This window comes from Schistocerca americana, chromosome 1, assembly GCF_021461395.2.
Source record: "Schistocerca americana isolate TAMUIC-IGC-003095 chromosome 1, iqSchAmer2.1, whole genome shotgun sequence".
In the NCBI taxonomy this organism is placed as follows: Eukaryota; Metazoa; Arthropoda; class Insecta; order Orthoptera; family Acrididae; genus Schistocerca; species Schistocerca americana.
Window position 1 is genome coordinate 435898310 of NC_060119.1, and position 547177 is coordinate 436445486.

At 42.0% G+C, this 547177-nt stretch overlaps 1 protein-coding gene and 1 long non-coding RNA gene across 3 annotated transcripts; both read left to right on the top strand.

Annotated features, from left to right (window-relative positions):
* Window positions 1–49704: 49704 nt before the first annotated feature.
* Window positions 49705–412635, top strand: LOC124602690 (serine/threonine-protein kinase 3). Of its 2 annotated transcripts, XM_047136339.1 has the most exons (12): window positions 153864–154022; window positions 341593–341789; window positions 357618–357698; window positions 368635–368815; window positions 371318–371545; window positions 374746–374851; window positions 374932–375144; window positions 376992–377125; window positions 378043–378262; window positions 378591–378679; window positions 393068–393409; window positions 407458–412635. In XM_047136339.1, exons 2-12 carry the CDS (start codon window positions 341632–341634, stop codon window positions 407614–407616), a joined length of 1911 nt encoding a protein of 636 aa, XP_046992295.1. In that variant the 5' UTR covers window positions 153864–154022; window positions 341593–341631; the 3' UTR covers window positions 407617–412635. The 2 variants fall into 2 exon arrangements, with proteins under 2 accessions (XP_046992296.1, XP_046992295.1); XM_047136340.1 differs by lacking the exons at window positions 153864–154022; window positions 341593–341789 and adding an exon at window positions 49705–49871.
* Window positions 113010–144754, top strand: LOC124602716. The gene is made up of 2 exons (XR_006978589.1): window positions 113010–113068; window positions 144484–144754. It is a non-coding gene; the product is annotated as an uncharacterized LOC124602716 (long non-coding RNA).
* Window positions 412636–547177: the final 134542 nt, after the last annotated feature.

The window sequence follows — 547177 nt, forward strand, 5'->3', positions numbered from 1 at the left end:
ATCTGCGAAAGTTATTTGCAAATCTAAATGATGAATTAACGATACGCGAAGACACTACATTATCTGAAAGAATACTAAACAGTCGAATCTTATCTACGCCCGGAAAGTATACGATAAATTTTCCAGGTGCTCGATATTGAGTAAGTTTTAAAAACAACTGCAATAAATTCTGTCGAATTTTCATTCTCAAAAAAAGTTTGATACCTTTAACCAATTTCAAAATGAATCTCATATCAAGAGACATGGCGCTAAATAATTAAGATGTAACAGAGGCAAAGAATTTACTGACAAGAAAGTCAAGTAGTTTCTCGTATACAGGGAAGCAGGTTATTGATTCCTCCACCCTCCACCCATCAGCAAAATATTGTGGCTGAACATGAAAGTAGAACAATTGATCAAGCTGCAAGAAGTAGGAAAGGATTGTCTGCAGGAGCTTACAATACAGAAGTCAACGTCGTAAATCGTACTGGAAGGTCTTCAGTTCCAGGATAAACCCCTTATGAGCTGATTACAGTCGACCAATGGGAAAATTTGATCAGCTCAGAGTTTTCAGCAAAGGCTCTGCTCTGTTCAAATAAACAAATATTTCACTTTAAAGTTTAATATCAAGGCTGTTTTTGGAGACTTCGTTGAGTATATTAACGAGAAACATTAATTTAGTGTTTGGATTCCTCCTAAAAGATAAGCAGTATTGAGTTATGATGTAAAATTGAAAGTATAAGAATTTGGTATTTCTTGATGATAATTCTCAGATCTGAGTCCGTTGGACTTGGTACCTAGAGCAGAAGACAAATATCATTGACAGTCTGCTTCTTGGGGAAGTCAAAATGAAGAACAATTTGATGCCCTTCATACTAGAAGAAGTTGATTATCAAGCTACTGTACTGAAACGAAAAATCAATAGTATCCCTGAAAGCAGAAAGTTCTTAATTTTCTCAACGTGATAAACTTGGGAACAGAAGAGAATGAACAAAGTGATGAATTCTTGATGCTAACAAAAGTTGGCTCTGACGAACATGAAGCTCCATACTGATTTCCTCAAGTACTGCAGTCAGATGAGAAGGGAAGAAGCTAGTAATGAAGAGACAGAGTCGCTTAAGGGACATAGTGTAGGAGATTCATTGAACTCCCTACTAATGCCAAAGTACTGCACAGTCGCTGGATTCTACACTATCTACACTAAATATTTGCAGCTGGTGGAAGGCATGTAGAAAGCGGTTTTCCAAAACAGTGTTCCAGATCTTTGTCGGTTTTATCACAAACACAATGAAAACAGTGTTGCATAGCAATTTATGTTGATGATGGCCTAATTGGTTGGCAATGACTAGAAAAGAACTACTGACTTCATGTATATATTATGTGACGAGAACGACGAACAGTTCGAAGTGCCACAAAGTGATTCATCTCCAGACGAATATAAACCGTCACCAAAAAGATTTAAAAGTGACATGATTCCCATCGCCTACAAAGTCAAAGTCGTGAATATTGCTAATGCGCACCCCACATGGTCCTTGGCGGCGTTGCAAAAAAGAAGGATGCCACCAATTGAAGAGAAAAGAATATCTTTCACCATGGGAGAAAGATATTAAAAGTGGTGGTACACGAATGGATAAATTTGAGGCGATAGAGTCCTATGACTGTCTTGTGGAAGCAACACAGCAATATCAGCAAGTCACGACAAGAAATTTACAGCAACGGGCATTGGCTGCGGCGGCACAATTCGTCGATTTCAAATTCAAGGCGTCTGATCGAGGGGTCACAGCATTTAAACAGACGTACAAAATTTCACAACGCATGATCACACTTAGGCGTTCGCGGAGACCTTTCGTCGGCAAACGTGCCGTTTAATCCCTCAGTACCATGAGGATTATGTGATAAATACTGATCAAACAGGTAAATACATGTTTTCTGCGTACAAAATGTTTTTACTGATGTAAAATACATCAATTCAAATTTAATTATAGAAAAAGATATTTACATAAATATTCGAATATTGTTTAATATTAAAAATACTAGTGTTTCAGGATGCCAATATCAATCTGTTTTCAATAGGACTCTCACTGAAAAAGGGAGTAAAACAGTTTTCATGAAAAAGTCGGATTTGAATAAAGTGACACATTCGTACACCGCACAATATTCAATAACATTGTCTGGAAAACTCCTCCCACATACCTTCATATGCTTACAAGAAGCGACCTGTCATTTTGGACCTCGTATTCACAAATTAATAGACGGCTGTGCCAATACTTATACGAACGTCATCGTAACATCATCGAAGTTTTATACATGGATTTTCTCCGGAAATGTTTAAAATCTTACACCGGGGAGAATAAATATGTACTACTCATTCACTCTTGGGTAGGTCAAACGAATCTGGAGATATATGATGCAATTTTGCAAGATGACGAAAATCTGACATCTTGGTCTGTAAAACTTATACCTCCAAAATGCTCTTCTTTGGTGCAACCTTGTGATGTTTACTTTTACAGGCAAGTTAAAAATTTCATAAGGCGCTTGCAAAATTGCAGCGCATTGTTACAGGAGAATTCTGAAATTAATTCCCAGGAAGATTGTATAAAAATTCATTCTATAATTCACCATCAATTATTGTCACCAATATTCCGAGACATGATTCAGTTTGCCTGGTTTGCCTCAAAATTATCATAAACTCGAAACATTTTCGTAAATGTTAATGGGGCATGGTTTTGTACACATTTATTGGAAACGCCCTGTGATTGTAAAAAAAAAATCCACTTTTATATGTTGTGCAAGATGTCGCAAAAATTATTGCTTTGTTTGTTTTTACGATAATTACCACTGCAGTTCTTTTTTATAATTCTTATATGTATAAAAATTGAATGTTTCCCAATTGACTTTGTTATTCTGATTAAAAACCCAACATTTCTCCTCCTATACTTTACAATGAAAAATGGAAAACCCACCGCCATGAATTGTGTTGTTGGACAAAAAGAAAATAATTTTTATATAATAATATAACTAATTTGTTAAAGATAATGTAGGTTTGGGAAACTTTCTGAATAACTGATGGAATAACAAATGGAAATGAAACAGAAGAAATAAATAAAAGTGCTAGAGGAAGGATCGAACCCGAGACCTCTAGCATAAGGATCCAGCCCTAATCATCTATTTTTTTATTCCACAAAAACAGTAACAAAAATGGCCACAATGCAATAACGGTGGCTTGGCAATAGACCATCATTTTATACTGATAAGCCACCTAAGAAACTTTGGATCGATTTTTTCCGGGATTTTCCGGGTAGTGCGTCCTAATATTTTAACCACATGGGGTGTTAGGGTTCCTCTTTCATCACACAAAATTTCGGACAAATCCCCGACCCCACGGTCGTGCCGTCTCCTTGTAAGATTAAGAGGAAAGTTAGCTTCCTTTAAAAAAACACAGCTGTTGAGTTTTCCAGTTACTAGCGTTATCCACATTTATCATAAAATTGCAGCTACATATGTATGTTATAATAACAAAGCAGGAATCTATTTATTGAATCTGCATAGTTGCAGCATGTGGGATGAGTGCATGGAATGCTATGTTTTTAACTTTCCTTAAATATCAAGTAATTTTCTGTGTCCAACTTTATGTCAAATTGTAGCTGGTTGAAGGTAACTTAAATTAAAGTATCTTATATTGTACTTGTGTGAAGTGGCATTTTCCTGTACTTAATGGCTTATTATGATTGTTTAATGTAACAAAAACTTGATAGTACACTAATGTCCTGAGATCACTCAGCCGCGTATGTAGCAGAAAATATTATTCACTCTCATCTCCTATTGGGACATCAATTTCCCATCTATTAATGAATGCTTCAGAGCAACAAAATTGTCTACCACCTAGCACTATTCCTGTAAAGATGTAAATTATTTGTGCTTACTCAAGCTAAATGCAACAAAGTAAAATTAACAGGAAAGTCAGTTTTTTTAAGACAGCTATGGCAGGTAGCTGTTGTACTTCTCAGTTATTAGTGTTATCCACATAACTAAATCCATATTTATCATAAAGTAATTATTATCTTTGTGTTACAAGAATATAGGTACTTGTCATTCAGCTAATGGGAATCTTTAGTTACTGAATCTATATAGTCAGAATAGTTAAAGCATTGGCTGGGAAATTATATTTTTGAATTTCACTTAAATTGTCTCATGTCATTTTTTTCTTCCTTGCAGGAATGATTGTTCCACCAATGAACTAGCTACTACTGACACTCAGATATTGGTCTCTGGTGATTTGCTTCTGCCCATTGGAGATTTTATTGGTATTGGCAAGGGGGCAGCAAGCAGAACTACTAAGAGACTGCATATTACACTGGACAACATGCATAAGAGACATTTTTAATTATTTCCCTCTCTGACATAATTAAATAAAAACGGGTTTTTTACAATCACAGGGCGTTTCCAATAAATCTGTGCAAAACCATGCCCCATTAACATTTACAAAAATGTTTCGAGTTTCTGACAATTTTGAGGCATACTGAATCATGTCTCGGAATATTGGTGACAATAATTGATGGTGAATTATAGAATGAATATTTATACAATCTTCCTGAATAGTCCCCAATTCGGATCTCCAGGCGAGGCTACTCAAGTGGACATCATTATCAGGAGAAAGAATTCTGGCGTTCTAGGGATTGGAGCATGGAATGTGAGATCCCTAAATCGGGCAGGTAGGTTAGAAAATTTAAAAAGGGAAATGGATAGGTTAAAGTTAGATATAGTGGGAATTAGTGAAGTTCGGTGGCAGGAGGAACAAGACTTTTGGTCAGGTGAATACAGAGTTATAGATACAAAATCAAATAGGTGTAATGCAGGAGTAGGTTTAAAAATGAATAAAAAATAGGAGTGCCAGTAAACTACTACAAACAGCATAGTGAACGCATTATTGTGGCCAAGATAGACACGAAGCCCACACCTACCACAGTAGTACAAGTTTATAAGCCAACTAGCTCTGCAAATGATGAAGAAATTGATGAAATGTATGATGAGATAAAAGAAATTACTCAGGTAGTGAAGGGAGACGAAAATTTAATGGTCATGGGTGACTGGAATTCGAGAGTAGGAAAAGGGAGAGAAGGAAACATAGTAGGTGAACATGGATTGGGGCTAAGAAATGAAAGAGGAAGCCGTCTGGTAGAGTTTTGCACAGAGCATAACTTAATCATAGCTAACACTTGGTTCAAGAATCATGAAAGAAGGTTGTATACATGGAATAATTCTGGAGATTCTAGAAGGTATCAGATAGATTATATAATGGTAAGACAGACATTTAGGAACCAGGTTCTAAATTGTAAGACATTTCCAGGGGCAGATGTGGACTCTGACCACAATCTATTGGTTATGAACTGTAGATTAAAACTGAAGAAACTGCAAAAAGGTGGGAATTTATGGAGATGGGATTTGGATAAACTGAGTAAACCAGAGGTTGTACAGACTTTCAGGGAGAGCATAAGGGAACATTTGACAGGAATGGGGGAAAGAAATACAGTAGAAGAAGAATGGGTAGCTCTGAGGGATGAAGTAGTGAAGGCAGCAGTGGATCAAGTAAGTAAAAAAACGAGGGCTAGTAGAAATCCTTGGGTAACAGAAAAAATATTGAATTTAATTGATGAAAGGAGAAAATATTAAAGTGCAGTAAATGAAGCAGGCAAAAAGAAATACAAACGTCTCAAAAATGATATCGACAGGAAGTGCAAAATGGCTAAGGAGGCATGGCTAGAGTACACATGTAAGGCTGTAGAGGCTTATCTCACTTGGGGTAAGATAGGTACTGCCTACAGGAAAATTAAAGAGAGCTTTGGAGAAAAGAAAACCACTTTTATGAATATCTAGAGCTCAGATGGAAACCCAGTTCTAAGCAAGGAAGGGAAAGCAGAAAGGTGGAAGGAGTATACAGAGGCTCAATACAAGGGCGATGTACATGAGGACAATATTATGGAAATGGAAGAGGATGTAGATGAAGATGAAATGGGAGATACGATACTGCGTGAAGAGTTTGACTGAGCACTGAAAGATCTGAGTCAAAACAAGGCCCCGGGAGTAGAAAACATTCCATTAGAACTACTGACGGCCTTGGCAGGGCCAGTCCTGACAAAACTCTACCATCTGGTGAGCAAGATGTATGAGACATGCGAAATACCCTCAGACATGAAGAAGAATATAATAATTCCAATTCCAAAGAAAGCAGGTGTTGACAGATGTGAAAATTTCCGAACTATCTGTTTAATAAGTCACAGCTGCAAAATACTAATACGAATTCTTTACAGACGAATGGAAAAACTGGTAGAAGCCGACCACGGGGAAGATCAGTTTGGATTCCGTAGAAATATTGGAACACGTGAGGCAATACTGACCTTACGACTTATCTGAGAAGCTAGATTAAGGAAAGGCAAACCTACGTTTCTAGCATTTGTAGACTTAGAGAAAGCTTTTGACAATGTTGACTGGAATACTCTCTTTCAAATTCTAAAGGTGGCAGGGGTAAAACACAGGGAGCGAAAGGCTATTTACAATTTGTGCAGAAACCAGATGGCAGTTATAAGAGTCGAGGGGCATGAAAGGGAAGCAGTGGTTGGGAAGGGAGTGAGACAGGGTTGTAGTCTCTGCCCGATGTTATTCAATCTGTATATTGAGCAATCAGTGAAGGAAACAAAAGAAAAATTCGGATTAGGTATTAAAATCCATGGAGAAGAAATAAAAACTTTGAGATTCGCCAGTGACATTGTAATTCTGTCAGACGCAGCGAAGGACTTGGAAGCGCAGTTGAATGGAATGGACAGTGTCTTGAAAAGATGATATAAGATGAACATCAACAAAAGCAAAACGAGGATAATGGGATGTAATCGAATTAAGTCGGGTGATGCTGAGGGAATTAGATTAGGAAATGAGACACTTAAAGTAGTAAAGGAGTTTTGCTATTTGGGGAGCAAAATAACTGATGATGGTCGAAGTAGAGAAGATATAAAATGTAGACTGGCAATGGCAAGGAAAGCGTTTCTGAAGAAGAGAAATTTGTTAACATCGAGTATAGATTTAAGTGTCAGGAAGTCGTTCCTGAAAGTATTTGTATGAGGTGTAGCCATGTATGGAAGTGAAACTTGGACGATAAATGGTTTGGACAAGAAGAGAATAGAAGCTTTCGAAATGTGGTGCTACAGAAGAATGCTGAAGATTAGATGGGTATATAACATAACTAATAATGACATATTGAACAGAATTGGGGAGAAGAGGAGTTTGTGGCACAACTTGTCAAAAGGAAGGGACCGGTTGGTAGGTCATGTTCTGAGGCGTCAAGGGATCCCAAATTAAGCATTGGAGGGCAGCGTGGAGGGTAAAAATCGTAGAGGGAGACCAAGAGATGAATACACTAAGCAGATTCAGAAGGATGTAGGTTGCAATAAGTACTGGAAGATGAAGACGCTTGCACAGGATAGGGTAGCATGGAGAGCTGCATCAAACCAGTCTCATGACTGAAGACTACAACAACAACAACAAATAAGAAAGAAATCGTCATTAACATATTTTTTCGATATGTAAGGTTTGTTTAAGGAAATTATCAGCTGAGCAAGTAATAAGTTCAGACAATAGATCTCATAAAAAGTCTTGTAGATGACCCACCTTGATGTGATTGTTTCATGGCATTTGATACACATTTAGCAGCGGAGTAAGAAAAGGAAGTCGGAAATATTTGTGGTGAAAAGTTAAGTACTTGGAGTTCAACAGCAGCCACTTGTTATTGAACAACTCTTACAGTAATCTCCTCTAGGCTTGAATAAGAGTGGCTATGTAATTTGTATTAAATTTCAATATTTCAAAACACAGGCTTAGACTGCTGTGACAGCTGCGCGCATATTGATATACAAAAGTAGTATTAAGCGTATAAAAGTCACTTACTGAGTTATATAAGCCCATCAGTTATGTCCAGAAGATCTCTGGTTCGATCCCAAGTCAGTTCTCACGAACAGTCTGCTTCCCACAGACATATTGTATGGTTAAGCTGTACACTCTTTCATTTTTGAACAGTCACATTCCACACACTTTTTGTCTCTTCCAAAAACTATGTGCTAGTTACAACAACAGGTGAAATGTGTGTGTGCTACTAACTTTCTCACTCTCTCTGACAAGGTATAAATTGAACTGTTATCCTTCATCTCGGGTAAAATGACCCACATCTCATCATCACAGCAACAGCTTGCACTGTAAAGACTCTCTTAAGTGTGGTCTTTACATCTATTATGTTGTGTATGTCTGATATAGCTGCTTTTGAGAGTTCTCTAGATACAGCTATACCACATTTCTGTATACTGTGAGGCAGTCTGTTCCAGTTTTTGCAATAGTATGGATCCCCTTGTTACAATTTTAATGTAACATCTGCATTTTCTTGCATTTTTGCAGTAACATGAGTTTTTTGTTACATTTTTTGCCAGATATCATGGTTTTCTACAATATTTTGCTGTAACATGGTGTATTTTCGTAGAAATATGATGTCTGTCTCACTCTCAGACACTCAATCAGCTGAACTCTTAAGTTTCATCACATGTAAAAATGAGCTACGTCTCTTCAACATAACAATTCTGGACTGTAAAGTCATTGTCCCTCACATCAACAACTGTTTTATTAGATTTAAATCTATCCTATGCATGCTAATCTATTCGTTTGAGGTATAGTCTACTACAATCTCTTACTCAAAGATAAATGTTTCCAGTTCTTACTTGAATATTGAATATTACATTCTCAATGACGAGAACATAGAGAATAACGGGATACAGTTAACGATGACTAAATAAAATCACCTTCTTCAAAATTCTTATTTAGACGTTGCTTTCACATTATTTATCAATGTACTATCAAATATATTAAAAAACCTGATAGATAGTAGAAAAGAAACCAAGCAACTGCCAGGAAATATGATCTGACACTTGTGCGTAAGTGGTTAACACCTGACATGGAAAAGATTCGAATTCTAGTTACAAATTCTCATGACAAATCAAAAAATTGTGACACACAGAAAGTCAACTATGTAAGGTTAAAAGCAATAAATTGGATTAATGAAATGTAAAGTGAATGATGAGTACACCAGTAGCTCTGAAAACAATATCTGTCTGAATGAAATATTATCAAGACGCAACTTCCTGTAGAAATGAGTAAAAACAACATTTCCTCTGGAGTTGATAAGATTGCAAATGATTGAAATAGTTTCTTCATTAATGCTCATGATATGAACAAAATTGCCGCAAGTGAAAAAAAATAAATTTGACAATATCCAAAACTCAAATAATACGAGCAACTCCCTGAAACCTTCTGAACTCATTGTTTCTGACTTTAATGGGAAAGAGGCAGAAAGTAAATTACCACAGAAGTAAAAGAGTTAAGTCACTCAAAATCAGAGGACATTTATGGTCTCTCCAATTTTGCATTGAAAAATTATAGATATACTAGCTCATTCACATTTACACTGATTCACTGGATATATGGTAGTGTCTGTTACGATTCACCTTTAAACATTGTAGCTGTTACACTTCTACTATGACTCTTAGGATAGTTTCAGGTCTAGTTTTTCACTGGCAAAACAGTTGACGACATGGTTTCATTTGCATAGTGATCCTGCAAATCATGATTATGTATTAATACTATGCCCATGGATCTCAGAAAGGCATCTTACTCAGTCAGCCACATGATTCTAATAAAAAACAACACTCTTCCACCATCTCATGCCTGACTGATGAAAACCAAATACTACAGTTGAGCAACAGAAGAAAGAATTTTCTGGATATCAGATAGGGTGTGCCACAAAGTTCTGTGTTTGGACCTTTAATACTGATAATCTGTGTAAATTACTTATCAAGTGTTACGTTGTGCAAGTCCATACTAAAAGCAAAAGCCATGTCATTTGTTACAATTGAAAAGGCTTAACAGCATTAAAGCAAAGAAGTATAAATAATCTCATGGCAGTCAGCACATGGTTTAGAATCAATGATGTATATGTTAAATCAAGCAAAAACAGTGAATATTCTTTTCATTTTATGTACTATATATGACAGTGACTGTGCTTCTGCCAAACTTCTTGGGATTCATCTTGACTCAAAGTCAACATGGAAACATCACGTGGAATACCCCTCATACAAAGTTATCATGTGTTATGTATTTATTTAGTAAACTTAGATTCTGTGTGAGTCTATTACTAGCCGCGTATTGAGGCTGAAATATCACCTGCCAGACTTAGAAAAATTCAAGCCATTCACAAAAACCTGAGTTTACAGTTACTGGTACTGAACAAATTGTCAGCACAGGCACAAGGTGTAACTCTTGGTGTATTTAGAAACACTGTATGAAACTGGTTCAGACGAAAGGTATTTTACTCAACAGTATCAATTAAAATTTGTCTCCAAAGTTATATTGAAAACTGATGTTGTTTCACTTACATTCTATGTGTATATGTATATAATGTACTGTTTGATGAACAAGTTATACAGTGATAGAGATTTGCTTATTGATCCAGGTATCATCTCTCAATTGTGTGCGATTTGTCATCGTAATACTAAGAAACCAAACAACTCCAATAGGCTTGAAGTGTCATTGAGTAGTTTTTTGTGAATGGTATATCTCCTAATTTCAGAAAGCCATAATATATGCAGTTGTGAACATGTAGAGGTACTGCGCCAGTGGTAAGTGTAACACACATTGAGGGAATAATAACTATGGTAGAAACTTCAAAATGTTTAGATGACCACATTGCAAATCTTGGGAAGGAACAGATCAGTAAATTGACACATTTTGCATACTATCATACAAAAATGCCACATGGTATGTGGTATCATGTTCCAGGGTAACTCATTTTTAAGAAAGAAAATTTTCATTGATTAAAACCGTGCTGTAAGAATAATAACATGTATACAACCATGACTGTCTTGTAGACATGTATTTGAGGAGTTAAGCATTTTGACTGCTGTCTCACAGTGTATTTATTCCCACATGAGATATGTTGGAAGTTACCCACTGCAGTTGAAAAGGCACAATGACATACATAATTTCAATACCAGAAGTAAAATTGGCATTCACTGCTCATAATAAGACTGTCTTTGACATAAAAAGTACTACACAATGCTGCCCCCAAATTTTTGGTTACTTACCCAACGATATAAAATGCCTGACAAAAAACAAAGTTAAATCTGAAAACACACTGGAAAAGTTTTCCTTGATAACCCCTGTTCCAAAGAACAATTTATGTTTCTTTAAAGTATAAAAGGTTGTGAGTAGGTATTACTAACTTACATCTGTATTTTTCTAAAATATAAAATAAATGAAACTTAAAAATTGTCACCATGTGCCCACATTTTCATATGAATGTGTAATTTGAATATATAATTTCTCTTCCAGATCATCATTATTAACTGTACAATTCATCCATGCACATAAAACTAACAGTGAAGAAAACAGATGTTCTATGAGGTTAGGACAGGTGGTCAGCTGTGGCCCTGCTGAAGGAACCATTCTGACATTTTCTTGAAATAAATTAGGAAACCCTAAATCAGTATGGCCAGACATCTTCCCAAACATAAATTCACTGCCTTAACAGCTGGATTGCCTCATTTGGTTGGTCCCTATCAGACAATATTCTTTTTATCATACACAATTTGCACCAAATAACTTATGCTACAAAACATACTTTAACTCTGTACTGCTGGAGACTCTTAGACCATAAAAATTCTATTTCACCATATCTTCCTCATAATTTACATATTTATAATTACGTGGGTCTAAGTACACCAAATGAGAAGGAAGAACTGACCCTGCTGATATGAACATTGGCTTTGTCCCATGACAAAATGATGTGACATATGACGTAATACATTCGCAAACAGAAAGTGAACAGAATACTGACAACATTTTCTTTGCTCTTATATCCACTTTCGAAATGTAGATTGTGGTGACAGACTGATCTCTACCGTATCCTAAGATGTGGATTAGGTTGAAAGATGATAGTTTGGTTGTGTGTGAGCAAAGCCAGCGAATTTGTAGTGGCATACCGATCTGTGGTGTACCCTGTGTATGAAATAAAGCCTGTATGGTGTCCCAAGCTATGCTCAAGTCACCTGTGAAAACTCCATAAAAATTTGTCCAGTAGTTTTGAAGATTCGCATGTTCAAAGATAAACAGACAGACACAACAGTTTTACAGATTTATTGTTAATATAGGCGATGCAAAATAATAAATACATTCAACGAGATACACAGCATGTAAGTCAAGCATAATACCACAGGGCTAATTTTTATGATTCTTTGACAATGTTTCCACCATATTTCAGTCACTCATTTGATCCTGAAGTAAATGCACTTATATATCATGATGATAAATATGAATTTTCCGAAAGTTAGGAATTCATAAATGACACTGAGCTCCAAGAAAATAGAGATAAGGGCAGTATATGCTTCAGTTTTATGAGTAAGTTGATAACCTAGAGCATAGAACAAATAAGGCTGTCCTTCGACTAATATGCAGTTATGTTCATAACCCAGTCTACAACTGCATTACTGATCAGTTTGTTACCACACTGGTAGTTAACACACTCGAACCTTGTCTTTTAACAGAGTTCAGGTACATATGTCAGAGGCTTCATGCAACATACTATTGGATATTTGTCAGTATTCTAACTATTCTCAACGATTTGGCCAATGTATTAGTGGTGTAACCTGCTTCAATAGACAACTTATGGATGAATGTCATCAGCAGTGGGATGACACTCATGTTGGAAATTCATTAACAAGAGGCTTGCTACCAGGCAACTATGAGTGTTCCAGGTTCACCAGTTATTTCTCATATCGTTTTCGTATTGTATGATTCAATATCTTCCATATTTGTTTCGTTTCATAATAAAAAGAAACTAGTTTCATTGCATTGTGCTCCTAATTATTGCTTCTTGTGGGTATTACACTCTTTGAATTGCATTGTAAGTATATTTCTCATGTTCTGCTTCATTTTTGCTTGCATGCATGGTACTGGGTTGGGTAAATGAATCCATATTTGTTTTTGTTTCACATAAAGCAGAATCTGGTTTCATTGTAGTCCATCAACAAAGGAGGTGGCTTACAAAACACTCGTTCGACCTATACTTGAGTGTTGCTCATCAGTGTGGGATCCGTACCAGGTCGGGTTGACGGAGGAGATAGAGAAGATCCAAAGAAGAGCGGCGCGTTTCGTCACTGGGTTATTTGGTAACCGTGATAGCGTTACGGAGATGTTTAATAAACTCAAGTGGCAGACTCTGCAAGAGAGGCGCTCTGCATCGCGGTGTAGCTTGCTCGCCAGGTTTCGAGAGGGTGCGTTTCTGGATGAGGTATCGAATATATTGCTTCCCCCTACTTATACTTCCCGAGGAGATCACGAATGTAAAATTAGAGAGATTAGAGCGCGCACGGAGGCTTTCAGACAGTCGTTCTTCCCGCGAACCATACGCGACTGGAACAGGAAAGGGAGGTAATGACAGTGGCACGTAAAGTGCCCTCCGCCACACACCGTTGGGTGGCTTGCGGAGTATCAATGTAGATGTAGATGTAGATGGAGATTCTGTGTAGTCATGTTCGTATATTCATTCTTGCTTATAATGGCTTTATGTAAATGCCTTGTAAGTATATTGCTCATATTATAGTTTTTTAATCCCTTTTCCAGAGTTTTTCTCATTTAATGAAGAACTCCATTTAAAGAGCTTTTGACAGAATTCATATGCAACTTTATTACATCTTGTCAAGGAAAGAGTATGTACAAGTAATTCTCTGTTGAATGGTGTTGCTTCTTTGTATTCTTAGAGACCCTTCTTTACAGTTTCCAAAAACGTTACAATAGTTACACAACTGTGTTCACACTTTATTAACAAGTACTGTGATCAATACATTTTAGCAGAAATCAATGTACTAGGCTCATCCTGCCACTCCAATGAAAATTTCGAAGCAAATTACACACACTCTCAGTGAATTCTGTGTAAGTATAGATTTCTAAATTCAGTAGCGTCCAGTACAGTGGAAGTATATTCACATTATGTCATACAGTTGCATGTACAAATATGCGTTTTGATGTAGAATATTTTTGTGGCATAATAGCACCTAATAAAATAACTGCATATTCTGGCACTAATACTATAAAGAATATTTAGTGGCAAGAAGCACACCATTCAAAGAAGAATTACAGACTCATCTGATGACAAGATGTAATAAAGTTCAATGCCAATTCTGTCAGAAGCTTCTGATATGGACTTCGCTATTAAATGTGAGACAGAACGAAAAACATATGTGAACATAAATGAAATAGATTACAAACAATACACTTACAATGCAGTTCTATCAAGCAGTTCACAAGGATTCATAAACTATATGTGAGTCAAGATAGCACCATGCAACACAACCAGTTCATGTTTTATATGAAACAAAAACAAATATAGAATCATTTACTTCACCCAATATTACAAGTTGCTCACATACTTACAATGCAACTCAAGTACAATACACACAAGAAATCATAAGCAGGAACACAATATAATGAAACTGGCTTGTGTGTCATATCAAGTTGGATGATATAATTTACTTTTTATGTATACTGAAAAGCAATTAATCCATTTGATTATGGTTACACTGTTGAAATTGCAGTATTGGATTGTACAAATAAATAATTTCACACTCAAAAGGTGACTACATTGTTGTTTATAAAATCTTAGGTTACTTTGAACCTCAGCTGTGAGAATTTAACCTTAGTTTTTGATTAAGATGTCTGGAATTTATTACTTTGCAAGCTCAACGACAAGGTCTACCTTAAATATAAATAAAAAATGTTGTCATCTGAACTCATATTTTGAAATACAAGAATATGGATCTGCATATTTTCCCAGCAGCTGCCCACTAGGTGCGCTGCTGCCGTTCTCTGCTTCCATATCTTAACATGGACAATGCAATTCTTATATTTAGATGTCTTTTTTATTGTTATTTCAGTTGTGTACAAAGGGATGGGCTGCAGTGAATGAAAGCAAGCAGAGACCTTACACAATAGAAAAGATGGTTTAAAATACGTAAAAACAGATGACAATAAAAGACAAATATTTAAAAACTCATTTGTCGGTAATATTTATAATCTTTAGTAAAAAAATGCTTGATAATAAATGAATATTTGACAAAAAACGCACAATGATAGACAATACTGGTAATTTTTAAAACTTTATAGATGATTTTACATCACAGTTAAGATATGATCACTGATCATAATGTGAATGATATTGTGGTGTAATGGAGTTATGATGGTACATGAAAATGATCATGGCTGTGATGGAGATGAAATAATTAGTATGACTAAAGTGCCATGTCAAACCACAGGTAGCGATTAAAAGTCAACAAAGAGGAGGGAGAAAAATGGAAGGATAGTGTGAGGTGGGATATTCCGACTAGGACTGGAGAGAGGGATATATCTCAGTACACATTTCATCAGTGAGGTTGGTTGAAATTCTGACTGGAGTGATTGGATGAGGCATGAAGGTACATGGAGGATAGGATACAGATGTAGTGGTGCTGCACAGTTCTTGGAGTGCATCTACATCTAAGTCTACTCAGATACCCTGAAAAACACACTTAAATGCTTGGCAGAGGGTTCACCGAACCACCTTCACAGTAATTCCCTATTATTCTACTTTCGAACAGTGTCTATTTCTTTCCGAGCAAGCTCTGATTTCCCTTATTTTATTATGATGATAGTTTCTCCCTGTAAAGGTCGACGTCAACAAAATATTTTCACATTCGGAGGAGAAAATTGGTGATTGAAATTTTGTGGGAAGATCCCACCTTTGTTTAATGGTGTTGTGGCATGCAGTAAGGATTGCAGTATTTTACAAATCGTGGGCAGGACTACAACAAAACCAATTACTTATGATTAATGTAACATGAGGTTTCATTTAATCGCTCCCTCTCCCAGCTAAAGATAGTTATCCTGACAAAGAAATCTCCACCCGAGAACGTGTACCAATGTTGTCGGTCACACAGTGTAAATGGGACTAAATTTTTTGACAAGAATGATCTCACACAATTTAGTGAACTATTACTCAAGTTGGCAACATTTTTCCTTAAACAAAATTAACTATTTTAACGCACAATACCACACGTGCACAGCACTAATGTATTCTTTCCTGTCAAAAAATATTTCCTAATAGTTCTTACAAAATAATCAGGGTTCACACATTTGCAGAGAATAATTTCACCATGTAGTATTCTGTTTGCATCATATTTAAAGATTATTCGTAACCTAGTCGGATTTAAGATTTCTGGGTGGGTTCTGGGCCACCAGTACACAATTATTATCGTGAAAATTGACCATCAAGATTCTTGTCTCCTTAGTAGTTTGATTTAAAACTGCCACTGCAATATTTCACTAAGATGACGGCCAACATAAGACAGTCACTTATCAATTCTGATTCAGGTGTTGTTTCATTCTCAACAAATAATATATATATTAAATCTTTTCTGTGCCTTAACTATATGCATTAACATTTCACAGTATTTCTCCACGTTAATCACTCATTATTCAGTGCTTAACCAATAATCCGCTCTGTAAATCAGTGCTGCTAATGGCTGCACTCCATTGTAGCTGAACAGAAAACTTAACATTTATATAGGACGAGAATCATATTAAAATAAAAGTTCAAACACATGTATTGATTTCAATGGCACAGAAACGCAATATTTCAAATATTACTTAACAACTTAATACAGTTTTTACCGACCTCAGTGCCACAAGACATCAATCGCGTCCGATCATTACAACAGTTCGACCAAGAAGGTGGATTATTCTAGAAGAATCATAGATAAGAAAAGATGAAGATTTCCATTATCTTTTTCTGTGATTATTGTCTGAGATATAATTTTCACAAAAAATAATTAAGTATTATTATTTTAGTATCGATGAAGTCTTTTTTTTATTAATATCACGAGAATGTTTGCTTAAATTCCACACACAATGCTGTCGTGAATATTGTTCTGATTAAACTATTGTCATGGATATTACATTTTCTTACCCATATCCTGTATCATGTCCATGATACTCTCTCCCCTATTCTTCGATAGTACAAAACATGCTACCCTTCTTTGAACTTTCTTCATGCACTTTGTTAACCCTATCTGGTAAGGTGCAGCAGTACTCCCAAAGAGCTCAGACACCTATAGTGTATGTAGTGTCATTATTATATCTGATGCTTCTTCTAAATGTTCTGACAATAAAATACAGTCTTCGGTCCACCTTCATTTTCTATCTTTTCTTTCTAATTTAAGCTGTTTGTAATTGTAATTACTAGCTATTTAGCTGAATTTACACCCTTTAGATTTGATTGATCTATTGTGTAATCGAAGTTTAAAAGATTCCTTTTAGGACTTAAGTGGATGACCTCACCTTTTCCACTATTTATGATCAATTGTCAAATTTTGCACCATGCAGGTAACTTATCTAACTCATGTTGCAATTTGTTTCGATCTTCTGACGGCCTTACTAGACGACGACAGCATTATCTGCAAACAACCTAAGGCAGCTGCTCAGATTGTCTCCTAATTCATTTGTGTAGATAAGGAATATATGTAAAACACTGCTTTGGGGAATTCCAGAAATCATTTCTGTTTTACTTGATGACTTTCCGTTTTTTACTACGACAGATAATCACGAATTCAGTCGCGTAACTGAGAAAATATGATGTCTGTTCAAAAAATTTCGGAACTTTATCCACAAAATTTTTCTACACTTATCTTTTACTTATTGTGCATGGTCTCCTTCGAAATACTCTCCTCCACTATTCATACATCATTTCTAACGCCGTTTCCACTTCCAGAAGAAGTCTTGGTATGCCTCTTTCTGGATCGCGCGAAGCGCTGTCTGCGAGTCGTCTTTTATCTCGTCTGTTGTTGCAAACCTTCTTACATTCGACGGGGTTCTCAACTCTGGAAATTAGAAAAAAAAAGTGCGCAGGAGCCATGTCTGGAGAGTATAGAGGATGAGGCAGCACACTGAATTCATTTTTTGTGCAACAGTCACACGTCAACAGGGATGAATGTGTGGGTACGATATCGTGATGCAAGAGCCATGAATTATCTCGCCAAATTTCAGGCCACTTCCCTCTCACATTTTCTCGCAGGCGTCGCAACACGCTCCAATAATACCAATCGATTAACGGTTTGCCCCTGTGGCACGAATTCATGATGAACTAATCCTTCAATGCCAAAGAAAACTTTCAGCATGGCTTTGACATTTGACCTGACCTGAGCGGTGTTTTGGTATTGGAGAACCTTTCCTGACCCATCGTGAAGACTGAACCTTGTTCTCAACATTATAACCGTAGACCCACTTATGATTCGCTTAAGGAACATCTCGTTCTCATTTGCGCTCTCCATAAGCTCCTCACGGTTGCGAGGCGAAGGTCTTTCTGGTCTTGACTCATGAGCCGTGGGACGAACTTGACGACAGCATAATGCACTACAAGATGCTGTGTGAGGACTTCATGAGATGATCCATCTGAAATGTTACGTTTTTCTGCCTTCTCTTAGACAGTCAGTATTCGATTGACTTTCCTGACATGAGCGTCGTCGGTAGACATCGAAGGTCGTCCTCAACGAGGGCTATCTTTAACTTCCGTCTGCCCATTTTTAAACCCTGTAAACCGTTCATAACACCGAGTACGGTTTAAGCACTCATCACTGTAGATTTCTTGCATCATTTGCTGTATCTCTAAAGGTTATCTTAAGTTTCACGCAAAATTTAGTGCTGACGCGTCGCTTCTCTAACTCTGTCGTTTAGCAATTCACAAGCTGTCCGACACAACGTTCTACTACATACAAATCTTAAACACAGCTAACAGACATACAACAATGAAACTTTCAGTAACTACTTTTTGGCCACGACAACATCACGATTGCGCTAAAGCTGCCAAAAGCGGAGAAAATCGGCACCACATGAAATATAGTCATTTGTGTCTGAGTGCTGCCAACGTGAAGCTGCCCTCAGATGCGAATTATTACTAAAGGCTTCTCTAGAAGCAAAGTATTAAGAAATGCTTGTGTTACTACCAAATAACTTCTGCAAGCCTTTGCTGTGTATACATTAGAACAAAATCTTACTCAAGTTTAATTAAACAGTGGAAACCTCATGTAGCAATATTAACAATGTAGGAAAAGACAGATTGCTACTAATCATAAAGAAGATATGTCAGGTTGCAGACAAGCATGACTAAAAGACACTCACATACAGCTTTCCGCCATATCATTCATCAGTAAAGACACGCGCGCGCGCGCGCACACACACACAGACACACACACACACACACACACACACACACACATATATATATATATATATATATATATATATATATATATATATATACAGGCAAGCCCATACACGACCGCCAGCTCCAGCTTCTCAGGCCAGAATGCAACATCATGTGGGACGGAAGCAGCAATCTGGAGGGGGCGGAGGGAGAACAGAAAGAGAGAGTATACTGGTGGGGAGAGAGACAAACGCTGTATGGTGGAGTGTGCAGTCGCTAGACTGCTGACAGGCGCAGCATCAAGAGGTTGTGGGGCAGGGTGGATGGCGAAAAAGGAACAAAAAAGGAGAGGAGCAGGAAAAGACGAGCAGATGCGTTGGCAGAGGACTGCAAATAAATGGGGTGGGAGATGAGAATGGAAAGGAGATGATAGGACAGAAGGGGTGGAAACTGTTGGGTAAAAGGTTTGGGTTGGTTCAAATGGCTCTGAGCACTATGGGACTCAACTTCTGAGGTCATTAGTCCCCTAGAACTTAGAACTAGTTAAAAATAACTAACCTAAGGACATCACACACATCCATGCCCAGGGCAGGATTCGAACCTGTGACCGTAGCGGTCTCGTAGTTCCAGACTGCAGCACCTAGAACTGCACGGCCACTTTGGCCGGCAAAGGTTTGGGAACAGTATGTCACCATAGGTTGAGGTTGGGAAATTATGTGAACGGAGAATGTTTTGTAAGGATAAATCCCATCTACACACTTCAGAAAAGCTGGTGGTGGAGGGAAGGATCCACATGGCTCGGGTAGTGAAACAGCCATTGAAATCAAGTGTGTTATGTTCAGCTGTATGTTGTGCCACAGGGTGGTATACTTTGCTCTTGGCCGTAGTTTGGTAGTGACTCTATGCTGGTGGACAGCTGGTTGGTACTATACCAATATAAAAATATGTGCAATGATTGCAGAAAAGCTGTAAATGACATGGCTGCTTTCACAGGTGGCCGGGCCCTTGATGAGGATAAACCTATGACAGGATTGGACTAGCAAGTGCTGGGTGGGTGGATTGGGCAGGTTTCGCACCTGGATCTTCCTCAGGGATACGATCCTTGTGGTAAAGGGTAGGGTTTGGGAGTGGCATAGGAGTGGACTAAGACGTTGTGGCTGTCAGGTGGGAGACCAAATACCACTTTAGAAGAGGTGACAAGTATCTTGGGTAGGATCTCCCTCGTTTTAGGGCACAATGATAGATAATCAAATCCCTGCTGAAGGGTGGGGTTCAGTTGCTCCAGTCCGTTTGATGAATGGGACACTCATATGTGGCTTGGTTTTGGGAGTGGTGGGAGTATTAGGGTCGTAAGGGAAATGGCATGAGAGGTCTGTTAGCGGAGGAGATCTGGAGGGGGGGGGTAGTGTCTGTCTATGAAGGCCTTGGTGAGACACTCAGAATACTGAGCAAGGGAGTTTTTGTCACTCCAAATTCGTTGTCCTCGGTTAGTCAGGCTATATGGGACAGATTTTTTGGTGTGAAAGGAATGACAGCTGTCAAAATGCAAGTACTGTTGGCGGTTGGTTGGTTCATGTGGACAGAGGTGTGGATGGAGCCATCAGAGAGGAGCAGGTCAGGATCTAGGAAGATGGCATGCTGGGTTGAGGAGGACCACATGAAGCAGATGGGTAAGAAGGTGTTGAGGTTTTGAAGCAACAAAGATAGGGTGTCTTGGCTCTGTGTCCAGATCATGAAGAGTCATCAATGAACCTCAGCCAGACTAGGGGTTTGGTGTTTTGGGCGGCTAGGAAGGCCTCTTCTAGATGGTTCATAAAACGGTTGGCATAGGAAGGTGCAATGCAGGTGCCCATGGTTGTGCTACAGGTTTCTTTATATACGTTCACTTCAAATGAGAAGTAGTAGTGGGTTAGGATAAAGTTAGAAAGGTTTATGAGGAATATGATCATGGATTTGGAGTATGAGGTACACTGAGGAAGGTAGTGTCCAATAACAGTAAGGCCATGGGTATGAGGGATGTTGGTGCCTTACCTGTGAAAGCAGCCATGTCATTTACCAGCTCTGCTGAAGTCATTGCACAGCATTTTGTATTCGTATGACTACCAACCAGCTGTCCAACAAGATAAACGGTCGCCACCAGACTGTGGCCAAAAGCAAAGTAGACCACCTGTGGCACAACCTTCGGCTGAACATAACACACTACATTTCAATGGCTGCTTCACTTCCCAAGCCATCTGGATTCTTCCCTCCACCACCAGCTTTTCTGAACTGTGCAGGTGAGAGTTATCCTTAAATCTCATTCTCTGCTCCCATAACTATCCCGTCCTCAAACTATGATGACATACTGTCCCCTGTCCCCACACGCTCCACCCAAAAGCTTCCATCCAATCTTTCCTATTATCTTCTCCCCATTCTCGCCCCCACCCTGTTTACAGCCCTCTGCCAGCACATCCACCCATCTTTCCCTACTCCTCTCCTCTTTTGTTCTTTTTCCAACACCTCCCTGCCCCACAACCTCTTGACACTGCGCTTGTCAGCAGTCTAGTCCCTGAACGCTCCACCAGACAGCATACGTCTCTCTCCGCAACTGTACACTGCTATCCCTTCCCCTTTTCCTTCTAAACCCTCTCTAAATTGCTGCTTGCAACACACGTGATGTTGCACTCTGGCCCAAGATGCTGGAGTTGGCTGCATGTGTGAGTTAGTTGTACTTGCTTGTGTGTGTGTGTGTGTGTGTGTGTGTGTGTGTGTGTGTGTGTGTGTGTGTGTGTGTGTTTCTTTACTGATGAAGGCTGTGGCCGAAAGTCATATGTGAGTGTCTTTTAGTTGTATCTGTCTGGAAAATGACATGTCTTCTTTATGGTAAAAAAAGTAGCAATCTTACTCAAGTTTACTTGTTCAAGTCACTGGGGCAAGTTTATTTCAGGAACTTTCTGCAAGTACTTGTTGCAGAAGTGCAGTTATTCTTAAAAATCAAAGCAGTGTTCACTGTTGTTGCATTATTACTAATGAAGAAAAAACGTGACTATGCATAAAAATAAAAAAAATAGAAAAAGTGTTGGAGTACATACTGATGTTACCAAGAAACACTATTCAGATAACTAGAGTCAGAGCATTTCACTTGGGTTAAAAACTTTGAAAATATCAAACACAAATTTCGAACAACTCTCTTCTATTGTATAATCAAATATTCAATAACAGGAAACACAAATGCCAATCGGTATCTCACCAAGAGACTGTCTTTAAATCACTCTTCCATTTTTGCAAACAGTATTTACTACTTTTATCATAAATGTAAGGCATTTATGTTTATGGCAACATTAAAACCATCAGCTAAAATTTAAAGATGTTTGTAGTGCCAGTCTGTTTCTCCTTATAGTGAAACAAATTGATTGGTAAACTTATTTCGCACTTCCTTGACTGGTGGTGCCAATTATATGTGTTTAAGGGTTGCAGTAGTGCATTTTTTTCGGCCCATCTGTCTTTGTGCCATTATCATTTTCGACCCTGACATTTTCGCTTCGATACTGAAAACACACAATTTCTGTAAGTACGAAGAAAGCTTCCGCAAATGACAAACTCGGAAAATACTTCCAACAAGATGTAAGAAACTAGAACGAATTTTCACCCTGCAGCAGATTGTGTGCTGATTTGAATCTTCCTGAAAACTGTGTGCCAGACAGGGACTTTGACCTGGGAACCCCGTCTTGCGGACAGCTTTAGTTTGTCAGAAAATTTCATTCAAGAAACTGTTTTCACTAACTCCTTGAAGTTGGGGGGGGGGGGGGGGGGGGTTTGCAGATATGGTGGTATCTATATTCCACCAAACTCTGTGACTATATGGTTAGTGCAACATACCACAACAGGAAGTTCTACAGAATGCCTCATAAATATGGTTTCAGGATTGAGAAATTAGAGTGGTTGCGAGAAAGGCGAATAAACTGCAACGACTCTATGAGGACGACTGATCTGTCGTCTGCAAAGGAAAAGAATCCAGCTGTGAAAGTGTACATTGTGAACAAAATTGCTAAGAGCAGAGGCCATAAAATAGTCCGTTTGCCGCAATAGAACTGCGATCTAAATCGGATAGAATGGGCCAAAGTAAAACTTAACTTCAGGGAGAACAACGACACTGGTGACATGTCGAAGGAAAGACTGCAGAATATTGTTAATACTGCTTTCCTTTCAGTTACTGCACAGGGCTCGCAAGGTTACTGCAGAAAAGTGCAGCAGCTGGAGCAACAGTATTGGACACGAGATAGGATAACGGAAATGGCCATCGACGAAGTTATCCTCAATACCATGATCCAAACTATGATGATGATGATTATGTTGAATCAAACACAAATGATAGCGATTGTTTAGCGAACATAATTTTGACAGTTCTTTCAGACACAGGTAATTACATTTTATAAACATTACTGCTGTGCTGTTTTTAATAAATGCAATGTGCAGACATATTCCAAAAATCAGTTTTTGACTTTCGATTCCATAATGTCTCAAGTTGTATGGTCATCTAGTTTCATTTTTCATTATTTGTAATGAGTAAATACTATATTACTTGCAGGTAAAACTCTTGAGCATGAACACGTCAACAAATTTGGTGATGTCCGATCGGAGGGAAGTGTCACTTACGCGGGCAATATTTCCACAAGAGCCGCTTCCGATTTCGTGTTAAGCACGAAATGCGGGTAATGGTGCCAGGATTGCTGCAAGCAGCCGAAGCTGCCTCCCCCTCTCCGCTCCTCGCCACTCGGCAGCCATAATGCTGGGGCAGGGTCTTCAGCTTATAGCACAGTAAACACAGGCGTGTCCAGTGTTGCCAAACTCATTTTGCTCCAACACATCACTGGCGCGAAATTACGAACGGTCCGGATTTCTTTAACACGCCTCTTATTCCACAAGCATGCAATTTGATTACAAGCCGGTTGTGAGGTATGGTGTTAGAGGCAGCCTGGAAATCTAGAAATACGGAATCAATATGAAATCTCTTGTCAACAATACTCAACACATCATGTGAGTACAGAGCTAGTTGTGTTTCAAAAGAAAGACGTTCACTAAATCTGTGTCGGTTGCGTGTTAATAGACCGTTCTCTTCGAAGTAGTCCATAATCTTTGCCCCAAATACATGTTCAAAAATCCGGCTGCATGTTAACTTTAATGATTGGACTGGCAGTTTAGTGGGGTAGTCCTATTGCCTTTCCTGAATGTTGATGTGACCTGTGCAACTTTCCAGTCTTTGGGTAAATTCTTTTTTGTCGAGCAAACGATTGTATACATTTTTAAGTATGAAGCTATTGCATCAGCATATTCTGAAAGGAAGGTAACTGATATATAGTCTGGACTGAGAGTCTTTCACTTATTAAGTGGTTCAAGTTGCTTCACTACTCCAAGGATATCCTCTTCTAAGTTACCAGTTCTCATTTTGGCAGCTGTTCTTGATTCGGATTCTGGGATATTTACTTCGTCTTCTTGGTGAAGTTAATTCAGAAGGCTGTGTTTAGTAACTCTGCTTTAAAAGCACTATCATCGATAGCATTTCCACTGCTAACACGCAGAGAAGGCGTGTCTTACCGTTATCAAACTTTACATACGGCCAGAATCTCTTTGGATTTTCTGCCAGATTTTGAGACAAAGTTTCATTGTTGAAACTATTATGAGGATCTCGCATTCTGTAAAAGATCAACACTCTCGTGGATTTTTCGTTCGTTTAAATTTAGCATACTTTTTTCGTTATTTCTGCAACAGTGTTATGACCTATTTTCTGTACCATGGGAAATCAGTTTCGTCGTTTGTTAAATTACTTGGTATAAATCTCTCAGATGCTGTCGATACCATTTATTAGGATTCAAGCCACATCTGGTCTACACTTGCATTATTAATTTGGAAGGAATGGAGACTGTCTCTCAGGAAGGCGTCAAGCGAACTTTTATCTGTTTATTCGAGTAGATACAATTTTCGTTTATTTTCAGAGGATTTGGGAATTAGGGTATTCAGTCTCGCTACGACTACCCCGTGTTCACTAATCCCTGCATCCGTTTTGATGCTCGTTATTAGCTCAGGACTATTTTTTGCTGAGAGGTCAAGTGTGTTTCCACAACTGTTTAAACCTAGTGAGCTAATTGCCCAAAATAATTTTCAGAGAAAGTGTATAGTACGATTTTGCATGAAGTTTCATGTGTACCTCTGGATTTAAGCATTTATTTTCGCCAACATGTCGAGGGTAACTTGAAGTCACCATCACCTATAATTGTATGAGTCAGGTATGTGCTCAAAATTAGACTCTAGTTTTCTTTGAACCTTTCCACAATTATATCGTCTGAGTTGGGAGGTTGGTAAAAGGATCCAATTATTATTTTATTCTGATTGCCAAGAATCACCTCTGCCCAGACTAACTCACAGCAACTACCTAACTCAATTTCACGACAAGAGAAACTACCTCTTAACAGCAACGAACACGTCACTGACAACTGTATTTAGCCTCTCACTTCTGAACACCCTTAAGTTCTTAGCAAAAATTTCCGTTGAGCTTATATCTGGCTTTAGCTAGCTTTCAGTGTCTACAACGATTTTATTAGCACTTGCAGCTCTAGTGCTTTCCCAACACGTGTACGATAATTTACAACTGCTATAACGATGGTTCCTAGATCTTCTTGTGTTCGACCTGCGCGATTTTGAGACTGAAACGCTTTTTGTGTTTCCCCAGGACCCTCTAACCAAAAAAAAAAAAAAGACTATCCAGCCCACGCCACACAGCCTGCACTACTCGTGTAACTGTCTCCTGTGTGTAATGGACTCCTGACCTATTCCGCAGAGCCCGAAAACCTACCGCCCTACCACGCACGTCGAGGAATCTGCAGCCGGAATGGTCGCAGAACCGTGTGAACCTCTGATTCAGACCCCCCCTTTCTGCTCCATATCAGAGGTCCTCAATCAGTCCTGTGGATATGCTGCAAATGGTGAGTTCTTCTTTCCTCTCCCAAGGAAGACTGTCAGCATTTTTCACTTCCGATAGCTGCTCGAAACCAGAGAAAATCTCTTCTGATGCAAACCGACACACATAATTTGTACTGGCGCGATCTACCATCTGCAGTTGGCTGCACCCTGTGTTCTTCACGGCATCAGGAAGGACCCATTCCACATCTAAAATGACTTCACCCAGTTTGCACATGGAGTGCACAGTGGCTTTCCTCCCTTCCTTGGCAGCCATATCTCTAAGGGTTCCCTTAATTCGCCCAACATAGAAGCTCCCAATTACCAATAATCCCACTCTCTGTGATGGCCTGTATCTTGCAGTGGCAAGGGGAGTGGTGATTTAAAAGTGGAATATTGGATGCCAGGAATGGGTTTTGCGATTAACGTATTGGAAGGTTTGAGAAGTGGATGAGCTGGTATTGGATACGAGTCGGGAAAGGTAGGTAGATGTGGAAGGTGAGCTATAGTGCATGTCTTTCCAGGATTTCAAGGTACTTCCAGAGTTTGGGGGAAGCAGAGATACAGGCAACATTGATGTAGATGAGGATGGGGCAGATTAGGATAGTGGTAGAAGGATGTAAATCCCGGATACAGCTTTTTGGTAGTTTTAGTCATTTACGAACTTTGTGTTAGATAGTAAGGAGACGTGTATTCTATGTCAGTTTTCTGTCGAGGATTAGTCATGTATGATTTATTTTGCTAGTAAGATGGAGGAATTGAAATCTGGACCACAAATACTCCGAGTGGTGAGGCCAAAGATAGTGGCTTGGCTTTTCTGCGGACAAAACATGAAGTTTCCATATATTGCACGACTTACTAGGAGATTCAAGTGGTCTTAGGTGGAGACATGGGAGAATGGAAGGGTAAGTTCAGTGGACAGGTAGGTGATTTCATCAGCAAATTGCAGGATGTACGTGAGGAGTGATGGTTTGGGAATGTTGGCAGTGTACAGTATACAAAGAAGGTTGAAAGGACAGAATTTAGAGTCACATCAGAAATGGGGTGAAGTATTTGGGAGCAGGTGTTGATAGTTGGTAGTGAAGGAAGGATGCTATGAGGGGGACATAGTTACCCGAGAGTGCAAAGGTTTGTAGCTTCAAGAGCTGTCCAGAATGCCACAGCCTTTTTAGATATCAAGAGAGACAAATAAGACGATGTTCTGTTTATTTAGTTGATGGGAGATGAGGTGGGCACGGTAAAGAAGTTGGTCGCTATGGAATGTTCGTGATGAAAGCGACATTGGCTGTTGGGGATAGATAGATGGGTTTCAAGTAGCTGATGGTCGTTGGTTAAGGACTGCTTCATGGATTTTGCTGGAAACTGAGTAATGTTGATGTGCTGATACGAAGAAGTCTGTGATGTTGGTTTAACAGGTTTCATGAAGAGGGGGATTTTGAATGTTTTCCACTGCTCTGGGTAATAACTAGTGTAGAGGATGGTATTGTAAAGGATGGCAAGAGCATTTTCATGCTCTTCAGTCACCAGGTTTATACCTCAATGCTCAGATGCCTTCCGTATGACTTCTTGAACGTTACCCAATCTGCATATTTTCGATCAAAGACAGTGATGCATAGCCTAAATCCATGTTTACACAGATACGATTTGCTTAAACACGTAAGCTCCCATTACCACTTTCATGTGGAAAGACCCTACTTGCCGACTATCTTGCCAACTTATGCATAATTTACGACAGGTAAAACTCATTGAACATTCTTACATGGCGTCGTTTCCACCACAATCACCTACGAACTTGAGCAAGCGCCTCTAGATGGATCAGCTTTTACGCTGCTCTCATTTGTTGGACAAATCGTTTATGTACGTAAAAACTCATGACAAAATAACGTGATTATTCTTCAACTAAATAAATAAATACTTCTTACAATAGAAAATTTTTCCTAAACTATGTGATAGGAATCTCATTCCAGCATTCAGCAATTCCTTATAATCATTTAATTATAATAAAGCAACAGTTTATCATTTGAAGTGTCATACAGATCCAAAAATTATTGCAATTGGGAGTGTGGGCTTGCTGAAGTTCATATTACTGCAGAGCAGTCAATATCGTGAAGGTAATTTTTATTTCAATGTAATGATTATAATTTTTTGCTTTAGTCATTGAGTGTAAATATTACAGTGAAATGGAGGTACAAAATTTGTTTATGCCTTCAGAGATTTGACCCTAACTAAAATCTTATGTAAATACAGCAGTTTTCGTATTGACACAATCACTGAGTAATAACTGTTCCGCACAGTAGTGCAGATCTAGGTTAGAAAATTTTTTTTAAGTATTGTACCAGTAGAAGACGAGTTATATTTAGAGCATCTGTAACACGTCAGATTCTTGACTAACTGTAAAGATAAAAACAAAGCAGAACTGCTGAAAGAAAAATCTTACTTTCTGATGCAAATTCCGTATGTTGTAGATAGTATCCAAGTACTAAACATAAAACTTAGAAATAGTGTTCTTTGGAATGCGATACAAGTATTCCAATGACGATAGCATATGCTGTTCCCAGGTACCACAGTATTACTTGTAATTTAATGCCAGTTGGCACAGTACCTCGCATACTCGCATTAGACTTTTGTATAGAGTCAGAAATGTGGCTCAAAGAAAATCCAAATTGATTTTCTTCATTCAAAAGTGATTTTCGTCCTCTGCAGATAGCTTCCTTATAAGTGTACCAGATGTCTCCAAAAGGTCTTACGAGATACTTATTCCTGTTGCAACATTTGTGGGTCTTTTGTTTCTCCAACGTCAGTATAAGAAATTTGGCTAAAAGCTACACAACCATATTCACTCTCATAAAACAAAAGGAGAAGCAAGTTTCTGTAAAGCTTACTGGTAGCTTCTGCCTGTGAAAAACTTCACTTGTCAACGTCTTGAAAGTCGCATAGGTAGCGTTTCCAAGTTCAGCATGTGTAAATGCTAACTTTCATGTAAGGGTAGAGGTAAGTGGATGCACATCTAAATAGTTAATACTTGTGGAAACCCAACCTAAAAGTGATGAGACTAAATTTGGAATCGTATTCAAGAGCAGCATGATTTTAACCCTCATCTCGCCATCCCGATTTGGATTTTCCATGGTTTCCTCGAGATGGTGAGTTAAATGCAGGGATGGTTAGATTTAAAAGGCCATGGTCATCTTAGACTGTAAGAGTTTTATATACTTATATATATTTTATGTAATGGTCAAATGCACACATCAAAGAAAGTTTTGCTTCACCTCAGTTCCGAGAGTTCCGGAACCTGTACAGAAAATTGTAATAAAGATGAACATAAACATAACTTCTGCCCCTTTTATAGCTCATGAAAGCCTAACATTGCGTGTTGTACCACATAAGCGAGACCTTCAGAGGTGGTGGTCCAGACTGCTGTGCGCACTGGTACATCTAATACCCAATAGCACGTCCTCTAGCATTGATGCATGCCTGTATTCATCGTGGCATACTATTTACAAGTTCATCAAGGCACTGTTGGTCCTGATTGTCCCACTTCTCAATGGCGATTTGGCATAGATCCCTCAGAGTGGTTGGTGGGTCACATCGTCGACTAACAGCCAATTTCGATTTATCCCAGGCATGTTCAATAGGGTTCATGTCCGGAGAACATGCTGGCCATTCTAGTTGAGCGATGTCATTATCCTGAAGGAAGTCATTCACAAGATGTGCACGATGGGAGCACGAACTGTCGTTCATGGAGACGAATGCCTTGCCAATATGCTGCCAATATGGTTGCACTATCAATCGGAGGATAGCTTTCACGTAGCGAATAGCCATTATGGAGCCTTCCATGACCACCAGCTGCGGACGTCGGCCCCACATAATGGCACCACAAAACAGCAGGGAACCTCCACCTTGCTGCATTTGCTGGACAGTGTGTCTAAGGCAATCAGCCTGACCGGGTTGCCTCCAAACACGTCTCACACGATTGTCTGGTTGAAGGCATAAGCGAGACTCATCGGTGTAGAGAACGTGATGCCAGTCCTGAGCAGTCCATTCGGCATGTTGTTGGGCCCATCTGTACTGCCCTGGCATGTCATCGATAGTTCCTGTCTCTCTGTATCTCCTCCATGTCCGGACAACATTACTTTGGTTCACCCCGAGACACCTGGACACTTTCCTTAGTGAGAGCCCTTCCTGGCACGGAGTAACAATGCAGACGCGATCGAATCGCGGTATTGACCATCTAGGCATGGCTGGACTACAGACAACACGAGCCGTGTACCTCCTTCCTGGTGGAATGAATGGAACTGATTGGCTGACAGACCCCCTCCGTCTAATATGCACTGCTCATGCATGGTTGTTTACATCTTTGGGCAAGTTTAGAGACATCTCTGAACAATCAAAGGGACTGTGTCTGTAGTACAATATCCACAGTCAACGTCTAGGTATGGTTGGACTACAGACAACACAAGCTATGTACCTCCTTCCTGGTGGAATGACTGGAACTGATAGGCTGACGGACACCCTCCGTCTAATAGGTGCTGCTCATGAATGGTTGTTTATGTCGTTGGGCAGGTTTAGAGACATTTCTGAACAGTCAAAGGGACAGTGTCTGTGATACAATATCCACAGTCAACGTATATCTTCAGGACTTCTGGGAACTGGGATGATGCAAAACTTTTTTTGATGTGTGTATAAATAAATGAATATATTAAGGTTTATAATTTATATAAAAAACAGCTACCAGCCACATGTATGGTTTAAAAAGGTTTATTATCTACAGACCATAACCGGTTTCGGATTTTTCTTTACAAATCAATCTTCAGATGGCAGATTACGAGCATTCTTTGTTGGACCTAGTTTTGTTTGTGTTATTCGTTTGCTGCAGAGCTGTGTAGTTCTGCCTGACGAAATATTCGTGCGTTTATGTTTTTGAAAGCAAGCTTAATACACTTTTCAATATGCACTATGTGAGTGCTATTCCAGTCAATGGACGTCACTTCCAACCTCATCATCTTAATTACACACGCAGCACACACAAATAACTTTTACCAAATAAATATATGTCAGAAAGTTGAAGAGCATTTAATTTTTCTGACAGTCATGAAGGCAGGTAATAGTGCCAGTGCAGTAAGATGTTTTCACATGCAAGTTGACTTACCGGAGTCAAGAAAGCTTGTGCCGGGGGTATGCACATACATATTGTCAGTGCATGTGCAATTCCAGTTTTATTTGCAGTGCTAACACGTAGTGCACATAATTTGTAGAAGGTTGTCTCAGTGCTCTGTGGATGAAAGATGCAATCGAAGGTTGTGAGTTCTCATGGGAAAAAGTTTGCCACATAAAGCAAATTACATAAGCAAGCCATAAAAATAACCATTAAGTCTATTAGTATATGTAATGAAACAGAAATTGTAAAAATAAACAGTCAATGTAATTATAAACAGAGAGGATGCAGCCAGGTTCACACAAACAACTAAACTGATGCCACAGCTGGTGACACACTGCAATGGTACCATGGGATACCGTTCAAGATGCTACAAATTCTATGCAGTTGCCCCTGTTTGTAATATGGCACCAACTGGATCATATGTGTGATTATTAATGCTTTATTGGAAGTTACAGTATTAGAGCTGAGTTAAGAGTGAAATACAAGGAAAATGCAACCCAAATGTTGGATCTGAGAAAGAGATTTCTTGTAGGAATGAAACAGGGCAACAAACATATTAATAAAAGGTATAACACTATAGTTGGCGCTGCAAACGTTGGCAGTCGAGTGTAGCCTTGTTCTGCACTTCTACGTTATGTATTGTCCTTCAACCAATAACTGTTCAGTAGTGTTCTCAGCACTCTGCTGTGAATATCGTAACCAATGTGAGCGTTTAACATGACCATAGCGAGTTAATAGCAAATTTTTTTTCCATTTGTTGTTGGTTGTGTGGCTGACTGTGGTGAGAATCGATAAATTCTGAACAAGCAATCGAGAGACATAATTTGCAGTGTAGATGCTTTCTTCAAGCACAGGGCACATGTGTGCACTTACTGCGACCATTGCTTGAAACAGGCAACAATGCAATCCTGTCCGTGTCTCGAGTTGCGTGAGCTGCCATCATTCGTGGATCAGACTATAGAAGACAAAATACTGCTGGCTGTAGCAAACCAATCAACATGTGGTATGTAAATATCACCTGCAGACGTACCATTCTTCCAAGGCTTTGGAATTTTATTGTATTTGATAATAATGTGTTTCGAATAGCTCTAATTTTCAGTTTCACAGTTGTCACATCACACTCAGGGACTCTTTCCCACACCGAGGATGTACTAGTAATGCAAGTCAAGTGTCACAGTACAAAATTATGTGAGCATTTTATGTATCATACAAACATTCACTTCCTATGAACGATTGGTTGTGGATAATATTATAACCTGAATTTTACTGGTATAAGTTCAAGTGAATGCTTCAAATAGCAGAATGAATAGAAGTACACATTTCTATCCCACAAATAAATAATTCAATTTATATTTTGTCATTGCGATGTAAACAAAAATACATAATTTTTTTCTTCATCACATAAGTAAGTTCAAGCGAATACTTAAAAGTGTAGAATATGTAGCAGTACACATTTTAACCTGTGATGAGATAAATTTACATATTATCACATTTTATATTAGGAAAACGCAATTTTGTCTTCACAATGTAAGTAAAGATTTTCTTTTAAGAGCGTTTTTTCTTTTTTAATCTAAGTGGTTTCTTGTATTTTTAATCAAAATTATGTCTCATTACTCTAGGAATTCATTCACTTTATAATAAATTTGTTCTCTGAAGATTGCTTTAGTTTCCTTTTGACTATCTGCATGTTATTAATTTCCTTTTTAGATTGATGGGAAGCTTGTTATATATTTTTATTCTTGACTCAGTTACTACTCTATGGTCTTCTGTGAGAGTTGCAGAGTCTCGGTGGAAATTTTATCCCTCTGCCCTGTTTCATACTTGTGGATGTCACAGTTTTTCTGGAATAATTCCTTGTTGGGTGCAAACAACATCACAGTAAATATCCTGAGAGTCTTAAAGAGTTCTCTGCAGGATGTTCTTTTAGAAACATCTCATATTAACCTCATTGCTTGTTTTTGTAGTTTGAAGATGTTTTCAATTCCTGTAGCATTTCTCCAGAATATAACACCATATGAGGTTACAGAATGTAAATATGCAAAATACGAAAAAGGAATATTTCTCTGTCAACAAGGTGAGAAATAGCTCTCAGGGCGAAACACACTGTGCTAAGTTTTTCGCCCAGCTGATCAATTTGCTCTTTACATCTTAGCTAGTTATCTATCTGTATGCCTAAAAATTTTGTGTCTATCCTTTCACAATTTGCTCTTTACATCTTAGCTATCTGTATGCCTAAGAATTTTGTATCTATCTTTTCACAAATTTTTTGGTTGTTGATCTCCATTTGAGGAACTTTGAGCTTTTTATTTACTGTATGCTTACTGTACAATGTTAGTTTTTGAAAAATATAGGGTTAGGCTATTTGCTGTGAACCATTTGTGTACTTGGTTAGTGAGTGTCAGGGCTATACCCTGCATTGCAAATTTCGGAACCTTGATCAGAATTATTGTATCATCTTCAAACATGACCATGTTTTCCTGTCAGTAAGAGATAGGAGCCAAAATGAAGATCAGGAAAATCAGCAGCCCAATGATTGAGTCCCGGGGGACTGCATGTTTTACATTTCCCCAGTGTGAGTTTACTGTTAGACCTGCCTCCATTAAGATAACTCTTTGCTACGTGTTGTGTAGATAAGATTCTAGCCACATCAAAGGTTTGTCTTTAATGCCATAGTGTGGAAACTTTTTTAACAATGTGTTATGGTCTACACAGTCAAAAGCTCCAGCAAGATCAGAAAAGATCCTCATTGGATACCTTCTGGGATTTAATACACTTAGAGTAGTCTTTTAGGCTAAATATAGATCTCTCTGTGGAGAGTCCTTTATGGAAGCTAAACTGTGTAGGTGTTAAAGTGCGCATCATTTATGTTGGCGGCCGAGTTTAGGTTCGTTCTGCGCATCTGAGGTCACAAAACACAGTCAGCCAATGAACAGAGAACGACGTTGCCAGATCTCGACTGCAGTGCAGAGCACGGACAAGTGTCTTCAGTTTTAGAAACGTTCAGTCATAAATAAAGTAATAGAACAAAAGCAATGTCTTGATAGCAGACTTTCTTTTATAGAAAGTTTGGAAAAAGCATTCTTTATACCAATTGCTTCATATTCTATTAATTAATTAAACCAAACAAACAATAAGACTCCTAATTAAGGCGATAGCAAGGAAAGGTGTTTGCATCAATCTCACGAACCGCTTTTTCGCAATAAAGAACAGCAGTAATTGTTTATTTCCGATTGTACTTCGACGAAGCGTGAGTAATTCATAGTCATACCAACAGTGTTTGTCAGTATTTTGCATGACGTGTTAGAGTCTTCATGGAGTTACGTTGTGAGACGAGCTGTGTTGGCGTAACAGTTACAGCTGTTAGGCTACTAAGCGAGAGGTTATGAATTCAAACCTTGTGTGGTGATTAATATTTTCTTTATTTAAAAACAATATCGAAGTGTCTTACTTCACGAATTTTATTCGTTTGAATGGAATGTTTTGAAATTTCTAGTGCTTTGTCTCTTCATTAACCCCTTTGCTGCTGCAGACACGTGCTCCCCGCATTCCGCGCTGTGCGCGATTTTGTCATCACTGCACTGCTCGCCTGTGTTCCCACTGCTTTGACACACTTATCATTCGATTTCACAAAAACTATTTGGCCCAAAAATTTGAATTTTACACATCTTCTTGACTGATTCCTTCCCCTCATAAATGACTTAATTTTGTTTCGATGTTCAATGCAGTTATTGTGCAGCATTAAATGTAGTAAACCATTGCACGAAATTTTGAAGAGTTTGCAGAGGTAAACGTCCATATCGTATACTTTCCGTATGGTCGATTTTAGTTGTCAGAATGTTGAGAATGAAATGTGGACAAGATATCTAAATTTTATATAAAATCTACTGTATAACAATATCTCATTTAATTTAAGTACCACATAGGTGTCGTACGTAATATTGAGAAATATTCCGTCTTTCGCGACTGTAATAAAAGTTTTATTTACAGCGGGGGCGTTTGGCTTTATTTTAAAGCACTTCAATCAATCAAAAGGAAGTAGGGTAAAAATCTAATTTTTTGGCCAAATAGTTTTTGTGGAATCGATGATAAATGTGTCAAAGCAGTCGGAACACCATGTGTATGCACAGGTGAGCAGTGCAGTGACAAAATCGCGCTCAGCGCGGAATGCACGGAACACGTCTTTGCAGCAGCGAAAGGGTGAATGCGGCCGTGGTGGCTTTACTTCATGAACTGCGCGCTCCCCCCTAAACGTAAGCTTGTGAACTATACTATGGTGCTGCTTCTCTTGGCGCGTGCGTCGTGTTCAACTAACAATGCAGCAATCTCCCGCATCTGGGCGGGCATGCGTGAGCCACCAAGATAAAAGAATTGAACTATAGTAAGCTATTTTGTGTCATAAACTCTACTCTCTGACATCTTTGAGAACATTCTCAGCAAAGAGGTGGGCTGATAAATGGATAGAATATTCCCAGCTCCACTTTTGTGGCTGGGCATCACTATTGCAGTCTACCTAGACTATTGCAGTCAACCTAGAAATGTCCCAATTTTCATTGACTGGTTACATAAATAGCACAATATGTATCTGACTAAGTCTGCACATGATTTTAGAATCATATTTGATATTCCATCTTATCCAGAGCTTTTAAGTAATTTTATTTATGAGTTGTGTTTTTGAAATCAGGTGCTGTAATTGATGAGATTTTCATCAGATTTAGTAGCTCTATGACTTCTGTGGGAAACTGTTTATTGTAGTTCCCAGTTCTTTCACTCACAGTAAGGAAAAAGTTATTAAAAACGCATTCCACAACGTTTTGGTTATTTTTGTCTGAACCACTACAAGAGGACTGTGGGGTCCGTGCTTGTTCAGATTTTAAGTTTCTATTTGCCTCACTTTTTTTATGATGTTCCATATGGTTTTTGCTTTATTGTTTGACTTCCTAATTTTTTTCTGCATATAGCATTTGTTTTGCCTTCCTTGTAACACATGTTAGAATTTTACAGATCGTTTGTAATGTATTTTCACTGCTAGGTTTTCATTAGCTCTTTGTTCTGTATACAAGTCTGTTTTTAGCACATGATATTTTGATGCCAGCTGTTATCACATCTTTGCTTCCACAACAGACCGATTTCATTTTAATCTGTCTTTGGGGGAAGCAGGATTCAAAATATTTGAGAAATAAGTCCAAGAATTAACTGAACTTGTCATTCATTACAACTGGCTGGTGCACTTCCTCCCACTGTTCATGGTGTAAACTGTTCCTAAACAAGCTAGTAGATTCTGTATTTATTATTCTAACATTGGTGTGATCATTTACTGTTTTGCTACTGGCGAGTTTTAAGGTTGTTGGATGACCAACGTGATCAAACAGACCATTTATTATGGTTTGTGTTTTTATGTCATTGTCATTTGTGGAGTCCAGGAAAAGATTATCAATCAAGTTCTTGCTGTGACAATATACTTTTTTTGGAAATGAGACCACCGGGAATTGACTAATAGTCCACAACAACGATTTTAGTTGTTTATGACTGTTGCTATTTGAAAGAAAATTAATGTTAATTCTGACACATACTATAATCTGATTCTCATGCCTACAAAGTTTTGTAAGAACTAATTCTAGCTACTAGAGGAACTTTTTGATGTTTCCCACAGATACCCTGTAACTGCAGTTATTATGAGGAACTGAGTTTCCAGTTCTAATTTGGCACCACAACATCCAAATTTTGTTCAATACAGTACTAAGCTACATCTATGGTTTGTGATCTAAGAGTATTGTGCACATAAATTTCCACATCACCTTGCCTTAAGTGGGTCCTGCAGTAGTGATATACAATTTTATGACTATTTAAATGTATTGATTGTTTTCTGTGGCTTAGAGGTGATGTACAATTAGGCAGAGTACATCAGCTATAGTTTTGTCAGTATCAGCTGTTTCTTGAAGAGAAAGCAGTAGTTCTTCTTCTTTATTTAAAAGGCTTTTTATATTTTGGTGAAAATTTTTAAGCTATTCAGGTTAGATATGACATGAGCTAAATTATTATCAAAGGGGACAACGTTTACTCTGCAACTTTCCCTATCCTCTAGTCTAAAATAGGCTTTCTTTAAGTGTTAATTACTACAGGAAAGTGCTGCAATGCCAAACGATCACATTTTTTAAAACTTCTGTTGTATCTGATAGGAGAGAAGTACTTGTGATTGTTTCAATAATTTTTTGATTTATGAACTTTTTCCAAGACCAATCAAATGAAGACCATATGTGATACGGAATCTTTGGCCAATGCCATTGATGTCCAGAATATTTACGTTTGTAAACTGACTGCATATAATCAAAAGCTGCTCATTTCCAATGCTGCTCTCTTTGTTCACACATGACCAGGACAGTAAGTCAGTGCGGAATGTTTATGTACACAAAGTTTGTGTGCCCCAGATAACTCAAACACTCCTGTAATTCTTGGCAGGCTACTGAAGTTTCATTCCAATACACGACGAGTGAGCCACCAAATAGTACAACATAATCCTTTGATAATAACTCATGGATTTCGTTCGAATGAACATACTTCGTTACTTGAGACAGCAATGCCCCAGGCTTAATGAAACCTGTTGATTTCACAGTTTCTGTCTCTTCATTTAAGCAAGAAGTGATGCCCCCGCCCGTGACAGTCAGCAAGAATCACAAGCTTTCTCAGGCGATTACACTTGGGATCATTTTGGCAGACGTTTTCAGAAACAGGATTTGTATATCTGTATGTTGATGTGTAGAAACATTAGTGCTCCCAAGAGTGGTTATCTGGATATATTCAGTGCGTCCTATTAAAGCATCATTGTCACCACCATCAATGATCACTTCAAATCTGTTTGTTACTGGAATATTTGCTGGTCTGCTTAGTATATCAATGTACATATTGCACTTACATGTTTTTGTAATGTTTTCCTTTCAACGAGGAGTCTATTTTGGCACACCGAAAGTGCCATTTTCACTCATACTTCACACATACAACACCGCCTTTAGCGGTTTTGCCGCATTTTGTACACACATTTACTACCCCAAGTTCTAGTACCGGTACTCTAATAACAGTTCACTGTTTCTTTCACTGTTGCATTCACTGTTCTGTTTCTTGGAATTTTCATATTTATATTTTCAAGCATTACCCTCTTCTAAAAGCATGACAATGATTTCATCTTTGTAGTCTTTCGTTATTGTTTTGCCAAGACCCAATACATTACGCCCTTTGGAACACCATTGTTTTCGTAATGGATTTATGTTTCCATATGTTAAACGATACATAGTTTTACTGATTATGCAGATTATGCCCTTTACAGGATGCGTCTTGCAGTAGTAAAGTGCTGAAGTCTGCTCTTGAAGTTCGCACAATGATATGCTTTCTCCATGTGTAAATTCATTTTCGCAATTTTGTGACGCCCTATTTCTTCTTTCAGGAAGTTTTTTGATAATAAAACATGCTGTAAACACATGGTCACGATATACATCAAATTTATTACAAGTTCAGCACTTTTAATTATTGCTGTTGTAACATCGACGAGATAAATTTTAGCTACAGTGCGACGAGAGAAAATTATGCCTCTAACAGTTATAAACATTATCTATTCGATGTATTTAATTATTTATATAATATTCTATGAAGTAATTGGACATATCGATGTGTATCATACAAAGACAATGATAATTGTAAATTCCTTTTATGATCTGCGTTTGTCTTCCTTTGTTTTTACCTTTTGTAGGTTGCGGACGCGTATCAAACTGAAGTCTATTAAGAAATTATAATTATTTGTTAATTATTACTTGAGAATAGAGTTCATTATTATTATAAATATGAGTGAATAATTATTTGTAACTTTAATCCCTCTCTCAGTAAGCATTATCTGTGTTAAGTATTTCTTTCTGCTGCAAGGAGCACAGCCATTGATGATAGCGATTTGTATAGCGTTTTTGTCTGTGTTTTCCTTAGAAACAAATCAAATGTTTGCTTGATGAAGTCTAAATAGTGCACAATACGAAATTAGATTTTATAGCGTTTAATAAGCATTTTAAATATTTACTTATTTGATCTAACAATAGAAAATCTCTTATCAATTATCTGCCACCATCTTATCAATTATCTCAGCGGCAAATTCAAATTTAAATTACGCAACTCTGCAGAATAAATGCCGAAGGTAATACAAATGTGTAAAAATAAATGTACACCGCTGGTCCCACCACTCATTTTAATGAAAATTATTCGAATCAGATTGGTTCTTTAAAAACAAACTTGGAGTTCTTTTGCAACTTGATCAAATCTTTAGCCGGGAGAAAAATTATTTAGTAATTACTCAATGTAATAAAATAAGATTATCATTTTCATTTACAAATTAGTTAAATACCAAACCACTGAATAACACGGCAAACGCTACACTGGTGCCCAACGTGGGGCCACCAATGCACATTTATTCATTTTAATAATTGAAATTGTGATCTATTACAGGTATCGAGTACTAAAACAAACTATTAATCATTGTTTATTTACGTGTTTCATGAGCATTGACATCTTCCTACCGAACTGCTGTACGAATCTGTGTCTGCGCCAGTGCGACAGCGCCTTCATATAAGCAGAGCACTCCACCACTCTCAATCAATACAGGTAGGAAGAGATGTTCATGTTCTGTAATTACATAGCAGCACACTAACAACATTCACTGCATGTGCAATTTTAAATTAAAATCAGTACCTGCAGCCATAAGTAGTATTAATTGAATATTCTGGCAGCGAGAATAATATTTTTAGGTGTTATTTGTGTATATGTGTTAGTTATAAGATTATTTTGTGTCAATTGGTGCTTGTCAGTGATTTATATATTTGTTGTGCTATATTGGTGATAGAATGGTTAAACAAAAGAAAAATAAACCGAATGAGCATACTGATGCAGAGATGACATCAGAGTCTCAGGTAGAGCAATCTACCCATATTTCTGTCGAAGTATTAGAAAATTTAATTATGAATGATAATTTAGAAACTGATTTCCCGAGTGATAGTAAAACCGAGGAGTTGCCAAAACAAACTGACACTCCTGGATTCAACCAGTTAGGAATTAATGACAATATTTCTTCTGGGCAAGGATCAGTAGTTAGCAATGCTCAAGCTATGTCCATACGGGATATGCTAACAGCATTATTTGAAAAGTTTACTGTTAAAGAGCAGGAGTGTGAAAAACAACGTGAGCTTAAAGAGCAGGAGCGTGAAAGACAACGTCAGCAGGAAAAGGAAAAACGTAGATGGGGAAAGCTTATAGAAAAACAGCAACAGGAGCTCAGGGACCAAGAAAAGGAAAAGAAATTTACGGAAAATATAAACAATATTTTTCTGGAAAGAAATAAAGAAATTGTCTGTAGGATAACTCAAGTGTTGGTCGATTGTGATAATGCTATTACTACCCATTTTAAGCAGGAGATCGATGCAGTAAAAACCACTATTGAACCGTTAACAAACATTCCAGTTCAGGTCAATAGTCTTCAAACTGAAGTAGATAGACTAGAGAACCAATTCAAAGCCTTGGCTACTGCTGTGGAAACAATGCAGGTGGACATTCCCTCGGAAATCCGAAAGCAAGTCCGAACAGAAGTAGCCAGGGTGCTGAGCTCTGAAAATCAAAACTTTGAAGATCTGACAGTATGCAGTAATAACAACACTGGTACTGACAGGGAAAAGATCACAGATAATCTGACGGCGAATTTTAATGCACCAGAAGGAAGACCGAATTTTGGTAATCAACCGATATTACCAGAGCAATATGTGACACCAAGGAACAATAATAGTGGAATAGAATGTACTTGTAATAAAGTAACCACACCACCTGTGAATGATAGCAATTCCATGCACTTAACTCCTTTGATGCATGAAGAAAGCCTAATTAAGCATAGACAGTTTCAAATATTTAACGAAGAAAGCAAGAAAAACATACACCCAGTAGTTTTCATTCGAAACTTCAAAAGTGTTCTTTCAAAATCATGGTCAGAAGAACAGAAAATGCAGTTTGTGGTTTCACATATTTCTGGTGATGCGTCACTCTGGGCATTAAATGCAGCAGAAACTTGTAAGACTTTCCACGACTTTGAGAAGGCGTTCCTTGATGAATTCTGGTCAGTGTCTACTCAAGAGCGACTCCGTAAAATTGTTTACAATGTATAAATGTACAATCCGAAGTCAGGTTCCTTAAGAAAGTACTTTGAAAAATATATTAACATGACCCGGTACTGGGATGAGCCAGCAACCACCAGAGACTTATTGTGAGTGTTAAAAGCTAGATTACCCATACATATTAGAGAAAAATTATTTAATGTTGCAGACACCGATCTGAAAGAATTTCTGTCTGTAATTGATTCTCTGGATCTAGTGCAAGAAGATGCCAGAAAAAATTCTGACGTGATCAGCAATAAAAATAGTCCTAATAGAAAAAATTCATGGAATGGAAATAGGGGCGAAGGTAGTCCAAAGAAAATTAAAGTAAAGCTTATAGTAACGGAAAATACAATAATAATAATAGTAGTAGGAATCCCTGCAGCCAAAATTTTGGTTATCCTAATAATAATAACAGTAATTATCAAAAGGCCAAAGAACACCAACAACCGAATGGTAATCAGAGGCCGTACCACAATGAAAACCAAAACAATAACAATAGCAACCGAAAGAGATGAAATGACAACAGGTCAGACAGTCCATATAAAGACAAGCCTAAAAATATGCAGGGTGACAGTAAATATTGGCGACAGCCAGGGGCAAGTCATTGGCAGCCACAGTAAAATTCTATCAATTCAGGTCAGCCAATAAATTATTTACAGGCTATACCTATACCAAGCAATCAATATCCACCGTGGTGGGGTCCAAGCAGGCCTCCTCAGACTGAAAACTTACAAAATGTTAGAATAGTGGAGGTACCTTCGGAAACAAAACAAAACACTCAGAAGCCAACAAACTAATTTCGGTCCCTGTAGACCTTCGCCAGGTGACCGAGGCCAACAGTGAAGGCAATAGGTCGATGGAACAAAAAATAAACATGATACGGTATCAGGATGGCAACGGGATCGAAGATGAGCTATATCAGGAACCTGCTGTCTCTGGTAAGCCACAAAGGGAAAATATCCAAGCAAGTGTCACCAGAGCTGTAAATGGTGTAACAACTACTATTTTGCTTGACACAGGTGCTAATGTATCAGTTATGAACACGCATTTTTTGAAGAAGGTATCGGAGATAAGAAGATTGCCGATTTTGCTGGTTGCAAATTGTAAGGTTATAGGGCATTGGGAAAAAAGGCACAGAGTATAAAATACCAGACACAGGTGGAAGTTTCCTTGGGAAATGATTGCTTATTATGCACGTTCCTACTAATGGATAACTTGTCAGTATCGGTGGTTCTGGGTCTTGAGTTCCTTCGGGAAAGGGAAGCTGTAATTGATCTCGCCTGTTCGACATGTGCACTTAAGTACCAACAGCGACCCATAACATTAATGCTGAATCGGGAGTTCAGTGCGAACCTTCCGCTGATGAGAAAAATGGATCTTTCTGTTAGCAAACAGAAGTTGTTAGTGTTGGATCATAAGCACCCACAGATGTGTCACAAAAATCGAAATGATGATGCACCCAGCAACGTGAGTGACATCGTCACAACAATAGAAGAGAAAGTACAGGAGGCAACTTGCATTAATGCTTCAGAGGCTAGACAATTAACAGAATTATTATCCGGATACCTCCATGTATTCACTGAATGACCTGGAATCATAAAAGATTACCAGTATAACCTGAAAGTATATCCGCACAAGACCTATTGCAGAGCATCTTACTCGGTCCCCTGGACTAAGAAAAACGAAGTGAATACACAAAGGACCAATCATACGTGCAAGTGCACTACCCCATATCTGTAAATATAATGTTTACGGTAAAATAATTAGCAGTAATAATGTGATAATCTTATGTATGTATTAGTTTATAAGCTTTTAAGTCAAGTATTACACTGTAATATTCTTGACTTATTTGAACAAGGAGTAGAGAATCTCCATAATAAATGTATTTTTACTCTAAAAGGGATAAATAACTTGATAAACACTTGAGTGTTATTGTATTAAATGTGAGGAATTTTACATTTCTATACATAGGATAGAAATGGTTAAAATGCTTAAATAATTTATTTGTTCGTGTGTAGGAATGGATATAACAAAAATATTTTCATAACATTAAGTCCTGTAGTCCCACACACGTAGCGAGTGTTGGTGGTGTGTGAGCTGTGTGACTGAGAAAAATAAATAGATAAAAAATAAAATAAACTGCTTTCACCACTAGTGAAGCGAAATCTGAATGTGTACTGATTTACGTACACGGTTTCATTACGAAGTCATTTAAAATGCTCTTATGAGCAACATTCCGAACATGGACATCTGTCCCAAAAACATGCTAAATAACAGTACCAATATAAAATAGAAATATATAAATTATGTATCTGTAATAAAAATGGAAATGTACTGTTATCTGGACAGTTCAGTAATGACCTCATGGTCAAGATAATTTAGCAGATTCTGAAAGTTTTGTATTGTCTCATGTTCATGTGCTAGTGTAAAATTTTAAATTTTGTTATTCAGTCATGGTAATATGAACTTATGTGCAAGTGTACCAGACCTCATTACTTGAAAAGTGTCATTTGCATATACACTCCTGGAAACGGAAAAAAGAACACATTGACACCGGTGTGTCAGACCCACCATACTTGCTCCGGGCACTGCGAGAGGGCTGTACAAGCAATGATCACACTCACGGCACAGCGGACACACCAGGAACCGCGGTGTTGGCCGTCGAATGGCGCTAGCTGCGCAGCATTTGTGCACCGCCGCCGTCAGTGTCAGCCAGTTTGCCGTGGCATACGGAGCTCCATCGCAGTCTTTAACACTGGTAGCATGCCGCGACAGCGTGGACGTGAACCGTATGTGCAGTTGACGGACTTTGAGCGAGGGCGTATAGTGGGCATGCGGGAGGCCGGGTGGACGTACCGCCGAATTGCTCAACACGTGGGGCGTGAGGTCTCCACAGTACATCGATGTTGTCGCCAGTGGTCGGCGGAAGGTGCACGTGCCCGTCGACCTGGGACCGGACCGCAGCGACGCACGGATGCACGCCAAGACCGTAGGATCCTACGCAGTCCGTAGGGGACCGCACCGCCACTTCCCTGCAAATTAGGGACACTGTTGCTCCTGGGGTATCGGCGAGGACCATTCGCAACCGTCTCCATGAAGCTGGGCTACGGTCCCGCACACCGTTAGGCCGTCTTCCGCTCACGCCCCAACATCGTGCAGCCCGCCTCCAGTGGTGTCGCGACAGGCGTGAATGGAGGGACGAATGGAGACGTGTCGTCTTCAGCGATGAGAGTCGCTTCTGCCTTGGTGCCAATGATGGTCGTATGCGTGTTTGGCGCCGTGCAGGTGAGCGCCACAATCAGGACTGCATACGACCGAGGCACACAGGGCCAACACCCGGCATCATGGTGTGGGGAGCGATCTCCTACACTGGCCGTACACCACTGGTGATCGTCGAGGGGACACTGAATAGTGCACGGTACATCCAGACCGTCATCGAACCCATCATTCTACCATTCCTAGACCGGCAAGGGAACTTGCTGTTCCAACAGGACAATGCACGTCCGCATGTATCCCGTGCCACCCAACGTGCTCTAGAAGGTGTAAGTCAACTACCCTGGCCAGCAAGATCTCCGGATCTGTCCCCCATTGAGCAAGTTTGGGACTGGATGAAGCGTCGTCTCACGCGGTCTGCACGTCCAGCACGAACGCTGGTCCAACTGAGGCGCCAGGTGGAAATGGCATGGCAAGCCGTTCCACAGGACTACATCCAGCATCTCCACGATCGTCTCCATGGGAGAATAGCAGCCTGCATTGCTGCGAAAGGTGGATATACACTGTACTAGTGCCGACATTGTGCATGCTCTGTTGCCTGTGTCTATGTGCCTGTGGTTCTGTCAGTGTGATCATGTGATGTATCTGACCCCAGGAATGTGTCAATAAAGTTTCCCCTTCCTGGGACAATGAATTCACGGTGTTCTTATTTCAATTTCCAGGAGTGTAGATTGTCTGTTAAGTACTGTGGAAAACTACTGACAGCAATCAGAACAGTGAAACGTGTTTCGCAGGAACTAGTGGACGTGTGAAGAACTGTGATTTATATTGTGAATAATGATGAACAGTGATAAAAATTGTGATCACGTAACCTTATGAATGCTCTTGGAGTGTCAAAGTTAGTAGCAACGCTATGAACATTGAGTACTGTTGACTGTAATAATAATTAATTTGAACTGATTACCTTTAGTAGTTTGATATGAAGCGTCTCTGCGTGCCAAATTTTGCCGTGCGGCAAAGCAATAATGCAACGTTGGCTACGCAGTGCGTCGTGAAAATATTTACATTCCACTTAAGTAAACGAAGCACACTACTGACACTTGTATGGTTAACGGTGCAGTGTTAAAAATGTGCATATTGTGATAAACTTACATGTGAATCACTACATTGTGTTGAACAGTGTCAAAATACAGAACATACTCCAAAAACAGTCTAATTCCATCTGTGTGAATGCAATTGAAATGGTCACTAATAAACTTTTCCACAGGATGAGAATAGTAATTATCTTGTCACTGATGCTTATATTTTGACATTCCATGTATCCGTCTTAAACTGAGGGACGTGAGAAAGCAGAAACAAGACCTGCTGCAGCGCGACTTCTAGCCAGCAGCAGATCCAAACCACGATGCAGCCGACGGCAACCGACGCCCCACCGACTCGGCAGGGGCGGTCCAGCAGCAGCCACTACCTGTCTGCGGTCCAACGGCTCGACACGGGGGCGGTCTTACGACGTTAGTGGCAAATTGTTATGACATTAACTTTGGAAATTGTTATGATATACCACCATGAAAAAACATTCATTACCTCAGATGTTTACAACAGAGTCATAAATTTGCATTTTCCAGCATTATTTATTACATTCATGTCAAGCCTGACTTAAAAGTAGGTGTCTGTATTTTCTTGAAGCCCCTTGGACGGTATTATTCCCGGTTTTCCGAGTCCAGTGAACCCAAATGGGGGGGGGGGGGATAAGTTAATCCGGGAAGTACCCGCAGCAATTTCCGAGATAATACAGTCACTGAAGTCATTTAAAGTACTCGATTCAACTATAATTTTATCATGTCTAAAACAACATTGAAACTAAACATTTGCATCTTGAGAGTAGCAAATCTATGTGGATTACGTGGGCTGATAAGAAAAATATACAATAGATCAACTAATTTTTTTTTCTCAGCCCAAGGGGCATTGTAACATCCATGAGATAAATTTTAGCTACAGTGCGATGAGAGAAATTTATGCCTCTAACAGTTATAAACATTATCTATTCGACATATTTAATTATTTATATAATATTCTATGATGAAATTGGACATATCGATGTGTATCATACAAAGACAATGATAATTGTAAATTCCTTTTATGATCTGCGTTTGTCTTCCTTTGTTTTTACCTTTTGTTGGTTGGTTTTTGTAGGTTGCGGACGCATATCGAACTGAGGTCTGTTAAGAAATTATAATTATTTGTTAATTATTACTTGAGAATAGAGTTCATTATTATTATAAATATGAGTGAATAATTATTTGTAACTTTAATCCCTCTCTCAGTAAGCATTATCTGTGTTAATTATTTCTTTCCGCTGCAAGGAGCGCAGCCATTGATGATAGTGATTTGTATCGCGTTTTTGTCTGTGTTTTCCTTAGAAACAAATCAAATGTTTGCTTGATGAAGTCTAAATAGTGCACAATACGAAATTAGATTTTATAGCGTTTAATAAGCATCTTACATATTTACTTCTTTGATCTAACAATAGAAAGTCTCTTATCAATTGTCTGCCGCCATCTTATCAATTATCTCAGTGGCAAATTCAAATTTAAATTACGCAACTCTGCAGAATGCCGAAGGTAATACAAATGTGTAAAAATAAATTTGCACCGCTGGTCCCGAACTCATTTTAATGAAAATTATTCGAATCAGATTGGTTCTTTAAAAACAGTACTCATAGCACGACCCTTATAATAAACTTTTCTTGCTGATGTATGGAGCCGAAATTAATTACGCACGAGTTGCGAAGAATATTGTTTCAGGTAACATACGTCAGTGTTGCGCATGGCTGATATTCGGTGGTTTTAATGATCATGTTGCTGAAGATAACTGCTTCCATCTTAATCGATAGTTGTATAGAATCTGTTGTATGAACTGTGATTTAGTGACACTTACACAACTTACGGGTCTAGTGCAGCAGGGGATACAACCCGTCGGCTTTGAACAATGACGTCATTCCTTAGTCATAGATCTAAATGTCTTCACTTCGAGGCATAGATAATAAAGCAGTTCTGTGTTCTAATAAGCTTTTGCTGTTATGTTTCAATTTCGTTTTTTTACTGGTTGCTTAATAAAGTAGGATCAGTTTATTCTATCTCGTGAGATTTTTTTTAAAGCCAAAAAACACTAATCAGCTACTGAAGGCAGCTACAACACTAGAAGAATCGCTTCTCGGCTTTTGACAAGATATTGCTTAATAAAGTAGGATCAGTTTATTCTATCTCGTGAGATTTTTTTTTAAAAAAAAAAGTCAAAAAAACACTATTGCTTAATAAAGTAGGTCAGTTTATTCTATCTCGTGAAATTTTTTTTTTTAAAAAGCCAAAAAACACTTATTAGCTACTGAAGGGAGCTACAACACTAAGAAGAATCGCTTCTCGGTTTTTGACAAGATATTGCTTAATAAAGTAGGATCAGTTTATTCTACCTCGTGAGATTTTTTTTAAAAAAAGCCAAAAAAACACTATTGCTTAATAAAGTAGGATCAGTTTATTCTATCTCGTGAGATTTTTTTTAAAAAAGCCAAAAAAACACTATTGCTTAATAAAGTAGGATCAGTTTATTCTATCTCGTGAGATTTTTTTAAAAAAGCCAAAAAAACACTATTGCGTAATAAAGTAGGATCAGTTTATTCTATCTCCTGGGATTTTTTTTTTAAAGTCAAAAAACACTTATTACGTACTGAAGGGAGCTAGAACATTAAGAACAATCGCTTCTCGGCTTTTGACAAGATATTGCTTAATAAAGTAGGATCAGTTTATTCTATCTCGTGAGATTTTTTTTTTAAAAAGTCAAAAAACACTTATGCTTTTGACAAGATCAATGTTTATCTCTCTCGCATTCCTTTGTTTCTCAACATTCTCCTCAGCTCTTTCATCTCTGTAATACATGCTCTCTGGCGACTTGTGACGTCATTGTTCAAAGCCGACGGGTTGTATCCCCTGCTGCACTAGTCCCCAACTTACAGACAACACTTTAACACGACGTTAACTTGGAGTTCTTTTGCAACTTGATCAAATCTTTAGCCGGTAGAAAAATTATTTAGTAATTACTCAATGTAATAAAATAAGATTATCATTTTCATTTACAAATTAGTTAAATACCAAATCACTGAATAACACAGCAAACGCCACACTAATGGATAACTTGTCAGTACCGATGCTTCTGGGTCTTGAGTTCCTTCGGGAAAGGGAAGCTGTAATTAATCTCGCCTGTTCGACATGTGCACTTAATTACCAACAGCGACCCATAACATTAATGCTGGATCGGCAGTCTGGTGCGAACCTTCCGCTGATGAGAAAAATGAATCTTTCTGTCAGAAAACAGAAGTTGTTAGTGTTGGATCATAAGCACCCACAGATGTGTCACAAAAATCGAAATGATGATGCACCCAGCAACGTGAGTGACATCGTCACAACATTATTACTGTTTCACTTATTCTGGAAACAAGCATATTCGCAGTTTACACTCGGTGTCGTCTTCAATATATAAAAAAAAATCTGAACTAAAGAGTATAGAAAGATCAGTCCATGACGAAATGAAGTTTAAAATGAACAGAAAAATGTACACCCGTAGCCTACTCACAGTGCTCACAGTTGTGAAAAACTTATAAAGAAATATCTCTATAGAGAGAACAATATTTGACGTCTGATGCAGATGTAAATAAAGTGAAATGTGTAGTATTTACGTCTTCTATGTTGTAACTCACAGTATTACGTAATAATAATCACACTACATTCCCAAATTTCTTATTTTCTGCCTCGCTTTTGACAGTCCGTCGTTTTTGACACATGCCAATCTCTTTCAACTAAGTGGTAGTTTATGTTCGATAACGGAGCACTCGGATCGTCTTGGTATTTTGTTGTCAACGTACTTGCGAGCTGAGATTAAACAGCAGAGTGCTTGCGTTGGCCAGCCTGCATGGAAATCATGGAGGAATGGACGTAGCATCGGGAGGTGAAAAATTATTTTGGTGGAGTTACTCGGAATGCAAAATGAAAACGTAAACAAAACGAGTTTGTGATAGAAGTGGACTTGACGGTGTACCTAAAATGTCTTCCAAAAGGTTAGTACATGGTGATAATAGCTGTTTCGTATAGGCTACTGTGTTATTTCGCCGCAGCACTGTTAACACTGTAGGGATATCTTGACAACTAACAAATGACAATATCACAAAAAATTTCATCATTGGAAGTATTGTTTGGCGCAGACATACGAAATGTGTTAAGAGACTTTGGTTGCAAGAACACAGGGTTTTAAATACCTGATAACAGGCGGCTGTCGCGATTTATTGTAGGGTATCGGAACGAAGCTTTTGTTATTGTAGAAGAAAATCAGTGTTTACATCGAGCAGACACTTTCGAGATTGTGGCAGTACTTTTAGACAGCCTGTAGACAGTTGTCTGATTGCTGCTGTGTTTGTAAACTTTGGCAATGCGATTAGCTGAATTGAATTGTACTCGGACTCATGTAAGGAGACGTGGTAGTAGCAGCGCTAGGCGTCTTTCCTCATTGCACTTAGCATTTGTCATGGTCTGAGTATATTTCACATAGCTTATTTTAAATGTAAATGGAGCGGTGTTTATCTTGTATTGTTGCATTTAACATCCTTTTCGTTTGAAATTAGGTAGACAGAACATAGAATGTACTGCGTTTCCCATGCTGAATAAATACTGATATGTAATAACCTCACATGTGAAAAACTTCACAAACGTGCTTTGTTATTCCGTGATGTCTTCGGACTGTGAATAAGAGGTCTGCTATATGGAATTAATGCGTTAGTCAATTGGTAATTCAGATAAAGTTTCTTGTTAGAAATCCCTCTTTCTCAATCCACCAAACACAAAACCATTTATTTTACAATTTTGTTTTTACATAGCTTTTTCAGCCATTACAGATATTTTAACCATTCATTGCCTTTGTGTTTTTAATATTGTGAAGTAACATTGCACCTGGGGCTATACAGCCTACTTGACACATATTTAGCTTACTGTACTGTACCTGAAATTGCATTAAGCGTTATTGTACAGATGCATTGTGTTGTAAAAAAAAGGCTTTGATTGGGCTGCAGTTAGATTCATGTGTTATGGTAACATGTTTGCAGAAAACACATTTCACATGTCCACTGATGATGCTTCAGGATCTGCAAAACTTCAGTCATCCCATAGAAGCTCATTATATTGCTATAAAAAGTAACTGCTTTTGTAGGTACCCTGTACTCGTCATTTATTATTTGGAAAGTTCTTCAATTTATATAGTATTGTATTACATAGTGGTTGCAAATTTTAGTTTTTTTTGTTTGAAAGTTGTCTATGAGTGGAATTACAGCGTATGAGCTGTAAATGGGGGCATAGCAATCTTTGATACCACAAAGCATTGTTGAAAGTAAAGTTAATGTGCCATTTCATTACATGTGAAAATCAATGCTAGGGGCCATTGATGACACAGACCTAGCATGCATTGTAACCTTCCAATCTCCAGAAAAGAAGTTAACTGATCATATAAAGTATTTGAACGAAATCTAAGAAATCTTCTTAGCACACATGGTGTTAAAAACACACAGTAGCATTTTGAGGGTCTGCTATGGTTTTTTCCCAATCCGTTTAAACAAATACAGACTGTCAGGCTTTCTTTTAGTAATGTTAATCATAACTCCGGTTTGGAATGATTTGAAATGTAGATAGTTTCAAATAGGTGAAGGTATACTGCACTGTCTTCTATAGCAACTGGTGAATATGAAGGGATAACTGTTTTATTGTCAGTTTTACCATGGTTCGGTGTCCATGCTAAATTTTAGTGTCCTTTACAACTGACTGGTGAAGCCTGTTCAAAGTTTGCTAGAAATAAAGCGCTGTGTTATTTAAATCAGCTTGACCATTATATTCAGTGATTGTTGTCAATGGTAGTGAGACCAACTTTTGGGTGATGCAAGGAAACCATGTCCAATTATAAAATTTTTACGTACTACTCGCTGCAGGTGCAACCAGGTAGTTTCAGCGTATATGCGCATGCCACAAAAAGATGTATCACATTGATTGGGAGATAAACAAGGGGAGCGTTGAACTGTTACTTTTCACTATACAGGGTGTTGCAAAAAGGTATGGCCAAACTTTCAGGAAACATTCATCACACACAAATAAAGAAAAGATGTTATGCGGACATGTGTCCGGAAATGCTTAATTTCCATGTTAGAGCTCATTTTAGTTTCGTCCACCTACGCTCAATGGAGCACGTTATCATGATTTCATACGGGATACTCTACCTGTGCTGCTAGGACATGTGCCTTTACAAGTACGACACAACATGTGGTTCATGCACGATGGAGCTCCTGCACATTTCAGTCGAAGTGTTTGTACGCTTCTCAACAACTGATTCGGTGACCGATGGATTGGTAGAGGCGGACCAATTCCATGGCCTCCACGCTCTCCTGACTTCAACCCTCTTGATTTTCATGTATGGGGGCATTTGAAAGCTCTTGTCTATGCAACCCCAGTACCAAATGTAGAGACTCTTCGTGCTCGTATTGTGGATGGCTGTGATACAACACACCGTTCTCCAGGGCTGCATCAGCGCATCAGGGATTCATGCGACAGAGGGTGGATGCATGTTTCTACGCTAATGGAGGATGTTTTGAATATTTCCTGTAACAAAGTGTTTGAAGTCACGCTGGTACGTTCTGTTGCTGTGTGTTTCCATTCCATGATTAATGTGATTTGAAGAGAATACTAAAATGAGCTCTAACATGGAAAGTGAACGTTTCCGGACACATGTCCACATAACATATTTTCTTTCTTTGTGTGTGAGGAACGTTTCCTGAAAGTTTGGTCGTACCTTTTTGTAACACCCTATATACATTCCAGTAGATAACGTCACAAGTTCCATGAAGATTTTCGGGTATGATACTGTTGTATACAGAGAAACTTCTAGTGAAATGCAGAAAGGCCTGCAGAGAATCGACATTGATGTAGGGAATGACAATTGATCCTTGGTGACCCAAATGTAACATATTGCAAATACATAGCCGGAAATATCCTTTAAAGTATGATCACATGATTTCAGAACAATCACTGGGAGTTGGTATCTCCATAAAATACCAAGGGGTATGCATATGTAGCAACCTGAAATACAGTGACAACATAAAATTGATAATGGGTAAGGCAGATGCCAGACTAACATTCATTAAAAGAATCCTAAGGAAATTAAGTTCAGCAACAAAGGAAGTAGTTTGTAAAACACTTATTCAACCAGGACTTGAATACTGCTTATCATTCGGGGTACGCACCAGATAGTATTGATAGAGAAAATGAGAAGATCCTAAAAAGAGCAATACATTTCTTTACAGGTTCATTTAGTAGGTGCAAAAGTGTCACAGAGATGCTCAGTCAACTCCGTGGCAGGCGTTGCAAGAGAGGCGTTCTGCAGTGTGGTATGGTCTACTGTTAAAATTCTTGAGTGTACACGCCTAGAAGAGTCAATCAGTGTATTGCTGCCTCCCACTTCCGGAAAGGCCGTGAAGATAAAATTTGAGAGATTTGAACCCATATGGAGGCTTACCAGCAGTAGTTTATCCACGAACCATGCCTGGCTCGAACCTGAAAAGGGGGAACTGACAGTGGTACACAAAGTACCATCTGCCACACACTATAAGGTGGCCTATGGAGTATATATGTAGATAAAATATTCACATGTGATGCTGTCACAGGTACAGTGAACACATTCTAAAAGTGTATGCCACTACATCCATGTAAATTTTAAATGGGTGTTGAGTGCTAAATTCATCTTCTGATGATTTATCTTCACATCCTAACAGCTGGCAAGTGGGAAATATGTTGGAGCCAGGTAGTTTGTGTTCAGTTTGAATGTAACACATTTATGACAAGGAGCTACTACAGGGCACACTGATACTGTTAATGAGCAGATTATTGCATGGAGAGTTTTATTGTAGTCAGCTGTCATTTTTATGGATATGGTGCAGTATTTTACTGGATAGTTCATGTTCTATGAGTTGCCAAAATTAACTGTGACTCAAGCTGTCTTTAAAAATCGTTCGTGCAAAGTGGGACTGCGGACCAAAAGAAGACACAGGTAGAAACAGAAATCATGTAATGGACTATTGTATGAAGTAAATCTAAGTGTTATTCTGATGTATGTACCTTTATGTATCTTTCAGAATTTTGCGACCTGTGATTTACACAGTTGCCTTCTTTGTATAGCTCATTAATCTTCAGTGCAAAGACTGACTTGATTTAGCTCTCAACACTAGTCCGTCTCGTGACAGTCTATTCATCAATGTGTAACTGTTGCAAACTATATTCATCTGAAACTGCTTACATTATTCGGGCCTTGGTGTCTCCTTGCCATTACCAAAATAAATATTCCTTGGTGCCTCAGAATGTTTCCTGTCAGCGTATCTGTCATTTAGTCAAGCTGTGCCACAGGACTCTTTTCCTCCCAAATTTGTTCAATACCTCATCACTACTTACCTGATCTACCCATCTGATCCCAAGCATTATTTTGTAACACCCCATTTCAAAAACGTCTTTCCTCTTCATATCGGTCCTGTTAACCATCTACATTTTGCTCCCATATAAGGCCATATTACAGGCAAATAGTTCCTACCTTTTAAATTTACATTTGAAATTAATGTTTCCCTCTTTTCTAGAAAATCTTTTCTTGCTGCCCAAATAGTAAAAATATATATAACTCATTAAGTGTCTCATCTTCTAATGTTTATCTGGCATCACATGACTTGATTTTTAATGTGTATACAAGACAATATCGGTTATACAAAACAGGTGTTACTATGTCATCAATAAACCTGAGAGATTTCGTTACTTCTCCCATAACTTTTCCAAACTGTTTCTTAGTTCCTTCACTACTTGCTCAGTCTACAGATTGAATGACATCAGGGATAGGCTACAACATTCTCGCTCCCATCTCAAATATGCTTTCCTTTCATGTTCTTTCTCTTACAACTGCAATCTAGTTTACATAAAAATCATAACTTTGCTCCAAGAATTTTATGCATGATAACTTGACAGTTTAAAAGAATATATTAGTAGACATTCCCAGAAGCATTTTCTAAACCAACAAATGCTATAAATGTGATTTTGTCTTTTTGTAACTGATCTTTTAACAATGCTGTACTGGTGGTATTGTATTGCATGGCCCTACATTTCCCCAGAACCAAACAGATTTTCCCCAGATCAAGATTTAACAGTTGTTCTGTTCTTCTGTAGATGATGTATTAGCATTTTGCAACCATGACTTTTTAAACTTTTTTGTCGGTAATATTGACATATTTATTGTTTGGTTTAAATGCACTTTCACCTGTATTGTACATACTAGATAGGACAGTTTTATCATCAAAGATCTTAATAATTCTGAGAGAATCTCAATTACTCCAGACACCTTGTTTTGACTTGAATCTTTCAAAGCCGTGCTGTATGCATCCCATATTTATCTACTTCCCTATCCACAATGTTGTCTTAGTTGATTTTCTGTTATTAGCTCTTCTGTATATTTTTACACTTTTCGGTCAGCTTTCCTAAGATCGTTTAATATTGGTTTATCAGGTCTTTTGATGTTGAGACTTCTTTTACAGTCTTCTCTGTCTGTGACCCCATGACTGTCCGCCCCCCCCCCCCCCCCTTTTCTCCAGTTTTTAGGTTTGGTGTCACCTTTTATGCCTCTACTGTGTGTGTTTAATGAGCATTATTTTATAATTAATTTCCCTTACTGGATCCGTCCAGTTTTAGCAGACCCTCTTTCTTTTGTGTCAGTCACTCTTCAGTTTCAAAACACTACCTGTTCATCTTTCCTTTCCCTTGTTTTGATTAGTTTTTGCCAAGTGCTCCCTTAGAAACTCTCAAAAACCTCAGACCATTTCAACCTCTCTAGGCTACATCCCTTATTTCCTACTTCTGTGCAATGTCTTTAGCTTCACTTTGCCTGTCAGAGCCCATATCTGCTGCTGGGAATATTTTTCCATTTAGAATCTGGCTTCGAAATCTGTCTTACCATTACGTAATCCACCTGAATCGCCTTGTTGCCTCTAGGTGTTCCTACATATACATCCTTCATTCGTGATTCTTAAATCAAGTGTAACCAATGATTAAATTGTGCTCTAGCAAAAATTCTATCAGTCAGCTTCCCCTTTCATTCCTTTTCTCCTTGTCCATATTTTTTTACTATTTTTCCTAGTCATCTGTTTTTGACCGATGAATTCCTTTCCTCTATCACAATTAAATTTTCATCTACCTTAATGCATTGAATAATTATTAAGTCATTAAACAATTGCTTTTATCTCATCGTGATTTTTTTCACTGTTAGTCATCTGCAGAGGTATCAGGCCTGCACACTTAGTGCATTTGGAAAAAAAGGGGGTTGGGGGGGGGGGGGGGGGGAATTGTAGATGTCAAGGACTAAACAAAGTCTAGTACTTCAACTATTTGGGAACATAGTGTTCTGTCTTTGATAACATAGCACATGGGTGGAAGTGTCTGAACTTTCTCTCCTAGGTGAAAGGCTATACTGACTGGGTTCAGACCTGTAAGGGATAACTCATTGATGAAAATGAGTAAGTACTTGGAACAGTAATCCATATAAATAATTTTCCCACTGAAGAAGTTTCTGAAGGTCGAAACAGTTTTGTCCACTGTATGCTGACTGGAAGGCATTCTTTTGTATGTACTTCTAGATGTCACGGTGATTCATAAAAAGAAAGGGGATAACACAAATTCTCTGTGTGTATTACAAGATGTTGACAATGCAGTCAGTGAATTGATTAAAGGGAGAAACACACAGCTATTACTACGAAAATTTATGAGCAGTGTCTAGTGAATATGACAAGTAATATAGTAAAAGAAAATATAGGGTGTAATACACTCTGTTGGGTAATAATAATTCTGTTGTCAGTACAATATGCTTAAAGTAATAACATCTATATCTATTGGGAAACTGCATTCTTCAGAAATATTTTTCACACACAGCACTTGCACAAATAATTTAACAAAATAATGATGAATTTGTGAAAACTAATTTAACAAAATGACATATTTATGAAGCCAACTTGTAAACTATTAAGATGCCAACTATCAGTGAATGCCTTTCGTTTATCTTTCACCTTCCATCATTCTAAAAGTTCATAGTCCCTAGAACTGAATAGGAGTAGAATGTAGGTGTGATTGGTCTGTTTTTCAGAGTTGTTCTTGAGGTGATATTTTTGCAAAACAATTACACTGAACTATTTTCACCATAGGCTGCCTGTAAGGAGTATTAAATTTCTCTTCTTATTTGTAGTTTATATACTACAGGTAAAAAGTTAAGTGCTACATCACTTAATATGTTGGGGGGGGGGGGGGGGTCAGGGTGGGAAGACAAGTCACCTTTGCACTTTTCTGGAGGAATTATCCTGGCATATGCTTTATGCAATTTAGGAAAATTGCAAACAATGACAATCTGTATGGCTGGGCAGGGATTTGAATAGCCTTCTTCCTGAATAATAGTCAAGTGTCTTACTATTCTAGCACCACACTCAGTCGGTATGTTGTAGTATTAGACCTCTTGACTAGAGCTCATAACCCAAAATAAATAAAAATCCTCGTAACTGCTGAAAATAATGTTTAGATCATTGGAAGATGCCTTGTCATGGAAACTCGGCATTGTAATTTTAATCCTGCATACAATGTGTGCATCCACTGTCTTCAGTAACAAAGTCATTTAAATTTTTGTGAAAAAGTATCACACTGAAGAAAAGTTACACAAAGTCCAAATAGCAGCTGAGGAGTTGGACACTGTCAAATGAAAAGGATTTGTTACTAAATCAAGCATATAACACTTCTTCACTGTTTCACAATACTTTATTGTTGTTTAATCAGTACCTGTAACTGACTTTCAACTTGATGCTTGCAATCATGTAAACCAATATGCAATTAAATTACAGGTATAAGCTGCATTATGGTCTGAGTGCTGCTGTGTTAGATGGAATGATGGGTTGTGACATGTGACCATGATTGTCTATGAGGTTTTCATTTTCACCAATGACTGCAAACTCATAACAGCAAAATTAAAAGGCCTTCATCATTTTAATGTCATCTACTTAGCACAGTTAAAGCTAATGTATGTATGAGGAGGCAAAATCAAACAACTTCAGTTGAGATTTTCAGTAGAATGTACTGCAGGCTTCCCAGATATCTGCCTAATTTTGGATTTTTCATCTTGATTTTTTTCCCTCTCCAACAAATTTCATTTTGCACATAATTAGATGTAGGAAGCTGCAGAATCGTACATTACAATCATGTTTATTACAAGTACAAATTTGTAGACTAGTTTTGGGTATTATTTCAATATCATCTTGGGTCCTCACACAGTTGTGATTATCCAGTGGAGCACCTTCAACAACAATGGTCAAAAATTGAGTCATGATATCAAGCAGAAAATACGTACTTAGGAGCATAGGTTTTGTTTACGTCTTGCTCACTTTGCTTTTCGAGTCTGAAAAGCTAAAGTAAACAGCATTATTTCTGTAGTCACTGACTTGGATTGAACCATCATTTATTAGAACTGTATTTTTAGTTTATAGTAGTACGCTTCATTCCTCTTTGTCCAGGTAAACTAATGGTTCTCTGTAGCTCTGCAGCACATTGGGACATACTATGAATTTTGTAGCCTCCAATTACGAGAGCTCTTCTGCATCTAGAAATAACAAATTTTTAGATGATTGGAGGATTTTTCATATATGGTATAGCATCTGCTGTTTGCCATTTGATTTGTGGTTGCTTGTTGACTTCTTTCATGAGTTATTCAACTTCATCACACCTGATAAGGAGGGGAGTAGTTGGTTGTCGAAAGCTATACGTAGCTCTCAGTTAGGAGACTGAACAACCTAGCATACCAGACTTGCATGTTGGAGGAGCATAGTTCAAATCCATTTTTTCCATCTCCAGATTTAGGTTTTCCATGCTTTCCTCGAGTGGTTAAAGATGAATGTTTGGATGGTTCCCGCTAAATGATCAATGGATCTCATTCCTTGTCCATGGTCATGTTCTGTCTCTAAAGACCTCGTTGCCGATGGGATATTAAACCCCAGGTTTTCTTCCGTTCTGTCTTTCTTTCTTTCTTTCTTCCTTCATGTTGTGTTTCTGCAAAAGATCCTCTACATTTGTCTCACTCTGCAGCTACTTTGCATCTAATGCTATGTGATGCTACACTGATCAAAGGGGAACTCATCCGCTGGGGTTGTGATCATTTGCTCAGAAACATTTTGAGCTGCACACACTTGCTTTGTGCAGTTAGACAGTTTCCAGACTGATATGGAAAATTCTCTGGATTTCAAATAATTTGAACTATTCACCTTTCTTACGTCGTCATTGCTTGCACTTATTTCCCCATTGGTTCATTGCAGTGCACTTTGTGGCAGAGCAGACTATCACTTCACTCTTACCTATTTTGTATGGTGAAAATAGGTTGGCTCCTTCCCATTCAACATTTACCCATCTCCTTGGCTCTTCGTTTTCTAAGTGAGCCGGCCGCGGTGGTCTCGCGGTTCTAGGCGCGCAGTCCGGAACCGCGCGACTGCTACGGTTGCAGGTTCGAATCCTGCCTAGGGCATTGATGTGTGTGATGTCCTTAGGTTAGTTAGGTTTAAGTAGTTCTAAGTTCTAGGGGACTGATGACCACAGCTGTTAAGTCCCATAGTGCTCAGAGCGTCTCTAAGTGAAAGGCTCACACGTTTATGGTGTTCTGGTGACTACCTGTGTAGTGTAACGAAATCACTTCTGATAAGTCCACTGATCATCTTCAGATATAGTCCTTTGGGCATAAATAATGTTGTTTGCACTCATAAATCTCCCGTGACTCACAGTTAGTGTAGATGTTCCAGAGTACAGGTTCACAAACTTTTCCTCTGACAGAATACTTTGTGAATTGTGGTACTTTGATGGAACACTTAGCTTATTTTGAAGGCCAATTAAAAAATTCTAAAGAACTTGTTTTATTCAGTAATTAATTCAATTTCAAATCATAACTAATAATGTACAAATCATAATAAAATTAAAAATAATCGGTATTGTCAAAATGATGAAAAAGCATGCCATGTTGTTAATAGTTTTTTTGCTGAACACTTATTGACTTCTCACAGAACACAGTTTGGAAACATTATAATAGAGTAATGACGAAAGCTGACTATCCTGATGCAAGTATTTTTTTTTTTTCAAAAGGCCCCTTTTTCGGAAGACAGACATCAATCTTTGGTTCTGAAGCATACTAGTAAGGTGATAGCGCTTAATGATATTGTTCAGTTTACAAAGAAGTTTTTTTTTGTGGTTAACTATCATACACTAGTGATGAACAAACAGATGTAGTTTCTGTTTTAAGGCCCTTCTGGTATCCACTTCTCATATGCAAAATGAGTGCAGCCGTAGTTACTGCAGTCTAAATCCAATAAACTATCGTAGAAAACAGCTAGTGTAGTGCTCGTTAAAAATTTGGAGTGGCATTTATCCAGCCAGAGGAAGATGTAGTCGTTTCCTGTGACTGAAGAAATTTGGAAAAATACTTTGTTGCCGAGGTGTAAATATGTGCATCTGAATTCTCTGAGCTCATGGTTAGAGACGAAAAGTGATTCTACTCATCAGAGATCGGCGGGTTTAGAGCAAGAGTTCGTTGACCCAGTTGGGCATGCTGGGAAAGTTCTGATTATGCGGCTAGCCATAGTGCGGCGATTAGAGCGTTGCTATTGTTCTTAGCCATTTTCCTACTCCTAAAATGAAAAGGGCTTTCCCGTTGTAAACGCTTATGAAGGGTAATTAGTATATCAAAAACACTGACTGGCACCAAAAACGCAACACTTCAATTTCTTACTAAACTGGAAATTTATTTTAAATTTATGACGCTAATCCACTATTTTATGACAGAATATTGCGATACGCTTCCATCTAAGTGTCCAGCAGTGAAAAAGGAAGACGATTATAAACAAATTTAACAAGTTAAGCGAGTGAGCTTCCCCCATGAACCATGGACCTTGCCGTTGGTGGGGAGGTTTGCGTGCCTCAGCGATACAGATGGCCGTACCGTAGGTGCAACCACAACGGAGGGGTATCTGTTGAGAGGCCAGACAAACATGTGGTTCCTGAGGAGGGGCAGCAGCCTTTTCAGTAGTTGCAGGGGCAACAGTCTGGATGATTGACTGATCTGGCCTTGTAACATTAACCAAAACGGCCTTGCTGTTCTGGTACTGCGAACGGCTGAAAGCAAGGGGAAACTACAGCCGTAATTTTTCCCGAGGACATGCAGCTTTACTGTATGATTAAATGATGATGGCGTCCTCTTGGGTAAAATATTCCGGAGGTAAAATAGTCCCCCATTCGGATCTCCGGGCGGGGACTACTCAAGAGGACGTCGTTATCAGGAGAAAGAAAACTGGCATTCTACGGATCGTAGCGTGGAATGTCAGATCCCTTAATCGGGCAGGTCGGTTAGAAAATTTAAAAAGGGAAATGGATAGGTTAAAGTTAGATATAGTGGGAATTAGTGAAGTTCGGTGGCAGGAGGAACAAGACTTTTGGTCAGGTGATTACAGGGTTATAAATACAAAATCAAATAGGGGTAATGCAGGAGTAGGTTTAATAATGAATAAAAAAATAGGAGTGCGGGTTAGCTACTACAAACAGCATAGTGAACGCATTATTGTGGCCAAGATAGACACAAAGCCCATGCCTACTACAGTAGTACAAGTTTATATGCCAACTAGCTCTGCTGATGATGAAGAAATTGATGAAATGTATGACGAGATTAAAGAAATTATTCAGGTAGTGAAGGGAGACGAAATTTTAATAGTCATGGGTGACTGGAATTCGAGTGTAGGAAAAGGGAGAGAAGGAAACATAGTAGGTGAATATGGATTGGGGGGGAAGAAATGAAAGAGGAAGCCGCCTTGTAGAATTTTGCACAGAGCATAACTTAATCATAGCTAACACTTGGTTCAAGAATCATAAAAGAAGGTTGTATACCTGGAAGAATCCTGGAGATACTAATAGGTATCAGATAGATTATATAATGGTAAGACAGACATTTAGGAACCAGGTTTTAAATTGTAAGACATTTCCAGGGGCAGATGTGGATTCTGACCACAATCTATTGGTTATGAACTGCAGATTCAAACTGAAAAAACTGCAAAAAGGTGGGAATTTAAGGAGATGGGACCTGGATAAACTGAAAGAACCAGAGGTTGTAGAGAGTTTCAGGGAGAGCATAAGGGAACAATTGACAGGAATGGGGGAAAGAAATACAGTAGAAGAAGAATGGGTAGCTCTGAGGGATGAAGTAGTGAAATCAGCAGAGGATCAAGTCGGTAAAAAGACGAGGGCTAATAGAAATCCTTGGGTAACAGAAGAAATATTGAATTTAATTGATGAAAGGAGAAAATATAAAAATGCAGTAAATGAAGCAGGCAAAAGGGAATACAAAGGTCTCAAAAATGAGATCGACAGAAAGTGCAAAATGGCTAAACAGGGATGGCTGGAGGACAAATGTAAGGATGTAGAGGCTTGTCTCACTAGGGGTAAGATAGATACTGCCTACAGGAAAATTAAAGAGACCTTTGGAGAGAAGAGAACCACTTGTATGAATATCAAGAGCTCAGATGGCAACCCAGTTCTAAGCAAAGAAGGGAAGGCAGAAAGGTGGAAGGAGTATATAGAGGGTTTATACAAGGGCGATGTACTTGAGGACAATATTATGGAAATGGAAGAGGATGTAGATGAAGATGAAATGGGAGATAAGATACTGCGTGAAGAGTTTGACAGAGCACTGAAAGACCTGAGTCGAAACAAGGCCCCGGGAGTAGACAACATTCCATTAGAACTACTGATGGCCTTGGGAGAGCCAGTCATGACAAAACTCTACCATCTGGTGAGCAAGATGTATGAGACAGGCGAAATACCCACAGACTTCAAGAAGAATATAATAATTCCAATACCAAAGAAAGCAGGTGTTGACAGATGTGAAAATTACCGAACTATCAGTTTAATAAGTCACAGCTGCAAAATACTAACGCGAATTCTTTATAGACGAATGGAAAAACTGGTAGAAGCGGACCTCGGGGAAGATCAGTTTGGATTCCGTAGAAATGTTGGAACACGTGAGGCAATACTAACCTTACGACTTATCTTAGAAGAAAGATTAAGAAAAGGCAAACCTACGTTTCTAGCATTTGTAGACTTAGAGAAAGCTTTTGACAATGTTAACTAGAGTACTCTCTTTCAAATTCTGAAGGTGGGAGGGGTAAAATACAGGGAGCGAAAGGCTATTTACAATTTATACAGAAACCAGATGGCAGTTACAAGAGTCGAGGGACATGTAAGGGAAGCAGTGGTTGGGAAAGGGGTGAGACAGGGTTGTAGCCTCTCCCCGATGTTATTCAATCTGTATATTGAGCAAGCAGTAAAGGAAACAAAAGAAAAATTCGGAGTAGGTATTAAAATTCATGGAGAAGAAGTAAAAACTTTGAGGTTCGCCGATGACATTGTAATTCTGTCAGAGACAGCAAAGGACTTGGAAGAGCAGTTGAACGGAATGGACAGTGTCTTGAAAGGAGGATATAAGATGAACATCAACAAAAGCAAAACGAGGATAATGGAATGTAGTCAAATTAAATCGGGTGATGCTGAGGGGATTAGATTAGGAAATGAGACACTTAAAGTAGTAAAGGAGTTTTGCTATTTATGGAGTAAAATAACTGATGATGGTCGAAGTAGAGAGGATATAAAATGTAGACTGGCAATGGCAAGGAAATCGTTTCTGAAGAAGAGAAATTTGTTAACATCGAGTATAGATTTAAGTGTCAGGAAGTCGTTTCTGAAAGTATTTGTATGGAGTGTAGCCATGTATGGAAGTGAAACATGGACGATAACCAGTTTGGACAAGAAGAGAATGTGGTGCTACAGAAGAATGCTGAAGATAAGGTGGGTAGATCACGTGACTAATGAGGAGGTATTGAATAGGATTGGGGAGAAGAGAAGTTTGTGGCACAACTTAACTAGAAGAAGGGATCGGTTGGTAGGACATGTTTTGAGGCATCAAGGGATCACAAATTTAGCATTGGAGGGCAGCGTGAAGGGTAAAAATCGTAGAGGGAGACCAAGAGATCAATACACTAAGCAGATTCAGAAGGATGTGGGTTGCAGTGGGTACTGGGAGATGAAGAAGCTTGCACAGGATAGAGTAGCAGGGAGAGCTGCATCAAACCGGTCTCAGGACTGAAGACCACAACAACAACAACAAGCGAGTGAGGCACACTTCAAGGAAATTTTGAGTAAGCTCATAAAGGCAATGCACGTCCATTTTGAAGGTACACTTGACACGTTACTTCACAGACTCCGCAGACGATCTCGGATACCTTTGTTCGCGTCTTCCAAAGCGTGTATTGCCACCTCTTGCACCAGTGACGGCATTCAACCTTTCAGGCATGCTCCTGTCGATGAACAATATCCCATTCCTCCAGGAGGGCGTTCCGTAGGTCCTGTAGGGTCTCTGGATGGTGCTCACAGGCTTTTTTCCCAAGCAGGTCCCAACACGATTCAAACCAGGGCTTCCAGCAGGGCACCCATAGCATGAATCGCTCGTTTCATCCAAGAACTCTTCCACAGTTCTCGCAACATGTCGTTCATTAGTGTAAAATCATCACCAATAAATGGAGCGCAAGGTACAAATGCTCCACAAGGATTTCCAACACATACGGATGTGCGGTAAGACCAAATCCGCCCTTGCAGCTGTATTGACTCCTGCCCACATCATCACAGAATCACCCTGAAAAGCCCTCGTGGATGAGGGTATGGAAATGGAATACCTTTCACCCGGCACCTCTCTTTCGTCAGGTGATCGGAGGCCAAATCGTGACTCACCAGTGAACAGCACTTGACCCCATTGTTGTACTGTCCAGCCAAAACGTTTCTTTACGAACCGTAGTCGATCTGTGAAATTCTCTCCAGTGAGCTCCGGACATGTAGCAGGTCTTCTGGACTGAAGATTGGCTTCTTCCAGTCCTCTTAAAACGATTCTCTCACTAACATTGACCTCTTGAACCTGGTGAAGTCGATTTCGTCCTTCGACGCCGGTGGTGTGACGGTTACAGAGAACTTAAATTTGTAAGAAGCGGATATCTTATGTTGCATTTTTTTCCGGGCCTTTTCCTGGTCTCCTTGCAAAGCCTCCAGTTTCCCTGTACCTTCGTACGGTTCTGGAAATGATGGAAGCTGTAGTCCTCAACACTTCGCGACAACCGCAGAAAGATCTTACAAAAACCTGTGATTGGCAGGGGGACAATTCGGATGACGACAATAAGTGCTACAAGAGCGGGAAAACATTATTCGCTCACATTCCGAGATCTGTTTTCCAGGCTGCGTGTGAAACAGCAATTGAGGCTAGTGTAATAAACAATCAACACATCATTGTTTGCTCGCAAAGCAACAGCAGTAACATATCCTGTCTCAAGAAATTGGTTGACGTGCTTCACTCTCAATAAATAGATAATTACATAATGATTGGACATCATTTATTGGGCGTTGCGTTTTTCGTTCTGGTCAATGTAACTTTACGGTTAATCTAATCAGTTACCGTCATTTGAGATTTTCAGGAACTTGTGTATCATCAATGGTATTGCAAGAAAGCATAATTCACAATCTGCATCAATCATCCGCAAGACAGGTTGTAACTATACCTTCACATTGATTGCTAATGACATGAGTGTACGTAGAAAATGGTTTTCCCCAGAAATGGTAAAGTAATGCAGGAGGATATTAATATCCTGTATGCAGGCTTGAGAGGATAGTGAAGGATATCACATAGGAAGAAGATGCACATTATTGATATATGAACCAAAATATTATAGCAACTTAGTTGATAGCATGTTGGTCCACCTTTTGAACACAGTACAGCAACAGTTCTACATGGTCCCCGGTAGAGTTAACGTATGTTGCACCAGATGTCTGCGCACAGGTCACGCAATTACCATAACTTGCGGGACGATGATTTTTTGGGCACAGAACAAACATACTAGCGCCCCAGATGTTTGCCATCAGGTTCAGACTAGGCTACTTTGGTGACCAAGACCTCAATGTGAGTTCACTACTATGCCCTTCAACTTGGGTGACGAACAGCGATCCTGCTGGAAGATGCCCTTGCCGTCAGGGAAGACATCAGTAATGAAAGGATGCAGTTGACCAGCAAAAATGTTTACGTAGTTCACAAGTGTCACAGTTCTTTCGATTTCTGCCGCAGGGCCCGTAGAAACTCAGGTAAATGTCCATCATAGCATAATACTGCCCTCCAGGCCAGCGTCCGTGGCGAGGTTCATGTTTCGAGCAGCCGGTCGCCTGGATGGCGGCCGATCCGGACACGACCCGATGATACCACGTGCAACAAGAAACGTGATTCATCCGACCAGGCGGAACGTTCCCATTAATCCACGGTCCAATCTCTATTGATTCCATGTCCTCTGCAATCGTAATTGACGTTGTCGTGGGGTCAGCATGGAACATGTAGGGGTCGTCTTCTGCGGAGCCGTATGTTCAGCAGTATGCTGCGAACCACTTACGCCCTGACGAGCATTGTGCTTCGTCGTCAAATCTGTCACATATCGTCGTCTACCCTGCTTTACAGAATGAGCAAGCCTTTGACTTCCACGTTCTGTGTTGAAGCTTTCTGGTTTTTTCACCGTCCTTCGACCGGTTGTCATAGATGCTGAGAACCGTAGCACACGAACTGCTGGCCAGATTCGCCATTCCCGAGATGCTCATTCCTAGGCACCGGCCCACAGCAATCTAAGTCGTTTATGTCAGTGGATTTCCCCATTTATGCTTACGCGTACGTATCCTGTTGTGCATTGGGGAGGGTAACTTGTACCACTACAAGACATTTCCCTCCCTGTTCCACTCACACATGGAGCGAGGGGAAAAAACGACTGCCTGTATACCTCAATATGAGCCTCAGTTTCTCGTATTTCCGTGAGCCTTGCGCGAAAATTGGGTTGGTGACAGTAGAATCATTCTGCAGTCAGCTTCAAATGTCGGTTCTCTAAATTTTCCCAATAGTGTTTCCGCGAAAAGAATGCCGTCATCCTTACAAGGATACCCGTTTGAATTCACGAAAGAGTTCCTTATTATTCTGATTGCTTCGATGTCTCCCTTTAGTCCTATCTGGAGGCGATCCGAAACATTCGAGTAGTACTGAGGAATGGGTCGCACTAGTGAGCTATACGCGGTCATTTTTATAGATGAGCTGTACTTTCCTAAAATTCTCCCAAGAAAGCGAAGTCGACCATTCGCCTTCGCTACTACCGCCGTTACGTGCTCGTTTGATTTCATATCGCTTTGCAATGTTAAGCCTCTGTATTAATCGACGTGACAAGCAGCACGCTACTAATGCTTCATTCGAACATTACGAGATTATTTTCCAACGCATCTGCATTAACTATCGTCAGCAAATAGCAAGAAATCAACTAAACATGAGTTTGTCTAAACGCTCAGGCTGATAATCTCAAACTAAAATCAAAAGTAATGTAGGAACTAAACTAGCCTCACAGAAAATGTAAAAATAAACTCAATCTAGCGAACAAACAGTACAACATAATCATTAAAATCAAAACCTTGAAAGTAAAGAAATTCGGCTTAGTGCAGCAACTCTACGTGGCATGAACTCTACAAGTCGTTGGAAATCCCCTGCAGAAGTATTGAAGTATGCTGACTCTGTAGCCGTTTGTAGTTGCTAAGTTGTTGCCGGTGCAGGATTTTATGCATGAGCTGGCCTGTCGATTATGTCCCATTAATTTTCGGTGGGTGGGCAGATTGTTGTTGCTGTTGTGGTCTTTAGTCGTGAGACTGGTTTGATGCAGCTCTCCACGCTTCTCTATACTGTACAAGCTTCATCTTGTGGTAACTACTGCAAGCTACATCTTTCTGAACCTGCTTAGTGTATTCATCTCTTGGTCTCCCTCTACGATTTTTACCCTCCACGCTGCCCTCCTATGCTAAATTTGTGATCAGTTGATGCCTCAGGACATGTCCTACCAGCCGATCCCTTCTTCTAGTCAAGTTGTACCACAAACTTCTCTTCTCCCCAATCCTATTCAATACCTCCTCATTAGTTATGTGATCTACCCACCTAATCTTCAACATTCTTCTGTAGCACCACATTTCGAATGCTTCTATTCTCTTCTTGTCCAAACTATTTATCGTCCATGTTTCACTTCCATACACGGCTACACTCCATACAAATACTTTCAGAAACGACTTCCTGACACTTAAATCTATACTCGATGTTAACAAATTTCTCTTCTTCAGAAACGCTTTCCTTGCCATTGCCAGTCTACATATTATATCCTCTACTTCGACCATCATCAGTTATTTTGCTCCTCAAATAGCAAAACTCCTTTACTACTTTAAGTGCCTCATTTCCTAACCTAATTCCCTCAGCATCACCCGACTTAATTCGACTACATTCCATTATCCTCGTTTTGCTGTTGTTGATGTTAATCTTATATCCTCCTTTCAAGACCCTATCCATTCCGTTCAACTGCTCTTCCAAGTCCTTCGCTGTCTCTGACATAATTACAATGTCATCGGCGAACCTCAAAGTTTTTATTTCTTCTCCATGGATTTTAATACCTAGTCCGAATTTTTCTTTTGTTTCCTTCACTGCTTGCTCAATATACAGATTGAATAACATCGGGGAAAGGCTACAACCCTGTCTCACTCCTTTCCCAACCACTGCTTCCCTTACATGCCCCTCGACTCTTGTAACTGCCATCTGGTTTCTGTACAAATTGTAAATAGCCTTTCGCTCTCTGTGTTTTACCCTTGCCACCTTCAGAATTTGAAAGAGTATTCCAGTCAACATTGCCAAAAGCTTTCTCTAAGTCTACAGATGCTAGAAATGTAGGCTTGCCTTTCCTTAATCTAGCTTCTAAGATAAGTCGCAGTGTCAGTATTGCCTCACGTGTTCCAACATTTCTACGGAATCCAAAATGATCTTCCCCGTGGTCGGCTTCTACTAGTTTTTCCATTCGTCTGTAAAGAATTCGCGTTATTATTTTGCAGCTGTGGCTTATTAACGATTGTTCGGTATTTTTCACATCTGTCAACACCTGCTTTCTTTGGGATTGGAATTATTATATTCTTCTTGAAGTCCAAGGGTATTTCGCCTGTCTCATACATCTTGCTCACCAGATGGTAGAGTTTTGTCAGGACTGGCTCTCCCAAGGCTGTCAGTAGTTTTAATGGAATGTTGGCGACGCCCGGGGCCTTGTTTCGACTCAGGTCTTTCAGTGCTCTGTCAAACTCTTCACGCAGTATCATATCTCCCATTTCATCTTCATCCTCTTCCATTTCCATAATATTGTCCTCATGTACATCGCCCTTGTATAGAGCCTCTATATACTTCTTCCACCTTTCTGCTTTCCCTTCTTTGCTTAGAGCTAGGTTTCCATCTGAGCTCTTGATACTCATACGAGTGGCTCTCTTTTCTCCAAAGGCCTCTTTAATTTTCCTGTAGGCAGTATCTATCTTACCCCTAGTGAGATAAGCCTCTACATCCTTACATTTGTCCTCTAGCCATCCCTGCTTAGCCATTTTGCACTTCCTGTCGATCTCATTTTTGAGACGTTTGTATTCCTTTTTGCCTGCTTCATTTACTGCATTTTTATATTTTCTCCTTTCATCAATTAAATTCAATATTTCTTCTGTTACCCAAGGAGTTCTACTAACCCTCGTCTTTTTACCTGCTTGATCCTCTGCTGGCTTCACTACTTCATCCCTCAAAGCTACCATTCTTTTTCTACTGTATTTCTTTCCCCCATTCCTGTCCGCTGTTCCCTTATGCTCTCCCTCAAACTCTGTACAACCTCTGGTTTAGTCAGTTTATCCAGATCCCATCTCCTTAAATTCCCACCTTTTTGCAGTTTCTTCAGTTTTAATCTGCAGTTCATAACCAATAGATTGTGGTCAGAGTCCACATGTGCCCTTGGAAATGTCTTACAATTTAAAACCTGGTTCCTAAATCTCTGTCTTACCATTATATAATCTATCTGAAACCTGTAAGTATCTCCAGGGTTCTTCCATGTATACAGCCTTCTTTTATGATTCTTGAACCAAGTGTTAGCTATGATTAAGTTGTGCTCTGTGCAAATTTGTACCAGGCGGCTTCCTCTTTCATTTCTTAGCCCCAATCCATATTCACCTACTACGTTTCCTTCTCTCCCTTTTCCTACTACCGAACTCCAGTCACCCATGACTATTAAATATTCGTCTCCCCGCACTATCTGAATAATTTCTTTGATTTCATCATACATTCCTGCAGAGCTAGTTGGCATATAAACTTGTACTACTGTAGTAGGCGTGGGCTTCGTGTCTATCTCGGCCACAATAATGCGTTCACTATGCTGTTTGTAGTAGCTTACCCGCACTTCTATTTTTTTATTCATTATTAAACCTACTCCTGCATTACCCCTATTTGATTTTGTATTTATATTCCAGTATTCGCCTGACAAAAATCTTGTTCCTCCTGCCACCGAACTTCACTAATTCCGACTATCTATCTAACTTTAACCTATCCATTTCCATTTTTAAATTTTCTAACCTACCTTCCCGATTAAGGGATCTGACATTCCACGCTCCGATCCGATCCGTAGAACGCCAGTTTCCAAAATGTTTTTCATACGAATCGCGAACAACTGTGGGTCGGTGTATGAGAACATGAAGTCCATGAATGGCTACAAGTAGTCTCCCAGTTGCAGAAGAAAACCATTTCCAGTCAGTAGTCGGTTCAATTGGACCAGAGAACCCAGTCAGTTCCGTGTAAACACCATTACCTAGCCATCACCAGTTTGCATAGTACCACCGAGCGAGGTGGTGCAGTGATTAGCACATTGGATTCGCATCCTGGAGGACGACGGTTGAAACGTGCGTCCGGCCATTTGATTTAGGATTTCAGTGATTTCCCTAAATCACTTCAGGCGAATGCCGGGATGGTTCCTTTGAAAGGGCACGCCCAACTACCTTCTACACCCTTCCTTAATTCAATGGGACCGATGACCTCGCTGTTTGTTCCCTCCCCCAAATCAAGCAGCCTTTGCATAGTGCGTTGTTGACAACTTGAGTCCATGGCTTCGTAGGGTCTGCGCGACACACAAACCCTACCATCAACTCTTATCGACCGAAATCTGACCATGCCACATTTTTCCAGTCGTTCAGGGTCCAACCGTATGGCCACAAGCCCAGGAGAGGCGCTGCCACAGCTCATTAACGCTAAATTTTGCCGCAAAGTGCTAACTTATACGTTCGTCGTACATCCCACATTGATTTCTGCGGTCATTTCACGCATTTTTGCTTGTCTGGTAGTAATGACAACTTTACGCAAACGCCGCTGCTGTCGGTCGTCACGTAAAGGCTGTCGGCCACTGCGTTGTCCGCGATGAGAGGTAATACCTGAAACTCGGTATTCTCGGCACACCATTGACACTGTGGATCTCGGAATATTGAATTTCGTAACGGTTGTCGGGCGGCCGTAATCACGTCAAAAAGCTTGTCACATGGTCATCTACATCTACATGACTACTCTGCAATTCACATTTAAGTGTTTTGCAGAGGGTTCATCGAACCACAATCATACTATATCTCTACCATTCCACTCCCGAACAGCGCGCGGGAAAAACGAACACCTAAACCTTTCTGTTCGAGCTCTGATTTCTCTTATTTTATTTTGATGATCATTCCTACCTATGTAGGTTGGGCTCAACAAAATATTTTCGCATTCGGAAGAGAAAGTTGGTGACTGAAATTTCGTAAATAGATCTCGCCGCGACGAAAAACGTCTTTGCTTTAATGACTTCCATCCCAACTCGCGTATCATATCTGCCACACTCTCTCCCCCTATTACGTGATAATACAAAACGAGCTGCCCTTTTTTGCACCCTTTCGGATGTCCTCCGTCAATCCCATCTGGTAAGGATCCCACACCGCGCAGCAATATTCTAACAGAGGACGAACGAGTGTAGTGTAAGCTGTCTCTTTAGTGGACTTGTTGCATCTTCTGAGTGTCCTGCCAATGAAACGCAACCTTTGGCTCGCCTTCCCCCACAATATTATCTATGTGGTCTTTCCAACTGAAGTTGTTCGTAATTTTAACACCCAGGTACTTAGTTGAATTGACAGCCTTGAGAATTGTACTATTTATCGAGTAATCGAATTTCAGCGGATTTCTTTTGGAACTCATGTGGATCACCTCACACTTTTCGTTATTTAGCGTCAACTGCCCCCTGCCACACCATACAGCAATCTTTTCTAAATCGCTTTGCAACTGATGCTGGTCATCGGATGACCTTACTAGACGGTAAATTACAGCATCATCTGCGAACAACCTAAGAGAACTACTCAGATTGTCACCCAGGTCATTTATATAGATCAGGAACAGCAGAGGTCCCAGGACGCTTCCCTGGGGAACACCTGATATCACTTCAGTTTTACTCGGTGATTTGTCGTCTATTACTACGAACTGCGACCTTCCTGACAGGAAATCACGAGTGCAGTCGCACAACTGAGACGATACCCCATAGACCCGCAGCTTGATTAGAAGTCGCTTATGAGGAACGGTGTCAAAAGCTTTCCGTAAATCTAGAAATACGGAGTGAATGTGAGATCCCCTGTCGATAGCGGCCATTTCTTCGTGCGAATAAAGAGCTAGCTGCGTTGCACAAGAACGATGTTTTCTGAAACCATGCTGATTACGTACAATAGATCGTTCCCTTCGAGATGATTCATAATGTTTGAGTACAGTATATGCTCCAAAACCATACTGCAAACCGACGTCAATGATATAGGTCTGTAGTTCGATGGATTACTCCTACTGCACTTCTTAAACACTGGTGCGACCTGCGCAATTTTCCAATCTGTAGGTACAGATCTAACGGTGAGCGAGCGGTTGTATATGATTGCTAAGTAGGGAGCTATTGTATCAGCGTAATCTGAAAGGAACCTAATCGGTATACAATCTCGACCTGAAGACTTGCCCGTATCAAGCGATTTGAGTTGCTTCGCAACCCCTAAGGTATCTACTTCTAAAAAAACTCATGCTAGCAGCTCTTCGTGTTTCAAATTCTGGAATATTCCATTCGTCCTCCCTGGTGAAGGAATTTCGGAAAACTGCGTTCAATAATTCCGCTTTAGCGGCACAGTCGTCGGTAACAGTACCATCGGCACTGCGCAGCGAAGGTATCGACTGCGTCTTGCCGCTTGTGTATTTTACATACGACCAGAATTTCTTCGGATTTTCTACCAAATTTCGAGACAGTGTTTCGTTGTGGAATCTATTAAAGGCATCTCGCATTGAAGTCCGTGCCAATTTTCGCGCGCCTGTAAATTTTAGCCAATCCTCGGGATTTCGTGTTCTTCTGAACTTTGCATTCTTTTTCCGTTGCCTCTGCAACAGCGTTCGGACCTGTTTTGTGTACCATGGGGGATCAGTTCCATCTCTTACCAATTTATGAGGAATGAATTTCTCAATTGCTGTTGCTACTATATCTTTGAATTTGAGCCACATCTCGTGTACATTTGCATAGTCAGTTCGGAAGGAATGGAGATTGTCTCTTAAGAAGGCTTCTAGTGACACTTTACCCGCTTTTTTAAATAAAATTATTTTGCGTTTGTTTCTGGTGGGTTTGGAAGAAACGGTGTTGAGCCTAGCTACAACGACCTTGTGATCACTAATCCCTGTATCAGTCATGATGTTCTCTATTAGCTCTGGATTGTTTGTGGCTAAGAGGTCAAGTGTGTTTTCGCAACCATTTACAATTCGCGTGGGTTCGTGGACTAACTGCTCGAAATAATTTTCGGAGAAAGCATTTAGGACAATCTCGGAAGTTGTTTTCTGCCTACCACTCGTTTTGAACAAGAATTTTTGCCATCATATCGAGGGAAGGTTGAGGTCCCCACCAACTATAACCGTATGAGTGGGGTATTTATTTTTTACGAGACTCAGATTTTCTCTGAACTGTTCAGCAACTATATCATCGGAGTCTGGGGGTCTGTAGAAGGAGCCAATTATTAACTTAGTTCGGCTGTAAAGTATAACCTCCACCCATACCAATTCGCACGGAGTATCTACATCGACTTCACTACAAGATAAACCACTACTGACAGACACAAATACTCCACCAATTCTGCCTGATCTATCTTTCCTGAACACCGTCTGAGACTTCGTAAAAATTTATGCAGAACTTATTTCAGGCTTTAGCCAGCTTTCTGTACCTATAACGATTTCAGCTTCTGTGCTTTCTATTAGCGCTTGAAGCTCAGGGACTTTCCCAGCACAACTACAACAATTTACAACTACAATTCCGACTGTTCCTTGATCCAAGCACGTCCTGTATTTGCCATGCACCCTTTGAGATTGCAGCCCACCCCGTACTTTCTCGAGGCCTTCTAACCTAAAAAACCGCCCAGTCCACGCCACACAGCGGAACCCGAAACCCCACCACCCTATGGCGCAAGTCAAGTCACTTGTGAACGAATGACTGGTCCTCCAGTGCACTGCCCTTTTATACGCGATATTACCACCATCTGTGTGTGTGCATGCCGCTAACCCATGACTTGCGTCACCTCAGTGTAGCCCGTATGCTCATATCTTCGTGAAGTCTGCAGTTTGGTACCGTGTCAAACGCTTTTCGGAAACCTAGAAATGTGGAATCTGCCTGTTGCCTTATTCATCCATGGTTCGCAGGATATCACGGGGGAAAAGAACAAGCTGGGTTTCGCAAGTGCTATGCTTTCTGCATCCGTGCATATTTATGGGCAGAAGCTTTTCCATGTCAAGGAAATATGCACATATTATCGATAGAACGATTCACCATTCGTTTCTGCTTTGCTGATACTTTTCTTGCCAAGTCACGCGCCCGCAAACCACCAGGCGAAATCCAGTATCGCAGTGTGCGGTGGTGTTTGGCAGATCGGTGTATGCTTCCTCTCGTATACCATCATCAGTTTGTTTCTTTTTATTCACTGTAAAATGTAAGTTACAGCTACACTACTGGCCATTAAAATTGCTACACCACGAAGATGACGTGCTACAGACGCGAAATTTAACCGACAGGAAAAAGATGCTGTGATATGCAAATGATTAGCTTTTCAGAGCATTCACACGGGATTGGCGCCGGTGGCGACAGCTACAACGTGCTGACATGAGAAGTTCCCAACCGATTTCTCATACACGTTGTTGTGATGCCTCGTGTGAGGAGGAGAAATGCGTACCATCACGTTTCCGACTTTGATAAAGGTCGGCTTGTAGCCTATCGCGATTCCGGTTTATCGTATCGCGACATTGCTGCTCGCGTTGGTCGAGATCCAATGACTGTTAGCAGAATCTGGAATCGGTGGGTTCAGAAGGGTAATACGGAACGCCGTGCTGGATCCCAACAGCCTCGTATCACTAGCAGTCGAGATGACAGGCATCTTATCCGCATGGCTGTAACGGATCGTACAGCCACGTCTCGATCTCTGAGTCAACAGAGGGGACGTTTGCAAGACGACAACCATCTGCACGCACAGTTCGACGACGTTTGCAGCAGCATGGACTATCAGCTTGGAGACCATGACTGCGGTTATCCTTGACGCTGCATCACAGACAGGAGCGCCTGCGATGGTGTACTCAACGACGAACCAAGGAACACGAATGGCAAAACGTCATTTTTTCGGATGAATCCAGGTTCTGTTTACAGCATCATGATGGTCGCATCCGTGTTTGGCGACATCGCGGTGAACGCACATTGGATGCGTGTATTCGTCATCGCCATTCTGGCGTATCACCCGGTGTGATGGTATGGGGTGCCATTGGTTGCACGTCTCGGTCACCTCTTGTTCGCACTGACGGCACTTTGAACAGTGGACGTTACATTTCAGATGTGTTATGACCCGTGGCTCTGCCCTTCCTTCGATCCCTGCGAAACCCTACATTTCAGCAGGATAATGCACGACCGCATGTTGCAGGTCCTGTACGGGCCTTTCTGGATACAGAAAATGTTCGACTGCTGCCCTGGCCAGCACATTCTCTAGATCTCTCACGAATTGAAAACGTCTGGTCAATGGTGGCCGATCAACTGGCTCGTCACAATACGCCAGTCACTATTCTTGATGAACTGTGATATCGTGTTGAAGTTGCATGGGCAGCTGTACCCGTACATGCCATCCAAGCTCTGTTTGACTCAATGCCCAGGCGTATCAAGGCCGTTATTACGGCCAGAGGTGGTTGTTCTGGGTACTGTTTTCTCAGGATCTATGCACCCAAATTGCGTGAAAATGTAATCACATGTCACTTCTAGTATAATATATTTGTCCAGTGAATACCCATTTATCATCTGCATTTCTTCTTGGTGTAGCCATTTCATTGGCCAGTAGTATATTTCAGACTGCAAGTATAGTCATTAATTTCAGTTACAGTATATGTAAAACACGAATGTTAGCAGCACATTTGGTCGCTCATGTGGCTGTCAGACTTGTGTGCCTATAGATGTACTTTTTATACAGTTCGATCGTCATATATGTTTAATGTTGCTTATTAGTATAACAGAATTGTGCAGTAATAGAAGAGTGATTGTTGTTGTTGTTGTAATATCCCGTTCAGATATAATAAGCGTTTAACCACTATATTTTCAAAAGCCATCACAATCGTCCACAAAATTTTAGTCGGAAAGATTTTAATTGTCGCAGTGGCTCGGAAGATAGAAGGAACACTGTTAGTAGTAACGTTTCTGATGTGTGGTGCTCTACAATATTTGTGTGTCTAAGGTTCAGTAAAGTTTTAAATACGTCTTATTATTCCGCGAAATATGAACCTCTTCGAAAGAAGTCAAAAAATGCCATGAAATAACGCAAGATTTTCGATGTGTCAAAACAGCCATTGCCTGTCGTTCGGTATAAGCTAAATGTAATTATTATAAACTCGAACGACAGTCTGACGATGTCGGTTAGAAAACGGTAACAGATGTCTTCATAAAGAGTTCTATTGACAGGGACTGATTATTGTTTCTGGTTATTGTTTGTACTTTTTATAAGAACTGACCCGTATCTTTACATAGCCACGAACTCATAGTGTCAGTTTTCGACAAAAATAGCACTTCACTAAAACCTTACATTGTCATGAATCGTTTAGTACTAAGGACTTTTTCCCGGTGAGTGCTATTAAAACATAGTGCAGTTCTAAGTCTGTTTTGTCTCATCAGATGATTTGTTCACAAAATAGTTGCTTGACGTGACGGCCAGTATAAACAAATGATCTCTCCTCCTCCTCCTCCTCCTCCCCCCCCCCCCTCCTCATAGTGTTATAGGGACTGAGCAGACAGGGAGAAATTGAGTTGTGACTCAGTCCCACGACACTAGAGCGGCAACTCCAGACACTGTAAATTCCAGTATTGCTGTAGCAGTTATTTGAATGTCACATCTTTGTTTGTAACCTGATCTTTATGCAGTCTGATGGTGAATGAAATCTGATAATCAACGCTCTGTCGAGGTTATCTCACGGAATACCTTTAAGTGACTCATCAGAAAGAGTGCCAAAGTTTTTGAGCTATATATTATCGTATCAGAAGTCTTGGTACCAGCCGCTGCGGAACAAAAGAAGCTACCCATTTTTTAAAAAATACTGATCGTTTGTTAGTGTTGCTGAAAGGGCCTTTAGCTTATTGGATCCGCTGTCTATACAGGGAAACAGCGTGTCGTAACAGGATTGTAGGGAGGAAAGGTGTGGAGGGAACAAATAGTTGCTACCCGCTGACGCCCCGGCCGACCGCATGCCTGTTGGCTGGCGTATGTCTCCTGCGTCGGCAAGCTGAGCCCGCCTCGGCAGGAAGCGGCAAGGTCGTAAGCGGATGCTGGCGCTGATAGTGTTTGCCAGTGGGGAAACAACAGCGCTATCGACCTCAGAGGGCCGCCGTGGAACAGAGGCGCGTGTACAAGGCGTGCGTGCGTCCACAGTACTCTCACTGCCCTGACCGCCACTGCTGCAAAATGGTGGTAGCATCATCACTGACTGTCAACCCATAACTAGCAGCATTGTTTGCAAATGGCAGTGAACGCGACTAAATTAGGCCCTTACGACAAAGTATTAATTTTTCCGTACAGTCTTCTTCTGCTGGATATTGGAAAGACAGCTTTTATTCTATCTTATTCATGGGCTGGACACAAATATGGAAACATGGCGAGAAGCACTTAGTTGAACATGAATGCAAATGCTAGCCAAGCCAACAGGTCGCGCTGTTGTATTTCCCCATGCACCTCCGCGATGCCCTCAATACATTGTCGCTCGTTGTCAGAACAGTGTTCTATGCAGTTACGAGTGCGTTATCTCGGAGCCTAGTGAATTCGAACGTGAATAAATTGATGGTGCTCCTGTGGTGGGTAACCCAGGTAACTAGCCGAAATGTTTCAGAAGACACTGTATCGGAGATTTATACTGCATAGGGGAAAACGGAAAAAAACGCCCGCTAATTCACAGTACAGCGAAAGGGTGTGCTCAATGATCGCGACTGACGGTTTCCACGAAAAGTGAGTGGACGACAGCAGAAAGTCACTGCAGAACTGAATGTCGGCGCTCACGAACCTGCAAAACGAAGGGAGCTCCATAAGCTGGAAATTGCAGGGAGCCTGGAAATCCAAAACAACTCCTCAGTGATGAAAATGCCTGTAACAGGAAAACGTGGTGCCGAAGCCACAAAACCTGAACTGTGGAGCAATGGAATGACGTCATTTTATCGGATTGTTCCTGTTGCCCACTGTTTCCAATTTCTGGCTAAGTTTATGCCTGGAGAGTGGAACATGGCCGTGGTTCAGTGATGATTTTGGGCAGCTATGTCGCGGTATTCAATGGGCCACATAGTTACCCGCTGTACTGCCGAGGTTTATGTGAGCATTTTGGCCGATTAGCTCTATCCAACATTCATTCCCCAATGGCGATGCTGTGCTCCAAGACGACCGGGCCCTTGTTTACACAGGTCGTTTCGTCCGGGACTGGTTTTGTGAGCATGAGCATGAACTGTCGCAACTTTCCTCGTCGCCAGTCACATCATCTCCTTACTATTGAGCCTTTTTGGTCTGCTTTGGAGAGAAGGGTGCGTGATTGCTATCCAACTCTATCGTCGTTACCTGCACATGGCACTGCAATACCATGCAGGACCTGTCGATCCATTCCGAGACAACTGGAAGCTATTCTTAACGCCAAAGGGTTCGTGGTATCGTATCACTCATGGTAATGTGTTGTGTTTCTGGTGTTTCTATTTTTTTGTCTACCGTCTGTATGTTGCAACACTACCATCTGCTGTATTTACTGTTTTTATTTAGACTCAAGAGCCAAAGAGACTGGTACACCTGCCTAATATCATGTACAGCCACCGCGAGCACGCAGAAGTGCCGCAACACGACATGGCACAGACTCGACAAATGTCTAAAGTAGTGCTGGAGGCAATTAACACCATGAATCCTGCATGACCTTCCGTAAAATGGTAAGAGTACGAGGGGTGGGGCATAGCACGTTGCACGACATCCCAGATATGCTCAGTGTTCATGTCTGGTGAGTTTGGTGGCCAGCGGAATTGTTTCATCTCAGAAGACTGTTCATGGAGCCACTCTGTAGCAATTCTGAATGTGTAGGGTGTTATATTGTCCTGCTGGAATTGCAAAAGTCCATCGGACTGCACAATGGACGTCTCAGGAGTCCCATATCACTCAAAATACACACGCCTCACCCCAGTACAGAGCCTCCGCCAGCGTAAACAGTCACCTGCTGACATGCAGGGTCCATGGATTCATGAGGTTGTCGCTATACCCATACATGTCAGTTTGCTTGATACAATTAGAAACGAGACTCGCTTGCCCAGGCAACACGTCTCCTGTCATCAACAGTCCAATGTTGGTGTTGACGCCCCCATGTGGGTCTGGGGTTTAAAATAGGCCCAAGGTATTCCTGCTTGTCGTAAGAGGTGACTAAAAGGAGTTCACACGTTTCGGCCTTTATGTGATGGTCCCCTGTAGCTGTTGACCTCCATTCTTCAAAATTTTCCCGAAGAGCGAGCCAATTGGGGAAGGGCGCCTTACATGGTGCACCGTGTCCCTCGTGCATTGAGACCTTCAGCCAACTTCCTCGTCGTCGCGTTTCAGTCCCGCCCATTCTCCATCTCTTGGGTGATAACACCTTCCTGGGTGCGTTTTCCACCGTGCACTATGAAGTGACGATTTCTGCGTCGATGATGACCATGGACTTCTTTGCACCTCGTATCCAGCATGGTAGCCAGTCCGTTGCGATGGGGCCACCATGTACCCTGTTAGTTGTAGCCCCCTGACCACACAGGCATCACTCTGCTGATGCCTGCGCCGTTAACTCCCCACGTATGTCAAGGGATAGATGCACATCCCCCAAGGGGCATCGGGACTCCTGGTAGTTGCCATCCTGCCAGGTGGCTTTTGCTGCGACTGGGTGGCGCCTGTGAAGAGGGCCCTTGGTCAGAGTGGGTGTCATCAGGGCGAATGACATGTAGGGCGTAGTCCATTATCTCTTCCTGGTGGTCAAATACCAGCAGTCTCTAAGCGTTCGTGAGCTCACTTCAACGCACAGAAGTATGAATCCAAATCGTTCTCTCCCTGAGCACACCATGGGAGGAATGTCAGGCTATGGATGGCAGCCGATCTTATTCACCCCGGTACCTTGCCTGTTAGAGAGCTGATGGGTAATCTTTCATGATGATGAAGCCTCAGTTTTTTGTTAGCATTTAGAGGACAAGTTTGGGGAGGTGGAGGGCTTGTCCAAAATGTGATCTGGGTCAGTCTTGATCAAAACAGCATCCTCTGTCCAGTCACGGGCGTTACTCGCTTGTGACAAGCTGGGGGATGGTTCTGTAACCATCACGCCCAATAAGAGCTTAAATATGGTCCAAGGTATCATATTTCACAGGGACCTTCTTTTGCAGTCTGACGATGAGGTGGGCGCCAATTTAGAGCGGCGAGGTGTACATTACGTCCAGCGTGTCCACCGGGGTCCAACGGATAATTAGGTTACCACCGGTGCCTTCATCTTGGCCTTTGAGGGTGATACATTGCCTGAGAAGGTCAAGGTGATGGTCTACTGCTGTGATGTAAATCCCTATATCCCTCCCCTGATGCAGTGCTTTAAGTGCTGGAAGTTCGGCAATATGTCTTCCTGCTATACTTCCAGCGTCTCATGTCGAGATTGTGGACGCCCATCATATCCCGATGCTCCATGCGCCCTGCCTCCCATCTGTGTCAACTGCAGAGAGCACCATTCGCCTTGCTCGCCAGACTGCAGGATTTTACAGCGCGAAAGGAAAATCATGGAATAAAAGACACTGGTCCGACTGACCTACACTGAGGCTATGACCACCTCTTAAGCCGCCGCTATGAGAACAGTTGCAGCCCCATCCGAATTCCGGTCGGCTCTGAGCTGGAAGACTACAACTGCCTCCTTGATAGTGGGAGGCATTTCCCTCCCTGTTGCTCCCGCACCACCTACTTACGGAGCAACACCCCCCCCCCCCCCCCAAACCATCGGGGACTTCCTTCCCTACTTCTAAGCTGGGAAGGGGTCCCTTGGGTCACTTCCTTCCCAGCTTTTTGCTTGTGGGAAAGATGACACCCGCTGAAGAGCCCAAAAGCATCTGGTCATAAGCATCTGGTCATAGGTCTTCACGCTCATCCTCAGTCCCGGCGACTGAACCAGTGAAGTCCTCCCAGCCAGAGAAACCCAAGGAGCAGCGAAAGAAATCTGCATCTGAGGATGGGGTGGAGATTCTGGCGTCAGCAGAGGACTTAGATCTCGCCAGACCCTCAGACACAATGGATATAGACCGCTCAGGCAATAAATCGGTGGCAGCAGTGAATCTGAGGCGTTAACTGCCTCATTGAATGTTCCATGCCTTCCTGGTCTCACGATGTCATCCTCCAGTGTCCCCCCTGCGGGTCCGGGGGTTAGAATAGGCCCGAGGTATTCCTGCCTGTCGTAAGAGGCGACTAAAAGGAGTCCCTCCCCCTCAAGGGGGTCGTTAGCGCCTGCGTCCGGAGACGGACGGTTCCACGACCTATAATTGCGGTCATTTTGGTTTTTCACTTCTTCTGGTTTCTTCCTTCCTTTGGTTGGTTCCTTTCTTTGTTCTTCTCCATCTCACTGTCTTACTTACTCTTTCCCTTGCCTTCTTCTCCTTGCCCTCTTCTCCTTGCTTGTGGCAGGGATGCCCGTGAGGGTGACTGTCCACCTCCGTCTCCTCGTTGTGTGAACTGTCAGGGTGACCATCCAGCGTCCTCCCGCGACTGTCCCATCTACAAGGAAGAACGCTGTATACAGGAAATTCGGGTCAAAGAGAAAGTGTCCACCTCGGCTGCTCGCAAGCTATTTGCTAGTAGGAAGCCCACGCTGCTCCCAGCGGGGAAATACAGTACTGTCCTCGCCTCTCCTCGGACTACCAGGGAGGTGGCGACGCAGACATGTGATCTGACCTTCAGCACTACGGTCGTCCGTTCGGCCAGTGCTGAGATCGCCCGGTCGACGTCTCCTCTTCCTCCCGTCACCCCTCAGACACAAGCACCTTCATCAGCTTCTGCCAAGACGAAGACCCAGAAGTCGGATGCACGGGCCTTCAAGAAGGAACCGTCCCGTGCCGACTTCCTACGTACCTCGAACTCCCAGCCATCGACCAGTGCTTCCAGTAAACGACCTTCCAAGAAGGCTCATAGGAAGCACAGTTCTCCTTCTCCGCCACGGCGCACTTCTTCTCCTGCGCCACCCAGCGGTTGCCGCCCCAGGTCGTCATCCGTTTCGCCTGGCCGCACTGCTGGTAGCCGAACATCTGGCCGTTCACCGGCGGAGGAAGCTCCCCCTCCCGGCCATCTTAACAAGATGGCCGATGAACCTATAGAACCAGTGGACGATGACTGTCCGCCTACTGATAGCGGCGGGAGTGCTCGCTCGAAGCCAGGCCCTCAGCGGCCTTCGAGGTGACCCCTTCTTGCATCTTCTTTTTCTTCTCACGATGGCACTTATTCACTGGAATATTTGCAGCATTCGCTCCAACCGAGAGGACTTGAAGTTGCTGCTCCGCTTGCACCGTCCGCTCGTCGTAGCCCTCCAGGAAACGAAGCTACGCCCATGCGATCAAATTGCCTTGGCACACTACACTTATGTGCGTTTTGACCTACCCCCTGTGGCAGGTATTCCGGCTCATGGAGGGGTTATGTTGCTGGTCCGGGATGATATTTACTACGATCCCATCACATTGCACACCGGCCTGCAGGCAGTTGCCGTCCGAATTACTCTCCCCAGAATGAAATTTTCACTCTGCAGCGGAGTGTGCGCTGATATGAAACTTCCTGGCAGATTAAAACTGTGTGCCCGACCGAGACTCGAACTCGGGACCGTTGCCTTTCGCGGGCAAGTGCTCTACCAACTGAGCTACCGAAGCACGACTCACGCCCGGTACTCACAGCTTTACTTCTGCCAGTACCTCGTCTCCTACCTTCCAAACTTTACAGAAGCTCTCCTGCGAACCTTGCAGAACTAGCACTCCTGAAAGAAAGGATATTGCGGAGACATGGCTTAGCCACAGCCTGGGGGATGTTTCCAGAATGAGAAGTTTGGAAGGTAGGAGACGAGGTACTGGTAGAAGTAAAGCTGTGAGTACCGGGCGTGAGTCGTGCTTCGGTAGCTCAGTTGGTAGAGCACTTGCCCGCGAAAGGCAAAGGTCCCGAGTTCGAGTCTCGGTCGGGCACACAGTTTTAATCTGCCAGGAAGTTTCGTTACTCTCCCCACTTTTACATTTTCCATTTGTACTGTTTACACTCCATCGTCGTCTGCCGTTACCAGGGCAGACATGATGCAAATTATTGCTCAGCTACCTGCACCATTTTTGTTAACTGGAGACTTCAATGCCCACCATCCCCTTTGGGGCTCTCCAGCATCCTGCCCGGGGGGCTTCCTGTTAGCCGACCTTTTCAACCAGCTCAATCTTGTCTGCCTCAATACTGGCGCCCCTACTTTTCTTTCGGACACATCTCACACCTATTCCCATTTAGACCTCTCTATATGTACTACCCAACTTGCACGCCGGTTTGAGTGGTATGCACTTTCTGATACATATTCGAGCGACCACTTCCCGTGTGTTATCCATCTCCAAAGCAGACTGGGGGCTCTTCTCTTCCAGGGCGACCTTTCAGGATCAAACCTTCACAAGCTGCGATAGTCAGGTCGCACACCTCACGGAAGTCCTTCTCACTGCTGCTGAATATTCCATCCCTCACACTACTATTTCTCCACGTCGCGTACCGGTCCCCTGGTGGACCGCAGCCTGTAGAGACGCTTTACGTGCTCGTCGATGTGCTTTACGCACCTTTAAACGCCACCCTACAGTGGCGAATTATGTCAATTACAAACGATTACGTGCGCAGTGTCGTCGTATTATTAAAGAAAGCAAGAAAGCCAGCTGGGCTGCCTTCACAAGCACCTTCAACAGTTTTACTCCTCCTGTTGTCTGGGGTAGCCTGCGCCGGCTATCTGGCACTAAGGTCCACTCACCAGTTTCTGGCTTGACGGTCGCGAATGACGTCCTTGTGGCCCCTGAGGATGTCTCCAATGCCTTCGGCCGCTTTTTCGCAGAGGTTTCGAGCTCCGCTTGTAACATCCCCCTCACTTATCGACCTTAATGACAGTGAAAAATTAAACCGCGTGTACCTAATGGGAATTTGGGAAAAGCAATCGTCACCGAAGTTAATCTGTCGGTAAAGAGGGAGGAAAGGGTTACATCTAAATGAAAGGAAAAATGCCAATGAAACTGGTGGAAATTAATTTTGAAAAGGGGTAAAGTTAATAAAGAAAGTAAATGTGCGGCCGTTACGTTAACAATTAACTAGCGGTAATTTGAGATTTGGGGGAAATTACGGTCGCCAGTCCTAAGGACAATTACTATAGTAACTGAAAAAGAAAGGTTATTACACATATAATTAGTACTAGAAGCGTGGCAACTGAAGGTTGACACATGTAGTGTGAAAACTGAAAGTTTGTCAGAAGTAATAAATTTCGCTACACTCTGACTTAATTTAGCAAAAGAATTAATAAACCCGGGCCGGCCGGAGTGGCCGAGCGGTTAAAGGTGCTACAGTCCCGAACCGCACGACCGCTACGGTCGCAGGTTCGAATTCTGCCTCGGGCATGGATGTGTGTGATGTCCTTAGGTTAGTTAGGTTTAAGTAGTTTTAAGTTCTAGGGGACTTATGACCACAGCAGTTGAGTCCCATAGTGCTCAGAGCCATTTGAACCAATAAACCCGGAAAATTGAAAGTTAATTTAGTGACTGAAGTTAATAGTGAGCTTTCTTTCTGAAGCACATCGAAATTCAGTGAAATACGGTTAGTCTTGGACTACCTCAACAATCATTTCAAAAGCTACTTGAATCTACGCAATTTAGAAATAAGAGATTTAACTTTGATCTTGAATTAAATGATTCTGAACAATTAACAATAGTAAAATTTAGTACGTACCAAGCTGAGCTGTAGTCACAGGTAAGCTAAAATATGGTAACAAAATTCGCACTCATAATTTGTGCTTGTGTAATCTAAATATTGTAGCCAGCTATGAATACTTTAACTGAACTTTGAAATTAAAGCAGTGAAATCGAATGATGCTGGCGTTTGAATTTCAACGACACTCGGGTTCATTCCGGAAAAGGAAGGGACCCTGCTTGGTAATGCAGTTGGGACAATGAGCAACAAAGGTTCATGCTACGTTGCTGTAATTTTGTGATTTGAACAGTTTGAAAAGCTGAGGTCTGCCATACAGTTCTAAAACTTTACGTGCTTCCAGTCTTCCTTGTTGGTTGATTGAAGGTTTGAAGCCGTCGATCGAGGAGGTGGCGACAGTCACTCATTGTCGGCCGTCGCTGTTGCAGAAGCTGGATGTTGGCGCGCCTTCTTCTCGACACGGGTCACCAGGCGAAACGGACTCTTGATGTGCGCCAGCTAATGCTTCCCGTCCGCGACACCGTGTCAGAAACTATCATAGCAAGTCGAGCGCAATTACATGCTGCCCAACCCCGAAAGCGCGGCAACTCGCGGGAGCGTCATACAACACACTTGCTCCACTGCACTACCCCAGCCAGACTCTGCTCTGCCCGCGCTCCACGCGGCAGAGTTAACACTACCAAAGATCCTAAACACTTTCGTTCTCCACACGACCTATCGATGTAATCGTTCGATAGCATAGTTTTCCCTAGGCCAGACCCAGCGTAAAAATACAAATAATATTTACAAAACAAACCAATTATACATCGACATAAATGCATAAACATATACAAATAGTAAAACAATTACAATATACAAAGACACAGAAATGTTATATCTTCAGGTAACAAAATAAGGAAAAAAATTTGCAATGCAATAGATGGAAATTGAAGGATATGCATTTCCGGTGTTACACGCTCATTACCACCCTGCCTTCCTCCCCCGAAAACAGGCAGAGGAGGCTAGGCCACCTAACTTCCGCTCCTCGAATCGTGAAAGTTATAATGCCCCATTCACCATGCGGGAACTCGAAAATGCACTTGCCCGGTCACGGTCCTCCGCTCTAGGGCCTGATTCTATACATATTCAGATGCTGAAGAACCTTTCTGCTGCGGGTAAAGGTTTCCTTCTTTGTACTTATAATCGCATCTAGATTGAGGGACATGTTCCCGCATGCTGGCGCGAGTCTATTGTTGTACCGATTCCTAAGCCGGGGAAGGACAAGCACTTGCCTTCCAGTTATCGACCCATCTCGCTTACCAGCTATGTCTGTAAGGTGATGGAGCGAATGGTTAACTCTCGTTTGGTTTGGCTGCTCGAATCTCGACCCCTACTTGCCAATGTACAATGTGGATTTCGTAGGCGCCGCTCTGCCGTTGACCATCTGGTTACCTTGTCGACCTTCATTATGAATAACTTCTTGCGGAAGCGCCCGACCGCGGCTGTGTTCTTTGATTTGGAGAAGGCTTACGACACCTGTTGGAGGGCGGGCCTTCTCCGCACCATGCATACGTGGGGCCTTCGCGGTCGCCCCCCTCTTTTTTATTCGTTCCTTTTTAATGGATCGACAGTTCAGGGTACGTGTGGGTTCTGTCCTGTCAGACACCTTTCGCCAGGAGAATGGGGTGCCACAGGGGTCAGTTTTGAGCGTCGGTCTCTTCGCCATAGCGATCAATCCAATAATGGATTGCCTCCCAGCTGATGTATCAGGCTCCCTTTTCGTGGACGATTTTACCATCTATTGCAGCGCGCAGCGTACGTGTTTCCTGGAGCGCTGTCTTCAGCGTTGTCTTGACTGTCTTTACTCCTGGAGTGTCGCCAATGGCTTCCCTTTTTCTGCCGAGAAGACGGTCTGTATTAACTTCTGGCGCTACAAAGAGTTTCTCCCACCGTCCTTATGACTCGGTCCCGTTACTCTCCCATTTGTGGAGACAACAAAATTTTTAGGTCTTACATTTGACAGAAACTTAGCTGGTCTCCACATGTCATATTTGGCTGCCCGTTGTACCCGTTCTCTAAATGTCCTCCGTGTTCTCAGTGGTATGTCGTGGGAGCGGATCGAACCGTCCTACTTCGCCTATATCGGTCGATTGTCTGCTCCAAGCTGGATTATGGGAGCTTCGTATACTCCTCTGCACGGCCGTCCATCTTACGCCGCCTCAACTCCGTACAACATCGGGGTTTACGTCTTGCGATCGGAGCGTTTTATACTAGTCCCGTCGAGAGTCTTCATGCTGAAGCCGGTGAATTGCCACTCACCTACCGACGCGATATACTGCTTTGTCGGTATGCCTGTTGGCTACTGTCAATGCCCGACCACCCGTCTTATCGTTCCTTTTTTGACGACTCTCTCGACCGTCAATACGGGTTGTATGTCTCTGCCCTGCTACCCCCTGGAGTTCGCTTTCGTCGCCTCCTTCAACACCTTGATTTTTCACTCCCTGCAAACCTTGAGAGTGGGCGAGAGCCACACGCCACCTTGGCTCCAGGCTCAGGTTCGCGTTCACCTTGCCCTCAGCTCGCTCCCAAAGGAGGTTACCCCCGGTTCGGTATACCACTCCCGTTTTGTCGAACTTCGTTCGAAGTTCATTAATATGACCTTCATTTATACAGATGGCTCTAAGACCAATGACGGGGTCGGGTGTTCTTTTATTGTCGGGGCACAAAGTTTCAAATACCGGCTCCATGGCCATTGTTCGGTCTTCACAGCTGAGCTCTTTGCCCTCTACCAGGCTGTTCTTTACATCTGCCGCCACCGACATTCTGCTTATGTCATCTGCTCCGATTCCCTGAGCGCCATCCAGAGCCTCAGTGATCCGTATCCGGTTCACCCTTTTGTGCACCGGATCCAACGCTCTCTTCAGCAGCTGGTGGACGACGGTTCTCCGGTTAGCTTTATGTGGGTTCCTGGCCATGTCGGTATCCCTGGGAACGAAGCTGCAGATGCCGCGGCCAAGGCTGCGGTCCTCCAGCCTCGGACAGCTTCTTGTTGTGTCCCTTCATCAGATTGTAGCAGGGTCATATGTCGGCGCATTTTATCGCTGTGGCATGCCGATTGGGCTGCACATACGGACAACAAGCTTCGGGCCTTGAAACCTCTTCCCGCGGCGTGGACGATGTCCTCGCGCCCTTCTCGGCGGGAGGAGGTCGTTTTGGCCCGGTTACGAATTGGACACTGCCGGTTCATCCATCGCCATCTGCCGGCGCCTTTCTGCCCATGTGGGCAATTGCTGACGGTCCGCCACATTTTAACGTCCTGTCCGGATTTTAATACACTGCGTCTTGATCTTGGCCTGCCATGTACTCTCTATGCCATTTTAGCGGATGACCCAGGAGCAGCTGCTCGCGTTCTTAGTTTTATCAACTTGACAAACCTGTCTAAGGACATTTGGTTGTGCTGTTTTTTTTTTAATCCTATGCCTGTCAATCTGTCTTTTATTGTGTTTTCCCTATTAGTTGCTGTTTTAAACTTGTTCCTCGCGGTGCATTCCTAACGTAGTCTGGGCGCTAATGGCCATTGTAGTTGTGCGCCCTAAAACCACAAAAAAAAATCCTCCAGTGGAATTGCGGTGGTTTTTTCCACCGCCTGGCTGATCTACGGCAACTGTTAAGTTTTGCACCTGCTTTCTGCATTGCCCTCCGGTTAATCTGGTTCCCGGCATTTCGCCCCCCCCCCCCCCCCCCCCCCCCGCGGCTATAAGGTATATTACAGGAACCGTAGCAACTATAATCGAGTGTCAGGTGGAGTTTGAGTTTGCGTTAATGTCCTAAACTCAGTCTGTAGTGACATTGTGCCCCTTCAAACCCATCTTGAAGCTGTGGCTGACAGAATAAGGACGATGCAGGAAATAACTGTCTGCAATGTTTATTTTTCTCCAGATGGTGTAGTAACCCTGAATTTATTAGCTGCATTGATCAGCTCCCCAAACCCCTTCTACTTCTGGGAGATTTTAACGCCCACCATAACCCCGTATGGGGTGGCGCCATGCTTACTGGCCGAGGCAGAGATGTCGAAACTTGACTGTCTCAGTTCAACCTCTGCCTGTTAAATACTGGGGCCGCCACACATTTCAGTGTGGCTCATGGTAGTTACTCGGCCATTGATTTATCAGTTTGCAGCTCAGGACATCTCTCATCTATCCACTGGAGAGCACATGACGACCTGTGCGGTAGTGACACTTCCCCATCTGCCCCGGCGTCGAAAACCAGTCCTAAGAATGGATATTTCGCCACTACCATGAGTGGATAGATTAAATGCCTCACTGCGTTCTGTAATAAGTCTAATGTTTTGACGATTTTTACCGGGGCAATACGTAGGAGGCTGAAGAATATCTCTAGATTCTTCGTTTAATACTGGTTCTTGAAACTTTGAGCAGGGTTTTTTGGCGTGTGTCTTAGAGTCTGCCAATTCAAGTGTTTCAACATTTCCATGATGCTCTCCCTTGAGTCAAACTTTTGGTCACACGTGCTGTCTTTCCTTATGTGCAGTGTCCCCTCGTACTAATATTTGGTAATATTCTTGTATGGGACGCACGAGTGAGTTGCAAGCTGTCTCCTTTGTAGGTAGACCTGCCTGCATTTGCCAGTATCCTATCTTACCTAAGATAATCTATGTGATAATTCCAATTCGTATCATCCAGGTATCTGTACGAGCTGAGCTATTCCATTTTTGTGTCATTGATACTATAGTCATATGACACTTTGTTATTTGTTTTTGTGACGTGCACAGATTTTACATTTCTGAACATCTGAAATAATCTTTTTGCCACTTTGAAAACTTCTCAAGATCTGACGATATTTGTGCAGATACTACTTCATTATAGATAACTGCGTCATCTGCGAGAAGTCTGAGGTTCCTGTTAATAGTCTCCCAGGACATGAATATGAAATATGAACAGCGAGCGTCCCAACACACTCCCCTAATGTAGCCTGAAGTAACTGAATAGTTACGTCGATAACTGTTCATCCAAGTTAACGTGCTGCGTCCTCCCCACCATGGAATCTGAGACCTTTACCAGGTAGGACTGATAGAAGAGACAGAGAAGGTCCAGCGAAGAGCGGAGCGTTTCGTCACGGAATCGTTTGGTCGTCGCGAGACCATTACAGAGATGCCCAGCAAACTCGAGTGGTGGACACTACAAGAGAGGCGTTGTGCAGCACTGTGACTTTTACTGTTGAAATTTCGGGGGAGTATTTTCCGGGAAGAGTCTGACATGTTACTTCCCCCCATAGGCATCTCGCAAAGTTACTATGACCAGAAAATTCGGAAATTTAGAGCTAGTACAGAGACTTACTGCCAGTCATTCTTCCCACGCGCCGTTCGCAGGTGAAAAAGGAAAGGGAGAATCCGTTAATGGTACCAGAAGTACCCTCCACCACACACCGTATGTGACCTGCTGAGTATTGATGTGTAAATCCTGAAGTTACAAATTTTATTTAATATCCTTATCGTCTATTTATAAGTGGTAGTGCATTTCGGAATCCACCTGAATACCTTGATCTACGGCTTTCAAGACGCTGTGTGAGGAAAGCACAAATCGAATTCCACCTGATCGATGTTTTTGGAATCCGTTGTGAATGGCATGGTGGAGGCCATTCTGTTCGCGATACTTCATTGAGTTTGAGCTGGAGAACGTGTTCTCGTACTATACAGTAGATTTACTTCAGAGAGACTGCACTCTAGTTTTGTGGATCTCTTCTGCACCTTTCTTATAGACGTGAGTGACCTTTGTTTTCTTGTAGTCAGTTATCATAGTTTGTTGTTTAAAATATGGGGCTAACCCAGCTGCAAGTTTTGAATGGAATTTGTTGACATTTCGTCGGACCTTGTCGCCTTACTTCACGTAGACAATTTTAACTGTTTCGCATCTCCGCTGGATACTGACATCTGTATTACTCATCTTTGCAGTGATGCGACAACTGAATTGGGGCAGTACATCTGTGTCTTCGTTAGTAAAGGAATGTTTTGAGCAGATTTCTGCTTTTGCTTTAGTACCTTCAATTTCATTAGTATCTGGGCACTACTAACTTCGGTACCACGGAGTGCCTTTCATAAAACCATAATTTCTTTGGATTTATTATGGCGCTTTATCCGAGAACACGTTGCCTGTAATTCAAAATTTCTCATCTCACTTAACCCAAATGGATAGAAGTGTCCTGAGTGAATGTCGCATACTATTATTCTGCGACTTTTTTTAGGCCATGTGGTTAATTGTTCTTGAAGCTAACTGTTGTAGACGTTGACTTGATGGATGTGGGTACAATATTTGACCAATGCGCGTTGGTGGTGCTGGCAGTAAGTCGCAGTCCTGCCAGAAAACAATTGTTGACAGTATTCCATTCGCCACCGTGTTGTTGGCCATCTTTCAGCTTTTTTCTGTTTGGTACTCTTATCATATCCTTATTAAGTGGCGGTAAGAGGGACTCTGCGTTGTGCTCACTCACATTTTTGTTTTATTTGGTGATCCAGCAATGCACCCATCTACATACATGACTATAAGTTTGGTATGAGATTGTCTTTAACGATTAGCTATTTTTCCTATGACAAATGATAAACGTTTTTCAGATGAAAGCGGTGACAAGCTTATACAAATAATCCATTTGTAAAGTCTTCCGAGGGCTTCGCAGATGCATTGTTATCAGGCCATAAACACGCATAAAAACAAGCCAACGTTACAATTCCATCTTCACAGTTCAGTTTCAGAGGAGAACTGTAAGCAAAATAAGAAATGCACATGTTGTAGTTTTTAGGAGTAAAATACAAAAACAACCTCGAACTTTTGTAACATTTTAGAGAAATAAAACGAGACCCACTGAAGACACATATGCCTCCAAACATGTTTGAGTGCAGAATAATAATAAAAAGAAATTGAGTATATTTTACGGAGGGTGGAGTTTTAAAACACGTCAGTTTTATCTAAAGTGCTTTACTGCAGCATTATCTCGTCATTCAATATATGGGCCTTAAACCATGTAATGAGTGTAACAGGAAACGGCTGCGAGAGGCTGCGTGTAGAAATACTTCCACTTTATATTTTTGTTATCGGACAGCTAAAGACCCACTGAAATTAGCGGTGTTCCAAAAGTCCTGTGAACATCATGTGCGAATAAATATTTTAGACGTTTTCCTATTTTGTTAAAGTTGTTTGTATTCAGTCGTATTTTGCGGTTCCCAGCATATCATCTGCTGTATGTCTCACAGATCTGTGTGCAGCTGTAACTTGCGATCTCAGTCGCGCTCAGTTCATCGTTCCAGTCAGTCAGGCGTGTTTGCTGCACGGTTCGTGAATATATTGGTCGCAGCACTACAGATTAGCCCCACTGCTGTTCTACATATTTTACGCTGTGGAAATGCAGTAAAACTAAATTTAAACTTGTGCCGCTGGTTTTGCAGATCTGGTATCCGCACAGGATTTGGGTAAAAGAAACCTAGTTCACAAATCAGACAGTAAACACATGGCGGTTTTTAATTCAAACTGTGAGTTTCCCATTAGAGTTGCATAACACGACAAGAAGAGCACATTGCGGTAGAGGAGGCCATTTTCATTAACGAATTCTGTCAGCCAATAAGGGTTTGTCATGACTTACAGGGGGCTTTATGAAAAAATGGAGTTCAGGAAAAAAGTCGTCTTCTGCAGGATATTTAAAACACTGAGCACATGGATTCCGTTGCACTTACTAAATACATAAGTGTATAAACGCCAAAGGTCAAGTCTTGAGCAATATTGTGCAGTGTGGCAGCATTGCATTTGTATATCAAAGCACTGGCCGAGCGAAAATCGCGATACTTGTTTTATTTAGATCGTCGGCTGTCGGAATAACTGCTATCGACGATTCGTGCAATGTGTTTTTTGAGGCTGCTCGGAGCATCACCTCCTGGTACTCTGCGGCTCTTAAAGCTGAAGGGTCTTTAAGGCTTGTCAGCCGCAATGACGTTCGGGATGCATACGCGTGTCTGCTGCAAGCCTGGATTTTATCACAGTTTGACGGTGGTGGCGCAGAAACCAGGGATACAGGAGACGGGCAATATACACTGAGGCGACTAAAGTCGCAGGATAGCGATATGCACAAGATATAAAGGGGCAGTACATTGGCGGAGTTATCATTTGAACTCAGGCGATTCATTTGAAAAAATTTCCGACCAGATTATGGCCGCACGACAGAAATCAAGATACTTTAAACGCGGAATGATAGTTGAAGCTAGACGCAAGGACATTCCATTTCGGAAATCGTTAGGGAACTCAATATTCAGAGATCCACAGTGCCAAGAGAGTGTCGAGAACACCAAGTTTCAGGACTCCCTCTCACTGCGAACAACAGTGGCCGACGGCCTTCACTTAACGCCCGAGAGAAGCGGCTGCGTGAAATAACCTCAGACATCAATCTGGGGCGTACGACGAACGTATCCGTTAGGACAGTGCGATGAAATTTGGCGTTAATGGACTATGGCAGTAGACGACATACGCGAGTGTCTTAACTAACAGCATGACGTTGCCGGCAGCGCCTCTCCTGGGATCGTGAGCATATCGGTTGAATCTTAGATGACTGACAAACCGTGGCCGGTCAGGTGATTCCCGAATTTAGCTCGTATGAACTGAAGGTGGGGTTGGAGCGTGGCGCAGACCCCACGAAGCCACGGACTCATATTGTCATCAAGGCACTGGGCAATCAAGTGGTGGCTCCATAATGATGCGGGCTGTGTTTACATGTAGTAGATTCATTACTCTGGTCCAGCTCAAACACTCGTTGACTGGAAACTGTTATGTTAGGCTGCTTGGAGACCATTTGCAGCCATTCGTGGACTTCCATGTTCTCAAACAACGATGGAATTTTTATGGAAGACAATGCACCGTGTCAACGGGCCACAATGGCTCCAATTGATTCGAAGAACATTCTGGGCAATTCGAGTGAATGATTTGACAATCCAGATCGACCGACATGATTCGTGCCCAACATCCTGCAGAGGCAACACTTTCGCAGTTACAGACGGCTGCAGAAGGCATGTCACGTTGAGTTGCAGGCAAGAGGAGGCCCGATATGATGGTTGGGTGTTTCCCATGACTTTCGCCACCTCAGTGTATTTGGGTGACAATTACCTGGGTCACTTTCTGCCTTTTATTTAAAGATAGGTATCTGAAGCACTTAATCAGGAAAACGTGGAACCGATTTTCTTAAGATGTGTATGCCAAATGTTGTGAATGGGAGCATTTAGTAAATATAAATAATGATGACAGTAACACATTAATTGCTGAAGACGACTCGCTCTTGAATTGATGATGCTGGAAGACTGGAGGGCTGGTGATTTATGAGATTATTAAAAGAAAAATTTGTGGATGAACAGCAATGTCTGAACTGACAAACTGATGGAATGCTGAATGAATGCGGACGTCTTTCCTTACGTTTATCTTGGAACTGCATATTTATGTGAATAATATATAGTTCGTGTGTTGTAGCGATATGAAGGCAATAGAAGTTCACTGGCTCCTAAGGCGAGAATCGTATATTGATCCAAATTGTATTTTTGGCAACATTACACATTACCCTGGAGAGCATTAACCTCCCGCAAAAAGCACACACAAATTTCTTCGTAAATGTTTGTATTGATTCTGCAGTTCAATGAAATAAAATTCGTTAGCTATTTTATAAGCAGCCAGCACAGCTTGTAACCAATATTACGTCAACCAAGCAGTGCTCCATGACACATATGTTTCATTCTTTGTTAAGTTGTGCTGCACGTTTCCTCCATCGAAACACCTGTTTTTTGTTTATATTCAGTTGCTTGGTTAAATAACTGTAAATGAATTCGAAAACATAAATTGTGTACTTTGTAGAAGACGCAAAATTTAATCTGAAAATGCACGATTAGCAACATGGCTGATACATCAATGTGTAATTGTTGTTTCTTCGTTGCAGAGCCGGTATATATTGTCATCAAATTTAAGATTATTCTGTGCTGCATATGTTGCTGAATCACAGCCTGCTAAAATGTCTTGCGAATTTGTTTCTTTTACTCATAAATCACATGCATTGTTATCTCAAGTAATACGAAGCGTCTCAAGCTATTACGTGTAGGCCACCCTAGAGATGTAAATGCTTGGCAACGAGGGCTGCGGTGTTCTTTGTTTGTCGGAGGGAAACGGATGAAGCTACTCGTATATCCACAGAAAACGAAAAAAAAATGTGCTCACCGTATTTTTATCATCACTAGAGAAAAAATGTAAAAGAACAAGAAATGAAGTTCCTGTTGTCATAGTGGTCCCATTTCAGAAGGCATCGCCTTCTTCCAGGCACTTCCTGAGGCGATAAAAAATGGTTCAAATGGCTCTGAGCACTATGGGACTCTACTGCTGAGGTCATTAGTCCCCTAGAACTTAGAACTAGTTAAACGTAACTAACCTAAGGACATCACAAACATCCATGCCCGAGGCAGGATTCGAACCTGCGACCGTAGCGGTCTTGCGGTTCCAGGCTGCAGCGCCTTTAACCGCACGGCCACTTCGGCCGGCCCTGAGGCGATAGATGTTTTCTCTTGTCGACACCGTTGATACCTGCTCCTAGATTTTGTCGTTCAGTTATATCTTTTAAGCGCAATTCTGGATACTCGTCCATCATCTGTGGCTAATAGCATTCAGTTTCGGCTTTCCCTACTTCAGTCGAGTAACTTCCACGAAAGTAATTGCAAAGGTAGGAGGTGCAATGGGTAAGACTGTTGACTAGCATTGTAGAGGAGTGGAGTAAAAATTACCTACCGGCCATACAGATTATATTTTCCGCGGCCTTTCGAAATTCGTGAAAGAAATTGACGGGAAGGTTCATTTGAAAAGGACTGTCTCCCGTCCTCCGTCAGTCCTGTTGTCAGCTGTCTCTCTTAATGAAAGTTAAAATTACAGTTTAAAGCGCAAGAGTGTAATTGCTTACAAAATAAATATTGATACCGTTCGGAACATGGACAGGCAAGTTTCTAGCTTCAGTCTGCGTTACGAGACTTCCTCTATGTTTTTTAGCTTAGGAGTGGCCCTATTTGCGTTCCTTTTTTTATGACTGATGTACCGGGTGTAGTCCGCGCTTTTTCAAAAACCTGTGCTCTTTGGTAACTCCCGCTTCTGGTGAGTAACGAGTGTTTCCCCACCGTCGCAAAGTATGCATACTTAGTGCATTCAAATAATACTTGATTAAATTCATAATAAGGTTATTTTTTCCCCACAATGCGTAGATGTGGAATAGAGTCTGTGACAAGTATGGCAGAGCATTCCTATCTTCATTAACTTGAAGTTTATTTTAAATTTCTGCCGTGGCGTAGGAAAAATTTGACGCGTTCTCTCGCTCAAGGATAACATTCCACACTGCATTTACCGTTGTCCCGAAAGATGCTTTTATCATCTCAGACTTAATGGCTACTTGCTGCAGAGTATTCGTGTAAATTGAAGATTTCTCATGTCTGACCAATAATTCACGGTTATAATTCACAGCTTCAGGACCAAAGAAGATGCACTATGTGATCAAAAGTATCCGGACACCCCCAAAAACATACGTTTTTCATATTAGGTGCATTGTGCTGCCACCTACTGCCAGGTACTCCATATCAGCGACCTCACTAGTCATTAGACATCGTGAGAGAGAGGAATGGGGCGCTCCGCGAAACTCACGCACTTCGAACGTAGTCAGTTGGTTGGGTGTCAATTGTGTTACACGTCTGTAAGCGAGATTTCCATACTCCTAAACACCCCCCTAGGTCCACTGTTTCCGATTTGATAGTGAATTTGAAACGTGAAGGGACACGGACAGCACGAAAGCGTACTGGCCGACCTCGTCTGTTGACTGACAGAGACCGCCGACACTTGAAGAGGGTCGTAATGTGTAACACTCAGACATCTATCCAGACCATCACACAGAATTCCAAACTGCATCAGGACCAACTGCAAGTACTATGCCAGTTAGGTGGGAGGTAAGAAAACTTTAATTTCATGGTCGAGCGGCTGTTCATAAGCCACACAGCACGCCGCTAAATGCCAAACGACGCCTCGCTTCATGTAAGGAGCGTAAACATTGGACGATTGAACAGTGGAAAAACGTTGTGTGGAGTGACGAATCACAGTACACAATGTGGCGATCTGATGGCAGCGTGTGGGTATGGCGAATGCCCGGTGAACGTCATCTGCCACCGTGTGTAGTGCCAACAGTAAAATTCGGAAGCGGTGGTGTTATGTTGTGGTCGTGTGTTGTTTTTTTGCATGCCACTATCACAGCACAGGTCTACATTGATGTGTTAAGCACCTCTTTGCTTCCCATTGTTGAAGAGCAATTCGAGGATGGAGATTGCATCTTTCAACACGATCGGGCACCTGTTCATAATGGACGGCTATGGCGGAGTGGTTACACGGCAATAATATCCCTATAATGGACTGGCCTGCACAAAGTCCTGACCCGAATCCTATAGGACACCTTTGGAATGATTTGGAACGCCGACTTCGTTCCAGGCCTCACCGACCGACATCGATTCCTCTCCTCAGCGCAGCGCTCCGTCAAGAATGGGCTGCCATTCCCCAAGAAACCTTCCACTACCTAATTGAACGTATGCCTACGAGAGTGGAACGTGCCATCAAGGCTAAGGGTGGGCCTAAACACCATATTGAATTCCAGGATTACCGATGGAGGGCGCCACGAACTTGTAAATCATTTTCAGGCAGGTCTCCGCATACTTTTGATCACATAGTGCAGCCCCATAATTATGACTATCTCGTCTAAATAAGTTTCAAGAGTTTCTGTATTTCTTAAAACGAAGTTTGTGTCTTTCTGCTCAAAGCTATGGTATGTGTCACAATGTAGTGGGTGAGCCTACATGCTAGAGCGATAGAGAGCGACAACCTCCTTGTGACACATTATATCGTATTAAACTAAAGAGATCAACACATTAGTGATTGGACCTCCGTATATCCATCTACCGACAGATCAGGGAACTTTCGCAAGACGTGTCACTTCCAAGTAACATAGCTCGATAAAACTTGGACCGCACATAGAACGAACAGCTACAGTATTGTTGAGAACGTAAATAAAAGAACTACTGAGTGAGACGAATAGAAATGACACTTTTATTCAAAGACAGTGAGTATACTCAAATCACCCCGATTTATCATGATTCCTTGGACTTTGCAAAAGGCAGCACATGGTTGTTGATAGGGTGTGTGGTCACCACGGACACGAGTGCCTGCTCTGCAACGTGCTCCCATGCTGACCACATGATTGACAAGGAGTTCTTATGGTAGAGAGTTCCATTCCTCCACATGTGGACGTGCTGAAATATACGTTTCCTCGGCGTATCCCACACGTGGTCGATGGGATTTAAGTCGGGGAACGCCGACTATCCAAGAGCTCCACCACCTGCGCTGTTGGATGCGGTCGCGCACTGTCATCCATGACAGGGTCGAATGCACTCTCGAAAAGACGCACCTGGGGAAGTAGTACAGTGTTACAGCAACGTTCACCTGTGTACAATGATTTGCAGGGCAGTACGTCCATGCTACAACATGCCTCCGCACACTATAACACATGGAGCGCCAAAACGAACATGTTCGACAATGTTCCTTCTCGAATTACTTGTTCGCGCCTCTGGCCTTATGTGAGGGTACGTTGAGAATCACTACACAGACTGATACCAGAAAACATTACGCATCTCACAGAGAGTGCAAAAAAGTCGGTGCCCACTAAGATGAACCTCTTTGCTGCCGCTGTTCATGCCATAAGCGCGGAATGTATTGGGACGACTACATAAAGATTTTAGATAGCAGTAGAAATAAGGTCTCCCCGCATCAAACTTAGCCTGGTTCCTGAAACTGTCAGTGGGACTCGTGCGTCATTTCGTCATCTGTTCAAATGAATAAAAATTTGGGCTGCCTGTCATTCCTTTCTGACATAGGGTTTGGTGGTAGAAGAGAGAAGCTGAGCAAGAGAAAGTAGACTGTATTTTCTGAGGCGTAGTAAGAGGGACAGCCAAGAATTAAAGAGACAAACTTATCTAGAAAACACTGTATGTTTGCTAAACGGGACTTTTACTACTTCTCTACATAAACCCCGCCAATATTAATACACCTGTCCCATTGACGAAATAGTCTTTTTATACCTTATGCAAAGAAACCTTTGTCTTCTAAACTTGAGCCACTTTCCCACAGTCTACAACCTCTGCGTTGCTGCTGAAACTTTGTCCATCTAATGCCCCCTTGAGAGGACAAAGCCATTGAAATTCCGAGGGAACCAAAAGTGGAATGTAGGGAGTATGAGACACGATTGTCCTAACCCATTTTAAATGGGTTCTTGGGTCAGCTGTCCGATGTGAGGGCGAGCATTGTCGTGTAGTAAACTACGCCTTTTTTTCTCTCATTGCTGGCTTTATTTAGTTCATCGGCATGTCTTAAGTAGCAGGCACTGTTTGTTGTACCCTGATATTTCAACTAATCATAAAAGACGGAACCTTGGGCTTCCCAAAAATGGTCAAAATGATTTTACCCTGATGATTACGTTCTGAATTTCTTTCGGACAGATGAGTTGGCGTGCTTCCATTCCATACTCTGACTTTTAGACTGGTTAAAAATGGTGAACTCAAGTGTAATCGCACGTTAAAATCTTGTTTATAAGAGTGTTATCTTCTCTTCCATAGTGCTCCTTCATGTCTGTACACAGTTCATTTCCTTGTGTTGTTGCGTTAATTCTTTCGGGACGCACCTTGCACTTACTTTGCTGTACTTCGGCTTGCTATTGGTAACGTTATGAACTGTGACAAAATTTATTGCAACTGTTTTTGCTACATACTGGGGTGACAAAAGTCGTGGAGTACCTCGTAATATCTTGTCGGACCTCCTTTTGCCCTGCATAGTGCAGCAACTCAACATGGCATGGACTCAACAAGTCGTTGGAAGTCCGATGCAGAAATATTCAGCCATGCTGCCTCTATGGCCGTCCATAATTGCGAAAGTTTTGCCGGTGCAGTATGTTGTGGACGGATTGGCCTCTCGATTATGTGCCACAAATGTTCGATGGGATTCATGTAGGGCGTATTGAGTTGCCAAATCATTCGCTCGAATTGTCCAGAATGTTCTTCATATCAATAGCGAATAGTTGCGATCCGGTGACAGACGTCGTTGTTTTGGAATACGAAGTCCATGAATGGCTGCAAATGGTCTCCAAGTAGTCGAGCATAACCAGTCAATGATCGCTTTCGTTGGAGCAGAGCATCCTGTGCATTCCTTAAACACAGCCCACACCATGGTGGAGTCACGACCAGCTTACCCAGTGCCTTGATGACAATTTGGGTCGATGACTTTGTGGGGTCTCCGCCACACTCGAACCCAATTAAGATTGGGACTCACCTGAACAGGCCACTGTTTTCCAGTCGTCCAGGGTCCAACCGGTACGGTCATGAGCGCAGATGAGGCGTTGCAGGCGATGTGCAGTTGCAAATGCGATCGCGTCGGTAATCTGTTGCCACAGCCCATTAACGCCAAATATTGCCGCACTGTCCTAAGGGGTAAGTTCGTCGTACATAGATTTTTGCGGTTATTTCACGCAGTGTTGCTTGTCTGTTAGCACTGACAACTCTACACAAACGCTGCTGCTCCTATTCGCTAAATGAAGGCCATCGGCCACTGTGTTGTTCGCGGTGAGAAGTAATGACTGAAACTTGGTATCTCGGCACACCCTTCCCTAGCGATTTCCAAAATGGAATGTCCCATGCGTCCATCTCCAAATATCATTCCGCGTTCGAAATCTGTTCATTTCCGTCTTGCGGCCATAATCTGGTCGGAAACCTTTTCACATGAATCACAAATGACTGCTCCACCAGTGCACTTCCCTTTCATACCTTGAGTATGCGATACTACATCCATTAGTGTATGTGCGTATCATTATGCCAAGCGTTTTGTCAATGGAGTGTACAAAAACGATACATATTCTTGTTCAGGAAGGACTGAGGTATAAATTAACACAATTTTTTTTAAATGTGCAATTTCGATAGATTTTTCACTTCACGGTTTCCTTAATTGCATGCAATATTGATTAAACAGTTTTTATCGGTCAGCTGTTCCCATCCCTGTGATGTCAACCTAAAGTTGTGAAAGTATGAAACTATATTTCCACGTCGATTTCTCTTTAATTGTTGAATGTCCGTCGTACTATCACCATATGGTGTCAGACGTAGGGGAAGGCGTAGAACGAACGTGCGACGAGTGGGCGCCGGTATGTGGCAGAAGAAGGGCGCGGGCGTCTGGCCGAGACGGCTGGCGCTTGATTTACTGCCGTCCCGAGCAGCGCTGTAACAAGTGGCTGGCTGGCTCGCCTCGCGGCGCGTCGCTGCTGACGCCGCACGCGTCGCTGCCGCGTCCTTGCGTGTCTTGGCTCGCTACGGGCGCGCTGCGCGAGGTGCCGGCTGGCCTGAAGTCGGCTACTTCCCATGTCAGGGGGCGGGGGTGGTCTATAAGTTTTTACGCTGTACAATTCCCTCTAGTAGCGTGTAAGTCATTCCCTGACGCCTCTTCAGTGTTCCCCATACATACACCTATCCTCGCCGATTCTGCGGAGAACCTCCTCATTCCTTACCTTATCAGTCCACCTAATTTTTCAACATTCTTCTGTAATACCACATCTCAAATACTTCGATTCTGCTCTGTTCCTGTTTTCCCATAGTGCGTGATTCACTACCATACAATGCTGTAATCCAAACGCACGTTCTCCGAAATTTGTTCTTCAAAGTAAAACCTCGGTTTGATACTAGTAGACTTCTTGTGATCAGGAATAACGTCTTTGTTTGTGCTAGTCTGCTTTTTTATGTCTTCCTCACATCGTCCATGATCCGTTACTTTGCTTCCAAGGAAGCATAGTTCCTTAACTTAATGTACTTCGTGATCATCAATTCTGGTGCTAAGTTTGTCTCGGTTCTCATTTCTGCTGCTTCTCAGTACTTTCGTCTTTCTCAGATTTATTCTCAATTCATATTCTGTAATCATTAGACGGTTAATTCCATTCGACACATTCTGTAATTCTTTTTCATATTTACTGAGTACAGAAAGTCACCAACGAATCTTATCATTGGTGACCTTTTACCACGAATTTTAATCGCACTCGCTAACCTTTCTTTTATTTCCGTCATTGCTTCTTCGAAATGTAGATTGAACAGTAGAGGCGAAACACTGTATCCCTACCTTACATCCTTTTTAATCCAAGCAGTTCGTTCTAGTTCTTCCAGTGTTGTTATTTCCGGTTGGTTCTTGTACTTGGTGCATATCACCCATCATTCCCTGTAGCTTTCTCCTGTTCTCAGAAGTTCGAACGTCTTGCACCATTTTGTATTGTCGAACGCATTTTTTAGGTCGACATATCCTATAAGCTTGTCTTGATTTTTTTTTTTTTAAACTCAGTTTATTGGCTTTCGGTTCGTGCTCTGTCAGCCATCTCAGTAATGGAAAGACTATAGGACAGTGTATTGGAGACGATTTTTCTCTCAGTTACGACGATACGTATGTAAGGACAACGCAACACCCAGTCCCCGATCGGAGGAAGTCTCTGACCCTGCCTGGAATCGAACCAGGGGGCCTACGGTAGCTGTCTGCCACACTGACCTCACAGATATCGAGGCGGTCTTGATTTTTCTTCATTCTTGCTTCCATAACTAAGCACAACGTCATAACTGCTTCTCTGATGCCGTTACCTTTCGTAAAGCCAAAATGGTCGTCATCTAACAACACATGCTGATTTTTGTTGTCCATTGTTAGCAACATGGATTCATCAGCTTTTAAGCTGATCGCTCTTACCTACTCAGGGTGTTCAAAAATTTAGTGCCCAAACTGACCAGATGTGACGACAGAAACAACAACAACAACAAATATAATTCGTGAAATTGATGTCGGTAATGCATATTCAGTGAGCACTGAACGACTGTAAGGACGCACGTAACAAATGGGACGAACTGTACGAGGGTCACTCCAAGAGAAATGCACATTGTTTTTTTTTTTTAATCATCCCATTTATTTTCCATACCTCATTTATTTTTACAGTATGTTGACACATTCTTGAAGGATAAAATGTCATTTTTTCCTCACAGATTCCTTCTCTTCAGCTGCTTTGCACTACTGTGCAACCAAGGTCTCTTTATCTGCACGGTAGGAGACTGTGTCAGCACGTCTGAGCGACTGTTTATCAGCCACAATGGAGGCCTCATCTCCAAATCGTTACAGAAGGAATTCCTTCAGTCTACCGGCGTCGTAATCACACGGTGCCAGAACAGGACTGTGGGGTGGGCATTTCAGTGTTGTCCACCCAAGCTTTGTGATCTCGGTGGTGGTCTTCTGACTTGTGGCCGGATATTATCATGCAACAGCAAAACATCGTGTTTTTGTCAGTGTTGCCGAACGCGACACTTGAGAGGTTAGTTATTTAAGCATTACCACATCCGTGTCAGAATTGGCACTGTTTCCGTGTGGCATAATGTCCACAAGCACATCCTGAATCTAAAAACACTGTAGCATTCACTTATCTTGTTGAAGGAGCCGTTTGGACTTTCTTCTTTAGCGATTTCGCATAGTGCCATTCCATCGATCACCGTTTCGTTTCCAGTTCAGAATGGTGCAACATGGTTTCTTGTCCTTTTACTGTTCTTGCTACGAAGTTATCTCCAGAATTCTTGCACTGTTCCAAAACTTTTCTGCATACTGTATTCAGAGTGTCTTCGTGGGCATTCCTCAACATTTTCGAAATCCTCCAGGCGCATACCTTTTTGAACTCCAATCCTCTCAGTATTCTGAACACACCAATTCCTTCTTTTCCAACTTGGATTGACAGCTCTTTCAGTGTAAAGCGTTTGTCAGCCAGTGAATACGCTGCACCCTGTCAGGAATCTGTGCAGTGGTCGGTCTGCCGCTGCGCGTGAGGTCCCGGACATTGGAGTACGCACTGCCTCCAGATACAGTTACTAACTGTACTGCTGTCAATAGCGCCGTCCCCATATACCTTCTTCAGTCTCTTGCTACGACAGCACGTTTGGTGTATCATGAAGAGGTTCAATTAAATTTGAGTCCAAGCGGGAGGAATGTTTCTACGATCACCGCGAATAGCAAAGATGTAAAACAAAAGTTGGTTTTTCCAAAACAATGCATAGCATTTCTTTCCGAGTGTCCGCCGTACCTTCTTCAAACATCTGTGCACCAAAGAGTGGAGCTGTGTCGTCCTTACCTTCGCAAAGGGGCAGTAAACAACTTCTAGCTCAGTAATGCCTGCTTGACGGCCGCAGTGCATAACGCGAAGTGCTATATTTGGCCTGCAAGGTGCCCGGACCCTACCCTGTTAGTCTTTCTGTGGGGCCAAATGATAACCGAAATGTATTCTACCCCTGTGAACTAAGAGGAGGAATTAGTTGCAAGACTTCTAGGAGTCTTCTTCGAATGCAAGCTCTCCACATTTACCCAACAAGTTTTCACGGGAAGTACACAGTCTTTCTTGCAAGGATTCCCATTTAAGTTTCCTAAGAATATATGTTAGTTTCGTATGTACTGTACTGTCCGGTCACAATCTTTGCGGCAAGTATCTGTAGCTATGTATTTGATGTCCGTTGTCGTACCTAGTTGTTGACCCGAAACAGTGGAACAATACTCTTAGAATTTGGTCGCGGCATCGTCTTTCCCTTCCCTAATGCTTATGCTGCGTTATCGCCATATGTCATATTGCTTCTTAGGATCAATCCAAAATACTTAAACGATAGTCAGTAATTTTTTGCAAGTCTTCGTCTCGTGACGCACAACGCCTCACCCTTAGCGCCTGCTATTGGAGTTTGCATGTCCGTAAGGCTCTCGCTCTCGATTAAACGGTTCCGTGGCTAAAAGCGCCGCTCTTCCTTGGATGTTTTCTCTCTCGTCTATTAATCCAACACGATAAGGCTCCCTGTCTCAAGATCACTACTCAGTAATCTGTCGAACTAGCGTTTTGTTAGCCATTTATTCCGTGGATGAACTAAATTCCCGTAAGATTGTTCCAACAAATCCCTGAGTAAATAAATCCGCTAATTTCTGACATTAACCCCCTCAGCTTTCTGTCCGATTATTCTCTCAGTTTTTCCTTGTAAATTTTCAATCTCTGATTTTAAATTCTGTTCTATGGCCACAATGATATTCTGAATACCATACATTTGACTTTCCGTGTAATTCCCTTCTTTTTCCATTTGATGATCCTTCCATTTCCCCCAATTTCCAAAGATAATGCCTTCATAGAATGTATGAATATTACTAATGGATACGTTGCTTTGCACCTTTTTTCTTGACTTGGGACTGCTCGGCTCCTCCGATTCTAACAATACATGCTTATGACAACTCTGAAAGACAAGATATATTCACATTGTTGACGGCGGTACTTCTGTGTTCCGTCATCTTGGCTGGTTCCGCAGTGTGTAAGCGCTGCTGATCAGATGGTGGAGGCGGCGGCAACTGCTGAGCTGCTGCATCCAGTTTGCCGTCCGCACTTTTCCATGTCGCTCGCTCCCGCTAACCCACGCAGAACCTGCCTACTGCTGTTCGCTATGCAACTGCTGCACAATTTACTACGGCTCGTACCCCACCATGCTAAACATCTTTGCTGACTTCGACTTTCACGATCGTTGCTGCACTGTGGGATAACCTAATTCCTAATCCCCATATGCGAGCTAACCACTGTCTTCTCTAATTACACAGAAATATTTTTAAATGTGCAATAGAGCTTAACTGCGGTTCGGGCCAGTGAATGACCCTGACGACAAAGTATATTTGTAAGGGCTGGTGGTTTAAACCCTAATAACAGCATCGTCCGTCTAACATAGTTTTTACCAGTCGAGCTTCGATTACAAACACGAAGTCCGGCAGTGATTGGAAAATATAAACAAAATAAACAACAGGTTGAATACAAATACGATCCAACGGTCGCAATAAATAAATAGGTTAATAAATAACTAGTGGACACAGTGCCAATTTAATCAAATTGTTAATGATAGCGTATGGATTCCCACACTAAAATTCAAAGAAATAAAGTATTAGCTAAGTGCAGTTAAGTTTGCATAATTAAGCTTTGGCAGATTCCTCAGTTAAATTATCACCGCGAAAGCAGTATTAAAAACTAAGTTCCCGCTACGCAGTAATTTAAAAGTTCAACTGTGATGCTGCTTTATTGCTTATAAAAGTTAATCACGAATATATCTTTCATGCAATGGTGGTCTTTCAGTCGCGAAAATTTACACTTGAAAGTCACATAAGTGTCTGATTTCCCGATGCTGCCCAAAATTCTGTCACCCATGAAATTTCGAAGTGCTGTCTAGCCGCCCAGGCCGGCTGTTGTGGCCGAGCGGTTCTAGGCGCTTCAGTTCGGAACCGCGCTGCTGCTACGTCGCAGGTTCGAATCATGCCTCGGGCATGGATGTATGTGATATCCTTAGGTTTGTTAGGTTTAAGTAGTTCTAAGTCTAGGGGACTGATGACCTCAGATGTTAAGTCCCATAGTGCTTAGAGCCATTTGAACCATTTTGAATATAGTCGCCCATAAGCTAAGGTTCAACGCCTGCCGTAAGTGAGCAGACCTGGTATAACCTACCAACCGCTCCAACACAAGATACTCAGCTGCGTCCGAACACCACCTGTTTGTAATCTCGTGGACCCAAACCACATTAATCATGTTCACAACTGTTACTGGTTTAAGTTAAAATTGACCTTCGTTGAAATTTGCATGCTTTTTCGTGATTCGGTACATAACTGGAAGGAGCGCCTCACTACACTAGTTGCTTTCCAGTCGTATAAATCAGTATCACGTAAATAATGTGTGAAATACGGAAAAAATTGAAATAGTGCCATAGTGCACAACTGTTTTAAGTAATATAAGTAAATATTATTCCGCAAATAAGTATTACATCCATGTCAGAACAGAGCGAATTTTCTTCTTTTAAGTATGTTGTTGGTGTCTATGCAGCACTCATCAAATTGAAACTGCGGCTGATTTAGTTAGTCCTTTTTCGATCAGACTGAATATTAGATAATTAAAAAAGAAAATAGGTTACATATGTAGAAACAGATATACTTAGGTAAAGTGTAAGGAACATCACACACATGCTGTCTCCGTAAAAAGTTAAATTGGTTCATTTAGTAGAATAGTTTTATTATTTGCGAATAAGCTCGTTAGGACTAGCCAAGTACTTAAGAGGTGGGCATTTGCCTTCCTTGTACCCATATTTATTTCATTTTCTTCCTCTGGGCTTCCTTTCTGTCTGTAGACCTTGTTGTTCCAATCTTCTTCTCTGGTTTCTTCTGTTGGTCAGCCATTTGTGAATTTTGCACCCAAAGATTTCACGATGATCTAGTAGTAACTGCTGCCAATGTCAGATCAGACTTGATCTCGCCAACCCGTTTTATCGTGCCCTTTTGGTCTTTGCCTCTTGTCAAAAAAATCGTGTATTTGTTTTGTAAGCATATGTGGGTTCATTCTGTTAATAAGTCATAGAATCCTAACCTGCATTTTCTCTGTTGTCATTAAGAATATTTGTGTATTGTTAAATTTGATTGCTTGTGAGTCGGTACTGTTCGTCTAAAAGTTTTAGGCGTAGAATTTTTCATAAGATTGTGCATTCCTTACTCTGGATGTTTTCAGTGTCTGTTTTCCTATTAAAAAAAGCGTTTCTGGTGTAATGTTCCAGTTTGGTGTGCTTGAAGGTAAATTACTCGTTTCAGATATTTTGGCTAAGTTGATATGTAGTTTCCATCTTTTGGCATTTAATAATTTCGTTTGTTTTTGTTTAGATTCCATTTTCCTGAATGGCTTCCCCGAGATATTTGAATTGTGCAGCTCGTTTAATTTTGCGAATTTCATCTCCATGAATTAGATTTTCGTTGGTTGCAGATCATTTACTTTGTCTTTTGGAAAGATACCAGAAGACCGACTTTTTATGCAGTTTTTTTCAGGAGTTCATCCTGATTTTTGACTGATGAAATGCCACGAGTTAATATTTCTACACTGGAAATCTATAGATAACATGCCTCTGCCTAAAGTGATTGGTTAGTCAATTTTGAAGACTGTTTTGTGTTTGCTTAATCTTTGTATCACTTTTCTGAGGACACAGTTGAAAAGTAATAGACAGCCATCGCTTTTTCTTACTTCCGCTTTTATTTTGAAAAAGTCTGAGAGTTCTTTATTAAATTTGACCTTGGATTTCGTGTGTATTAGTGTTTGTTTTAAGATTTCAAGAATTTTCAGATCTAGGCCTTGGTCCTTTAATATTTGGAAGAGTGATTCGTGATCAAATTAGTGATAGGCCTTTTTTAATTCAAAATATGTACACACTAAATTTTTGGTACAGATTCCCTGTTGTCTTAAGGATTAACTTCAGGTTCAAGTTTAGCTCTGAACACGAACGACCAGGTCTGAATCCTGCCTAATATTTTCCAGTTTTTGGTTCAAGTTGTTTCTGTGCTGTATTGGCAAGACACTGAAATATACTTTCGTTTGTAACTGATATCAGTGTGAGTCTCCTATACTTATTTATGTATATTCTGTCTTTTTATTGTAACAGGTTATATATGCTATGTAGTCTTTTTATATGTGTGGCTATACCTTCTTCATTGGCGGTAATGGAGATTGATTAGCGCAATCTTGTTCTTGAGGTGGGAATTTTTGTGTTGGTTATGGGCAGTTAAGTAGTTCTTTGAAATATGTAGCAATTCGTTACAGTTTTCTTGATTTTTGAAGCTAATTGTTCTTTTTCTTTCGTGAAACAGACTTTGTGCTTGATATCCTATGTACTTAGTTTTGAAGTTCTTATAGAAATTTCGTGTGTTGACTCTTTTGAAGTCTCAATTTCAAGTAGTTGATATTTTTCGTACTACCTTGTGCTCTTTCTGGTTAATTTGGCACTCGGTTTCCCCACTATCAGTAATGTTTTGTATTTGTCTACTGTCTTATCGCTGATACAACTGCAGTATGCATCCTGTCGAGACTGAATTGCATACTCAATTCGTAATTCTATCAAGGGTGTTTCTTTCCTTCTCGTCAAAGGAATTAGGTTTGTGCTGTTTCGATCAGTTTGCTTTAGAGTTGTTGCCAATTATTTGACTGCTTTATCTCTATTTCTTCCGTGAGAGTTGGTTGGATCCTGCTAGTGTCAAAATTGGTGCTTTGGGTCTTCTATTTTGTGAACCTCTGAGGTTTAAACTTAGTTTTATTCTTGTCGGGTACTGGTCTGAGGCCGAACTGTGCTTCAGTTTCAATCACCTGCTGTCCTGTAGGATCGATCGTCGCTGATGGTGATTTTGTATTTGTTTTTACGATTGCAGGTATTACTTTATTTGTTGTTGCTATTATTTGGTGTGTGGTACTGAACAATGGTGGAATCAAGTTGTGAGTGGAAAAAATTCGGCAAGTTGTGAGTGAGTGGGAAACATTCGGCAAGTTATGAGTGGAAAAAATTCGACGTCCTTCTCGTGGCCTGGAATTCGCTTACAAGGTCAGTCGAGAGAAATGGTTTGCGTGTTGTGTGCCTACTTTTGAGACTGAAAAACTGGAAAAGCATCGCAGCTTGAAACTCTGGAAAAATTTGTGTTATTAAGCGGATTAACAATACAGATTCATTCATTGAGGTTGCGATTTATCACGTTTATGATTACTTTCACAGAAAGGAACATCCAACATGTAGCAAGTTATTGGTCACCGATAAGGAACCCAGGGTGATGACTCATCTGGAATTCTTATGGAACTACATTGCATCTGGAAGAAATCAGGGAAATCTCAATGTATCTCAGCGTAGAGGAAACTGAAGTCGTTGTTTTGAGATGCCCCCATCCCACTCCTCCGCTCAACATTAATTTACAAAATTTATCAGGGACTTCTTGTAACGCCATCTTACTCCCCACACCTGGGATTCTCAGGGAATTTTTTTTTAATATTTTGAGCAGCCACCTAAGAAACGTATTTTTCAGTACAGTCGCACATCTTTATTCTCAGTTTTGCGCAACCTAGAACTTAACTACGAACATTTCTGTGACCGTAAGCTGTTGATGGAGAGTAAGTACATAGCTGCATGGTGATGCCGATTTTTTTTAGGCAGATCAGTGGCATCATTGTCGACGAAGTGGCGCAGCTTGATGAAACGAACGTAAATTGTGGTCGCTTTCTCAAGCATGGCTGGACGCGCGATGCAACTAAAAACGTGTTTTCCTAGGGATGGGAACTTTGCGCCGCGCGAACAGGGTAGCGTGTTTTGCGTCGGCAGGGATGGGAAATGTAAGTACGTCGCGCATTTGTATTTCCACAAAACATTAAACCGCTGTTGTATTAAGTGTTCAGTCCACAAGTGCTGACTAAGAAGAATGTTCAAACAAAGTGTTGTTGCTTTAACCAAAGTGTTAGTATGTTTTACAGTACTGATGGATCGTGTGGGAGTTATACAAAGGCTAAGTAATGCAAATAAGTTTTATTTAAAGTTCATAGCCACTGGAGAACCATACCGGTCATTGACATTTGCGTACCGCATCTCTCCATCTGCCATATGACCGTTTCTATCACAAATATTGGTAGCCCTTCGGGGAAAAAAAAAATTGTGCCGGAATTTCTATCTTCCCCGGACCAAATAGACTGGGAAGGAGGAGCTAAGGACTCGTTGGGGTCTTTCTAACTGTGTAGCAGCCATTGATGGTAGCGTGTGAGATTGGTAGCGCGCGCAAATACTAGAAGTTTGTTCTTCAGCTACAGAGGATATTTTTCTATTGTGCTTCTTGCTATAATTGATGTCAGTTTCAAACTTCTGGCGGTTGATGTGGATTCGTGTGGTAAAGAAGGTTAAGCTAGAACATTCAGGAAGTCAAAATATGACTTCAGGTGGAAAATGAAACTATGTTTCCATCCCAACAATATATCCCAGGTTCAGGTATCTTGCTACCACATGTGATAACAGGTGATCAAGCCTTTAGGCTGAGCAAACATATCATTAAACCGTACTGCAAAAAGTATGTGTTGGAAAATGCAAGAAAACGAGCATACAGTAAGTGTCTGAGCAGAGCGAGGAGAGCTGCACTAAATGCTTTCGGAATAATGCGTGTCAGTCTCAGAATTTTCTTCATTCCCATGAATATAAAAACTGAAACTGCGAATTTCATAACTGATGTGTACTGCTGTTTACACAATCTACGCTGGGAGAACATTTATCTGTTAACCGAAGTGGCACTGATGGGTTGGAAACCACTGAGGAGATTTAAACGGATAATGATTCTTCCAGAAGGTAGTGGCGGTTTTGCTCTATCCCAGATATTTCAAGTGACAAGCCGATTCATACATTGCCTAAGTATTAGAACTTACGTTTGCTGTCACTGTTTTAAAAGTTGATTAGAGATACTTTATTTATTAACAAGTTACTACAGTTCAGTTCTTCCCGACACACTTCTATTCCTTACGTGTTTATCTTCGTCGTTTTTAGTATTTATAATGAATTACTTTAGGTATTGATAATAATGCTGTATTTTGAATTTGGTGAGAGTGCTATATTATTATGTGATAGAACATACCGTTATTAAAATGTATGATTGAAAATATTACAAGTTGGTATCATAAATGATGCTATTAAAACAACTAATAATGAATGAACAGATCAAGGACGAATTACAGTGTTTTGTTTTATCCATAAACAATTGTGCGTAAAAAATGAAATAATGTTACCATACACGTCTTGTTAAAAACGTTCGCTAATTGTGTCCAAATTGATCTTTCTTCACTATATTTTCTAAAATCTTCATTGATCATGTCCCACACACAGGTATGTACAGACACTGCCTTTGTTAACAGTTCATCATCTTCGGGAGTGAAATGGATTTGTAGCTTTTAGCTTGCTATATAGCCATTTTGCGCGCGAACTTTACTAGACTTACAATTGGTTCACCAGAACGCATTAAACTCGTGCAGAAACAGTTGGTCTCTATTTTATCCATTTTGGTTAGAGAAAACCGCAGCTGTTTTCATGAATTATGTCGCAGGAAATACTAGCCACAAGTGGCTGGTTGCACTATTTCCTACAGCCCAGCAGTTTATCTGTAACGCTTGACGTAAAGCGCTGGCGCACTACGCATTGTGCTGTGTCGTAAACGCGTTCACTGTTTTTACCTCTGTCGAGGGGAAGACATTACGTCCGCAATACGTACTACTCGGCGCAAAATTCCTGCTTCTAGGAAAACTCGGCTTAAAGGGACTACGGTAGTTCCTTCTGGCAAGGGGGCACACTTATTCTTCTGCACGCAAGCACGTCACAAGATTTTCTCGGAAACGTCTCCTGCTTTTTGAATCAAAGTTATACTAGTTCTCTGTAAATGTTATCTTTGACATTCCTAAACATACTTGCCCGCTCTGCTGAACATGATCTGACGCAGAGAGATATCGATCTGTGTGTTGTATGTACCCGCGTCGTTCCTACTACACAAACGTGCCCTTCGTAAATTTTTTGCCACAAGTCGTTTGTATTTCAGTCGCCAGCACGGGAGGGGCACCGAAGCCACACCGCCGGCTCATTACCGAGCACGCAGCCAGCAGCGCCTGAAGAACCGCCAGGACGCCGGCCTCCGGTTGGCTTTGTCCTTTCCCCAGCAGACGGCGTAGGAGAAAGCAACGCCTGGGCGGCTGCAGCGACAGAAGTTTATAAATACTGCCGCCTCCCGTAAGAGAGCACAGGCATGCCGGCCCGCGTCATTTAGTAGCGAGCGACCTGGGGGGCACCTCGGAACCAGCGGCGCGTTCGGAGAATGCCCCGACTGTCGGCAAGGGTCGGGTTGACACCCTCTCAGGGATTGATGGGAGGGAACGCTTCACGTATGTTTGGCTGGTTGAAGAGGGAGGAAGGGACCAAACTGCGCGGTCATTGGTCGCTTCACAAATTACGAAGGCTTTGATGTATAATATTTGTCAACCCGAAATTACCGTTTTCTGTTGGAGACCACTGACTGGGAAAGACAAGCTGTAGGAAGTTAAAACTACAGACATTTTTCTGTCACTTCATGTAGTTTTGTTGTTCTTACTATTGTAGTCAGTCTCGAATAACATACGGGAATGCATCCGATTGGAATGCATCCGGATGGAATGTTTTATGGCTGTATGAACCGTTTCAGTACTGGGCATTGCGGTAATTGCACCATGAATCAGGTCCATGAGGAAAAGGTGGTGTACTGGTTTTCCATCAGTTGACAGCCTGCTTCATTTTCAACAAAGCCTCAGTATTATTTCTAATGGCCATCCCATAATACTGCTGTAGTTCATCAATTATTTTGTCTGTCAGCCTGCCTCTTGTGGTTTTACCATCAGAAAGTTTGTCTCTCAAACTTTGTTTCAACTTCCACAACCTGGTGCCCATCGTCTTCTGGACATGATCCTTATAACACAGCAATCTATATAAAAATTACCGATTTATTAGATCTTGAAGTAATGCACGTAAAAAGTTTTAAATTTTCAACTCCTGTAGATTATATTTGAAAAAAATAAAATACTTGCCATGTGAGTTTATAAGTGATATACATCATTTTATTCGGAAAATTGCAAATTTTATAATGAGATAAAAATCCGAAAACGTGAAAAAAAATTTCCGTTCTAACTCCCCCTAACGCATTACTTGTCCCAACGCTACAATAGTCCAATTAAAATTACTTAATGGTTGACGTCTGTCACTCGGCGCTACATTGTTGCCACATACTCTGACCTAATCACAACCTCATGATGTGCAGTGTATCTGAGGCAACGCCGGTCAGCAATCTGCGGCCGAACTAAAATCATGATGGCTTTGTTCACGATGTTTAGGCTAATCTCTAGTAGCAAACTCAAGACAAAATTTTCAGTTTGAGCGGTAAAAGCAAACTGTACTTTCTTACTGTCGTTGGTTATCTGCAACTATCCTCACACAGGCTGCTGCGTTGCTAAATGATGAACAGTCCTGTTTGGCACTTGGTTGCAGATTGTGGGCGACTCAAGCAAATTCCAAACGAAAGAAGAATGATAGGAACAAAAGTAAGTGCAAATAAAAAAAGTCAGTACGGTGATGAAAATTTGCGGCCACGTATTAGAAGTAAAAAATACATATAAATAAAAATTAAAATCAAAATCTTTTGATTGGATTTATAAAAATAAAAATTTCGTTGCATTTGACGAGATTCGAACCTCAGCATTATTCGCTAACCACTGCACTACACCATTAAACTCCAGTGGGTTGTTGTATTTATGACTCTGTGATGCAGTCGCAACGATTAAACGCAGCCTTAAAAAAATTCAGCTTCACACAATATCGTGCGAAGCTTATCTAATGTAAGCCGATCTCTGTTGTTATAACAACTATAGAGTATATGTGATGCTGAATCGCGTCTTGTGCGGAAGGATCCAGTAGTGTTTGGTTAGTATTGGTTAGTACTGTGTATGTAACGTGTGTATTTCGTTAAGACCTTTGTGTGTGTGTGTGTGTGTGTGTGTGTGTGTGTGTGTGTGTGTGTAGGAGGGTGGTTTTTTGGTGTGGTTGTCTTGTGTGATGAAATAAGGAATAAAAGAGCCAGACCCAGTATTCGGGATCCAAAAACATCAGCGCAGAAAGCCTGATAAAGAAATCGAAGTAGACTAGCTGCTGCGACAGTTTGGCAACGGGGAACGCTTCGGGCGTCACTTTGAGCCCTCGGATTGGAAGAAACCAGCTACAACGCATGAAATGTCTATCAAGTAATTTTAATCATAGTATAGAAGAAATTCGTTCTCGCCATGTGCAGTTGTAATGTTTTGGCTGAGTGTTTCTTCGTGACCCCTAGCGCACTGGATAGCGGTTACAGTTGTAGGTATAGTACGTGTTGTGACATGGTTAGAATCCACTTTTTTTATGTAGTTCTACGTAGATTTTCCCCCTTAAACAGCATAATGTTTAGTTATTACTAATACATTTGAAACTATGTTAAAATATCATACGCGACGGTCATGGCAATTCATGTGCTACATTGCGTCTGTTCTTTTACGTAGGTAACAGACTGAAAGAAAACAGTCAGTAAATAAATAAAATCCGTTGGTAATACGGATCGTCGCTATGAAATGATAGAGACAAGTTCGTCCGTCCTTGAAGATCACATATTTCAAAACAGATGTTGCAGATTAGTATACAGGGTGTATCAAATAGAATCATCCGATTTAAAAAAAAAATCGTAACTATTATGTTCTTTGACGTATGTGCGTGAGCAACGTACTGTTGGAAAGAGCAAACTCTCGAGTTATTACATGGTTCCCGCTACGTAGGAGCAGTGTGCGCTCACATCAGTTCTACTAAAAATGATGTCGGGACAACAGAAAGCGTTTTGTGTTCTACGTTTTACGCAGTGCGAGTCAGTAATAACTGACTTTCGTACTAGCTATTGTTTGGATCCTCCTACAGCACAGAGCATTAGACAATGGCTCGAACAATTGTGAGGAATAGGTTGCTGGTGTAAAGGCAAATCGCCGGGCCGTCCCCGAGAGTCCGACAGAGACGTCGAATGCATTCGCCACAGTTACACAAGGAGGCCGCAGAAATCTGTTCGCTGTGCAGCTCGACAGCTCAACAGCTCAACATGCCCCCGATGTCCGTATGGCGTGTGTTGCATTGACGTTTACGCATGAAACCATACAAAATCCATCTACTGCAAGCTCTTCGTCACGGTGACAAACAACATCGTTGGAGCTACGTAATTTCTTTCTTGACAAGATGGAGGATGACAGTTTTCTTCCACACTTAGTGTTTAGTGACGAGGCAACATTACATTTAAATGGAAACGTGAACCGTCATAATATGAGAATATTGGGTACGGAACAACCACATGAAGGGACTCTCCAAAATTTGTGTTTCGTGCAGTTTCACTGTTGGAGGATGATTCGAACGACTTCATTTACCAACAGGATAGGGCACCGCCACACTGGCATCTGGAAATGCGGGAATTTTTAAATCAAAGGGTTAGTTAGCGATGGATCGGTCGCTTTGAACCAAATGATTCAGCTTACAGTACTGGCCTCCAAGGTCACCGGACCTGACTGTATGTGATTATTTCTTTTGGGGGTTTATAAAAGACTGTTAATGTGCTTCCGTTACAAACGACGATGAATGTACTGAGACTTGGTATAACAGCAGCTGTGTAAGCTGTAATTCAAGACTTGCTGGCTGCAGTGTGGAGACAATTTGGAAAGTATATTGACGTATGTCGTGCATTTCAAAGGGAGCATATTGAACAGCTATGAAAAGGTATGAAAAAAAACTTTTAGAATTTCCTGTACATCAAAAAACGAAGTTCATTGTGTATGTTCATTAGTTTCAGAACTATACTTGTGGCAAGTCGGATGATTCTTTTTGATACACCCTGCATATCTGTTCATCAAACCCGGTATATATGACAGTGTTTGACGTAAACAACGAAGAATTTCCAAGACTGACAAGATTCCGACTTTCTAGAAAGGAATGCACTCGAGCAATTAACGCGACGTTGTGGAAGAATGGGTTCTACCTACATAAATAGATAAGTGGCGGGCAGTTGTTGTAACGCCGGCAAGAGTCACTGTGTCTCCACAAAGTTTCTTCTTTTCGTGCTGGTGTTGTATCTGGCTGTTGCTCTTCTTGCAGCGAAAATCGTTTTTGTCGGCAGTCTTGTATATGGTAGGGTTTGGCTATAAGAGATGTGAAATCAGTCGTTAAACAGAGGGAGAATTCATAAACACACAGGGACATTTCATAAACGCTCTTAATTTTAAAACTCACTTTGAACTCGTGTCCATGGTTGTCATGAAATCTTTGATATTCAGCCTAGTCTATACCTTGAATGTGATTGTATTTTACCATAATATGTGATTTTTAACCTAGGACGCGGTACCATACCAGAGGTGCTAGTTGTAAGGTTTCAAGTTCACGAATGACATCTGCACTCAAAAGAAATCTGACGTGCTTCGTGTAAAAGAAACATAAAAGACCAATACGACAATTTTACCATAACAGAATTTTGATGGCCAGTCAATGAATGGTCCATGAAAATGGCGTAAGTTCGATATTGTGGTGTGTGCATGAATAAACTAAAATTCTGGTACTGAAGGCGACATCGAATCTTTCAAGACCCTTAATTTTGTGGTGCTTTTACGTTTCAGGCACATATTTCATTTTCTTGATCCTGATTACATAAACTTCGTTTTCCTTGAAACCCGCACTTTCACTTGATGTTGTTGTCCACACCCATTTTTATAGCACGGCATGACTAAGAGAAGGGTTGTTTGGCAGGACACCTCAAGGAATCGTCAGTTTGGTAATGAAGGGGAGCGTGGTGGGTAAAAATTACAGAGTGGAAACCAAGGGATGAATACAGTAAGCACGTTTAGATATAGCGTGCAGTAGTTAATCGGAGATGAAGCAGCTTGTGCAGGATATATCAGCGTGGGGAGCAGCATCAAACTACTTTTCGGTCTGAAGACCACAACAATTTCACTTGCTAATGTGTAAAATTTGAACCGCTTATAGTGTTTCCACCTGCAGTGTAGTCTTGTCGTTCACTTTTCCTTCATCCTGTTGTGAGGGCTTGATCACCGCAGTGGTTGACGACGTGGAACCTCTCTGGGGCAGTAAGTTTCATCCCGAGGAGGAGACAAGGCGTGGAGGGCCCCTAGGTTGTAGGCAACCGGTGGGCCCGTATTGTCAGCCGAGCAGCGGCCGGCGTAGGCGGGCCAGGCGAACCGCGGTTGTTTAATAACTCGAGCCTACTCGGCGGGCGCTCTGTGTTTCCTTTCAGTCTGCTAAATTATAAACACTCGTTCCGCAGCCGCCGAAGGCCTTGAAAACCAGGCAACCACCCACGTTGAAATTTAATGCTGCCGCGATCGATCGCGAGGGAGGGCTTCTGTCATCTCCGGCAGTCTCCCGCCTTTCCGTACCGCCCTCCCGACCGCTTCTCATTAACGTGGTGGATTTCAGGTGCGAGGCGGAGCTCGACCGTGCTCTGGATGTCGCGTTTCGTGTTACGAAGAACAGCGTCTCCAGCACCCGTACTTTAATGTTCCGTGCAATGATATAGTGATTCTGATTGTTATAAAGCCCACTACAGATGCTCGCGTTTGAATTGCAGTACAACTATAAACGACTATGCGTTCGTTTAGCTCTTGCTTTTGCTGAAATAAATGAATTTTTAAGCTTTATCGTTTCAGTGTTATTCTTTATGGGAAGGTATTAGTATTGTCTATCACCGTCTATCAGCATTACAGTTGCCATCTCGGATGGAGAAGGAACAGCTATCTTCTATTCGGATTTTGTATAATCTTTTGTGTGCTTTAGAACAATAGTCAAAAAGTACTGGTACATGATACGCAATGTCCTGCACTTATGGAGACCTGGAAGCGAAAAGACAAAAAATCTTTTACTTTCCACGAGAAGAAGTATTTTCTTCAGGTTTCAAAAATGTCGGTGTACTGACATTGCGTCTGTTTGGTTGATATTGACAGCACTTCGAATAAGACCTTGGCCTTGGTCACTCCCCCCTTTCAATTCAGTGACGTTGTGCGCGAAACGAAAAAAATAGTAATGTCCATAGTCGTGTTCAAGAATACGATGACCAGTAACAGAGCTTATGTTATTCCTTGTCGTCGTGGGACAAGATACGGTTGTATGCATCTACCAAGTGACGATTTTTTTTTATTTCTCTGTTTGTGGTGCTCACAGTGACAGGGGAGAAGAAATTTGATAATAAAATTGTGTTTCGTAGCAATTACTGTAAAAGTGCAACAATTACCAGGGACGCCATGGATGATTTTTCTGTGCGATATGAGAAACAACTGGCAGTGCTTCCAAACGCAAACTTAATTACATGGAGGTGATATGCTGGAGTGTTCAGGACACTTTCAGAAGTGAAAAGTTGCAAGGCTAAGAACACTGTGCTAAGACTTCAATGAGAACAAAATTACTGGTCGAAAACGTATAGGAAGCCTGGGCATCTTTCATAGTGAAGTAAACAGTTTGACTCAGAATTGTGAAATAGAATTCAAAAGAACTGAGAGATATTTATAGAATGGGAGGGAAGTCTGGACAACTTGTTATCATAAAATATTTGCAGACAGAATACTCAATATGGTTTGTGGCCAGTATGGGAAGCCTCGTGATGCAAGTGGATGAGTGATGCTACTAGCAAGGAATATAGCCATAGACAGTTCCTGCCTGTTACTATTGTGAAAGCAATAAAGCCATTATAGAGACCTTGTAGGTAGGTTGGTAATTTCTACAAGACTGCAGGTAGAATCCTGATGAAACTGTGTATGGCAGCGAGTATCGAAAACGGCCTTTGCTAGTGGGACATTTTTGAAAATGGTTGTGATGGATTCAGTAATCCTGTTACGGTGTAACAGGACTAAAGTAACGCATAGTTTATGTATCATGACAATGACTTTGACCTCCAAGAACCATCAGCAAATAGCCGAAACGTAAAGGTGTAGGGAACTGATTGTGAAGAGTAAGGCAGAGTCTCTTGAAAAAATGTGCAGTCTGCAGAAAATCAGCTATCCGACAAGAATATGCAGTTGGATTGTACTAAAAGAGCGTTGTTGTTGTTGTTGTGGTCTTCAATCCAGAGACTGGTTTGCTGCAGCTCTCCATGCTACTCTATCCTGTGCAAGCTTCATCTCCCAATACCTACTGCAACCTACATCGTTCTGAATCTGCTTGGTGTATTCATCTCTTGGTTTCCCTCTACGATTTTTACCCTCCGCGCTGCCCTCCGATACTAAATTGGTGATCCCTTGATGCCTCAGAATATGTCCTACCAACCGATCCCTTCTTCTAGTCAAGTTGTGCCACAAACTCCATTTCTCCCCAATTCTATTCAATACCTCCTCATTAGTTATGTGATCTACCCATCTAATCTTCACCATTCTTCTGTAGCACCACATGTCGAAAGCTTCTATTCTCTATTTGTCTGAACTATTTATCGTCTACGTTTCATTTCCATACATGGCTACACTCCATACAAATACTTTCAGAAACGACTTCCTGACACTTAAATCTATACTCGATGTTAACAAATTTCTCTTCTTCAGAAACGCTTTCCTTGCCATTGCCAGTTTACATTTTATATCCCCTCTACTTCGACCATCACCAGTTATTTTGCTCCCCAAATAGCAAAACTCATTTACTACTTTAAGCGTCTCATTTCCTAATCTAATACCTTCAGCATCACCTGATGTAATTCGACTACATTCCATTATCCTCGTTTTGCTTTTGTTGATGTTCATCTTATATCCGCCTTTCAAGACACTGACCATTCCGTTCAACTGTTCTTCCAAGTTCTTTGCTGTCTCTGACAGAATTACAGTGTCATCGGCGAACCTCAAAGTTTTATTTTCTTCTCTATGGATTTTAATACCTACTCCGAATTTTTCTTTTGTTTCCTTTACTGCTTGCTCAATATACAGATTGAATAACATCGGGGAGAGGCTACAACCCTGTCTCACTCCCTTCCCAACCACTGCTTCCCTTTCATGCCCATCGACTCCTCTAACTGCCATCTGGTTTCTGTACAAATTGTAAATAGCGTTAGGGGGTGTAGAAGTTAAGGTGAACTTTTTCTTATATTTCGGAAGCGACATTTACTTCACTTACGGTGCACGTATCTCGACAGTAATTATGCTGTATTCTTGAAATCGCTCTCAAATTAATATTATGACCGTATCTTCGTATTACGGGTAATACGTCATAGAAATGTAAAAGGTAATTTTTAAACAATATAAATATGACATTATTGTTCCCTCAGTTACATTCCGAACCATAAGATGTGAGGCACAACATGTTTCTGTGGATATTAAGAAAAATCACAGTTTGAGTCATAATACAAATACGAAGCTCCAAATAACAGTACCGAAATCCAAACGTGCATTTAAAATTAATCTCGTAGACATTATTTTAATAATTAAACTAACATAGATGAATGAATATAATTTCTTTTACGGGTTAACCTAATGTAACGCAGTGTTGACAAAAAACATCATCATCTTAGTTGTTACAGATCAAGAGGAGCGTGTTCTCAAAGTATGGCGTGAAAATGCTGCCTTCTCAGGTCCACGTCCCCATATTGTGAGAGATCTAGACAGGAATAGACCTAACGAAGATGTGCTCTTATCACCCTGCACGAGCTGCTTGTAAACGTTGAATCAGAATTCTTGATGATCTCTTCAACTGGTGTCAAATTTTAGGGCAACGCTTCATGGAAGAAGGAAATTGGAGGTGTGTGAGGAGGACATTGCTTGGGGTCCACTCTTGAATCATTTGTAGACAGCACTTGGAACTGTTAGGCACATTGACAACGCCTTCACAGTACATCCACTCCCGTTATGGTATTTGTCAGCTCTCTATCACAGTCTGAAATTTGAATATAATTAACTGCCCAAAATTATGCCCACGAAAAACTTTACCTTCCAGTGATTGCTCTGGCGGAAAAAAATCTTGACAGGTATTGTAGAACAACTGGAAGTATCAGGAAAACTGGACCATGTCTACATTGTAGAGTTTCGTTGCAGGAATGAGTAAAGCAAGTGTATTTTAAGGACAGCACTTCCTTAACAGCACTGGAGCTCTACTTTACTTTTCATCATGTCCTCATCGAATCCATCCTCTCATTCTTTATTCAGGTAATAGGCATGGTACACAGGGGCTACGCCAGGAAAAAGTTTCTTGGGGTTCTTCAGCTTTTCTGAGGCTCTTCCGCGCTGCTTATTGCTTTTGCATATGCAGCTCATGGGCATATTTCAGTGTTTCCTGTCGCTCTTCATTTGCAATGTGGTTACCAATTTTAAATTTATCATATATTTGGCAAGTATCATTTTTGTGAATATAGACAGATTAAAATTTTCCTTAAAACCTTGTCTGTAGTTCCATTCTTTAATGGACTGCATTCCAATATGGAGTGGTATTCTTAAATTACCCTTACCGTACTGTAAGTACCGTGCAATACCACCAAGGTATGCGACTAGAGGGAGTAATATGACAGGGTTGAGCTGTGATTGGTTCTTGCTTCTTGCTAAAGTAACGTTTTTTCATTTAAACAAGATCTGAACATTTATTTTCTAAAAAATAGCACAATTTATAAATTTAAGAGACAGTTACTTTTTCCGGACCAAAATTGTATCAGTATAGGCAAGCCAATCAGCTTTGTATTTACTCAACACCAAAATGTTAATGTACATTATGAAATTCCACTACAGTGAAAACACATGGAGTATATACAGGGTGAAAAGTATTTAAACCGACAAACTCTGGGAGGTTGTAGGGGATATCAAAACAAATATTTTTCCCTAACGTCATTTTTTTCCTATGAGGAGTATTTAAACTGGTAGAGGAAGATTTGTCTGGTCGCAAATTAATTAAACCAACAAACTCTATTCCATTTTTTTATGACCAAGAGACAACACATTAACACAACCCAATTTCAATTACATTAGATTTTCAAAAATGCCTCCATTGACACGTAAACAAAGGTTACACCGTCGGATCATGTTCTGTCTGACACGGGCAAAAACCCCAGGAGTATCCTGAATTGTTCCTGCTGCTGCTAGTATCCGGGCAACCAGATACTCTTCTGATGCAACATGAGTTGCGTAAACAGGATTGCGCATCTAGCCCCGCACAAAAAAGTCCAGAGGGGACATATCTGGGGATCAAGCAGGCCATGGTACAGGACCACCTCTGCCAATCCACATTTCTGGGAACCGTCGGTCCAGGAATCGACGCACACGACGACCGAAATGTGCCGGTGCCCCGTCATGTTGGAACTTGTAGGGAGCGGGACGTCTTCCAGCAATTCTGGCAATTCTCTGGCGAGAAAATTGTAATAGTGCCTGCCATTTAATTGCCTAGGTAGCAGATACGGCCCAATTAAACAGTCCCCAACAACACCGACCCACAGATTAACGAAGAACTGCACTGATTGAAGTATCCCGCTCCACATGCTGCAAGACAGCTTCCTCAAATTGCAGCGTTCTTACCGTGCGACGGCGTCCCGGTCCAGGTAATCTACTAAATGACCCGGTCGCACGCAGACGTTGGTACTCAGCAGCAAAGGTCGTATGATGCGGGATACGGCGATTAGGATCTTGTTGTTGATAAACCCGCTGTGCAGCTCGTCAGTTGTGGTGCGCTACGTAGTACGCACCATCCATATCAGTTACTCACTCCAGGCGTATCGCTCCATTAGTAAACAGAGACAGTGCCCTACTACACTGGTGGACAACAGTTGCCTACAACTGAAGATCGTAATACGGCCACTAACAACTGACGAGCGTAATACGGCCTCCACCGGTTTAAATAATCCTCATAGGAGAAAATGACATTAGGGAAAAATGTTTGTTTTGATGTCCCTACAGCCTCCCAGCGTTTGTCGGTTTAAATACTTTTCACCCTGTATAAAACTTGATTTAAAATACATACATATAAAAATTTGCACGCAAAACTATTATTCAAGGAGCAAATTCTACTTCAAATTTTTATAATAAAAATACATTCCAAATAAGCACCACACCTAGCGTGACTGCTAAATAGGCAGCGAGTTGATTGCATAGAACGTAACGATAAATCAAATGACATTAAATCCAGTGGCCAAAAGAATATGCCCAGGGAATTGGGACTCGACAGATATGAAGCACAGTTAGAAGGCAAGTACTAGTTTTATAATACGTCGTTAATCAGGCTGAATTCGCTTAGTACGCACAGCAGCGCCAACCATTTCATACCATCTTCAGATCTCCACCACGAGAGAACAGCGCTGTATAGTAAAATGCGAGCGCGCGCGCGCGCGCGCACGCACGCACACGCGCACGCGCACACACACACAAAATTGCGCTGTCTCCAGTCTCTGCTCGGTAACAGCCAGCCAGATATCCCTGAAGGAAACTGCGCCCAATCCCGTCGCATCGCAAATCTCCGGCCAACGCCCTCCTTGTTGCCCTCCACCACAGCAGCCACGACGTGCAGTTAAATCTAACGGTCGTTTCCACTACTGAGCTCCGGCGCTTGTAAACACTAGCTCGCCGTCAGAAACAAGTCTACTCGTACTGCTAGCTGTTCAGCGAAGGTTCGCTCGGTGGCGCCTGTGTTGCGATGCACGCGGCGCAGCGCCGCCACCGAGCAGCTCAACCATGTACGCTACGCAGTGGCATGGGTTGTAGCGTGTGGCGGCTGCGTGACATCTCGTAGCGGTACATCTTTTTTGAGTGTAGAAAGGCAGATCTAAATCATCATTAAAACCTTGTCTCTAGTCCCATTCTTTAATGCGCTGCATTCCAGTATGGAGTGACATTCTTAAATTACCCTCTCATCCGCTTGTAAGGAAATCTTAAATGTAAAAAAGTACGTAAATATGTAATGCGGTTGTTTCTTTGTTTACTTTAATCGACTCTACAATTATTGTAAATGTAAAATTGCTGGGCACATTATATTGACAAATAGAGCTCCTTTCTAAGACGTATACATATGTATTAACAGATGACGGGGAAATTTAGTGTCTGACGAAAAATGTGAAGCACACACAACGGGAGGCGGAAACGAAATTTCAAGGGTTCAGGTGTTACGTGATGTTATTTCGGTGATTACAAAATCAAGTTAAATTTACAAAGAACTGAGCCCACTTAACAGTGTACTGTTGCATCCCCTATGGCCTGGATGCACGCACTGATTTGATTGGGAAGGGTGTCATATAAAGCTGTTTCATCCTCTCCTGAGCCAAGCTGGCCCACATTACTGATTCTTGATATCCTGATTACTGTCACTGGGACGGAGATGACGTCCGAGCAATCCCACGCGTTCTGTCGGGGGCAGATTTGCTGGGATCATGCTGGTTAAGGTAGTACCTCAACATCAAGCAGACAACTGATAGATACATGCCATATTTGGGCAAGAATTCTCCTATTCAAAAACGGCACTATGATACTGTCGAATGAGATGTAACACATAAGGACACAGGATGTCTGTGGCGTATCATTGTGTCACCAGAGTTCCTTCAACACTACCAGCCGTGACCTCATACCTGGCGTCTCTCCACACAATGACAACGCTGTGCCTCTCAAAAAACTTATCTTGAGGTCGCTGTCTTTCTAACTGAGGATGATCATCACCGCGATTCATTGCCGAAGACGATGCGATACCATTCATCTGCAGTCCATGCTTCCGAGACATGGCATCACTCTAAATGCAGCGGTTTGTGTTGCGACGTTAACAGCAGGCTACATACGGGACAGTAATTTCCCAGTCCAACTGCTACTAGTCTCCGACGAATGGTGCGAGATTACATAGAATGTTGCGGGGAGTCCAGGGGTTGTCCCATCCAGTGGTGGTCTTTCCCCAGTGGCAGGCGCACGTGTGAAGAGAGCACGGCGATCGCTTCGTTCTGGTGGTTAGATGTGATCGGCTTGAACCTTACTCACTACTATGACTGCTGTCGCGTAGGAATGTGCCACAAATCTGAAAATTGTACAGTTCTACTATCTGACCAAATGGAGACGCACAATGAGGCTCCTTTGAACCTCGTGGCAGGTGCTGATAACCTATTTCAAAAGAGTTCGTGGCGTCTCTGTGTACTCCTCAGTGCTCACTCAACGTCTGTTCATGTCCATTATATACTCTGCCAGACCTAAGTAGCAACATCAAACACGAACAGCCATTCTGTATGTCTCAGAAAACTGCAACTCTGATAATTTACTTACCCCTCCCATAGCGTGCACTTGCACCAAGTTACACTGACATCCGACCATGTTTCGTGGCTGTTTCATTTTTCGTCAGTGTACACACTCGAGGGCGTAGTTGGCTTTTACCATGACAGGACTGCCTCGTCTGCAAGAAGCATGTCGTAACTCAAAAATTGAGAAACTGGATGTGGCCCACTGACATACAACATCGTAGCGAGTGGTTGCAGCTATCTCTCATAGCATTAGTTGCTTTTGCATTTGGATCAGAAATAAGACATCCTTGTTGCTTCTTCTTATATCGGCTTGATGGTGGTGGTAACAACTTCCTGTGGGACCAAACTGCTGAGGTCATCGGTCCCTAGGCTTACACACTACTTTAACTTAACGCTAGGGACGACACAGATACCCATGCCCGAGGGAGGACTCTAACCTCCGATGGGGGGCAGCCGCGTGAACCGTGACAAGGCGCCTCTAACCGCATGGCTACCCCGCCCATATCGACTTGGCTACATGTTATCTCCCTGTATCTACATGAAACGTATATACTCTTTATGAAGAAAAAAAAGTGTGGCAGAGCGAAGTTTTTGTTGTTCAGTGTTTCACGGTGGCTCCCCCATTGCGTTCTGAGGGAATAGGAAATCGCCGATTTTATGTGCTTTGTAAATGTTGTCATTAATCATTTTCCTCTCTACATTTCCAAGGAGGCGACTTATATGGCTCTAGGATTACCATAGATACTGCTCCGTAAACCAGGTGGTGCGATTTTAGTGAAAGGGTTTTCGCGAACTATCAGCCTTATTACTTCTAGCGTCTGCAGTTGCACACGCTGCCTGACAAAAGAAGTGAAACACGCAGAAGACATTGTCGGATGCAATGTAACCTCCTGCACGTTCACACCGTTGACGGTTATGTACATGATTGGAGTTGCAGTTTTCTGAAACAGGCAGAAAGGCCGCCAGAGTGATGAGTGTTGTTTGTGTTCATTGTTATCATCAGACTACGTGGGGTACGAAAGAGTCGTGAACAGCGTGAGTTGTTTGATAACTGAAGCACATGGCCAGCCGATGTGGCCGAGCGGTTCTAGGCGCTTCAGTCTGGAACCGCGCGACCGCTACGGTCGCAGGTTCGAATCCTGCCTCGGGCATGGACGTTTGTGATGTCCTTAGGTTAGTTGGGTTTAAGTAGTTCTATGTTCTAGGGGACTGATGACCTCAGATGTTCAGTCCCATAGTGCTCAGAACCATTTGTAAAGCACATGGAGATGTCGTGTACTAGTGTGAGGCAGCATTATCAGCACCTAACAGTGTTTGAAACGGGCCTCATTGCAGCTCTCAGTTTGGCCACCTGTCTAGCCACCATAAGGCAGAATAGCCTTATTGTGCAACAGGCACATCGTCAGGTCTTCACATTTGAATCTGCCATCGGAGAGCAAGTAATGAACTCCCTGTAGTGTTCTGTGTCATCCCATACCATTGGTCGGGGATTAACAGCAGTCAGACAAGGGAATTACAGTCCCATGAGTAGGCTGTCGTTAATACAACAAACAGGTTGTTGCATTTGGAGTAGAGTCGCGATCGGGAAGCATGGAATGCTGATGAATGACGTCGGATTGTGTTCAGCGATAAATCGCTGTTCTTCATTACCCAGGACGACCACCGTTGGCTAATATGGCACAACTTGGAAGTCCTATTCGTCCATTGTTCGGGAGAGGCACAGTGACCCTTTTTTTCCATCAATGTGTTTGGAACCATAAGGTATGAATTAAGATTGGTAGTGATCGACGGAACTTTGTTGACTCAAATGCATGACGTGGGCATCCTTTGTCGTCGTGTGTTACCTCTCATCTGACAATATCTCGGTGCCGTTTTTGTGCAGCATAATGCTCGTCTACACACAGTGCCTGTCTGTGAACTGTCGGCGGGATGTTGAGGTACTCACGTGGCCAGCTAGATCTCCCAGATTTGTTCCTGATACAACATGTGTGTGTTCATCTCGGACGTAAACTGCACTTCGGTGGCAGTATCCAGGATATGAAGAACCGATTACAGCCTTTGTGAGCCAGTCTGCATGTCTCAGGAGAAGGTACAACGGCTTCATGACCCCCTTTCTTCAGATCAGTGCGTGCACCCAGGCCAGACGGATGACAGTGTTATACTGGTAAGTGGGCTCATATTGCCAAGTTCTTTGTAAATTTGACTCGTTGTTGTGATCCCCGACATTTTATGTACCTTACTTTTGCGCTCCTCCTCCCCTTCTGGATGCTTCACTTCTTTTGTCAAGCTGTGCGTGTATTTTTTTTTGTTTTTTGTTTTTCTTCTTCTTCACCTATGTTTCGTTCTATCGCCAGTCACTGTACCGCACAGGGGTATCACCGTCCTTTCGTGAGTACATGCATGGCGAGCACGGTGTCCCAAGCTATTGCAGCTTTCCTTCTTTCCCGGGCTGCATTTCCTTTCGCTTTCCCTCCGCCCTATCCTCTCCCTCTCTTGGTGTCCTTGTTTATGTTGGCCGCGCTATCCTCCTGGTTATGTTGGCTTTGCACTTTGGTTTTGTTGAGTAATTACGTCATCCTTATGGCATTCTCTGTCCCCCCTCTGGGGTTTGACCTCAATTACTAAATTTCTATTCCGTAGTGTAAGCCATTTGGGGAAGAGCACCTTACCTAATTCTCCGGCCTGTGTCCTCCTAGTTCCTTCCATCTTTTCCTTCACATCATTGTCTGATGCTAGGGTACATAACCAGCATGGTAGCCAGCCTGTGTGATGCGGTCGCTATGTACACTTTTAGTTGAGCCCCCTGAACACTTTTGACCTGAGCTGTGACCTCATATAAGCCTAGGTCATCATGGAACATCCGAAGGTAATGGCCGCCGTGCCAGACGGCCCTTACTGTGGCTGGGTGGCGCCCATGGGGAGAGCCCCTGATCGGAGTGGGTGGTATCAGGGCAGACGCTATGCAAATGAGACGCATACGGGTCCAGAACTCAGGCCGTTCTTCTACGGCTGTCTCTTTGAATGGAAATGACTCTTTTAGTGCTGCTTTTTCTGCCCCTTCGGCCTTCCATTCCATGGCTACCCCCTGGGAGGAGGGTCAGGCTCGTCGGCAAGGGCGAAAATTTTCCCCCACTATCTGGTTTGCACAAGGACTGATGCAGATACTTTCACCAGTACCAAACCTTTATTTTTTGTGGAACACATTGAAGAAAAGTTTGGCGAAGTGGATTCTCTGAGCAAGATGCGGTCGAGTTCGTTGTTGATCAAAAAAGTTTCAACTGCCCAGTCTGCGGCCCATCATGCCTGTGACCATCTTGGCACGATTCCTGTGCCCATTACTCCCCACAAGTCTTTGAATATGGTTCAAGGTGTAATTTTTCACAGGGACCTCATCCTTCAAACTGATGAACTTAGGAACAACGTAGGACGGCGGGGCATTCACTTTGTTCGGCGTGTTCAGAAGGGCCTGAAGGACAATCTCATTGATGCTGGTGCCTTTACCCAGGACTTTGAAGGGGATACCCTCCCTGAGGACAAGATTATGGTTTATCAGTTTGACGTGAAGCTGTACATCCCACCACCTATGAGATGTTCCAAGTGCTTGCGTTTTGGACACGTCTTCCTATTGTTCGCAGACCCCTCTGTGTGGTGACTGTGGACATCCACTCCATGAGGTGAGTTCCTGTGTTCCCCCTCCTGTGTTTGTTAATTGCCATGGCAATCACTCTCCACGTTCACCGGATTGCCTGGTTTATAAGAAGGAAAAGAACGTACAGGAATACAAGTCCCTTGATTGTCTAACCTGCACCGAGGCTCGTAAGAAGTATGCACGTCTTCATCTTGTGTCAATGACGTCTAGCTATGCTTTAGTTACATCTTCACCCCTTTCTCCCCCTAATCGCCCCCTCTCCTCCGCCCCCCCCCCCCTCCCCTGCGGTCCCCACGCTATCACCTCCGGGCACCGCTCCCCCTCCCCAACCGGAGAAGTGTCCCGCTTCTTCGGCGTCTACCGGCCAGGGGGGCCCTCCCGGGACTGCCCTTCCCGGCATTTGCCAGGCCAAAGGTCCGCTGCCATACGACGACCCCCAGGTCGCCCGCTCTCTTTCTGTTCCAGATCTTGCTGCAGCTGGCTTCTTTTTGCAGCACAAGCACAGCCCTCCTCGATCTCAGACAGAAAAGAAGAATAAACATAAGTTCCGGGGCAAGGAGCCTCTGGTGTCGCCAGAGGTCCCGTCCCCACCGTCCCCACCTTCCCAACCTGACTCTGACCTGCTGTTCATGGATGTCGCCCCCTCCTTGTCGATAACGGGTGGTGACCCGGCACCATGACTGGCTTTAGCCTGTTTCCCCCAATTTGAATCAACATTCTGTGGTTATCCAATGGCATTGTAATGGATATTACCGTCACCTTCCGGAGTTGAAATCCCTTATTTCGTTTTACTCTGCAGCTTGTGTAGTTCTACAGGAATCTCATTTTACTGATGATCATTCGCCGACCCTCCGTGGGTGCCGTGCTTTCTGTCGCAATCGGGTCGGCCCCCTGCAGGGCTCTGGTGGCGTTTTTACGTTGGTCCATACGAACGTTGCTAGCACGTGGATTCCCCTTCAAACTACATTGGAAGCGGTTGCCGTTAGGGTCCACTTAGACTCAGGGGTTACAGTTTGGAATCTTTATCTCCCCCCTGACACACTCTTACATCTGCTGCCCTTCTTCAGCAACTTCCTCCTCCCTTCCTCCTTCGCGGGGATTTTAATGCTCATCATCCCTTGTGGGGCAGTGCATTTCCATCTAGTCGGGGTCTTCTCATAGACCAGTTTCTTGCAGAACGATTAGTACCTTCTTAATGATGGCTCCCTTACCCATTTCAGTGCTGGTCATGGTACCTTTGCTGCCATTGATCTTTGTCTTTCTTCTCCCTCCCTTCATTACACTGGTCGTCACAGCACGACCTTTGCGATAGTGACCACTTCCCGTTCATTCTCTCGTTCCCGTCCCGCTCCCCGATGGACAGGTTACCTCGTTGGTCTTTCCAACGCGCCGATTGGCCTCTATATACTGCACAGGTCTTTTTTTTTTCCCTCCCTCTTTGTCGGGTTGTATTGATGACGTCCTACGTGACGTGTCTGATGCGATTGTTCGCGCTGTTAGCCTTGCTATCCCACGCTCATCTGGACCATTTCACCGCCGGCAAGTCCCGTGGTGGAGTACGGCCATTGCCATTGGCATCCGTATCGCCGTCGAGAATTGCAACACCTTAAGAGGCACCCATCCTCTGTCAATCTTATTACCTTCAAACGCCTTCGCGCCAAAGCCCGTTACTTAATCAAACGGAGCAAACGGATGTGTTGGGAACGCTTTGTTTCTTCCCTCGTTTCTACTGTCCCTATGTCACAGGTATGTGCTACACTTCACTCCCTTCAAGGTTGCCATCGGCAGTCTACCCTCCCGGGCCTTGTACTTCCGGATGGCCTTTGCACGGACCCGTTGATTCTCGCGGTACATCTTGCGATCCATTTTGCAACAGCATCAGCATCAGCATCAACCTCCTATCCGGCTGCTTTCCTTCACCAGAAACAACAGGCCGAAGCTTCCGCCTTATGTTTTACCCCTTGTCAGTCAGAATCTTACAACGAACCTTTTACTGAATGGGAACTTCTTTATGCACTTTCATATTCTCATGATACGGTCCCTGGCCCAGACTCCATTCATAACCAATTGCTTCAACATCTCAGTGCTCCACAACGACAACATCTTCCCTGGGTGCTTAACCGTATTTGGCTCAAGGGTGACTTCCCTTCTCAGTGGTTCCTGTCCTTAAGCCTGGTAAGAACCCCCTATTTGTCGAAAGCTATTGGCCAATTAGTCTGACAAATGTTGTTTGCAAGTTACTTGAACTGATGGTAGCCCGTCGGCTCATTTGGGTCCTCGAATCTCGGGATCTATTGTCCCCTTACCAGTGTGGCTTCCGAGAGGGTCGGCCTCCAATCGATCATTTACTTCGCTTGGAATTCGCAGTTCGGCAAGCTTTTTCGCAGCGCCGCCGTTTGGTTGCAGTATTTTTCGACCTTCGCAAGGCTTGGCGCCATCACATCTTACTTACACTTCATCAGTGGGGTCTTTGGGGCCCACTCCCGATTTTTATCCGCCAGTTCCTGTCCCATCGGTCGTTCAGTGTTTAGGTTGGTGTTGTTTTTAGTTCTCTATGGACCCAGGAGAATGGCATCCCACAGGGTTCCGTATTGAGTGTACTTCTTTTCCTCATTGCTATAGATGGACTTGTGGCCTCCGTCGGTCCTTTGCTCACCCCGTCTCGGTATGTGGATGATTTCTGCATTTGGGTTGGTTCCTCTTCGATGGCGTTTGCAGAGCGGCAGCTCAAGGGTGCTATATGGCGTGCCTCTGCGTGGGACCTCTCACACAGGTTTCAGTTCTCTCCTTTAAAATCGCGGGTAGTCCACTTCTGTCGCTGTACTACGGTCCACCCCAACCCGGAGCTCTACCTCGATGCACAACGATTACCTGTTGTCCCACAGTTTCCTTTCCTGGATCTTCTTTTCGACAACAAGCTCACGTGGTTGCCTCATATCAGACTTCTGAAGATAGGATGTTTCCGTGAACTCAATTTCCTTCGCTTCCTTGCCCACACCTCTTGGGGTGCGGACCATTCCACTCTTCTCCACCTTTATCGGGCTTTAGTGCTGTCGCGCTTGGACTACGGTTGTCAAGTTTATGGTTCGGCTGCTCCTTCCACACTGCACCTTCTGGATCCGGTCCACTATCGTGGTATCCGTTTGGCCACCAGTGCCTTCCCTACTAGTCCTGTTGGTAGTCTCCTGGTTGACGCTGGTATCTCTCCCCCCCCCCCCCCCCCCCTCTTTCCGTTCGGCGGTCCCAGCTTCTGGTTTCATATGCAATCGCTGTCCGTTCCTCTCCCACTCGTCCTTCCTATTCTATCCGGTTCCCAGACCAAGGACGTCGCCCATCTGGTTCCCGCCCTCGGGCGGGTTTACCAGTTGGGGTCCGCTTTGCGTCTCTTCGCCGTGATTTTCAGCTTCCTTCTTTGTCCTGTCTCCCACGTTCCCTCCCCCTCCCCAACAGCATACTTTTACAGCATCTCGCCTCCTGCTTTCCAATATTCGCATAAGTTCTTTTGCGTACCTTGAGGCATTGGTGCACTCGTGGTTAAACGGATATTGCGGAGAAGTGACTTATCCACAGCCTACAGAATGAATTTTCACTCTGCATTGGAGTGCCCGCTGTTTCTGTATAATGCCAGTGCCCAGAGAATAACCACCAAAGACCAAGGAAAACCTTTTCCTGGACATGGAACGGTTCCATACTACACCATTGCACTTCTAGGCACACCGTTCAGTAGTCGATGACTATGTCCCCGCATTATTACTCCCATTACTGCCATTTCTATCAGTCTTAAGTAACCGTGTTATGATCGAAATCACATAGAAATCTACTTATTAAGTTAATAATGTAGTATAACATGAGAGAGAGAATCACACTTCGCTGGAGCAAACACGAAGCCACAGCTTTTGAGAGAGTGTTTTCACATGGGCTGTGTGGCTGTTACGAAGTATTTTTTGGATTTTTTTCCTTTTATTCCATTCACGGTGTATGAGTTTACGATTCACGTCCTCCATTTTTTATTTAAAATTTAGGTAGACATATGAAAGTCAGTCACCAGCTTTTATTGTTGTCACAAGGTCAATGAATACGTGTTCCTAAGGTATATTCTAGTTTACCATGTCATTATCCGATAATTTTATTTTTCATCTGCACATTTTTAAGAATTATACTACACGTTCGAAACCGTAGCGCCGTTCCGCCTATGATGTACTCATCTTACCCGCTTTTCTTTGTTTCTAATGGGATATTAAGTTGTTCTTCTATAGAAGGAGTCCCTTTATAAGTTTTTATTTTTTATTTTTGTCGCTACAGGTAGTGGAATCTCATCCTTTTTTTTCTAAGTAATCAGCCATCAATGTTTTATGATATTGACGAAGCAAAATACAGCATGAAAGATTTCGGTTACGCACTTCTGATTCCCTGACCGGTCCGGCGGCTGATAGGCATTACATAAGACCACTAGGAACACATGGCTGGAACAGAAGGTGTCGTTAGGCTTTTATACACCAATTACGCGTCGTCTAGCGCGTGAGTTCTCCTCACAACACCTCTTCTTCCCTCCTCCCCCCCCCCCCCCCCCCCCCCCCCACCCGCGTTCCGCACACACACACACACACACTTTTTCTTCACCACTAGAGAAGACTTTCTTTTTCTTTTTTTTCCCCTTAAGTTCCTTTGTTGTCTCATGGTTGTCAGAACTGTGACTTAACCACACAGCATTGCCGCACTAGCTCTCGCGGCAGGCGTAATGCCTCCAGAAACACCTAGCTCAAATGTTGCCTTTTATTGTAAGGATTTTCTATTAGTCTCCATTTCAAATGTCATAAAAACTTCTTTTTTTTATAACGACCTTCCCTGGAGACAGTTGATGTAGCTGAATCAGGTGCAAACCAGTTAGTCACGAACAGGAAAAAATTGGTTCACTGATGGACATACTGGTGAAAAGGAAACATGGTGTCTGTAGTAAGATGTGGCAGCTGTGACTGAAATAATCAGTTGTGATATATTTTAGCTGATGGCTGTAATATACACATAAACAATAGACAAAGCAGAATTTTAAAGACTGGTTTGTCCATTTGTTGAATGGACAAAGGATAATCATGGACTTTGGAGGTCAACTGGAAGTGGATGAATTTTGCTACCTCGGAAGTAGAGATGATACAAAAGAAGCATGCAAGAAAGACATAGCAACAGTTACATGTAAATGTATACAAAGTGAGGCACGTAAGATAATTCTACCGAATGCGCAAGGCAGAATGGCTTCATTTAAAAAGAAGCAGCTGCTAACACAGAAAAAAATATAAAATGCCTGAGAGCGGGAAGATCTTCCTAAAAACGATCGTAGGAACACGGCTTTGTATGGGTGGGAAACGTCAGAAAAGAAGTTGTTGAAAGTACAATGTGTGTGTGTGTGAGAGAGAGAGAGAGAGAGAGAGAGAGAGAGAGAGAGAGAATTTTTCAGGCTCAGACATATATTCAGCAAGACAGTCCCGATTACCGGCGTCAAAGGCCATCTGCAGATCGTAAGACGGATGTTCACTCGAACCACTGAGAAAACCACATTGTCAATAATTTTTGTCGTCTTTATCAAAATAAATGCAGAATTCCTTTTTTGCTTAAGTGCTTTTGCTGCTTAAATGTGCCTTACCCGTGGCATGGTACAGTGTCCTGGAATCGCTGGAAGCTGCTGATTCAGCATTGCGACGTTGCCTAATGTTTGCTGGGTTGTGCAGCCAGAGTCGTGACAGTATTGAAGATTACTTGACAGAGGGTACAATTATGCTGAACAGCGTCCCAACAGCAGACGTGTGGGCCTGGCTAATACACCAAAGCCCTGGTTCAAATCCCAGCTTGTCGCAAAGTTGCACAATAGAAACTTCCTGGCAGATGAAAATTGTTTGCCGGACCAAGACTCGAACACGGGACTTCTGCCTTTCACGGGCAAGCGCTCTATCAGCTGAGCTTCCCAAGCACGACTCACTAGCCGTTCTCACAACTTTACTTCCACCAGTACCTCGTCTCAGTAGAAGTCTGAACGACAAAAATAATTTACAATATTAACACTGTTTCTCAGTGTCAGTGTGATTTTAGTAAACGGAATCCGTCGTCTCATAAATACCCGACGGGTGCAGTGAGCGCCATTGTGAAACAGAAAAAAAGTAGTAGACACATTTATTGACAGCTAACTGGGAAAACTACAAAGGGTTTGCTGCTTATATACCGGATGATCAAAAAGTCAGTATAAATTTGAAAACTGAATAAATCATGGAGTAATGTAGATAGAGGGGTACAAATTGACACACATGCTTGGAATGACATGGGGTTTTATTAGAACCAAAAAAGTATAAACGTTCAAAAATGTCCGACAGATAGCGCTCCATCTGATCAGAATAGCAATAATTAGCATAACAAAGTAAGACAAAGCAAAGATGATGATCTTTACAGGAAATGCTCAATATGTTCACCATCGTTCCTCAACAATAGCCCTAGTCGAGGAATAATGTTGTGAACAGCACTGTAAAGCATGTCCGGAGTTATGGTGAGGCATTGGCGTCGGATGTTGTCTTTCAGCATCCCTAGAGATGTCGGTCGATCACGACACACTTGCGACTTCAGGTAACCCCAAAGCCAATAATCGCAGGGAATGAGGTCTGGGGACCTGGGAGGCCAAGCATGACGAAAGTGGTGGCGGAGCACACGATCATCACCAAACGACGCGCGCAAGAGATCTTTCACGCATCTAGCAATATGGGGTGGTTCTAATAAAACCCCATGTCATTCCAAACGTGTGTTAATTTTTACCTCTCTATCTACATTATTACGTGGTTTATTAAGTTTTCAAATTTATACTGACTTTTTGATCACCCGGTATAATCATTGTTAATTCCCCTTATGGAGAGCGCCAAAACCCATTGTTTTCATGGCTTTTTTCAGTCTTTCCCATTTCTTCCCTAAAACCTCTCATAATTTCACTGTGCTTTTTCCTCCTTTGCCCACATATTTCCTGTTTTCTTGTCTTTGGGAGTTTGCTGACATTTTTCTGATTTTTTTTCTCTTTTTTTTCATGCCTGTCATGTCTTCCATGGAGATGTTTAGACCCTTGAGGTCTTCCATGGCTCCCTTTTCTCCAGCTAGTTTACGCTGTGTTAGTCGTCACCATTAAAAATCTTGGTCAATCTGTTTTCGTTCATCCTATGCAGATGTCCGTGGAATTTTGTTCATTGCACAGCACAGCACTATTAATAACTCAGAGGCAACCTCTACGAGAAATTACAAGTGAAATGGGCTGTCGCCATGACCTGTAATTACCAAAGTTAATTGCTCGCCTTAGAAGTGCGAAATTATCTCTCCACTTGCCACGCGGTTTTTGTTATAACATTACGGACGGCACACACAAAGTTGTCTCCGTAAAATCTAAGCGATCCAGGGCGGTGTACAGTCCTAGCGAGTTCACTTCCTACTTCTACCGAAAACGCTTCTGCTAGCTGCGCGGCTGTGACGTCATCAGAGGCACAGCGCACGCAGGCGTTTGACGCCGACGGATTGATATGTCGGTGCGAAGTGTCCATTCCAACTGCCTCTCTGGCCGTGTTTATATATGGGCGCGGCGGACCGTCAAACGGAACAGATATCAACCGCATTAAGCGCAGGTGGCAGTATCTAGATAACCGGTTCTCAGTCGTTTAACTGTTTACAATCTTTCTAATTTTTGGATGAACAGAGTTAATTTTGCTTTTGTAACTGAAAAAGTTTTAGCTCGACTTCATTTAAATTTTGCTGATTAGAATTTTTATAACTGAACCAACAGTAGAACGTGACCACAGAACTGTCTAAGATTTTTGTAATAATTATTATTATTCCCAATACAGTTTTGAAACTTGTTACAGCTTTATTTTAGCATGAATGTAATAGAGTGCTGTAATTAGAAGTATTACAAATCGAAATGATTATTTATTATGAATAACCTTTTCGTTCAAAATTCGGTTTAGTAAACCGCTTGTAAACTAATAGAGGTCACTTATACATACATAATGTCTTTTTTTTTTTGTTTGTTTGTTTGACTGAGGTTATATACGAATTTTCATCTTTCTGAGTCTAATACGTAGCACCTTCAATTTTTCGTAAAAACGCCTATTTTGACCTAAATGTTGCTGTGATCATGTTGAGACTTGAAAGTTTTAATTGTGACATACTTTTTGCATATTCTGACTAATTTTACTATTTAGCACCACTTCTTTTCTATGTTGTTGTTGTCTTCAGTCCTGAAACTGGTTTGATGCAGCTCTCCTTGCTAATCTATCCTGTGCAAGCTCCTTCATCTCCCAGTACTTACTGCAACTTACATCCTTCTGAATCTGCTTAGTGTATTCATCTCTTGGTCTCCCTCTACGATTTTTGCCCTCCACACTGCCCTCCAATGCTAAATTTGTGATCCCTTGATGCCTCAGGACATGTCCTACCAACCGATCCCTTCTTCTAGTCAAGTTGTGCCACAAACTTCTCTTCTCCCCGATCCTATTCAATACCTCCTCATTAGTTATGCGATCTACCCATCTAATCTTCACCATTCTTCTGTAGCACCACATGTCGAAAGCTTCTATTCTTTATTTGTCTGAACTATTTATCGTCCACGTTTCATTTCAATACATGGCTACACTCCATACAAATACTTTCAGAATGGACTTCTTGACACTTAAATCTATATTCGATGTTAACAAATTTCTCTTCTTCAGAAACGCTTTCCTTGCCATTATATCCTCTCTACTTCGACCATCATCAATTATTTTGCTCCCGAAATAGCAAAACTCCTTTACTACTTGAAGTGTCTCATTTCCTAATGTAATTCCCTCAGCATCGCCCGACTTAATTCGACTAAATTCCATTATCCTCGTTTTGCCTTTGTTGATGTTCAACTTATATCCTCCTTTCAAGACACTGTCCATTCCGTTCAACTGCTCTTCCAAGTCCTTTGCTGTCTCTGACAGAATTACAATGTCATCGGCGAACCTCGAAGTTTTATTTTCTTCTCCATGGATTTTAATACCTACTCCGAATTTTTCTTTTGTTTCCTTTACTGCTTGCTCAATATACAAATTCAACAACATCGGGGAGAGGCTACAACCCTGTCTCACTCCCTTCCCAGCCACTGCTTCCCTTTCGTGTCCCTCGACTCTTATAATTGCCATCTGGTTTCTGTACAAATTGTAAATAGCTTTTCGCTCCCTTTATTTTACCCCTGCCACCTTCAGAATTTGAAAGAGAGTATTCCAGTCAACATTGTCAAAAGCTTTCTCCGAGTCTACAAATGCTAGGAACGTAGGTTTGCCTTTACTTAATCTAGCTTCTAAGATAAGTCGTAGGATCAGTATTGCCTCACGTGTTCCAATATTTCTACGGAATCCAAACTGATCTTCCCCGGGGTCGGCTTCTACCAGTTTTTCCATTCGTCTGTACGAATTCTTGTTAGTATTTTGCAGCTGTGGCCTATTAAACTGATAGTTCGGTAATTTTCACATCTGTCAACACCTGCTTTCTTTGGGATTGGAATTATTATATTCTTCTTGAAGTCTGAGGGTATTTCGCCTGTCTCGTACATCTTACCAGATGGTAGAGTTTTGTCAGGACTGGCTCTCCCAAGGTCGTCAGTAGTTGTAATGGAATGTGGCCTAATCCCGGGGCCTTGTTTCGACTTAGGTCTTTCAGTGCTCTCTCAAACTCTTCACGCAGTATCGTATATCCCATTTCATCTTCATCAACATCCTCTTCCATTTCCATAATATTGTCCTCAAGTACATCGCCCTTGTATAGACCCTCTATATACTCCTTCCACCTTTCTGCTTTCCCCTCTTTGCTTAGAACTGGGTTTCCATCTGAGCTCTTGATATTCATACAAGTGGCTCTCTTTTCTCCAAAGGTCTCTTCAATTTTCCTGTTGGCTGTATCTATCTTACCCCTAGTGAGATAAGCTTCTACATCCTTACATTTTGCACTTCCTGTTGATCTCATTTTTGAGACGTTTGTATTCCTTTTTGCCTGCTTCATTTACTGCATTTTTATATTTTCTTCTTTCATCAAGGCCGGCCGCGGTGGTCTAGCGGCTCTAGGCGCGCAGCCCAGAACCGCGCGACTGCTACGGTCGCAGGTTCGAATCCTGCCTCGGGCATGGATGTGTGTGATGTCCTTAGGTTAGTTAGGTTTAAGTAGTTCAAAGTTCTAGGGGACTGATGACCACAGATGTTAAGTCCCATAGTGCTCAGAGCCATTTCTTTCATCAATTAAGTTCAATATTTCTTCTGTTACCCAAGGATTTCTACTAGCCCTCGTCTCTTTACCTACTTGATCCTCTGCTGCCTTGACTACTTCATCCCTCAGAGCTACCCATTCGTCTTCTACTGTATTTCTTTCCCCCATTCCTGTCAATTGTTCCCTTATGGTCCCCCTGAAACTCTGTACAACCTCTAGTTCTTTCATTTTATCTAGGTTAACCAAAACGGCCTTGCTGTTGTGGTACTGCGAACGGCTGAAACCAAGGGCAAACTACAGTCGTAATTTTTCCCGAGGGCATGCAGCTTTACTGTATCGTTAAATGATGATGGCGTCCTCCTGGGTAAAATATTCCGGAGGTAAAATGGTCCCCCATTCGGATCTCCGGGTGGGGACTACTCAGGAGAGCGTCGTTGTCAGGAGAAAGAAAACTGGCATTCTACGGATCGGAGCGTGGAATGTCAGATCCCTTAATCGGGCAGGTAGGTTAGAAAATTTAAAAAGGGAAATGGATAGGTTAAAGTTAGATATAGTGGGAATTAGTGAAGTTGGATGGCAAGAGGAACAAGACTTGCGGTCAGGTGAATACAGGGTTATAAATACAAAATCAAATAGGGGTAATGCAGGAGTAGGCTTAATAATGAATAAAAAAAAATAGGAGTGCGGGGTAAGCTACTACAAACAGCATAGTGAACGTATTATAGTGGCCAAGATAAGACACGAAGCCCATGCCTTCTTTTCTATATTTTGCGTAAAATATTCATTTGATTGTCTCAGAACTGTGTTAACATTAATATACTTAAGCATACACTGATGAAGTCTCGTAAAGTCATTTTTAGTTTCATTCATGGATTATGGAGCGATCCTTTGTATGTTAACGCACAGGCGCGTTTTGATTTCGTGGTTCTGGCACTAGTGAACTGGGGTAAGCCCCGGAACACTCGCTTGCCGCTGTACCTGTTACAATGATAGAGCGCTTGTTAGTATTCAAAATATTTCTTTTGCTGTAATGATTTCAAAAAATTCTGTATGCGTTTTGTAGTTTTGTGATCCTTTTCTTATTGGGTGTCGAGTTCAGTGCCGTTTTCTATTTACTGTCTTCCAGGTATTAGGTATTTTCTGCTTGTTACCTTTCCGTACTTCGTTCCTGGTGGCTGTCTGTACATTTTGTGTCCATGTACTGCATTTTTTTGCTACGATATTTGTAGCCCTGTTTGGATGAGATTTTGTGTAGTGTATGTAGAGCTTCTTTGACTTGTTTTTGTTATGGTGGTTATTATCAGCACAGGCCAGATATTTTATCCTGATGGTTCTACCATTCTCTCTCCCCATATTTACCCCATTGTCTCATATCCTGATTATTTTCTCCAAAACTGAGTTACAGGCCAACTCCCACTCTCACTCTTGGTTCAGATGGCTCTGAGCACTATGGGACTTAACATATGAGGTCACCAATCCCCTGGAACTTAGAGCTACTTAAACCTAACTAACGTAAGGACATCACACACATCCATGCCAGAGGCAGGGCTCGAACCTGCGACCGTAGCTGTCGCGCTGTTCCACACTGAAGCGCCTAAAACCGCTTGGCCACACTAGCCGGCTCACACTCTGTCTTGACTTTGAATGGTTCCTAGATCTCTCCCAGGAACTTCACTTTGGATGCTGTATTAGTTATTGTGTTCTGGATTAGCTTTATGGTCTTGTTGTCCATCTTCATATCTTCCAGTGTGTCGAAGACAGTTTCTTTATACATGGAGTCGTAGGCCTTCTTGAAGTCGACGAATGTAATTGCAGTGTTCCTGGACTTTCTTGTTGATTTTCTGCTGTCGCCAGAACTGTTCATTGCATGATCTTCCCTTTTTGTACCCTCTTTGGTATTTTCCTGTCTTTGGATCTGTGTGGGGCTCTAGCCAATTTAACAGGACTTTGGATAGATTTTTGTATTTCACACGCAGCAGTTATTACGGGCCTGTGGTGTATTAGAGCTGATTTCTGTTCATCTGGTACCTTTCCTGTTTCCCAGATGTTGTCGATGATTCTGTGTATTTTGGGTGCAATGTTGTCATGGTCCAATTTCCAAATTTCCGAAATCTGCTATTTTTCAGTAACTTTATTATTTGACAATATTTTTTAAAGATTTCCTCGTGTGTTTGAGGGGGTGGGGGGTTGGAATCCAGGTTAGGTACTAGCTTTCGAACTGTCATCACAGTCGCATCATGTGTCGAGAGTTCAGGTGCCCATTACAGAGACATTTGTGGATTTTGGGGTTTCACCCATAACGTTAGCCATCCTGGTTACCTTCCGGAGCCAGATGGCCCCAGGTTTTCTAAGTCGTTGTTACTACTCCTACTTGTTGCTTGATGAGTCCCTGGGCTTTGGACTGACAGTGGCGAAGTTTTTACATGCCGCGTGTCTCTCCTAAGGGTCGTCGGGCACTTTTTTTTTTCGTGTTTCAGCAGATATTTGCAATTTCGTCTTTGTAACGTGTAGCTGGAGACAGCCCAAACAAATACTAATCGTCACATCTTCCATGTGACACCCAGCCCCGATGGAAAGCGTCGATTTCTTTCCCACTACAAACTAAGTTACTTTCAAAGCGTAATTTTACGTGCCCATTCGAGTTTGCGGTCCGAAATTAATCTAGTGCGATGGTTGTTTTATCGATATGTATTAACAGGAATAGTAAAAAAGTAAGACTAACCAGTACTCCAACGGCTACTAAACAGCGCTGCTGTGTGGAGGTATCAGTCAGCGCGGGCCAGGGCTCTCGCTGCTGGAGTGCTGGTTAATCTTAGTGTTTTACTGTTTCTGCTAGTACATATCGATAATACTAATATCGCACTAGGCTCATTTTTGACCACTCTGTCCAATGGGCACGTAAAATTTCGCTTTAAAAATCATTTTGTGTGTATAGGTGAAACAAACCGAAGCTTTCCATCGACGCTGGGCGTCTCGTGGAAGACGCGATGTGAACTGTATTTGTTTGCGCTGACTTCAGTTACACGTTGCAAAAACTAAATTTCAAATACCTGTCGAAAGACAAGAGAAAATTCGCCAGCGACTCCTGGGGGGGGGGGAGGGAGTAGGGACTTCACGGAAGCTCTCCTGCGAAACTTGCGAGACTAGCAATTCTGGAAGAAAGGATACTGCGGGGACATGAGCCTGATATGATAGGGCGGAAGGATGAGTGACGTTAATGTAAGATTTCAGTGGACCATTAACAGCTGGTAGCTGTCAAGCACACACGTAATCAGTAACAAACAACACATAGTGACATGACAACTCCCCGGCCACTGCGGCATGGGTTCCTCGTTTTCAATTTCTACAAAGTAGGTCCTAAAACTTCTTGTTAAAACAAAAGCTGAAAAAACAGTGGTTGCGTGTGAGGAAACGCGAAATTCTAAAATGTGACCACCCTAATTTATATTCGTACCTGAGTTGTATAAATAGGCGTTCCGTTACTATGGCCTTCCGGGGGGGGGGGGGGGGGGGGGTGGTGGTTTGGTGCTCTTGATACTTCTTATAACGATATTTTAACGAGTTTCTAAGCATTTGAAAAGTGTGAAAGCAACAGACCAAGTAGGCATAGTTTTACGTCGCTTTAAAAGTTCTGTCGCACCGTGTCTCAAAACCAGTGATTCTGAGTTTTCCCTTCGAGCGTATACAAGAGGGCATCACGGGTGATATAGAATTTCACACTACGGTGGGTATCTTACAAAGTCAGTGAATTCTGATCGGATGGACACTAGAAGAAAAAAATTATTTTGCCGGAGGCGTGCTTCGAAAAGTTAAAAATACAGTGTCCTCTACATTCATCCCAGCATTAGTCTCGTGTAACGACCGCGAAAACTGCACACGAGAGAAGAGGAGCTTGTACGGAGGCGTATAGACTGTCGTTTCTCCCTCGCTCCATTTGCGAGTGGAACAGGAAAGGGACTGTATAGCAGCTGTACAAGGCACCCTCCGTCATACAGCGTATGGTGTGTTTCGGAATATGTTAGTAGATATAGATACTGATCCGGTAGGGGCGGTGAAGATTAGACTAGTAACATTTCGCCATGTGGCATACAGTAATTCGTCACACACTCCATTTGTGACTAGAACAGACGGAACAATCTCTACTGGAATCAGAAGTATCTTGTGTCTCGAAAGACGCAGCGCCGAAGAATGTGCATCGATTACAGCATTCCCTCGACGCAATCAGAAGTAAATCTCCCAGAGATTTCTAACACTGATCATTGATGATTTCTTGAGAACTAGGTCACCTATACAATATTAGGAAATTGGTGACGTCTACTGTCAGTACTGTTGCGTGCTTTATTATATCCTTCACTTTAGCTACCTGAAGATACTTCTGGTTTCCGGTGAGGGCCTGAATCCCTTACATTGCAGGGATGAAGCTAAACTATATCTGCTAATCGACGCTTTTTGTTAACTGTTTTGATTTATCTGTCCGTAGATGTTTTAAAATCACTAAGCTCATTTCTTTTTTCGTTGCAGGTGAGTCCGAGATCATTTGACACCTCACGGTTGTGCTGCGTCTTGGTGTCGCCCGTAGCAGGAGATCACAGCTGCCTCTTTGGAGTGTGCCAACTTGAAAAGATCTAGTTTGTCTGCCCTTGGAGATAACCTCACCCAGTGCGAACACTTACATTCGTTTTAGAGAATTCTACGTTATTTAACGCTTCTGCCAATGTATATCAACTGGTTCAGTTGAAAGATTTAACCAATAGTGTAACACTTTTGAGCTGAAAAAAAAAGTTGTAAATTATCACAAACTGTTGAAATTTACATTTCACCAACACTCCAAGCCTAGAACTGTGAAACTGATAAGGAAGATTATAAAAGCCCATAATATTTGTTAATATGCGAAGCACTGACTTAAAATTTCTTGCAGATGATGTCCAAAGTTTACTAATTAAGAATAAGGTGATACAGAAGACTTTACCGAAGTGAACGTAAACAAGTTTTTCTTATTTGCACGTTTTGTAATGAAGTCATCTAATGTTGGTCTATGCATAGCCATTACCATTTGCAAGCAAAGGGAGTGTCCTGTGAAATAAAAGAAAAACGAGAATTCACATTGCACGAGAAAGACAGTTTTTAGATGTTTAATCCTACACTTCTAGCGTGAGTAGTTCTTGAACTGTTGTCAGACCGTTGCCGCTAGAAATTAAAAAAAATCAGTTCAGCTGCCGGTCCAGGACACAATTTTAAGCTTTCATTGTACACATCGCGCCTGTCGGGCCTGGCGACTCGTGTCATTTTGAGATTTTGTTGCACTTTTACGACCTTATTAAATTATGCATTCATTGGCAAAAGCTGTGTGTAGGATAAAGCGATTTCCCAACAACCTAATCCGCAAGACAATTGTCTTTACCTGCAGACCATATATCTGATGCCATCACTTGGTTTTCTAGTTCCCTACATAGGCGCCTCTGGCGCGTAGCACACAAACTTTGTCACATGCGTGCGTTTAGTATCTTGTTCGACAAACCAAAGAAATTTATTGAAATGCCGTAGAATGTTATGGATGCAGATGTAGGGTTATCTCTTAACTAGTTAAAATTCATGCAATGGAGTTTCATTTGAAGCTGGAAAGTGGCACGACCGTTACCTGGACATCGGCGGAAAACTTCAAAGCTGAAGTGGATTCCAGGTGGGATAATCCATCGTAAAGCCGGAGAACAATACAGTCGTCTCGTAAGTCATTACTATACAAAAGAAGTGAAAAAATGTCACAATCAGGTCACTTTATGTGGCTGATTAAGATTTCAATCACGCCGGATAGATCCGCTTAATTGGAAACCTGGTCGTAAGTGTGGTCTAACGATGCTGTATTTCGGTCTAGTGCGTGGAAAATTAAGTAGCTGTGTTGGCGATGCAGACTGCGTCTTGACTGCAGTTTCCTGTACCTGTGTTTTTAACGCGTAGCTGAGCGTACCAAACGCGATATGACCATGTCTCTTTGTTAAGAGAAAGACATGTAGTAAACAGGGCATGACGCACAATCGGTTGCCGCCGTTGATAAAGACATTACTGTGGAGAATGACGAATCGTCAAGCGATAAGGAAGTCTTAGGGTGTATGGTGCTCCGTAGTGAGCTGTGATAGTTTCCTGGTATGAGCGGCAGTTGCTTTTGCATGTGCTTTGTCCAGTGTTCCACGACCAGCGGACATTATTCCTGCTGAGTCAACACCGTAAATTACGACCGGAATTTTTGATGTAAGCTGCCATCAGGCGTATCAACAAACATCAAGTAGTGCCCTTCTTTCTTTACTCAACCCCTTACTACAGCTCCCCAGCGTAAGCTCGCTTAATGTGTATTGATGTCCGTGTGAGAACTACACGAGGCCTCCTTGCGTTGAATGTTTTACAAGACTCCTTCCGCTCACCAGAGCCCAACATTGAGCACAATGTCTGTCTGATACAGGCTTGGCGGTAAAGTGGCCATTGAATGATTTTTGTACTGTCCTTAAAGCGCGGAGAAAAGTTGAAAGGCCATTGAAGATTTAATTATCGTAGCTTATACAGTACACGCTCGTATTTTCAGCACGAGTGTTAACGAAAAACAAAAAAAAAAAAACAAAGTTTGACCAGTGCGTACTGAAGCAACTAAAACCGGAGTTCTGGATTAAGTTAACATGACGGCGTCATTAGATGAGATTCTGCCATTGACGACGTATCGACACTTGAGCGGATCTTTGGTACAAATGTCTCACGTTCGTCATGTATAAATAGTAGCTGTAGGATTACGACACGAAATATTGCAATTTACAAAAAGAAAGAAAATGTAATTAACATAATTCTTTTGCTTGTCGAACGAAGCGATGTTACATTGTGCTGATGCATCATTGTTGAACTGTTCTAAATTTACGGGGGGTGGGGGGGGGGGGGTAGGAGGAGGTAGCGGTTGTAACATGAGTCATATATAAAAATTTATTTACTGTGTGAACTTGTTTCATTAATATTTTACTACTACTTATTAACATTTATTTTCATTTTTTGTTTGTGTGCTGCCGCTTTGGTACTCAACTCTTCGTTTGTTACAGTGAATTATATTACTTAGATGTAGCCTTTGCAGTTTTGAAATTGTACCGAAAGCAAGGCAACACAAAATTCCAAACTCTACTCGGAGCAGTATGTATGCAAATGCTTACTAACAACGATGCGTGTTTAGAAAAGACACAATAGCCCTCATATGAAAGGAGACGCAGCGCAAGAACCACGCCATATATAACGTTATGCAAGCGTTAAAACTGTTTCTATTGTTAGTAAGGATTGAACACATTTTGTTTTTATTTTTTAATGAGAGTCGTTCAGAGAAAGTTAAACTCAATAGTGTGCTTTGCTATCTGGCTTTGTGTGAGTTGTAGGCACTTTCGTGTATGTATATTATTTTCAGGTATTCGCAGTGTACATATTCACAAAGAAATCTACGTAGTCGTAAGTATCTGAGTGCGACTCTTCAGAAAACGCCCTGAAATAGTATTTTCCAGTATTCCCTACAAGTACAATTCCCACCACGTCGTGAGGGTGTTTCCTTTTTTTTCTTGTATTGCTACTGTGATAAGATTTTCGTTCATTCCAGGATCTTGTGGCGCACTCCTTCGCTGATAAGCATACATTGGAGGACGGCGGAGTTGCATACGTTTGCAATAGTGTAGGACGCATATACCGAAATAGAGAAGCGTTGCTTTTGAGGACGAGGAAAGCAGTCGAGGAACACCATCTGACCAATGTACGAGTTGATCCGTTGCGTGGATACTATTCACAATTCATTATTCGATGGGGAAGCAAATACGTAACACTATGAGAATAGATGAAAGTTGGGAATAATGTACTTGAAAATGCATATACAGTAACGTGTATTTCAAATTAAATCCTTTCAATAATGTCTTCTGCATGTACGGATAATAAATACTGTAAACATATTTTCCAATATTTATTACGTTCGAGAAAATAAGGTTTCTTTCTTAACCAGAGAGAAACGTTAAATCATTACAGAATTAATCCATCGGAGCTTGTCAGCGCTCGCCTACTGACAATAAGCACCTTGGCTGGCAACGTCTCAGAAGACAACCTTTACGAGTGAAATACCAGTGGCTTGCTGACTGGATAAAGAATTTGCCGTCTCAGTGTTGTGGCGTCCCAATTGTGAAACGCTGATAGCTGTGACTGTTTGTCTCTTCAGCAGTCAGTGATATACCGGTATACAGGTAGCTTCGAAACTGATATTCATATACAGATGAAATTTTCACTTGGCAGTCTGATTAATTCCCTACAGTTTATGCAGGTTCTCAAACCGTTGCAGCCTAGTATTTCTGCACGAGTCAGTTTCCTATACAGTGTAATTGTAATTAATTAGAACAGATTCGACAGTAATAATCAATGCAATAGAAAACATAAAAAAACATTGTTGGCTGTCACTTCTTTTATTACTCCAAAATTCCAGTACTGAACTTCTAATTTTTTTCCTTGTGCGTAGTGTGTGGTTTTACCTTTCTAATGAGATTGCGAAAAAATGTTAGATATTTTACCTGTATGTAACAAACGGAAGGATAAATAAAGAAAACCTGACGATAATAATGAACCATTAGGTGGTGCAAACTGCTTACAGCATTTACTGTAACAATTTCATAGTTCCAAATGCGTTGCGTTTTCGTGACACTTCGGCGTCGTCTACAGTGCCATTGTAATATATTTAATTCGAACAGAGATTCGACAATATGAATAAGTGCAACAGAAAACATAAAAAAAATTCTTGGCTGTCACTTTTTATCCCAGTACCGAAAAGACGTAAATTACGAGGAAGTGGAATCTGAGCTATGGAAGTCTGACGAAAAAGCACAGTACCATTGTTCTTCACGTCTTTAAGCCAACTTCAGTTCCCGGTGTCAAATTGTTAAGATGTATATAAAACGCGTATACAAAGTTTCACAGTACTTTTTAAGCTGGTATGCAGTATCTGTAACAACTAAGTAATAACTAATAAAACTCAGAATACGCCAGTGCCGTCGCCACACGAATAGTGCGTTCGAGCGGTGAGCTTGCCGAGCGAGGCCGACGAGAAAGACAGGCCGCGGCGCGTACGTCACGAAGGTCTCTACTACATCTACATGATTACTCTATTAACAATAAAGTGCCTGGCAGAGAGTTCAGTGAACCACCTTCAAGCTGTCTCTCGAAAGGCGCGCGGGAGAAACGAGCACTTAAATTTTTTTGTGCGAGCCCTGACTTATTTTATCGTGATTATCATTTCTCCCTATGTAGGTGGGTGCTAACAATGTTTTCGCAATCGGACGAGAAAACTGGTGCTTGAAATTCCATGAGAAGATCCCGTCTCAACGAAAAACGCCTTTGTTGTAATGATTGCCACTCCAATGCACGTATCGTGTCTGTGGCACTATCTCACCTATTTCGCGATAGTACAAAACGATCCGCCCTTCTTTGTACTTTTTCGATGTGATCCGTCAATCCCACCTGATGCGGTTCCCACACCGCACAGCAATACTCCAGAATAGGACAGACAAGACGTGGTGTAAGCAGTCCCTTTAGTAGATCTGTTGCACCTTCTAAGTGTTCTGCCAGTAAATCGCAGTCTTTGGGTTGCTCTACCCGCAAATTATCTGTGTGTTTGTTCCAATTTAGATTATTTGTAACTGTAATCCGTAAGTATTTAGTTGAATATACAGCCTTCAGATTTCTGTGACTTATCGCGTAATCGAAATTTAGCGGATTTCGTTTAGTGCTCATGTGAATAACGTAACTTTTCTTAGCTCTGGCTCTGAGCACTATGGGACTCAACTGCTGAGGTCATTAGTCCCCTAGAACTTAGAACTAGTTAAACCTAACTAACCTAAGGACATCACAAACATCCATACCCGAGGCAGGATTCGAACCTGCGACCGTAGCGGTCCTGCGGTTCCAGACTGCAGCGCCTTTAACCGCAAACTTTTCTTCATTCAGGGTAAATTGCCACTTTTGCACCTTACAGATATCTTAAGTAAATCATTTTGCAATTCGTTTTGGTCATCTAATGACTACGAGACTGTAAATGACAGCATCATCTGCAAACCAATCTAAAACGGCTTCTAAGATTGTCTCCTATATCGTTAATATACGTCAGGAACAATAGAGGGCCTATAAAACTTTGTTGGGGACGCCGCATATTACTTACGTTTTATTCGATGACTTTTCGACTATTACTACTAACTGTGACCTGAACTCCTCTCGCTCAGCTCAACAGACAAAATGTGTTTCTAAACCTGTTAACCCCGCAGCTGGGCATGTACGTACTAACGAGAATTGCATCTTTTACAGGAATCTGCTGTTATGAAGTCTTACTGATTAACGGTACTACAACAAAATTTAATTTAAGATCAATACTCTGTGTAAGCGGGATAACGGCTTGTTTATAGCGTTTAGTCTCTTCTGCTTAACAGTCGTTATTTCATACAAGAAGTGGGCTTATGCAATTGCGTGATTTCAAATGTATTCTACCCCAGCACAGCCGATCATTGTAGGTCTAATAACAGTAAGACTCCATAATAGCGGATTCCAGTAGAAGATGCAATTCTCGTTTGTACGTATGCATCTACAATCGCACCAAAAAGTATTGGCACACGTGCGTATTTATCGTTGCTGGTTACAAACGCCGCACTTTCCGGTACACAGTACATGTACGTGCTACCTCACATACCAGACATTACAATTCTGCCCATAGTGCCTACCATTAACAAAGAAATGCAGTGTTATGGGCAAACACGTATCTCCTCTGCACACAAAAAGTATTGGCACAGAGCATGGCATCTCGGTATATTGCTGGGTTTTCAGGTACCGGAACGCCATCTGCTGACACATTAGACACTGCGTGTTGTTGACGGCCCGGTCGCCAGTATGTTGCTGTAGTGCGCGATAGTGGTCAGCATGGGGCCGAAGAAGAAGGAACATTCAGTGGCGTTGCGTGAGAGAGTGGTATTGCTCCATTCACAAGGGAGAAGCTATCGACAAATCGGAGCAGAGGTGTCTGTGAGCTACACCACGGTAAGAGCCATCATTCAGAAATATAAAGAGACTGGAACAACAGTGAATAAGTGTCGTCCTGGACGTCCAAAAGTGCTTACAACCCGAGAGCGTCGCCATATCATCGCACTTGCTCGGAAGGAACCTGCTACAAGTGCAGCAACTATTGCTGAGATTGTTCAGACAACGTCCGACAAGACGGTTAGTGTTCAGACTATACGAAATGTGTTGAATGAGGCTGACATGCATGGACGTTCTCCCAGGAAGAAGCCATACATTTCGGAAATTAACCGGCAGAAACGCCTGCAGTTTGCCAAGGACTACATCAGCAAGCCGATGGAGTTTTGGAACACTGTGATATTTAGCGACGAATCGAAGTTCAATGTGTTCGGATTTGATGCAAGAAAGAAAATTTGGCGCAAGCCGAATACGCACCTCGACATCAAACACATGCATCCCACAGTCAAACACGGTGGGGGCGGTATCATGGTCTGGGGCTGTATGGCGGCTTCCGGCGTTGGAAATCTAGCTGTAATTCACGGCACAATGGATCATATGAGATACATTGACGTGTTGCGAGGTAATTTACACGCTAGTGCACAGAAATTGGGCCTTACTGGGGTGTTTCAGTTCCAGCAAGACAACGACCCAAAACATACCGCCATGAAAACCCGGGAGTGGTTACTGTACAATGCCCCCAGAAGGGTTCTAACACCACCTCAGAGCCCTGATTTGAACCCCATTGAGAACCTGTGGGCTCATCTTGACACACAAGTCAGAAAAAGGCGTCCGTCCGGTAAAAACGACTTGGAGAAAGTGCTCCTGGAGGAATGGTCGAAAATTACCCCTGATATCACCCGGAATTTAATACAAAGCATTCCTAGGCGTTTACGTGCTGTTATAGATGCTAAAGGGATGCACACTAGCTATTAGATGGTGAACATCAATGAAGAAAACGAACACACTGTCCGATTCATATGCGTGTGCCAATACTTTTTTGGGTGCAGAAGAGCGATGTTTTTTTTCATGACACTGTATGTTACTTTAAGGACAGGTGATTTTGACATATTTGTAAACTATGTAATGTAAGGTGTCACATGTATGGGTTCTGTTCTGAAATATATGTTTCGTTTAACCTACAACCACTAAAATGTAACTGTGCCAATACTTTTTGGTGCGATTGTAGTTACGAGTTAACAGGTGTAGAAGCGCACTTAGTCTGTTCAGTTGAGCGAGCGAGCGCAGGCTCACCTTCGTGTCTTTCTCGTGGGCCTCGGTGCCGTGTTTCTGACGTAAGCGTGGAAAAAGCATGTAGACAAGTGTTTCCGAACGTGCAGAGCAATATCTAGCATGACAGCTATTCTGAACGTGCATTTTAATGTTGACGAATGAGATGGAAGAACGCCACGTACGTCATATGCTCTCTCTCTCTCTCTCTCTCTCTCTCTCTCTCTCTCTCTCTCTCTCTCTCTCTTTTCAAAACAGAGTTAGAATTCGCAATATCCGCTTCCAGTTGAAGCCCATGTTATATATATGCCGTTTTTAAGCCTCAGGAAATTGAAGTTTTCTAGTAAAACAGTCGTTAATTGTATATACTTCTTTGTAATAAAATAACTGGAAACGTCATGTTGGGTGGTCAAAGAATTATTGTAACGTGCATATTATAAAAGTATGCAGTTTGAAAGCAAAGGCACACGTAGTGAGAAATGTAAAGTTGTTGGTACACTCCCTTGTATTTAAATGTCAATAACAAATCTACGGTTAAAGCTTTCAGGAGACGGTAAGATGCGAAGTATGGTCATGTGGCGCTGGTTCGTGTGACACTGCACCCAAAAATGATTACTAGTCTTCGCCTATTCTAATAGTTTGTGATACTTCATCATTTAATAAAAGTAAATTCTACAATATTCGATGTTATACAAATATAAGTGCGTTATTTTTGAAGAGTGAGTTTGATTGACTTGATCTAGAAGACAGATTGCACTGTTTGCAGTAAGATATTGTGCGCTTTCTTGTGTTAAGTTTTGTATTTCACTTTTAAGGATTTTTGCTGCTGTTTAGGAACGGCGATCAAGAAAGAATGACCTTAGGGTTTTACTAAGAAATGAGAATGATGAAATAGTTTTGATTTTGTGGGGAGAACTATTGTAAATTTGTATCACACTGTTTCTAATGGAACTTTCATAAGTTTGTGTTCTTATTGATTAGACACGGTACTTTCCTTTTTGTCTCATAACATGTCCATGGATATTGGAGTTTCTATTTATGATACTACGGACCGAACAGTATGACTAACGTGTGGACAGTGGAGGAAATGTGCGTTTTAATACAGCTAACGTAGGAATTTACGTCCGTCCATTTCGTAAAACCTTTTCATTCGCGAGCCAGACACAGCCGACGACTGCCGCTGGAGCGCGCAAGGACCGCGTATACCGGTTTGTCACACGCACTGCATGCACCAGTTCCATCGTTTCTGAGCGCTTACTAACACGTTGAACTCGGCACGCTGAATGTTGATGTTCGATAGCACGGTCCATGTGCAGGCTTAAGTGCTACACGAGGTAAAAATGCGCCGTTCCAAAAATCACGTGATTAAAGTTGCAGTAGATTTTGCGGACAGAAGTCTCGTTCTGCGTCAGAATGCTCACGCCATAGATATTTATGCTCTGTGCGACTAAGTGAGTGTAGTGTTTGTCGACTCGGCCCACGGCTTGTGCATGCCTTCCGGTTGTAGGAAGGCGGGGCGGAATCGGCGGGCTGCGACCGTCGCCAGAGCGGCTGCCGGGTGGGGGGGAGGCGGCTCTGCCCAGCGCCCTCGCCGGCAGTCACTTGTTTGTTAGTCTGCCCGCGGCCGCGGCTCGGTTGCCTCTGCGTGTTGTCGGCTGGCTCTCGCGCTTGCGCCCTGCGTGTGCATATCTGCGTGTGCCCTCCTCGCGCAGCCCGGGGGGCGGTGCGTGCTTGTCGATAGCGGCTGGTTTCACCGCGTGTGCGCCAGCGCGACGACCTCAGACAAGGTAAACGCGCTGGACCGCCCGCCAGAAGCCGGCTGATACTCAGCTGCCTCTCGCGCCACACAGTGCCATTGTGTTGATATCTGATGATTCGGTGGTCGTCTTCCAGCACAGTCGTGGTGCGGTACACATGTTACTGGAAACAAAGGACTCGTGCCTTAGCGTCTACCTGCCATTGTATTTGAGGCAGCTGCACTTTCGATATCGTTTTCTGCACATGCCTACATCGAGCGCTTCCATCGTAATATTTTTATATGCCTCTGTCTGAAGGCTCCATGACTGTGCTTCGCGGAAGACTGACCCAGAATCAACAAGGAGGAAAACAGGTTCACCTTAGTCCCACACCGAGTTCGCCGAAAGTAAATATTTGCGAAGCTGGTATCGCACTTCCTCGTTAAGAGTGTGACTTCAAAAACGTGTAATTCGTTCGAATTGTGGCTACAATACTCCTGTCTACCATGAACTCAGCGGAAAAATCCATTTATTATTGGGGGCATAGACTATCGTAAAATTGAATTTGGATCTTTAAGTGTCTTCGACGGTTTTGTTAGCGCCAATCCATTTAACCTGGCTGTCCCAAATTTTCCTGTCTTTACATGCCGTAGCAAGCGCCTAAGCATTCGTAAACAACGCTCAGCAAGCCGTGCGATAGCGCATACGGAAGTTCCTTGTTTTTGTTGACGTGCACTTTTTCCTGCTTTGTCTTCCTAGAAGCATTCTGATATCCTCCATAAGCACATTTCCTAGATATTTTTGTGAAACTTCGTGTTGTTGAGAAGTATCATCACGAGTCTTGCTCAGGGAGGCATCAAATGTCCGAAAGTACATCGCTCCATATTTAAATGAAGATGGCAGTTGCTTCAGCACTTCCTTAAAAAAGAAGAAAGTCGACACCCTGCGTACCACATGTGGTGAAAACACTGTAGAGATGGCTGTTAATGAATTAATGGATGCGTGTACTATAGTTTGTGTACCTGATAAAAGCTGCCACGCAGGAAAAAAAGTCAATAGAAGCGATCTTCTTGCACGAACAGTGTTTCTACACAATTATACAAGTAATCACAGTTGGTAGATCGTCACTTCGTCCGTCCTTTAGCGATGTTTATCGGAGTCTGGGCTGCGGAACCGGTTTTACACAGCCGACTTTGTTTAAAGTGGCTAGGTGGGTACACTTCATATGCCAGAGTGTAAATCGGCACCATTCACGTGTCAACTTGGGAGGTTAAAAAATTCTGGCTGCATTGTGTAGTAACAGATTTTGTGTCTCTTGCTTTGTTTTGACACATTGCGAAGGTTGTATGAAGTCTTGATATTTTTGTACGTGTATTCCGACAGAAGAGGCGCCAGATATGTGAATTTTGTCTTTGAATACCTAATCAAAAGGTTCACACTGTGCATGACAGACTATAAATAGATGGAAAATTGTTTCAACATTGAATAAAAATTAAGTGGTCGTACGGCATTACTGGCCAAGAGAGTGGGGTTATGCGGCGCCTGGTGATTTTTTTAACTCCATTTCAGCCACTTGCGCGTCTTTGTGATGAAGATAGAGAAAATGATTGGTACAATACAAATACCCAGTCCCCGAACGAAGAATATCTTCGATGAAGTCGAGAATGGTATTCGTGACCTTGCGATCTAGAAGCGGCGAAGCTCAACAGTGAATAAGACAACGCTATTGGAGAAGGAAAACAGTTTTGTGAGTTGGCAGTTAGAAAGAATAAAGAATAAGTAAACAGGCGCTGTGGGCCAAACCACTTCGAATTACAGTTTTTATCTGTTCCCATTTACCAGTGTGGACCATTTATCACACTACCTTCGTCGAGAACATCCACTATCAGTATCGCTTTGGACTTTAGTACTGTTATTAGCACTGCTTGTCCCTTAATTCTGGTACTGTAGACTGACGTTGTCGGAGACGGACAGTCCCTCCCAACCCTACTTTAACCATCCAAATTCCAAACTGCACAGCAGACATTTCGTAACAGAAGCAATTTTGGCGCTGACGTGGAAACGGACGACCAGCCTTGACAGGCGAGTCTAAGTACAGGAATAATTCGCCAGGTGCGCTGCAGTGGAGCGACTTGTCACGATTAGACGCTAGAGATGAAGCTTTACGGACTCGTGACGTTCAGGCACTTACCAGTTCATGTTACTCCCTCTGTTTTGTTCTGTCGCAGCTAAAGAAGTGTGTTTTACGCGTAGAATTTCGTGGATGCGATTTACCCGGCTGGACAGCTTACGTGGCAACTTTGGCTCGATGGGGTTGCGAGACGGTTGGCGGGGTGTTGCCGCAGCGCTGTTGCACGTACGCACTTGCGCCCCGCCTGCCGGAAGCGGTGTTCGCGCCGTGGCGTGCTCGCAGCGCCGGAAGTGAGTCACCAGGGCGGCTCGCGCTGCGGCCGCTCCATTTCTTGTTGGCGCGGCTGTTCGGCCCGAGCAGACACCCCCCCCCTCCCCCCCATCGCACATACACAACCACCGCTGTGCTCAGTATTGGGCGCGCTTTCCGTGGTCCGGAGATCCGATCGCGCTGTCGGAATCGAAGTTCTAAGCCTCTTTTTTACTCGAGCAACTTTCTCCTTTCGTTCGTGGCAAGTGAGTCTGTAGCAGCACCTCTGCCGTATTATTCCAGTACCGCGACTTGCTTGTCTCAAGTGGTCGTACTAGAATAGTGCTTGTGACAGTACTGACTGTTTAAAGTGAAGTTATGAGGGATTCTTCGTGCAAGAAGTTCGAATGTGGGGATTTACGGACTAGCAGTGATAGCAGATCGTGTTATTTACCAAAGCAAAATTCATAGTTGATATTCTTGACAAAGGTCTTACGCTAAACTCTCCACAGTGTTAAAGTGGGGAAAATGTCTTACGAGCATTTCAAAAATATATCACACAATATTTAGAAGGCTGCACCTAGTCCATTATTCACTGTTATCATTTGTATCTATTGATTCGAATTGGTTGACTTTCGAAACAACTTGCATTAGAAAACTATTTATGCTGCACATAGGGAGGACTATTTTTTCCAGGCATTGTAAAACACTAATATTGTGTAGCTTTCAGATATTTGGTCTCGTGTGGGAAACACGCAAAAAGAAGTATCAGGTTCTCATGGAATCTTCGCCAACTGTCATGAAAATAAAGCAAACACACAAGAATGAAGACGGCGAGAATTCGTTAACTTAAGATTCTGTGCGGTCTCCCACATATCAGTAGATTAAAATTCTACAGTCAGCGCAATCAGTTAATGATTAACGTCGCCAAAGCACTCCTGGCGTGGCTAGCGGCTTATTTACTTGCTGACATGTGACGCGCATGCACCACGATCAGTCGATTTAGAGAAAGCTTGTAGCATCAAATAGTGTTTATCATGTTCCGTGCACAAAAGGCGTCAGGACAAGTGAAGGATGGTACTTTTTTTTATTTTTTCTAAACTTTGCTGCACAGAAAACTACACTAATATTGCAGCATATTTTCTGTATCCGTTATCACAACCCGACGTAGGTTGCCATCTGGCTCCTGATTGTTAAGCTTTTAGCAACGTCTTTCAAGGTAGTCTAAAAAATAGTGTATTGAGGGATAATCACTTACTTTCAGTTGTAGAGAATGCAGAGGGAAGTCAGTTTATGCGTTGAGTATTGGGAACATAGGGCATTTCAGAGCGATCTTGAGTACGAAAATTCAAGACTCGCATTATTTTATGCGCGCACAACAATAAGGATTTACTACTTTCTATGCGTAGCAGACAATCACACGAAATCCAAAGAAAAATGTATTAGCTGCTGCCAACGAATTCTCAGAGGAACTGTTTCAAAATTTATTACAATCGCCTCTAAAATTACTTAATACACTACTTTGTTAAAAAGACATCGCTATTCCACGCAGGAAGCCCGCCCCCCCCCCCCCCCCCCCTCAGCGAAACACCTGACTTTTTCACCTTCACAGAACATTCGCTTTCCCATTTTTAAAAAGCCGTTTTCGTACCAGCTTACCCAGATTACTCTTCGTACATGTTTAATTGCAAGTATAAGACTTCGTGTTCTCAAGTGGAATCAGAAACATTGTCATAGATAAACGAAAACAAACGCCGAATTTTAATTAAAACGTTTAATACCGTAAGAAACTACATACAGTATCTGTGGAATTGAGCAAAACTGGATTACGTTTTATGATTTATACCCACCATAGTTATTCCAAAATATTTTCGCCATTCCACATGTTACTACGCGGTAAGAATTGCCTTAGATCCACTGAACTGCTCTTTACAACTGAATACAGTGAATACAAAATATATTTATTAGAGAGAGTACCATTCAACACCACGATACGTCTACAATCATTAGTGAAGAGAGTTACATTACGAAAGTCTTACCAACAAATTTCAGGTATTGCTTTCTCTATAGTTACTGTGTACTTTGGACAATTAAAACATTTGGTTACAAAGACAAGTACATTATAAATATATTGCTTTTTCAATGAACGTTAAAATTTTGATCTGTCTATATCTGCTGGAGCTACCTGTTGCCCATGTACGGAGGTAATCTCTCTCCGAAGAGCAAGTTCTCATTGTATCAAATCCACCGTTATTTTTAAGTGTCATATCTTCCACGTCATTCTGCGTCACTATGTAAAGGAATTGCACGTGGTTAGTGTAGTAAATTTAACAGAGGAGCTACGCACACTTTCTTTCAGAGGTTATTGTCACAGTGAAGAATTACTTGTCTGAGACGGCAGTTTCACTTTTAAGACTCACGGAAGTAATGTCGGGCCGTTATACAGGCGTAAAAAATACAAAGAAGGCAGTGCGACTGTTTGTTCAGCACTTATTTTCGCCGTAAAACCTTCCCGACGTGTGTTTCAAGAATGACTGACTGACTTACTTCTGCTACTTCGTAGAAATATGCTTCAATAATTGCAAGAACCCCATTCATTACGGAATCTGCGATTGTCCCTCAGCTCGTATACATCTCTTTCCCGTAGAGATCGTACACGAGATGAAACAGCTAATACAAAGACATGCAAGCCTTTTTAATTTTTTTAGTTACATTTATGAATGAAAACCTGAGAATACGCACTTAGAGCCATTAAATGCACATCAGTATTAGTGTCCTCCATTGCTGATATCCGCCCTGCTCGATTTCAAAACGTTGACTTCTGTATGTTCATGGTTCTACGCCGTATGGATTGTGCCTTGGCAGGACGAGACACATTTTAAGTCTTAACGCCAGTTGATATAAAGGAATTCTTCAGCTCACCAGTAACTAGCTTTTTGCTTACACAAAGCTTCAATCCGGTACTGAAGCTACTAAGTTAGGCGGAAGAAACAAAGTACTGAACATTAAGATAAATTGTGATTCAAACTTCGTTCAATATGTTTGGTGGTTTTCTCTGAAGTGACGACCTTGTGCATCCTCCTTGAAAAGTAAAATACTCGTAAAATAATTCGTGACAGAGCCAGCTGACTGTTGTAGTCCAGAGGAATCCCATTATATTATGAAACTAGAGATTGTAAGATGAATGCCATAAATGGCGTTGGCTTTTTCTGGGATTAATAGTCCTGCCTCCGGCTTTCCCTTCAACTCTACCGCAGTCGTGTATGTGGCGTTCGGGGCAGTTAGTAAGCGCCATTGTGCTAAAAACGTTAAGTGTGGGACTGGAGAGCACAATCGTGTCCAGAAGGCTAATACCAGAAGAGACATCAAATATATTCTTCAGGTCATTAAGGTGCTTGACAGGATTTTTTTTTGTATTGCATACGATTTTTTAAATGAATTGACCATGCGGTAAAATTATTGCCTATAGGCCGCCGTGGCCAATGCCTGTTACCAGTACTGTATCAGATATTTACGGGCGCAGTTAAACTCAGTCGTTATGTCAAGATAACGGATTTTAACTTTTCGTGACGTGCAGTTCCTATGGTGGCTGAATATTGATGGGTCTGGATTTTATCATGTGTGTTCTAGTGTTATTTTAACTGACTTCACAATGGAATCTCGATGAAGCATTTTAAATAATTACACAAGGAAACACTTTTTGCGCATTTTTCTGAAAAATTATTTCAAGAATCTTTGTGAAACATGTGCACAAACATGTTTCTTCATACGTAGGTGTTTTGGGTTATTGAGCCGGGTGAAATGTAAGGGAGGCAGTGATTTGTATCATATTCACGAAGTATTAGTTTTGAAATACTACAATGCGAATTTAAAGCTCCGACGATGAGTAGTTCTGTTATGAGGAAAATGTTACTTTTGTCAATTTCTCGTTTAGACAGAGCTGTAATTGTAATAGCAAGGAATTGAACGAGACCGTTCAGTACAGGACACTTTCTTTTCCGAAGAACGTCGTTGGCTATATCTGAGACAAAACGGTTAAGTATTCGTCAGGTATTGTAATGTTTCGTATGCAACATACTGGTACTGTAACGTTTGTGTTAGTGTGCTCGTCAAATTGAAGAAAGGCACAATCTTGAACAGACCGATATTTTAGTGGATGGTATACCGTACTACGAACACTTAAATCTCTTGAAGATTTTTCTCCACTGTGAGTAGCAACTGGCTATTGTACCGAAGTGATTGTCTCTAACTATGTATGCGCTGTTTCGTGAAACGAGGGGAAGTATCCGGTAACTATGGTGTCCCCATTACAAGTTTAACAACTCACACAGCAGTATTTCTCAAAAAAGTCATTGTACAAGACAGCCTTCCACAGCAGGTACTTGAGACAACGCGTATTGGCTCTGAGCACTATGGGACTCAACTGCTGTGGTCATCAGTCCCCTAGAACTCAGAACTACTTAAACCTAACTAACCTAAGGACATCACACACATCCATGTCCGAGGCAGGATTTGAACCTGCGACCGCAGTGGTCGCGCGGTTCCAGACTGTAGCGCCTAGAACCGCTTGGCGACTCCGGCCGGCAGTCAACGCCTATTTATTGCGGTTGTTTTAATTAATGGTATATCCTCTTTCTGTTGTATATGGAAACAGGACAATCAAATCCACCTTTAAAGTGGAGAATGCGTTTTCAAATATTTCGTAATTCTGATTGGCACGTTGCTACACTAACCAATTCCGAAACATGCAATAACAGCTTTATTTTTATTTTTCTGTGACCTTGATGGATCTTTAACGTGCTCTTCGTACTGGCCGCGAGCTTGCGAGAGCTTTTGGCCTGCGTCCCTGTGCACTTGGTTGCCAAGATCTCTGCTATTTATAAACGCCGAGCTGCCGCCACCGTCACCACCATACCGTCGCCGTCGTCTTCTCTCTTCCGCATCGAAACTGATTTTTTTTTTTTTTGAATTGACGCTTATAGAATGGTGTTGGAAATCTCATAGCGATACGAACATTTAGCCTGCCCTCGTAAAGTCACTGTGAACGAAATCGTTCTTATTAGAGATGGTCAAGAACATGTGAAACTGTGACTTCTGCGAACTATCAATGCCGCCTTGAGCGATTGATTACTCTCGTAATGTGACTGTTCTTGGTCGGGCGTAATGGCGCGGTGTTTTTATTCAAATATACATACACTATTTGATCACCTATTAGTGGACATTAATACGGGGTGTGTTTACTCTTCGTCTTTATAATGGCTTGAACTCTGCCTGGAACACTTTTTGCTAAGTTAAGGCGCATTTTCAACACTGAATGTACACGACTGAAGACGACAATCATGAGACATCCGACGTTAGTATATCCTCAGAAGTAGTCCAAAATAACGCAGTGAAGGTCAACGGTCAACACCAATTTCCGAGCAGTCTCCGGTGCAGAGGCCAAGTAGTGATGATGGTGAAAACCAGACACCGGTGTCTCCCTCGGTGGCTGGTGCGGCACGGCGTTGTATCGAGCGAAGGCTCCGTTCGGCACTGTTGAACAGTGGGTGAAGTCGGAATCAGTCCATGATCTCGACCGCAGATGCCTCGTTGCGGCTTTGTGCCACCCTGAAATATCCAGGCCGCATAGAAATACTAGAGGAACTGAAACTTCCTGGCAGATCAAAACTGTGTGCCGGACCGAGACTCGAACTCGGGACCTTTGCCTTTCGCGGGCAGGAGAGCTTCTGGAAAGTTTGGAAGGTAGGAGACGAGGTACTGGCAGATTTAAAGCTGAGAGGACGGGGCGTGAGTCGTGCTTGGGTAGCTCAGTTGGTAGAGCACTTGCCCGCGCAAGGTAAAGGTCCCGAGTTCGAGTCTCGGTCCGGCACACAGTTTTAGTCTGCTAGGAGGTTTCATATCAGCGCACACTCCGCTGCAGAGTGAAAATCTCATACTAGAGGAACTATTTGCGACCAGGTGGTGTGGTGTGGGGAGACTAACAAGTCCGCAGTTCCAGCAATCTCTGGCGGCGCTCGCTCTGCCAGTGTGCGTTACTGAAGCTCTGTGGTTTATTGATGTAACCCCTTCCAGGTTAGGCCACAGGTACACCAGTGCTTTGAGAAGTGTTGCATGTCGGTAGTTTAACTTTCAATGAGGTGCCTGTGGAAGAATGAAAGCCCATTCTTCCTCAAAATCTAAAACTCGGCAGGATAGTGATGTTAAACGCTGGATTCTAGAGAAGTCAACGTTCTAGCTAATCCAAAAGAGGTTTCATCGGGTTCAGGTCAAGGCCTGTACATTTCAGAAACGTTTGCCTCACTGACGCAGCTTTATTATGGGGTGAATTTTCATACAATCAAACAATCGTCTACGAACTGTTCATTTACCGTGTGCAGCACACACGTCTGTTAAATGTGTTCAAATCCTTCGGGATCTAGCGTTTTCTTGAGCGCCAGAAATATTTCTTGATTTCACTTTCCACACCAGCGTATAGGTCTTGAGCTGAAACTTTACACTTCATACGTTGAATCACGTCTCCTCCTCTACCTTCCTTACTTATGATATAGTCACTTCAGCCTGTCCTTTATTTTTTAATCTTTTTAGTTGTCGTCTGTCTCTTTAGGTTTATGCACAGCTATGTCCACCCAATAAAAACAATGTTTGTTTCTGATCTCTCTTTTCGACTTTGGTAGGGTTTATGAAGTGTTTTGGTCACCGGACAAACAGTTCTGATGTTACCCATCCAAATACTGTGTTTGGTGGAGCTCCATTTTTCTCAAGACGTCATTTATTTTGCTGCACGTACATATTGACATCGAAGATACTATGAATTCGCCTGCTGCATTGCGCGCGCGCGCGCGCGCGCACGCACACACACACACACACACACACACACACACACACACACATTTGTCGTAAGATACCTTTCTCCGCTTGTGATCGCGCCCACTTGGTGATTGGCTTTTCGGGCAGTTACTTTATTTTTTAAACTGTGGACAACTGGAATTCAACCACGTTATGTATTTGGTCAGCAATAAAGTTATGTTCATCTAGTATTTCCTCGTATTTATCAAAAAACTCATTAACACGCTCTTTATTAAGCCTCTTCTTTCGTGCCACTGATATTGCTTCGGAATTGCTGGTAATTAACACTTTTGAAATAATGGAATGACAACCTGCTATTGAGAGATTCTTTTACATGAAATGCAAGTAAATACACTGTTTAGTTTTTCTAACATTAATAACAGAAGGTTATCATTTTGTGGCGCAACTTCCGAACGCAGCAGGCAGTTGCGGGGGGGAGGGACCACAATTTAGGCGGTCTTTCTCACGGTACCCGTCATCTTGCTGCTGCTGCTTTCTCAGATGCTCTAAGAGCAACTTCTTGTAGCCGTATAAGATGGCTGTAAAGCCAGAAATATTACAATACATCTTTCGATGACTTGTTCCTCCATCTTTTATTACATGGTTAAAACGAGATTCAGAAGTGCTGATCTGTTTTAAGTTATGTACTAGAACGTTCAAAAATATCCGAAAAAGCTCGAGAACATTACGGATATCGAATTTTCTCCCTTGAAAAATAAACTGATGGGAAGACAGAAGTCCTGACGACTACTTGATTCATATATTTATAACCACTGTAGTGCACAGGCAGAACCCAACCACTTCAGCTTCCGTTATATCACGTTGTGCAGCAAAAGACATGTGAAAATTCATGCAACTTCCTCAGGTTAGCACCACATAAAACCATCCAGTGACTGGCGGCGGGAAGTTTTGGAGGTATCGTGAAAGTCACCGCAAATATTATGCAGGGTGTAAACATCGAGTATTGATTTAAGTGTCAGGAAGTCGTTTTTGAAAGTATTTGTATGGAGTGTTGCCATGTATGGAAGTGAAACATGGACGATAAATAGTTTACACAAGAAGAGAATAGAAGCTTTCGAAATTTGGTGCTACAGAAGAATGCTGAAAATTAGATGGGTAGATCACATAAGTAATGAGGAGGTATTGAATAGAATTGGGGAGAAGAGGAGTTTGTGGCGCAACTTGACTGGAAGAAGGGATCGGTTGGTAGGACATGTTCTGAGGCATCAAGGGATCACCAATTTAGTACTGGAGGGCAGCGTGGAGGGAGACCAAGAGATGAATACACTAAGCAGATTCAAAAGGATGTTGGTTGCAGTAGGTACTGGGAGAGGAAGCTTGCACAGGATAGAGTAGCATGGAGAGCTGCATCAAACCAGTCTCAGGACTGAAGACCACAACAACAACAACATCAAAAAGAATCATCTGATTTTTTAAAAATTATAACTTATGTTATTTGAGATACGTACCTGAACAAAGTACAGTCGGAAAGACCAAACTCTCGAGTTCTACATGGTCCCCGCTAGGTAGCAGCAGTCTGCGCCCACTTCAGTTCTAGCAAGATTGGTGTCGGGACAACAGAAAGCGTTGTGTGTCCTATGTTTTGCTCAATGCGAGTCAGTAATTACTGTTCAGGGTGACTTTCGTATTAGGTATCATACGGATTCTCCTACCGCACAGAGCATTAGACGATGGCATGAACAATTCCGAGGAACAGGTTGTTTGTGTAAAGGCACATTGCCAGGCCATCCCTGAGTGTTTGAAGCAGACGTCGAATGCTTCTGCCATAGTTTCACAAGGAGTCCTCAGAAATCCGTTCGCTGTGCGGGTAGACAGCTCATCATGTTGCCTATGTCCGTTTGGCGTGTGTTGCATTGAAGTTTACGCATGAAACCATACAAAATCCAGCTCTTCGTGGCGGTGATAAACAACAACGGGCAGAGTTTTGTAATTTCCTTCTTGACAGGATGGAGGATGATAGTTTTCTTCCACTTTTCATGTGGAGTGACGAGGCAACATTCCATTTAAATGGGAAGGTGAACCGTCATAATGTGAGAAGATGGGGTACAGAACAACCACATGAAGTTGTACAACATGAGAGGGACTCTCCAAAATTTAATGTGTTTCGCGCATCTTCACGGGAAAAGGTGTATGGTCCATATTTCTTTGCCGAGAACGCTGTTATAGGAAGCATACATCTTGATGTGCTTGAGAACTTTCTTTTCCCTTAGTTGGAGACAGATTCGAACGACTGCATACCAACAGAATAGGGCACCGCCAAACTGGCATCTGGAAGTGCGGGAATTTTTAAATCAAAGGGTTACTGAGCGTTGGATCGGTCGCTTTGGACCAAATGATTCAGCTTACATTACTGGCCTCCAAGGTCACCGGACCTGACTGTATGTGATTATTTCTTGTGGGGGTTTATAAAAGACTCTTAATGTGCCTCCTGTACAAACGACAGTGAATCAACTGAGTCTTGGCATAACAGCAGCTGAGTAAGCTGTAACTCAAGACTTGCTCGCTGTAGTGTGGGAACAATTTGAATACCGGATTGACGTATGCCGTGCATCTCAAGGGGACATACGAAAAAAATTGAGTTTTCCGTTCATCAAAAAACAAAATTCGTTCTATATGTTTATTACTTTCAGAAATATAGACTTGCCAAATCGGATGATTCTTTTTGATACACCGCGTATATTAACAGATTTGTAATCGAGGCAGCTTGGACCAACATAATGAAGTAAGTATAAAGTTACCTTTTCAGATGATACCGGAGAAGCAAGAATACTAAGTATCTTCTGCGTTTGAAAACATTATGTCGTAGTAACAGCCTTGTGCAATAGGAAGTACCATTCTTTTCTGTTTTCGTACGGACCGATACACGTACGTCTTCATGCACGATATCTCCCGTTGAAACACCGAAATGGAATTCAGAAGCAAATGAGGGATTAAATGAGTGATGGAATCTTAAGCCGTGAAACGAGATACAGTTATCTTCGTGCGTCATAAGATCTGGAATTTGGCAATATCTGTGGGTTATCTGTAAATTGTAACTTTGTACCTTCTCAGATGAGAACAGTACGAACCTCGACGTTTTCGTTTTCTACAACCGTTTTAGTGTTCCAGATGGCTGAAGTTGAGCGACTATACGATTTCTTTTAACAAATCTGACGCAGTATGTCACCTGCACTGTTTAAGTTAGACGAATAGTGTGTTAATGTTGAATCTGTAGCGTTGTGTCCTTAATCGTATAACACTGTTTCGACCGCAAAATGCAGTCTTAGTTTGATGCATACATTCGTTTCGTGGGTAAGATTGTCTTTCTGTCTGTACTGAAACGCTGTCAGACCCTGTGTACAAGTAATTGATGTTGACTCTGTGCCTCCTATGCAGCCGAATTGTGGGGCTTGTTTTTATACTTCGGAATACAGCTGCAGTTTTTGTGGCTCACTTTAAACCTGTTTGGCCCTCACTCAGTTGAGGTTGGACAGTTACGGCTCAGGCAAGAAGTGCCGCTCAGAATAAACAAGCTCGCGGCAACTGTGATTCGGACGAGGGAATAGCCGGTATTTACAAGAAACAGATTTGTAGTACCATTAAGGGTATCTCTTTAAAGTTTCTTCCGCTGTTACTTCCTGTAAATAGCTTTTTTTTTCCCTTGACGGAAGTTTTAGAGTCGTCTCGAGATTTTTAATCTCACCGGTTCCACATTTCATCGCGTTTACGCCGTCGTCACATAGGCAGGCGTTGGTGTTTGTTGTCTTCTGCGTGTCTTTCGCTCATCGCGTCGTAGGCTGTTCCATTTCGCACTCCTTTGGAGAAAACCTCCTTTCCTCGAATTTAAATCTTAAAGTGAAACATTTTTCGAAGCTGCTCTGATTGCGAATGCACCAGAGCCATCTACTTTGTTTCTAGAGAAAAATTGAAATCTAACTTTATTGGTACAAATCGTTTTATTGTTTGTCAGAAATATTCGTCTTTAAAACTGTCTCTCCAGAAAAAAATGTTCTACTGTCGTATTTGAGTGGTTCGGTAACTCTGAGCCGATGCCGTCTTTCAGGGAAGAAACTAGCAGTATAGATAGGCTGACGCGGAGCAGATATCTTTCCGTGAAGAAAGTTTTGTAATGCGCTGCACGCCTTCTTCCAGTCAATGAAAACGGTCGCTTTTTTGTAGCGCTCCTGGAAAGTATTTCGAATTGGATGGTAACATCGTAAATATCTTCGTGATATCTCTAGTAGCAATTAACAATACTTTAACGAACTTTACGATCGCTGTCTTTCTATAATGGTCTATATCAGAAGAGGTCACACTGTTCGCTCTTTTACGAGAAATTTTCATTAGCAGTCATAACTTTCTGGTTGTATCGCGCAGTTTCCAGGAACAGAAGCACGGCTTATTTTCACGGACACAAGCCAGGAATTATGTTTTCTCTTGTGTCACGTGGGTTCTGCTGAGCACAGATGAATGAAGTCCGAGTGCATTTTTAAATGCGAAAGAAAATAAGGTGCATTGGCTCAAGTGGAGAAAGGGGAGAATGTTACGACTTGGCGCCTGGGAACGAGCATCTCTGAAATTTCGCGTGCTACTGTTGTTAGCATCTATGAACAGTCGAGTCGAAAGCTTGCCCGCTCTGTGAAGCAGGAAAGGCGGCAATTCTTTGTTTGTGGCAGATGTGACGACAGTGGTGAGGCAGGTACAGCTGCTGTGCAACACACCGTTGAACATAGAACTCCACAGCAGACAACACCTAAGTGTTCCATGTCGACCAAACAGCATCATGAATTCCGATTGCAATGAGCATGGAATCATAAATGGGACCATGGATTAATGGAAATGTGTCGCCTGGCCGGACGAATCATATGTCTTGTTGTATGAGGTCGATGGTCGTTTCCGTATCTGCCGTCAAAGCGCATGGCTGCTCGAAACAAACCACACCACCTGATGTTGGCTTGTGAAGGCAGTATTATGCTTCGGGAAACATTCACGTAGCCTTTGGACCTGTGGTAGTAATCCAAGGCTCTATGACGGCTGTGGTCTACGTCAACATCATATTACGGACACCTACATCTCTTCATTGTAATGCCTTTCCATAGAACGATGGCATCTTCCTGCAGGATAATTGCCCTTGGCACAAGGTCAAAGCGGATTTGAGGAGCATGATAGTGAACGTTGTAAAGTGTGCTGTATGCTAAAATAGGCTGACAATGTTACTACATTTTCCAGCCTCGAATCACAGAACTGGTATCTTAACCGGCTTGAACTCCTCAGAAAATCATCAGCGGTTTTCAATACGATCCATTGTGGCCTGTCACAGTACAGAGAGTTGAATGAATGCTGTGCTGCATGTGCTGTTGGTTGGTTTATTGGGCTTAAAGGACTGAACAGCAAGATCATCAGTTCCTCGATTCAGAGGTAGTTCATTCGAAATCAGTACATCCACGAAGTACGTATTCTGATGATGAAAGTACATAGAAGCGGTAAGACCGAGGCATTGAAGGCAATACTGATGCTAGAGCTGAGAAATAATTTACGGAGAAGTATGGATCGGACAGGTATGTGGGTCAGAGCAGACGGAGGGGTCTCCCACGGATCTTCCAATGACGAGAAAGGCCCACCCCACCACGCATCCGCCCTCCGCCATTCCGATGAAGGGCGAAGACCATTACAGAGGAAGCAGTGTTCTCTAGTCAACAGATTCAAAACAGTGAAAGTGAGAGGACTAAAAATGTGATGGACGTCAGTTTATTAAACTGTCAATAATAAAAACAAGAGGAGAGAAGAGGAATGGTAGGGGGCTTTAGATGCGACGGGAGTCGTCCCACCTACAACAGTCCCACGCATGCTCCAGTGCAGTCAAGGCGTTGAAGAGCCCCACTAGTCAACATAGTGCTACCTGTAAAATAGAAGATAGTCTAGCAGAAAAGGAGATAATACGCATTTAAAAACAACTAAAACAGAGTAAGGAATGAAAGACTGATCTGGTCAAGAATGTAGGGTCGGGGTACTCCAGACAGAGCGAGAGGCGCCCATCCCCCAACCATCCCGCCCCTGCCGTGAAGGTAGCTTAAAACCTTGCATCTGAAATTGAAATCCACGAAACGAAGAACCAGTTCAACCATCCATGAGTCGTTTGCCAGCATGTGAGGAAAACAATTTGGAAGGCCACGCTTACGGGAAAAAACACGGCGAGTTCCATGATCAGATTTCCCAGAAACTTCGCTCATTGGAAGAGGGGTCAAAATAAACGAAAACGTGTCTCGGCTTATACGTAGGAATTCGACCATTTGTGAGGAAACTACGACCAAAGATTTCGAAGTACTGCGCGTGTGCGAGCACGCCTTCTAGTAAGTAAACAGTTCATCCGAAGCGGTGGCGCAGTGGGTGTTATTGCGGTTTCATACTTCCGCGCACCGTGTTCGAAACCCGATTATTTTCATTCTCCATTTACTCTTTTCTACCCATTGGTGTAGGAGGTAACTACACAAATGTTTTCCATTGTGTACTAAAGTATCGTTGTCCTCAATCGTCTACTAATTGTACGCCTGGTGGATTAATTACAAAATAAAGAAAAAATAAATGAATGGAAAAATGATTTGAAATTGTTTCCGGCAGAAATCCTCTAGCGTTTTTTCATTCATAACAAACTACCAGTTTTCGCAAAAATGATTCGTTATGCGTTGTTTGCCGCGAAGTTATTGCCAACGCTTGACATCTTCAGCAGTGTTGACGACTCTCCAGAGTGAGATTCATACGAGGCGATGTCGCTGTGGCAAACCTGCCCTCGTGCTATGCTCATGGGATTCGGAATTTGTATGTTTCGAATGTTTCTACGATCGGTATCCTCCGAGCGAATGCACCAAATCTTCCTGAAGAATAAACATAAGAATAAAATACGAGAATCAAGAACTGATAAGCGAATGAAACGTAAGAGTATGACAATTCAAAAAGATTATAACTCCTGGGAATATCACACTTATCTAATATAATAAATATATGACACTTATTGTGAAACCCAGTTGTAATTTTACTATTAATGTAATGCCATTTTATCCGCTAACTTGATGAACATTCGTGTAGTAACCGTCTACAAACATCGGTAGATAAGTGAAAAAGTAAGTAACAATATTCAGGTTTCGAACACGGGATGCAGAAGTGAGTGGCTGCGACACTAGCCACTTTGCCAACATTTCGGTTGAGCTGATTATGTGCTAGAGGCATCTAAATTACGTCTAAAACTTTTACCATTGTTTTCTCAGAAACGGCCAAGTATCTATGGATAAGTCGAGACACGCTTTCGCTTATTTTGACTCCTCTTCCAATAAGCAAAGTTTCTGAGAATTAGGGTTATGGCACTTACGTGTTGCTCTCATTAGCATGTAGGGCCAGAAGAAGATGGGCGCACTATCAGGATATGAGCTACTGTCTCTGTAAGGCTCCACAACAACAATGAGGGGATGGCTCGTTATGTAAAACTCAACTATGGGTCAGCCTGATCTGACCAGTTCAAAGGACATAGGACGCTGGGTTCTTTCCAGGAGGAACGGAAGGGGTCAAGCAGGAGTAGACTCGTTGGAAGTGTGAAGTTTGTTACAGGATAGTAGCCAAGAAGATGTCAAAGCGAATTGTGGGGAGGGGGGGGGGGGGCAGGGGTTGACAGTTCATTCCCTGGGGTACCAACATGATTTGGGACCCAGAGGAAGACATCGGAGCAGTCAGTATGACCAAGTTTAATGAGAAAGTCATGAATAGCAGAGACCAAAGATTGACAAGAGTAACGTAAGTCGAAGGTGTGAATACTGCTCAGTGACTCAGTACATATTAAAACACGGCAAAGCGGAGGGTCCTGTCAACAGCTCTGCTGTGAAAACAATACGTGTTCCTGGCAACGAATGGTCTGGCAACGAATGGTGCTACTGACTGGCATAGAATTTAATAGCATAAGCTGATAAACTGTTTTCTATAATTTTAGTGCCGTTCGTTCCAAAGTCATGGCATGGGCACTTCCCAAGGACAGGGGAGGAGCGGAGTTGGGGTGGGTCCAAAGCGCCATCTGATCGCCGGTGGTCCTGACTAATTACCAACACCCCAACAACTCCGTACGCTTTTCACTCCAAAACCAAAAACAACGTACCTCGAAGGATTTATCCGAATGGAATGGAAATCAGTATATGTGATGTACTTGCACAGAGAAACAAATTATTACTGTTTCAGAAAAATTAGATGGTTTAATAAAGAGAAAGAGATTGACAAATTAAGCAAGTCATGAACGGGGGTCCACCTCCGGCACTTAACGCAAGTAGTTACTCGGCGTGGCATTGATTGATACAGTTATTGAATGTCCTGAAGGCTAGCTCCAAATATTGTCCATTTGGCGCGCTACATCGTCAGTATCCAGAGATGGTTGGAGAACCCCGCCCATGATGCTACAAACGTTATCTAGTGCGGAGAGATCCGGCGACCATGCTGGCCAAGGTAGGGTTTGGCGTGCATGAAGCCAAGCAGTAGAAACTCATGGGGTATGCGAGTGGGCATTATCTTGCTGAAATGATAGCCCAGGATGGATTGCCATGAAGTGCAACGAAACGGGACAAATATCGTCGACGCGCCGTCGCGCTGTAAGGGTGCCGCAGATGACAACCTTAGGGGTCCTGCAATAAAGGAAATGGCGCCCCTGACCATCATTCCTGGATCGGCGGGCGACAGTAATGGTGGTGTCCCACCGCTGTCCAGGGCATCTCCAGATAAGTCTTCGCTGGTCATCAGGGATCATTTCGAAGGGGAAATCATCACTGAATACAATTCTACTCCAGTCAATGAGATTCCTGATCGAAGACGTGTCTGGACACGCCCCAGACAGGGTTAGGAATCAACCTGGCTGTCGCTCGCCATACGGCCCGACAACCAGTAGTGGTGGTCTGGTGTGCAATTTTTATTTCAGAGCAGGTCTCTTCTGGTTGTCATCCGCGGCATCCTTACAGCACAGCGGTACGTCGACGATGTTCTGCACCTCGTTTTGTTGCCCATCATGGCAGTCCATTGTTTCAGTAAGATAGTGCCCACATGCACACTGCGAGACTTTCTACTGCTTGTCTCCGTGCTTGCCGAACCCTACCTTGGCAAGCAAGGTGGCTGGATCTCGCCCCAAATAAAGATGTTTTCAGCACAATGGGCAGAGCCCTCGAATCGTGGGCCAGAGGTCGACAAACGAATTATTGACTTGCCCAATTTGTTAAGCTCTTTCTTTTGAATAAATCATGCAGTTTTTCTGAAACTGGAGCCATTTGTTTGTCTGTACATGTATAGGTGCATCACATCTGCCGATTCCCGTCCCATTCGGATAATTCCTTGTCTTTGAGTATCTTATAACCTTGTGGCTCCTGAATAGTCCTTGAGAGTGCTGCATTTATTTTCCGGTGGTGTATTAATCCCTAGTCGCACGGAGACTTCTAATTATTCCCGTGCAGCATACACAAATGGAATCGGAGGTATCAGACACATCAAAGTCGATTCAACACAATATGCAGTAGATGCGGCTGTGGTAATTTCCGAGCCACCAACGTTTGTGTTATGACTGTATCGAAATAATGAGAGCATGGTATGTGAGGTATTGCAGGGCCGAGTCCGGAGAAGGCAGGGCAGCCTGAGAACTGGATGCCGCCTCCGAGTCGTGCTTCACGGACAAAGGAAACCTGCCGGCAGCGGCCGCCTTATGTGGTGGCTGGCTGGCAGAAGGCACCCACACATCACTCCGCTCCGCCCCGCACTGCCCGCGCGAGCGGCCGGCGCTGCGAGCGTAGCAAGGCTGTAGTGCTGCACCTGTTGCCTTCGCAATGCGATGTACATCGAGAAACCCCGTTACTTCCACCGCGTCGTTCCAGTCACACTCAGCGAACAACGCAAGTTGTAAGAACGACACTACGAAAAACTCTTCAGAAGATAATTGTTTTCATATTACATCTAACGAAATACGTAAAAGAATAGATCCGAAAAACTATATTTCGTCGAATGTTTCTCTGCAGAACTGTTTGTCAGCCTACTTCTGCCCATGTCTAACAGGCTACCTATGTTGGAGATACTTTAGTCTCACTTGTGAAGCAACCATATGCACTGCGATTGGCAAAATTGGGGCCTCTTCGAATGTAAACTGAATGAGCGCGTACTCTTCGCGTTTACAACTTTTTCAGTAACCTTACATACTTTCACATATGATGAACAGGACAAATTCCGAGAAAAATGTGAACATGCATTAGAGGATGGCTCCGGATGTCCGTTTCCATAGCTGAGTGGTCAGCGCGGCAGAATGCCATGGGAGGGGCCCAGGTTCGATTCGGAGATTTTCTCCGTTCGGGGGCTGGGTGTTGTGTTGTCTTCATCATTTTCGCCTTCACCGACTAGCAAGTAGCTGAAGTGACGTCAACGAAGAAGGCTTGCGCCAGACGAACGGTCAACCCAACGGGAGACACCAGCCACACACACATTTCATATGTATTGCTTCGAATAGTAAGCTATGTTTTCCTCCATCTTTGTACATGACATCTTATTTTCATCTGTATATACACACTGCGCCTTCATGTTCCGTTGTGGAATGTAGATCTTGACGTCTGTGCAACGTTAAAGAATGTTCTTCGCATTTCTATAGTTTTGATTCAAGATTCTCGAAATTTAACACACCATCTACTTCATTTTCACAATAACCGGGAAAATCGTATAACAACAAAGTAAACTTGATGATTTACTTCCAGACATCGAAATGCATCGTGTATCACAGTAAAGCTCGAATACTTGCGACCGCGGCGTCGACTGTTATAGCGGTCGTAACGTCCACGTGTTGTTTAAATCGTTTAGCAATGAGCAAGAAGTAGTACATCGTTTATCATACGTTGGGGCATCATGGGGTACGCGGAAATTACACTTACTGAGTGAATCAGTAGGCGGACGGATACTTAAAGAACAAGTGTAAGTACAGTTTAGCATGCTTAACTATATACAGTGACGTAGAGTGATGTGAGGAAGAAATTCGGCGTAGTCAACAGATGTTCGGTAACCTGCGAAATACAATGCTATTCAGTGTCATCTCATACCGGAATAAGATCTGTGTATGTACAAGATCATTCGACCATTTGTTTTCTTTGGCTGAGAATCATGGCCGGCCAAAAAGACAGGAGTTTGGCATGATGATGATGATGATGATGATGATGATGAGACGAATTCGATGTCCAGTCAAAGACGGGGAAGAATTGAAAGCGGACAAAAGAAGTGATACATGGTTTGATGGGAGGTCAGCGAATTGAAGAGCAAGAGAACACAATGGACTGAACATGTGGCAAAGAGGACGCTACGCCCACAGATGTAACGGAGGGACTAGCACAAAAAGAAAAGCGCTCACTTGCCAGACAAGGAATACAATGGCGGGACGAATGCAAAAAGAAACTTTAAATTGACAGAGATGGAGGTAACTTTGTTGAGGCAACGCATGGTCTTCAGGGCCAGTAGTCGTATCATGAAGATCATTTGAATAGAAGTAAATGATTTCGGGAATTTTTGTTGTTTGTTGTAGTTTGTTGTAATAATTTGCAAATCTTTTGTTAGAAATAAACTTTTAATGTTGCACATAATGCACTAAATTATTACCGTACATGATTGAACGTGAGTATACCTTTTCTATCCATTACGCAGGCTACAAAAGAATCACATTTAATTTCATCTTCGGTCACATGCTTCCTTTCACTTTTCTTTTACTTAAGGGGCGTTCAATAATATGTTGTGAAACCGTCAATATATTGAGCGTGTGATAACGCGTATTGACGTATTGTTAATACTAGAAATGGTGGCAAGCAATATTGATGACCTCAAAAATACTTTCAGTATTATCAATACATGCTCCCCCCGTCTCAGGTCGAAACTTGACCTCTGACAATATTCGCAATTCAGACGTTGACGGAACTTCAAGAACCAGCCACACGACGCTAGTGTGCACTGTGGATGTTTTCAGTTCGCCTTTGAACATATACCCCAGATTCAATTTTTTCAAGTATTCTTTTAACACAAAACACTTAAGACTATGCAGTGAATCATTATGTTTAGAACTTTAGGACGGTCGGTGGAGGATTCACTACGGCACTGCGTTCTTTATTAATTTAAAAACCTTGTAGGCCCCGCCATATACATATAGCGATTGGGAAAAGTATGTGAGACTCACAAAATTAGCACAAATACCATTACAGGACAAATCTAATTACTTCACACATTTCAATACCAGTTTTGCTAAGAGTATTCCTAAGGGACCAAACTACTGAGGTCATCGGTCCCTAGATCTACACGCTAGTTAAACTATCTTTAGATTATGCTTATCCATTAAGGATATTTTAGAACCGTGACTGTATATTGAGCGTAAATAAGTTATACAAAGCTGCAACCAGTCACTTTTTTGAATAATTATGTTTCATTCCATGAACCTGTTTTCGAACCTTTTCAGGTTCATCTTCAGACGGTTTCAGGAGGTTACATCATTATTGCTAGCATAATGCTGGGTGCTGGTTTGCGACAGTATAGGCGGTTTTTTTTGGTGTCGCAAACCAGCACCCAGCATTATGCTAGCAATAATGATGTAACCTCCTGAAACAATCTGAAGATGAACCTGAAAAGGTTCGAAAACTGGTTCATTGAATAAAACATAATTATTCAAAAAAGTGACTGGTTGCTGTTTTGTATAACTTATTTACAAACTAGCTTTAACTTATGCTAAGAACAACAGACACCCATGGCCGAGGGAGGACACGAAACTACGGCGGGAGGGGCCGCGCAATCCGTGACATGGCGCCTCAAACCGCGCAACCACTCCATGCGGCTTGCTGATTGTGATTGCTGATGCTACAGCTCTACACTTAAAGTATTCGAATGAGCTGGCTGTCGTCAGAAATCTCAGTTACACCTACTCTGCCACCAACTTCGATTGCTTCTCACATTATCGTATTTTGCTTCTCTTTTTTATGTCTTAGCAACATCAATAATTTACCATAAGATGCCAGAACTCACTGAAAATAGTTTGACGTCTTTCGCGTCTGTGGTTATAATTTTAGTTTGAAAATTAACGTACGTTGACACTCCTTTTCTCGGACCCGTTTCTTTCCGTTTTCTGTTTATCAGTTGTAGCTAAAATAATTGCAGCACATGGTTTCTTTAGAGTGTTCGACGTCTTAACCTTGTAAAATTGCGTTGCCGACTGTCAGTATTGTTGATGCTGTGAGGGTCGCTTCAGTGTATTGAAGGACTGAACCTGGTATTGTCAGTATTGAACGTGTGTAGGCCATTTAAAATATTTACACGATTGTTTTCTTTGAACATAAGTCTACAGTACTGAAGGATTTTTTTAATTGTTCCATCCCAAACGAAACTGTCAGTTTATTCATTTTCTATACAGGGTGTCCCGGAAGTCTCTCCCTAATTATAAACATGCATCAGGCACAAAATATGACACTCTTTTTTATCTTGAAGTGCAAGTAACATAACGGTGTCTCAAACACAGCATGTAATTCCCGGGCCCCCGAATCTTAGCACTGTGTGTGTTGAAAACACCGTTCAAGTGAAATATGGCCTCATCTGAGAAAAGGACACGTTTCAGATAGTCTGTAAGGCAACAGCAAAATCATTATGAGCACTGTAATCCGTTGGCTGGAGGAACTGCATGATCTGGACTTTGCACGCACGGAAAAGAAATTGCTAATGTAGAATGAGGTACACTGATGTCTTCGAAATCTGCAGCTCACGTGGGGCTCTGCGAACTGACTTATTGGGACCTCTCACGAAGGAGCCTCTCACTGTTCGAATTGTCTACACTCTAGGTCCAGGCCTGCCTGTTTTAGGGTGTTCACTGACGCTTCCTGTTTCCGTAAACTTCGCATACTACATCTTTATGCTTTTAACATCTGATGGTGCTCTATGGTAAGCCATCTAGAATTTAGTCTAGACGTTTTTGTGGCTGTGTCTCGTGATACCAGAGGAGACATTGGACTTTCTCCTGATCCGAGTACATTTCGTTTTCAAATGGCTTCCGATTGCGCTGTTGCTACGTCATTGGACCCTGAAAAAAAAAAAAAGTAACTAAGGACACGTATGAACACAAAAATTTGAATTTGTCACATGCAAGTCAAGATAAAAAGTTATTCGTCTGTGTGTCATGTTTTATGCTTTATGACTGTCCGTAATCAGGAAAAGAGTTACGGCACTCCCAGTACTATTTTACTATTTCAGTAACCCTTCGCCGAGACCTGCCCAGTAAACTGTGGTTCGGTTATAGATCTTGCACAGAGTATGTTGTGTGTTTTTTAGTGATATGTGATTTTAACCGCTTGACGTTGTGCCATACTAATAGTGGTACTTTTAATTACACAGTATGACGTCTGCACCAAGTAGTTTAAGACTACAGTTATGTTTTAAACACAGGGCGTACAGGAGACTAGCAGGCAGCTGGCACTATCGACGTATGTATTTAGGTATTTGAAAATGGGCTAAGGCTATTGTAAGACAATATAGAAAACAAACGGGATGTAATCATTTGAAATACACAGACAGTGGTCTATGATCCTACAGGTGGTTATTAATTAATTCAGTTACTAATTCGTCTTTTTGTTTTTTGCAGGGTTTGTAGTTTAATTTTGTTTTTAACAAAATTCCAGTGGTACTTGCTTAACTAGCGCAGACTTGGTTCGCTGTTTCAAGTATTTCCAAGACGATTCAGCCCATCGAGATGACCATTTTGATGAAGAGTAATTAGAAAGGAGACGCACCGCAGTCAATTCCAACTCTTTTTTTTAACAGTCCATCTTCCTAGTTTCATTTTGGTCGTCTTTGAGGGATAGAGGCGTAAATACGATGGAATTGAGACGGATTAGTGGGAGGGGAGGGAAGGACAAAAAATGTTTGATGGTAAAATTTGACGTGAAATAACTTTTGTTGTGTTCTAGTGACGTTTATTGGATGACCTACTTAAATTTTATGAATATGATATGAATACACTAAGCAGATTCAGAAGGATGTAGGTTGCAGTAGGTACTGGGAGATGAAAAAGCTTGCACAGGATAGAGTAGCTTGGAGAGCTGCATCAAACCAGTCTCAGGACTGAAGACCACAACAACAACTTGTTACGTCATGGTTTTTACACGGTGCTGTGTAAAATTGTGACACAGTAAACACATGTGGAGTAATTGATTACTATAAATTTCTTCAGGTTCAAATGGTTCTGAGCACTATGCGACTTAACTTCTGAGGTCATCAGTCGCCTAGAACTTAGAACTAATTAAACCTAACTAACCTAACGACATCACACACATCCATGCCCGAGGCAGGATTCGAACCTGTAAATTCCTCCAGTTTGGGAGTGAAAAATACCAATGTTTAGGGCTTATTTAGTTCTGTTTGCAAATGTGGGGTACGTTTTTTAGGGATGTACCCGTGTCAGCACTACTAATAGACGCCATCTTCAATGTCTATGTACTTCATATGTGATCAAAGAAACAATATACTAGATATAACAGCAACACAACTCCATAGTCTGATGTTCTTCGATGAACGTGTAACGTCTTCTTTTGATATTTTACCTTTTGACTATATTATGATGAGAGTACTGCACATCATCGTCTTGTATAGATCATGCTGTGACTGTGTTTGTGGTGGTTATTTGTTGCTAAAATAAAGTGTGCGCATATAGTCACACTGTGGTTTCGTAAATCGACTGCAGTGGAAATTGAATGGAACAGCTATTGTGATAATTCGTCACATTTTATACTTGATATTGCTCTGTTTGGCAAATTGTATTTTTGATCATTTTATGTGCATTATGTAAGTATCGGACGTTTTAAAAATTTTTGGACCTCGTTTAATATTTTAAGATTGTAGAAAGTCACATATTTCTATTATCCTAGTTTGTACCTTGCAGTATCTCTTGTGAAGACAGTAGCCAGTACCGAAACTGTTAGAGAATAAATGAAATTGCATAGATGTTGGCATAAAAATGATTTTTTTCCAAGTATTTATCGGTTCTAGATAACCACTTTAAGAAACCCGTATTATTTAAACAATAGTTTCATGTTTTAAATAATCTTGTAAGTTCCATGTAGACGATTCGATGCCTCTCCCGTCTTTCGCGTGAACAGCATGCCCCCTTTCACACGCTACAGCACAGTCCCTTGGTCTGCTTACGACCTTAGGACAGGAAAGGCGCGGCGAGGCCGCCGTGGCCAGTGGCGCGCTCCTCAGACGTACACAAAGGCTGCCAGGGGCAGGGCGGTGCAGCTGGGCCCGCAACACCTGGCTTGCAGATGGAGCGCAGCGCGGCGAGGTTAGGATGTTTGTTGAGCCGATAACCCGGTTACGGCGACGCCGCTGCTGCGGCTGTAAGGCAAGCAGTTCGTTGTGTATCTGCAGGGGGCTACAAACCTAACGGAACTGTTTTCCTGGAAGAACTGTACACTGATTCCGCCTGTACCTTACATTCGACCGAGCATGTATGAAGTCTAGAATTACCAGCCAACAATGGAGAAATGGTAGGGGTCCCACAAGGCCATTATTACACCTTTTATACAGTCATGGAAGTAAGTATTCATACAGTAGGTGGTGACAAACTGCGATGGCGATGCGCCGATACGAATAAGTACGATGATGTAGCGTCAGATAACCATGTTCTTGGTAATGAAGCTTCCCGAATGCCATGAATCTATTCTGGAAAAATAAAATATGTTACACTCCGCACGGTCTACGACAGGGCAAAAGGTATTCATACAGCGGACTACTTTCAGCCAAACAAACGGCTGACGCAGCCCCGGAGTGCATGCCACACTTGTGTCGCCGTGAAGCAACAGCACGTCGGACGTAGGTACCGTGGAACAGCAGAATGGGCCGAAAGGGGAAGGAAACGACCATTGAGGAACGAAACATCGTTGTCGCCCAATATTTTCAACACAAGTCGCCGAAATTGCGAACATCATAGGACGAAGCCGAGCGACTGTGCAATCTATCATTAAGCGATATAAGGACAGACATGTAGTAATAAACAGTGAACGACACGGTCGTCCACAGATGCTTACAACAAGAGAGACCCGAATGCTACTAAGAATCATCAAGAAAAACCCGAAAACGACAGCGTCGGCACTATCTGATATGTACATGACCACTTCCAGAAGGACATCACATCCAAGGGCAGTTCGTGTCATTCTCAATCGTTCGGGCTACAGAGCCAGGGTCCCTAGACGCAAGCTCTACACCAGCAAAAAGAACAGGAAGTGGCGGATGGAATACGCGAAACAGCATGTATCCAAGACAGCAGACTTCTGGGATACTGTATTGCTTAGTGATGAAAGCAAATTTAATATCGTGCACAATGATGGTAGGATCTTGGTCTGGAGAAGACCGAATACAAACCTCGACCGAAACAACAGTCAACCCACGGTGAAACACGGAGGTGGTGGAGTGATGGTGTAGGGCTGTATGTCAGCCTCCGGTGTCGGAAAATTAGTGTTTGTGGAAGGTACCATGGACAGATTTGTGTATATGAACATTCTCAAAAAGAACTTACAGAATGTTGACGCCTTGGGTCTTCCTAGAAATTATTACTTCCAACAGGACAATGATCCCAAACATACGGCGCAAATGGTCCGGCTGTGGTTGCTCTACAACACTCCACACACACTTAAAACACCAGCTCAGAGTCCGGACCTGAATCCCATCGAACACTTGTGGAGTGAGCTGGAAACACGAGTGAGAAAACACGACATCCGTAGTAAGGCCTCTTTGAAAGAGGCTCTCATTCGAGAATGGGAAGGTACCACGTCGGAAACTACAAGAAAATTGGTCCATTCCATGCCAAGGAGGTTGCGAGAAGTAATACATCGGAAGGGTATGCATACGAAGTATTAAGGATGTTCTGGCTTTGTTAGAAGTGTCATTATCTGTTGGTGTATGAATACTTAATTCCCAGCACAGTAGAGAACTTGGCAGACGTTTTTGTATTTTGTTTTGTAAAGGCTTGTTCATTCTCGTTCTATATACCAGCATAGCTGCATTGGCTACTGGCCAATGTGTATAGTGCATATCCAATTAGTGTTTTTGGTTTCGTATTTTCAATAAAGGCAGTTTACTTTTCCACGCTCTAGTGTATGAATACTTATTTCCATTACTGTATGTTGGTGAGATGTCAGCTACCCTGTCCAAATTCTTGTACTGCTGACACGGTAACTTTATTTCGCTTGCCACAGTAGACAGATAAGTAATAAAGCTGCCATGAACCCGAAGGTTGGTTTGAACACGACAGTGCTTTATTAGGCGCAGTGCCCTATAGGACTAGGTGGTGACCCCTTAACGTGACTAACTCAGCCAGTTATATGGAGACGTTGAATTTAAAGTGGATTCCATACCACGGTAAAACTACGTTATTCACAACGACCATTGCCAGAGATAAAAGAAGTAACAGATGACCTATAAAAATCCTGTAACTGACTTCGGATCGAACTCCGACACTAATAGTCTGGCACTTAAACACTGAGTCACGTAGGACATAGAATACAGGTATCTAATTCAATCGGTCTAAAACGCACAAGTTCTTCCATCCTTTAAGCTACAGAACACTCTTTTGTTCAATAAGTTTGTGGATTCTCTTTGACCACGTTATTTCGTACTCACAGTTGCGTTTTTCTGCGAGCATATTACCCTGCTCCACTAGCTCTTCCGTCTGCTCAATTTCTACATCTATCTACGTGATTACTCTGCTATTCACAATAAAGTGCCTGGCAGAGGGTTCAGTGAACCACCTGTTTCTGTAGCATTGCGATTGTTTTTCAGGAATCATACCTGATTAGGCTCGTTCTTGCTAAAGCAAAATCCTGACTTTAGCAGTCCACAACACAGACTGTCAAATTATTTTTCTGAATCGGAAACAAGGGAGGCAGACGAAGACTAGAATATGCAAACCGGATTAAAGTTATGTAGGGCTGTTACGTGAAGATGAAAAGATTACCACCAAGTACGAAAATATGGACAGATTCAAACCACATGAAGGATTAAGGCAATTATCAGGAGGCTAGGAATTTAAAAATTATTTACTGCAAGTTTGTATTGTAAGAGAGGAAATACCCCCAAAACCTGAACAAAATTTTAACAGAGATCAGTAAGAAAGTGCTGTGATTCTTATAATCTTCCTCAAGTCACATCCTATGTTTCTACAGTGTCAGCAGCTACTCGTGCTAAACCCGATTCAGTTTTGCGGTGCTCTGTTGAAGAGAATGACCTTATGTTCGGGAGGAACGTGGTTCAATAACTGTGAGGATATTCAGACTTTTTTCTTTTTTGTTTTTCATGGTTTTCCTAAATCTCTTAGTACGAATGCTGGAACGGTTTCTTTGGAAAGGACACGGTCGACAAAGCTGTACTCAACCTGAGTGTTGGTTTGAACACCTCACTGCACCAGTTCATCCAGTAGCATTACCAGAATATGGAGGAAATAAACCTAGCTTTTGTTACGACGTTTTTAGCTTTTTCTATCCAGTGTATGCGAATGACTACATCTAAATGTCTAAACCAACCTTCGTACCGACTAGGTTGGACGGCACCATAAAAGTGTGCGCACACCTCAGTCAAGTAGAAAGTGGCTCTTCTTAAATACATCACTGCCGTCGCGTTTCCCATCAAGCGACGATGTAGCCTAGAAAAACGAAAAATTACTAAACATGACTGACAAGTGAGATAGGAGATCCGAAGTGAACCGCAGCACTCTCATATCGATACGTGAGAGAGAAGTGTGGATTACATTTTGGCAAGTGGCTGAATACAGCGGGGAACTGCACCCGAACACCGAAGTACAAGAAATTGATTTAAAATCTTCAATCCGATTTCCGCATTTTTCGCTGTTCCCAAAAATGAAGGAACACCAGGATTTAAGGTTACGCCGTCGACGAGTTCATTACAAACCGCACTGGTGAAGGGTAGAAAAGAAAATCGACCATGCCCGTTCAAAGAAACCATGCGGCATTTGCCTGAAGCGATTTAGAGAAATCGCAGGGAAACCTGAATCTACACTGCTCTGCAAATCGTTAGTAAAAGACAGATAAAATATTAGCTGTGTGGAAATGAATGGAAGAGTGGGAACATGTTACCAGAGGTATCCCAGTCGTGCACAGAAAGTTGAACGTCAACATTGCATGGGGTCAGTCTGACTACAGCGCCAAAAGGGCCTGGCCCCGCAATACGAGGCAGTTGAAGGAACGGCAAACGTCTCTCTCTCTCTCTCTCTCTCTCTCTCTCTCTCTCTCTCTCTCCCTCTCCCCCTCCCCCCCCCCTGTGTGTGTGTGTGTGTGTGTGTGTGTGTGTGTCAATTAGCGAACAGTTACGGTATGGTGTGGAGCTCATTGTCTTGTCCAGGAGACAAAATTCATACACGGTAGAATCCTCGGAAAACTGGAAGGAAGACGAGTGTAACCCAGGAGTCTGAAGTGGCTGACAACATTGTTTCCCGTGCTTGGGAAGCGTTTCGAACCACAGGCAGATGATCGCTACTTTGTGCAACAGGCAAGAAAGGAGGCACGTCAAACAGCAGCAGTTGCAGTCACATTTGACGGGACTGCAAGGAACATAATCCCATGCTGCGCAGTGGCACAGCGACTATATGGGATGGTTGTTTTGCCTGGCGACGAGTGCGTTGCGTTCCGTTGACACCCGCACGTCGGCGCTATCGTTTGCTGTTGTACCAGGAGTATAGGGAGTGCACCACCAACGTGGAGTGGTCTCGCGAGCTCTCTACAGATTCAGTCCGAGTCGATTCTGGACATATCCCCGTAAGGCGAGAGGTGTAAACACCATGAACCCAGGAACATTGTCGAACATGATTGTTTCCGTGGTCCACGTTTACGGTACGCTACTACGCTCACCTTGCAACTTTATTGTGACACTGTACTCCTTCCCTTTGTGTATCATGTCAGGGATGCGTTCACCCCCGGCTTTATTTTTATGGATGACGATGCGCGAACGCGTCGAACAGCGCAGGTGTAAGAGCTCTTGGGACGAGAGCATATTCGGCGAATAGACTGGCCTGTCCTTTTCACAGACTTAAATCCCATCGAGCGCGTGTGGGATGCGCTGGGGAACTACTTACTGACCTTGAGGCCAGCCTGAAGAGAACGTTGCAGGGCATGCATGCCGCCCGTGTTGATCACTCACTATTAAGAATCGTGTGCTGCCTTTCTTTACGTACAAGGGACCGTCATGAATCGCAGCGAGTTATGTAATTTTTGTCTTTGAATAAAAGTGTCATTTCTGTTCTTCTTGTTGTTGTTGTGGTCTTCAGTCCTGAGACTGGTTTGATGCAGCTCTCCATGCTACTCTATCCTGTGCAAGCTTCATCTCCCAGTACCTACTGCAACCAACATCCTTCTGAATCTGCTTAGTGTATTCATTTCTTGGTCTCCCTCCACGCTGCCCTCCAGTACTAAATTGGTGATCCCTTGATGCCTCAGAACATGTCCTACCAACCGATCCCTTCTTCTAGTCAAGTTGCGCCACAAACTTCTCTCCAATCCTGTTCAATACTTCCTCATTAGTTATGTGATCTACCCATCTAATTTTCAGCATTCTTCTGTAGCACCACATTTCGAATGCTTCTATTCTCTTCTTGTCCAAACTATTTATCGTCCATGTTTCACTTCCATACATGGCTACACTCCATACAAATACTTTCAGAAATGACTTCCTGACGCTTAAATCTTTCTGTTCTTATTATAGCATATTTGTTCCAAATACCTTCGGTAGCAGTTATTATTATTTATGATCCAAGTTTCATCGAGCTTTGCTACTTGACAGTGGCAATACATCATGCGGAAGTTACTTTGGTTCTCAGGTTTTGCTTACCAGCTTAGGTGGCCACAGGATTTCGACGGCCGACCTCCAGAAAGCCAGTCCAGTGTCATACCCGCGAGCTGTTCGAACTCTTTAATAAAATAGTAACCCCGAAAGACACTGCTAACGAACGTGTTGAAGAGCGAAGATTCCCAGTTACCTCGCGTGTTAGCTGGCCAGTGTGCAAGCAGACACGGAAAAGTATGCACCCTCGCCGAGTTTTAGAGACTAGGTGTGGGGACTTGGGTCGCTTTTTAACTCACCAATAAATTGTTTTGGGCTGTTGAAAAGGAAGCGGCGTTCCAACGACATGGCGTAGGAGTGCTTAACAGTCTGAATTATCATGAAAGATTTGGTTCGAGAACTAAATTAGAAACTCGCAGAAGCGAAGGGAACGCCGTGTAAGATCCTTGGAAAGAATGAAAGTGGCAACCGATTCAGTACGGAGTTTTGATAATGGTCGGATTTGTGTCGCGAGAGATACCATAATTGTATCTTTTATTAACATTTTTCGCGAGTTGCATGTGATAAATGATAATGACTTCTTAATTGTCATCTTCTGATAAGAGTATTTTGGTTAACTGATTCAGATTTGTGCCGTACATTCGGATCTGAACATCTTTGAGCGTCGACACAAAGCACAAAGGTTTCACAGACATTGGCTGCAAGCGGACAATGATTAAAATCAATGGGGAAAGTTTAACATTTGTGCCGGACCGGGATTCTAAATCGGATCTCCTGCATACTAGGCAGCTGCTCAGAGCACTGAGCCATCCGGACGCAGTAGTCTTCGCAAGTGCACGGTCTACCGTAGCACACCTCTCGTTAGATGGGTGCTGGATCAAAATGGTGTCCGTTCTTTTGGGCATGTCCGAAAGAACGGACACCACATGTTTATATGTCGACACTAGTCGTCAATCATTTAGCCACGCTACTTAATATTTTGAGTGCAAAGGCTTCAGCTGCGTAACTCAGATCACAGGCGAGTTTCAACCTTTCGATAATGGCACATGTACCGTTACGAAAAGTTCCAACAGCTCCAGTGCAGTTTTGCCGCAACGGCTTCATGGCGTGGCTCTGTGCAAACTTGAAACGTTCGAAGATAGACGGGAATCTGCATTCAGCAGCAACGACAGTGGAATATATTGAGATCAACTGAAAGGTGGGCGGGGATAGCACTTGGGACACCTTCAATTACTCTTGTCTTGTCGCTGTGCCAACAGTTTTACCTTACTGTTTGACGGGTATGTGACGGATGTGTATTGCGCTCACATGACAGACCGGAACCTGGCAACGACGGCGTGGGCGCATCTCGTGGGCTGTTGGTGTAACGTCACAGCTGGACACCAGAGGTGCCCAGAAATAGCACAGCGCGCTGGCCACGCCACGTCGTCGGGGGGGGGGGGGGGGAGGGGGGGGGGGGAGGCTGCCGCCGCCCGCGTGTCCGTCTTCTCGGCGGGCATCACTGTGCATAGCGTCCACGTCTACCAGATCAGGGGCGTTTCTGCCATTAGGCAAGACTAGCCGGCTGGCAAGGCCAAAGTTTTAGGGGCGGCTAAGGGCGAAATAATTAATTTCGAATAAAACAGCGGAAAAATTGAGTGAATGACGAGAATAAGAGTCATAAAAGGAGAAATTAAAACGTCAAATTGTTTTGAAAAGCATACGGAACAGTTACTTATAAGTCTTTACTTACTTTCACGAAAGGTGGTGCTGAGAAATGTGAGATTTCTTTCTCGTTCTAAAAATATTTCGATTAAAACAGAAACCAAACACCACTACCCACGATTATCCAGATGACCGAATTTAAAGCTTCGGCATATCTCCCATCAGTATACCATAATCTCTAAATTCAAGAAAAAATTTATTCGCACAAGAAAATGGTTAGACACCTTCATTAGTTGCGCTTTATTTGTTTGCACTGTTATATTCAGTTGACTTCAGCACTTTTTGCTAATTCAGTTATTTTGGGAAATTTCAAAAACTGACGAAAAAAATGAAACTGAGGAAATTTAAAGGAATTGAGGACAAAGCATGATCGAGGATTGTCCCTAGAAAATGAGAATGTCTGGTCACCTTAGTTTAATGATCAGAAGTACATCTACATCTGCATTCTACATTGATACTCCGCAAGCCACCCAACGGTGTGTGGCGGAGGGCACTTTACGTGCCACTGTCATTACCTCCCTTTCCTGTTCCAGTCCCGTATGGTTCCCGGGAAGAACGACTGCCGGAAAGCCTCCGTGCGCGCTCTAATCTCTCTAATTTTACATTCGTGATCTCCTCGAGAGGTATAAGTAGGGGGAAGCAATATATTCGATACCTCATCTAGAAACGCACCCTCTCGAAACCTGGACTGCAAGCTACAGCGCGATGCAGAGCGCCTCTCTTGCAGTCTGTCACTTGAGTTTGCTAAACATCTCCGTAACGCTATCACGCTTACCAAGTATAATAGCAGATCTGCATTGTTGTGCCTTTGGATGTTGGTGGGGGAGGGGGGGGGGGAGATAGCGATCGTAGTGTAAAATATAAAAGAGTGGGCGTCATTTGTCAATTCTCGCCGAGGTCTGTGAAACTCCTACCAATTGCTCTGATGATAATATCTCATCAGCACGTTTCCCTATAGCCGGTAAAAGAACCAAAACGTAATTGTCTGGAAACACACATCAGACCAAAAAGAGCAATCTTTGAGTTACTTGCCAACTTACCGTCGATATCCAAACACTACTTCAATACAGTGTAGAGACTTGTACTTTCCTCTGACATGCATGAGGCGTGGAGAGGCCACCACTGCAGATCTGTCCAGTTCCCTGACGAAGAGAGTCTCTCAGATTGAATTTAATTTCCATTTCTCATCTTGAACTCAGACTGCGTGTGAAATTACGGATTTAATGATACCAGTCACAGGTTGATCAGGTTACTGCTTCGAAAGGCGACAGCGATAAGTAATGAGTAACTTATAATAAATCAGATAAATTGCAGAGATTTTAAATTCGCTTGCACAGCCTCCAAAATGGCAGGGTGTACTCCCATCGAAATATCTGCAGTTGATGTCGATGTCATCCGCCTATCTTCCCCAACGTTATTTTAACATTGTATAGGCTGGGAGAAACTACGGTCTTATTTAAATGATAGGAGCTAGATGGGGAGTGCTGAGGTGCCAAGCCACTTTTCAAACATACCTTAAAAACATTTTTTGTTAGTCTGTTCAAAACTTTAAATATTTGAACACACATCGTCAGCTCAGAAAACTTTAAACAAACTGTGATAACCAGCGTTGAAGAAAATTATTAATTGTACAACTCTGATCGCTGACAGTAAAATAATATTGACAATAAACAATATGTAAAAAGAATTCCCAGGATCCAAGTACGACCTTTACCTTTAAACAAATAACTACAACTTAATTTCACAAACTGTTGACTCGAGAAACCAGTCAAGACAGTCTAACAACTGATAGAATCCTTGCAAATCCATTGCCAACTGAGGGATAAACAATACTCGTAGTATGCGCCACAATATTGCTATTAGCTTTTCAAATGGTAGGTCCTTCAGTGCACTTTCTGGCCTTTCTCTTTACAGTCGTCCAGGTCTTGGTTCTTCCGGCTAGAATAACTTATGATGCCTGTAACATAAACCTGTTAGCACGAAAAGCAATTAGAAGGATTAGAATTAGACCCTTGCAATAAACGCCACAACCTTTTAATTTAGCCATCGGTGAGTTAAGTCAGTAAATGAGTGCTCCTTCCCATACCAACTTAACAAACCAACAAGCTGAGTGAAGTTTCCAGAATGAGATTTTCACTCTGCAGCGGAGTGTGCGCTGATATGAAACTTCCTGGCAGATTATAACTGTGTGCCGGACCGAGACTCGAACTCGGGACCTTGACCATTCGCGGGCAAGCGAGTTCGAGTCTCGGTCCGGCACACAGTTTTAATCTGCCAGGAAGTTTCAAACTAAGTGACTTCCAGACACTTCAAGTAAGAAGTATTTATTTGACCAACGCAAACAAGAGCACTTCATGAAAATTCCGGATCTGCAGAAGTGCAAACAGCTTAAGCCACGGTTTACGAGAAGCTACAGGCTCGGTCCATTTAGCCATACTAGAATTCTAAGCAATTCAGTGATAGTCTACCCAGCTAATCTTTTCGAAATGGTTGAGTTAAAGAAAGTGCCTTTAAAGCAAAAAATATCTAAAGTGCTGTAAAACAACAACCATAGCATGTGTTAGTTCTGTAAATGTGAATACCATACTGAATTACAGCCAACTGAAATGAAGACATTTCTTAAGGGCGAAAGAAACTTTACCAGTACAACGTGGGCAAATTACTAATACCAAATCATGTATATCAACCAGCTGTTTCATAACATAAAAGCTCAGTAGTGCGATCCAGTCACAGAATAGTATATAATAACGTAACTATACTCTTACTTCTACTGTAACCAGTCTGTAGGACACATCATTTTAACCTTCAAACAAAGAAACTGTCACAAACGGCCACCGCTGTTTGTTAACAGAACTGCCAATTGGCCCCTCACACTCGGATACAGTATTCTCGACGGGCTCGTACTCAACAACTACGCCGGCTCCGGACAACACACCCCTCACTGCACCGTCCGCCCCTCCCCCCCCCCCCCCTCCCGATCTCTCTCTCTCTCTCTCTCTCTCTCTCTCTCTCTCTCTCTCTCTCTCTCTCTCTCTCTCAGCAACCGCGTGACCCGCCACTGTGTGGAGTATCCTCGCACAACCGCGGAACAAAACTTGAAGGATTCGAGAGCAACCGAAACGCCGCGCGCGCTTAAATAGTCGTCCAGTCAAAGATCCTCAGACCCTCTCATGGGTAGACTAAACCACGGACGACCATCGATAAGCAGAGGCACGACTCTGACCACGAATCCAGCGCGCACGCTTCACTGATACTAAACCACTTTACCCAGGAACCTGATACCACCGATGGCTTGCCCAAATAGAGAACTATACAGGGTGGAGAAAAATTGTCTCACGAAATTTTAACCCTGGACAACTGATGTACCACCTCCGCTAGGACCCTGTCTAGTAGGCGATGCTGGTCTCCCGCATCGTCCCCTACGCTCCTCGGAGTGTGGGACATATCATTATGATGATCATCCGATACCAGTAGGAACCAAGATTACTAATGTTGTGTAAGTCGACAACGCAAAGCTTTTGAACAACGGAAACTTGGCGCCACAGTCTCCGATTGGCCGCGGGATTGCCCTGTTGCTGGATGCTGTGGACAACGCATGACCGCGAATGCTTTGCCTGCCGGAGATGGCGATGTATCTAAGGGGGCCCGCAGGCTCGGTGGTAGCGCGCCAGCCTTCCACTCTGGGGGCCTTGGGGGCGAATCCGCCGGGGTCCACTGTAGTTTCATGGTAAGACGTACCGAGAACAAACCTGTCAACAGCTGTTAGTTCGCGTACAGAACTGTGTCGGCCACGAAAAAGTCCTTTTTTTGTGGCTAGGATATTGTTAGAGCAGATGTTCGAACTGGCGACCCTATGACGCGACGCAAGCTTGATAACGTCGAACGGCGTTTTTCCGAACTCTTTCAACGATTCTTGGCATTACCCTGATGTGACTGGCGGCATGTTGAATGCGATCCATTAATGCCTCTTCGTTTTTAAGTGGTTAGCGTCCAGGTGGGTGAATCAGAGCCTTGAAGAATCCCCACAGGAAAAAGTCCGGTGGCGTGAGGTCTTGTGATCGCGGGGGCCATGTCCTACAAGCACCTCTGCCAATTACCCGGTTGTCGAAGAGTTCATTTAAATATCTGCGCACAGCACCACTGTTCAGGGGGAGGAAAATATTTAGGGTTACTGCCCTCCCCTCCACTCAACAATTTCATTGTTGACTCCCTTTTACTCCCCCCCCCCCCCCCCCCACCCGCTCGCGTACCCAACAGTGTGACAAATTATTTAAGGGAATTTGAAGTGCAATATAGGGGGAAACGGTGCACCAGGTTTGGCATCATTGCTATATGACCATTGTCTAGAACTTAGGACCATTGTGTTCTCGGTTCTGCTGCGTGATTTGTGTACTCTGTAGTAGTTGTTGGCTGCGTATCATGGAGGTGTTGATTATTTATCGTGCAGGATGGCGAAGATATACGATGCAGTGTTCAGAAACGTATATAAGGAAGAGTTTCCATGTTTAAATGAATCGAGGAAGGGACAAAGTTACGCATTTTGTAGTGTATGTAGATGTGACTTTTCAGTGGCTCATGGCGGGAATTGCGGCATTTTTAAACATGTGCAAACTAAAAAACACAAGGAGAGTGTCCATTGTGTAGAACGGGACCAGAAACTTAACTTCTCGTGTAAACCCCAAAATGTAGATTCTGTGACGAATGCCGATGCTTTATTTACCTCATTTATTGTAGAGTGTAACTTGACTATAAACTGTGCCGACAACGCTGGGCCTATGCTTCGCAAAATGTTTCCCGATTCTGAAATTGCGAAACAATATGGGTGTGCCAGGTACAGGTACTGAATTATTGCAACTTTGTCAGGGATATGTTGTAATTCACAATAGTACAGCGCTATAATTCTCCTGATATTTCACTTTTGAAAGTTGGCATGTCTGACCTACACTTCGCGTCACCTTTCGTTCAATTCCAATATTAATCTCCTCATCTACATTGGCTATTCGTCTGTCCTATAAGTCTGCCGCCTGCCATTGGTACCAACTCGCGAGAGCCGTCTCCCTCCCTCCCTCCCTCCCTACCACCACCACCACCACCACCACCACCAACACCACCACCACCACCAATACGAAAATGTTCACACGACAGGAATCTGTGGTTCTAGATAACAGGAGTTTGTAGGGGCAAGAACAGGACTCTACGACGAAGGGTCGAATAGCTCCTGCATGCTCGAGTGCTGCCGTAGATTAGCAAAAAGTCTACACTAAACAAACGTACACAATTGCCTTGAATGACTGATTATGTGGTGGGTTACATGTTCTACGCCAAGTGGTTCGTTCATTAACAATGGACTGCACTACATGGCGGTCCGCACTTCAAGCAGATAGACGATTTTTCTACGCCGATGTCTTTTCGGCTGTATGTAGCCTCATATTAGGCTGTTACTTCACGCTTCTCAATTCTCCAACCACTGTTTTCCAGCGCACTAAAAATTTACTAGTTTCGTTTTAGCAATGCGGAGTTGTGTTCACGCGTAAATAACGGTACCCAAGTCATTGCGCATGTGTTCTTATACTTCAGGCACATTTTCCTGCACTTTCGTAGATTTCTTCATGCATTTTATACAATGGATTACATAGACAGAAATACCCTGCATTGTACGATTGCAGAACTATCACTGCAAGTTACTGCCATAAAATGTCCAGGAATGTGCGTACGGAGCGAATTAAAGTCTGACGACGGTATAAAATTAATCGCTGATAAGGCAGATTGCCAGAGTGTGATTCAAAGGAAGAAATCTCAGAAAAATGTAGTCGAACAAAGGAAATAGCTTATCGAACACCCTTTAGAACACGATTTTGATACTGCTTGTCAGTATGGAATACGTATCAGATAGCATTGGTAGAGGAAACAGACAAGATCCAAAGAAAGGGAGCACATTTCTTTACAGGTTCATTTGGTAAGTGCGAAACCGTCATGATGATGCAGTGGCAGACGCTACAAGGGAAGCGTTGTTCCTGACAGTGTGGTTTAGTGTTAAAATTCTGAGAGCGTACATTCCTGGAAGTGATAGCCAGTACATTGCTCCCTCCTGTGTAAATCTCGCGGAAAGACCATGAAGACAAAATTAGAGATATTCGATCCCAGAAAGGGCTTACCAGCAATCGTTCTTTCCGTGAACCAGACGCGACTGGACCACGAAACAGAGGAAGTGACACTTGTATACTACGTACTTTCCGAAACATACCATAAGGCAGCATGCGGAGTATAGATTTAGATGGATTACTTAATTTTGTACGTTGCAGCCAAATTACAAGTCTATCGACTGGTTATTTTCGTTCTCAGTAAGCCACGTATTTCCCGAGACACCGTATTGACGGCGTCTGCCAAGTTACGATTTACCTCTTTGGACGCGAGGACAGAATGCACGAACTGTTTCCGAGAACTGGAATTTGTACGATTAGCGAATACTAAGAGATATTGCTTAAACCATGTGTAAGACAGCTTGTAAACAATCACAAATTTTAAATTTCCGTTAGCAATAAACTGTTCATCGCAAGTGTAGCGATTACGCCTTCCATTGATCCATTTGAACGAAGTAACACCACTACGCTAAAAGAACTGTATCAACTAAACAATTACATATATAAAGCTCACACGTGGTGTCGTGTTACAAACGCAAAGAAAAATTGGTGATATAAATGCCTATGACGTTTGATGTTCAGCGATTAAGCAAAGTCTCTTTCAGTGACGTAACTTACGCTGACAGTTCGTTCTACGTGCTTGTCTGCTGGAAATAGCATTGCTGCTAAGACTGTGTAGGGCAGAAACAACCATATTCCTCAAAATTCATATTAACTATGCTTTGTCTGCGCGCCGTATCGTGTAAACTGCTCCTTTGTAGACGCGGTCTGTGTTGCTTCAGGTTCCAGGAATAATGTGAAGGAAATTCCAGACTGGATGAGTCCTTCGAATGTTCCTGGGCATACAGTGCATTCAGGTTAACATGGGCGACTCATCGACAGTCACGTGCTCAGGCTAACGTTCCTCGTAACGTGAACCGCTGTTATCTGTACTACCACAGCTCTGTTTCTTACAGTGACGCCATACGTGGGAGCGTGGTCTCGTTAATCGGAAGGAGCAAACAGTTTACATCTCGTACTTTCGCTAAGTCTTCATAGGCATATAGTGTAGGACTTCCGCTCCACTTTTACCACCAAGCCCACTGTAACACTCCGCTAGTACAATTGTCATTTACTGCTTACTTCAACGTAATACACATGATCTTGCAATACAATATCTTTGCTTTAGCGCTTCCAAGAAATCAACAAAGTTGTTACTGTCTCTCGCGTAAATGGATTCTGAACAATCAGCTGCCATATCTCATTTGAGATAGTAACTTGCTCAAATGCTGTGTTCTAGCACGTAGACTTGGAATTCATAGGTACGGTACAACGATACAGGAAAACTTGATAGACTTACGTGGAAGGAGTAACAAGTGTAGCCGTTATGCAAAATATCCTCGTACGAATTCACACCTTTCGTTACATTTGTTTTGCATACATCCACGATGCACATCCGATCCGCTAAAGGATGAACTCTCGTCGTCAGACAGGGGTTTGTTTTGCAGCTGCGGACGTCGAAGAATGGGATTAGTCATCCGACTGGGAACTTCAACTTATTCTTACAGCTAACGAGGTAAATTTATTGCCAGTAACCCAAGTCCAACGACGGCGTGGAATTCTCCGCCTCTCAGCATTAAAATCAATTTTTTTTCTCTTTAATCAGTGATTTAAGTTATTCAGTATATCTACAACGTAGTCCTCAGCAGAGTAACCCTGAATAGAAGTCTGGAAGAACTCAGACAGATACTCAAATTGTAAGTTTCTCTCATCGCCGGATGGAACTTTCATCCGTCCGCCCTAATCCAAAATACTTCACTGGTTCTAGGTAACTTAGTTTGCTTGATGCGGTAAGTATTGGAGCAGGAAGAGTGACGAAAGCAGAAAGTTTGAGTAATTTTCTGTATCTGGTCTGTACAGGCTGATATGAGCCCGCCGCCCATTGTGGCCGAGCCGTTCTGGGCGCTTCAGTCCGGAACCGCGCTGCTGCTTCGGTCGCAGCCTCGGGCAGGGATGTGTGCGACCTCCTTAGGTTTAAGTAGTTCTAAGTCTAGGGGACTGATGACCTCAGACGTTAAGTCCCATAGTGCTTAGAGCCATTTGAAGCACTTGATATGAACCCCATACATAACACACCAGTAGTTGCCGGCATTACTGGATACGCTGATAATCTGAAACTTATCTGCGTATCCAGTAATGCTGGCAACTGGTGTGTTATGTATCATATCAACCCGTACCGCATCAAAAACAGCCTGACGATGACGCCCTGAAGCGTTGAAAGTGGTAGCAACGAAATAAAATAAAATCATAAGGACGGCTGTAGTTGTTTTGTTTTGTCACGGTAGTAAACGGCCGTCGTCCCAGAGACCTCCTGCCAAAAGGATGGACATACAAAATACCTGGCAGTAGGTGGCAGCACAATGCACCTCATACGAAAAACGTATATTATTGGGGTGTCCGGATACTTTTGATCTCACAGTCTAAGTACAGAGGAGCTGGCGTTACACTATGGAGCGTCGTACATGTTATCGCGTTATTGTGTTAAAAAAGTGTTTGCAGAATGATATGAAAATATTTTATTGCAGTGTGTACTGCGTACAGTGGGGAATAGTTCGAAGACGATGACTATCAGCATGACAACACGCTCTGCCACAACGGTATTTGGACAGTAACATTCCTGAACTTGACTGACCTGCCCTGGGTCCCGACGTGAAGCGAATTGAACCCCTCTGAAATGAGTTAGAAAATCGACTTCACTATAGGCCCCAGCGTCTAACCTCACTAACTTCTCTGGTTTTGGTCCTTGAGGAAGTATGGACTGCCATTTCTCCACAGACATGTTCTTGTGAGTTTAGTACAACTCTAAGTTACTTGTGTAACCAGTCATTTATAACTGGGACATTTCCTGACTGGCTAAAATATGCAGATGTTAAGACTCTATTCAAAAAAGGGGATAAAGAGATACCACCAAACTACAGACCGATTTCACTTTTGCCAGCATTCTCAAAAATTTTAGAAAAAGTAATGTTCAGGCAGCTTCTCAACCCTCTGACCAGAAATAACATATTATCACGAACACAGTTTGGATTTCTGAAGGGTTCTGATATCAAGAAGGCTATTTACACTTACAGTGAAAATGTACTTAATTCATTAAATAACAAGTTACAAGCAGCAGGTATTTTCTGTGATTTGTCAAAGGCATTCGATTGTGTGAACCACAACATCCTTTTAAATAAATTAGAATTCTGTGGTGTCACGGGCAGTGCTGCAAAATGGTTCAAGTCATACCTCGCTAACAGGAAACAAAGGGTGTCAGTGCAAGGCACCAGTGAATTAAGCAATCAGTCATCATCAGAATGGGAAGAAATTACATGTGGTGTCCCACAAGGATCCATCTTTGGGCCATTGCTTTTTTGTGTACATTAATGATCTCTCATCAGTTATAATGCCAGAAGCAGAGTTCGTTTTGATTGAAGATGACACAAGTATCGCAATAAATAGTATGTCGAATGTGGTTCTAGAAAGATCTGCTAATGATATTTTCATGGATATTAATAAATGGTTTAAAGCCAACTCACTGACATTATACTTCGAAAAGACTCACTATATGCAATTCAGAACCTGTAAGAGGTTCCCACCCAGCATATCCATAAAGTATGAAGAAGAGCAGATAGAAGAGGTTGACAGTCTTAAAGTCGTGGGATTACAACTTGATAATAAATTCAGTTGGGAGGAGCACACCACAGAACTGCAGAAACGCCTTAACAAATCTGTTTTGCAATTCGAGTGTTAGCAGACGTAGGCGACATAAAAATGAAAAAGCTTGCATACTTTGCCTACTTTCATTTCATAATGTCATATGGTATAGTATTTTGGGGCAACTCTTCAAGTCAAACAAAAGTTTTCGGAGTCCAAAAGCGGGTAATATGTATTATTTGTGGAGTAAATTCACGGACGTCCTGTAGAAACCTCTTCAAAGAACTGGGTATACCAACTACTGCCTCTCAGTATATTTACTCCTTAATGAAATTTGTCCTAAATAATATACCTCTTTTTCCAACAAACAACTCAGTTCATACATACAATACTAGGAACAAAAATGATCTGCACAAGGACTTAAAAGCACTTACTTCAGTTCAAAAAGGGGTCCACTACTCAGGAACACTCATCTTCAATAATTTGCCAGCAAACATAAAAAATTTAGTTACAAATAAAGATCAGTTGAAAAGGAGCCTGAAAGACTTTCTAGTGGCCAACTCCTTCTACTCCATTGACGAATTTTTTAATAGAAACAAAATACCTATAGTATTGTTATTTCAGCTTGAAAAAAAAAATATTGACATGTTCCACTTCCACGAGTATCTCCTTAGCACGCATCTATGGAATGAAAAACTAATCTAATCTAGACATTCACCCACCTCACTGAAAGTGTCCCCAGCATAGTTCAAGCCGTCATAAAGGCGAAGCTTGGACTCACCCCATATTAATGTCCCCTAATAAGTGTTCGGATACTTTTGTCGAGATTGTATATACATACTGTGTGTGTATGTCTGCTATGTCCTACAAATTCAAAACGCCAGTGTTCGATCCTTAGTCATTCCTAGAGTGTTTCCAGTTGCACATCATCTTTCACCTGTGGCAATACTTTATGAACGAAAGAAAGGCCAAACTGCTTATCGGTTCGAAGTCCACATAAAACTGTAGATTTCCTTATAACTAGCTTTATTAGCTCAGTGGCCATAGGAAGACAAGGACGTGCCACCCTGACTAGGACATACCTAGTGAAGCATTAGTGTGTTAAAACCAACCGTCAGATGGATTGAAGCTTTAACTCTCTAACAAACACCGGTAAATATATACACCACTGCACCTACAATATTTATGCTCCCGAGTCATTTGGAATGAACATTTATCACCCCATAATTTATGGTCATCTTAAAAGTGTGTTAATAAACTGAGCAATTTTATCCATTACTTTTCACGAAAAGTACATACTGGCATTTCATTGTCATATTGGAAAAACGCCTTTTGTCACTTAATGAGTTAAGAGTTAACAATTTTTCCAGCTTCGGCGTAGTAAGATCGCTGTACGACATGGCAGCAAACGCTTCTAACTACTGCTGTGGGAAACACTGGTCATTTTTCGTATCTTCCCTATCCTCAGATTTTATTCAACTGAATATAGCGCCACTTTGGAATATCCTCGTTTCGTACGTGATCAGACGACTGAAGTTTTCTATTGAATTGTGCATCGTATGCACTGCCTGATGAACAGCTTTCTTTTGAACTGGCAGCAGCTGCGTGTTACAAAATAAAACAGAATGAAATATACCATACCAAATTCCAGAGAGGAGGCTTCTGGCGACATGGAGGCTCTGGCTTTAGCTACACTTCAGGGTGGACCGGGGACTGGTCTTGCCTATTGGCTAACATTCGGAATATCAAGGTCAGAATACTCGTGCACTAACCGCTACAGTTCTCTGCAGTATCGTGATGTTACATGGCTGTAGTCATTCAAGCAGACGAAATACTCGTAAAGCAGCAGCTGGTATCTTGCAGTGGCACTTCATTGCAATTCTGCGAGCTATCGCTGCCTTCTCTTACTTCGTTGATGAGAACCTTTGAACTTCATTCTCGCGCCTTACCTGAGTTTTATAGGAAGAAACAGAACACTATATGCTTACGGTTTAACCGATGGTTCGGTGGCGCAGTTACTAAATACTGAACTACTGTTGTGGATATTAGGTTCAACCCTACCTTGATGCTTTTTTTTAATTTAACGCTTTTCACCTCTGGCAGTTATTTATTACATTCGAGATTGTCAGCTTGCATCAAGGCAGTGAATTATACTGGATAAACCAGTTCCGAAACTAGTTTAATATTCACTGTTGCTCTTATTTGGTATTGGTCGTGTTTGAGGAATATTCTCCTACTTACGTTTTGCGTAAATACTTTGAAGATGGGCCGGCCGTAGTGGCCGTGCGGTTCTAGGCGCTACAGTCTGGAACTGAACGACCGCTACGGTCGCAGGTTCGAATCCTGCCTCGGGCATGGATGTGTGTGATGTCCTTAGGTTAGTTGGGTTTAAGTAGTTCTAAGTGTAGGGGACTGATGACCTCAGATGTTAAGTCCCATAGTGCTCAGAGCCACTTGAACCACTTGAAGCCACTTTGAAGGTGAGATGCGAGAAACTGCGACTCGTACGTAGGTTTGTAGACAGTCGTTTTTTCCTCTCATTTGCGAGTGGAACAGGAAAGGACTAGTAGTGGTACAAGTTACCCTACGACGTGCACCGTACGATGGTTTGCAGAGTATGTGTGTAGATTCCACGACGCACTAGTGTTTTGTGAGCAATCTCCTTTGTATATGTCAATTCTTAGAGTTTGCCACTTCACAACGCGGAATCAATTTCCATTTCAGTATGGGTCTTCCATTTTTTCGAATTTTGCACTGTTGTACTTAAAAAGTCTCCGTCACCGTGGCAATCCCATGTTATTGCAAATGTTATGTAGTGCTTTTCAAATCCAATCTGCATCCCCAAACTGGGCTCATAAATTGTTTCACAGGTACTGTCGTCCACGCACGAACAAGAACTGCATCAAGGCAATTTTTACGATTAACTACGCTCTGGTGGCAACGGAAGATTTCATGGATCCGTTTAATATGGACGCACGTGTCTGAAAAATTGTGTAGCTATGTCAGCACTTCGCTACAAAATCCCTCTTCAGTGTTGCCGCTACGAAGGGACGTAGTACCGTGAGCAAACTACGAATACTGCTGAAACGTCTATCGGTTCGTACTAAACGATGAAGCAGCCTTTCTTATGACGTCATGGACGTTGGGCTGGGTTGTTTGGGGAAGGAGACCAAACAGCGAGGTCATCGGTCTCATCGGATTAGGGAAGGACTGGGGAGGAAGTCGGCCGTGCCATTTCAAAGGAAATCACGGAAAACGTAAATCAGGATGGCCGGACGCGGGATTGAACCGTCGTCCTCCCGAATGCGAGTCCAGTGTGCTAGCCACTGTGCCACCTCGGTCGGTACGTCATGGACGTTAGCCACTTAGTAGACCCGATGCAGATGTGCCGCGAAGGGCAGGATCTGAATTTCCACCAGCAGTTAACAACTCGCTGAAGTGCGGAAGCCGCTCGCCGGAGGCTCTTCTCTGAGAACAGCAGGTAGGTAGGCGGGCTCCAGTATATTGCAGTGCCTATGCTAGCTCTACAAGGGAGCCGCGGGAAAGCGTTAACGAGGTGCTCGCGACACGCGGTGGGCTGGCGGGGCCGTATTTCCCTCGCCAGGGCAATTGCCGGGACCCCAGAGAAGGCCGGAGCAGGTGCGCTTGCGTGTGTTGTGTTGCTCCGCCGGCGGCTCTCCCTTCCACGGCGTCTGCCCCGGCGCGCTGGCTGCCGTGCGACTCCCAGTGACTAGTGCGCGAGTATTTTTAAATGTGCTCGCTACTGTAAAGAAGTGAACCGCCGCGCCGGCTGGATCGCTGCCACAGCGCACCGTTGCTGCAATTTGCAGCCAGCGGGGCTCGGTACTATCGGAAGAGCATTTCTGTGCCAGCAAGTCGACGGATCTCTTGCAGACATTTCCAGCGACTGCTGTGTACACCATACAGCGCTGTTGCGCGCTTCTGACCCATAAACGTTCGCAGTAAAAACATTTCGGCACGGAATGTAGGTGAAATACGCACAACTTACATTTACGAGGGGCATTTGAAAAGTCCGTGCAAAAATAAAAATTACTTACGTGTTTAGGGTAAACCATTTTTATTTTTCGACAGTCTCCTTTTTAGACTTATACATTTCGTCCAACGCTGTTCTGATTTGTTGATCCCTACCGAATAATAGGAATTGTCCCATGTCTGCAAAATAGCTATTAGTTGCTGCAATCACCTCCTCATTTGAATAAAATCTTTGCCTCGCCAGCCATTTCTTCAAATTGGGGAACAAATAGTAGTCCAAGGGAGCCAAGTCTGGAGAATAGGAGGGGGGGGGGGATGTGAAACGAGTTGGAATCGTATTTCCATTAATTTTGCGACCACAACTGCTGACGTGTGTGCTGGTGCATTGTCGTGATGGAAAAGGACTTTTTTGCGGTCCAATCCCCGGCGTTTTTCTTGCAGCTCGGTTTTCAAACGGTCCAGTAACAATGAATAATGTTCATTTGTAATAGTTTTACCCTTTTCCAGATAATAGATGAAGTTTATCCCTTGCGAATGGTTCAAATGGCTCTGAGCACTATGGAACTTAACATCTGAGGTCATCAGTCCCCTAGAACTACCTAAACCTAACTAACCTAAGGACATCACACACATCTGTGCCCGTGGCAGGATTCGAACCTGCGACCGTAGTAGTAGCGCGGTTTCAGACTGAAGCGCCTAGAACCCTTGCGAATCCCAAAAGACAGTTGCCATAACCTTTCCAGCCGAAGAAATGGTCTTCGCCTTTTTTGGTGCTGATTCTCCCTTGGTAACCCATTGTTCAGATTGTTTGGTCTCATGAGTATAGTAATGTATCCATGTTTCATTCATTCACAATGACGAAACGACGCCTAAAGTCCTGCGGATTCTTCCTCAACAGCTGCAAACCATCCTTGCAACACTTCACACGATTCCGTTTTTGGTCAAGCGTGAGCAGTCGCGGGAACCCATCTTGCGGATAGCTTTCTCATGCCCAAATGTTTATGCAAAAATTATGTAGCCGTTCATTCGAGATGCCCACAGCACTAGCAGTCTCACGCACCTTAACTCTTCCGTCATCCATCACCGTATCATGGATGTTATCAATGATTTCTGGAGTCGTAACCTCCACAGGGTGTCCAGAACGTGCAGCATCACTTGTGCCCATGGACACTCCGAAAATTTTGATACCACTTATAAACTGTTCTAATCGAAGGTACAGAGTCACCGTAATGTTTATCAAGCTTCTCTTTTGTCTCCTGAGGCGTTTGCCCTTTCATAAAGTAGTGTTTAATCACCACACGAAATTCTTTTTCGTTCATTTTTTGACAATCACTCGACCTCCTAGATTCACACGAATGCCAAACACAAAGAAATAGACCAATATAGCTGAAACTTGGTGTGCGTTCTTTCCAAAGGTGCTACTAACTAAACATGACCTCGGATACTAATGCTTTTTTTATATCATTACCGGAATGTTTTTCCTATTCATCCGCATTAATTTAAATTTTTCTGTATTTAGAGCAAGCTGTATTCACCACACCGGTTAGAAATTCTACGTAAGTCATCCTATGTCGTCCCACAGTCAGTCAACGTCGTCACCTTCCTATGCACCACAGCCTCGTCACCACACGGACCCAGATGGCTGTGCATCCTGTTCGGCAGATCATTTGTTTATAGATAAGAGCGGTCCTATCGCACTTCCCTGTCGCACTCTTGACGATACCCTTCTCTGATGAACACTCGCCTCGAGGACAATGTGCCTTTTTTTATTACATAGGAAGTCTTCGAGCTCATCATATACCTGGGAATCTAAACCGTATGCTCGTACCGCCTTTGAGTGTCTGCAGTGGGGTACCTTGTTAAACGCTTTCCGGACATCTAGGAAAATGAAATGTCTGTCCTGCGTCCATGATGCAGAGGATATGATGTGAGAAAAGGCCAAGCTGAGTTTCGCACGAGCAGTGCTTTCCAAATCCGTCCTGATTTTTGGACAGAAGCTTTCATGTCTCAAAGAAATGTTATTCAAACTTAGTGTTGTAAAGAGTTCTGCACAAAGCCGATTTTAAGGTTATTAGTTGTACTTCTGCGCGTCCGTTCTTTTACCCTTCTTATACACAGGAGTCATCTGCGGTTTTTTTCCAGTCGCTTGGGACTTTGAACATGGCGAGAAATTAGCAATAAATGCAAGCTAAGTAAGGTGACAGTGTCGAAGACTACTCTAATAATTTGGGACCCCATTTTGACGTAAATACTTTTTTTTTAAACTGTGACAGTTGCTTCTCTACGCCAGGGATTCCTATTACTCTGTTCTTCATAGGGGAACCTGTGCGATGATTAAGCAGTGGTATGTATGTACGATTCTCCTGCATGTATGAGTTCTTAAACGCGAAATTTGCAGCTTGCATTGTGCTGTCTTCAATTGTCACACCAGACTGGTCAACGAGTATCTGGATAGAAGCCGCTGCGCGGGATTAGCCGAGCGGTCTCGGGCGCTGCAGTCATGGACTGTGTGGCTGGTCCCGGCGGAGGTTCGAGTTCTCCCTCGGGCATGGATGTGTCTGTTTGACCTTAGGATTATTTAGGTTAAGTAGTGTGTAAGATTAGGGACTGATGACCTCAGCAGTTAAGTCCCATGAGATTTCACACACATTTGAACATTTGATAGAGGCCTTCGATCTGGTTATTGGGTTTACGTAGGACCAGAATTTTTTCGGCTGTCGATGTAAACGTGGAGCTGATATCACCCCCTATTAATTCAAGAAACAAAACCATGGACAAGAAATCGTTGAATACTTAAGCCACCGTAGGTACGGGCAGTCCTTGTGCGCTTAGGCCAGCTTCCATACGGACAAAAGTTTCCCATGTATCCCACCGTGGCAAGAATCGCGAGCTAATGTTCGAGTGCAGAAGGAGAGCCAATCTACATTTATAATTCGCAAGCTACATTCAGGTGCATTGTGGTGGATAATTCTGTTACCACTATTTATTCCCCCTTTCCTGTTCCATTCGCTGTTCCCATAGCACGTAGGAAGAACAACTATTGGTTAACTTCAGTATTAGCTCTGATTTCTCGAATTTTTGCTCATTTCGTAGGACATGCGTGGAAAGGAGTAACGTGTAATGTGCTCTTGTGGACCAGGACACTCACTGAAAACTTCCCTTCTCACTGCTTTATTTGTCGACATCTGAAGAATTATGTGATCTGTGGGGTTCACTTAAACGCCAAACACTGGTTTAGCCAGAGTAGTATCAGGGAGAGTTACTATGCGTCACAGGGTATATGGAAGCATACATTACAATTAACGTCTGTTTTGAATAAAACCGTTTGGACTGCTAAAAGTCATTGTGAAACACTGGAACAACTATAAAAGCAACTAATATGAAAATTTTATGGGTGAAACCTAAGCTTCAGTCAGACGCGGTACCATAGCCAGAAGACGTCCATATTAACTGACTCTGGCCGTGGAAGCTTACTGAATTACATAAAGCCAACGTTTGGACCGTCTTTTCAGCGGTGCTCTTATGGGCGACTGAACTGATCTGAAGAGAACCTCTAGAAAGACTGTCGAAACGTCTTTTAGTGTTCCGTAATGAAGAGACCTAACACCCAAAATTATTTTTATTCAAAGTGGCATTGAATGTGGAGTCGCGCACACCGTTATACGATGCATTCTGTAATACAACATAAGGGTAATTATTGTGGCAATCTTATTTTTGAAATGTTCCTTAAACTGATCGTTACATGAAAATTTAACATGGGCGTTCCAAGCCTAAAGTGTCGAATTTGGTGTAGAATACTTTCGGATTACTATGGCAGAGACATGGGCAGTTCGAAAGGGTATTAGTGGAGGGAACAGGTGCAAAATATGAAGCCTTGCGGGGAACCTTTATACAGGGCGTTCCAAAAAGAATAATTGATTTTGGATGGTAATAATTACGAAACATGGGACATGCCGACAAGGAAATGTGTGTTCGAATGGGTGTGGCTTAGAATTTCAGAAGATCGCGATTAGATGCCAGTCGGTGCGTTTTACAAGTTGGCAGTGAAGTAATACGGCGTCCGCTGAACAGAAGGCGTTGTGTGTGCTGCATTTTGCAAAGAGTGAATCAGTGATTTCGATCGAGCGTGCTTTTCGTCGGCGTTTTGGCATTAATTAGCATGCATCCAAAAACATTCGCCGTTGGTATCGCCAATTTGAAGAGACAGGATTGTTGAGCAAAAGTAGGAGTCCAGGTCGATGTCGCACTTGCGAGGCCATGGAATTTGGCAAACGTTTGAGCGGAGTCCACGAAGGTGTACCCGCTGCGCAGGCAGATAAGTGGCAATGCCCCATACGACTGTCTGGCGTCGTTTGGTCTGTAAACCATGCAGACTACAATTGGTGCGAGTTTTTCGAGTTGGAGATAAAACGAGACGGGTTGACTTCAGCAGTGCTGTGCTACGAGTACAGAACGTTTTTGCCACAGTTAATTTCAAGTGGAAGCAACATTTTATGTTAGCGATAAAGTAAACAGACGTAAAGTGCACTTATGGGGACTCTAGAACGGTCATGCCATTACTGAGCACTAAAGAAAATCATCTTAAGTGGGCTTTTTGTGCCATTTCTCGTGAAAATGTTTACGGTTCCTTGTTTTTCGAGAACAAAAAAAAAAGGTTCAAATGGCTCTGAGCACTATGGGACTTAACTGCTGTGGTCATCAGTCCGCTAGAACTTGGAACTACTTAAACCTAACCAACCTAAGGACATGACACACATCCATGCCCGAGGCAGGATTCGAACCTGCGACCGTAGCGGTCGCGCGGCTCCAGACTGTAGCGCTTTTTTTTTTTCATTTTGTTCGCTTTAGTTCGTTGCATCTGCTCGGGGCGGACGTCGTAAGACATCCATTTAAGTTCGTTGTTGATCTGTTAACTCAGTTTTTTTATTACAGAGGGCACGTTACCCTCTGACCGAACACGCTGAGCTACCGTGCCGGCTACGCCTAGAACCGCTCTGACACTCCGGCCGGCTTTCGAGAACAACACAGTAACTAGAAAGGGATATCTTCAAATGGTGCAGAACTGGCGTTTTTCACAACGTCAGGACGACTTCGATGACTTCATTTTCCAACGGGATGTAGCTCCACCATAATGGCACAAAAAAGTACGTCAGTTTCTCTATGACACTCTGGCTCAACGCTGGACAGTACCTCGTGACGTAGAAGTAGTGAAGAACAGAGGAACACCCGCCATAACATGTGTAAAAGCAGATACATTGAACTATCTTCTACATGATATGCCAGGAAGTTTCATATCGTCTACATGTTGATCGCGCATCAGCTGGTGGACATAAAGAGAATTTGTAACAGCTTAACTGAAACTAAGATTTTGTGAGTATTTTGCAATCTATCCCATATTTGCAGTATGTTTTAACAATATGGAGTGTTGAAGCCAAGTTATTCTTTTTGAAATACCCTGTTCAGCACGCACTCAAAGTCATTCAGCAATTCGTGAAGTCCTGAAATGTTGCACTCTGTGTGAAAACTTGTCAGGGAGGCCGAAGAGAGTTGTGTAGAAGTCAAACGGAAATAGGGACAGCATTGTCTTAGGGCTCGGAACGGCCGTTGCGTGGGTGTCTGGAGGGTCGCGCGCGGGAGGAGAAAAAAGGGCGGTTGTTTGTCTTGTTGGGCGGCTGTCGCGACCCGGAGCCCTGGGACAAATTTAAAGCTCGCGCTCCGTGCCACAAATTAGTGCAGCGTCCCGCCACGACTCTGTGCAGCACACCGCGTGTTTCTCACATCTGTTTGCGTCAGGTGCCGCGTGCTTCAACTGAGGGCGACTTTTGTTCGCTTGTACTAATTTTAGACGTGTGTATTTTCTGATTTCCCTTGTAGACCGTGATGTACTATTTCACATCCTGAAGACAGTGCCACACTGTTGAAGGGGGGTAGGACGTCAAACGGGACGACTTGGAGCAGGAGAGGCACCAGAGGACATTTTAATTTCCACTGTCCATACTTTTACGAATAAATTCATAAAACTTTGTCAAAATGACCAGAGAGGATCCAGGATTTACACTCAGAGCAGTGGAAGTTAAAAAATATAAGAATTTTTTTTTTTACATTTTAAATTTGACCTTTTTCACTTACCATTGGCTGCATTTGTTGCTATAGGTACACTTTTTTTCATAAGTAAGGGAGATTCTTCGATGAATTTTGCCCAGCAATACAAACCATACTTACAGGTGTATGAAACTCTAGAATTTTCCAAATGTATTAAAAACTGTGGTAAAAATTAAGATAATTAACTATAAAATTTGAGTTTTTTCTAAACATGAAGTTTAAAATGTAACTGCACCTTCATTTTTTCATAACTTAAATAATTTCTAGAGATTCATACACCTGTAAGTATGGTTTGTATGCTGTGCAAAATTCATCGAAGACTCTCTCTTACTTATGAAGAAACGTTTACCTACAGCAACAAACGCAGCCAATAGTAAGTGAATAAATGATGAACTTTCACATGTAAAACAGAATTAATTTTGTTATGTTTTTGAACTTCCACTGCTATGAGTGTGAATCCTGAATCCTTCCTGGTCATGCTGACAAAGTTTTATGAATTTATTCGTAAAAGTATAGACAGTGGGAATTAAAAAGTCCTGTTGTGTCTCTCCTGCTCCAAGACGGCCCGTTTAACGTCCTACTACCCCCCTTAAACAATCTGATGTCATGATCACTACATGCCCAACAACTTTTTAACACTCCAGTAGTAGTGCTGAACTCACATACCGACATGTAATTCTGTTGATTTTTTTAACGTGAGGAGTTGCATCTAGGGCAGGTAATCCAAGATTCGATAAGTGAATAAGGAAACTGAAGACAATCCTTGCAGCCGGAGGCAAATTTGTGATTCTATCTCATCACGTAACTATGTCCCGTCTTCCACCAAGATGGAAATTTAAATACCACACTCTTTCATTTATGAATGCTGAACGCTCTTGATATATTACAGAACAATTTAAAATGAGACAATTTAAGAAATTGTAGATTATGGTGACGAAGACGTGAGGGAAGGCAAAAAGTTTAATATTAGTTGCGATACACTTCTATTTCCAAAGTAGGCAAGTGCTGAAAGGTGCGAATGTAAACGCACCATTAGTCTGGTATGTCACAGCTGCAAAATACGATTTACTTACAGAGAATGGAAGAACGTGTAGAATCAGACCACGGGGAAACGTAGGAGCACACGAGGGAATATTAACTTTGCAGCTTATCTTATAAGAGTAGTAGTAGTAGAGGGGTTTATTGGGCGCACGACTATCTTATAAGAGAAGCCAAAGGAAGGCAAACCTACGTTTATAGCATTTTTCGATTTATAGTAAACTGTTTACAATGTTTCCGGAATGAGATTTTCACTGTGCAGCGGAGTGTGCGTTGATATGAAACTTCCTGGCGGATTACAACTGTGTGCCGGACCGAGACTCGAAATCGGGACCTTTGCCTTTCGCGGGCAAGTGCTCTACCAACTGAGCTACCCAAGCACGACTCACGCCCCGTCCTCACAGCTTCACTTGTGCCAGTACCTCGTCTCCTACCTTCCAAACTTTACGGGGCGTGAGTCATGCTTGGGTAGTTATGTTGGTAGAGCACTTGCCCGCGAAAGGCAAAGGTCCCGAGTTCGAGTCTCTGTCCTGCACAGAGTTTTAATCCGCCAGGAAGTTTCATGTTTACAATGTTGTCGGGACCACACTCAAATCTAGAAAGTAGCAGCGATAAAATACAAAGACCAGAAGGTTATTAATTACTTTTAAAGAAACCAGATGATAGTTTTAACAGTCTAAGGACACGAAAAGGGAGCAGTGGTTGAGAAGGGAGACAGGGTTGTAGCCTACCTCTGTTTCACTCAGTCTGGCTGTACACTGATCAAACTGTGAAGGAAACAAAGAAGAGATTTGGAGAGGGAATAGAAGTTCAGGGAGCAGAAAGTGGAAGTTTGCGGTTTGCGAATGACAGTTTTCTGTCGGAGTCGCTGCTGCAGCAGCAGCAGCTGAACTGAATGTCGCGAAAAGATGTTATAAGATTGATATCAATAAAAGCGAAGCAAGGGTAATCGAATTTAGACTCATTAAATGAGGTGACACTGAGGGAATTAAATGAGGAAATGAGACAATAGTAGAGGAGTTTTGGCTATTGGGGCAGTAAATTCTTGATGATGGCCGATGTAAAGAGGATGTAAAATACTGACTGGCAATCGCAAGAGAAGGTTTGAATTTGTTAATATTTAACATAAATTTTGTGTGGTAGCGTCTTTTTTTCTGCAGGTATTTGCCTATATTGTAGTCTTGTACAGAATAGAAACCTGGACGATAAGCAGTTCAGACAAGAACGGAAGCTTTTGAAATATGGTGCTGCAGAAGAATGCTGAAAGTTAGATGGGTGGATCGCACAACTGTAATAAAGAGGTACATAATCGAATTGGGCCAAAAAGAAGTTTAGGGCACACATTGAGTAAAGGGGGTCAGGTGATAGGATACATCCTAAGGCATCAAGGAATAGTCAATTTGGTAATGAAGGGAAGTGTGAGGCGTGAAAATTGTCGTGGTAGACCGCGGGATGAATACAGTCACCAAGTTGAAATAGATGCAGGTTGCAGTAGTTATTCGGAAATGAAAATACTTGCTCATGATAGACCACGGTGGGGAGCTGCGTAAAAGCAATCTTAAAACTGAAGAACGCAACAACAAACTACTTCTTAAGACGTTCATTGTACTACACCGTCTACAGAATCATTTGGACGCCAGCCACCCACGCACGCACGCACCACACACACTCACACACACTACACTTCTTGACACATTTAGGAGAGGACACTAATAACTAGCTCTCTGATAGGAATCTTTGTGTTGAAGTATATTTAGGAGAACACCAACAATTATCATGTGAAATCAAGGCAATCATCTTTGTGAGGAAGCAACAACAAAAAATTATTTTTATTGCCTTTGTCTGCGGGTAGGTTGTTTTGTAGCAGAGTAGCAGTGGCGGAGGCAAATCAGATCGATCACACTTAATGGGTGCAATCCCGCTTTCCACTGTAAAATTGCATTACTGTTAACGAGGCCTGCTCGAACGACTACATACAGCAGTGACGACGCCGCCCCCCCCGTACGCTGATAAACTGTCACACACTGTCTTCCACCAGCTCAAAAGCGAACTCTTCTGTGCTATAATACAGTTTCATCTGGCGCTGCAGTTTCATTTGGACCTCCGTTTAAATACTCCGGAAGTAGCACACAATTTAAAATGGGAAAGTTTTGTGCTGTCCATTACCGACTGTGTGAAATTTTTCGCGTGTTTCATGAACATGTTCCATATCTATATAACATGGCTTCGAAATTGAAGAAGTAACAAGAATTGTGTGAGTGCATTTCTCACCTCTGTAACACGGTTCCGTATGTCAAATTACAGAAGACGTTACCGAAGCTTATAAGCAGATGTTGAATTCCAGGGAAAACTAAGCAGCCAAGGCTGTAAAGAAAATGTGTACTAAAGTTCTCTTCAAGCCTTTACCAATTATCAGCCAACTAATTTCTCTGGACAAGCAGTGTATTCTGAACTTTCCAGAAGAAACATTTTTCGGGATGTCTGACAAACTCTCAGCTGCTCAAACATGTTTTCCAAATACTGTACTCTGAACATAGCGATTCTAGAGTCGGTTCTGACACCAAAGTGATTTTATGTGCTTGTTATTGTTCGAGGTTGTATCTCCTTTTATTCCTCTTAACTCTGAACTGATTTAGCAGCCGACGTGTTATTAGAGGACCTACAGTTTGATGTGCACCCCAATTACGATCCAGTTAGAAACTTTTTCATATGTGCAAATCATTTCCATAGCCTTTGTACCTGCAGCCTGACACTCACCAGCCACAGGAGAACTCTAAACCCAGTTATTAAAAGATGTGTACTGTCCACGCCCTGGAAAGAAAACTGAACAGAGAGTGTAACATGCAATGGGATCCAGCCGGAACAAAAATGATGCTCCCGAATATATCGGGATAACCCTGGAGCACGTACTTTCGAAAAGCATTGCAACACCGTCAAGAAAAAGGTTGCAACCCGAAACTATCTGCTGCTTGAGCTGCCAGGTTCTATATAGTAGACAAGTGTTAGTGCCCTGGCACAAGCACAGTAGCTTCCTTTTGAAATGGGGAAGAAGTCTGGTCAACCTGGTGTCATTCTGCCTAATCACGAGAAGTATGTGTCTCATTAAATTTAAAGTGTTGCGTCATCTTCGGATGCTTATAACATACTCCAGTTGGCAGTTTCCGTATTCTGTTCGGAGTAGACCCACTGTCAATAAAAAGGGATTTCATGGTGAATAAATTGTCAATAAGACGGACATCGCCTGCCCTTTAATCGACTGCTCCGCAAGTAGTCTTCCGGCGTCATCTTGAGAAAACAGAGAGCCCCATGTAGACGACATCTCTTAAGAGGATGAAGACGCCGTAAAATTACTCAATGTATGCAATCGTTGACGTACTTCTAAAGTTCTGTCGCCTATACACACTCTGCCTGTATGAAAGTGGGCATTTTTTTTAAGACGAAAAATGTTCGACACTACATATGCACGAGCAGTTTGTACGGCACCTTAAAAACAGTTATTTTTGTTATTTTGTTGTGACTGGTAGATTATACAGTGCATAGTTGAAATGCACTTACCCACTGTTCCTAGCTCTACACGCACGCTATTACATTAATACGGAGTATCAGTGACAGGTGGGTATCATGTTTGCAAATATGCAGTGTACCATTGGCGTATCATCTTTATAACACCATCTTCCGCCGGATTGGCAATATTTTCCATCCAAGATAGTTTGATGATCAAAACAGCCAACAGATGTATTGTTACTGTATCTAGCCCAACTTAGTCTGCTGAGTCACTGCTTTAAACTAATTTAAAGAATTACGTACTGAAGATATAGTATTTTGTAAAGACGTAACAAGATGACAAATAGCCTAAGACGAAATTGTGCAGTAGTACGAAAATAAAAAGTGCAGGAAGTACTTCCATATTCCAAAAATTCATAACACTGTAGCTCCATATTAAAAGTCTTGCGTTAAACGCCCGTATGGATGTAGTTGGCGATGGTTGTACGGACACGTGCTGTGCGGTTGTGCGTCCGAAGTGGCCAAATTTTGGTCTCATACTAGTCAATTTTCTTATTATTGCTGTATTTTTTAGACTTTACATATTTATTCGTTTTTTAGTGTTCACTATAGATTTTACTGAATATTGGCGTTCAGGTATCTTTGAAATGAATAATTCAGGAAAACTGTTATGTCATTCATGCTTTATTAGGCTGCACAGTACACCAATGACATACGCAGTTCCTACATTTTGCATTGTTTTGTGTTCTTTCCTGCTTTTAAGGATATTAGGAAGTGCGACAGAAATAGTTTCCACATCTGGAGTTTCCTAATATCTCCGAGGGCAATAAAAATTCTACACTAATTGTGCATTTCTCCATTGTAGAGATAAAATCAATTTGGCGACGGCCGATGCTCATCCGATCTCTCCAAGTTGACGTCAGTTGGCCGACTTGTCTGATATGACACCACCGTGATAGCTTTAGGTATGAGCAAAGGCGGGAAACAACTGTTTATCAAAGGAAGCTTTACGTACAGCAAGAGCTATCAGTTTTCCGCTGGCAGTGCACTATAAAACACGGACCACTTTAGGAGCAACTTGGACAACGTTTCACTAGTAACGGCCACACCCTTCGGCTAAGTCGTCTATTAGAGTGAATGACAAATTGGTTCGCATTTGACTTATTTTGCAGACAGATCCCTTTTTCTCTGTTGATATTTGGTATCTTTAAGATGTGAAAATGCTCCCAGTGTGGGAGTTATTCCTCGTGCTGTGTATTGATTTTCATTGTAATCAGGGTTGCCACTGAATTTGCCTAGGTGAGTGTTTACTTAATATTAGATTAACTCACGTAGTCACAACCATACAGAGCGCTATAAAAAGTAGCTTAACTTACACTAGTAAAAGCACACAAACTGAATTATGAAGCAGAAAATGGAGCCTGCTGAGCAAGATAATGGAATTGTCTTAGCATTCCACACAGCAAGAAAGATTCACAACACAGTCTCTAAAAATATCTACCTTTAAGTTATTTACGTTAGCCAAATAAACTATTTCTGGGTAGTCATATGGGAATTTTACGCTTTCAGAGCTCGAGAGAGGAATATGAAAGTCTGTAAATGGAACACCAGCAGAAATACATTAGAATCAACACCTTAAGTATACAAACATGTAGAAAGCGTGGACGAGGTCAGGTAAGAGCCTATTTTATGAGATATCGAACTTGTTATATTCACAGGCTGGCCATTTATACAGGTGTACGAAAAAATTAAAAAATAAATCTTATTGGCTTTGGTTGTACTTCATGAGGAGGAAATTGGTACAAATACAAAAAACTCTGAACACGGTAAAATAGCGAGCCACGGTTAAGAACCTGGAACGTTTCCAAGACAACGCAAATGCAAAAAATGCTATGAAGAATATCTACATCATTGGCGAAACGGAAAAAAAGCTGAACAGCTGGAATATTTGAGTAAGGGCACTATTGACGTACTTAAACATGACTCGTAGTTAGTTTGTAAGGGGAGAGAGAGAAGCGCTAAATAACAGCTCAGGAAAGTATCAGTGGACGAACCAGGCGTTTTAAGTATTAGCTAATCTCTCTTCCCAAAAAATATCAAAAGCAGTCTGCTGTTTCACTATTTCCAACGTCATCTAAAATAGAGGTCAGATTAATCCTAAACAAACGCCTGCCTTATTATCTAGGTATCAAATGCACTCAGTATTTGGAGTACCGAAATGTACTCCACAAGAAACACAGTGATAACCCTAACGCGCTGCATTTCGTCCTTTTACATTGGTTTGTCTCGGCGATCAACATTTCACTTGGTATGCCTACTGCACCGTATCTCCCTCAGCGTTGAAAGAGCCTTGTTTTGATACTCTGCTGGCAGCTAACGCTAAATGATCTCCGTTACCGGATGTGCTATGCAACCATCAAGGGAAAAGGAAAAAAGCAATTTTCACGCTCTAGTGTACCCCTCGTATTTGAAAGGCGTACACTAATGTTTGGATTACACCACTTCCTTGAGGGGTGCATTCCCCAGATGGGATGCGGGCTGTGAAATGCGCGTCGAGCAGAACTCCAATGCGTTTCATTTGGTCAGAATGGTGTTCCGGGGGGGGGGGGGGGGGAGAGAGAGAGAGAGAGAGAGAGAGAGAGAGAGAGAGAGAGAGAGAGAGAGAGGGAGAGGAGGGGGAAGAGGGTAAGAGAAAGGGGAGGGGGAGTGTGAGGGTGGATGGTGTAGTATGGTGCTTCCCGCGGCAGCAGATTATGCGCGCGGTTTTAATCCAGTCCCCTCGCCTCTCTCTCTCTCTCTCTCTCTCTCTCTCTCTCTCTCTGGTCGCCGCGCACGCGCTTGGCCGCAGCCAGCCGGCGTAGTCGGCGCATTCACTGTGCGCCTGCGACGGGTGCGTCGCCGCTTCCAAAAAACCCAGCCGGCCGGCTCTTTTGTCCAGCAGCGCGGGTACCCTCACCTTTGTTTGTGTACTTTTGTCTCGCTTCAGCAGCCCGCGTTTCTCGTTCGACTTGTCAGCTACAGAATACCTCTTTCTCCCTGTTCAGTGGTGCTCACGGTATCTCTGCGCTGGCGCGAATGTTTCTTCTGTTTCGTACGCAGTGCAGTGGGAAAGATACGGGCCTAGTTGCAACTCCACAGCTAATTTCTATGAGAGGGTTCCATGACTGCAGCTGTCTTTACCACTACAGAGATTGTAGATGCATACAGTGTTTCAAAACACGTCGAGTAAAATACCTCACCATGTAAATACTATTGAACAACAATGACGCAGGTAGAAGCGTGTAGTTGTTAGTGCAGCTTTTATTATTTGGAAGTGCACTCCATAAATAAATTACTGTACTTACTGTAGCTATTCCTTTTATTTTTCTGTTAAGAAAGGAATAAAGAATCTTCCTGCCGCAATGCATCACTGCATTTAAATATGCTAACATCGTAAGCGGTGCTTTACTTGAAGGTTCATGTGAAGCGTTACGTTGGATTAACTAGAAGAGTAAATCCTGACCGTATGCAGTCGGCGATTGGTTAATTGAGGGGGAGGCCTGCGTACCTCCTGTCTTCCGGAGCTGTCCCCATTGGAATTCTCTGTAGGTCGCAACTCGAAAGAGTTATTACCAGCAGTGGAAGTCTGTGTGGTCGTTGGAATAGTAACTTTTTTTTTTGTCCACGTGAAATGAACACACATTGTCTCATCGTAAGTATCCAGACATCTGTTAGTGGACATTGTCTCCACCCCTTCGCCTTTATAACGGTTTGAACTCTGTTGGGAACATTATCAGTGCGGTGTATGTGCGTGTGCGTATGACAGAGCAGAACCCAGAAAAGAAGAAAGTCATGTTGGATACTGGTGTCTGGAGAGAAGTATACGTTCTAACTGACCCCAAAGGTGTTCCATTGGAGTCAAGTCGGGAGTCTGGGCAGCCAGTTCATTTCAGGAATTATATTGTCCACAAAACTTTGCCTAACTGGTGTTGCTTTGTGACAGGATGCACTATCATGCTTATATTAACAATCATCGTCTCCGAACTGTAAGCAGTACACAGTGCTGTGAACTGCGTTCGTAACCTTCCGTGTTTAAGGAGACACCACCCCAACTACGAAACACACCCCATACCATGACATCACTTCTTCCGTACTTCACTGTTGGCACGAAAGATGATGGCAGGTGATGTTCTTCAGGCTTTTGCCAAACCCAAACCCTTCTATCGGGTTGGCACATGATAATACCATAATTCGTCATTCCAAATCACACTTTTCCCAGTCATCCACTATCCCCGTCGCTCTTTACACCACCTCGAGCGTCGCCTAGCATTGACTACGGAAACGTGTGGCTTATGAAGAGCTGCTAAGCCATTGTAGCCCATTCTTTTGGACTCCTTGAGCCCAGTCACTGTCCCATCTGCACTGCTGGTAGCACTGTAGAACTCTCGACTGATACCTTCCGCTAATTTCAGTCGCTGTCCGTCATCACCTGAGATTTGCGTAGTGTCGGTTTAGCTGTTATTCCTTCATCAACCCATCAACAGTCGGCTTGGGCATCTTTAAAAGGGTTGAAATGCTCCTGGTTGATTTATTGCTCGGGTAGAATTCAATGACTAATCTGCCTTCAAAGTCAGTAAGCCGCCATGACCAACCTATCGAATTGTCAGTGCTTCCCTGCTGACAATACTCGCCGCCTCTTCTATACTGTGGGGTCCGCTCTTGACGTATCTTATTACGAGTGTAATCCCAAAAGTAAGGTTTCCTATTTTTTTGTAAGTACATAGATCTGTTTATTCGTACAATGGTTTACATCAGTGTACAGCTTGAACATTAGCTGTTTTTCGACATAATCACCATTTCTGTCGATGCGTTTCTTTAGACGCTGTGGCAGTTGTATGCCCATGTCGTACCAGCTCGCCGCCATGCTGTTTAGAAAGTTATGAACCCGTTTTTTCACCTCGTCGTCGGAGCTGAATCGCTGGGACCACAATTAACACTGACAGGTACTGCGAGACTCAGAGGCAGTTCAGAACAGGAGAAGAGGAATGTTGAACAAGGGCGTATACATTCTCCATGACAACTCTCGCCCACACATCGCTCGGCAATCCGTTGCTCTCCTGCAACAGTTTCAGTGGAACATAATCACCCACCCACCCTATAGTTCTGACTTGGCGCCATCACCTGTTCCCTAGGTTAAAAGAACATTTGGCCGGAAAGCGATTTAGCTCCGACGACGAGGTGAAAGAAGAGGTTCATAACTTTCTTAACAGTATGGCGGCGAGCTGGTATGATATGGGCATACAAAAACTGCCACAGCGTGTACAAAAATGCTTCGACAGAAATGGTGATTGTGTCGAAAAATAGCTAAATGTTCAAGCTGTAAGCTGATGTAAACCTTTGTAGAAATAAACAGGTCTATGTTCTTATAAAAAAAAATAGGAGATTTTACTTTTCTCACTTCCCGCCTAACTGTCATAGTACTTGCAGTCGATCCTGATGCAGTTTGGAATTCCTGTGTGATGATCTGGATGGATGTCTGAGTGTTACACATTACGACCCTCTTCAACTGTCGGCGGTCTCTGTAGTCAACAGACGAGGTCGGCCTGTACGCTTTTGTGCTGTACGTGTCTCTTCACATTTTCACTTCAGTATCACATCGGGAACAGTGGATCTCGGGATGTGTAGGAGTGTGGAAATCTCGCGTACAGACTTATGACACAAGTGACACCAAATAACGTGACCACGTGCGAAATCCTTGAGTTCCGCGGAGCACCCCATTCTGCTCCCATGACGTCTAATGACTACCGAGGCCGCTGATATGGAGTACCTGGCAGTAGGTGGCAGCACAATGCAACTAATAAGAAAAACTTATGTTTTGGGGTTTGTCCGGATACTTTTGATCTGTCAGTGTAGCTGTAGCTGGACTCTGCAGTCTCATCCGAAATGTTCTGCTGCAGTTCTTGAGGACTATGAGGATTGTTGCGATACACGTTAGACTTGAGGGCTCCCCACACAAAGTAATCGCTCACTGACACATCAGGTGACCTGGGTGGCCAGCCACTGATCTCTGCTAACAACTGTCAGACGTGAAGATGGTATAAATGTGCTCCGAAGTTCAACCGGAGGTACAGGCATTTACTGCATCTTGTTTGAAGTAACTGTTGGTCTTTTCCTCCTCTGTTAATGCTGCTACAAATGGTTTAAAAATGTTAGCTATGTAACGCGCCGAAGCCAGCATCTGATGAAAGAAGATGGGACCATAATGCGGCGCTGACACTGCACAGCAAACCTCAACATTCTGATCATGCCGTGATGTTTCGTGGAAGTTATGCGGATTCTCCGCTGCTCACAACCTGTGACTCTGTGTGTTGACTTAACCACTCATATGAAAGCAAGATTCATCAGACGAAGAACAGTTGCATGCCCAAGTCATTCACTGTTATCTCAGTGAACAGCCACCCACAAAACTGGAGACGCTGAGGAGCATCTGCCGGTTTTAATGCACGAACATCGGTAGGAATGCATGTGCAGGTCCAGGTGGAGTATTCGTTCGCATGACCGACGTGATATGCCCGTCTCTTGCGACAGGAGTGATGTTGATGTGGTAGCACTCTGAAGCTTGTTTTGGTGACTTGTTTCTTTGACTTATTCAAGACAGATCCTGCCTGTCGCCATTTTCGGTCTGAAAGCTGCATGGCGCTCTTTGCTGGCACTTTGACACCATTACATTTCTCAGCAAACAACTGACCACACCGTTTCCACGACTTTGTTGTCAGGTAACTTTCCACGAGGAACACCTGTGAGTACCATCGCCGCCTTTGCAAGCTCCACACACATTGACCCAGCAAGCACTACGCTCTGAACCGCCGGCGTACATGTGGGGTGCGCGTCACAGGTTGTGGTTACATGCGTACATTCACGTCCAATCATATCCACTCGACCGGGCCATTATTTGTCCCACAATGTGTTGTGGTGTAAATCCGATGGTCCAGCGTGAGATTCAGTTTTCATCCTCAGATCTTTTACAAGAGATAACATGACACGTTTGCAAACGGTTTGTGTCCGTTGAGAAGGACACTGTGATTGGGGACGAACATTAAAGTGAACGTCGCACTATATTACTGTCCAAGGTATGTCGCAGGTCGGAGGTAGACGGCAACACAGATCTACATTATTGGACCTGACGCAGTAAAGCACTTCCCTCCTCGGCATGAACGTCGCAGACGTCTTTACTTGCGCCCAGATACGACAGTTACGAAGTTGAGCAGCTTTTTATTCTACGCTCCGAGCTGGCGCGGGCGTGTGATACGGAGACAAGGGAAGGAAGTAGCTCGGCTGGGGCAGCCCCTCGTCTCGCCTCGCCGCCCCGCCGGAAGGCTCTCGGTGCTCAGCCAGCGGCAGCGCCTCGCCCCACGCTGCAGACGTGTCAGCAGCCTCTTAGCGTCAGCCGTGTGATCGCCCAAGGGCTCTTCAGCGCCCAGCCCAAGGGAACGCTACCCCGCAGCTGATTGTGCACATGGCGCTCTTCTCTCTCTTTCTCTCTCTCTCTCTTTCTCTCCCCCTCCCTCCCCCTCCCCCCCCCCCCCCCCCCCAATCTCGCTCTGCAGAAATGACTAGCTGCCTGGAGCTCATGCCGGCCGCTGCGTCATATGCAGGTTGAACGTTAATAAAACCGACAAACTGTAGGGACGGATTCCGGACCGGAAATAGAGGAAAATGGTCCGATGTACAAGTGTCAGGAAATGCATCGTTACAACGGTAGAGGGCACTGACCGCGTGCTGTGTGATTGAGGCAGCGTACTGTAAGCAGCAGAATGGTTGGTTGGTTGATTTGTGGGAGGGAACCATACAGCGACATCATAGGTCCTATCGGATTAGGGAAGGATGGGGAAGGAATTTGGCAGTACTCTTTCAAAGGAACCATCCCAGCATTTGCCTGAAGCGATTTAGTGAAATCTCGGAAAATCTAAATCAGGATGGACAGACGCGGGTTTGAACCGTCGTCCTCCCGAAAGAGTCCAGTGTGCTAACCATTGCGCTACCTCACTCAGTCAGCAGAATGGTCCGGTATTCATGTTGAGAACAAGCTGAGGTGGTGTTTGTGTACGAGCAAGCAAATGAAAACTGTCGACAGGCAGCACAGCTATACCAAAACAAGCATCCTCAAAGACACAAACCACATCACACAACATTACAAACCTCTTTTTGGGCGTTTGTGTGATGATGGGTCCTTTCAGACAGACACGAACGTGCAGGAAGGCAGCGGACTGTGTGTACAGCAGATATGGAGGAGCGGGTTCTACAGGGTATCGAGACGAACCCTAGTACAAGCTCCAGGCAAGTGGCCTGCCAACATGGTGGAAGCCGAAGTACCATTATGTGTATCCTGCATGGCAACCGCCCCTTTCCCTATCACCTGCAACGAGTGCAAGGATAATCAGCATCAGATTTTCCTCTGTGGGTTTTTGCACCAGACTATCACAATTATGGGCTTTCTGTCATCAGCCCTCTTTACCTACTTGTGAACCCGTGCATTGCATCCCATAGAGGCCACTTTGAAGATTTGTTGTAAAGTGGACCCTATGCAACCCCGTACTTCGTTCCGGGACGATTTTTTTTGTTGTTCACGGGCACCGTCCATTTCAGGATATGTTCACAGGACCTTTTTTCCTTCATTTCCTGTCAGATCTGTCCCTGCAGTTTGTCGGTTTTATTGATGTTCACCCTTAGAAACCACGCTTGGCAGTCTCACTCGAGCACCTCTAGGAAGACGGTTATTGTCACATTCCTACTAGAGATCGGAAACATCGAGTACGAGTCTAGTGTTGCGGGTTGCATACTTCACAAATCAAGGCGCCGCTGACATCAGTGCTAATGGGCTTCCTGCATTCCCACTTGTTCGGCGAGTATCGTCACTTCATACTCGTCGACTTTTTTTCTCTTTCTGAAGCATGCAGGGGTGTAAGGCTAGTCGTAACTTATTGTTATTACGATCTTGCAGCAGGGAAGCAACACTGATGAAACGAAATGACTGATTGTCGGTATCAGGTGGCTGGGTATTTGTGAGAGGGTGTTAGACAAATATTAATTAATGTAAAGTACACAACTGCAAAAGTGTTAGAGGAGGAGAGACACCTGTAATTAGTTTAACGCTATAGTCCATGATTCAGACGAGAAACACAAATTTAGTCCAACGCAAACAAAGTGGTTGTATTTTTGTTATTACACCTCCACCATAAGAAAACTTATGTACTACGTCATACAAAAACTGGGCACAGAGCAGCTTCACTGTTATATCCCTGCGACGAATTACATCATTCATTCCTGTAATTTTATACAGGGCGTTTCAAAAAGAAAGAGCAGATTTCAAACATTTATTTCTCAAAAACTACAAATGATAGAAACACAATTCCAACGGTCCTTCACTCAATATGAGTACCAAATGTTACACAACAAATATCAAAACTGTACCTCAATATGAGCACCATTTGTTACACGACAAATATCAAACCGGTATCTCATTTCTTGTCACACACGACGCAACTGGTCTTTAGTTACCGAATTCACGGCCGCAACAATTCGATGTCGTACCTCTTGAAGAGTAGCGGGCATAGGTGGGACATAAACACAGTCCTTTATGTACCCCCACAAATAAAAATCGCAGGGAGTAAGGTCTGGTGACCTGGGAGGCCACAGACGATGACATTGATCTTGTGCTCCTGCTCTTCCAATCCACCGTCCTGGAATGGTGTTATTTAGGTACCGTCGTACAGGTTCAGAGAAGTGTGGTGGGGCGCCATCTTGCATGAAGATGAAGTGATTTGAATCTTCCTGAAGTTGAGGAAATAGCCAGTTTTCTAACATGTCCAGGTAAATGGTTCCTGTGATAGTTTTCTCCATGAAAAAGAAAGGTCCATAAACTTTGTTTACCGAAATTGCACAAAAGACGTTAACCTTTGGTGAGTCTCTTTCATGTTGAATAACGTCCCTCGGAGTTTCACTCGCCCAAATTCGTACGTTATGCCGATTAACTTTACCAGAAATGTGAAACGTTGATTCATCTGAAAAAATTAATCGTTCGGCAAAATTGTCCTCTTCCATGTCCTGTAGAATTGCAGTTGAAAATTCGAACCTTTTGTTGTGGTCGTCAGGACGCAATGCTTGCAATAACTGCAGTTTGTACGGCTTCATGTGCAGACGGTTACTCAGAACGCGCCATACCGTTGTTTTAGACATGTTTAGTTCGTGACTTGCCCGTGCCGTGGATTTTCTAGGGCTCCTTTCGTAAGCTGCACGGACACGCTCGACATTTTCATCCGATGTGCGTGGACGACCCGTGCTTTTTCGCTTGCAGATGCAACCATCTTCTACGAATCTGTGATGCCACTCATAAATTTGCTTATGACGAGGCGGCTGTTTGTTGAATTGACGGCGGAATGCACGTTGCACACCAACAATGGACTCTAACTTTGCAAATTGCAGCACACAAAATGATCGTTCCTGTGGTGTCGTCGCCATTTTCCTACAAACAAACGCCAGCGCCACTGCGGATTTGCATGGAACTTCTGCGCGGACCATTGAAAAACTTTGAACCTTTCTCTGACAAGAAACGTTTGAATTGTGTTTCTATCATTTGTAGTTTTTGAGAAATAAATGTTTGAAATCTGCTCTTTCTTTTTGAAACGCCCTGTACTTAAAATAATCACCATTTAGACAGTATGTATCGTCCTTGGAGGGGGAGGGGGTGCGTGTTACGTTTTCTGGTACTATTCGTTACATACTCTGTGACGCCTAAAAGCGTGCATATGTTAACGTAATTGTTAGATATTCGGTAAATAGATTGATACGTGGTACTTTCTCGGATTAAGGAAAACGTGGAAGGGAGGACCCATCATTACAACTGTTTTCACACAACCTGTTCATTTAACAGTGTATAAACTGTTTTGCAGATATCTAAGCATTTAACCATAAAATTTTCTTTAACAAAATGAACTGATTTGCAAAATTGTTTTGACGTTAAACCTTACCCTGAATAAGCTTTTAATCTTTGCAAAGGAAATCTTAAGTGCTGTATTGCAAAACAGCAAACCATATGACAATGAAACTTCCTGGCAGATTAAAACTGTGTGCCGGACCGAGACTCTAACTCGGGACCTTTGCCTTTCGCGGGGAAGTGCTATTCCTTTCTTTCAGGAGTGCTAGTTCTGCAAGGTTCGCAGGAGAGCTTCTGTAAAGTTTGGAAGGTAGGAGACGAGGTACTGGCAGAAGTAAAGCTGTGAGTACCGGGCGTGAGTCGTGCTTGGGTAGCTCAGTTGGTAGAGCACTTGCCCGCGAAAGGCAAAGGTCCCGAGTTCGAGTCTCGGTCCGGCACACAGTTTTAATCTGGCAGCGAGTTTCATATCAGCGCACACTTCGCTGCAGAGTGAAAATCTCATTCTGCATATGACAATGATTACCAGACGGCCGGACCTGCAGCCCGCCCATTATCGGGTGAAACTGTTTACTACCGCGCTGGCCACAGTCTATTTTATTAAATACCCTTCTGCAACACATGAAACTATATGAGCACCATTGATGACAAGGGTGATTCAATTACTCAAAACAGATGACATAACTTTTAATTTGAGAGCTGTACGTCGGAAGGTTCGGGGTTAAGATGCGCGCCTGTGCTTAAAGGTTAAACAGATTAGCAAACAATATGACGGTGATAAGGCTTACTTCAAAGCAACCAACCTGCGACTGGATCCCAACCGGTCCTTTCTGACAATTTTATTCTGACTAAAGCCCTGGTGACAGATGGCTGTTAATATTTTCAAAGTTAAACTGTTTGTTAGTTACTAAGACGGCTCTGAAGGGCTGTCTTTAAACATTACTTGTGAACACTTATTACAAAAGAACTCACACGGCGGAACTACTAGATCCAGCTAAAATACACAAATAATGACCCGGTGTTTCAAACACAGAAACGGAAAGCTTAGTACAAGAGGTTGTTCAGATTATAACTAGTGATTGATTAATGCAATTACATTCAAAGAATTTAACCTGTTTAGAGTTAAACCTAACCGCAAAGTCCCTCTTTTGTTTAACGGCAACCTGTGCCTGACTAGAATTTTTGCGGCTGTATTTATGACCAAGAGCTGATGAATTAAAACATTAATGATTGGGCACAAACCAGAAAGGATAGGCAAAATAATAGCGGGACAAATTTTCGAACACCTAGTGTCTTGTTACAATACTACTGCCTATATTTATGACCAAAGAGCCGACCGAGTAAAACTCTGAGGGTCAGATACAAACCAGAAAATGAGGGCGGTAGACAATGAAACAAATAACGAGCATTACAGAATGTTCCTCTCCTTTATCAGCAAGCAGTTCCATGGATCCACGGTGCGTCACAACTGTTACTGAGTGGTGCCGATGAAAGCCAGGTAGAAGAGGGCAAGCAAGGCCACGAGTGGTCGTCCGACACGAATGTTGCCAACCAACCGACGGAATGTCGGCCTGCTGCTTGTAGTAGATGCTGACCCCGGTGAAGTACTCCGGTATCTTTGCTCTACGCAGGCCCTCCTTGCGCAGCTCGTGACCACCTCTTGTCGCGACGCTACCGCCAATTCCCCAATTTCGTGCCTCCCTCTTGGGCCAGGGCCGAATTTATCTAGGCAAGCAAAGACCTTTTAAGGACACAACCCACGGATACCAATTCTTCCTCATAGGTATTGGCTATGGGGCCGCAAGAGAGATAGTCGATACTACACCTGAGCCAATAACGCCAGACGGAACAGCCTACTAATTCAATGACGCAACGGCTGATAGATATTAAGTATTAAAATAGATGTACAGCAGTCTTCGAAAAAAATTATCTATGTAAGTATAAACAGAATATTCACTGCTAATCGATCGTTGTATTGGTACATAACTTGCTTCTGTCATTTGGGCAGTCCTGGCCTGGCTGATAAACACCTGCTGGAAGGTACGACTTTTATGTAGAATGGCGCTCCACCATATATTGCTACACGTGTAAAAGATCTCTTGCGCCCATCAGTTGGTGAGGATCGCGTGCCTTGCCACTACGTCCGTCGTGCTTGGCCTCCCCTGTCCCCAGACCTCAAGCCTTGTGATTATTGATTGGGGGTTACCTGAAGTCTCAAGTCTACCGCGACAGTCCGGCATCATTACGATACTAAAAGACAACAGGCGACGGCAATTTCTCACCTTGCTTACTGATACGCTGTACGGCTCTGTTCTCAACATTGTCCCTCGGCCACAGGTATTGTTGATGAATGACTGCTGTCATGTTGAGAATTTTTATAAAGAACTTTGTCTTTGCTAAACATCAATTATAGGCCTAACGCTAATTTTCGATTTGGTATCATACGAAACGTTATCTTTTGGTCACTTCGTGCTTTTTGGTTTCAATACAACTCCAAGTCATTTAAAGCATGGGTAATAATTTTTACCTCTCTACCTTTTCAAATGTTAACGGACTTTTCGGTCACCATGTAAATTGCATATTACCGACAATACGTTCGATCAGCATTGTCCGCCACACGTTCGACATTTTCGGGCTCCGTTGCCCGGAAGATGATTTCAGGGCCAGGAGTGTGTACACGGGCCAGTACTGCCGTGAAGTGGAAGAAGGTGAACTGGTGTAAATGAGTGCGTCTCTCCTGCTTTTCCGTTACTCGAAGGAAACAGCAGTGAAAGTACGACTTCGTGAATATATTGTTTTTGAAGTAAGCGGACTACGTACGGAACATTAGTTCGTGGACTCATAGCTTTACACAGTGACGAAACACGATTGTGAGTATATCATAAGGACTCTATCGGAGAATTACGAATGCTAATGAGAAACTATGTATTAGTTATGATCAGACTGGCCGTCACCCTTCGATTTTTGGCTGTTAGTGACTGATTTATCGCTTTGAAATGGACTATCGATATGCATCTGTGTAACACACACTTTGGTGTAAAGACTCAAGGAACTCATTGCGGTAAATATAATGATGCAATAAATAAAATGATTGGTCTGAAACTTCATAGAGGGCCACAGTCAAATTTTTTTGAAAAATATCCTCCATTTAACTATAAATTCTTCATTTATTGTACACAATCATGGTTCGGCTTTATAGCCTTTTCCAAATGCATGATGAAATGTCAAATTTTAACAGTTCAACATGCCCGTGAGGATGGCTGCAAAGGCGAAATCATGATTGTGTACAATAAATGAACAATTTACAGTCAAATGGCGGAAATTTCCTTTAAAAAAGATTGTTGTAATAAGCTGTTTTATTCATCGGTAGGGTGATAGCGCTATGAATTTACTAAACACCATATATCGATCTATGACTGTAGTTACGGGTAGTAGAAAATAATGTATACAAAGATCCCGATAAAAATCAGTTATCACTAACGATGAGCACAAACACGTGATGAAGCCAACAAAACGTTCAGAAGTCCTCCAACATATGTAGAATACAACTATCGTTCACTACTGCAAATCTTACAATAGGAGGGTAGCGACGAGAAAGTAATTTTTGCTTGCTTTTCGTTTTACAGAGGTTCGAAGACCGTCTTTACGTGTATCGCATTTGTGAAATTCATGTTTCTCGTAATGGTCCATTTCAGCACTCTAAGAGAAACGAATGTAATAGCTCTACGTACTAGCGACAACTTCTAAACTTACGCGAAATCATATTGCCCATCATTAATCGGCACCGTTTGTTTGTTTGGGGTTTAAGGGCGCTCAACTACTGAGGTCATAGCGCCCAGTCACAATTGTTAGAGCACATAGAATCTAGTAAAACTCAAGGGGGGGGGGGGGGGGGGGAGACACCAGAAAGTTCCTACAAAGATGCAGATAAAATAAGTGAAGGAGTTAGATGTCTTTGGACAAGCCAGTCAAAGTAATGACACGAAGAACACGAGCAGCTGCTCGAGCGTCATCAGCTAAAATATCCTGTAAAGTAGATGGCAGAGACAGGACAACACGAGATTGACTAAAACGGGGACACGACAATAAAACATGGCGCACTGTTAATGCTTGACCACAAGGGCACTGCGGGGCTGGGTCACCGGAGAGCAGGTAGCGGTGGCTAAACCGGCAATGCCCAATCCGCAACCTGGTCAGAAGGACCTCTTCTCGCCGAGATGGTCGGGAGGAAGTTGTCCAAGCAGTTGGGAACGGTTTCACTGCCCGGAGCTTGTTTCCTTTAAGTGATGACCAAGTATCCCACCACAAAGACACAAGCCTCCTACAAACAACCTCACTAATGTCAGATGACGGGACACAATGGGAGGCTGGCCGAGGCAGGAGGACTGCAGCCGTGGCTGCAGCATCAGCAGCCTCATTCCCTGGGACTCCTACATGGCCGGGAACCCACAGAAAGCTGACAGGAGAGCCATCAGCAGCAGAAGAATGGAGGGACTGCTGGATCCGTTGCACCAAGGGATGGGCCGGATATGGAGCTCCAAGGCTCTGAAGAGCACTGAGTGAATCAGAGCAGAGTACACACGATGAGTGGCGGTGGCGGCGGGCATACTGAACGGCCTGATGGAGAGCAAAAAGCTCGGCCGTAAAGCTGGAACACTGGAATCGGCACCGTGGCGCTGTAAACGTGAGGAAGAAGTTGGGAGAGTGTATGGTTATTTTACTTAGTGTCTTAGAATTAAAAATATGGAAAAAATATTCCCCTCTGTTTCATTTACTGCAAGGATTGGGGGGGGGGGGGGGGGAGGGGAGGCATGGCATATAGGGTTATTCCTAAGTACGTTTGAGGTTTCACAAGACGAATTCGCCGAAAGAAAGACATAGGAAAACAGACACCTATCGGTGGATAGATCGTCGCTCCAAACTGTAAACTCTCATACTGGTGCTCCCTAAGGCCGCCGTTGATGCACGATAAACAATACTTGCGCGCAGCTCATTGACACGAATTGTCCAACAAAGACACGAAAGCAGCCCGATTTTCAAATCTGTTTATTGGGTTGCCTGTCTGCAGACACTGATTGATTCGATGCAGCAATAGGAGTTGAGACCTAAGTGAAACTTTAAAGACAGCACAGCCTACAGGTTCAGGCTGCAATTTTAAGACTTATGCAAACCATTAGCAGGCTTCCCTTTACCACTGGGACATTGACACAAATAGCAACAACATTCAACGAGTTCGCATTGTTTCTCTGAAAATCTGTCTTAGGGCAGTGGTAGCGAAAGGGATAAATCGACAATGATGTTAACGTATGGGCGACGAGAAACACGATAGCGAAATTTTCATTCGGTGGGAGACGCGTGCAGTGTGCTTCTCGAATGGAATCACCATGAGGAATAGTCGTAAAGAATGTACAAGAGCTAGTTCGGTTACAGATTTACGTTGGCTGAATTTCGTGATACGCCACTGCTTAGCCCCTCTCAGATCGTGCGATAATGTCGTGATGAGGGTAGAAGTGATACATGAGAGAAGGGGGTACTCCGGCCACTTGTTCGACTAGTGTCCTAAAGAACATTAACAAGCACATTGTGTGTGTGTGTGTGTGTGTGTGTGTGTGTGTGTATAAAATGCGTTGGCTCAAAAAATGAGCTACGCACTGTGTCGTGTCGTCATCCTGGGCTCTGAACGCGTGGGCGACCAGACGAGAGCACAGCCAGCGGAAGTTGCCTGTGCGCGTGGCTCGCTTCGCGGCGTGCGAGTGGTCGGATAAGTTCGAAGCGTGCAGAGGCTGAGGTTGCCGGCCTGGGTTAGTCTGGGGCTGCGGAGGCGCCGGCCGGCCTCCACTGTTTGACTTGGAGCTGTCTGCGCGTGGGAGGAGAGGGGACCAGGCCTGACAACACTTCAGCAACTGATGCAAATTTTAAGTCCCGTCGGCGCCGCCTCTGCTGACACTAGGCGGTGGCTTGGCTACTGCGACAGTGGTGTCGGGGGATATGAGCGGGCAAACCTTTCTAACTCACCCTCCTGTTAGTGGTGGAGACAGCTGGCGGTATGATAAACGGTGTTCCACAAAGAACTCAACTTATGAGCGCATACATATTTTTGCGGAGCGTGCTTCGTCTGATTGTGTATGAAATATAGTACTCAAATGCCCTCAACGATTCAGTAGGAGCAATCTTGTTCTTTCAGAGAAAGTTTCCGTATCTTTTCGGCATACTCGCATCAAGTGTTCTAAAATTACAGACAATCTCGGCCTTCAACTTGAAGTGACCGGTTTGTTGGCGTACACACGAGATTCCAAATACTCACACAGAAGGAAGTCACATGGTATCAAATCAGAACATCTGGCTGGCCAATTACCGTCACCGTTGTGATAAACTCTAGATAACAAGTCCATTGTTGCTTCTGTGGGTGACAGGTTGCGCCATCGCATCCAGAGGTCAGATGGTCCATTTCAGGAAACTTCAGCATATTGCGGTAGAGTTCGCCATTTTCGAATGAGTGTGGCACAATTTCGTCCTCAGCCCAAATGCCACACCACAAGTAACTCGTTGTGGATGTAATTATTGGAGTGTTTTCTTCGCCCCAAATCCTGAAATCTTGCTTGTTCAAGAAGCCATTGAACAGAAAATGCGCCCATTGTCCGCTATTTGTTTTGTAAGCAACCATTGGGCAAATGCTCGGCGCTTTGCATGATCTTTTAGCTTCGGTTCCTGTGTCAGTTGGGTTTTACATGCCCAAAAGTGCAGACTTCTCTGCGTGCTGGTTCTAGTAATATCCAATAGTTCTGAACGTCTTCGAATAGATTTCACCAGACGTACAGCATTATTATTACTCCCGATGGCGATGTCTCGCGCAGAAAGACTAACACGAGCGCGCTTCGAGGATTTAATGTCCTCAAGTCAACTGTTTTTTTTTTTTCTAATTTAGCAGCCAGTGCCGTCACAGTCTACTTATTCACGTTGACGAAACATTCCACGGAGTTTGCGAACAGTCTGTGCCACAAACTCACCACATTTGTAATAACTTTTCTCTATGACAACAAGCAATTACGTCGTGAAGGGCTCCTTAACTAATCACAGAGAAAGCAAATGAAAATGGTGCTGCGTTCAGCGCTGCCAACTATCTACAACAGAAGTGGCAGATATTTCAAGAGTTGCGTTCTTTACGAAACAATTTCTCTCTCTCTCTCTCTCTCTCTCTCTCTCTCTCTCTCTCTCTCCCCCCCCTCTCTCTCTCCCTCCCTCCCGGGGTCTATCGTGAATATAGACAGACAGACGGCGCAGACAAGACCGCGACTTAAATGAATTCAATGGAAAGAAAGGGAAATTTCACCATTGCAGACAGCAAAATAGGTTACGAAAGTTGTACGTTGCTTGACAGACGCTTAGTTACAAGATAATTTGTGGTTACATAAGAAATTATATTTCAATTCCAGTAGAAGAAGCAAAGAATCCCAAGCTGCGGAGAAGATATCACAAGCATTGGAATATCGGAGAAGCCAAGCTCAATGCGAATTTATGAGTTCCAGTTTTATTTGGTAATATTTCATAAATGTCATTATTGAACGCCGAATAGCGTCTATTTCACACAGACTTTCTTATAGGATTAATAAAATAAATTAAGACAGTAAAAAGTTATAGATACAGCCCAGTGTGACCTCACTTAGATACATGCGTGAGTTTATAAGTATTCATTTCGTCCAGTTCCTTTTTATGCATTGCCACGAATGTGCTACAGTAATCGTCGTCTTCGCTTTTCAAACAAAAGAATTAATTTTAGTTATACAAATTCCTGGTGTAAGATTAGACAAAAAAATTGACGAGATTCGAATGCAATATGGATAAACTTCCAGTTCGCCGCCGTAACCGACTACGCTAACGCCGCTTCGCGATTTCTGGCACACTCATGAAACTACGATTTCTACAAAGCGATGGGGAAGCGCTTCCCGTTGCTGCTCTCCCCGTGGCTAGATTTATGAGATTTCCTGGAAGATTAAAACTGTGTGCCGGACCAGGATTCGAATTGGAAACTTTCCCTTTCGCAGGCAAATGCTCTACCGACTGAGCTACCCAAGAGACTCACTAACAGCCTTCACAACTTCACGTCCACCAGTACAACTCCTACCTTTGAAACTATATACACCCTTTCTTCCAGCACTGCTAGACCAGTAAGATACGCAGGATAACTTCTGTGGAGTTTGGAAGGCAGGAGGGGATGGGGTTGGGTTGTGTTGGGGGAGGAGACCAAACGGCGAGGTCATCGGTCTCATCGGATTAGGGAAGGAAGTCGGCCGTGCCCTTTTCAAAGGAACCATCCCGGCATTTGCCTGAAGAGATTTAGGGAAATCACAAGGCAGGAGGGGAGTTAGTGGCGGAAGTAGAGCTGTGAGGCGGGTCCTGAGTCGCGCTTGGATGTGTCAGCCGGTAGAGCACTTGTCTTGGAGACAGTTTTAATCGGCCAGGAAGTTTCAAATCAGCGCACAATTCGCGGAAAAGTGAAAATTCATTCGGGAGATAAATTTATGATGTCATTCAACTGTAAAACGCTCTGCCTAGATCGTGTATGATTCTGCTGACTGATCGCCATTCGTGTACTTGCGTCTGTTTAAGGAGGTACTACTTCAGGTGGACAATCAATAGGCGGGAAATCAGTTTAGATCTTGTTCAAAGAACACTTAGTATCCGCTTGGCTTGGAAAAGTGAACAAAACAACAGCTGCTACTACTACTATCTCCGTATGAAAATGAAAATCATTCCATTGTGTTAGTAGATATTTTTGACGTACGAAGCTACACACTTAGAGGCTTCACCCTCAGATGCATTTACATTAAGTTATCATCGCATTGTAGCTACTTCTGTAGCCAGATGCGATTTATGATCGCGCAGAATCGATGTGAAAGAGGGACCTTTCGAGAACTATTTAGCTCACAATTGTTTAATGGAGGGGAAAATTGTTTGAGCACCGAAATGATTTTTTTGCGTCAGTTGTATGTGCTGTAGCTGAACTTTTACACTGTAAAGAGAAACATGTTAGGAACGACAGATCAGAGGTAATTTACAAGCTGCTTTTCGGTCATATACGACTGTGTACCGAAAAGTAATGCCTCCACATTTATGCGAGAACACTCAAAGCTTTTTAAGTAAAACGATCGTTATTAATATTCCGCATCTTTATTCTTCATGTCTACGTGTTTATTTCTCAACATAGCCACCCTGGAGGCGAACACGTTTCTCCCAATGAGAGACCGGTTTGTTGATACCATTGCTGTAAAATGTTTGACTTCGTTGACGGAACCACGACTCACTTCTTCTTGCACCGCTTCATCATCATCATCATCATCATCATCATCATCAAAGTGAAATCCTTGAAGGTGTACTTTTAAGTTTTGGAAACAGATGAATATCGGGCGGGGCCAAGATGGAATCATATGACGTGGGATTGTTGCAGGTGCAGCACTCATTTGTGTTATAGCGTGTGTGTTTGAGGTTTACGGGCGCTAAACAGCGGGGTCATCAGCGCCCAAACGCATAAAAACAGGAACACACGCAGTGAAGGGACTAAGACTAACAGCGAACAAGGGGAACAGCTAAAAGACACAGACCTGATGCAGTTCCAAATCCTCACATACAGAGGCAAAACAAGAGGAGAAGGAGTGCACTAAAAAAGGAAAGGAAACACAAGGAAGGGAGGACAGAAACCGAAGGGAAACAAGGAGGTATTCGTGACTGGCGGACCTCTTACCTAAAATCTGGGTGAGCCAGTCATCCAGCAGCACATTAAAACCCTCTCCCTGAAATCCGTGGCAACAAATTGGACTGGACACAAAACCGTAAAACTTTAACCACAGACGTTGCGTCGTCTTTCAAAATAGAGGGCAAATCCGGTGGCAAAGAAACCACCACCCTCTGGTCAGAGAATAAAAGACAGTCAAGTAAAATGTGGCGGACAGTAATCTGGACGCCACAAGCACTGCAGATTGGGGGATCCTTCCGCCGGAGTAAAAAACCATGTGTGAAGGGACTGTGCCCGATGCGGAGGCGAGTGAGGAGAACCTCATCCCGCCTGCATGACTGGTAGGACGTACGCCATGGCCGCGTGACGGCCTTGACCAGACGCAGCTTATTTTCACCGACTGCCAGCCACTTCTCTTCCCACTGACGCATAACGCGAAAACGCAGGAGGGAGGTAACAGCATGGAGGGGGACGGCACAGTCAACAACGTGAGGGAGGGAACATGCATCTTTGGCAGCCACATCCGCCAGTTCGTTTCCCTTGTGTTATAGCGTTGTTATGCTGAAGGAGAGGGTGTGACATGTGTGGACGAACTCTACGAATTCGAAACAGTATTACAGCACGCAGTGTCTCGCGCACCTACGTTTTACGTAGCACACCATGTTACACGCTATAATTCGGAGCTATATAGCGGCAGAGGCCTGCAAGTATGTAGACATGAAAGAATATGTTAGTAATGTTTTCTTTAAAGCTTTAGGAGTTTCCACGTAAAAAATTCGTAGGTATTACTTTTCAGCACGCTCTCGTATGAGCTGCTCGTTGAATGACACGAAATTTTAGAAATTTGATCCTCAGTGTTCAGCGATAGATTTTCGGAGAAATAGAAAAAATATGCACTCTCTGAAGTGGCTGACGTATTATTAAGCATCAAGTCATAGCTTGAGTTGTCAGTGATCAGCAGGACTTACCTATTAATTTATGGGGCCACTCGAGTCTATGTAAGTCAGCAGTGTGCTCGCCGATTCATTCCTGCTTTTGTTAGTCCAACGCCTATACATACTCAATCCAGCGTATTGTCTGTCTCTCTCTCTCTCTCTCTCTCTCTCTCTCACTCACTCACTCACTCACTCACTCACACACACACACACACACACACACACACACACGGAATGAAACTATCAGTTTCCGGTCACCGCAGCCATGCTGCTTGATTTTTGGTTATTTGTGTCCCACAAATGCGCTTGAGTGTCTAGTGACTGAATTCCGTTGTGTATAGCGGAGAGATGACAGCGCTGCGCGTGGTTATTTGGCTAACGCAATCAGATTGACCAATATTTAACACTTTCAGTCCTTCTACGAAGCATGTCCTTGGCATTTAATAGCCGAAGTGCGCACCTAGTGAGGAAGGATGTATAGCTTCACAGTGAGAAAGTATTAGCGAAATTGCGACAGTCGAAAAGTGGAAGTATGCCATTTTATTGGAAGTGTTCATCTGCATGAAGGTGTTCAAAATAATAAAAACGGTACGGGCACAGTATACGTCAAGTAGTTTCAAAATCGCTATTACCCTTCACACTATTTGCTAGCACCGACATTAATATACTAGCTACAGCATCAGTAAAAATGTAACTACTATCGCCTTGATTTCAGTCATATCCTAGAGGTAAACACTGTACTAAAATGTTCGTAGATGTTCCTCACACTACATACCAGATCTCATATTAATTGCTAAGTATGCAGAACACTGCAGGAATGTTGGCATTGGCCAATGTTAACGCCTTTCGAAATCCAACGGTCAGATTTGTACATAGCTAGGAAATCACTTTGAGTTACGGGAAGTTGAACGTTAGATGAATATTTGAAGTGACATTTGATCGACTAAATCTTGTTTTTCTAGATATTCAAGAGTGCGTTCACAACTCCATGACATGTGACCTTTAGTTTCAAAGCTGCGTTGGATCGTTACTTTAAGAACGACCCGATGACTTCCGGGAAGCTAAGCTCGCATCACATGGCCATGAGTTTTTTACGAATCAATGGGGAAGTTGAAAGTAAGTACTGCAAGACTTACAAATTCTTCCTCTTCTGTAATCTTCTACGATAATGGTGAAGTTCAGTTTTCACTAGCTGAACAGCGTGACAAGACACAAATATTGGTTTCCTTAGTTAGCAGAATGTCACGAAAACATTTCGTTCGTCAGACCGGCTAAGTGAAGTGACGTGCTGTGAAAGGAAACATTCATGCGCTCAAAATAAACTAAGATGAGTGCAATCTGTCTCCACCACTCTCTGTGGGGAAGGTTGATAATACCAAATAAGGAACAAAGACGGGCCTGATTACATTGAAGTTATACCTTAAATGTATTGTTATACTTGCAGGCATAGAATTACGTGTATTTTGACGGCAGTGCCCCACTTATTCTGCGACGCTTCGCAACGAACCTCTGGAACTTCCTGTTGTGTGCAATAGTGGCGATGCAGTTCCCTCACCACGGTGGGAAGCTCGACGACGACTGAATGACTAGTCCCCTTGGTATGTACTACGGGGTTGAGCGATGATTGGTCGCTGCCGTCACGTGGTCCCACTGCCAAGTTTACAGCTTGACGAAATGGTCATAATACAGTCTGTGTATGTTGTGGCTAGCAGTGGTTCTGCCACATTCCAGTCTGGCGCGCTTGATGTTTAGTTCGTTTGTTGTAGCCGCCGTCTCATTTGGAACTACGTTTACTTTCGTTTCGTGGAATCGAGAAACCGTCGATGCACATGTGGCTCCAGTGTCAGTAAGTATGTTATGCACGACACTGTGCAAACGTTTCATGGGTGGAGGGAGTGTGGTTTCCAAAGGAATGGTTTTGTATCCCTGTAGAAAAGAAGTTGGAGCGAGTACACGGAACTTCTGAATCAGTGAGCTGGTGTGCAACCCTGGTCTCGCGTTTATAAGGAAGGCAATTGTTTCCTTTTCGGCCATCCAGATTCAGGTTGCCTATGGTTTTCGTAATTTGTGTAACGTAAATGTTGATATGGCTACTTCGAAAAGGGCATGGTCAATTTCCTTCCCCATTCCGACGCAATCTGACCTTGTGTTGCGTATTCCTTTGCTACCGGTGTTGACGGGCGACTTGTGTCTTAGCGTGAACTGACATAGTCACTCGCTTCAGAACATCCTTAAACCGGTCCAGTCGTGGCATATGTTATGAATATGTATTTATGAGAAGGACAAGCAGGCTATACTTCATCTATATGAATGAGAGTGAGCGCCCACAAATTGGATTGTCTCGTGTGCGTGTTTGCAGTTTAAAGAAAGACAACTTATCTGTCAAATGAGAGCTGAACTTCAGTCGCAGCTCTTTATATTGTCACCGATGTGTGAGTATCCTCTTTAGGTTTACCCGATGTTGTTCGTCCACCTCCGTGTTCTTGTTGATCTTGATCATATTGTAGCAGATAAAGTTCTAGGATGGTACATAAGTCACTAACCAGAAGTTGATGTGATTTCTAAAAATATCTGTATAAATTTCCTGAGATAAGAAGATTTTAAAAATCAAGAAAAAGGTGAGGGTGTTCGTGAAACTAGGCGAAAAATATGTACCAAGCCCATTCCAGTGCTTGTTGACGAGTTAATCCATTTTCAGACAGAAGTTAATTGTTGATGGTACGCATGTCACATGCTGACAGTACTAGACATAATAAAGGTTTAATACCTTTCACCGCATGCTGAGTCGAGGTAAGAGAGAAACTTTAAAATCCATGGACTAAGTTAAAAATATGTAAACTGATCAACTGAAACTTCAGACAGAAGTGTTGCTGACCGATGCTTCGTTAAATAGGATGCATTGCATGGAGGACAGATGATGCTTTGCTTTTTAAGGTGTTACTGCGATGAGCTGGGTTGTCAGTTAAATCTGATGCTGGAACCGCCTTTGTGAGATTTCTATCGCTTTCATTTGTAACTATATAATATAATCGCGACGATACAAGCAGCTGTTAAATTAGCGCCATAGTGTTTCGGGTGTTCTATTGCGAGCATCAAAAGACTTCTTCAGTTATGATCGGTTTCCGTGAGCACAATGAATGAAAACTCCGTACTATTCTGACTTGTGTGAGATAGTCGTTCTCGTTTCTTTCAAATTTCAGCTGCTTGTCTGTTACAGGCACTATTTTTTTCTAAAGCGAAGAGATTAAACTCCACAAATATTTAATTAGCACGTTGGTTATAGACAGAAGTAAATTTTATCGGTTTAGGGTATTTCAAGGTATGACTGATTCTATCTACTGTGAATGCCCTTCTGTTGTTCTAATTAAGAAGGGTAGCTTTATCAATTACGTCATGGCTTTCAGCTGCCACTGACTTGATCAAACATCCTCCCTCGCAGTGAAAAGCAAACAGGAGCAGCAATCAGGAAAATTGGGGTTTCCATATTCCTCTCTGACGGGAGGTACTGCACGACTTTTTCGTGTTGTATCTTAGGCTAATGCGATTTTAGTGATCATAGTATAACTAACGAAATTTAAAGTCGAGAAGTTAAATATTCCGTCTAAAAATTAGTTTCGACGTCCAGTGCAGTGTTTTAATAGTTATAAATTGCCCAGGGCATCACGTAATTGGATGCTGTTACAGATGAACCCTGCGTGTGTACATAAGGTGACACAAAAATGATTACATATCTAAAACGGTTATTCCTATATTGCATTTGTTTGTCATAGTTCGAGGGTTCCTCCTACAGTATCCTTTATCAAACAATCGTCGTACGAATGTTACGTATTTGTTTTAATTAAAATCCAACACTACTAAAGAAATACCGTTCCTTAACTCAGTCTTTCGAACTGAAGTAGATTATGTATAAATGACGGAACTCGGTAGTTCAACGCTTTAAACAGATCTTCTAACTTCCTTCAATGAGACGCGCACACAATTATCGGACGTTCTTTGAAAGTTGCTATGTAAGTTGAAAGTACATACATTCGCAGCAAACGTATACTGCCGTGCGGTCTCAGGCGCCTTGCCACGGTCCGCGGGGCTTAGAGTCCTCCCTCGGGCATGAGTGTGTATGTTGTCCTTAGCGTAAGTTAAAGTTAGATTGAGTAGTGTGTAAGCCTAGGATCCGATGACCTCAGCAGTTTGGTCCCATAGGAACTTACTATGAATTTCCAGTTTCGAAAGGTATAGAACGACATGGGTTTATTTATTTATAATAAATATATATTCTTGTCAGTTTAAATTTCACAGAGACGGCGTAAAGCAGTTCAGACGTGAATTTACACTACCGTGAAAAGTGTATAGAGCAGTGTCAACTGCAAATACAGAGATTTGGGTTTTAATCCTCAGTCGATGTTAGGATTGTTTGTAGCTTACTCCTTCGTTTACCCTGGCAGTGAGTGCATTGTGTACGTGGAGAATATACCAACTTGCACCGTAATTTGAAGTATACGGTAAACTCTAGGTCCCCTTATAACTGACTGGGTAGACATTTCAAAGACGGGAGGAAGGCAACTACACACCACCTCCAATAGGATCATGCCAAATAATGCACTGTGGTGTTCAAACCAACCTCCAGGTTGGCAGCTTTATTATCATAATTACTATTATTATTGTTGTTGTTATTATTACCGTTGCTAGAATTTTATCAAACGCAGGACCACGTTAAACAGTTGATTCATAGCAAGTTCATTTCTTTTGTTTAGCTTCCCAATACTACGTCTTCCTTGCTGTGTGTTGTTCTTTCTTCTGTCAGTGTCTTTCCTCTTATTTGCTTCTGGAAATCGTTCCCAAAATTCATGACTGTTATTCCCAACTCTTGTAGAGCTTTATTACTTCTATAACGTATAAAATATGGGTTTCTGGATTTTCCTCAAAGAAGCGAAAAGTTTTTTCGTCAGCTTCTTGTTATTCTTAAATGGGCCATAAAATGTTATCTTCCGCTTTCTCTTTGTATCTGTTATATTCTCAGTGTATCACACAATTCTTTGTTGCTTCTACATTCCCAAATTATATTTTCGTACTTTGAACCCAATTTTTTTTGGAATTATTTTTCTTTCTTCTCCAAATTATTTAACTATTCGGCTGTGTTCCTGTTGTAAAGCATAAGACGTTCGGATTTTATCACACATTTTATTGCAACGATTTTGTATGGATAAGAGCTCTTATTGTACGTATTCTTAAGTGGAATGCTATTTCCATTTTCCTGTCTCTATTTAAGTTACATGCTTTGTCCAGAGCATTTGGCGGGATTAGTTCTCCAAAGTATTTAAATTCTGAAACTTTATTTTGAAGTATTTTGATTTCATAAATTCGTGTGCACCTTTAACGTTGGGCATGTATACGGTTTTTTTTAATGATATTCGTAATCTAGTTTTCTTCTGTTACCTCTCGCAGAATGTTTATCGGTTTCGTTGTATCTGATCGGTTTTCTGCTAAGATTGCTAAATTATAAGCAAAAGCTAAGCAGTCAATTTCAAGGTTCTCTCTTCCTTCTAAGTTTCATTGTATTTATTGCCTCTTCTCGTGACCCCTTTCTCCATTCTGGTACTACATTCTCCAAAATGCAGTTGAATAATAATCGAGGCAGTCCACCCACCTGTCTCACACCTGTGTTAATTTCGAAAGGTTGAGATATTTCAACTAAAAATTGAACTACCTATTACTGTAATTCATGAACGATGCTCCATAGCTTTCAAATGTTCGAAAATCAGGGTTTTAATTATTATTTTTACGTTTCGTTTCACTCTGAAAGACCATTGTCTGGCAGAACATCTTGTACTGAAACCAGTGTTTACATTGTTGCTGTTACATCAAGTGACTTACCATGGTTTCTGGTTTCCTTCTCGTTACTTTTGCGGATAAATGTTGTAATGCAATCATGAAATACCTGATGCTGTAGCCCACTCTACCCTGTCGTCGTAGTCATCGTGCAACACAAACATCTCGGCCGGGTTGGGGATTTTCTCTGCCTAGGGACTCGGTGTTTGTGTTTGTTCTCATCATTTCATCATCATTCATGAGCGTGGCGAGATTGGACTGTATGAAGACTGGGACTTTGTACGGGCGCTGATAACAGCGCAGTTGAGCGCCCCACAAACCAAACATCAACACAAACATGACTCGATACTGTAAAGGGTGTCTCATAAATGTTGCGAGAAACTTCGACGGGTTGCAGAGGGTGTCTTGAGGAACAAATAGAGGCTACGAAACCTTGTCCGGAAAAGTTATCCAAAGATGCTAGAGAGCGTCGAAGTTAGAGGCACTCGTTCACTCCTGCGGCATGAAACGTGACTTCGCACGCTGACGAACCGTAGTAGGAAAGTCTCGCAATGCTGTTTGTTGTTCATAGATCGCGACTAGTTGCTGTTGGAGAAGATGGAAATAGGTGCTGCACAGACATGCTTCGTCTACCATGAATGTCATGGTCATGGTCAGTGGACGACGGTTTTGGACTGCAGTTTATTTTTCTCCTGGAAGCCTTTAAAATCTCTAGTGTCTTCGGTATGTAGCAGAAAAATAAACTGCCGATGGAAACCTATATCCGAAACCGTCAACGACGAAGGCAACAGAATCAAATTCATAGGAGACGAGGCCTGTCTACTTGGCAGCTACCTCCATCTTCTTCACCGGCGTTCGTGGCTGTCATTCTCAATCACTGAACAACAAAACACATCGCGAGACCTTCCACGTGCGGTCCGTCAACGTACAGTCACGTTTGCTGCCGAAAGGGTGGTCTAGCTGCAGGCGCCGAAGCATATAATCGCGTCGCTCTGTAGCATCGTCGGACGACGTTTCCGTACTCGTGTACCTAACCTCGATTTGTTGCTAAAGACATCCTGAGCAACCAGTCGAAGTTGTCGCAGCATTTCTGGGACACCCTGTATGCACATCCGTTTTGCTTGCGGAGACAGGAACACACCTAGGTGTCTTGCAACCAACAATGCGAGGGGATTTGATACGCCGGGTAAAAAAGCAAAAAAAAAATGCTTGTTTCGTAGAGAACTACGCTTAATTCTCGGCTTAATCTCCTTTGAGGGATAAATACTTAGTCCAGCGGCCCTCCAGCTTTTTCATACCATCGAAAAAACAGATTCCATCACACTCTGCAAAATACTCGGTGACTGTGACTATCTCTTCCCAGCAAGCCAAAGTTTCGCGTTTGGAAACAGGAAAAGTCACTTAGAGCACGTGTGGTGAGCTGGATGGATGAGGAACTGCTTCAGTGCCCAGTTCATGCACTTTCGCCACTGTTCCCTGTGATATATGGGATGGTGCATTATCCTGTAAAAGAGCATTTTTTGGCGTGCTAATACTGGTCTTTTTGTAGCCAGTGCAAGTATCATACGATCCAACAATGAAGTGTAATAGGGTCCACGGTTCTGTCTTTTTTCAAGCGCTTGCAACATACAAGCAGCTGGAATTTGAAGGAAATGAGAGGGAATGGGGGAACAAATTGCTCACTCAGCTCAGAGACTGTTACCGAGTTCTAATTCATTTTTCTGACAGAACCGTATAATAACCCAAGAGAAATCTTGCTGATACAGTAGAGCACCCGAAACTCTATGGCGCTGGAATAGCAGCAGCTTCATGTCGCCCTTGTAATATATTGTTACAAATGAAAGCGGTAACAATTTGTCACTCTGCGCTTCCAGCTTGATGTAACAGACACAGCCCAGTTCATCGCAGTAGCACCTTAAGAAAGAAAACCATTAACTGCCCTCCATCCAAGGCATCCTATTGCACGAAGCGTCGGTTCACAGCACTTCACTTTTTCCTGTAGTTTCAAATGATCAGATTACATATTTTCTGAGGGAATTGGTCCATGAATTGTAAAGTTAATATCTTCCCGCGACTGAGCATACAGCGAACGATATTGACACCTTTATTAGACCTACGTGTACGATTATTCCTTGGGAATGGCAAAAGACAGTGACCACCTTCTTACCAGCTGACAAAATGGTATTTTCCTTCCTTGCTACACTTTCACCAGCCTTTGTCAATTGTTTTGACTGTCGTTTTGACTCTGATCAACAGGTTTCAGCAGCCATAAATCAACGCAGAAAATCTTGCGGATTGCGATGAAACATCGCGAGACATTGTGTTGAAATGTTGAGTCGGATGCGCTTTTGGTCGACTGTGAGCAACCGCGGCACCTGCATCGCACGCAGCTTCGTGATAGCCAAGTCTCCGTGCAGGATATTACGCATTCGCTCGGTTGAGATGCGTACAGTCTCAGCAATATGACGGATTTTTATTCGGCTGTCTTGCATCACCGAATCATTGGTTTTGCCAATGGTTTGCTTTGTGGTGATCTCAATTGGACGGTCGGATTGCGCTTGGTCTTAGGTGCTTATTTCACCACTTTTAAACTCACTGATGCAAAATTAAATGGCCTTCAGTCATGGTGCAGACTCCGGCTAAAGTTTAATCCAGTTCTGTTTTGAGATTTGTGCAGCAGTCCAACTTTACAAATGAAAATGTTTGACAACAGCACGGAACTGTTTCTTCATTTTCTGTCGCAGTCGATATACTGACCAATTCAGACGGCTGCCAACAATGAACTGTGCATACATTGTTTAAATTCTTAATACGACCCTTGGATTATGATACTTGGCAATCATAAAGACGCAACAAAAATGTTCCAGTATTTCGTGGAGATTTAAAAGACTTGCCAAACCATTTTCGTACGCTAAACTTGTTAATGTTGAGGGTTATCTGCCAATCTCTGCACTAAACGTCCATCCTCTGCAGGTCTTCCTTCATATCGGTACTTTGAGTTTTCTGTGCCCAACAGCGTGGCGCTGTCCCACATTTCTTTTTTTAGTTTGGACGGATGGTTCGGAGAAACGTCGTGGCAAGAGACGGAAGACGGGGGCGCGGAGGCGGAGCGTATCTGGCATGGTGTGATGTAAAGGGAGCAGCCTAACCCCGACCCGGGCGCGCATTGTTTTCTGGCAGCCAGCGCCACTGGCGCGGCGCAGCGACCTGATTTCTGACGCCCCCGCCAGGTCGATAAGCAATTTGGCGGCCAGCTGATGCCCCGGCCGGCGCTCGCAGCACGCCCTCTCGCAATTAACGGCGTCTCGGCTCTGTTCGGCTCGTTACAGCAGGCGCCAGTGAGTGGCGCGTAGGCTGCCACTTGATGCGTATCGGCCACTGGGGTTCGCCTGACATCCCGCGCGCCACCATATCCATTGATGGCTCTGGTGAAATGGATCACGTCAGACACGTACTTACGTACGGTGGCAATGTTGCTATGCCCGTAGTTTAGCTCATGGGGCGTCCAACCTTTCGGCTTGCCTGCGCCACGTTAAAAGAAGAATATTTCTGGGCCGCACATAATTTAACACAAAAAGGGAAAAAAAGGAAACAGCAATGGACCAGTGAGAGAATAGCATCATGTGACGGGAGTTTCATACTGAAAATGTTTACTTTAGCTTAACTTTACATAAACGGAATTTTACGCGTTTTTCGTAATCGACCGTGTGATAGTTGCTTATTTCCTGGCCGCATGCGAGCCGCGGGTTGGACACCCATAGTTAAGGTGCTTTTGCCGGTGTTCACCGCCGATATTCGATCCATTGTTTTGGAAGGGCAGTTCTTTCAAACAGTGTGATAATTCGAATCACCCAAGTACACTAGCCATTGATATCGGACGTAGAACATGTAGAAACAATTCTACACTACTGGCCATTAAAATTGCTACACCACGAAGATGACGTGCTACAGACGCGAAATTTAACCGACAGGAAGAAGATGCTGTGATATGCAAATGATCAGCTTTTCCGAGCATTCACACAAGGTTGGCCCCGGTGGCGACACCTACAACGTGTTGACATGAGGAAAGTTTCCAACCGATTTCTAATACACAAACAGTTGACCGGCGTTGCCTGGTGAAACGTTGTTGTGATGCCTCGTGTAAGGAGGAGAAATGCGGACCATCACGTTTCCGACTTTCATAAAGGTCGGATTGTTGCCTATCGCGATTGCGGTTTATCGTAACGCGACATTGCTGCTCGCGTTGGTCGAGATCCAATGACTGTTAGCAGAATATGGAATAGGTGGGTTCAGGAGGGTAATACGGAACTCCGTGCTGGATTCCAAGGCCTCGTATCACTAGCAGTCGAGATGACAGGCATCTTATCCGCATGGCTGTAACGGATCGTGCAGCTGCGTCTCGATCCCCGAGTCAACAGATGGGAACGTTTGCAAGAAAACAACCATCTGGACGAATAGTTCGACGACGTTTGCAGCAGCATGGACTATCAGCTCGGAGACCATTGCTGCGGTTATCCTTAACGCTGCATCACAGACAGGAGCGCCTGCGATGGTGTACTCAACAACAAACCTGGGTGCACGAATGGCAAAACGTCATTTTTTCGGATGAATCCAGGTTCCGTTTACAGCATCATGATGGTCGCATCCGTGTTTGGCGACATCGCGGTGAACGCACATTGGAAGCGTGTATTCGTCATCGCCATACTGGCGTATCACCCGGCGTGATGGTATGGGATGCCATTGGTTACACGTCTCGGTCACCTCTTGTTCGCATTGACGGCACTTTGAACAGTGGACGTTACATTTCAGATGTGTTACGACCCGTGGCTCTATCCTTCATCCGATCCATGCGAAACCCTACATTTCAGCAGGATAATGCACGACCGCATGTTGCAGGTCTTGTACGGGCCTTTCTGGACACAGAAAATGTTCGACTGCTCCCCTGGCCAGCACATTCTCCAGATCTCTCACGAATTTAAAACGTCTGGTCAATGGTGGCCGAGCAATTGGCTCGTCACAGTACGCCAGTCACTACTCTTGATGAACTGTGGTATCGTGTTGAAGCTGCATGGGCAACTGTACCAGTACACGCCATCCAACGTCTGTCTGACACAATGCCCGGGCGTATCAAGGCCGTTATTACGACCTGAGGTGGTTGTTCTGGGTACTGATTTCTCGGATCTACGCACCCAAATTGCATGAAAATGTAATCACATGTCAGTTGCAGTATAATACATTTGTCCAATGAATACTCGTTTATCATCTGCACTAGTAGAAGAAATTGCAGCTCGTCAAGAGGTTGTAATTGTTACAGATTGCTGTGAACTTAGAAGAGCGCAAACAATAGTATCTTAAAAATAGAGTATAAGACCAACATAAATAAATTAAAATGAAGGTAATGCAATGTAGTCGAATTAAATCGGACGATTCTAAGGGGATTCGTTGTGGAAATTACACACTTTAAATAGTAAATGAGTTTTGCTATTTGCACCACAAAATAGCTGACAATTGCCGAAGTGGAGAGGATATGAAATGCATCCTGGAAATACCAAAAAAGCTTTTCTGTAAGAGGTATTTATTAACATCAAATATAATTTTTTTTCTCGTCATTTTTTTCTGTTTTCCGTCGTTCCTTAGTTGCTTGAGAATTCATGGATGTATGTTACGTCTAAGCAACTAATTGAAGACAGTTTGTTTATTGCCATACGCGTTTCGCTTTTTTTATTTGTGAAGCATCTTCAGTGGCCTATAATACTTGTTTCTTTTTTATACATAATAAATTTATTATGTGGTGGTTACAATATGTTACATATCGTCATGGTTTTTTTTAAAGGGTAGGATCACTTTTGTAACACCCATTTCGTGATGTGAAACCATCGTTCGGAGTTAGTTACGATTTCCAGCGTTTTTAGCTCATATGTATGATCCTGGAGATGTGTTCATTACTCTCCATGCTCTAGTTGGCCGATTTCCTGCGTTCATTCGCCCACAATTGACTCAATTCGTCGCATACTTCACTTACACTTTACATTTTGTATTCAGCATTTGTGTGTTTTCGGTGTGTGATGTTGACAGTTGTCGCTGCATGTTTATCTGTCGCCTTTTGTTTGTGTTGCGTGTGTGGTTTGATATTTTTCATTTGTTGTGTGTGTCTTTTGAAACAATATACAGAAAAATGTTCAATTCATTATGGAAAAAGAAACACAGAAGCAAATTCACTTCTTAGATATAACAATAGAGAGAAACAGCAATGACACATTTTACATCTTCAGAAAGCCAACAGCCGCAGATACAATTATACATACTTCTTCCAGCCACTCGCAAAATCAATAATTAACAGCCCTAAGATACATGTTACACAGAGTAAATAACATACCACTCAACAAAGAAAACTATGAAAAGCAATGACAGACAATAAAACTCATAGCCACAAACAATGGTTACAACACCCTTACCGTACAAAACTCAACCAAAAAATTAAAACACAACTAAAGAAAAATAAGTAGAGAACACAAACAACAAAGAACTCCACGGACAGTACAGCACACACGGACACACTAAACAATAACACTCGTGACTTTCAGAAAAAATGGTGCGCTTTAATATATAAACACAAAGCAACTCACAATATAGTAAATTATTAAAGAAACAGGTATTACACATTGCATACAGAACAAGAAAACACTGGAGTCATATGTACAAACAACATATAAATACCAAGGAGCAGGTATATACCAGTTAGTGCCAAGAATGTAAATCAGTATATCTGGGGATGACAGGTGGGAACTTCAAAATTAGATATAAAGAACATATAAGAAGTTGGAAATCTGAAAATAGCCGGCTTCCTTCGCCAAGCTTCTGACAAAACAAGGGCACGAAACATCCAATATGGAACATGACATGACAGTTATAAGAGTGAACAATCACAGCAAAAAGCTCCTGACACTGCAAGAAAAATTTCACATACAAAGAGCCATTGCAATGAAAAAGAAGGTATCCAATGAGCAAATCCATATAAACAATAACAGAGATCCGGAAACAACCAAAATAACAATTAATGAATCTACCTCTCCCCCCTTCTCTCTCTCTCTCTCTCTCTCTCTCTCTCTCTCTCTCTCTCTCTCTCTCTCTCTCTCTCTCGCGCGCGCGCGCACAGAGTAAATAACATACCACACACACACACACACACACACACACACACACACACACACACACACACAAAACAAATGAAAAAAATATCAAACCACATGCACAAAAAAGAAAAGACGAGAGATAAACACACGTGACAGTTTGCAACACCGAACACACACACACACACACACACACACACTTGTTGAACACAAAATGTAAAGTGCAAGCAATTTATGCGATTTGTTGAATCAAATGTGGGTAAAAGAAAGCCGGGAAACTGGAGCATGGAGACTAATGAACACATCGCCAAGACCACACACATGGGCTGCGCTGGAAATCTTAACTCCGAAACATAGTTTCACATCACGAAAGTTTTCCACACAAGTTGATTCTAAACTAAAAAAAGTGACATACTGTAACTATCCCATGATACATTTATTATATGGATAAAAAGAAACCCTTATTACAGGCCAGTGAAGAAGCTTCCGAAGTAAAAGAAGCGAAAGGCATATGGCAATAAACAAGCTGCCTTAAAGTAGTTGCATAAATGGAACATGCCTACACGAATAATTTTTTCTATTAAGAAGCAGATTCCGAAGATATTCCTCTGGATTCTAACCTTTCACTTAAATGAAATGTGGGCGATGCACGCTTCAGATAAGTGAATATACGCTTTTGAAATGTGGTGCTGCGGAAGATTACTGAAGCTCGAATTGTTAATGAAGCACTGAATCGAACTGGCAGGGAAAAAAATTGTGGCACAACTTGACTGCAGGAAGTGTTTGGTTGGTAGGACAGATTCGGAGACATCAAGGAGTCGTCAGTTTGGGAATACAGCAACTGTGGGGGGTAAAAACTGTAGAGAACGACCAAGCCTCGAATGTGGTAAGGAGGTTGAGATGATGGTAGATTGTAGTACTTAAGCAGAGATTGAGGGGCTCGCACAGGATAGACTAAATACCTGCTTCAGACCGGTCGTCGGACTGAGGATAACAACAGAGAGGCTTCCTTTCCTGCGCCCCGTTCTTGAAGAATTACCCATTAAAGTAAGAAGTACCTGCTAAGAAGTGTCTGCAACACGCAGTAAAAGATGGCTGGAGTCGACGTGCAAAAGATTCGTATCAAATTCCGATCTGGCTGCCTTCGAAATTCACTTAAACTCGTGCACTCATCTAATAGTGAGATAAATGAAACGGTAGCAGTTGGATGTCCATTGTCACCCATCTGCTTGGCTGCCCTGAGTGCATCGTGTAACGAAACACTTCACGCTACCGACGAGACTAGGGGGCTTAATGCTCAAGCGTTTGTGTGGCCGCTTGCGGGGCGGCTCTTTTGATGTTGTTGCGGGGGCGGGGCCGCTCGTTCGCTCGCGCGCCCCCGGCCGACATGCACAATGCGGCACACGATGACGGGCGTGGGTTTGCACCAAGCGTTTTACAGGGGGCGGCATTACCAAGTCACGCCGCAGCGGCAGTCTGCATAGAAATGAGTGAAGGCGTGCACGCTGTCAGCGTCGCCGGGCGCGGAGGGATACTGTGGGTTGCAGGCACCGAATCTGATGATGTGCAACTTTCCGCCAGCGGCGCCGTCGTCATTAAGACCGTAAGCAACTTTCTGTACTACACTCTGCTCTACTCTGCCAAAGCCATAGAGAGGCTGTCGTATACGGCTGCAGAATGAGCAGTTCTTTGCGAATGGTATATCGTAGCAACTACCACGTTCGTATCTGTTGAATAATGCACCTGATCAAGTGTAGTTGATATGCCAAATGTTTCAAGGTATCTAAGCATAGTTTCCTGCAAGAGGAAATTGACAACGGGGCAAAACAGTATCTTTTACTTATCTACTACTGTAATGATGCATGTTTTTTTTCTTCTCCTGTTAACGATGTAGTATTTAATAGCTTGTGAAAAAGTACAGTGGCATAATGAGTATCAAACCATCGCAGTCCAATTTCATTCCTGAAAAAGTAGGGGAAATATACTGAATGCAGTTAAAAAAGTGCTGTTTGACCCCTGTTGCCGTGCTAATAGAGACGTTCATGGTTAGGATATTTTTGGCTGTATACGCGAAAAGTCCACTTGGGTCATAACTTTGAACTCCTTATTTCAAGCAGTCTCATATGTTGATGATGCACAGCGTTCACAATCCCCTTCCTCCCCTGCATCCCCAAAATTGTATGTATGTACGTACGTAGATAAATTGATACAGCGTTTTGGCTCCGTGCGGGAGAATGTTTCCTACACTCAACGTGGTTGACAATTCCTTTATTGTACGAGGGGCGTCGAGTAAAGTAATGAAATGCATTTTATTTCTCATCCCGTTTCGGTTGAAAAAGCGGAATTTGTTGTGCGACATCGTGGAATATTTTAGCTTCAACCCGTATAGTTCCGTGGAGTTCCGATAGGTTGCGGCGCTGTAGTAGCGTTCAAAATGGTGTCTGTGACATGGGTTGCGTTCCAAGCAGAGAACTGCCATTGATTTTCTCTTCGCGGAAAACGAGAGAATCGCAGATACTCATAGGCGCTTGCAGAATGTCTACGGAGCTCTGGCAGTGAACAAAGACACGGTGAATCGTTGGGCGAGGCCTCTCTCATCATCGCAACAAGGTCGCGCAAACGAGTCCGGTATCCCGCGTGCCGGCCGGCCTCGTGCAACTATGACTCCTGCAATGTTCGAACGTGCGGACGTTCTCATTCGTGTTCGTCGCCACATAAATGCCAACGAATTTCTCCTACTCCATGACAACGCCTCACAGAAGTTTGCGAACCCGTGAAGCGCTCAGAAAATTTAGTTGGACTGTTCCTCCTCAACCACACTCTAGTTCGGGTCTCGCACCTTCCGACTTCCATCTGTTTGGCCCAACGGAGGATTCACTCCGTGGGAAGCAGTGCGTGGACGATGGGGAGATTACTGATGCAGCGAGGCAAGGGCTCTGACGTCAGCCAGTAGAGGGCACCATGCGGGCATTCAGGTTCTCCCTGTAAGGTGGCGTAAGGCCGTCGCGTTGAACGGAGGTTATGTTGCAAAAACGGGGTCTTGTAGCCATAAGAGTGGTGAGTAATGTGGTTTATTGGAATACTGAATAAAATCAACTTGCTTTGAAAAGAAATGTGTTGCATCACTTATTGAATGATCCTTGTACACAGTGTTTAGTGTTTCAAACCGACTCAGTCTAGTGCAGCGAACGAGTCTTCTTTGTGTACTCTGCACACGAATTCAGACTATCGATATCCATGTGGAGACGTCGGTCAGCTGGATCAGTTACGGTAATGTTGTCCCCAAAATGTAGGTACTCCCCCCCCCCCCCCCTCCCCTCCCTCCATGCCGTGTGGACAAATATATAAGGGACATTCAAATAGAAACGAGCCGGAGGCATGATTACATAATGTGCGGAACTGGTTAACATCGCACCCCCGGGAATTTTGAGGCAGCCATTGACCGCCTTGTGCCAAGTGTCTCAACAGCCAGGGTCAATATTTCTAACGTATAGGTGTTGGTTTCTGTAATTATGCCTCCGGCTCGTTTCTTTTTAACGTCCCCTTATATTAGCGCATTTGCTTGCTGTCGACTGTGAAGATTGTAAACTGTAACATATAAGCAGTGTCTGTTACATGGAACATACTTTATTAGAGAGAGGTCTATTGGCTGAGTCTAGTAAAGGGAAACAATTTTGTGGTGTCTGTTCTTCCGGACATGTCTGAAAAAAAGAAAACACTAGTGATCGAGGTAAGCGGGGTTGCAGTCATAACTTAAGAAAAATTGGCATGACATAGCTCCTTTGGGCGTTGGCTTAACTCAACAGCTGCGCTAGAAAATTTGTGCCGGAACGGACTCGAACCCGGATTCTGCATTTCTCCGGAATCGTTGCCTCAACTGCCTCGGCCATCCAGACATAATTCGTGTCCGACCCAAACTGGCAAGTGCTGCCCACCACTGAAGGTGTGACGCCGTACATTTTCCCCATTTCTCACAGCCTCACTGTATTCCCACCAGGTATGGTATGCATTCTCATTGACCGTGCTGTATAAATTGTGAAATGAGATAAAACTAGGAGAGACTATCTTCATCACATTCTGTCTGCTGACTTGCATTGGATTCCATACATTGTCTTAAACCGAACCACCACTTCTTGTGTTCCTCCTGAAGTATGTTTTTGAACTGTATAATTTTTTTCCTGTCTGTCGAGACATTTCCTATTTTTTGGCCAAATACTCCACAACGTGTCTCATTTTGCTTCTGTTTTTGTAGTCTTGGGATGTCACATCCCAAAGACTTACATGGGCCTCAAAATCTTCTATTGATGACATACGCGGGAAAAGAGGCTAACCCTCAAATGTAAAAGCTTAAAGATAAGTGTTGCCATCTGTTGCTGGGCACGGGAACTATCAAAAATAAAATGGGTCACACCCCTAAGTGATATTTAGGGGTGAGTCTAATGTCAACTTTGATACTTCCTGTACCCGGCAACAGATGGCAACACTTATCTCGTGCCGGCCGGAGTGGCCGAGCGGTTCTAGGCGCTACAGTCTGGAACCGCGCGACAGCTACGGTCGCAGGTTCGAATCCTGCCTCGGGCATGGATGTGTGTGATGTCCTTAGGTTAATTAGGTTTAAGTAGTTCTAAGTTCTAGGGGACTGATGACCTCAGCAGTTAAGTCCCATAGTGCTCAGAGCCATTTGAACCATTTTTTTTGTACGTACGCTCACGGAAATGCACATGGAACATGCGTCCTTGTTTAAATTTTCACCGCGACTGGAAATCGAACCCTGGCCATCCACATGGCAGGCAACACGCAGCCCAAGGAGAAAACGAAGTTTCTTTTGAGTACTGAAAACTCTCCGGAAACTTCAAAGTCGGTTTTCTCGAGAATTTTTGAAGAGCTGCATCCAACTTCATTAGGTAATTTATATTTTAGTACCGAACTTCACGTACCATAAATACAAAAATGCTATTACTGTGTGGACGCATCCTCTGCCCAGCATCTGTTCTTTTATTTTATGTGGTCATTTCACCTTAGGTCGCTCCCCATGGTTACTGCTAATAAAATGCTTCCACCCTGTAGCTATGTATACGTAACGTGACTTCGTAATAATTTGACTTTATCAGATGGGTCAGTGCAGCATTTTGTTTCCTAAGATAGATGATTGATGTAACTTCGAATTCCAAAAATCTTTTAAAGAATAAAGATCAGAATAATTTTTCTTGCAATTGAAAGTTTTCAAAAATAGCGCGTGTCTCCCTATCGTTTAGAGCTTTGCCTTGTGAACCGAATATGCTCAATAACTGCAGCACAGTGTCTTGAAATAATCTCAAGTCCTAAGTTTGTCACTCAAATGAATGGCAAAATAATCTTTGAACTTTCAGAAATTTCTGATCACTTAATGCTTTTTCGGCAGCAAAGTGGTATTTTTCACTAGTAGACTTCTCAATAACGATAAGTTTTCCGTTTTAATCTCCTATCGTTTTCACGTATAACTAAAGGCACATTTGTATTACGTTTGACCGTCGTTTCTCTAATGTATATTTCACTCTGTATAATCGATGCTTTTCAGAATCATTCCTCTGATAGTCAATTTTTAAAAATTTGAAGAAATTGGCCTCCAATAACTACGTTCTTCGCAAATTTACTAAGCAATCTGCAACACTTCCAATATTTTATTGTAAGTTCGTCGTGTACTTACTATTGCCATGTTAACTTCGAGCGTTTGCAAGCAAACATGGATAGAAATGAACTGATAAGAGATTTTATTGACATTGATATCATCTTTTTTGTTTTCGGTTTTCCTCGTTAACACAGCGAAATGCAGCTTCTCGAGATGAATGGCTGCCGGATTGGCAATAAGTGGGTCCGACACCTCGCAGGCTGCATACAGCGCCAGAAGATACATTCGCTGGTGCCAAGGTTCAGCGTTGAATTTGTAACAGAGTAAACACATTTCGTGGTATTTTGAACATAAAGCTTAATAAAACAAAATTATTAGCCATGCAGTGAAATAAATTACGTAACTGACTTCACTATGTATGAAGGTGACGTGATCCATTGCGAAGAAATACTACAGTAGGTATTTTACAGTAGTTGCTGTTACTTGTGGTATATCACCTATAGTGTAATCGAACGTTAGTGGATAGCCCGCATCTCGTGGTCGTGCGGTAGCGTTCTCGCTTCCAACGCCCGGGTTCCCGGGTTCGATTCCCGGCGGGGTCAGGGATTTTCTCTGCCTCGTGATGGCTGGGTGTTGTGTGATGTCCTTAGGTTAGTTAGGTTTAAGTAGTTCTAGGTTCTAGGGGACTGATGACCATAGATGTTAAGTCCCATAGTACTCAGAGCCATTTTTTTGTTAGTGGATATCTTCGCCTATAGTTATTTGGAAACTTTTCTCTATTCCACATCCCTTATCCTCATCTCAGCTAATAAGGTTGTTTTTATCCACCCTGTGTAGAGCGCGCGGTAGGAATCTGGGCAGTATTTGCCAAGAGAAGGGACTTGGACACAGTATCGACACTTTTTGGTATCGAGTACTTTTATCTCGATACCGATACCCTTTTACTCGTTATTTTTCAACTGATACTTAACACACATCATAGTTCTATATCAAATAGTCTCTCTTATCGAATGGTGTTAGTAATGATTTATTACATTTTGATTTTTTCCAAAAGTTTGCGCATGGCATACTGCCACGTGGTGCAAGTCTTCTTATTTTATGACGCTTCAACGACTTTCCTGTCGATAGCGATGAGAACTCAACACCCAGATCCCGAGCGTAGTAAGTCGTTGACCTGGCCAGAAATCGAACACGGGCCTCTAGTGCGGCATTCAGCCGCGCTGACCACTTAGCTGCGGAAACATTTACCCAAAATTTTGGCCTCATCACTCTGTTCCAAAACTTTCAAGAGCTGAACGCTCCAGCATAGAGGTCAACAAATCTACGAGAGGTGTGGTGCGTGCCTGCGAGCGTGTGTGCACGAAAACACTTGCGACGTTTCCCTATCACTGGCAACGTCTTGTTCCCAGGTCCTTCAATTGGCATCCCCCCGGTTTCGCCACTCGATTTAACCTGTTTATTTTTGTTCTGCTTCTTAGAACAGTTTATGTGCCTATCAAGTGTGAAACTTGCTGGTAGCTTGATAAACTGGGTAATAATGAGGTACGAAGTCTGTCTCAAAAAGTCTTCTGGAAATACTTTAAACATGAAAAACAAATTAGGAAACCATCCCATCACAACAGCAAGGTAAAATTATGTTTTTGACAATGTAATGGAAGTGAATACTGTGTTACGTATATTTGTTAGTACGTGACGGAATGGAAGAGAGAAAGACGTAAATAAAATACGACGTGGTGGAGAGTAGATGACTGGATGAGTAGTTTGGAGTGATGAATAACGCCCTGTGGCCTTCTGATGGAAGAATACGGATTTCGTAAATTCATGGAGAACGATACCTGCTATCATGTCTAATGCCATTAGTGAAGCACGGATGGAGATGGTGTTACGCTGTAGTGGCATTTTTTCGTTGTCAGGGTGTTGTCTTCCTCTTACTGCCGTTAAGAAGACGCTAAATGCAGAAGCATATGAACACATTTTACAGTGTTTTGCACTGTGTGCAAGAGAGGAACACTTCGGAGACGGTTGTTTGTAGCTGATGGTTGTAATTTTAGTGCAACTACTCACGGAGGTCCAGTGTGCGCTGTAATTATCCTATGGCAGCTAAAGTCGGTAGATATGCTAATGCGTTAATGCGGAACCAGTTTACGCAGGAAAAAAATTAGTTCGAATTTTGGCTACCAGGTGCAAATCTGCGCTGTACAGCATCTCGTTGACTTCCCCATTGCTCATACTGAACATACTGTGTAAGTGGCGGTTAATAATAAAATCAGTATCATGCCTTTATTGCTACTGTTTGACCTTTTCTGTCCACATCGCATTAGTAACGCATTATATATGGAAAAATTCCTAGACTTGTTGCTTGCATTGACAGCGAAACATTTGCAACTGGTGGCCAAAACTGGAACTAATTTTTTTCAGCGCAAATCGGTTCTGCATTAACGCATTAGACTATGTACAAAGTTTCGGTGTCATTCGTTAATTACAGCTCACATTGGACCTCTGTGAGTAGCTGCACTTCATTTATAACCACTCAGTATCTGTATGGCAGTGCACCCTGTCACAAAGCGCCGTCAGGTGATGGTATGTGCAAAATAACATTCCTGAAATCGACTGGCCTGCCCAGAATCCCGACCTGAACACAATGGAACGTCTTTGGGTTGAGTCAAATAGACTTCGCTCTAGACCCAAGCGTCCAATATCACTGCCTTCTCTGACTGCGGCTATTGAGGAAGAATGGGCTGCCATTCCTCCACAAACATTCGGTCACTTCACTGGAAGTATTCCCTGTGGAGTTGAATCCATCATAAAGGCGAAGTATGAAAACATCCTATTTAATGTCCGCTAGTGGGTGTTAGGATAGTTTCGCGTTGGGTGGTCGATTTAGGGGAAGGGGACCAGCCGGCCGCTGTGGTCGGGCGGTTCTAGGCGCTTCAGCCCGGAACCACGCTGGTGCTACTGTCGCAGGTTCGAATCCTGCCTCGGGCGTGGATGTGTGTGATGTCCTTAGTTCTACGTCTAGGAAACTGATGGCCTCAGATGTTAAGTCTCATAGTGCTTAGAGCCATCTGAACCATCGGAGGGGACCAAATAGCGAGATCATCGGTCCCATCGGATTAGGAAAGGATGGGTAAGAAAGCTGGCCGTGACCTTCCAAAGGAACCATCCCGGCATTTGCCTGAAGCGATTTAGCGAAAGCACGGAAGACCCAATGAGGATGGCCAGACGTGGGTTTGAAATGTAGTCCTCCCGTATGCGAATCCAATGTGCTAACCATTGCGCCACCTCGCTCGGTGATCATATACCGTGAGAGAGGAGATGAGGAGGAGGAATCGTGCAGAGAGAATAGCGGAATTAATGTGTAGTCATCGCGGATCTCGCGCGGTCAAGCTGTGGTGCTTCCGTAGATGGCCCGTAAACAGCCGCCTCCTAAATATAGCGGCCGGCCGGCGTGCACAGCTGCACATGTGGCCGGCGTTGCGCAACGAGGGCCGGCAGCGGGCGTCTGGAGCAGGCGGCGGCCGCGGCCGCAGCCGCAGCGCGCGGGCCTACTTCCTTATCAGCCGCGGGCTGCTCGCTTGTTTGTTTCCGATAACCCGGCTTCCCTGCTGGAATGCGCGCGCTGCCGCTGCTCCGCCATACTCGGTTGAATCACCCACTCCTCCTTACAGTGCTCTTTGATAACGTTTACAAATATTGCACCGATGGGTATCAACAGTAGGCTCTTCTGATTGGAGTGATGGTCTTGTGGCTGTACATTTAATCTGCAAACCAATTTCTCCAATAAGCCGAACCCAAAGATAGATTTGGATAGTATTACAAAATGTGCTCGTATGTCAAACAATAAACAGCCCGTATCTCATCAATTTATTAAAGTGTTTACAGTGAATTCTTCCTGCTATCCAGCTTATCATGTTACATGTAATTGCTAAGATAAGATTTTCTAGAACAGGTTTCTAATAGAGTAATTTTTGAAATTTCAAATTGTATTTTTTTAAATTTACGCACTTCTCTCATCTCTGCCGTCATGTACTCGTACTAACAGATACATAACGCTGTATTCATTCTTATTATTTTGTCAGGTAAATAATTCTGCCTTGCTGTTGTGATGGGATGAGTCCTAAATTGTTTTTCATATTTAAAGGATTTCCCAAGAACGTTTGGAGACAGATTTTGTACCTCAATTATTACTCATAAAAATACGGCCAATTTTCACTTCAGGTGTGCACCATTCTGTCCACCGCTCCAGTATTTCTTGCACTTAAACTTTTCTAAACAGCAGTACAAAAACAAATAGGAAAGTCGAATGGTGAAAACAAGGGGATTCCAAGTGAATGAACCGCAAAGTAAACGTTGCCAATTGTGGCGAAGCTTCGTTTCGTGCACAGGTACTGTCGCTCGCGCACACATCTTACTTACCGGCATTAAGATAAACGCCAGCGTTCCCTGAAAATGAACAAAAACCTCTTGATAAATTCTAGAAGTGCTCTCTCCATATGTACCTGTTACTTTGAATTTAGATTTCCATGTTGTAGAACAGCCTGTATTTTTTGTCCTGCTTCAACTGGTGGCTTCAGTTGTCAGGGACTGCAGTGGTGTGCGTGTGAGTTAAGTTTGCGTGTGTGTGCGTACAAAATCGTTCAAATGGCTCTAAGCACTATGGGACTTTACGTCTGAGGTCATCAGTCCCCTAGACTTAGAACTCCTTAAACCTAACTAACCTAAGGACATCACATACATCCATGCCCGAGGCAGGATTCCAACCTGCCGCCGTAGCAGCAGCGCGGTTCCGGACTGAAGCGCCTACAACCGCTCGGCCTCAGTGGCCGGCTTGTGTCTGTCTGTCTGTACTCTATTTTTGTCGAAGGCCATAGCAGCCGAAAGCTTATTTGTGACAGTCTTCCTGTTGTGCCTATCTGCGTTTCAGTATCTTCGCTATATGGTGAGTGGCAACTTTCCTTTTCATAAGGTTGTTACATTCCTTCCTGGATTTTCCATTGTTTGATTAAAGCGTGGACTACGGTTGTTTTCCTAGTAGCCTTGGTCACTTATGATCGTGCCCGCCATACCTGTCAGTTAGCTGTGTTGCATACGTAGCAGTTTTACCTCTTATCGAACGCTTTGTTTACGTGTGCGATCAGGTTCTTACTAGGTTCCTCTAGAACCCGGAAGCAGTGAACTGTCTAGTAACTGAGCAAGGGCAGATATAAGGGGACAGATGGATGTTATAGTAAATTTTTGAAACGAATTACAGATTTATCATACAGCGTTGAAAAAGGCTTTTTCTTCGATAATACGATAAAATTAAAATATATCCTCAAGACAAAATATATCAAACATCGCTTCTATATTTCATCGAGCTTATGTAAAACATCCGTCTCGGAAACTGACATACGACCGGGAGAACTGTGTGCTCACTACATGCCCCTCCATATCCGCATCCAATGACGCTTAAGGTGTGAGGATGACACGACGACCTGTCGGAACCATTGGGCCTTCATGGCCTGTTCGGGAGTAGTTTACGTATAACATGTTTGTTATCCATTAACAACTTCTGCATTTGTCAATAATAACAGAAACTCTTGCCTTTGATCTGACGAAGAACGTTCTGTTGTTGTTGTTGTTGTTGTTGTGGTCTTCAGTCCTGAGACTGGTTTGATGCAGCTCTCCATGCTACTATTCTGTGCAAGCTTCATCTCCCAGTACCTACTGCAACCTACATCCTTCTGAATCTGCTTAGTGTATTCATCTCTTGGTCTCATCTACGAATTTTACACTCCACGCTGCACTCCAATACCAAACTGGTGATCCCTTGATGCCTCAGAACATGTCCTACCAACCGATCCCTTCTTCTAGTCAGCTTGTGCCACAAACTTCTCTTCTCCCCAATCCTATTCAACACCTCCTCATTAGTTATGTGATCTACCCATCTAATCTTCAGCATTCTTCTGTAGCACCACATTTCGAAAGCTTCTATTCTCTCCTTGTCCAAACTATTTATCGTCCATGTTTCACTTCCATACATGGCTACACTCCATACAAATACTTTCAGAAACGACTTCCTGATACTTAAACCTATACTCGATGTTCTCTTCTTCAGAAATGCTACCATTGCCAGTCTACATTTTATATCCTCTCTACTTCGACCATCATCAGTTATTTTGCTCCCCAACTAGCAAAACTCCTTTACTACTTTCAGTCTCTCATTTCCTAATCTAATTCCCACAGCATCACCCGACTTAATTCGACTACATTCCATTATCCTTGTATTGCTTTTGTTGATGTTCATTTTATATCCTCCTTTCAAGACCCTATCCATTCCGTTCAACTGCTCTTCCAAGTCCTTTGCTGTCTCTGACATAATTACAATGTCATCGGCGAACCTCAAAGTTTTTATTTCTTCTCCATGGATTTTAGTACCTACTCCGCATTTTTCTTTTGTTTCCTTTACTGCTTGCTCAATATAGAGATTGAATAACCCTTCCCAACCACTGCTTCCCTTTCATGTCCGTCGACTCTTATAACTGCTATCTGGTTTCTGTACAAATTGTAAATAGCTTTTCGCTCCCTGTATTTTACCCCTGCCACCTTCAGAATTTGAAAGAGAGTATTCCAGTTAACATTGTCAAAAGCTTTCTCTAAGTCTACAAATGCTAGTAACGTAGGTTTGCCTTTACTTAATCTAGCTCCTAAGATAAGTCGTAGGGTCAGTATTGCCTCACGTGTTCCAATATTTCTACGGAATCCAAACTGATCTTCCCCTAGGTCGGCTTCTACTAGTTTTTCCATTCGTTTGTAAAGAATTCGCATTAGTATTTTGCAGCCGTGACTTATTAAACTGATAGTTCGGTAATTTTCACATCTGTCAACACCTGCTTTCTTTGGTATTGGAATTATTATATTCTTCTCGAAGTCCGAGGGTATTTCGCCTGTCTCATACATCTTGCTCACCAGATAGTAGAGTTTCGTCAGGACTGGCTCTCCCAAGGCTGTCAGTAGTTCTAATGGAAAGTTGTCTACTCCTGGAGCTTTGTTTCGACTCAGGTCTTTCAGTGCTCTGTCAAACTCTTCACGCAGTATCATATCTCCTATTTCATCTTTATCTACATCCTCTTCCATTTTCATAATATTGTCCTCAAGTACACCGCCCTTGTATAAACCCTCTATATACTCCCTCCACCTTTCTGCCTTCCCTTCTTTGCTTAGAACTGGATTTCCATCTGAGCTCTTGATATTCATACAAGTGGTTCTCTTTTCTCCAAAGGTCTCTTCAATTTTCCTGTAGGCTGTATCTATCTTACCCCTCGTGAGATAAGCCTCTACATCCTTACATTTGTCCTCTAGCTATCCCTGCTTAGCCATTTTGCACTTCCTGTCGATCTCATTTTTGAGACGTTTGTATTTCTTTTTGCCTGCTTCATTTACTGTATTTTTATATTTTCTCCTTTCATCAATTAAATTCAATATTTCTTCTGTCACCCAAGGATTTCTACTAGTCCTCGTCTTTTTACTTACTTGATCCTCTGCTGCCTTCACCACATCATCCTTCAAAGCTACCCATTCTTCTTCAACTGTATTTCTTTCCCCCATCCTGTCAGCTGTTCCCTTATGCTCTCCCTGAAACTCTGTACAACCTCTGGTTTTCAGTTTATCCAGGTCCCATCTCCTTAAATTCCCACCTTTTTGCAGTTTCTTCAGTTTTAATCTACAGTTCATAACCAATAGATTGTGGTCAGAGTCCACATCTGCCCCTGGAAATGTTTTACAATTTAAAACCTGGTTCCTAAATCTGTCTTACCATTATATAATCTATCTGAAACCTGTCAGTATCTCCAGGCTTCTTCCATGTATACAGTCTTCTTTTATGATTCTTGAACCAAGTGTTAGCTATGATTAGGTTGTGCTCTGTGCAAAATTCTACCAGGCGGGTTCCTCTTTCGTTTCTTACCCCCAATCCATATTCACCTACTACGTTTCCTTCTCTCCCTTTTCCTGCTGACGAATTCCAGTCACCCATGACTATTAAATTTTCGTCTCCCTTCACTATCTGAATAATTTCTTTTATTTCATCATACATTCCTTCAATTTCTTCATCTGCTAAGCTAGTAGGCATATAAGTTTGTACTACTGTGGTAGGCGTGGGTTTCGTATCTATCTTGGCCACAGTAATGCGTTCACTATGCTGTTTGTAGTAGCTTGCCCGCATTCCTATTTATTATTAAAGCTACTCCTGCATTACCCCTATTTCATTTTGTGTTTATAACACTGTAGTCACCTGACCAGAAGTCTTGTTCCTCCTGCCACCGAACTTCACTGATTCCCACTATATCCAACTTTAACCTAGCCAATTCCCTTTTTAAATTTTCTGACCTACCTGCCCGATTAAGGGATCTGACATTCCACGCTCCCATCCTTAGAACGCCAGTTTTCTTTCTCCTCATAACGACATCCTCTTCAGTAGTCCCCGCCCGGAGATCCGAATGGGGGACTATTTTACCTCCGGAGTGTTTTACCCAAGAGGACGCCATCATCATTTAACCATACAGTAAAGCTGCATGCCCTCGGCCGTAGTTTCCCCGTGCTTTCAGCCGTTCGCAGTACCAGCAAAGCAAGGCCGTTTTGGTTAGTGTTACAAGGCCAGATCAGTCAATCATGCAGACTGTTGCCCCTGCAACTACTGAAAAGGCTGCTGCCCCTCTTCAGGAACCACACGTTTGTCTGGCCTCTCAACAGATACTCCTCCGTTGTGGTTGCACCTACGGTACGGCTATCTGTATCGCTGAGGCACGCAAGCCTCCCCACCAACGGCAAGGTCCATGGTTCATGGGGGGGAAGAACGTTCTATTGAGTGCAAAATAACTACAAGAATTATATAACTTTTTATATATTTGTACACATAAATTGCACTTGTATCGAAGCTTATTGATTTAGCAATTCTATTAAACACTAACTCATTTCCAATCAGGCGCTTGAGGCAGCTCTGTTATACATGGCAGTTCGATTCTTCAAAGATTCGGGGGTTTACTGGTAATTCATAAAATATGAGCTTTTTATGTTTTTTTTTTAAATAATGCCCAAAAACACTTGAGAAATTAACAGAAAGCTGGCACGTAGCTGCCGGCAGAAAATGGTCGTCTTTTGGTATCAATTTACGCCCACATTTCGAAGCAAGGGACATCTTTCGTCTGTCCAGTAATACGGGAGGTAGAGGAATAACGTGGAAAGCCTCGTATAGGATAAAACTGCGGAGCTAGAGCCATAGCCTGGCGCGCCGAATGAAAAAGATAACCACTCTTCAGGATAAAAGCGTTGTCAAACTGGCTTCGTTTCTTTACTGAGGGAGAATAATATTCTAAATTTTCGGAAATGTCAGCCGAACAGCGAAAGTCATTACGGAAGTGATACAGGGGCAATAGTTGATCCTGTGTGACAGAAAAGGCGTAGCCCCAGTTAAATGTCTACTTTGATTCACAGCCAGTTTATACCTATCGACGGGTTGCCTTATTTGGTCAACTCGATTAACTGCCAAGTGAAGTCGGTGTCTTAATCGTTAGACAGCGCTAAAAGAAAAGAAAGACTTCTGACATGAGAAGAAATATGTCTATATAGGCTGCGAATTTATATATCACACAGAGCGCTACCATACGAGGTTAAAGCATGGTCACTAAAGGAACTGACGCTGTGGAATTCACGAACCTAGTAAACTAGTAAAATGTTTCCTGATACTTGTATATTTATTGCACTAGATTAATCCATATATGTACTTCGGAGACATAAATGGCACTCGCGCGTAGCAGAGTCCTTGGAACAACCATATTTAAGAGAATGGAAAGAAGTGGGGATTAACGTGGCTTACGGGGAAAAAACGCGTATTGAATTGCACTGATATTTACACATGTTACGTTTCGCAAGTAAGACACATTTTTATCAGACGTACGTGTCAATACTACCATGTAGTTGCATTCCTTCTACGTTTGCGATGAAACTTCGGTAGACTTTTTCCGTATACTAATTTCGACTATGTGAATATTGGCGACAACGCATTATCACTTCTTCACTGACCGCTATTTTCGGGGTTTGGATTAGAAACGCTGACTCATGTCTCCCCACTCACCATTCACTTACTAAAATAAAGTAATGGAAGGCACCTTGCCTTTTTAATTCAAGGTCACTGTACCTGTATATCTCCGTGTTTCGAAAGTTGAAAGAACGTAGGAGGAGGATTTACAATTTTCCATTGCCTCCCTTGCAGTTGAAAGATATTCGTATGGTCCTACATTTCGGCTTCAGCAAAAATTAAAATTAACATAAAATTGAGGATATTTTATTAAAATGAGAAATTAGAAAATTAGTCTTGTTACGTTCATAATTTTATTGAAAACAGATAATGTAAAAACTACAATATAATGGAAATTAATTCTGTATTTCCGGAAATTATCCACAGCTGCAGTTTACAATCAGTGTGACAATATGTCCAGTTCGACAACCGCAGCATGTCCCAAGTCCTCTCTTTCTTGGAGCTGACTGATGGTATCATCGAAGTCGTGGAAATTGAATAATTACCACCTTTTTGGCGGCAGTTGGTCGGTGACTGGTCTTTTTTGAATTTTAGCAAGTTTACTTAAGACAGATGAACTCTTTGAAAAACATAGCTGCTCATTAGACATCATTGTCCTAATTTGACCTGTGTTGCCTTTCCTATCGTGTTTTGAACCACGAGATTTGAGGATTGTGCAAAGCAAGGGATAAGGGGAAGTTTGATTTTCTTTGCAGCGGTCAAGTAATTTTTAATCTCATCAAGCAAATCTGCGGTAGAGATTTTGCTAACACTTTCTGATTTGTGTATTATACTTTGAGCAAAGTACCTGATTTTTTTAAATGTGCCTGTCTAGTGATAATTTTATTTAATTTGATCGCCGTTGACAGATTTATTGACAGGATGTTGCAAACGAAAATTAATTGGGCGCGAGGGATCACAAAGAGTTGGTATGGTCGGAAACCAGATGAAAATGTCAATCTGGATACGGATTGAGACTCACTTCGTTTTTGTAGACGGAGAATTTTATCTGAAGTGGAAGGAAACATGAGTAAGCAATATTTACGAGAAACAATTTCTTCGAAGTTTTGCAGAAGAATCATTGCTTGTTGCGAGCGGTATCGGCTTCCTTACCTAGTCTCTTCGGGTTTGGTGGTGATCCAGAACAACTGCTGGCATTGAGGTCATTTTCCTTCTTTTGTTCAGTTTGGTAAAATGATAAATTTATCCAAGTTCTATTAGGTGAAGCAGCGTGGTTGAATTATGTCTTGCAGCACAGAAAAATGTTATATAGAAAACATTAAGCCGCGCGGGATTACCCGAGCGGTCTGCGGGGCTGCAGTCATGGACTGTGTGGCTGGTCCCGGCCGAGGTTCGAGTCCTCCCTCGTGCATGTGTGTGTGTGTGTGTGTGTGTGTGTGTGTGTGTGTGTGTGTGTGTGTGTTTGTCCTTAGGATAATTTAGGTTAAGTAGTGTGTAAGCTTAGGGACTGATGACGTTAGCAGTTAAGTCCCATAAGATTTCACACAGATTTGAACAAGAAAAATTAAAATACTCGCTGCTGAGGTGTGAGGTGTTGTATTTACTATTAAAAATTTAAAATGAGAACTAATGTACAGGCAGTGTATTCTGTAACTACATATGCACTACAATCCGACTGAAGAACGATGGTGGTTCGCGTAGGTCGAGATGGACGACGAGTGCTGTGTTGTCAGTTCCAAACGACAGATGCGGTACGCACGTAGAGAGGGGCTTTGTGATTGAAGAAAGCTTGTCTTTTGTAGGAGTCGTCACCTACCAGGATTTTCTCTTAAACAACCAGTGTTTGTTGGTGCCATCGCCAGGTACTTAGAGCTGTAGGAGGCACGCATGCGTCCCTTCGACGAAAATGACGCCGTACACTTGTTACCGAATTACACCTTTTGAAACGGAGAATGCAAAGCGCCTTATGCTGCAGTGTTATCGCCATCTTTATCCGACGCACATAAACTGCGAGCGAGCGAGATGCTTCAGGAAGACACCTAGCGGCAACTTAGATCTGGCGCTAAGGTGAACTCATTCTCGATTATCTAGAGTAAATCAGAATTCCCGCTCCCCAAGTTTGTCATTGGTCATGTAGAAGATGATTCTTGTGAAATCGAATGCTTTTCTTTGAAACATCCTGTACCTCGACCTCGGCCCGGGCCTTGTTTTTTTTCCGGCGGCTACGTTTTATTACCGTGTTTCCTTATTCAGATGGCACTGAACTGGAACTACCGCGTGCTAGCGTCGCACTGTCTGTCTGAGTTACGAAAGTTACCACCGCTGTCCCGTATGTGTCTGGCGTGGGTATGCCCAGCGCAAATACCCAAGCGAATGGAAAAAGGCGCAGGTGTCTGCTGCATATAAGAAGGGTAAAAGAACAGACCCACATATGGAGGGGGGGGGGGGGGGGCGGCGGCGGATATCTGGCGCCCACAAATGCTCATTGTAGCGATGTAATATGCCGTCCCTAGTGAGTGTGGCTTCGTCCGTGATCAGTACATAAGCTTGGAAATGCACATTTCGACCACTTTGTTCCAGAAACCACTGTGCGAAACTATCAGGTGTACGATGGTCTTTGGGGTGCACTAACTGCAGCCTTTAGAGATGAAAGGCGTGAAAGGATTTGGCGTTCAGAACATGCTGGACAGTGCTACGAGACTTTCTTAAATCCGAGACAGCGGCATGTATGCTGGTGCTTGGATTAGTTTCCACGACATCGAACAAACTTTCTTCCCCAACGACCGAACAAGCTGTTCGTGGTCTGCCTCACAATTTGCCACTACTTAATGACCCGCCCTCTCACAAATTTCGGTGCAGACGTGCAAACTGTTGTGAGGTTGATGTCTGCCTAGGAAGCGTTCTTGATATATGCGTCCAGCGGCTCGTCCATTGTACTCAGCTATTCCATGTGTTTCGTGCACGTCTGCAAGCTCACTGTTCGTATGGCGTTCCATGTTCCTTGTATGTTGGCTAGCGCTCGAATGAGGATATCCTCACGTTCCCCTCACTCTCGTGTACAGCACAACCAACGGGCGTACGACGACGTTTGCGGTCGTGGGTTGCTGTGCTATTCTCAGTCCTTATGATGTGCCCCACGCCCCCTGTACGACTGCCGCAATATATCTGTGACATCACCCTGTATAAGGCACGGGAATTTTATCATCATATTGAGTCCAACAAAAATACACGAGAAGCTGCATCAACAAAGACGCGAAGTCACATTCGCGAATTGTGGCCGCCACAATCTGTATGGGTTAACAAAGGCCCAAAGCACACAATGCAAATAATGAGTAAAATCATCTCATAGAGGAGGGCCTTATGGATCAAACGGCCCTTAAGTCTCCTCCAAAAATCTAAATGAAGAGCAACCTCCTTAAACCCTACCCTGCCACTGTGAGAAATGGAAATGAGTTGGGTAGGTAAGGGAATTTCAGAGGAGAGGGGAGGGGGGGGGGGTGAGAAAAAGTGTGTGTGTGTGTGTGTGTGTGTGTGTGTGTGTGTGTGTGTGTGTTGGGAGTGAAGCTACACCAAACCGTCGTTGTCAGCTACTCTGCTACGGGGAAGGTTACGAAGTTACAGAGTTTGGAGTATTTTCGACCAGGCACTGACCTATTGTAAAAGATTTGCGTACGATATCATTCCATTGACTGGCGCCTTATTATCTGTTGTGAAATGTGATATCCAGAGCTTATCACCGATGACAGTATGACTCAAAAATTCAGATCATCCTTCTTAAAGCGACTGAGAAATGTCCGTCATGCTGCCATTCATCTGGTTTTGTGATCGTATAACAAAATTCGAGGAACCCACTTGACACACACACTTTTTTTGGCCCAGATGTGCACTAACAGTTTCGCACAACAGTTCTTGAAATGTCTGGAAAGAATGCAGTTCACTAATTATGAAACGCCTATGTTATTGGATTTTTGTTTCAGTCCTTGCTTTGAGTCCGTCAGTCACCACTCCGGGGCCGGCCCGAGCGTTCTTCGTCGTGAATATTCTACCATTCACCATTAAACATGATACAACTTCCGAATCGACGCTTTGTTCATCACACGAAATCGCAAACCTCAGTTATCTGTCTGTAAATTTAGCCGGGTCGAACTTCTTACACGCTTAACAAGCGGATAACACTGCGCACCTCACATTTGGCGGGATCGCCAGTTTCGTCACATATTTTGAAGTCACACAGCTAAGTAGTAAGCAGCCGTATCGGATCTTATCTGCCGCCAAACTAAAGCGGATGAGTACCAAGGTCGGTGGTCGGTGGAGGTGGTGGGGGACACGGTCACGTGTCAAAACAAAACGCTTCTTCACTCTCCGAATGACAATCGTACCTGCAAAACTTGTTAACAATGGAAATGTTAAACATACATACCATATTAAGAACTACCAGTCATAATAATTTTTTAAATTCCCTATCAGTGACAGCGCGTCTTTCATTGTACTTTCGTGTTGAGGAGCGGGCTATCCCGAGCACCTTCACGGTACTTTTGGCCTGCCGATGGCGAGGGGTTGAACTGCGGTGCGTGGGTACGGGGTAGCGACTGGGGCCGCACGAAGCCGCGTCTCTACCCGCGCGCGGCCTGGAACAGTTCCAAGTCGTCGCCTCGATTGTAGCCGGCGGCACGCTATTCTCGGCCGGCGCTACGTCAGGCCGGCGTGGCTGAAGCTCAGCCCGCGGCAGACGGCGTGCTGGCTGCGTCGCGGGTCAATATACCGGATGTCGGATGTGCGACAGAGCGCCTATCGTGTGCACCCGCTGCCGACCTGCTCTATCGCGGGAGCTTCAGTCAGCCTTCGTTGTTCTGCAGCGTTCACTCTTTGTAAACGGTGCGGGTAACAGTGACTCATGCGCTCACCATTTGTTCAATACGTTCTGTTTTCTCGGGAGTACAATATAGATGATTCTTCCCAGACACGGCTACTACCCAAATAATGAGTGTCGGAAAAGTTGTTGCAAATTAAACTTGACAAAACAGTGCGTATGAAATATTTGTCAAGAACCACCAACCAGTGCAGGCGGGAGCCATGTTCCTTGGCTTCAGGAAGTCATTTGACGCAGTTTCGCGCTGTCGTTTATGGAAAAAATACACTACTGGCCATTAAAATTGCTACACCATGAAGATGACTTCCTACAGACACTAAATTTAACCGACAGGAAGAAGATGCTGTGATATGCAAATGATTAGCTTTTCAGAGCATCCACACAAGGTTGGCGCCGGTGGAGACACCTACAACGTGCTGAAATGAGGAAAGTTTCCAACCGATTTCTCATACACAAACAGCAGTTTACCGGCGTTGCCTGGTGAAACGTTGTTGTGGTGCCTCGTGTAAGGAGCAGAAATGCGTATCATCACGTTTTCGACTTTGATAAAGGTCGGACTGTAGCCTATCGCGATTGCGGTTTATCGTATCGCGACATTGCTGCTCGCGTTGGTCGAGATCCAATGACTGTTAGCAGAATATGGAACCGGTGGGTTCAGGAGGGTAATACGGAACTCCGTGCTGGATCCCAACGGCCTCGTATCACTAGCAGTCGAGATGACAGGCATCTTATCTGCATGACTGTAACGGATCGTGCAGCCACGTCTCGATCCCTGAGTCAACGGCTGCAGACGTTTGCAAGACGACAACCATCTTCACGAACAGATCGACGACGTTTGCAGCAGCATGGAGTTTCAGCGCGGAGACCATGGCTGTGGTTAGCCTTGACGGTGCATGACAGGCAGGAGCGCCTGCGATGGTGTACTCAACGACAAACCTGGGTTCAAACGAATGGCAAAATGACATTTCTTCGGATGAATCCAGGTTCTGTACACGGCATCATGATGGTCGCATCTGTGTTTGGCGACATCGCGGTGAACGCATATTGGAAGCATGTATTCGTCATCGCCATACTGGCGTATCACCCGGCGTGATGGTATGGGGTGCCATTGGTTACACGTCTCGGCCACCTCTTGTTCGCATTGACGGCACTTTGAACAGTGGACGTTACATTTCAGATGTGTTACGACCCGTGGCTCTACCCTTCATTCAATCCCTGCGAAACCCTACATTTCAGCAGGATAATGCACGACCGCATCTTGCAGGTCCTGTACCGGCCTTTCTGGATACAGAAAATGTTCGTCTGCTGCCCTGGCCAGCACATTCTCCGGATCTCTCACCAATTGAAAATGTCTGGTTAATGCTGGCCGAGCAACTGGCTCATCACAATACGCCAGTCACTACCCTTGATGAACTGTGGTATCGTGTTGAAGCTGCATGGTTAGTGTTTCTGAAATTGTAGTTATTTGTTCATCTGTACATGTACATCACATTTGCCGATTTCCGTCCCATTTGGATAATTACTTAGAGGTCCGCATTTTTTCCTGTTAGATTGCATATAAACCAGGCAGTGGATAGCATCGGAAGACTTGCGGAGGACTGACTAATGTGCAGGGACTGGCAACTGACCTTGAACGTTCGTCAGTACATCATAATGTACATAAATAGGCGAAGAAATCCACTACAGTAGGATTACACTGCTGGTGACATACTTCTAGCCCTTTCCACTCTGGCTCTCACAATCGTGCGGGTTCGATTATAAATTTTTCGTGTTTCAGCTACATCACGTTTCTGCGTCACTCCAGACTGCAGCGATGGTGCGAGCTCCCAGCTTCCGTTTGGCAGCTGTTTTATTTCATGCTATGATCACCAGAGAACAACAGATCATGTAAAACTTCAACGACAAGACAAAGCCATACGTTACCGAGATAAATGCATTCTGTTTTCCTACATATCATTATTTTAAGGAAATTCCTGTATCATTTTAGACTGAAAATCTTTCACTTAAGGTGTGTAAGGTGTCTAGACACTTCCGTGAAGTGCTACTTTCGTTTTAAACATGTTTGAATTTTGAGTATCAAGATAATGCTGGTGACTTCTTGAACAAACTATCACTATGCGAAATTGTTCACTATTTGTACCTGATTCTACACGTAATAATGTATGTTAATTTGTACATATCAATTGAAATTTTAAGAGATTTCCTCTCAGGGTGGAAAGGGCTAGAAACAGTAATTGTTGTAAAATACGTAGAAATAAACCTCTGGAGAGACCTAAAGTTAAATCACCACGTAAATAAGTAGTAGGAAAAACAGAGTGCAGGCTGAGATTTATGGGAAGAATCTCAAGGAAATCTAAAACATCCACGCAAGAAGTGACTTAGAAAACACTTGTTCCATCGATTATCTGGTATTGTTCATCAATCTAGAAAACTTACCGGGTTGGATTAACAGAAGAAATAGACAAGATCCAACGATGAGCGTCGCGTTAGTGAGAGGGTTCAGCAGACCACAGTGGCAGACGTTATAAGGGAGGTGTTGGGCACTCGGAGATGTTTACTATCGTGTTCGACATACACTCCTGGAAATTGAAATAAGAACACCGTGAATTCATTGTCCCAGGAAGGGGAAACTTTGACACATTCCTGGGGTCAGATACATCACATGATCACATTGACAGAACCACAGGCACATAGACACAGGCAACAGAGCATGCACAATGTCGGCACTAGTACAGTGTATATCCACCTTTCGCAGCAATGCAGGCTGCTATTCTCCCATGGAGACGATCGTAGAGATGCTGGATGTAGTCCTGTGGAACGGCTTGCCATGCCATTTCCACCTGGCGCCTCAGTTGGACCAGCGTTCGTGCTGGATGTGCAGACCACGTGAGACGACGCTTCATCCAGTCCCAAACATGCTCAATGGAGGACAGATCCGGAGATCTTGCTGGCCAGGGTAGTTGACTTACACCTTCTAGAGCACGTTGGGTGGCACGGGATACATGCGGACGTGCATTGTCCTGTTGGAACAGCAAGTTCCCTTGCCGGTCTAGGAATGGTAGAACGATGGGTTCGATGACGGTTTGGATGTACCGTGCACTATTCAGTGTCCCCTCGACGATCACCAGTGGTGTACGGCCAGTGTAGGAGATCGCTCCCCACACCATGATGCCGGGTGTTGGCCCTGTGTGCCTCGGTCGTATGCAGTCCTGATTGTGGCGCTCACCTGCACGGCGCCAAACACGCATACGACCATCATTGGCACCAAGGCAGAAGCGACTCTCATCGCTGAAGACGACACGTCTCCATTCGTCCCTCCATTCACGCCTGTCGCGACACCACTGGAGGCGGGCTGCACGATGTTGGGGCGTGAGCGGAAGACGGCCTAACGGTGTGCGGGACCGTAGCCCAGCTTAATGGAGACGGTTGCGAATGGTCCTCGCCGATACCCCAGGAGCAACAGTGTCCCTAATTTGCTGGGAAGTGGGTGTGCGGTCCCCTACGCCACTGCGTAGGATCCTACGGTCTTGGCGTGCATCCGTGCGTCGCTGCGGTCCGGTCCCAGGTCGACGGGCACGTGCACCTTCCGCCGACCACTGGCGACAACATCGATGTACTGTGGAGACCTCACGCCCCACGTGTTGAGCAATTCGGCGGTACGTCCACCCGGCCTCCCGCATGCCCACTATACGCCCTCGCTCAAAGTCCGTCAACTGCACATACGGTTCACGTCCACGCTGTCGCGGCATGCTACCAGTGTTAAAGACTGCGATGGAGCTCCGTATGCCACGGCAAACTGGCTGACACTGACGGCGGCGGTGCACAAATGCTGCGCAGCTAGCGCCATTCGACGGCCAACACCGCGGTTCCTGGTGTGTCCGCTGTGCCGTGCGTGTGATCATTGCTTGTACAGCCCTCTCGCAGTGTCCGGAGCAAGTATGGTGGGTCTGACACACCGGTGTCAATGTGTTCTTTTTTCCATTTCCAGGAGTGTAGATCTGTACAGGGAATATTAGAGTTGGAGACTCTGTTCTTCGTTCTACTTGGGGGTGGAGATACTTGGTTTTTCAGAAACAGGTCAAAATTTTTTCATCCGCAAAAGTTTCTGAATTGACACCTGACAGGCACGGTATTCTCTGCACAGCCAGAGTGACAATACAGTGGCAGGCGACAAAGTCGGGCCCCCATTGGTATATTGCTGGCGGGAGCAATCCAGCCTGTTCGGCATCAAGTACCAACTAATTTCAACAGGACTGTAATATTTTATAAACGGCGCAAGATTGTGAAATGTTTCCGCTAGTGACTATGCGCAAAGCACGTTATTTCGCTGTATACGTAATACTCACAGATACCCAACCATTTGTGCTTTTCTGTTTTATGGAAGAATTTGTTTCACAAGCCATCGAATGCTGTTGAAAAGTAGTATTTCTTTAAATATTTACTGATTATTTCAAGATTTTAAACATGGCTGCAGCAGCAACTGTTAAAATTCTTCACAATAAAGGATGGCAGCCAAAAACAGTTGCAGGATAGAATTTTTTTATTAAGAATTTTAATAAAAAAATTCTATCCTGCAACTGTTTTTGGCTGCCATCCTTTTTTGTGTTTACTGATTATATCAAATGATATATCCTGTTCGTTCGTTGAGTATAACATGCCGTATTGATGCACATTTCTATTCACACTGAAATTGCCATTTTTTTTGTTACGATGATGCAGGAGAAAAATAAAGGGAAAAAATAAGGTAAATTCATAATACTCCTTTACCATTTCCGTAACTCTAAACGTAAATTCGACAGTGTACCTTTTTAATATCGGTCTCGGAAAAAACAGATTTAAAGCACACTCTCTGCGATCCCTAGTATACCTGTTTCTAATATATTCTACTTTCTCCTTGAAGTTAAATGGTTTTGTGGGAGTCAGCAGAACTCGAGTCGTTGCGTCACATATGGGTTGGCCACTTCTTCAGATAGAATATTTGGGACGCATTATGAATGGACATACCGCTTGAAAATATAACAGATAACGTTTACAGAAAATGAGTCACAATGTGGTTAAAATGATTCTTCCCCTTCGCAGCAGAGTGTGAGATGTTTTAAAGCTTCTAGACGGATCAAAACTCTGTGCTGTGTCATGTCTCGAATTCAGAGCCTTGCCTTTGGCAGGCTACGTTTCTGACCACTAAATTCCGCGAGCACGATTCACGATCCGCCTCACAGCTTCGTTTCTGGAAGGAACGTCTATGTTGTAAGTAAGCCGTTTCTCCGCGACATCCTATTTTCGAGGAGTGCTAGACTTACGATGTATGCTTTGTGGAGTTTATAAGAGAGGAGAAAGATACTGGGTAAACTGAAGCTACGACGCCAGAACGTGAGTTGTGTGTGGATAGCTCAGTTGGTAAGACAGTTGTCCAATAAAGGCAAGGTTTCAGTTTCGAGTCCCGGATCGACATACAGTTTTTGTCAGGGAGCTTCATCAACAACGCAGAAACTATTAATCTCTGTATGCTCAATCACTTTCCGAACAATTTATTAATCTTTATTGGTATTGACAACAAATGGACACCATAATATTTTGTTACATACAGTTCAGTTGGTTAAGGTTACAGTGACGTTTTTACCGTAAACAGTATAAAAACGTCTGCGGGAGTGGTTTGTAGATCTTGGTGCACGAGAGTGAACGGCCCGTGGTTAGTAAGGCGGTAGGTCGATCAAACCAACATTTGCGTTGATATGTGGTAGCTTTTACTCATTTCGATCAGACTCTCTTAGACGCAGAATGCAAATGATTTGCATCATGTCTGAGCGGTATAGCTACGAAACATATGCCACGCAACACGAAGGGCAGTTTGTTTCAGTGACGTCAGCTGAATGGAGTTTGCTGGCGTCGTGAAGCAAAAGCACCTGCGCCCTTCGCCAGCTGGCTCGAAGCTACCGGCTGTCCTGTCGGCACCACGTGATGCTGGGTATATTTACCTCTGGCGGCATTTCCAGTGTCGTTGTCCGCTCATTGATGGGTTTCTCATCGCACAATGGCGGTGGTAGCTCGCAGCTACGGAAAATGTCTGCTGTAAAAGTGTAATTATTGCTTTTTAAAAGAAAAAAAAAACCCTCAAATACGCCTGCAGTTCACAGCTGCTATTTGTGATTTGCGGCGCGTATTCAGAGAATCCACTGTTATAATTCTGTACCTCTGACTTCGGTCTCACTTTGTATCTCTTCTTCCACCTGCTAATAATACCCTTTCGTTCTTCTTCATTATCCTACAATTTTAAATAATTCCTTAACTTTGAGTCTGAAGACGCTCATGCTGCCGGAAAGTCTTGGTGTTCACCATGTCTGATATTGATAGAAGCTTGTTCCTGGACATTAACCTTCATAATCCTGTGCTGTGTGCACTTTATAAATAGCGTTCTGCCTTCACCTCTGCTCTCTTGGAAGAGAGATGGGAAACTTCTGACTGCCTCAGTTTATGACAACGAAACTTGAGGACAAAGGAAGAAGATTTGTCACATAGCTGAAAATCCATAGATGTCCATATAGTAATGAATATCAAATATCAAATGTGCTGCTCTGCAGTACTCTTCCTCTCCAATCACTTGTCACAGTCCGTCATTACGTTTACTGTAATATAATACTTGGGACCAAATAAAGACCATAACTAATAATGTAACAAAAAAGATGTTACATATTTTTCCGTTGCGGCGGTGTAAGATTTCTTTTGAGCACCTGCGTTTCTCGCTGTTACGAGCTTGCTGGTTTTAGGTACTTTCATGAACTTGAATTGATCAGTCTTTGAAATGAACTGTTGACATGATAATCTGTTTTTGTTGTAATTTTTCTCTCGACATATCTATCGCAAGTAAAATTCTCCACTAACTGCTTTTACACAGTCTTATCTTTGTATCAGCTTCTAAAATTTTTAGCATGCTTCTTCCAGTGTCAAATTGACTCTCTGGATTCCCTCATGACTGTGGCAAAACCTTGTCGTCCCCTCTTCTGATAAGGATTTGTCATAGAACTCTTCTGTCAGTTGTCCTTTCGAATGCCTATTCATTTAATATTTTGTCAAAAATAAATAGTAGAATGTAGGCTTTTTATCGTTTTGGCAACTCCGATATTGAAATCAGTTAAGAGCATGTTACCTCGCAGTCTTACATTTAGAAGGGCAGATTTATCTTGGAGTTTTTTGCGATGTCAATGCGAATGTGAGCACAGATTAAATATACTTAAATCTGTAGGAGCTTGATAGCTCATATTAAGTACTGTGTTAGTAACCCAGTGCTCTGTCTTTTATTTAGTCTGGTGTGACACCACTCACTACGAAATCCACGTTGAACTCAGTTCCGTGTAACAAGTAGAATTAATTGATTCTCTCGTCGGAATGAGACAAAGGTCCATAGTCGTCAGTTTACTTGCCGCTTCATCTTTGTTCAATATTTCAAGTTTCCTTGAATTACCGTGCTTTTCAGCCTGCACTGAAATGATTTCGCTTGTGTAATAGCAGATGTACACATCTACTCAATCGACGCGATGTGGGGAGCATATAGCATTCAATCAGTTATGCGGGGTAACGTGTGGTAAAACAGGACAGTTGGTAGGTGATTAATAATGGTTTTTGTTAAGACATCTTGTGTACCATGTGAGATGCACTTAAAAATATTTAATTGCTAGACCGGCATTTGGGAAGGTAGCACTTCATAGGCGTCACACACACACACACACACACACACACACACTGTGTGTGTGTGTGTGTGTGTGTGTGTGTGTGTGTGAGAGAGAGAGAGAGAGAGAGAGAGAGAGAGAGAGAGAGAGAATGTTGTTGCTGACGATTACTAGGTTACTTGTCGAAAACTAGAACTACTATTACCGAGCAAGGTGGTGCAGTGGTTAGCATACTGGAATTGCTTTCGGGAGGACGACGCTTCAAACTCATGCCTGGCCATCCTGATTTAGGTTTTCCGTGATTTCGCTAAATGTCTTAAGGCAAATTCCGGGGTGGTTCCTGTGAAAGAGCACGGCCGATTTCCTTCCCTAATCCGAGCTTGAACTTCGTCTCTAATGAACTCGTTGTCGACGGAACGTTAAACACTAATCTCTTCTTCTGGAAATATTATCCGAATTTGGCGCTGTGAAAATAACGATTAGATCTCGTTTTTCAGGTACTTCATGGATCTTAATGTAGGTGACTTTCAGTTTTATTGCAATTTCATAGGTTTTTGTGTGTTCTATTATGTAACCGCTCTCGTCTGGTTACCAGTGACCCTCATCCTCGGAGCATGGGAAGGTATAATAGAGATGAGCTAGCCCGGTTATCTTTGGAAACTGCATCATTGGTGACAGGTTGTTTTGTGGGACCCGCTCATGTTCACTCGTTTGCAGTCTCTTTTTTTAATACAATTGTTCCATGCTGTATAAAATTCAGAATTGTCAAAATGGAAAATTAGTACTGTACCTTGTGCAGCTTTGCGGAATATTGGATAAAAATTATAGCTTGTGTACCAGTGGTGAAGATAACATTTTGAGTACTTTGTATGGCAATCATAATAATAAACTCACGAAATGTTAAGTATTTGCCTATCGTTGGGGTACCAAATGGTAGACGTTTGTGACATCTCTTCACCTGACAGCATGACAGTGGTTGTGGATCTCCGTTATCTGGTTAGTATGTGATAATGTTAGGCACATAGTCCGCAGCTCGTGGTCGTGCGGTAGCGTTCTCGCTTCCCACGCCCGGGTTCCCGGGTTCGATTCCCGGCGGGGTCAGGGATTTTCTCTGCTTCGTGATGACTGGGTGTTGTGTGCTGTCCTTAGGTTAGTTAGGTTTAAGTAGTTCTAAGTTCTAGGGGACTGATGACCATAGATGTTAAGTCCCATAGTGATCAGAGCCATTTGAACCATTTTTGTTCGGCACATATTGTGTTGTTGAAGTCCTCTTCAGAGGCTCTTCGCCGTTTGCAGTGCCACATTAAAAAGAATGTAATTGCGGTGCCAAAAAGTCGGTGGCGTCAATGGACAACTACAAAGATTGAAAATTACTTTCGTACCTCAGAAAATTCTTCACATTGTTTGTTGTAATTGATCGAAACTCACGCTTAGATACATGTACTCGTTATGGATATACACAGGTTACAGAAGTCATGGGATCCCTCCTAATATCGTGTCGGACCTCCTTTCGCCCGGCGTAGTGCAGAATCTCGGCGGGGCACGGACTCAACAAATCGCTGGAAGTCCCCTGCAGAAATACTGAGTCATGTTGCCTGTAGATCCGTACATAATTGCGAAGGTGTTATCGGTGCAGGATTTTGTGGAAGAACGGACTTGTCGATTATGTGCAATTGAAGTTCGGTGGGATTCCCGTAGGGCGTTCTGGGTGGTCAAATCGTTCCTTTGAATTGTACTGAATGTTCTTGAAACCAGTCACGAACAGCTGTGGTCCTGTGACATGTCACGTTCTCATCCATAAAAATTCCCTGTTGTTTGGTAACAGGAAGCCCCTGAATGGTTGCACATGGTCTCCAAGTACCCGAGCATAATCATTTTCAGTCAATGATGGGTTCAGATAGACCAGAGGATCCTGTCTGTTCGATGTAAACACAGCCCACACCATTGTGGGGCCACCACCAGCTTGCCCAGAGCCTTGTTGACCACTTGCGTCCATGGCTGCGTACGGTCTGTACTACATCTGAATCCTACCACCAGTTTTCATCAAATGAAATATTATCTGACCAGGCCACGGTTTTTTGGTCGTCTGGGGCGCGACCGATATGGTCACGAGTCCAGGAGAGGCGCCGCAGTTGACGTGCTATTAGGCATCGGTCGTCTGCTGCGATAGCCCGTTAACGCCAGATTTCGCCGAACTGTCCTAACGGATGCGTTGGTCCCACATTGATTTCTGCGGCTGTTTCACGCAGTGTTGCTTGTCTGTTAGCACCGACAGACCCCCCACTGCTTTCGGTCATTAAGTGAAGGCCGTCTGCCACTGCATCATCCGTGGTGGGAGCTGATGACTGAAATTTGGTGTCTGCGGCACACTCTTGCCACTTTGGAGCTCGGAACACTGAATTCCCTAACGATTTCCGAAATGAAATGTCTAGTGCGTCTAGCCAATTACCATTCCGCTTTCAGAGAGTGTTAATTCTCGTCGTGCGACCATATCCACGTCGGAAACACGAGTACAAATAGCTCCGGTAGTGCGCTGCCGTTTTTATACCCTGTGTACGCGATACTGCCGCCATCTGTATATGTGCGTATCGCTATCCCATGACTTTTGTCACCGGAGCGTACTTTCGGTGGTCTGTTTTAGGTGCCTCAGTGTGTAAATTTCTATGTATATTATTTAGTTATAACAAAAAATTACTGGTTGTAGATGCTCAACGGCGTGCGATTAGAAGTAGAGATTTCGAAAACCGTTCGTAATGGAACCAGATCTGGTGAAAGCATTGAACGAAAGGAACGGGAATTCTGTACCAAACCATGAAGGGTGGAATTAGAACGAAACAAACACGGAAGCGAGAGCGACCAAAGTGAACGGCGAATACGTGGTGCTATCCAAAATTTTCGGGAGTGGTGCTGCCATCTGTTAAAAACCTAACTTTTGGACTAATGGTCACCATTACACTCGAAGTAGTTTCCATCCGCACGTACAAAACAGTTCCAGCGCTTCTGCCACTGGTCAAACGTTTTCTGGAAGTCCTGTTCTTTGGGGTGTTTAACACCGCCAGCGATGCTTCTTGAATCGTCTCTAGGTGTCGAACCGACGGCCTTTCAACTTTAGTTTTGGAAATAGCGCGAAGTCGCAAGGTGCCAATTCTGGCGAGTGCCGTGGGTGGGGTACAACCGCCATTTTGTTTCTTGCCAAACGGGTCCTGGTGAGCAAGGACGTGTGACAGGGCGCGTTGTCGTGATGCAGCAGCCAGTTCCCTTGACGCCATAGTTCTGACCGTCGTCGGCGCACGTTTTCACGGAGTCGTCGCCAAACGTCACAGTTGTACGCGGAATTCACTGTTAGGTTGGGTGGGACGAATTCTTTGTGCACAATTCCCTTGGTATCAAAGAAAACGATCATGCTCTTCCCTTTGTTATTCATTTGTCTCGCTCTTTTGGGTCTTGGAGAGGCCGGGGTCTTCCAGTGGGACGATTGTACGGCTCATGCTCTGTCCCCCAAACACTTGTTGAATCATTGCAAGGGTCTCCGTGGCACTTTTACCGAGATTCGCACAGATTTTTGATACACACGCGCTGTTGTGTTCGCGGACCCATCGTAAAATCGCCACACACCAAACACAGAGCATTACGGAAATGACGGTGGACACGCAACACGTCCTCACAGCTGAATTGCTACTCCTCACACTGACTTATCAGATATGCAGTCCGCCCCCGGTAGCTGAGTGGTCAGCGCGACAGACTGTCAATCCAAAGTGCCCGGGTTCGATTCCCGGCTGGGTCGGAGATTTTCTCTGCTCAGGGACTGGGTGTTGTGTTGTCCTAATCATCATCATTTCATCCCCCTCGACGCGCAAGTCGCCGAAGTGGCGTCAAATCGAAAGACTTGCACCAGGCGAACGGTCTACCCGACGGGAGGCCTTCGTCACACGACATTTCCATTTATCAGATATGCAGCTCTCGCCACCTAGCGGTGCAAAGATCTACTACTCCTACTTTTCAGGTGGCAGCATCAGTCCCGAAAATTTTGGATTCCACCTCGTATGCATTCATTAGAAATCGTTCCTTGGCTGAATTCAGTTTAATGTAGTCTAGTGAACCGTTCCTCTGGGCCCGATCGTTCGCGAACGACTCACTTCTGTGGCGAGGGCCTCGTGAACTGCGAAATGATCTACCTGGGACGCTGGGACCTGTTGCAGAATGGCACATCACTCGCTGCAGCGACCTTAGCGGCCGGCGGTCCACACAGGATCCGCTCGCAGGTATCCGCGGAGGCGGTGTGAGTCAGCGCGCGTTGAGTGCGGAAGGTCGTCGCACCCTAGGTCGCCGCCGGTAATTAGCCGGCGAGCTTTGTTTAGCGCTGGCTGGCGGAAGCGCGCACGGCGCGCCACGCCCGCTTATTCTGCCAGCAAGTGACGAGGCAGCGGCCACCTGCCGGATGAGGGAGCTGTTACCGAGCGCCCCTATGCGTCATCGCTTCCCCTTTTAAACTTGCGATCACGGTGGTTTTTTATCGCCTCCATTCATGATTAACTACCCTTTAAAGAAACTTGTGTTTATCCTCAGTAATTGCGAATGAACGTGCCGATGCGCGCTCCGTCTTCAGGCCGCAAGTGGCCCATTGGGACCATCCGACCGCCGTGTCATCCTCGGCTGAGGATGCGGATAGGAGGGGTGTGTGGTCAGCACACCGCTCTCCCGGTCGTTATGATGGTTTTCTTTGACCGGAGCCGCTACTATTCGGTCCAGTAGCTCCTCAATTGGCATCACGAGGCTGAGTATGAAAGTGCCGATGAAGGGAACGAAATTGATTTTTCATTATTTAAGTACTGACTGGAGTAGGTAGTAAGCTACATACCCCCTTCCATGTATTTCGCTTGCTTCCTCCGCTGTCGCTTCTCGCTGCACTCTTCAGTCGGCAGAAATCTCCAAATTCGGAAGCCGTGGGCCAGATAACATACAATATTTCCTTCAGTGGCCGCTTGCCGTGCTTGGAGATCTGACATTCAAGACAGAGTAGTCTCCCACTTAGGACTGCCTTGCATCAGGGGCTTTTCGCAAATTTACCCGGACCTTTTTCGTGTCTAGAGACATTCGATTCATTGGAGGTAAATAAGATTTTAATAAAATTTAGGTAAAATCCACTAAATGGCAACTGGGGCGTTGTAGTTCCGTTCGTTTTATATATATATATATATATATATATATATATATATATATATATATATATATATATTATTGTTATTATTATTGTTGGCGAATTTTCCCTAAAAGGAAATCGTTAAGCTTATGACTTTGAAGGCTTGTTCTTCTTGTCCTTCCAGTACTCCTTCATTCTCTTGGAGAGGGCCTCTTTTCTCTCCTCAGACCATTCTTGTTTGGTCCGCTGTTTTAGCGCTTCTGACTTTACTTCCCAATTGTCTATGTGTTTTCGGAAGGTGCTTCTGTCTGTGGTGTTTGTGGTGCCAATTGCTTGTAGGTCTTTTCGGACTCCTTCCATCCAGGGTGTCGAGACTTTAAGTGTCTTGATGTGTTCTAGAATTTTCTTGGTGAGTCTTGTTTCAGGGAGTCTATCTAAATGTCCGTAGAATTTAAGGCGCCTTTTTCTCATATCGTTCTCGATGTTCGAATATGCTTCTACTGTCGAGTTCTTATGTAGTCTGTAGCCATCTGGTGTGGGTCTTCCTCCTAAAATTTTCCTCATGATTTTGCGTTCTTCTTTTTTGATTTCTTCAATTTTGATTTTCCTGTTGAGTGCTAGTGTTTCGCTGGCATACAGTACGGCGGGTTTGATCACTGTGTTATAGTGTCTGATCTTGGTGTTTCTGGAAATGCATTGTTTGTTGTAGACGTTTCGTACCATGCCTAGTGATTTCCGTGTCTTCTGTTGTCTGTCTTCGTAAGCCAGTTTCTCTGTTCCGGTCGGTTCGATGATTTCGCCTAGGTATCTGAAGTGTGTGACCCCTTTAATTTTGCCGTACTTGGTTGTGATGTCGCCGCCTTCTCTTGTTAGGACTTGCGTTTTTTCAAAAGAGATTTGTAGGCCGACTTTCTCGGCGCATTCTTTCAGGATTTCGATCTGTGTTTTTGCTGATGTTGGGTCATAGGTCAGTATCGCTAGGTCGTCTGCGAATGCTAGGTAAGGGATTTCCAGTCTTTTCCTTCCTAATGTGACTGGTCTCCAGGTGTTTTGTCTCCTGACTTCAGCTTCCCATTCGCTCATTACTTTGTCCAGGACGATGTTGAACAATAGCGGGGATAGTCCATCTCCTTGTCTTAGGCCAGTGTGGATTTCAAAGGGGTCTGAGATTTCGCCCATGAATTTGACTTTGGATTTTGTATCGGTTAGTGTCTGTTCGATTAGTCTTCGAGTCTTTTGGTCTAGGCCTTTTTCTCTGAGGATTTGGATGAGGGACTTTCTGTCGATCGAGTCGTAAGCCTTTCTGAAGTCGACGAAAGTGCAGATGATTTTTTTGGGGCTTGTCATGTGGGATTTTATGATTGATTTCAGGTTGAAGATTTGTTCGGGGCAGGCTCTGTTGGGTCTGAAACCCGCTTGGTATTCCGAGATGGCGGGTTCTAGTTGTCCTTGCGTTCTGGTGAGAAGGCAGGTTGATAGAATTTTGTAGATGACCGGTAGCAGGGAAATTCCTCTATAATTGTTTGTGTCTGTCCTGTCACCTTTCTTGTGTAGCGGGTGAATGAGTGCGGTCTTCCAGTCGTCAGGTATGATTTCGGTTGTCCAGGTGTTCTGTATGATTTGTGTGATTTCGTTTAGCGAGTTTGGTCCTAGGTTCTTCAGCAGTTCTGCCGTTATTCCGTCTTCACCGGCTGCCTTGTTGTTTTTCAGTTTCTTTATGCAGTGGAGGATTTCTTCTTTTGTTGGTGATGGTGAGTCTTCCGGTGCGTTGGCCGGTTCTCGGGGTTCGAAGGTTGAGTTAGGTTCCGGGCAATTTAGTAATTTTGAAAAGTACTTCGCGAGCTCTTCACAGTTTTCTTTGTTGGTAAGTGCCAGTTTTCCGTCTTCTTTTCTGAAGCAGAGGTTCTGTGGTGAGTATCCTTTGACTTGGTTGGCGAACGTCCTGTAGAAATCCCGTGTGTTGAAATTTCTGAAGTCTTCTTCGATGGAGTTTAGCTGATCGTTTATGTATTTGCGTTTCTCTTGTCTTATTGTTTTCGATGTTTGTCTTCGAATTTCATAGAAGTTGTCCTGTGTTTCTTGTGTTTTGTTGCTGTTGTAGTTTGTGAAAGCTGTTCTTCGATTTTGTAGGGCGATTTCGCAGGTAGTGTTCCACCAAGGGTGCCTGGGTTTTCTAGTCAGCGGGATCAGTTCTTTGGCTGTGTTCACAATTTTTTGTTTAAAGCTGGTCCAATCTTCCGCCTCTTGTTTTTCCCAGTGTTCTGTGATGTTCGATTCTCTGATCTTTCTTGTATCAAATTTCGGTGAGGTCAATTTCTTTTTGTGTTGTCTTCTTGGTGTGAGTTTGATTTTGATTCTTGTTAGGTAGTGGTCCGAATCTATGTTGGCGCCTTTTCTCACTTGGACGTCGTGGATTTCTTTCTGGTATTCATAGGAGATTGCCACGTGATCTATCTGGAATTCGCCTAGTGAGTGGACTGGTGATCGCCACGTCTTTTGTTTCTTGGGCTTTTTCATCAGGGAGGTTGACATGATTTTGAGGTTGTTTTGCTGGCAGAGTTCGATCAGTCTGGTGCCGTTTTTGTTGGTGAATTTGTGTGCAGGGAAATTTCCTACTGTTTTTCTGTAGCGTTTTTCTCTGCCGATTTGTGCGTTGAAGTCGCCTAGTAGAATTTTCGCGTTGTCTTGGGGTATTTTTGCCAGGGTGGTTTCGAGTTTGTCCCAGAATTTGTCTGTTTCTTCTGGTTTGTCCTTGTTGTCTGCGTTCGTGGGGGGCATGTACGTTGATGAGGGTGTAGTTCTTGTTGGCGTGTTTGATTCGCATGGTCATGAGCCTGTTGTTGATCGCGTTGACTTCTTTTACTGAGTCTAGGATGTTTTTGTTTACTGCGAAGGCCATGCCGAGGAGTGCTCCTCCTTTGCCGATTTTCCTGTTGGTTCCACTCTTGAAGAATCTGTACTTTCCGTAGTCTATTGTGTCTGAATCCGTGTATCTTGTTTCTTGTAGCGCTAGGATCGAGATCTTTTGACTGGTGAGTTCCGTTGTTAGATTGTGTAATTTTCCCGTTTGTATTAGTGTCTGTATGTTGAAGGTGCCAAAGTATGTGTGTGTTTTCTTGGGTAGTTTGCCAGAGCGCTCCGACTCGCCCTTTAGTACATCTCCAGGTCCCCCAGAATCCGAGTGCCTGGTTGCCGTCTTGCGATGGGTGGATCGTCCACCTGGGGTAATGTTGTTTTTAGGTGTACTTGCCATTATGCTTGTAATTCGTCTGGCTTGCGCCAGTTTGGTAGAACCAGGGATTTTCAGTTCCTGGAGCTCGCATCAGCCGCACCATTGGTGACAGACGCTGGCCAGAGTACCGGTGGTTACCACACAGACGTGTCTGGGCTTTTGTGTTAGTTTTCTTCGTTTCGCCGGTTTTTACTCCGGGTACTTATCCTCGAGGATGTGATAGTTTTGGTCCGCCCCGAGTATTTGATTTCCTCGGTGCCACCCATATCTGGGAGGCTTTCCCCTATCCGCCACCTGGGGAGGCGCCCGATGGAGGATATAACAGCGGCAAGCACGCTTAGACGCTCCCCTATACAAAAATTTTCCGTACTACTACAACAACAACAACAACAACAACAACAACAACAACTACTACTACTACTACAACTACAACACCCCCTCCCCTGCCACACATCCGTGCCGCAGACGTAATTCGCTGTTGCAGTACACCGACTTCACGCAAGTTTGTATCATTTAAATTCGTTAAGATTTGTTTAGCACGTCATGGTTTTATTTGTATCGGCCAACTTAATCGTCGACAAACTGTGTGTGTCTCGGGAAATAATCCGATTTGGTCCAAATGTCAGAGGTTTTCCAAGTCTTTGTCCGGTGTCAACTATTTAAGTGATGGCAGGCCTACCCATACCCATGGAATGTGTGTGTAGGGGGAGCAGATGCAGGAATATCGCTAAGCCGCTCTTGACGAGGTCCTATTGTCCGATTAAAATTACTTGATAGTTGAAGATGGGAATTCATCGTTGCAACTGGGCAACTATTAGTGTTGTGGAGTAGCGTAACGGTTATCGTCGTGGGTTAATGGTTTAAACCTCAGATTTTCGAATCTCCCCATATGCACCTATTTTATTTATTTCTAAATCTAATTAAATGAATTTATTTTTCGTCAGTTAATTGGCTTAAATGTAACTTTTTGTTTCTAATTATTTGCCACGCCTTTTTCATCATCATATTAACCTTTTTATTTGCTCTTATTTTTCTTCCTGTCATTTTTGTAATCTGTTTATGTCGTCTCCAATGTGCAATCAAGTGTCAACGAGGACTGCTCATGGTTTGGTAATGTGGCAGCCCGAGTAGCCAAATGTTCAGGATAGCATCAGGTAACCGACGACAACGAGAAATTACAGATTGCTGTTAACGCTGAAACAGAATTTTTTTCTTTCTTGAGTTTGCTCGTGGAGGTTAGCTTTAATCGCCGAGAACAAAGCGATCGTGATTTTAGTTGTGCCAGAGATCGTAGACCTCCGTTTTCTCGGATGCGAGGTTGTGATTAACTTAAGACATACGATTAAATTCGGGGCTACAAAGCGCATTGTCTACCGCTGTTCAGTCATTGGTCACTTAAAGTCGGCCGTCGACAGAGCATCTCGCGTTTCCAACGTATGTCGCGGCGGCCACGTCCAGCATAACTCCGCGTTAGATATTATCGCCATTATTTTGTGAAGGGACCCGCCATGTTTGTGTGTCACCTGTAAACAGGCGGTAGCCGGCAGCCACTCTGACTATACTGTAGCAGCAAGTGACAGACGTCAAGTATCAAGCGCTTTTAATCAGACTATAGTGGAATTGGTTCGACGTTGCCTACCTCCGACCTGTTATGATGTGTCAAGTGTGTGTCTGTCGTGTGGGTGAGAGTGAAGAATGCCCGTGCAGTGCGTTCCTGGGTTTGTGTTTGGATGGATGGATGGATGGATGGATGGGAAAGGGTGTAACATGGTACATGCATATAGCCTACTCTTCTCGCACAGCGTGAGGGAGGGCGGATGTGGCTAACGACCCTATCCAATGGACGGATCACCATCAACAGTGTCACATGAGACACTGCGGAGATGTTTGAAATTTAATCCAGGACATTGGCGCAGAGACGTGATATTTTACACCAACCTTTGTTCCCCTATACACACATTTTCCGTACTACTACTACTACTACTACTACTACTACAACACCCCCTCCCCTGCCACAGTTTTGCGCAAGCAAGCCAGTTGTGCAAGTGTACGTTTCACTCCACACATCCGTGCCGCAGACGTAATTCGGTATTGCAGTACACCGACTTCAAGCACGTTTGTATCATTTCTATTCGTTAAGATTTGTTTAGCTCGTCATGGTTTTATTTGTATCGGCACAGCGAAATGCAGGAAGATCTGCAGCGGATAGGCACTTGGTGCAGGGAGTGGCAATTGACCCTTAACATAGACAAATGTAATGTATTGCGAATACATAGAAAGAAGGATCCTTTATTGTATGATTATATGATAGCGGAACAAACACTGGTAGCAGTTACTTCTGTAAAATATCTGGGAGTATGCGTGCGGAACGATTTGAAGTGGAATGATCATATAAAATTAATTGTTGGTAAGGCGGGTACCAGGTTGAGATTCATTGGGAGAGTCCTTAGAAAATGTAGTCCGTCAACAAAGGAGGTGGCTTACAAAACACTTGTTCGACCTATACTTGAGTATTGCTCATCAGTGTGGGATCCGTACCATGTCGGGTTGACGGAGGACATAGAGAAGATCCAAAGAAGAGCGGCGCGTTTTGTCACAGCGTTATTTGGTAAGCGTGATAGCATTACAGAGATGTTTAGCAAACTCAAGTGGCAGACTCTGCAAGAAAGGCGGTCTGCATCGCGGTGTAGCTTGCTGTCCAGGTTTCGAGAGGGTGCATTTCTGGATGAGGTATCGAATATATTGCTTCCCCCTACTTATACCTCCCGAGGAGATCACGAATGTAAAATTAGAGAGATTCGAGCGCGCACGGAGGCTTTCCGGCAGTCGTTCTTCCCGCGAACCAAACGCGACTGGAACAGGAAAGGGAGGTAATGACAGTGGCACGTAAAGTGCCCTCCGCCACACACCGTTGGGTGGCTTGCGGAGTATAAGTGTAGATGTAGATGTTCTCGTCTGGCTGGCCACCACAGCGATTATCCTCTTGCCGAGCGCCACCGCGTAATCGTTAGCGATGGACGTCTTTCTTAACGATGCTATTTGGATGAAACGACAGTTTCAACAGCATGTGTTTACATACGCGGGTCCAGGGAAAGACTACTTCTCATATGCAGCACGCAGGGGCACCGTTTCCAGTTAGTTCTTAACTAGACTTTTTTCCGCTAGGTACGGCTCTGCCCATACATATTTCGTTTTACTGCTGAGCAACTGCAGGATACGTATTTTCAACTATCGAGGTTAGCTCGTCAGTGATAGGATATACACTACCATTTACTTATAAATGAAAATTGAAGGATTGGCCTCCATAAGCGAATCCACAAGTTTAAGTGGAAGTGGTGGCAGGAAAGGCCCCAGAAGGGTGGACATTGGTTGTAATTGAATCAACACTTGACGTGTTATTCGAATTACTGAGGAATTGCGCTGTTGAATGTAACCTATAAAATTCTCTCTGGCGTTATCTACAACAAGCTAGCTCCACATGCCGAAGAAAGTTTAGGAGAATATCAACTTGAACAGTTTAATCTTTTTGATGAGAGGGATCGCTGTCCGTTTCCTATGTCGGACAACCAGTGAGCAGCTAAGGCACCCAGAACAACATATTTGCTGTATGGGAACAGAACTTGTTTACATGAAATGAAATGTGGTTCGTCGGCCGTCGTCTCTCACAGACGCCGGTGCAGCTATCTAATGACCTGCCATGTATCTCTAATTGTCTGTCTATGGCACCCACCAGGGGATCTGCACATTAATCAAGACCAAACACCACTCCGTCGTTGCCGCTCAGTGACAGTGTGGTTTGACCTCCTCAATCCTAATGAGCACACCTGGTGACGCCAGAGAATGAGAAGTGTTGGCGGAGTGAGCAAAAAACGGTGCTACACGTTACTACGTAGCTGTCTAATTCGATTGTTCTTGAGTGTAAAAACGACTGCTGTTGCCATACTGTTCACAACAGTGAAAAGAACTAGTAGCTTATAGAAAAGACATTAAAACTATCGATTTGTCAGTTTTGCCCAGTTACATTTAGGTATTCACTTTGCCTAAGTGTGAAGCAATTTGAAATCCTTGCGCCAAAAAGTAAACAAAAACACAGAAGCAGAACCAAACTTCTTTTAGCTCAGTATTCACCTTCAGACTCTGTCGTGATCATAACGAGATGGATATTGCAGGACCTTAATGTAAATAACCTCTAAATAAATATCTACAATAAAATGCTAAGTGATACGGGAAATCCGGGTCAGAATTCGTCTTGAGAAGAGCAGTGTGCAACATATGCGTAGAGAGCATAAAGGGATAAAAAGGAAATAATGCCTTTTCAGCATGGCATATTCACTTAAAAATCAAAGCGGCAGAATGGGATAATTAAACTTCGTCAGCCTCTCGTACTTTTCTCCACTATTGCTTGGGGCAGAATAAGGAACTGAAGCTGCAAGAGTATTTTGATTTGGCGAGTATGAACCTGTCTTCGTTACATTAAAAATGTTGTTCATCAGTTTACTATATTGCTGAGAACGTTCGGCACAGTTTTTCCGTAATATAACGGAATTCAGACAGTCGTGTCCGGTTCACTTGACGAGGCGTATGTTGCAGCTCGAAGTTGTGTAATGTAATGCTATGTCAATATTACAAGTTTACGCTCACATTAAAGCAGACTTTAGTCTGTCAAATGATCAGAGACTCTTATACGCTGCTGCATTTACCGGATACCATAATTTGTTGCCCGCATACTGGCCGCACTTTAAGACATTATCTTTCCTTGTGTTTAATTAAGTTCTGTAAACAGCGTCGATATTCAGTTTTGGCAGACTACTTTCTGATGTGCAGTGTGGGCTAGTATTAAGAAATGTGTAATGAAAAGCAAGTACCGTTCTTTGTGTAAGCTCTTCTTAAACCGGGATTAATATTGTTGAGAGCGCGTAGGTCGTTGCTAAGGAACGGACCGTCAGTGGAGGCGGCATTGGGATGCAGTGATAAGGTCTTCCTAACGCAAAGAAATTTCTTATGTGCTGAAAGCTGGTGAGTCCTGCTGTTCAGAGGTAAGCTGAAAGCAGTCTGTACAAAGGAAAAGTAGCATTAAGTTTCGCAGCTGCTTCCGAGAGGCCGACTGTTGTGACCGAGCGGTTCTAGGCGCTTCAGTCCGGAACCGCGCTGCTGCTACGGTCGCAGGTTCGAATCCTGCCTCGGGCATGGATGTGTGTGATGTTCTTAGGTTAGATAGGTTTAAGTGGTTCTAAATTTAGGGGACTGATGACCTCAGATGTTAAGTCTCATGGTGCTTAGAGCCATTTGAGCTTCGGAGAGGGTTCATGAAAAGCGTTTCGATGGCGTCGCTGATGGACTTATGCGGTTCAAGTAGTTTGAAGCTGCCGATGCCGTAAAAGTGTGGGGTACGTCTTTTCCACCTCGACTAGTGAGTTGCCCTTCTTCATCCGAAACACGGAGTTCCGTGGGTACCATGTAACTACTTAGGGTCTTTGTACGTATTTCAGAGTAGCCGACGTTACGATACGTGGTAATGTGTTTCTGAAGTACGGGGAATTTCGACGTGAAGATCATGGTAAGTGAAAGCTGACGTCTTGTCGTATTGTTATTCTGCTTATGAAACACGCTGGATTCATACTTTCCTTGGGCCAGAATAGTTAATGATGTGCTTGACCGGTGCAATTAATACCATTCAAATATCAGATGGAATGAAGTATTCTGAAAGCTTCTCGCTTCTGTTCATAATAAATGCTTATAATTTGGAATATTCTAAGTATAGACCTTGCTGTAAATTTTTCTCAGGGCATTCGGAAAGAGACTAAGCACAGAAGAAGTCGGTTCTGTTATCAACCACGGTAGTCACTCAAAATCGGACATTAGAAGTTGCTTGTTGTTGCTCTAGCTTCTTTGTGTCGATACCCAACACTATTTCCGTGTTTCCATGCTATATTTAATGTGGCGTTTTCTTGTAATTTCATTTAACAATAGTAGCTTTCATGCGTTTATTAGCCAGTAAAGAGAAACAGTTTGTGTTGCTCACACTTCCAATCTTCATCCTTTCGTTTTGAATTAGTCCACGGACTTCGTTTTGTTTCAGGGGACTGGAGCAGAATACCGCTGGTCATAAAAATACGGACTGCATAGGAACGCGAAAAGTGCGATTTGCAGATAGTCTGTAGGAGTCTCACTTAAACTTGACTGTTTTGCTTGAAGGCTACCAGATGAGACTGTCTTGACGTGAGGCATTACCAGGGATGCTGGGTGTTCGTTAAATAAGCGAAGTTCAAATGGTTCAAATGGCTCTGAGCACTATGGGACTCAACTGCTGAGGTCATTAGTCCCCTAGAACTTAGAACTAGTTAAACCTAACTAACCTAAGGACATCACAAACATCCATGCCCGAGGCAGGATTCCAACCTGCGACCGTAGCGGTCTTGCGGTTCCAGACTGCAGCGCCTTTAACCGCACGGCCACTTCGGCCGGCAATAAGCGAAGTCTTCGGTATTTCAGCCACGTGTTCGGTACCGAAGTACGAGTGGTTTCTTATTTTTAAAATCCCATTCATATCACTACATTATTTATTGATTTGCAAAATAAAGTCAGTAACTGAGTTTCGATATGGTAAAAGCAGAATTACGCATTCGCTGTAATTTGGAACGTGCAACAACCAACGTCTTTTACAAAAAAATTAAAGGTAACAAAAATTTATTGAAAGGAGTAACTAGCAATATTATAAATTTTTTAATGTTTTGCGAACATTTCTGTTGTGTCCACTCAGCACATCCTTTCGTCAGACAACATGAGTTTAATCTGCCAACCAAGTTGTTACGCATAAGAAGGATGATTTTTTTTTTCAAACAAAGTGCGCACGTTTCACTCGCTGAATTTCAACGAATGAACACTTCTGACACAAATTAAGATTCTCCAACAGCGTTGTGATGATAAATGCTTGAGTGAGTGGACTTAATCTACATAAAGCTCTTACTTAAAGCTAAAATTTGGTGTAGATGTGCCAGGGCCGGTGCTGACTAGCAGCGACTGACGTTAGCATTACTCGGAGTTGCGCTGAAGTCACAGGATGTGACAAAAATAAGATTTATTTTCAGGAACTGTTTCGAGAATGGAGATAATGTGCAAAGTCATCGTTAGGAAAAGATAAGAACCTGGTACGGTTTTCTGCTACAGCATTAATTCTTACCTTGTCTGCCGGCCAGTGTGGCCGTGTGGTTCTAGGCGCTTCAGTCTGGAACCGAACGACCACTACAGTCGCAGGTTCGAATCCTGCCTCGGGGAATGGATATGTGTGCTGTCCTTAGAACTACTTAAACCTAACTAACCTAAGTTCTAGGGGACTGATGACCTCGGAAGTTAAGTCCCATAGTGCTCAGAGCCATTTGAACCATTTTACCTTGTCTTTTTTATACCGGTTCTTCTGAGTTTCGTTGTCTACGTTACTTACATATCGGAGAAGCGAGCTGATTTCCCCTCCGTCATCCTGGCAGGAGTATTCTGTGGTCCCTGTAACTCACACATAGTGTCCTGGTTTGTTTTTCTTAAAATAAAATGAGTTGGCCCCCCCCCTTTCCCCACACCACCTCACCCGCCCACTCCCGGATCAACTGAAGTAATGCTCTGCCTTGAAGGACATGTTCTTCTCCTTCCTTGTCGTCATTTATGTAAGGACGTCACTTAACCCGTCTAGCTCAAGGAGGGGCATCGATTTACGAAAGAACACCATCTTAAAAATGGTGTAGCATCAGTTGTTATAAAATTTATTTAATTTATAATTCTTCTGAGTTGAAATACATATCAATGGCAAAAAAGTCAACTTGTGCACAGAATAATTCGAACGCTGGGTAGGTCGGGACAACTTTGCGGGTATCAACACGGTTGTCAGCTGCAGAGTATGTTACTACTGTTCAGCTACGTAGTTAAAATGTGAAAACAGATACCTTCTTGCACATTTCATAGGTGTAGCCGTTTACGGCCATCCCTGGAAAGGTTGATGCTCCAAAGCAGATCATGTACCATGGGAGCACGTACGTGTCCCAGTAGTGAATCATAACATGAAAGAAAATCAACCTTGAGAAATGGAGAGAATATAGATGGAAGACTTTTCGTACTTATAAACAACCGATTATCTAAACCTTTTCTTTATCGCACGGACAACTCTTTTTGCTGTTTCTTAAAATACTGGAAGTCACTAGCGTTATAAATACCAGTGGTCCTTATTTTGCTCGCTGTAAGTTGTTAAATTTTTTTTGCATAAGCGTAGTTTTCGAATGTTCTTAACAAATTTGAACATTAGCGTAAAAATGTTTTACAATGTCTACGAAAAATAATTGTGGGACACTTCGTCTGACTGAGAGAAAGTTTCACATGTGGAAAAAAAAGTAGAAACCTAGTTACATCAAATGGGACGTGAATCCTTCGTGCTACACCTTAAATTACGTAATCATGCCCGTTATTTCATAGGTCTTGCAAGACATGGTGCAGTATGATCTCAACTATCGACGTATGCAACACCAAAAATTAGTATCTTCTCCCACTTTCTCCACTGAGAATAGTGGGGCTATTATCTGGCCGACTACTGTCGTTAGCTCGCTCAGCGCTCACGGCAATCAGTAAAGGCCCCATTCCGGCGTACCTCATCAGAGCAGATTTCTGACGAGCAACGATGCGGAAGTGCTGACTCACTTCTCTCAAACGAGTTGCTTGCTGTGCAGTATACGCTCGCGAAGCTCATTCAAAGCTGTTGGTTGCCAGTTTGGTTTCTTATCAAGCCTGAGCAGGACATTCCTTTCCCTGATTGGCAACTTCCTTATTTATTCGCTCCTGCTGCAGGCTTTCTAGTTGCAGCATCCTTCATATTTGAAAATCTATATTCACGAAACTTACGTGACATATTGTACATGAAGGCCACTTTTCCTTTCACGTTAACACCAATACATTTCCAGGATTTGTTGAGGCGGGATATCAACTTTAGTATCACTTTGACACATGTCTCCGCTGACAATTTCCTTGACCATCACACATTTCATCTTTTATCTCCTAATATGTTCAAGAATGTATTCCACCAATGTGTTTCTGCAAAAATGAGAATAGTAAAAAGTAGCTTGGTGCGTGATGTGGCCCGTCGCGTCTTCCTATCCTGTAGCAACGCCTGCTTCTCAGACTAACACTTAAAATCTACTTCCCCATTTATTTGTTGAATATATTCCATCTCTGTCTTTCCCTATAGTTCTTGGCGTAAAACAACCGCTCCCTCTACTGCCTGATGCTTCGACACGTCTTATCATTCGATTCCTTCTTACCAGTGTTTTCCATAAACTGCTACTGCGGAGAACAATTCCTCGTTTCTAATCAGAACATCTAATTCTCAGTGTCCTTCTATAACATCACATCTCAAACGCCTCGATTCTCTTCTTTTCGGTTTCCCCACATTCCGTGACTCTTTTATGTAGGGCTGCGCTCCAGACATACATTGTCAGTAGTTTCTTCACAAACTAAGGCCGATATTTGATACTTCTGGCCGGTAATGCCCTCTTAGCGTGTCCTAGTCAGATTTTTGTCGTCCTTGCATCACTGTTACGAACTGTTTTGCTGCCATGTAGCAGAGTTCCTTCATTTCGTCTTCTTCTGGACCAAAATCTTTAAGTTTATTACTAATCTTCTTTCAGCTCCTCATTACTTTCGTTTTTCTTTGGTTCATTCTCAACCCATATTGTGTACTATTTAGACTGTTCTTTCCTTTCAACAGGTCCTGTAATTATTCACATTCATTGAGAATATCAAGGACCTCAGCAAAACTTATTATTGACATCCTTCCACCCTAACAAACAATCCTCTTGGTTGAACATCCGCAACTGAGCATTATAGCAGAGGTTGAAAATACCGCATCAGTTGTAAATTACTTTATTTTCACACGACTGGTTTCGGACTGTTATAAGCCCATCCTCAGGTGTCGTAGCTGTACTGTGGTCCCCGAGCGCCGCGTGTACCAGGCGCGGTGTGTTGCCTATGAGCCTGGTGCACTCGGCGCTCGGGGACCACTGCACAGCTACGACAACTGAGGATGGGCTTATAACAGTCCGAAACCGGTCGTGTGAAAACAAAGTAATTTACAACTGATGCGGTATTTTCAACCTCTGCTTCCGCCCAAACGTTAATACCACTCTTGCATCTTTCATTCCCTTCATTGCTTCTTCGATGTGAATATTGAACTGTACGGGTGAAGGACTGCAATCCTTATCTTACAACCTTTTCAATCCGAGCACTTTATTCTTGGTCTCCCAACCATATTGTTCCCTTGTGCTAGTTATACATAATCTGTCTTTCCCTCAGAATTGTGGACTTTCTCACCATTTTACATTCTCGAAAGCTTTCACCAGTTAGACATATCCTATGAACGGTCTTGATTTCTCTTAAACCTCACTTCCATTATCAACTGCAACGGCAGAACTGCCTCTATGATGTCTTTATCTTTCCGAAAACCAAACTGTCATCTAACAGTTTTCTTTTCCATTGTCTAAAGAAGTGGGATACTGAAGTACTGACCAATGGGTCTGAAGTTCTCTAAGGCTGTAGATACTGCGATAGTAAATACCAGCTGCAGAAGAACCGCGGATGTGGGCAGACAAACGTTGGTACGAGGAAGGTTATGTGCGAAGAAATCTTCGCTAACAGAAGAAATACTTCAGTTGCTCGATGAAAGATAAAAGTACGAAAATGTTCGAGGAAACACAGGAACACAGGAATAAAAGTCACTTGGAAATGAAACGAACAGCAAGTGCAGGAAAAATATGGCAAAAAGGCTGCAGAAAAAAGATAATAAATCTAAAAAGAAATAGTTGTCGGATGGACTGATTCACATACAGAGAAGTCTAAGAAACCTTCGGTAATATTGAAAGCAAAGGCGGTGGTCTTAAGACTGCAACAGGAATTCCACTGTTAAACGTAGAGAGCGAATAGATGAAACGAATGAATTGAAGGCCTGTACGAGGGGAGGAACTGTGTGATGACATGGTAGAAGAAGAAATAGGATTCGGTATGGAACGCATAGGGGTCTAGGATTAGATTCAGAGTATAATAGAGCTTCGGAAGACTTGTAATTTTCCTTCCCCTATATTTTAGCTTGCGGCGATAGAACATGGAATGGAGTGGGATGGTTGCAAAATCTAATCGTGTTGCCTAAACGGAGACATATCTCTTTACTGTACGAATAGCGAGCCGCGCGGACTCACGGGTCTAGTCACGGTCCGCGCGGCTCCCGCTGTCGGAGGTTCGAGTCCTCCCTCGGGTGTGTGTGTGTGTGTGTGTGTGTGTGTGTCGTGCTTAGTGTAGGTTAGTTTAAGCCAGATTAAATAGTGTGCAAGCTTAGGGACCGATGACCTCAGCAGTTTGGTCCCATAAGACCTTACCACAAATTTCCAAAGTTACGAATAGCGAGTTACTCAAATTTAGGTGGAAGAACGTTGCTTTGAAAGGATAACAGTACATATCATTTTGCTCCGTTTATTGATTTCGTAAATAACACACTTCCTAACAGTAGGCCCAACTATGCTCGTATGAATAGTTCAATTTTATTTGAAGTTCACACTGAAGCTGCAATTGCTGCATTGCATTTCCAAATTAATCTTACACGTTTTGCCAGTCCACGGTAGCCTGTTGAAATAATATGTCCCGCCAACCGATGCTACTAAGAATGTCGATTCTGTTGTGTCCACTGATTTCATGTGCAATTACGGGCATATCCGCAAATAAACGGAATAATTACTCATTGTTGCCCCGCTAATCAGTGAAAAACTTCCAAACTCGCATTTCATCACATCACCAAACTGTTCAAGTAATTTTGGTGAGACCCACTGCAGCACGCGACCATACCGCGCCAAATCGGAACGACGACTCTCTTCTCCTCGCTTTCTGACACATGACTCTTAGCTCTTGGGCACTGCAGAACAGCTGCAAGACAGTGTCGCTGCCGGAAAAGGATGGCAATCAGCTCCGAAAGTTCTAGAGAACCAGCGATGCCTAGGGGATGCGAATTATAACGTCATACAATCATCGGTAGAAGTATCTTCCACAGACTTGAGATCAAATAAGGTGGGTGGCATATACAGCATTCATTCGGAGGTGACAAGCAAACTACTATTCAAGGTGGGGTCTAGAATCTATGATCTCGGCTACCATTAGACTTTCGGAATATTAACATCCGTACAATACCGAAGATAGCAAAGACTAGTGAGTGTGAGAACTGTAGCACAACTCGTGCCATCAGAGTCGCGGGGTCTGCTTCGCAAGATGGTAATAGTCAAGACTACGCGTTTCGCTACTAGTTAAGGACATTCGATCGCATAAATAAAACATGCCGCACTGAGAAACAATGCAACAACGGAAATTAGTCACTATTTAAAAAGTTATGTTACCGGCCGCAAGTGTCGTCCACAACTACATTTGGCAAATGGCATATGAGATAGAACTGTAAGACAATGGTGAACAGAATGAAAGGCTGACCCAGCTCATTGTCAGATAGGATGTTGCTTTGGTAGCTATCCTGTAAATAAGTCAGTCTCGTCGTTATTTGCTGCTGATGCGACGTGCCATCCAGGTTTCATCTCCCGCCACAAGTGTGTCAAATATTCTTCGCTCTCGCCCTCATTAAAGGTGCGAAAACCTGAAACTGACTAAATGCTATTTCTTTTTGTGATTTTGCTGGTTTTCGGATTAGAGTCGACCCACGCTAATTCGAAGTTCGTGGGACTACAGAAGTAGTCGAAATGGGGGTATCCGGTACAAGAAAGGTAAAAAACTTCTAGTGCTCTTTTTTTCTTCGGTGACCTCAAGCGTGCTTGATCAGACGCATTTTTTTAGTGTGACCAAAGCTAAAGTACGCTACTTCCACCTGAAGAATGTAAAATTTACTATGCGTTACGGTTGCTCTTCTAGTCACAAGCTGAATCGTTTCTTCTACTCCCTAAGTATTCAATAAAATGCACAAAAATCATTTGTTTTTGAATGAAAGCATTCTCCGTTATAAGTTGTTTTTATCGATTACAGTTAAGCGTTTCGCCATTGTAGGCATCAGATTGTTGTACGTGTGGCTCTGTGGTGTGTACACCTTGCTGCGGCTGTTTTAGTGCACGTAAGTTCCTTCATGTATCAGATACGACTTTTGACAAGACTTCTGTTCTTCTTAGGTACTGCAATGACAATTGACGGATGAAGCTTATCCTACTACATTTTTACGTAATCTGATGATGCCTCACAAGGACGATACGCTTAACTATTATTAATGAAAACAATTTTTAAACTGAGACGGCTTTCATTCAAAAAATATTCGTAGAGGATTGCTGCATCAGACAGCCAAAATTTAGTGGAATAAAAGTAATTTCGTACATATTCTCCTAAAACAGAAAGACGAGCCTGCGAAAGTCAAACACTGGTGTATATTCAAAATTATATATTCTTTAGTACTGCACGTTATTCACTGTGGAGTGACCAGAGGAGTGTCACGAAGAGACGAATGTCGAAACAGTTAACAAAACAATAGACGAAACATTCGAATTACCGGGCGCTAGACAGAAAACGGCTTCGAATTACAATTTGTCGGTTGTGTGTCATGATTGCGTGGCCGAGCGGTTGTAGGCGGTACAGTCTGGAAGGCGCGGCCGCTACGGTCGCAGGTTCGAATCCTCCCTCGGGCATGGATGTGTGTGATGTCCTTAGCTTAGTTAGGTTTAAGTAGTTCTAGGGGACTGATGACCTCCGAAGTTAAGTCCCATAGTGCTCAGAGCCATTTCAATCATTTGATAATCGCATATATTTCCCGAGTGTTCCAAAAACACACTGGATTTCATCGATTTATCAAGTTTCTTTTCAAAAGATGGGGAAACTAATTCGGTGTCGTCTCCAGAAATTCAGTTTATCGAAAAATGGCGGAATGGTTTTTAAAAATCGGCAAAGAGACGGAAACACGTCGAATACAACGATCCGTGGATCCGAATCACAGATAGTTACATGTTGAACTGCTATAAAGATTCTGACGTCTCCACTTTTGGCTTTACTCAAGCGATATTTTAACCTCGTATTAGAGGTCAGGTGAAAAAAAAGTGTATGTTTTGGATTACTAAGTTGGCAGCCAAGGCTGCGTACCAGGTCAGCTAGACGCCCTTGTTGTTCTGCCCGTCCAGCCTTATAAGCTGAGGACGAGCGGGCGTGGCTCTGCGGTAGTCTCGGCGAATACTTCATCCCTGACGTGGCGCCGCAACTACACACACACACACACACACACACACACACACACACACACCACGTCTGGACCGACGGTGGGTGGCTTGTTATCTCTCTTTTACCGAGTAAACTAGCGCTTCGCAAAATTGAATGTATAAAATTTACACCTGATCGGTACCGGATACTAAAGGTAGAACTCAAAAACCGGAGAGTATTTTGTCACATTTGGCGCCGCCGTATTTCTCATCGCAGTGGAACAGATCTCAGCTGCGGCAGTAGGGCTCGAAACATTAGTTCACAAATGTCATGCCTGTTAAAAGTACAACCCTTGCCAAGTTTAGTGCATTACAGGAACGACGCTGAGAGGACCAAATTTTCTTTTTGTCTTATAAGTATCCGTCCTTTTGAAGTAAACTATACTACATGTTCCCTTTGCGTCTAGCTGTAATCATTTCTATTGAAACTCCTCCATATCCTAGCTTCCTTCCCTTTCGTCAAACCTTAAATCGCTTTTTACATCTCATTTGGCGTTACTCCCGGAGTATGTCTATTATATTGGTATCTCTTTGGTGCTTTATAAAACATAACAATGTTTCATATTGTATTTATATGTGACATGTGTGATGTTATTTCTTTCTATACTACACTTAGAGCAATAAGAAGTTGTTTTTAACCCAAATTAGCCAAAAAACTACAAGGGGCGATCAAAAAGTTTCCGTTCGAAAACCACAATAACCCCTTTTCTACATGACGGAGCTTACATAACCGCATCAGAGTTGCGCTGGGTTGCATATTCGCTGCAGCAACGTCCTCAGTCTGAAACTTTTTGATAGCCCTTTACATAAACCAGAACCAAATCAGAATTTCATCACATATCAAATACATGAATGTGCTAAGAAACCAAGTATGTGTTACAGGTCGCTGAATGTAGTTCGAAAATATAGAAGCAAAACGCGTCTAGCAACAAAACGAACAGACGCAAACGAAACGTCCGTGAGTTTTTGGCGTGACAGCAGGCAGAATGCAGCCTATCGTTCCCCGCGACAATGGGAGCGGGAGGGTGGCGAGCCAATAAGCCCGGACGCCTTTTACCCATGAGAAAGATTCTGGGCGCTCATTTCTGTAGCAGGCTGAGTGGACATGGTAAGAGTAGTGCAAACTCTGGCGTTTTTACTTTCAAGAGTTTGAAGAAAGGTCTGAACCGACATCCATTAACAGTGTCCAGAAATGTCAAGAAATATCGTCTGTGTGAAGTTCACAAAGACCAAATCTTTCACTCTGCAGAGGAATGTACTTTCCTGTGACGCTTACACACGGCTATTTTAGGAAAAATGTTGCCGAAAAATTAGAAGTATCGTGTCAGTCGATATTTGTCAGTTTCAGAATAGGGCATACATAGTTGCAGTGTGTCTGGAAACTAGAACCTATGTGGCCTAGGCAATGGTAAAGTTTCTATCCGCTGTCCCCTTTCTCCGAGTATTCTGTTTACAGTTAAGTGTATAGGAACGAACGGAGGAAGTAGGGCAGTTGATAAAATATCGATATATCGACATTGTTTCCAAAAGATATCGATATAAAATAGGCAATATTTAAAAATAAATAAATACGAGGGTTTTAACTTAGTGGCAACTATATATTCACAACCGATACAAGAGAGTTACATGTTTGCACCTGTTACTGTCCTTCAAAGTAGTCACCAGCGTTGTGTAGAACCCGTTGCCAGCGACATGCAAGGCGCCGTATACCGTTAGCAGAGCCTGTTGTTTTCATGGTGCGAATGGAGCGGTCTAAAGTATGGTGATTCTCGTGTACGACTGTGATGTTTACGTTCGTCCACGGCAGAACGTCAATGCACAGTATTAATGTTCGTTTTTAGAGCTTCACCTGCGACCAGCTATGCGAAAGAAGCGGCGTCACTTTCTGCGCAACACACCTATCATTTTGCACGACAATGCGCGGGCGCATACAGCGCAAGCTGTGGCCGCTCTTTTCGGTCGATGGTACTGGGAAGTACTGTACCATCCCCCATATTCCCCGGACTTACGTCGTTGGGACTTCGATTTGATTCCGAAAATGAAGGAACCACTTCGTGGCATTCGCTTCAGAACTGTTCCAGAGATTCGACAGACAGTAGACCGCTCCATTCGCACCATCAACCGAACAGGCTCTGCTAACGGTATACTACGTCTTCCACATTGCTCGCAACGGGTTCTACACATAGCTGCTGACTACTTTGAAGGACAGTAACAGGTGCAAACATGTAACTCTTTTGTGTCGTTTCTGAATAAATGGTTGCCACTATTTAAGTTCCAACGGCAATGGACGGCGCGAGTGACTTACACGGAAACTGCAAGTACGTTTATCAGTTAGAATATGTACGTTTCTCACAATGTCTTAAGTGCGATTAATTTACGAGAACTCGTTATACTATTCGTAGTTTACTAAGTTTTATAGCGCTATCATCATGTAGGGAAAACAAGCAAACGGTGTTGGTATTTTTTCTTTCTCTCTCTCTCTCTCTCTCTCTCTCTCTCTCTCTCTGGGAAGATCCTGGAAGTAAGGCAAAGCGTGATTTGTGCCAACTACCATACAGAAGGATCCGCAACAAATAAATGAAAAGAGCTAATGGAATTTACAATAATAATTGTGGCACGAGGAAAGGTTGCAAATCTCAGGGTGGGAATTTCAAGACATCCTTCGTACTCTACACATCACTGCAAGTGGTTTTATCTTGTCTCAAGTTGAGGGGATGAATACTTAGACAAAAGGACAGTTAGGAAAAGATACAATAGATGTTGATACCAGATGTGGCAATTCCACGAAGGATGGGCGTAATCTGTGCGGCTATAGTCTTCTGTAGAAGGGAATGACGCTCGTTATTTTCATCAGAGATTTTCAATGATTAGGCTAGAAATACTTCCTAGCTCATTCGACTTTTGGGCAGTAGAGTGAATTTGAGCCATCAGTCATCTGAAGCTGCAAATACTGATTCCTCATAGTGGATAGGGAATTTTCTTTCGGAAGTCGAAATAAATCTAAAGCTACATGACCACATGGAAATTAACACCTAAGAGTTCGGCAGAGGATTCATTGAACCACCTTCAGACTATCTTTTCAGCTGCTCTCTGGAATAGCATGTGGGAAAAATGGCCATCTAAATCTTTTCTTGAGATCTATGATTTCTCTTATTTTACATGACGATCCGTTCTAGCTATGTAAGCCTGAGTCAACAAAATAATTAGGCATTACGAAGAGGAAGTTGATTACAGTTTAGTGAAAAGATCACGCCGTTACGAAAAGGTTTTCGTTTTAAATAGCCACCCAAACTTATTCGTCACGCTGTCCCATATTTCGTGATAGCACAATACGAACTGTTCTTTGAACTTTCACGGTGTTCTCAGTCTGTCCTGTCTGGTAAGGACCACCTACCGCGCAACGGTACTTCAGAAAAGGACGGTCAATCGTCGAGTAGGTAGTCTCTTTAGTACGAGGGTGGTTTGAAAAGCTCTCGGAACGGAATAGAAAAAGAATACTTACATCAATGAAACTTTGTTGTTTTTCAATGCAGTCTCCTTGTAGATTAATGCACTTGGTGCAACGATGTTCCAGTGCCTTGATCCCATGTCGAAAATGAGTTTTCTCCAGGTCTGCAAAATTGTTGTCAACTCCGGCTATCAGTTCTTCGTTTGAAATGCATCTTCCTCCACCAAGAAAAATTTCCAGTTTTGGGAAGAGAGGAAGTCTGACGGAGCCATATCAGGTGAATAAGGAGGGTGTGGCAACAATTCATACCTTAGTTCGTGTAATTTTGCCATGGCGACGGCACATGTGTGCGGGCGCGCGTCAAGAGTCGCGGCACCCATCTTGCAGGTAAGTTTTTCATTTCTAATTCATCATCTGGTAAGCGTGAGCATTTTCACGCACTTTCAATCGGCGACCCACCATGACCATTTTGTGCACTTTTGCAAAGATTTCTGGAGGAGTGACACATCTTGGTCGACCACTGCGCGGATCGTTATCTAAGCTCTCCCTACCAAATTCAAATTCATTTGTCAACAGTTGAATATGAAAGAGTCCCCCTGTGTATTCTGGAAATCGGTATGAATGTCCTCTGCTTTCATACTTTTCTGTACAAAGTACTTAATCACTGCTCGAATCTATTTTTTTGTCCATCTTCGCGAATCACTATGCGGGAACAACATCAACGAACATCGCGTAAACAACTCGTTGCGCTTGCGCTGACCTGTCGTGGTGATTACGAGAACTTCTGAAACCACCCTCGTAGCTTTCTTGCATCTCGTAAGTGTTCTGCCAATGCAACGCAGCCTTGTGGTTCGCCTTCATTATTTTAATCGCTAGATATTTGGTCGAATTGAAGTTTTCAGAAATAATTGCAACCAATCGCCTTTTGTGATAGTACAATTTTTATTTTACCATGACCGTTTCCAGCAAGTCACCTTGCGACTAATCATCAGATAATACACAGTTCTGAAGAGATTGTTTATAGCTTTTCGAGGGTCGTTGTATTGTCGTGTCAAGAAAGAAAAATCGAAACATATAACTACTGAGAGTGGCTTGTTCTCTTGAATTGTTTAGATTTTTGTGTCTTGCGCAGCTACACAAACTCCCACAATGCTACGAATAAAAATTCACTAATAACTGCATATCTTATGTGGAGTTGCTAGATAATTTGAAACAGGTTTTGGTGAAACAAAAATGGTACCATCACAAAAGGCGACAACATTATTCATCACAGCTGGGATGTTCTACATCCGTAATGGATAAAGATTTTATTTTGTTGTATTTACCGTCTTTAAGTTTGTGTGTTTTGTCGTGTAACCGAACTTTGTAAAGACGGAGCTGCCGTGTTCTGTTTTTTCCCTTCAACCTGATTACACCAAGGTAATAGGATGAAAAATCCTTTGAAATTTATGCCTGCTCCATGTTCTAAGAGAGAGATCCTAATGACGCATTGTTTACTGAAAAATTTTGTCAGCAGTTTTTTAATTGATTTTTTTACGTACCTATGGTGATTGCCGCACACCTCGCCGCGTTGGTTGACCTCCGGCCTTGGGCTTCATCAGCGCGCGAAGTAGAAATCCGGTGATTTTTGTGAGGGGCGCGAGACGATTTTTGGGTGGGAAGTGGCACTGAGTTTGTGGCAACTGAACTGGTAGGTAAAATCGCGTCGCATGACAATGATGGTTTGTATCGCGTTGAATCTGTTACGAACAGTCACTTGCACTGAATGGGTTTCTTCTAGACATGCGTACCTTCTCATCGGCGTTACTGAGCTCGCTGCAACTCACTGTTACTGCCGATGTTTTTTGAGTTCGCCGGCGGTGCCAAATGGATCAGTTATCTTTGCATGAGCTATGTTTTTTCTTCACCGTTTCACCGATATTAATTTCATCATTTACAGGTGGAATATACGGTTGGCGTGATATTTTGATGTTTCCTGTATTTCCTGTGTGCTGATATTTGATTGAGATGTACTACTAGGGTCGCGAACTGCTAGCTACTTAAAAAAAAAAATCTCCCGTGAGCCATTTACATGACACAAAAGTCCCGTAGCTAATATATTTCCACTAATTTATCTCATTTGTCGAAATTATGCCAGCGTTAGGCCTCTATGTCGCTGATCAGTGTAGTGAAGAATGAACTTGTGTTGTTACAAATTTTTCGGAATCTCGCAACAGTACACCACAGTCTAAACAATGCATTTAAGTTTGTATTTGTGTTATTCAAAGTGTAGCCCAATTCAGTTGCAAAGTGACAATTTATGTGTTGCTAAACAATATTTCGAAGTTCGAAAATTTGCGTCAACCGTGAACGATGCTTTACTTAACCGAACCAATATTATCTGCAACTCCGAACCAACGGCCGACATTTCAGTCAGTTCTTCACTGTACGAATACCATTAATACCGAAATAATAATGTCTAATTCACTTCCTAAACGAATTAAACGACCATGTATTTATGTAGAAAGTTGAGACTCGAATTATCCATGGCAAGCACACTTCAATAACAGTTCGTTTAAGGCAGATTGCATTAGCTTTAGCTTAGAGTTACACTTGCTAGGATTATTTTTTTGTAATATTAGGAATGACAGTTACTTAGTTACGTGGCCCATAGATAATTTGAACGATTCTTGTATCGAAATGATGTAGAACGGTTTACAGGCTATATGTAGTTTAACTCATGCGCCTACGATTAAAAATCATTTTTGTTTTGTTTTTACAGGTTACCTGTTTTTAAATATAGAAATTTGTCGATGGAAGGGGAGGAGTTATTCAGGAGGAATGATTTTAGGTTAGATTTAAAACTAGCTTTGCTACTTGTCGGACATTTTATGATACTGGGAAAATGATCAAACAATTTTGCTGCTACATACTGAACCCGTTTCTAAGACTTACAGCTCTGACGATGTGTAATAAACATAATTTTTTCCTCTTGTGTTGTAGATATGGACAGCACAGTTCGTCACAAATTGTGGTGGGTAAATTACGGCAAATTTCATTAGCTAAAATATATGTTGTTACGGTGCAGTTAAAATTCGTAACTCCTTGAAGAGGTACCTGCATGACGATATCCGGTGAAAAACTACATAATATTCTTACTGCTCGCATGGTAGTTACCCCAGAAAATTATTTCTAAAGACATTTTTGAGAGGAAATAGGCAAACTATAGCAGGAAGTTTGTTTCCAAGACCAGCAATTATACGAAGAGCAGACCAAGGAATACTTAAACACCATTTACTTCGGAGACGAGCTTCATGATAGAATAATGTTCAATGTTTAAAATTTTGAATATTTTGTAAGTGTTCATTCAAGCTCTCTCGTATTGACATTCAAAGCTAACACAGTATTTTACACTAAACTGATTAACATTTCCAAAAATGTAGGGACAGAGGCACGGATTTCCGATCTCTCCGCAAAACGTAGGGACGTCTTGTTTTCTGTTTACTACAGTCCGCATTTAGTCCCCTTAATAAAATGGCTGCTTTATCGGGGTAAAAATTTGTAGTCACCGTTGTCCGGTACCGGAGTGTTCCAGAAGTTGGCAACCGGATGTGCCGTATCGTTCTCTATTCCGTACAAAGTGTGTCTACAATGTTTCCGTTATTGTGTCGCGTAATCCAGCATTTGCCCTTCCACAAATCTATGATTTCACCACTGCAACGACCCGCAGTTTTCCAAATTGCATGTGCATGCGTACACATTCCCAGTGGTATACATGATTTAGTCAAATACTTACACTACCCAAGTTAAGGTAACACATTATTCTGTGCTAGACTGATGTTCTTTGTACGTGCACTCTTAAAAAGCAGCGAACCACGAAGGAATTATCCGAATGGGACGTCAATCGGTAGGTGTCAGATGCACAGAAAAACAAATGACAATTTCAGAAAAACTGCATGATTTACTCAAGAGAAAGAGCTTTACAAATTGAGCAAGTCAGTGTCGCTTTGTGCACTTCTGGTCCTTATGCAGGCTATTTTCAGCTTGGCATTGGTTGGTAAGAGTTGCTGGATAGCGTTCTGAGGGATATCGTCCAATTGGCGCATTAGATCGTCAAAATCCCGAGCTGGTTGTACGGCCCTGTCCATAACGCTCCAAACGTTCTCGATTGGGGGAGGTAGGTTTTGGCAAGCACGGAGACAAACAGTAGAAACTTGCGCTGTGTGCGGGCGGGCATTTTCTTGCTGAAGTGTAAACGGAGGATGGCTAGCCATGAAGCCCAACAAAAATAGAATATCGTCGCCATATCACTCTGCTGTAAGCAAATGGGTCCTACCATGAAAAGAAATGGCACCCCAAACAATCACTCCTGGCTGTCGGGTTGTATTGTCTGCAGACAATTTTCGGTCTGGAATCTCATGGATTGGGGCAGAATTGTCTTCAGTGGTGATTCCTGCTTCGAATTAAGCCCCGATGACTCGCGAAGACTGTCGACTGTTGACAATAATTTGATCATATGTCAGTAGCCTATCTTCGAAAATATACAGTAGATTCGCGAATGTTAGTGATAAAAGCCAATGCGGTCAATTTTACGCCGAACTTTGAAATGGATATGGTATTAACATCTGATATACTCCAGTTGAGCGTTATGGGAGCTCTAACGCTAGTTCCTCAGTTTTGTCAGTGGGTTCAGATACGCTTTTATTTCTACCTAGCCCTGTTATCGTCTTCAATAGAGTACGCCATTGAGAAATTGTAGATGTATAACAACTTAATCTCACTGGTCACATCTTTGTAAATGAGTGTACATGAAAGATGAGGCCTTTAACGAAGACTTCAATAGTAGCACACTACACAATAGTGATAAGCTGTCGCATCGTTCAAATACCTAGACTTCATACGATGGAGGTCACAAAAGGTGATTAATAAGAATGTAGGAAGGTCCTTTAATCAAACCCTAGGGGTCTGAGCGAACCAGCCAGGGTAGATCTCAATGTTCAGTCAAAAAATTCACGTTTTGTAGCTGTTACTAACCATAGGGTAATCATTGTGGTGGAAGGCTTTGGGAGGAATAAATATGGATGCGCTGCAGACGCCGTGGTGAGGGTCTTCTACCCACTCCGTAAATGTAGTACCGATGACACAACGCCTGTCAGTCAAATGAGGATAGTGACAGGAGACTTCAGGTCTATGCCTGCACACGATAATCAGGCAAATTGTCGTGATGGCTCCTGGTTTGGAGATATCACGTTAGTTCCTTGGACATAGATGTTGTTGTTGTTCCGGACAGGATGAAAGAACATTGGAAGTACAGAGACAACAAATTGAAAACTTAGGATACGAATTCAGTAAAATTTTTCTGGGTTTGTGACAGCATTGTCAATGTATATAAAACTACCGACGTTTCGATCCCTGTTGCAACCGACCTCCTTCAGGGTGTCAATGTTTACTAGTAGTTTTATATACATTGACAATGCGGTCACAAACCCAGAAAAAATTTATTGAATGTGACAATGGCCGCGGAAGTCTACGTTTGTATTAGGATACGAATCTGGACTGCTGAATGGATCAGGTTGATTAAGATCAAATGAGATAAAGATAAGTTTTAAGAAGTGCAACGTAAAAGCGAATCCAGATAGTATTAACATAAGGCCACACATTTTATTGAAGATGAACAGAGAAGAAACAAACAGCGAGTGGGGGCTTTATTGTAAACAACGAAATCGAAACTGGTATTGCTGAGATTAAAAGAATTTGCTTGAATAGAAACATTTAAAAAATACCATGGAAATGATTATAGAGTATGATCAGCTCATATTTTGGCGATGTGGTGGAAGATCTCTACGTACTGTCTCCAAAAAAGTGATAAAGGGCAGCAAATGCCATTATTGCACAGTAAAGAGAAATAATCGATGACTTTGCTCAAAAGCAATTCAGGGGTTTCATGAGAAAGGATGTAAGTCAAAACAAATCATTTTGCAATTTTTTTTATCTAAAAGGTGGTAAGACATGCCGCCAGTGCCATAGAACTAACAGAATGTCAAATTTGTGTGCGGTTGCGCTCTTACAAACGGCCGAAATAAAACCAGGATGGTTTTAATGGCTGCAGTCTACGCAGTGGTAAACAATATGGTTGATAATGTGAAATTTCTAGTGTCGGGGCGTTCGTACATGCCGCGTGACCGAGATTTCGACGTAATATAGAAGAGAAACATGTTCATAACACTTGACTCCTGACTAAATAGCCTATATGATTCGAGAAGCAAAGAATATACAACCATTCAATGTTCTAAAGTTGGTGGAGGAAGATTTCTGAGATTTCGCTCGGTACGCGATACATTATAGCCCACAGTACCAGTGAAGATCGATTTTGCTTCCTGGATTACAGTTGTGAGGGATAGCTGCTGCTCATAGAAATAAAAAAATCGTTCAGTGAAATGGAAACGTGGAGCGAGCACAACTTTTCGAAAAGGGTAAGCTTGTGAAGAACATCTCTGGAGTTCGTTCTCTACCACCAGTTGGACGAAGGTCCATCGTTAGTGATATTAAAGAAAAAGAAAGAAAAATCCTGGTGATTCTGGACTACATGGACTTCAGACACCATGCATTTTACAGCAGTCTTTGTACACCAGAATTATATTTCTTATACAAATGTGACAGCTTGTTGAAAATATATTTGTAAAGTTAATTTGGATTTTCTTTAACTATTTTGTAAACACAACTTCGTCAGAACCCTTTTTTGCTTCTCCTGTCAGATTTGCTGTTCATGACTTACTCCTTTTCACAATGTCAACGCCTCAATTACTTGTTTGCAGAAATCATTTCCGAGAGAAGTAGTAATGACTGTGCTGAGCTTATTTGCCAGCATCACACTTTGTCAAATTTAAGTCTTAAAATGATGCTCTTGTTGTTCAAGAGTCACACTAAAAGTGGAAGCACTTATTAAAGATCTTAGGCGTAAAATAATTACACATAAAACCGGTCAAACCTGTGCTATGCTTTTACAGAAATAAAGTGAAGACAACGAAAAATGTTTGGGTAGCTTCAGGAGACAAAACATTAAGTTGTTTTACCGAAGGTAGTGTTGTAAAACTCATATTTATTAGTTAACATCGGTAAAAACGATAGCAGGAGTCTCCCAATTCAGCAAGATGATTTTCGAAACATACCGATGTAGCCCATGTGAATGAGTGCAGTGACGCTCAGTGCACAGAAACGGGAATCACAGGAAGAGAGAACATTATTCTCGCGATATATTGTTATGCATATTTAGTCTAAGGAGTGGCTAAGACTGGCACGTAATTTGCTTTCAAGAATGTCAGATTTCATGATAATTGACGGTAAGTTATCTAGTGCAACCGAAGTTATGTCTGGGGAGCTCCAAGGAAGTGGTGTTGACATCCCTTTGTTCTCAATCTGTGTAAACGTCTTAGGGGACAGTGTTAGGAGCCCTGTTTGCAAATGATACACTCGTTTACCGTCTTAAGTCATCATACGATCGAAACTATTTGAAAAGTAATTTAGACGAGCTATCTGCTTAGTGTGAAGAGAGACAATTGCCCCTAAACAATAAAAAGCCCGAGGTCGTCCACATGAGTACGAAAAAGAAATCCATTAAATTTCGGTTACACGAAAAATGAAACAAATCTGAAAGTTGTCGATTGAACTAAATACGTAGGGATTAGAATTACGCACAACTCACGATCACGTGGGATGTGTTGTGGAGGAGGCGGACCAGTAACTACGCCTTATTGTCAGAACACTTAAAAGATGCAATAAGTGTGCTAAAGAGACTGCATGAACTACGCTTGTCTGTCATCTTCGCGCGGCATGGGAGTCTCGATAGATACGATTGACCGAGGACATCGCGAAAGTTCAGAGAGGGCCATGTTGTTTTGTGTTATCGCGAAGTAGCGGAGAGTGTGTCATGAAGATGAGAGTGTTGGGGCATTTAAAATAAAGGCATTTTTCGTTGTCGCGAGATATTTTCACGAAATTTCAGTCGCCAACATTCTCCTCCGAATGTGAAAATATTTTCTCGATTTCAGTCTCTGCGCATAGAGCAAAAGATGTAGGGTCTCCCACGCGCCGTTTGAGGGAGGAACGGTGGAGAAATAGTCTGAAGTTCGTTCCATGATCCACCTGCCAAACACGTAAGTGTAGCCTAAATAGCGTAGTAGTTCTGTAGATGTAGATGGAGAAACGCTTTCGCTGCATACTACATACTGACTAGTGGAGTATATAAATGATGGCCTGGAGTACGGTCATGCGACTGACGACCAGCGCCGCGTCGATTCGGACACTGTCTTCATCGTCGTCCACAAGTAGCGAGCGACAGCCCTCACAAGCGACGCTAGCGCCACTTGCGGAGCGCGGCGTCGCCGGAAGGATGTGACGCACGAGCAGGCTGCGATATATTGTCCGCCTGCCAGCTGGTACCCCGCTGCGCTCCCCACACCAGGGGTCACTGCCACTGTTATGTTCTTGTGCAGTGCTTACCAGCGGTTGTCGCCTGCGTGGCGCCTGTAAGGCACTCCAGTAAACCATTCCTAGTTCATTTTCCATTTTCCCGCGTTCGACCACGACACAGTCAATGGTAACCTCATAAAATTGGTTCAAATGGCTCTGAGCACTATGAGACTTAACATCTGAGGTCATCAGTCCCCTAGAACTTCAGGACTACTTAAACCTAACATCACAAACATGCATGCCCGAGGCAGGATTCGAACCTGCGACCGTAGCCGTCGCGAGGTTCCAGACTTCAGCACCTAGAACCGCTCGGCCACAGCGGCCGGCGTGGTAACCTCAGCCTGATGCAGAACGCGTCTCTGGTAGCATCTGCTACCGGAGATGCCCACCATCTCAGTGACGCGTCCGCGCTTACGATATTAGTCTGTAACGAAAAGCACTGCCCTTCTTTGGTTCTCCACTATTTCCTGTATCCATCGTATCTGGTGCGGATACCAGTCTGAGGAGGAATACTCAAGAACTGTCGAACGAGGGTTTCGTAAGCTACCTCCCCTGTAGGTGGACCGCATTTCTGAGTATTCTTTCTATAAGTCTGTATAGCATCAGTCTTATCTGCGATTATTTGTACGTGGTCGTTCCGCTTTAAATCACTCCGTACGCATACTCCTACATACGAGCGTTGGAACTTTAATAGTGGCAACTATTTATTTACTGCTGGTACAAAATAGATACGTGTTTCAAAGTTTTACTGACCTTCTGTAGTCACAGCATTGCGTACAACCCGTTGCCAGCGATGTGGAAGTTGTAGGATACTCTTAGTTGTGTTGACAGTTCTCGTGGCGCGGTCTATTCCCTGACGAATTTGTAGCACAAGCGAATACCGTTAAGTGTTTCCTTCGGTTTAGAAATCGAGTTGAACTCACGAAGGCTGAAGTCAGGGGAGTGCAGTATGTGGTACACCACTTAGTAGCCCCATCAGTCAAACGAGTCAATTACAGCTTGCATTGTACGTTCTTGAGCATTGTCCTGCAAAATGATGGTCAGGTCCTGCAAAAAGTGTCATCACTTCTGTCTCTAAGCTGGTCGTAGGTTGTATCCCAAAAATGAACAGAATAGAGACAGAAGTGATGGCACTTTCTGCAGGACCTGACCATTTTGCAGGACAATGCTCAGGCACGTACAGTGCAACCTGTTACTGATTTGTTTGACTGATGGGGCTGCTGCACTCCCCTGACTTAAGCCCTCGTGAGTTCAAATCGATTTTTAAACTGAAGGAAACACTTCACGACATTCGCTTCAGAACTGCTAAAACTTCGTCGGGCAATAGACCGCGCCGCGCGAACTGTCAACACAACTGGCACTGCTATGAGTATCTTACGACTTCCACATCACTGGCAACGGTTTATACACAATGCTGGTGACTACTTTGAAGGTCAGTAAAACTTTGAAACACGCATCTATTTTGTACGAGCTGTAAATAAATAGTTGCCACTATTGAAGTTCCAACTCTCGTATTTTATGGATCTGACTGCTTCCATTGATTGTTCGCGTTGCAACTTCCCCGTATACATCAGCCACGAAAAGCCTCTTGAAACTTCCTGCATTATCCGTTAGGTCATATTCACGCGTAAACGGACCGAGATCGTCATCCACCTGTTGGTGGCACACGCTTGTTATTACAGTCTTAAGCTATTTGTTCACTTGTACACAATGTAAAACAATTAGACCCTTCACTGTTTATTTTTTGTTTTTTTTTGTTTTTTTTTTTTTTTGTTTTACGTCCATGGGAAATGTCTGATTAAACTTTTTGGGGAGGAGACATCCCTTCCCTCAACTTCATTCCTGCTACCGCGCATAGTTCATATCTACTTGCCTGTAGTTCGTTTTTATTGTTGGAATCGTAAATCGTAATGAACGATTATCAGTTGTGTTCTTTTCTGATCTGTTAATGTCATACTAATGTCTTGTGTGTTGGATTATATATTATATGTAACTTATAACATTCTTATTGTATTGTAAACATGCTTATTGCAATTGAAATATGTGGCATTCTTGGTAAGTGGAGGAAGACCTGTGGGCCTAATCTCGTCAGTCAAATAAAACAATAACATGGGTAGTCGACCTTAATTTGCTGAAACGATAACATCTAATAGAAACTAGTAAAAAAAGAGATGAAGCGGGCGAAGAACTGTAGACACACTACCTCAGTTTTTTGCTTGTGGAAACTCCGAAGAAAACGAAAGTGTAGTTTATAAAGTTTTCCCAACGAATAGACTATTCGAAAAACTGACGATAATGCGTTCGGGTCGAATAGTCAAATACACTTAGTATTTCAACATAAATCATTAACTTCTACACATATACTACGCAAGCCACCGCGCAATGCTTGGCGGAGGGTATTTTGCACCCGTGTTCGTCTTTCCTTGTACGGTTCCGCCCACAAATGGAACTGCAGGAAAAATAAATGGCTGCCTCTGTGCTCTATACAAACTCCTGTCCTTTATTTTATCCTAAAGCAAGATGACCTGACCTTTGGAGGCAGTAGAACCGTTCTCAATAGTCTTTTGTGAAAAGACCGCTGCCTTCCCTCCAAGATTGCTCATCTAAACTCAGCAAGAATTGCCGTAGTACTCTCGGCGTTGATCGGAATGACCGGTAACAAGTTAATCAGAACTCCTTCGAATCACTTCAGTGTCTTACTTCAAGCTAACCTTGCGCGGATCCCAAACACCCCATCAGCACTCGAGAATCCATTTTTAAAAGCGTTTTATGAGCTGCCTGCTTTACAAGTGCTAAGTACCTCGTGAAAGATCTAGCAATAAATTATCGACTATTCGCCTTACCGTATCAAATCATTCTGTTCCATACTGTGTCGCAGCTTTACGCTTACAAATCTTACGTGACTGGGTCAAGCACATAGCATTAATACTCTGTTCGTATACACAGGGTTTTTTTCTCCTACCCATCCCAGTAACCTACATTCCTTTCATTTAAAGCAAGTTACCATTCATCGCACCAAACAGCTGTTCTGATATTCACCTGTGCTGAATCCCCCTACAATCACTCAACGGCGACACTTCCCGGTCAGCCTTAGATTGCTACCCACCGTATCCGCCATATCAGTTATGTTTTCTGAGAGCAGAATCGGACATATCACTCCTGGTGAGGCATTCCTGAAGTCGCCTTTCCCGTCGCCACAGCGTACGTACGTTATAACGATTACTGGGAAGTAATGGGAAGGGCACCTGTCGAAATAGAGGCTGCTTATCAAGATTCGACCCGGCCACATTACTGTGATCTGTTCAACTAAGATGTGAAATTTCATGTTGTAAGATTTATAACAAAGATAATATGAGGAATGCATGACCAATTTTTGTCTGACTTACCAAATCTTCTCGGGTTATCAACCGAGTCGGGGCGTAGTGTTGTTGCAACGTTTCGACGAATTTCTTACTAGCTATCTTCAGGCGAAGGTGACGATTAGGAAACTCGTCGAAACGTTGCGACACAAGACTCCGCGACTCTGCTGATAACCTCAGCAAATTTCATCAATGAAATTCGTAGAGAGAGCCTGCATTCCCATTATTTATTTATCTTAGATAAATGATGAATTACATACTTTCTTCATCCATGCCCTGTCTATGCTGCTTCTTAGATTCTGCAAGCGTGTGCAATGATCACAAAAGTGTCTCGTTCAGCTACTGAGCTACGACTTGTTACTTGCTCGGCCGAAACGCGAATCAAGACCCCACTTGACCCGCCCCCAAGCCCGTTGACCTCGCTGCTCGGAGCGCGGGACCCGTATGGAGGGAGAAAGAGGAAGAGAGAGAGATTATGGTTACGTTCTGATGATACGAGACCGAGCACAAGCTCAGTTCTGTGCAACAATGCAGAACTGTTATCTGATCAAAAGCGTCCAGACGTATGAGGAAGTGATAACTACATGACGTGAAAGGCGGACCCGCTAGTATAAAAGAATGCGGGGAGTATTGTGTTGTCAGTAAAAATGAAATGATCGTGTGGCATTGATGGCCGGGAGGCCCCATCCGGGGAAGTTCGGCCGCCGGGCGCATGTCTTATTTCAGGTGACGCCACACTGGGCAACTTGCGCGTCGGTGATGATGAGATCATGATGATGATGGTGATGATAACACACCACCCAGTCCACATGCGTAGAAAATATTCAACTTGGCCGGGAATCGAACCCGAGCCCGCTGCATGGTAGGAAAACACGTTACCACGTTTCCTTCTTTTTATTTCTTTTTGTTCGATATAGTTCGTTGCGTTTCGTCTAGGCAGACGTCACAAGACATCAGTTCAAGTTGATCGTTGATTACTTGACTCAGTTTTTTTATTACAGTGAGCACGCAGCCCTCTGACCGAACACGCTGAGCTACCGTGCCGGCTGACCTCTCAGCTAAGCAGGCGGACGTATTGTCAGTAGAGAAGCAACAACAGCAGAATTAGTCTGTGGGGAAAGCTCAGTGACTTCGAAAGTGAACAGGTCATATATTGAAGTGGAAACGCGAAGGGACAATCACAGCTAAACAAAGACCGGGTGAGACTGTATGTACTGACAGACAGAGAACTATCGAGCACCTACGGGAGGAGGTGGGTGTGGGGGTGGTAGTTGTAGAAAATCGCATGAAATCAGCGGAAAAAGTAACTTGTGAACTATAAATTGCAACGAGCAGTCCAGCTAGTACGGTGATTGTGCGTACCAAAGGCCGAGCGGTCATAATAAGCCACACATTTCTATTGTCATTGCTGCGCGATGCTTGAGATAAAGAACGGCGCCACTAGACAACAGGTGACTAGAAACTAGTACTTTGGAGTGATGAAGCACACTCTACCCAGTGCCAATACGATGAAGGGGTTTGGGTTTGGTGAATGCCTGGAGAATATTACTTGCCGCCACGTAAAGTGCCGACAACCAAGTGCAGAAAGGTGTTATCATGGAATGGGAGTGTTTTTAGTGCTCAGGTTGTGGCCCCCGTTCTGCGCTTAAACACAGAATGCAGAAAAAATGTACAGGTTTTGCAGCATTGTGAACTGCATACATTAGAGAAACAGTTCGAAGCCGGTGATTGCATCACCGTGACAGTGCAGCCTGTCATAAAGTATCATTTGCGAGCAGTGCTTTGTGGACAAAGACATTCCTCAAATACGCTGGCCTACCCAGAGTCTCGACCTGAGTTCAATGTAACACCATTGGCATAAGTTACAGCATCGACTTCGCTCCAGACCCTAGCGTCCAACATCACTATCTTACTTGGTTTCGGCTCTTGGAGGAAGGGCTGCCATTCCTCCACTCCACTGATAGTGTCCACAGGGGAGTTCTCATCTCTACAAAGGCAAAGGGTGGACACACCCGCCACGCGGTCTGAGGCGTCTTGCCACGGCTCGCGCGGCATATAAAAATATCGGCTGCACATTGTAAATTTACTGCTGATTGTAGTGCTTTATATTTAAGTACTGATTTATTATATCTGCACTTCAAGTTAGCATCCTGCCTATTCCCCTTAGAGCAAGAATTGAAAGGAAAACGATGTACGTTCACGCTTGGCAATAACGAATTTGCTAACAATGGTAACTGCATGTCAGTAGCACAATAAAAGGTGTGTATGAGTCCGTCGTTCGGTTTCGTCACCGGTCGGATTTTTCCGGAACACTTCATGTCGACTCTCCTGTGTTTTCATTATTGAAAAACCCAGCGACCTAGCAGTTGTAGTATCAAAATTGTGTGGTGAAGTTAAACGTTGCAGTTTATGTTGGTAGCGCCGAGCGCCGATTACGTCAGGTATTTCCCCTCACACGTCTCCGCTTCCGCAAAGACCAGTCTTGTCATGTAGATTTTAGTTCATAATTTTCAACAAATATTTTTTTAAAAATGGCGATGTAAAGAAATAGCACACTAGTTGCGTTACAAATTGTTTTTTGACGCAACTGTTGCGCTGTTTCTTCACATCGGAAATCATGTTATTCCAACTCCCCCCCCCCCCCCCCTCCCCCACCACCACCAAAGCAGTTCGTCTACTTCTTTGTGTCCCCTATACTTGATTCGCACAGTCAAAGAGGATGACTGGGCGTTATGGAAGCTCAAAAAGAAGTAAGATTCTTTCACACAGTGAAAGTAAAATTATGTTCTACTAAAATTCCAAAAGTACAATTTCAAATATTTATCGAACATCGCGAAAAAATACAAATTAAAGGATCGGTTCTCGATATTATTTGGATATCGATATAGCGGGGAAAATTATCGGCGATGTATAACGATATCTTTCGGGAATGATATCGATATTTTATCGACAGCCCTAAATGGTCTGAGGCTTGAAAGGGAATTTGAATTGAACAGGGAAGGGTGCTGGGGTTCCAGAATGAGATTTTCACTCTGCAGCGGAGTGTGCGCTGATATGAAACTTCCTGACAGATTAAAACTGTGTGCCGGACCGAGACTCGAACTCGGGACCTTTGTCTTTCGCGGGCAACTGAGCTACCCAAGCGCGACTCACGACCCGTCCTCAAAGCTACAATTCTGCCAGTACCTCGTCTCCTACCTTGCATATCAGCGCGCACTCAGCTGCAGAGTGAAAATCTCATTCTGGAAACATCCCCTAGGCCGTGGCTAAGCCACGTCTCCGCAATATTCTTCCTTCCAGGAGTGCTAGTTCTACAAGGTTCGTACAAGAGCTTCTGTGAAGTTTGGAAGGTGGGAGACGAGGTACTGACAGAATTGAAGCTGTGAGGATGGGTCGTGAGTCGTGCTTGGGTAGCTCATTTGTAGAGCACTTGCCCGCGAAAGGCAACGGTCCCGAGCTCGAGTCTCGGTCCGGCACAAAGTTTTAATCTGTCAGGAAGTTTCGGTGCTAGGGTAGTCTGTACGGTTGTGCAAAGCCACTGTGCAGCGGTCAGCGCGTCTGCCTCGTGAACAGGAGACCCGTAGACCCGTTTCAGAATTCCGGCCGTGGTACAAATCTTCGTTCGTCGCTTCAGTCTGCATACATACTGCACAGATGCCGTTATTTCGAAAACTGATTTCTCAATCCGTTTGGTGATTATTTGGCCACCCCTAGTGGGTAGAGTTGGTCGCGGTCTCCGTTGCATGCAGCCGTGGCCGGGTCCCCGCCTGCGGCCGGTTGCGTGACGCTCCCAGGCTACGGTGTGGCGGGCAGCCTTCGAGGTTGAGCAGTGGAGCGCCTCCGCCGCGCCCGTGGGCGTGGAGGGCACCGCTGGGACTCCCGACACAACACAGCACGCGAGCAGCAGCTGCCGCCGCCACCGCCACTGCCGCCACGCTACGTAGCGTCCGAAACAAAACTTCTGCCGCCAGGGACACTGTATGCAGGCGCCCTTACTCAAGGACTGCGTCTTGCGTTCCCTTAATTCGCGGTCTTCTCCATAACTTTCCAATAGTTTCGTCTCTACATGAGATGAGATTTTATACACAAGTTCATGTATTACCTCCTCCGGAACCGATTGTAGACTAGTAGTGAGCTATCTCAGCCGTCTGGCGCCTGCCCTCTCAGGGCGCACTAGTGATTGGTTCATCTTTTCTATCAGAAAGTACTGGCAGTAACTAAAATTTGTAATCAGCATTTCGTAATGAATTGAGTAATCACCTCCTTTTGAGACTGATTATGCCTTTCAGCGTTCAGTCTGGAGCATAGTCCTCCTTATAAAATTCCTCCATGATCCCCTATTCATTGCTAACATTGGTGCCTCTTCTGATGTTAAACCTATTACTTCAAAATCATTCTTAACCGAATCCAGGTACCTTCTCCTTGGTCTACCCCGACTCCTCCTATCCTCTGCTGCTGAACCCATGAGTCTCTTGGGTAACCTTGCTTCTCCCACGCGTGCAACATGACCCCACCATGTAAGCCTGTTCGCCCTGACTGATACATCTATAGAGTTCATTACCAGTTTTTCTTTGATTTCCTCATTGTGGACACCCTCCTGCCATTGTTCCCATCTACTAGTACCTGCAATCATCCTAGCCACTTCCATATCCGTAACCTCAACCTTATTGATAAGGTAACCTGAATCCACCCAGCTTTCGCTCCCATACAACAAAGTTGGTCGAAAGATTGAACGGTGCACAGATAACTTAGTCTTGGTACTGACTTCCTTCTTGCAGAAGAGAGTCGATCGTAGCTGAGCGCTCACTGCATTAGCTTTGCTACACCTCGGTTCCAGTTCTTTCACTATGTTGCCATCCTGTGAGAATATGCATCCTAAGTACTTGAAACCGTCCACCTGTTTTAACTTTGTTCCTCCTATTTGGCACTCAATCCGTTTATATCTCTTTCCCACTGACATTACTTTTGTTTTGGAGATGCTAATCTTCATACCATAGTCTTTACATTTCTGATCTAGCTCTGAAATATTACTTTGCAAACTCTCAATCGAATCTGCCATCACAACTAAGACATCCGCATATGCGAGACTGATTATTTTGTGTTCAAATATCTTAATCTCACCCAGCCACTCTATTGTTTTCAACATATGAACCATAAATAATATGAACAACAGTAGAGACAGGTTGCAGACTTTTCTTACCCCTGAAACTACTCTGAACCATGAACTCAATTTACCGTCAACTCTAACTGAATTGCGTATCGTGTTGACATTATTATTAACAAGTTCTCTGTGCAAATAACGTCGTCAGCACGGTTGGAACCGTATATTGGTATTTAAATAGTGAATATAAATAATAAAAGATTCGCTTCTTAGCGCCCAGCGTGGTAGCAACTGTTTACTGTCTCTCTGTTCCAATACGATTCGGTTCTTGCTCGCCCGGCCATTCTTGCGGTGTGAGACCATCTGGCGCGTCGTTCAATGAGACTGTCTTGTGATCCTGCCTACTTGCTAGCATTCCGCAACAAAGCCCCCCTATACTGTGCAGTGAAACAGAGCAACAAAAATTTAATAAAACCGTGCACGGATGCGGTTATGACGTCACAAGATTTGTCCCTCTGTGTCCTCCACTCTAGTGCTTTTAGGGTGAAGGTTTTAATGTGTTGCCTTTCCTTTTTATTTTCGTGGTCGGCCAGCCATTGTAATCTGCTTCCATTTTTTTACTCTCTTCTGTTTCTTGCATCTCTCTGTTGTTCTTTTGCCCTCTTTTGTTTCTTTTAGTGTTCGTTGCCTTTCCTTCGTTCTTGTGGTCTTTCCTTTCTTTCCGTTTTGTGTTACACGTCTCCTCTATTTTATTCTGACACTTCTGGCATTGTTTAATTAGGAACAAGGGACTGATGGCTTCGTAGTTTGGTCCCTTTCCCCTCTTGTAAACCAACCAACCAACGTCACAAGATGAAGCAGCTTGGACACGATATAACAGTGTGGAGATCTGTAGCAAAATGGTCTTCCGACTGAAAATAATACTACTACTGCTACTACGCGCTTCAGGGGGACACAGCAATAACAACTTGCCTTCCTATTTTAAGGGTCCAGATTGTATACCAGTCAGGTTCCTCTCAGAGTATGCTGATAAAATAGCTCCATATTTACCAGTTATATACAACCACTCGCTCACAGAAAGATACGTACATAAATACTGGAAAATTGCCCAAGTCACACCAATACCCAAAAAGGAAAGTAGGAGTAATCCGCTGAATTACAGGCCTATATCACTAACGTCCATTTGCAGTAGGGTTTTAGAACATATACTGTATTCGAACATTATGAAGTACCTCGAAGAAAACTATTTATTGACATATAGTCAGCACGGATTCAGAAAATATCGTTCTTGTGAAACACAACTAGCTCTTTATACTCATGAAGTAATAAGTGCTATGGACAGGGATGTCAAATTGATTCCATATTTTTAGATTTCCATAAGGCTTTCGACACCGTTCCTCACAAGCGTCTTCTAATCAAACTGCGTGCCTACGGAGTATCGCCTCAGTTGTGCGACTGGATTCGTGATTTCCTGTCAGAAAGGTCACAGTTCATAGTAATAGACGGAAAGTCATCGAGCAAAACAGAAGTAATATCCGGCGTTCCCCAAGGAAGTGTTATAGGCCATCCATTGTTCCTGATCTATATTAACGACGTAGGAGACAATTTGAGTAGGCGTCTTGGATTGTTTGGAGATGATGCTGTCATTTACCGTCTTGTTAAGTCATCATATGATCAAAACGACTTGCAAAATGATTTAGATAAGATATCTGTTTGGTGCGAAAAGTGGCAATTGACCCTGAATAAAGAAAAGTGCGTAGTTATTCACATGAGTACTAACAGAAATCAGCTAAATTTCGATTACGCGAGAAGTCACACAAATCTGAGGGCTGTAAATTCAAGGGATTACAATTACAAATAACCTAAATTGGAGCGATCACATGGATAATATTGTGGGTAGAGAAAACCAGAGACTACGATCCATTTGCAGAACACTTAGAAGGTGCAACAGCTCTACCAAAGAGACAGCTTACACTATTCTTGTCCGCCCTATTCTGGAGTACTGCTGTGCGGTGTGGGATCCGCATCAGGTGGGACTGACGGATGACATGGAGAAAGTACAGAGGAGGACAGCTCGTTTTGTATTATCGCGAAATAGGGGAGACATTGTCACAGACATGATACGTGAATTGGAGTAGCAATCGTTGAAAGAAAGGCCTTTTTCGTTGCGACGGGATCTTCTCATGAAATTTCAATCACCAGTTTTCTCCTTCGATTGCGAAAACATTCTTTTGGCACCCACCTACATAGGGAGAAATGATCATCACGATAAAATAAGAGAAATCAGGGCTCGCACGGAAAAATTTAAGTGCTCGTTTTTCCCGCGTGCCGTTCGAGAGTGGGACGGTAGAGAGACATTGAACCCTCTGCCAGGCACTTTATTGTGAATAGCAGAGTAATCACGTAGACGCAGATGTAGTTAGCTATGTCTCAGAGGATAGCGCAGCTTAATCAGTCTCTGGGGATGTTTGATGTTTGTAGCTTGTTAAATATATAGAATGACTTCTTGTAAACTGGATGATACGGTGAGAGAGAGAACTGTTGGGTCCTACTCAGTTAACTATTGGCAAACAGTAGTGGGCTTCCTTCCAAGGTTTATGCGTTCTTCCTCCTTCTATTCTAAATTGGTTTTTTTATCAACTAAAATCAGGCAGTATAACTGTTAGTTTGCGCAGTGATAAGCAAATGAGAAAATTTCTGGTCTACATCGGCGACAAAAGGGGGAAAACTTCGTTACAAAACATTTTGAAATCAACGTACACTAAGTGAAACCTTGAAATAGCTGTTGGTACACAAGTCGGCTCTAGTTGAGATTGCCTCTCGGGCAACGTGTGACTCACTTGGGCGTTGTCCGTGTTGCTTAATAATGGCATCGTAGCTGCAATTACGGCGACTGCTATAAAGATGCAAAGCGGTTGAACATTCATTAGCACGTGAACGGCCAGCGCTGTCGTCAGGTCCCCGTCATGTACTTGTCAGCTGGTGTTTATTTTTGCCGGCGGAATTCCTCGAGCCCTTTAATGAGCGCCCACTGCCGGAGGCGTGCTCCTTTTGCTTGTTGCCGCTGCTGCCGTGCATGCAAATATTTGCGGCTGCGCCGTGGAAGCAACCTGTTGCTTCCGCGTGCTGAACTAGCGCTCGCCCCGACTACTGCTTGCTTGCCTATGCCGCAAAGCCGAGTCGCTTGCTGCAGATCGGCATTCGGGAGGCGGCAGCTTTGAACGGCAACACTGAATTAACCCTTCAGACTCGAATTTTTTCAGGAGGAACGAAAATATTTCTTTATGCAGTAATGCTCTTGTGAAGAACTCGAACTTTTAGCAATTAATACAGATGGGTGTCATCAACACTTCACCTGATCTCGTAAATCCTCCAATAACCGAAGAGGTGGAAACGGTACTCGGAGAGATGAAAAATTATAAGGCATGCGGAGAAGACGAAGTTTTTGCAGAAATATGTCAGTGATACAGTTCGAACGTCCTTACACACAGCCCTAACAAAAATCTGGATAGCAGAAAAGTTTCCAGAACATTGGACCACAACCATAATCCACCCACTCCACAAAAAGTAGATACAAGCAACCCAGATAATGACAGAGGTATCTCTCTCTTAACTCCACATACAAGTTTTTCTCCAGAACCCTATGCAAGAGGACCAAAGAGCAATTAGAGGAAGAATTAGGTGAATACCAAGGAGGCTTCATACCTTGGAGAAGCTGTGCAGAATAGATCACTCTAAAATTAGGCATAGCATATTACAAGAAACGAAATACCTCTTGTAATAACCTTCGTGGACTTTAAAAAAGCGTATGACTGTATCCATAGACCTTCAGTGTTAAAAAATATAAGAAATTTCGGGCTCCATACAAAATTAATCAAATTGATATAACTCACCTTAACCAACACTGTATCAAAAGTCAAGTTCACGGGGGACCTCTGAGCCATTCATCATAAAAACAGGTTTAAGACAAGGAGATTGCTTGGCACCCCTGCTGTTCAACTGTGCTTTAGAATACGTAATGAGTTAATGGTACAAGAGTAACCCAAAGAACATCCAAATTGGAAGACCCAAAGACAACATAAGTTTAAATTGTCTAGGATTTGCTGATGACCTTGCTCTCTTGTCCAACAGTAGTCAGGAAATCAAACAAGAAGTTATCTCACTACAGGAAATAGCACAGAAAATTGATCTTTGAAAAAACAGTCATCATGTTAACTGATCCACCGCTCATAAACAAAATTGGCATAGGAAACCAAGAAATCAAAATTGTAGATAAATTTAAATATGTGGGATAAATCATAACATATAACCTCAATGTAAAGGCAATATGGCATAACAGAATAAACAAATTGACTGGAGCACAATATATCACCAAGAACACTTACAACAAAAAAAGCCTGTCAATAGCAACACAACTAAAACACTACAAAACAAGGTTCGCGGAAGAACTTCTGTGAAGTTTGGAAGGTAGGAGACGAGGTACTGGCAGACTTGAAGCTGTGGGGAAGAGTCGTGAGTCGTGCTTGGGTAGCTCAGTTGGTAGAGCACTTGCCCGTGAAAGGCAACGGTCCCGAGTTCGAGTCTCGGTCCGGCACACAGTTTTAATCTGCCAGAAAAAAAAGTTTCATCGCAGCGCACACTCCGCTGCAGAGTGAAAATCTCATTCTGCACTACAAAACAGTCACTTAACCAGAAATAACATACGCAAGTGAAACCATTATCAAAACAACTAACACTGCATAAATAAAGAAAATACTTAAAATAGAGGGAAGAATCATCAGAACGTGCATCAACAAATCGTACAAGGAAGATGGACACTGGGATAGTAGCTACAAATGACAGGCTACAAGGAAATAGAACCGGTAATGAGCACAATCAGGAAGAAACGCATTTCATTTTTCTGACATCTAATCAGAACACCTGAGAACAGGATCATCAGGAGAACAATAGAAAAATTGTGGAATAATAAGAGCAACATAAAGTGGATTACATAAATCAAGGAAGATATTGATAAGCTACAGATTACGTTGGAAGACCGAAGAAACAAAACTGACAAAATGAGGAAACTCACAGACAAACAAACCAGACTGCAAACAAGAATGAACAGACAGACAATAGGAAGGGTGATTTCCGACAAAGAAAGGAGGAGATCCGAGAGAATGAAGTAGTACTGCGCTGACAGGAAACTGAAAAATTCTTTGTATACAGTTGGCTAGTGTGGTCCAATGAAGGCCATAAAATGTAAAAAAATAATAATAATAATAATAATAATAATGCTCTTCGGTGATATTTTTATGATTTTAAATGCAAGATTTATACAAAAATGTGTACCCGTTTTCAAAACATGCTGTGTACACTTGGCTTTATTTTTTGGACTAAAATAACTAATTGTGAAATATTCTCTCTTGTAATAAATAGTCAAATGATCATTCAATAATTATCATGCAAAATAACAATAACAATATTCAATTATATAGTGGAATATAGCGAACCAATTACCCTCGTGTAGTGTGGTGGTCAAGAGCTGCTGCGCACTGCTACATTGACTTGCTGATATTTTCATAGTGATGCCCAACAGCCGGCAGCGCTTGCGCGTGATGAACAGGTTGAACATTCACAAATGTGTACCTCAGGTTTCTGTTAGAAGAAAATACTTCTCTTGCAGCTAAGGCACAGCGAAAGTTAATCTACACTATTGCAGCCAGATGGTCTGAAAGGGTTAAGTGAGTACTTGCTGTGTCAGGGGAACTGTAATGCGAAGGGGAAGAGCATTGGTTTTACATTAATAATCAGGGATTTGTAAGAGATGTTGAGATGCTGCAGATACATGCTTTGGGCCATCACTCGTGATATTCTCAATTCTGACTATTTATGAGAGATTAGTCGTAATTGTTAACTGCTAACACACTTACGTGTTGCGTTTTGTTTGCCTTATTGGCTGTGATGAAAATAGTAGGAGGAAGAAAGTGAAACTAGATACTGGAAAAGAGCATTTTTCGCCTGAAGACAGGGAGTGAGGAGTCGCGGGGAGGGGGGGGGGGGGGGGGGGGAGGAAGGTATTGAACAAGCCTACAATCGGTGCTCGCAACACCTCCAAAAGGCCAGCTTTTAAGATTCTAAGACTAGAGCAGCAACACACTATGGTTAAGTGTACGTTAGTGCGAAAGTTGGTGACGAGAAACTGTGTTGTACCTCTTTGCTGATTGACAACGAAAATTAGCGACTTTAGGGATTTGAACCATTTTATATGATTGCATGTCCTACACCGTACTGATGACTTCATATATTAAGTGCCTGCAAAGCAGTGCTTCTTCCAGTTAGGATGTCGGTCATATCTACAAAACCACGCTGCTGGCATAACGTTACGAGCAATACGAGTGACTAAAATATTGAACTGCTTGAAGTTGTGGAATTAGTGTCTCCTATCCATGTGCACAGCGTTCCTGGTTTTAATCTTAAAGAATCCATTAGACAACAATAGGCTATTTATAATTCTTTTCACAAGCGTCTTGCTTATTCATATTATGTCGGGTACGTACTTATTGATGTTACTAAATGAAACAGTTTGAATGATTCCCGAACTTATCTATCTTATAGACGAAACTGTTCCTAATGCTGTTAAGTAAACGACTCAAGCCACAACGCACAACTGATGTAATCTTTGTACATTTTAAGAACTGCGCTATAACCAGCCGTATCACACCGCCGCAGAAAAATTACTGAAACTTTCCGTGATTGGAGACATTCGATTACCCCAGCTCGGTTGCCACTGCCTTGCCGTTTCTTTACTACTCAGACTACGCACGTGAGATGCCGTGCACCGCATGAATAGAAGACCAGGTTTTGAAGAACTGTGCATGTGTGTGTGTGTGTGTGTGTGTGTGTGTGTGGGGGGGGGGGGGGGGGGGGGGGGGAGTGAGTGAGTGAGTGAGTGAGTGAGTCTAAGCTCTCTTGAATGATGGCATGGAACACAGGAGCACTTCGAGATGAAAACCATATATAACGCAGGCTTTCGACAGCACTGGTTTATTCAGGTAGCATAGGAGGAGCTGAAAGGTAAGATGGAAAATATGTAAGGGAAAGCGGGTCAGTGCCGGTTTCATGTATTTCTCATTGAATGAAACTCACGAGGGTGCGGGATATAATTTCGCATATTACCTATGCCTCAGTAATCACTTTAGCAAAAAATCGATAGACCAAGTTTTTGCCGATCAGAGTATTCACGCTTCATTCCGAAGTGGCAGAAATATCCTTATAATCTGAGTGTTTGATGGAGGTGAAGAAAATGCGAACAGGGTGTCGGAACCAGGAACAGTATTGAAATAGACTACGTATTTGTAAACATAGCATTTTACTTTCGCGCCCCTTTTCATTTCCTTCCAGTATTATTATTTTTTTTGCGCTAGATGGTTTTAAAATTGCTGCATTACATACTCCCGACTAAGTTTAGTAGTTTTAATTTTTTTTATTGAGAGTGAGAGATAAGCTTTGTCGAACGAGATGTATCAATACACTTGAAGATGAGTTTCTTGATTGAATCATTGTACCTAACCAGGGCTGTATTCTGCACCTTTGCATTTAACGGCAAGCTCTCTAACTAGTGAAACCTCCAACAACGATTAAGGAACGAATAGCCGAGGAGAAGGAAGACTGAAGTAGTACTATGAGACGTCCAGTAATGGCTCAATTGGTAGATTATTGGCTACGAAAGCCAAATGTCCGGTTCCGACACTCTGTGGTGCCCACTTCCATTCCTGCCTAAGGTGTAACTATAGCACGCACTACGCCGCAGGGTGGAAGGAAGCTTCCTTCTGACAGTGTCGAACCCTACCTGTGTACACTGGACTCACATTCGGGAGGACGACTGTTCAATCCCGCGTCCGGCTATGCTGATTTAGGTTTTCCGTGATTTCCCTAAATCGCTCCAGGCAGATGCCGGGATGGGGCACGGCCGACTTCCTTCCCCGTCCTTCCCTAATCCGGTGAGACCGATGACCTCGCTGTTCGGTCTCTGCCCTCACACAATCCAATCCAATCCTACCTGTGTTTCTATGGACGTCCTGAACACCACATTGCCCAGGCGTTACCTGCCAAGACTACGTCTCTCACTAGATACAGCCCAAAGCCACGTTTCTCGAAGCACTGCATTGCTCAGTCTCGAGGTCGCAACTAGAACACTCAAAATGATTACTTACTTTTTGGTAAGGAATACTGACACGTGGTTCCGTCGAACAAATATGAGCAGAATGGAATTTTCACTCTGCAGCGGAGTGTGCATGATGTGAAACTTCCTGGCAGATTAGAACTGTGTGCCGGACAGAGACTCGAACTCGGGACCTTTGCCTTTCGCGGACAAGTGGTCTACCGGCTGAGACTCACGACACACACACGGTCCAGACAGCTCTACGTCCGCCAGTACCTGGCCTCCTACCTTCCACACTTGACAGGTGGTAGAGCACTTGTCCGCTAAAGGCAAAGATCCCGAGTTTGAGTCTCGGTCCAGCACACAGTTTTAATCTGCCAGGAAGCTTCATATCAGCGCACACTCCGCTGCAGAGTGAAAATTTCAATCTGGAAACATCCCACAGGCTGTGGCTAATCCATGTCTCCGCAATATCGTTTCTTCCAGGAATGCTAGTTCTGCAATTTTCGGAAGTTTCGCAGGAGATATTCTGGGAAGTTTGGAAGGTAGGAGGCGAGGTACCGCCGGAAGTAGAGCTATGAGGACGGGTCGTGAGTCGTGCTTGAGTACCTCAGATGGCAGAGCACTTGTCCGCGAAGGGCAAAGGTTCCGACTTGGAGTCTCGTTCCGGCACACAGTTTTAATCTGCCATGAAGTTTCAGATATTAGCAGCCAGGTATCTTTAGTGTGAAAAGAATTCACTGACTGTGTTTCACTCTTGTGAATGCTACTAACAATTCATAACCATCATACTTTTTGCACCAATATTTTATGTTAACTACCGTACTTGCCGCCAGAACTTGGCAGAATTGGACAGTGAAACACGCTTTATTCGTTCTTTGGAGGGCAACATCACGCTCGACTTTAAAGATCGGTGTGCTTGGAAAGTAGTTGTAAAAGACAGGAACAAATATTGTGCCACGAGGGTTGTATTAGCAATTTTACCGCAACAGGCTTAGTCATAGTTATTTTCCTTCCTGTCTTGCAAAGTAAAATAAGAAGTCCTACGAAATTTGTTACAATCTTTGTAGTTGTATAGCACAGTCAGAACATAAAATGCAACGATTATGAACGCTTCGGCGGGCTTTCAGCGGCATTCACCGGGGCGTAGAACCACATCTACGTCGATAATTGTAGTATTTTGAGCATTAGATGTTTTTGTGGTTATTTAGATAGCCACCTGTTTCCGCAAAGTATAATTCGCGTTTTATGCTGGCTGCGTGTCATATAGGGTGTTTCAAAAGTCATATCCGATAGGACAAAGTCTACATTGGCGATTCACTGGTCCTGGCACATCTGACGAAGTCGTTAATTAGGGAAGATAGCGATAATACAGATGAACGCATGCTATAAAAATGATTCAAATGGCTCTAAGCACTATGGGACTTTACTTCTGAGGTCATCAGTCACCTATAACATAGATGTACTTAAACCTAACTAACCTAAGGACATCACACACATCCATCTCCGAGGCAGGATTCGACCCTGCGACCGTAGCGGTCGCGCGGTTCCAGACTGTAGCGCCTAGAACAGCTCGGCCACTCTGGCCGGCCGCATGCTATAGATTTTCTTTAATCGTACAAGAAAAACGTTACAGCGTCGATAAACGAAGACATGAACCGTATCACTACAGTGCAACCACCATCCCTGTTCAGTTGTTCACACGTACCTCTAATGCAAAAGGGGTTCAGACCGGCCGCCGTCGTGCGGACGACACATCTGACCACTGCGACGCTCACTGATTTCTGTACAGGTTCTGATGATACTGTCCTGCAGGTCAGCTGATGTTGGTGTGCACTGTAGACTTGAGGGTCGCCCTAATGAAAAGTAGTAGTGATTCTGATGACCAAGGTGGCCATTCCACCGATCCTGTCTACGAATTCAACACCCAGGAAGAACTTTACCCAGGAGCCGGCGGAAGTTTCGTTCGAAGTGTGGACGTGTGACATCGTCCTGGAAGACGAACTTTCATCTCCGTTGGAGAGGCATACGGTCCAAATAGGGTAGTAATGTTTACTCAAAATGACGTCTGTAGCGTTCAGCAATGGGCTTGCCATGAAAAACATTTGGACTCCGTGAGGACATCCCCATGTGTGCCACACGTTTAATTTAGGGACAGTCTATGTGTGTGCCTCGACAGCGAGGTGGGGGACTGTGGTTTGCCCTAGAAAGGGGTCTATGTCTAATCACTCTTCCGTGCTATGGGACAGGACTTTTGAATCATCTTACGTGTATTATTTAACGGACGTACGATAGTTATCACTTGCTGGAGACGTGAAAATATATATGAAAGAGTCATTGGAAAGGCAGCGGGAAGTTGTTATAAGATTTCCACTTATATTTGCAGTAACGCTCAGACGTATTTCGCGTTGCTCAGTGTGAAATGTGCCAACAATTCGATGCGGCGGTCCGTCAAGTCAGCTTGTTTATTTAACACCACTCAAAAAAGAGGACAGTAAGTGTCACAGAGAAAAGGGAGAGGTTAAGCACAATATTTTAGCTGCGTTATAAATGTAGCTCGCATTCAGTGGTTTAGTGTCAGGTCGACAATGTGACATGGAGACGTCTTAAGCAAAAACTGGTCAGGTGCGAGTACGTCTGAGAGTTACGAACAAACTCAATTATGTGTATAAAAAGTTCATCCATCCTGGAAGGGAGAATCTCTTCCATTTTTTGCCTGTTAGACATTGATACTGGCAAGATATCACTCCTGGGAATTCCAAGACTTTGACGATGTTCTTATTTTAAATTTGAAATCGTGTGACAAATGAGAGAAGAAATATTTTTCCGTGTGATGTAGTTACAAATTAATAATTTCGCAGTTTTTGATTTACTTGTACTGTTAAACCTAGCTTCTTCCAAAATTCATTATATAGGCCAACGGGAAGTGTACGATAGGTCTTGTTGCGTGATTTTGCCCATATCAAAATATGTGACAGCAACGGCCGTGTATTTTGATTGCATTGACGTAGTTTACATTTATTACACCGCCAAGGGAATATAGAGACAAGTATGTGATATAAATTTCAACTACCCATTCCTGAGATAGAGAGGTCGTAACAGACGGACAATCGGTCCGATATCAAATGACAAAAAAAAAAAAAAAAAAAATCCGCGAGATACAATATAAAAATTTACAGTTTCCGGATTTTTTCCTTTGGTTGTACGGTCAACTTTTACTTTCTTGCCAGATTTCGTGATTTTAGGCCAACGAGAAGTAACCTAAGGTTTTGATGAGTGAGTTTGAGAGTCTTAAAGTAAGTGAAGTAAACAGCCGTACCTTTTGATTGCATTGCCTTAGAAGCATCAATTTTTTACACCACAAAGGGACCTTATGTCTTAGTGAATTTAATCTTGATACGTCTACAAATTCCTGACAAAAGAATTTCCAACCTCCCCCCCCCGCCCTCTTCCCAATCCCCGGTGTATGCGTTCGTCTGTATTATCGCCCATGTGCCAAGACCAGTGAATCACCAATGTAGACTTTGCACTTTGGGATATGACTTTTGAATAACCCTATATGGCACGGAGCCAACATAAAACGCCAGTTATACTTTGCGAAAACTGGTTGCTATCTAAATAACAACAAAAATACTACAATTACCGACATGGATATGGGCTACGCTCCGGTGACTGCCGCTGAAAGCCCGTCGAAGCGTTGATAATCGCAGGTTTTTATGTTCTGACCGTGCTATACAACTGCAAAGATTATAAGAAATTCCGTAGGACTTCGTATTTATTTTACTTTGGAAGACAGGAAGGAAAATTACTCTGTGACTAAGCCTGTTGCAGTAAAATTGCTAATACAACCCTCGTGGCACAATATTTGTTCCTGTATTTTACAACTGCGTATCTCAGTCTTGCGTATGATATAGACGATAGAGGTGCTAAGATACAGTGGTAAAATGGCGCGTTTGATAGCCCGTCAAAAACTGAACACTGATCAAGCATGAAAACAGGAAGAAGGTGTACTGATCTGTGAAAAAAGAAGCAAAATATAAACAGTTAACGGTCCAAGCTCAAGATGTGCAAAATCGAGCAAAGTGCAGGAATGCCCGTGTCCTAGTTGTGTGGTCACTGTGTTGGACTGCAAAGCGGGAGACCCGTGTTCAAATCTCCGTCGCGTCCCATTATCTTTTTCTTTTTTCCTCCTTCACAAACTTATGAACTTCCCATCCAGTAATTGACATATGCCTGTTCTACTTCTATAGTTTTGGCAATTCACATAGTTTATCCAGGTTATAGAATATCAGTCATTTGGTAAGAATATATTACGGTCGCAAGTAAATGTGATGAATAGTGAGAGCAGGCGAGATGCCGCGTAGACCTCTTGCAGATATAACAACAACAAATAAATGGGTGTGGACTATGTTACAACAGCCGCGCGGAGTTGCCGTTCGGTCTAGGCGCTTTGTCACGGTTTGCGCGGCTTCCCCCGTCGGAGGTTCGAGTCCTCCCTCAGGTGTGTGTGTGTGTGTGTGTGTGTGTGTGTGTGTGTGTGTGTGTGTTGTCTTTAGCGTAAGTTAGTTTAAGTTGGATTGAGTAGTGTGTAAGCCTAGGGACCGATGACCTTAGCAGTTTGGTCCCATAGGAATTTACCACAAATTTCCAAAATTTGTTACAACAAAGGAATTAAAGAGTCAAAACTTCCAAAACGGAAAGCAAGAGTCATAAATGTGGTACTTGTGTAGAACATATATATGGCACGATTGAGATTTTAACACAGATCTCTCCCTTCACAGTCCAACAACGTGACCACATAATCAGAACGTCGTGGCTATTGGAATTGGCTAGATGTTATACATCTTGAGCGTGAACCGTTCACTGTTTCAATTTTGCTTCTTCACAGTTCTGTTCACCTTCTTCTTGTTTTCATTCTTGATCTGTATTAAGTTTTTGACGGGCTATCCACTAGGCCATCTTAGCAATAAAGCTGAGAGGGGGGGGGGGGGGGTGCGATGGGGAGTTTCCCTTATGATGAGAAAAAGGGTTTTTGACAGTACGACTAACAGAGACAGACAGACAGACGGACAACAACGAAGTGATCCTACAAGAGTTCTCTTTCCACCGATTGTGGTACGGTATCGTGGAAAGGGATTAGAGGGGACCAACTCTCCTTTCGCCGTGGCTTCAGTTTTTAAAGGGAGGGCAAAACGTTATGGGCGATCTGGAGTCTCCTTAGGTCTTAGTAACGTCACTATTGAGCTGTTACTATAGATTCGATGCATCCAATCAGCACTTTGTACACATCTCGTGACGTTTAAATATTCTTTATTTGCGAGGTGTTATTTTGCCCATCTCTCGGCTAAGCAGAGCACTGTTTCACCCAATTCGCCCATCGTGAAATAATCTTGTACCCTGTGTAGCGCCTTTGCCGCTTTCGGGCGATGCTACACTTAGGAACACGCATGTCCGTGGAGCCACTTTGGCAGATTGGCAGCAAAGGCGAGGTGGAACCGCAGCGTGGGTGCCGAATACACGAGCGTTCTCAAGGGGGCTGTTCGACCCCTCCCCATGCAAGATTTATACGATACAACCGCCGGTGTTATAAAGTCACGTCTTTACTGCCCCGCGTGCCACCCCAGCCGTGAAAACTTCGAGGTCGCAGTGTCTGCCTTTAGCGCCTCACGTGAGATCACGAAAAGTGAACGTTGATTTCGAAGATCTTGCGGTTCAAGGATCGCTTTTACTGTACGTTTAGATGATTAAGTGCGACTGACGGCCCGACCGTAAATGCAGTGAAAGTAGTGCTTAGTTAGAAAGAAAATTTGTGACTAAATGGCAGTGGCTCAGAAGTAGCCGAAGTAACCGAAAATGGTGTGCTGTCGTAGGATGCATTGTCGCCGAAAATGCAAACACTGCTACGCATTTGTGAGATTACTCGTGAGTTTAAGGGGGGAAAAAAGAAAACAAAAAACCTTTCGCCGTTCCCTTAGAAGAGCACTTCCCGTCTCTCTAATGATCGACGAAGTACTGTTTGACATGCAATAACTCCTCCAAGTTCCCTTAAACAGTTCAGAATGACCGAAATCCGTGGCGTTTAGTGACTCCTCACTTCGTAGCGTATCTCACACCTTCTAAGTCCGATGTGTATGAGCTCCGCCGCTTATGTAGTTGATGCTTTAACAAAAGAACCGAGATATTTTTATTGCGAAGAACTGATATATGTATATGTAGCGGACATATTGGAGGTTAAACATTTCGAATCTGCAAGGCTGTGTAAATGTGTCGGTGCCTCCTTACCACATGTGCCAAAAAGGAACAGATGTATCTTTAGCGTATTAACAGAAGTTCTTGAATTATGTCTAGTCTCATCCCTGTACCTTCGAACCGTCAAAGTGCGACTTGATGTTCCTTACATCCACCAATGCTTGCATCTGACAGCACAGTGAGTCCGCTACCGCGATATTGATACAGTTTACCGACTAATGTGAGGTCTTTCGCATTTGACGCTCTCTGCATACGTTGATAAATCTATGGAGCCCTTGTATAGGAGTGACGGCAGTTATCGAACAACTTAGACGCGTGCTGATAGGATCGAAACATATTATTACAGTTTGTGAAGTAGTAGACTGACAGCTTAAACGGAAATACTTTTAAAAAAAGGCAACGTTGTTCTCGCACAACCTTGTCAGGTAATTTAAGAGAAAGATATCGCAGGAAGGCAGTGCAAGAATAATGCAGCCTGCAATGTGTGTGTCACACACTGCAATCATGGGAACAGGATAAGAAAGAGTCACGTACTAAGGCGCGCGCGCACACACTGATCAGCCAGAATATTATGATCTCCAGCCTATTAAGGATATAAACCCGTCCAGCCGATGGCAGCGTCACCTAGCGAGGAATGACTGCTAGTCAAACACATGCATGGTGCATGTAGTATCAATGAGCGTGCTGTCCGTGCAGAGAATGGGAAATGCGCGCGATGTATCTGAGTTTAACCGAGGGCATATTGTGAGGGTCCAGAGGCTTGGCGTCCAATTACTACAGTAATACTAATTAGTAAGTGATCTCTCTGTGTCGCCTTAATGTTTGTAGTCATCCAGAGAGAACAAGTGTTGGGAACAGCATTCCTTCCATTAGCGTACTTTACCAGATACCCGAAGTTGTTACACGCAAGTTAGAGGTGAGCAGTAGAGCACCTTATACATGTGAACATGGGATATCTGGTTCTCGATTGTCAGAAATTTGTCACGCAGGAAAAATCAGAATACTTTAGAATTTAAATTTGTCCTGTTTGTTATTTTGGACACTGTTATTATCAGTGTAAACCGGTGTTTAAATTGATAAACTTGTGATCGCCATCTTATATTGCGAAGCGACTCTGGGGGTGAATAAGAGGAAATATATTTGTAGCAGGACTTCAGTGCGGTTGATACAACACATCCTGGGGTATTAAGAAATACTCAGTTTGGTAATGGAGGGAAGGATGTAGATAAGCACTGTGACGACGACGACGACGACGAGTGTTGATTATATTAGCCACCACAGTAACATAAATCGGTTTACAAAAGGGTCAAATGAAGTATTGGTTTATTCAAAGCTCATCAGAAACAGAGCTCCAAGAATGTTTATGTAGTAATTGGTAATATTACTGGAAAAATAATAAAGACACTAAAAGTTATTTGGTAATAACAGAAGAGGAGAATGTGTCGTAGGCACTTTAAGCCTTGTAATTAATGAAATACACACCTCTTGTGGAAAACAGAGAAGCACAATTAAGTTTAGCTGCAAAGAAAAGCACAACAGACGTACACAACCAGCGACTGTTTTCCAAGGGGCTTCTGCGTTGGAGGTGGTATGGATGTACGAAACTGACATTTTGGCTGTTGCTCATAAAAAACATGTCGGGTTATAAGCCTGAAACGTCGCGCATCGTCCGTCTGCGTTATGCAATGTTGTTCCCGAGCGTCATGAGTGGGAACGGCATGCGAGACCTTGGTGCAGTTGCTCTAAACGGCTGGAGTGACTAATGCAGGCCACCGCGAAGATGGGGATAAGGGAGGGGGCGCGCCTACTGATGCGTTCTTTACGGAACCCACTCGGCCATCTCTGTCGCCCTGGTAGGCAACCTGCCAAAGTTGTTACACATCAAGGCTACAGTCTTGATTACTGGAAATCGCAGTAGCGGGGAGATATCAGTTGCGAAACCTAAGTTTTACACTTCATCACTGATATTTATGGTTACACTACCTTCATGCCCTTTAGTGAAAAGCTGTGTACTACAGCAAGTTATCAAAGAGCAGCCTGTGACACTATCGTTTCCTGTTGACCATTACATGAAGTGTGGATAAGACTGGTATTACATATACATCGCAAGTGCCTTCCCGTGCTTTTGATGAATTACGGAGGTACACCCTTTTCCATGTGGGAATAATACCCAAGTAGACTGACTGTGAGCTCGGCTCCAGTTCACCGCCGGCAATGGAGGGTGAAGCTTTGACAATGCTAGCCACTCGTGCTGGCGAAACGTCAGCAAAATCATTAGATGAACGTCGTCCGAAGAAAAAAAATGGTTCAAATGGCTCTGAGCACTATGGGACTCAACATCTTAGGTCATAAGTCCCCTAGAACTAAGAACTACTTAAACCTAACTAACCTAAGGACATCACACACACCCATGCCCGAGGCAGGATTCGAACCTGCGACCGTAGCAGTCCCGCGGTTCCGGACTGCAGCGCCAGAACCGCACGGCCACCGCGGCCGGCCGGCCGAAGAACCCGAGACAGAAGCCAGTAGGCAGTTTGTCAACAAGTGGCCACGAAAGCCTCAACAATTTTGTATTACGCCTCTACGGGGAGGAGATTTGCAGATTGTACCGACGCCTTGACCAACGACGGAAGAAGAAAGCGCGACTGATGTCCTCTCTCGCCTTTCTGTCACGGTGCCGAGATGTGCTACGCCGAAGTTCTTGAGATGTAAGCGCCTATTCACCACCGCCCAAGCACATCGTATCTACGACAGAATGGAACGAGCTTTTCTTCGTGAGCGAATACATACAACACGGGGAGACTTGGCAAGAACGGATCAGGAACTACTGGACATTTTCCACCAACTAAGTAGCAGAATGCAGCGAGACGACTGGGACAAGATCGACAGCATCACTCACAGGAGCATGCAGAACGAACTCGAGCGCTGCACCGAGCGTCAGAAGAAAAAGTTTGAAAGATGCCGGAAGCAGACCGACAAGGCGATTCCCGACATGTCACACACAGTGATCAACCTCACTGAACGACAACTGACCGAAGAAGAAGTGTCTGTTCTGCAAAAAGGAGGGAATTTGGCTATCATCCCGAGAACTATACCTATGGAGGACATCATTGCCAACACCGAAGCAGCCATTCGGACCCTTCTCTGTGAAAGGGCAGAGGAAATACGCACTGAAACAGCCAGGATACTGCGCCGAGCAAAACCACCAGCTTGCAACCTGAAGAGAGAAGAGGTAAAAGCCATTAAGAATCTCAACGCCGAAAAGAGTATATTGGTACTGCCTGCCGATTTCGAAGTTAACCTACAGGTTATTTGTATATACCGTCAACTTCAGCGGTCCTGTAATATTTAAACCTGGGTACTACCAAAGCCTTTTCCTCACCAGACGCTTTCCGTTATTTCAGATGCGTTGGTAATTTCCTTATGACAGCCTTTCAAAGTAAATGTTATCACGCTGTACTAGGAGCATCTCTAAACCGTTTATACTGGTAGTATGATCATAGAACAGGAAACTGTAAAATATATACACGTAAACTGATCCACCCTATCTTAGCTTTGTATATTTGAAGAAATACGCTTAAGTTTAGTCAGGGTCACAGCAGAACACTACAGGTCGAAAATACGCAATCTGACCAAAAGTATCCGGATATTAATTAGTGGACAGTACTGTGGGGTGTGTCCACACTCAGCCTTTATGACGGCTTGAACTTTGCTGGAGACATTTTCATTCAGGTGTCTGAATGTCTGTGGAGAAATGGCAGCTCATTCTTCCTCAGAAGCCGAAACCAAAGAAGACTGATGTTGGACGCTGGGGTCTTGAGCGGAGGTGCCAGAGGTATTCCATTGGGTTCAGACCGGGACTCAGGCAGTTCAGTCCGTTTCAGAAGTGTTATCGTCCACAAACCGTGGCCTTGCAGATGCTGCCTTATGGCAGAGTGCGTTGTCATGCTGATACAAAAGTCATCGCCTCCGGACTGTTTCTCTACAACACACTGTGCTGTAAAATGTGGTCTTACCCTTCAGCATAGAGCTTTTTTCAAGTGCAATAAGGGGACCAAACCGTTATCGCGAAGAAACCCCCTCATACCGCAACACTACCGCCATTGTGCTTCAGTGCTAGCGCTACTCATAATGGCGCGTAACGTTCTCCAGGCTTTCGCCAAACTCAAATTCCTTCATCGGATTGCCACAGGGTATATCGTGATTCATCATTCCAAATCACTAGCTTCCAGTCATCCACTGCCCAGTGGCATCGCTTTTTATACCACCACAAGCGTCACTTAATACTGAAGTCTGTGGCTTTTGAGGAGCTGCTCGCCAATTGACATTCTTTTCAACTTCCTAAGCACAGTCACTGTGCTAGCTGGGCTGCTGATAGCACTTTGAAATCCACGTGTGATTCCTTCCGCCAGTTTCATGCGATGTGTTAAAACAGCCTTCCGCTATACTTGACGGTCCCTGCCCGTCAGCACGTGACGTCTGCCTGGTCTTGGCTTCAGTCTCATATGCAGCAGTCGACCTGTTCAGCTTTAGAAGGGATGAAATGTCCCTGATGGATTTGTTACTCAGGTGATATCCAATGAATAGCCCACGTTCGAAGTGACTGAGCTCTCCCGACCGATCCATTCAGCTGTTTCTCCTTCTCTGCTGACAACGCAATGCTTTTATAGTTGTGAGTCCGCCTTTCGTGACATCTAGTGATCAGTCGCTCATTTCATAGGGGTGTCTGGATATTTTTGGTAAGATATCTGGGATTCGCTGCTCCTCACTATATGCCATAATTTATATGCAAAATGTCAAATTAGAAAGAGAGTAGTTTCAGAGGTATGGGGGACGCTCTTTATTTGTCCGCAATTCGCTATGTGGGCTACGAGGGTGGTTTGAAAAGTTCTGCCGGCCGTCGTGGCCGAGCGGTTCTAGGCGCTTCAGTCCGGAACTGCGCTGCTGCCACGGTCGCACGTTCGAATCCTGCCTCGGGCATGGATGTGTGTGATGTCGTTAGGTTTTAGTAGTTCTAAGTCTAGGGGGACTGATGACCTCAGATGTTAAGTCCCATAGTGCTTAGAGCCATTTTGAAAAGTTCTCGAAATCACCACGAGAGGTCAGCGCTAGGGCAACGAGTTGTTCACGTGATATTCATTGGACTGTTGCCTGTGAACACGTACCGCATCAATGCTCTTGGAAGAGAGCTGTGGCGGTGACGTGGCTCTCTTGTTGTTCCCGCATAGTGATTTGCGAAAATCGAAAAAATCGAGATTCGAGCAGTGGTTAAGTACTTGGTAAAGAAAGGTATGAAAGCAAAGGACATTCATGCCGATTTCCAGAATGCACTGGGGGACTCTGCTCCTTCATATTCAACTGTTGCCGAGTGGAGAAATGAATTTAAATTTGTTCGGGAGAGCGTATATGATGATCCGCGTGGTCGGCCAAGATTTTTCACTACTCCAGAAATCATTGCAGAAGTGCACAAAATGGACATAAAGGATCGCCGATTGAAAGTGCGTGAAATTGCTGACGCTTGACAGATATAATCTGAATGGGTATATCACATTTTAATTGAAGAATTAGAAATGAATAAATTACCTGCAAGATGGGTACCGTCGCCATGACAAAATTACACGAACTAAGGTATGAATTGTTTTCACACCCGCCTTATTCGCCTGATATGGCTCCGTCAGACTTCCATCTCTTCCCAAAACTGAAAATTTCTCTTGGTGTACGAAGATTCATTTCAAACGACCATCTGATAGCCGGAGTTGACAACTTATTTGCAGACTTGGAGGAAACTTATTTTCGAGATGGAATCAAGGCACTGGAACATCGTTGGACCAAGTGCCTTGATCTACAAGAAGACTACATTGAAAAATAAAAAAAAGTTTCAATAATGTAAGTACTTTTTTCTGTTCCGTTCCGAGAACTTTTCAAACCACCCTAGTAGTTCTCAGGTAGGAGGAAACAGCCCAGAGAACATTTTCAAGGCCAAGATTAACAATTCAAACGATAAGAATCTGGAGTTCATATTTCACTCCGCACTGGAGTCAGCGCTGTGTTAAACTTCCTGCCAGAATAAAACAGCGCACCCTCCGCTGTAAAGTGAAAGACGAATTCTGGAACCAACTCCTCGGTTATGTCTAAGCCATTTCTCCGTACTACTCTTTCTTCGAGAAGTGCTATTCCAGCAAGATGTACAGCAGAGATTCTCGTGCGATAGCAGCGAGAAGCTGCCTGGTTGAGCGTGAGGCTGCGAGACCAAGTCATTCCTGGATATGTTATTTCCCGCCAAAGACAAGCCAAAGCCGCGCTGCTTCCACCACAGTCACAATACAGAAACTAGTTCTCTTCAGACGTAAAATAACTATATAAATTTAACATGTTATGGCGCCCCAAGACACTTTTAAATGCTGAATATAATTGCCCTTAATTGCATATTCAACTCAAATGGAAATATTGAAGGGGCGGCGGAAGGAACTGCTAACCCACTAGAGTATTTTGTGTTATTACATACATCAACTCAAAAGACAACTTACTAGACAAATGCTTCCTAGCATTACACGTGGAACTGATTGTTACTTGCAAGTGGTTCATTGGGAAATACATCAGGTATTTGGTTTGATCGACAGTAGTGAGAGTTTGTGCCAACTAGCTCCGCAGATGACGAAGAGATTGAAGAAATGTATGAGGAGGTAAAAGAAATTATTTAGATAGTTAACTGAGAGGAAAATTTGTGTTGGGAGACTGGAATTCGATAGTAGGAAAAGGAAGGGAAGGATAAATAGCAGGTGAATATGGACTGGGGGAAAGGAATGAAAGAGGAAGCCGCCTGATAGAATTTTGCACAGAGCATAACTTAATCATGGCTAACACTTCGTTCAAGAACCACGAAAGAAGGTTGTGTACATGAAAGAGACCTGGAGACACTGGAACGTTTCAGATCATTTAAATAATGGTAACAATTTTTCGGGAATCAGATTTTAAATTGTAAGACATTTCCTGGGACAGGTGGACTCTGGCCACAATGTATTGGTTATAGACTGAAGGTTAAAGCTCAAGAAACTGCAAAGAGACAGCAATTTAAATTGAAAGAACCAGAGGTTGTTGAGAAAGTTTCAGAGGGAGCATTAGGCAACGGATGGCTAGAACAATCGAAGGCACACAGTAGAAGTCAAAGGCGTAGCGGTAGGAGATGAAATAGTGAAGGAAGCAGAGATCAAGTAGGTAAAATGACCAGGCCTTGTAGGAATCCTTGGATAACACAAGAGATATTAAATTTAGTTGATGAAAGGAGAAAATTTAAAAATGCAGGAAATGAAGCGCTTGAAGGGAATACAAAGTCTAAAAAATGAGATGGATAGGAATTGCAAAATGGCCAAGCAGTAATGGCTAGGAAGGCAAATGTAAGGATTGCCAAGCATATTTCACAAGGGCAATACAGATACCGCCTACACGAATATTAAAGAGATATTTGGAGAAAACAGAAGCAGCTATATGAATAGCAAGAGCTCAGATGGTAAAGCAATCCTAAACAAAGAAGGGAAAGCTTAAAGGGTGAAGGAGTATGTAGAGGGTTTATACAAGAGGGATGAACTTGAAAGCAGAATTTTGGAAAGGGAAGAGTACGTAGACGAGTTGGGAGTTACGATACTGCGAGATGATTTGACAGAGCACTGAAAGCCAACCTTAGGGGGACCAGCCTTGACAAAACTCTGTCATGTTGTGAGCAAGACGTATAAGACAGGCGAAATACCCTCAGACTTCAAGAAGAACGTAATAATTCCAGCTACACAGAAATCAGGGGCTGACAGGTGTGAATATTACCGAACTATCAATTTAAGAAGTCATAGTTGAAAAATACTAACACCAATACTACCGAAGAAAAGAAAAAATTGGTAGAAGCCGACCTCGGGCAAGATCAGATCGGATTTCAGAAAAATGTAGGGAAACACGAAGCGATACTGATCCTACGACATACTTTAGAGGAGTGTTAAGGGAAGGTAAACCTACTTTGATAGCATTTGTAAACTTGGAGGAAGCTTTTGACAATACAGGGAGCGAAAGGCGTATACAACTTGTACGGAAACGAGACGGCAGTTACAAGCGTCTACGGGCATGAAAGGGAAGGGAGTGAGACAGCGTTGTAGCCAGTCCCCAATCTTATTCATTCTGTACATTGAGCTAATAGTAAAGGAAGCCAAAGAAAAATTTGGAATAGGATTGAAGTTCAGGAAGAAGAAATAAAAAGTTTGAGGTTTGCAGATTGTAATTTTGTCAGACAGCAAAGGACATGGAAGAGCAGTTAAATGGAATGGACAGTGTCTTGGACGGAGGATATAAGATAAACATTAACAAAACCATGACAAGGATAATGGAATGTAGTCGAATTAAATCAGGTGATGCTGAGGAAATTAGATTAGGAAATGAGACGCTTCAAGTAGTAGATAAGTTTTGTTATTTGGGCAGCAGAATAACTGATGATAGCCAAAGTAGATAGGATAGAGAAATCGAGAGTGGCAGTAGCAAGAAATGTATTTCTAAGGAAGAGAAATTTAACATCGAATATAGATTTGTGTTAGAAAGTCTTTTTCTGAATGTAGGTATTTGTTTGGAGTGTAGCCACGTATGGAAGTGAAACGTGGACGATTAACAGTTTAGAAAAGAAGAGACTAGGACCTGAATGAAATTTTCACTCTGCAGAGGAGTGTGCAATGACATGAAACTTCCTGGCAGATTAAAACTGTGCCGGACCGAGACTCGAACTCGGGACCTCTGCCTTTCGCGGGCAAGGGATAGAATACTGCCCCGAGAAAGGCAAAGGTCCCGAGTTCGAGTCTCGGTCCGGCAGACAGTTTTAATCTGCCAGGAAGTTTCAGAGACTAGGACCTTTGAAATGTCGCGCTACTGAAGAATTTGAAGATTAAATGGGCAGATTAGGTAACTAAAGAAGAGGCACTAACTAGAAATGATGAGAAAAGAAATTTGTGCCACAACCCGACCAGAAGAAGGGATCGGTTGATATGACACTTTCTGAGACATCAGGGGACTATTATTAGAGGGAAGTGAAGGGGGTGGGGGTGGGTAAAAATCGTAGAGGGAGACCAAGTAATGAATGCAGTAAACAGATTCAGAATTACGTTGTATGCAGCAGTTACTTGGAGAGGAAGAGGCTTGCAGAGGATAGAGTAGCATGAAGAGCTGCATCAAACAGGTTACTATGAATAAAGGCAGCTGCCAGAAAATGCACATTTATATCACCGAACGTATTTAGTTTTATTCATGTAAAATAAGGTCAGTGGTGGCACTTTACGTCCCTTTTTCTTTTGTAGTAGGAAGTGTCAGCTGCTTGCACATTATTAAGGTATCTCTTCGTTTAATACTGACGTTTTTTTCACGTGCTCTCAGCGTTAGTTTGCAGCAGTACACGTTTCTTGATGCTAAATGTGAAACAATGTAGCGTATGTTGTGCTAAATTATGACGTATTTAACATCAAAAAATGTGTAGTGGTGCAAATTAACGTACGAGTTTGTATAAAAAAAAAAAATTGAAACGATAGAATGACGTAAGACTCTACAAGTAAATAAGTAAATGGAGTGGTTGAAATTGACAAATAAATAAAACATGAAAAACTAATTAACAAATCATTAAAATAACACAACTCGGGAACATACCAATCGTGTATGGAAGAACCGGAGACCTTTGACATTCTCCCTAATTGCGCTTCCGCATGTGTTTTGTGAGTAGAATACTGATTTTCCCCCATAACATTCTCGTGAGTAATATATGACTGGGTAGTGCAAAACGCGTGTACCGTTTTGATGATTGCCGGTGCTCATTTGTTCTTATTCGTATACTCTTTTGATCGTAGTTTCCACAGTTGCAGAAACGCATTATACAGTGAGAAAACTCTTCCTCGCGAAACATGCATGGCGTAACATCAGCATAAGCAGCGACGTCTTGTCAAATCGACCGTCAGTCGAACTTCTCACCAACAGGTCGCACACAATTTATGTTTTAAAAACACGTCAGACAATTTATGCTTGTCAAGCACGTGAAACACACTCATGTTTGACAAACATGTCAAGCAAAATTTATGTTTGAAGGACAAACTAGTGAAGTTTGACAGATTGTTTCATCGTTTGCAAGAGCCTTTATGGACTGACCAGTTGCTGTGTAGGTTCTAGCGGTGAAGTACGCATATTGCTATAACGCGAGTCCAGCTGATCAGTTGTAGGAACTCGTACGGTGCGTTGGCCATGGACCGCGACGGAGGTGAACCTGTTTTTCCCCGAGGCACCAGCTGGCCGCTGCTCGGTTCGCCCTCACTGACAGTTGTCCTCTCCCCGGGCAGAGACGGCAGCCGCGCCCGCGCCTGTGATGTGACGCGGCCATGGACACACTGGTGTTCAAGAACGGCGGCGTGTTCGCGCCGGCGGAGCCCACCATCAGCTGCAAGACGTGCAAGGAGCGCCGCCGCCAGCGCCAGCGGAGGGCCTCCGCCGGCCAGGACGTAGAGCAGGAGCAGCGCGGCCGAGACGCCGGACCAGGGTCAGCCAGCCGCCGTAAAGCAGAGCGCGCGCTCCGTGCTTGACGCTCCCGCAGAGGTCTAGCGTGGCCGGAAAGTCCCGGGAGCGCCAGATCAAAACAGTATAGTCTGTGTTGGAATACCGACTTAAAAAAAAAGGGTTGGTGCATAAGTTGGGAGCGTTTTCCGTAAGTTCAATAAAGACAACGGACACACGAAACAGAGACTTTAGTCATCAATAATACATTCTTCTCCACTATTTACAAAAAATCTGCCAACGCTGGGGTAATTTTAAATTCAGGGACAGTAGAAATGGCATGGTTTTGAGGAGGCGAAGAACTCGTCGAGACATCTTTGGAGCGCATTTTCATCGGGAAAGGAAGTTCCTTGAAAGTTCCAGACTGAGATTTTCACTCTGCAGCGGAGTGTGCGCTGATATGAAACTTCCTGGAAGATTAAAACTGTGTGCCGGACGGAGACTCGGACTCGGGACCTTTGCCTTTCGCGGACAAGTGCTCGCAGGAGAGCTTCTGTAAAGTTTGGAAGGTAGAAGACGAGATACTGGCAGAAGTAAAGCTGTGAGGTCGGGGCGTGAGTCGTGCTTGGGTAGCTCAGATGGTAGAGCACGTGCCCGTGAAAGGCAAAGGTCCCCAGTACTAGTCTCGGTCCGGCACACAGTTTTAATCTGCCAGGAAGCTTCCTTGAAAGTTGTTCGACAGAGAGCGGAAATGGTGAAAACCTGAAGGCGCAGCGGAATGACTTCCCAAACAACCTCCTGTGTAGTGTTTTTTTGTCAGTCTGGCAGTAAGCTGGCGGGCGTTTTCGTGGCGTAAGATCTCTTCACTCAGTCTTCCAGGGCGTTATTCCGGGATTGCATGTGCAGTCGATACCAGATTCCAGCAGTGATGGTTAAACCTCGGGGACGCAATTTGTCGTACACCACGTCGTCGCTGTTCCACCACATGCATAACATCATCTTTTGTGGGTGCGCGCAGCTCTGTGTGTGCAGGGAGTAGTTGCTTCGTTTGGGCTTAACCATTCCTTTAATTTCCTTACGTTAGCATAAAGACGCCGTTGCTCGTCACCAGTAATGTTACAGGATAGGAGTTCAAAAAATGGCTCTGAGCACTATGGGACTTAACATCTGAGGTCATTAGTCCCCTAGAACTTAGAACTACTTAAACCTAACTAACCTAAGCACGCCACACACATCAATGCCCGAGGCAGGATTCGAACCTGCGACCATAGCGGTCGTGCGGTTCCAGACTGTAGCGCCTAGAACCGCTCGGCCTCCGCGGCCGGCGATAGGAGTTGTTCGAAAGCCAATTCATAACGAGCAAGCAGAGATTACATATGGCAAATCGCTGATTTTTTTGGGTTTTTGGCTTAGAACAGCGGTACTCATACACCCGATTTTTGAACCTTTCCCACTGCACGCAAATATCGCACGATGGTGAAACGATCCCAATCCATAACATTTGCCAGTTTTCGAGTACACGGACGCGGATCATTATCGATTAACGCGTTTAAACGATCTTCATCAAACACCGAAGGTCTCCCGAACGTTGAGGGGTCACTAATGTCAAAAAGACCCTCCTTAAAACGAGAAAACCATTTCCTTGCCGTGCTCTGTCCAACGGAATTATCCCCACATACGACGGAAATGTTTTTAGGTGCATCCGCTGCTGTCTCCCCCGCCCCATCCCCCTGTCGAACTCAAAGGAAGAATATATCGGAAAGCTCCGATTTCTCCACTTTGCACTTCCTGCACTTGACACTTCATTTTCTAGCGTTCAGAGCTCCGCCCACCATCCGAAAATGACAATATGTAAATTCTAACAGCAACAGTAACTACAAATAAAAATGACGATCGATAAAAAAACCCACAGCGACCGGAATACGAACATGCAAAATTAACACTACGAACTTAATCACTTACATAACACAACACAGTCATCAAACGAAAGTGTCTTTATGGGGCTGAAAACTCATTTTAAACAGAAGTAGGGGTATTAAATAAATCCCAAGGAGAGAATGGAGAGTAATCAGAAAAATTATAGATTTACATTACACTGAATAAGGAACGTACATACTAACAGGAAATGAAGAAACTGAAAAGTACACCGGTATTTATTAGTGTATGAAAAAAATCAGGCTAAAATTCTATGGGCATACGAAAAGAATAGAACCAAACAGGTTAACATGACAGGCTGTGGAATTCTATGAAACACGTAGGAAACAAAAATTGAAACAATTAAATACATCGGTGCGGTAAGAAAAGACATGATGGAAATAGGAATAATACTGCTCTATATACCAGGCAGAAAAAAAAAATTGGGCATAAAATTCACCACTGGACGATTGGACATTTCAGAAAAAGCCAAGAAGACCAAAAGTACTTAAATCTGACGAGCGGAAAAGAGCCCATTCTGCCAGAATGAAGGTAATATGGGCACAAAGAAAAGCTAAAGCAGAGCCCTGAAAATAACACTTGTTGTACATTGCATTGTCCAGTACGGCCCAGTTATGATTAGTAATAATAGTGGTGATGGTGATTATGCATCCAGCGGATCTGTAAGTGCACCATGGTGGCTTGCTGGGCCTCTCACACGCTCAATATTCATTATACAGCAATGAGTTTTGTGTAGTAATATTCACCTCCTGAGATCGACACTGACGGTTTTCGCAGCATAGTCAAGACTGTAGAACATTAAAAATATTGAATATCGCGCAGTATATAGTACAGTGTAAGGGTGGTATTGTACAATACACGTCCGTTACTGAGAGGCTGAGAGAAATTAAATTCACTCCGACAGAATTTCCACAAAGGACAGAATAAGTAAATGACAATCACAAAGTGTGCAGGTGTGCTGGAAGATGTATATAAAAACATAATATGTGTCACTCTGAAGTTATGAAATTCTTGATTGATCAGGAAACAGATACACTTTTGTTACACAAAAGCTCAAGAACCTGAAAGTAAGCGGAAATGTTTGTCTTGTAGCTGTTCTCGGAATTAACAAATAACATCAGGTCACCTATCGAGGGAGCGTACATGTTTCTTTTCCTTGCAAGAGTTGTCACAATACGCACATCAGATCATGTAAGCTTCCAATCGGCATAACCGTTTTATTTCGTTTACAATGGTAGTTACAGTAGAGAAACACCACGCGTAAACGCGATAAATTATAAAGTTCACTCGTTTGATTTGTAATTCGTTGTTGTTATGGTTTACGAATGTGTGGTTGCATGAAACACTACCTGAGATGTTTACAGACAGTTTCTCGGACTATTCTCGCCCGTTCTGCATAATTTCTGCCTGTGAATTACAAGGCTAGCAATACAATCGCAGCACACGACGTTTACGTGGGCCCTGTTTTACGGCGATGTGTGGCCGCAGCAGTATTTGTTGCCGTCAACAGTACTGAAATGTGACTGCAGCACACGGTCCTATGACCGGGCAATATTGCTGACTGGGGGACGCTGTTGCCAAGTTAATGAGAGTGGTATTGCCTGTGCTGACCACCGAGGGTGCAGAATATTTGGTATGACCGAGCCAAATCTGCCTCTGCCCTCTGTAAATGTTTCCTTCCACCTCAATCTCTCTTGCTTCCTATTTCTCACATCAACAGCGCTGCAGTACCTAGTCGCGTAATATGAGAGATGGAACACTATTATTTCTCTCTAGTGGGGAAGATGGTGCGTTCATAGTCATTCGCCAGATGACTCAGTGTGGGAAATAACCAAGTGTCACACTGCTCGACTTCGGTACAAGATCAACGAAGAATTAATATTGGAAATTTGGTACAAGGATAACGAAGAACCAATACTGGAAAAGCCCCTAAGATTCCATGAAACAAATATTTCCATTTATGGTTTACTGACAGCTGCAAAAATTACCTAACTATCAGTTCGATAGGTCATGGGTGCAAAATACGAGCACGAATTCCTTACAGGAAAACGGGAAAACTGGCAGAAGAGATCTCTGGGAAGATTAGTTTGAATTCCAGAGAAATCCAGGTACAGGCGAGGCAATTCTGACTCCCTATAACTTGTTCTTGGAGGAAGGTTAGGGAAAGGCACACGAACTTTCGTAGCATTTGTAGGCTTAGTGAAAGCTTTTGACAATGTTGACTTGAATACTTCCTTCGAAATTCTGAAGCTAGCAGGGGTAAAATACAATCAAACAACGGAAAATCCAGGACGGAATGTAACAATTGTGAAAAGGAAAGTTGCTACTCACCATATAGCGAAGATAGACACAACAAAAAGACTACCACAAATAAGCTTTCGGGCAACGAGCAACCGAGGCCTTTGTCTCTCTCTCTCTCTCACAAACACACAAACACACACACACACACACACACACACACACACACACACACACACACACACACACCTAGTTACATAGAACTATGGTTGAAGACACTCTGTAAAAGAGAAGTAAAAATTCCCTTCCCGCCATCCTGGGTTCAGGTTACTTTCTCTGCTGATCAGATCAGGAGAATTTCAGGTTGGTTTCTTTAACAAGGCTACTGGTTTCTTCACATCTGTGTGTGTCGTGTCGTGTCGTGTCGTCTGTTTTTCACAAAGACCTTGTTAACCGAAAGCCTATTTGTGACAGTCTTTTTGTTGTGCGTATCTGCAACTCAGCATCTCTGCTGCATGGTGAGGCGTTATAAGAGCTGAGGGACAGGTAAGGAAGGCAGTGTTCGAGAAAGGTGTGAAACAGGGTTGTAACCTACCCCTGATATTGTTCAATCTGTACATTGAGCAAGCAGTAAAGGAAAGCAAAGAAAAATTTGGAGTAGCAATTAAAGTTCATAGAGAAGTAGTAAAAACTTTGAGGTTTGTCGACGACGTTATAATTCTGTCAGAGGCAGCAGAGGACTTGGAAGAGAAGTTGAATGGAATGAACCGAGTCTTGAAAGGAGGCTACAAGATAAACATTAACAAAAGCAAAACAGGTATTATAGAATGTAGTTGAATTAAATCAGGCGATGCTAAGGAAATTAGATTAGGAAACAAGACACTTAAAGTAGTAGATGTGTTTTGCGATTTGGGCAGCAAAGTAACTGATGATAGCCGAAGTCGAGAGGGTTCAAAGTGTACAGTGGAAATGGCAAGAAAAGCTTTTCTGAAGAAGAGAAATTTGTTATCATCGAATACAGATTTGATTAGTCCGCAGCTCGTGGTCTTGTGGTAGCTTTCTCGCTTCCCGCGCACGGGGTCAGGGATTTTCTCTGGGGTGTTGTGCGTCTTTCATCATCATTGACTCGCAAGTCGCCGAAGTGGCGTCAACTAAACAGGACTTGCAATACGGCGGCCGAACTCCCCCCGCATGGGGCCTCCCGGCCAACAATGCCATACGATCATTTCATTTTTTTTTCATAGTTTTGATTGTCAAGAAGTCTTCCCTGAAGGTGTGTAGCCATGTCGGTAAGTGGACGATAAACAGCTTAAACAAGAAGAGAATTGAAGCTTTTGAAACGTGGTGCTGCAGTAGAATGCTGAAGATTAGATGGGTAGTAACTAATGAGGTGCTACTTAACAGAGTTGGGGAGACAAGGAACTTGACGAAAAGAAGCCTTTAGTGCTGGAAGGAAGAGTGTGTGTGGGGGGGGGGGGGGGGGGGGGGTCGGTCGGTCGTAAAGGGAAACAAGAGAGGGCTGGGCTGGGTTAGGTTAGGACAGCAAGCAGATTCCAAAGGATATAGGATGCAGCAGTTATTCGAAGATGAAAAGGCTTGCCCAGTATAGAATAGCATGGAGAGTTGCATCAAACCAGACTTCGAACAGAAGACCATAACAACAACAACCAGGTGTACTTTTAAAATACTGTATTTGCGGCTTACGAAAATGTCAAAAATATTATCAGTAATTTAACTCATTTTATATAATTCTGTGTTTCAATATTTTGCATCGTTTTCCAGATGAAGAAATCTTCGAATTTAAGGAAATATTTGGAGAAAGGGGGTCGCCATTAAATAGGCTGTCCCTGGAGAAATGGTCAGCGTTCATGACAGGAACGATCATTCGAAGCAAAAATGTCTAGTAAACATAAGCTCTAAAATGCATACCTAAAGAGCTGTGAGCACTTCTTCATCTTCGATGCTGTGAACACTATTTTTTTTAGTGAGAAGTTGAATACCTACCATTTCTCCTGGGACAACCTGTACATCAGTAGACGGAGAGCGAAACAGTCGACTATGTTATCATGAAATAAGGTTACCATGCTGGCAGAATGCGATGCTACATCGTGGTACAGTCTGTCTACTCATGTTCATTAATTTCATCGAAAACGCTATAGTTCTGAAACCTAGAAGTTTTGGCTGCCCTAGTTATGAAATCATAGGTATGCTGTGTAGAACTCATCCTCTTTCATCATCATTCACACATGTAATCGATAAATGGGCAACAGACTGATTTTTTGTGAAGTTTATCGAAGATGAATAATCCTGGAAGCTCCATCAACTGCACGCTGACAATGCGAGGTGCCCTTGTACCAGTTTTGAAAACATTGGTGCTGCAGGTACAAGTCGTGTCATGCCTGACCCTCTTGACTTCTCCATTGCCCAATTATCGACTTCCCTGACATGAATCATCGTTCGTTATAGCGTACAAATGGTGGTCTTAAATATTGTGTGACATAGCTACATAGAACTATGGTTGAAGACACTGAAAAAGAAGCAAGAATTCCCTTCCCGCCATTCTGGGTTCAGGTTACTTTCTCTGCTGATCAGATCAGGAGAATGTTAGGCTGGTTTCTTTAACAAGGCTACTGGTTTCTTCACATCAGAGTTCCTTCATCATTTTGCTCCGTCCGAATTAGTTCACGACAGGAAACATACCCAAGTGTCTAATTAAAAGTAGTAATTCCGAAAAAAAATCTGCAACCGCTTAATTGAAAGCAAACTGCGTGAACACTCTCCATAAAATATATATATATATATATATATATATATATATATATATATATATAGCAAAGTTAAAATGCTGAATGTCCGGAACCGCGCGACCGCTACGGTCGCAGGTTCGAATCCTGCCTCGGGCATGGATGTGTGTGATGTCCTTAGGTTAGTTAGGTTTAAGTAGTTTTAAGTTCTAGGGGACTGATGGCCTCCGAAGTTAAGTCCCATAGTGCTCAGAGTCATTTGAACCATTTTTTTAAATGCTGAATGAAGAGAACAAATAAGTGTTGAGAACTTACGTTGTACAGAAAACAACAATCTTAGGAACGCATTTTTGGCGTATCAATTTAAATGTGTTATGAAGGTTCTAAAATGACTATAAAATTTATTATCATTATCTTCTTCGTACTGAGGACGTCTGTGAAACTAGTTTTCCGCAATGTGCTGCAGTATTTATGAGCATTATCAGTTACCTGTACTAAAAGTTTCCGTGCTTTCGATATTTATACCATATGTGGGACTACGTTATTTAAACATTTTACTCGTCATAGCTGCTGGCGTGAGGCTTCTTTTGTCACTTTAAGAACAACGTCCGGAGCAGATGTTACTCGAATTATTTATTGGTTCCACTTTGCAACTTTATGCAACCCCTATGCTGCAACCAATAAAACCCGCTCTGCAAATCGCATTTAAGAAGAGCGGAACGAAAAAATTTGTTAAGTAGAACCTATAAGTTTTAAAAGTTCTGCTAAAATGTGCGTTGACAGTTGTTTTAAACTTGGTAAAATTATGGTGACAACAAACACTAATATATCCCATGTGCCACCGTTGGACAATGTGATTGCTGAGTCTCTGTTATCCTGAAACACTGCTAAAACAGTAAAAAGAGATACATTTGTGGTGGATATAGGTAGCGAAACGGAATGAATGTCATAATGACCACTGGACAAGATTCACTGGTCTAAGGTAATAAATTTGAAGTAAATCCAGAATTTGTGAAAATAATCATTAAAATTACGTAAAGTTAGAGCACTCACTTGAGTTTATCAGATACTGTATTTATCTTTTATTTCCGACTACTTAAAAATAGCCGTGACGACAAAACTAAATACACTCCTGGAAATTGAAAAAAGAACACATTGACACCGGTGTGTCAGACCCACCATACTTGCTCCGGACACTGCGAGAGGGCTGTACAAGCAATGATCACACGCACGGCACAGCGGACACACCAGGAACCGCGGTGTTGGCCGTCGAATGGCGCTAGCTGCGCAGCATTTGTGCACCGCCGCCGTCAGTGTCAGCCAGTTTGCCGTGGCATACGGAGCTCCATCGCAGTCTTTAACACTGGTAGCATGCCGCGACAGCGTGGACGTGAACCGTATGTGCAGTTGACGGACTTTGAGCGAGGGCGTATAGTGGGCATGCGGGAGGCCGGGTGGACGTACCGCCGAATTGCTCAACACGTGGGGCGTGAGGTCTCCACAGTACATCGATGTTGTCGCCAGTGGTCGTCGGAAGGTGCACGTGCCCGTCGACCTGGGACCGGACCGCAGCGACGCACGGATGCACGCCAAGACCGTAGGATCCTACGCAGTGCCGTAGGGGATCGCACCGCCACTTCCCAGCAAATTAGGGACACTGTTGCTCCTGGGGTATCGGCGAGGACCATTCGCAACCGTCTCCATGAAGCTGGGCTACGGTCCCGCACACCGTTAGGCCGTCTTCCGCTCACGCCCCAACATCGTGCAGCCCGCCTCCAGTGGTGTCGCGACAGGCGTGAATGGAGGGACGAATGGAGACGTGTCGTCTTCAGCGATGAGAGTCGCTTCTGCCTTGGTGCCAATGATGGTCGTATGCGTGTTTGGCGCCGTGCAGGTGAGCGCCACAATCAGGACTGCATACGACTGAGGCACACAGGGCCAACACCCAGCATCATGGTGTGGGGAGCGATCTCCTACACTGGCCGTACACCACTGGTGATCGTCGAGGGAACACTGAATAGTGCACGGTACATCCAAACCGTCATCGAACCCATCGTTCTACCATTCCTAGACCGGCAAGGGAACTTGCTGTTCCAACAGGACAATGCACGTCCGCATGTATCCCGTGCCACCCAACGTGCTCTAGAAGGTGTAAGTCAACTACCCTGGCCAGCAAGATCTCCGGATCTGTCCCCTATTGAGCATGTTTGGGACTGGATGAAGCGTCGTCTCACGCAGTCTGCACGTCCAGCACGAACGCTGGTCCAACTGAGGCGCCAGGTGGAAATGGCATGGCAAGCCGTTCCACAGGACTACATCCAGCATCTCTACGATCGTCTCCATGGGAGAATAGCAGCCTGCATTGCTGCGAAAGGTGGATGTACACTGTACTAGTGCCGACATTGTGCATGCTGTGTTGCCTGTGTCTATGTGCCTGTGGTTCTGTCAGTGTGATCATGTGAGGTATCTGACCCCAGGAATGTGTCAATAAAGTTTCCCCTTCCTGGGACAATGAATTCACGGTGTTCTTATTTCAATTTCCAGGAGTGTATATTGCGCGATCTGATGATAATTTTGTCCCTGTTCGACTTAATATTATCGTGTTTGTCAACCCGTTGGGAACTATTATTTTTAATTATTATTTTTACTATTTGACACACTGAGTGCAACGCGTTCCCGTTTAAATGGGACTGTCTGATCTTTTCCTTTTTGCGAGGTGTGGTTAGTCCAATGCGGTCTCGCATGTATCGTAAAAAAGAAAATAATAATAATAATAATAATATAATAATAATAATAATAATAATAAACCAGACAAATCATGAACCAAATATTCGTTTACCTGGGGGATAGAAGATCTTACTGTTTTAACTTCATTAGAACTAGTCAGCAGTGTTGAACAATAACAATTATTTAATACGCTTCGAGCTACCTTGGAAATAACTCTGCTTCAAAGATGATAAAATTTACATATGAAAAACTTCAACTGATATTTTAACTGATTCGCGACCAACTCTTAATTACTTGGCCTATTATTATTTACACTATTGCATTTTTTGGAAATATATTGACTTTAAAATTGCAAATAGTGGCAACGGATATAAATACTTCCAGCCACAGCTACGAAATAATTGCTGCTGGACCACTGGACCTTCATTTTGCACCATTTGTACACTCGTTGGCGTGGGTGGTAAGTAAAAAAACGCTTGTAGCTACACCACCTTACAAACTACGCTTACTCTTCACAAAAGAAAATAAAACAAGAATCACAGCAAGCACTATATTGCGCCGTCACTTCAGTTTACCACTGAAAGCGCTACTCTTGCTTAGGCGTGGCCACGTAACTATTTTCAAAAATCTCCGAAGACGATATTATCGAAAGCTCTGTTTGTAATCATATACCACGCCTACGTTGAGAATTAAAATACGCTCAATTTAATATCGTTTCGCATATTTACGTGGAAGGATACAATCTTGTACATATCGAATTCCCAAGTGTGGCCCCACTTTATATACAAAATAAAAACACTTGTAAGAATCGTGGCTGTCCCGTTCAGCATTACCGGCTCGCATAATGACATTCAAATTATCGTACATTTCGTTATGGGATCGTACATACCAACAATATGAAATGCGTTTTTGCGTTTCTGTCCTGGATAACTGCTTCCAGGGGCAACGAAAAGTTCATTTTCAGTATTTCGTCTGATTATTGAACGAATTTAAAAATTTGACATGCTGTCAAAATCTACTCATTAAAAGTCAGTTAAATTTAACACGATAAGTATTACAATTAGGAACTAAGTAGAGTATTTGTCTTGAAGTTGATGGCGGCCAAATATTCCATTTTGTTCATCCATTACTCGAAAATAACACGTAGCGACTTCCAACAAACTTCAAACATCTACGAAACTTTTTCTCGCTGACAGCCCACACAAAATGATGAAAGGAAAAAAGTTTGGCGCGTACTACAGTTTCACTGTTCATGTGGGCAAACGTTTTAATTTTTTACTTCTTTACTACTACTAATGCCATTCGCAACACACTTCGCAGGCAGTATCTACATATGTCTCTGAATGCACCTGCAATAACCCGCGTCCGGCCATCCAGATTAGGTTTTCCGTGATTTCCCGGAATCGCTTCGGGCAAATGCCGGGATGGTTCCTTCTTTAGAAAGACCACACCCGACTTCCTTACCCATCCTTGCCTAATCCGATGGGACTGATGACATCGCTATTTGGTCCCCTCCCCCGAGTCGGCCAACCAACAGCATCTGCAACATATTACTTCACAGTAAATATTTCAGAAGATAGGACGTCAGAAATAATGGGAAGCGTCAGAAGCGAGCTTCTGCTGAGCGCAAATTACCTAATTTTACAATCATACTGCATTTCATAATGAAAGCATTTAGCGACATCCAACAAAATTTAAGGATAATTTCAATCCTTTTCCAAACTTTTCCCCACTTACGTGCGTAACGTCAAGAACAACAGAATTAAAGGGCTACTTGTAGAGCATTGGGAAGAAATCTTGGCCGGCTGGTACCACATAAAAATACGCGTGTCCGATTATTTCACGTTAACTTGTCCTCATTCTAATGCAACTAATTTTTAATTTTTTTAATTAGCAAACAATTTATAAATATTGTCCATAAAATTATATAAAAATTACTTCGTTATTTGCTTACCTCGGAAGAAGACTTAAAAAATAAATGCATCATCTTCCTCCTCTGGAGGGTCAGGAATAGAAGGGGATGGCCGCAAGTATATCTGCGTTTTCTTCATACTGCCGAGCATATTTTCAGTAGGAACAAATTTCTTTGCATGAGCTGCTGCTCCTCACACACTGGCTGGCAAGCAAACATCCATTCACTGTGAAGGTAACGACCCTATTCCTGTTTTTCACTTTTGAAGATCGATCCTACTAAAAACTCTTTCGCAGTTAGCATTTGAATGTGGAAGGGATAAACACGAGAGCGAAAAAACTGCTTGGACTGGAAATTCTGACTCGCCAAGTAAAGTTTTTATGTTGAGTCTGTTTCCCCAAAATACGCCCATTTCCGAGCATTTCCTAATATTTTTTTTTGCGATAGGAAGTTTCGTTGTTGTAAATGCTTATCGTCATCTACAGAGACTATTCTCGGTATTTGTGACCTAAGAGGTATAAAAGAGGGAGGTTTCTGAAAGAGACCTTTCAGGGGTAAAAAATGGAAGCAATAGCAATAAATAGTCATCAAAGTTCTCTTTTTCAGTTCTGAACATCCTGTCTGCGTAAAATCCCTACGTCTGCCGTAAAAGTATTTCACGTCATCCCATTCATTATCTGTTTCTGGCTTTTGAATTGCCTTCGGAACTTCAACTCCTAAATAAAACATTCGGCTGGCAGGAAGAAATGTTGACCTGTTGTTGGGGTCAATGTCAAGTCAATTTAGTACTTACGACATAATGCCGATCCATGTAGCAAAGCAACATTTTCTTGTCCCTTTCTACCATCTTTTTATGTAATTCAATAAAGACAGCTTGACTCTGGAAATACTTCTTTAAATCGGCGAATTTCGGTAAAATATGAGCCAAAAATAAGTAAAATGATTTTAAAAAATTGTCACTGAGGGATGTATGAATTTCTTCTACCGCAACCAGCTACATCTCTAGGCATTTAGAATCAAAATAGAGACGCCAAACATTCCACTGTTCTAAAATTGTCACTACAACGGCCCGCAGAGATAGCCATCTTGTCTGTGATGTAACAATTAATGGATTTTGATATCTAAAAACTTTTGAAATTTATGCAGTTGTGGCAGTCTCTTAGCATTGACTTGAAAATGGTTATGATTAATCCTAGCTAGGTGTTAACAACGTCTGGGAATACATTCACAAGCCTCGGTGGCACGCACGTATGTAAAGCGAGTGACGTTTACAATTGAGGATGAATTGTCCAGGACATTTTTCAGTTAACAGAGTAACAACGGAGCTTCTTGACCCCATCATAGTATTACAACCATCAAAAACAACTCGTATAATATTGTTTTCAGAAACATGGTACTCAGAAAATGAAAGCATTAGATTAGAATAAATATTTTTATTTATTGCGCCTCATTCTCATTTTCACCCTGACGAAATAAATCTCGGGTGAACAGCCTGGTATGTGTGTGCATAGGACACAATATTTCGGCAATCGACCACGTTGCCATCATTAGGTGCGCTGATGTGCTTAGATTTATTTCGTCATAAAATACGCCTGGAGAAATTGAAGAATCACATATTCACCCTGCTTAAAAATTACAGAAAGATTCCAAAATTTACTTTCGATTTTATTTGTGTCTGTATCAAAATATCTACCCACGACATACGATGTTTTAACAGACTCTACGTATATTGACTCATCGATAAGAAAACTGAATTTTATACGTCAGTTTTTCAGCAACTTCGTTCTTACGGCTCTCTATCACGTTCTTTACGATCTGGGAATATCTTGTGCGACGCAGGTGTATAGCGTGGCATTGAAAGGAAGATTGTGTTCTGCCACTAATACTGCCAATTTAATTTCAGGAATGTGAGCCTGATTATTTAAAGACACATGATTTGTAGCTGATTTAACAAATATGACTACCCAACATTGTCTGGCATCTAGGTGACACCGCCTTCACTTTTTTTGACATGATTTTCACTTTTAGAATTTTTTTTAACGCATTCCAATCCAGACACAAAAGCGACGTTACAGATTCTACATCTAGTCCTCACAGAGTTCTATTCATCAGTGCACAACCAACCTTTAAATTCAGGATTAGTTTCCCATACTTTCCTATATTTTTGTATTGTCCTCTTCTGTTGCCATTGACACAATTTTGCTCTGTTTAACACCTTATAAATTGCTCAGTGTCCTCACCTGAGCCAAAAAAGTTAACTGTAATCTTTTTCACTTTCGTATGCAAAGCAGTCAATAAGGTGAATTCCCCAGGGGATTCATTTTGGGTAATAACTTAAGATGACTTATTCAGCTGTAGCATAATGACATTGGGGAATCCCACGGCCGAACAGACCTGCTTTTAGGCTGCTCAAATAGAATTTGTGAACCAAACTTGTCAAAAATTAAATAAATCACAAAAATTAAAATAATAAAAGGGCGAAATCGTAACAATAGTAAGCGTTTCAAAAGATCGTACAATAGACGTGTGATCCGAAGGGTGGATCGTATGTTCGTGCACCATCAAAAAAGTGTACAATCGAGACCTTTCGGTTGGCAGTGCTGGTTCCGTTTTTTTTTTGTCGCAATTCTTGTGTGCAATAACTTTGTCTCCCGTCATCATCTGTGGTTTAGGTTCTCTGGTAGGCTGCTCTTCTATCGTCACATCACGTTTAGGGATCGCACGCTACATGGAACAAAATAATTACAACTACAATCAACATATATTACAAATATATTTAGCGGCTCGACTTTCTTAGGTGTGGTGGAAGTATACTAACAACAACCATTAAGATCAGTTGGATAAAATGGTTTCTTACAGGTTCAGCTAGACTTGAGTTAACTTAGGATTAAGCTGGTCCACGTGTATGAAAAAAAAAAAAAAACCATTGGGAATTATTCACACTTAGTGTTAAATTTGCGTCTTATTTCTGCACACACATACTGGTAAGAGCATTATGATGTGCTGCACCCCAGAGAGATAGGAACCTCATTAATTTTCGCTACTGACCGATCTTTTTGCTAACATGCTTGGATACTCCTAAGCGTCCTGTCCACAGGGCGCCGACTTGTTACTACTGAAGCCGGTCTCTCTTCCACAGCAACTGTCATGAGACCATGCAGCCTGTGAGGGGGGTTGTACTACAAGTTTCAAATGGTCTCCAGCATAGTCATCACGTGTCAGTAGAAGCCAAAAAATAAATACATTGGTTTATAAAACGCAAAGCTTTGCTAATCAAAGTTTCATAAAATCAATATTTTTTTTAAACAATTACTCATGAAATTTCATCAAAGAGAAATGGATATTATGGTTTCCTAGAATGTAACGGCTCTAATTCTGAATATTTATCACTTCATGCATAAAGAACAGTATTTGAAGGTGTATTGAAGATTAGCATTTCGATAGCTGTTTGCATTTTGAACTCTTAATTTCATCTGTTATAAAATTCCATCAAAGTATTGTCTGCTGTAGTTTATACATAATGTCAAATGTTTTTTAAACAATAATTAGTTTAAATTGAAAACCAGCACTTGATAATGAACTTGTGATTACATAACAAAAATAATAATGCCTTGAGATGTATTGTGTACTACTACTATTGGGCAATCTTGGTCTGTTACATTACAATAAATAGTGAAAAACTACTGCACATTACTTCAATAAGAAATAAAAGTGATACCCAACCATGTTAATGATTTGGCACATAAATTTTTTGCCATGTTTAGTGCCACTGACAGAGATGTGATTATTAGAGGCGTTTGTAAATGAGCTGTTTCTTGCATGTAGCAGCTAGTTTTGTTGTAGATTGGCAAATAAGAGATTCCAGATTCAGCAATAGTCTGTGCAGATAAACTTTTCAAATAACAATCATTTGTCAGCTACTGCTAGATGAAGGCCTACTCCAGACTTGTCAGTGCATCGCAAAAATATCACTATGAACAATAATTTCTGTTTAAACTTCTGAACAATTAGGTGGTGGTTAACGTATAAAACTATTATGAGAGCTTAGTCACCACAGGTAGTGACCGTTTATGATATAAAGTAGGCAACTGCAAATGTCTCCCACATAGGGGAATGAAACATTGTGAATAATTTTCTACATTAACCATGCCCTCTCAGCCTTGAAGTTTTATAGAAAGTAACCAACAGCCCTTAAAACAAACATTGTGTTGCTGTAAAAGGGAACATTGATGATGTATGTGGCTTGTTTCTGTGTTACATTGCACATGCAACTACGCACAACAAAATTTTAATTCTTTCTTTTATGTCTTTTTTCCAGTGAGCTGAAGAAGCTCTCGGAAGAAAGCCTGACAAGACAGCCAGAGGAAGTATTTGATATCATATGCAAGTTAGGTGAAGGGTAAGTAGTATCTCTCTTTACAAAATATTCCTCTTTACAAAATATTCCTCTTTTACCTGATAGAGGTATAACCTCTGTTGTTTCTGAGAAAGTTGATTCAAAGTGAAATATAAATTCACTGAAGAAGTGTCATGTATCCCTGATATTGTTGGTAATAGAATACAGTAGATTAATCATTCCTGTTGATTAGGTCTCTGATGCAAATAATTTAAACATGATTGTGATTTTTATTTTCTGTCTTTGACTGGTAAATATAGATACAGTGCAACAAATTCATTTTCTCAAATGATGATAGTCAAGTGTTTGTTATTTATAGCTCAATTTACATTATTGGTAGAGAGTATCGCATGGAAAATCATGATGCTGCTTGTTGGCTAATGAAGTAAATTTCAAAATTAGAGCATAAATTTAGACAACATTCTCCATGGAGTGCAGCAATCTGGTGCTATACTTTGGTTAAAACAACAGCAGAGATCGCAATAACGTTTGTTTATTATTACCTTTTTCGGCTTATGTTAAAAGCCGTCCTCAGATTTCGTGGGCACCCTATGGCTGGTGCTGGCACCTCCTCGGTTTTTCATATCATGGTCCTGCACTGTGGTACGATCATGGTATCACGTGAAAAACAGAGGAGCCGCCAGCACCAGCATAGGGGTCTCAAAAAACCTGGGGATGGCTGTAACATAAAATAAAAACTGGTCATAATAAACAAACGTTATTGCAGTCTCGACTGTTGTTTTAACCAAAAGTACATGTCAAACTAAATTTGGTTGTTGATGCCAGCAAGACTTGCTCTTCCGCCACCACTACAGATTTCTTACCACCATCAGTGCATAGTCTTGCAGAAGCTAACTGCTTCATTACTTATCAGATTTGTGCAAAGATTAACAATTTATTAAAAAGTGTGATCATTGACCATCTTCTCTATGAAGAGTTATCTCATTATTATTATTCTTGACTACGATGGGACAAATGATGACATAAGATAAAAATTCTTTGTTGAGATATGATACCATATTACAAGTGCGAGCGAGCGTGCGCGTTTCGAGCTTGTCTGTGGGCTTGTAAACATGGCATGTGCTACACTCTTCTGTCAAGTGTGACGTAGTTTACGTAGTGTTATTCGATATTTGCAAATGAAACAGCGTATCGAAGTATGTGGTCCCAATATTGAGCTAGTGTGAGAGTGTTGCAGGATATTTAGATCATGTGAATATGACAAGAAGTCAGTGGCAAATGAAGGAATTTTACAGTGATAAGATTAAATAATCAAAAGATAGGTTAAGTTTATGGTTTCTTAGTTCTTGAATTGCTCAGGGAAATTCAGGTCAGCACTATGTAGCATTGTTAGTAGACTGAGAACATTGAGACTTCTGCTTATTGTACACTAAAAATGTGAACCAACACCATAAAATGTGTGAATGTCTTCATCACCGAGGCAAAACTTGTGATAGGCTGGAAAAGTTCATTTCTTCCACTGTACTAAAAAAGAAACAGCAGTCATGATAGTGGATTTACCTCTAATCTCCAAACAAGCCAATAATGTTAAAAAACACTCAGTAACAGAAAGAATATAGTGTCAGTCTTTCTTGGACAAGAGACGTTTTTTGATTGTTCAGAACATGAAACAAGGGACAACAGTCGATGCAGGTACACACTGAGACACAGTGTGAATCATTTACAAATCATATCAGAACAAAAGAAGTCATTCTAATTTCTTAGATTTTCCCAGCAATTTTTCGTCATCTCGTAGAATTGGATGTACTGCCAGTGGTCCAGAAAATAGGTCTCAAGAAACCCCTGATGAAGATGCCGAGTTACACTGTTGAAATATCCACTAGTAGTACACCCAATTCTATGAGATGGCAAGAGAAATTCTGTTAGATGTCATTCTGCGGCGCGATAATACCTGGCCACATATTTTTGCAGAAACTTGCCAACTTCAACAGTAGAAATCGAGGGAGGTGATAGATCACCCTCCCTGCATTCTTTATTAGTCATGGAGCGACTTCCATCTTTTTTCCATAGATGATTGTGCAACGCAGCTACCTCTTTATTCGCACGAAGTAATGGCCGCCATCGACAGGGGATCTCAAGTTTATTCCGTATTTCTAGATTTCCGGAAAGCTTTTGACACCGTTCCTCACAAGCGACTTCTAATCAAGCTGCGGGCCTTTGGGGTATCGTCTCAGTTGTGCGACTGGATTCGTGATTTCCTGTCAGGAAGGTCGCAGTTCGTAGTAACAGACGGCAAATCATCCAGTAAAACTGAAGTGATATCAGGTGTTCCCCAGGGAAGCGTCCTGGGACCTCTGCTGTTCCTGATCTATATAATCTGGCAATCTGAGCATTTCTTTTAGGTTGTTCGCAGATGATGCTGTAATTTACCGTCTAGTAAGGTCATCCGATGACCAGCATCAGTTGCAAAGCGATTTAGAAAAGATTGCTGTATGGTGTGGCAGGTGGCAGTTGACGCTAAATAACGAAAAGTGTGAGGTGATCCACATGAGTTCCAAAAGAAATCCGTTGGAATTCGATTACTCGATAAATAGTACAATTCTCAAGGCTGTCAATTCAACTAAGTACCTGGGTGTTAAAATTACGAATAACTTCAGTTGGAAAGACCACATAGATAATATTGTGGGGAAGGCGAGCCAAAGGTTGCGTTTCATTGGCAGGACACTTAGAAGACGCAACAAGTCCACTAGAGAGACAGCTTACACTACACTCGTTCGTCCTCTGTTAGAATATGGCTGCGCGGTATGGGATCCTTACCAGGTGGGACTGACGGAGGACATCGAAAAGGTGCAAAAAAGGGCAGCTCGTTTTGTATTATCATGTAATAGGAGGGAGAGTGTGACAGATATGATAAGCGAGTTGGGATGGGAGTCATTAAAGCAAAGACGTTTTTCGTCACGGCGAGATCTATTTACGAAATTTCAGTCACCAACTTTCTCTTCCGAATGCGAAAATATTTTGTTGAGCCCAACCTACATAGGTAGGAATGATCACCAAAATAAAATAAGAGAAATCAGAGCGCGAACAGAAAGGTTTAGGTGTTCGTTTTACCCGCGCGCTGTTCGGGAGTGGAATGGTAGAGAGATAGTATGATTGTGGTTCGATGAACCCTCGGCCAAGCCCTTAAATGTGAATTGCAGAGTTGTCATGTAGATGTAGATGAAGCAATGGTGGGGCAAATGACAATTGAATCATTTGAAAAACTGCCTAGGGAACCTTGTATTAATAATGTTATGCAACTCGCAGTCTAGAGCAGGATCTCAGAGTTGAGACCACTCTTGCAGCTTACACTTAAATTTTATTGATTATTTTATTAAGTAGCTTGTAATTAGCCTCATGAGGTGCTTCATTTATCCCATTCCAGCCTTTTCTATTACAGGTTAATCTTAGGTGGTCACTGGAAATTGAACATAGGACCTCTTGAGTCAGCAGCCAGCAATGTTTACCAATTTCCAAACACAAATGCCATGTGCTTTTTGTTACTGTTCTCACCTTGAAGATAGGTTTGAACACTGCATTGTTTGATTAAGCATGATACATCCTTGCCTTCGTATGATTTTTGAACTAACTTGCAGGGGGACTTATTGTTCAAATGGATCTAGACTCTGGTAATCACTTAAATTATGGACTGAATTCTGTTGTTGTGACTTGTCACAAAACCTTCATGGTCACTGCTGATGCTGCATATGTCTTCACCGATGTAACATATTTATGTGGTTTCTAAATGCTGAGAATTTTTTGTCCAAATACTACTGGTAGCAGACGTAAGATGTGATTAGTTGTCACTATGATGAAATTCATTTTGAAAAGGTAATCATTTCACTTTTGTAAATAAAACTGACTAATGTACCACAGCTATAGCTGTTGGATCCAGAATTAATCATCCAAAGTGAATTACATTTGCATTAACATCTATACACCCCGAAGCCCACCTTTCATTGTGTTGCAGAGGGTATCTGGAGTACCACTGACCCTTCCACATTTACTGTTCCAGGCCTCAGTCTTTTTGATAGATAACAGTACAAGGCTGCAGTATACGGGGAGCTGCTTCTAGGACTGTACACAACCCAAATTTTAACTGTGCTCCACGGAAAATTGTGCAGTGCCTCTCTTGTAGCATCTGCCACTAATTGAATGTGCATATCTGTGAAGCTTTTGCACTTTTTAACCTGTGGAAAAACATGCTGCTCTTCTTTGGATTCTCCATATTTTCTCTATAACATGCTGCTGCTCTTTGGACTCATCATATTTTCTGTATCAGTGCTATCTGATAGTCACAGACTGATGGGCATATACAGCTAGAGTTTCATAAGCTACCACCTTCATGGTAGCCCGCACTCCCTGAAGTTTCTTCCAATGACCTGTCGGGTATCTGCTTTTTGTGCAGTTAGTTTTATGTGGCCATTGCACTTTAAATCACTTTGTAATTGTGCTGCCAGGTATTTAATGCTTTCAGCAATTCTTCAGCAATAGTGTAATCAAATAAGAGGAATTTCTGCCTTTTTATGCACAATATTTTACATTTGTTTGTGTTGAGGGTCATCTGCTAATCCCTGCAACAAGTGCCAATCCTCTGCAGGTCTTCCTGCATTTTGCTACAATTTTTTAGTAGTGAGACTTCTCTGTAAATATCACCATCTTTAAATTACCTTGTGGAGCTTGCAGCATAAACTGTGAATTATTGTGGGCAGTAATGGTCCTTGAGTAATCCCGTAAGGTGCATCCAAAGTTATTTTTATGCTGAAGATGTGTGTTCATTAAGAATGACATCCTGTATTCTATTTGCTAGGAAATCTTAAATCAAATAGCAAAGCTGATCTGATATTTGTTACGTTTATATTTTATTAACCAGGCAGCCATGTGGAACTGTGTTGAACTTATACCAGAAGTCAAAGGAAATGGCACCAAGCTAGATGCTGATACCTGCTGCCTTCTAGTTCCTGTGGATGAACAGAGTAGGCTGTATTTCACGCAGTTGTTGTTTGTGGAACTAATGTCAAAAACTGTTACAATTCTCAAGCATAAGTTGGCTTTTAGAATCCAACAACAGACTGATGTCAGCAATATGTTTTCCCTATAGGGGCTTTCTTTGGCACTCAGTGATTGCTACATTTGATCTGTTTCATTTTTATTGAAAAAAGAGGACACACAACCTCATTTATATGTTATTGAGGGGGGGGGGGGGTGTTAAAATAAATGTACAGGCGAGATTAATGTTAAAATAAAACATCATAATTTATTTGTATTAACATTAAATGCATGCAAACAGAAGATATGTGTACTGTACAGCAGTCAATGCAGTATTTCAGTTAGGCTAAAGCCTAAATTATGGACAGTTAAACTTACTTAGGTCTAGAGAATGAATAAATTACAGTTTGTTTTTTGGAAGCAATGCTGCATTCATAAAAAAATGGCTCTGGGCACTATGCGACTCTACTTCTGAGGTCATAAGTTGTCTAGAACTAATTAAACCTAACTAACCTAAGGTCATCACACACATCCATGCCCGAGGCAGGATTCGAACCTGCGACCGGAGCGGTCGCTCGGTTCCAGACTGTAGTGCCTAGAACAGCACGGCCACTCTGGCCGGCTCTGCATTCATAGATCAAGTGTTTATATGCAGTTGCTTTGCATATCTTGTCATCGCCTTTGTTTCTTGATTTTATGTGATGGCACGCTACTTCCAATGCAGTAAGTGCTCCTGATGGACTGGGAGGATCCACAGATTCACCATTCTGTTCTTGGGATTCTTCAGGACTATTCTTTTTAGTTGACATTGGCACAACTTCTTTAATTCTTTCATCATCATTTTGCAAACATCACACAGCATATTCATTACAATCATGAAAATCCAGTTTAGGATCTTCAATCCTTCTGTTGAGATGTATGATGTTTCTTTGAACCAGCATCTTCCTGTGCCTGACTTTTTGTGGCAGCTGTGATGCACAAGTCCAGAAGTTTAAGATGGCTTATGTAATTTTCTGCAAAAAATGCCTGTTCTATGTTGCTGAAGTGTAGTGCTGGAGGGTGAGCCAAACAGTTGTCCAGAAGAAAAAGTATTTTTTTTTTTTCTCCTCATGATGCAATGTGTTTTGAGGAGGCTCTTGGAGAGGTTTGCAGCTACCCATGCCCTTTTGTTTGACTCATTATTGGTGGGATGCAATTTTACTTCCTTAAAACGCAGAGTCTTCACTGAGTTCCCAGTCACTAGTCGCCAGAATTTATCAGAGTTCCCCTAACTGCCACTGTTGTATCTGGCAGTAAGTTACAAAAAGTGCAGTTTCAACTGTGTTGTAAATATCTTTCAGACTGTATTTTATAGTTAGTCTTGGAAGCTCATGCTCTTTCCAACAATCTGTGGTGACATTATCCATACTGTTAGCTGCTTGAAATAGGCAAATTTGCTGCATGCTGCTGCTGAAACGAAATTTGTAGCACTCTTTCAGGTCTGCAAATTTTCTGCACTGGATGTGTGTGCACTTCTCACTGCTTGACCTGCTTTTCAAAGCAGTAGGATCTGTCTTTCTTTGGCCAGTATGGTAGTATCTCCCCACTCCTCCAGTTATGTTTATTTTCTCCAGAATGGGAAGTATCTTCTGTTTTGTGACAGGCTCATCATTTTCACATACACAAAAATTAGGAACTACACCAAAAAAATTAACTGAGTTCACCCCTTGCAAAAACACTCCTAGTTTCACTCACAATCAGTGTACCTATGGATCTTCTCTCACTTCTGTCAACTACAACCACGTACTACTGGTATTTATTGTGTTTGGTGGACCGTGGGCCACAGTCTCACTCCTTATCTCCGAAACCGACTGCCACAATGTCATGAACAATAGTGTCACTCTTGAGTATTGTAGCTACACCCACAATAATGGCTGTGAATTTGCAGTTAGACAGCAAACCAAGAATGACTGGCCACACCATATAAGAAATATTTTGTGATGATTTCTTGTCCTTTATAATGTCTAAGTGTGACAAAATGACTGTGGAGGATTAAAAGCAATAGCAACACCGAGAAAGTGCACAATATATAGCATACAGGTGAAAAAAGCATAGAGGTGTGGAAGGTATAGATGTGGTTTCACTGCATTTGAATTACTTATTGACCTAGAGCAGTTAAACTATCATTCCAAGTACTAGTTGAGTACCCAACATTGGCCTGGTATGTATTCATTCCAATTCTATTAGTCCATCTCCTCCTTCCCTCCCTCTCTCTTATCCTCCTCTTCCCTCTCTGTGTCCATCTCCTCTCACCTTTCTCTATCCATCCCCTCCTCCCCCATATCTGTTTAAATCTCTTTCTCTCCCTTCATTCTCATTATTATCCCCCCCCCCCCCCCCCCCTCCATGCGAGGTTGCTTGTTCTCACCCCACAGAAGTTCTTTCCAAACAGTAAGTGATGTGTGTACAAAGTTTGATTTCAGTCTAGTAGTTGAGGAGGAGATGGGAATAATATATCTCCTCTTTTATACTATGCATAGATTTTATGAAATACCATTCCTGTTCCAGTTTCCTCTATATGAATGTTTGCCCACCTGATTTTCATCCCCACCGTTGTGTTGAAATTGAGTCCGATTAGTGATATTGGGAGTTGATCATCCTGTCTGATAGTCATAAGATTGGTCACACTGAATAAGATGAGTTAATATAGAAGTGAAACTCTCAATGCAGGTTGTATATCCCAACAAGGAAGTAAATTACCATGCTGCACTGTTGGTTTATTAGCTACTGAACCAGGGTTTTGACTTATTTGATGCAACTATGAAGGATTTCTACACATACCTTCCAAACTAGTATTCATGATACACTCAACCTCTGATGCTTATTAGGCTCTGACATTTCTAACCATGCTGATTCATATAGTGGCCCATACAAATGTGAGTGAAGTCATTGTTTCTGCTGTGATCACTCTAGCCCTACTGCTGATGAAATATGTATAGTCAGGCAGAGAGAGTACATGTGATCAACTGACCTGCAAATTGTCTCCGGCTTTTACTCCCAGGGGGCTCAGAACTCTTGTGAGCACTTGCATGGTGAGCATGGACACCAATACATTGCGGCATTTCCTCTTGTCCCGTGCCACAATTTCCATCATCCCCCTATAGTACCATCCTCCTCTGTTGACTCTTAAACTATGATGACTTATATGATGCATATAGTGTGTACTCAAGAATTCTAATTTTGGTCACTCTTACACCCTCATACACCTCCTTTTTTGGCTAATCAAGTACGATCCTCCATGTTTTCTCAGTAGGGCAAGCTGTGCAGGAAAGGTCATCAAACACCGTACACCAGATATGAAAGTCAGTTATATTCAACTAGTGTCTGATACATGCCTGCAGGGAGAAAAAGAATTTAAAAAAGAATGGAGGAACTTATATTCCACAGTACTTGGACTGTTCCAAGTGCTGTTCCAGAACATTTTGCAAATACTTCTTGAATGTAAAAGCACTACTCCTTGTAGAACAAATTGAAGATAAATACGGTGAAGTTACCTCAAAATAATGTGAGAAGCCACCTCCCTTCAGGCACAGCCCACAAACCATCACCCCAGATGCTGACATCAGCCATTGGCTGAAGGAGATGCAATCCAGGAAATGGGTGGAGGTCACACACCAACTTATCTTGCTACCTTAACCCTTACTCGACTTCAGAGATTTTAATGCCAATAGTTTTATGTGGGGTAGTTCCAAAATTCCTGGGTGAGACAATATTATAGAACATGTATTTTTTGCATTTAATCTTTGTGTTTTAACTAGTTTTAGTCCTGCACGTGGTACTGTCGTGGCTCTCGATCAATCAGCCTGTAGCCCCAGCTTTCTCACATCTATTTATGGGAAGGTGTGTGTCGGTTTATGTGACAGCAAGCATGTTTTGGTCATTCTGTCTTACCCATACTGATACTCATCATAGGAACCTCCTTGCTGGAACTAGGCGAACAACTGGCATTGCTCTACATCCACACCTCAGCACGTGAAAGCTAGCCTCTCACCTTCCACCTCCATAAAAGACAAGTGGAAGGTATTTACTTATCCTTAGACTTGAAATACTTGGGTCCAAAGAATGACACATACATCGAGAACTCCTCAGTGTCGTGAAGCATTGCCCAACATGGCCCCAAGACCTGATCACATGCATAACAAATGCTACATCATTTGTGCCTAGAATATGAACATAATATTCTTGCACTTTCTGGCTGCATCTGGCTTAAGGTTGTGTTCTCCCTCATCTCACTGTAGTAAAAGCAGAGTTATGCTAATTTTAGACATCAGGAAAGAAGACTCACAGTGTGGGCAGCAATCATCCTATTTGTCTTTCAAATATTTGTGCAAGTTATTCAATCAAATGTTTAATAGGCAAATTATATGGACTCTAGAGATTAAAGGATTTATAGTCAATTTTGTTTCAATTTTGAGAGGACTGGTCTACTAATGACCACATAAATTGCGTGTAATCAGTTACGCAGAATGGCCTTCATGTGCCCTCAACATGTAATATCAGTATTTTTCCCTTGACGCTGTGTGGTGACATCATAATCTTATTGCACATATTGTGTGACATTTTAGTAGTTTCCTCCCTATTTTTTTCCTCATCTGCAGCACATACATCTTTCTGCTTCAGTCAAAAACTCATTGAATGTTTTTGTGGTGCAAGGATTTTAAACTTCACTGTCATCAGAAACATGGAACTTGATGGTGGTCTCATAATCAAAGAATTTCACTATTACAAAATTTACCTAGTGGAGTGAATGCAAATATTGAGTCATCTGACAAATTTAAACTTTGTGACTTTCACAGTCAGTCTGTGAAATGAAGTGATCTGTGTTAAAGTCCTACTTCATCATTCAGTTTGGTTACATATTTGTTGAGGAGATGATAGTTTCTCTAAATTGTTAGATGAGACATATCAGAGTTTTTTTCAGCATTCAGGGGTAGCAAACAGTGTCAGATATTCTATAATTAATGAAACACTAAACTCTTACAAATAAGCATAGATATTCATTCTTGGACCATTATCAGTACGACTAGTAGAAAAGTTAGAATAAGCCCGAAAAAGAGTGACAAATTTCGTTATAGATCCACTTAGTTCTGAAGCACTGTTTAAACTCCAGTAGCAATCTCAACAAGAGATGTTGCACGTCATGGAGAGGTTTACTGATAAAATTCTGGGGTTTAATGTCCCAAGAGAAGTTGGGGAATATGTTATTTCAACTCTGATATGTTTCGTGAAATGACCAGGATGGGAAGAGCAGATGAATTTGAGCTAAGACAAAAGCTTATCGGCTTATATTGTACCCATCCATTGTTTATTTGTTCTGAGTTATTTGTTCTGTGTAGTCTAATTTCTGTATTCCTCTACAAATCATTCTCCATATATTCATTCCTTCACCAGTTCTTCAGAGAATTGTCTCATCCTTACCAGTCCACTGGAGGATTTAAGATTGAAGCTCACATATTGGCATTGAAGTAATTTTAGTTGGATAAGAGGTTCACTTGGATAAAGGTGGCATGTGGCCTGTGGGGTTGGTCAAGTCTTGCTGAGGAAACATTGCATCACTTACCTCAACTAATGTAGCAAAACCAGTGAAAATCCATAGTAGCGTAAGTGAAAGCAAAAGGCCAAGACGATGGATAAAGATATGCTGGGGACATTATTACCCACAATAAAATGCAGTTATGTTTAAAACTTTTTCACATCCACTTATGTTTTGTTGGGATGTATTTGAATGTAGTATACATACTCTAAAGAGATTGCTGATTAATTTTATGACAATGTTATCGTTACATGTACATAAGTTTCTATTTGTGGCAACATCACTAGGTGTGATGCCAATTTATTCTGTCTCTTTTTATTCACAAGTTACCTTAAAATAGTAGCATAAGTCTTAATGCAGATTTTATTTTTGTTGAAGGTCCTATGGCAGTGTCTATAAGGCTTTGCACAAGGAATCAGGCCAAGTGTTGGCCATTAAACAGGTTCCTGTTGATACTGACTTGCAGGAAATCATCAAAGAAATTTCCATTATGCAGCAGTGTGACAGCCCCTGGGTAGTGAAATACTATGGCAGTTACTTCAAGAATACTGATCTTTGGGTAAGCAACAATGACTGTGATGTAACTTTTTGCGCCATTAAATTCAGCGTGTGTGTTTTTTATTTTTTTTATTTTTAAAGCAAGTTGGCAAGGTGGTGATGATTATACATGTTGCAGAAACATTAATAAACATGTACTGTGTTTAAAACTTAAATCTTTCATTGTTTATATTTATATAAGGTGATCTAATACAGTGGTATACACCAAAATTTGTACTCTACTGACCTTCTAGAAGCATAATGATTAATACTCCAACCACCCTAAGTATGATTTTCCTCAGTTATGAATTTCATTTGACCTAATACTTTCTCACTAATACATCTAAAACAATCAATTATTGATAAAATTATGTAATTGGATAGATTTTTTGTATCAATACAGATCATCCAGTCTTTACCTCTTATTAATGATTTCCATTCTAATTTTTCTGACTTTTTCATTGCTTTTCTTCTGTTTTTCTGTCTTTTCCACCCTCTGCTTGTTTATCTTTTTGCCACTCTCGTGATTTTTAACTCTCCAAACTGTCCTCTCTTGCCATGATGAATCCCATCTCAAATCGCATCCTTTCCTTTGAAAAACATAAAAGTTCCAACAATCAGTCTTTCCTTCTCATCCCATACAGTAAGTCTCCCCTAACCTGCAGTTCTGGATGACCTTCCCAAAATCTTCCCTTTTTCCTAGGCCTCTCCAGCCCTTTTCCTTCACCCTTCTGCCTTCCACTTCAACCATTCTGCCTGTTGTCCCTCACATTCAGTAATGTGAGAGGCTTCAAGGACAGGATGAAAATCAACTTGATTCTTATAGATCTTATATCAGCTTATGATACAGTATGGATTAATGGTCTAATGCTTAGCTAAAATTGTAAAAAAACAGACTTACACAGTACTCGAAAATATATTACCAGACAGAAAAATCAAATTTTCACTTCTTGGCATGAACATCAGGACCACGATTGTGACTAATTGCATGCACACATTCTTTTCAATCTAGATATTGCTGATGGTTCAGACACCAAACCACATAAATTTGTGTGCATGTACGACATGGCCATTGCATATCAAACTAAAATTTTAATGACCTAGACAAAATATTAAATGCAAATCTGGAAGTACTGAACACGCACTACTCCAGGCAGCATCTATACCCAAACCCTAAAAAAAGACCAGCATCATAATGCACCTAACAACAAAGGAACAAATAGAAAACTACATTTCTCTATGAATAACTAATATATAAGGTATGAAAGTAAGGCTAAATACTTAGTAGTAAAATTAGATCACACACTAATGTGCAACTCACATCTACAAGATACAGAACAGAAACAAAAATACTATAATGCTAACCTGTCAATGGAATGGCATAGGGCTATGGAGTGAGTACATGGAGAACTTGAGCATTAATCCTTGCCTACAGTGTGGCTGATTACTGTTCACCAGTCTGGATGAAACTGCACACCAGCTAAAGTGCACGTCCAACTGAAGGAAACAATGTGGATAGTCTCTGGAACACTCAGAACCACCCCATGTACCTGGTGCCCTGTTCTAGAAAACATAGAGCCCCCTGAAATTAAGAAGTCACACTTACCCACAAGAGCCTACAGAAAGAACATAGACATCTCAGAACTCTTTCAGTGACCTAGTACCTCCAGACAGACTTGAATCCAGTCACCTTTATGGAAAATCAACAAAGGACTGCAAAGCTTTGACTTGAAGGCAGCTTGGAAATACCTGTCAACTGTAAGTGGACATAAGAACCAAAATTTGGTGGATGAACCCTACAAAAAGAATCAATGGAGTCAATCTACCGAGGAAACCATGGGCAACTTTAGACTGTGTCAGAGCAAATGCTGCTAGGTGTAAACAACTGACAGACAAATGAGGCCACTCAGACAGTCCTGAATGTGAGTGCAGCGCAATCCAATCTGTGGGCCATTTATTTGCTTGTGAAATGCATAGCTATAAAGATGAATTAGAGGACATACAGACTCAGCCACAGAGTGACTCAAGAATATTTGTAATGTTGCATAGTATAACAACACATGTAATGAATATTGTAATTCAGTACAGAGCTGTAAGAATACTGTCATTTATGGTGATTGTATTTGTAAGTGCTGAATGAGTAAATAAATAAAGAAACTTTGATCAGAGCAGTGCTAAAATTGGAAATACAACTGTTTCTGAAATCATAGAGGAAGTGACATTACTTTCTGTGTTTTGTTGAACTGATCTCTTTGAGAGTGAGTAAGGGAATAAGGAAGATGAAAGAATAACCAGGCTTGTTTGAAGAACAGCAACAGAAATTGATGTCAGTAAACTGGCATACTAGAAAACCAGTTAATTCATAATGGAATTCTTAATTATATGGTATGTGGAATATAGCAATAGCAACAGTCTTCAAGACATGTTAATTACTATTCATGGAAATAGTTACACTGTGTGTGTGTGTGTGTGTGTGTGTGTGTGTGTGTGTGTTTTTTTTAAATAATATATTTCTGTTCTGCAGATTGTCATGGAGTATTGTGGAGCAGGGTCAGTCTCAGATATTATGAGGCTGCGAAAGAAGACCTTGACGGAAGATGAAATTGCAACAATATTATGTGATACTCTGAAGGGCTTGGAATACCTTCACCTGCGAAGAAAAATCCACAGGGATATTAAAGCAGGCAACATTCTGCTCAACACAGAAGGGCATGCTAAGCTGGCAGATTTTGGCGTTGCTGGCCAACTGACGGTAAATGTACTTTATGTTTGGATAGTGTTAATTTTTGAGATTGGAGTCATCTGGTCATATGGTTACCAGGATGCTGCACACAGATTAGAGCTTTCTGTAACACTGCTTGATTTTTCATCTGTAACTTCAAATGTGATCAAACTGTGTGATTGAAATTGAAGTGAGAATGTTATCATCTCTCTCTCTCTCTCTCTCTCTCTCTCTCCCTCTCCCTCTCTCCCTCTCCCTCTCAGTGTCATATTGCTGTCAGGTACAGATATTTTGCTAATAACGTTCTGCTTATATGTCACTGTTGGCTAGGATACCAAGTTACGTAATATTACAGCATATGTTTATTATTATTGCTTTGATTTGACACCTGACTAATCACTGCTATTGCTTTTTATAAGTAAGTAAAGCAGTCACCAACCTGAAGGTTGTTATGAAAACCACAGTGTTTTATTAGATGCAGTACTGTTGGAGGTTGTATGCTGTTATCTTCCTTCAACCTTTGAACTGGCTTACCCAGTCAGTTATAGAGGGACATACAATTTAATGCCAATTCTGAGCCACAGTGCAATTCAGCATTTCTCACATTAACAAACATTGCCAGAGGCAAAAGAAGTGATGGATAAGAATCCTAGGATTGATCAGTAATTGAACCTGAGACCTTTTGATTTGCAGTTTGGCACTTTACCACTGAGCCACCAAGACACAAAAATAGGATTATAACATTCTGGGGTTCTTTGAAAGAATTTTCAAAAATTTCTGTCACTGTATTTTGTGGCAGCTTTATTTGCAGCTCTTGTTCAAAAGCTGTTACATGCTTCAATTGTATGTTCGAAGTGAGAGGTAATTCACATCCCACTCCCAGTCCTACAATTTGATTAAAGTTTGGCCTATACTGTTCTGCATTGTTTTTCTTGAAATTTATCTAAGGTACAATGGAAAAGAAGTTAGTGTTGACAACGATTCCTTGATGCTGATCATATTTGTAATAAATTTTAATTTAATAGATTGAATGTTTAATTTTCTAGGTAGTATATTTGCTACTTTATTTGCTCTGGTAATCATAAAAATAGTTCAGTTTTCATATTTTCTTTCATATTTACAAGACTCATTGTAGGTGATGCAGGTATCTGTTAACTGTTTCTGTGGAATCAGTATTTAAACCATGTAATGTTCCTACATAATGTAATATTATTGTAATATTCTGGCTGCGAGTACCAGTGATGATGCGCTACCGTAATTGAGACAACAACGCTGGTTGCTGTGAAAAAAGAGCATATGTGCTTTTTGTAATTGTTGGAGAGAAGGAAAGCTGATTGGACGTTTTTTTTGTGAGCGAGGGGGGAGGCAGTTAAGTTTGCATACAGATGTAATTTGAAGTGCTGAGGAGATACAACTTGTAATCGAAATTATCAAGAATAAATAATTTAATTTGTGAAAAAGAAGGTAAATATTGTCTATAGACTTTTATTTGATGTTGGATCCCCGGACCTTCATAAAACAATTAGTGTGCTTAGCAATCCAGTGCAGAGTGATTTCTTCACAAATTAACAATACTGGGCGAATCTGCTGCTATCTTAAGGTGACTGTGAGTACTTTAGCTGCCACAAGAGATGGCGTTTTCATCTGGAGTTGTAGCAGTTTTCTCCGACTATGCCTGGCGTTCTCTGAGAACCGGAGAAATGGAAACCTCCGACCGTCAACCGTCAACTTATCCTGTACCTAACCCGTTCTCTCCTTACAGCAGCCACAGAGAAAACATATTTTATCTATAGTCAAATTTTTTCACAGGTTTTTATGTTAGGCAGGTAAAAAATTTTAAAATCTATGCATCTAGGCAAAAAATCTAGAGAGATTAAATGCAATACCTGTCTTCTCTATGTCAAAGTCAAAGGTCAAGTTAATTATTTTTTCTTTATGATATAGCAGTTCATTATAACCAATAGAATCTCAAGCAATAAACAGTACTTCCATTGTGTATGGGCTCCTGGAAATTTGTGTACTGTTTTACATGGTTTGTATTTTCAGCTGGTAGTGGATATGAAGCTCTTCCATTCAGTACTCTTCATGTTAATATGATGTCCTACTTGAAAATGGGGAAACTACAGTTGTCCATTGTTGCAAACAATTTTGGCAGCTCACCCGTAATAAGATAACAATTTTGTTCCTACCAGTGGCGGATACAGAAAAACCTCGAGGAGGGGGCACTAAAGATATCTTGAGATAACTTTACATTTACCATAATAAGAAATAATCAAGTCACATGCAAAGTTTAAGTAAGTTTTATTTAAAATGGTTATACACATATACAAGATAATGCCATCTTTTAAAAACCTTACAGGTGTGGTTCTCTTCCTTAAATTATGGTTCCTATGCGCCTACTGGCAGGAATGGTGTGGGTGGCAATGTGGGCGGCTCTGCAAGGGGGTTTACGCCCCGCGTACACCTCATATGTATCCGCCACTGGTTCCTAACATAATTTTATTATGTTTACAGACAAATCAGAAATTTTCAAGGATCTAATAATTTTGCAATAGTGTGTTCCTGCTTCCTTTTTGTGAACTGCATTGTTGAATTCGGTGTGTAGTGCATACCAGACTCACCCAAAGCGTCCATATGGTGCTGTGTCCTGTTGTGCACATTAAGAAATCTGTGTCTGTGAGCAATACAGAACTGCCAGAACCTGTATTTTGGGTGTACACTTAATACGTCGGGGAAGTCTCTGTGTGATAACTACACAAATTGGAAAAAGAAAGCAGAGAAAAATGGTGGTCTTGTAAAGTGGTCATCCAAAATAAATACAAGGAAATTTAAGATAAATGCTATAATTAGCATTAAAGAAATCTGAAAACTGGCTGAAACATCCCTGACAAATTGCATTTTGGAACACGTTTGACTGCATAAAACTGTGTACCCAACAGGGATATGAACCTGAACATTTCACTACCCTGGATCTTTTTTGTAGGAAATATGTCCCCCAACTGTGCATTCCTTAGCAATGGATTCTGAATTTGTTTGAAAACACTCCTCTTCAGTTTTCGAAAATGCTTGTTTGTTTGTGTGCTTCACTGTTTGCAAGATTAGAGCAACTACATATCTTAATCTGTTTTTGTTTATAGCAGTTACTGCTGTACTATTAAGAAATGATTTTCTTTGTGTGTCATGGTCATTAAGAATGGAAGAGTAAGTAAGTGTGTATTCTTGTTCTGCAGGATACGATGGCAAAACGGAATACTGTAATAGGAACACCTTTTTGGATGGCACCTGAAGTAATCCAGGAAATTGGCTATGACTGCGTGGCTGATATCTGGAGTTTAGGTACTCACGCTACATGTAATCATCATTTATAACATCCTAAAAACTAAATAAAGTGTTGAATAAAAGTATTGTTGTTTCAGGAATTACGGCTCTAGAGATGGCTGAGGGAAAGCCACCATATGGTGACATACATCCTATGAGGGCGATATTCATGATCCCCACAAAGCCGCCACCTTCATTTAGAGAGCCAGACCAGTGGTCACCAGAATTTATTGACTTCGTTAGTCGGTGTTTAGTGAAAAATCCAGAAGAAAGGGCCACGGCTACTGAGCTATTACACCATGAATTTATAGGTTTGTGTTCTGTCCTACTGATTCCTTTTATTTTTATGTAGTATTTTTAATAATGCCATATAAACAATTTTTAAAGTACTATATTGGCCTGAATATACGCCACTTTTTTTTTACCCAAAATTTGGCTATGAAAAATTAAGAGTGCAGCTTATCTGTGTGACCTTACAAACACCGTTTTATATTTGCATCATAGAAACTTCAACTGCAGTGTTTGTTTAGTAGTTCAAAGTGTAACAACAATACTGCTAGTATTTCAGAAGTAATTGTTGTAAGTGAGGTAACATTGTAATAATCATACATTGTAAACATTTTATTTGAATAGCGCCTGTTGTTGTGCTCACAATTCTGTTATTTTGCACAATAGATAAAGCACAAATTTTCTCTAATTAAAGTGTAAAATTTAGTCTTTGCCAGTAAGCAACAATGTCGAAAGAATGATGACCAACTTTGGAATACAGAACAGTTGCGTTATAAATTTGAAACTTGCCATTATTCATAATGTGATGAGTGTGTGTAACAGAGAAACTGCAATTGTATGACTTGAATAACTCTAATGTGTGGTCTTGGATCACATTGGAGAATAAGTTGTGAGCTGTTGTTCTGTCTGGTAAATCGTACAAGAGGCCTAAAGCTGAGAAAAATACTGAACTTTTAAAGCTAGGGTTCAATATCAGTTGTTTCTGCAAGTTTCTGTCTAGTAGTGGCCTCTCTGTCTGACAAAATAGTTCACAAGCACAGAGACTGCCAGAAGACTTTGCTGAGAAACTTGTCAGTTTCTAGAGACACTTGATCCAAATGTGGCAGTGATATTTTTATCTTTTATTCCAGATTGGCTTATTTTTAGGATGTGCGGAGTGTTATAAAGACGATGGGTTATAACGGTGTGAAAAATATCTCATTAAAGAAGCTACAAATGGAAAAACAAAGAATTACTGTGAAGATACATTGTGGCAGATTGAGGAAAGCTGCCCTCTGCCCCCACCCCCACCCCCTCATCCACTCCCCACCCCATAGTATTCTGAAGTGTGAAACATTGCTCAAAGAAAATTTCCCACAGGGGTCAGTGATGCATTGCCAGGAAAAAGGTTTGATGAAGGCGAAGCTTAATAATGGATTTCCTGGCTACTGTTTGCAATTGCAAACCTGTTGCACTACTCACACACCTGAAGTAAAGAATAAGACAGATCTAGTTATCATACCTCAAAGTATGACTGAAATGCAGGTGGCTGATGAAAATGTAAAAAGCCGTTTAGAGCTTGTCTCCAAAAACCCATTCTGATTGGCTTTTAGACTCGCTTCCAGTGTTATATTTGGGTGGAATATCTGACATGGTGTACAAGACTCAGTAGGTTCAAGAACTGTTGTGTGTCCAGTGTCCTGGACTGGAGCCATAACAGCATACATAGGAGCAGGCAGATGGACATACTGACAGTGGTGAAACAAATGTTAGTAGTGATACTAACAATGATATCAGTCAAGCCTGTGATAAGCAGCAGGATACATCTGTGTAATTTATCTACAGTACAATATAAAGAAATGTGGTAAAGAGTTGACTATATTGTGAAAAGCTTTCCATGTGGGTAATATGATGATAATTTTTTTCTCTACTGCATTTTCATCTGTCCCAGCCACCCACCCCTTCACCCCAATCTCTAAAATTAAAGGTACAGTGTATATTCGGACCAATATGGTAATTTCTCTCCTAACAGATACAATGTTGGAGTTCTTTAACTTGTGGCCATGTTACTTTTTTTCATTTTAGTACAACAAGAGTTATGTATGTGGTGTTTTATTTTTTTGTGTAAATTGTTGTCTTGTATTATGTAAGAGAGAAAATCTGCTTCCAGGAAATGCCAAACAGCCAAACATATTAAGTCAGATGATTGCAGAAGCACGTGAAATACGAGAAAATCAGAGTTACAGAAATGTAGTGAGCTCTTCAGCTGCTGGAGCTGCTAAACAAAATCATGCAGATGAATCAGTAAGTGAACTGGAAAGTCAGATTCTTTACTATTTGTATTTCTTGATGTCTATAACCTTGAACTTACGGACATAATTCTTGTTTAAAAGTCTCAGATTTTTAAACTTTTTTTTCCGAGTATTTTTGGCTGTGGGCAGGTATTGTGAAATAGCTATGTTTCTGTAAAAGAGAACTTAATAAACAGTGAATGCTCATGATAGATATTGTTCTGAATGTGATATAATCTATAACAGAAGCAACACAGATGTGTTTTTACACATAACAAAACGAAAAAATTAAAAAAGCCAAGGATTGTTTGTCTAAAAAACCTGACTCATTTTTTGTGTTTATAACACAAATCAGGGCCCAGAGTTAATCAGTAGGATAATTGAGGTGCATGTTAAGAGGGTGAAATAGTTTAAAAGTGGACTCTGTGTGTGTGTGTGTGTGTGTGTGTGTGTGTGTGTGTGTGGGGGGGGGGGGGATGGAGGAGGGGGGGGTGACACACACACACACACACACACACACACACACACACACACACACACACAAAAATCGAATATGTTGATCTGCCTGAGATTACTGGACTACTAAAATGAAATTAGTGACTCTTCGAGAATAGTTACAGCAGATATAACATACATCCAGCACTATATACCACAGTTAAGACGCCTCTGTATAGAGTGGAATCACCCAGGAATACCAAGGAAGTGAAAAGTTAAAAAACAACTTTCTGGGAGCAAAGTTACGCTACATTTATTGTGTGTGTGGGGGGGGGGGGGGCTGTTCTGGAAGATTACCTAGAGTGATGATCTGCGATAAACAGTGGACGATTAAGAAACATGATAGCCAAAAAGTGTAACTACTTGTTCACTTGTACACTGAGGAGATGTGACGAAGAAAGGTAGTTAACTGATGTTGTGTTGACATTGTTACAGGATGAGGATGAAGTTGTAAATAACAAAACTATGCTGCAGTATCCTGCAGATTCGGGAACATTAGTGCCAACACGCGATGTTGTTGATGGTACCTTGGTGCCTTGTCGGGACAATGCTACTTTGGTTCCCAATAGTGATGCTGGAACAATGGTTGAACTGCAGTCCAATCTGGGTACAATGGTAATAAACAGTGATACTGAGGAGGAGCCTACAATGAAAAGTAAGTGTCCATTTTGTTTTTACTTCTGATAGGATTGTTAGGGTGACCTGCAGCAGCAGAAAGCTGTGAATCAAATGGAATATTAATGTGCGCTATTTACATATTTTTCTAATAGTCTCACTTAAGCTAACACATAGGATCATCAAAAACATTACCAAAAAAATTAAAAAATTTTCTCTTGAAAATTGTACTCTTTTGATCAAAGTTGTTGTCCATGGCAGAATAAAGATTTAGGCCTGTATATCAACTTAAGATTCTGATAATGTACACGGAGGAAAGTTTTCTGATGAAACATTTGTTTGTAAACAAAAATTACTTTCTTTTATAGGGCATGACACAGGTCCAGGTGAACTGGGAAAAAAGTATCGCCCACTATTTCTCGATCACTTTGACAAAAAAGAAGCTGAGAACATAAAGGTAAAGAACTAGTTCAATAATGAATTGAAATAATCTTAAGTACAGATGTCCTACAGACTAAATTATTTGTGCTGCATATTAGATTAATGTAATAGATACACATATAGGATATGAAGCTTTTTGTATTTGTAGACTCGGTTGTTTTCTGCTGTGGCAGGTACAGAAACTGTTCATGGCATGGTAGTAGCATCTATTGCAAGGAAGTCACCTTACGTTAAAACCCTGCTTCATGGAAACTAAGATCAGGAATTAGTTCAGAGTAAACAAAAGCAACAGAACTTATGAGTGAAAATTTTGCTTCACTATATTGCTACAAGATAATAATTGGTTGGTAATAGCACTTGTAGTTCTGGATTATGAAGTTTTCCCAGCATATTGAGTACACAAAGTTTTAAGACTGCAGCCATGTCTCATTCACTTTCTGCCATTGTATTTCCACTGAATATTTACCTGTTACCTTCTGGTCAGCTTAGCAAGTTATCTTATTTAATGGCTCGTTTCACTAGAGATAGCGTTATACTAATAAGAATATCAAAAGCAACAGATAGTCCCATCAATGGTAAAATAGGAAACTCCTTCTGTCTCATGAATTGACACATATGATGACCTTAGTTGCACTCTTGTCATCTTCACAGAGACCAGTAAGGGTAAATAACTGGATTCCATTCATTATCCCACTGAAAGCCTCTACCACAGTTAATAAGGCTTCCCTCCATATGTATCTTCATGGCCCCTTCAATAATGAGTCCAAAAAGAAGATTTCTGTAAGGCTATGTTCACTCTGCGTGCCTAACCTGGTGATGAAGAGGGCGAAAAACCACTTCTTTGATTTTCACAATGTAAAACCTTTTGGTGGTGTAAGAGACCGTGCTGCGTTGTTTTATGAATGTTTTTTTTTCCATAAAAACTTTAATTTCCATGTGAAAAAAGAAAAGTACTATTTTTCATTTGGCACAGTTTTTAAGTTCAGTAACATGAATCGATTTTGTGAAATTATGTGATTAAAAAGTCTGACTTTGGTACAGATGGTAGTGCAGCATCTTAGATTCTTAACAAACAATTTACATTTTTGTAGTGCGTGACAATCATTGTGAAATGGTGCTCTTTGTCAAACATGTGCACATGATTTTTGTAGTGGAAAAAGTTTGGTGCATAGTAGCTCACTGTTAAATACATTTGAGACCATACATTATAGTCGGTGAAATATAACAAAAACCATAAGAAAGTATTTGAAGTGGTAGTTGACACTGGCATCTCTCCATTCACAGGTAAATGTGGCATCAATGCCCCAATTACAAGCCTAAGGAGTTAGTGCATGTTTAGCATAGTGTCAGACACTGCACAATAGGAAAAACAAATTACAGGTGATCAATGCAGGCAAGGTGTTGGTCTCTTGTGGTATTTTAATGATCTGTGTCCAGAAAACTCCAAGTGTATATGAATTTCTCCCACGGTGACAACTAATTATATGGGCTATGGTTTTACAGTAGGCCACACTTGGCATAAAAGACAAGCAGTCATTTGTTGTCAACATCTTACATTTGTAGAATGTACATTTCGTACCTGGAACTAGAAGAGAAGAATAAATTAACCTGACACTTTGCTGAAGATGGACTATATTAAAAGTTTGTGACATTCCACTTAATTATCTTATAGTTGGAGATGAAAACAGCAGAGGCCAAAAAAAAATAGAATTACACATATAGGCATTTCTATGTCCCAGTGAACTAAAGTACAAGATGTCCCGTTTTTAAATTTTCAGTTTTGCAAGTCTGAGAGTGTAGTACCACGAGTTGATAATAATTAAATCTCATCTCCATCCCTAAGGAGTTTTAGATTTCTGTTTTAACAGAGTAAAGGAAGGAAGATTAGGATTTAACATCATGTCGATATTGAGATCATCAGAGGCAGTTAACAGAAAGAATAATGGGCAAGTTTGAGTGTAGCCTTGAAGATTGCGTTGCAGATAAAGTAATTACTGTCAATCGATGGAGGTGTATGCTATTGTTCATTTCTCCACCACCACCACCACCACCGAAACAACCACTGCCACTGCCACCAGCTGGCAGACCGAGCTATACCGGCAAGAGAATCATCTCTCTTCAGCAGGTGATATACAAGCTTGTGAATAAAATAGTGCAGCCATCAGTTTTTCACTGCCAACCAGTCTGTGCTATCATATAGAACTAGGAGTTCATTTCTTTATTGGTACTGTTTTGACAGCACAGTGGCTCAGTGAGTGTTCAATCACAGAAGAAATTAGACATTATGGACTCATCCCATGTATAGTGACAGTCATTTAGGAAAGTTTTTTTTTTTTACATAAAGAAATAAAAACTTTCCTGAAAATTTTTATTCATATCACAGAACGAATCACAATACATTTCAGTATGTGCTGCAAAACGTTGAAGGTCAGACACATGTCAGTATGTAATTAGCATTGTTGTATCATCATCTTCAGCAATATCTTGCAGTGCCTTCATCAAAGATGTTTTGACTGTGTCGAGTTACAAAAGTACAATACTTTCCCCCATTAGATTTTTTCTTATAATGGAGTTTGACTGGAACCAATGACGATCCGTCTGAATGATCTTCTGTTCTTTGTCTTAAGACACTGATCGATATCTGTATTCGAGTCAAGCTGACACGGAACAGTAGGTCTGCAACTATTCAGTTCTGAGGAAATTGGCAATTTTTTTTATTTTTCCTGTCTCAGTTGGACCAATATGAAACTTTGCTGCAGTGGTTACTGGTTTCAGGCTGACATCCCCATTCTCAAATGACCTAACTATTTGGTTGTATCTGTCCGATGCGACAGACATGTAAGCTAAGTACTTGTTGCCCGCAGTATACCTTACTGGACACAAGTTATACATGTCTTTTGGCCCCCCTGTGGGTCAGGGGGTTAAAATAGGCCTGAGGTATTCCTGTCTGTCGTAAGAGGCGACTAAAAGGAGTCTTGCACATTTTGGACTTTATGTGGTGGTCCCCTGTGGGGTTTGACCTCTGTCCTTCTAAATTTTCCCAAAGAGCGAGCCAACTAGGGAAGGGCGCCTTACACGGTGCACCTTGTCCATCGTGTGCTGAGACCTCTCGCATCCTTCATTGATGTGGATCTGCCCTTTTGCTCATTCTCCAGCTCTTGGTTGAGGTCACCCTCCTGGGTGTTTTTTCCTCCATCCACTGTGCAGTATCGCTTTCTGTGCTGATGAAGATAACAGACTTCTTAGCTCATTTGCACCTGATATCCAGCACGATAGCCAGTATGTTGTAGTGGGGCCACCATGCACCCTATTGGTTGTAGCCCCTGACCACAAAGGGATCGCTCTACTGATGCCTGCACCGTTAACTCCCCACATATGCCAAAGAGTAGATGCATGTCACCCTGGGGCATTGGGACTCCCGGCTATGGCCATCCTGCTAGGTGGCCTTTGCTGTGACTGGCTGGTGCCCATGGGGAGGACTCCTGGTTGGAGTGGGTGGCATCAGGGCGGATGACACGCGATGAAGCATAGTCCATCATCGCTTGCTGGTGGTGAAATACCAGCAGTATTTAAGCTTTAACGAGCTCAAGTCAACACACAGAGGTACGACCCCAAATTTTTTCCCCTCCCTGGCCACACCATGGGAGGAACGCCGAGCTAAGGATGGCAGGGAAACTTATTTGCCCTGCTACCTTACATGTACTAGAGTTGATGGGAAATCTTTCCTGTCAATGAAACCTCAGTTTTTTTGTGGAGCATTTAGAGGACAAGTTTGGAGGGCTTGTCAAAAATGCGGTCAGGGTCAATCTTGATAAAAATATCATCCCCTACCCAGTTACGGGCATTACTCACTTGTGACAAGCTGAGGGATGTTTCTGTTACCATCACACACCATAAGAGCTTAAATATGGTCCAGGGTATTATATTCCACAGGGACCTTCTTTCACAGTCTGATGACGAGCTGCGTGCCAATGTAGAGCGATGAGGTGTCCATTTTGTCCAGTGCATCTATTGGGTCTGAGGGTATAATCAGATTGTCACCAGTGCCTTCATCTAGGCCTTCGAGGGTGACACATCACCTTAGAAGGTCAAGGTGTTAGTCTACTGTTGTGATGTCAAGCCATATATCCCTCTCCCGATGCGGTACTTTAAGTGCTGGAAGTTCAGCCATATGTCTTCCCGCTGTACCTCTAGCAACACATGTCGAGATTGTGGACATTTATCACATCCCAATACTCCTTGTGCCCCACCTCCCATCTGTCTCAACTGCAGAGAGCACCATTCCCCTTGCTAGCCAGACTGTAGGATTCTACAGAATGAAAGAAAAATAATGGAGTACAAGACCCTGGACCGACTGACGTACACTGAGGCTAAGAGAAAATATGAGAGGCTACATCCTGTGCATATGGCATCAACTTATGCCGGCACTATGTCACCAGTTTTAGCACCTTCCATTCTGCTGTGTACAGTTGGCTCTCAAATCCATCAGACTCCACCTGCCCTCTTGATGGTGGGGGGCCACTTCTATCCCTGTTACTCACACACCACTTTTTGGGAGCAATGCCCCCCCTTCCTCCATCCATCGGGGATGTCAGTCACCCTTCTCAGCCGGAGAGGCGTAAGTCTTCTTTGGCTAGTCTCACTCGGAAGGGGTTGCTTGGGTCACTCCCTTCCCAGGTTCCTACCAGTGGCAAAGTGGACACCTGCCAGTGGCTGAAGCACCCATAGGTAGCTGGTCGTAGGGCCTCATGGTCCTCCTCAGTGACTTAGACTAGATCAGTGAAGCTCTCCCAGCTGGAAAAACCTAAGGAACAGTGAGAGAAACCAAAAAAGAAAAAGATCCCCATGAACCAAGGCACTGCAGTGGCACCCACACCACCACTACCAACAAGGTCAGCGTCTGAGGATGAAATGGAGATTCTGGCCTCCACCGAGGACCTAGATCTTGCTGGTCCCTCGGGAATTGCTGAGCACTTCGTTAAGCACTTTGTGGAGAATTAACCCACAGCATTTCGTACTCTCAAACGGCGGCTGGATGGGAAAGTCCTCTTGTTCACTGCATGCCACAATGAACCCTATAATGCCCCATTCACAGAGTGGGAACTCCTCAGTGCCCATGCACATTGCCCCAACAGAGCTTCTGGGCCAGATCGGATCCACAGTCAGATGATTAAACATCTCTCATCTGACTACAAGCAACATCTCCTCGTCATCTTCAACCGGATCTGGTCTTTCCATCGCAATGGCAGGAGAGCAGTCATATGGCCTACTGGCTCCATGTCAGGGTGGCTTCTGCCAGGGTCGCTCTACCACTGATAATCTTATGTCCCTCGAGTTTGCCATCCAAACTGCCTTTTCCAGATGCCATTACCTTGTGGCCATCTTTTTTGACTTACGAAAAGCTTATGACACTACCTGACATCATATCCTTACCACATTGTATGAGAGCTGTATCTGGGGCCCCCTCCTGATTTTTATCCAAAATTTCGTGTTGCTCCGTAGTTTCCTTGTCCAGGTTGGTGCTTCCCTTAGTTCCTCCCATATCCTGGAGGATGGAGTCCCACAGGGCTCTGTATTGAGTGTATCTCCATTTTTTGTGGCCATTAATGGCCTAGTGGCAGCTGTAGGGCCATCTGTCTCACCTTCAACCTATATAGACGACTTCTGCATTTCGTACTGCTCCTCGAGTACTGGTGTTGCTGAGTGGGGCCTACAGGGAGCCATCCACAAGGCACAATCATGGGCTCTAGCCCATGTCTTCCAGTTTTCAGCCGCGATGTCATGTATCATGCACTTCTGTCGGCATCGTACCGTTCATCCGGAACCAGAACTTTACCTCAATGACTATCCACTCACTGTAATGGAGACATATTGATTCTTAGGACTGCTTTTCGATGCCTGGTTGACTTGGCTTCCTCACCTTGGTCAGCTTAAGCAGAACTGCTGGCAGCACCTCAAAGCCCTCTGCTGCCTGAGAAACACCAACTGTGGTACAAATCACTCTACGCTGCTGCAGCTCTACAGAGCTCTTGTTCAATCCAGCCTTGACTATGGGAGTCTGGTTTATGGTTTGGCGGTACCCTCAGTGTTGCATTTACTTGACCCAGTGCACCACTGTTCGGTTCGCTTAGCGACCGGTGCTTTTAGGACAAGACTGGTGACTGGTGTCCTGGTAGAGTCTTGAGTTCCTCCATTGAAGGTTAGGCATGCACAACTGCTCGCCAGTTACGTTGCACACGTTCGTAGTTCTCCTAAGCATCCGAATTACTGTCTCCTTTTCCCACCCATAGCGATTAATCTCGAGCATCGGCGGCCCAGGTCAGGGCTCATGATTGTGGTTTACATCTGACCCCTTCTATCTGAACTGGAGTCCTTCCCTTTACCACCTCCTATCCAGGTCCATCTGCATACACCTCCATGGTATACACCTAGGCCTCGGATTCGTCTGGACCTTTTGCAAGACCCTAAGGACTCAGTTACTCTTGCAGCTCTCCGCTCTCACTTCCACTCGATTCTTGACGTGTTCCGAGGCTCTAGATGGTGGTCATATCTCGTGCAATTCAGTATATCCATTCATGCCCTGGGGAGTCGTTCCTTCTGTGTACTGACTCCTGGAGCAGCCTGTAAGCTATTGATCAGTGCTACCCTCGTCATCCTTTGGCAGCAACTATCCAGGAGTCCATCTATGCCCTGGAACGGTCCAGTCGTTCAGTGGTGTTTGTCTGGACCCCGGCGCATGTCGGAATCCCAGGCAACGAACTTGCTGACAGGCTGGCCAAACAGGTTACACGGAAACCGCTTCTGGAGATAGGCATCTCTGAGCCTGACCTGTGTTCTGACTTACACTGCAGGGTTTTTCGGCTTTGGGAGATTGAATGGCATAACAGTACGAGCAATAAATTGCATGTTATTAAGGAGACTATGAATATGGGAAGTCGTCTATGCGGGCCTCTCGCAGGGAGTCTGTTGTTCTCTGCTGGCTCTGCATTGGCCACACTTGGGTGACCCACGGTTACATCTTGTCCCGTGAAGACCCACCTCAGTGTTGGTGCGGCACCCGGTTGACAGTGGCACACATTCTGGTGCACTGTCCCACTCTGAGTGCCCTGCGACTGGACTCATTGCTGTTAATTTTATCTGACAAAGCCCCATTGGCTGATTTAGTTTTACATTTTATTCATGAAAATGGGTTTTATCATTTGATCTAAGTTTTAGCACATGTACTTTGTCCCTCTGTGTCCAACCTAGTGCTTTTAGGGTGGAGGTTTTAATGTGTTGTAGAGTGGCCAGCTTCTTCTTTTTATTCTCGTGGTCAGCCAGCCAAGGTAATCTACATTCTTGTTTTAATCTCTTCTACCTGTTTCTTGTGTCTTTGTGGTTTTCTTGTCCAATTTTGTCCATTTTACTGTTTGTTGCCCTTCTGTCGTTCTTGTGGTTTTTTCCTTTCTTCCAGCTGTGTTATCTATGTCTGGATTGTTTTACTCCCACCCTTTTGGAATTATTCTAATCAGAACGAGGGACCAGTGACATAGCAGTTTGGTCCCTTCCTCCCTCTTTTAAACCAAGTAACCAACCATGTCCTTTGGCAGCATATTGTGTGAGTAGGTACAGTTAATAATAGGGTGTGTGGTTTGAGAATGGGTGTGTCAGCCTGAAACTGATAACCACTGCAGCAAAATTTTATATTAGTGCAACTGACATGGAGCTGCTTCAGTTCCAAGGGCTACATATAGTCAGTGAGAGCCCATTGGCATTGTCTTGAGAATTTTAAACCTGTCAATCTGTGTGAGGAAATTAGAGATACATATGTGCACAGCTCTTGGAACTAAAATAGTTTTTAAGAAATTGTGGTGAAACTGATGCCAAGTGGAACTACATTTTGATGAACTTATTCCTGGATCACCTGACCTGATCTTGTGAAGTTTTTCAAGTTATTCTCTGTAACTGTACCTATGGTGTTCCCATTAGAATTTCACTACCTTACATTGAAGACTAATAAGAAAGTGTAAGAGATGTGCCTTCTTACTTTCCAGTAGTTGCAGATCTATGTGAATGGATGAACTAAGTATCTCTCCTTGTATTGTTACAATACTTGTAATTTTTCTTCCTCGCTGATTGGGAAATGATACAGAACTTCTTCCTTGAGAGAGAGAGAGAGAGAGAGAGAGAGAGAGAGAGAGAGAGAGAGAGAGAGAGAGAGAGAGAGAGAGAGACTTCTGTGATACTTCTGATTAAAGCATACAAGAGATGTCTGATATGTGTACTGCAAAAGCTGACATGTTCTCCCCCAGCTTGTGCCAAATGTCATTTTATAATGGAAATATGAAACATTCTGAAAGTCACCAGTGTGGCCCGGCTCTTTCAGAGCTGTTGCGACCTGGCTACCAGTGTGACCACTGCAGTGCAAAACAATGGGTTTGGTATCCTAATGTGTCACGGCCTGGCATGGCACATGTGGATTTGATTTGCAGTGTTGACACACCTTAACTTTGTAATGCATGAAAATCTACTGTTTTCAGTCTCTGGCCTCTGTAAAGACAACAGAGTACTTCTCTCAAGACCATGTCATGTGCTCCCCTTTGGACAGCTGAAGTTTGCAACTTTCCTTCAACAATGCTACAAATGGTCATTGCTTTTGTTCTGTTGTATTAGTGTGTATGCAGCGTGCTAAGCTGATGTAAATCGCTGACAGCTGACCTGAAAATGAGTATCTTCAGTGTAGTTGAAACATTGTGTTGAGAAGTAAATTGTAGACAGGTTGCAGTCCCAAATAATCCATCATCATCATCATCATAATCATCATCAGCACCTGCTGGTTTTTTATCAGTATTCTGTTACAGCTTTGTGTGAGCACATATCATGAAAATAAGAATGCAATATCATAGAGAAATGTAGTTCACTTCATTTATAATGATATGTCAGATGTCTTTGTGGCACAGACTGTGGTTCGAAATCGTAATTTTATGCCCAACTTTAATTATACTCTTACTACTTATCCTTCCATCTGGATGAGCTACTAAAGCAGTGTGTATGTTTACTGCCTCAGGATTTATCTTTTATATTCTTTCATTAAATTAAAGAAGTTATTGTATGGTTTGTAACATTACTTCAATACACTTAGTTATTGTGTACAACAAGAGATCTCTGTATGGAGAGAGTAAATCAGCTTATTTGGACACGTTTGTCAGAAGCAGTTGTCCCTTCTGATTTCTTACATAAGAAACGTTATTTAAATGTTATCAAACAGTGTGGTATCAGTGAGAGCTACCATCCACTGTGTAGGCACACAAAAGGAAATTGAACATTGTGGCATAGTTTTCGATCCAGTGTTTCTGTTGAGAGTCTGTCTCAACATCCCCTTTTTCTTCACCACTTCCTGTCTTTTGAACCACCAACCTACCTAAACATGTAAAAAGTTTAGTGGGTTCAAAATGATGAAAATTGTCTTTTACTTTAAGTGCACTATTGTAACTAATTCATAGTGTAGGGTCACTAAAAAGTCTGGACGAGAAAGATGGTACAGTAAATACATTTTTAGTACTCATCTCCTTCTGGCTCCGTCAGATTTACAGTTCAGTGAAAGAATGCTCATTGAAATTGTAGTGTCTAGTCTCAGGTTCTGTGTTTTGAAGATTTGACATGGTTAGTTATGTTGCGTATATCACTCTATTTATTTACTTCTTAACACACATACCACAGATTTCATATTTCCACAATAACTTGAAATTTTATACTTTTTCACTATAGGCTGTCACAGTAATAGTATCTTCTTATTGCTCTACTATATAACACTTTAACTTTGGTCCATATTAATTTTGTAACAAAACAAATGCATTATTACAGTGATGTGTACGTACACCTGCAATTTCGATCTAAATTTATATAGTCTGCTTCCAGCTGTAAAAATTGTAAAACCTGTACTCTGCAGCATGGCTGTGGATGACCAATTCTAACAACTACTGTATAAGGCTCATTGTGTGAAGTGCCAACTATGAACTGCTTTCCACTTGCCTGTTACAGCATGCAACTCTTAATGCAGTGATATATACACAAAACTATGGGTTTACGAACTGGTTACAAAGTTATACATACAAACTGTGATATGTGCTGTGAGACTTATTTTTCTTTCAAAATTTATGATTTTATTTACTTTTGCTTACATTTGACATACAATGCATAGGATGACTAAATTTATGGGATTATTGTATTCTTGCACTTTTAATCATAGAAAACATTCTTGTTAGCTTAAAAAAAAAAAAGACCAAGAAACGGTAATAACTGAAAAATGTATTAACGTATCAAGTTCTTCTGCAAAACCAAGTAAGCGTGTATAACTGAACATAAGTAGTATCAGAAACATCAATAGAAGAATCTGTATTGACAGTCTCCCTCGCTCCCTCCCTCCCTCGCTGAGTGAGTGAGTGAGTGAATGAGTGAGTCTTTCAATGCCATTTCCTATGATGAAGTTTCTGTTGCCATTTATGTTCAAATATATCCTGTGCAAGCTTATTCACTACTTGTAACTATTGTAGTGTACATTGATTGGAACTTGCTTATTGGACTCGAGCCTGCTCTCCCTCCACGATATGCCCTCCCTTCTGTTGCCTCCATTACCAAATTGACAACTACTTTATGCCTCAGGATGTGTCTTACTAAGTGGTCCTTACTTTTAGTCAAGTTGTCCCCTAAATGTATTATCTTTCCAATTTGATTCAGTACATGTTCATTAGTTACATGATATGCCATACAATTTTAAGCATTCCTATGTAGCTCTCCCCCCCATGAACCATGGACCTTGCCGTTGGTGGGGAGGTTTGCGTGCCTCAGCGATACAGATGGCCGTACCGTAGGTGCAACCACAACGGAGGGGTATCTGTTGAGAGGCCAGACAAACGTGGTTCCTGAAGAGGGGCAGCAGCCTTTTCAGTAGTTGCAGGGGCAACAGTCTGGATGATTGACTGATCTGGCCTTCTAACATTAACCAAAACGGCCTTGCTGTGCTGGTACTGCGAACGGCTGAAAGCAAGGGGAAACTACAGCCGTAATTTTTCCCGAGAACATGCAGCTTTACTGTATGATTAAATGATGATGGCGTCCTCTTGGGTAAAATATTCCGGAGGTAAAATAGTCCCCCATTCGGATCTCCAGGCGGGGACTACTCAAGAGAACGTCATTATCAGGAGAAAGAAAACTGGCATTCTACGGATCGGAGTGTGGAATGTCAGATCCCTTAATTGGGCAGGTAGGTTAGAAAATTTAAAAAGGGAAATGGATAGGTTAAAGTTAGATATAGTGGGAATTAGTGAAGTTTGGTGGCAGGAGGAACAAGACTTTTGGTCAGGTGATTACAGGGTTATAAATACAAAATCGAATAGGGGTAATGCAGGAGTAGGTTTAATAATGAATAAAAAAATAGGAGTGCGGGTTAGCTACTACAAACAGCGTAGTGAACGCATTATTGTGGCCAAGATAGACACAAAGCCCATGCCTACTACAGTTGTACAAGTTTATATGCCAACTAGCTCTGCAGATGATGAAGAAATAGATGAAATGTATGACGAGATAAAAGAAATTATTCAGGTAGTGAAGGGAGACGAAAATTTAATAGTCATGGGTGACTGGAATTCGAGAGTAGGAAAAGGGAGAGAAGGAAACATAGTAGGTGAATATGGATTGGGTGGAAGGAATGAGAGAGGAAGCCGCCTTGTAGAATTTTGCACAGAGTATAACTTAATCATAGCTAACACTTGGTTCAGAAATCATAAAAGAAGGTTGTATACCTGGAAGAATCCTGGAGATACTAAAAGGTATCAGATAGATTATATAATGGTAAGACAGAGATTTAGGAACCAGGTTTTAAATTGTAAGACATTTCCTGGGGCAGATGTGGATTCTGACCGTAATCTATTGGTTATGAACTGCGGATTGAAACTGAAGAAACTGCAAAAAGGTGGGAATTTAAGGAGATGGGACCTGGATAAACTGAAAGAACCAGAGGTTGTAGAGAGTTTCAGGGAGAGCATAAGGGAACAATTGACAGGAATGGGGGAAAGAAATACAGTAGAAGAAGAATGGGTAGCTCTGAGGGATGAAGTAGTGAAGGCAGCAGAGGATGAAGTAGGTAAAAAGACGAGGGCTAATAGAAATCCTTGGGTAATAGAAGAAATATTGAATTTAATTGATGAAAGGAGAAAATGTAAAAATGCAGTAAATGAAGCAGGCAAAAAGGAATACAAATGTCTCAAAAATGGTATCGACAGGAAGTGCAAAATGGCTAAGCAGGGATGGTTAGAGGACAAATGTAAGGATGTAGAGACTTGTCTCACTAGGGGTAAGATACTGCCTACAGGAAAATTAAAGAGACCTTTGGAGAAAAGAGAGCCACTTGTATGAATATCAAGAGCTCAGATGGCAACCCAGTTCTAAGCAAAGAAGGGAAGGCAGAAAGGTGGAGGGAGTATATAGAGGGTTTATACAAGGGCGGTGTACTTGAGGACAATATTATGGAAATGGAAGAGGATGTAGATGAAGACGAAATGGGAGATAAGATACTGCGTGAAGAGTTTGACAGAGCACTGAAAGACCTGAATCGAAACAAGGCCCCGGGAGTAGACAACATTCCATTAGAACTACTGATGGCCTCGGGAGAGCCAGTCATGACAAAACTCTACCATCTGGTGAGCACGATGTATGAGACAGGCGAAATACCCTCAGACTTCAAGAAGAATGTAATAATTCCAATCTGAAAGAAAGCAGGTGTTGACAGATGTGAAAATTACCGAACTATCAGTTTAATAAGTCACAGCTGCAAAATACTAAAGCGAATTCTTTACAGACGAATGGAAAAACTGGTAGAAGCCGACCTCGGGGAAGATCAGTTTGGATTCCGTAGAAATGTTGGAACACGTGAGGCAATACTGACCTTACGACTTATCTTAGGAGCTAGATTAAGTAAAGGCAAACCTACGTTACTAGCATTTGTAGACTTAGAGAAAGCTTTTGACAATGTTAACTGGAATACTCTCTTTCAAATTCTGAAGGTGGCAGGGGTAAAATACAGGGAGGGAAAGGCTATTTACAATTTGTACAGAAAGCAGATGGCAGTTATAAGAGTCGAGGGGCATGTAAGGGAAGCAGTGGTTGGGGAAGGAGTGAGACAGGGTTGTAGCCTTTCCCCGATGTTATTCAATCTGTATATTGAGCAAGCAGTAAAGGAAACAAAAGAAAAATTCGGAGTAGGTATTAAAATTCATGGAGAAGAAGTAAAAACTTTGAGGTTCGCCGATGACATTGTAATTCTGTCAGAGACAGCAAAGGACTTGGAAGAGCAGTTGAACGGAATGGACAGTGTCTTGAAAGGAGGATGTAGTCAAATTAAGTCGGGTGATGCTGAGGGAATTAGATTAGGAAATGAGACACTTAAAGTAGTAAAGGAGTTTTGCTATTTAGGGAGTAAAATAACCAATGATGGTCGAAGTCGAGAGGATATAAAATGTAGACTGGCAATGGCAAGGAAAGCGTTTCTGAAGAAGAGAAATTTGTTAACATCGAGTATAGATTTAAGTGTCAGGAAGTCATTTCTGAAAGTATTTGTATGGAGTGTAGCGGTGTATGGAAGTGAAACATGGACGATAAATAGTTTGGACAAGAAGAGAATAGAAGCTTTCGAAATGTGGTGCTATAGAAGAATGCTGAAGATAAGGTGGGTAGATCATGTAACTAATGAGGAGGTATTGAATAGGATTGGGGAGAAGAGAAGTTTGTGGCACAACTTGAGTAGAAGAAGGGATCGGTTGGTAGGACATGTTTTGAGGCATCGAGGGATCACAAATTTAGCATTGGAGGGCAGCGTGGAGGGTAAAAATCGTAGAGGGAGACCAAGAGATGAATACACTAAGCAGATTCAGAAGGATGTAGGTTGCAGTAGGTACTGGGAGATGAAGAAGCTTGCACAGGATAGAGTAGCATGGAGAGCTGCATCAAACCAGTCTCAGGACTGAAGACCACAACAACAACAATGTAGCTCTACACCTCAAATCCTTCTTTTCTCTTCATGTGTGAAATGTTCATTATCATGATCAATATAATTATTACTACAGCTTAGAGAAATACCATATGTAATCTCTGGGCATGCTGATACACACTTCCTTGTGTCCCTATCTTTCACCCTATTGATACATGAGAAACACACTTTTATGATTTCATATCTTAAAAAAAGCTATTTTTGTCTTCAAACTTGGTTGAGATTATGTTTCTTGGAGGACATTATTCAGAGGTATTTAATATAAAAGAGAGCAGTTTAAACACAACAATGCATGGACTTCACGGCTTATAAGAACCCAAATATTTTATGACCTCTTTCTATTTGAGTTATTGTTTTAAAAATTTGAATTTTATGCTTAAGGGTGGTACTCAAGCAGTTGCTTCAACCCAGACATTAAACACTGGGGACGGAGTGCCTGCGGCCCTGCCTGTGGTGAGCGGCAGCTCTGTTTTGAACAACAACAACAGCCCACACCCGCAGACACAGCCTCAGCCCCCAGCGCAACCGCAGCTTTCCGCCGAGGAGAGGCAGCGTTTCCAGAGTCACCTCCAGCGCCAGTTAAACCAAATCTCTGGGGCAGGTGCAACTGGAATACTGCATCACACACCTGTGCCACCTCCAAATCCATTCCAGGTGCCACGACATCATCATGAAAACCAAGCAAAGTTCCAGAGGGCTTTCCAAGATGGAGACTTTGAGTTTGTAAGTACTAAAAGCTTCTTGACTGCTGGCAAGATGATTATAATGATAACAGCACGAACATTTAATCAGCTTACCTTTTCTGGATATCTGAACAAAATTCAGCATTATAAGAAGTGAAATTCTGTGAAGCATAAGAGTGTATGTGGCACTGAAAATAACACAATTTTGTTATTTATACATTATGCATGCAGGTAAAAATGCAGAATAATATTTTTAAAATATAGCCCAGTGGTCCAACAGAATTCTTATATGCTGTTCTTAAACAGCCATATTTATATTAATTTATGTTCATTACTAATTCATTGTGCTTATGGAGAGCAAGATAGACCTCAGAAAACATATTTCAAAAGGAAAGTATAAGGTGATGTAAATCAATCAGACCAGACCAGAAAATTAGTCATCCTAAGACTGTGGTAAACTGCCTCTGGCATTGATAATAGCCACAGTTTGGTGAGGAAGAGCATTCAGAAGCTTCTTCAGGTATGACACATCCAACTGAAGCCACTCATCATCCTGTAATTACCAAATTTTAGGGATGTTGATTGCTACATTTCACTTGCTGTTCAAAATAGTCCCACACATTTTCTATGGGATTAAGATTATATAATTCAGCAGTCCAGTCGAGGTGTGATGAGGTGCCTGTGTGTTTGTCAAACCAGGAATGTGTGCTTGCAGCCCTGTGAATAGGGCTTTAGTCCTCTGGAAAGACAGGAGTATCCACAGCATAAGCATCATCATGAAGATGTAGAAGAAAAGGCAACTTACAGTCATCAGCTTTGTTGAAATAAACATCCTGATCGGTAGTAATGATAACCTAAATGAATTGGTTGATGTCATGGTACAAAAAATTCTTCCAAAATATCCCAGAAACCACTTCCGACCTGTGCTACATCCTTCATACGTAGCCTCATTGGCCCAACTGTGCACTCAGTGCCTTGCCACTTCTGTAAAGAGACAAAGTTGTGGCTGATCGGTCTACACTACATGCTTCTAGTCAGCTGCTGTCCAGTTTCAGTAATGTTTAACCTGCTGAAATCATCCAGTTTTATATGCAGATGTGAACAATTTAGCAAGGTACCCAACTCCAAACACTCATTGCATGCATTTGTTTCAGTAGATATCACTGGAAATTGGTTAAAATAAACAGTAGCAATTCCTGTTGGGTTTGAAATTAAGTGTCACTGACAATGCAGAATAGCTGCTTTCTGCCATTCTGTTAGGTCTCCATGTCAGTCCATTTTACTGCAATGATACGTATAACTGACAGGCACATACACAATGCTTCACTGCTGTAATTGATGTCAGCAGTGGTGGTTCACATAATTGCCAGTACCAGTTCTACGCTATCTACAATGCTTCAAAGTGACCAGTGTGATCTTTGAATGGGTGGCTAACATTTCGTCTAGTGAGTTCATTTGTGAAAGTGTTTGAATGCATATTGATGTTGTGAACTGGAACAGATAGTTGTGGTATGCCAGCAACATTACTATGTACCACATACTGTAATTTTATATGCAGAAGCTATGGTGTTGTTCAATGGTGTACTTTAAGACATTCAACCGATTTGCTGTTTTGCATTTTAAGCACAATATTTGGACAACACACCCAGTGGTCTTCTTCTTATGCTGCAAGTTGTGCTGTTGTGTGTACTCGTTACCGGGAGATTGAGAACCCAGGCAGTGAGTACGTGTAACAGGGCAACTCGCAGTACTGAAAAAGATGATTGGATTGTTCGTTGAAACATTGTGTGTAAAATGAAAGAAAACAGCTCTGCTAAACATCTGGAAACACCGCTAATCAAACTTGCTGAGGAAACCAGAGAGGTAATACAATATTGTTGCAAAGAAAGAACTGCAATTTAGGTGTCAGTCACAGTTGTGTATAGTGAAGTTGAACTTGCAAATAAGAAATAAATTACTATTGTTGCAGGTCAGCTGATGTTGGCATTACTGAAGTGACATGTGCTGTTACTGTCAAATATTTATATTTAATATAAATGTGACTATGAGAAAGGACAGATCAATATTTGATAGATCAATATTTGTTTCAGTTATTGTGTGGGTATAGGGGAGGAAGTAGCCCCACCAACTCCTACCTTCATAGTCATTTCACTTCTGTGCTGCAAGAGGTACAATACAGTGATTTTTGGAAGCATAAGAGTGACAGAAAAATGCTGAATTATATACAAAGATTTATTGTTAAAATTGCTATTGCTATATTAAAATCTTCATACGTCCAAAAATGTTGTGACATGGAAGAAATATATTTTTCAAAAATTTGTATAAACAACTTAATTTGTAGAATCGAAAACAATGTTCTCTGATTTAAGCTTTTTTTTTTCTTTGGTAATCTCAAGAAAGCTTTTGTAAAAATAGCTTTCTTACAATATTTCATATTTCTCTATTAATGTGTGTCAATCCATTGTGAATGTGTATGTCATTGCTAACTAAATGTTAATGAGTTAGATGAAATGTCTTGAGGTATGCTGAAATTGTACTGCAGATATTCTTCAAATTGACTTTTTTATAATTTTTGTTACGGTTTGTTTAAATATGTTTTTGTTGATAGAACTGACCAATTTCAGACCAAATGACCGATCCCGCAGAGCACAAAGGTAATTTTTTTCTGTTCAATTCTTCACCTAATGCTTCACACCAGTGCTGCTTGATCGCATGTCTTGTCTAGTGTGGCATGACATCTTGCTTAAGCATATAGCTGCTTGCTTTTAACCAGAGTGCATCTTAAAACTGCAGTTTGGTAAAGGGACATGCATGTACTGCTTCTGAATTTGCACATAGTTAATGCTGTTGCTTGTTTGCATATGCACTTGCTAATTTGCACTTTGTTTCTAGATAAATTGAGAAGGTGCAAATTCATGGTAAATTTTATTCTAGGCCTTGTAAAGACAGGAGAGGGAGGCATCAATACAAATTAGTTTTATTTAGTTTGCATTCCACTGTGTTTTCTCCACTGTTAAGTTTGTTGATTGGCATTCTACGTTCAACTATTTCCGCCCCAAGACAGTGTGTCCTTATACCATTTTCTCTTCCCAAACAGTCTCACTGTACCGCAATAGTTGTAACAGAACAGTAGCAACTGTGAGCACTGTATTGGAATTTCCTCAGAATTGTGGAACTGTGTTTGAAATTTTAAAAGTATCTGAATTACTGGTTTAGAAAACGATTTTCAGTCTTTTGTTCATAACTCCATAATTTGCGACTTTCTTAAACCATATTTGTGCCCTTACATTGTAAATTCTTCTGTGAAATCTTACGCATAATCAAATAGCACAAAGTATTCCATTTTCATAGTCTCCTTGAATTACTCATTCTCCTTGCAGGTAATAAAGTTTGTAGAATATTGTGCTGTGCTTTGTGTAAGTGCCAGTTATGCACTGTAAAGATATTCTAATATTTTAAAACTTGTGTCCATTTCAGTGTCCTACACTTAGCAAAACATTGGCTCATTCATATCAAATGGCTCATAGAATTGCAGTTACTGAGCGTTTTCCCCCACCAAGTCGGGTATGTACTGAATATTTTTGCGCCATAAGGGACATGGAATGTAACCATTACTTAGAAATTTAACACTTTGTAAAACTGTGTTAGTAATGGGTGACAGTTAGTCTGTGGCCAGTACATCCCAATTTTTTTGTACTTGGTTAGGTAAACTGTAACTGGTTTGATCTCTCTCTCTCTCTCTCTCTCTCTCTCTCTCTCTCTCTCTCTCTCACACACACACACACACACACACACACACACACACACACAAAAAGATATATATATATTGTTTTGTTGCATGTGTAAATCTGGATTCCCCTCCATTAATGGTTGGTTTTATGGTAGTTAGTTGTCCTATGTACAGTTCTTTATTGAAATTTTTTTTGTATATAATGCACCAATAATCTTTAGGTATGTTCTTTCCCCCCCCCCCCCCCCCCCCGGTCTCTCTCTCTCTCTCTCTCTCTCTCTCTCTCTCTCTCTTTCTGCAAACAGATGTTAACTTATTGTACCTTCTTATTTACTTTGTGTTAATAGCTAAATTTGCATGCTATGGTGGGACTGTGAATTTTAGTAGTGACTTATCATGAAGACACCGTGCAGTGGTGTGTAGCTCATCTTCTGAAATAAAATATTTGCAACATTGTCATTGAATTTCGGAAGAGGACTTAACAGTAAGGCTTTTTATTGTATATAGCACTTCTTTTTTGCATCTCTTCAATGGTATATAAGTAATCTTCAAGTTATTATTTGACCTTACATATTCTGCTACCAGCATTATTTTTCTAATGTCCGCTTTGTCTCCGTTGTTAGAATTTTTCTTCATGGTGTTGTGGAGAGCATTTCAGTAATATTTATGAGTCAGTAATTAATGTTTCTAATTTTAATCAGATCCATTAGATGTTTGCAGTGTTATGTTGTAAACATGACATGGTCTGTCTAAAGATTCTGTTCATAAATATCTTTTCTTATCTAGTTTCTTTATGCTCACAACTGAAAACTTGATGTTTGAAAATGTTTTGACTATTGAGTGATCACTGGTAGTTTTTTTAATTGTACCTTTGGTATTATTAATATTGTGTGCTGCTCCCATGACAGCTAATGCATTTGTTTGAGAACACATATAATATTGTAATTATGTTTCTCAAGACATTTTTAACTTTAAAGTTTACACCTTACAGTAAAGTGTCACTATATTTGTTCATGTTGTTAACGATACATACATAGTTGTGTTGATAGAATTATTAGAATTATTTGTGAATGTGAATGGTGAAGTTTGTGCTACATTTACACGATACACAGTGTCTGTCTCTCTCTCTCTCTCTCTCTCTCTCTCTCTCTCTCTCTCTCTCTCTCTCTCTCTCTCTCTCTCCTCTTTTTTTTTATATAGTGCATTCTGTGCTTCGGTTTGTTTCCACTTATTTCATTAGCAGGTTAACCAGTTTACCAATAACTGATCTACAATTCATTTTATATACTATTACTGAGAGAGTTACTGCTTTTTATCCAATTTTGCTAATGATGGCATCCTTTCCATAATGTGGATTCCTCATGTACCGTTATGGAATCTTGATAATGATGTTCCAGGCTTGGTACAACCATTGATGAGATAGTGTTCCCTGCAGATGCCACATTTAGCAGGCTGTATACATTCTTTGTTAGTGCAGCCAAATCGTTGCAGTTTCTCAACACCATTCTGAGCTATCTTGTGACAAGTAGGCTGGAAGCCCTTCATTGACTTTTTAGTGAATTTGTGATAGTTTTTGTTGTGTAAGCAATAAAATAGTTCATTAAACCAAGAATACTTGTCTTTTCTTTTAAAATATTTTGAAAGTAACTTTTGCAACCTCAACAGTTGCTTTGCCACAAAGCTGGTTACAAGAATAATGTTGCATACAAGAATGGCGTCTGACTAGTGCATGACTCTTCGTGTATAAGTTCCAAGCTATTTAGGCAATGGAGTCCATTCACTGCCAGAGTTACAGTGAAAATTGGCTCTAAGGACAACTGTTTCTGCTAGCTTAATATTCTTGATCTCATTCAAATGATTTTTTGGAATAGATTTCACTCGTACAGTTCTTCTTCTTCTTCTTCTTCTTCTTCTACTACTACTACTACTACTACTACTACTACTGCTACTGCTACGTCTCCCTCTTGCATCTTTCCTTGAAATATATATTGTAATAATTATTTCTGACACCTCGTATGTCTCAAGTTGCCTCCTTCTCTTATATTGCTTTCTTGTGTGATGAATGACCTAAGTATTTGATATTTCACATACCAGGATATGTAGAAAAGACACAGCACAAAAACTTTTCAAAGGTCTTGGTTTGTTGCTCAATACATGAGTCCAAGATTAAACTTCCACACCCATAAAGGAGAACAGGTAACATGTAGTAATGAACCTTACTGGTTCTCAGTTGTAAAGTGAGGTTTGACATAATCAAGAATTTGTCTAGTGTGTTCAGTCGTGGATTTTATCTCTCACTTGGAGTTACATTGCTTGTCCAGAATGATGCATTAGTATGTAAAGGACACACGTTCAACTTTGTTAGCATTTATTGACAGATGTTTTTGGATTTCGCTCTTTAGAGCATTGTCTGATATTGATTTTGGAAAGGTTACCAGCTAGGTCAACTTTTCACTGTGCTGAATTAGGCACTTTCTTATGCATTGAAGTGCAAGTAGCTCATCTGCAATGACAGAGTCATCTACAAATATTGTATTATTGATATTTTCCCATGGATTGTGATCTCTGCACAATCTTCCATCAGTGCTTTCTTAAAAATTGCTTCAGAATAAATGTTTAACAAAAGAGAAGATAGGACACCGCCTTGATGAACACATTTCATGATTATGGACATCATTGAAGTTCCTTGATCAGTTATAGCTTCTGTTACGTTTTTGTAATCAAAAAGATGGCTTTGACATCCACATTCATACTTTTGCGGTGTTGTACCAATATATTTAATGAAAAAAGTGCCTCAGATGTGTCAATCTTTTTTTTTGAAAATTGAATTGACTCTGATGCATGAGAGATTCATATTTCTTACATATTCATGTGTGTGTGATTTTTCATCATTCTGAGATAAATTAAACTTCAGTGATTACAACTTTTCTCAGTGTATTACAATGATAAAATCTTCTCGTGTGATCAGCAGAGTGGCATCACTATATTGCTGCAACATTTCAGTGAGTTTCATCCTATCATCTTCAGGTGAAGTGATGGGTACAGAACTCACTGAAAAGTAGCGACAAGGCTGATCACTCGAGATGATTTTATCACACGAGTTAAATTCCTTTGGTAGTGGTATGAAAATTGGTTGGAACCAGTCAGTGGGCATTACTCCTGATGTCTTGGCGTAATTGAATAATGATGTCTAGATGTTGAAAATGATAGTCTTATTTTATCATTAATTTAAAAACATCAGCATAAATACCATCTGGAACTGTGGCTTTACAATTCTCTTATAGTTTGACAGTGTTTACAACTTCTTTATTTGCTATTTCAGATCCAGTTACATTTCTTATCAGGTAAAAGAGAAACATCTGTTTTATTTTTAAAGAAAATTTCATTGTATTCTTCCATCTTTTGAGCTGATCTGTTGTGCTGACAATGTCATTTATCAGATTTGGCCATATTGTTTCTGCCAAAGACCACTAAGCTCTTTCAGCTTCTTATGCATGTTGAAAGATGTGATTTTCTTTACATTTGTCTGACATCCGCATTTTTTGAACTGCTCTGCACTTTCCTGGTGCAGATTTTTGTAATAACGTATACTGAATGTAATCTTCTGTTTTGTATTTCCTTTCTTCATTCATATACTATGTGATAATAAGTGTCTGGATACTCCAGTGTAATGCAGAATTGACTAGTATATATCATGAGAGGTTGGGAGTATTGTGTTGCCAATAGAGAAACGGTAACAGCTGAATGAGGTGATCATGAGAGCTCAATGTCTTTGGCACGGACTAGTCATTGCATATCACCTGAGCAAAACCCATCAGACACATTTCAGCCTATCCAAAGCTGCTCACATCATCTGTTGATGTGGTTGTGGTGTGAAAATGCAAAGGAGCAACCACAGCTAAACCAAGACCAGGTTGACCTCATGTCCTCATGGACAGGGAGCGTGAAGCATTGCAGAGGTTGTAAAAAAAAATCTCCTGAAATCAATGGAAGGCATCTTGTGTTAGTTCCAAAGTGCTGCCAGCAGTACAGCTAGCTTAGTGACTTAGTTAGCACATTGAATGTGTGTAGAGAGTTACAAATAATGGGATACAGTGGTTGAACAGCTCCTCATAAGCCATGTATATCTGTAGTCAGTGCTAAGTGACACTACTTCTGGTGGTATAAAGAGTGCCACCACTAGACAATGGTTTGCAGGGACCGAGTGATTTGGAGGTATGACTCACATTATACCTGTGACAATCTGACAGAAGGGTTTGGGTTTGGCAAATGCCTGGAGAACGTTACTTGTCATCATGTGTAGGACCAACAGGGAAGTGTTGTTGGGTCATATTACAGTATGGGGATGTTTTCTTGGTTAGGGTGTGGTTCCTATATCACACATAAGGAAATGCTAAGCGCAGGAGGATAGACAGACAGATTTTACAGCTTTGTGTATTGCCTACAGTAGAATAACAGTGAGATGATGATTGTTTGTGTCAGCATGGCACCCTGTCATAAAGCAGCAACTGTGAGGCAATTGTTTTTGGATTGTAACATTCCTGAAATGGGCTAGCTTGCCCAGAGACCCAACCTGAACCCTGTTGTTGTTGCTGCTGCTGCTGCTTCCAATAAATATTCTGGGTCTAAGTCATACTATCTGCGTTTGGTTTCCAGGTGGACATTGCTTTTGTTGGTCCAGTAGTTTGTTGTTTTCATCTTTTCTTTCCTCTTCAGTTATTTCTTGTAGGTACACTAGTGTTTTAATAATTGTGTGTGTGGGTGATTGGGCACTCCTTGTAGTTTTTTGAAAGTGGCGCATTTTGAAATTCAATACTACTAGATTGTATTTACTATTAACATCGGCACCATAATGTATTTTCACAGATGTCCCATATTTCTTCAGGTAATGTTTAATCAAAAGGAAATCAGTCTGGTTTCTGAAAACACTTTCTTTGTTGTTGGAAAGTTACGTCCATGTGTATAATTGTCTACAAGGGAGACCTAAGAGGAAACATTGGAAACAAATAGATCACGTTCCACACAAAAATGTACCAATTTCTCCTCTCAGGTTTCATTCAACCACACTATTTTGGCAACAGTATTACTTTCAGCTCCAGCCCTATTTTTGAGGTACAGTCACCCAAACTAGTGTTCTCCCCCCCTTCCTTATAAGTTTTGTTGCTTTTTAAGGTGTTGTAAATCACAATCATTTGGCATTTCCATCCCACATTGAAAAGCAAGCCTCTTAGAAAGTTCTTAATTCAAGTGTTGTTAGTGTACAGCTTATGTAGCCAGGAATTGCATTTCATGAACTATCTCAAATACAACTTGTAAGACTTTTTCCTCATCTTCCTTAAATGTCGATATCATCTGACCGTGTTGGACAGTGGCTGTATTTGGACAATGTATCTCTCTGCCAGCAATGTTTCTGATTCTAATTACTCGTCCATCCTTTTCAGTTTGATGTGTGCACTGTACTAAGTGGCACCTGTCTTAATTACATCAAGCATCATGTTAAAAATTTCGAATAGTTTGCTTGTTTTCAGTATTATATTATGAAATGATATTAAAGCACAAAATTGTTCCCAGAGAACACAAAATGTCAGCTCAGCATAGTACGGCAATCCTGGCAGTATAGACTCCTGCGTTTCTGCTCCTTAGATAAGGTTTATTCAAAATCTTCTTAAAATTGTTCTTAGAAAGTGGGAATCCGTAATGGCTATTACAAGAGAGTTATTTTGAAGAAGCTCAGAAAAAAATGACACGACCGTTTCCTTGTAAAAATGAGCAGGATGCTTTTCTTGGAAAATTCATGTGAAAGATGCATGAATGCATGAGACACCTCTAAATCATCCCCCCCCCCCCTCCCCACCCCTTACTCTCGTGATAATGGAAAATTTAGTTGGGGTAATGTGTAGGAATCACAATTCCAAAAAATAGAGTGCTTGTACTTGTTGATGCATTTTAGTTACTAATGAGTTACAGTTACCATCATTATTTTATTGTTGCTCTCAGTTCATTATAACTGTATAATCAGTGGTGGAAGAAGTAGTGTTCATCTCAAGGGAAGTATTGTAAATTCTTAACTCTTTATTATTCCTGTGCTATGTATTTTGAAAGTGCAGTTAATGTGTTTTGTTCTTCAGAAGATAGTAATTGTTTAGTTTTACATTTTTATGTATTTATTTAGTTTTGTTAATCAGTGTCTGCAAGAGAGCGCACTTACACCTGCCCCCTTCCTCCCTCTCCTCCTTTCTCCTGCCCCTTGATAAGTTTCTTTCGATGCCCATGTGTACAGGTATAGGTAAAGCAGAAGTGTAGGTTTCTAACATGAAGCTAGGAATGTTAAAAGGCAAATAGCAGTAAATAAAAGCATACATGATAAACTTATGAATTGTTTGGGAATTACTCAGGGATGACTCACCGAAATGCAGAAGCGCATGGGAGAGTGAAAAGGCTTCTGTGGGCTAGCTAAAAGTGCAGGTAGAGGAGGCAGGTGGCACACGGCTGGGCAAGCGATTTCACAGACTAGTGCTTAGCTAGCAACATACAAATAGCTGACACAAATTGGGGGGGGGGGGGGGGATGGGGGGGTGCTACTGGGGTAGGGATGGCATACAGCACATCCTTTGCTCTTGTAACCTCCCTAGTGGGGTGGGGGGAGGGTTGTTTAAAATGTTGATAGCATAGTTTGGCAGGGGGAAGTATAAGAAAGGTAAGAGTCTTTGTAAGCTATTTTCAGATGAAGTAAAGAGAATACCTATTTTTTTAAATCTAATTTTTGACTTTGCAAATTATTTTGTGAAACTTTCTGAGAAACTGAGTTTGATACAGGGTGATCAGTTGGTAATGTAACTGGTTTTGCAGTGAGCGGGCGGCCGGTGAGGCTGTCTGCTTTGTCCGTGGTGTGGGTGACAGGAGGTCTGCAGTATAGTATGGTTTGTTGCGTAAGTGTTCCTAACATGTAAAAGATAAACAGTTAAAAAGAAAAGTAATTACTCATGTATGTAAAAGAAGGAGATGCTGGAACAACCTCCCTTTGTTGATCAATTATTTCTGGTAAATGTTTATGAAATTGCTCATTACACTCTAAAGTTCCTTCTGAGATATGGCAGTAATTTCTTGATAAATTTTAGTTTCAAGTTCATCTAATGTGTGTGGATTTGATTTGTACACTTTTTCTTTTAATGCCGTCCCCTGCCACCAAGATAAAAATCACAGGGGTTTAAATTGGTGGGAACAAATGAGCTATATGTTGTTATGTTGGCAGCGATAACTCTATCTTGACACGCATCTTGAATTTCCTGTAATGAGAAGTTGGCTATATGTGCTGTCACAGAGTCCTGCTGAAAAGTTGCAAAATTACATTCTCTCTCTGTTAAAAGATCAAAAAAAGGCTGCAAATTGTTTTCCATACCTCTCACTATTAATTATTTCCTTGAAAAAAATAGTGCCTATCATTCTCTCACTGCTAATAGCACATCGCACTGTTGTTTTTTTATCTTGTAGGCACTCCTCGATTACTACATTCACCTTTTCAGAACTCCAGCAATGGTTATTTTGTGAATTAACATACCACTGAGATGAAACCATGATTTGCCCAAAAACAAGCTTAAGATTACGATCAATTTCTGTGTCTTGGACCATATTAAAAATCCATTTGCAAAACTGCAGTCTTTTTGCAGGATCATCTTGTTTAAGCTCTTGCACTGCAGTTATTTTATACAGCTGTAACTTTGTAGCCATTTGAACAGAGCCATAGGAAATTCCCATTTACTCAGAAAGATACGGAACTGATTTTGCAGGAGACCTTTCCGGAGTGTGTCCAACGCTACCCATAGTTTCTTGATAGAATGCTGTATGTGGTTGTCTGTGTTTTCTGTCAAGAAAACTTCCTGATTCATGAAATTTATTTACCAATTGCCAATCTATGAATCAACTCTGATTAGGAGATTGAACACCATGAACTGCACATGAATATTTTGAGAGACTGGAACAGTTGTATGTCCTCATTTCACTTGAAACACTTTCACTCAGTACACTGTATTGTGTTGCCTAACAAGTATATGCAGCTTGTACAAGGTTTCTGTTTTCTACACACTCAAAGGTCTTGCAATGGAGGGGAAACACACTCCTCACCCCAATACTGCCAGTGGAAGATAAAATCCCCACCAGACGGGTGCATTAAAGATTGATCACCCTGTAGAAAAATTGTTAGACTTCAGTTGATGGCTGAACAGGCAGGTAATTGTCATTAGTTTCAAGTCGTTATTAGCAGCTAATAAATGGTAATAATTCTTTTTTCTTCAGTGGCATATTATTTCAATATGAGGTACCACAGAACAGAATTAAAATTAGCTAACCCATTTCACATTTAGGGAGATTGGTGGAGAGCAATCTTTCCACTTCAGTAGTTGTGTTTGTCTTTACTTCTGAAAGCAAATGTAACATTCACTGAGCTTTGAATAAAATGCAGCAGTCACATTCCGTGTATTAAAGCTTCAGATGTGTGCAGGGATTTTTACTCCCATTGAATAGAGCATTTTTATTATTTTTTTTTTTTAACTAGCTGATGCAATATGGGTAATTCCAGTAATTTGTGTATCAAGTATCAAATCACTGGAAAATTATAGCTCAGTTCCAACTATGTATATTTCATGTTAACAATTTCTGATTAATGAAAGCTGAACAAATTGGAAAGGTGTACCCTGCATCTTTGTTTCAAAAATGTTCAAGTGTAGTAGATTTCTCTTTTTTTGTCAGTGCAAATTCTGATTTCCTACACTTCTCAAGTACAATTCCTGTTACTGTAAATCGAACTAATACTTATTACCATGCTACCAGATTTTTAAGTGTCTCCTCTAGGTTGCCAGTCTATGTATCTTCTGTAACTGTCCTGGTATCACACCAGTAATCTTGTTTTATTTAAAAATATTTTTCTAATTAGCTACATAGAAATGTGAACATTCTTACCACTTGACTTGAAAAGAAGAACACTTTACAGTTATATTTTAATGTCAAACATTTTTCACCTAAAATTTATAGGCAGTTTAGGAAGTAAAGCCAGTAGATCAAAGAAATCTTTTAATCTCATATGCAAACGCTTAGTTTCATTAATTTATGTGCTATTATGGCCATATTATCTTTCCAGTTTACAAGTGTCAACAGTCTATAAGGGTTATTTAAAGTCTACTTCACCCAGTTCAGAAGTATGTGACTTTCAAAAATGTGTAGTTTCTGTGCTGTCCATGACATGTATCTGAAACAAGTTTTATTTGAGACTAGAGACTTCGATGAGTGGAATTATTAGAAGTAAATCTCTTGCTGTGTCAGAAGAGTAAGAATGAAGTGTGGAAACATGATTATTATAGGGAAACAATTTCATTTGTTCCACAAAGGGCAAATTATATGTTCTAGGCACTAAGAAGTGTATGTTTAGGTAATTTTTGCGCACAGGGACATAGCAGACTATTCAGTAGTTCATTCTTAGTTTGATTAACACTTTGATATTACTTCTGCATAAAATTTATTATTTCAGTGTGCAATTAAAAGTTTTGTTGAGTGGTAAAAAATGTATTTTTTTGATGTACTTGCTTACTTCATGACTCAAACTGCAATGTTCAAACATTGATTTCCCAATCATTGTTGTTAATTTGTGCTCTTTGTGGTTACATATGGGCATTTGTAAGAAATTGAAGAAGTTATGAGATATTAAGGAGACTGAAATATAATCTTTACTTGGCTATTACCATTGTTAAACAACCTTGTTGTTCACAGCAATGTCTAGCATTAGGTACCTAATATCTCAACTGTTGTTACAAAAACATCTATTCTTTTGCTCTTCCTGCACTTTCAGTAGATTCTCTAATTCAGGTCATTCGGCCTTCTCCATCTATTTGTATGATACATTCCAATTGCAGTCTGAACTTACCATGCCTGTGCTTGTTTGCTTATCTGCTGAAACTTGTTTCCATCAGCTCATGCAACCTAATTAAAACACTGTATTATGCTGCCTTGAACTTATTTTTTGGTATTTTAAATTACTAGTAGTCCATATTGTATGTTCGATTTTGCCATCCCTTCTGAAGAAGTCTTCTGCATGTTTCAAATTCTCTGCATGAGTGTTGAATTTTCTGTTTTTAAATGCTTCATTTTGGCTTGAGCTGTAGATATGCCTCTGTGTTTGCACTTGCACACTTTTTAAGAGTTTACAACAGACAACTGGTGCCTTGAAAAGACAGCTTTTTCCTTTCAGTAAGTATCTTATTACAGTTTATATACTTTTAGGTATTATCTATTAATAGTTATTAAATCAGTGTGTGTGCATGTGTATTACTAAAATTCACAACTACAGTATGGATTGTTTGATGTTACAGCTTAAGTTCCTAAGCTATGAGGACCTGCAGACCAGAATGGCGAATTTGGATTCTGAAATGGAAAGGGAAATTGATGAACTTCGCAGGAGATATCAAAGTAAACGACAGCCTATCTTAGATGCTATGGACCAGAAAAGAAAAAGGCAGCAAAATTTCTAAGAGTGGTTTGTGTACACAAAGCAGTGTTTCAGGTGATGTTGTTCACTTAAGTGAAATGGGGAAGAAAGGCTTTTTACTCACATTGAGACTAACTTGACACATCTGAAAGTGAGAGAAAGTAAGATGTTACTAGGACAGAATGTGAAGTTACTGTAAGAGATAAGTGCATCATTATGGATATATTACATTCTGTGTTATATCATCTGGCAGTTTGACCCCATTAACGATAGGCCACACTGAATAAAAAAAATTGAAAAAAAAAAAAAAAATCCTTCAGATGCAACCTCAGTTCCTAATGCATAACAGATGTGATACTATTTCAGTAACACCCTCTCCTCCACTTTCATCCCTGTTGAACTGTTACAACACTAAAATTACTACTGCTGTAGTAGCAATGATAGTAATATCAGGAGCAATGACTACAGCATAGCAGTAAGATTTTTATTTTTCATTTTGTCATATTTTGAATATTTGGTAAATCCTTGGACAAAAATGATGATCTAAAACAAAAGGCAGTTTTTCATTGATGCACTTCATTTTTAGTATTTATTTCAGTATAGGGGAGAATTATCAGTATTTTTCCTGTACTTGACTCTTTTGTAGAGCACATTTCTTGGCAGTGTTTGTTGTGCATGTGGAACATCTTGTTGATTAAAGTGTTCAAACTGTAAATGAACAACTTATTTACGACTTTTAGAGTTCTCTGTTGAGATTCTAAACCTCAATGTAGGGAGAACATTCAGTCTTTCATCTGGAAGTGGGGTCATTTACTTTGTGAAATGTTGCGAAGTTGTAGTTCAAGAGAGAAACTTTGTTATAGGTTAAAACTGAGAAATGTTGTAACCTGCCTTTTAAAATATTTCTTCGACGTGTATAGAGATTAGTGTGTGTAAAATACGAGAACTGCATTTTAATACGTGCCTGTTTTGCAGGTTTTTGTGCCTGTTCACAGTTGACTTAGTGTCCTATTTTTTATATGGATTAACATGGTTCTGATGTGTTCTGCAAATACCCTTGTAGTTTCATCAGACAGAGTCCATAGCAAAATATTTAAGTCCAAAACATTAGATATCAGTCACTTAATCTTGTACCTGGACTTGCCTCACAAATACAGTGCTACTCCAAATTTTATTCTTTAAATTTATCATGTAAAAATTTAAATTTATTGTGGTGCTCAGTAACCATAAGTAATAATATGGTTGATGTAGTGGTTAGGTATTGTGATAGTGATGTGAAAACTCAGCAATAATGTTTTCATAAAATACCATACCAGTACATGCCCCATTGTTTCTATGCAGTGGGGATTGTTCAATAGGAAGACACAGCATCCTCCTGTTAACCTGTAATGTAAATGTGAAAGACTTTAATTATGAAATGATGAACTGCATGATTAGCATATTAGCTGTCATTGCTACTTTGATTTTTCTTACCTAATCAGAAACAGCATGATGTGTAATGTGTCATTTGGCAGAAACTTAATCATTTCATTATTGAATGAATGAAGTTATTTCACATATGTTGAAAGAAATTATATAGGTAACATCAATATGAAACTTTTGGATGCTGTGCAGACAAATACCTGTTGCCACAAATCTGGATGTCACATCATTCAAATAATTAAAAAAAGTTTTATGGGTATTGGGTGAACTGCCTCAGGACCTGAGTTATGTAAATAGTATTTGAAGACTGGTTAACCTTTATAGTAATGTGGCAATAGGTTGCTTGCCCTGTAGAGAATGAAATAATAGCTCTTTTAAAATCACACAATAGAAAAGAGAAACCAATATTTTCGACAAGTGTCTATAGATTGCCATATTTCTTATCCCACTTTTTATAATGTATAGCACAAGACAGCGTGAAAAAGTTGTGTGTGTGTGGTGAGAGAGAGAGAGAGAGAGAGAGAGAGAGAGAGAGAGAGAGCACACATGACTTACCTATAGATCATAACAAGCATTTGAGAGTTAGTATCTTGGCCACTATATTTTACAGTTATTTCTGTATGGATTATTTTATGGACTTGAAATGATAATAGTCCATATTGTAAAGTAGTTGTTCTTTTCACAGTGACTTTACTTCTTAACACATGATGTAAAGTTACTCTTGGTTGTATTGTAAGGCCTCAAGAAATTGTTGAAGTTTGGGATACATTTTTAATATTTTTTGTCTTTTAGATACTGCAATTTTGGGCCACAAGGGCATGGTCTACTAAAGTTGAAGACAGTGATTGTTACTTCACCCTTCACCCTTATGTGAAACAAATTAGCTGAAGTGATTTAAAGTTTCGTGACTAGCTTGCAAGTAGCTGCTCATGTATTGAGTAATGCTGAGGCTGGAAACTTTTATCAGCTTTAATTCCTGTAGCCTCCTGTCACTTGATTCTCTCACATTTATAGATTATGTTGTATTTCCACATAAGCTATCTCAGACTGCACATTTGAATTTTTGTGGGTAAGTGCTGGGAGAAATACATAGGTGAATGTGTTGCCAACAGTGAAAATAAGAACTGCTTTCACCAATATATAAATAGAACAGTTTTTTTGTAAAAATTAAGCACAGTAAGCAGTTTATTCTGATGGGCAGGTAATAAGAGACATTTGTGCAAAGATCCTTATATCACCACCTCAGTGACACATTATTTTTGAATGTTAGCCTATGATATTATTTTGCTTTCACATGCTTATCAGCTATACATTCATATTATTACACTTTTAGCTGGCTTTACACTTTACTCTTTCCCACTTCACTGTTTGCCATTGTGTTTGACAGTGTTGCTAGATATATTAGCGTGCAGATGCAAGCTTATTGCTTACTCCCAATGGCAGGACAACTGTAGTGGTAGGGGTGGTGGTGATTTATAATTTGAGAGAGTGGGAAAGATTGAGTGAGGTAGTTAATGAGACTTGGGAGAGGGGGTAGAGGTATCTTCAGTTTTCTGGCACCTTCACTGCATTAACTGTAACACTCAATAATAGTTTTAAATATTGACTGCATAAGCTGTGTACTACATGTTAGATACATGAAAGTGAAATGAGTACTATAAAAGTGACAGTAAAAATTAGTTTCCTACATTTAAATGGTGCATAAATTTTAATTTGTTAATGAATTTCATCATCTTGGCACAAACTTTTTGTCAAATATGAAAATTGTAGGGATCAATTAAACAGTGCAGTTACTGATGTGTCTTCTTAGAGCATATTAATCTGATGATAGTAGATGGATGGTGGCTGATTCACCAAAGAATATGGGAGGAAATGATTCACCTAGCCTTGATGGATTTAGAAATACTGCTACGCTGTTGCCAAATACATCATCACTGAGAAGTGTACTGAAGTATGATTTACCTCAGAATATGCAAGTATAACATTGTGTGGTCTGCATAAAATACTTTCCGATTGGACTTGACACTTCGAAGTGAGGCTTCATAAGCTTTCTCATTTTTTTTCCTTGTACTTCTCTTGTTGTGATCTGCAGGTGATTTGATTTGAACTACAATGTCCCTAAAAAAATTTCCTCAGGATTGTAAGTGTTACACTGAACCTGAGAGCAGCCTTAGATGTACAACAATCATCATAGAGTATGCCCTCAGATGTGCTTTAATTTCATTGTGTGTGTGTGTGTGTGTGTGTGTGTGTGTGTGTGTGTGTGTGTGTGTGTGTAGTACATTTGGAAAAATCCACTTTGTGCGTGTATCCATTTTAATTCTTTGTAACAAATTATTTGAACTGATTACAAACCACATTTACCTTGCAAAATATTCCAGTGTACCAGAATCTCCAGAGTAATATCGTTATTAACAGCAGTAGAAGTTAAATAGTCTTAAAACAAAACGTTCTGCGCTGTATTTATTTAAAAAGTTGTTTTCATGTTATGATCTATTAAAATATTGTAAGTAAAAGAATGTATAACCTCATATTCTCTAGTTATATTATTTTATATTAATTCCATTTCAGTATCAGGTTATTTTCGTTAGCAGCAAAAATTGGAAAAATCTGGTGACATAAATTATCATTATTTGTGACTTATTGAAATGAAATGTACAAGATGTTGGGTAGTGTGGTATCAGAATCTCAATTTCTGTGTACCATATGTGAACACAGTCTGGGAAATGCATTGAAGCCACAGTCTTAGTGCACTAGTGTGTACAAATTACACTTTGGCATGAATTTGTGATACTACTGCATGATGATATCAACTAAACAATGTGTTCCTGCTCATTTATGTCAGAAAATCATGTAAGTTCATACAAACATCATGAATAATGTACAGTGTAATATTGGGAGTGTGAATATTTGTAGAATAACTCTGTGGACTGTTCGAAAGTATGTCAGATTTGTTATTTGTTTTTAAACAAGTGTGTTTCATAAGCATTAGGTTCTGTAAACAACACATTTTGTTACTTTGTGGAGGTAAAGTGGTTTAATCTTTTTCCAAAAGAGAGTAGGACACATCTTAAAAACTGTGGTGCAATATATTTATTTTAATAAAGAAATGTATCATGCTGTTAACATTTTTGGAAGCAAGTGGGCCCATTACATTTTAATTGCCCCAAAGCTGCATACCAATTATTTCAAGGAAATAAAATATTTTCTGACAATTGTAGATACAGTGGCTTTGTTGTAGTGTCTGACAGCACGACCATCTGTTATCTTAATGTGTGCCATTCTAGTATAATAGAAAGCTCAAGAAAACATTTATCATGAAAAGTTATCAGGATTTTTGTTGTGAATTGATCAGTTGAGAAGTAACAGGTATTTGTATTATAGTTGTAAGAAAAATTGTATGTAATTAACAAGTACTGTCATGTATAAAAATATCATTCAGTTGATGATTACTTCTCAATTGTAAATACATCACAAATGGGCTTTTAATTTTGCATCAAGCCTGTTGTGGGAGTGCAACTTAAAGCACAAATTGTTCATTAAATTTGACACAGGTATTCTTTCTCCTCTGTGGGAGTGACTATGTGACACAATTACTTGTAAATAAGAATTTTTTAAAAAATATATTATTTCAGATGTTTTTTGGTTATTTGATTCACAGTTCAGAAAAATCTGAAAAATGGAAATGGACGGAAGAAATTAAAATTAGGGAATATTGAGGGGAAGAACCACTGTTGATTCCTCTGAAATACGCTGTGTACTTCTTCAGGAGACAGGTGATGCACAGTCTCATGGGTTCCAGTTGCATCAGTGTAGGAGTATACAGCTATTCCTGAAAACACAGTTCATTATTACACTCCAACTCGTGAAATAGTAGCATAAAACATCACATGCTATAAAATGATTTGTTAATGATGACTGGCAGAATCTAATTAGATTAAACATATGCAAATCTAAAAATATCAGTATTTTTGAAAAACATATTTTTTAAATGCACCGTTTAGAAGTGGAAAACAGAGTATAATGCTATACATTAAAGCATTTTCTGGTAAAGAGTTCAGTGCTGCTTTTATCAGATTTGACATCACACCGGTAAAATGTTCCTGAAGATTTGTCCTTTCTCCCCCTTCTCACTTCTCTTTCCAAGGCAGTTCATTGTCAACACTCAAAATTCTGCCTAAAAAAATGTAGTTCATTTAGAATTTTAACTTCTTGATGTTGAGCATGTTTTAACCTAGACAAGTGAGAAGCATCCTAAATACTGGGTGTTTCAAAAAGAACTTTACAAGTTTAAAAATTCATATAAATTTATTGAAAGAAGATAAAGAGCTGGGTTTAGTGATACTTACCTTAAACTAAAGAAGTTATATGTGGCTTCCATTGGTTATCATGAACACATCCCATAGAAGTAAATTTCTTCCCAAACTCACAGTAGCACTGCATGTGTAACTTGCTCAGTGGTGGCATAAATTCTTGGTCTAAGTTCAGGTAGGAAAGCTAGCACAGGAGGTACAAACACTTTATCTATGATGAATCCCCATTAAAAGAGAGATCGAGAGAGAGAGAGAGAGAGAGAGAGAGAGAGAGAGAGAGAGAGAGAGAGAGAGAGAGAGGGAGAGGTGTCAAGCCTAGGGAACATGGGGGCCATGCAATTGGCGTGTCATGGGCCAATCCATTGACCTGTAAAGCAGTTAGTGAGACCCTGTTTCTACAAAACATTTATGCCACTCATAAATTGTAGGCCTACTAGGAGGATGTTAAGCATACTTGGTGTAAAAATTACACTGAACTGTTGTCGCTGACTTTGATTCTTCAAACCAAAACAAACGGCTAGCATACTTGCGTTCAGTGAACGCAGCCATCTTTAACGCAACTACCGCTAGGGGTCCTTAGTGCCATTCAGCACTTGGTGAACTATGCGAGACAAGACTTGATATATTTCCCTACAAATTGACACTACAATCACCTCTATAGGTACTATGAATTAATTTTTATGAATTTTCAAAGTTGTACAGTCCTTTTTGAAACAAATGGAGAAATCTGGATGTGTTAGTACATTGTGAGAATGAACAGGAAGAGTTGACTACTCATCTGGAAATAGGTTAATGACATCTGGAAGCAGTGTTCACCCGAATTTAATGGTTTTTTTTTGTAGTGAGAAGGGGGGGGGGGGGGGGCGGTGTAATGTGCACATAACCAGAACTGCCCAGAAAAGATAAATAAAGATATCCCATTACTCCCCGAGTCACTGAAATGAACAACTTTATTTAAAATTTGAAAATAAACAAATCCTTGAAAAAACCTTGACTAGATGGCTTGTGGCAGAATATCATGTAAGTTAATAATACAGTGTCAGCATATTTATGCATCATCCTAAATGTGTAATCAAGAAATAAACAAAGATATAACCCTGTAACAAATTAAATACGCTGTAATGACATCAGGAAAAGTAGTGAGACTTAGTGTTTAAGCCGAGTTCATGTAATCTCTCTCTCTCTCTCTCTCTCTCTCTCTCTCTCTCTCTCTCTCTCTCTCTCTCTCTCTCTGAAACAATGTGTAGGCATGTTTTGGCTTTTATAAAGCATATGTTATTGAGAAAAGCTGTGTTCAAGCATCCCATCAGGTTTAAAGTGAATTAAAATGAGGAGACTGTCACTGGACTGTTTTAATTGTTCAAGCTTTTGATTTATAGGAAATAAAATCCACCACCAATGGTACCCTCATTTTTTATTGATAGTATTTATGTAAACGAAAACAAAGGCTTGCGTTTACAGGTGCAGTTACAAATGCAGCACCATAGGCTGGAAATTTCAACAGTATTTCCTGACAATATTCCTGTTGTTAATCTATGTCTGTAATTTTCCAAAATTAATTAATAAGTACGCAAAGTTAGAAATTAAGACACAAAGGAATTCAAGAAATTGGCTGTGTGTGAACACTGATTTAAATCATTGAGAAAGATTAAAATTTGTGCTTGACTGGGACCTGAACTCGGGTCTCCTGCCTACTGCACAGAAGAGCTAATCATTGCACCACCAGGACACAATGATCATCGCAGCTGCGTGGACTATGCTAGCACGCATCCTGCCAGACTCGAATTCTCAACCTATCCACATGCTATGAATGTAATGTCCCTTTCAATGTATCAAAAAGAACAGACACCAATTTGATCCAGCAGCCACTATGAATTAAGACACAAAGGAATTACAGACAATGGCTGCTAGTGGGATTGATTTAAATTGTTTGTCCCGAGTTCGAGCCTTGGTCCTGCATACAATTTTAATCTGCAAGGAAGCTTCGAAAATCAAATAATTGAAAGCTTGCTAAAATGCTCCATTTGAGTCATTTGATGCCTGTGCCGTCACTGCCTAGCTCGCTGCTCCTACTGCCAAATTAGTAATTCAGTGATTCTTGCTATGGAATTTAAATTTCGTAAAATGGTTACAGGTGGTGTGTAGTACCACACTGTGCAACCACATCTATAAAAATTCATGAAAAATTGTTTGAGTGTGATTTGGGTTGTAGTTCACGACTGATGGTGAACAGGTTAGTATACAAGACCCATTTGCAAAAGTTCTTTAATTCCACAGTCTTGGGCAAGTTTAATATTACAGGGAGCAGGGAGAAGAATGTCTGTTTTGCACTTTCTGATGCTGTAAATGGGTGGAGCATAAAAGAATCAACTTTTGAAAGGTTTCCACTATCAGCATTTACAAAATTCCTTCCTTTTGTTACCTAAAAGTTGTAATTGCATTTTCCATCGCTAAATAACTAAACTGTTTGCAGAAAAGTACGCAAAAAACCTAGTAACGTTGCCTAACACTCCTGTAACACATGTATAGCTTCGTATTGTTTCTAGTCTGTGACGTCACCAGAACGTCAGCCACAAGCAGAGCATTTTCGAAAGTATGACCAAATCTTGTTATTAAATGATTTTTGAGCTCTAATTACTTAAAAATAGCAGATACTTTATGAGAATATTAGCCATAAATGCTATTTGAATGTTATAATCACTCAGAATAACAACAATCCAAACCATGTTTTTAACATTGGAAAATAGCCTATTGCCCCAAAAGTGCAACCTGTAGAACATATTCTGTGATATCCCAAATGATGAAGATTATGCCAATGGCTTAATTACAGAGCAGGTGGTGTTGGGGTTAATGTACAGGACATTTAGGAAGAACTGGCTTAGTCCTCCAGCAGCCATACAGTTTAGGATTTCCGTGGTTTGCCTAAATTGTGTGGGATGAGTACATGACTGGTTTCCCATCCTGTCATGTCATATATAGTTCAGTTTTGTGCTTTGTCTTCATCATTTGTAAAATTCAGCTGTGGTCTCATCCAGACTAGCAACTATTCTGTTTGAAACTATGTAAAGTGGAGGCATTGTCTTGTATTGTGCCTGGCTCCCGGTGATCACTTTCTATGTCAACGAAGTATGTGATGCTCTGCATGCACGTTGTCAGTCCAATCAAATATTATTTGCTGTGATGTGGTTAAGCCACATGTGTAGATGTTGGCAAAATATGGAAACATTCACAACTAAAATTTACAGTTCTTATTTGGTGCTTAAACATTGTTTCTATAAAATATAGGTATAGTTACTGGTCTAAACTTACCTACAGAAGGATAGATATTTAATACTTCTGAGTCACGAAGAAAAGTTTGAGACCCCATCTCAGCTTTTGGTACTATCAGTTCCTTCCTTTGGGAGAGGAGAGGGATAGGATAAGCATATTAATTTTAGTTGTAAATAGTAGGAAGGATTGAGTAAGGATGATAACAGGATTTAAGTATTAACCTAGCTTGTTGCATCAAAGAGAGTACTGTAGTTTATGTACTATAAGACACTACAGACTATAAGATGCACCTTAGTTTTTAAGCAAGTTCTTTTTAAAACAATTACCATTTTTATTATTGGATTGCAAAGACAGTCTAAAAAGAATGATTAGTTTATAAAAATTGGACTGGCCTTTAAAACCCCTGAGAACTGTCATCGAAACTTCTTTTTTCTTCTTCTTCTTCTTGAAAGATTTAACAATAATGTCTTCTCTCACTCAAGACCACGACTGTTTTACCCACTGACACGCTTGCTTGATTTATGTTGGTTTAGAGCTCACTTAAGCGTGAATTCATGTTGGTTTTTTTTCTATCATCCATTTGTTCCATTCCTCTCCGATATCACTTTAAATGCTTTATTTGTCGAGATATCAAGAGATTGCAATTGTGAAGTAAGGAACTTCCCAAAATGGCTCAAAGCTCTGTATTTCCCCTGTCTCAATTTGTCTTTCACATAGTTTTCAAATGACTACGAAACTGATAGAGCTCAAGAAGACAACTCTTCTTCAATAGGGCACCTTTCCCTCTCTCCCACACTTTGTTAATCCATAGTTTCATATTCATCTATCCAACCCCAATCATGTACATGAATGACAACACCTGGCAGTATTTCGGAATGTTTTGGCATTGTCTTGCACTTGAATATGATCATTGGATTAAGTTTAGCACTGTCAGCACAACATGAAAGGACAACCTTGTAGTGCATTTTTTCATATCCTTTTGCTTTTATAGTTCCAGTTTTAACACCTTTCACAGTAATGGTTCTATTACTTGGTACATTAAATGTCAGAAGTTTCATCCATATTCACTATTTGGCTTAGTTCCACTTGGATTTTATTTTGATGTTGAATAATAAAGCAATGGAAATATAATATTTTCTCTTCACACTCTTGTGGTATTTTCTGAGATATTTTGGTTTTGGTTCGCATGGTAACTCCATGACTCTTCATAAACCATAACACCAATGAAGTCCACCCTTAAAGTCTTAAGTTCCGCTATAGGGCTAGCATGTGAGCATGTATTTGAATCTGTTTTGTATTAATTCCAGTGCCGTTTGGACCATGTCCTTGAATCCATTTCAGTATGTCATCTTTTAGTTTTGGCCATTTTGCATTCAGTCCTTCCTCTTTTTTTTAGTTTGTCTTTACTAGCCCACTAGGTGCGAATGGTATTTTTTTCTGTTAGTGGAGGGCTGAAATGCCACTCAGGTGCTCTGTTTCCATGTTCTTCTTCATGTCCTATTACTTTCAATTTACAGCCCACATCATATGAATACCTTTCACTTTTTCCATTATGAAACAAGCTGCTAACACAAATCACTTTCAATCCAAGTTGTCTGGCACTGCAGACTGCTATGAAGCATCATAGGCTACACCTTGTTCTAGGTTTCTGATGGTGGGGCAGGAGGGAGACAGTGTTAGCAAACTTGTGAATCCCCACAACCCGTGTTTGTTGCATCAATGCACTGCGAAATTGTCACAAAATTGAAGCAGGTAGTTCCTGTGAGTTATTAGGGGCAGAGGTCATTGTTGGAAACTGGAATAAACTGATAACTGAATCCTTTTAGCAACCTCCAAATTCAGATAATACAGTTGCTGAAATGTTCAAAGAAAACTTTAGTTTGATTTCAAACACATACCCCACTCATACGATTATAGTTGGTGGTGACTTATACTCGATATGTTGGCGAAAAGAGGTGTTTGATTCTGGAGGTACACATGGAACACCATCCGAAATTGTGCTAAATGCATTCTCTGAAAATTATTTCGAGCCGTTAGTTCATAAGCCCACGTGAATGGTAAATGGTTGTGAAAAAACTTGACCTCTTAGCAACAAATAATCCTGAGTTAATAACAAGCATCAAAACGGATACAGGGATTAGTGAACACAGGGTTGTTGTAGCGAGATTGAATATTGTAACCCCCAAATCCTCCAAAAATAAATGATAAAATATACCTATTCAAAAAAAAAAAATACCAGATAAAAATTCACTTGATGCCTTCTCTAAGAGACAATCTCCACTGCTTCCAAATTAATAATGTAAGTGTAGGTCAGATGTGACTTGAATTCAAAGAAATAGTATTGGCAGCAATTGAGAGATGTATACCAAGTAAATTAATAAAGTTAGGAGCTGATCCTCCTTGGTAGACAAACCAGGTCAGAACAATGTTGCATAAACAGTGAAACAAACATGCCAAATTTAAACAGATGCAAAATCCCCAAGATTGGTGATCTTTTACAGAAGCTCGAAATTCATTGCAGACTTCAATGCAAGATGCTTATAACAGTTCCCACAACGAAACTTTTTCTCAATACCAGGCAGAAAATCCAGAGATTCTGGTCGTATGTGAAGTACGTTAGCTGCAAGAAACAATCAATGCTTTCTCTGCATGATAGCAATGGAGATACTATCGAAGACAGTGCTGCCAAAGCAGAGTTACCAAACACAGCCTTACGAAATGCCGTCACAAAAGAAGACGATGTAAATATTCCAGAATTCGAATTGAGAACAGCTGCCAACATGAGTAATATAGAAGTAAATATCCTCGGAGTAGTGAAGCAACTTAAATCACTTAATAAAAACAAGTCTTCTGGTCCAGACTGTATACCAATTAGGTTCCTTCCAGAGTATGCTGATGCATTAGCTCCATACTTAACAATCATATACAGCCATTTGCTCGATGAAAGATCTGTACCCAAAGACTGGAAAGTTGCACAGGTCACACCAATATTCAAGAAAGGTAGTAGGAGTAATCCACTAAATTTTAACGTTGATTCTTCAGCAGGATTTTTGAACATATATTGTGTTCGAACATTATGAATTACCTCGAAGAAAACAGTCTATTGACACATAGTTAACATGAATTTAGAAAACATTGTTCTTGTGAAACCCAACTATGTCTTTATTTGTATGCAGAATTGAGTGCTATTGACAAGGGATTTCAGATTGATTCCATATTTCTGGATATCCGGAAGGGTTTCGACACTGTATCACACAAGCGGAGTGCTTATGAAATATCGTCTGAGTTATGTGACTGGATTTGTGATTTCGTGTCGGAGAGGTCATAGTTCATAGTAACTGATAGAAAGTCTTCAAGTAAAACAGAAGCGATTTCTGGCATTCCCCAAGGTGGTGTTATAGGCCCTTGGCTGTTCCTTATCTATATAAACGATTCGGGAGACAATCTGAGCAGGCGTCTTAAAGTTGCTTGCAGATGATGCTGTCATTTATTGACTAATAAAGTCATCAGAAGGTCAAAACAAATTGCAAAATGATTTAGAAAAGATATCTGAATGATGTGAAAATTGGCAGTTGACCCCAGATAATGAAAAGTGTGAGGTCATCCACATGAGTGCTAAAAGGAATCTGATAAACTTCGATCACACAATAAATCAGTGAAATTTAAAGGCCCTAAATTCAACTAAATACCTAGGAATTATAATTACAAACATCTTAAATGGGAAGGAACACACAAAAAATGTTATGGGGAAGGCTAACCAAGGGCTGCGTTTTATTGACAGGACACTTAGAAAATGTAACAGATCTACTAAGGAGACTGCCTATACTACACTTGTCCATCCTCTTTTAAAATACTGCTGTACGGTGTGGGATCCTTACCAGATAGGATTGACGGAGTACATCGAAAAAGTTCAACGAAGGTATCACATTTTGTATTATCATGAAATATGGGAGAGAGTGTCACTGAAATGATACAGGATTTGGGGTGGACATCATTAAAACAAAGGCGTTTTTCATTGCGATGGAATCTTCTCATGGATTTCCAATCACTAACTTTCTCCTCTGAATGTGAAAATATTTTGCTGACACAATCACCATGATTAAATAAGGGAAATAATCTGTGTGTGTGTGTGTGTGCGTGTGTGTGTGTGTGTGTGTGTGTGTGTGTGTGGTTTGAGGTTTTCGGGCACTAAAGGGAAATCAGAGCTTGTACGGAAAGATATAGGTGTTTGTTCTGTCTGCACGCTATGCGAGATTGGAATAATAGAGAATTGTGAAGGTTGTTCAATGAACCCTCTGCCAGACACTTAAATGTGATTTGTGTGTGTGTGTGTGTGTGTGTGTGTGTGTGTGTGTGTGTGTGTGTGGTTTGAGGTTTTCGGGCACTAAAGGGAAATCAGAGCTTGTACGGAAAGATATAGGTGTTTGTTCTGTCTGCACGCTATGCGAGATTGGAATAATAGAGAATTGTGAAGGTTGTTCAATGAACCCTCTGCCAGACACTTAAATGTGATTTGCAGCGTATCCCTGTAGACGTAGATGTAGATAGATGCTTACAATTGAATCTAATGTTGCCAGATAGAAATAGGTTTCCTGTGGTATTGAATATATGGCCATTTTTAAGACTAATGGGAATTTTAAAACAGACACTGGACATTTTTATATTAATTTTGAGTATGAGGTGTATCTGAATTTCTGAGGCACTTTTTTTGAAGAAAAATGTGGTAGTGTATTTCAATAGTGAGTCATTCCATGTCAAATCAACACACTTTAAATAAAAATTTTACCTTACCCTCTTAGATTTTGCTGAAAGTTGGTATACTTATAGTGGGTGCTGAAACTAAGAAAAATACCAAATTTCAATTTTTTACCTCAAACCATTCCTGAAATATGGTCATGTAAACTTTTCAAAAACTGGCCAAAAATGTGTGAATGGACTTTTTTTAAATTGCCCTAGGAGCTGCTCTAATTGAGCTAGAGAACTGGGAAAGGTGTCATTTTGCAGCATTTTTCATGCTCTTTCCAGTGATAGACAAAAAAACATAGCTTCTAATTAATACGGTAACCTTTTTCAAAATGGTAATTAATATTTTGATTTAATTTTTTTACAAAAAGTACATAATTGAAAATTTTCAAAATTTTTCCAAAACTACCTCATACTGTTGTAAATCACATGGCAAAGTATAAATGTGGGATGATGATGGGCTCATTGTTAAAAAAAAAATTATTCCAGACTCTTGTTTTTCGCTAAAGGCCCTAGTTTGACCAAACTGACCTTTAAGGTAGTACATCAGTAGAGGACCGTATGCATAGGGCTTGATGTCTGTACAATAATTCAGAGACTGGAGCCATTGTTGAGATGATGTAGTCTGCATTGTTACCTTCTAAGGCTTTGTGTGCCTACAGCATTATTGTGCACTGTGGTTTTAGTGCAATTCAATTGTTACCTCTGTGTTGACCAGTCTGTATCTATTTTATTTAATAGTTCATTTTCAAGTAAATCTATACATTGAAGGACAGTTTATAAGTGGTTTTTGTATAAATATGGAACCAAGTAAAAAGTGCAGTGCTGTAAGAGTGCAGTGTTGTAATCCATTGAAGAAGTTGAATCATTTTATTAGAGACAGAAAAAAACTGAGAAATGTCACAACATGGATGCCCAAATTATTGCCTCAAATACCCAGTGGTGCCAAGATTTGTGATAAATGTAGGAAAGGTGTAACCAAATTGAAAAATACACCAAAGCCCATCAGTGATGAAAGTGTTGAAGAAGAATCTTCTGGATCAGAGATAATCATCCGAGACCAAGACCCTGACTTCACTCCAACTTCAGTAGCTGTTAAAACATTTAACACAACACTTCAAGAACTAGGTGAGTCCCCAATTGACAAGAGAAAACTAACATCTAGGCATTACGCCAAATCAAAAGTGAAGAAAATCTCATGAATGACATGTAAACTTTTTGTTGCTCCTGAAACTTCTTCGTCAGATACTGATACTGATGAATCCGTTCTTGAAAATCTTAAAAGAAACTTCAAAAATTCTATAAGTAGAGCAAAAAAACTAATGATTCTTACAAGTTTACCTGAAAAGTGGAGTGTCAGGAAAATGAGGGAATTTAATGCTCCTAATTACATTGTTTGGCAGTCCAAAAAAATTTTGAAAGCGAAAGGATTCATGGAAGGTCCAAACCCAAAACCAGAGAAGTGTTTACCAACAGAAACTGTCAAAACTGTACATTCATTTTATGAAAATGATGAAGTTAGCAGGGCAATGCCAGGTATTAAAGATTGTGTGACAATTACAGAAACAAGGGGAAATAAAACAAAAATATCAAAGAGACTTATTTTGTGTAACCTTAAAGAAGCTTACAAGCATTTTAAAGACAAGTTTCCTAACATAAAAATAGGTTTCTCTAAATTTGCTGAGTTGAGACCAAAACATTGTGTATTAGCTGGCCGGAGTGGCACACACACTGTCTGCATGTGCACAACTCACCAAAACATAAAATTAATGATAGAAAATGCCAAACTAAATACAGTAACAAACAGCAGCTTAAACAGTTATAAGCAGTGCATTGCAAAAATGCTTTGCAACCCATCATCAGTTGATTACAACATGGGAAACTGTGAATACTGCCCAGGAGAAAGTGTCATACGTAAAATTTTAAAAGACTATTTTTCATGAAAACAAGTTCAGTTCCGACAGTGGATGTCAGTTGACTGATGTAATCTGGAAGCTGTTCAGAAAACTTCTGAAGAATTCATAGATTTATTTTGTAGTAAGATGTCGACTTTGATTCAGCATGACTTCATTGCCAAGCAACAATGAACATTCCTTAACTCCACAAGAGAAAACCTTATGGAATCTGAATTTGTTGTCATATGTGATTTTTCAGAAAATTATAGTATAGCTCTACAGGATGAAGCTCAGAGTTTCCACTGGAGAAGACAACAGATTACCATTCATCCTTTTGTTATATATTACAAACAGGAAGACAAAATTGAGCATATGAGCTTTGTCATTGTTTCTGATTGCCTGGAGCACAATACAACTGCGGTTTACACCTTTCAAAAGAAGCTAATTTCATATCTAAAAAATAAATTTCAAAAGATTCCAAAAAAGATATACTATTATTCTGACAGTTCTGCTGCTCAGCATAAAAATAAGAAAAACTTCCTGAGCCTTTGCCTTCATGAGGAAGACTTCAACATAAAAGCTGAGTGGCACTTTTCAGCCACAGCACATGGGAAAGGGCCTTTTGATGGGGTAGGGGGTTCAGTAAAGAGACTGGCAGCTCATGCAAGTTTGCAAAGGCCATACCAAAATCAGATCCAAACCACACGAGATCTATTTGAGTGGGCAGTAGATAATATCACAAATGTTGATTTTTGCATATTCCACTCAAGAAGACTACGCTGCTTCAGAAATATTCTTAAAAAGCCGACTTGAAGAGGCATTGACAATCAAAGGAACACAGCAATTTCACGCTTTTATTCCCAACACTACATCAAAATTAATAGTCAAATACTTCTCAGGTGATATGAAGAGTTGGGAGAGGGAAGTAACTACATCAACAGACAAACTGAAGTTACAAGATTTATCAGGCTATGTCACCACTGTATATGGCAGAAACTGGTGGCTTGGGTACATTTTAGAAAAAAAACGAAGAACTTGATGAAGTGAAAATAACTTTTCTTCATCCATGTGGACCAGCTAAGTCATTCTCTTATCCTGCACATGCAGATGTCCTGTGGGTGTCAGTTGTGGATGTTCTCACAAAAGTGAATCCATTTACTCCAACAGGGAGAACATACGTTCTTAATGAAAGTGATGTAAACCAAACCCAGTCAGCTTTATTAAAATGTAATATGTGAAGTTCCAAGACAATTTATTGGGAAACTGCTTTCAAATCAAAACTTAATTTTTGTCTTAGGTTAGTGTTAATGTATATTTTATAGAAAGTTGTTTCAAAATTATTGTTAGTACCTATTGTGTTAAATTTAGCTATGTACAGATGGCTGTTACTCAAAAACAAGCATTACGTATTTAATTTGTTTAATAGTTCCGTTTCAAACATCATGGACCAGAACTATTTTATGTAAATACTTGTACTTATTCATACTTTATTTCAGTTTGTAGTTAAATGCTCAATTTCTTGTTTTTGTTATATCGGTTAAATACTGTTAGTGAAGTTGTATGAAATTAAAATAAGCAATCAACTTAATTATAAAATATGCTGATTAGTTTTTGTTTAATAAGGTGAAGTTTTGGTATTTCTAATACTTTTTTTTTACCTTTTCGTATATTTTTAAGAAATTCCTGTTTGTTATAGGTCAATTTGGTCAAACTAGGGCCGTTAGTGAAAAACAAGAGTCCGGAATATTTTTTTTTTTTTAACAATGAACCCATCATCATCCCAGATTTATATTTTGCCATGTGATTTACAGTAGTATGAAGTAATTATGGAAATATTTTGAAAATTTTCAATTATGTACTTTTGTAAAGAAATTAAAATTAAATCAAAATATTAATTAGTATTTTGAAAAAGTTTATTAATTAGAAGCTATGTTTTGTTGTATATCCCTGGAAAGGGCATGAAAAATGTTGCAAAATGACACATTTCCTAGTTCTCTAGCTGAACTAGGGCAGCTCCTAGGATAATCTAAAAAAAGTCCGTTCACACATTTTTGGCTGGTTTTTGAAAAGTTTACATAGCCATATTTCAGGAATGGTTTGAGATAAAAAATTGAAAATTGGTATTTTTCTTAGTCTCAGTGCCCACTATAAGTATACCAACTTTCAGCAAAATCTAAGAGGGTGAGGTAAAATAGGTGTGTTGATTTGACATGGATGGAATGACTCTAGTCAGAAAGAAAACTCAAGTGTTACAAATTAACTGTGTCCCAAGACATTGTTTTTGTTGAGGAACAGCACTGTCACAGTGAATCCACCTCAACTCTAAAAACTTGTGATCCCTCATGTATTGATGTCATTTTATTAATGTCAATTTTGTAAGTTGGACTCAGGGTTAATTGGAACTTGTCCACTTCCTACAACAGTTGAACACCATTTTACAATTGAATTTCACCTGACCCTTTCCAAACACACAGTGTAAGCTGGTCACATGATTGAGGCTCTGTCTGCATCGTTATTAGAGAGAATGGAGGTTAAAATTTCTATCTGTCTTTTTTGGGGGTTGGTCCTTGGTGGCACTGATTTCTTCCCCATCTTTCTCCAATCAAAACTTTTGCTTTGTCTTTAATGACTTTGTCATCAACAAATTGTTCAACTCCAAAGTTCTAAGTCACTTTCCGTAATGCAGATATCTGTTTCACCGTTATAAATCCTGCCAGTGGCATTCTCACTATGATAGTTATTATCTGCTGTTTTTCATGTAGCCCAGATGTACATAATAAATATATCTTCTGCAGCACAAAATCCATCGCCTTCTATACCTGATAGCTTTTTCCACATTTTACTTTCCTTCAACTAGAACAGTGTGATCCTATCCAAAAACAAATTTCGCAAGCAATCTTTGCTTTCCTACTTGTTTTAATACCCAGGGTATTGTATCCAAGCAGCTGAAAAGCTTCCTCTGCCGGCCGCTGTGGCCGAGTGGTTCTAGGCGCTCCAGTCCGGAACCGCACTGCTGCTACCGTTGCATGTTTGAATCCTGCCTTGGGCATGGATGTGTGTGCTGTCCTTAGGTTAGTTAGGTTTAAGTAGTTCTAAGTCTAGGGGCTGATGACCTCAGATGTTAATTCCCATAGTGCTTAGAGTCATTTGAACCATTTTGAAGCATCCCCTCTTATAACACTGTCACACGCATTGCTCCATATGAGCCAAAATTGTTCCAAGATCGTCTTGGGAAATGACAACATTCTTTCTTATTCACAGCAGTATGTTGCCTTCCATTGCTTGTGGGACTTTTGCATGTTGTAGCTGATTTCTACAATATCCATAGGCCAACCTTTACACCCCAAGGTTCTTATTTGCTATGACTAAAGCAAAACTTCTTACCTGTTTCTACTTATAAGCATTGAATGTAGCCCCATCACTAACAAAACCTACAGTATTAACGGACAAACACAAATGATGCTACTCATTGTGATAATATAGCCAAAATGATTAACATTTTGAGGCTCAGCAATTATCTGTGTCAAGCTACAAAAAGGCTGAAAATATTCAAATGGACAAAGTTCAAGATAACTTTTCAATAAACACTAGACAAGTGTATGTAGAGCAAAGCAGTGAGGGATGGGAAACATCCACCACGGTTAAACAGCTGTATTAGAAAGCTGCTCCAAAAACAGAGTGCTTCAACAAAGATTTAAAGATAGCCAAAGACTTACGGACAAACAAAAATTGAATGAAGCCAAAATGAGTTTAAGGAGAAAATAAAATTCTGTCTACTGATCTGACACACAATCTTAACGAAGTTTTCTCTTATATTAAATCAATAAATGAATCAGTTACATTTCCAGTCACTCGGTGACCATACTGGTACTAAAATGGAGTATGACAGAGAGAAGGCAAAACACTAAATGCCATTTATCAAAAAATTTTCATAAGGAACGTTGGACTGTGCATCTTCCTTTAAATGGTTGCACAAATACCAAAATGATAAATATCGAAAGAAGTGACTGTGGGCCAGACCAACAAAGTTGCTCAATAGATCAGGAGTGACTGAACTTGATGGGACAGCTACAAGATTCTACAGAGCATGCAAAAGAATTTGCTCTTCTTTTAGCAGCAGTCTAATGTAAATTGCTTGATGAATGAAGTATTCCAAGACACTAAAAAAAAATGTGCAGGTCATTCCTGTATGCAGGAAGGATTGTCTAACAGGCTCCAAACCTACATCTGATATTAGTCTGCTTTAGTAGAATTTTGTAACACGTATTATACTTTTTATTGCCTTTCTGGGGACTGAAAATCTCCTCTGTAGGAATCAATATGGTTTCTGCAAACAACTATTGTTTGAAGCCCAGCTCTCTCTGTTCATGCCCAAGATCTGGAAGATTAGATACTTATACCCAGGTTGATGCTGTCTTTCTTGACTTTTGGTTGTGCGCTTTCACCTAATGAACAAATTCCAAGTGAATAGAATATCAGATCAGCTTTGTGATCAGATTTATGGGTTCATAGCAAATAGCACACAGCATGTCATTATTAATGGAGAGAAAGCCTCAGATGTAAAGATAGCTATGACTGTATCCAAAGGAAGTGTTGCAAGACTGTCGACAGTATAAGTAAATGATCTATCAGATAATGTTGAAAGCTCCACAAGACTGTTCATGAATGATGCTGTTATATCTAGAGAGGTCACAGTGCTAGAAAATTGTAGTCAAATACAGGAAGACAAGTAGAGGATTAACACTTGGTGCAGGTATGGGAAGTTGATCCTCATAATGAAAAATAATGTAAATGGATAGATTAAAAATCTACTCGCCAAGTGGCAGTAGGACACACACACACACACACACACACACACGAAAGGATTTAAATTTTACAAGCTTTCGAAATGAGTGGGTACTACTTCTGGTAGAAGAGTTGAAGGGGAAGGAAGAGGAGTGAAGGAAAGGACTGGATCAGTTGAGGGGTCACCTGGAACATAGGGCAGGGGAGACTTAGTGGACTGTATAAGAAGGAAAGACTGACTGTTGGGGACTCCACCAGATGAGATTTGAAAATCTGAGAGCTTAAAAGTGGAAGACAGGGTAATATGCAAAGCAGAGATTACTACTGAGCCATTGTGCACGAGTTAATAAGAGTGAAAAGCTAAGTGCATTGTATGTGACGGAGGAGGGAAGGGGGACAGCAAAAATTAGACATGTCGGGAAATAAAAGATGTAGTAAACTAAAATGGACTGAAGAAAGTAGTAGTTACTATGAAGAAATGCTGAGATGGAAGGAATTAACGTAAATTAAGACCAGGCAGGTGTTGAGAACCAAGGATATGGTGTATGCTAGGTACTACCTGTGGAGTTCTGAGAAACTTGTGTCTGGGGGAAGAATGCAGATGGCATGTGCGATGAAACAGGCACCAAGGTCATGCTGTTCTGTAACAAGATATTGTGCGTTGCCTAAGCCCATTCATCCTAAAAACCTCAGGCTCCTCACAAGGACTTACACCTCAATCCATAGAACTTCTTACCCCATCCGAACCATGCACCCCCACCTTTTACCTTCTTCCTAAGATCTACAAACCCAATCACCCTGGTTGTCCTACAGTTGCTGGCTTCAAAGCACCAACTGAACATATATCTGCCTTAGTTGATCAACACCTGCAACCCATAGTACAAAGGCTTCCCTCCTATATTACCGACACCAACCATTTCCTAGATAATCTGAAATCCGTGCCCATCCCGCTCCTACCATACACCTTGCTTGTCACCATTGATGCCATCTTCCTCAATACCAACATCCCCCATGTACATGGTCTGTCTGCTGCTGAACATTTCCTCAGTCAATGCCCACCTGATTCCAAACCTATGACATCCTTATTGCTCACCTTATTGAACTTTATACTTACCAACAATTACCTCACCTTTGAGAGGCAGACATAAAAACGGACCAGGGGTATGGCCATGGGTAACAGGATGGCCCCTTCCTATGCCATCCTTTTAATGGGTCATTTGGTGGGGGCTTTCCTGGGATCTATAAGCCTTGAGCCCCTGTTTGTTTAATATATTGATGACATCTTTACCGTATGGACTCATGGTGAGGCTGAACTGTTAAAATTCCTGGAATCTCTGAATACCTTCTCCCAATTAAATTTCACATTGTCCTATTCTGAATCACATGCCACTTTCCTTGACGTTGATATCATCCTCAGTGAAGAGCAGCTACATACTTCTGTCCACATCAAACCTACTAACAAACAACAGCATTGTGACAGTTGCCATCCTTTCCATGTCAAACGTTCCCATCCATACGGCCTTGGCATTTGAGGCAAACGTATTTGTTCAGATGCAGACTCTGCACAACAGTACACCAGCCTTCACTGGACATAATTATCCCAACAGCCTAGTTCAAAAGCAGATTTCCCAGGCCATCACATCCAATCCTGGTACAGCTGATCCCTCCATAAAACAGCTTTGGAGCACACCACTTGTCACCCAGTATTATCCTGGTCTTGAATGTGTCAATCACCTACTTTGACAAGGTCATGACTTCCTAAAATCATGCCCTGAAATGAGATTCATTCTGTCTGAGATTTTGTCTACCACACCTAGAATAGTTTTTGTCCCCCCCCCCCCCCCCCCCCCCCCATCCTTATCTCCGCAATATCCTCGTCAGACCTTATGCTCCTTCTACACCCATCTTCCCACCCTATGGCTCCTAGCCCTGTAACCATCCCCGCTGTAAGACTTGCCCTATGCAGCCTCCTACCACCACCTATTCCAGCGCTGTAACTGGCAGAAGATATACTATCAAAGGCAGAGCCACCAGTGAAATGACATGTTATATATCAGCTGTTATGTAAACACTGTTTGGCCTTCCACATCGGCTAGATTATCACCCAGTTATCAGCCAGGATAAATGGGCATAGGCTGAGGGTGTATACTGGCAACACACAATATCCGGTTGTAGAGCATGCTGTAGAACAGAACAGTCATGATCTCGGTGCCTGTTTCACCACATGTGCCATCTGGATTCTTCCCCCAGACATCAGGTTTCTCAGAAAGAAATCCACAGATGGGAACTAGCACTACAACATGTCCTTGGTTCTTGGCACCCACCTGGCCTTAGTTCGTGTTAATTCCTTTCGTCTCAGCATTTATTTGTAGTAACTAATCTTTTCTTCATTCCATTTTAATTTTCTACATCTTTTTATTTTCTGACGAGTCTATTTTTTGCCATTCCTCCTCCCTCCTGCGTTACATACAATGCACATAGCTTTTCACTCTTATTAACTTGGTCACAATGCCTTAGTAATCTCTGCCTTGCATATTACCCTGTCTTTCACGTTTAAGCTCTCGGTTTTCAGTTCTCGTCTGGTGCAGTCCCCAACAATCAGTCTTTCCCTCTCATCCCATCTGGCAAGTCTCCCCTGAGTGACTTTCCTGAACTGTACCTCTTCCCCTAAACTGATCCAGTCTTTTTCCCTCCCCCCTCTTCCTCCCCTTCAACTCTTCTACAAGAAGAAGTAGCTTTTGGCTCTGAAAGTTTGTAAAAGTTAAATCCTTTTCTGTGTGTGTTTCTGCTGCTACTTGGTGAGTTGATTTTTTTATCTATCCATTTAAATTATAATCATAATAAAAAAATGTAACACATAATAATCATTGGAAACAGTCACATCCATTAAACGTCTCTGAGTGTGCTTACATAGCAGTTTAAAGTGAAACAAACTCATAAGAAATCTGAATGCAAGAGTGAGATTAATTGGAGGAATTTTCTTGGCGTGTAGTCCACCCACAAAATGGATAGTTCTCAGCAGTCTCATGTAATTGGTATTTGAGTTTTGTTCTTCAGTCTGAGATTCTTACCAGGGAGGACTGATTAGAGGAAATAGAAGCAATGTAAAAGAGAGTAGTATTTTTCATCATGGTTTTTTAATTAAGTGTTAAAGTGTCATGTAAATGCTCTTTCAGCCGGACTACCTCCTGTAGGGTGCTGTACTGTTGAACATTCACCTGATGGATTAAGAGAATGCATCCTTGTATGAGACTTTGTGGGAAGTTCTATCAGAAGAAGTGAATATAAGATTTTAGAAAATCAGTAATTCATATTATTTTCTGTATGATTGTGGAATAATCTGTAGAACTGAATAAATGTTTGATAAAACATCAATGAAAATATTTGTTGCTTTTCCATGCAATAATATAGCAGGACATTATACAGGAAATGTATAAGACAGTATGAACCCCAATGCATTATGCTGTATTGCTGCCTTCTGTGACACTAAGAAGGAGTTGTGCGACATAAACGTAAGGTGGTAGACATGTTTCTACACCTGAAAGATGCTGTCTTTTAAAATTTCTCTCAAGTACGATAAGAGAGGTGCTAGTGTTGCCAGTATGAGGATGCAAATCAGGTTTGCTTTAAATACGTGTTGAAATGGTAGTGAGTATTAGTTACCTTTGAGATTGGATATGGTGAGTTGATGATAGTTAAGAATGCCTCAAAAGTGGCAGACACTATTATCAGCACCTCACTAAGACTGAATGAGGTCATGTAATAAGGCTACGAGAGACTTGATGTTCCTCCTGCGATAATTTAGAAAGACTTGGCAGGAACGTAGCCACTGTACATGACTGCTGGCAGCAGTGGTCATGAGAATGTACGGTCACAAGATGATCAGACTCCAGGCACCCACCCACTTGGCACTACCAAGAGGGAAAGCTGTTGTGTCCAAGCAGCAATTGGCACCACAGTGACATAACAAACTGTTACAAATTCGTTACTTCAAGGACAGCTCAAAGCCATATGCCATGTAGTGTGCATTCCACTTACCCTCAATCACAGACATTTGCAACTTCAGTGATGTCAAGCAATAGCTCATTGGAGGCCAGGGTGGTGGTCCATTGTGTTTTCCGATGAAAGCTGGTTGTGCTAGTGATGGTCATGTGTTAGTTAGGTGGTGGACAGTTAAGTGCCTGCAATCAACTAGTCAGCATGCTGCTGGCCCCGGTGGCCGAGCGGTTCTAAGCGCTTCAGTCTGGAACCGGGCGACTGCTACGGTCGCAGGTTCGAATCCTGCCTCGGGCATGGATGTGTGTGATGTCCTTAGGTTAGTTAGGTTTAAGTAGTTCTAAGTTCTAGGGGACTGCTGACCTCAGATGTTAAGTCCCATAGTGCTCAGAGCCATTTGAACCATTTTTTTTTTTGTCAGCATGCTAGACACACTGGGCCTACACCTAGAATTATGGTCTGGGGTGCAATTTTATATGACAACAGGAGCATTCTCGTTGCTACCCGATGTGCCCTGACTACAAATTTGTACATCAGTCTGGTGATTCGACCTGTTGTGCTGCCATTCATGAACAGCATTCCAGGGGGTGTTTTCCAACAGGATAATGCTCACCCATGTACCGCTGTTGAAACCCAACATGGTCTACAGTTTGTTGAAATGTTGCCTCGGCCTGCTCTTTCACCAGATTTGTTGTCTATATTATTGACCAAGCAAATGCAACAGGCATGAAACTCCATCCCACAAATACACATCTGGCACCTGTACAACAGAATGCATGCACATCTGCATGCTTGCATTCAACATTCTGGTGGTTATACTGGTTATTAGTGTACCAGCATTTCCATTTGCAATGGCATGCTTACATAAACCTGTGATGTTGCAGTGTTAATCGCTTACACTGTGACGTTCGCCTGCTTTATTTATTCGTTGATAGTCCTCGGTGTTGACGTACTGCATTTTTATACTGGCTGAAAAACATGGGGTGGAAGTTCAACACTGACTACTATGAATGATATAGCCGACAGTTGCACAGCTACGCTTCACAGTGCTTTACTCTCACTGTTCACAACTCCCCAAATATTACACTGATATATGGCCAGTTAACTATTGGTAAATTTAGAAAGCCTCTTTAATAGCTTGCAGGCAAACATCAGCATACTGCTACAATAGTTTGCTGTTGAACAATAAAAACCTAACCACACAGTTCACAGTTTTTTGAGACTAATACGGTATGTGTGACGCTGTTTCTCAAATAAATTGGACACCGTCATTTGTTTTAACACATGGCCTATTGGTGTTACAATAATTCCACTGCATTATTGTTACTCTGACTGATACCAATTTCCTGTCTGAAAATCAGCCATGGACTGACTGTCTCGGGATGAAAAATTGCGCCTTTATATATCCACACAATAATAGGCACTGAAACTATACATTGTTTGATGTTTTAGTTACAGAAATTACAATTAAAAATAACTCATTCAATTAACTGAATATATCAAAAATTTCCTCCTCTTTAACAGTTCCTTCTATCACAAAGGTTAGGCCTAATTTTTTGTTTAAATAATGAAATTAAGAGATAAAGTTGTGCAAACAGTGCTTTTGACAAATCTGGTAATTATTTTGGAATTAAATAAGGGTTGGCTTTGTTAACATGTTTTGAATAGAGCCAAATAAATATTTTAAGAATGCTAGCAGTTCTTCTTCCAAATGTTTATAATTAGTACAGAACTTATATTTGTTTATAAGTCAACAACAGAATTTAAGTCTCAAAACAATTACTGATTTCACCCCATAATAAAAGATATTAACTAGGAATAGTCAAAATAAATTAGGAAATTGATTACATACTCAAAACTAAGCACAAATTTAGATCTATTGATATATTTCTTAAGACTGAGGGCCAACCTTTCTCTTTTATGAAAATGAAGATTATACTCTTGTATGTTAATGGTAATTAGTCAAAAACGAATTTAAGGGGCAGATGGTAAAACAAGAGGGGAAGTAGAGACATTCCAGCTTGCTCTGTCACAACATATGATACGTAGATAAAAGTATTCCCAAATTTCATTAGCCTACGTTAATTATTTTTTGACACTGCAATTTTTTTCTACCAGTGTATTTCATGGCCAGTAAGGTGCTTAGACATTACCCCTTTAGACTGTTGCCTGTGGAGATGATTAAAAGACACAGTCAAAACATCACTGTAATCAGGTACTGAGCTCAGATTTATTGTCATGATTGGTAATTATAGGGATCTCTCTGTTTGTTGTGAAGTGATATAGAACTTGTGGATGCAGTGGGTGAAAAGGTGTGTTCAACATTCTGGGTTTGAACAAAATAGTATGAATATACAGTTAATATGGCAGATAGCCATGAATGGCATCCAGAACAGCCTATAAACTACTGGGAATGATGTGCACAAATTTTGAATTGTGACCAGTTAGATTCTGTATCACTCCTCACAATTAAACTTTTTCCATTCTTATATCCTTTTAAAGGAACGATTCCAGAATTTGCCTTAAGCGGTTTAGGGTAAACATGAAAAATGGAAAGCTGAATTATGGATGGGGACTTGAACTGCTGCCCATTCTCGTGCGGGTCCCGAATCTCACTTTGCGCTACCTCACTGCCTATGTTCTTGTGAAGTGCTGCAGTACATTGCTTCATAATGAGGAAAGATACCAAATAATGGAATTTTACTTACTGTGCCTATTCAATATAGCAGAAAGAATACATGATTCAATTTGTATGAGGTTACAGGTCACGAAATTTAGTACACGGAGCTCTGCTACCTTTGGCAACAACAGTGACTCTCGTTCAGCTGCAAGCTGAGATGGATAGAGCTGGTATTACAGATAAAGGTACATCATTCTGTGCTTCTTCAGTACAATCCCAGTATTCATCAATCATAGTGTCTGGTGAATGGTAGAACAGTAAGCCTGTCTCATGACAACCGATGACCACATGTTTTCATTGGGTGAGAAATCTGGAGATAGTGCTGGGCAGGGCAACAGTTGAACAGCCTCTGTATCAAGGTAGATCAGGACAGCAAGGCCAACATATTGTCATTTGTTACCTTGTTGAAAGATAACACCATGGAAACTTGAAAGGTAAGCATTAAAGAATTATAAAAAGCTGTGTGTCATTCATTTTTCAAGAATGCGTACCTTCGGCTACAGAAGCCCATATTATAAAGTTTGCTGCTAAAAGATAATGCTCAGCCTCTGGCCCTAACAAGTCAGACGTATAATGACTACTGTTAAAACTACTGGGTGTGTGAACTAGAGGTGATCATGTAGTGCACCAAATGTCACCTCATAGCCCTATTGTCAGGCCAGGTGCTGAGCCCATATCACGATGACAAATGGAATTGGCTCCTCAGAGCCCTGGAACATGGATACACCTTTGTGTTATCATTTACAAAACCAGGAATTGTGTGAAACATCCAACTCTTCGTCACAGTAATGGTCACCATGCTGACAGCCCATGGTGCTCCAGACATCAATACACTGTCTGTGTGGCTAGTTGTCTTGCTTCAGACTATCCCATTTACTGACTGAAAATACATGATGTGGCTATACGGTCCTGCATGGCTGAGCAAATAAGAGTGGGTTCTTGGGTGCTAGATGTGGCATGCTCTTGAGATCTGACATGGTGCTGAGTATAGCCTTCCTGAGCCCAAACCAAGTAGCAATGTTGTGGAATGACAACCAGCAGTCTCAATAAGCCAAAAGCCTGCCGCTGTCATATTCTGACACATTGCAATAGATGTTTCTCCTTCCTACATGTGGCTTAACATGCTCTTCTCACAATCAATCCACATTCAAATATGATTTCTGTATGAGGAACTCACTACATAATCTTCCCTTGAACATATAAAGAATGTAGTTGGCATTACGTTTATGGACATTGCATGATTCAGCTGAAATGCTTATCATTTCCATATCCAGTCACGTACAGAGGGAGTCTGAAAAGTTTGCAATATTACCACCAGTTGCAGTGCTAGCACAACAAGGTTCCCACACATTAATAGTTTATTCTTTATGAGTAAACATGACACACATCAGTGCTCTGGGTCGAGAGCCATGGTGTGGACGTCTCTCTGTTGTTTCTGTGTAATGATTTGTGAACATGAAAAAAAAAAAAAAAATCAAAACTTGAACAGTGATTAAATTCTTTGTAAAGACAGGTAAGAAAGCAAAGAAAATTCATGCCGATTTTCAGAACATGCTGGGGATCTCTGCTCCTTCATATTTAACTGTTGGCAATGGGGCAAATGAATTTAAATTTGCTCCAGACAGCTTATGTGATGTTCCATGCTGTGTTCAACCAAGGCATGCCACTATCCCAGGAATTATTGCAAAAGTGAATAAAATGATCACGGAGTGTCGCTGACGAAAGTGCGTGAAATCATTGAAGCTATAGTGATGTCATCTGAATGGTCACATCTCATTTTAATAGTGGAATAGGATATGAGAAAGTTATCTGCAAGATGAATGCAGCAACTCTTAATGCAGGATCCAGAAACATATCAGAATGGAAATGTCTGAACAATGTTTGATCCTTTTTCAGAGCAAATGACAAAAATTTTTGTGCCGGTTTGTGACTGCAGATGAAACTTGCATCCACTAGTATACTCCAGAGTCAAAATAACTGTCAAAGCAGTGGAAATGTATTGATTAACCACCACCAAAGAAAGCAAAGCCCATATGTTTGGCTGGAAAGCTCATGGTGTCTGTTTTCTGGGATGCAAACAGGATTCTGCTGAAAGATTATATACCCAGTGGTCAAACAATTATGGGGCAATACTGCACTAACCTCGTGGAGCAACTACAGCAAAAGATACTCAGGAAAAAAGAAACTGGTTTGACAAGGAAGAAAGTCATCTTTCATCAAGAAATTGTGTGCCCACACAAGTGATGTTATCATGACACAAAAAAACATAAACTAAGATATGAGTTGTTGCCACACCCACCTTATTCACCTGTTTCATCAGACTTCCATCTCTTCCCCAAACTGAAAATTCTCCCTGATGGACAGAGATTCTTATCAAATGAAGAACCAAAAGCCAAAGTTGACAGGTATTTTGCAGACATGGAGGAATCTAATTTTCAAGACGAGATCAAGGCTTGGATCATGGCTAAACCAAGCACATTAGTGTACAGGGAGCCTGTGTTGAAAAATAAAAACGTTTCACTGAGGTAAGGCATTTCTTCACATTCTGAGAACTTTTCAAACTACGCTTTGATATCTGTACAAGCCCCCTTCATGGTTTTGCAATGTTAATGGCCAGCCAGCATGCAAGTTCCTACGCTCATAATAGCATTACTTTCATTGATTACACTGGCCTGCACAACAGAACATTCTGAAAACCATCATATCATTTTCCAGACCATTCTGGGATCTCCATTTTGTGCTTCTACTACTGTGTTCACCAAATGAAGTTTCCATTCACTTTGTATGCTATCATGACTATACAGACAGTAGCATAACATATTCTCAGAAGGTTTGTGACTGTTTTTGTGGATGCACCAAATAGGTAGGTACTGACAACTTCCTCTCCTTGGAAATCTGCAACATCTGACTTGACAATAGACCAACAGAACGGCACAATGATTACAGCTGTACTGGTGGCTCAAACTATTCCAGAGATGTGGCAGCATGAACTGAATACAGTGAAGAACGTTACTGCTTCACATGTAATTCAGAAAACGAGTTGCGGAAATGAGCAACAGTGGTACAGAGCTTTTCATATTATTTTGTCCAGGCCTTGTATGTGGCACAATAGTTGAGATAGAGAAAATATTTTCGACAGTAGCATGATTCAGACCACCTGATCCATCTTGAAGTAGGGATTCCATAAATCATCTCAGATGAATGACAGAAGGGTCCAAAACAGGCCTTAGCTTGTAAGTTGCACCATCCCTGCCTAACTGAACTAAAGTCCTGTCCCAAATGCCATTGGTATCAATGGTAAAGAGGAAAGAAGACCAGCCTGACAAGTTGATGCTGTAGGCTTGGAATGGCATCATGTGTAATAACTGTGGACACATTCAAACCTAAGATAACAGTCAAAACTCAGGGATGTAGGATGATTCAAATTGCATTAACGAAAGACAAGGAAATCATAGAAAACTGTTTATTGTACTACTGTTAAACTATTACTGTACTACTCCTTGCTATTAGAACTAATGCCGGTTACGTTCATTTAAGAAAATTGCACTGCTTGATAAAAAAAGTGAAGCATGTACAAGGTGAAGAGAACACAAGATCACGGGGTGGGAAGGTACGTAATTTTATTGCAATAATTACAAAACCGAGGCTTTGCAGTAAGAACTCACTTATCACTATTGCGTTGCATCCCTCTCGATATTTGTACTGATCTAGTTGAAAAGGATATTATGAAGCCATAGTATGTTTTCCCAAGGCAGCCTCGTCCACAATGTTGCAACTGATCCTTGGTGTCCTGGATACTGACACTGGGATGGAGTTGTGCTTGCTAGCTCCACACATGTTCTATCAGGGACTGGTCTGGGGATCTTGCCGGTAACAGGAGTACCTCAGCATCGTGCAGACAGATCATAGACATGTGCCGTGTGTTGAGAAGCATTTTCCTGTTGAAATATGGCACCATGACACTGTCGCATGAGAGAGAATACGTGACAATGCAGGAAGTCTGTTATGTACTGTTGTCCTGTTGGAATTCCTTCAGTCACTACCAGCCATGACCTGAAGGATGCCAAGAGTACTCATATGCTTCCTGGTCACTGTATCACTGCAAATGCTGCCAATTGTTTTGTTGTATTAATGGCACACTACTTATGGGGTGGTAACCCCTTAGTGCAGCAGCTGCTGAAGTGCGCGTCAGTTACTATGGCGGCCGAGTTTAGGTTCATTCTGATCATCTGACGTCACAAAACACAATCAGCCAATGAACAGAGAACAACGTTGCCAGAGCTCGACTGCAGTGCAGAGCACGGACGAGTGTCTTCAGTTTTAGAAACGTTCAGTCATAAATAAAGTAACTGAACAAAAGCAAAGTCTTGATAGCAGACTTTCTTTTATAGAAAGTTTGGAAAAAGCATTCTTTACACCAGTTGCTTCATATTCTATTAATTAATTAAATCAAACAAGCAATAAGCCTCCTAATTCCGCCAATAGCAAAGAAAGGTGTTTGTATCATTCTCACGAACTGCTTTTTCGCAATGAATAACAGCGGTAATTGTTTATTTCCTATTGTACATCGACGAAGTGTGAGTAATTCCTAGTCATACCAACAGTGTTTGTCGGTATTTTGCTTGATGTCTTAAGAGTCCTCCAGGACGTCTGTTAAATGAGGAGCTGCGTTAGCGTAATGGTTAAGATGTTTGGCTGTTAAGCGGAAGATTCTGCGTCCAAACCTTGTACAGTGCTTAATATTTTCTTTATTTAAAAACAATATCGAAGTGTCTTACTTCATTTAGACCAGGCGCGTTTTTCTCTTTTGAAACATCTTCAGTGGGCAGTATTTTGTCTCCTCCATTGCCAAGTCACCTTTCATGGTTTTGTGCTGCGGTAACACAATATTCAACGTCTGTATCGGCTGATCAATGTTTTAGCAGATAAATGCTGTTTGTGTGTGCCACACATAAAAATTATATTTGACATAGCTCAGAGCACTTCACTAATACACAGTATATTTAAGTCCTAATGTTTTTGTATGTCCACAGTTTTGTTTAATGTATTTTGTCTACTTCCTTTTGATTGATTGAAGTGCTTTAAAATAAAGCCAAACGCGCCCGGTGTAAATAAAACTTTTATTAGAGTCGCGAAAGACGGAATATTTCTGAATATTACATACGACACCTATCTGGTACTTAAATTAAATGAGATATTGTTATACAGTAAACTTTATATGAAATTTAGGTATCTTGTTCAACTAAAATCGACCATACGGAAAGTATACGCTATGGACTTTTACCTCTGTAAACTCTTCAAAATTTCGTGCAATGGTTTACTACATTTAATGCTGCACAATAACTGCGTTGAACATCGAAACACAATTAAGTCATTTATGGGAGAAGATATCAGTCAAGAAGATGTGTAAAAATCAAATTTTTGGGCCAAATAGTTTTTGTGAAATCGAATGATAACTGTGTCAAAGCAGTCGGAACACCATGTATCTGCACAGGCGAGCAGTGCAGTGATGACAAAATTGCGCACAGCGCGGAATGCGGGGAGCACGTTTCTGTAGCAGTGAAAGGTTTAACGCGGCCGTGGTGGCTTTGCTTGATAAACTGCGCGCTCCCCCCTAAACGTAAGTTTGCGAACTATACTATACTATGGCGCTGTCTCTCTTGGCGCGTGCGTCGTTTGCAACTGGCAACGCACCAATCTCCCGCGTCTGGGCGGGCATGCGCGAGCTGCCAGGATAAAAGAATTGAACTATAGTCCCCAACCAATGCCGCAGGATAACATAGAATGTCCGAAGGAATCCTTATTTTTTCTTGGATGGCAGATACAGGTTTGAAAGAATTATGAAGTGCTTGTTGCACAACACGGAGATTCTCACTTGTGGTGCTCACATGTGCTCGATGAACCTAGATGAGTATGGCTGCCATTACATTCCCGTGCAGTCCACTATTTGGAAACTGTCGCATTCAAAACTACCACAGATACAGTTATTGCATGATTCAACCAGCTGGCCAAGTGGAGAACCACAATGAGTGCCTTGTCAAACTTTATCATGTACTGATAATGCTGTCTCATATGACTCCGCAGCATCTCTGTGCCATTCACAGTTATCACTCAACATCTGACGCTGTTCACGCCCCTTACATTTCCTACCGGGCGTTGTAACAACACTAAAGACAAAGGACGCTAATATTTTCTGTACATGTATGCACCTGCAGTGATATCTGGCCATGTCTTGTGACTTCTTCACTATTTCTGTCAGGCAGTCTAGAAAGAAAAGTGCTAAACTGAAAAATGCTGATGCTTTCTCAGTTATACTAACACAGTCACCTACATCTGTAAATACTGAATCCCAATTAGAGTTGCTGATTTAAAAGGAACACTGATACTTGCCACATAGCTTACAGAACTTTTGAATCCTTCAGTCTAGATACACAGATTATTTATTAGAAAGAGTGGCTAGGCATTCTTTTAGTTTTCTTTAGAATTAGTACGGATCTCCAAATTTTTGCTTAATGTTAGATGGGAGTTTGTTGAATATGTTCACATCAAAGTACATAATTCCACACTGAAACCTACACAAGAAGACAACATTGAAAATATTTTTGTGCCATACTATTATTCTGTACATCACAGTTGATTACTATTGTCATCAACAAAAACTGTTAAGTAAATAAATAAAAATAAAAGAAGTATTGGGAAGAGGATTAAAGATTTTCAAGATAATTACAAACAGTTTTTGCAAAAGGTATGGTTATTTACTAAACACAGTAGTCTCAGTGCTCACCTCTGTTTTATAAGCACATTCCACAGTTCCATAAGATCATAAGACAAAAGGTACAGAAAAATACTCAGCAAGTGCAGTGATCAAAGCACTGAAATTGTAATGGAGAAAAGGATCTTTTAAATCATGGTACGACTGTTACAGTCTAGGAACTCCGGAGTTTTGCTGCATATCTAAATTTCTGGGATAACTTTTCAACAGTCCATGATTGAGTAATTCATCTTTCCTTACCTAGTATGCTCTGTCTCTAATAATGTTGTTGTCGATGACACTTCAGCTCACTCTTTACTCCTTTTTGTGACAAGCGTAGTGGGGGGGATCTTACATTAGGAGAAGTCAGATGAAAACTGAACACCTGCCACAATGAGACCATGGAATGGTTCCAATGAAAGGTAATCACTACTCGCATTAAGACATTTATCCCATTGGGAGATGAGATGATCGATTTCTGTTTCGTAGAAGGAGGTCAACTGCTGACGGATCCACAGTCACATCCACTCTTGCACCTTCTCGTCCGACTCAAACCGTTGTCCACACATCTTTCTTCAGGTCGCAAAAGACGTGAAAACCACACAGTGAAAGACCCATGCTGTACAGAGGATGCTGCAGTGTTTTCCAACCAAATCGCTAAAGCGTAGCCTTCGTCCCATTGGCAATGTGGAGAAAGTCTTTATTGTGCAACATGATAATTCAGTATAACAACGTTACAGAGTATTTGACTTTATGGCGTGTCGCAGTTTCTGCAAAGGATCTTCATAGTGCTGTGAATTAATTGTGGTTCTACACTCGAGGAACTCGAGCAGACGCCCCTGCAGTCGAAGGAGGAGGCCATCGTGATCTTACCATAACTTTTGTGAATAGCTTTGGACTTTTTTGGGGGAGGTGACTTGGGATGTTCCCACTGTTGGCTTCGCTGCTTGTTCTTGGGCTCGAAACGGTAGCACCACATAAGATCATGAACACCGCCTCCTTCGACTGCAGGGGTCCACAGCTTGTCGAGTTCGTCAAGCGTGGAACCTCAATCAATATGCAATAGTATGAAGACCTTTCGCAGAAGCTGCTATACGCTATAAAGCCAAAACCCCCAGGAATGCTATCGAACAGAGTCACCATGTTGAACAATAACGCGCATCCTCATATTGCCAATCGGACAAAGGCTACGCTTCAGCGATTTTCTTGGGGAATACTGCAACATCATCCATACAGCACGGATCGTTCACCACGTGATTTTCACTTCTTTAGCGACCTGCAGAAAGACACGCATGGACGTCGGCTTCAGGCGGATGAGGAAGTGAAAAGTGGGTGAGTTGTGGATCCGTCTGCGCTCGATCGCATTCCACGAAACAGAAATTGATTGTCTCGTACCCACGTGGGATAAACGTCATGATGCGTGTGGTTCCATTGTAGCAGGTGTTCCGTTTTCATTTGACTGCCACTCTACTGGGGAGGGAAATTGACTCTGGCTTAAGTAGTTAGTTACTTCCAAGCATTACACATAATTTAACATCTTCCAGTAATCGACATGGAACAAGTTAATTTACAGGCTACAGAAAGAAGTATCTTAACCGCAAACAAACAAAAAAATACATACGTAACTTGACTTTGTCGAGGTGATAATTAGTAGTGCAGGCAAGTTAGACTGATGTTGGCCGATAAATATACATAAGCTGGAAATACTTTTAATCGACGTTCGGTATCGCGAATAAGAGTTAAATGAGTTTGTGACGGTTTCTCACTTGAGCTAAACTTTTGATGACCGAGAAATCACAGAATTGTTGCACTTCTTTCAGTTTTTGTCCATAACTCGAAAACGATACATCCTACAGAAAATTCCCAAGACACCGGAATGAAGAAACAACATAAAATTTCGCGTGAAACCACCTACTTAAAAGCTAAAACTGGTTCAGCCGTTTAGCCACAATCGATCGTCAAAGATCTGAAATTTTCACCAAAGTGAGTTTTACTCATGTTCCAACTATTAACTCAGAAACGGATACTCCGAATGAAAAGTGTCATGCATGAAAGTCGTAGACCATCAAATGCTTCGTAAAAAAAGCTTCTCTCCAGGATGTATCGTTTTCGAGTTATAAGAGAAAAACTGAAAAGAGTGCAAACATTTCATGGTTTTTCGGTGCTCAAAATATTAGCATAAGCAGAAACTGTTGCAAAATCATTTAACTGTTATTTGGAATTATTTCCAACTTGCGCATATTTGTTGGCCAGTCTGGCCTTTTTTCGGGCTACTTTTCCTGGGCTATAACTAAACTTTAGGGGAATATTCTGTCATTCGCTTGAGATGAGGTCGGGGAACTGTGAAAAGTCCTAAAACTGGAATGACCACATAAAACTCATTGTATGGTAAGTAGTTGCCAGCCTGAGATTCAGTGGAAAAATCGTAAGGAAATGTGACTCGTCCAAAAAAGTCGCACTACTGACTCAACAGCCTGGGTCCCTTAGCAGCTAGGTTCACTAAAGGAGATAGTGCAAATCCAAAGATGAGCTTCTCGTTTCGTCACAGATTCGTGAAGTGAGAGCAAGAGCAATAGCGTGACGGAAATGCTCATCAGACGCCAATGGTAACAGCTAACCGAGGGGCGTTGAGCAACAGAAAGAAGATAACGGCTAAAATTCTGAGAGAGCACATTCCAAGAAGGGTCAGGCAACGTCGTATTTCCTCCTGCACACGTCTCGCGAACTGATCACGACGGGAGACTCGGAGAAGTCGCGAATATAACAAGAAAAGGAGATGGAGTTGGGGGGGGGGGGGGAAGATTGTTGTACCAGAAGTAGCCTGCGCGACTCGTAGTATGGTGGCTTTCGTTATGTGTATCTAGACGTAGAAACAAATTACGATAAACACAGGGGCGATTCTAGAAATCGGTCAAGGGGGGGGGGGGGGGAATGGAATATGGCTTCACAAAAGGAGAGTTGGAGTCCTCTACCGACAAACTGGTAAAATTTGGTGTTGCTTAAAGTAGTTTTTGGTAAAGTTTTGGAGTTCAAGAGTATAAAATGTGGATTAATAAATAATGAGACGCCTATTTTAAGTTTAAATGATATTTATTGGTTTGGGTAGTAAGCCATTTGCCGCTCTTACTATTTTGTTAAAATGTGTTTGGAATACATTGCAATCTATATTGCTACATAATTATAAAAAAAGATTGAATCTGTTGGAGTAATATATTCGCTGATTTCTGAAGTTATTTAGAAACCTTCCAGCACCCGATTGAACGTATGCCTGTGAGAGTGGAAGCTGTCAGCAAGGCTAATGATGGGCCAATACCATACTGAATTCCAGCATTACCGATAGAGAGCGCCACGAACTTGTAAGTCATTGTCAGCCAGGTGTCCGGATACTTTTTATCACATAGTGTGTCTGCAGGAACGTTTAGCGCACATTGTTGTACATGCACAAGTCAATGTCTGTCTTTGTTGGATTCGTTTGCATTTGCTACGTCACTGTGGACGGTGTATGATCAAATAGTGTCAGCTGCTCAATAAGAATAGTGGAAAAACTGAATTTACGTAAAAATGCGTCGAAGTCCATTCGTCTGGAGCTCGATCGCGTATAAAAATCATTCGTTTCTTGTTCTTCTTAACTGTCTGCTATTACATCACGGCACTTTGAAATTTGTTACTATAAGGAGTGCTAAGCTCCTCGACATGGTCGCATCTCGAGAAACCTCGTGCACTTGGACGGGTTAGGACTCGGAAAGCTCTATTCAATCATGAGACGTGGAGTGTAGCGGTCTTCTTCATCTGATCGGTTGCAGATTAATTCTGTAACAGTGCTGCAGGGCAGGTTGGTCAATGACAGTGTGAGGATGGTCTTTCAGTTTCTAATTTTACACTAAGACAGCATGAATGCTCTCTGACTCCCATACACAGAGAGATGGATCGTAAATTAAGCACTATGCTCGAGGTGTTAGAAATATGTAGAGCACTGTCTGGTATACTTTGATGATTTACGTGTTCGAGAATTAACACTGAATGGACGTACTGAGCAGTCATCTATCCATGTCCGCAATGATACTCGCAAAGTAGAGGAGGAGTGGTTTAGCTGTGATACTGAAACCGGGGGAGGCATGCTGCCACATCATTGGCCGGTGTTGGAGTTACTGTGAAATTGTAAAATTCTTCGCGCTATCGACGGTGTTGCTTATTATTACAGTACATCGGCGGTGTCTTTTCCATATCATCCGTGCATTGGTTGACAACGCTTGTTTGAGTGATCGCGTACGTGAGTGAAATATAAGGAATCGGTCGAAAGGGAACGCAGAGTGATCAGCTATTCCGTCAGTGTGAGAGACGAGTCTAAATGTAGAGCTCGTGAATCATCTTCGGACTGTAGTTTGGAAACCTATGCCAATGCTGTAAAACTCTTCCACTTTGCTTATTTTGTAACTGTCTTTCATTTAAAACCAATCGATGTGTGGCACTACACTATCCGCTGTTAGAATATGATTTACAGCATGCAACATCTAGTTTCCTGAGAAAGGCCGTGGATCAGAACTTCTTTATGTCACTTAGAACGTGACCCAGGCCTCGAAGTCGTGGCAGAAAAACGAAATGTTTCGCATTGTACAAAGGCATATTAGAAAACAATGTTTGAAACAACTAAACAGGTGCAGAGGGAGCGTCTCATGCGATTTAGTATGCTCTGTGGGACACGATCATTCGCTTAGAGTACAAGTGATCAAACTTTAAAGTGGCCTCTGCGGTGTCTGTATATTTAATAGGATCGTGTCATACAGGCAGCAGCAGTAGCAGCACCAGTTTGATGTGTAAATTGGGTGAGGGACGGTGTATACAGTTATGAATGCTTGGATGACTCCTCGCTACGCTATTCTGGAAAGCATTGGAAAATCTCTTTCTCCGCACTGGAGGCCCACCGCAGCTTTGTGTCATTGCACCCGCATGGACGCCTAGGTGACTTCTAATTAGTATGAGCTTTTATAGTTCGTAATTTTTCTCTGTTGGGGGGTACACAATAACCATGATAGCATGTTGGGCTGATTGATTTGAATGGACGCGGATCTGTAGTAATTTTACCTAGTTGGGGGTGTACCACATTGCGCGCATTTCCGCCAAATGGTCAAAACACAGTCCTGTTGCAGGTCGTTCCGTTTCTACACGGGTTGCAGAATGTGTGGGACCTTAGCTGGCTTGTAAATTATAGGGATGATTTGGCATCTGTTACATCAGAGACATCGGTATTCGAGAATGGAAATATCAGTTTCCCTTATTTGTTTCTAGTTAGTCAATGGTTTCGCATGCTGCATCTCGGTAAAGTTTGGAGTTTGTAGAGAAATAATTTCCATTCTATATCTTGGGAATTATGTTACACTAGCGATCGGTAGGATGCTATCTAGTGCTTGATATCGAGAAGTACCGCGAAAATGGTATAATGGTTCAAATGGCTCTGAGCACTATGGGACTTATCTTCTGAGGTCATCAGTCCCCTAGAACTTAGAACTACTTAAACCTAACTAACCTAAGGACATCACACACATCCATGCCCGAGGCAGGATTCGAACCTGCGACCATAGCGGTCGCGCGGTTCCAGACTGTAGCGCCTAGAACTGCAAGGCCACCACGGCCGGCAAATGGTATAATATTATGGCGTAAATACATGTGTTCTTGTAATCCCCGAGTCTGGAAATGTGCGTAGAAAAGCGAGCAAGCAAGGAAGCAGGAACATTAACGAGTTTGTACCGAGGGGAAACGATCTCGAATGTGTAGAACAGTTCTGAGGTGCTGTGGGCACCTGTCGGGCGTAGATGCCTTAGTGTTGAGAGGAGTATACATACGGTGCTGTCCGTCTTCGGGGTATATGTACAAATGATGTAAAAGGGATGATTTTGTATGGCAGAGGATATGAATTGTATGTTTACTACATCGACACAGTAGCCGATGATATATTCCCTGGTTGGAGATCGGTTTCGCAGACTAATATTCAAGCTCGAGTCCTTGGTGGGATAAGAGTGTAAATGAGTAAGAAAGAGTCTTCCCGTATTTGACGATATGTATGGCACTTTGGGAGGTTTAGTTGTCGGTGCAATATGGTGATCAGTGTAAAATAGTTTACTACCGCTGAACGTCGCGTCTGTAGAAAGAAAGAAAAGGCTGACTGTGCTTCCCTAGGACTGGGAGCATCGTGACATATAGCCGGTGTGAGTGTAGGCATACCATAATTTTTTCAGGTGCTGTACAGATATAAAATATAACTGCACTGTTTGTGTAAATGTGCATATATCGTATTGTAAAGTTAGTGTGGCTTACATTGTGTAGAATATGTATATATTGCATTGTAAAGTTATTATTGTTTATGTTATGGCATGACTAGAGGGGATGACTGTGTGTCCTGTCGTGAGGGACGTATAGATTGAGCAAATCGATAATGGCGAGGGTATGAAAGAGATTTTTTATGCATTGGTAAATATGTTCCTGGCTTCCATTATTCTTGTGAGTCTCATATGTATTTGATAATCTGTAGACAACTTTGTGGGTTTAACTGTCAATGCAATTTAGTGAACTGGGCAAAATAATTTTACCTCTGAAAGCCCAAGAATGAAAAGGTGGATGGTGCTTCGATACCAGCGGCATCAGTAATTCGGCAGGTAAATTCGATAAGAGCCAATCAGAATGCTTGATTGATTGATATCGTTTGTGCTGGGATATAGGAGCCTCTACATTGCGGAGGGAACATTTGCGTATGTTGAGAGCAGGAAGGGTATCACGTAAGGAGCGCTGGGATGAGCGCATTCGATGTTATTTTCGTAAACAGGTTCTTTTAGGGCATGAATTTCCGTGCATACAAGCTGAGACATGTAAAACTATTTTTGGGACAATATAGAATTCCCAAGAGGTCGACTAGCCTTTTTTTTTTTTTTTTTTTTTTTTTTTTTTTTTTTTTTTTTTTTTTTTTTTTTTTTTTTTTTTACAAAGACATGTGACATAAGAATAACATTGAGAAAGTTTTAGATGGTGAGTCGCCATGCGGACGTTCCACTGGGAGGCGAGGCATGAGCCACGCTGGGGCGGGTACACATGGCTGAACACGTCACGCATGGTCCATTATAAACGCTAGGGGAAAACAGGCTGTGCTATTCCGTCATCGGTGGTAAAGACATGTGCTGCCCTGAGGTGTCTCGTGTGAGCACGCCTTGGAATTCTGTGACGTCAGTATAACTGTGACTGTATACACGAAAATAAAGGCAGGCAACTTTCGCCTGCATTCGGTGGCGGCTTGCAGCTGTGATGGTGAGTGCGGTCCTGAACGGACGTCTGTGTGTGCTTTGACAGCTGACTGCCACGTCACTTGGCGGGGGCTGTGGCGCGTGCTGAATGCGTGTCTGTTGCATTATTTTGTGAGCAGGCCTGTAGGCTGTGCTATGCACTATTTGGACAGTTTACGAGTTGATCTCGTGTCTGCATATCTGTGTACTGCATTATTTAGGAGCGGTTTACAGGTCTGTACTGAAATTATTTCGGAAAACTAGGACTTGTTTGCATGTCTGCAGACTGTGTATTGTGACCTCAAGCACATGAGGACTAGTCTTTTGCGTCAGTGTGGTAAATATACTCAATCCCTAAATAAAATGTTCCAAAATAAATAGAGTTCACTCTTTCCTTACTACCAAGCGCGGTGGCGCAGTGATTAGCTCACTGGACTCGCATTCAGGAGGACAACGGTTCAATTCTGTGTCCGACCAAACTGATTTAGGTTTTCCGTGATTTCCCTAAATCGCTCCAGGCAAGTGCCGGGATGGTTCCTTTGAAAGACCATGGCTGACTTCCTTCCCCATCCTTCCCTAATCGGATGAGACTGATGACTTCACTGTTTGGTCTCTTCCCCCCAAACAACCCAATCTTCCTTACTCTCCCCAGCAGCCCAGTGCAGCCTGAGTTATTTTCGTGCCATTTTCTCCCTAGAGACCACCATCTGGGATTAGGTCACAGGAGGGATGACAGTACCCTCTGGTGGCAGTAATGTGTACTAGGTCAGTTATAGTCTAGATCTCGTGGTGGAGACATTGCTTGCAAAATAATTAAGACTTATGTTTAGCATAGGCAGAGTCGTTTTACCGCCATTTTGCCCCACCATCTTGGATGACGTTATACGCTGTGCACATTAGTACACGTTAGTGCACGTTAGCCCAAGAACATGGGCTGGTAAGGGGACGTGGCCGTCGGTTGACGATAGTAGTGGAGACTTTAACTATTTCCTTCCAAGTCCAGGTGCGTGTGGCATTCGCGAAAATATGTACTAGGCCTCGTGGTGATCACATTGTATGCCGCCATATTAAATAACGGTACTTGCATCATCAACTGACGTCACGGCAGCGCCCTCTGGTTCTGGTGCTGTGTACTAAGTCAGTTGGAGTCTGGAGCTCTTAGTGAACACACTGGGTGTCGCCATCTCGGATTACATCACAGATGAGAGTGCCCTCTGATGGTGGCGATGTGTACTAAGTCAGTTGGGCTCTGGACCCAGTGGCGAACACACCTGCATGAATTTGGTTAAATAAAGACTTATGTCCAAGTCCATTTCTCTCACGAATCCTTAGGAAGAGGTGGGGGTTGTGTGACTGAGGTTAGTACAAGTGTCCTTTCTATGGTGCTGTTTTGTTAGATTAGCAGCGAACCCCAAGTGAGCTTTGTTTACCACCAAAATTGAAACTTGGCGCCAGTTCATAGGAGGAAGTGGCGATCGAGCGACTTAGATTAGTGGAGGTAGCCCAAGTGAGCTATCTTCCCGCGATTTTCTTTGCTTAGTAGAGATAACTGGGGTGTGGTGGTTTATCCTCTTGGAATTTGAACTTAGCGCCATTTTTCTGGGGGAAGGGGCGTGGCACATTCCCACCAAAATTCAAACTTCCCACAAAATCTGCCATGTTGAATGACGTCATCGTCGCCATCTTGGATGACGTCATCGCCGCCATCTTGGATAACGGTACTTTGGGGTGGTAGCACTGTTGTTCCAATACTGCGATTAATTAGATATTAACAATTTTCGGGATTTTCCCTTGACTTGTGCTGTGAAACCTTGCTTAATGCCAAATTTCATGATCCCAGGTGGCCGGCCATGGTGGTCGTGCGGTTCTAGGCGCTGCAGTCCGGAACCGCGGGACTGCTATGGTCGCAGGTTCGAATCCTGCCTCGGGCATGGACGTGTCTGATGTTTTTAGGTTAGTTAGGTTTAAGTAGTTTTACGTCTAGGGGACTGATGACCTCAGATGTTAAGTCCCATAGTCCTTAGAGCCATTTGAGCCAATTTGGTGACGAGCAAGCAGAGATCCCTATGGTGGCCACCTGCTGATTTTTGTGATACTGGCTTAGAACATGCGGTACCCATACACCCGACTTTTGAACGTTTCGCATTGCATACAAATGGCGCACGATGCTGGAAACATCACAGTTCCTCACACTTGTCAGTTCTAGAGTACACTGAGGTGGATTATTGTGGATTAATGCGTTTAAACGAATTTCATCAAACCCCGAGGATCTTCTTGAACATGGAGAGTGACTAGTGTCAAAACGATCTTCCTTAAAACGAGAAAACCATTTTGTTGCCTTGCTCTGTCCAATGGCATTATCTCCATACACGGCGCAGACGTTTCTGGTTGCCTCGGCTGCTGTTACAGCTCTACTGAACTCAAACAGAACAGAACATGTCGGAAATGTTGCGATTTCTCCGATTTGCACTCCATTTTCTAGCGTCCGCTGCTCCACTCACAATATTCAAATGACGATATGTAAACTGAAATAGCAACAGTCAATAAAATTCTTCTGGGTTTGAGACCGCATTGTCAGATATGAAATTCCGACGTTTCAGCGACTATTGCAAGGCGCATTCCTCAGGGTGTATTGCTAACTGCTGAATGAGCAATAGTTTGGTTACGAATATACTATGGAGGAGTGCTGTCATTGGATATGAGGGTGAGGATGAAGGGTATTAGGTGTTCTTTTATTAGTCTTTGCATTCCGTGTTGTCATTAGCCGAAATAGGCGTTTTCCAGTCCACACCAGTCCACATCCACACCCGATTTCATAAACTCCGGCGGCATGAAACTTGTCCGTTGTATCTTTCGTCGAGCCCAGAAAAATCGGCTTAATACCTCCCCGGTGGTATGTAGATGACACTGAGCGTCCAATAAGCACTGGGTTATCTAAACACGAGACATTTATCCGTCTTAAACAATAGAACAAATCAGCGGTGGCGGAACACCAGGAACACTGCAGGATGAAGATCGAATTTCTAGAGGCTCGCGTACTGCCAGAATAGCCGTTTAGTTTGAGGAAGAAGACTAGAGAGGCTATAGAAATAGCCAAGCGACCCGACAACATGAACAGAGAAGACGACTACTGACTTCCAGCGACTTGACTGCCAGCAGTGACAGCTTTGCGGAAGGACAGCTCTCGCAAAGCAACAGGCGCGCGGTAGGCCACAGCGGTGGAGGGTACACAGAGTGCTGACGCGCCCTAGTTGATACTAGGCAGTTACTAAACAAGGCTATGCTGCAGTCGCCGCTCAATTTGCCATTCGCCGATTTCCACCAATGGCAAGCACTAAAGGAAACTCCAATGGAAAACGCGTATTTCCGCCAACGACAACACGTAATGCAAAGACCAATAAAAGAACACCTAATACCCTTCCTCCTCACCCTCATATCCAATGACAGCACTCCTCCATAGTATATTAGTAACCAAACTAGTGCTCATTCAGGAGTTAGCAATACACCCTGAGGAATGCGCCTTGCAATAGTCGCTGAAACGTCGGAATTTTATAGTTGACAACGCAGCCTTCAAACCTAGAATAATTTTACTGGCTGTGACAACGGCCGCGCAAGCCGAAGTTTACATCAAACAGCAACAGTTAACTACGAATAAAAAATGACAGTCAATAAATGAACACACAGCAACCGGAATACCAACATGCAAAGCAAAAACGGTACGCAGTTTTGCACCAATCTAGTTCAATAAAACTGGATGAGCTGCGCTTACTCAAAGTCTAAACCTAGTCCGTTACTTTGGTGCTGGTGAGTCTGACGGTGTTTCGTACCTGAGGCTGCCCCTATGGGGACAGCAGCACAAAACTCCGCCGTCAGCAGCGCCGCGACCAGCGACGCAGCGCAGACCAGCTTCAACGCAGCGACAGCCATTCCGGTGTGTAGAGTTGCTCATACCGGGCCGCGCGGAATGCCTCACCTATTTTATAGCGCCGCCGTCCCATTAACGGCGCGTCCAGATAACAGAGTCATTATAATCCGCTCAAGCGCGGTGGGACAGCCCCCAGCGTGGTCGCATGACGCTCCCCTGTACACTAGAGCGTCCAACTCGCGGTCGACGTGCTTAAATCCTCGTCTCGGGCTTCAACCTGCGGGGAGGATGGAAATTACGACGCTGCTGTGACGGTCAACTACCACTGTAGGGGCTTTCCTGCGCATTTCTGTGTTCATCCGGTAAGTCGAGGCCTGGTTCTGTCCAGGCGTGTGTCCAGGGATCGGTTTCTTAGAGGTGGTGGAGGTCCCAACCGAAGTTACTGTCTCCATCCCCCTCCCCCCTGCAACTCACATGTAACTTACAGCTTCCTATCACTTACCTTCAGCGTACAACTCAGTCTTACGATTTTGATAGTACCCTGACGGAAACAAAAATCACAACACCAAGAAGGAGTTATGAGACGTACACTACTGGCCATTAAAATTGCTACACCAAGAAGAAATGCAGATGATAAACGGGTATTCATTGGACAAATTTATTATACTAGAACTGACGTGTGATTACATTTTCACGCAATGTGGCTGCATAGGTCCTGAGTTATCGGTACCCAGAACAACCACCTCTGGCCGTAATAACGGCCTTGATACGCCTGGGCATTGAGTCAAACAGAGTTTGGATGGCGTCTACAGGTACAGCTGCCCATACAGCTTCACCACGATACCACAGTTCATTAAGAGTAGTGACTGACGTGTTGTGACGAGCTTGTTGCTCGGCCACCATTGACCAGACGTTTTCAATTGGTGAGAGATCTGGAGAACGTGCTGGCCAGGGCAACAGTCGAACATTTTCTGTCTCCAGAAAGGCCCGTACAGGACCTACAACATTCGGTCGCGCATTATCCTACTAAAATGTAGGGTTTCGCAGGGATCGAATGAAGGGTAGAGCCACGGGTCGTAACACATCTGAAATATAGCGTCCATTGTTCAAAGTGCCGCCAATGCGAACAAGAGGTGACCGAGACGTGTAAACTATGGCACCCCATACCATCACGCCGGGTGATACGCCAGTATGGCGATGACGAATACACGCTTCCAATGTGCGTTCACCGCGATGTCGCCAAACACGGATGCGGAAATCATGATGCTGTAAACATAACCTGGATTCATCCGAAAAAATGACGTTTTACCATTCGTGCACCCAGGTTCGTCATTGAGTACACCATCGCAAGCGCTCCTGTCTGTAATCCAGCGTCAAGGGTAACCGCAGCCATGGTCTCCGAGCTGATAGTCCATGCTGCTGCAAACGTCGTCGAACTGTTCGTGCAAATGGTTGTTGTCTTACAAACGTCCCCATCTGTTGACTCAGGGATCGAGACGTGGCTGCACGATCCGTTACACCCATGCGGATAAGAAGCCTGTTATCTCGACTGCTAGTGATATGAGGCCGTTGGGATCCAGCACGGCGTTCCGTATTACCCTTCTGAACCCACCGATTCCATATTCTGCTAACAGTCATTGGATCTCGACCATCGCGAGCAGCAATTTCGCGATACGATAAACCGAAATCGCATCAAAGTCGGAAACGTGATGGAAAGCATTTCTCCTCCTTACACGAGGCATCACAACAACGTTTCACCACGCAACCCTGGTCAACTGCTGTTTGTGTATGAGAGAAATCGGTTGGAAACTTTCCACATGTTAGCACGTTGTAGGTGTTGCCACCGGCGCCAACCTTGTGTGAATGCTCTGAAAAGCTAATCATTTGCATATCACAGCATCTTCTTCCTGTCGGTTAAATTTAACGTCTGTAGCACGTCATCTTCGTGGTGTAGCAATTTTAATGGCCAGTAGCGTATACGAAAGTTGGTAGGCCTGTTTCTACACCTGAAGGGTGACTTCCATTCAAATTTCGCGCCAGTCGCATAAGATTGCCACTAGTAGCACCACTCAGAGTGCATAACAGGTTTACTTTAAATACACGCTTTAACGGTCGTGAGTGTTAATAACCTTTGAGATTGGACGTGGTGAGTTGCCGATAAGCGACAAAGACGCCACTATCAACACCGTACAGAGTTTGAAAGAGGTCGTGCAATGGGGCTGCGAGAAGTTGGACGTTACTTCTGTGATACTGCAGAAAGACTTGTCGGAATGTAGCCACTGTACATGATTCCATCCACCAGTGGTCAAGAGAATGTGCAGTCGCAAGAAGACTGGGCTCGTAACAACCACATGGCAGTACCGAGAGGGAAGACCGTCGTGTTCGGCGCATGGCTCTGACGCATCTTACTGCATCTGCAGCAGCAGTCTGAGCAGCGGTTGGCACCGCGGGGGCAGAACGAACGGTTACAAACCGGTTACTTCGAGGACAGTTCGTGCATTTCACTGATCCCATATCACCGCCTTGCGGCTTCGATGGTGTCAAGCGAGAGCTCATTGGAGGGCAGGATGGAAGTCTGTCGTGTTCTCTGATGAAAGCTGGGTCTGCTCAGTGCCTGTGATGGCTGTGTGTTGACTAGGAAGAGGCCAGTCGAAGGCCTGCAACCAACCTGTCTGCATGCTAGACACACTGGGCCTACAGATAACAGGAGTACTCTCGTGTTTATTCCACGCACCCTGAATGCAAATTTGTGCATCAGTCTCGTGATTCGACCTGTCGTGCTGCTATTCATGAACAGCATTCCATGGGGTGTTTTCCAAGAGGAAAACACTCTCCCAAATGCCGCCGTTGTAACCCAACATGCTTCACAAAGTGTCGACATGTTGGCTTGGCCTGCTCAATCACCAGTTACGCCTGCAATCGAGCACATATGGTACATCATCGGACGACAACTCTAGCGTCATTCACAAACAGGATTAACCTTTACCACTACTGAATGACCAAGTGCAACGGGCATGGAACTCCATCCCACAAACTGACATCCGGCACCTGTACAACACAACGCATGTCCGTTTGCACGTTTCGGTTAGACCGGTTATTAACGTACTAGAATTTCACATTTGCAACGGCTTACCTCACGCTTACATTAACCTGTGATATTGCAGTGTTAATCACTTGTAATGTTACGTAAACAAACGTATTCCTATGTTAATTATTTTCTAGTATTGCGATTTTTGCCGTCAGTGTAATAACAACAAAACATAATATTCATCATTTGTGTGGCCATATCGTCTACAGTTGCTTTCTAATTATTGAAGGTGGTTTTGCAACCACAAGAAAATACGTATTTTTTTTCAGGAAACTCATTTCGTTTCAGTGCTATAAAACATCATGAGTGATTTGTCATGCAAAATTTGGCATGCTGTTTGGATCGAATATGTAGATTTTACTTGTGGTATTTTAGGTCCGATTCTCGCTTACGTCAGGAAACGCGATTTGCTTGCACCTTTTTAGAGGTATTCCCTTATTTGACACTGTTGTAGTCTGCCTAATCCCACGTTTCTTTCCTTTTGACTAGGCAGAAAACAACAGTGTCAAACGAGGGAATACCTCAAAATCATGCAAGCAGCGAGAATCGAATATAAAATACAATACGTAAAACTAACATCTTTTGTAACGAACTGCTTTTCGACCTAGAAAGCAATTCAAATTGTAAATATCTGTCGTTAGAGGCCACAGATGACGCTTTATGTCAATGAAATGAAATGCGCGTAGGGACAAAAATACCCATTTTCTTCTAGTTGCAAAGAAGGATTTAAAACATGAGGGGGAGTCAAATAAAAGAAGTAAAGATTTTTAATGTTTTTATTATTTAACAAAAGTGCAAAAGAAGTGTATAATTTTTGTACATAGTCTCCCTGTCGTGCTACAGACTTTCTCCAGTGAACAGGAAGTGCACGGATTCCTCTGAAAAAAAAAAAAAATCTTTTCGTTGTGAGCACAGCCACTCGCCTTTCCTCCCATCGCCTCTTCCAGTAACCCAAACATGTGGTAATCACTCGTTGGAGGTCTGGTGAGCATGGCGAATGTGGCAAAGTATCAAAGTACGAGTCGTGTAATTCACCGATTGCTGTAAGTGTTGCACAGGCAGTATGAAACCTAACATTGTCATGTTGCGAAATGACACCTGTACTCAGAAGTCCACGTCGCTTTGATCTTATTGCAGGTCGAAACTGATTTTATAACTATTGGAATATAACTCACTGGCGACGACGTGTAGTTTTCAAAGAGAAAGCCTCTTTCATCCCGAAAGTAAGCAAAACCTTCCCTGCAGATGGCTGCGTCATCCAGAACGTCTTGGGTTTTGGTAATGAGGAATGGCACCATCACTTGCTTGCTCTCTTTGTTTCAGTTTGGTGCTAGTGCATCCAGGTTTCGTCTCCTGTAACGATTCTCGCGAAGAAGCCATCGTCTTCTGCTCCAGAGCGACACAAATGTTCTTCACAGACATTAATGCATCGCTCTTTCAGTTCAGGAGTGAGCTGCTGTGACACCCATTTATGAGACACTTCGCGAAACTTCAGCACTTCATGAATGGTGCGATGTATGGACTTATGACTAGCGTTCAGATTCGTTCAGATTCGCGGCTAAGTGGCTTCAACTGCTGCAGTAGACTCGGGTGTCACAGTGCGGTGTACCTGTAGGAGGGCGATGATCGACTGTCACAGCGGTAGCGCCATATCCGAACTTCTTAATCCACTCACACATTTCGTGTAGTGATAGACGTGCATCACCTTTTCTTCTTTTTGGTCATCAGTCTTCTGACTGGTATGATGCGGCCCGCCACGAATTCCTCTCCTGTGTCAACCACTTCTCTCAGAGTAGCATTTGCAACCTACGTCCTCTATTATTTACTGGATGTATTCTAATCTCTGTCTTCCTCTACAGTTTTTGCCCTCTACAGTTCCCTCTAGCACCATGGAAGTGAAGTCATTTCATGATCTTTCATCCTGTCCCTTCTCCTTATCAGTGTTTTCCAATATTTGCATCCCTCCGATTCCGTGCAGAATATCCTCATTCCTTACCTTATCAGCCCACCTAATTTTCAACATTCGTCTGTAGCACCACATCTCAAATGCTTCGATTCTCTTCTGTTCCGGTTTACCCACAGTCGATGTTTCACTACCATACAATGCTGTACTCCAGACGTACATCCTCAGAAATTTCTTTCTCAAATTAAGGCATATGTTTTATACTAGTAGACTTCTTTTGGCCAGGAATGCCGTTTTGCCATTCCTAGTCTGCTTTTGATGTCCTCCTTGCTCCGTCCGTCATCGGTTATTTTACTGCCTAGGCAGCTGAATTCTTTAACTTCATCTACTTCGTGACCATCAATCCTGATGTTAAGTTTCTCGCTGTTCTCATTTCTGCTACTTCTCATTTCTTTTGTCTTTCGTCGATTTACTATCAATCTATATTCTGTACTCATTAGATTGTTCATTCCATTCAGCAGATCATGTAATTTTTCTTCACTTTCACTCAGGATAGCAATTCATCAGCGAATCGGATCATTGATATTCTTTCGCCTTGAATTTTAATTCCACTCCTGAACCTTTCCTTTATTTCCATGATTACTTCTTCGATGTGCAGATTGAACAATAGGGAGGTAAGATCACATTCCTGTCTTACACCCTTTTTAATCCGAACACTTCGTTCTTGGTCGTCCACTCTTATTATTCCCTCTTGGCTCTTGTACATGTTGTATATTAACCGTCTCTCCCTATAGCTTACCCCTATTTTTCTCAGAATTTCGAACATCTTGCACTATTTTACATTGTCGAATGCTTTTTCCAGGTAGACAAATCCTATGAATGTGTCTTGCTTTTTCTTTAGTCTTGCTTCCATTATCAACAGCAACGTCAGAGTTGACTCTCTCGTGCCTTAACCTTTTCTAAAGCCAAACTGATCGTCATCTAGCACATTTTCTTTTTCTTTCTTCTGTATATTATTCTTGTCAGAAACTTGGATGCGTGAGCTGTTAAACTGAATGTGCGATAATTCTCGCACTTGTCAACTCTTGCAGTCTTCGGAATTGTGTGGATGATATTTTTCCGAAAGTCAGAGAGTATATCGCCAGACTCATGCATTCCACACACCAACGTGGATAGTCGTTTTGTTGCCATTTCCCCCAGTGATTTTAGAAATTCTGATGGAATGCTTCTCCCTTATTTGATCTTAAGCCCTCCAAAGCTGTTTTAAATTCTGATTCTAATACTGGATCCTCTATCTCTTCTAAATCGATTCCTGTTTCCTCTTCTACCACGTCATGCAAATCTTCCCCCTCATAGAGGCTTTCAGTGTATTCTTTCCACCTATACGCTCTCTCCTCTGTATTTAGCAGTGTATTCCTGAGTTTCCTGGAACAATTTTGTACTTCCTCCTTTCTCGAATCAAATGAAGTATTTCTTCTGTTACCCATGGTTTCTTCAGAGTTACCTTCTTTGTACCTTTGTTTCTCTTTCCAGCTTCTGTAATGGTCCGTTTTAGAGATGTCCATTCTTCTTCAACTGTACTGCCTACTGAGCTATTCCTTATTTCTGTATCTATAGCCTTAGAGAACTTCAAGCGCTGCTCGTCATTCCTTAGTACTTCTGTATTCCACTTCTTTGCGTATTGATTCTTCCTGACTAACGTCTTAAACTTCAGCCTATTCTTCATCACTACTACACTGTGATCTGAGTCTGTATCTGCTCCTGGGTAAGCCTTACAATCCAGTATCTGATTTCGGAATCTCTGTCTGACCATGATGTAATCTGACTGAAATCTTCCCGTATCACCCGGTCTTTTCCGTATAAACCACCTCCTCTTGTGATTTTTGAGCAGGGTATTCGCTATTACTAGCTGAAACTTGTTGCATAACTCAATTAGTCTTTCTTCTCTCTCATTTCTTGTCCCAAGCCCATATTCTCCTGTAATCTTTTCTTCTACTTCTTCCCCTAAAACTGCATTCCAGTATCCCATGGCTATTAGATTTTCGTCTCCCTTTACGTACTGTATTCCCTTCTCAATATCCTCTTATACTTTCTCTACCTCTTCATCATCAGCTTGCGACTTCGGCATATATACCTGAACTATCGTTGTCGGTGTTGGTTTGCTGTCGATTCTGATACGAACAACCCTATCACTGAACTGTTCACAGTAACACTCTCTCTGCCCTACCTTCCTATTCATAACGAATCCTACGCCTGTTATACCATTTTCTGCTGCTGTTGATATTACCCTATACTTATCTGACCAGAAATCCTTGTTTTCTTTCCATTTCACTTCACTGACCCCTACTATATCTACATTGAGCCTTTGCATTTCGCTTTTCAGATTTTCTAGTTTCCCAATCACGGTCAAGCTTCTGACATTCCACTCCCCGATTCGTAGAACGTTATCTTTTGATTGATTATTCAATCTTTTTCTCACGGTCACCTCCCCCCTTGGCAGTCTCCTCCCGGAGATCCGAAGGCGGACTATTGCAGAATCTTTTGACAATGGAGAGATCATCATGACACTTTTCAATTACAGGCCACATGTCCTGTGGATACACGTTACGTGTCTTTAACACAGTGGTTTCCATTGCCTTCTGCATCCTCATGCCGTTGTTCACTCCTGCTGATTCTTGCGCCTTTAGGGGCAGTTTCCCCACCCCTAGGACAAGAGAGTGGCCTAAACCTCTGTCCGCTCCTCCGCCCTCTTTGACACGGCCGTTGGCAGAACAAGGGTGACTTCTTATGCCGGAAGTCTTCGGCCGCCAATGCTGATTATGAAACAAAATTTAAGCAGTGGTGGGATTCGAACCTGGGACCGAGGACCACTACCCCTCCACCACGGGTACAGCGGCATCGCCACACTGGACCTTTATTCGGCGGTGGATTTCCGCAGGTTTCGTACCTTCACTGCTCACAAAACGAGTGACAGAATGCTGCCTTTTTTTGGTGCATGTCGCGAGAGCGGCAGTCATTTTGAACTGATATTTTGGCCACGTTTCTCTTGTCTTTAGTATGCTGCTATCTGAAGGACATCCCTTACGTCATTGATGACAATATTGCCAACTTACACAAAGGTGCGAAATATCGATCTTTGGTTACACTTTTAAGGTTTTCGTTTGACTCTATCCTTGTTCCTTCAATAAAATATAATAATGTGGTTACAGCAGTGCTTAGTACGCAGTAGATATACAGGGCAGGTTCCGATCCAAATAACGACTTTTATCTCAAGTTCACACTCGCTTCAGGTTACACCTGAGGCAAATGGCATTGTTGTCTGCAAGGCAGCCCCGTGGAATCTCCGTCTCCACCCTCCACCCCCTGGAGAATCCCCCATATCGGATAGTTGTGTGAGGAACATGATGTAACCTCATACCCCACCAACGGCTTTCGATTAATTGCTATGGCTTCTAGGTCAGTTAATAATGTACGACTAGTTCATCCCCACGCTTATCTTTAGGTCAATAGGAAGGAAGGACAACCTCCCACTTTTTGTCTCTAGACCAATAGAAATCAAGCTTACTCTGCCCCCCCCCTCTCCCTTTTTTATTTTAAAACCAACTGCTCGAGCATCATTATTCTTCCTCTGTGCACTGCAGCGAAAGGATCACTATGAAGCAGCAGAAGAGGCCAGCCATCGCCTCCGACCAGAATAAAAAGAAGAAAACTGTCACATTCGAAAGTAAGTATTTGTCCACAAATTTCTCTCATCATTATTATTATTATTCATTTATTACTATGTTCTATGTTTTTATACTTATGCATATATCTTTCCAACAGCACAACAGGCCCTCGATGTGGCGCTAGCAGAAATGCTGGACGTTGGCATGCAGGTGTTCAACATTCTAATGTTTGCAGCACCACAACAGCAGCAGCTCACACCTGTCCATCCAGATTTAACGGATCTGCCGCTCGGGTATCCTGCACTGTTACAGCTGCAGCAGGACAACGGTCTAACTGCTACACATCTGCCCCCAGACTTTCAGCTCCCACTATCGCCATCAGCAGCTCTGCTCGTCAGACTGCTGCCAAGGCATACCTGGCCTAGTAACGTGATATTATTCTCTTTAACATATAATCTAAACACTAGTGGTAGTAAATGTTTAGGTTTATCCTCAGATAGTGAGTTCACTGTAGTGGTAATCATCGCAAATCCCCAGAATAGTGATGTGAAAGTAATGCATTCACACACTACGAATGGTGTGTATTACGTCAGAATTTTTCAGATGTATCTGCAATGTTCAACAGTCAAACGTCCCTCGTGTTAGTAGAATACCACACAATAAGAACTGGCTGCTACCTGGAGCCCTATTCTGTATCGTTCATACCGATCGGTGTAGTAGGTTAGTCTCGGTAGCGACGTCATTTTTGGTTCCTTATCGAAATATCCTATTCAGTAAGCTTCTGAGACTTGTTACCGAACGGTCCTCCCACCGATTTTACGACAATTGTACCGAGAGGTTTTGGATTTCGGTCTGGCCCTGTCGATCGGTGTGCTGTGGTTTATGTATACCTATTATTTGTTATTTTAAACGTATTTAGAAGTTTTAGCTTTGTATTTAGTGATTGTGTTACTAAAGAATCACCAGAGGACGCATCTAGTTGGAAAGTGAGTTCGTAATAGACTATTTTCCTTTGTTAGAAATATGGTTAGCTTAGGTTGTTACTGTGAATGATTGCATAAAAAAAAGAAGTTTTCAGTCCATATTCCCTCAAAATACGTGTTATTTTTATGCAAATAAGAGTTTAAAGATCATTAAATATCAAGACATCGGCTCTGCTTACGTATATTACATGAGTGTGAACTGGCTTTAATAGTGCCTTTGTGTTCTTTTTCTCACAAATGGGTTAGTTAGTAATTATCGAAACGTGTTTACAACTTTCAAGTAACAATGGAAAGCAATTATGTGAAGCATGATATTGGAAACCTTTCAAACTATCACGCATTTATGACTTACGCAGCACCATTTGGCAACGAAGTCAGCCTACGTTCCTCTACACAATACTACAAGAATTGAGCACTATGTGCCTGTTGTTTGGCGTGGCCAAAAAGGGGTTATCGCGCGGGAATGCGACACGAAAGATCACGGGTTCGCTCATGGGTGGATGCAAACTTTTTTTTTCCTCTTCGTATATGCAACACATTCTGAGACACTGTTATTCGTGTAAGTTAAGATTTTTCTGCAATATTCGTCACATATAAGAGCGCACTTCCTCAGTAATGATTTCGTGATTTCTGTGTGTTTAAAATACGAAATATGAAATTGCTGTGAGTGAAACAACCGACAGTGATCTTTATATTTTTTTCTCGTCAGAAATAATTCACCATTTTTTCCGAATATGTAGCGATTTCCGAGTATGCAGTTAGACAGGAATCTAAGAGCACACCTTAAATTACTGGGAATGTAACTAGCAGCAGTCATCTTCATAATCTTGCTTGTCACAAGTATTTATCTGCGATCGAATCCTCAACCACAGTAGACAGAGATGAAACATCTCTGCCGTAATATTTTTAGAGTGTAGCACCATATATGAAACATTTTCATTCATGAGATGCATGTTATAAACTTCGACGAACTGCAGGAGCTCTCGAAAATGCGTTTTTTTTTAAATTTTGTTTTTAAGACCCAAATCGTTGACGCATCATATAGGGAAGTGGGCTACTTCATCATTTGGATTTCTAGGAGCGTGTTATAACCACATTCTGTTTATCTTCTTATTCTCTGAAACTCTCAGAATCAATTTTTCGGGTGTTTTTATAGATGTATTAGTACAATGTGCTACTACACACTATTCCTAACTCGTTTTCTGAAACGTAAACTCCAAAACGCGATGTCAGTGTGAATGAGAATAAGATGACATAATGCGGCATTTACGACGATCTGCAGAATACAGTCAAATACGCTATCGTTATTATGCATGCATGAAAACATGCGGCCAGAGAAACTGTAAAAATTTTTATACATTTCAGTTGAGAATCATGGTAATGGATATACTGCGCCTGATACTGTTTAGGAGGAGGCAAGGGCGATGAAGGCGAGCACGTCAGCTCGATGGAATGCAGCGTCATGCGTTATGGCAACGTAAACGCAGTTTTCGGTACTTGGAAGAATAGCGCGCCTGTGTCGTCTGCTAGCCACTTTGTGTTCGTGGCGCTGTGAGCGTAGCAGTGCGCATGCGCGGATCAGCGGCCGCTTGCTTTTGATTGGCTTGCGTGACACGAACTGACAACAGCGCTTCGGTTCTCTAGACCCGAACGGTATCGCTACCGAAAAGCATACTGAATAACGCAGGGACCCTAATTCGAGTACCAGACCATTCGGTGCTATTGAGTACCGAAACGATCGGCACAATGGCGGAGAGATACAGAATAGGCACCCTGAGACCAGTTATAATTCACTGACGGAAAAATAAAAATCTTAACTCTAAGAAGGACTTCTGTGATATAAACGAAAGTTGTTACGCGTGTTTTACATATGAAACATGATGTCTGTGTAAGAGTGGCGCTAGTAACGCCACTATGAGGATGCAAATACGTGCTATAACGGTCGTGAGCGTTAGTTTCCTTTGAGATTGGACCTGATGAGTTGACGTTAGTCAAGAAAGCTTTTAAGGCGACAAAGATGTCATTATCAACACCTCACTGAATTTGAACAAGGTTGTGTAACAAGGCTACGTGAGGCTGGTTGTTCCTTCTGTGATTCTACAGAAAGACCTGGCAGGAATGTAGCCACTGTACATGATTGCTGGCAGCGGTGGTCACGATAATGTATGGTTTCAAGAAGACTGGGCTCCTTATGCCCACATGGCACTACCGACAGAGAAGGTCATCGTGTACGGCGTGTGGTTCTGGCGCATCGTACTACATCTGCAGCACCAACTTGAATAGCAGTTGGCATCACAGTGACACAACGAATGTTACAAATCGGTTATTTCAAGGTCATTTCCGAGCCAGACGCCCTGTAGCGTGCTTTCCATTGACCCCAGACCACAGCCATTTGTGACTTCAGTGGTATCAAGCGAGAGCTCACTGGAGGACAGGATGGAGATCCGTTGCATTTTATGACGAAAGCTGATTGTGCCTCGGTGCCAGTGATGGAGGTGTGTTGGTTAGAAGGAAGGCAGTTGAGAGCCTACAAAAAAATTGTTTACATCCAAGACACACTGGACCTACACCTGGAGTTATCGTCTGAGGTGAGATTTCGTATGACAACAGGAGCACTCTTGTGGTTATCCCACGTGCTCTGGCTACAAATGTGTACGTCAAACTGGTGATTCGATCTTTTGTGCTGCCGTTCATGAACAGCATTTCAGTGGGTGTTTTCCAAGAGGATAACCGTCGCTCACATGCTGCTGCTGTAACCCAGCATGCTCCACACAGCGTCAATATGTTGCCTTGGCCTGCTCTATCAGAGAATCTGTCTCCAGCCGAGCACATATGGGACAGCATCAGACAACTCCAGCGTCATCCACAACCATCATTAACGTCCCGGTATTGACTGACCACGTGCAACAGGTATGGAACTCCATCACACTAAGTGACATCCGACACCTGTACAACAGAAAGCATTCACGTTTGCATGCTTGCATTCCACTTTCTGATGGTTACGCCAGTTATGAACGTACCAGCATTTCACATTAGCAACGGCGTATCTCACACTTACATAAACCTGTGTTCCTGCAATGTTAATAACCGAAATATTATTATCCCACAATAATTATTTTTTGGTGTTGCGATTTTTTTTTTCGTCACTGTGTGTAACAGCATGAACACCAGTCTATACTTGGTAAGTTAAAGTCGCCTCCAACTCATACTGCATGATCAGGCTACTTCCGGACTACTGAGCTTAGACTTTCTTTGAGTGATTCTACAACTGTTAAGACGGAACCGCTTGGTCGGTAACAACATCCGATGGTTAACTTCAGCTGCCCTAGGTCGGTTCCTCGCACCCCGATAACTTCGCCGCCAGACTTAGTTTCGATCTTTACAGACACAAAATTTATGTCGATTGCGATGAGCACTACCCCGCCTACGGTGTCTAAGAACGTCTTCTCAATACGAATATTTCGGAGCTTTCTGCTTCAAGTTTAATTTTCTCTCAGTTCCAAGTATAATAATAGTGCGACAGCTTTTCTGGAGGGCAGTAGATTCAGGAACTTTGTTCACGAATACTTCGGAAATATTTTCTAATGAGAAACAATACTGGTCAAAAGTTCGGAAATAAAATGTTATGGAGCTGTGGTTGGGTGGGTCTGAATGGTAGTGCGGATGTTAAGTATAGGGCTCATTTTCAGAGGATGGAGAATGAAGTACTTTAGAAAAAGGGATTCGAACCAACGTTTGAAAGGTAGGTGTTTCAGTTTCCATCATACTTAAAGGTATGGGAAGGCACAGGCATACGCCTGACATATCAGTAACCACAGAGTAACTGAAATTTCACACGGAATTCTTAAATGAAGTCGTTTCTTACAGAAACTTCTCTATTCGTTACCAGTGTCTAATTGAGACCTAGGAAAAATCTCACCGCCGTCTTATCCAAAATTAATGAACTAAGCTATGATTGTCGCTTGTTCATTTTTCAAGAGTTTTTGGAAAAATACATCGAAAAGCCAACACAGTCCCAATTTCACATTCCTTGCACTACTCAACGCGCTATTCGTCAACTCTCCTGTCTATAACGAGCACCAAACATGTCTCACGTCGAGCATAAGCAGGACATGCTGGGACGGCGTCTGACCAAAGCCTGGTCTGATTTGATCTGTTTTACAGATGGCTTCCCCTGGCCATTTACGACAGTGCGTGGAATTAGTGTTGAACCGTGACATCTGATGCCTTTATGATAAATGTGAATATCGTACGACATTATTTGCTATCGTCTGTGTCCACCATTACTCAATTGCTTACAACTTAGAGAGGCCCATGCAAAATACTGAAATAGTTGTTCATGAAAATCTTTCCACTAGTGTCTCAACCTATGATGAAGATTCTATTCCGGATATAATGTGTTTTAAGAAAATTTTGTCACTAGGGCCACTGGTTTAGGTTCTTCGTTTTCTTCAAGTATGTAACACAGTGACGAAACAGGCATAACAATGGTTTAAGGTGTTTTTTTTCTCAAATTATTATTTCAATTTTGTGAGTTTCGGGTCGCGCCCATTCAGCCATCTCAATAACGGAAAGATTATACGACAGTGTATGGGAGATAATTTACTTGTCAGTTACCAGGATACGAATGTAAAGACAACACAACACTCAGTTCCCGACCCAGCTGGGAGTCGAAACCGGGCTCCTTCGGTTAGCAACCTGCCGTGCTGATCCCGCAGCTTCAACGGCGGACATGGGTGGGTTAGCCGGGAACACAGCTTTGAACATCTACATGTTCTGAACAACTGGGCAGATTTTTTGCGTAAACACTCTAGAGATCGGGTAGATAATAATCTTTCCCAGAATGAATGAAAATTACACATAAATTTAGAAGTGCAAAAATCAAGTGCAGACTTTATCTAGCGTCGCATCGTTATATCACGTCATCCTTCATTGGCAAAAGATTTGCTCTGTTGATGGACCTGTATGACAGAATGTATCTCTCACGCTTCGGACATTTAGTGCTGTTGCCGTAACGATGTTTTCGACAGCAGTGGATGGAAACTGAAATTATATTACAGTTCATCGCTTCCTTGTGACGAGGAAAAGTATTTTCCTCCGAAAAACGTGCCATGATGGCCATGTGGAACGTGTCTTCGATATGCTGTCGGAAAAATACTATAGTCGTTTTTACTGGTCTTTCTCCACCATTGTTTTGACGCACAGATAATTGATCCTTTTCACTCCTCTCTCTCTCTCTGTCTCACTCCTTCACTCTTCTCTCTCTCTCTCTCTCTCTCTCTCTCTCTCTTCCCTCATGTTAAGGAAGTAAATAAATCTGTTGATATACCCATCGACGCCACACCATCCTCCAGAGGTGTTATAATTCTTCAGTTTTTGATTCCATTACAATATCCAATGAACTAGTTCCTGAACGCTCTTACTGCGAATTTCTTCACCATACTAATGCGAAGAATTGTTTCACGAAAAAGAGCGATAGAAGAGCAACTAGTTTTTGGATGTGCAGCGCGGTTTTTACAACGCTGTTTTCAGTTGCCTTCGAGGAGAAACTCTTTTTGTGTACAGACTGCTTTAACTTTTCAAAGACGATAATGGCAATGCAATGCAAGCGAAAGTGCACGTTTCACAGAAGAATGGTGTGTTCGGCATTCTCTACGTGAAGGCTGGAATGTGGAAGGAAGATACAGAGGTGTTATACAAAGGAAACGATTTTGAACGCAATATTACAGAAAGGGAAGAGGAAATAGATGAAGATGGGATGGGGAGTGTGATACTGCGAGAAGAATTTGACAGAGCACTGGAAGTCGAAAGAATGCCCCTGGAGTAGAATATTACGGAACCATCCGTTTAATAAGTCGTAGTTGCGAAATACTGACATGAGTCATTTACACAAGAATGGGAAAAACTGTTGGAAACCGACCTCGTGGAGGATCAGTCTGTGCTCTGGAGAAATGTAGGACGACGCGAGACAATACTGACCCTACGACTAATCTTAGAAGACGGGCTGAAGAGCGGCCAACCCACGTTTATAACGTTTGCAGGTACAGAGAAGGATTTTGACAATATTGACTAATACATTATTTGAAATTCTGAAAGTAACAGAGATAAAATACAGGAAGCCGAAAGTTAATTACAACTGATACAGAAACCAGACTGTATTTATCAGACGCGACGGAGATAAAAGGGAAGCAGTAGTTGAGAAGAGACTGTGACAGGCTTGTAGCCTATCGCTGATGTTATTCAGTCCGTGCACTGAGCAAGCTGCGAAAGGAACCAAGGAGAAATTTTGAAAAGGAATTAAAGTTCAGAGAGAATAGATTAAAATTTTAAGGTTTGGTGAACAACCATGAAATTCTGTCAAGAAAGGACTTGGAAGAGATGTTTAAGGGATTGGATAGTGTCTTGAAAAAAGATGTAATGATGTAAAGATCAATAAAGATAAAACAAAGATAATGGAATGGGGTCGAATTAAATTTGGCGATGCTGAGGGAATTGGATTAGGAAACGAGACACTAAAAGTAGAAGATGAAGTTTGTTATTTGACCAGTAAAATAAGTGTCGATGACTGAAGTAGAAAGGGCATAACATACAAACTGGCAATAGCAAGAAAAGTATTTCTGAAAAGGAGGAATTTGTTAACATAGGATGTAAGATAAAAGGTTGCGAGGTTTTTTCTGAAGATGTTAGTATGTAGCAAAGCCAAGTGCAACGTGGACCGCGAACTGTTGGGACAAAAATGGAGTAGAAGCCTTTGAAATGTGATCCTCAAGATTAGATGGGTATAACACGTAACTAACGATAGGGTACATCTACATCCACATCTACATAAATACCGCTCACGTCATTGTTCAGCGCATGGCGGAGTGTATATCGTAGCAATGTTACCAATTTCTCTTTCGTTTTCCGTTTGTATATTGAATAAGGAAATAAAAAAGACTGTGTAAATGCTTCTGTGCATGACCCAGTCTCTTTTACCCACCATCCTTGTGTGAGATATACGTTGGCGGTGGACTAATGATCGCACAGTCGGCTTCAAATACAGGGTCTCTAAATTTACGCAATAGGATTTCCTATTTCTTCCATGAAATTCCATTTACGTTTCCGACCATATCTGTTACACTGTCGTATAGATGATGTTGGATAATCATCCCATTTTATATCGCTCAATAGTTTGAATAGTTCTCGGGTATCCGACCGGGTAGCTGTCGGATACCCCAGAACTGTCCAAATTGGAGATACGCCGGGAAAACTTCAGATCGCATATCGCTCAATAGTTGTGACTTTACCAAGATGTTCACCACTAACTTTGTGACCAGATACCTTACCTTTCTAATAGGTATTCTCTTACATTTATACGCATTTGCGGAGGGCTACTATTCCTTACACCAAGTGGAAATGTCTAAGCCTTTCTGCAGTTCCTTACGACCATCCAACGATGGCACTTTTTTGTGCACAAGTGAATCTTCGGTGAACAGTCCTACAGTGCTGCCGATACTATAACTGTTTTATATAAGATGGGTCAAAAAGGACTTTACAACTTTGGGATGATACAGAAATTTCTTGAGATAGCTTACAGCATCGGTAGATGTATCATTTTGTAGCAAACAGCCTCAAGTTTGATTCACGTAGTGCATCAGTACGCCATTCCGCCATCGGGAGAGCCAGTGTAGCGCACACTGCACAGCTAAAATGGCTACTTCCACTGGTGTGGAGCGTGTTCGATGTATGTTTATGTGGATACACTTGAACATTTTTTAATTCCTCAGATCCACGAAGATGACCGAGATGGGATGATTTACTACCAATTAGACGGTGCACTAGCCCGTTTCCTCGTGAAAGTTCCTTGATAATCACTTCCCAGGTCGATGGATTGGCCATGAAGGGCCAATCGTGTGGCCACTTCGCTCCCCAGACTTGACACCACTGGATTTCTTTCTCTGTGGTTTCATTAAAGGCCATATGTATATTCCTCCCCTATCAAACAATTTAGGCTGCCGTTGATCATGTTGATGTGGTGCACTGAGTGTGGGAAGAAATTGATTAGCGGTGTAATCTTTGTCACATTACAAATGGTAGTTACATCTAACCAAAATGGCACTTGACACTTTTATGTGAAACCTGAAATTGTGTAAGTTATCTCAATACATTTCTATATCATTCCGAAGTTGTAAGGTCCTTTTTGACTCACTCTGTACACAGGGGAGAGTGCTTTACCTTAGAACAAGTTTCAAACATTCATCTCAAGCCACCCCTGTAATAGGAATTGCAAGGCTTGTATCTTATTTTTGGTGTTCAGTGAAAGTGATGTGAGCTCTCTTTCTGTTTTATGAGATGATTTGTACACTGGATGTGTTTCAAGCAGAAGCCTTCAGTAGTTGATATGTTACGCCACAGAGATTCTGAGTACAAAGAATGTGATCCTTGGTTGTCAGCAGCATTACTGTTGCCAGTGGCATTCAGTATGAAGTAAGTCTAGTCCACCAAGTTTCACGGGAGAAATTCTGTGACATTCGTATGGAAGCAGGCGAGATACTGACCGTGAGGAAGGTCGTGAGTCGTGGTTGGGCAGTTCGATTGGTAGAGCCCTTGCCAGCAAAAGGCAAAGATCCCGAGTTCGAGTCTCGGTCCAGCACACACTTTTAATGTGCCAGTAAGTTTCGTGTGAGCGCACACTCCACTGCAGAGCGAATATTTAATTCTGAGAGCGTCCCAAGGCTGCGCCTAAGCCATGTCTCCGCATTATCATATCTTCCACAAGTTTTGCAGGAGAACATCTGTGAAGTTTGGAGGATAGGAGATGTGGTACTGGCAGAAGTAAAGCTGCGAGGAATGGTCGTGGGTCACATGCGGGTAGCTCAGTTGGTACAGCCCTTTCCTGCAAAAGGCGAAGATATCGAGTTCGAGTCTTAGTAGAGCATTCAGTTTTAATTAGCCAGAAAGTTCAATTTATCATGAATTTGAGAACGGCCAATTTTCATCTTGATTTTTCTTAACTGGTTTGGGTCAATTAGTTTGACAGTCGAGAAGTGATTAACCAAAGTCATCTGCTCACGTAGCTTGGACTCAGAATTGTAGGTTCACCACTCCTTTACCATTCATTAACTAATTTCATGGTAGTGTCGTATTTTTTATAAGAAGTTGTTTTTGGAAAAATGTTTGTTACAGAATAAGGATAGTAATATAGTTTTGAATGCTAGCCTCTTCCATATCATTCACTAAATTCAATTACCTCCACTGTCTCCTCATGAAAATTTCTATTGTGATCTTTTGTCGCTGTACTACACTTAAAGGAACACATAGTTGCATTTCCTTGCATTGTACTTGGGCTAGGTTTGTTTTATTTAGCTGGTTTGCTGCTGCACTGCATGTTAACATTCGTCACTTTTGAGAAGCACCAAGCCTCCGATGCCGCAAGGTTAATTACAAAAGTTTATTAAGGCCAGTTTAAAGCCAAACTCGGGACACAGTAAAATCATTCACACTTAAGTACTGGATTACAGACTTAGTATCAAGTTCAGTATAGGTATAGTTCAGTTCAGATTTCACTGACTTGGGAATTAGAATAGGAAATGAGACACTAAAAGCGATGGAAAGTAATGAGGATATAAAATATAGGCTGGTAATGTCAAGAAAAACGTTTGTAAAGAAGAGAAGTTAACATCGAGTATTAAGTGTCAGGAAGTTATTCCCAAGACATTTTTCTGGAGCTTAGCCTTGTATTGAAGTGAAACGTGGACGATAAGCAGTTCAAACAAGAATAGAATAGACGCTTTTGAAATGTGGTGCTTCAGATGAATGGTGAGGACTAGATGAGTAGATTGTGTAACTAAAGAGGAGGTAGTGAATGGAATCAGGGAGATAAGAAATTTGTGGCACTTCTTGACTAAAAGAGGGCAATGAAGACATTATGAGACGTCAAGAAATCAGCAGTTTAGTATTGGAGGGGGGAGGTAAAAGTTATAGACGGAGACAGGAGGAGAATACAGTGAGGAGGTTCAAGCGGATATAGGTAGCAGAAGCTATTCGGAAATGAAGAGGCTTCGGTAAGATAGTGTAGCATGGAATGCTGCGTTAAAATAGCCTTCGGATTGAAATCATAATAATAGTTTCATGGTCTTTTCCGTATTATGACCGGCAACGAATTATTGGTTACATATTGCCGGCCGCTGGTGGCCGAGCGGTTCTGGCGCTACAGTCTGGAACCGCGCGACCGCTACGGTCGCAGGTTCGAATCCTGCCTCGGGCATGGATGTGTGTGTTGTCCTTAGGTTAGTTAGGTTTAAGTAGTTCTAAGTTCTACAGGACTTATGAGCCCAGCAGTTGAGTCCCATAGTGCTCAGAGCCATTTGGTTACATATTTGTCATTTTCATGTACTTTTCCGTACTATGACCGGCAACGAATTATTGGTTACATATTTGTCATTTTCATGTACTTTGATGTCCCACAATGCGGCACTAAGTATACCTAGCATATTTATTCGAATGTTTTCGTTTAAAGTATCCTATATCAAGCGTTGTTCATGAAAGTATACGCCTTTCTTAACTATTATAGTATCGTTTATTAAGAGTTGTTTGTTATATGTTGATAAAATTGAAAACACATGCAAAAAGTCTTTCTTAAAACATATTTTGCAGCAAAGAGAATTTAACTACTAGGTCTCTGTGCTTCCATATACAGAATGAGCATTAATAAAACCAACAAACTACAGGGACGGATTTTTGGCTTGAAATTGAGGGAAAAAAAGTCCTATGAACATGTGTCCGGAAATGCATCGTTGCTAGATAGATGGCGCTGACGAATGACGGATCCTCTGACCATCTGCCGTGTGTTCCTTGCCGGCCGCGGTGGTCTAGCGGTTCTAGGCGCTCAGTCCGGAACCGCGCGACTGCTACGGTCGCAGGTTCGAATGCTGCCACGGGCATGGATGTGTGTGATGTCCTTAGGTTAGTTATGTTTAATTAGTTCTAAGTTCTAGGGGACTGATGACCACAGATGTTAAGTCCCATAGTGCTCAGAGCCATTTGAACCATTTTTTGTGTGTTCCTTGTGTGTTGCAGCCTGTGTGACTGACGCAGCGCACTTTAAGCAACAGAGTGGTCCGGTATTCATGTCGGGAACGAACCGAGATGATGTTTGTGTACGGCCAAGAAGATGGAAAGGGTCTAGAGGCAGCACAGGTATGCCACAACAAGTATCCTCACACACACCAACCACATTACACAACTTTTCAAGCCCTTTTTGGGCATATGTGTGATCAGGTGTCCTTTCAGACAGACGAAAGTCCAGGGAGGCGGTGGACTGTGTGTACTCCAAATTTGGAGGACTGGGTTATACTTGGATATTGAGACGAACCCAAGTACAAGCTCCAGGCAAGTGGCCTGCCAGCATTGTGAAGGGTGTGTCCTGCATGACAATCGCTACTACACCCATCACCTGCAATCCCACGCGGGCTAATTTGAACATCTGTTGTGATGTGGATGCGATGCAGCTCTGTACTGTGTTCCGGGACGATTTGATGTCGTTGCACACACATCGTCCATTTCCGGACACGTGTTCATAGAATATTTTTATCTCCATTTGCAATCAAGAATTCGTCCCTGCAGTTTGTCGGTTTTACTAATGCTCACCCTGTATAAAGGGTATCCATAATAAAAGTTTGCCGGCCGGAGTGGCCGAGCTGTTCTAGGTGCTTCAGTCTGGAACTGCGCGACCGCTACGGTCGCAGTTTCGAATCCTGCATCGGGCATGGATATGTGTGTTGCCCTTAGGTTAGTTAGGTTTAAGTAGTTCTAAGTTCTAGGGGACTGATGACCTCAGATGTTAAGTCCCATAGTGCTCAGAGCCATTTGAACCATTTTTTTGAATAAAAGTTTCACTTTCAAAACGCTGTAGAAAGAGAACCACTGCTCAGAGTGACGCCAAATTTGAACAGCGTGTTATTGGCGCATTGAGAAACATCATAAGCAAAAAAACAAAAGAACATTTGACCAATAGATGGCACTGTAAGCGTCAGAACATTCACACCAAGAGACGCGGGGCACACGGCTGTTCCTCATTTTGCGTCCGAGACGCCCAACATGACTGTCTTCGTGAAGGATCGCACGTTGCTGGTAAAGATCTTTAAAAAAAGAAACGGCAGCTGTGCGCTAGCGTCCTTGCAGAAGTTCCAGACACTCGAAAGTATGGAAAAAGGCATTCGTCAGATGTCTGCTAAGGGTCTAGAGAAGATAATTAGCCGGCCGCGGTGGTCTCGCGGTTCTAGGCGCTCAGTCCGGAACCCCGCGACTGCTACGGTCGCAGGTTCGAATCCTGCCTCGGGCATGGGTGTGTGTGATGTCCTTAAGTTAGTTAGGTTTAAGTAGTTCTAAGTTCTAGGGGACTGATGACCACAGATGTTAAGTCCCATAGTGCTCAGAGCCATTTGAACCATTTTGAAGATAATTACAAAATTTGAAAAGACAGGTTCTTTTGAAGTACAGTGTGGCAGAAGGAGAAAAGCAGTTGACACGATGTCTGTCGAAGTTGTGGCCACAGCACTGTATGAGGGGTCGAGCGGTGGTGTGCAAACATGCAGTGCACGGGGAAGGCGGTGCATCATTTCCTATGAAACATCCAGAATTGCTGTCTATACAAAATCATGTTTAGACTGCTGACCTGCCAGCAGTACAAACGTTATCTCTGGAATTTCTCGGTCGCACGGAAATGGACAATGAATGACCGTGGAACATTCTGTAGATGGGCGAAGCCTATTTCCTTCTCCAAGGACATGTCAGTACCCAGCGTTGCAGAATATGAGCAACGGAAAATTCGCACACACGTCAACCGGTACCAGTTCAGTCTACAAAGGTGAGTGTGTGGTGCGGGTTGACGGCATCGTTCATCGTAAGGCCGGTTTTTTTCGAGGAGATGAGTCGTGGTAGTTCTGTTACCTGTACCGCTACGGGTGAACACTGTGAGAGTCTTTTGGGCATCGACGTAGCTCCAATCATACAGCAGTGTGGATGTGTGGGTAGGATCGTTTTTATGCAAGATGGGCCTTCTCCGTACAATGCACAACCAGTGAAGCGACTGCTGCAGTGGCATTCCGGAAACGCTAGAATTATCAGCTGTCATTTCTCTACAGCCACGCCATCCAGATCACCATCTTAAAACATGTGACTTCTGCCCGTGGGTCATCTGAAAGATGTTGTGTTCAGTGCTCCAATTACGAACTGAATTGAAGGCACTCATTGTGCAACTCGTGACGCCCCGAAACACTCTGGTCTCTTGTGGAACATGCTGTTTACCGATTTACACCTGTGGCAGACAACGATGGACAGCATACTGAACGTGTCGTGCGCCACCCTCACAGTTAGAAACCGATCTCATTTTGATGTTTATGCTGTTATTGGCCCCAAAACAATTAAAAACCGTTGTCATTTTTATTTTATGCGATTTTTGGCCCCACGAGAATTAAAACCCGATGTGATTTTTCCTTTTATGCCGTTTTTGTCACCAGGACAGTTAAAAATCGGTGTCAGTTTGCTTTCTATGCGGTTTTTGGCCTCAGGTCAATTACAATCCGATTCTTCCCATCTCATACAGTGTGACTTGTCATGTTGGATGCGCTTGCCTAATGGTGCCATTACCATTGACTGCCGAACTTGCGCAGTCATGCACACTGAACAGTACAGGTGGTGTAACGTGCAGCTCAAACCACAGCTGTCGTATTGCATCATCTGTCATTTGTAGTCGACTCTATTTACGTCAAGTCGCTTACAACGCCATCTATTGGCAAAGTTTTCGCTAATTTTTTTTCCTTTTTTTCCATGACGTTTCCTCCTGCATCAATAATATGCTGTTCAGATTTGACGTAATTCTGATTAGTGGCTCCGTTTCTACAGCATTTTGGAACAGGAACTTCAATTGTGGACACCTCGTATAGTTAGTTGTATTTACTTGATATTCTCAAACGTCGTAAGCGTAAAAAATTAATGTTGTTTTTCTATTAGATAAGAATAACAAATTATTTGTCTTATGTAACTGAATTTTCTTTTAACAAGAAAAGTTTCCCCTCATTTCTATAGGCTCTTTAAACTACTACAACAAAAATTATAATCATACTTATTTTCATACTATAATAGTCTCATTCTGAGTTGTTTGGTTTCGACTTGTAGTGTTTCATACAAGCACTTCTAGATGAACTCGTTATTTACCTTCATTATTCACATATGCATGCCTCCTCTCTGCTACATATTTCCTCCGCCTATTCAGCTTGCCATTCTGGACCGAAATCATGTAGGGGAGATTCAAGTTAGTCATTAATTTATTTACGAGGACTATATTTTTCCATATTTCAACAGAACAGAGCATCAAGCAAGGTTTTGTACAGACACTAAACATATGTATTGACTATTATGCATATGGCAGTTGAGAAATTAGTCATAACAGTGTATCCTAACAGTATCCCAGCTTTCCTATCTCCTTTGGAATAACCTCTACCAGCTGTTTTTTTCCAGCCATGTTGCCACAGTCCCTCATTTCAGGAAATCTCAAATTAAAATAATAAAAGTGATAAAATTAAATGACTTATGCATTTTTCTGTTTCGTTTTTGTCGAACGCCCCTGAGCAGTAACTGGTTTTTGGAGATATGCTACGGGCATCATTGGCGTTTTGCATATCTTTCGTCTGGCTGAAACAGTCCGCTTACTGCCATCCTGTGTCAGCCAGTTCATCGTTCAAATGGCAACTACACAAGCCATCATCAAGTCATTTTATAATCATTGTCGATCGTGATGGTTTTGCGTTCTTTGGTTATCTTACGAGATAGAACAGTCCTTCGTCATTTTGTCCTTTCCCCTGATAATTTCTTTACACTGTCTTCTTCAGCTGGCACGTTGACCATGTCTTCGTTTGGAAATAAAGTTTTACGGTAGTTCGCTAAGTTTTGAGAAGCACTCTCTCTACTAACATCTACTGACGAAGTAGTGGTGTGTTACACTTTGTTGCTTTATGCAAGCATCAGTAACTCCAAGAATTTAAACCTGTTACAGCCGCACGAAAACAATTCATTACGGCAGCTCACACTTCTGGAACCAATGTAGTCACATGAGGTGCCTCACACAACATTTCCACGCAATTAGTTAATCTGTCAGGGAGGCAACTCATTCATTTCAATTTACAAAAGACATTCATATTTCAGTTGACTCAAGTAATAGGGCAAAGAGAATGTCACTCCAGTCTGCATTGTTGCCAGATTTATTCAAGATGGTGGGCATAGATGTGGCAACATCACAGTGATGTTTTGTTGGGAAATTCAAATTTTGGCGGGAAAATAGATGAATTGAGCTACCTCCATTAGCCTAACTCCACCACCTCCCTCCTCCCCTTCCCCTCGCCTCCTCTCCTCTCCCTCATCTGGAAATTGGTGGGAAAAGGACCTAGTCTGTGCTTTATTTTGTATGCCTTGTTCATTTAAACCATTTGAGTTGTCATAGACAGTAGCTCTATACAGCATGTTAACCATGAGGTCCAGAGTCCAACTGGCCTAGTTCATAACATCACTACCAGAGGGCACTACCGGCTCTCTCCCCTCCCCTCCTGTGACATAATCCAAGATGGCGGTCTGGGGAAAAAATGGCAGGAAATTCCCTCAGTCTGCGTGTAGCTGCTGGATTGGAAGGATGGATGTAATTGCTTACTGTGTTCAGTGGATGAGACACTTCACAACTCACGCTGATAAATGCGTGTGCTGTAACTGTAGATCAATTGATAGAAGTTCAGTCACTCTTCCAAAGTGCAAGAGGCTAGACGTTCACCCACTCTGGTGGAGGCAAGACATTCATCCACTCCAGTGCAAGCATCCATGGGTGCAATTGAGGAAATGCTGGTGATGAACAACGATGAATGTAATAAGTCTACCACATGCAAGCACACAGCTGAGGGCTGCATCCTTGGCATCCTCCAAAATGAACAGAAAGAAAAGTTAATGGAGGAGCATATGGTGAATACTTTTTGACTAATGGCAATGCAGTGGTATGGGGTGAACATGCATTTCAGTCCCCATGCAGACAGATGTTAGTGCTGGAACTGCCTACCTTTTCTGAAATTATCTACCATCCCACATCAACTACACCCTATTCCACAATAAACTACAGGTGTTCACTTTGATGTTTGGGGACCAACTGGCCTAGTTCACAATCCAAGATGATGGTCCAGAAAAAAATCGTAGGAACCAATAGGACCCCTGAATCTGGTCACATGATAGGCTTTGGCCCATAGGATGCAATATCTGAAGTTGTTGTCAGAGGGGATATAGGCCAAACTCAGCAGCTCCATAGCCTCCATTTCACTCAGTCAGCCAGCAGCAGCGGCAGCAGCAGAAAAAGAAGAACCATGAAGCGTTAGGAGCAGATCGAGACCCAACATAGCCCTGCAGAACAGGAAAAAATGGAAAAGTAAGTATCCCATATCACATCTTTGTCTGTATGTAACACTTCCTCCTCCTCTTTGTTCATGTTCAGCAGTTGCCTTCAACTTGCAGCCTGCAGTGGCAGGCCTGCAGCAACCTCAGATGCCATCTTGTCGAGACTGCACTGACATTTGGATGTGCAGGAACAACAACCTCCAGCATGTTCAAATCTGTAGCGACCATGTGGGATCCTGTAGCATGCATAGCCCACTTGCTGGAGAAGGACAAGAACCTGTTATCGTCTATCCCACCCTTCGAACCGGCCGGATTGGCCGAGCGGTTCTAGGCGCTACAGTCTGGAACCGCGCGACCGCTACGGGCGCAGGTTCGAATTCTGCCTCGGACATGGATGTGTATGATGTCCTTAGGTTAGTTAGGTTTAAGTAGTTCTAAGTTCTAGGGGACTGATGACCTCAGATGTTAAGTCCCATAGTGCTCAGAGCCATTTTTGAGCCACCCTTCGATTTAGGTGTCTGTTCCTAATGTTTCGAATGCTGCTGGTGGTTCTAAACAACAGCAAGATGGAGATCAGTATTGGTCACCTACATATGACCCATCCCATCAGAACATCCCTGTGGTAGTACAGGGAAGAGCGCAGATGCTCTAGATAGGAAGGTTCCATGCCTAACCCATTTGCTGGATCAGGACACAGAGCTGTTATTGTCTGTCCCACTCATCGATTTGTGTGACTAGGATGCGCTGTCTGCTCCCAACACTTCGAAAGCTGCTGGTGGTCCTAAACAACAGCAAGTTGGAGGACAGTACTGGTCACTGACATATGACCTGACTCAGCAGAACATCCGTGTGCTAGTGGAGGGATAGAGTGCAGGTGCTGTGGGTAAGAAGGTATCAAGTGTGCCCATGCTTTTTCAGTTCTACATACAATTTATCTGCTGGCAGAACAAAATGTGTAGAAGTGGGTATAAAAACACATAGTGACAGGGGCTTGCATGTGAGAATAGGATTGAAAATACATCAAAGGGTGTTAAAGTGCCTATTTCTGAGTTTGACTGGGAATAAATATGTCTTACCGAGCGCGACATCAATTCGCAGATGACCACAGAGTATTAACGAACTTGTAGCCCTGGCGCCCAGACATTCACCTTACTGGTGTGACACTATCTATTAGAACAGTGTATGATGATTCTGCACTATGTGTGAAATTGGTTGAGAAGTGAATTATCTATGGCACGCTTCAGTTATGAACGTAAATGATGCAGATACTGTGCTATGCCTTGCATTGAAGAGACTAAGTCGCTGGTTGCCAAATATAGACTATGTATGCAAAAACTTTCTACGTGTGCACAGTGTACATGTTTATAATTTAGAGCGATACATTTGTCTGCACATGGACGCAGAGCTAAAAGAGAAACAGGTTAATTGTGCATGTGGAAAATCAGATTATTGTGAGGTACTCATTGGTTTGAAGGAGAGACATGTGGAATTTATTGCATATCAAAAAGCTTTATTTGGGAAATACTGTACAGGTGCGAAAGAAGATAAAGGAGGAGTCTGATGATCTTTTTGAAATGCTGCATCCAGTGTAAAATATTTAAATAAATAAAGTGTATATAATCTCTAACTGTGTTTGTGTTTTATTTCATACTTCTGTCGTTGTAGTCCAAGGATTACACTTACTAATATCAACATTTTCAATACTGCACCTACAGTCATATAGCAATATATCCTCAGTGTAGTCAATATAGCTCAATTGGTTCAGTGACGGAGCTATAGTGGCTACACATAATAATACCATATTTACCAGTATGTCTTTCTATATATGCCCACTACTTGTCACTACCTGACATAGTTGGTATCATAGCAGGGTGATTGAGACATTCTCGTCACAAGGACTTTGTTGTTGGTCACTGGTCCAGTGAAGAGGAAAAACAAGACCTGAAGAAGAAGAAGAATGAAATACTCTTTCCTGATAATACACGAGCAATTATTGTAGGTCCATTCAGTTACCGCAAGACTTATGTTCTCATCACGCTATTAACAAATGTAGATGGATTTCGCTTTGGGCATGTTTGTTTATTTTCAAAAACACTGTTTCAGCCAAAGTATCAGCTATTACAGGAAGTATTTCACAATGTAAAAGGCATTACATACATGACTGAAACCTGGTGGTCAAGGGAAGGCAGGAATCGGTTACGATTGTGGACGGGGCCGTAATCACTTACTATTGGTTCCCTTTTACAGTTACACAATTTATTTGTTTAAAACAGTAATTCCAGATACAACAATAAATAAAAAATACCACATGTTATTAATGAAGGAATAAACAACTGTGTAATTAATAGTGTTTTCAGTGTGTTAAAATGGTTCAAATGGCTCTGTAGCGCCTAGAACCGCTCGGCCACACCGGCCGGCTCAGTGTGTTACAATTTAGCAAATCACCATAAAATACAGGTACAGAAAATGTTTAGAAAAACAAGCCACTGTGATCACGGCTGAAGGCCTTACACGCCAAGAATGGCAATAAATTAAGAATGTTTAAGAACTCGCTGCAATTACAACTTACAGGTATTGAAATATTAAAAAGTAAGTGGCCACAAACACAACAGAAGGTATCAGACACCAGGAATGGCAGTAAATAAGGTTTTAAGGCTTACTGCTAAAATATAAATATCGAATTATTTTTTTAAACCAAATAACCACAGCCACGGCTGATGGCCTTACACGCCAGGAACGGCAATTATATAAAAAAATTCAGAAACCTGTTGTAAAACAGCAAATACAAGCAAAGGTTAATTGAAAGAAACAAGCAACTGACCATCAAACGGGTGAAATAAGATGATGGTAACCTTGTAACACAACCTCTACGCTGCTAGATTTATCCCCGAAGGCGACCAGAACTATTACCTAGACATACATAACCTTTAATGTAGGCATTACAAGGCATGGTAATAAATAATACAATAATAAAACACAAGGACCAGTCACAGACGGTGCTCCAGGAATCGACCTCTGAGAAGGTCTGGCAACAAACACTTTCGCGAGCGATGAGATAGGCAGCCAAGAGTTGGATTCACTTCACAATATGGTAACTCAGACTAGTGGCAGCCTAACGAATGACTAATGATAATCTTGCTGAAGCTACCTGAAGTCCAATAAACCAAATGCAAGAATGGAACAACACGCCAAAGCCGGAAACAGCCGACTGCACTACGCTCTCAGAATACTGTGCTTAGGACGCCTGGAACGAGAAAGGTGTCACTACCACTAGAGTAGAAGAATCACTAACGGCCTACAATCAAGAAAGCTGTCAAAACTACACGCATTACCGGACAGCAGCGGCAAGGCGAGGAAATGTACATTGCCGTGACATACACTAACCCCCAGGGTAGTTAACTGGAGCGTTAGAGGCCACCAGGCAGGAAAAATATCGCTGGTTGAACTTAACAAATTGTAACAAGCTGAACGCAGTAAATAGTAATAAGAAGTTGAGGAAAGCTAATCAGATCCGCTTTCCTCAAGCACTCAACTCACTGCTCTTTGCCTCGGCGACACTACGAGCAGCAATTCGAACCCAAGTCACTGTAGAATCGTGAGATGTCACAATGGTGGAGGTTTCTCTACTTGAATTGAAATGCACTCATCTTAAAGCCTGCAGGATCTGGTTTACGACAAGGTTATGCACCCTCGTGACCACAGCCCTTCCATCTGGCAGTCCATGCGTGCTGCCAGCGGTCCCGGTGTTGTCGCACTGTGCGAACCTGGATCCCCCTGAGTCCCCAACCGAACTGCCACACTCACACTACACGGAAAAAACAATGACGTTGCCCTAAAGATAGGGCAACAGTTACTACATATCGATAACCGCCGCTGCTGCCACTAGCGCACAGGCAACGCTTGTGAAACCGAGTGGCGCCAGCCAACACAAGAAGAAGACAAACAACCACAACCCTGCCAACTAAACGATACCATCTTGCCTGCAACAGAGGGCGGAAACCTACAAACAGCACCAACGTGAGCTTCATCTCGACTCAATGACATTCAGTGAAAGTGGTGATATGCTCACAACTGAAAAGTAAAGCCAAACACTACCTTCACATTTGACAATGTTGCTGTGGAAACCCAAGACGAAATTCGAAAATATTTCTGTTTCAGTCGTCATTTGGGTGTGATTAAGACACGTATCGTAGGACGATACAATTTGGTATGCCACATATGGCACACACTTTCCTGTAAAGGTGGTATGTGAGGGTGTAGGGTCACGTTCATAGTGGGTCACAGGAGCGAGGAGGCATTCAAAGTCGGCATAAACCTCAAACGGGCGTCGCTCCTGGTGGTGAGAATTTTTAAACCTTATGAATTTGTCACCATCAGTAGGCATAATAACACATACCAGGTCCTCGGAAGCGCAATATACTAGATGCGTCACTAATAACTTTTCTGAGGAAACGGCATCGAGGCATCTTAGGCAAATATGCCATTTACCATTATGCTTATTCAGTTTGGTGGAAAGGATTGGGACAAGTCTTTGATTCAAACATAATAATAATTATCATCTTCAGATAAGAGTAGCATGTTTACATGCATCTCATGCTTACCGGCAGATTTTGAGAAATGGAGGGAGTTGACACCAATATGCTTGTCCTGTTCATCTGAATTGTTTTTCTTCTCCAGGCCATAAACATGAACCAATATTCTGGTATTCTGCACCTCAAATTTATGTATGTCCTGGATCTTGATGGGGAACTTGATACCATAAAAGTTGTAACACAGAAGAATGTCATCACATAAATGGTATGTACTGGGACGCTCAGGATGACCTCTGTAATTGTAATTCCTCTCTCAAACCAGGATGGACGACGTAAAACAAGAATGATCCTCTTTATTTTCGACATTAATGCATGATGTAGGGTCATCTTCAGAGTTTTGATGTGGCGTATCTGCGCTCATTTATTTTAGCGATGTGTTAGCAAGTGTATTTGCTATAATGTACTAATATTCCAAGTGCATCTGGAACGGCAGTGCAGTGATTTGTTGGGGGGTTGGGTTGTTTGGGGGAAGAGACCAAACAGCGAGGTAATCGGTCTCATCGAGTCCGCAGCTCGTGGTCGTGCGGCAGCGTTCTCGCTTCCCACGCCCGGGTTCCCGGGTTCGATTCCCGGCGGGGTCAGGGATTTTCTCTGCCTCGTGTTGACTGGGTGTTGTGTGGTGTCCTTAGGTTAGTTAGGTTTAAGTAGTTCTAAGTTCTAGGGGACTGCTGACCATAGATGTTAAGTCCCATAGTGCTCAGAGCCATTTGAACAATTTGGTCTCATCGAATTAGGTAAGGATGGGGAAGGAAGTCGGCCGTGCCCTTTCAAAGGAACCATCCCGGCATTTGCCTGGAGCGATTTAGGGAAATCACGGAAAACCTAAATCAGGATGGCCGGACGCGGGATTGAACCGTCGTCCTCCCGAATGCGAGTCCAGTGTGCTAACCACTGCGCCACCTCGCTCGGTCAGTGATTTGTATGCGAGTATATTTGAAAGAAATTGTTTAAAGCGACAATGGCAAATGTGTTCAGGCGTTAAACACTTTACCTAATTTATTTATGCACCCAAATATTCCAGAACAGTTGAGGAAGACTGAGAGGTTTCACAAGTGTGCCGCAATCTTTTTTTTTAGAGTCTGTGTTCAAGTGTGGCGGTATACATCGCAAAATGAAGCAAACATAAGTGCTGCGATCTTTTTGAAAGTGTATTTAGAGACACATTCAATTGGATTTAGTAATTCCTAAAGAAGCTCGAGCTCAAAGATAAAGGTACTTCCCACAAAAGCGCCCAAAATGTCGCAGGGTTGGTTTCACAAGTGAGCCCCAATCTTCTTTGTAGAGTCTGTGTTCAAGTGTCGTGGTATGCACCGTGAGAGTGAGGTGAATTGCTGTGCAGCGATATTTTTGAAAGTGTATTTAGAGACATATTCAACTGGATTTAGTAACTCCTGAAGCAGCTCCTGCTCGAAGGCAAGGGTTTGTCCCCACAAAAGCACGCCAAGTGTTGGTTCAAATGGCTCTGATCACTATGGGACTTAACATCTGAGGTCATCAGTCCCCTAGAACTTACTACTTAAACCTAAACTAACCTAAGCACATCACACACATCCATGCCCGAGGCAGGATTCGAACCTGACTGAAGCACCTAGAACCACTCGGCCACTCCGGCCGGCACGTCAAGTGTCTCAGGGGTGATTTCACAAATGTGTCGCGATCTTTTTTAGAGTCCGTTTTCAAGTGTGGTGGTGGTATACCTCGGAATAACACGTGTATTTACATCGAAAATTGTTTAAATATTCTTGTGTCATCTGCAAAGCTCTCTCATTATCTTTGTGCACTGGTACATTTACTTCTTGCGAAATCTTCAGGTTATGTATGTGACAGTATTCCACACATTGCTAAGCGCCAGAAGTAATAACTTCCGAAGCAACTCATGTTCAACGACAAAGGGTATCCATGCGACAGGGATGGGAAGAAGGAAGGCTGCAGGTACTTGCAGTGCCAGAGAAAGTATGCGGATGCCCCTGCAGCTACCGTGTGACAGTGCCATGAGACGGCATGTGGCCTCTGAGGGTAGGAAGTGGACGCACCACAGTGAATGTCTTGCCTCTTGGGCCGTGGAAGACTAACAGGACTTTTACTGAGTGATTTACAGTTACACTACATGCATTTATCAGAATGAGTGTGTGTGTCTGTGAATTCCTAAGGGACCAAACTGCTGAGGTCATCGGTCCCTAGGCTTACACACTACTGAGAACAAAACACACACCCATTGCCGAGGGAGTCCTCAGCTGCATGATTACAGCTAATATACCAGTCAAACTCTTCGTTCTCCAGCATAGACATCTCATCCATTGAACACAGTTAATTATTACATCTTTCCTCCCAGTCCAGCTGCTAGACACAGACTGTGTCCTTTTCCCGCCATTTTTTCGAGACCATCATCTTGAATTACATTATGGGAGGGGAGAAGAGGAGGACCGACAGCGTCCTGTGGTGGTGCTGTTGTGAATTACGTCAGTTGGCCTCTGGACCTCAAGGTGAACACACTGGATGGAGCTACTGCCTATGACAACTCAAATTGTTTAAATAAACAAAGCATACAAAATAAAGACCCACATCCACCCTATCCGGCAGCCCAGCACAAAAATGGTTCAAATGGCTCTGAGCACTATGGGACTTAACATCTGAGGTCATCAGTCCCCTAGAACTTAGAACTATTTAAAATTAACTAACCTAAGGACATCACACTCATCCATGCCCGAGGCAGGATTTGAACCTGCGACTGTAGCGGTCGCGCAGTTCCAGACTGAAGCACCTAGAACCGCTCGGCAACACAGGCCGGCAGCCCAGCACAGATTGAATCCTTTCCGTGCCCGATTTCCAGGGGAGGGGAGGAAGGGGGAGTGGTGTGCATTAAGGTTAGTGGAGGTAGCCCAACTAACCTATTTTCTTGGATCCGCCATCTTGAATAAATTTGGCACAAATGCAGAGTGGGGTGACACTCTCTTTACCCTACTGCTGACTCCATACTTGCGCTATCCCAAAAAAGAAGCAAAGAGTCGAATCACATTGCTGCCTGGGACACTTAGAGAGGCACAAGGGTCTCAGAAAGAGCCTTGTCTTCCCTACAGGGTTTCCCATTTGAATTCACAAACCATCTTCAAAATACTTAGGTGCTGATCGAACCTACCAATAACAAATCTTCCGAACGTCTCTGAACTGCTTCGATGTCTTCCCTTAATTCGACAGTGCTCAAGAATGGGTCACACTAGCGTTCTAGATGCCATCTCCTTTATGGATGAGCTATATTTCCCCAAAGTTCTCTCAATAAAATCATACAGGTGCGTCTCTTTCCTCCAAAGACCTTTTTAATTTTTGCTCTACGTGGCATCTATCTTTCCCTTAGTCATGCATGCTTACACAGCCTTAAAGAAAATACATTTTTAGCTGTTTACACCGATGCTGCTAATTACTTATTACCTGACTAGTTCCGGCCAACGGCCTTGCTGCAGTGGTAACACCGGTTCCCGTCAGATCACCAAAATTAAGCGCTGTCGGGCTGGGCAAGCACTTGGATGGGTGACCATCCAGTCTGCCGAGCGCTGATGGCAAGCGGGGTGTACTCAGCCCTTGCGAAGAAAACTGAGGAGCTACTTGATTGAGAAGTAGCGGCTCCGGTCTCGTAAACTGACATACAGCTGGGAGAGTGGTTTGCTGACAACATGCCTCTCCATACCTGCATCCAGTGATGCCTGTGAGCTGAGGATGACACGGCGGCCGGTCAGCACCGCTGGGCCTTCCAAGGCCTGTTCGGACGGAGTTTTGACTAGTTCTGGGATTTGCCCATTTTTAGAAGCCACGTATTTTGTATTTGGTATACGTTTGCTGGGGACAATTCTATTTACGTCATCACATTTTGGATCTTTATTACCCAGCATGACCTGATACACCTGAGAGCAATATTCTCCTTCGAATACGCTGTGTGTCACGTTGGCTTATTTTTCATAGGTATTATTTACGTTATACCATCTCATTAATTGCCTACCTTTCCAAATTTTTTCAGATATTATCTCCTGTACGTAACCAGTAAATTATGATCAAAGTCCATATTTGCCCCCATAAATATTTTGCAGTTTAAAATCTGGTTTCGAAATTTGTCTTATAATTTTGTAACCTATCTAAAAACCTACAGTGTCTGCAGGTTTCATCCACGTATACAAGCTGCTTGCATGGTTATTAAATTCGGTATTGAGAAAGATTAAATTATATTGTATGCAAAATAATATCACGAGGTCCTTTCAATTCCTGACCTCCAGTCCATGTCTTCCACAATTTTTCATTATCTGTCTCTTCCTATTATAGAATTCCACTCCTCCAACACAATCACATTTTCGACTCCCTTACCTGTATCAAAAATTTCTTTCATCTCATATACATTCTTTCAATGTCTTCATCATCTGCGGGGCTGCTCAGCATATAAACTTGTACCAATGTGGTGGATGTTGGCTTTGCTTCTATCTTGGCTGCTGCTCGTAATAGCTTACCCGAAATCCTGTGTTTTACTCTTTAGAAGATCTATATCTGGGTGACCCCTATTTGGCTTTCTGTTGATAAAGCCATACTGACCGGACCAAGTTCTGTTCTTCCTGCTACTGGACTTCCCTAATTCCCACTACATCTAACTTCAAGGAAACTATGGTTAGGAGTGTCCTCTTATGGACGGATTCTGCGGATTATGAGGCTAAAACAGATAGTTCCGCAATTAATTGTGCGGAATGTATCAGTGAGCATGAAAGAAACTTTGTAAACTTTGTTGGTCCAATAAACTAACAGTTAGGCCTACACAATTTATATTGAAAAAAAAATGGGTTGATGACTAGAAAAAGTTGTGTAGCAGTAACAATTTCCTTATTATTTCTTTTCGTTTCAGTACCTTATAGATCAAAGTTCAGGTAACATCTAAATAAAGACGTGAAAGGACGTGAAACAAGAGATAAACTGTGCCAAATATAGAAGCTTCGTGAGTAACAGTTCGTTTTGGATGACCAACAGAAATTTAACGCTTCCCAGTAAGTGGCCGCGCATGGTTTTTCGATTTTAAGCACCATCTGTTGACAGATTGTTGTGGCAAAAAGAATAAAATTTGCTCGGGGTTTTGCCAAAATCGTCGCTACTCAAATATATGCTACTGATGAAGTTTCATTGGGAAATAATATCAACATGAAGGAAGTTAGAAACTTCAGGTATTCTCTTGTTATTATTAAAGTTCGATTCCCAGTGGGGTCAGGGATTTTTCCTGAATCGAGATGACCGGGCGTTGCTGTGTCGCCTTCATCATCTTCATCCATCCCCATTACGGTCGGAGGAAGGCAATGGTAAACCACCTCCGCTAGGACCTTGACTATACGGCGGTGCGGGTCTCCTGCATCGTCCACTACGCTCCTCGGAGTGTGGGACCTCATCATCATCATCATACAGAGATACTGTTTGGCGCCACAAGCGGATTTTCCTAATGTACTGTCGTAAACGGCATGTTCAGAAAGGTCACCAACACCACAGAAAGAAAACTACCGAAAAGAAAATAAATGTCTAAGCGCGAGGAAGTACGTACGTCGTCACGTACGACAGTTGGATATCTTTAAAGATGTGTAACGAAACTGGTTCGATAAACAGCTTAGTTCATTGAAACGGTGAGTCAGAATCCGGACTAGATCGTCAGGAATAATGTTTAAAATTGAAGGCCAGAGATACTGTCATAAAAATAAACATTCCAAACATTCAATTGCTCCGTATGCAGAACGGGGAGATGGAAAAAATGGATTCGTTCAAGGAGTACTATGATGTATATGCAGCCGATCATAGCAAATTTACAGTAAAAAAAGGGAATTGATTTTGTAACTGGCTGCATATATCTTTTTCGAAGACAGTTGATTGATTATGATCTCGTTTTCAGATCGCGTTACATATTTTTTTTATTTTGTGCTTAATGTATGCAATGTAGAGCTACAACAATTTCAAGTTTTTGGGTCTATGTTACTATTAGTTTAACATACATCTCCTGAACGAACTTGAAAGCTTGAGTATCTGAAATTGAATATTTTGTACCGTCATTGTGATTTGTTATTTGATTAACAATGTTTCCTTAAGAGTGAAAGACGCTGTACTATGTTATATTAGCTTGACGCACAACGCCATGTTAATTTTTTGTTTTCTTTTGTATCAAAAATAAATAAAAGAGAGAGAGATAATTGCTTACCTCCTCTGCGCAGGAAGGAACAGACATAGAAAAAAAAAAAAAAACTACAGAGTTACCCTATTTCGACAGGGAAAAGTCTTCATCTAATAGTTTTCCTGAACAAACTACCCGTATTGTCTCTTTGTTACAATTTACAGCGATATTGGCTCTTGCTTGGCTCATCTATCACTCAAATGTTTGATATGATTCCTCCACTGGTTAAACTAGAGCTCCTAAAAACACAGGCTGACGCATCTGATACTTTAGTTCCCAACGAATGCTAAACACAGAACGTAGCTTACGCGAACTGTTTTGTTGAAGTTTTCTGAAATATTTTACAAGTATCCTGCATAGAGCCTTAGGTCGTGCTATTTTGAGCTTTCATTCCGCTCATGTTTACATCGATATGTGAATTAGACACAAAAATCTGGCGTTTTATTTGCTTATTGCTGCTTTCCCTTGCTGTTCGAATGAAGAATAAAGGGGCAAGAAACATGTGTTGGTTCAAATAGCTCTGAGAACTATGAGACTTAACATCTGAGGTCATCAGTCTCCTAGAACTTAGAACTACTTAAACCTAACTAACCTAAGGACATTACAGACATCCATGCCGGAGGCAGGATTCGAACCTGCGACCGTAGCGGTAGCGCGGTTCCAGACTGAAGCACCCAGAACCGCTCGGCCACTCCGGCCGGCAAACATGTATTAAACGCGCAAACAATGTTGACACTCGGTGCGGTGGCTGATAGGAGTGGCTGTAAATCGGAAATGCCATTCCAGTCGCTCCCACTAGCCACCGCGCCGAGTGTCAACTTTGTTTGCGCGTACAATATATTTCTGCGATAGAATCGCTTACTATGTTTATCTTTAATTTCTTTGCGGAATTCAAATTAAATATTGGATAATGACGTTTATTAAATCATGTACCAGGCTCCTTTACAGTACGAGATGGCGCGGCTGGATCTAAAGTGCATATTTGCGCAATAACCAAGTATAAATACGAAACTCACCAAACACGGCACTTCCAATCAAATGAAGGCTTGCTTCGTTAAATTTCCAAGACACAGCAACAAACATTACTGCAGAGGCACTGTCAATATCAAAGTTCGTCGTTGTGACTTCTGAGGGGCGATCTGATATCGATGACATTATTGAAATACAATCCAAGATCGCTTAAAACTTTTACTTCGACGAGCGGTTTCGGCAGAATTAAAGTGAGTATAGCTTTTGACGAGACCTAGGCTCTATCAACCCAAGGGCTTAATGTTCCTGTTGTGAAATGCCAACAGTGGAACTGGTGAGCTTTCTAAACTTAAAAAATAGCAGATAGCTCTGAAGTGTTACGATTACTATTGTGATACAGATCCGATGACGACAGTTTAGGCCTAATTCTGCCGAAAACGGTCATCTAAATAAAAGTTTTTAGCGATCGTGGCTTGTATTTGATTAGTGACTGTCAATATACTATAAGAACACATAAATATTGTTCTCTAATTACTTTATGTTCTGGAACGTTTTGCTGTGCTATGATACTTTGGAGCTGTTAACTACCTACAGGCAGAATCTCTGTTAAGAGGTAGTACTTTCAAAACAGCTAAACAAAAACCTACGTTCGAGTATCACATACGATTTTTACTATTGAATATTGCTTCAGGTCATAATAAATAATACATAACTGTGCGCTCCGTCCGGGTCCCCAGTTTTCGCGACGACAGTTAATAGTCCATTTTTTCGTCCCTCCGAATCTTCTGGGAAACGAACCATTCTAAACCCACTTCTAGAATGGTTAGAACAGTTTATGGCAGCCCAACCACCCACAATTTCGTGCTGAAGTGCCGTGACACAAATGCTATATCTCCGCAGAGCGGATACACTTCAGACCTCTGGGAAACAAAATGGCTGATGCGCCAGCTCGTCTTACAGGAGCCTTAGGTAAAACTGTTGCGTCATGCAGGATTTTTGTTTGTAAACAAGGAGAAACCTGAATGAGATATTCACTCTGCAGCGGAGTGTGCTCTGATATGAAACTTCCGTAATAATACTACTAACAAGGGAACCTCCCCATCGCACCCCCCTCAGATTTAGTTAAGTTGCCACAGTGGATAGACCTTGAAAAACTGAACACAGATCAATCGAGAAAACAGGAAGAAGTTGTGTGGAACTATGAAAAAATAAGCAAAATATACAAACTGAGTAGTCTATGCGAAGATAGGCAACATCAAGGGTAGTATGAGATCGGGAGCGCCGTGGTCCCGTTGTTAGCGAGAGCAGCTGCGGAACGAGTGGTCCATGGTTCAAGTCTTCCTTTGAGCAAAAAGTTTAATTTTTTATTTTCAGACAATTATCAAAGTTCACGCACTCACACATAATCAACTTCGCTCTCCAAAGTTCCAGGACATGTTCAGATTTGCTTGGACATATGCAGGATTTGACGGTCTACACACGGAAGAATTTGAAAACGTAAAAAAACACATGTTTTGACAGAGCACAGGGCAAAGTGTGCGAGTGTGAGACTTTTGGATTCATTTGTTGCAGTTTATGTGACAAACTCTTATGATTTCATCACTTTTTTGGGAGTAATTATCACATCCACAAGAAAACCTAAATTGGGCAACGTGGAAGAATCATTTTACCCATTCGCCAAGTGTACGGGTTAGGTGGGTCGACAACATATTCCTGTCATGTGACGCACATGCCGTCACCAGTGTCGTATAGAATATATCAGACGTGTTATCCTGTGGAGGAATCGGTTGACCTATGACCTTGCGATCAAAAGTTTTCGGTTCCCATTGGAGAGGCACGCCCTTTCGTCTACTAATCGCACGGTTTTGCGGTGCGGCCGCAAAACACAGACACTAAACTTATTACAGTGAACAGAGACGTCAATGAACGAATGGATAGATCATAACTTTGCTAAAATAAAGAAGAATTTTTCACTTGAGGGGAGACTTGAACCAAGGACCTCTCGTTCCGCAGCTGCTCACGCTAACCACGGGACCACGGCACTCCTTACCTCGGAATGTCCATGATGTTGCCTATCTTCGCGTAGACTACTCAGTTTGTATATTTTGCTCATTTTTTCATAGTTCCACACAACTTCTACCTGTTTTCTCGATTGATCTGTGTTCGGTCTTTCAGGGCCTATCCACTGTGCCAACTTATAATTAAATCTGAGGGGAGTGCGATGGGGAAGTTCTCTTGTAAGCAGCTCAAATCAAACACGGTATCAGAGAAAATGGAAAGAGTGGGCTTTAACGGCACGCCCACAGTGAAGTTGTTGGAGACAGCAGCCAGTCTGGGGAAGTATACAGGCATTTGCGTTAAGCAACTTACAGAAACCACGCGAAACTAGATCTACATCTATACTCCTCAAGCCACCTTATGGTCTGTGGCAGAGGGTACTTTCTGTTCCACTGTCACTCCCTCCTTTCTTGTTCCAGTCGCGGATTGTTAGCGGGAAGAAAGTTACCGGTAAACCTTCGTCTGGGATCGAATCTCTCTAAGTCGCGTCTTTTCCCCGATATATACCTAGGAGGAAGCAATATAATTGTTGGGTCTTCTGACACCGTATGCTCTTGGAACATTAACAGTAAACTACACCGTGATGCAGAATGCATCTCGTATAACCTCTACCACTAGAGTTAGTTGATCATCTCTGTGACGCTTAGTGCGTACCAAATGAACCGGTAACGATACGAGCTGCTTGTCTTTGGATTTTCTCTATTTCCTTTATAAACCCTGTCTGATACGGATCCCATACTGAAGAGCAATATTGAAGTATTGCTCGAACGAGGGTTCTGTAATATATCTCCTTTGTTGATGGACTACATTCCCTGAGGATTCTTCTAATAAACCTCAGTCTGCCATCTGTCATCTGAATACTTCCCTCCATTCAGAATGATATGCTTTGTTCCCAACCACACAGTTGGTCTGGTATTCCGTACGCTCGTATTTTGCTCTCTAGACAGCAGTGTGGAACTGTATCGAATACCTTACGCACGTCAAGGAACACGAGTATTTGGGCGCCGGTATCTACCACGTTCTTGGTGTCGTGGACGAACAGAGCGAGGTGGGTGTCACACGATGGTTGTTTTCGGAACCTATGTTGATTCCTACATAGAAGTTTTTCGGTCTTCATAAATTTCGCAATATGCGAGCGTAAAACATGTTCCAAAATTCTACAGCTAACCAACGTCAGAGATACAGTTATGCGTCTGTTCGATGACCTTCTTAAGAACGGGAATAGTCTCTGCTTTTTTCCAGTCATAAGGAATATTTCGCTCCTCCAAAGACCTGCTGTTAAAAGAGGGATAACGAAAGCGTTGGAGAGCCATTTGATCCACGCGGAGATGGGTCAGAGCTAGATCGGCGGGCTAATCTCTCTCGATGGCGCTACAGATGTGATGAATGGGACTGTGATGAGAGGCACCTTCCCCAGGTACCACACCAGCATCTCCATGTTCCTGGAGTGTTTCTCAAACAACTCTGTTATCGTTCTAGAGCAATGGGGTGGAGCAGTGCCGTACTGAAGATACTGGTTGCCTTTTGGACTGAAGGTGAAGAAAGGATGCACGTGCTCGATCAGTAGGTTCCTGTATCGCTCGGCGGCAAGAGACGATGGACGACGTAAAAAGGTCACATTTCATCCCCCAACTGAGCTATCGCGGCAAACGAGGTGCATCGCCTCGTGTGTTACTTGGATGTCCTGCTATCCTCTCATCGGAATTTATCAGCAGATACCGTGACTCATCATTCCAGACGACCTGTTTACATTGCTTTCTCGGGAGTGGGATGGCGACACTTTGTAGTAAATCCGGTGGATAGTCTCTGGTTTCTTGCATTTTAGGTACCAGATTAAATAACTTTTGAGTGCCTGCACTTCGTCGTCCCAAATGGGTAATCGGCACTCACGTCTTATGTTTGCATGACATACTCTGACGGCATTAATAGCTCATGTGCCCTCTTAACACTAATTTTCTTCTCTGCTTCTATCTGGCTTCGTAGATCAGTATACTCCTTTCAGCTATCTTTCTTTTGCATTCAACACGTGTTTCTCATTTAGGCCTCGTAGGTGGTTTTGGATTTGGAATATGGTGTATGCTACAACACTTCAAACTCTCATTGACCGCTATACTTCTATCCATCTTCGCAAATTTCATTGATTTCGCAATGTTTTCATACACTTGCCATGTTTTGGCACCATTGTCAGCCTATGATATTAGCATGTCATCCCCGGTGGTGGTAACAGTCGCTGGTCTCGTTTGAATAATACACTGACGGAAAAAGGAACGCAACACCAAGAAGGAGTTGTACGACATAAACGAATGTTGGTAGGCGTCTATCAACAGCTGAGAGATGATGTCTGTACCAATTCTGCATCAGTCGCACGAGAGTGCGCCACCAACGCCACTAGGAGTATGCAAATCAGGTTTGCTTTACATACACTCCGTAACAGTCGTGAGCATTAGTTACGTTTGAGAATGGACGTGATAAGTTGATGTAAGTCAAGAATGCCTTTAAGGGGACGAGGGCTCCATTATGAACACCACACTTCGTTTGAAAGAAGTAGTGAGAAAGGTGTAAGAGAAAATGAATGTTCTTTCTACGATACGGCAGAAAGATTTTGCAGGCAAATAGCTAGTGTACATGATTGCTGATAGTGGTGCTCACGAGAATATGCGGTTTAAAGAAGACCTGGCTCTGAACGACCACGTGACACAGCCTAGAGGGAAGACCATCATGTTTGGCGTATGGCTCTGATTCATCGTACTGCACCTGTAGCAGCTATTTGAGCAGCAGCTGGCACCACAGTGACACAACGAACTGTTGCAATTGGGTACTTTAAGAACAGCTTCACGCCAGAAGCCCTGTAGAATGTGTTCCACAGTCTCCAAACCACCGCCATATGCGACTTCTGCTGTGTCTAGCGAGAATTCAGTTGACGTCAGGGTGGGGGTCTGTTGTGTTTTCTGATCGAACCTGGTTCTGCCTGGGTGTCAGTAATAGCCATGTGTTGGAAGGAGGCCAATAGAGGGCCTACAACCAACATGTCTGCATGCTAGAGACACTGGGTTTGTACCTGGATTTATCGTCTGAGGTGCGATTTCGTATGACAGCAGAAGCACTCTCGTGGTTATCCCACACACCCTGACTACAAATCTGTATGTCAGTTTGGCGATTCGGTCTGTTGCACAGCCATTAATGAACAGCATTCCAGGGGGTGTTCCCCAGAAGGATAACACTCGTCCACATGCTGCTGTAGTAACTCAGCTTATTCTACAGGGCGTCGACATGTTGCCTTGGCCTGCCCGATCACCAGATCTGTCTCCAATCGAGCACATATGGGACGTCGTCAGACGATATATCCAGCGTCATCCATAAGCAGCATTAACCATCTCTGTACAGATCGAGCAAGTGCAACAGGCATGGAACTCCACCCACAAACTGACTTCTGGCACCAACACAACACAACGCAAGCACGTTTGCATGTTTGCATTCAACATTCTGGTGGTTACACTGGTTATTAAAGTGCAGCATTTCGCATTGGCGATGGCTTACGTCACACTTACATTAACCTGTGATATTATCGTGTGAATCACTTATGTAAGTTACCTAGACAAATGTATTCCCAAAATTTCATTACTCTACAGTAATTATTTTTTGGTGTTGAGATTTTATTATGTCGTGTATTTCTGTATCTGCATTGTCACTAGTACCTCTGTGAACTATCTTGTTGTTCATTAAAATGCCAACAGTTGTCGCTGACGACATTCTTGTTATCCTGTAACAGTTTGACGTACATCTGTTTGGTCTTAATAACCCTTTCAAATTTTTCATGTATTTCGGTTTCCCTGTAACAAACAGTCTAAGTTTCATAGAAAGTTACCTTTATTCCTACCGATAATCCATTCCTGGGCATATACCATAGGCAAATTTGGAATTTTTCCAAGTGGTCAAAGTAATCGCATGAAACTTTTCAAAACAGAATATCCAAGGAATACATAGTGTATATATTTAATACACAAGGAAAAAATATAAAAATCCAGTAAATGCAGCAGGTAATAGGACATACAAATGACTAAAAACTGAGACTGACAGAAAGTGCAACATGGTTAAGTAGGAATGGGTAAAGGATAAATGTGCGGTGACATAAACCGCCAATATCGACGCCGGCCAACGGCCCGACCACAGCAACTCCGGATGTGGTTAATCTGTAGCTTACGTGCATTATCCTTGATTGCCAGTTCCCGTTTGTCTCTTGGACAATGCATACCGCACAAGTGTTTCTTATATATATATATATATATATATATATATATATATATATATATATATATATATATATATATATATTCGATTTATGTTCGTGGCAATAAAGTGTGGAATTCTTCGCCTGCGTGTCTGCATATCATTCTAATCGATCCCAGCCGCCCGTAATTCCCACAAATGTGAGGAATTAGAAGCATATATCACTGGCCGCCCGTAATTCCCACAAATGCGAGGAATTAGAAGCATATATCACTGGGAGAAAGATACACACCACCTACAGGGAAATGAAAGAAACCTTTTGACAAAAGATAAGCAGCTGTATGAATATCACAGGTGCAGATAGAAAAACTGTTCAAACCAAAGAGGGGAAAGGTGGAAGGAGTATATAGAAATGTATATACACTCCTGGAAATTGAAATAAGAACACCGTGAATTCATTGTCCCAGGAAGGGGAAACTTTATTGACACATTCCTGGGGTCAGATACATCACATGATCACACTGACAGAACCACAGGCACATAGACACAGGCAACAGAGCATGCACAATGTCGGCACTAGTACAGTGTATATCCACCTTTCGCAGCAATGCAGGCTGCTATTCTCCCATGGAGACGATCGTAGAGATGCTGGATGTAGTCCTGTGGAACGGCTTGCCATGCCATTTCCACCTGGCGCCTCAGTTGGACCAGCGTTCGTGCTGGACGTGCAGACCGCGTGAGACGACGCTTCATCCAGTCCCAAACAGGCTCAATGGGGGACAGATCCGGAGATCTTGCTGGCCAGGGTAGTTGACTTACACCTTCTAGAGCACGTTGGGTGGCACGGGATACATGCGGACGTGCATTGTCCTGTTGGAACAGCAAGTTCCCTTGCCGGTCTAGGAATGGTAGAACGATGGGTTCGATGACGGTTTGGATGTACCGTGCACTATTCAGTGTCCCCTCGACGATCACCAGTGGTGTACGGCCAGTGTAGGAGATCGCTCCCCACACCATGATGCCGGGTGTTGGCCCTGTGTGCCTCGGTCGTATGCAGTCCTGATTGTGGCGCTCACCTGCATGGCGCCAAACACGCATACGACCATCATTGGCACCAAGACAGAAGCGACTCTCATCGCTGAAGACGACACGTCTCCATTCGTCCCTCCATTCACGCCTGTCGCGACACCACTGGAGGCGGGCTGCACGATGTTGGGGCGTGAGCGGAAGACGGCCTAACGGTGTGCGGGACCGTAGCCCAGCTTCATGGAGACGGTTGCGAATGGTCCTCGCCGATACCCCAGGAGCAACAGTGTCCCTAATTTGCTGGGAAGTGGCGGTGCGGTCCCCTACGGCACTGCGTAGGATCCTACGGTCTTGGCGTGCATCCGTGCGTCGCTGCGGTCCGGTCCCAGGTCGACGGGCACGTGCACCTTCCGCCGACCACTGGCGACAACATCGATGTACTGTGGAGACCTCACGCCCCACGTGTTGAGCAATTCGGCGGTACGTCCACCCGGCCTCCCTCATGCCCACTATACGCCCTCGCTCAAAGTCCGTCAACTGCACATACGGTTCACGTCCACGCTGTCGCGGCATGCTACCAGTGTTAAAGACTGCGATGGAGCTCCGTATGCCACGGCAAACTGGCTGACACTGACGGCGGCGGTGCACAAATGCTGCGCAGCTAGCGCCATTCGACGGCCAACACCGCGGTTCCTGGTGTGTCCGCTGTGCCGTGCGTGTGATCATTGCTTGTACAGCCCTCTCGCAGTGTCCGGAGCAAGTATGGTGGGTCTGACACACCGGTGTCAATGTGTTCTTTTTTCCATTTCCAGGAGTGTATATTATAGAAATGGAAAAGGACGTAGGTGAAGATGAGATGTTAGATATGATACTGCGAGTAGAATCTGACAGAGCACTGAAAGACCTAAGTCGAAACAACGCTGCAGCAGTTGACAACATTCCATCAGAACTATTGTTAGCTTTGGGAGAACCAGCCATGACAAAAGTCTTCTATCTGGTGTGCAAGATGTATGAGACAGGCGAAATACCCTCTGACTTCAAGAAGAATGTAACAATTCCAATTCCAAAGAAAGCTGTTGCCAAACTATCAGTTACATAAGTCATGTTTGCAAAATACTGAAATGAATACTTTACAGGAAAATGGAAAAACTGGTAGAACCTGATCTCAGGAAAGATTGGTTTGGATTCTAGAGATACATAGAGGCACACATGGCAACACTGACCTTATGACATCTCTTAGAAGGTTAGTTCAGGAAAGACAAGCCTGCATTCATAGCATTTGTAGACTTAGAGAAAGCTTTTGAAAATGTTCACTGGAATCCTCTCTTTGTAATTCTGGAGTTATCAGGTGTAAAATACATGGAGCGTAAGGCTTTATACAACACGTACAGAAACCATTTATAGGAGTTGTGTGACATGAAAGGAAAACAGTGGTCGAGAAAGAGATGAGGCAGGATTGTAGCCTATCACTGAGGTTATTCAATCTGTACATTGAGGAAGCAGTAAAGAAAATGAAAGAAAAATTTGGAGTAGGTACTGAAGTTTCATCAAGATGAAATAGAAATGTTGAAGTTCGCTAATGATATTGGAACAGAATGGAGAGTGTCTTGAAAGGAGGATATAAGATGAGCATCAACAAAAGCAAAACAAGGATAATGGACTGTAGTCGAATTAGATAAGCAAAAGAGACACTTAAAGTAGTTGATGAGTTTTCCTAGTTGGGCATCAAAATAACTGCTAATGACTAAAGTAGAGAGAATGTCCATAAAATCGTTTCTGAAGGGGTGACGTTTGTTAACAAAGAATATAGATTTAAGAGTGAGGAAGTCTTTTATGAAAGTATTTATTTGGAGTGCCACAAGGCATAGAAGTGAAATGTGGTTCAGCCCAGAAGACAGTAGAAGCTTTGGAAATGCAGTGCTACAGTAGAATGCTAAGAATTATATGAGTAGATAATATAACTAATGAGAAGGTATAGAGTAGAATTGGGGAGAAAAGAAATTTGTGGCAGAACATGAATAGAAGAAGGGATTAGTTAATGGACACATTCTGAAACATCAAGGTAATACCAATCTAGAATTGAAGGGAAGTGTGTCTGTGTGTGTGTGTGTGTATGTGTGTGTGCGTGCGTGTGTGTGTGTGTGTGTGAGTGTGTGTGTGTGTGTGTGTGAGTGTGTGTGCGGGAGGTGGGGGTGGGAAGGGGGGGGGGTAAAAATCGTAGACAGAGACCAAGAGATGAATACAGAAAGCAGGTTCAGAAGGACGTAGGTTGTATGCAAGATCGAGAGGCTTGCACAACATAGAGAGAGAGGCATGGAGAGCTGCATCAAACCAGTCTTCAGTCTGAAGACCACTTCAACAACAACACTGATTTCAGTTGTTCTTGTATTCTATTTCCATTAATCATTGTGGATTTTTGAACCTTTAGTGTCAGTTTTGCACTCCTAGCGTGAGACAATGTATCAATGCAATCTCATATCGTATATGACTTACCGTAAGCAGGTATATTGTTCATTTCGTGCTAATATCTAAGGCATTTCTGAAACAGCAGATTTAATATGAGTTTATACCTACTCCATGTTGTGGCCCAGAAGATGTTGCCTAGACACGACATTCTCCAACCTATGCCAGTGGTGGTGTTAGCATGTAGCTGGGAACCTGTGGGCTCAGTACACTACTCTCCCGGCTGTTGATAGACACCTAGACCTTAGACACCTTGTCTCTCACTCAGGTGGGTTCTCAGTTTGCTTTATAAGGCAGAGTGCACCCACTTTCAGTCCTTCCATTAAGGATAAGTCCCTGAGTACCAGGAATAGCAGTAAGATAAGCTGACCAATTGGTTACACAGGTGAACTGCAGCATAAGCTATTTTCCAGCACAAAATGGAACTGCTGATAGCAAAGAAGTAAGCATGGTGTGGGATTTGTATAATATGGACTTCTGATAAATAAAATATTTGCAGACTTATAAAAGTTAAAAGTTTATGACAAAAATTATAGTAATTTTCACGGCCACAATAACAATGTGAACTGCAAGAATTAAAAAAAAAATGGGCCTCCACCTGCTGAGATGCGAATATCTCAACAAATTGATTGAACTGAAAAAGATGACATGTTGTTACCAAAAATGTTTGTGATATTTACATAACCTGTAGAGCTTCATTCTTGAGGTGTAGCTTCATTTCAAGTACTCCTGAGCTCTTGCTGCAAATACTCCTGAACTCATCTGCTGTAGTGCTTCACATGCAAAACTAATTATGTAATGCACAAAATAATTTCCAGGTAGAGATTTTCCGCAAAATGACTTTATTTATACGCAAGATGTTCAGCAGTGAAAAAGATGTTGATAATGTTCCACATGCTGTGCTGTTGATGGATGATAACAAACTAACTGCCTGCTGTGTGCAAACTGCTGGTGTTTATATGATTTACAACAATCACTGACAATCAGTATTCACAAATATTGGGAAATGACAATTAAAAGTGTCTAACCAAATTAATTAACACACACACAAGAATAAAAAAGTAATAGTTTACAGTTTTTTGTGGACACAGACATAACCTAGTTAAGAATTCAGAAGTAAATTGCAAGTCTAAAGAAAATAATTATATATATATATATATATATATATATATATATATATATATATATATATATATATATATATATGTGTGTGTGTGTGTGTGTGTGTGTGTGTGTGTTATCAAATCAAAGTAAGTTGCAATTATCATTCAGTTAGTAAATAATTCATAAGCAAACTGATAAAATGCAGAAAATTCTCAAGTATTTCTTCTCAAAATTCACTCAGGTAAATGTTTGTGTAATGAGAGATGTTCAAGAATGTGGCATTGGTAGTGGTTTTGTGAAATAAATATTGCATTAGTTAGTTGACCTTGCATTCGCCACTTGCATGGTTCTCAAAGAGTGTGTATCCCCTAAGGGTCTGATACTGAAAATCGTATGATAACAATATAGCAAAGGCTCTCAATTGGCCAGATTCTCACAAGGAAATGATAAAATTTAGATAAATGTCAACTGTGTCAAAAATTTCAATCAGCTTGATATATGTGATGAAATATGTTAAGTAAATGGATGCAGGTTCAAATTGTCATTAATTGATAGGTGTGTAAGTAAAGAGTGAACAAAAAATTTGGCGTTCATAGTGTTCCTGAAAAGCAACTGTTACACTGGCAGGAGAACCTTGTGTATGCCACATGCATGGTACACAAAGTGTTTTTGTACTCCCCTGAGAGGCTGTCTTTATTGGTAATAACGCTTCTGTTGAGTGATACTTCATAGTTCAGAGAATTTGCGTGATTTGCGATATGTTAGTCTGCATACATTTGGATGTGGAACCTCTATGATCTCAAATGGTCCAACAGATGTCAGAATTTTCTTTATCTCTTTCGTGATGGCTTTAGATTTTTCATTCCTTTTAGTTAACACAAGGTCTCCTACTTGGAATTGAGTAACTTTCAGTTTCTATCATGTTTTTGTTTTCTTTTACAATGACACAGCTTGATGTCATTCTTAACAATCACTTCTCTCTCTCATCTCCATATAATTCTGTACATGCTGAATAACTAATTAATTCGAAAAGTATATTCTCTGGCTTTGTTGTTGAAATGTACCTCATATGGTGTAAAACCCACCATGAACCATGGACCTTGCCGTTGGTGGGGAGGCTTGCGTGCCTCAGCGATACAGATAGCCGTACCGTAGGTACAACCACAACGGAGGGGTATCTGTTGAGAGGCCAGACAAACATATGGTTCCTGAAGAGGGGCAGCAGCCTTTTCAGTAGTTGCAAGGGCAACAGTCTGGATGATTGACTGATCTGGCATTGTAACAATAACCAAAACAGACCTTGCTGTGCTGGTACTGCAAACGGCTGAAAGCAAGGGGAAACTACGGCCGTAATTTTTCCCGAGGGCGTGCAGCTTTACTGTATGATTAAATGATGATGGCGCCCTCTTGGGTAAAATATTCCGGAGGTAAAGTAGTCCCCCATTTGGATTTCCGGGCAGGGACTACTCGAGAGGATGTCGTTATCAGGAAAAAAAACTGGCATTCTATGGATCGGAGTGTGGAATGTCAGATCCCTTAATCGGGCAGGTAGATTAGAAAATTTAAAAAGGGAAATGGATAGGTTAAAGTTAGATGTAGTGGGAATTAGCGAAGTTCGGTGGCAGGAGGAACAAGAGTTCTGGTCAGGTGACTACAGGGTTATAAACACAAAATCAAATAGGGGTAATGCAGGAGTAGGTTTAATAATGAATAGGAAAGCGGGTAAGCTACTACAAACAGCATAGTGAACGCATTATTGTGGCCAAGATAGATACGAAGCCCACACCTACTACAGTAGTACAAGTCTATATGCCAACTAGCTCTGCAGATGACGAAGTAATTGAAGAAATGTATGATGAAATAAAAGAAATTATTCAGATAGTGAAGGGAGACGAAAATTTAATAGTCATGGGTGACTGGAATTCGATTGTAGCAAAAGGGAGAGAAGGAAACGTAGTAGGTGGATATGGATTGGGGCTAAGAAATGAAAGAGGAAGCCGCCTGATAGAATTTTGCACAGAGCACAACTTAATCACAACTAACACTTGGTTTAAGAATCATGAAAGAAGGTTGTATACATGGAAGAATCCTGGAGATACTAAAAGGTATCAGATAGATTATATAATGGTAAGACAGAGATTTAGGAACCAGGTTTTAAATTGTAAGACATTCCCAGGGGCAGATGTGGACTGACCACAATCTATTGGTTATGACCTGCAGATTAAAACTGAAGAAACTGCAAAAAGGTGGGAATTTAAGGAGATGGGACCTGGATAAACTGAAAGAACCAGAGGTTGTACAGAGTTTCAGGGAGAGCATAAGGGAACAATTGACAGGAATGGGGGAAAGAAATACAGTAGAAGAAGAATGGGTAGTTTTGAGGGATGAAGTAGTGAAGGCAGCAGAGGATCGAGTAGGTAAAAAGACGAGGGCTAGTAGAAATCCTTGGATAACAGAAAAGATATTGAATTTAATTGATGAAAGGAGAAAATATAAAAATGCAATAAATGAAGCAGGCAAAAAGGAATACAAACGTCTCAAAAATGATGTCGACAGGAAGTGCAAAATGGCTAAGCAGGCATGGCTAGAGGACAAATGTAAGGATGTAGAGGCATGTCTCACTAGGGGGTAAGATAGATACTGCCTACAGGAAAATTAAAGAGACCTTTGGAGACAAGAGAACCACTTGTATGAACATCAAGAGCTCAGATGGAAACCCAGTTCTAAGCAAAGAAGGGAAAGCAGAAAGGTGGAAGGAGTATATAGAGGACCTATACAAGGGCGATGTACTTGAGGACAATATTATGGAAATGGAAGAGGATGTAGATGAAGATGAAATGGGAGATATGATACTGCGTGAAGAGTTTGACAGAGCACTGAAAGACCTGAGTCGAAACAAGGCCCGCGGAGTAGACAACATTCCATTGGAACTACTGACGGCCTTGGGAGAGCCAGTCCTGACAAAACTCTACCATCTGGTGAGAAATATGTTTGAAACAGGCGAAATACCCTCAGACTTCGAGAAGAATATAATAATTCCAATCCCAAAGAAAGCAGGTGTTGACAGAAGTGAAAATTACCGAACTATCAGTTTAATAAGCCACAGCTGCAAAATACTAACCCGAATTCTTTACAGACGAATGGAAAAACTAGTAGAAGCCGACCTCGGGGAAGATCAGTTTGGATTTCGTAGAAATACTGGAACATGTGAGGCAATACTGACCTTACGACATATCTTAGAAGAAAAATTAAGGAAAGGCAAACCTACGTTTCTAGCATTTGTAGACTTAGAGAAAGCTTTTGACAATGTTGACTGGAATACTCTCTTTCAAATTCTAAAGGTGGCAGGGGTAAAATACAGGGAATCAAGGGGCATGAAAGGGAAGCAGTGGTTGGGAAGGGAGTAAGACAGGGTTGTAGCCTCTCCCCGATGTTATTCAATCTGTATATTGAGCAAGCAGTAAAGGAAACAAAAGAAAAATTCGGAGTAGGTATTAAAATACATGGAGAAGAAATAAAAACTTTGAGGTTCGCCGATGACATTGTAATTCTGTCAGAGACAGCAAAGGACTTGGAAGAGCAGTTGAATGGAATGGACAGTGTCTTGAGAGGAGTATATAAGATGAACATCAACAAAAGCAAAACGAGGATAATGGAATGTGGTAGAATTTAGTCGGGTGATGCTGAGGGATTTAGATTAGGAAATGAGACACTTAAAGTAGTAAAGGAGCTTTGCTACTTGGGGAGCAAAATAACTGATGATGGTCGAAGTAGAGAGGATATAAAATATAGACTGGCAATGGCAAGGAAAGCGTTTCTGAAGGAGAGAAATTTGTTAACATCGAGTATAGATTTAAGTGTCAGGAAGTCTTTTCTGAAAGTATTTGTATGGAGTGTAGTCATGTATGGAAGTGAAACATGGACGATAAATAGTTTGGACAAGAAGAGAATAGAAGCTTTCGAAATGTGGTGCTACAGAAGAATGCTGAAGATTAGATGGGTAGATCACATAACTAATGAGGAGGTGTTGAATAGAAATGGGGAGAAGAGAAGTTTGTGGCACAACTTGACCAGAAGAAGGGATCGGTTGGTAGGACATGTTCTGAGGCATTAAGGGATCACCAATTTAGTATTGGAGGGCAGCGTGGAGGGTAAAAATCATAGAGGGAGGCCAAGAGGTGAATACACTAAACAGATTCAGAAGGATGTAGGTTGCAGTAGGTACTGGGAGATGAAGAAGCTTGCACAGGATAGAGTAGCATGGAGAGCTGCATCAAACCAGTCTCAGGACTGAAGACCACAACAACAACATGGTGTAAAACCTATGTAGAGTGATGTAAGCTATTTAATACCTCTTCACACTGGCTAATATATCAGTACCAATTAGTACGATCTTTTGCACAATATGTTCTACAAAGCCTGCCAATCTCTCTCATATATCTTTCAGTTGGATTACCAGATGTTACATAAACTGATATAAGAATGTGTTTTATGTTTTTATCACTAACAAATTTTTTATATATGCTTGATGTAAACTGGCTTCTGTTATAAGATAAGATAGCATGTGGTCTACCTATTTCCTGAAAATAATAATTTGTGAGGTGTTGTATTATCTCTTTCCTTGTAACTTTTTTCATAGGTTATAGTTCGACAAGTTTTGAAAATAAATCTACAGAAACAAACAGGTATATCCTTCTTTAGTGCAGGTTAGTTGTCCAAATACATTTATGGCTCTTAAGGATACAGGGTACTTTTGTGGCTCAATATTATGTAAAAATCAACAGCTACTTCTTTCAGGCACTGTTTATAATTTATATGTTTTACAGATTTTTTCTTGATATCAGGTAATGCAGCACACTTTCTAAACAAATTAGAAGTCTTTTGAATATTTTTGAAGCTGCTTACAGTTATTAAAAAAATACAAAGAAATTGATGAAAAATGTTTTCCAAAATGCCTCCTCAAATTGAGGCACTATTTAATCCAATGTTATACATTTGAAGGAGACCAAATTTTTATCAGATATGCATGAAATGATGACTGAGGTACTAGACCTATTTAATTCCACCTATTATGTGTATTACAAGGATAAAAAAATCACATCTTACATTTTAATTTTTATAATTTTTCCTAGTAAAATTTTTATTTTTTCTATAATTTAGTGAATTCTGCAGTAAAGCTTAGGTCTAGCAAATTTCCATCATAGCAACTTTCCTTTCATTTCTCTTCGTAGTTTCCTCAAACTAGCACCCATCCTCTTTTGCACATGTCCACAACACACCAGTTTTTTTTACCAAGGTATCACCATAAACATTGAACTCAGTTTTATTAAAAGCTTTAGAGTCCCCATGGCCTAGGTACTTTGTACATCTAATGTTATTAACGGGCATTGACCTCTGAAATATTTTTAGTGCTCCATCCAATTCCATACCTCCACTGAAAACATCATAATTCTTAGAACACTGATGTTCAATATGTCCTTCATTGTTACCAGCACAGGTGTGGCAGTACTTAGATAAACACTCAACATCAACAACTTTTCCATTCTCCAGAGAAGTAGCACTTACAACACCATTCAAGGAACGATGTCCTTGACGTTGCCATGTCCCATCAAGTGCAACAGCAATGTCCATGGTTACACTAATATTTACAGTTTCGTCTACTGCACATTTCATAGATGCTTTAGACACAACTGTCAAGGCACCTAAAAGTATTTTTATGTACTTGCTGAACCTACTGGGAGGAGGAGGAAGGCCCATCAAACTACAAACGTTTGAGCAGCCTTTTTTTCCTTTTCCTATTGTGTGCATTGCACACACTAACTTCAAGTTCACATCATATGCACTATGCACAATGTTTCAAGTCATATTCTAGGTAGATTTATTGCGGGATCTACACATAACAACTAATGGACACTAAACCCTTCCTGCTGCTTTGTTGTTCAGTTATTTCCAGACATCCTACAGCATCACATTGTTTATATTTCGCCACTTCTTTCATCAAAGAAGATAAGACGCCCACATCAACAACTACAAATCCACTACAAACAGCGTCATTGTTAACACAAAAATTTGAATCACCAGGAGATGTGCCATATTGGCGTATGTTCCCTGAAGAACTGATACATAAGTTACTTTCAACATTGTGGCTTGCTTTGTTTCTGAACTGACTACCAAGGAATTTACTTTTATTGAATTTCTTGATCTGTGGCATAGTTCGTATTTATTGCACAAATATATGTAGCACTTGGACAACAAACAGTCAGTAACATGTGAACAAACTGCTTCTGTGAAACTAAAGTAAGTACTAGCGAAGATAATCATTTACAGGCACTAGAAACCTGCACTGTTACTAACATATACAATGTATCATACGTATAATCGTTGGAAACAAGAAGTTCACAGTTCTTTTCGAAATAATACTGGTTTCTGTAACAGAAATGAAGGGGCATGGCGGCATACTTGACTGTAACTTTAAAATTTGGTATATATAGATAATTTTTCATTTGGTACCCTATAATATGTATATCAATGTAATCAACAAAAATTATAGAATTTAATGAACTCATAAAGAAATTCGATTTTACCACCCTTTGTAAGTACCCTATATCCTTAATTGTGACTCACCTTTTGGAATACCATTCTGATACAACCTGTTCCAACATAACGACACACGCTGGCTCGACGCCCAAGAACGGAAGAGCAGAAAGGGCTGTGAAACGATGTCAGCCAGTAGTACGGCGACGAACCCCTCTCTAGGACGACACCAAGACAGGAGCGGTCTCTACAGGAAGAGAATATAAGCGCCGCGCCGCCTAGCCATGGCTGGAGTGGGAGATAGGTCGTCATACAAACGCTACAGCAGTGACTTATGAACTGTATTGTTTTGCTTGCAATGAATTTGTATATAACGAAGAACATTGATTATTTGCATGTTGACGTTTGCTTGTGATACAGCTTTGTGAATATGGAAAGTTAAGTATTGTCAATTTAACTTACTGTAATAAAGTCCGTTAATACGATTTACTTGAATTATTGTTTAGCGATCCGATAAAACAGCTTCCTAGGCAACCTATATTAGACGAGTGGGCAGAACACAATAAGACCTTTGTGTTTTTGATTAGTAACCTTCACTCTCTGGCATGTCACATGTTGCTAAACATTTTCTGACACTCCTAGCCATGTCGTTGAGATTACCATTGTCGTGAATCTTTTGAATACATTTCATTGTACTATAATGTCCCAAACTTTGGTGAATGTATTTATTCAAAGTATCAGTGTGTTGCTCAGGTTAACAGACCTTCTAGCTATCTGAATCCAAATAGTGCCTGCGAAATAAAATTCCTTTATGAACCTGGTCGTATTGTTTTACTTTGTCACGATCTTTCTTTCCTAAATAACCTTTTATCAATTTGCACTCATCATCTCCTAGTTCTGTTTTCGTCTGAGCTATTCACAATTTTTTACAATTTTTCTTTCTCCCTTACTTCCATGAATATACATTATTTTGAAATTTCTGTTTTCCTGAATGAGCTCATTTCATGTTCACCCACCACTGGTAATCTGGATAAAGCACCCACTATGACGTTTTGTTCTACTTTTATGTAGTGGATGGTGTAATCAAACTGTTGAAAGTAAACCACCCACCTGATAATTCTGTGGTGCAATTCGCGCTCTTGTATAAAATGTAAAGATTTGTGGTCAGTGTAAACTATTACTTTGTGTACTACTAGGTAATTCTTGAATTTCTTAAAACGCCCAGTGGTGTCTAATAGTTCTTTTCCAGTAACAATGTAATTCTTCTAATGTTTTTGTAAACACCTGTTAGTGAAATTAATTGAATCGTCTTCAGTCTTTCCATTAATTTTTCTCCCTTAAACGAGTGTAACCTAAGCCATAATAACTGCCATCAGTCAGTAAACAAAATGGCAATGACAAATCGGTTCTGTTTATAATTTCACTATTGCATAGCTGTTTCTTAATTTCATCAAACGCTTCCTGACACTCTTTAGCCCATTTGCAGATGCTATTTTTCTTTAGCAAGTCATTAATGCATGGTGCATTAAATGTGTTCTGTAAAAATTACATAAACTTTAGGGTGATCGAAGTTCTTTCTGTATCTTTGGTTTTGAAAATTCTGCAATGGCTGAAAGTTTGTTTTTATCAGGCAGAACCCCCTCTTCACTAATCATGTGACGCTAAAAATGTAACTCTTTCACACCAAATTTACACTTTTCTGATTTTAAAGTCATGTCTCCATGTCTAAACTTTTCTGCAAAATCCCTAAACATTTCTTTGTATTTTTCCCAAGTTTTACTTGTGACCAAAATATCATCTACATAAGAGATCAATTTCAAAAATGTATTACTACCTAACATATAGTCCAAATCGCATATGAATTCTGCAACAGATGTTTTTTAAGCCAAAAGGTACAACACAGTACTGAAAACTGTTGTACAGAAATGCTGTTTATTGCTTGGAGTTGGGTTCTAAAGTAATTTAGTGGAAACGTGATGTCAAATCAAGGCTATTAAAATACGTTGTGTCATAGAATTTGTTCAGAGGTTGTTCGATGGATTCATGATGATCTGTATCTCCTCCTAATAATTCATTTCAGTATTGAGAGTCAAGGACTAATCTTACACCTCCATCTTTGTTGGAAAGGATAACCTATGGGTTGTTACGTATATTGGGTTTTGTTCCTCTGTACTGCCCTCCATTTCTGCAATTTCTGTAATTTTCTTTCTACTGTTTTTCTTTTGCAAATGGGAACACTGTAGGGTCTGATGAAAAATTATGATGTCTCAATTTCAATCTACACATATAGTCTTTCACTTTACAAGGCTTCTCACTAAAGATCTCATGGTAATTCCACAAAAACTTTTCTAATTCATCTCCCTCTGTACTTCTCAAACTGTATGCTATGTTTAACTGGCCTCTGTGGCCGGGTGGTTCTAGGCGCTTCAGTCCAGTTCCGAGCTACTGCTACGGTCGCAGGTTCGAAAACCTGCCTTGGGCATAGATGTGTGTGATGTCCTTAGGTTAGTTAGGTTTAAGTAGTACTAAGTCTAGGGAACTGATGACCTCAGATGTTAAGTCCCATCGTGCTTAGAGCCATTTGACCCATTTTTCTGTGTTTTATTTTATCTAAAATTAATTGTGAAATACTGTCACTAACTAGTTGGTTATCGTAAATCTCATCATCCTCCTCAATGTAAGTCCTGTCATAAAAAACTTCAACACCACTCAGTTGATTGCTAAAATCTTCATTAAATCTCATGTGTAGATTAGTTTCTCCACAAATTAAGATTTTGGTTCTACAAACTGTAGTGTCGTATTTTCCCTGTCAAAACTGACATTTGCTTTAACCGTCCAGTCCATCCCTAACAAAATGTGTTCGTTCAGATGAGCTACTACTATACAATCTTGTTCAAACGTGAAATTGCCAACTGTGAATGAAATCAGAGCTTCTGTACGAATCCGTTTACTAAATTTGCCTGTGGCTTCTTCAATGCTAACACCAGTGATAGGAAGTTGTGTATAATATTCTGTTTTCTTCATGTTCTCTCTTGACATACCAGAAATGCCACAAAGAAGAATACCAGTGTGTATTAAACAAATTCCTTTTCAAGTACAACCGAAATCTCAATGGATGGGCTACCTAGTATATCATGCTTATCAATGTTTTCATCTTCTGCTAGTAAATCATCTTATAGCTCCATAAAATTTAAATCAGTGTTCAACTATAGTTCACTAGCTGCTATAGTTTGTAATGCACTCAGTGTCATCTCACAACTCCTCTGAAACTGACAAACCACTCTCACATGTGTGTGTATGTGGTGACTAAGTGAAAGAATTTGACTCTCTCTATCCAGACTTCACAAGGTGTTTGTGTTTGTTTAACATTAGCATTAAAATTAAAATCTGCATCACAAACTACATTGCAATTAACTTCAACATCAGTTGATCTGTTCAAAGTTTCGACGATCTTGCTCCAAAACTGCCTAGTTTGTTCATTTTTATTACTAATGCTGGTCAAGATCTCTCTGACATCAATGGGGGTTAGTTGATTCCCATGTACCTTCTCCACTAACACCAAAGCATCATCATCAAATCCTACAATCTTATTACTTTCTTTATCATTCAAATCATCTACTCATCACAGAACAATGCATCACCATCAACATCAACAACATCATCACATTTACTAAAATCGTCATCAAAATAATCAATAGCATTACTAGTATCAATATGAACATCTGCTTCTGCATCAAAACTCTCTACAACCAAATGATCAGTATCACTTGTGTTTGTGTCAGCAGATATACAGATAGAATCAATTTTCAAATCATCATTCTCCTTAGGTACAATACTACAAACCACTGCTTGTGTACCTCAGATAAGCCTGACACTAAATCATCATACAACAAATTGGCTAAACAATATAATCAAAATCATCACAAATAGCATCATTACTAATTACTAAACACTCACTGATCATCAAAAACACTAATCAGCTCATCACCACAAAGTTCAAACCGATTTTCTACCATTTTTACCAGCTTTCTTCATCTCTTGTAGCGTGAATCCCAAGATTCTCTCCCAGAATTAACTGTGCTTAACTGGTAATCATTGCTGTGTCTGGTGTGGTATCTGTCATCTTAATCACATCTTCCTCATGTACTCCTAGCCTGGTTTCTAGCAGTTCTTCTCACTTCAGACTGACTGGCCCCAGCAACGTGGTTATCTGTTTTCCTGACTATTATTCCTGTTCTCATTTGATATATTACCATTTCTCTTCTCACTATTATTACTTTGTTTATTTCTGTGATTACTACTAATATTTTCATTATTCCTGTTCTGATTGTGGTGGTGATTACCACAACTTATTTCCTTTATTATTATTATTATTATTATTATTATTATTATTATTATTATTATGCCTATTTCTGTTGTTGTCATGGTGTTGAGATGGGCCCCTGCCTTGGAACTGATTCTTTCTATGATCATTCCTTTTACTTGATTTGTCATTAACTTCTAAGGCAATATCCAGTTCGTCAACATGTTTAAGAAATTCTTCTACCAAACCGTCTGGTCCATAGACCAGACCCCACTGAACACAGGCAAGCCCTGTTTCTGTGCATCAGTGTGTATGAGCTTTTTTTTGACAGATTGTCAAGTTGCGCTAATGTCTTAAGCAGTTTCTCACAAAATTCATGCATCCCATATTGCCTTCACAATATCTTCAACGATTTAGAAATTCTGTCTTAATTCTAGCCTGTTTACTTCCTGATCAAAATTTGTTCAGAAATAATATTTCAAAATTGGCATAAGTCACTCCTGGGTTAACGTGGTGGTTGTCCCAGGTCAAAGCTTTTCCATCAAGAAAATGTTTTGCTATTTTAATTTTAAGCACTTCTGGCATACCAGATTCGAAGCTGCCTTGCACTGGTATAAAAAACCACAAGATTCAGTTTAAAATAATTTCAATGTAATATTATTACAATTATTTACAAACATGCTGCCACTACTATATGCATTACTAAACATATTTGTTTCCACATTGTCTACTTTGCAGCTGACTGTTTGAAGATCTTGAGCAACATTATCAACTTCATTGTTAATGGAAGACATTTGTTTCATAACAAGCACTGAATCTAATTTTAATTTTTCGTCAATATAATTAGTCACATTTGCGATATAGTTTGGCATTTTTTGAACTCAGATTTTCTCCTACATAACTTGTCAATGACAGTATTTTCAGTCTCTTTTACTCACTTCTCGACTACATCCACCCGATGTAACCAGTTTTAATTCAACATCTGAGAATCTCTTTCAGCAATCGACCTCTAATTTTACATCATTTACTCACTCATTACTAGAAACTAATTTTGCATTTACTTCACCAATATCCTCAATCATTGATTTTAGCTTATTACTCAATTTTTCAAACTTTATATCTATTCTCTTAAATTTTTGGTCCATATTTTTACAAACATTTTTAAAATTATCGTACAATATCTTATTTTGTTCTGATAATTTACTGTCTAGTAGCTGAGAAAGCTGTTTAATTAAATTAACTGGCTGTCCTATCTCCTGAAAACCTTGAAAGAGTCACGAAGAACTGCTCGGTATATTGCCATGATTCTGATCTGGAAAATTTAAGTTTGAAGTCGACGTTTGTAGCTGACATCCCGATCTAGTCATCACACCTATTTGATCTAAATTTTTTTCACTCGTGTATTAGCGAAACTCTTTGTTAAAGAAATCAAATGAAAACAATTTTCCTAACAAATTCTTTCACATTTGTCACACGCAATATTCTCTAACTGACTATATGGTGCGAACACTGAAATCACTTTCTATTGTCGAAGAGTTTAAGCACTGAAACTAGAGAAAGAAAAGGAAATCAATAAACGTATTCATCTGACAAAAATCCACTGAGACACTGCTGGACACTGCATGTTAGGGTTCCATTAAGATTAATGCAACTTCCTGGCAGATTAAAATTGTGTGCCTAACTGAGACTCGAACTCGGGACCTTTGCCTTTCGCGGGCAAGCGCTCTACCACCTGAGCTACCGAAGCACGACTCACGCCCAGTACTCACAGCTTTACTTGAAGTATAGCTGTGAGTACTGGGCATGAGTCGTGCTTCGGTAGCTCAGATGGTAGAGCGCTTGCCCACGAAAGGCAAAGGTCCCGAGTTCGAGTCTCGGTCGGGCACACAGTTTTAATCTGCCAGGAAGTTTCATATCAGTGCACACTCCGCTGCAGAGTGAAAATCTCATTCTGGAAGATTAATGTATCGTCCCTGAGACATTCTATGCCATTCCACATAATGAGTGGCACTGCGTTGTGGAAGACTCATAGGGAGCTGTTGGCCAAACTGCAGCATGATTACAAAGCAAATTCCAGGTAGGTTGAATAGGATTATTTTCTGGGGAGAATTTTCGCTTAACAGCATGTCAGAAAACGACTGGCTAAAAATGTGATGGCTAAAAATGTGTGTGAAACCAGTATTCGAACCTGGACCCTTGCCTTTCACAGGACTTGCTCTAAACTGTGCTTTATTGTAATTCCAGGTCTTTTATATACAAAACCCATATGAAGCACATAAAACGAATTTTATAAAGCCTGAAAAATGCTATACAAAATATATTTTGCAAAAATAAGAATAATTTGTGATGTTGATGTTTATGCAATTCAACTACGCAACATTGTGAAAAGAAATAATCAAATATCATTGAAGATAAATAGAGAAACACTTAAAATACAGAAAATAATTATATCAAAGTTTTCTGTCCACCATATTTTGGCAATGATTGCGAACAGGAATAAAGCAGAGCCAAAGACTCCGATTACAGACTATGGAAGAACTATTAACTATGTAGTCGATGTAAGCATAATACCCTGAGGTGATGAAAGTCATGGGATACCTCCTAATATCGTGTTGGACCTCCTTTTGTCTATCATAGAGCAGCAGCTTGATGTTGTGTGGACTCAACAAGTCACTGGAAGTCCCCTATAGAAATACTGAGCCATGCTGCCTCCACAGCCATCCATGACTGCGAATGTGTTGTCGGTACAGGATTTTGTGCAGGAAATGGCCTGTCGCTAGTGTCCTACAAATGTTCGATTGGATTCACATCAGAGGATCTGAGTGGCCAAACCATTGCTCAAACTGTCCAGAATGTTTTTCAAACCAATTGCAAACAATTGTGACTTGACATGTGGCCATTCATAAACATCCCATCGTTGTTTGGAAACATGAAGTCCATGAATGACTGCAGATGGTATCCAAGTAGCTGAACATAATCATTTCCAGTCAGCGATTGATTCATTTGGACCGGAGGATAGGTTCATTTGAACCAGAGGACCCAGTCCATTCCAATTAATCGTGGCCCTCACCATTATGGAGCCACCAGCGGCTTGTGAAGTGCCATGTTGACAACTTAGGTCCATGGGGACTGCGCCACACTCGAACCCTACCATCAGCTCTTATCAACTGAAATCGGGACTGTTCTGACCAGACCACGGTTTTCCAGTCTTCTAGGGTCCAACTGATACGCCATGAGCCCAGGAGAGGTGATAAGTCCTGTTAGCAAAGGGACTCACATTAATCATCAGCTGCTATAACCCATTCAAGCCAAATGTAGCAGCATTATCCTAATTGATACGTTTGTTGTGCGTTCCACATTGATTTATGGATTTATTTCACAAAGTGTTGCTTTTCTGTTAGCACTGAGAACTCTACCCAAACGCCACTGCTCTCCGTCATCAGGTGCAGGCCATCAGCTACTGCGTAGTCTGTGATGAGAGGTAATGCTTGAAATTTGGTATTCACAGCAGACTATTGATACTATGGCTTTCGGAATCTTTAATTCCTTAACGATTTCAGAAATGCAATGCCCCATGCATCTAGCTCCTTCTATCATTCCGCGTTCACAATCTGTTAATACCTGTCGTGTGGCCATAATCGTGTCAGCAACCTTTTCAAATGAATCATCTGATTGCAAATGACTGCTTTGTTATTGCACTACCCTTTTATACCATGTGTACATGACACTATCGCTATCTTTACATCTTCATATCGCTAACCCATGACTTTTATCGTCTTAGTGCAAATAATATGGTAACAATAAATGAATAGCAGCTTGCAATAGCAGCAAGAAATAACATAACCTTGTGTCTTTAATGTGGATTAGCTGACGTAATGATCCATCGTTTCACTTGCGAAGGTTATGCAGGGTGAGTAAAAAAGGACCGTACAACATTGGAATGGTATAGTTATTTACTGAGATAACTTACAGAATTGATAGATTTGTCGTTTTTTCGCAAATATCCTCAAGTTTCACGTTAAAATGTCAAGTGTCATTTTGGTTTGATGTAATTAACATTTGTGATACGGCAAACATCCCACCAGTAATCAATTTCTTACACACTTGTTGCAGCCTATCGGGTGTAACTTGTGCAACGACAGTGTAGAATCGATTTTTCAGGTTGGCTACGTTGTTTAGTAGTGGAGAAACAATGGGCGACCTGGTGATTTATCATATCATAGTGGACAACCAATTTTAAAGAAGGATGTTATGTATTTCGGTCCTCGATTTTTCGAAAATATTATTTTCTTGATCTACATATTTTAATACGTGGTGTGTGTGAATTTTATGCTGATAACAGCTTTAGAAATTCCTTTAAATTGTTAAACTGATTAACTCTGCACTGGTGGTCAGTACCACCTTTTCCGACATTTAATACTTGCTTCAGTGGAATTTTTGTCACTGCGAAGGCTATAATCTTTCGATATCTTTGGCTGACATCTATATCTCTGGCTGATATCTATATCTTTGCCTGAAAACTTTCTTGCATGTGGTTTATTTACAGTTTGACAATAGTAACATGTATTACTAGGTGGGAGGTTGAATTTTCAAACTTTTACATGGAAGTTAAGATTTGTACGTAAAGGGTGGTGGAAAAGCTGTGTTTCGGAAATGGAGGTTTCATGGAAATCGGTTTACCAACGAAAAAGAGGAAGCAGCTCGAAATGAAGAATATAAGCTCTCATCATCAGCATCGAAACTTCGGACAGGAGAATTGTACAGGTGTGTGAATGATGTTGATATGGATTCCAGTGGATTCAGATATTGATTTAGAGCTTCTCTGCGAGGCTATAAAGTTTTCATGTTCAAGTGTTAGCTGTAAAAATACGGAATGCATGGTTGCTGGTGAAGAAAGAAGAGTGGGAATAGCTTGTTATTTTAAAATAGTTTGTAATTTGTGTAGCTATTAATTTTCATCTTCTTCCTAAAAAAAAACTGACACTGATACCTCTGAAAGCAATTTTAGGTTAGCATTTGCTCTTAGATGCCTTGGACAGGGCAGGGAAGGAGATAATTTGTTGCGTGGTTATTTGAACGTGTCTCCACTTTGTACAAGAATTGAAAAAATAAATAAAGAAATGTCTGGTGCTGTATGCGATATTACCAAAGAAAGTAGTGGAGGAATTGGTGGAAATAAACCAATAAGAAATAGATCCTGGGGTAGATATTCATGACATTGAATCTCCTACAAATGCATCTGTTATTGGTATCGACACAGGTAAGGTTTTAGACGCAGAAATTGTCTAAATACTGCCACCAGTGTGCAACAAGGAAAATGTCCAACAATGAAGACAGTGAGAAACAGTGGTAGGAAAAGCATGCAGTAGCATGCTCTAAAAACTAAAGTGGCTCAAGTGTGGGCACGGAGGCTGCTTGAGTTGTGAAGATGTTCTCCAGATCTGAGGACCAGTATGGTGTTAGACATACTAAATACCTTGGTAATAGGGACTTCTCTTCGTTCAAAGCTGTAATAGATAAAAACTCATACAATATAGCAATAGGAAAGTTGGAATCTGTTGGCCTCATCCAAAAGAGTATTGGTAGTAGGCTTCGTCACTTGCTGAAAGAGAAGAAAGGTGAAGTACTTGAGGATGGAAAACCACTAGGAGGAGAAGGCAGGCTTACTCCGAAAGAAACTGATTCCCCTCAGTTATTTTATGGGAGAGCTATCAGGAAGAACACACATAACTGAGAGGCAATGAGGCGTGTTGTGTGGATAATTTTTTTCCACACACAATCCGCTGACCAAACACCAATGCACAATCTGAGTCCGAAAGACGAATTGCGTAAGTTCAGCAACAGAAATGAGACATTCACATACTCTCATTACTGGAACCTGTTATGAATGCAATTAAGCCCACATTCAGGTTTCTTGCAAACCCTGATTTATTGCGGAAGTGTCTTCACGGAAAGACTTGAAGTACTTCAAATAGGTGTCTATGATGCACCCGAAGATAGTTAGGACGGATCCTGGTGTGTTTAGAACAAAAGCATTTTACACCATCGACGAGAGCAGGGCCAAGAATGCTAACGGATCAGTGTCTTACCTGCAAATACTGGCCAGGCAGATTCGAAGAGGAGAGAGAGGAACCTTGAGGATGAGTATCAGTATGGAATTTTGGATGCGCAAAATTAAAAATTCTGGTAATGATACAGTTTGTACCATAAATTAATAACAATAGTTCGGTGGTCTTATAACCTTCTCAAGACACTACAACAAAAATTTCAGATTAATTGCATGATTAGAATTTGAGTTATGGCCTTTTATAAAAAAAATAAAAAAATAAAAATTCAAATGTCTGGCAAAATATTAATCCAAAATTTTTTATTATATTTTGCCGTTAAAACATAGCTCTTTTGTTTTACACATGCAAAAATTTGAGATTTATACATTAATAAATATGGCTACAATGATTTTTAAATAAATGTTTAGATTTCCAATTACATCCCCCCTTAACAAAGTTCTTGAGCCAAGAGTAAATTGCAAAGCTGCTTGGTGATTGTTTAGCGTATTCGGTGCGAAATTTACTCTCAACAGTTACAGCAGAGTTCGTATCGTGAAATAAAAACACACAGCGAGCACGCTCCGTACCATGAAAAAAGCCGCTTTAACTGTGCACTATGCTGGCGCTCATGGTGGCGCAGTGGGGTAATGACCCACTGCGTGAATCATACTTGACTTTTTTTGCTACAAAATGACGCACCTACAAATTCTGTAAGCTATCTCAATAAATTTATGTATCATTCCAAAGTTGTGAAGTCCTTCTGATTTGCCCTGTATAAAGTTATATGAACACGAATAAACGTTGAAGTAGCCTTTCTCAGAAGAAACGATGCAAGAAACATAACTGGAATGGAACTGCTTCTTCTAGAAGTGATTTATTTTTCTGAACAAAGTACTATAGCTACTGTGTAACTTTAAGGTAATTATGTAAACTATGTTAATGTATGTGTGACTGTGGTGATCTAGCACTAGTGCTGGACTGACTCTGGAGGTCCTGGGTTCAGTTCTCTGTGGGAGCACTGAGTTTCCCTCGTTCCCATCTCTGCTGGGCTGCCTCAGGTCCGCTCAGCCTGTCATCAAACGATCACTGAGATCTTTCCTGGGGATAAATGGCAGTTGGGACGATGGGCTCTCCATCCTCCCCCTCCTACATCTACATCTAAATGGATACTCTAAAAATCACATTTAAGTGCCTGGCAGAGGGTTCATCGAACCACCTTCACAATTCTCTATTATTCCAGTCTCGTATAACGCGCGGAAAAAACGAACACCTATATCTTTCCTTACGAGCTCTGATTTCCCTTATTTTATCGTGGTGATCGTTTCTCCCTATGTAGGTCGGTGTCAACAAAATATTTTCGCATTCGAAAGGAGAAAGTTGGTGATTGGAATTTCGTGAGATGATTCCGTCGCAACGAGAAATGCGTTTCTTTTAGTGATTTCCAGCCCAAATCCTGTATCATTTCTGTGACACTCTATCCCATATTTCGCGATAACACAAAACGTGTTGCCCTTCTTTGAACTTTTTCGATGTACTCCGTAAGTCCTATCTCGTAAGGATCCCACACCGCACAGAAGTATTCTAAAAGAGGACGGACAAGCGTAGTGTAGACAGTCTCCTTAGTAGGTATCTTACATTTTCTAAGCGTCCTGCCAATAAAACGCAGTCTTTGGTTAGCCTTCCCCACAACATTTTCTATGTGTTCCTTCCAATTTAAATTGTTCGTAATTGTGATACCTAGGCGGTAGGGAAAGGCTATACTGGCAGTCAGGTGAAGATCCCACTCACGGACTTGGGCCAAAGACCTTTTTTTTTTACTTTTGTGTTATCTAGAAAAGAGGACTGGCTGGCATCAATACATAATTTTTTGGGAGCTCTCTTGTATTACATGCAGCACTGTGTTTGAATAAGAAGCAACATGGTATCTCAGTTCTAAATTTTCATATGCATATTCCTCTCATACATCAAGTATTACAGATTTTTAAAAAAATGATTTTGTGATGACTTGGCAGATATTATCTTTGTTTGATGTACGCTTATATAATTTTTGGCCTTAGGACATCTGGAAGTATCTAAATTGGAAGCATTATACACTGAAGGAAAATAATCACAACACCAAAGATTAATTAATGCAGAGTAATGAATTTTCGAGAGTACATTTGTCTAGGTAACTATTTAAGTAACATTGCAAATGGTTCAAATGACTCTAAGCACTATGGGAATTAACATATGAGGTCATCAGTCACCTAGACTTAGAACTACTTAAACCTAACTAACCTAAGGATATCACAAACATCCATGCCCGAGGCAGGATTCGAAACTGCGACCGTAGCAGCAGCGCGGTTCCGGACTGAAGCACCTAGAATCGCTCGACCACAGCGGCTGACTAACATTGCAAGATCACAGGTTAATGTAAGCGCGAGAAAAGCCATTTCAAATGTGAAATTCTTGTACATTAATAGCTGGTGTAACCACCAGAATGTTGAATTCAAGCATGCAAACATATTTGGATTGTGTCGTACAGGTGCTGTATGTCAGTTTGTGGGATGGAGTTCCATACCTGTTTCACCTGGTCGGTCAGTACAGGGACGGGTAATGCTGGTTGCGGATGACGCTGGTGTTGTCTGATGATGTCGCAAGCATGGTCGATTGCAGACAGACCTGGTGGTCGAGTAGGTAAAGACAACACGTCGGCACTCTGTAGAGCATGTTGGGATACAGCAATGGTATGAGGGCGAGAGTTATCCAATTGAAAATAAGCCCTGGAAGCTGTTTGTGAATGGCGGCACAACAGATCAGATCATCAGATTGAAGTAAAAATTTGCAGTCAGGGTGCGTGGGATAACCACAAGAATGCTGCTGCTATCATACGACATCGTACCAGAGAGCATACTCGGCAAGTGTGCGGCCAGAGCGTCTCGGATGCAGACAGTTTGGTTGCAGGCCCTCAACTGGCCTCCTAACCAAAACACACCTATCGCTGGCACCCAGGCAGAATCAGCTTCCATCAGAAGACACAACGGACCGCCACCCTGTCTTCCAGTGAGATCTCGCTGACACCACTGAAATCGCTAATGGTGGCGGTTTGGGGTCAGTGAAATTCAGGCTACAAGGCGTGTAGATCGGAGCTGTCCTTGAAGTAACGATTTGCAACATTCAGTTGTTTCACTGCAGTGCCACTAGCTGCTCAAATCGCTGCTGCGGATGCCTTATCATGTCCCAGAGCGATACGCCGAACTCGATGGGCTTCCCTCCCGGAATAACCACGTGGCTGTACGGAGCCTGGCCTTCTTCTGACTGTACATTCTCGTGACCATCACTGCCACCAATCGTGTCCAGTGGCTACGTTCCTGCCAAGTCTTTTTGCAGTAAGGCAGAAGAAACATCCAGTTTCCTGTAGCCCTGTTACACGACCACGTTCAAACTCAGTGAGGTGCTGATAACGGCGTCTTTGTCGCCTTAAAGGCATTATTGACTAACTTCTACTGACCACGTACTGTCTCAAAAGTTACTAACGCTCACAGCTGTCACACTGTGTACTCGTATTTAAAGCAAACCTGATTTGCATCCTCATAGTGGCACTACTAGCGCCACAAAATGCCTAATATTGTTCACTCGTACATCAAATCATGAGAATAGGAGCTGAAAGCATCACGAAGCCATTTAAAAAATCATCGCAGCTGCACACCTTATCGGAATGCAGATAATCACAGATGTATGTTAAGTTTCTTTAACATGTTAATTCTGACAAACCAAGAAAATGATTCCCAATATTAAGGTCTTCATATATATTTCGTAGTCGTCTGTGTTGTATTTTAAATTTCAGTATGTCAATTTACCATACCTGGTTATTTTTATTCTTAATTTTCGTAATTCAAAATGGCTCTGAGCACTATGGGACTTAACATTATGGTCATCAGTCCCCTAGAACTTAGAACTACTTAAACCTAATTAACCTAAGGACATCACACAACACCCAGTCATCACGAGTCAGAGAAAATCCCTGACCCCGCCGGGAATCGAACCCGGGCGCGGGAAGCGAGAACGCTACCGCACGACCACGAGCTGCGGACGATTTTTGTGATTATTTTGATCTACTGACACTACGTTATTACATAATTTAAATGGACTACATTTCTATTTACTTATGCACGGAAGCTAATAACCACCCTGTCGTGTGATTTGAGGGTGTTGCTGCCGCGTTTACGCTACGAAGCGCTACTCCGATGCGGGTATATAAGCACCGACAGTTAGGCAAGGGATTAGTGTTGCATACGTGTCTTTCCGATGTGTGTGCCGCAGATACGAAAACGTGACCTATGGCGACGTTATTAACAAATGCGTGCAAACAGGACCAACGTGCTTTCTATTCTTTTCTTTGCTGCTGAAAGACAAACACACCGGTAGACAGCCGCGCTGGTCGCGATTCGTCACAAGACAGCAGTCGATCTGAGAGGCGAGCTTCATTCATGGCTGTCTCACTGAAGCACCCGAAGCGTTTCCTTGTTGAGGGCACCGCGTTCCTTGAGCGCGTTGTTGCAGGCGACGAAAGCTGGGGCGACAGCTTGTGCTGCTGATTCATGATAATGCACGTCCCCGTATCGCGAATGTAGTAACGTGGAAGTTAACGCCGTCTCAAATGGGAGTCACTCGAGCACCCTGTCCATAGTCCTGAACTCTCCCCATGCTATTATCACGCCTTCGGTCACTTAAAAAAGACCTTGAAGGATCGGCAATTCCTACTGGACGAGGATGTGCAGCAGGCAGTTTCGAAATTCTTCACGCAGCACGACACAGTGTTATACCAGACAGGTATCTTCATCCTGTTGCGTCGGTGGGATGATTGCCTCAACGCTTACGGCGATTTTGCCTGATTATAATACTGATTCTGCGCTGTACGGCCTTCCAAAGCAAACTTTTTGATCGCCCCTAAACACAACTCAAAAATCAACTACAGTAGAAGGAACCTCGTAACTCTATTTTGAATGTTTGTTCTTTCACTACATACATGTGCTAAGCTGGTTCTCCAGTACTAGGCAAGATGATTTGTATTAGTTTAAATTACTCCCTTAGTTCCTCATTGCCACATCACTTTTTTTCTTTCCTTCTTTTCAAGGCCTCCGACGGAAACTTGGGGTCTGTCCTTGGCAGGACTGTAGCAAAATAGGGAACTCGTGTTTAATATGGATAAATATAAAGTTCTGTTCATCAACCAGTGTCAGCCCCGATGTCTTATCGTGTATCAGTTATGTCTCTGTAAGTGTGTTAAGTTACTGTTCCAACAATACGATAGTTTGTTTATGTTGACCTTCTACATTTCAAAAAGAAAAAGAAATACGACTGCCTAACAGAGTAGCTATCTACTGGGTCATTGAAGAGCAATAAGGAAAGAATCTTTAGTTCCTTCGTAATGGATGTTACCCAGCATAGTTACTGAAGTAGGCGTTATTACAGGCTTTCTTAGGGGGAAAAAACATTTTAGGTGAAACTGTCACTCGCTGCAATTCTGAGCCCTCTAGCGGCAGAGGATTGCAACTTGCGTCAACGAAGCGGTAAACTGCCGATTAATACGCATCGCAATGTAATGCCTCAACCGATATTGAGGACAGATGTAAAAATTCGGGGGCACTACTTTTCAGCATGTCCTAGCACATTTGAAAACTTTGCGTGTTTATTACACACCACAATAAGAAAATAAAGTTCAGGTGTAATTGCTATGACGGAAAGGAAAAGTGTTAGTCTATGAAAAAGCAGTCCTTCGTTGTAGAGACGTTCATCACATAACGGATATTAAATGATTAGACTTTTATTCCATTCGTAACTGATCCCCGTCATCAGCTTTAGTATGACGTGTAGCTCCCATGGACACGAGTGCACTCTTGCATTCTTTGTGGCCTCCGAATGTCATTTTGAGGCATTTACTGGTATGCCTGCAACACATGCGGAGTCATTTCATGAAGACTGCTGGCTGCAGATTGGTGTGAAAGCATACGTCATCACAGACATACTCTACGTACGTCAAATCAACGCACCAGGAAGGGCAGTGAAAGATCCGCACATTATTCAAGGCGATTGTGGTGTGAACTGTAATGTCACCATATATGATAGCTCCCCACACCAGTAGCTGGAGAGGTACGGGTTTCGAGAATCGCTGCTTGCTGTGAGCTTTCTTCAGCTCGTCTACGAACACATGCATGTCGATCTGACTGTTACAAACAGAAGCGATACTCATGTCTGAACACTAAAGACTGCCACTCAATGTTCTAGTCGACTCTCGCTCTGCACCATACATATCTACTGTCTGTGGTAAGGTGCTAGCGGTAAACGATATATAGCAACTCGAGGTCTCCACCCATGTTCAAGATACTTGTTCGCGGCGGCTTATGGTGACACTGGCTGTAGTCTGTGCACAGGTATCATCCGTGTAGCCAGCGTAACAATCCTACAATCTTCTCGTGTTGTAGTCCTTCCGGAAGGAAGCTGCTCTTCTTGCCACACTGTTGTCTTGTGTCCATCTCCTCACCAATCATTCTTCAGCGAGTGGACTAAAGTCAACTGTCTATGCGATCTGTCTCTATGATGTTCCCGTGTTCCTCACACCAGTGATGCGACCTTTCTCAACGTCCGAAGTACGACGATAAGGTGCACGGGCAAGTCATCTGTGATGCGATCTAAGCCAGAAAATTTCCAGTAATGTTAGACACACCCAATAGCCAATATGTACTCACACCATTCTTTATCTGTAGGGTTGATTTTTTCTCTGTACTGAAAATAACCTCGCTTTAGGGTGACATTTTAATCAAAATGTCCCATAGGCACGGAAATACTTAAGTATCAGTTTTGTTGCGTTCGGTAACCTTTCCCATTTTCGTCAGCGTATCTCACATAAATTCAGTTAACTTATGTGCAGCAACCCGAAAAACGAGTTTCTTGTAAATTGATTAAAAATATTACGTTCACTGAAAATACAATAAAAGAATCAGTTTATATTGAAGATTATTTGGAATTTGTTGTTGTTATAGTCATTAGCCCGGAGACTGGTTGGATGCAGCTCTCCACATCATACTATTTTGTCTAAGTCTTACCATATCTCCATAACGAATGCACTTTATACCTGTTTGAGTCGGCGTAAAGCGGATTCAAGCCATGGCCTCCCTGTCCTAAACCCGCCTCCTCCTCCACTCCTCTCTTGCCTCTTTTAGACACTTCCCTCCATTACCAAATTCATGACTGTCTCATTCCATGTGACGTGTATCGTCAACCTGCCCTGTCCTTTAGTTAGATTAGCTCCTCATTAGTTATTCAATCTAACCACCTAATCTACAGCAATCTTCCGTTGCACCAGGTATCAGAAGACCCTGTTCTGATGGCTTGTACTGTGTATTGCCCACCTTTCATTTCAGTATGAGGTCAAGAAATACTTTCAGAAGATAATATCTAACACTTAAATTGATATTCACTCTTAAAAGATTCCTATTTTTCAAGGAAGGTTTTCTTCCTATTGCCAGGCTACATTTTACATCCTCTCCTGACGTCTTGAGATATGGACTTTACAGGAAGTGGGATCCCACATCCGCAGTGCCGATTTAGGAGATTCCTTCCTGGACCTCTTGAAGACTGCATGCGTTACGTGACGTTTAAGAAAACGCTAGTAAAATATCAACGGTTTTCTATAAGGTTAAATGCCTAAAACTGCTTATCTCAGTGCAAGTGAGTTCCGTAAAGCGACACAGTTCACCGTTAATGTAATACGTTTACTGTGTCGTTATTTTAAAAGTTTGTGCTTCGAATAATTTTCTGTTCCTGTCTATTGGATTAAGTGCGAAGGGCAGGTTAATCAGGCAGAGCAGTAGGTTAGTTTTGGCAAGAGTCGATAAGCCATAAGTTTCAGCCTTACTAAATAAAGACGTTTTTAAGATGGGTCTCCATAATGGTTCACTTTGTTACGCCAGCTTTACATGTTGCAAATGAACTTTCTTTTGAGAAAACTTCTCTGAGTGAATCATTAATATGAACAAAGCCGGCCGAAGTGGCCGTGCGGTTAAAGGCGCTGCAGTCTGGAACCGCAAGACCGCTACGGTCGCAGGTTCGAATCCTGCCTCGGGCATGGATGTTTGTGATGTCCTTAGGTTAGTTAGGTTTAACTAGTTCTAAGTTCTAGGGGACTAATGACCTCAGCAGTTGAGTCCCATAGTGCTCAGAGCCATTTGAACCATTTTGAACAAAGTATTTTTTGTTACGTCGCTTCAAGTTGCGCAACACTCGGCACCATAAGTGAGGTGTCAGGTTGGTAAGCGCAATAGTTTTGTTTATACGGGTATGTGATGTAATCATTATGAGCGTGTGTAGGCCTAATGGAAAACTGAAACAACGCGTTGTCACGAAATTTGCTGTTTTTAATGGGTTATCATCATAAGAAATTCATCTAAAGTTGGTGAATATTTATAAGTGCATTGTTTTCAATAATCAAGGAATCTGTAGCTGGATTAATCGATTCTCTAGGGCTACTGTAGGCTATCAAACTTACTTTTCAAATTCACTGTTTGCTGTCCATGGGTATGTCAAACAAGTGCGCAGACTTAGGCCTACTAACGAAGTTTGTCAACTTATGAAGGAGCTGTCACGCTCTTCGTATTGTGTCGCGAGGTATTTTTGACTCTAGTGGCCAACGTACAGGGTGAAATGCACGATACAAACTTCGATATCTACTCCAGTTGGATAACATCTCGAAGTTGTAGGTAATAGTCCGGCAAGCAGCTGGCTGTTGTTTGACAAACTAATTCAAATCGTAAACGGTCAAACTTCCAGTGTCAAATCGAAAACTTTTACCTTGCACTGCAGCATAACTATGTTCTGTAGAAATTAAACTATTTTTTTCTTCTTCCTTTCTCTGTCGGTGGGTCATCTGTTGCAACCATTTAAATGACTATTGGCCGCGAAGTTTTTATCCAGTCTTCTAAAACATAGGCAGTTTACACTCTACAGATGACTTAAATGTATTTAAATAACTATTCTCACTGAATGTAGCGTCGCTAGATTGGTGAAATGCAATCTATTTACGCCACTAAGTGCTGTTCAGTCTGGGAGCAGTTATCTACAGTCAGATTTAAAGTACAGTGGAACCTCGTTTATTTGATTTAGGTCATACGAATTGAAGAAATCTCGGATAACAGACTGGCATGAGTTAAATGCTACAAACACACGCTTGTATTTTTATTTACAGGTAAATATAACGACTTATACATTATTTTCACGTAAATTTTGAACAGGTATTGAAAAAAAACACAGTGAGGTTTCGACACTCAAACAATCCGTACGTGTCTTTTGAAACAGATTATTACGTTGCTTATGTGCAGCACGATATTCAGGCTTTCACCAGAATTACTTTGGCCAAAGTTTGTCTGCCAGGTGTTCCTATAAATCATTATTTTATCCAGCTCTGTAAGCATCACATTGCCGAGATTGAGCCAAACTTCGTCAGCTAATCTGGCGTCAATATCGTCATTGTTTGTAGATCATCAAAAGGCGATAATTTCATCAGAAATGCTACTGTGGTCAGAGTCATTGTCATTTCGCAACCAGTCATTTATGTCATTCACACCCATGTCCAACCATTCTGGAACTTCTGCAACGAACTACGATGGTGCGACTTTTGCCACAAGTTTCTTTATTCAGTGTGCAAACTGAGTCAGAGACTATTCCGGACCAACAAATTCGGCAGCGTTTTCCAAATATTCTCTTTTATTCTTCCTAAGAAGTGTATCTTTTTGTCCGTGGTGTCCACCTTCTTATTTGATGACGTTTTACACCAACTACAACAAACGGGTGCAACACGGCAGAACAGTACCAAAGAGATCCTACGTCCCCGACACAGCTACCGAAGCTATCCCCCCCTCCCCCCCCCCCCAAAAAAATTAGTTTTCTACGAATTTAAGAAATTTTATAATCTTAATAAAATTTTATAATCTTAATAAAATTTTATAATCTTAATAATTATTTCTTAATTTTATAACCTTAATAAAAATTAAGCATAACTGATAATAAAACGCTTTTTCTTTTTACCAAAACGTTAGCAAGATTGTTTCGACGACGCTGCAGAAGTTACACTGGGAAGCCTTTATACATCCGCATACAGTCCCGATCTCCCCTATGCTGTTTCCATATTTCCGGAGTCCTGCACAAAGGGATTCGTGGCCGTCGATTTGCTTCGAAGGGATGCACGCCTGGATACAGTCATAGTTCCATAACCAACTGCAAACATTTTTCCATCATGTCATTGATAGTCTTGTCTCACAGTGGTTATAGCGATTGCTTTTGATATAATAAACATTTTACTTACGTATTTTTTGCCATCTGCCTCATTTTCATTTGAACTGCTTCCGAGAGCTGTTTCTCGCAACCCAGCCTCTTCCCACTTTTCAGCCAGAAAATTCCTCTCTGAAATAGCTCTTCCGACTGATTCTTCCCTTGTTGTTTACGGTTGTCCTTTTCTTTTTCTTCTGTTAGTTGAAATCTATTCCATCATCTTCTTAGGCTACCTGTCCTCACCCAAACGGCATACAGGGCCATACCATCTCACACGTTTTGCTTCGATTGTGTCCACTACAGTGGTGCCGAAGTTCATTCTCTTACGTATGTCATCATTTTTAATTCTATCCCGTAGAGTCAACCCAGAGCAATCTCCAAAATTCAACGCCGCTGACGATAACTTCCTCTTAATTCATTCCATTATTTATCGTGTTTCTGGTCCAAACGTTGCTATATTTTCTACTGTAGTACTGAATATCCTAATCTTCATTTCTGATCTAATACGTGTGCTCCATAACACTACATTTAATTGTTTGGCTGCTTGTCTATCTTGGACATTGCTGTTCTTATTTTCACTTTTCCTGGGCCATCTTTGTTAATAATAACTCACAGGTGATAGGAGTACACAGACTTCACTACCTCAAAATCTTACGTTATGTCTGGATCCACTCCTCCACACCATTTTCTCTAAATTAATGGTTAAGTCCCGTTTCTGATATTCTCTGTGCAACGTTCTAACTATGTAGTTCATGTCATCCTCATCCTCTGCGAAATTGACTTGGTCATCAGAAAATACAAAATGAATAGCGTGTCATCATTTATAGACACACTCATACTACGACAGGAACGTTTCCATATATCGTAATTCAAATGTGTTTTAAAATTGTAGCTGCTATAGCGTATTTTGTCGCTGTCTTTATCGTAACCTTTTGATCACTGGAATATCTCCAGATATTTTCGGACCTATTTGAATTTTGTAAGTTGTGTCACTTTATAAAGCTCTAACAGCTTGAACATAAAAACGACCCACACTGTTCTCCAACATTGTAGTCCACAATTTACAGAGAGGAATGCTATCACAGGCTTTTTTAGGATCAAGCACAACCATATGGGTCTCTAAATTCCTGGCCAATCCTTTTTCCACGAGCTATTTCAGGGAAAGTATATTGTCTGTGCATGATATTCCGGCACAGAACCCGTTCTGTTCTTCTTCCCCCATAATATGTGCTTCGATTGATAGCTCTATGTTTTCCCCATATCATACAAAGACTGAATTTGTTACACTTACTCCTCTACATTTTGAGTATTTTTCCTGTCATGCTTTTTATGTGCGTTGGCTATATGTGATGTTTTCCAATCCTCTGGCAAGCGTTCCCTCCTTAAAAAGTAATTGAAAACATAGGCTATTGGTTCCCTGGCTTATAATGACAAAAAAAATATTGCACACAAGAAGTGACATGTCCCGTTGTAGTAAATATATTAGTATTTGTATAAACTTTCTCAGAAAGAAAGTAAAACGAAATCTGTATCTTAAAAAATGTTTATGTCAGCTACTGTACATTGGTTTTAGTTGATTTTGAATATCTATCATGTTTGACTTATTCCTCATAAATTATTAATTAGAAGTAAAAGAGAAAGGGCTGTAATTGCTTTTTGCTACAGCATCTTCTCATCTACCTTTGAGATCCTACAGTCCGCAGAAATTTTTGCAAGAGCGGCCAAGGTACAAAACTTACCAGTTTTTTTATGTAACTGACGAGGTGAGTTTGAAATGCATCACGCACAAAGAACTAAAACTGACAACTTATCGAAGCTCAAAACATTGATAGTTATCTACTTCGTATTTTTAAGTTTCATTACTTTGGTACCTAAGTGGTAAGCATTTTTCAGAAGTATAGGCAAGACACATTATTTTATTAATTTGAATACGGATGCCACCTTTTTGATTCAGCGATCTGAAATTACATATATTAATGAATCTATGACATCCAAAGAATCTATACCCACATATAAAAGGCCTGTATGTTTACGTATTGATAGACTTTTCTCCATGATCTCCCATTGCTACCCACATGTGAAAAAGTGTATATTGTTTCATTCGTTCGAGATAATACGATACTTGCGAGGTTTCGTCATTCTCACTTTAATAACGACGTGTAATATCAACCAGATCAGTTTTTAATCTCTCAGAGCGTTTTCTTCAATCACGCTACATTGACAATCAACAGAGACACAAAGAAAAAATCCAGATCGACTCAAAGATATAAATGCTTTCAACTAACAAATGAATAATCGAACGATACACTGTAATGATTTCGGATAAATATTTCGACCATTCTTCGTGAGTATAATTCTTTTCATAATTTAGTGCGTTTTCGTCAATCATTTAGCTTATTCTTCTTTTGCATCGTTCTTTCGTGAGTATAATCCTCATCATACCTCTATCAGTTACTGTGGACGATTTAATATTTCTCATTACATTATTTCGTTTTCAGGCAAAATGCCGAAGGGTAAAACTGAGTTCACACTCTCTTATGTGAATTCGCAACGAAGGAAAATAGCTCGAAGGAACGAAACAGACGGGGGAAGAGAAGTGACACTTACGGAAATGCGTGCATCAGTGCCATCCACAATTACTCGCTTCCACCCATCACGGTATGGATGAAACACGTTTAGGACTCTATCACCACTATATTACACCGTGAATGAAACAATAAAAACTTTTTCACATATACGGTAAATTTCTTAAGTCATATATTACTTAGCTGTACTTAAGAGTATTTCTTGCTCCATATTTCGCAAATTTTTGCCCCCACACTCACCCACTGCCACGCATCGCGACCAAACTACCTTATTAACAGGATAATAGCATTAACAATATCCTTAATGAGAACTACGGCTGTATGCGTCTCATATCTAGAATGGTGCTCATGCGTTCTCCCACGACATATATTATGACTCGACCAACGCTGGGTTTCTCAGCTAATATGAAACAAATAAGAGGATATTTACAAAAAAAAGGTCATACTCCCATAAGATTAGGTTGAAACAAAAAACTGAAGATCTGAAACAGGAAAAGAAGTGCACATTAATGCCCCTCGAAATGGAGAAACAGGGAGTAAACTTTAAAAAGGCTTCCACATCCCTGATATCATCTATAACACTTGCAACCTCCCGGCTATATTTGTTTCTACATGAAATTTAGCCCAAATTTACCTCCCACTCTACAAAAATCTTCATATTACCAAAACTAAGTCTCCACAAACTATTATCCAACTTAAAATTCGTATGCTAACATTTGACTAAACAGAATCAAATTTGAACCGAACTATAACTGATCTGAATGCAATTTGTCTTTATATTAAATGCACGACTGAAGTAAAACAATTATTTGGCCCTAATCAAAATTTCCACTTACACTCTTGACGATATTGTTGCAGACTTCTCGAAAGCACAACAGCAAACAGCAAGCAGGCAGCGGCTAAGCTAGATTTCTGTTTCTAAATACACATTCCAACTGTTGCATGTACGAGTAGTAAGCGTAATGACAGAAAGTGAGATGGAGAGAGTAACTATTCCTATGAAATTACATCGGCACGTCTCTGTAACGGTTCGTATTCATCTTGACTACAGGTCAGTCCATAAACTGCAGCCACACCAAGGAATCGGCATGATTTCCCATCCGTGAACAAAATGACAAGTAAGAAAATCCAAAATATGTAGTAAAGTTTCAATATTTCTCGTCGCGGTAGGCAATTTTAAACCTGCAGTTTGATGGAGTCTCAGACGATTATTATTAGAAATTGGAGAGAATTCTGTACAGAATTAAAATAATTAAAATGCTGTGCCCAGATCCCAGGAGGGGACAATTTCTCCCTCTTGCCGCCCCTCCCCCTCCTCCCTTACCGCCTTGTGGAAACGTAGCAAACGAAAAGCGACACGCATTCAACGCCGAGAGAGGTATCTTGGTAGTCAACTGAAATGATTTCAGTGAGTACATTTTCAAGGTATGACGTGATAAGTTTGAAGTTCTTGCCCGGACGGATAAAATTGCACCTCTTTAAAGAAACATTGACATATGCTGGCCATAATTTAACTTAAGAATACGTTTTCTACACACTTAGAGACGCCATAGAGATCCATAGCATAAGTGGCTTCCAGATTTTTTACGTGCTTTTTGTAGGAGATAGTGACTACAAGTCGTTCTTCTATGGCTGCCCAGAGTGGAGCGCCGAGGCAGCTAAGTCCCGACATTATTTTTCGCAAAAACTACTCTACTTTGGACCTTAAGCTAATTTAAACCAATCTTTATATAGGCGAAAGCTATGTTTGAGTTTTAAATACTGACTCCGCAATGGAAGTAGCGCTCATAGTGCCGGCCGAAGTGGCCGTGCGGTTAACGGCGCTGTAGTCTGGAACCGCAAGACCGCTACGGTCGCAGGTTCGAATCCTGCCTCGGGCATGGATGTTTGTGATGTCCTTAGGTTAGTTAGGTTTAACTGGTTCTAAGTTCTAGGGGACTAATGACCTCAGCAGTTGAGTCCCATAGTGCTCAGAGCCATTTGAACCATTTGAGCGCTCATAGCAAGACGTACTTTATCTTGGCGAGCTGAGGGCCCAATCTGGTTGCGGCGCTGCTCAGCAATGTGTAAAACTTTCAATCCGCGTAAAAAAAAAAAAAAAAAAAAAAAAAAAAAAAAAAAAAAAAAAAAATAAATGTGACACGAGTGAAAGGATACGTTGGTACCCGTAGAAGTAAACACCTCCCAGTACATAAAGGTCTTAAAACGAGCCAGTTGCGAGACGCTCAGGAATGTTGCCTTGAGTCCATTTCGTGCCAAAACATGCTTCAGCGACTGCACTACAAGCAGTTGCCTAAGCGATCTGTTGCTATGATGCTTGTAACCTCCCCCCTCACTTATCGACCTTAATGACAGTGAAAAATTAAACCGCGTGTACCTAATGGAAATTTGGGAAAAGCAATCGTCACCGAAGTTAATCTGTCGGTAAAGAGGGAGGAAAGGGTTACATCTAAATGAAAGAAAAAATGCAAATGAAACTGGTGGAAATTAATTTTGAAAAGGGGGTAAAGTTAATGAAGAAAGTAAATGTGCGGCCGTTACGTTAACAATTAACTAGCGGTAATTAGATGTTTGAGATTTGGGGTAAATCACGGTCGCCAGTCCTATGGACAATTACTATAATAACTGAAAAAGAAAGGTTATTACACATATAATTAGCACTAGAAGCGTGGCAACTGAAGGTTGACACGTGTAGTGTGAAAACTGAAAGTTTGTCAGAAGTAATAAATTTCGCTACACTTAATTTAGCAAAAGAATTAATGAAACCGGAAAATCGAAAGTTAATTTAGTGACTGAAGTTAATAGTGAGCTTTCTTTCTGAAGCACATCGACATTCAGTAAAATAAGGTTAGTCTTGGACTACCTCAACAATCATTTCAAAAGCTACTTAAATCTACGCAATTTAGAAATAAGAGAATTAACTTTGAACTTGAATTAAATGATTCTGAACAATTAACAATAGTAAAATTTAGTACGTACCAAGCTGAGCTGCAGTCACAGGTAACTAAAATACGGTAACAAAACTCGCACTCTTAATTTGTGCTCTGTAACCTAAATATTGTAGCCAGCTACTGAACTTTGAAATTAAAGCAGTGAAATCTAATTATATTATTTTAATGCTGGCGTTTGAATTTCAACGACACTCGGGTTCATTTCGGAAAAGGAAGGGACCCTGCTTGGCAATGCAATTGGGACAATGAGCAACAAAGGTTCATGCTAAGTTGCTGTAATTTTGCGAGGCAAATGGAACAATTTGAAAAGCTGAGGTCTACCATACAGTTCTGAAACTTTACGTGCTTTTAGTCTTCCTTGTTGGTTGATTGAAGGTTTGAAGCCGTCGATCGAGGAGGTGGCGACAGTCACTCATTGTCGGTCGTCGCTGTTGCAGAAGCTGGATGTTGGCGAGCCTTCTTCTCGACACGGTCACCAGGCGAAACGGGCTCTTGATGTGCGCCAGCTAATGCTTCCCGTCCGCGACACCATGTCAGAAACTATCATCGCGAGTCGAGCGCAATTACATGCTGCCAAACCCCGAAAGCGCGGCAACTCGCGGGAGCGTCACACAACACCTGCTCCACTCGCTACTCCCGCCAGACTCTCACTGCCCGCGCCCCACGCGGCAGAGTTTACACTCCCAAAGATCCTACACACTTTGATTCTTCACACGACCCATCGATGTAATCGTTCGATAGCAGTTTTCCCTAGGCAAGACCCAGCGCAAAAATACAAATAATATTTACGAAACAAACCAATTATACATCGACATAAGTGCATAAATATATATATACAAACAGTAAAACAATTACAATATATAAAGAGACAGAAATGTCATATCTTGAGGTAACAAAACAAGGAAAAAAAATAATAGTACAATAGATGAAAATAGGAGGATATGCATTTCCGGCGTTACATGTGCCCCACATTGTCTGAGGATGTTCGTGTAACGTAAACAGACTCAGAAAATGTCCCAAAAAAGAAACAGCAGAAATGCATATGCTCAAAACATCAACAAAAGTTAGCATTCGTCTAATTAACCATAAATCAATTTTTCGACCATAATAATTGAGTTGAGACACTCCTAATCTCATTCCACTCTGTCACCTTGCACAAAATAAAACAGGTTGACAACATATTAAAATTCATAGAAAATATAGAAAATGGTTTAGCTATTCCAAAATCATTAAAATTCGTAACACTATGAGAAATGGAATACTATTTGCAAAATTAATTAGATTGCATGGTCATAAAAACAGGTAGATCAAAATACGCAAATAAATAATTAAATAGACTACACATTTTATATAACCTTTTCATAATTAATATTCTCGTCACGAGAATCTACTTAACGCTAAACAAGAAAATAATATTCAGTAGATCGAAAAAAAAAACATAAGTATTGACAGCAGAATTCTTTCACATCATCTGTCCGGGAAGAAAAACAATTCCGCCTTCCGTACTCGCAAGTACAAAGAATGCCGACAGCTGCACAAGAGCCGACAGCGGCACCGCCTCGCCAGTATTGTTGCGCCCGCCTGTGCGGCACGCTTGATCTCACTCGCCTGTGTAACGGCATTTCCAGAACGTCCGTTTCACTGAATTCTTTCGGAAAAACTCACTCCCGAGTAATCTCAAGGAGTCCATTAACACTATCACAGTGGATAACTCAACACTGTCCATCATCACACCCATGTACTAGCCTGAAACTTAAAACAGCGTCTAAGTACATCGGCAATGACTAGTAGAACACATATTCATGGAATCTTACAGCTAGTTACAAAACCATATTTACATTGCTTAATCTACTGTGACTCAGCTGAAAACTTAAAACTAGCAGCTTGGATTTTTAAATTGATTAATATTCAGTAACTCTTAAATCATTTAATCAACATAAATTACTTATTAATTACAACTTCTTTAATGTCCTCTTGGTCAGGCAAAAGCATGGCAATCTAGCAAATTGTTAAATCTTACACTCTATTTTTCATACTGTACAAATTACCCTATCTGTGGTACTAATCAATCCTTGGTTGGTACAATTTCAGGTCTACAATGTTTCGTATACCTAATAGCTTTCCAGAGCTTGGATACTCTAAGCAGTAAGCATTTGTGTGAGGTATACCAATGACTTTATATGGTCCATTATAAACAAACTTAAATTTAGAGATTTCATTGTCTATCTCGCTCGATTTCTCATGAGCTTTTACAAGTACTAAGTCTCCGATCGCAAACTTAGCAAAACGCGCTTTAGCGTCATGACGACGTATGCGAGCATCGGCTTTAAGCTTCATTACTTCTCGCAAACGATCTTTTTTCACACCAATACTAATGTCAATCCGTGGAGGGACTTTGATTATCTCTTCCAATTCACTTTCTATACTTTTTCCAATGCCGAAATTCTTCACATTACAGTAGTTCAGATTCATACCTACGTCAATAGCATCCGGCCAGTTAACAATGTGTATAGGCTGGTATTGCCTATGCACACAGTCTCCTGCCTCGTCAAAACTAACTACCATTGTTTTATCTAGTGACATACATGTCAAAGTTTTGCTTTCGCAGTTAATCACTGCACGGTACTTTAATAGCCAATCTAACCCGATAATTACTTCCGTAGTTAAGTCTGGCACGACGACAAACTCTTGTTCAAATCGTGCCCCACATATCTCGAAGTTGACAAAAATCTGTTTTGTGACCGGTTTACTGGCCTTCCCAGTACCACCGATAATTTTCACTCCTGTTACTGGCATAACTACGATGCCAGGCCTGTCTTTCAGTAACTCAAATATTTTCCCGGATACAGCACTCAATTCTGCACCGGTGTCAATCAACACGTTTAGTTGTAGGTCGTGCATATTAACAGACACTATTATCTGTCGACACTTGTCCTCGACTGTTTCTTTATTTTCCCACAGTAAATCCTCGTCTATATCCAGGTCATTCCAGAAAAAACCATCCGGCTTTGATCCTAAATCCGGTTTATCTGGCGGCTTTTTCAGCCTCTGTTCACATACAGTTTTAATTTCAACACGTTTGTCCTGATGCTTAGTCTGTAGCGTCGCCCCCAATACCGAAACCTTTTCCTGTAACTCGTCAACTAGTGAGTGTTGCTTTGCTATCAATTCACTAATTGTCACCTTCGTTGATTCCTCTTTAATCAGATTGATCTCATCTGCCAATCTACCTGGAGACATGTGCCCAGTAGTATCTGCAATTACTTCCTCTAGATCTGCGCAACCCACACTGTTATCTTCTGACCGTTCAATGTCAGCTCTAACCTAATACACGCTGTAATCTACGTGCTTTTCTACCAATCGTGTTCGGCTATCACTAAAATTTTCGTAATCTTTCTCCTTAATACTCTCGCAATGTTTAAACTGGATGTTCGCGTCGGATGGGTCGGCTACTTCTACCATTACAACTTTCGGTAAAGTCTGCCGGTTAGGGCCAGAACTTTCCGTTACTATTTCAACATTCAACTCCTGCGGGACGAAACACGACGCATCTTGCTCGTGCTCCCCATTAACATCAACTATTTCTAGTAAAGTCTGCCGGTTAGGGCCAGAACTTTCTATCACTTCACAATCACTATCTTCCTGCGGGACGAGACGCGGCAAATCCTGCCCGCGCTCCCCATAAACACTTCTCCCGTACAGGCCCCTATAATCTCTTAGTTCGTCGTATAAGCGACCGAACTGCCTTAACCAGACCTCATCCCTCTCTGCATCCCCTCGCTCGATGACGGACGTTTTATCCGACATCTGACCTTCTTTCAACACTTGCGAATCATTCTTAAACTCAATCTCCAGTTCCGCTGTGGGTATTACAGCTGCCACTTTATAATCGATTTCCGGAACACAACTTAAATTGTTCTCACTGACAGTGAATGTATTTTCTACTGCCGTGTATACAGCTGATCTACTACTTGTGGGCGCACTCCTTTCTCCTAACACTGGCACACTCTCCCGCCGTTGATTATTCCATACGGAATTTTCATAACGACGACACCTGGGTTTTCTCCTGTTATTGGGCCGCCAAAATTTCTCCACGACCGGTCGGCCCCTCACCGGCGCGGCTAATGGTTTCCCTGTCTCGTCCCAGCAGATACGCTCCCCGGATACTGCTGAGGCGGCTGGTCACACCCTCTGGCGTTATTACTATTCTGGGCAGCCCGTATCACGCTAGTATGATACTGGTTTCCGTCATTCCGGTTATTATTTGCATTGTACCGATTGTTATTACGGTCCGAACCATTATTGTTATTGCTGCCATGGTTGCGGTATGCATTATTCCCATGGTTATCGTTGGTGTGGTTGCTGTGGTACCCGTTGTTGTTACCACGGCCTCTACCACTGTCGCAATTATTGCGCCAATTGTCCTCGTCCTCCACTCTTTCCAGGAAATCATTTATTGTCCTGTAATTGCTTCCTACGTAGCGTTTTGTATCATCTGGAAGCTTTTTGTAGAGTTCCCAGACTATTTCGGATTCCGTGCGGCGATCACGCAAATATTCCAACTTGCGGATCCAGCCCTCACAAAACTCCTTCATCGAGCCGCGCGAATTCGCATCGAAAGGCCTCGATACGACAAATTCGCGCCAGACACTTCGCTGTTTTTGCTCTGACCAGTATACAGCCAGAAACAAATTTTTAAACTCGTCAGAAGTCAGGTTCGTAATGTTGAGGTTTAGGCCCCAACGCTTGGCATCACCAGCCAACACATCAATAACCGCATTAATTTTTCTCTCATTAGTCCATGAGCTGGGTAAAACTCTTTCACAATTTTTAATGAAATCCGTCGGGTGTATACCGCCTTTTTTCAAGGGGTCGAACCGCTCCTCTTTCGTCAACAACTCCGAACTATGTGCACAGATTGGCACATAGCTCTGTTTTTCGTCAAGTTTCCCTTCTAATTCCGACACCCTCGTAATCACTTGGCAAGTGGTTGTCGCAAGCGTTTCCACTTCCCTCTTTTTCTCTTCGCAGGTGTTAGCCTGCTTCGTCACTTTGGTATCTACTTCGGATACTAAAGCCTTTAAAGTTTCCACCTTCTGTTGATCCTCTTTTCTCACTAATTGAATTTGTTCCGTCACCTTATTCTCGATGATCGGAGCAACTGCGTCTCCTACACTTTTCTCGATTCTGCTAATTTCGGAATCAAAACGAGTATTTATGCTCGCAATTTCCGCCTGAACGCCTATCATTTCCTGTTTAAGGTTACCGATTTCGGTATTAATCACGACAAAATCGTCTTTGATTTTATCAACTTTTGTGTTAACAACTTCAACATTGTTGTTAACAACATTGATAGCTTTGTTCTGATTGTCTAGCATTCGTTCAATTTTTTTAGACTGAGCTACTTGCTTGGCAGCCTGAGCTGCTTGCTCGGCAGCCTGAGCTTCTAGCTTGGCAGCCTGATCTTTAATTTCTGCCGATTGACTCTTGATTTCGTTAATCAAAACATTCAATAAATCAGTTAAATTCCCGGAAACCACCGGTTTTACTTCCGTAGCGGCTTCCTCTTTCATTGTCCCCCCGTATTCGTCATCAAGGGATTCAGATTTGATTTTCACTTCCGATTCCGAAACATTTTCTAAAGTCTGGAATTCCATTTCTGCTCTTTGTTGCGTTTCGGCGGTCGCATCTTTCATGCTAGCCGCCTGCCCCGGAACAATGGGTACCGCTGTGCGCGTTTCCCACTGTTCGACCGATTGTTCCGTATCCAAGTCTACCAAATTTTGGTAATTGTTGCCTTCACTCATTTTAATAATTTTCAATATAAATGCAAAATCTCAACTGTAATTATGATTCCTCACACGAATATTCTCGCTGACGTATCGACCATTTCGTAACCAGTACTTTGTTACGAGATTTGCAAAATGCAAAATTCGTGTCCAGAACAACCTCAAATTTGAAGATTGTCCTGTCACGGTCGCCACGTGTAACCTCCCCCCTCACTTATCGACCTTAATGACAGTGAAAAATTAAACCACGTGTACCTAATGGAAATTTGGGAAAAGCAATCGTCACCGAAGTTAATCTGTCGGTAAAGAGGGAGGAAAGGGTTACATCTAAATGAAAGAAAAAATGCAAATGAAACTGGTGGAAATTAATTTTGAAAAGGGGTAAAGTTAATGAAGAAAGTAAATGTGCGGCCGTTACGTTAACAATTAACTAGCGGTAATTAGATGTTTGAGATTTGGGGTAAATCACGGTCGCCAGTCCAATGGACAATTACTATAATAACTGAAAAAGAAAGGTTATTACACATATAATTAGCACTAGAAGCGTGGCAACTGAAGGTTGACACGTGTAGTGTGAAAACTGAAAGTTTGTCAGAAGTAATAAATTTCGCTACACTTAATTTAGCAAAAGAATTAATGAAACCGGAAAATCGAAAGTTAATTTAGTGACTGAAGTTAATAGTGAGCTTTCTTTCTGAAGCACATCGACATTCAGTAAAATAAGGTTAGTCTTGGACTACCTCAACAATCATTTCAAAAGCTACTTAAATCTACGCAATTTAGAAATAAGAGAATTAACTTTGAACTTGAATTAAATGATTCTGAACAATTAACAATAGTAAAATTTAGTACGTACCAAGCTGAGCTGCAGTCACAGGTAACTAAAATACGGTAACAAAACTCGCACTCTTAATTTGTGCTCTGTAACCTAAATATTGTAGCAAGCTACTGAACTTTGAAATTAAAGCAGTGAAATCTAATTATATTATTTTAATGCTGGCGTTTGAATTTCAACGACACTCGGGTTCATTTCGGAAAAGGAAGGGACCCTGCTTGGCAATGCAATTGGGACAATGAGCAACAAAGGTTCATGCTAAGTTGCTGTAATTTTGCGAGGCAAATGGAACAATTTGAAAAGCTGAGGTCTACCATACAGTTCTGAAACTTTACGTGCTTTTAGTCTTCCTTGTTGGTTGATTGAAGGTTTGAAGCCGTCGATCGAGGAGGTGGCGACAGTCACTCATTGTCGGTCGTCGCTGTTGCAGAAGCTGGATGTTGGCGAGCCTTCTTCTCGACACGGTCACCAGGCGAAACGGGCTCTTGATGTGCGCCAGCTAATGCTTCCCGTCCGCGACACCATGTCAGAAACTATCATCGCGAGTCGAGCGCAATTACATGCTGCCAAACCCCGAAAGCGCGGCAACTCGCGGGAGCGTCACACAACACCTGCTCCACTCGCTACTCCCGCCAGACTCTCACTGCCCGCGCCCCACGCGGCAGAGTTTACACTCCCAAAGATCCTACACACTTTGATTCTTCACACGACCCATCGATGTAATCGTTCGATAGCAGTTTTCCCTAGGCAAGACCCAGCGCAAAAATACAAATAATATTTACGAAACAAACCAATTATACATCGACATAAGTGCATAAATATATATATACAAACAGTAAAACAATTACAATATATAAAGAGACAGAAATGTCATATCTTGAGGTAACAAAACAAGGAAAAAAAATAATAGTACAATAGATGAAAATAGGAGGATATGCATTTCCGGCGTTACATGTGCCCCACATTGTCTGAGGATGTTCGTGTAACGTAAACAGACTCAGAAAATGTCCCAAAAAAGAAACAGCAGAAATGCATATGCTCAAAACATCAACAAAAGTTAGCATTCGTCTAATTAACCATAAATCAATTTTTCGACCATAATAATTGAGTTGAGACACTCCTAATCTCATTCCACTCTGTCACCTTGCACAAAATAAAACAGGTTGACAACATATTAAAATTCATAGAAAATATAGAAAATGGTTTAGCTATTCCAAAATCATTAAAATTCGTAACACTATGAGAAATGGAATACTATTTGCAAAATTAATTAGATTGCATGGTCATAAAAACAGGTAGATCAAAATACGCAAATAAATAATTAAATAGACTACACATTTTATATAACCTTTTCATAATTAATATTCTCGTCACGAGAATCTACTTAACGCTAAACAAGAAAATAATATTCAGTAGATCGAAAAAAAAAACATAAGTATTGACAGCAGAATTCTTTCACATCATCTGTCCGGGAAGAAAAACAATTCCGCCTTCCGTACTCGCAAGTACAAAGAATGCCGACAGCTGCACAAGAGCCGACAGCGGCACCGCCTCGCCAGTATTGTTGCGCCCGCCTGTGCGGCACGCTTGATCTCACTCGCCTGTGTAACGGCATTTCCAGAACGTCCGTTTCACTGAATTCTTTCGGAAAAACTCACTCCCGAGTAATCTCAAGGAGTCCATTAACACTATCACAGTGGATAACTCAACACTGTCCATCATCACACCCATGTACTAGCCTGAAACTTAAAACAGCGTCTAAGTACATCGGCAATGACTAGTAGAACACATATTCATGGAATCTTACAGCTAGTTACAAAACCATATTTACATTGCTTAATCTACTGTGACTCAGCTGAAAACTTAAAACTAGCAGCTTGGATTTTTAAATTGATTAATATTCAGTAACTCTTAAATCATTTAATCAACATAAATTACTTATTAATTACAACTTCTTTAATGTCCTCTTGGTCAGGCAAAAGCATGGCAATCTAGCAAATTGTTAAATCTTACACTCTATTTTTCATACTGTACAAATTACCCTATCTGTGGTACTAATCAATCCTTGGTTGGTACAATTTCAGGTCTACAATGTTTCGTATACCTAATAGCTTTCCAGAGCTTGGATACTCTAAGCAGTAAGCATTTGTGTGAGGTATACCAATGACTTTATATGGTCCATTATAAACAAACTTAAATTTAGAGATTTCATTGTCTATCTCGCTCGATTTCTCATGAGCTTTTACAAGTACTAAGTCTCCGATCGCAAACTTAGCAAAACGCGCTTTAGCGTCATGACGACGTATGCGAGCATCGGCTTTAAGCTTCATTACTTCTCGCAAACGATCTTTTTTCACACCAATACTAATGTCAATCCGTGGAGGGACTTTGATTATCTCTTCCAATTCACTTTCTATACTTTTTCCAATGCCGAAATTCTTCACATTACAGTAGTTCAGATTCATACCTACGTCAATAGCATCCGGCCAGTTAACAATGTGTATAGGCTGGTATTGCCTATGCACACAGTCTCCTGCCTCGTCAAAACTAACTACCATTGTTTTATCTAGTGACATACATGTCAAAGTTTTGCTTTCGCAGTTAATCACTGCACGGTACTTTAATAGCCAATCTAACCCGATAATTACTTCCGTAGTTAAGTCTGGCACGACGACAAACTCTTGTTCAAATCGTGCCCCACATATCTCGAAGTTGACAAAAATCTGTTTTGTGACCGGTTTACTGGCCTTCCCAGTACCACCGATAATTTTCACTCCTGTTACTGGCATAACTACGATGCCAGGCCTGTCTTTCAGTAACTCAAATATTTTCCCGGATACAGCACTCAATTCTGCACCGGTGTCAATCAACACGTTTAGTTGTAGGTCGTGCATATTAACAGACACTATTATCTGTCGACACTTGTCCTCGACTGTTTCTTTATTTTCCCACAGTAAATCCTCGTCTATATCCAGGTCATTCCAGAAAAAACCATCCGGCTTTGATCCTAAATCCGGTTTATCTGGCGGCTTTTTCAGCCTCTGTTCACATACAGTTTTAATTTCAACACGTTTGTCCTGATGCTTAGTCTGTAGCGTCGCCCCCAATACCGAAACCTTTTCCTGTAACTCGTCAACTAGTGAGTGTTGCTTTGCTATCAATTCACTAATTGTCACCTTCGTTGATTCCTCTTTAATCAGATTGATCTCATCTGCCAATCTACCTGGAGACATGTGCCCAGTAGTATCTGCAATTACTTCCTCTAGATCTGCGCAACCCACACTGTTATCTTCTGACCGTTCAATGTCAGCTCTAACCTAATACACGCTGTAATCTACGTGCTTTTCTACCAATCGTGTTCGGCTATCACTAAAATTTTCGTAATCTTTCTCCTTAATACTCTCGCAATGTTTAAACTGGATGTTCGCGTCGGATGGGTCGGCTACTTCTACCATTACAACTTTCGGTAAAGTCTGCCGGTTAGGGCCAGAACTTTCCGTTACTATTTCAACATTCAACTCCTGCGGGACGAAACACGACGCATCTTGCTCGTGCTCCCCATTAACATCAACTATTTCTAGTAAAGTCTGCCGGTTAGGGCCAGAACTTTCTATCACTTCACAATCACTATCTTCCTGCGGGACGAGACGCGGCAAATCCTGCCCGCGCTCCCCATAAACACTTCTCCCGTACAGGCCCCTATAATCTCTTAGTTCGTCGTATAAGCGACCGAACTGCCTTAACCAGACCTCATCCCTCTCTGCATCCCCTCGCTCGATGACGGACGTTTTATCCGACATCTGACCTTCTTTCAACACTTGCGAATCATTCTTAAACTCAATCTCCAGTTCCGCTGTGGGTATTACAGCTGCCACTTTATAATCGATTTCCGGAACACAACTTAAATTGTTCTCACTGACAGTGAATGTATTTTCTACTGCCGTGTATACAGCTGATCTACTACTTGTGGGCGCACTCCTTTCTCCTAACACTGGCACACTCTCCCGCCGTTGATTATTCCATACGGAATTTTCATAACGACGACACCTGGGTTTTCTCCTGTTATTGGGCCGCCAAAATTTCTCCACGACCGGTCGGCCCCTCACCGGCGCGGCTAATGGTTTCCCTGTCTCGTCCCAGCAGATACGCTCCCCGGATACTGCTGAGGCGGCTGGTCACACCCTCTGGCGTTATTACTATTCTGGGCAGCCCGTATCACGCTAGTATGATACTGGTTTCCGTCATTCCGGTTATTATTTGCATTGTACCGATTGTTATTACGGTCCGAACCATTATTGTTATTGCTGCCATGGTTGCGGTATGCATTATTCCCATGGTTATCGTTGGTGTGGTTGCTGTGGTACCCGTTGTTGTTACCACGGCCTCTACCACTGTCGCAATTATTGCGCCAATTGTCCTCGTCCTCCACTCTTTCCAGGAAATCATTTATTGTCCTGTAATTGCTTCCTACGTAGCGTTTTGTATCATCTGGAAGCTTTTTGTAGAGTTCCCAGACTATTTCGGATTCCGTGCGGCGATCACGCAAATATTCCAACTTGCGGATCCAGCCCTCACAAAACTCCTTCATCGAGCCGCGCGAATTCGCATCGAAAGGCCTCGATACGACAAATTCGCGCCAGACACTTCGCTGTTTTTGCTCTGACCAGTATACAGCCAGAAACAAATTTTTAAACTCGTCAGAAGTCAGGTTCGTAATGTTGAGGTTTAGGCCCCAACGCTTGGCATCACCAGCCAACACATCAATAACCGCATTAATTTTTCTCTCATTAGTCCATGAGCTGGGTAAAACTCTTTCACAATTTTTAATGAAATCCGTCGGGTGTATACCGCCTTTTTTCAAGGGGTCGAACCGCTCCTCTTTCGTCAACAACTCCGAACTATGTGCACAGATTGGCACATAGCTCTGTTTTTCGTCAAGTTTCCCTTCTAATTCCGACACCCTCGTAATCACTTGGCAAGTGGTTGTCGCAAGCGTTTCCACTTCCCTCTTTTTCTCTTCGCAGGTGTTAGCCTGCTTCGTCACTTTGGTATCTACTTCGGATACTAAAGCCTTTAAAGTTTCCACCTTCTGTTGATCCTCTTTTCTCACTAATTGAATTTGTTCCGTCACCTTATTCTCGATGATCGGAGCAACTGCGTCTCCTACACTTTTCTCGATTCTGCTAATTTCGGAATCAAAACGAGTATTTATGCTCGCAATTTCCGCCTGAACGCCTATCATTTCCTGTTTAAGGTTACCGATTTCGGTATTAATCACGACAAAATCGTCTTTGATTTTATCAACTTTTGTGTTAACAACTTCAACATTGTTGTTAACAACATTGATAGCTTTGTTCTGATTGTCTAGCATTCGTTCAATTTTTTTAGACTGAGCTACTTGCTTGGCAGCCTGAGCTGCTTGCTCGGCAGCCTGAGCTTCTAGCTTGGCAGCCTGATCTTTAATTTCTGCCGATTGACTCTTGATTTCGTTAATCAAAACATTCAATAAATCAGTTAAATTCCCGGAAACCACCGGTTTTACTTCCGTAGCGGCTTCCTCTTTCATTGTCCCCCCGTATTCGTCATCAAGGGATTCAGATTTGATTTTCACTTCCGATTCCGAAACATTTTCTAAAGTCTGGAATTCCATTTCTGCTCTTTGTTGCGTTTCGGCGGTCGCATCTTTCATGCTAGCCGCCTGCCCCGGAACAATGGGTACCGCTGTGCGCGTTTCCCACTGTTCGACCGATTGTTCCGTATCCAAGTCTACCAAATTTTGGTAATTGTTGCCTTCACTCATTTTAATAATTTTCAATATAAATGCAAAATCTCAACTGTAATTATGATTCCTCACACGAATATTCTCGCTGACGTATCGACCATTTCGTAACCAGTACTTTGTTACGAGATTTGCAAAATGCAAAATTCGTGTCCAGAACAACCTCAAATTTGAAGATTGTCCTGTCACGGTCGCCACGTGTAACCTCCCCCCTCACTTATCGACCTTAATGACAGTGAAAAATTAAACCACGTGTACCTAATGGAAATTTGGGAAAAGCAATCGTCACCGAAGTTAATCTGTCGGTAAAGAGGGAGGAAAGGGTTACATCTAAATGAAAGAAAAAATGCAAATGAAACTGGTGGAAATTAATTTTGAAAAGGGGTAAAGTTAATGAAGAAAGTAAATGTGCGGCCGTTACGTTAACAATTAACTAGCGGTAATTAGATGTTTGAGATTTGGGGTAAATCACGGTCGCCAGTCCTATGGACAATTACTATAATAACTGAAAAAGAAAGGTTATTACACATATAATTAGCACTAGAAGCGTGGCAACTGAAGGTTGACACGTGTAGTGTGAAAACTGAAAGTTTGTCAGAAGTAATAAATTTCGCTACACTTAATTTAGCAAAAGAATTAATGAAACCGGAAAATCGAAAGTTAATTTAGTGACTGAAGTTAATAGTGAGCTTTCTTTCTGAAGCACATCGACATTCAGTAAAATAAGGTTAGTCTTGGACTACCTCAACAATCATTTCAAAAGCTACTTAAATCTACGCAATTTAGAAATAAGAGAATTAACTTTGAACTTGAATTAAATGATTCTGA

What these genes read in the sequence shown, in the direction of transcription:
- LOC124602690 (XM_047136339.1), top strand. Translation starts at nt 341,632, where the DNA reads ATGGACACACTGGTGTTCAAGAACGGCGGCGTGTTCGCGCCGGCGGAG. An exon ending in GGCCGAGACGCCGGACCAGG is followed by an intron (nt 341,790 to 357,617) that starts GTCAGCCAGCCG and finishes TCTTTTTTCCAG; the next exon opens with TGAGCTGAAGAAGCTCTCGG. An exon ending in AAGAAGCTGAGAACATAAAG is followed by an intron (nt 378,680 to 393,067) that starts GTAAAGAACTAG and finishes TTTATGCTTAAG; the next exon opens with GGTGGTACTCAAGCAGTTGC.